At 48.2% G+C, this 420,000-nt stretch overlaps 2 protein-coding genes across 4 annotated transcripts; one reads left to right on the top strand and one right to left on the bottom strand.

The window, feature by feature from the left end:
- The first annotated feature begins 12,215 nt into the window (after positions 1 to 12,215).
- On the top strand, positions 12,216 to 333,435 carry Kn (EBF transcription factor knot). 3 transcript variants are annotated; one of them, XM_077688236.1, is made up of 15 exons: positions 12,216 to 12,474; positions 200,526 to 200,582; positions 202,171 to 202,324; positions 208,371 to 208,434; positions 211,250 to 211,305; positions 225,671 to 225,744; positions 225,805 to 225,873; positions 310,241 to 310,322; positions 315,239 to 315,356; positions 317,691 to 317,833; positions 320,131 to 320,257; positions 326,392 to 326,480; positions 327,074 to 327,239; positions 329,543 to 329,701; positions 333,157 to 333,435. In XM_077688236.1, the coding sequence occupies exons 2-15, from the start codon at positions 200,530 to 200,532 to the stop codon at positions 333,264 to 333,266; spliced, it is 1,464 nt and encodes a 487-aa protein (XP_077544362.1). In that variant the 5' UTR covers positions 12,216 to 12,474; positions 200,526 to 200,529; the 3' UTR covers positions 333,267 to 333,435. The 3 variants fall into 3 exon arrangements, with proteins under 3 accessions (XP_077544362.1, XP_077544361.1, XP_077544363.1); XM_077688235.1 differs by lacking the exon at positions 12,216 to 12,474 and adding an exon at positions 142,005 to 142,222; XM_077688237.1 differs by lacking the exons at positions 12,216 to 12,474; positions 329,543 to 329,701 and adding an exon at positions 142,010 to 142,222.
- Positions 122,049 to 122,711, bottom strand: LOC144162753 (uncharacterized). Its single transcript, XM_077693401.1, has one exon. It carries the CDS (start codon positions 122,709 to 122,711, stop codon positions 122,049 to 122,051), a length of 663 nt encoding a protein of 220 aa, XP_077549527.1.
- Positions 333,436 to 420,000: the final 86,565 nt, after the last annotated feature.

Below are 420,000 nucleotides of genomic sequence, written 5' to 3'. Positions count from 1 at the left end.
AGGTGGGCGAGGAATCTCGCCAGCTGCAATGGCGGCGCCCAAGACGGCCCGCAATTGCAGCGGCAGATTTCTCTACAGTATATATTAGTATGAAACTCTATGGCTCTTGCCATGATTCCCACAGTCACACGGACGGCCTCCAGCGATTTGCATTGATGCTGGCCCTAGTTTCCCCTTTACTTGCGCCAGCATCAATGTTGATACCATACAGTTTCCTGCATATCCGGAAACTCTATGGTATCAACACTGCAGAAAAAGCAGAATGGTGGGCCCTGCTCAGGCCACTCGTGGGGGGATTGATGCGGGCTTCGTGCATTGTCACGACGGCGAAACTCTTTACGGCGGTAGCTGTGAATAGTTTGTAATTTGGGGTATATACTTCACCTCGGCATGCACCTGCAGCCGCTGTGTGTCCATCGCTGTGTGGACACCGCCCCGTGCCTGTGCCGAACATGGATCCCAAAAACAAAAAGGCTTTTGCCAGTTCACAGGTACAGGAAACCCTGCAGACCCCTCTGCATCCGAGGCAGCAGTGGGCCTTCCCTGATAGCAAGTGTCAATGGTGCGTTTCGTTCTAATGTTTGGTGGCTTGTTCAAGGACCAGGAATTTCAACACGGATACATGCTCTCGCTGCAACTGTCAAGAGCAACAGCAAAAACACACGTCATTACAGCTCCGGGCCCATGCCGTTGCACTCATGACTAGAGACCGGAACTTTAGGCAGTATGCCTATTTTTTGTTGAGTCCCTATCGAGCCTATTTAACGTAGAAGCATGAACTAAGGTAAGGAGGGCGTTTTAAGCGATAATGTATTCTGCCTATAAGTTCCTATTTTGACTATATGAGATTTTAGCGCCTATTTTGGCTCTATAGGCCTACATGCGCTTTCTGGCACCTAAAAATTGCTTTTTGTGTCATATTTGCCCTTTTTGGTTTTTAGAGTGGATGTTCTGTTGGGACTGTTGTCCCTTCAGAAGCCCGCAACAAAGCGTTCGCCGCACGCCGTTCGCGAGAAAATCTGCGCCGCGGGCCAAACACGCCCAGAAGCCCAAACCTTGCTCGATCCGCCACCACCTCGACCTCATCGTCTCGGCCGAGCGCCAGGGGCCCGTACCCAGCGACACTACAGCCAGACTTACCGACGTCACCCCTGTCCGCACGAGCTCTTTTGTTCTAGGTCCTTTTGACGCGAAGTGTCCGCGGATAAAAGGCGAAAACTTTTTCCGACGTGCCCTATTCATTGCTAACGCAATAAAAAACAAGCAAAGAAGAAACTGAACACGCACAACTGCGCACTACCGCTCAAGGTCAAAGACGCCTCCTAGGTGAAAACCACGTCCAAATCTGGCACACCAAAATTTTAAGGTTACGCTACGAACACGTGCATTGTCATCCACCGATCACGTGTACACCGCCGGCCGGCAAGATGCAGTACGTGTAGCACAAAGATGGACCGACGGGGATTATAGGAATGAGCATCTCTACACTTTTCGAGTCGCCTGTTCGTGAGAGCCGTCATCTGCCGTGTTGGGCGACCTTCAATGGTGTTTGGAAAACTAGCATTAAGCCGGGTTCAGACTGTTGCCGCAACTGTCGTAATAACTTAAACAATGACGTCGTTTCACGTCTGAGCCAAGAGAACTGCGTGTCACGCCGTTTTTTTTTTCAGTCCATAGATCACGATATGGCTTTTGCATCGGCAGTCTGAACATGGCCTTAAGGTAATTAGGTGCAAATAATCCTGCTTGCTGTTTAATGATGTTAATCGGTAGCATAGTTGCCTAATAGTGTTATTCGCGCAGCTTCGCTAATCACTTGCTTCTGCAGGACTGAATGGCTCAGTGAGTTGTACGGCAATTATTACAGTTCACTGTACCATCCATACGATTCATGGGTGTTGTGAAGAGCTTAGAAGGCCGTTCTGTTCTTTCTACGATTAAGTAGTTGCAGTTAAGATGTTTCTTCGAGGCGCAGTTTTGTCTTCAGGGGTCAGTTACCGATTGCGCCTCTTCAACCAGAGCCCATTGGGAGTGTATACTCCGCTATGGCCGGGAAGCTGCTACAAAAGCACCCCAGTGGGTGTATCAACAGGTTTGCAGTCTATAAAAGCATCGCAGCCACAATTATTTACACCCCACCACACTTGATCGTGTCTTCGCACATTGGTGTGCTTATTTCACTGTCTTGGCAGAAAGCACTCAGCAGCGGAGATCTTGGGCGCCGCTCTGAATAAAAATGACGAGCTCACTTCGAAGGTCCAGGACAGATCTGCCACCATATTAAGCGAAAATCTGTCTGACATAAACTTCCTGGATTCCCCGTGCTCAAAGAACTGCCGAAGGGTCTGAGCAGCAGACATTTTGATATTCCAGATGGATTAGATCATGGAGCACCCCGAAGTACAACCACGCTCCCCCAACTTCAGTGGGCGTTGAGCGTTGTTTGTTGCACACAATTATCGACTGAAATGAGGTACAACTTCAAGCAGCAAATCATTGCGATGGGTCTGGTTTGTCTACGTATTTAAGCCTTGCTTTTGGTGTCGAATCATCCTGCATTTTACGTAAATATGTTAAAATAGCAACTATTGTGTGGCTTTTTTTCAGGAAGAAAATAAAACTACTTTATATATTTACTTATTTATTTGCATACCTACACCACCCGTTGGACATTTTAGTAAGGGGGACAGATAATCGATATAAAATACAAGATTGCACTCATTAAAAGATAGGAGAGAAAAGATCAATTGTAGCAGAACATACAAGGCTAAAATTTCAGGGCCATATTGTTCAGACGGTGAATACAATACTAAGCATGCATGTGGTAGGTTCTGCGGGAGCACATAACAACACAGCGCTAGAAAACATAGTTTCGCCAAGTGCACGGAAGATACAGTTCGGGTGACAAGACACATTCAGTAACACAGCACACTGTCTAGCATTGGAAAGCATTAACAGCAATAGAAGTTTCAAGTGACGAGTACATTCTTATCTACTAATAGAATCTCGGAGAACTGTGGGGAACGGTACGTCAGAAGCAACTTGAACTACTTCAGGGGGCAGCAGGTTCCATTCGTGTATTGAACAGGGGTAGAAAGGAATTTCGGTAGGTGGTTGTGCGCGCGCATATTTCTTGTATCTTAAGTGGGCGGTCGCGACGTCCAGATATGTATGTTGGTTGTTGCAGATATGCCTCTTTGTTCAGTGGTGTGCCACTAAAAACCGTATCTCAAAGGACAGAGAGGCGAGAAACAACTCGGCGCAGTGAAAGATCTTCCAAGCATAGGTGCCTTCTTAATTATGTGACGCTGCTGGGAATGCGTAAACGCCGGTTATGAATCGGGGAGCACGCTTCTGTATCGCTTATAAACTGTCGACAAGAATTTGCGTATGCGAATCCTAGACAACAGGTGTGTATTCGAGAATCAGCCGGACGTTGCTGAGTTAAAGTGTTCTCTTAAAGGAAGTGCACTTGGGATATTAGGGCAAAGGAAGTTAAAGGAAGTGCACTTGGGATATTATTGAGCCCATCTAGGGGCTCACCGGCATACAACCCAGTGCGGGGAGGGGGGGGGGAGGAGGGGGATGAAAGATTAGAGAGGAGAAAGGGGGTGATAAAATAGATGGGTAAGCTAGGAAAAGAAAAGCGTGGAACCTCTACGCAAAGCTAAGCGAAGCAGCAGCAATGGCGCGGACAGCAGACTGCCCTCTACAGGCGCTTGTTGAGTCAGTGCTGCAGACTTCGCTCCAGCGTCTTGGGCTACCCCACCAGTGCCTTGAGGACCTCCTTTTCCTGACGGGCCCTGCTCTACCTTGAGATGATGTGTGCGCAAGATTTAAGAACAAATTGGTTATCCCATCCGTACCTGGTGCCGAGCTGGGTTTTAGTTTTTGGAGAAGGTTGAATATTCCTAAGTAGTTAATATCAATATCCGGCATAAGGTCAAGCGCGTTGATCAAGAATACTAAAAGATGTTGGGGAACTCACGTGGAACACGCAAAAACAAAGTAATCATTAAAACAACTTGATTTCTCTCTGTCATTAGTAATAGCTGCACTATTGTGGATACCAACGCCGTCTTTGCTGTTTGATTTTACAGTTTTCCAAAGTTCCTTTGGATTTTCTTAAATTCTAGAGCCAAGAGAGTCAAAATATCGTTTTTTCCTTGTCTGATTTCCCCTTTGATTTCGAGACCACGTTTTCGAAGTCTAGAAAATTGCAGTGGATCGAGCTTTTCTCTGTAGCGTTTGAATATTCGATTCCTTCTATCAAGTAGAACCTCTATGTGATTGTCAAACCAAGGTTTGTTTTTTCGGTATTTCACAGAAAGCATCTTAGAAGGAATATGCAAATCAATAAGCTCTGAAAGTTTTTCTCTAAACAGCAGATAATTACTCAGCAACAGAAACAGTGCTGCTTTTCCCTAAAAAATTATCAAAGTTTGACTCGAGCACTTCCGAAATACCTGAGTAATTTCCGCTATCAAAGAAGTAAACCGCCCTTGGTTTCGGTGGGGGTACATACGGCATAGGAGCAACAAGACGGGCGACTACTGCATCATGGTAACTTATTCTGGGAACTATGGAAACAGATTGCAGCAGGGAAGGATAGTTTGATATCTGAAGATCTAAGGTGAAAGCGGCATTGCCATGGCGACGTGTTGGGCTCTCCACGAATTGATAAAGACCATGTGCTGCGAAAAGTTCGTAAAAAGCAGGCGACAGGGATGAGCGCGAAGAGAGTACTGGCAGCTTATCAATCGTATCTGGCATATTAAAGTCTCCACCAATGAGGAAGTAGTCAGTTGAGATATTAAGCAATAATTGCGAAAAAGTATTAAAGGTATGGCTGATGTTATCATTAGGCGGACGATAAAATGATCAGACTGTAAGCTGTTTGTTATGTTCCAGAACAACTTTACACCAAACAGATTCACAGCTGTTTGCCCAGAAGTCAACTACAAAGCTTGGCAAGCTGTGCTTCACAAGAACAAAAACGCCTCCACCGTGTGAATTGCGGTCTTTGCGATAGGCCACATATTTCACGGGAAATATTTCAGAGTTGGAAATCGACCGAGATGAAGTTTGCGGCTTGACCCACTCGCGATGCCGCCTGTCGCGAACCTACCCAAGCAGTCATGAAATCCGCTGTGCATACGCGCTCTCCTCTTTGTCTTTCAACCGCCTTGGCTGACTGGGGCTTCATTTTCCGGGTATCATTCGCATCTCGCCCAGCGCTCATGAGAAAAATTCCGCGCGGTTTACGGAGGGGAGTCGAAAGGGCGGACGAAAAAAAGCACAGCTTCTTGGGCGGGGAGGAGGAGTAAGACTAGCGCGCGCCCTTGGTTTAAGGCACGCCGGTGCCAGCCGTGCGTACGGCGGCGCTCGGGGCCAGCGGTTCCTCCGCTCGGGGCGAGGCTCTCCGTAAACCCGGACCCTCGGGGATTTGCTCGAGGAAAGCGCGCCTAACGAGCAGCTCGCGGCGGCCCGCTTGGTTTTGTTTCTTCCACGAGCGCCGAGGACGGCTGATTAGAGAAACCCCGGTGCCCGAAGAGCGCTCTTTCGTGCTCCGGCCGAGTTCGGAGCTGCGTGCAGTGCCTGCGAAGCGCTGTGCCGGAGCCTTCACTCCGCCTGTCAGCTCCGTTCCCCAGTTCCTTGGAAATTGCACCAGGATTTCCGGGCAGTCGCAGTCTATTCCGCCTTTGCACCATAGCTGCCTCGGTGATTAGTACGCGCCATGGTTCCCGCCGTAGTGACCTTAGCATGGATCATCATACGTTCTCGAACAGCTGCTTCTCAAATATTAGCAAAAAAAATTGTGAAAGAAAATTATGATGGTAAACCTTTAAAAGAAATGTGTTGTTAGGTAGGCTACTCGTATACGTTTCAATTCCCTGTTGGCTGTCAGTTAAGGGGGCCGACCTGTCTGAAAAGCCGACCCCAGATGTGTGTATATATATATATATATATATATATATATATATATATATATATATATATATATATATATATATATATATATATATATATATATATATATATATATATATATATAGCGAATCAGAATAGGAAATGAGGGGCTCATTGAAAATAAGACAGAAATAAAAGTTGCCAGTCAAGACAACCTCGGAAAGCAAAGGGGAGGATGTGGTAGGTCACTCAAACAGATAAAGAATTTGGAAAGAAAGAAAGAAAGTGGAGAAAAAATGCCCGCCAGGTGAAATCCGAACCCACGACCTCCAGAATACCGGTCTGGTGCGATAACCACTACGCTACCGGCGGGGCGATTTTCCCCTCCACATTCTCGGGTATTTATGTTAAGGTATTTTTGTTCCCTGTGTTTGAGGGTGGTAGCCAGCGCCACTCGGACTACTCGGGGTGAAGGGGACCTTCTTTTTAACCCCCGGGCCGTGACTCGAGTGTCTACGACATGTCAAGAGTGGTCGACCAGCGTTGAACACTCTTAAGCTCCCTATGGCACCAAGACTCCAAGAACAGAGGCCCTCGCTATGCATGTAGCGAATCAGAAGAGGAAATGAGGGGCTCGTTGAAAATACGACAGAAATAAGTGTTGGCAGTCAAGAAAACCTCTGAAAGCAAATGGGAGGATGTGGTAGGTCATTGAAACAGATAAAGAATTTGAAAAGAAAGAAAGTGGAGAAAAAATGCCCGCCGGGTGGGACCCGAACCCATGACCTCCAGAATACCGGTGGCTACCACCCCCAAGCGCTGGTAACAAAAATACCTTAACAGAAATACCCCAGAAAGTGGAGGGGAAAATAGCCCCGCCGGTAGCGTAGTGGTCATCGTATCAGACCGGTATTCTAGAGGTCGTGGGTTTGGATCCCACCCGGTGGGCATTTTTTCTCCACTTTCTCTCTTTCCAAATTCTTTATCTGTTTCAATGACCTACCACATCCTCCCCTTTGCTTTCAGAGGTTTTCTTGACTGCCAACCCTTATTTCTATATATATATATATATATATATATATATTAGAAGAAATAGTTGAGAGAATGGTAGACGCACGATTAAAAACACAAACAGTGGTTTACTGACGTTGCGACTGGAGGAGCAGTCTTCATCTTTAGTAACATACAACGTAGAAGCAGGCACGCTTATATATATATATATATATATATATATATATATATATATATATATATATATATATATATATATATATATATATATATATATATATATATATTAATTGTAACAGAGATAGTGGCCGTTAGCAGGCGCCCCAGTGTGGCCAAAGGGGTGTGTGCTCAACTGAGACCGAGGCTGACTGTCAGGTGGCGTCAATCCCCCAACTGGGTCTATGTGCAAGGCTCAGTCATCGGAGCAGCCCCATCGAGAACGATCTTGCTGAGAGACCTGCGCGTGGACTCCCGAGCTAGCTTGGCCTCTGGTACAACCAGCCCCCGTTACCACGCTCTAGCCGTTTGCTAATAAACCCCATTATAATATATATATATATATATATATATATATATATATATATATATATATATAAGAAAATTTCGAACAAGGTAGAAACCACGATTGTTGCAAACATTTCAGCAAAGAGACTTGCCTTCGTGAGGCCCTGACGAAGGCAAACAAAACATACCTTAACATAAATACCCGAGAAACTGGTGGGGAAACAGCCCCGCCGGTAGCGTAATGGTTAACGCACCAGACCGGTATTCTGGAGGTCGTGGGTTCGGATCCCACCCGGCGGGCATTTTTTCACCACTTTCTTTCTGACTCAAAAAATTCTGCATCTGTTTCTATGACCCACCACAACCTCCCCTTTGCTTTCCGAGGTTTTCTTGACTGCCAACCCTTATTTTCTGTCTTATTTCACCGAGCCCCTCATTTCCCATTTTCTGATTCGCTATATATATATATATATATATATATATATATATATATATCAATGTTGCAGTCGTCATTGCCAGTGCTATTCGGCTTTTTTCGAAATATTTAATAGGGCCGAATGACGTGTGCTTGTCACGTTGCTTTGATTCATTGATAAATAAGCGAAAATATAAGTCGAGAAAAAATCCGCCGTTTTATTAAATATTTCGAAAAAAGCCGAATAGCACTGGCAATGACGACTGCAACATTGATATGTATCTTTACCGAGTCCCTCGTCCCGTATCTCTCTGTTCTGCTATATATATATATATATATATATATATATATATATATATATATATATATATATATATATATATATATATATATATATATATATATATATATACATACATATATATAGACGGAGAAAGTAGTATAGAGGCCTGGCCGTACCTCAACGCAGCGGAATTAGTCGCCGTTGCCCCGAAAGATTCGCTGAACTCCTCGCGTTTCCTTTCTTTCCTCGATTCTGAGCCTCACTTCTGTCACTCTTTTCCTCTTGGTACTGTTTTTTTATCCACTGTCAGAGGTGTATGTAACCACGCTGAAATATACAATTCGTTCATTCTTAGGAATGGATGACCCTCGCGCAAAATGTCCAAGTCATATTTTTTAGATGCGACTGCATCTCATTCACTCGCCTTGTCCCTCCATACGGCGTTGTCCGTCCACACCCCTCCCCCTACACTATAAAAAGAAATAATAGTTAGCGGCGCCCGGTTTAGACCCCACGACCCTGTGGGCGGAACGCGAGGTACATGGTGCTCTTCCCACTGCGTTATAAAACCGGGACAGAATCAAATGCTACGAACGCGCCTTATATCCTTGACTCATTCAAACTACGTCAAGAAGCTACTGATACAACGCATGATGGGGCAATGATTAACACTTGCAATAAAAGAAAAGAAGCTCCCACTTACAGCAACAGTGATGGAGTAAAGGTTGTTGCGACAGCGAAGCCCCAAGCATACCACTTAGAGAGATTGACCAAGATTGGCAAATAAAACATAATAATAATCATAAAACATAATAATCATACGCGTTCCCGACACGTTTCACGCGATTTCAGAATCAATCCAACGGAAACACCAAGTGAACCCCACGATGCGTCGCATCTACACAGGGTTCCCCTCGCGGGGAGGTGGGCGCATTTTTTTTATTTCCCTCCATTATGTGAATATATACCGCAATACCTCATTAGTTCCAAGTCGTAAGATCGGCTAAAAATTTCGAGACAATCAGAGTTTCGAAGTAAGCGAAATGACAAAAATTTGTGGTCAGGTCATTGAAATAAGAGCTTGTGCTGGTAAAAAAAAAGCTCCACAGCACGGGGCAACATTCGTAATAAAGACAAAATATCGTACTCGAGCTGCTCATCTCTCCCCATAAATTGTTGGTCACCACCGCTACATTTTACCTTGTTGTGGAGCAAGCACCGAATGTTTCTGGTTTGCGCAGTTGTAGGCACTTCTTGAGACACCTCGTCATCCACATGATAAGCTGCGTCATCTACAGTCATATGGCTAGGAACTCCTACAGTTGGATAGGAAACCGCCACGCCCGCGGGAATTTCAAATTTGCCTTTCACGACCGCGTTCAACGTGGGAGCGAAGCTGTCGCACGGAGACCTTTCAGCTAGCTGTAGCGGAATTTGCCTTGCGACCTCTCTTTCGGTATTTCGGGATATCCGTGGTCCCCCGAATTAACGTTTCCAGATAAATGTGGCAAATACGTAGCACCTATGGGAGAAAACAAATGGATAGAACAAATTTTCGACGTAACCGATATTTCGAGATGTGCGAGTTGGAGTCACCGAGAGTTTCCCGTATGTGTATATATATATATATATATATATATATATACAGAAAGAAATGCCGGCAGTCTACAACGCCAAAGAAGGCATAGGGGCATGGTTAGACTATTTTTTTACCGTTAGTGACGTTACATTATTTTTTTTAATTATTACGTCAGAAAGAAAGAAAGAAAAACACACGCCGAGAGTGGTGGGGACCGCGAACCCACGCGTGTTTTTCTTTCTTTCTTTCTCACGTAATAATTAAAAAAATAATGTAACGTCACTAACGGTAAAAAATAGTCTAACCATTCCCTTATGCCTTCTTTGGCGTTGTAGACTGCCGGCATTTCTTTCTGTATTTTCTGACGAGCCCCTCTTTTTCAAACCCTATTATCGTGCGAAAGCTTAGCGAGGGCCTCGGTTCTGGCAGCCTTGATGCCAAGGTAGTATAAGAGGGTTCCCCGCCAGTTACCCGCTTATGACAGGCTGTAGACGTTCGCGTCACGCCACGGGGGTTGAAAAGAAGGTCCCCTTCTCCCCGTGTAGTCTAAGTGGCGCTGTCTACTACCCTCAAGCGTCACATACAGTTGTAGTAAATATAAATACCCCAGAAAATGAAGGAGAGCACAGTCGCCGAGATAGCCGAATTAGTAAGGCATTCGAGATCTAATCGAAAGGCGTGGGTTCGGTCCCCACTCTCGGCGCGTGTTTTTCTTTCTTTCTTTCTCACGTAATAATTAAAAAAATAATGTAACGTCACTAACGGTAAAAAATAGTCTAACCATTCCCCTATGCCTTCTTTGGCGTTGTAGACTGCCGGCATTTCTTTCTGTATTTCCTAACGATCCCCTCATTTCCCAACCGTATATATATATATATATATATATATATATATATATATATATATATATATATATATATATATATATATATATATATATATATATATATATATATATATATATATATATATATATATATATATACGGACAGGCGCTAGCAGTCAAATATGCCAAGGAACGCAAAGGGCAAGGAATTCTTCGGTTTTTCGTTGTCAAGTACATTTTTTAAAGCGAAGCCTTAGTGTTCTAACTGATGGCGTCTGTAAGGCGAAAACGCCCGGCAGGAAAGCCAGCTTTCTCTGACGATGATGAAGAATGATCGTGGATGAAGTGAAAGAAAAAAATGCTTCAGCGGCCGGAATCGAACGTGGGTCCCCTGGCGTTATGAAGCCAGTCTCTATTCGATTGCTCAATTTCGATGTGGTCGAAAGTTAGTCCAAACTCAGGCTGCAACCAAAGAATCCACCACGAAAGCTTCGCGCTCAACAATCGTTGTCTTTTAAGAAAGAAAGTGGAGAAAAATATGTTTCTAGGCTGGGACCCGAACCCACAACCTCCGGAATACCGGTCCGATGCCATACCAACTAGGCTAGGGGGGAGGCTGTTAAGCGTAGCGGACATACGCATGTCCCAACTGCTTCTCCCCGTTCCTATCTTCTGTAGAGCCGATGCGAGATTTCTCCCAAATTTCTCCTGTCGTATCCGCGTTTACTGCCCCTTTTCGTGTCTCCTGGAAGCCTCACTTGTATCGCTCATCTGTCAGTCCTCCGTACCCCACTTCATGCCCAACTTGACAACTATTCCTGATTTGAACTGCGTTTAATCCTGTCTGTTTCTCTCAACCGACCACTTTTTGGAATCTCTCCTTTGAAAAACCTACACAAGGAAGCAAGTTTGCGCCACACGGGTGACTACTGGAAGTGTGCGGTGATTGTGGTGACCTATGTTTCGTCATCATACCAAAGGGCCGGGATATACATTCCCCTCGTAAGGAATAGGGGGCTACCGGAACGCGCAGGGTTCCGATGACGCATAGCTTTAGACCACCCCTACCTTCCAAACTTCAAGCCTACGAGGTTTGACGCTGCTCTCAACCCGACCTTGGTCAGGTGTTGATTGACCAGATTTAGGGGAAATCCCCAAGGTGGAGTAAGTTTCAGCAAAGGAAAGCTTGACATCCACCTAAATGCAGCCGTACGGCTACAAAGGAAAGCTATACAGCTTCCTCAGAAACTTCGCAGCTGAAGAAAAATTCGTCCTGGTCCAGGATTCGAGCCCGGGACCACCGCTTAACCGGAGCAGTCGCTCTACCAACAGAGCTAACCAGGAGGCTAGTCGTTTGTAGCGCAAGAGCGAATTTATCAACAACTCGAAGTGAAGGACAGGTGTTAAGGACAGGTTGTAGCCGTACGGCTGCATTCAGGTGGATGCCAAACGTTCCTTTGCTTGGTCAAGTATTTCCAATGAGAGTGTCAAAATGCTGCCGCCCAAATTCAATGTTACGCTCGCCTAGCAATTTATTTTGCGTTGATGCTCCCGTATTTCTGACGAGCCCGGGCAGATGCGGTGTGTGCCAGGATTCGGTGTACGCGGGGACGGAAAGGGCGACACGGTTCAGGTGCCTTTCAGTTTGCGATAAGCGATGACAGCGCGCAGTCCTTCCGCTGTGCAACCGAGAGCAGTATACTGCGCCCAGGCAAGGGCCGTTTGGTATGCTTTCAGCGTCAGCACTACGAATGCCCGAGACGTTGACATTTTTAGCTGGCGGTGGAGGATCGCGTCAACACTGACGGGACAGCAGCACCAAGCGAGTTTGGTGCACGGAACTGGCGTCCTGCGGCGAGACGCCGCGACAGCGGGCACAAGACGGCGCTGATTAATGGAGGCGAGACGCTGCAACCCTGCGGGATTCGAGGGATCCTCCGAGAACGGTGAGCTCTTTTCTTTCGCCGTATTATTCAAGTTCCAATTAAAGTTTTCACGGAGCCTTTCTTAATTCCCGACTCCTGCGGCCTCGGCTGGGCTCGGCTTAGGACTCCCTCGCTGATAAACAAACGCCAGTTCTCCGGCCGGGAGGAGCGCGCGGTCGGCGCCCAATTAGCGGCCGGGGCTCAGCGATGTTTTTGGCTGCTGGCCATTTTTTCGCCTTCTTCTCTCCGGGGGCCCCCAGGGGAGCTGCGGCGCGGGCCAGAATTACCATCCATTAGCGCGATGACAGCGAATTATCCGGGGCCGATCCGCTGCGGACGACCGCGGCTGCGCGCGTGCGGCGCCCCGATAAGACGCCGGCTCCCGGGGGCCCCATTGGCGCGCCGGCGCAATAAGCGTTGCCAAATGACACGGACCGCCCTGGCGAAACCAGGTTGCAGGACCGTTAACGCATCTTTAACGACCGCTGGCCCGCGCAGCTGCTTGTCCGGCCGCGGCGGCCGCTTCGCGGAGCTGAGTCAGCGAGCCTTCACGCGGCTCCTCCAAGGAGCGGCCTTTTGCATAACAGGATCAAAGGAGCGAAACACTTTCCACTTCGTTAGGCTGCGCGTCAAAGGCCGCGATCCGAGCCCCGGCCTGCATTTGCATGCGCATATTTATCGCGCGACGTCGCCCTGTGTCGCGCGAGAAACTTGGTCGAACCAGACGCGGCGCCACGGCGTGCATATTTTATTTGCGCAGCCAATCGAGGTACAAATTTAATCAGGCTCTTTTTACTATTTGTTGTCATCGCCCGTGTAGCGGGCGACGCCAGCTCTTTCGCAGCGCGCACCGAGCGCGCGGGGAGACCAATTTCCGGCGCGTTGACTGCGGGCCAGGCCCCCAGGGGGCGCAGCGCGCCTGGCGCTGCAGGCAGCTCCAGGCGCAGGCGCTGGTCGCTTCGAAGCCAGATCCTGTGCGCGGGGCTGAAGCCGCATCCAGGTGCATAAGAAGGAAGCGCGTCGCTACTTTCTCAGTCGATAGCGCAACCGGGAACTCAATGGGAAAAGCTGCGCAAGGAGCGACTTCCCTGGCGATGGAAGCAAGGTGCCGCAGTGAAACGTGCACTCTGGGTTAGCCTAGCGGCGACTGTCTCACGGCCACTAACCATCTCAGCCCCCCCCCGGAGGGACACGTAGATTCTGAGCTTTGTTCCGACACATGATCTGTCCACAAACCGCGGTGAAAAATAAAAAATATAGTGCCCTTCCACTCTGTGAAGAAGGATGACCTGCAAAGCAGTAGGCCCTCCACGGAGTGCACGAAACAAACCACGTATGTTTGTAATTTACGACTGAGCACGTTTCCTAGCTAATTACCTGAACGAAATTTAGAACAGACCCGAGCTTTATCCTAGCGTACAAACGTATACCTGTCTCCCTCCCGCGCCGTAGGCGTCTTACCGTTTGGGTAACACGCCAACCCAATCCACTCTACCACAGAGACACCGGACAGGTCGCATTGGACAGTTTGAGGGCCGCGTTGAACCTCACGCCAACACAACGGACAGGTCATCAGTAAGAGCATGAAACCTATATCTGCGCGTGCCCGCCCCCACACCCTACCACCCTCCACCCCCAACCCGTGCACGCATAAACCGGCAACCGGTCATGAGCGGGTGCTTAGAAGGGAAATATACTGTTTTTTTTTAGTGCGAAAGTTTGCTCTGCAGCATAAAACGGTGTCGAAGATGTCACTCTGAGAGCCCTTTAATTAAGCTAAACGAGTGATATTGGCCCACGTCGGCGTTCCAAGCGGGCCAGTTGCTGTTCATCCGGGAGGGATTCACCGCTACTCGACCAGCTGGAATTTAAGGCGGCAACGGCGGCAGCAGCGGCTTTCCGTGGTTCTCGCTCCCAATTACGGTTCTGTTCGGGCTGACGCTTCTTATATGTTTCCGATCTTCCTCCAAGCGTGCGACATGCGTCCGTCACATAGCGAGCTAACACCTCGAGGGCTTCGACCTCTATTGGACACACACGTGGGGGCCCCTTTCGCTGCCCAGTCGTAGCCATCCCATTGTCTGTGCAGCACACCAGCCCAGACCCAAACCGCTCGATTGCGGAGGATAGCTGACTGGGTGCGTTGAGCCATCAGACTCCCGCGTTTAAATTTCCCACCACCGCAACGGGTATGTCATTGGTAGCGGCATTAAGCTCTGTGCGTGCATGCCCCCTCCCTCAACCACCAACCCGTGCACGCCTAAACCGGCTACCGGGGACGGGCGCATAATTAGGCGTGAAATACACCGGTGAAGGTACAGGAAGAAAGGCTTTATTATGCGGCCAGACTAAATTCTATTATTATTCTTCCGCCAGAAGAACTATGGCCAGCTGCAGGTCGGCGAGAGCCGCCGACGCGACAATGTTGCTTGGAATGGCTTTCAAGCTAAAGAAGAATAATGTGCTCACGCCGGCGTTGCAACGGGACAAGTTGCTTTCAACCGGCAGTGGCGCGTACCTATTGGGCGAGGTGGAATTTGAAGCGGCAACGGCCTCGGCTACATTCTGCGGTGGCGGCGCCTTTCGGGCGTCTTTCACCCAAGTGCGCTGCTGCTGATTCTACGCAATCAAGTGGTAACGGCGCTAGGGCCGCTGTCAGCAGACTTGGAAACTTGTGAAAGAGTCATCACAGGTGGCGAGGGGAATAATCGCTGTGATAACAGTTGTAAAAAAGGGGTCGGTGGTGGCGGGGAGGAGCCCCGGAGCGGCGCCGACTAAATCTGCTTCACCCGAAAAAAAACGGGGGGGGGGGGGGGGGGGTGCGATATATAATGCGTTGCAGTAAAACGTTTGGCTAATGACTCGGCCAGCGAGTCCTGTCCTCATGCTTCCAGTTTAAGTACCAATTACGCCCCTCACAACCTGGCCAAAGATCAAAGCGGAGTCCAAAAGGGGCATGCGAAGTAACTTGTGCACAGTATACACGATATGAAATTACCACAGACGTAATTTGGTTTGTGCCCCACCGCCGGCATCGCAGAATTTAAGCGTTGTGCGAATTCCGTGGCATGTTGACCATGTAGGCTAATCAACCTTCTGAAGATGGCTTTGGAACTCTTCTTGTGACATGTTCACGAGCCTAAATTATTCTGGAACACTACTGACCATGTCACTGACAAACAATGTATTTCTCAGCAGTGAACACAACAATGATACCATCATCAAAACTGTTCGCTACTACACTATGAGGCGAATGCTTCAGTTTGTGAGCAGAGAGACAAGAATCACAGCCCTGCAACCTGTAGGAGGACGCAGCAGACTCACTGCTAAGAGTGGCTATTCTTCATGAGTTGTTCAAGCCTCGTTTGTGACCCATTTGTTTTTCCTAGAAGAAAACCCATCTAATGCTCTTTTTATTACGGCAAGAATGTTCAGTAAGCAAATATTTCATCAGCAGGGAGAATTCGTTGCTGCGTTCAGCATTTTGCGTAATACAGGGTGTTACAACAATAAATGGGCATCTTTTAAATTTTTCCCTGAGCGGACCGCTCCTTCGTTCGCGCTCAAACTTCCCACGAAGGTAGCATTTTGTGTTCTATTTTGTTTACCACAAAGAACAAGCAAGGAACTTACCTGCTTCATTAGAAAACAAATAAAAAGCATTTTCACAGCCTGGGGCCATCTTGGCGATGTTGACCGCCGCTGTAGTGTGGCGCCACTTCGGGTATTGATAACAAAACACGCGGTATCAGTTTGCGGCAGGTTAGCGGGTCATCGCGTGTTTCGTTCTGGACACGCCAGGTGACGCCCCACCGGTCAAGATCGGTCAGGATCGCCAAGATGGCCCCCAGGTTTCCCATAGGCGAAAATAGTTTTTTTTTATTCCTAATAAACGGGAAAGTGCTCTTCTAGTTCTTGTGTTAAACAAAATATGCCATAAAATTCGACCTTCATGTGAAGTTTGAGCGCGAATGGAGGAGCGGTTCGCTCAAGAAACATTTTTAAAGTCGCTTACGTATCGATGTTCCATACACTCTACAGTATATTTTAATTTCAATTTCGATTCATCTTTATTTTCCAGAAAAAGATTGTCTGGATGGTCGCCAGGGCTAAAAGCTGAAAACGAACAGCTTGACTGGGCCCAGCAGACCGTTTCGAGGCCGCGGCACAACAGAAACAAAACATGATAATACACAAAGCGAGTGCTGCATCAAAAATAGCAAAATTACAAAAAAATATCTGTATAACACCATTATACAGTAATACAGAAAGCTACTTACGCACGCTTTACAATGCAACTTACAACAATTGCAGGGATAAAAACAACATATACAATGAGAGATTACCCTACAACAACTTACAACAGATCCAAAGAGTTTCATTTTTAGATTTAAACAAAGATGGCTGTGTAACAAAAGCAAACAAATACAACTGACCATAGGTATTAACACCAGTTTCCGTCATACACACCTGCAAAGGCAAATCAACAATGCTAGTGTAAAGAAATACCAGGTAACCGCACAATCAGATTCCATTTACAGCGTGCAATAAAAAACAGTGAGCATACCATAAAATACGTTGGAGTCTAGATGATGCGTTTCTTTTTCAAAAAAAAAACAACAACAACAACAACAAAGAAACAACACATTAATAAGAGAATTTCAAAGGCGAACGAGTCAGCAACACAATTTTACATTTCATTTACATAGAACTACCCGTCGCCCAAGTCGCCTGTTTTATTTATCGCGTAGCGATATCGGCAGAAACCAGACATACAAAAAGAGGTAGACTAATTTTAAAGCTGTGTGAAATACGACTCCAATTCCTTGCTTGTTTAGGCCTAAAAGCTGAGGGAATTTGTTAAGATAGTAAGGAATGTTATACGCTAGCGCTTGATATTTGTAAAACGTGCGAAACTGTGGGATGGCCCAAGTTTCATTACTTCTGGTATTGACAAGAATATTTCTATGTTGTAGTGAAGCCAAGCCCGTTATCCGGTTGATCACCAAATCAGAGGAAAAAAATAGCAGCTTCAATAGGCGATATTTATACATATTTTTAACATTAATAATGCGATATAATTGAAATAAACCTGAAGTACTGGCCTGAGGTTCCATATTTCCTATATGTCGAATAATCCTTTTTTGCAAAACTAAAAGCTTATTGAGGTTTGTCGACCAGACCAGACCAATGTCGACCAGACCAATGAACAGTAGTTTAAATGTGAGCTAAATAGGGCGTTATATATGTTAAATTTTAATTTCTGCGAAAAACAGAAACGACAGCGGGATAAAACACCCGTAATTGAGGATAGTTTCTTAGACACGTAATTTATATGAGCTTCCCAACTTAAGTGTGAGGAATATACACCAAGAATTTTAAATTCGGAAACAACCTCAACTTCGTTGGAATCTAGGCGGAGGGTTCTAGTTAACATAATATGTTTATTTCTAGCTGTAAGGATAACCGCTTTAGTTTTTGAAGGATTAATTTTAAGCCTATTCATTTTCGCCCATGTGGATAGCTTTGATAAAACGTCATTACATCTATCTATTGTATCACTAATGTCATGGCTGGAAATAAGCAGCGTGCTATCGTCAGCATAGATAATATATTTAACATCTGAATCGGTATCAACAATATCATTAATGTACGAGTTAAATAAAAGAGGCCCCAATATACTCCCTTGTGGCACACCATGTCTAATAGGCAGAAAGGCCGATTTAAAGTTATGGATGTGAACATATTGCGTCCTGTCTTTTAAATACGACCTAATGAGGTCTAAACCTTTTCCGCGAATCCCGTAGCAGTTTAGCTTATCAATTAAAATACTAGTGTGATTAATGGAGTCGAAAGCTTTGCTAAGAACGGCAAAAATCGCAACAGAGAAAATATTTTTTTCAATGTTTTGTAATAGATACTGTAACAGATAGTAATAGATAGATTGTAATAGAGATTGTAATAGAGATTGTAATAGAGATTGTAATAGATAGATGTAATAGAGATTCACACGGCGAGCCAACCGACCTATCAGATGGCTGCAGAGAGTGCAGGAAATATAATAATCTGTAAAAGTCAAACACAGTGCTTTCAGCAACCAGAACCTGGCCAGCCAGGACATAAAACTCCTAGTCGAAAAACACAACAAAAATTTCTGTTGTACAACAGGAATATCTGTCGTAAAACGGGAATCTCTGTTGTGACTACCGGATGGTCTGTTGTGCGACAGGAATCACTGTTGCAGAACTGCAGAACTGTACAACAGAGATTTCTGTTGTACGAGCTTCAGAATGTCCCATTCCCTTACAGGACAGTCCTGTCATATATTCTGTTGTGTTTTTTGACTGGGTTAAGCTTGCGTCACTAGATTGTTTTTATTATATTATGCCAGGGAAAATAAATGTCAACTCAATCTGCCGAACTCACGGAGAAACGTACTATCAGTTACAAAACTGCGAAATTAAATTTCTTCACTGTCTGGCGTAATAGCTGGCTTTGTCAAAGTACGAATTCGGGCTGGCTGGTACATTAAAAAAAACGGCGGAAACGATGCAATGAATGGGACAAGGATGGACACGGAAGGACAACGGGTTGCAGCGTCCTTCCTTGTCCCGGCTAGAGCCACTACTAGTTAGTAGCTCTAATCCCGACTATTGCGCTGTTTCTACCGTTTTTATTATTATTATTTTTTTGGAAAGCTGCTTTTGTGCTTGCAAGTCCCGCATCACAACTCAAATCATCACCTTCAAACGCGTAGTAAACGCTCGTTCTTGAGGTGATGAGGTATGTATTTTTATAGCTAAAACCGCGTCCCAAAGATTTTGAAGATGACTGTACTCACCGTATTTGACCTATGCAGTTCCGCACTCCTAGAAGTAGTTCCTTGTGCCAGTTTTTCCGTACTCAGCCGGCCAGACCCCTTCCACAAACTGTCGCTCGAGCATAAAAAGGCAGACGATTTTGCTGCGCCAACCATGGAATATCGTGCCATAGCACATTTTAATGCACCATTTTTAATGCGATGACATTATTAAGCTCATTTTTCGATTTCCCCGTGGCTGCTAGCCGTCCGCTATAAGCCATGCCCATCAAGCGTACGCGGAAAGGCTTCATCGCTGCCACCCGGAAGCTACGACAGATATTGCCACGTGTGTACACTTATTATGGTAAAAGAACCCGTGCCTTTTGTGTCCCACATTTATTTAACGGAATTAAAACCAAGCCAGTGGTTAATAATATGAAGCAGGTAAAAACATTTTTGATGTCATTTATGGCAGACAATGAATGAATGCATTACGCTGTTTTGGATGTACCTAAAAAACCATTGTAACAATTTGAAGTGCGACTGACTGTTAAATGCCTTTCATATGTATGTAAGTAAAAAGTACCTTGACGTTTTTTTTCCTTGGCATGGCAGTTACTTCAAAATATTTTCCTTGTGATTGTTGGGCTCCTTGAGCTTTCTATTCTTGCTGTGTCCCAATTCGCGCCCTCCTGTGACTGCCCAGCGGCGCACACAAGCCATGCGGCTTATGCGGGCTGGATAATGTTCTGTATTTTGAAATGTGAATAAGCATTATTATTATTATACAGCTGGGAGATGAGGGCTCGACCCTCGTGCATCGCCAGAATCGGATGGAATGCAGAACAGCGGTAACTGAAATATGGAAAGGAAGAAAACGACAGTCCGGTGATTACGAAAAAAACGACACGCATTTCCAGCTGGTGCCATGTCTGCGCAGTGAAGTTCGTTCTACGCCCTCTCTGTGGTAGCATGCTCGTCACACACGGTCGCCAGCCTTGCCCGCAACCGGCACCATCACACCGAAGTGCCGCTCCACCGGAAGATACCAAAGAATTAAATTTTCGGTAATTCACGTACCGAAGCCACACCTGCGCTATGGGGCGCGTAGTAGTGCGGGGATCCGGGTAAATTTCAACAATACGGGGATCTTTAACGTGCGCCGGAATCTCGACACATGGGAGTTTGTTTTCTGCTTCCAGCAGATAAACGACCGCCGCGTCGGGGAATTGAACCCGCGTCCTTGGGCTCAACAGCGCAACGCTTTACCCGCTGAGCCACCGCGGCGTGCTTCCCACCGGAACTGATGCCGGCACCAACATTGCGTCACCGAACTAAAACAGAAGGCAAAAGATTAATGCAAGCCTCTCAAAAATCAAGGAATGCATATATTATGGACAGAAACAAAATCAAATAAAATGTTGTATATAGCGTCTGTTTACGTAAATTTTCGAACTACTTTTGGATATGGCCGCGGTTCTGTTTCCGTCCCAAGCTGTGTTTGAAAAACGACGAATGACGCATGCGGCCAAGTTTAAATTCACCCTCTAAACATAGGTGCAGATGTCCTCCCGGAGAACAGGTACGTAAGAACGTTTGGCGTGGCGAGTGAAGTGGCAGCGCCGATCTGGCGATCCCAAAGAAGAGAGAAAATCATTGAACAATTGCCAAAATGTTACACGCCTAGCCCAGAGAAGAGCAATAGCGAGAGAAAAGACGCTAAGACTCGTGCAGTCGCTGGTCATGAGCCGGAAAGTGTCTGAGAGCCTACCTTAATACAAGCTATGCACGCAGCGAAGAAAATCACGCGAAGGCCATCATGAGGACAGCATACCAGGACAGGACAGCAGGGCACATTTTTTACCGTGAGACGAACTGACGACTGGTGGGCCACCAGGGTAACAGAATGGACGCCCGCAGACGGGTCGAGAAGAAGGGGAAGGCCCTTAACCCCGTGGAGGGACGAAATAAATGAGGAAGTTCGGAGGCGACTCGGGAAGCGCAGCACCGGGGCGGGTGAAGCTTGTCAGCGGGATAGCCTTCGTACTGCATGCAGTGGACCTACCTTCGTTTTTGATGACCATGATGATGAACAGGTCCTCTAGTTGCGTCTTTAAAACACTTTGGAAGAAATCATCTAAACCACTCTCCGGGCACTAGCACTAAGGACTAAGGGTGTGGCTCGGACAACAAAATCGGGATGGGTCATCGTATGAAAAAGGGGAACCCCCCCCCCCCCCCAAAAAAAAAAAAAAAAAACGTATCGACTGCACGCCATCACGGGCACGTCACTGATCCAACGACTCCGCATCAAGGACAGGCGATATGGGAGGATCAACTTATCAACTTCCTTCGAGGAAGGTTCCAGTGTCATGAGAACACAGTATATACTGACTCTCGGACGTACGAAAGTTGGAGACAGCAATTGTCGCGTATGACCCCTTTGGCAATTATTGTGACTGCATGACCCTCCAACATACAGGAAAGACGAAGCACAAGTTCGAGCCATCCTGCTGGCAAACCGACTAGTGGATGTATCGAATAGAAGGGTAAACAGCATTACAGGCTCTCAAAAGGCATTAGACGATTAGCTGCAGGAAGAATACCTACACGCTTCCGTAAGTTACTCCGATCCGCAATGAAGAAAGTTCACGACGTCACCTGGACACTTGCAAACCACTAGGGTCTGAAAGAGGACGAGGCACCGACCAAGGGGCACGCGCCGTGCAGATTGCGTCCACGACCGCCGCTCTTCCTCCCCGAAAGACGTTAAGAACGTCTCTTCATCGTATGCCTAGGAACGCGATCTTTCCCCGTGCTAAAAGGGGGTCTAAGTGCCGAAACATTACAAACTCCGAGGCGAATGAAATAACAGAAGTATCAGCAAATAAATGGGGGCGAAGATGCTCGCCGGGAAAATCAGACATCATCATATACCCACTTTCTTCCACGCAACCGAGCCAGGTTCAAGGGTATGCTCAGGGAATAGCAATTCAAACATTACATGATACCCATCTATCGAGATATGGGAGGGGGCTTTGACCAACTCATTACTTCGAAATCAGCTGATTGGAAGGGGAAGCTGATTGGAAGCTGCTGCATCTCAGGCCGTACCACGGCCGGACTGGAGGAGCGGCGAGCGCGCAGTGCGCGCTCGCCGCTCCTCCAGTCCGGCCGTGGCCGTACATTTCAGGTTCCGCCCTTGAGTTCCTTGTCATCTGTTTACACCCTTTTCTAAACTCAATTCACTCGCTCTCTTAGGAGTAAAGCAAAAACAGTCAGTCTGTCATAGACATTTGAGAATAAACACTTTGAAACACTTAAACTGTAACATTCATGCTCTAACTGACCAACAGCCCGCATCCGCAACCTTTGACGCTCACATCTTAAGTCACAGAAACACAGAGGGCCTCTGCCTCTGCTGTGCCACGACGATTAAGCACCTTTGCTGCTAATCTTTCTTTCTTCGCTTACCTTCAGTGCTGTGAAGCATAGATTGTAAATACAGCAATTCCGTTTGACAACGCTCTCTGAGAGTCGATGCAACGCTATCGCGTCGTACATCTTAAGACCGAAACTTAGTTGTCACCTGTAACTTTTTTTTTCGTTGCGTAATTTTCTTTCTAATTTTTTTTTTCTGAGCTCAAATCTACGCGTTGGATTTTTAATAATGGTGATTGGTATGTTTTAGGTCGCTTTAAGTTTGGGGCGCAGCCAATTACCACGTTTAATTACCGTTCTCCATCGCGAGAACAGACATGTCACGTGAATGCTCTGTGCAGCGAAGCGTTTGGAAATACGCCGGGCATCATACACGGAGCAAGGGGAGGCCCTGTTGACTAGCGCAGACGTGGAGAACCAGCGGGGCCCTTTGTCCTATAGGCCGTTCGTGCTGCGGAAGGCCATGGCATCCTAGACTGCAGGGACGCGGGGGTGATCCCCGCAAGATCCCCGCACATCATCCCCCCGCTCCGCTACCCACCTGACCCACCTGGGCCAATTTAACTTTATACTTGACCAGTGTGAATGAAACAAGGTTGAAAATTTTTACTTTATATGTGAGTTCTTTTTAATTTTTCTACGCCCATTTATTTTGTTGTTTTAACTTGAATGAAACCAGCCGAGTGTATTGCGTCCATGCTTTATGCCTTTTTGTGCTGCATTACGGGGAGCCAGGCATTTCATTTTGTTTTGGCTTTACCTTTCGTTGAGAGAAAAATAAACTTCAATAATTAATCAAAAATGTTCTAATGGACGTTCACGAATAAAGTGGCTTCTAATTTTTCTGCGGGGCCGTTAGTTCACTGTCTGGTTGCGAACCGGTTTGTGGGAGCACGGAAAAAAGTACAAGGAAGCAACCCTCGATTATAGGCTTTCTGAAAGACACCTAACGGTCTGCGATGCGAGTGCGGTTCGCCGACATACAAAAATGCTGTGCCGCTGTACGACGGAGTAAGACTGACGGACGCTTCTGCTGCTGTCGCCTCGAGGGAAGACGTGAGCTCTCTGGAGAAGCCAAGAAACGTCCGGCGCAACGTGACGACCAACAGAGGCGGGACACGCCAACGACATCTTGAAATAGACAGTGCTCCCAGCGAGGGACAGGCGCTCCCTGCCAAGTCTTGCTATGCCTCCCATCACTCTGTAATGGGTTGGGTGCACGCTGGCGCGGTGGAACACCGTCTGGCCGCGGGTCTCGTGGTGGTACAAAAATGACCGCGCTTTCGCATTCCACGTGTTCTTAATGTTGCAACGCTCAATTCCCAGCAGATGGCGGTATACCTTCAGTTGCGGCATGTTCTGAACAAGTATGAAATGAACATCGCGGCTGACCAACAAACAACAATCTTCTCGAATCTGTGTCTCACTTAGCTAGACTTAGGACCTTTCCTAAATAGCTTGGGGGTTTGTGCCAGTCATGCAGTTGGCGCTTTCGCAGCCGTTTTCTATCCTTGAAAAAAATGCATTGGCTATTCCTTTGAGCCTATGGGCACTCAGTGGGTGAAACACCCGCTGTTTGAGACTTCTGTGTGCCAAAGCGAGCTTTATTTAGGCATTTACGCGGTATTCGTGGATTTTGCTTTTCATTCCTATAGAGCTTAATACTACCCGCGACGTCATTAGTATAAATTATTTTTCATTTTTTCGCGATGATCGGGATGAAACATATCTCGCACACTGTCATGACGTCGCCAGGGTCGATCAAATGTACGAAAACTCTCCTGCCCTATTCTGGCGTACGCTCTGTATTCTCGGAGCGCGTCTATGTCTCGCAGACTTTATCGGCCCAATTGAGGATTACCGCGACAGGACATTTACAGCAAAGCTGTATACCTCTACCCCCGACGGTTTCATCGTCGAGGGCAAAAGTGCTCTCCGTGGGCAAACGCGCCAAGGCCCAAGACGCCGAGTGCACGTGTCAGACTAATCAGGCACACAGCATAGATCTCAGAAGTAGTTTAAGGAAACCACAAAGCAAGCATCGAAACCGCCTTATAGATTATATGACGTCTGTGAACAATGGGACCCCCTCCCCACCTCCCACCACCATGTTTTCCTGGTAAAGATTATGTTTGCCGATTATCTTTGAAGTCTAGGCCGGACTATAGTGTCACTAAATGGAGCAGTTCTTGCCCAAGACGCCGAGCGCATGCATCAGGCTAGGCAAGACCCAGCGTTTGCCGCCAGAGAAGCCGAGCGTAGTGTCAGTAGATAAGGTATCAGAGTACTGCCGCTGAGCCACGCAAATCACCAATGGCCGGCGGCCATTTTGCCCTTCATGAGTGTCGAGAGATTGCCGCATCTACGGCCTCACCGTTAACTTCGACCGGGTCGTTTGTTAACAACACTACCGAAGACGCAGCAAAACGGCATCTTTGGACACACTGCTGCTGCTGCTGAAATGCTGTTACACGTGTTATTTTGGATTCGAATTCGGAACGACGTCAGTCGCGTGCAGCCTCAGTGCAGGGAGGACAAGCTAAGCCTACCACAGCTGACCAACTAAAACGCATAAACAACAAAATAACGGTGCCCATAAACCGTCGCACTGTAAGCAAATGTCATGAGATGCGAACTGACTAATGATCATGGCAGCGTCACGGAAGAATGGGAGAAAAGAGTACCAATTCTCTGTACCCTTGTAGTGACACCAGCCGAGCGTAAGCGACAAGCCCTTGGAGACCACGAGAAACATTTCATACCGGTCCTCCGTCACCAGTTAGTGGTTTACAACAGCTTTGCTGGGCATTCACTTTCGCAGGGCGGGATGGTGCCCCCCCCCCCCTTTTTTTTTTGTCTTGTGATCCGCGGTTTGAGATTTTTAACTCGCAAGCAAACATGATTGGGAGCTTTGGAACTTTGATACTACGTGGCTGCGTGAGGACATTTTCGCTGATCGGGTAGCAATTTCTTTTTTCCTAGCACAGTTGCAAATCTTGACCTGTTTCTTTTTTGGGCTCTGATAGAAATGTCCGCATTCAAGACGTCCCAGCAGGCCACAAACACGTATACCTTCTACTGCCACTACCCTCACTTGACATATAGTCCCCTTACCTAAATAAAAGTTTTCTCTCTCTCTCTTCTTGGCAAATAGTCTAAGAAATCGGTAGGAAGGAGGGCCATTCCCTTCTCAACATACCTTTCATAATCACAACCGTGAGGTATTATTACTTCAACGAAAAGGTAAAAATAATTCCTCTAAAATGTGCTTTCATTGGAATAATAAGTAATATAATCAAGATATCGGGGTAACGTCGCCAAAATTTTACCGTGGGGTACGTGTGCATTCACAATGGCGCCGCATCATCCTGCACTTGAGTTGAAATTTTGCTTTATTACATCGAATAATCACCTGCCGATTGTTTGCATAGAAACAAAAGACCAAAACGTCCAGTCTGTGTAGAGCTTTCAGTGCACATTAAAGATACGCAGGGGGCCTAAAAATATGAGGCTCTTTACTACTATATCGCGCGTCATATACACGTGTAATTTTCAACCTTAAAGCTTCGATGCAGATATTTTTAAAATTAATTTCCGGTTTAGTTCTTTATCTGCGACGTGGGCCGTCGTACGTTGCCAACATCTATCAAGTATGCAATCCACAAGGTTGCCAAACGCAAGGCACAGGCTGCAGCTGAGCCTCTGCCGTACGTGCGCTGCAGAAGGCACTATGGGGAACCAAAGGCAGGCTAGATGCGTATACAACGAGAGAGCATGTGTACTTGTATTACACTGTTCTGGCCTACGACAGGCCTTTGAAGAGCAATGAAATGACGAGAAGGTAAGCCCAGGGGACGCCAGCAAAGTGAATTTGCCAATTTGTCAAGTCACAGTATACTGGAGAGAGATTAGGAGAGCTTGTTAAGGCGGATCGGAACTGCTGGGTAGGGAACGAGAGGGAAATTCAGATCTTGACAGGCTGCTTTCATGCTTTCAGCTTAGGCCGTAGTCAGGATTTGGGACGCCATGTATCTTTGCGCCCAGAGAAAAAAAAGTGTCAGCAAAACTAAAGTTGCATGCGGTTTACCAGCGCAGCTATTATCACTAGTCACCGAACAAGAGCTTTTCTGATGAAGGCGAAAAGCAAAAGCGCCAGTGTGTGCGAGATTTCGGCGCCCTTTAAAGATCCCCGGGTGGACAAAATAAATCCGGAGCCCTGCACGACGGCGCTCCTCAACGTCTGCGTTGCGCCGGCGCGTTAAACCCTACCGTCAAATCAAGCGCTCTGCAGAAGCTCTCGTATGGGCTTAGCCGTAGATTTCCGCTAGTGCTCCCTTAATTTGCACCGAGTAGACTTGGTAACTGGCGCCTCCTAACTGGGCACATTTGCCCTTTATGGCTGCTGACCGTTTTGCGCTCCAACATGGGCATCGAATGCAGCTGGTGGCACGTGTGGGGCTTGCAGCGTCCATGGGCGAGGCGAGTGAAAAATTCACTGCGCAGCCAACAAGTGCTCACGCCGTTCTCGAATCGCCAACGGGTGCTGATTTATGGGGCCATTCCAGGGCGCTCGTTGACGCATGCCGAGTCAAACTACCACGGCGTGTCTTCATTACGAGCGGCACAGTATGCCCGGCGTGCCTTATGTGTATTTATCGCGACGCCCGTTGACTCTTCTCTTCCTGGGCCTTTGTTGAGCCTGTGTCGAAGGGCCCCCTTTTTAAGTAAGTGCGAGAACCTCTATATGCGGGGCCAAGCGGCCGCCTGCCCGAGCGGGGGAGGGCCATGAAAAATGCATCTAGAATTGAGCCGCGCGGTCCGTCGCGGCGCTGATGGAGAGTTATGGGCCGTTTGGAGCGCATCCCTGGCTCGCGCCCAGGTGCCGCTTCAAACCGGCACAAGTGGCAGTCAGAGCTCGGCCGCCCGCTCGAGATTCATTTTTAATCGATCCCGCCGAGGGCAATCCGCGATCTTGGCGGCCGCGCGTTTCCGCCTCTCCTGATTTATGACGCCGCCGATGAGGAGCTTGATTTCCTGGGCGCTGCTCGAGCCGATGAAGAAAGATGTGCAGCCGATCGGCGCCTGCGGTTCGTCGTTACGGCTCCCGTTGTCCGACGTGGAAACAAGGAGAGGTTCTCCCTACAGTGGCGTATGCGTGCACGATACACGGCGCCTGCAGCCGACGCCATACACACGTCACAGGGCATACGGTCTATGAGCCGGCTGAGAAACGCAATGACGCCGGTGGACTGAGGAATGTACGTACGCGCATAGGCTTGCCAAGTGCTGTCGATGGTAGAGTCCGCCAACAGTTGGACTATGTTGTACAAAAATTAGTGCCCTTCCATTATGTGAAGACGGATGACCTAAAAAGAAGCTAAAGGCACGCATATGGGTGCTGATAACAAGAGCTTAAGATAGCCGCGGAAATGGTTATAGCTAATTAGGCCAAACTGCTAAAGTCCATAGAAAAAACAGTTTTCTGTTTTCTATGGACGACCATGCGATATTTTTGAATGGGTACTTCTCAAATATCCAGAAAAGTTGGGTATTCTTTGTGCACGCAGGGATGATTGCGCGATTGATAACGAACACCGGGCAAGCGTTTCATGAGGAAGCACCAGAAAATATTACTTCACAGCATGAGTCTATTGCTGAACGTCCACAAAAGCGCCTCCAGAGAATCGATTGATTGATGTGGATTGATGTAAGGTTTAACGCGCCCACACAACGCAGGCGATGAGGCTCGCCATAGTAGAGGGCTCCAGGTTAATTTTGACCACCTGGGGGTCTTTAATGGGCGCCGAAATCTCGTACACGGCTCCAGAGAATCGGAGCCGCCAGACGACCGACGGAATCCTTTTAATGGCGATGCATGAAGATGGCCTCCTCTCCCCCTCACATCCCCCCGCCTACCCTCCCCAACCTGGACGCCCGTATTTGACACTCAACTACACTCCCTCTGCCAGTTCCCGCACTCCCCCTTCCCCCCTTCTTCACACCTACCCGCTGGGAACAAGCCCTGCGGAGCTCGACCATGGAGACCTACACCACCGTCGTCTCCAGGGCCCAACAGGTCGCGGAGGCCCCTGGGCCCGCCAACCGGGCTCCCCCTGACCCAGCCGTGGATAAAGTCTCTCTCTCTCTCGCTCGCTCGCTCTCGCTCGCTTTCGACAAACGCTGAGAACCTTCAAAAGCCCAGTTTGCCTGCTTGGCCACAACACATTTCGATATCCAATCACTGCGGCCAGCTGTGCGAGTAGGACGGATCACGATGCTCACCGTACAATTGCAATGAGGTAACATGGGCGCTAAGAGACATGGAAAAAGAGGTGATAGCATGGGTTAAGGAGCAAACGCGTGTAGAAGACATCCTACGGATGCAATAACGAGGAAGTAGTGGAGTTGGCCGGGCGACGCGCATGACCAACAAAAGTTGGGCAACATAACCAACAGAACAGAAAAGAAACAATTGCGAAGGGCGGAAGAATGAGGCAAGAAAACGCAATCGAAGTACGCACAATGGCAGCGTATGAAAGCGGCCTCCATCCTGCTGCGGGTGATGGCGATCACGATCTTTGGTCACGGCCGACTCAGGGGGGAAGGCTCCCGCCTATTTTAAGCAGTTAATGCATGAACATATGGCTGGTCTTTATTTAATGCTTTCAACCCTTTTGGAAAATGACTTGTGGCGCACAATGCCATGAAGCGTCACAAGCACAAATAGACTAAACATGGTTGCCTGCTCTTACGCTCGCCAAGAAAATGATAGTAGGCATATAGAAGTTAAAATATACATCAACGAGAAAAAAGCTACCGCCGTTAAATTCGGTCATTCAAGTTTTAGACGATAATAAAAACCTATAACATTTACAAACACTCCTGCGTGCTCACACGCGTTGCCGGTATGTTATCAAGGGTCGCCTGACCCCATTTCTCTTAAAAGTGGCGCAAACTCGCAAAGAGCTAAAATGACAGGCCTTTCCAATTTCTTCGATGCAGAGAGACGAGCCTGGTCCAGTAGGCTGTCCCAAACAGCATGTAAAAGCCGGTCGACGTTGGAGACAGCGACCGGTTCTGTTCTTCCAGCCGCCCGCCGGCAGTCAGAGACGGCTTCCTGCTCCCAGGCAAAATGGCTACGTTGATTGGCCGCCGGCCGCGAGGGACTGGGACTTCGTTAAGGCTGTGGCCAGCGCTGATCACTCCTGCTGTTTGCCAGGGGCGCCAAAGGATGCGAGGCGCACCGTGTCTAGGGGAGGACTTTGGCGTGTCTTCAGGTGCTGTTCTTCTCCCCTTCCACTTCCTCGGCCGTCGTTAGGGGGCCTCGGGAGTATTTTCCTGCTCCGGCTTTTCTCTTTAATCTTCTTTCGTTGGTACGAGCGCTGTGGCCGCCCGTGCGAGGATAGGCTGCGGAGTAGGCAAGAGTGGAATCGATTCTACCCCATTTCCACCAGGACCTCGCTTATGTGTGTACACCAAAGGCGTTCTAAATTTTCCACCCCAATGAAACGCGAACAAGCCAGCACTATATGCACAGGTGTTATAAATTTTGCACCCCAATAAAACGCGAACAAGCCAGCATTCTATGCGCTCGTTTTCTGTGCTTGCTTTTTCGGAGCACTAGTAAGCTTTCTCCATGCTATGAAGAGTGGTCTTGGGTTCATCGACGCAACAAAAGTAGTGAAATAGTTTGGGCCATAAAGTTTGGCTGAGTGCGCTGGTCGCAATTAGGAGAGCTATATGATAAATATTCGACTATGTTTCAAGTTTGCTGTTACGGAAAACACGAATTAAGATGTGTACGTATAGCGTTCGCCTTCTGCGAAAAAAGCAAGGCAAGCGAGGCATTTCGTTCGAAATGCCATTTTATGAACCTTTAAGGAGCTACGAGAGGATTGCGTGAGGGAGTACTCCCTACTCAGCAGCCCTCTGAAGAGGTGGCCGATCCAATTGTCGCCCGATCTCAGATGCAGGAGCTGTTTACAGAAATCTCCACGTCCCCATAACGAAGCACCCGCGGCATATTTAGCTACGGCGCCGACAAGGCGATGTCAAGAAAAGGCGTTAAACACTTTCCCTTCACAAGGCTGCGAAAGAACATTCGCTTTACTGCAGCCCCACGTACTGCGCTGTTTGCCGCGATAGTGCAGAGGAGGAGCTTCAATTTTCAAATTCCGGGAATTACTCGGCTCAATCTGCGAACACCCGCCGTCATCACAAAGTAGTGGCAGAAAAACAGCGCACAATTTCGCCGCGAGGACTCGCAGCGGCAATGAACTCAACACCATTTCGGCGCAACGCGAAACTCGGCGACACGGCTCAGCGACACCGCCTCCGCGACTCGTAATGCTCTCGCATTTATACTGTGCATCATAATGACGAATGATATGGCTCCATAGTTTTTGGGCTGCTGTCTCCATAACTAATTTTAACCGCACTGATCCCAGAGATCTATTTACGTTCACCAAGGGCCGAAAGTGTGTAAGCTTAGCGTCCGGACGGGGCATTTCCAAGAAACAAATTCCGAGGGCACCGAAGTACGCCTCACGTGCTGAGAATGCGAAAGCTAACTGACTGACTGAACAAGTTTTATTGAGAAAAAAATTACACCATCTCCCCGAAGGGAACTATGTGGTGATGCAAAGCAGAATTGTTGCGTCCATTCAGCTCATCGGACGGTGCAGCGTGTCTCAACCGAAGCAGCAACTGAGGAAGCGGCGTACGGACTGGGTTTATTATATAGAGCAGATAGAGTGGAGAGGAGGAGATGAGAGAGGAGACGCGCATGCGCGCTTATCGCACAGCTGGCGTGTTGCCGTTATGTTGAGTGATCTGGTGTTTAGTAGCGCCAGAGGGAATTCCACGTCCGGATCCACACCGGTGGCAAAGGCACGCAAGTACTGTTGTGTTACCGTGAGTAGGCGGTGGTGCTCGAGGCGCCGAAACTCGTCCATCATGTTCTTGTCGATGTTGTCGTCTCTGTGGTAGAATCGGTAGTCTCCGTAAGCGTTGGTGAGGTAAAGGTTGTTGACGTTGGTGCACCGGCTGAGAGCAACGTACACGCCCTCGTCTTCGCAGCTTTGTCTTCTTCTCCTTCTTCTTCTTCAGCGGTTCCCCTACGGGAAGATGACGACGGTGGTTGAACGCGAAGCTATCTCGGGATGGATTCTTCGGTTGGCCAATCCCCGGGGGCATCCTGCCAAAATCGTCATCAGAAGCGCTGCGGACGGGGCGAGAGAACGTACACGCCCTCCTCTTCGCAGCTTTGTCTTCTTCTCCTTCTTCGTCTTCAGCGGGAGAGGTGCGGACAACGGACGGACGCCGGACGTAGCCCCGAGCAAGAGATCCTGTGCATCTAAAAGTATGAGGAGGGATGGGGCTAGGGGACTGAGTGGAGTGGAATTCTTGGGTAGAACCCTAGGGCCCCAGTGGCAGTGCTCCTGTCTTCGGATTCTCCGGCAGGTTGAGTTAGTACTGTAGAGATGTCATTGTCAGGGCCGCCTCCCGCGTATCCAGTGTGGGCTGTCGCGAGGTGGTGCTGTTGCCTGTTTCCTATATGATTGGGCAGAACCATGTGGCGTGGAACAGCGTGGCTGTCTCGCTGCATTTCTTGCAGTACTCGTTAAAGGGAAGCTGAAGCGCTTTCCAAAAAAAATGAGTTAAGTTAACAGTTATATAGTTTCTTGCGCGCTGCTTCCGAATATCACATTGAAATTGATCGTACATGAGTCCAAGTGGCATTTATCTTGCAAAACGCGCGGCCCCATTTGAAAGACGCGCGCTTTTCGTCTTTTGACGCCCCTGATTGGTTGCGCCCGTCATGACGTCAAAGGAGGACACCCTTCGGCCGCGCGGGTTGTCGGAAGCATTGCGAACGATCGCACGGTTGCCTTTGCGGCAATTTAGCTTGCAGTTTAATTTTCACACATGACGGGAAGTTTGTTTTATAATTTCCCGTGCTGTTGGTTCAATTATCTTGCAGCTTAAATTTGCTTTACACGACAGAGAACCCCAAAGCAGTGACTGTGACGTCGACTAGTGGGTTCCATCAAAATATTTTTGAATTAGGCAACCAGCATAGGGGGATTTTATACCTTACGTTAATATTAGGTACTGCCTTAACTGTTTCTTATTATACACAAAACCATTTATGCCGAAGATTAATGGGCGTTTTATAAACAATCTACCAGCGAAAAGCACGTACGTGCACTGCGCGAAAAAATAGCGTTCATGCGCTGTAAACGTATATGCGAGACACATCTTGCCGGTACACGCATAAACCAACAAGCAGACTCTTGCTTCCGCATTTCCTTTGTTCGTTGTCGCCCACCCCAGCCCCGTTACTCATCCCCGTACACAGACCCACACGCGCGCGCCATTTCGGCAGCGGCACTACGGCGCCTCCGCGATTGCTAGCTGCACTTCGATGAGTGGCGTCTTACTGCTTCACATGCATTTATTCTGAAAACACTGCAGCATACTAGTGCCTGCTCAGCATTATTGGCTGTAGTAGGGTTTGATTTTCGCTTGTGCGTTGCGCATTCTGCTACAATATTACGGCCACCTCGTTATAATTAATAGACTAGTCGGACAAGGCAGTTACGTTGTAGTTACGTTACTTTAGGTAACAATCACCAAACGTTTGTGATAATTAATCGTTGGCCAGTTTCAACATTTCTAGATTTAAGCATTTAACGCGCTAGTCGGACAGAGGCCGTATATTTACTCTTCGCTCCTAATTTTTTTAGTATCATCATTATATATATCACCGACTATCACTGGAGCACATTTGAGGTTCAGTGACAACAAGTGCTTGCCAGGTTATAATAGGCAGCCACACGGAATCTTGGGCAAAAAATTAGGCCCCCGCAGTCAACACAGATTATGGCACGGTGGTGGTTCAGAGTGGTCTTTTTTTTTTTTTAATTCCAGACAAACATCACCTTATCGTGACATGTATACTTGTAAAATAAGTAAACTGGTTGTCTTGGTTCTTTTACTTTGTAGGAATACTGTTTACCTCTTAGCCGGGAGAGAACTTCTATCAGGATTGGCCCCTTGTTTTAGTTTCGCCAAAAAATTGTTTTTTTGAACACTGTCCTGAGCCCACAGGGAAAGAAAACTGACGCGTTTAACGAAACAAGTATTTCCTGAACAAATGTGACTTGGTTTCTGGAATGGAACGAAACATCCCCGGCCAAAGTACAGCAGTATTCCCCATCCTTCCTAAATCTAGAATCTAATGTGAACATTCACGTCCGTCGCATAAAAAAAAACCGCATTGGAGCGGTTTACAAAGTATTTAACGTAGTGTAATATATTCTCAGTCATCAAGCACAGCCACCTCGGCTGTCGCTTCCGTATGTTATCAAGCATCCCGGCGTGGCATTATTCTGCTTAGGAATACGGCATGATAACGTATGCCTCGTTTGGCGTTCGTGCATACTTTTTGAACACGAAAATTGTACAAATGAGTGCTATCAACCACAACAACAACAACAAGTATCATTCACAAGGAAACATGGCAAAAAGAGCATGGCCGAGGCGGATGATCCGGCCGGAAGTCCAGGTATGACGTTTTTCAGCCGGTTTTCGCCCGCGCTCTTCGGTCTTCCGGCATCGCGCGGCGAGATGGGGGCGGGGCATCGGGCCACTTTTGTTTGCTCATTGCGCCGCTTCTACTGCATGTATTGCGAAAATATTTCGTACACATGAACTATCCAATGTGTACTTGCTGCTAATCAACTTTTCTTTTAATTCTAAAACCGGTTCACCTTCCCTTTAAAGTCTCGATTTTGGTGCCGCAGCCTCTTGGACCATCTGGAGTTGTGTATGTAGGTATTAGTCGGGATTTTTTGCAGAATTTGCGCTTCCGGGGCAGTGACGTCTTTATGTGGGGATGGACATTGGGCCCTCAGCTTCCGGGCTATGTGTAGGGTTTTACCCCCGGAGAAATAAGTATTTGAGGAGGGGAATCTGCTGGGCTGGGACAGCGCGGGCGGGCGGCGCGTTAATGTCGCTGTCTGGCGAGGAGGAAATTCAGCTTGCGGATCAGCGCAACAGATGACGCGTCGAGCGCGTTGCCAGAGTTTACACGTTCTTCTACGGACGCGAAGCATGAAATTCATAATATCATCGAATATATTGGAACAATTTCCAGATTTCTTTCTGAAAAATAAATAAACAGAAGTGCTGGACATTCTAGAAGCAGTTATTAATTAATACTGCCCTAGTTACATGCGGCAGCGCGCTTGAAACGAAGTACTAGAAGAAATCCCCGACCAGACCACATCTGCCGACGCCGCCTTCTCGCCACGAGGGGTTCACTCTCGCCGCTCTCGCCTCTCGCCGGCTTTTTTACGCGCGCTTTTCATGTTGCACAAAGGCAAGTGTTTTCCATCCGTGCTTCCTGAGGATGGGGCGGAAATGTGTCATGCCGAAATGCAACAGTGGCTACGCATCTTGCAAAGAAAAGGTAATTACCTTTAATGTTCCTAGTGACACGGTACGGTTGGAAGTGCGGGAATGTGCTATAGGCACCGGACACTGCAGTTTACGCGCGACTGCAGCGCCGCCTCTCGCCACCGCTTAGCAACTCTGGGTGGGTGGATGTCGCGACCGGCCGTTCAGCGCACGTAAAAACACACGCGCTGCGTGCGGTTCTACGTTGTGTGGTGGAAGCTTTTTAAGAAACAGTTATAATTGCAAGTTGCAGGGTCCGAAAGGATCAAAATGCTGCAGGAAAGAATTAGTGGCAGCACCGCTACTGCTGCGTGAAGGACTGCCACAATCGCGAAAGGCAGCCTGCCATCGTTTTGTACAGGTTTCTCGCTCGGGCAGCCGTGGGAACTTAAGCGTCGCAAGGAATGATTTTAGCAGTAAGAAAAGTCAAGTAAGAAAGTGATGACATTTTTTGTAAGTTGAAGGAGTAAAATTATGAATACGATTACCGTTTATGCGCAGCGCAGACACGAAGGGCCGTAAAACTAAAACGTTTGCTTTCACTGTTTCATACACATCGCGCGCTGCGATGAATCGCATGCCATCGTAGTATTTGCATAACAAGATATTACTGCATCCGTCACTATTGTTTTATCAGCCGTAACCTTTTCTAGCGACATTCACGGCACCGAATGGATGCCAAAAGGCGGCACACGAATATGTTCTCAGCACTTCGCGGGTTATGCCAAAAGCAATGTCAAGACGGTCAATACGCATCCCGCTTACTCCCTTACTTTGTTCCCCGGAGTGTACAGAGTTCGGCCACGCATTCCAAGCGAGAGCGTGGCAAGCTATCAAAGGCAAGGTTGCGTTCACTCGCGCTGACTTCTTTAATGCGTTTTCCGTACTCTGAAAATTGGGGTTATTATTGTTTAAGCAGATGGTATGGAGTAGGAGGGGGAGGAAACACTGCTATGGAGAATTCTGAATGGCCTGAAGAAATTCTATCACAATTAGCCGCTAAAACAACTATAACATTACTCACAAGAGAGAAGCCGAAACTGAACGTAATCTTCGTAAAGAACCCGTAGCTCGATCCGTTGTATCAGCAGCTTTCACACTGTGTAGAACTGGGTTTTGGTTACTTTCGCATCAGCTAATAATGTTTAGAATCCGTTGTTAATCAGTGACAACACCAACCGAGCTGAAGAAGGGCAACCGAAAAAGTAACTGTAGTGTGGTTGAGCGAACAGAGGAAACAACAACACAAACACGCTTCTGTCGTGGAGCGCCGTTGTATACGCTGGGGTCGCTTTATCAGGCTGTGATACAAGAAAAAATTGGTACTGACCTGAATTGGCGCTGTAAATAATTGCTTCCCTTGCTGAGAATGGGACTTCGGAACGTCAATTTCTTTCACGGCATACACGCGCGCGGGAACGTACAATCTATAACTTCTCGCGTACGCGAGGCCGACAGTAGTAGTTCAGCCCCGCAATTGTCCGGAAATCGCACAGAAGCTCTTGAGGCATGGAGAAACTATTGCCAGACCAGTTTTCAAGCTTGAGACGCCTTTCAGAAACAATCGCAGAATCGCAAAAACAAACAACCCAGAGGTGCCGAATATATGTACGCGCGCCCGCCGTCTGGCTCTCAACGGCCCGAAGTTAGCTCAAGATCCGCCGGGCGGCGCTGGGCGTACTTATTCGTCGCGCCCTCTGAGCAGTGACCGGTCCCTATTCCCAGAAAAGACCGGGTGCTCATGTCTCGTGACTATGTTTGCGTAAAGCACTTCTTTAAGAGCGACATAGAGGGGCGGCGGTATAACGGCGAGCTTGGTGGCGAAGTCCTCCTAGACAAACTTAAACTGCCTTTCGGGTTACCAGACGCCGTGCCGTCATTATTTCCGAGCTGTCCCAGCTACTTGTCTTCTGTTCGCAAAAAGAGAAAGCCGGCACAGCCGGCAGCCGGCTTTGCACTGACTGACTTTGAACCGGCGTTTTCCCTTTGGCGCCTCGCGACAGAGGGCGCGTCGGTGCTGCGCCCGGCGCCGTGACTTTATCGCGTTGCTGGAGCAAGGCCTGTTGCGTCTCCTCAATAATTCTTGCTCCGTGGTTTTACCAGTTTTACCATAGGTTGGCGCCGTGTAAGGACGTGTGGTGGTCCCGTCACCTGCGTGGTATGTGAAAGCACACGCAGCCGCATTGGCCGCCTCATTCCCTTCCAGTCCTTCATGTCTCTGCGTACATGTCATGTTGAAGCACTTTTCCACTTCTTGTGGCAGCGTGTATATGTGATGCTTGGGTATTGTGCCAGCGATGATCAGTCGTGCCGCATCTTAAGTCCGTTACGATGTTTAGGCCTCCTTGTTGCTTTTCTCCCGTCCGAATGGCCAAAAGTACTGCGCCCACTTCTGCTTGTTTGACTGTGGCGTTTCTCTAGGAGAGGCAGTCTAAAATTTCCCCTGCTTCGGTGGTTACCACTAAGGCCGTCGTAGTGGCAGTGTGAGTGAGTGAATAAACTTTATTTGCCCAGTTTAGTTGGGGGTTTCGTGGTCCCCCGCGTTACCTAGACGACGGCCAGCTATTCGGGGTTCTCCGGCGGCGCCGAAGGCCAAGTTGAACTAGCGGTGCAATGCTGCTGTCGCCGGATTTTCAAGGTTCTTGTTTAGCCTTTGCAGTTCTGCTGCGTGTTCGGCCAGCTTGACCAAGGAAAGTTGGGCGTTCTTCTGACTGTTTTGGAGCGCGGACTCCCATTCTACGTAATCGGGTTAATAAAGTGCTTGTTGGTGCCTTTGTGCAATGCCACACGATGTGTGTTAGTGTGGCCAATTCCTTACATGAGGAGAATGTAGGTAAGTATAGTTCGGGGTAAATCTTGTTGACTAGCACGGGGTTGGGAAGGGGTTATTATGTATCATCCTGAATGTTGTTGCGCGCCGGCGTTTGAGGAAACGGTGGGTATTCGAATGTTTTCTACCTTTATCTGTAGTAGGTGAGGATTTCTCTGTAGCTGAGGGGCTGTTCAGGCTTAACAGGGGAAGGGGGGGGGGGGGGTTCGGCTCGGGAGCTGTCCGGGTGTGTGGCTTCCCGCTTCGACATACGCCGTATTGTCGTGTTTGTTACGTTTCCGCCGGATGAAGTCCGTCCAAGCCTCCCTCCTCTCTTTGTGGATCTCTGGGTGCATATTCTTATGCAGGGGAAAGGTCTTTATGTGTTTCCGTTGCTCTGGCGTTAGATTGGGCTCCTGTTCTGGCCTTTCTCCTTTCCTGCGGGTCTCCCACCACCCACAGTATGGCTCATACAGTTTTCGTTTTCCCCAGACGTTGCTTCTGTGCTGAGAGGATGGCTTCCCTTATTTCTACTATGGTGCAGTAAAGGCCCACTTTGTCCATTTTGTCTTTGGGGTAAAACGGGAAGGTTCAGGGCACCCTTGTAGGGACTGCGTATGTTGATTTTAACTTGTGCCTGGTATATGGTAGGCTGTAGCCGATTCTGCTCATAGCCAGTGCCCGAACCAGACATATAATGTCTTCTCTCATGCCGTTGTATTGTCTTCTTATTTAGTCTTGCTATAGTCTCGTCAGCTCTGGCGTTGCTCTGAACTGTCATTTCGAGAAATCATATTTGTAATTTTTCCAGGATTGGTTCCGTGACAGCGGTGAATTTGATTAGGGTCCTACAGACTGCTTTGTCGTCACACTAAACTTTTTTACACCCTTTTAGCCAAAAAGGGTGTAGCACAAGAGAAAAAAGGGTATTGGGAGGCCTTTACACCCTTTTTCTTGAATCTCGTCACCCTTTTCCTAGCTCTACACCCTTTTTGTGTGAAAAAAAGGGTGTTGATCAACTTCAACACCGTTGGTTTTTCTTAGGGTGTTGAAAAGGTGTGGAAAAGGTGTTCAGCTGTTCATTGAATGAGGCCGTGCTTGGATGCATAGTAGCACTGTAAACAAGAAAACATCCCCTCATATACTCCTCTACTCGCAAGAAATTTTCAAACGCAAAAAAAAATAATTTCTCCTATGCAATGACCGCTCGTTTCCATATGCGGTGCACCTCATTCCCCAAGTTTAGCTTTGGCACGTGAAACACCAATGTGAACCTTCAAAATTGATAAGACTACTCGTGTGGTGAAAAGGGTGTTTACCGACTGCAACACGCTTGGCTTTCTGTAAGTTATGGAACTACCTCGTGATTAAAAAGTTTTTGCAAATCCGCGTGTTGATTTGTACATTCACATTGTAAAATCCATACTTCCAAAATTAGCGCTAAAGTATCTGTTTTTTTTTTGCGACAAGCCCACCGACTCGATCGGAGGGCTTTCCTGTGCTGGATATAAAAGCAAGAAGAGCACATGTATTACTAAATAAGTATGCACTCCCTGTACCGCTTGCATCCCGTTAGTTTTCTTGCTCAATTCATTTCTGTTCCAACTGTAACTTGGGCTTGCTGACTGTGTGTTGAATGCTCCACGCTCCGCCGATTCACATTGCCACTGCGCATGCCATCACCTTAAATAAAGGGTGTGAGGATGGTCAACACCCTTTTTTTAGAGTGTTGAGCCTCCCCAACACCCTTTTTCAGGGTTTTGAGCTCAAGACCCTCTTTTCATCCGTACACCCTTTTTTTCGAAACACCTTTTAAGGGTGTTAACCATGGGACAAGACTTTTACACCCTTTTCGGCCAAAAAGGGTCTAAAAAATTTTAGTGTGCTAATTACTTTCGATTTTTCCGGTTCGCATTTCAGACCGTTAATTGTTTGCTACCAGCTTGACTACCCAGTTGATGCCGTTTTCTAGGTTATGGGTTTTGATTTGGCGCGATCCATCTGTTGCCCATATCATGATGTCATATGCGTAGATCACACACTAAACCTTTTTACACCATTTTTGGCCGAAAAGGGTGTAAACATTTTGTCCCATGGCTAACACCCTTAAAAGGTGTTTTTGCAAAAAAAAGGGTGTAAGAAAAAAAAGGGTGTTGAGGATGCTCAACACCCTAAAAAAGGGTGTTAAGCATCCGGCATGCGCAGTGGCAATGTGAATCGGCGGAGCGCGCAGTATTCAACACAAACAGTCAATACGCACAAGTTACGGTGGGAACACAAATGAATTGAGCAAGAAAACCAACGGGATGCAAGCGGTACAGGGATTGCATACTTACTTAGTAATACATGTGCTGTTCTTGCTTTTATATCCAGCAGAGGAAAGCCCCCGTTCGAGTCGGTGGGCTTGTCGCAAAAAACAAATTTTTAGGCGCTAGTTTTGGAAGTATGGATTTTACTATGAGAAAATACAAATCAACGCGCGGATTCGCAAAAACGTTTTAATCACGAGGTAGTTTTTGTGTTCCATAACTTATACAATTTTATTAAATACCAAACAAATCTTTCCCGCCACCTCTACACCCTTCAAAAAGGTTGTTAATTATTTCAACACTCTTTTTCCCAGAAGGGTGTAAAGCTACAAATTAGGGTGTTCGAAACTAAGAAAAAGGGCGCAAAGAAAAAGGGTGTAAGATAAAGGGTGTAAGAAAAGACTGCCAACTAAGAAAAAAGGTGAAGAGACCTCCAAATTTGGAGGCATTTTGTACCTGTTTAGACGGGTGGACTGAACCTTTTCTACAAGCGGGGAGTGTTTTGTACATCACAATATTTAAAGCAATATAAATTGGCACAATTTATTAACGGTGAAGCTCTTTAAGCTTGAGCTGGTTTCGGTGGCGTTAGCGAAAAACGTAAAGAAAAAGAACTGTTGCTCCTGTAAAGGGCGCACCACCGCACATAGGGTATTATAACAGTGAAGTCGGCTTTCGAGCTTGTGAGAGTGTGAGCACAAGGTGTGTATCGGTATGGCAAAAAAAATGGCGTAGCTTTCAATAGTGGTGCAAGGCTGGAGAAACAGCATAGCTGGGGGCCGACCTAGCTTGTTTCCCCCTTGGATCCCTAGGCAGTGGGGGTGGGGGACCACTGAAACAGCCTTGTAAAATCTGGTTAAACTTGGCCTCACCCCTCAGTGGTCATCCTAGCTTAGTAAGAACATTGCAAAGCTTAGCAAACATAACAAAACTTACCAACACCGGAAGAAACTAGGTCAACCCCCAGCTTCGCTGTTCTTTTTTTGCAACTGAACACCTATTTCACACCATTTCAACAACCTATACAGAAAGCCAAGCGTCTTGCAGTCTCCCTTTTCGCCACACGACTATAGACTTTTTTTTAATTTTTGAAAGTTCAAGTTTGTGTTTCACGTGCCAAAGCTAAACTTGGGGCATGAGGTGCACCGCATATGGAAACGAGCTATCATTGCATACGAGCAATTATTCTTTTCTTGCGTAGGCAAATTTCTTGCGAGTAGAGGAGTAGATGAGGGGATGTCTTCTTCTTTACAGTGCTATTTGCATCCAAGCACGGCCTTATTCAATGAACAGCTGAACACCTTTTCCACACCCTTTCAACACCCTAAGAAAAAACAAGGGTGTTGAAGTTGATCAACACCTTTTTCCACACAAAAAGGGTGTAGAGCTAGGAAAAGGGTGTAGCATAAGTGGAAAAATGGTGTAAAGGCCTCCCAACACCCTTTTTACACTTATGCTACATCCTTTTTGGCTAAAAGGGTGTAAAACAATTTAGTGTGCATATGCCTGATGTCTGGGAGTTCACGGAGCTTGTGTGCTATTTTGAGTATTGTGATGTTGAAAGGCAGCAGTGATATGATGGAACCCTGTGGGGTTCCTTTGTTTGTTTGGGTCTTCTCAAGTCTTCTCAAGTCTTCTATGCCAACAGTATCTGTTCGGGTCGTGAGGAAGGCCAGGTCGAAATTCTATATATGCGCTTCCCGCACCCTGTGCGATCGAGGGCTTCCAGTATGGCCGTGTGGGAGACGTTGTCGAAAGCCCCATTGAAGTCAAGTCTCAAAGTAATGAGTACTCTGGGGATTTTGGGATCTAGGACTGCTTTCTTAATTTGTATTAAGGCGTCCTGTGTGGAAAGGTTTTGTCTGAAACGGATCATGCTGTCTCGAAACATGTTCCTGTCCTACATGTAGTTGGTTAAGCGATTCGTAATGATGCGCTCGTACACCTTCCCTAGGCAAGATGTCAGGAAAATCGGTCTTACGTCTTCAATGTTGGGACGTTTCCCTGGTTTCGGGAGAAGATCGAATCACCCTGGAGTGTTTCCATTTAAGCGGAAAAGCTTCTTTTAGCCATAACTCCTCGTTCAAGTACTTTGTTAAAGCTGTTATTTGATTATATCTCGTAGGTTTTGAAGCATTGTACATGTGATACCATCGTCTCTCGGTGAGCTGTTTTTCTTAATGGATGTTACTGCATAGAAGACTTCTTCCCACGTGATTTCTTTGTCCAGTAGTTCTTTCAGTGCTCCATTGCACTCGGTATTATGCGATAATTTTCCTCCTCTGTATCTCCGTGTTGTCGTTTGAGGGCTTCAAGAAGCTCCACACCTTGTCCTGGAAAAGTGTGTGCAATTCTGCGGAGGTTGTGACGTGCAGACCTCTTCGTGGAGCTTGGTTCTATCAGGCTTCTGACTAGGATCCATGTTTTTGGTTTTATGAGTGGGCCCTTGGGTTCCTCAAGGAATGCGTTCCAGTTCTGTTGCGCTAGTTTCTGTGCATGTTCTTAGGCTCGCTTTGTGAGGTTTGTATTCGTGTTTTTAAGTATCTGTTGCGTTTCTGTCGTTTCCACCTTTCCTATGCTGTTGCCATAGCTTGGCTATGTAGCAGTCCCCCTCCACGTGCATCTCTGTCCGAGCAATCTTCTGAGTGTGTCTTGAGTGCGCCTGTTTGATTGCTTCCTACCATTCAACAATGTTTTGTATGTGCTCTGCTTCGTCGCTTTCTCTCTATTCCTTTCTGAACTTGGCCCAGTCTGTCATTTTGGTCGCCCCTAGAGAGTTACAAAATTTCGCTGCGCTAATAGACATGTGCATTATGGAACGCTCACTACCAAGGGTTTCCATTGTGTTGGTCCAGGTAACACTTTATTCCTAGTCATTCGTCAGTGTCAGGTCATGGCACGTGTCTCTTGTTCTCTCCTGACCTAACCTAGTTAGCTGCGTGGGATCGTTTATAAGCTGCCGCCTGTATACTTCTATGGCTTCACCCAGCTTTTTTCCTTCTGGGAGTACCATAGGCTGTAGTGCCAATGTGTATGTGGTGCGTCAAAGTCTTCCATTATCAGAGTTTTGTTGCTCTTCGTGAACTGTATTTTTGGTGAGGCCGCGGCTATTCCCCTGCCAAACATCGAAGTGTTCTTGTTGTCTGGGCTCCTCATTCAACATTTTGATACAATTCTTCCGTGTCTGTTGCAGAGTGTTCTAGACCCATATCCAGACCTTGGTGCTTCCCATTGTGTCGGTGTCGTCGAGATTGTTGTTTCCTTTTGCCGTTCCTCAGACTTTTGAGGGAACTGCCGGTCATGTTGTTCTGTAAGTACGATGTCCGTGTTAGTAGGGCTTGTTGCATGTTCATAAGGAATTCTCCTAGACCCGCCGCACCGACCGCTGCCGCGTGCATCCAACTTGCTAGATATTTTGCCGCGTCGCAAACCGGATTGCTCGGACGCACATGTGTCTACCGTTTGCGCCCGGGAAAAGCCAAGGCCACCGCTTCGCGAGAAAATCAGCGCTGCGCTCGCTCGGCAAACTGAGCTTCGCCTCCCTATACGCCAACCACGACAGTGAAAGGGAGCCGCGTTTTTTGCTTCAGCCGGAGACGCCGCCCTGCTCGCTTCAACGGACGCCTCGCATCCCTTGGCGGCTTAACTGTCAGCAGCCCTCTGTCTGGTGACGATGTCAACGCTGTGCCGTCTTTTCCTCTTCTTTTGTCCGTGTGCTTCTTGCGCTGTTTTTTAAGTGCGAATGCACTTTATAAGCGACCCCAAACCATCCACCGCCGGCGTCGGCGTCGGCGGCGGCGTCCGCAGTGCTCCTCTATATTTAAAAAAGAAACAGCATCCGGCGCCAGGTTTCGATCCGAGGACTTCGCGGCCGCAGCGCGACGCTCTACCGACCAAGCCACGGACGCGACGGTGATATTAGTGTTAGACGCGCCTTATATCTTTAACGCATTCAAACTACGTCGTCAGCGGCGTGCGTTGGCGACTCAGCGGCGTTATAGCGGCTTGATAACTGCGTGGTGTACACGTGATACTACAAACCCGATGGAAGAGATGGAAGAGAAGGCGGCGAGGCGGTGGGCTGCGGGGGCCGAGCACAAGCGCCGCAAGCGGGCCGACAACCGTGCATTCGCACTTTCACATTCTCCCCCTCGGGGAAATGCGGGGGAATTTTTTCGTCATGAACTTTGACCACGTCTACGCATTTGCGTCGGTGGCGGCGCAAGCAGCACGACGACCTTCGCGGTTAAACATTACGGGAACGCTTACGGGAACAGCGGAGCAGTCTAAGCTTGAGTTTCATCCTTGCCTGGCGTCGCTGAAAACTCGGCGCGCAGCAAAGTGGAGAGGGAGGAAAGTGCAAGACCAGGAAGTGTGAGGGAATGTCGCCATGAAGCACGGAGCCGACGAACAGGTGTGGGCGTGCGCGCCTCAGGAAACGCTCCTCGTGGTCGGAATCGAAACTGCGCCCCTCGCATCATGAAACCGCCGCATATATCGGATCGCGCAATCATCGCATTCGGGGCGCTCGACGTGTCCCTTGGGTTCATAGCGCGGGCGTTGAATTTAGACTTTGGCTGAGGTGAAGCAGACCGATGTTTGGGTGGGGAGGCGCGTGTCGGGGGTTGGCTGCGCCTAGTTGTAAGGTAAGCTCTGACGTGCAGGCGTTCTCCCAGTTGAGGGAGACGGCGTGTGCTCTGCAGCATCAAGTGTCCTATCTGCCGATAAGATGGGCAACAGTGGCACCGCTGCTCCTTGCCGCTGCCGACGCCTCCTTGACACGTTTTCATACCCTCGCCAAAACCGATGCCTCGTTTTCATGAAAACGTTGCGCTATAGGTTGATGACGTCGCCAGCGCCGTCATCAGCAGTTGCACGTTCGACTCGCAATAGAACTGACGCGTGTCGTTCGCTTGGAGGAACGCCAGCGGGAATGGAAGGGGCGTCGGCGCGCAGAGAAGCGCCAATGGGCGCGAGAGGAATAAATGAACGACTTTGTTTATATTATAAATAGGTCGGGGACCCGGCGGGGTTATCGGGAGGCCATAAAAGAGGAGGCGAAGGCCCACGTGAAAACAACGTAGAGAAAGCCGCTGCTGCAAAACGTGCAGCCGCCGCGACCAGAGAAAACTTTAGGCGGCTACGGCGCCGTAGCCGCCAAAAGTTTCCTCTGGACGAGTAACTGCGGATCTCTCCCGGATGCAGAGTATCTTGTCCTTTGCGCATGCCGACGTGAGCCAAGATTTCTTGTTCAGCTTGAATGCCCTTCAGAGCGACATCTTCGTGAGTGGAGGTCGGGGGGACACCGCGCCTTGACGACAGGCCTAGAATAGTCGGGCTGTGGGCGATCCTGCGTGGTCCGCCTGCAGCCTCCGTAGGATTTTTGATCCAATAAAGTCGATTTCTCTTTCTCTCTCTCTCTCTTCGTCGGTGTCTCTTTCGTCTAAGCACGCGCGCATCACTGAAGTTGCCGGTTTATGAAGGGGGCGGGGAGAGGGGGGAAGCGGGCACGCGCAGCTATGCCCTCGTCCAGGACGGGCCCGTTGTGCTGGCTGGAGACGTAAACGTGCACGTCTCAGAGCCCAAAGCGACCTGTCTGCAGTCCTCCGTGGTCGAGCGGCTTGGCTTGGTGTGTTACACACAGTAAGATGCTTACGAGGCAGGAGGGAAACGGACAGCCCCCTGCTTGTCCGAGAGAATAAAGCTCCTGTACTTACAAGTTTTATTCCCCTAATTGGCTGGTAGGTTTTTAAATCACTAATTACAAACAAGTCTGTTTCTTTTTGTGCACTAATTAGACTGCGCCAAGCTTCGCTGGTCACCCTTCTTCGCAGAGTGAAAGGGCACTGATTTTTTTGCAAATCAACCTCGCTGATGTTTCGCCTAGTCTTGTTGTGTCACCGTAATCTTCGCCCAGACCTTGTTGTTGGGAGTTTATGTATGAAGCGTACACCTCAATACCGTTTTTGTTGGTTCGTTTTTCACCCGATTATACGCTCACTGGCTTGTGTTAAAGCCTGCAAGCACTTACTTTCATTGCTTTTCGCAGCCCCGCTGTATAAAACGGTTTATTCTAACGCGCCTGGACAAGACGAGCTCTTACGTGTCCGTAATTTTCCGTTCTCTCCCTCGACGAAAACGTTCTTTTTCAAACTGCACAGCGAAACTTTGCCTGTTAAGACGTGGCTGCACAGCTGGGACATTTTGTGTCTTCGGTAAACGGTCGCATGTGCGATATACCAGAAACAATTAAGCACTGCTTTATAAATACTCTTTCGGGATGTCCTCCAAAGAACACTTAAGAGGGAATTTTAATTGGCTCCACATAGTGTAAGGTATCTTTTATCACCCGAAGACGGTAATGTGCCACATGATTGTGTCTTCCTGGTGGCTTTCCCTCATCAAGAGCCTACTGAGGTCCACTGCAGGACGAAGGCCTCTCTCTCACTGACCTCCAACAACTCCTGTACTGCGCTGCTCAAAAATCCGTTCTTTGCCCCCCAGATTTCCTTATTTCATCCCTCCATCGTGTCCTTGGCCTTCCCTTTCTTCCAGACCCATCTCTTGGTATCCACTGTGCTACCCTAATTGTGCACCGGATGACGGTTCGTCTCACTACACGGCCAGCCCAAGTCCATTTTTTTTTTTTAATGGTGATATCTGCTACTCGAGTTGGTTCTCTGATCCAGGTAGCTCGTTTCCTGTCCTTGAGTGTTACTCCTAACATTATTCGTTCCATGGCCCGTTGAGGCGACCTAAGTTTGCTTTCTAGTTGTTTAGTAAGGCCCCAAGTTTCAGCCGCATATGTCATCATGAGAGACCGGATTTTGGGGAAATGCCTTTTCTGTTTTTTGCGTCCCTATCGCACCATTGTAATATATGAGCGCGAATTAGAGATTAAGACGGGCTTTTATGGTGTTTTATAGCGCCTATAAATGCCTATATTGGCGTTCGTGCCTAAATGCGCACAAATGCATATAAATGCCTTTTTTTAATGCATATATATTCAATATCGGCACCAATATATGAACACTATTAAGCCTCAAGTTTCGCTTTCGGGTACAGTTTGAAATCTTTTCAACTGTTGAAAACTCTATAGCATTCAACCTAGTCCTCCAGTTCAACCAACTCCCGGAAAACAATCGCTATAGCACAAGTAGACTGGGACGCTCATTCTCAGTGACGAGAGGCACAATGTTGAAGAAAAAATTCTGGAGATGGTGTTAGTTTGCTTTTGTTTTTACTATTTTCGCAGTAATTCTTAGACTACGTTCCTCGTGCTCTGCAAACAGATTTCTTCAAGCATGAGCTGTCCCATCATCGTCTCTAGAAACATACTCAAATCTAACTCTATCTTCCATCCAACGGTTGAGCATGGAGCAGGCCTTTGTTGGCAGATGACTGCCATATTGAAAAGCCAACGGCGAAACATCGCTGAGTAGCTGCATTCCTTTCCGCCTTGATATTCACACTGCCGATAGGCGATGAAACGCGCCTTTCCCTCGAAAGTCTTTTCGGCTCCAAATCACTTCTTCAAAACCGCTCTTTAAATGTGTGGAAGTGTATTTGCCTTTGTTGGCATGTCTTGACCGTTCAATTGGGATGTAATTGTATATGAGAACATTGCTAGAGTTGTACCTAACAGTCCTCATGTAAGAGCGTATTAATTTCTTGGTATATTGTAGCATCTCTTGCGTGTATTATTCGTGTCTGTTTCTGTTGTGTCCTAATTAAATTGCGTCCCGCCGATATAAAGAAGCACTTTTTGTGATCAGTATTCCCAGCTCTCAAGCATTTTTCTCATGCCTGTTTCACTATATGCGACGCTCGAGCAAGCGACAGTGGCCATTGAAGATGAATGTGAGCACTGCGCCTGCTGAATTAAACCAATGGATCGCCAATACTTTAGCAGCCTCATGGGACAACCGAACGGCTATGTCCAACTCTGTGCAACTTTGTGTCATCATTACCAATAACAATTTTGCTTTTCCTGCAGTAGATACATGTCGCGCACGCATTCGTCTGAAATCATTCGCATTTATGTAAAAATTTACGGTGCCAATATTTCCGACTTTGAAAGCCTAAAACGATGTTTTGCCTGTCTATTCTGGGTGCCTAAAACCCGCTTTTTTAATGACTAAATATCCACCCTCTGGTCATCACCGGCAGTAGTATGCAGTTGTATAGTCTTCTTTCGGGTAATAGAGGTAGCTTACGTTTCATTATTTGGGCGTGCTGGCCGAATGCACCCCAGCCCCTACCTTTTCTGCGCCATATTTTTTCTCGTGGTTGGGGTCTGCACTGACAACCGGTCTGTCCGAGGTAGTTATATTCTTGTACGGTTCTAGCGTTTCAATGCATATCTTATGGACAGCGCGAATGCTGGATAGACACGCTGAACCTACAGTTTCTTCGAGATGACACTTTTGCCAAATGATCATTAAAATTAAACGTGTATACGAACAAAATGACTCCCGCTATGACTGGTATTCCCTACTTATTAGTTGTTCACTGTTGACTCTCTTTTAAACGAAATGTTCATAATTGTTCCGTATGTATAGTTTTCTTGTTCATCTTGTATTCAACTCATCTGTATGTGTACATAGTTGTAAATATGCGTTGTAAACATCGTTTCGTACATTCACTTGCACTGCAGTAAATACCTCGTTAGAAAAAAAGAAGAGATCGCGCAGTTGGTAGAGCACTGAGCTGCTAATGTGCAGTCCTGGGTTCGGATCCTATAAGATCACAAGTGTGTTTTTATTTAGTCTTTACAGTGGGGGCCCTTTTCTTGACCGGACAACAACGACGACTACGGTGCTTTTGCGCAGAATGGAGCGCTTCCCCATAAAGACCATTGAGGGATGGATGACACTTTTTTTTTTTTTTTTTGTATAGCGAAGTTCTATACGATTTGCCCAAAGGAAAATCCTGCGGTTCCGCATACGCAGAAAACTCCTCCGGCGCAATCCCATGAGCATGCGCGAAAGAACTAGGGTGGAGGGGAGTTGGCCGTCAGGGGAGACACCTAGATGGCGCAGCTGTACTCTCGCACTTACCCCACACCGGTAAGTGGGAAGGGCGCACGGAACAGGGCACAGAGCGCGCGCGACAACGGCATTCGGAGGTGGTAGCGGTGCGAGTGAAGCAGAGCAAATGGCAAACACCGACCGCACGTTACTCCGAGGCGGGTACGCCATGCGTGAAGCACCGGCCGCACGTTAGAGCTTCGCCGGGTAGCCGTCTGCACGGACTGCACGGGCGCATTTTGTTTCTCATGTTAGTCCCGCGCCGGCTTCTCCGTGGCACTTCTACTCCGCTCCTGGCGTCAAGTTGCCCGAAAGAATGGCGGGATGGAGAGCAGGATGAACACCTGCCCAGAATATGACATTGGCCCGAAAACCGCGACCATCGCGTTATAAGGGAGGCGTCTCGCTCCCAACACCTTTTCGGGAGCGGATTGGGGCATCGTGGTCGTCCGCAAGCGGCCATGTCGCGACCGGGCTCCTCGTGCGAGACGCTCCGTTTTCCACCCAGACGCTGTAAAGACGTTTGTGCGGCGTCATTTTTGCGCCGCAGCACGAGGCGCCCCTTGCGAGGCCGTATCGCGCGGGGCGGGCGCGTGCCGCCAAGGAGGGCGTATTTCCAGCGCGTGTTCCTCTGCGCGCCAAAGGGCGAGCCGGCGGCGCAGGGTGCGGAGGGGGAGGCGGGAGGGCGCCCAGAGGATGGCGTGCCGGCTGCATCGGTGGCGGCGTCCCCCGGGACCGGTGTGCGCGCGCGCTCCCGGCCGATGATGGAGAGCGGGGCCCTGAGCAAGATGAATCAAGTGGCGGCGCAGCGAGGCTCCCTCGGGCGCTGCTGCAACCATCCCGCCGAGCGGCGCGCCACCGGCGCAGGAATCATCTCGGATGGCTCGAATCCATCACGGCCGCCTCGGGCCCCCCGGGATGGCGGCAGGAGATGCGGCTCTTTGTTCCTCGCCCAGGTTCGCCTTCCTCAGCGGACCTCGGCCATTAGGCAACCGGGCAGCGCCGCCACCTCACCCCGAGTTGCACGCAGAGAGCGCGCGCTCAAAACTGTCCCCTGCCAACAAGTGTTTCGCGCTCACGATTCGCTACCTGAGACCCGTGACGATGGGGTTGCTCCCGAACGGTTCGCAAAACGCTCCTCCGCACGCGTCTGTGCCGGCCAGCGATTCCACTGCACGCAACTCGGGAGCCGCGCTGCGCTGCCCGTAAAGGTCATGAGCCGGGCTCAGGGCCCCATACTCCACGCTGACGGCCGCCTGTGTTCGTTCGGTCCGGCCGTAATGGCAGCCAATGCTCAGAGTGAACTTCGGCAGTGTGAACAGAAAGGTGCCGAAAATGGCAAGAGAACCCCGCGGGCAAACGCTGAAGGCGAGCGAGGCGGATATGGGTGGTTGTCATACGCACCTGAGGCTCGTGCAGCGTGTTTAAATGCGGAACAGTGGCCACAAAGAAGACCTCCAGCGTCTCGGTCTGCCTCGGGATGGTCGACCTCCAATGGGACAAGGCGCCATCACAGGCGCGGCGACCGCGCGTGTGGGAGACACGAGGTAGCAGTTGTTTCCAGGTTAGATCCTGCATAGCACCGCATTTTTCAGCGTGCTGAAATCATTTGAGAATATCACACTGAACTTTTTTACACCCTTTCTGGCCGAAAAGGGTGTAAAAATCTTGTCCTATGGCCCACAAAGGTGCTCTGGCTAAAAAAGGCTGTAAAGATGAAAAAATTGATTTGATTGATTGATTGTAGGGTCTAACGCGCCGACGCAACGCGGGCGATGAGGCGCGCCGTAGTGGAGGGCTCCGGATTAATTTTGACCATCTGGGGATCTTTAACGTGCGCCGAAATCTCGTACACTCGGGCATTTTTGCTTTTCGCCTCCATCAGAAAAGTGGCCGCCGCGGCCGGGAATCGAACCCGCATCCTCGTGCTCAGCAGCATAACGCCTTAGCTACTGAGCGTCCGCGGCGAGTTAAAGATTTAAAAAAAAAAGGATGTGCTTGTGAACACCCTAAAACAAGGATGCGGGCAGCACAGGTACGCGTGACACTGTGGATCGGCTGAGCGCGCAGCACGAAATACAACACGCACAAGTCCCACTTGGACCACAAATTAATTGATCAAGAAAACCAATGCATTGCATGGGGAGAGCGAGTGCAGTCGGCCAAATCCTTAACTATCGCGCGCAAGCTGCGACTTTTCATGCCTCAGCGCCGTATGAAGGAAGCCAAGTTGCAAACAGGTCGAGATTGAGTGCACGCTCAGAAAGCGCGATCTGCTGGGCCCATCGTCTGCTAGGCTATTCCTTCCTAAGAGCGTCATAAGACAGGAAAATCGCCGCTCGCGCACGTTAGTTTATGATTTGGCCGACTGTACATACTTAGAAATACATCTCTCTTGCCTTTATTGCCAGCAGAGGAAAGTCCTCTGATAGAGTCGGTGGGCTTGTCGCAGAAATCACAAATTTTATGGTTTGTTTTCGAATTATGCATTTAATGTGAGCATATACAAGTCAGCATGCGGACTTGCAAAAACTTTCTAATCATGATGTGATGATTATGTTCAATACGTAATAGAATTTAATTAAATACCAAACAGCTATTCCACACTATTTCAACACCCACCAAGAAGGGTGTTCATTATTTCAACACCCTTTTTCCCACAAGGGTGTAAAGCTACTAATTAGGGTAGGGTGTTGGAAACAAAGAAGAAGGCTGTGAAACACCGCACACTAAGGAAAAGGGTCTACGAGACCGCTAACTTTGGAGGTATTTTATACCGCTCTACACGGGTGGACTGAACATTTTCTACAAGCGGGGCGATGTTTATGTTTAACCTCATTATGTTTAAAACAATATCAGTCTGCATAATTTATTACCAGCAGAACTGTTTAAGCTGGAGCTAGGTTCGGTGGTGCTAGCAAAAAATATACTTAAAAAGCCATGAGAATTGCGCAGAAGGACGACACACAGAGAGTGACAACAGGACAAAAGTACCAAGAAATAAAACTGCGCAGCCTGTAAAGGGTGCACCACCGCCAATACGATGTTATAACAGTGAAGCCGGCTTTAGAGCCTGCTCGAGTGTGAGCGCAAAGGGGCGCGTGCGTATGCGCACCTCTTACTATGCCATTTTGAAGGTAGTAGTCTTTTTGGGATACCAAGACGCAAAAAAATTGGCGCAGCTTGCACTAGGGGTGCAAGAGCTGGGGGTCGACCCAGCTTGTTTCCCCCTTGGAGCCGCTGTCAGTGTGGGGGACACACTGGAACAGCTTTGTAAAATCCGGCTAAACTTGGCCTCACCCCTCAGCACTTAGCCTAGCCTAGCAAGAACATCGCAAAACCTAACAAAACTTAGCAAAGCCTAGCAAAACTTAGCTAGCAACACCGGAAGAAGCTAGGTCGATTCCCTGCTCCGCTGTCCCATTTTTTTTTTTGCAACTGAACACCTATTTCACACCCTTTCAGCCCCCTACAGAAAACCAAGGTGGTTTAAATCGGTCAACACCCTTTTGCCTCACAAAAAGGGTGTAAAGCTACAGATTAGAGTGTTGCAACCTAAGAAAAAGGGCGTAATGACTTTCCAGCACCCTTATTCCACTTACACTACACCTTTTTTAGGCAATAAGGGTGTAAAAAGGGTTTAGAGTGTATTTTGTGTCTGTGGTCTACAGACGGCGCACAGAATCCCTGCCGGCTCAAAGAATTGCAGGCAGGACACTGATTGAGCTGTTGAGCTCAATCGGCCCCGGTTAGAGGCCAACCCAGACCCAACCTTCCTTTCAAAAGGAAGGTTGTGTCTGCGTGGGGCTCCAACCGGAGGCCTCCGGAGTGCGAGACTGGCACGCATCCCCAAGGCCGCCGCAGCTCGCGGGTGCTGCAGCTGGCTAAAGATGGACACCTATAACGAACGCGTTTTCCCCTTCGTGTTGGAGGCGCATGCGGAGTCCCGCAAGGGTCATTTGGGCGCGATTCTTGCTGGAGCGGCATTTGGGCAAGCGGGCAAGTGCGTCCCCGATAAATGTCCGCTTGGCTTGGCTATGCAAGCGCGGCTATGCGTCGAGTCAGGCTAAACGAAAGAACGGGAAGAGAAAGACCGAAAAGGGGATAGTGATAGTAGGTCACGTTCAGCAGTTGGGCACTCATGCTTCCGTAATAAGCATACATTATGCGTAGGTGTCTTCAAAATTTTTATAGCTGTATTTCCAAACGCAGTGAAGAGCCTGATATCGGCTTAATATCGACGGCTCCCTCGAGGACAAATGTTTACAGCCGCTTTTCGCAGGGGTGGTTGCGGAAAAGGCAGCACGCGCGATAGATACGCCTTCGAATTTTGAGTCACCGGCAGTTAGGATTTACGGATGCCATGCTTAAACTGCTTTTGCTCAGTTACTGTTGGCCCTGATAACCGACGAAAAGCAGCTACTTCCCTGGATGCCTAATGTTTTTCCGGCGGCGACCGCAAGACGTATGAAACCAGTGCTCCTGTATTTGCAGGTTGGACAACGCGGTCTGTCCATCGCAGCCTCTTTTGCCGATCAGTTGCGCTCTTTTTTGTGTTTGCTTCAACGACCGGGAAAAGCAGCGAAGCCCCTGTCAACAGGATGCTCGGCAGCCCCTCAGGCCTCGCCAGCCGTGACTTACAGATCCAAAACGACCTAATCATCCGCGCGCAGACGCGAGCAGAAGAGCCCTGGACCAAGGGTTCAACCTGTGATTCTCTCATCTTTCCCTCATTTTTCCTGCAATAAAGTTTATTCAGTCAGTAAGTTACTGGTGTTAAATCCTAAAGGCAAAATACTTTTGTGTTACGTGAGAGTGCTGTCGATACTATTTCCAAGTCTGTTTTTTCTGCGACATTGAAAAGACAGTGATTGATTTCATAAGCGCCGTAACATTTCCAGGTGACTCGGAAGTTTATGTTTTTGAGTGCAGTACTTGTGTGCGCCCACCCCGTGCGTGCGTGTTCGCTTGCAAGGCTCGCTCGCACACACGCCGTAGTCTGCGGCCACTATTTCTGTCGCATTTTGACGGGGCTACCATCCCCACTACATACGAGCTCGGGGCTACGCCGCTACGTGCACCGCTACTCCATGGCGCGCAGGTGTCCGCCCGCTCAAAAAGCACTGCGTCAACCTTTCCCTCAGACGCTGCGTATGGCCCGTTTGTGCGCATTTTCTAGTGATGCCAGCGATGATGTAGGATACTTAAAAACCTATTCGAGATATGATTAGTCTTCTTTTGGCGTTACGGGGTTCAAGTGAAAAAAAAATTAAGTACCCCAAATGTAACTTGAACATTGCATCCAGGATGCGTTTATGTCTAGCCCTCTTTGAAAAAATACTCAGTGTTACAGATGTCGCCAAATGCTTTTCAGGTTAGCGCAAATCATATTGTCAGTTAACTCTATTCACGGCTAAATTTAACGACTGCGAAATTTATATTAAACGCTGTTCTTCACGGGATCGGCCCTTGGTCCGCTGTGTCTTGACCGTTACCAGAACGGCCAGAATTTCTAAACAAAGGGCGCGCGAGCTAATGCGTGAGGACTGCGCAGGTGTGCCAAGCGCCTCGGAACGAGAAGCTACACCGGTGGCCGAAGGAGACGGGCGGGCCCTATGTCTTATAAAGAACACGAAATAAACTTCAATTCTATTTTAACGTGAAAATCTATATGCGGCCCGCGCGTGGAGAGGGGTGGAGGATATCTTGAATCTCCCAGAATTTTGTTGCCGCCTATACGACGGCCGCAATTAATGAAGCAGACCTGCAGAAAGTGTGGGTTAACATAGCGAGAAACATGTAACGCCACAAAATAAATGTGCTGGAAGCTTCGAAAGCTGGTCTGCACGTTATCCCAAAACAACCATACTTTGTCGCCTTTACACCTGTTAAAATCGACTAGTGTGTCAAATGATGGGAAACCACGACAAATGATGTTGGATGCAGGGGAAATGGGTGTGACACGCTGAAACGGCCATTTGCGCCTATTTGTGGCGTTGGGGGTGCAGAAAAGTTTAGTGTTCTGTACTCGCATTGCTGAAGAAGATTTTCTTTTTTGTAGTTTGTAATGCCAACCATATTCGGCAGACGCTGTCAGGAATACCCTTACGTTTAGCGGTTATTGCCTTGTGCAACAAACGCAAATAAAGTCGCAAATTACCCTTCAACACAGTAGCGAACGTATTGATCTTTTATATTTATCATTGTTCTGTAGTGAGTCATTTTCTGCGTAATTATTTTGTTTAATTACCGTTTTACATTTTTTTTAATTTTAAATCCAAACATCCATTTTCAATGTATTTAATTTACTCGTTATACCTCAGTGGAACGGGAAGGGTTTCAGTTCATGAGCCCGTTTAATAAAGTTAAAGTAGCGAACGTTTGGGTCGCTTCCTGTTTAGCCCCGCTTCGTTTCTGCATAGCAGTCCGCATACATGCGCTGATTAAGCAGGTGATAAATATCCGAGACCCTTCCTGCTTATGCCTTATAACCGGGCCAGCTGTTTGGCACATGCGGAGACCCAAGTCATATTTATCGTTACGATCGTTAGCAAGCGGCTAGGCGGCCTAGGCTTATGCTGAAACAGCAAACCACCTGTAAACTTCTGTTTGTACCGATTGATAAGAACGCTATGAACGAATGCATGCTTTAGAAATGGAAAGCAGGCCTATTTTGCAAGCAATCACACGCATTTATTTTCCTTTGTTTGGTGTTCTTATATTGCATGAAAAGTCTCTAAAAGTCCCTAAAATACCGAGATGTTTGTAAATAAATTAGAATAAAAAAATCGAACCCCTCCTCTACAGAGGAGAGGCGAAGCTTGTACAACTCTGTGGGGAATCGTAAACCAATATCCCTCGTGAAATCCCTGTCAAACCAAATGTCCGATCCCCTCAGCGGCCCGCCGTTGTCGTTTCACCCAGCGCGTTGATGGCGCCGCTGCAGTTCTTTCGGAGCCACCTGCTCGTGGGCGGAGAGGGCCAAGCGCGCGGCCAACCGACGGTGCAGTTGGCCTTGAACTGGCGAGAAACTGCGCGCGGAGCCAATTTTTTCCGTAGGGAGGGAGTGCCTGTGATGAGCGTGATCCGGCCGCGAGCTGCTGGCGAGGAGAAAGCTAAGGAGGAGGTGGGGAGGAGGGAGTTCTTGCGTACGACGCCAAAAGTAACATCGGCTGCGACACGAGTCAGCCAATACAAGCTTCAGTTGAATATTATCTGAAGCAGGAATAACGGTTCGTTTAGGCTATCAAAATAAATGGTCAGTAACAACCAGTTTCAGTTTAGACATGTCCCAGCCAGAGCAAATGGCAGAAGCCCATACCTTACAGCATCACTCCGCGATTTTCAACTGTTCATAGCCAGATACTGTCGCTCAGATACAAATCAAATCAAATCAAATCAGTTTATTCCAACACAAAGTGCTGAGGACCGTGAACAAAAAGCCTCAGAAAGGGCTTGACAGGGTCCACGGCCCCTATACAAAGCAGATGCAACCAGAACAGGCATAAAATTTACAATAATGTAACACCTGGTTGATTAGCAGTCATGGTACTTCATAAAATTCACATATTCAGCACATCATAAATTTCACACACACGGTACATCAAAAATTCACATACATAAAACGGATGATAAATGAACAGTATTATATACATGATACATTGTTCAAATGAAATGGCAACTGATACCGTAGCATTTGTTCACCGTAATTCGTTCGGTTCCTCGGTATTAGCCAGCGGTCAACTCGGCGAATATTTCGCGGGTACATTTTAGGTTAGGCTGAAGTTTGGAAATACTGCATAGTACGTTGTTATTTCTTTTTACATTGGTTTGGTAGCGTTTGAGCAGTAAGGATTTATAGAAATGGGTCACTGGTAATAACGTCATATCTTCGAAAAACGAGGCTGTATGACTATCGTATGCTGCGTTCAAGATGATGCGAACTGCTTTTTTTTTGTACTTTGGAAAGTTTAGCAATATTCGCCTGAGCTGTGGTGCCCCATACCAAGTGACAATACTGAAAATGCGATAAAAACATGGCCCAATACAGCACAAGCTTCACACTTTTGGGCAAACAAAACCTAAGTTTAGAAAGAACACCTGTAATGCGAGAAAGTTTTGATAACACGAGGTCAACATGAGCATTCCACGACATGTGTTGCTCAAACACTACTCCAAGACATTTCACCGTAGGTACTATTTCAATTTCGGAATTACCTAGTTTTAGCGTGTGCTGGCACTGAACTGTACGGTTTCTTGATCTAAACAGGACTGCTTTAGTTTTATTTGCATTAATTGTCAATGAATTTACTCGGCTACAGCGTGACAGTTTATCAAGCAGTTCAGTGGACGTGCGAAACACATCACTTTGGTTTCTTGCGCTAAGAAGCATGGTCGTGTCATCAGCATACATTATAATATTACCAGAGCTATCAATATTGGCCAGATCATTAATATATATGCAAAATAACAGGGGTCCTAAGATGCTTCCTTGCGGTACTCCTGCAGAAACAGGCTTGAAACAGGAACTATGATTATTAATTAGCACTTTCTGCTGGCGATTGCTAAGGTAGGAGGTTAGTAACTGTAAAAAGGTACCACGGAAGCCGTAGTGGCTGAGCTTTTTTAGCAAAGTGACATGATCAATACAGTCAAACGCCTTTGAGTAATCGATGAATATTCCTAATGTGTATAACTGTTGCTCAAAGGAGTTAAGAATTGCCTCTTTTTGCGCTAGAAGGGAAGCCTCAGTGGAAAGGCCTTTAACAAATCTAAATTGTGCAGTGGTTATTATTTTGTGCCTATCAAGGAATGAAATCATGCGAGTGTGTATAAGCTTCTCTAGGCCTTTTTAAAATATAGGAAGTATCGCGATCGGCCTATAATTAATGAATTCGTTTTTGTCGCCTCCCTTGTGTAAAACGATAACTTTAGCCATTTCAAGTTTTTTAGGAAAAGTACCGGCAGTAAAAAGAAGGTTAAAGACATGCTCCAACACCGGTGAAACAAGGTCTAGAACATACTTAATCGGCCGGATTTCTAAGCCATCTACGTCAGGGCAACCACTATTTTTCAAAGAAAGAAAAGCGCTCATAATTTCATTTAAAGTGACGGGGGCCAAGAAGGCTGAATCTCAGGTGCTTTCATTCATGAAGTTTGCATAATTGGGGTTGTGAGCACTCTTGCATACTGATATGAAGTAATCGTTAAAGGCGTTTGCTAGCTCTGCATTTGATAAGATTTCATTGTTCCGAATAACCTGGTGTATCGTGCCATGACTATTTGTATTACGATTCAAAACAGAGTTAATGTTTTTCCAAGTAATATCTGATCTTTTCATTACACCACTACTGAATAAATTGTGCATGTATCGTCTTTTTTGATGTATCGTCTACTGTTGATGTTGGGCAATTCGCGTGGCTGCAAGCGATCGGGGACCTGCGCGCTGCTGCCTGATGTGTGTCTGTTATCAGCGCCATCCCTGCTGCAGGCGTACCCTCTCAAATTCAAGGAACAATGTTTGGAACCAGGGTAAAAGGAAAGGGTTGAGTGGTGTACATGGTTTATCTACGCCGGCATGCGCGCAAGCGTTGTCTGCTGCTGCCCTGCGTGACCGCTGACGCCGCTATGCAGCTATGCACATTGCCATGTTTGAGTGCAATTTCCGGCCATATTTCCCGCATGTATTTACACAAAGTTCTGGGGAGCGGTGGCGACTTGTAGCTGCAGCTCGCCTTGTACAGCTGTTGCGTAAATGGCAAAAGGGAAATCTCCTGATACGTATGAGCGTCGACAGGCTGTAACAGAAATCTTTCGTTATGAAAAATAGAATGCCGTCAGCAATAGTTTCCACAAAGGCAGAACTTATACGCTCCTACCAATCAATCACTTTAAAAGTACGTCTAACATTCAAAGCACCTAATAATGGTTTCAGGCTATGAAACCACTAGCAATTTTGGAAACATTATATTGTTCTAATTTGCGGCTTAACTTACTACTTTTATGCTACCAATTGAATAAAAGTGCCGCCTTCGAATTGCTTTTTGTTTTGTGCGAAATTCGGTCATTTCGAACGTTGCAACTCTTCGAAAAGCGCTGTCAAGTTGTGGCTGAAAGTGGCCGTGAGAGGGAAAAGATCGAAAAGACTCGTACCGCGCGGCGTAACTCGTGATCAATTGGCAGAACATTAGCCGGCGGAGCAATTTCCGCTTTTACACGCCCTGCGAAAAGCAACAGGGGAAGGCGGTATGTCGCAGCACGAAGGCCCGAGCGGGGTGCATGAAATGGGAGCAGAGCTGCTCTCTTGCTCGCGCTGCAAGTGCGGCGTCATTCGGCCGGAGCACAGACGGACGAAATGTGCAGTTCAGGAGGGGAGCTTCCCCGCGCGAAAACAAATGTTTCGCGGGGGGCCATGGAGGGTGCTCGGCGGGGAAGCGCCCCACCAAGTGGCGGTGGACGGCAGCCGCGGCCCCGTTGCGCTGCGCGCGCGGCAGATGGTGCGGCGGTCGCGCGGATCCGATGGCGCGCTTTTGATCCAATCAGGGCGCCCATTGTGGCAGCGAAGGTCGCATAAAGGTGTCCCGCGGTGCTGCTGCAGATGGCAGAACCACGCTGCAGGTGCCGTCAGAGCTGAACACGGCGTGCATCGTCGAAACGCGCCTTTCTCGAGTTTACACGCGCATTCGAGAGAAACGAAGGCCGCAAACATCGGATGGGCTGATGATCCCGAATGAGAAACTCAAGTTTTACCGCCGCCGCGTCTCCAAAATTTAAAAGGCTGTACGCTAACTCGTTAACTTCTTGCGTCTCACAACTGATATCTGGCGGCGCTTACATCGGTGCTTAAAAAAGCAATTCGCCCCTGAAAGCGTGTCATTTCGAACTCTCGGGACCCTGCTTCCATGAAGCAGTCTAGCTTCATAAATTCCCTGATATTTCAAAATAACTTCCGAAAGGCATGGATTCCCTTTGGGAATATTTCCATCCTCAGAGTTGCCATGCGCGCCATTTGTCGCAGCAACTACACTCCGAGGCAAAACAGAGCAACCGGGGGGTAATTGAGACCAAGTGCAGCCGTTAGTCTTCGCGGGCAACTGTTCGTCTTCAGTTGGAGTGACTGCGTCAGGGTGTGCACAAATGCGCACTAAAAACGTTCGTCCACGCCGATCCATAAAGAGCAACAGGAAGCCGAAACGGAACAAATTAGTCTCGTTGCTGCATCATTAATCCCCTGTCGTGGCGTCGTCGTGGCGATTTGGAGCATATGTCTGAGGACAGTTTTAAATTTCCAAAACGCAAGTCATAGCAATTAGTGGGTCTTTTATAGAGTGCCGTGTGAGAAAATATCACTTTTAATGATAAGAAAATCACCTAGGCTAAATCAAGCGGCGGGTCATGGCAAGCAACGGTGAAGCGGGACGGACAAACGCTTCTCAGTGACGTTATGGGCTGCATAGGATTCGCGTGAGGTAACAAAGGCCAATGAAAGATTGCAAGCGTGTCACACAACGAGACAGGTGTTAGTGAAGATAGTAAACGTTGCTCGCTAAGTCTAATGATATGTATATGTGTAATAAACGAGAAAAACGCATTGGTTGCTGATGGCAACAACAGCAAATTAAAAAGCGCCTTGGAATAAGCTTTTACAATCGGTACATAATTTCATTGCGTATGTACATAAGTTATGGCAATGCTTCAACCGCCGTAAGACCCCACTGCATTTCCCCAGTATCGATGGTCCCCATCCCCAGCTAACTCGACTAATTCAGTCTAAGCAACACCGAACTTTGTTTCGCCTTTGCAGGAAAATATGGTCTCTTTCCCTATTCTGACACTCATACAGACAATTGATTTTATTGTTTTGGGGGATGAGGCGCGCCGTAGTGGAGGGCTCCGGATTAATTTTGGCCACCTGGGGATCTTTAACGTGCGCTGAAATCTCGAACACACGGGCGTTTTTGCTTTTCGCCTCCATCAGAGAAGCGGCTGCCGTGGCCGGGAATCGAACCTGCGTCCTCGTGCTCAGCAGCAGACTCATACAGTCGACCGCTTTCACATACGATTCCGAGAGCACTTGATATATGTAGCGGAACCCTAAGAATATACTTAGTTGGCGCTAATTTGTGCCGAAACAAAGGAATATCCTTTCACTCAGCCTCCCGTCGCAACTAGGCGACGAGTTTTTGTTTTTTACGGGAAAAAACTGCGGTTGTGAGGCTCTACTTAGAATCGATCTGAGCAATATTCCGTAGCGTAAGCAAAGTGCAAAGAGTAAATCGCGATGACGATCACTTGTACGGCTAGAAATACTGACGCAAGCGAAAATGGAACGTCGCGTTATGCAAAGTATTGCACGCTTTACACTCCAACACATATTTTCTACCGTCGTTCCTGTCTGGCCGTGTGGCATAGTGGTAGCTTATTGGGTTTGTGTTGTCGGTGTCGGTGGTTCGTTCGATTCCGGCTGGGGTTGCTGATTTTTTTTTCTGCCACTCTCTTCCAGCAGTTTGACCTTGGAGAGTACTAGAACGGACCAACCGTCTGCGGACTAGGTAACCGTTCGTCCGCTCACATTTCGTCCCCAAAGGGTTGAGTGATCGTGGCAAAGTGCAGTTCGCCCCCTAGAAGACCAATTTTTGGTCTTTTTTGCCTAACAGTGTAAACCCAGAAACGGTGTTGTACGCATGAATTTATCGTCATCGTGGCCGTCGTCTTCGTAGACGCCGAGTATTGGCCAGAAGGCTATATGTAGCCCGAACTATCGTCGTCATCACCACTGCAGTCTTCGTCAGTTCAGAGATATGGCCCCAGAGCTAAGCGTGCACCAACACAATTGTCGCCGTGTCGTCCATGCGTGAACAGCCAAAACAACCACCATTTTGTCGTCCTCATCGGCGCAGGAGGTTTGCCTAGTGGCTGCATGTAATCCATCACGACTATCGCCATCGTCCACGTGGCTGCGTGGACACCCGGCAGCAGTGCATGTGGCTTTCTCTGTATCGTACAGCCGCATATTACGTCGGGGACCCGTCAAGTTTTTATCCACCATTCAAACTTAAGCGCAAATGCAAACTCAGACACGGAAGGAAACCGCCCTTTTCATTCGTCACGTCGCCTAGACAAACAACTAGCTCCCGTGTCTTCAGAAGCAAGCAGAAACTGGAACGTGCGTGGGCTATCAATCCCCCCCCCCTCCCCCACCCCGACTAACAGCCCGTGTTGACCATATGATCATAAAAAAACGGGTTGGAAGCGTTGGCCGTTCCACATTACCTTCTTTTAGGAGTGTGGGTAAGTGTGTAGACGTGTAGACCATGCTTTCGCACATGTAAAGAGATGTTAACTTGAATTGAACGCCTCTTTTCTTGCGCTTTGTTTTCAGTATGCTGCCCGCACGGCCTAAAGGGACAGACAACCGATTTTTGGGGGTATATGCTCTCTATCCCAAATAAGAGGGCATCACTTAAAACACATTGAACCGGAAAGGCTTCCCAGACCGGGCGTGAGAACGTTCGAAAGCGGAATTTTTAGACCAGCTTTAAGTTCGCTCGTCATCATAATCATCATCATCACTATCACCATCAGCAGCAGCAGCCGCCTACTGAGGTCCACTGCAGCGCGAAGGCCTCTCCAATCGACCTCCATCCACTCCTGTCCTGCGCTGCCCGAGTTGCCTCCGAATTTCCCCATTTCGTCTCTCCACCGACTCAATGGCCTTCCCCTTCTTCTAGCCCCGTCTCTCGGTAGCCACTCTGTCACCCTGGTGGTCCACCGGTTGTCAGTTGGTCTCACCACATGGCCAGCCCAAGTCCATAATTCTTTTTCTTAATTTCAACTATGATATTTTTTGTTCCCCGGGAGGCTCGTTTCGTATCACTAAGCGTTACCCCTGTCATCCTTCGTTCCATGGCCCGTTGAGCCGACCTGACTTTATTTCCAGTTGTTTAGTAAGACACCAAGTTTCTCATATGTCATTCATATGTCATCATTTGTCATAGGTCTCCACATGTCATCACCGGAAGCACGCATTGGTTGTACACGGTGTGGGATCGTTGAGCGCCAGGTCGCGGCAGCAAATGGACCGTATTACCCGGCTAGCAAGCTTGATCACGATATCCAAAGCCACAATCCCCACGGCAGTGTACCGGGGACGCCGCTGAGGGTTCGTTCGACTCACCGGGAGGTGCCCGAGGATGCGCTCGGAGGCAGGCGATGTCGACAAACCTAGCTTTATTGCTCGGTCATAATATTGAACACGCCATGGACAAGCTGTCCCGAGCTTGGACGGAGTCCCACGAGCTCATTGAGCCGTCCGTGGCCGCCGACTCGGTCCGTCTCCTGAGGGGAGACTCGCCTCGTCCTAGGGTCGAGGAACATCAGCTCCTTTGTCCGACCCGCGCTGTTCCAGACCTCCGCAGAAAAGCCCTAGGCAGAGCAACCCTGCTTTCCGATGTAACGTTGGTTGGACAGGAGGGTCTCTAGAAGGGAAGGAGGGTGCCCGCGGGGAAGCCGGCCGCTAGGGGGCCGGCGCTCCGGGAGCCGTTATCTCCGACGTAGAAGCGCGCGATCGCGCGGCTTTGCCGCCGAGGCGGTTTCCCCGTGTCAGCGGCGCCGGGCAGTGAGCCCTACTGGCGCTGCGTGGCCGGCATGGGGCTCACAGGGTCCCCAAATCCTTCCTCCTCAAGACGTCTCCAGGTGTTCGTGAAACGGCCAAAAAGGTAAAATACAGCACACACCGTAAAGGCTATGATGGGTCCCTACTCCAAGAAGTCCGCGTGAAGGTTCATACTTGACGCAGTCTCTCGACGACACACGCACGCACACACACAATGGAGACGCAGCCCACGAACTTGACGCGACACCGGGGTCTAAGACAGGACAGGTCGCATGAAGTTCCTGCCAAGGCACCAAGAGCAGGGTCGGGCTGCGGGGCAACAACCCACCACAAGCGCCGGAGTGGTGGGCACGTTCTGGGTTGGCCATCATAACGCCACCAGAGTTGGCAAACGCGGCTGGGCAGTCCAGGTTGCAGAGCTTCCGCCCAGGTCCCACAGACAGGGCAACCCGTTCTGTTGATGGGCCCGCAGGGCACAGCAGGGTGACGCTGAAGGGCGCGCCCAGACGCGACGCTGCGGTGAGACAGCCGTGAGCGGGGGAGCGCGGGGCACCGCAGGGAAACGCTTCAGGCGGGACGCTGGAGTGCCCCAACTTGCGGCGTTGTGCCTCAGCGTGGCCACTCCGGGGCCGCCAGCAGGCACGTGCCTCGCCTTTGAATCCAAGTGACGATGCGTCCGCTCAGCGATTTCGCTTGCAACTGGTGGCGACGTGTGGTGTGGCTGCAGGCGCTGCCGAAAACTGGACTGGGGCCTAGCCAAGGGAGTGCGCTGAAAAAAGGAAGCAACAAAAGACGAAACCCAAACTACCCGCCGCTGCTCCAGAGCGGAGGGAACAGCGATAGGGGTGCTCTAAAGCAGGCTCGGGTCTAAAGGAGATCACTGGTGCAGCAGAGAACTGGCGAAAGGGATAAATGAGCCCGTAATGATGCCGCTGACCCCTCTCCCAGCAAAGCCAACCAGGCAGGGGGATGGCATAACAAAACTCCCAAGCCTTTAAAGGGCCCAACAGACAAAATACAAGTTTGTTTTATTCGATATATTTAGTGTTTTATAGTGCCCCCAGCGCTTGCCCGGAAGAAAACCGAGAAATTGAAGGATTCCCAGGCAAGCCACGGGGCACCCAGGATCAACTGAATGTACATTGGATGCAGCTTTCAAGAACGCCCTTCTGCGCATGCGTACCTTCTCTGGGCGCTTGCCTAGAGTTTGGCCAAGCATCGTCGTCATTCCCGGGTGCCACCTGTAGCAGCCACGTGATACCTTTCAGCGCCTACATAAACGCCATCGGAGCTACGCTTCTCTGCAGTCAGCGGCGAACCGATTCCCAGTTCTGAACACATTGTTTTCGCTCGGCAGGATTCCCAGGCAAGCCACGGGGCACCCAGGATCAACTGAATGTACTTTGGATGCAGCTTTCAAGAACGCCCTTCTGCGCATGCGTACCTTCTCTGGGCGCTTGCCTAGAGTTTGGCCAAGCATCGTCGTCATTCCCGGGTGCCACCAGTAGCAGCCACGTGATACCTTTCAGCGCCTACATAAACGCCATCGGAGCTACGCTTCTCTGCAGTCAGCGGCGAACCGATTCCCAGTTCTGAACACATTGTTTTCGCTCGGCAGGATTCCCAGGCAAGCCACGGGGCACCCAGGATCAACTGAATGTACTTTGGATGCAGCTTTCAAGAACGCCCTTCTGCGCATGCGTACCTTCTCTGGGCGCTTGCCTAGAGTTTGGCCAAGCATCGTCGTCATTCCCGGGTGCCACCAGTAGCAGCCACGTGATACCTTTCAGCGCCTACATAAACGCCATCGGAGCTACGCTTCTCTGCAGTCAGCGGCGAACCGATTCCCAGTTCTGAACACATTGTTTTCGCTCGGCAGGATTCCCAGGCAAGCCACGGGGCACCCAGGATCAACTGAATGTACTTTGGATGCAGCTTTCAAGAACGCCCTTCTGCGCATGCGTACCTTCTCTGGGCGCTTGCCTAGAGTTTGGCCAAGCATCGTCGTCATTCCCGGGTGCCACCAGTAGCAGCCACGTGATACCTTTCAGCGCCTACATAAACGCCATCGGAGCTACGCTTCTCTGCAGTCAGCGGCGAACCGATTCCCAGTTCTGAACACATTGTTTTCGCTCGGCAGGATTCCCAGGCAAGCCACGGGGCACCCAGGATCAACTGAATGTACTTTGGATGCAGCTTTCAAGAACGCCCTTCTGCGCATGCGTACCTTCTGTGGGCGCTTACCTAGAGTTTGGCCAAGCATCGTCGTCATTCCCGGGTGCCACCAGTAGCAGCCACGTGATACCTTTCAGCGCCTACATAAACGCCATCGGAGCTACGCTTCTCTGCAGTCAGCGGCGAACCGATTCCCAGTTCTGAACACATTGTTTTCGCTCGGCAGGATTCCCAGGCAAGCCACGGGGCACCCAGGATCAACTGAATGTACATTGGATGCAGCTTTCAAGAACGCCCTTCTGCGCATGCGTACCTTCTCTGGGCGCTTGCCTAGAGTTTGGCCAAGCATCGTCGTCATTCCCGGGTGCCACCTGTAGCAGCCACGTGATACCTTTCAGCGCCTACATAAACGCCATCGGAGCTACGCTTCTCTGCAGTCAGCGGCGAACCGATTCCCAGTTCTGAACACATTGTTTTCGCTCGGCAGGATTCCCAGGCAAGCCACGAGGCACCCAGGATCAACTGAATGTACTTTGGATGCAGCTTTCAAGAACGCCCTTCTGCGCATGCGTACCTTCTCTGGGCGCTTGCCTAGAGTTTGGCCAAGCATCGTCGTCATTCCCGGGTGCCACCAGTAGCAGCCACGTGATACCTTTCAGCGCCTACATAAACGCCATCGGAGCTACGCTTCTCTGCAGTCAGCGGCGAACCGATTCCCAGTTCTGAACACATTGTTTTCGCTCGGCAGGATTCCCAGGCAAGCCACGGGGCACCCAGGATCAACTGAATGTACTTTGGATGCAGCTTTCAAGAACGCCCTTCTGCGCATGCGTACCTTCTCTGGGCGCTTGCCTAGAGTTTGGCCAAGCATCGTCGTCATTCCCGGGTGCCACCAGTAGCAGCCACGTGATACCTGTCAGCGCCTACATAAACGCCATCGGAGCTACGCTTCTCTGCAGTCAGCGGCGAACCGATTCCCAGTTCTGAACACATTGTTTTCGCTCGGCAGGATTCCCAGGCAAGCCACGGGGCACCCAGGATCAACTGAATGTACTTTGGATGCAGCTTTCAAGAACGCCCTTCTGCGCATGCGTACCTTCTCTGGGCGCTTGCCTAGAGTTTGGTCAAGCATCGTCGTCATTCCCGGGTGCCACCAGTAGCAGCCACGTGATACCTTTCAGCGCCTACATAAACGCCATCGGAGCTACGCTTCTCTGCAGTCAGCGGCGAACCGATTCCCAGTTCTGAACACATTGTTTTCGCTCGGCAGGATACCCAGGCAAGCCACGGGGCACCCAGGATCAACTGAATGTACTTTGGATGCAGCTTTCAAGAACGCCCTTCTGCACATGCGTACCTTCTCTGGGCGCTTGCCTAGAGTTTGGCCAAGCATCGTCGTCATTCCCGGGTGCCACCAGTAGCAGCCACGTGATACCTTTCAGCGCCTACATAAACGCCATCGGAGCTACGCTTCTCTGCAGTCAGCGGCGAACCGATTCCCAGTTCTGAACACATTGTTTTCGCTCGGCAGGATTCCCAGGCAAGCCACGGGGAACCCAGGATCAACTGAATGTACTTTGGATGCAGCTTTCAAGAACGCCCTTCTGCGCATGCGTACCTTCTGTGGGCGCTTGCCTAGAGTTTGGCCAAGCATCGTCGTCATTCCCGGGTGCCACCAGCAGCAGTAGCGCATACCTTTTACGGGCTTCTGGAAATGAGAGATTTTGTGTCACTTTTAGGTTGATGATTTCTTTTTCTTTCTTAAACTCCTGGCGAGAGTGAGAGTATGCCCTGTGGGGTCCTCCACAGTGGCTGCACTTGAGTTGGGTGCTTTTGCAGTCGTCAGCAGAATGGTCCTGCTTAGAGCATCTTGCACACGTTTGTTTTCCTCGGCACGAGTTGCTGCCGTGCCCATATCTCTGGCAGATGAAACAACGTCGCGGGTTTGGTATGTATACTCTGGTCTTACAGTGCAGAAACCCTGCGTTTACATACTCTGGCAAAGTGCATCGATCAAAGGTCAGTATTATGTGCTTCGTCTAAATTTCGTTTCCGTAACGTCTAATGGTGATGCGTCGCACAGCGGTTACCCCCTGCTCGCGCAAACCTTCAAGCAGGTCAGAGTCTGTTCCGTTGATCAGTTCTGATTCGGAAATGACACCTTGGCAGCTGTTGAGGGTACGGTGGGGAGTTTCTGTGATCTTAAGGTCGGCTAGCTTGGTTTGCTTTAAAAGGGTGTTGGACTGCTCTCTACTCTTGACTTCGATCAGCAGGTCTCCGGAAGTGAGCTTTTTCGCTTCATAGTTTTTTCCTATCAAACCTTCAATGAACTTTGCAACCAAAAACAGAGATTTGCTGGTAACGGGAGTTACTTTATCAACTGACTGCATCATTAGAAAGCGTGGGAAGTTGTCAGGGTGGTTGAAGACGAGGTTAGAAATTGGTTTGAAAAGTTCTTCGGTGCGGCCTCGCTTCGGAGGCCGATCAGTTCGTTTGGGTGGAATGGAGAAGGAAGCCATAAAATATGGAATGAATTCGGTGGCAAGGCCAGTCACCCACCACGGAGCCCAACAAGGGAACGTGGCTTTGCAGCCCACGCTAACTGTACGTTGCCACTATAACCCTATGCTCAGGATCTAGGTTGAAGCCTTCGCAAAGGGTTAACCCTCGCCGCCTGGAGAAAACGGAGAAATAAAGAAAAGAGAAGATGACAGGACAGGGTTAGGAAGGACAATTGGAAAGCAAAAGAATGAAGAAGAGGACAGGAAAAGGCGACTGGCTGATTCCCCCCAGGTCGGGTCAGACTGGGGGCACCGTCTACGGGAAGCGGGGGCCGAAGTGGTGTGTTGCCTCTGCCAGGGGGCCATGAAGGTCCAAAACAACCCTGGCTTTGGCTCAACCACCAGGATGCCCTTTTCCCCGGACACGGCAAAGCCACGCACAGCCGAGGGCGTGGGTGGGTCCAACCCACATGGGCTCGGGGTCCGCGGTGTCGCCACTACCGTGACAAGGTAGTGGCGACTAGACAAGGCGCCCCTGCGGGCTGTAATAATACACGTTTTGCGTCCCAAAATAACTTGTTATTGCCCAAAGTACGAACAAATTATGGAAAACAAACTATCGCATTTTTCGCAATAAGCTTTTGGAACACTTTAAGCATTGACCTTAAAAACTCTAAATCCCTGTTTTTCTTTTAAAAATATTTACGCGTGCATTTAATGGAAAAAAGGAACTAGACTAAGGCGCTATTACTGGTTTTGGTTGTGAAGAACACTTCTGGCCTCTTTTTTTTTGTTTGGGTGTACACATGTATAAATTTTTCTAATGAAAATGTATTGCACTTAATTTTTTTTCTCCATTTTTCTCTTTTCCATGAATGATTTGCTCTCATTTGTTCTGTGGAGTATATAGATTTGAGCCATACTGTATGTATACTTTGGTATTCTTTGCTTTTGAGGTGGTTCTGTATCGTCACTAAATTATTTTTTTACCGTTACGGGCCAATAAATTGCTAACTTCGAACTATGGCTTTTTACATGCTCGCTATTTATGGTGCAGAAGAATAGGAGGTCCCGCCCGCGGTTTCTTACCTTGGGACCTCCTCTTGTAACTTACATTGTGTAATCGCAGATTATTGTATTTTTTAAAAAAAATAAACTTTGAAACAGCAACATAAGAGGGAACTACAAGCCTATTCATGACAAAGAGAACCCAAAGCATGGCATTTGTCCATACTACTCCTAGTAAGCTGCTGGGTCACATGATCGAACTCAAGGGGAAAATAACAAAGAAAAGCGATTCTTTTATGCTTTTATGCATTACTGCGCTGATTGAAGTCGAGCTTGACGAATGAGTGAGTCGGCGACATCGGTCCGCTCCGCGATTATCAGGCGTAGCGCTTCGCTGCCCTAATGCGGCATACAAGCCAAGGTCGCGACCGTCTTTTTGTGTGATCACGCCATAAACTTGTAACACGGCAGCAGACGATAGCCTGGCGGCGGTGGCGGCCGGGACGGTGATAACGCAACAAAGCTTGCATTGAAGCAGAGAGCTCAACTGTGCTACTAAAAGCAGTTGAGAGAGAGAGAGAGAGAGAGAGAGAGAGAGAGAGAGAGAGAGAGAGAGAGAGAGAGAGACAGAGAGAGAGAGACAGAGAGAGAGAGAGAGAGAGAGAGAGAGAGAGAGAGAGAGAGAGAGAGAGAGAGAGAGAGAGAGAGAGAGAGAGAGAGAGAGAGAGAGCTCTTTATTAGATTAAAGCAGAGAGGTTTGCCGGCATGTTCCCGCCTACATGCTACTCTGCGGGGATGAGGAGAAGGGAGTAAAGGCCCTAAAAGAAGTAGGGCAGAAGAAAGAGGGGAAAAGAAGAGATTAAAAGAAAAAGTGAACACGAGGCTTTGCGTGGTGACTTAAAAGTCCACACGATCTCACACGTAAAGTTCTAAATTGTCTCTGCGAGGCCGATTCCGTGTAAATAGTCAAATAAAGCAACCAACACTTTTCTCTGGGACGGTGGAGAGGGCCAGGGTCCAAGGAGACCTTTCAAAGATATAGATGCGTTGTTGAGGCACTCAATCTTTTCTGCGAGGTGATTTCTTTCTTGGATGTATGCCGGACACTCTAGAAGGACGTGCTCTACTGTTTCGGGCAATCCACAATTATCACAATAGGGGTTTGCAGTTAGACCGAGGCGATGGCGGTAAGAGTTCGTGAGCGCTGCGTTGAGACGCAAACGGTGGTAAAGGGTTTCAAGCTTACGTGGAATCCGCTCTGGTAGCCTCATTCTGAGTCCAGGGTCTATATGGTGCAGGAAAGGGTGCCGAGTTTCAGGACAGGACCAGAGGCGGTTTCGCTCCTTCAAGGCAAGCTCCTTCGCTAGCGTCGCGGCCTCGTGTTTTGTGAAAAAAATCTTTCTTACATTTCGCAGCTGTAGGCCTCTGCGAGCTGCCTCATCTGCTTTCTCGTTGCCGAGAATGCCGCAATGTGCAGGTATCCATTGTAGGGTCACTCGGTGACCGGCGACGTTGACGAGATGGTGCAGGTACGTGACGTCACGGGATACATGCTCGTGAAGGCAGAAGCAGCTGGCACGCCGTAAGGTTTGCAACGCCGCCTTCGAGTCCGTGAATATAGCCCATTCGGCTGGTGGCTGACGAATAATGTAGCGCAGGGCTTGTTTAAGTAAGTAGATACGGTAAAAAAGATTGTGTGATGTTCTTTAGCTTAGCATCCCCCTTTCGCTCGCTTTTGGAATAACTTTACTCGATCGCGTTGTGGTGTTGACGCCAATTTTGACCTGCAGAATTGTGTTTCCCTTGCCAGCCTCAGCTGCCGTGTTAAGTTTTCATAATACATGCCAAGGGTTTTTCAATCTTTTATGCGCATTATTTGATACCTTGGTAGTGATCTTTATGAGTGAAGCCTGAAATTATACTGCATGTCGTCATAGCTATACATGCATCACGTCACTGATTGCTTACGTTGTGCTTACGCAAAAAAACATGGTGATTTCACGGTGAATTTTTGCAGTCGAGAATAGGGCCCACTGAAAAAAAGGTTGCGTGATGTTCCTTAGCATAACACCCGCCTTTCGCTCGGTTTGGAACTTTGGATCAACGTTTCTTGATTGCCTTGTGGTGTTGGCGCCAATTTTAACATAAATAAATGTGTTTTTCTTGCCAGACTCACCTGCCATCCTAATTTTTATAATACATGCAAAGTGTTTTTATATCCTTTAAGCACAATATTTGATAGTTTGTGGTCTTCATAAGCTAAGCGTCAAATTACACTGCCTTGGCGGCTAAAAGGCTGCTGGCAGTATTGACCAAATAAATAAATAAATGTCGTCATAGCTATACGTGCATAACGTCACTGACTGCTAGCGTTTTGCTTGCGCAAAAACATTGTGAATTCACCGTGAATTTATGCAGTCCAGAATAGGGCCCTAGAAGTTTGAAAATTCATTGCAGTGTCCCTTTAAAAAAGCGGAGCCGCAGATAAGCGAAGTAAAAGCAAACGCCAACACCCCTGTCACACGGGCACTTTCTGTACGGATTGAAACGAGCCGGGACTGTCTTTTCGAGCGCGCCTGACGCTGAAGCTGCTACACGCCCCGTTTCAGTACTGATTGGGACGTTGCTCTTTCATACGCAAGATGGCACCCAAAACAGCTATTTGCGGCTGGCGACGGGAAACCCTGCGCAGCCCTACCCGCTAATATTATGGTCCCTAGAAATTTGGGGGATCTTCCGCCCAGGCCAATTTTCCATTACAGCGATGTGCCGTCGCAGCTATGAAAACCGGTGGACCGCAGCGCTGTCCTATTGCGCTCACCGCGTTTTCCATTGAGAAATTTTAGAACGAAACATTTTCTCGCTTAATTATCGGTTTTCTTACTTTTATTCTCCAGATAATGTTTTCTAGAAACCTAAAGTGAAGAAATTTTGGGTGTTGGTTAGAACTTTCAAAGAAAGTAATGGCAAAAGTGAAGGTGGATATTCTGTTGGTCTGCTGCTGAACTCTCTGCTTCACATTGCGGGTGCGCCCGTCACCACTTGACCAGCCCTAGCCTTCTGGAATGCACCCTCTGAAGCTCGTTCCGCTCGCCATTTCCCAGCGCGCGCTGCATCGCCCTTTCTCGGGGCCCTCTTCCGACCCTTGTCCCACACTGCTTGACTGGCCCGCGATCCCAGGATCACGCTCCACGGCTCGCGCAGCTGCTCACTTCAGATAACTGACTAGACCGTGCGATGTTTGATCTGAACACCCGAGCTTACCTTAAGGAGCTGTGATTATTATTATTATTATTATTATTATTATTATTATTATTATTATTATTATTATTATTATTATTATTATTATTATTATTATTATTATTATTATTATTATTATTATTATTATTATTATTAAGATGGTGATGATGTACTGAATTCACGTTCGCAGTTCTATACGTAGGCCACGGGGGTTCTCCTATGAGAAGTGTCACAAGTTTCTCGGCGTGGTTGTCGATGAAGACTCTTCCTGGTGTCCCCACGTACGTTGCATGATGAAGAGGCTGTCTCCAGTAACCCACATTCCCCAGTTCCCTGGCGGCAAGACGTGGGGAACGGCCATAAAATCAATGCTGTAGCTACATAAAGCACTATTCTTGGACTCCCTACTGTACAGCCTGCCTGCAATTTCTGGTACATGCCGCACAAATATTCAGGAACTGCAAGGATACAAGCACAGGCCTACCACGGTGCACGTAAACAGCTCCAACTTTGCTGTGGCTCGTCATCACCCTTTGTCCACCTGCGTGACAACTGATACACTCAGGGCGCATTTTAGGCACTTAACCAGACTGCCTGATCATCACCTTACGAGTATGCCATCCAAACGCCCCTATGCATCTTTCGCAAAGGTTGTAGCGCCCACATCCCCAGCATACCATCCAACTATACGCCTGCGACGAGGCCACTGCTCCCATTTTGGTGTGCGATGCAGCCTCCAGCATGCCTTACTATGCCAGGCTTAACAAAGAAGCGAGATTATCCCACGCTAGCACAATAGCAGCGAACTCGTATTTATCTACACAATAGATGCAGTGACCGCACCCACATTAACAGCGATATGGCTGTGTAACAACACGTGGTTCTGCCGGCGCCATGGTTATACGACGATTTTCAATGTCTGCTGAATTCAAGATTGACCATCCCACCACTTCCACGGTCACAGACGTTACCGCCATCCGTTTCCCCCTTCAAATCATTGAGCAAGCCCCATGCTGAAGATGGGCGATCTTCTGCGACTAAGAGCGTATACGCTCCAATCGCCCCAGACAGGCCTGTGCCGTGGACCTCATGGCCAACTGCTGGCCGAGATAAGACTATTGCATGACCATGCTGCTCAAGCGGGTCATGACATTGCGTTCCAGGGGCTTCCCAGTCACTGCGGCTTTGTCGGCAATGAAAGTGCGGGCGCTGCTGCCCGCTGTGCACAGCAAAAATTGGGACCATATCCATTCCATTATCTAGGACGGAGGCAGCTAGGCCTATCCGCAAAATTGCCCGGGAGACCACGATAGCCAATTTCTGGGCAGTCTTGTGCATTATGTGCTCCGGGAAACCGGAAGCGTTAGGCCTGGTGTTCTGCGCCTGGAAACTGTTCATGAAAACAGGACTTAAAACCCGCAGACCTTAAAAGGGTACTGAAATACCTTCCGCCGATGCATGGATGTACATGTAACCAAATAAGACAATGTATTAGCAATCTCCTCCCGCAAGAATTTTGTTAAAGCGATGAGTATTAGCTGAGAATTCGTAAATCAAAAACCGCGCATTATCGTCGCGCCGCGTTTCCTCCTCCTTTCAACTTACTCTCCGCTGTTGACGGCGCGTCAGCCTTCCCTCCCGTGATGCTGCGCTCCTCGGCGGTGACGTACTTCCGCTATCCCGCTGCTCATACTGCCGTCTGCTACGGGCAAGCTTTGTTGACACCTTGAATCCCTCACTCCGCTCAAGGCTGGAAAAGCGAACGAAAAATCTGGCCGCATTTGTGCGGCGGCCTGGCCTTGCCCTTTCGCGGTGTGCGTTGCTGCAGGGCAGCACGTGACTTTTAATCGACGGTGAACTCGCAGCCGCTCGGGGAGTATCGTGCGTTCGGTCCCTCATGCCCCTCATGCACCGCGCACTGTTTATCCAAAAAGCGCCGTATCAGATGTGGCCCCGCTGGTGCCGGGTCTTATTTTGCGGTGGTGGTAATTCCTGCCGGCGGCATGTGAAAAAGACATTTTAAACCGATACAGAACCCGTGCAAAAAACGCTTCAATCATGTGACCAGTTCAGCTTGGTGCGACGCGTGGTGGAGAGCGGCAACGTTGGCAAAACATGCTCCGGCGCGGCTCTGAGCTTTCTAGCGCTGGAGCGAGCGCCATTTCTTTGTCAATCTCAAACATCCGTTGCCTTGGCAACAAGGCACAAACCGCCCCAGAAGTCAGTTACGGTTGCGTGATCCCGGTTCAGCTCGGTGCCCCACCTCGCGACATGTGGGCACTGCAGGCGTACCACTCACTCCCATTGGGAAGTGTGAGATGCGTTTGGCATTACAGGAGGCGATGGTGTATGTGTTGTGGACGCCTTTGTTTCGCGATGAAATGCGACGTTGTGCTTCTGCGGGTGGATAGTGCTTCCCATGATCTGGATTATCTTTCTCGAGCGACGTACGACTCAACCTCGCATGGGGTATGTGCAGTGTGCGTGGCTAAAAGCCATCTCGGCTTGCGCGCCAGAGTTAAGTGACTTGCTGTTCGTCCCCGCAACCGCGCGCGAGGTGAGTGCCGAATTTACGACAGGCAGGAGGAGGCAACCCATCGTCTGTCAATCGCGGTTCAGACTTGCAACGTATGTTGTGACGTTGTGTTCGTTCTAAAGCATCTCTGGATTGTTTTGAAGTGGAATAAAATGTATCCGTCAAACCCGGGCATTCGGCTCATGGCGTTCTCTGCGATTGCATGAAAGAAGTGCCACGGTGCTTCAACGCTTTCTTTATGAAACGTACTCAGGTAAGAGAATATCCATGTCGTGTTATGGCCGTGTTGCATTCAATACGAACGGTTAAGCGTTTGTTTACACTTGTTTCGTTTGTCGTAAAATGTCCAAGCACTCCGACACTCCGCTGGCAGATCAGCCGGCGAGCCGACGCTGAGCAGACGACTCATCTCTTTGCCGGAAGTGCGTGAAAAAGCCGCCCAATAGCAGGATGTCTAGCTCATGACGAACATCTGGGAATCGATAATGTAGACATGTGAAGATGGCGGCGTCCAAAAACACGATGGAAAGGGTGAGAAAAAAGCGACAAACTTTGCAACAAAAGTGTGAGCTTTCCGCTGCGCGTAAAAGAGTAATACTTGGCCCAGATGACCTGTACGACCCAATCTAACGTTTGCGCTACTTCATTTAGTGTGCTCAAAACGCCTTTCAGGGCCCCTTTAACACAGAAAAGGCTATTCCACTTTTTACCAGTTTAGAGTGCCCCGAACTGAAATTTAGAAGTGGTTTCGCAGATCTAGGGCAATATTCCCAGCAGACATGTCCTGGTATTAAATACAAGCGCAAATCAAGGAATTGTAGGCCTCCCTTTGTCCGTACTCTAAATAATTTCAGCACACCAACGACGCGTGATACATTGCAGTTCTCCACAAAGACAAGAAAATCATCAACGTATCTCAAAATTTCGTTTCGGGTTAGCCTCATCGTGTGTGTCCTCTCTGCTATCGTCCCGTTTCAAGCGCTACTTAACGATGTATCAACATCTATTTTCCCTACCTCAGAACGAGCGCGCTTGAGACGCAGCGATTTAATGTAGCGTCGTAGCGGCGCACACAATGGCCCGCGGCGCAGAAAGAATGCAAGCAAACATATTGGGTTGAAAAGAAAGTTCGGTAAATTCGGGTTCAGACGGGAAGCCAACGTCCGGGGCCTCCGGAATGCGAGACGAGCGCGCACCACCACAGCTCGATGGGGCTGCTGCTGACTAAAGGCGAAGGCCCATTGTGAACGAGCTGCGGCCTCTGAATTGGAAGCGCGCGTGACAGAGGCACGAGTAATTTGCGTTTCAGGAGTAGCGATTAGGGAAGCAGCGAAGCGCGTCCCCTACGCTTGGCGATGCGAACGCCGGCATGTGCCTGGCTGGCGTTAGCGACGTCATCATGCGGCATCCACTGAAACCTGCGATCGCACAGTGCTGCACCAACAAATGGCGGAGTACGCTCGCGGGTACGTGCCGGCCTGATGTTAGGTTTAACGTTACGCTTTGAGCTCTTGGGTCGTCAACCGGTACCCGCAGCTTGATGTGCAATGAGTGAGACGTATCTTGCCACGTCGAAAGTTTCAACGTTACGTCTGGGTAACGTTTGACCTAGACGAACACGGGCCAGTGCTCTCAGTCGTAGTAATTGGGAGAGCGAGAATCGTTTGACGGTGATGCTGACGACGACAATAAGAGCAAACGTTCGGCAATCGCATACACTATAGATCATAAGGAGTGCTCGGTTGTCCTCGTAATTCCAATGTCAATACTTGCTTACATTCAAATGAATCCTCACCATCTAGGCCCACTGCAGGATGAAGACATCTCCCATCGACCCCCACCCGCTCAAGTCCTGCGCTGGCCGAGTCCATTCCTTGCCTCCTCATTTGGTCTCTCCATCGGGTATTAATGGGCTTTCCTTTACCTTCTTCTGGGCCCGTCTCTCCTCCCGTTGTCATTTCGTCTCACTAAATGGCCAGCCGAAGTCTTATTAATTTGAACTTATTTGGACTCGAGTTTGTTCCCTGATTCAGGAAGTTCGTTTCCTGTCCCTAAGCGTTACTCCTATCACGTTTCGTTCCGTGGCCCGTTGGGCCGACTTAACTTTTCTGTCCAGTTGTTTAGTAAGGCGCCAAATTTCCGCTCCGTGTGTTATCGCCCGTACAACGCATTGATTGTAAATCTTCCTTTTTAGGGATAGCGGTAGTTTACTTTTCATCATTTGCGAGTGCTCCCCGAGTGCACCCCAACCTATTTCTGTTCTGCGCCGGATTTTCTTCTCGTGGTTGGGATCAGCACTGACCACCTGTCCAATGTAGGTATATGTAGTTATATTTATATTCTTCTGCCAGTTATAGTGTTTTGTTACCTAGCTGAAGAAAGCACGAGACAAAAAGAAGACAACCGATATTTTATTATTTTATTTCAGCAGCAGCAACTTTTTTTCTTAATTTTAAAACTTTTATTATATTACCTACTATTGGTCGATTTCGAAGGAGCTGCTCAGTGGCTGCTGTTTTAGGTGATCGCAGACAACGGCGCATGGCCGCTGGTTCTCGGACGTCATGAGAGTTAAAGCCTGGCGAGCGGTTCTTGTGGCTGCCTGAATGAGTCCGGAGGGAGAGCGCGTACGAAGGAGAACTGAGTGACAGCGCATCGAGAACGCATCTGCCGTGATACCTGAGGCGACCAGCAGACGTGCGCACTTCCCCTGGCAGCGTCGTGCCAGCAGCGAGATGGCGGAAGTTGCCAGGCGCAGGGCCCTTAGTAAACAAAAGAGCGGCGATAATTGGGCCAGGGTGTCACGTTTCCCAGCGCAGCCAAATGGGCGCTGCTCATTAGCCGGGCCTTGAATAGGCGGCCTGGGGATGGGCGCGCTGCAAGCAGCCAAACTTTTGATTAGGCCCCCCGCGAGTTTGGCTCTTGCCCTCCCATTTGGTTTCATTAGACACTCAGGCCGATCACGGCCGCTCGCGCCGCGAGGGGCCGCGCGATACGTGCATCGCTCAGCTTTCGCCCATCGCTGCTGCCTCCGCGCTTCCCGATCGCCTCACGTGCGGGAGCCGGGGTAAATATTTCAGTGGCCTGATCACTCAGCCCCGAACGCTATGGCGCGCACAGATGACGCTGTCTTTGCTACGATCCTTGTGTTTGCATGGCAGTGATAGTTCGCAGCTTTCAATTGACCCTCGTATCTTCACCTCCGCCGGCGTGGAGGCAAATTTGATTAAGAAGAGACGCCACCGATGCGTGAACAAAACAAGACATCCAAGTCGGCCCAACTTTGATACATACGGTGAGCCCTGAAGCCGCAGTTAAAAAAACGGCCATCGTTTCTTTCAAATAGTGGCACTGGAACGATTTTGTTCTGCCTCAATATTCCATCACGCCGGTGTCCGTTCAGTTCATAACATCTAAATAGTTGCCCCGAAGCTTGCGGCGCTACTTCTAACACACTCCGAAAAAAACACCACGTTTGCGCACACAGTCACTCGTCGCCTAATTCGCCGCGAACTTGTTGTTCGAGGGCCAGTTACAGGCGTTTGAAATCTTGATTTTTTCTCACCTGAAGTGCCGCTCTCTAATCGTGACCAGTGCTCAATACGTGTAAAAGGTCCCCGAAATTACCACTCCGGCATGAACAGGCATTAAGTACTGCCAGTTATTTGTAAATTTTTAGCAGTTGCACAGTTTTAGCAGTTTTTTTTTTGGTCAGTGTCTGTCATTTTTTATTGTAAAATGTATCATTACTATGGGTTTCCATCGCACCCTTGAATACATACAGGCTCCATAGATACTAAATTTCGCAGCGTATTAAGGGGACTCACCTGTTAACGTTCCTATGAGGCTTGCCTTCATGACCCACGGGCTTAGAAACCATCGTGCACGGAAATGCCCCATTGCCTATTTTGGAAACATGTTACTTTTGTACTGAATAAAGAAACAAATCTCTGGCTTACTGGACAGCTAGCGCCATCTAGTGAGAACCAGATCACCCAAAATGTGTTTTTTTGTTTACTTGTTATTTCAGTAAAAAGTGATATATTTCTAAAAGGAGCAAACTATATGGACTGGCACATCTTCGTGTATCTGTAAAACTTTTTTATGGGTACGTGATGCTTTTTAATCCCGAGGCTCATGAATCAGTAAGTCCCATAGGAATGTGATCACGTGAGTCCTCCGTAATACGCTGCGGAAGTAAATATCTGCGGAGCCGCTATCCAGGAGCCTTAAAGGGGCCGTGAAGATAAAATGCAAGTTTGTCTTATTCGAAAGATTTAGTGTTTTGTAGGGCCCTCCGCGCTTGTCCGGCAGCAAACGATGAGCAGCATTCACTGAGAAATTAAACATTTTAAGCCGAAATTTCAATTTCCTCGCTAAATCATGTGTTTTCTTGACGTTGAGAATGACGTATCCAGAGCAGGGCCTTAAAGGGCACTGATACAAAAATTTCGTATCTTGTTTTTTTTTTGTTTTGTTGTTGCTGCGATGACCCACTTACCACGTGTGGAAACCTTATTTGCTTCAGCGTGCGACGGTTGTTTAATTAGAGACATTTTTAATACGGCCAGTCGCAGTTTCGGTTTCAGCGGGTGCGGCGAAACATGGGATTTTGAATAAACAAAGCTGTCTACGTGGCCGTCGGACCGATATCAAAGAGAAGAGCTGCCGTAGCACTGTCGAATCCGTGTCACCGGCAGTTTCTGCGAATGTCCATATGTACTGATCTCGTCAGCCGCTTAATTTAAAGGCGATCGTGTAGGTGACGCAGGCGCGGCGAGTGCAAATAGCTGCCGCGGCTAGAGAACGACGCGCGACGCTGGAGACAGTGGGTGGGGAGACGCGCACTGGGAGCAGCCGCCCACTCTGCCTACAGGTCCGCCTACAGATGTGTTAGGTTAAAAACTGCGGCGGATATTCGATTGCCGCTCTCGTAAGCGGTGCAGATGACGATTTTTAATGCAGTCTGCCGTCGCATCCTTAACTCGTTTCTCGTATGTGCTGCCCTGTTTGGGGCCTGAGTTCCATTTCGTGCAGCGGTGACAAGCCATCGCTAAAGGTATACCTGCGCCGGCTTGCGGCACTTCGCTGACTTCGCGGCCGTTCATGGCCGCCGCCTGCCCAGCGAGCGTGCGGCTCGCTCACTGCGCTTTTCGGGTCCCCGGTGCGTTTTCGCGTCCAGTGTAATAAAAAGCAATACAAATAGAGTACCTGGAATCGCTGTAGAACTTAGGTCGCCGCCAGCTGCCCTATGAGCCAACGAAATCCCGGCGCCTCCGCCGGCAACGATCGGATCGTTCTTTGCTCCAGAGCAGAAGTTCCAGCCTCCGATGGGAACGGCGCGCCGCCGAGAAACGCCGGCCAGTGCGGAAGCGGCCGACACAAACTCGTGACGTGTTTAGATGTTTATTTACTCCACATGCAGGGATTGTCGATTGCGCGAGGTCCTCCGCTGGCTGCTCTGTAGGGTTTCACACACTTTAAACTTGATATTAAATATATTGTAGGCTGTATTTAGCGCTGTTATTTTTCAGATGATGTATGTGTGTTCACACCAATCTATCTCAGAAGTCATCTCGCCTTCAAAATTTTGTCAGTACCCCTTTAAAACTAAAGATAGCCTGTTGACCAGGGCTGCTATTATCTCGCAGACGGCAGTTTGGTTATCTTGTTTATCGTCCACTTTCATAGATGACCCGCTGCGGTGCCTCAGTGGCTAAGGCGTTTCGCTGCTGAGCACGAGCCCGCGGGTTCGATTCCCGGCCGCGGCGGCCGTTTTTCTGATAGAGGCGAAAACCAAATACGCCCGTGTATTCGAGTTTTCGGCGCACGTTAAAGATCCCCAGGTGGTGAAAATTAATCCGGAGCCCTCCACTACGGCGCGCCTCATCGCCTGCGTTGCGTCGGCGCGTTAAACCCTACAATCAATCATCAATCACTTCCATAGATGGCGCTGTAATACTGCCGAAGTTCCAGTGTTCGCACTTAGCTTCTTGCCGGACTTCTATACCTGCTGTATTTTTATTACAGTTTATACTAATCATTTCCTAAAATGTAAGCTATGGCTCGACAAACATGGTCATGTAAGTGCCCTTGACGCTTATGTCATACGGTTGTGTCAGACAAGTCCAAAGCGTCCGACGGCTCTGTTAGGCAGTGTCAGCCGGCAAACTGCCGCACTAACTGCTTTGGTGTTTACGTGTTCGTTCGAAATTTTAATTGTTCACCTCACAATTCTTAGTGCTATAAATAGAATGCGCCATAAATTTAAGCGCAAATAGCTCGTTCGGCAAGCTTATAAGGCCTGCTTAATTTGCGTTTGTTTTTCCGGCCTCAGCCTATCGCACAGCTGGGCATATGACATCATAGGTTCTGTTACGGGAAGTAAGCTAGTGGGTCGCATGGCCATTCTCTTTTTTCCTAATTATATAGCTTATTTGAACGATGTTTATATTAAAAGTGGTATCAGTATGTTAATTTCTAACCAAGAAATCTTTCGAATGAACCAAACTTGTGTTTTGTCTGCATGGCCGCTTTAATAGGTTCACTTTTTTGGCTCACAATGAACATAGCACGCACATCGAGTACTTTGGGAATGTTAACTTTATTGTCCTAATAAAACAAGGTCGGCAAGTACCAGCAGTTTAACAGATTTACGTGAAACAAGGGTGAATCTCAATATTTTTGGTGTAGTTATTTATTGATACTGTGATCTTTTGTCCGGCCCATACATGAGTGGGCATCAAAAGAAAATACAAGAGTAGCGTTCAAACATCGTCAGAGCGTATACATAAACATATACGCTTGTACAACTGAACGGAAAAAAAAGAGGAAAAACACACCTAATGCAGAGTACATACACAACTAATATCAAGCCAACATACATTGCAGGTACAAAAACGAAACATCGGGCCTATTTATGTATCGCTGCGCACCCAAAGTTCCTTGACTATGTCAGCAAAAACGTCGACACAACCCATGTTTACGACCACCCGAGGTAACCCATTCCACATTTCGATAGTCCTCGGAAAGAAAGAATGTTTAAAAGTGTCACAGCGGGAAGTGAATGGCCTTACACATTTACTGTGATCTGTACGACTTGAATGACGATAAGGCGATTTGAGATACTCGTTTTACTGCAAAACAGTATATGTCTACCCCCCCCCCCCTTCTTCCCCCCCCCCCCTCCGCCCTTCCCAGTTTGATTTACTCGGCGCCGCTCCGGGTCCCCTCCTCAACACCGCTGACACGTCTTTCACAACTATTTTCCCCCTCGCCTCCACCGATGCTCCTTTGGCAAGTTGCGCAGTCGGCAGCTAACGGCGGTAGTGCGGTTTTAAAGCAAAGCTGTTTACCTCTACCCCCCAAAGGTTCTTTCGCGCCCGTTGGTGTCACCAGAAAACTCCAGCGAACAAATAAAAGAATTTACTGGCACCGGCGGGAATCGAACCTGGAACTAATACGCTAACAAAGCGAGAGCCCGTTGTCTTACCGATTTAGCTACGAGCACACGTGAAGATGGGGAAGACAGGTGGTGTACTCACCAAGCACATCTACGGGTTTACCCCCTGCGTTCGCGCTGAATGCCACGTGAAAGCGTCACGCGACCACTCACGCCCGTCTAGTGGCCATGTGCGCACCTTGCTCATCTGCTAAGAGTTACAAAAATTAAAGGAATCTCACACCAATGCATGGCATCTCACTTCTAGTACGCCAATGTGCTGAAGCCTGTGACCTCCAGTGTTCACGTAAAAAATCCCAACTCCTTGTCGTCCGCCCTCACGCCAAACCAAGGAATACATTCAAATACTCCTTGATGGCAAGGCCATCACTCCAAGCTCCAGAATCAACATCCCGGGCCTACATCTCGAGGCTAACACCAAGGGAGACGTCTCCTTGCAGCGCCCCAAAAAGAGCATTAATCAAATCATACACATGATCAGGCGAGTTGCAACCAAGAAGTGAGGCCTAAAGGAATCCGGTGCCTTTCGATTAATTGAAGCTTTTGTCCTCTCCAGAGTCACTTACGTCAACCCCCTGTATTCTTCTCGACAAGGAAGACATAGAGATGCTTTATATAATGATTCGAAAGGCGGTCGAGCAAACCATTTGTCTTCTCATGAGTGCGTCCACACAGAGGCTGCTTAGCACGGGGCTCCACAACACGGTGGAAGAGCTGATAGAAGGCCATCTTTCTAACCAGAAGGTCCGGCTAAGAACTGCGGGGGGTAAACGCATGCTTCAACAGATTGATTGATTGATTGTGGGGGGTTAACGCGCCGACGCAACGCAGGCGATGAGGCGCGCCGTAGTGGAGGGCTCCGGACTAATTTTGACCACCTAGGGATCTTTAACGTGCGCCGAAATCTCGTACACACGGGCGTTTTTGCTTTTCGCCTCCATCAGAAAAGCGGCCGCCGCGGCCGGGAATCGAACCCGCGACCTTGTGCTCAGCAGCGCAACGCCTTAGCCACTGAGCCACCGCGGCGGGTCCTTCAACAGATTGGCTGGGCAGCCCAGAATGTCACTCCGCTTGACGTACTCCCAGACTCTTGGCGACTAAAACTAGAGATGCTCCCTTTGCTTAGATATATGAACCCCTCACATGACGAGGGTCACCGAAAAGCACGGGCTCAAGCGCTAAACACCACCCTCGGTGGGGATCATGCAGTTATCTACACAGACGCCTACAAACATTGAGGGCAGCAATACGCCATCATCGTGGCTACCTCTAGAACCAACCTCCTTCCGTGTACCTCGCTTAGGACCCAAGAAATGACGGCAGCAGAAGAGGCAGCCATCACCTTGGATCTCACTCAACCAGGGGTTCGGAGGGTAGTCACCGATTCCCAGCAAGCCTTCTGGAATTACCAGTCGGGTTGGGTGTCCTGACCTGCACTGCGCGTGCTAAAAAACCGCTCCCCAAACGGTTCCATTCACCTCATCTGGACACCCCCTCACGCTTCAATGGAGGGCAACAAATACGCCCACCCAACAAGCCTGCGCTTTTACCTCCCTTGCTATGGAGCTGCACGAGGACAGTCACCCTCTTGTCACGTTCAGAGAGATAACCCAGACTTATTGCCTTCTGAGACAGACCGTACCTTCGCCTTACCCTGACCTTTCCAGAGAACAACAAACTACCCTACGGCTCATACAATCCGGGCTCCTTCCCACAGCCTACGCGTCTTTACTTAATGCACCCGAATCGCTACTACGCTGAATGTAAATTTTGCTCAGAAGTAGGAACACTCCGCCCCGTAATCGGGGTGTGAGACTTTAGCCCTGAGCACCGTCCTCTCTTCCCGTCAACTACCCAACAAGAGCAATGGGAGATGCTGCTGTCCAGGCCCTACCCAGCTTCAGCGGGTGGACAGAACACAGGCCGCGCGGACTGCATATGGGCCCCACAGAAGAAGGAATCACTCCCTAGGGCTGCACTCGGGGCCGTTCAGAAGTCTGAACAGAAGTATTTCTTCCTCCTCCTCCTCCTTCTCTGCCGCAAATCTCGTCGCCTCCGTCCGCGGCGCAGAGACGGAGAAGTCAGGTCGTCTAACACCGGGTTGGAGCTTACTTTAATTTTATGAAAAAAGTTTCCACCCTTGTGCTACACCAAAACAACTCAACCAAACACCGTTTATGCATTAAGTTAACCTTACCAAGAAGATCTCTTTGAAGTAATAAATGGTGTGGTTAAGTGCATTTCACTTCTCTCTGGTTTTACTATTTGTAGAGCGATGTGAGTGAATTCAAGTGACGTCGCATGGGTAATCGTTATGGGTGCCGTTTACAGCTTTGCTTTCCAACCACATTCACATGGTGGATTGGCGCGATTTTTTTGTCTCATTTCAAATCGCTGCGATAAAGCACGAACAAAAAGCTTAAACCGGCGACCCAACGCCTGCATTCCAAAGTTGGGATGAGGTCTTGGATGCGCAAAGCCTTTCCACTTTCGGGCTTCAAGTATTTAGAATAAATATACTGGAGAGCCATGTTCTTGATTCGTTCAAGTTTGTAAGAGGCTTGCGTGACAAGGCTCCACACCATGCTGCAGTAATCAAGAATCAGTCGTATGAGGCTCTCGTATGCAGTGAGTTTCACATTGGGGGGTGCTCTGGAAAGTTTCCGGCGCAAAAAAAAAAAACAGTTGCCTATATGCCTTTGAGATGTTATCAATATCGGCAGTCCATTATAAGTCAGATAGATGTCAGCGTAGTACCAAGATATTTCGTGGTATCAGTTGGACTTTTTTTTTTTCATTATTCTCCACTTAACTGTACGTAAAATAACGAGGTGAGTTTTTTTCGAGTAATTGTAATGGATGCCGTTTTGCTTGCGTTGACTTTCATCCCCCATTTATCACACCAATCAACTATGTTAGGCAGAGATGAATTTAATCGCAACTGGCTATAAGTTTGATGCACAGTGGTATAGATTACACAATCGTCGGCAAAAAGCCGAACCGTCACTCCGGATTGTGCACATTAATAGATACCATTTGTATAAATAAGGAAAGTGTCGGCCCAAGGACTAATCATTGCGGTACTCCTGAAAATACGTTTAAGTTATTGGACTTATTGGGCTTATGTTATTTATTGTAACACATTGGGTGCGGTGCGAAAGATAGGCTTGTAGACACGATACCACGTTACTATTTATGCCTATCAGTCTGTTTCGTTAATAATTTTCTATGGTGGACCCGGTCGAAGTCTTTGGCAAAATCAATAACTATTGAGTCTGCTTGAAGCCTAGAGGTAATGGCTGGCGTGAAGTCGTGGGTGATTTCAAGCAATTGTGTTGCGATGGACAGTGCTCTACGAAAGCCATGTTTAGAAAAGAGCAGGGTATTATTCTTTATGTACGTTACCATAGCTTTATTAATACGTAATATGCTCTATTAGCTTACAAAATGTACTTGTCAGAGATACGGGTCGGTAATTATCAATATACGGCCGTTTTGTAGATTGCTGTAATCCTAGCGGTACTTGCCACGTTCTTAGTGAGGCTGTGAAGATAGTACACAAAAACGGGGTCATCTGCATGGCGTACCATTTTAAGAACAAATCTGACACATTGTCGGGGTCTGCCGATTTTTTCACGTCTATCTGTAGCAGCAAGTCAAGAACCCCTTCTTGGGTGATCGTGATATCAGGCATACAAGAAAAGTATGGCGGTACAAATTGAAGTGGTTTCGATTCACGCATAAATACCAACTGAAAGTATCCGTTGAGTGAATTTGCATCTACGTGGTGGTCTGCCACGACATTGCCCTCGATTTCGATTCCCGAGACTGGATTTTCAGGTTTAGAAAAGAACCGCCAAAAACTTTTGGGCTTGGACGTCATCAAGCTAGTGAGCGCCGTTGGAAAGAAGTTTTTTTCTTGAAGTTCTAATTCTCTCCTTTAAAAGAGAAGGAAGTTGAGCGATAACCGGTGAGTTCTTGTTATTCCTGCGCGCCCGTTTCAGTTTACATTTAATGTGAATAATATCTCGAGTAATTCAAGGCGTTTTGTGTTTTATTCGTTTCTCTTTGATAGGGATGAATTCGTTTTCACAATACAAAATTGCTTGTTTGAAACAGTTCCACAAATTACCTGCACTACTGTAACCATCATGACCAGTTTGCTCAAACTTTGCGTCTAGGTAATCGATTATATCTATGTACTGGACTCTACTCTATAGTCTTTAATCGCAGCATCGGAATTCCTGTTGCTGCGTTTGGCATGCTAGAATTCGCTACTAAATCTTAACAATACCGTACTGTGGCACGATATAGCATCTTCCTTACTAAGTTCCGGCTCTAGATTGTGCGACACAAAAGCAAGATCAAGTGCACGGCAAGAATGAGGTTGAATACGCGTTGGTTCCTTAACAAGCTGCGATAGCGAAAAAGTAAGCATTGTAATCAAAAGTAACTCACTGCAGTCACTTTCTTTGCTACTGATTTTTAGGGTGTTCCAGTCAATGCCAGGAAAATTGAAGTCGCCTGCTATAAGCGCTTAGTTCGGTGGTTCACTTTGCCATAAATGAAGTCATATAGCTGCTGAAGGTAATCATCAGGAGCGCCCGGCTTCCTGTAAATATCACCTATTAGCATGCATAGACCCACGGGGAGAGGTTACGGTGCACCAAACACGTTCGTGGTTGTCGATGCCTTGTTCTTTGGCGAGTGTTAGCATGGCTTAACCACAATTTCTACACAGCCATACCTACCATCACTTGTCTGACCGAACGAGGGAGTAGTTCGAGGGCACTATTTCCGATTAGTGTACACCACAATGCCGCCACGTTTCGGTGATTACCACGATTTCGGAGCAGTATAGCAGCAATATTTCTTCCAGTTGAACAAGGCTAATCGCGTTTTTGTTTCTAAAGGTTTTCTCTTGTTTTCTGTACCGTCCCAAACATAAATTTCTTCGTTCACTTTAAGTTTGACAAAAATAAGGGTGACCTTATCAACGCTGTTACGATTGTCTTTCGACGACTTCCACGGTTTTTTTTTTCTGTACTTCACGAACACTTGGCGAGAAGTCCTCAGATATTGAGATACTGGTAGGCCTACCTTTAAATTTCGACCAGTTGCGAAGAACGGGCACCTTTTCGTCAAAGTTAAAAAATGGCCACGTATCTGCTCCTTTCGTTGCAAATGTCGCTGAAACACGATAGTCGACTGCCGCCCCTGCCAATAAAGGCCACCCTTCTCTTTCCCTCTCACCTCCCATGCTGTTTCTCTCCCGTCTCGTTCCTCCCAAGAAAACACGCTAGAGGTTTACTCAAGTCAGTTTAAATTTACCGCGTTACACTGCACCAGGCCGCGTTCCTCGATGCCAGCGCTGCCGTACGGCGGAGACGCGCATGAATTGAGGCACCCTCCTACAACGTTTATGTATAGAACTACGTTGCCCTACTCCACGAGCGTTCCAACAGGAACGTGGTTTCCATCTAGTGGAACTTTTCGTTGCTATTGCCGTTTGAATTCTTAAATTCCTCCAGGAGGTAGCGCTGGCAACAGCAGGCGACGGTTTTCTGCAGTTGATGTAGTACTTCATTTACTATTGCAAAAACCAAGCATCCGTGATTTTTTTTAATAAAGGAACACTGCAAATATCACTTATGTATTGATTTGCTGCCTTATGCTTGCGTAATGTCTTGTTCTTGTTCAACAATATTGACGAGTATAAACACTGACACCGGACTTAGACATATAGATTTGTGTGGTAGTAGATAAGACTATTGCGCAGCTGTCGTTTCACATTGGCCGGGTGGCTGAATCGAGTCACACAGACAGACGGGCCAAACTTTCTGTGTTTAAGTAGCCCAAGAAAGACTATCGTCTTTAAAAATCTCAGAATAACTGGCCGTTCACGGGTCTCTTTCCTTCGGCCGATTTGGTCAATTCGCATAACAGACGTTATGTGTAGCGCGAGTTTGCTCGGGAATGTGTTTTTCACTTCCTCCTTTAGTTGCGCGCTGTCTTCATCATGTTTTTCCTTGAGTCCGTATATTACTAAATTATTTCTGTGGCTTAAGTTCGAGGTCGTCTATTTTGCGATTCAAGTATGCAACTCCTTTACAGAGTACTGTGACCGTTTCTTCACATTTTAGCAACTTTTCTCGCTGCTGCGTATATTTGCCGCGTTATACCAGCCAAACAAGTTTCCACAGTTTTAGACGAGTTTCTAGAGCAGTTTTAGAAGACCTCATTTCAGTAGCAATACCTCGTCTATCTTCGGCCCAGGGTTTTCCTCAACATCACCACTGAATGCCAATAGAAAATGAACTACACAGAAACATTCAAGGAAGCAACGACAAACACAACTGGGGCTCGACAGCAGAACTGAACATAATGAGCTACTTTTACAACGTTTTTCAGAAGGCCACTTATCACCAACCTTCACAGCCAAGAAGATCATGTGAGCAAGCGTGCGCTGGGCGGTGTCGCCGAGCCCACTGTAGAGGTTACGATGCTGGGACTCTTTTTTGTACGGACTTGATGTCGCTGGCGTCGCTGGCAAGTCAAACGGGCAGTCCGAATTGGGCGGAGCGTCCAAGAAGGGCGTTCCGTCCACGTGTGGCAATACTTGCTCCGGCGTGCTGCAATATTCCACGAGGCAAATGCCGATTGATAGACACAGGAACGAAACCAGGGGTGACTCCATTCAGTCCAAGTAACATCTGCACAGCCAAGAAGATCATGTTAGCCAGAGTGCGCTGGGCGGTGCCACCGAGCCCACTCAATATATGAGAAAGACTATGAAAGTAATGACAAACCACAACCATCTCAGGGTTTTCAGCCTTGAAGTTGCACCTTTTAGTAAGTGTTTGTGTGCGGAAAAAGAACGCTCAAGGTCCACTTAGCAGATTAGCAGAGCGCACTCGTACTTCCGATCCCCCAATTATCTTATTCCATCTGTAATGTCGGAATGTTTGCTGCTCAGAAGCATTGACAGTTCTTTTAGAACGCAAAATACAGAATTATTGCCCAAAACAGATTTCAGCTTCGAAATATCTCCACCAGCAGCCGGTCCGTCGCGTTCGGTGGTGAACCTTTCATTAATTTCCTAGAGAGGTCAACATTCCAAGTCAAAGTGGCGCCCGAGTTTCTAGTTTCTGAATGCTTTCCCAAAGGATCTGAAATTCCCGCACAAAAGCGCTAAGTCGCGTTCAAGTGCAGCGTGGTTTAAAATGGCCTGGGCTCTTCTAACAGCAATGCTCTCGTCGGCTACAAAGCTGTTAATAACAGCCTTAACACCAGCGAACTGTTTGCTGTAGTTGTCCTCTGCCCTTAGCCGTGGTCCCCATGGGGTAACATCGGGTTCTAAGAGGCATATCCGGTAACTGCTCATTGGAGAATCCTTGCCTGCAGCTGTTTGTTCGTTCACAAGACTGAACGACTTTCTTAGCTCTTCACGAGCCCGATGAATCTCACGGGGAGTACAGTGAAGTGTAACAAGTGTAACAAACTGCTCCAGGTGGAGCCGCCCTCGTCCTACGACACCATCGAGCGCACCCCGCCCGCCAGAAGCTGGGGCTCTACAAGCCCCATCGCAAACACGTGACGTCATTGGAAGAAGCAGAGTAGTTGGTGGACGGGAAGCAGCGACACTGCCGACACTGTGAGATCATGGTCTCCAAGAGGGGTATGGTAAAGAATCAGGCCTCGGAGCTTAATCTTGAGTCAACCGTGTCCTCGACATACAATGACAGGATATCGGTTATCCTGTCATTGCATGTCGAGGATGAAAATGCTCACTGCATGAATAAGAGACGTATTTACCAAAAGAAGGTCGTTATAGCGCCGAAAAATCACATTCCTGAATTGGAGCAGAGCAGCGGAGAGATTTAGTTGGAAACGATGTTCTCGTCTGATCTACTGCATGCGGTGCCAGATTTTAATTAGGAAGCGTCTCTTGCTATCGCCGTTGTCCTCACGTTGTTAGTTTCTGCTCGTACCGACTAGTGTTTTACAGGTAAGCCACGTAAATGTGGAAGGCGATTTGCTCATTCAGGCAACAGAAGCATGAGGAATAAGCCATCTGCAGAACACGGGATGCCGTTATTCGAAGAGGTCAGTGCACATACGCAGTGACTGCGCCTTGCATCGCAGTGAACACAGCACTTCGATGCAACTGCCATGTTGCTCTCGACTCACCGGTGCACCGCTTGTGCTCTTTCGTTTCTCTTTCCCATGTCTGCTTTTTTTTTTTCACTAAATACAGCCATGCATCAGCGACACGTTGAAGCCCATGCTGTAGTGGGCCATACATTATGTTAAGAAAATCTCTACCGAACCTTTCGTGAAGCCACAGGCTCTCTCGCTCTCTTAGCAGTGAACCAAAAAAAAAAGAAGCTCCTGTTTCACACAGCATAAAAGTTTACTGTTTCACCTTTAAGTAAATTTTGACTCAACCTCAGTAAACAATGAACAAAAGATTCCCCGGTGTCCTTTTTGTATTTGCCGCCGCATTGTAACAGTCAACGTTCCAAAAATATAGAGAATTGTGGAGTAGGGGGAGGGGGTCTCCCATCGGCTGCGAAACCGGCACTGCCGCACCTGAAACGCGTGCCGTTCCCCAACCTGTCCCAAGGTGCCGGAACTGTTCTCTGTCTGCCTCTGTTAACGTGAGGCTGAATCGCCTCTTCGTTAGGCGTGCACGTAACCACTTTGACAAAAACATAAGCGTTAAAATAAGTGATCGATATCGTTAAACGGCATGTAAAGGGACAAGCTAATTTTTTTAATATTCAGTAGTTTTTTTTTGTGGGTGTGTGTGGAATAGCTATCACCTAAGCAGCCATGTGCTCTCACCTTGTCAATGTTTTACATCTTTGTTACCTTCGAAAACATACTTTTTGCAGGCAATTCTATGTTAATGAATTATCAGTGGCATATAAAATGACATTGCATGTTTTCCTGAGAAAACCGCTGAGACAATAAAATTGGAAAAGGAACCGCCTGGATACCAAGAGGGCAAAAAGTCATGCGAGGAAGCCTCCATTGTTAGCATAAGCTGCGCAGACTCTATTCCTTTTTGTATTTACAAGTGTGTCAGCAGTTTGCTCATTTGTGTTTAAAAATGGGCCGTGTGGGCCACATGATTTACGTCGGTGTTAGCCAGTTTGTTTTTACTTCGGACGAACCTACATATTGGCCTAGCAAAAACCTGCATTTTACACATGCGTGTAAAATGTGTGAAATGGCCGCGACAAATTATGCCGCCTTTGAATTATTCTTTTGCCTCTGGGATTTCATAAATGATACGTTACGTAAAAGCCACTTCCCTTCACTGTACTTACAGCCTTTATTTGAGTATCAACGGTTAGATTTAAGGGCCACTCATTTGAAAGTATGCTATGTAAGGTTATGTCACTCTGAGGAGCAGGGTAACATAACGCACAACGTGGACGAGATAATAAAGGTAGCAGAACGATTCTACATCAGACTGTTTGCCAGCGACGTTATACCACAGGATACTGCCGAGAGTACAAGCTTAACCTCAGATGTGCCACTAGTAACTAAAGAGGAGGTAAGAAAGGATTTCAAGGTCATGAAAAGAGGAAAAGCTGCAGGTGACGATGGCATAACTGTAGATCTTTTGAATGAGGGAGGAGATATTGCTCTGGAAAAACTCGCTGTACTATTTTTGAAATGCCTGAAGACTCAACAAGTGCCCATAGCCCGGAAAAATGCCAACATTATTCTGATTCATAAAAAGGGAGATCCCAAAGACCTCAAGAATTACAGACCTATCAGCCTACTCTCCGTTGTTTACAAGTTGTTTACCAAAGTTATAGTTAGCCGCATAGGTGACAGCCTGAATTCCCATCAACCTAGAGAGCAGGCTGAGGTTAGGAAAGGGTACTGAACCTTGGATCACATCCATGTCGTCAACCAAGTGATAGAAAACTCCGCCGAGTGCACTAAACTCTTTACGATTCAGTTATAGATTACGAGAAAGCGTTTGATTCCGTACTCACCACTGCCATTTTAGAAGCACTAAAAGAACAGGAAATAGAAAAAACCTATAATATAAGTCTTCTAGGAGATATATGTAAGGGATTCACGGGCACTATAGCCCTCCACAAGCAAAGCGATAAATTTCCGATCCGTAAAGCAGTAAGACAGGGAGATACCAGTCTTTAAAACTATTCACAGCACGTCTAGAGGGGGTATTTAGAAAGCTTAACTGGGAAAACATAGGATTAAGGATAAACGGTAAATAATTGAGCCATTTGAGGTTTGCGGACGACATAGTCTTGCTGTGTGAGACTGCAGAACACATGCAAAGAATGCTTGAGGAAGTACAATAAGAAAGCACGGCCGTGGGGCTCAAAATAAATATTAATAAATCAAAGTGATTAGGAATAAGCATGCCAAGAACGTTTTTTTTTTTTCAGCTTAGTAAATGAAACGCTAGAGGAAGTAACAGAATATTACTACCTCGGACAGATTGTTAGTGCTGACCCCAACCATGACAGAGAAATCCGGGGCAGAATAGGTATGGGCTGGGGAGCACTCGGCAAGCAATACCAAATAATGAAAAGTAAGCTACCTCTGTCATTCAAAAGAAAGATCTACAACCAGTGCATACGGCCGGTAATGACATACGGAGCTGACATTTGCAGTCTTACTGAACAACTAGAATACGAACTTAAGCTCAACGGTCCATGGAACGAATAATGTTAGGAATAACGCTCAGGGACAAGAAACGAGCTACCTGGATCAGAGAACAAACTAAAGTTGATGATATCGTAGTTGAAATAAAGAAAAAGAAATGGACTTGGGCTGGCCATGCAGTGAGACGAACCGGCAATCGGTGGAAAATTACGGTAACAGAGGGGATACCAAGAGATGGGTCTACAAGAAGGGGAAGGCCGACAACACGATGGAGGGATGAAATACGGGACTTCGGGGGTAAACAGTGGACTCGATTAGCGCAGGACAGGAGCGGTTGGAGGTCAATTGGAGAGGCCTTCGTCCTGTAGTGTACCTAAGCATGATGATGATGATGATGATGATGATGATGATGATGATGATGATGTGTGAGGTTCCCTTTTCTTGTGTTTCGAAAATGCCCTCGTGATAAATCTGTTCACGCATTCTCAGCAGCTTCCCATGCCAGGTTGTACCATAGCAATACTTTCTTGAGTCCATTGCTATTACGTGCGTTCGGCACTCTTCTATGATAAATTAATATTATTTTCTGAAGACGTCGTAGTATATCAATGCCGCAGTATTCGCCAGCTTTTCTCGCTCTGAGCCCCTATATTTTATTTATGATTATACGTACCCGGGCTGAAATTGGAGTTAGCAGTATATACACAGAAATGAAAGCCAGTGGCCAAGTAAACAAATGCGGGTTTGGCCAAAAGTAACTGAAACACAGGAACAATGGCTGAAAACCCTGATGAGGATGCGAAGCATCGTGGCGGTTCCGTGTGGTTCCATTGCGTTGCCGTTATGTTGAGTGATCTGGTTTTTACTAGCGCCAGAGGGAATTCCGCGTCCGGGTCCACACCGGTGGCAAAGGCACGCAAGTGCTGTTGTGTTACGGTGAGTAGGCGGTGGTTCTCGAGGCGCCGAAACTCGTCCATCATGTTCTTGTCGATGTTGTCTCTGTGGTAGAAACGGTAGTCTCCGTCAGCTTTGGTGAGGTAAAGGTTGTTGACATTGGTGCACCGGCTGAGAGCAATGTACACGCCCTCCTCTCCGCAGCTTTGTCTTCTCGTTCTTCTTCTTCTTCGGCGGTTCCCCTACGGGAAGATGACGACGGTGTTTGAACGCGAACCTATCTCGTGATGGATTCTTTGGTTGGCCAATCCCTAGGGGCATCCTGCCACAATCAGCATCAGAGGTGCTGCGGACAGGGCTGGTTGAGCTGCAAGGCGCGTGGCGCTTCCCGCCACAGCTTTCCCACGGTAAATTCAGCATCCCCCTCTAAAGTTTTCAGTTCGTCGTTTCCGTTGACGTTCAGCTTCGCGTGCCTTCATTGTATCAGTAGCTTCTTGACGTAGTTTGAATGAGTCAAGGACATAAGGCGCGTTCGTAGCATTTGCTCCTGTCCCGGATTTGTAGCGTAGTGGGAAGAGCACCGCGTACCTCCCGTTGCGGCCAGAGAGTCGTGGGATCGAAACCGGGCGCCGCTACTATTTCTTTTTTTATAGTGTAGTATCGCGGAGCTGTGGGTGTAAGGAGGAGAGTTGCGCATGCGCAGTGAGCGTGTGGACGGCGCCGCCATCAACGACGGAGGACCAGGCGAGCCTAAGAAATGCTCCGCATTTAAAAAAAACAGAAGACCAAAGCTTAGAGAATGAAAGGCAAAGAAATGAGGCGCAGATCTGAGGGAACGGAGAAAACGTGGAAGGAAAAAAGAAAGGATGAAACAGCCTGGAGGTTAAACAGGTGTATAGCCCGGTTTGCTACCCTGCACTGGGGGAGTGGGGTTCAGGGGATAAAAGAGAGGGCGGGAGAAGAGGAAGATGTAGGAGTGGGAAGGCGCGAAGGAAACGTAGAAGAGCTTTCTTCGCCTTTTGTGAACTTAATGGTGGAGACCGATGACTTATGATAGTCTCTATTGTAAATGGTCGATTGTCCAGTCAGCTGAGCTCGGTGACAAGTATGCTTCTCTCCGACGAGTATTCGGGGCAGCGACAAGCACATGCTCTATAGTTTCTTCCGCCCCACATGCGTCAAAATGGGCGCTGCTGGCCATCCCGATGAGGAAGGAGAGGCTTTCGTGAAGGCCACTCCCAACCACAGTCTACAAAGTAAAGGCTACTGGGGTCGAGACCACCCATACGTAAGACGGCGCTGAAGAAAAGGATCTTGAATATACAGACGGGGATTCAAAATTACCGGTGTGTTCTCTTGCTGCAAGGTAATCCTACGGGCAAATGAGAGAAGCGTCCTCGCGGCATCGGTCCTTGAAAGCGGAAGCAGGATGGTGCGGTCGCTCTCATGGCCTGTACGGGCAGCTTCATCCGCCAATACGTTACCGATGATTCCGCGGTGACCTGGAAGCCACTAGAATATTATGTCATGGCCGGCTGTAATGGCTTGATGGAATTTTTATCTAATCCCCATCACCAGGTGGTGGAGGGGGCGGGGGTGCAGGATTGCGCGTAAGCTTTGTGGAAGCCTTGGAATCAAAGAAAATTGACCAGTTTTTAGGAGTAGCTCCGAAAACGTGATCAAGAGCCTCACGAATGGCTGCAAGTTCTCTAGCTGTCGAGCTCATGGTATGGGCAACACGGAATGCAGTTGTAAAATCTGCTGGTACAACCACCGCACCTGCCAACCTGGGCGACGTTATGGAGCCATCCGTGTATACATGCTTCTGGTCGTTGTACCGTTCATGCAGTAGCAGCATCGTAAGCTGTTCAAGGGCCAATGGGGACAAGTCGGCTTTTTTTCAATTCCCGGAACGCTGAGACGAATCTCAGGTTCTACCAGGTATCGGAGGACGGTGTTACCGCAGTGGCTTACCTCGACGGGATTTCAGCTCTGTGCGTTGTGACAATGGCTGAAAACGTAGATCGTGGTCGATTCTGAGGGCGCTGCGCCAGATGTTGAGATGGCAGCCTCGTGAGGAGCCTGATGTACAGGCGCAGTGTTTCAGTAGCCACGTACGTTGCTATCGGGTGTTTTCCTGAGCGATGCAAATGGCGCCCACTGTTGATGCACAACGCGACAAACCAAGACGCAGTGGCGTACCTCGACGGGATTTCAGCTCTGTGCGTTGTGACAATGGCTGAAAACGTAGATCGGTGTTGATTCTGAGGGCGCTGCGCCAGATGTTGAGATGGCAGCCTCGTGAGGAGCCTGATGTACAGGCGCAGTGTTTCAGTAGCCACGTACGTTGCTATTGGGTGTTCCTGAGCGATGTAAATGGTGCCCACTGTTGATGCACAACGCGACAAACCAAGACACATACGCGGAGCCTGCGTTTGGACCCTCCGTATTAACAGAAGGATAGTGGTGCAAGTATGCCAAATTGCTGGCAAGCTGTAACGCAAGGCTCCCAAAATAGTGCGGAATACAGTTGCAGCATTTCTCTTACCGATGTTCCCCACGTCTTTGCAGCAAGAAATCTGAATATGGGGGCAATGGTGGTAAGCTTCTTGAGGACAGTCACATGTGCGCTCTATGAAATGTCCCTGTCGATGATGGCGCCAAGGAATATGGGATGCCTGGAGTAGGAGAACCAACCTCCCATTAATCTTGATGGAATATCGAAACATGGGCTTGCGGGTATAGATGCAACCAGCGCGCACTTGTCACCCGAGATGCTCAGACCTTGAATTTGCAGGTACGATCCCGGGAAATTGGCGGCCTTTTGAAGTCGTGCCCATAGCTGCGGTTGTTTGACACCCGAAGCCCAGAGGCAAATGTCATCGGCATAAATGGAGACGCAGTCATTTTTGGGGGAGCGTGCACATATCTGACAATTTTTATAGGTTTAAACGCGTTGGAGTTAGCACCGCACCTTGAGGAACACCACGTTGAATGAAGTTCTGTGATGTTGCCGTCCTCAGTCATGACGTAAAATGATATTCCGGACGAGAAGTTTTCTATCCATCGGTAAACTCGCCCACCAAGTCCGAAATGCTCTATGTAGAATAGCCTCATGAACGACATTGTCATAGGCGCCCTTAACGTCCAGGAAGAGGGCTGCTGACAGAAGTGTGCGACTTTTTTCTTGCTGTGCAAACGTTACCAAGTCCACCAGGAACGCCCGCTTCGAAAACCGGGCATAACTTCCGGGTATATATTGTTGTATTCAAGGTACCACTGCAACCGCGTGAGTATCATCCATTCCAAAGGCAGCTTGCCCGGGCGATTGGACGGTATGATGGAACTTCAAGTGGGGATTTGCCAGGCTTGAGTTAGGGGACCAGAAGGCTTATTTTCCACTCCGGTGGAACGACGCCATACGTCCACGTCTTCTTAAAGATGTCCGAAAGCGTCTGACGTGCTTGAGGGCCAAGGTGGCATAGTGGGGAGTAGGAGACCCCATCGGGACCCGGGCATGAGCTACGTCTGCAGGATTCCAGAGCCACCTCAAACCCTTCCATGGAACAGAGCACGTCCATGCGTTGGTCGCGCGAGGTAGGGACTTCACGGATGCTTGCAGATCGGATGCCGCCATGTCTAGAGGCAACCCTCGCGCAGAAATCTTCTTCGACTTCCCGCTCCGCCGGTTTTCATGTAGTGCCAAAGCCTTGAAGGGATAGTGCTGCTGCACAGGTGTCGCCAGGCCACGCACTACCCTTTATATAGAAGACAAAGGCTTCCGAAGGTCAAGGGACTCGCAGAATGATTTCCACCGTCGTACCTGAACCTAAGCGATGCAGCCCTGTATTTTCTTCTGTATGCTTCTCGCTACCCTTACAGCTTTTGTACGCCTGTTACTTCACTCCGCACGCCAATAGCCCGGAGGCGTTCAAGTTCGATATCAAATTCTCTTACTCTGGGCGGCATTGGGACAGTACGCGATCAAGCCTGCGTTGCACTGCCGATTGCGGTTTCTAGGCTTGTGGAAAGGCCCGCAAAGCAGGCGTTCTACATAAGGGATTCAAATTTAGGCCAGTCAGTATGTTTGGACACGTTGGCGAAAAAGGGTGCTGGAATTCCTTAATTTTGATGTTAGAATGTGATCACTGCCGGAGGTTTCAATACCAGTAAACCACTGGAAACGTCCAGCGAATTGCCTTGAAGCCAAGGCCAGATCCAGGCAGTTCCCATATGGCAGGCTGCTGATAAATTTAGGACTTCCATCATTTAGTACGCAAAGCCCATATTCAGACGCGAATGATGCAAGTCCTCGAACCTTAAGGTTCATTCTGGAGGTTCCCCAAAGCGGGTGGTGGGCATTAAAATCTCTGGTGAGGATCCAAGGGCCTGCTGTTGTTTGCAAGATATACTTCAGTCTCTGTATATCAATGATAGCTGGTGGTGATATGTAGGCACCGAGGAGCGTGAAAGAGAGCTGTCATTTTTAAACAGTTGGTTAGTGTCGTGCGGGTGAATCGAATGAACAGTATATGGGAGTTTCGGGCGTATGAATACTATAACGTTGCTGCTGGTCCCGAAAGTAGATGACTCGATGCCTTCATAGCCGGACAGTCTTACTGCAGTTGGTAGGTTTTGTTCACAGATCACAAGAATCGGGAACGGATTATAGAATACAAACTGGCAAATATGAAAAATGTGGGGTTTTAGACCTCTAGCTTTCCACTGAAAAATAGACGCTCCACGGACTTCCTGGCGGACTGATGCGGTAACACGTGCCATGATATCACGCGAGGCTTTCCAGTAGCGGACCCACGGCACTACTGGAAAGTAGTGGACCGAGGGCACAACCGTCAGGTCTCCGGCGGAGGGAGAGGGGCCGCCAGCTCTGCTGTTTCTCCAGCCTTGCACCCCTTGTGCAAGCTGCGCCAATTTTTTTATTGAACGAAGTTGTTTTGAAACTTACCTCAGGGTTCATAAAGGTTGAAAAAAATGAAGTTATAGTTTAAACCCGATAACTAACCAGAGCCAGGCGGCATCATACATGTTTAAAGTAATCAGGACATTCAATAGCCTACAAAGGGGAGCTGCGTCACGTTGAAGCGTTGTTGTTCTAACAATAATTTTAATACGCGGGATGCTTAAATCTGGCAAATTTTCAGTTCAGCGTCAGTTTTTATCTTAATTGTATAGAATAAGCAGCCGGCACAAGCAGCACAACGCGTGCGCAATAAAAAGCGTTGAGGGCCGACTGGTAAGAAAAAAAAGTACGAGAATGTAAAGTGATGTTCCGGTGGGAGGGATCCTACATTATTCACCGAACGCATTCTGTCGCCCACTATAGTGCCCCTAAACGCTGGCGGCATGCGACTGCGCCCAGCCACAGAGCACTCACCGTTTCCCGGAGCAACTAACTCCCTGGCGAGCGAGCAAGCGCAGGCGTTCGTGCGCCGAGGGTCCCCAAAGCGATCGGCCGGCTTAATGCACCCCATTCATCCGGGCTTGTCGAAAGTGCGCGTAAACAACGCGTGCCAGAAGCAGCAACCTGCCAAGGAAAAAATGCCCCGGCCGCACTGAGTGGCGCCCACTTCCTAACGATGCCCACCTGTCGCCGCCGCCACGAGCCCGGTGTCATCCTCCCAGGCTCATCAATCACGCAGCCTGTAATTCATCGCGGAGCAGGTAAACAAGGGCTGCCGCGTGGGGTCTGCGGGATCGCTGCGTTCCTGCGGCACGTTTAGCCGTCTTCAGAGCTTTGCTTCAAGGCTACCCTGCTGCTAAAGTTGGCAGTTCGATCCGACACACACCAGACCAACACAAATAGTGTCGGGGTTGACTGCTGTGGGACTCGGCTTACCCGTGCGCTTTGCTTTGCGCACCGACCTCATCCTCTCGAGGCGATTTGGCCCACAGGCGCGACGGCATCGCGCATCCAGTGTGAATGCTCCGCTGGGGCTAGCGCATGAATGTACGCTGTGGAGGCGTATCTTGACAATCTCGTGGTTACATGTAAAGCATAGATGACAACTCAAAAGTGACAGTTCAGGCAGGCATCAAGCGGTGCTGTTTCCAGACACGCTTTCCGCACAATTCCCGGTTTAAGAAAAGTAACTGACAAACGCATTCACTCTCAGATGCATGCCGCTTCTCTTAAAAATTACGTAAAAGAATCAAAGACTCCTAAAGGCCTCCAAATTTTGTTAAGACCAGAGACGTCCGGAATGTCTGCCTGCCATATCGCTAAATGGGATAATGCTTTAAAGAATGCATCACTTGAAATTACAAGAATACTTATTGATCACTATGAGTCGTCAGAAAAAGCGTTCCGCAAAACTGAAAACCAGCTAAAAAAGTCATCCCACTTCACCCCGCTTGAAGTACATTTAGTGTAGGAATACGAGCAGAAAAGGATTCACAAGATTGATTTGGTTAAATAAAAAAAAAATTTACCCGGGATGGCGTTCCACAGCCCACTGATGTTCAACAGCAGTCAGATGTTGAAGTCGTCGAGAGGCGCGAATCAACACTGCATCTAGCGAATTCAGATCAATCTTGCACTGTAAACCTGTCTAGTGCCACTCTTTCTTCTACTGAAGTCATCCTTTTATCTCGTGGTCTCAGTTTCTGCCCAGCAACAGGTGCTGTCAACGATTTTACACTCTTTAAAGGCTTGGATAACATTTGCCGCAATATAAGACTGAGGGAATCTTTTTATGATCATCCCAGCTCTAATGAGACACATGACCCCTTGCCCTCCAACAAACACTGGACTTCCCCAACTCAGCGCGACAAATAGCCGCGACGCGGGCCTGGCGTCGTCCTAGGGATTGCGGTTACTAGGCGCACCGCCAACGCTTCCCGTCACCGGGTCGCCTGGTCTGTGCTTTTCGAGCGCACCCCGGACTTGCTGGACGGCCCAGAGTTGAGTGTCCTTGTCGCTACTGCGTGCAGCGTCCTGGAGCTGCAGCGGATAAGTTCTCGATTGAGCTTCGTTTGGAAACCGGGAACAGTCCCAGAACATGTGCCACTGGTCTGCCAGACCCACACCACACACTTTACACACGTCCACCGAAAAAAAAAAAAAAAAACATCCAGAACTTTATTTGGCGGACGTGTGTAAAGTGTGTGGTGTGGGTCTGGCAGACCAGTGGCACATCTTCTGGGACTGTGCCCGGTTTCCAAACGAAGCTCAATCGAGAACTTATCCGCCGCAGCTCCAGGACGCTGCACGCAGTAGCGACAAGGACACTCAACTCTGGGCCGTCCAGCAAGTCCGGGGTGCGCTCGAAAAGCACAGACCAGGCGACCCGGTGACGGGAAGCGTTGGCATGCGCCTAGTAACGGCAATCCCTAGGACGACGCCAGGATCGCGTCGCGGCGTTTAGTTGTTTTGCAGGCACAAATAAAGTTTTTCCTAATCCTAATCCTATCTAGATATTTATATCTCGGCAGTCACGCTCGACATTCTCGATATCTATAAAAAACAGGTCCCATACCGGAAGAACCTTTCGGCAGAGGAAACCAATGAGCTTAAAAATCTTGCGACACGAAGCGAAATCGTTATTAAGCAGGCCGAAAAGGGAGGCGCAAAAGTGGTTATGAATAAAAGGGATTATGTTAATGAAGCACTCCGGCAATTGACCGACAGCTCTTTTTATAGGCGTGTCGATGATGATCCCACAGAATGTTTTCTAACTATAATTTTGAAGGTTTGACTTTTAATTTCTAAGGTTTTATTCAAACCTTGGCAGAGGGAAACAAAATAGCAGTTCATGCAGTAAAGTCACTTGTCGCATTTGGTACTGTCGCCAGTAGGTTTTATTTGTTGCACAAAATACCTAAGAAGAATAATCCAGGTCGTCCTATCATATCCGGCATCAGCACGGCAACGGAAAAACTGTCTTTTTATGTGGACTCACTCATAAACAAAATAGCAACTAAGTTCCCCTCGTTTGTAAAAGACACAAACAATTTCTTAAGTGATATCATTGAACTTCGCGTCCCGCTTGGCTCACTACTCGTCACTTTGGACGTCGCTTCTCTGTACACCAATATCCCTCATGACGATGGCATCCGAGCTGTCGTCGAAACGTACGACGCCTTTCACAAATCTAGTCCCATCGACAGTGAAACACTGGTGACGTTGCTCAAACTATTCTAGAGCTTAATAACTTCGAATTTGATGATATGCACTACATTCAGATCGACGAAACGTCAATGGGCACGAGGGTGGGACCAACCTACGCTAACATTTTCATGTGCTCTCTTGAAACCACATTCCTGGACAAATGTGCTCTTAAACTTTTCTATTACAAACGCTTCATCGACGATATTTTTCTGATTTGGCAACACGGCGAACAAGAGCTTCTTTCATTCATCACAGATTTCAACTGCCACCCACCCATTTCTTTCTCCAACCAGTATTCGGCTGAAACGATCAATTTTCTTGACGCCTCAGTGTCATTGCATGACGAAAAAGTAACTACATAGCTTTACAGAAAGCCTACAGATCGCCATCAGTATTTACACTTTGAAAGCAGCCATGTAAAGCATAACAAGGCCAGCATACCTTGCAGTCAGGCGGTTCGCTTTAAAAGAGTATCCTCGCAAGGAGCTGACTTTAACCAAAACTGTGCAGCCCTCAGTGACTCCCTTACAAAGCAGAAATACCCGGCACAGATTAGAGATGATGCAGTAAAACACGCTAGCAAACTTGATCGGAAGGAACTATTACTCTCAACGAGGCCACCCCTACCCTACCCAACCAACTTCTTATCGGGTTCAAAGTTATTCGGCGTCAGCCCCAAAGGTTACTTCGATTCGTAAAAAGCATCATAATATTCTCATGCAAAGCCAGAAACTTCAACGCGTTTTTCCACATTCGCCCCGCGTAGTCTATCGGCGTTCCACGAACCTACGAGATTCACTCACTTCATCTAAAACAACTCGCCCATTTTACATCGGCTGTCAGCCCTGCCAAAAACCGCGATGTCAAATTTTCCCCATATGACGATGACCACCACAGCCACTATTACAGCTTCCAATTTTCAGCTTAATATCAAAGGAAATTTCACTTGTGGCATAAAAAATGCTATTTATTTGCTCGAATGCGTGGAATGCCGACTTCAGTATATTGGCCAGACCGCCAACTCTTTCAGCCCACGCTTCAACAATCATAAGCTACACATTAAGACCCTTCCCAAACTGCCGTTATCCAAACGTATAAACGTAGCTGGCCATTAATTTGATAAAATTAAAGTGGCAATCCTTGAATCCGCTTTCCATTCACACCATGATAGGGATGTCAGAGAATCATATGTTATTCACAAGTTCAAATCCATGACATCACGCTTAAACAAAAACATTGGCACACTTACCTTTTTGGTGCACATAGTCGCATGTGTGAACCTTCATATCTTGATTATATATCATTGTGTATGGGCATTCGTGTATGAGAATGCGCGCGTGCCCGCAGTTTTACTTGTATATTTTTAATGTTTAATCTCCACTATCAGTTTCTTGGGCCCCACACATTGGTTGTATGTTGCTGTTGCTATGTCTTTCCACTCCGCATTGTAATTGCATGCTGGTTTTGTTGTATTACACCCTGTCTTTACAATCTCGTTTTTATATATCAGCAACTCTCTCCACTACAAGAGAAAAATAAAACAGAAAATAAACACGCAACACGGCACAAGAAACCACCGCGAAGCAAATACACCGAAGGCGTGAGAAGCAATCCCAGTGCGTTATGACCCAAGCGCCACGCTGATTTCCGGAATCGTAAAACGATCGAATTGGTGGAGGTTCATCTTCCCAGCGCTAAAACTGACCGGAAGAAGAGGAAAGAAGACGCAGTACAAGCGTTGAATCGGACTTATTGTGCCGCCAACTTCCAACGTCTGCCCCCTACAACCACTATGCCCATCGTCGCCTCGACGTGGGCCGAACGCACCGTGGCTAACTGACCGTGTCCAAAGAGGTCGACACCGCCGCCCCCCCCCCCCCCCCCCCTTCCCTGGTAATAGAGAGTTTTAGTATACGCCTCGAGCGCTGCCTGTAGGGGCGCCACTGAAATCCCCCTAGCGGCCCGTTTCGAAAGCAGTCGCGGGAGTTGCCGGCCCGCTCACCACTGTCGCCGTTGCTTTTGAGGCACGTTCGCGACTGATACTTTCCGTTTGTATGCGTTGGAAATACATTTTTATGAGTAGCAGTCACTCTGTTCACAAAGGTGGTGCATTTACGAGAGTGTAAATGCTTCTGACGCGATCTTTCTGTGGTAGATTCGGCCCACATAAGCGCCAGGGGTGTGTCACAAGCCGGCGTCACGAAACTGGCATATATGCATGGATCTGATTGTAATTCCACTTCCCTGAAATTTACCAACAGTAACTCCGTAAGCAGCGTTCGTTCAGATGATCATTCTACGGCTATACACTGCGATGTAAATCGGTTTCGTGTGGTTTCATAATCTAGCGGAGCACTCATACCTGACAGCCCGCCAGTTACGCTTCATATCTCGTATATTGATCACTACCCTGAACAAGCCAATGGGGCATAAATATCACGGACATTCTACGCAATACGTAATATTGATAATGCAAAATTATATGCGGGAGTCAGCACAAAGAATTTAAGGCTGGGTCGTCTTGCCGCGAGGTGAGCTTCCCCAAACAGTCATCGTTACATATATCCTCCGCTTATATCCCCGGCCGTGACTAAACGCGTTTTCGAAACATCATAATATGACATAGGGAGCCTGCAGAATTTAGCACAAAAGTGAAATCAGGGGGTCTTATAAGATACCACACTCAATCCAGCGACACCTTTTATCGCTTGGGAACTTCCTTACTGTACTTCAAAAAATCTGTCCGCCGAGTGATCCCCTGTTCGTTAAAGTCGAAAAACAAAATAAAGGTCAACGCGCAGCATGTGTGTAATTTACTCAAACGGTCTTTCCTTGATTTCGCTCCGCATTTGTACACAACGATAGTTAAGCGCTCCCTCCTCCTCCTCCTTGTCTTGGAAAACATCAGTGCATTTCGCATCTAGTTGGTCTAGTGAGTTCAACCTTGCTTAAGGTAAGACGAACGTCTCTAGGATTTGCGAAGCTGCACTGTTTTTTTTTTTTTTTAATTCTCGCACCAGCTATTACATTGCTTCCGGACTTGGGAGACCATTTATTTTTCCGTGGTTTCATGAACTCTCCCTGGTTCGTTCTGTCAGGCGGCAGTGGGCACATATTTAACGACCCATAGACTTGGAATATCCTTAACATGCTCGCCTGGCCTCTATTTCTATTAAAGGCAAAAGTTATTGCCAGGTACATTAGGTAATCACCTCCCCGAATGATACTTTTGGACGACGTATACATTGAAAACAAGGCCGAATTTGTTGTCCGCGCTGCAAAACGAAACCTACCTCTCTAGTCTCACTGTGCCAATAGCAGGTCTAAACGAGGCGTCAATAGAATTCACTTGCGCCTGAGATATTTGGAGGTGACAGTGGTGGTATGGCGCTGCCGTCGCCGACGCCCGTAAGAGCGGCGAAGAAACGCGCAGTACCGCGCCCCCGGTTATAGCTCTTGTTGGCGTTCGAGCACTCTAACAACTCTAATCAGGACGCAGCTGTTTTTCAAAGTGCCCTAAACGTACTATTAAAGACGATAGTCTTTCTTGGGCTACTTAAACCCAGAAATTTTGGTCTGTCTATATGTCTGTCTGTCTGTCTGTCCGTCTGTCTGTCTGTGACTCGATTGAGCCACCCGGCCAAAGCAAAACAATGCCTGCGCAATAGTCTTATATAGTCACAGCTAAATCTACCAGTCTATGTCCGGTGTAATGTTCATACTTGTCAACATTGTTGAAGAAGAACAAGACATTACGCAAATATGAGACAACAAATCAATACAGAAGTGGTGTTTGCAGTGTTTCTTTATAAAAAAAATCAAACATGCTAGACTTTTGCGAAATTAAATACTTCATCAACTGCAGAAAAAGAATTCACTACGCCGTCGCCTGCTGTCGCCCGCGCCACTATAGCTTCTGGCGCCATTTTAAGAAATCAACCGGCAACAGTTCCGCAAGGTTGCACTAGATAGGTTCCACGTTCTGCTTGCAACGCACGTGGAGTAGGGAAACGCCGTTCTATAAACGTTGAAGTAAGGCGCCTCAATTTACGCGCGTCTTCGCCGTACGGCAGCGTTCGCATCGAGACACCCGGTTTGGAGCAGTGGAACGCGGGAAATTTAAAATGATTTAAACAAAGCTTTGGCGTCTTTACCTTGGGAGGAGCGCGACGCAAGAGGAACAACATGAGAGGTGAGCGGGAAAGCGAAGGGAGGCATTTACTTCGCAAAAGCCGATAAAGACTATCGTCTTTTGACGGCATTTGCAACGAAAGGAGCAGATACGCGGCCATTTTTTTGCTTACAGACATCACAATAACAAGATTATTAGGGCGCGGAAAGGCAAAAAGAAGCGAAAGAGAACCAAAACACTGCATGAGCCGCTATCAACTGCGCTGCGGACATCCCCTAAGCGCCGCGGAGAAGCGGCGGCAGGCGGCGCAGCGATCTCGAAGCTCGAGCCGTATAGCGTTTTGTGCCTTCAAGTACGTTAAACGTTTAATTTTTGCGGCACGCTGGGTCGGCACCGCTCGGAGAGTTTTAGTACAGCGTTTCGTCGGTTTTGCTTTGCTGAACGCTAAGGGGCCTTAGCACGCTAGCTTTTATGGCGCCACCTGTTGAACCGAATGCGAAGCGACAGTCGTCTGGCTGAACAAGCAGCCAGAATTTCGCGCGACTACCCAACCAACAGAACCAAGCGCCTTCCCGTTAGTATTGAATGCAAAACGTTCACAACATGATAGAAATATTCTTCTACATAAGCACACTCCATAGCGGAAACATTGAAGCCCCGAGGTTGCTTGTTTTGGCGATCGGACACAACGCTCTCGAACCAAAATACTAGGTTTCACGTATACATTTTATTCGGCTCGAAAACAATCCAGAAGTCTGTTTCGAGCACACGCGAGGTAACTATATACGTAACTGCTTGCACTGCGAGACGGCAGCACAAAAATAAAATGCGATCTTTTGCCCGTCGTAAACGTCGCACTCAATTCACGCGATTTGCGAAGTCGAACAGCCAGGCACTTCACTCTGGCGCAAGCCTAGAACACTTTTAACCGCACACACTGGGTTGATTCATCGCTAGTGGTCACTAATTCCGAACATAGCAAGCACAGTCCACCCTCAGGAGCACACCGTCGCCTTCCACCGTGATGCGAACGCGTCAACAGTACACACACAGCATCGCACGCCGGACTGCAGGAGCTTTGTTCGGACAGTCAGCGATGCCACGTTAGTTTCGCTCACCGCGATAGCAACGGACATACCACGGGAGTTATTTAAGAGGACAGCAGCAAAAAACTCGTTCTCTAAGATGCAAATTACTGCACTCAGATGAACGAAAACGTGAGGTGCTCCGCTCTACCTGCCGTCATGTTGTAAACTCACAGACACGCAAGGGCCGTAACGTACTTTGCTGAAATAGCGTGCGTTTGTTTTACGGCCGCTAAACGCAAACCCAACTTTGCGTACTGCGCATGGGCAGTGCGACCGACGCAAGGCAATAGAGTGCGCTGACACTTTGCGTAGGGCTGAAAACGATAAAACTCTGCATAGCGGCTAGAGCACGCTATCGCTACGGCGGCGAGTGCCGGGATCCGAATGGACATGTGCGCATTCGTCCGTGGGGCGGGCGCCCATGCCTAGCCGAGCCAGCGCACTCGTTCCGCTGAGGAGCACCGTCCCCGCGCGCGCATGCCGGTAACTCGCCGCCGTAGCGTTAGCGTACGCTATCCGCTGTGTTAAAACTCTAATGGAGAGATTAGCATCGCGGCTGGCGCACGCTAACGCTCCGCGGCAGGGCCGCGACGCCTTTGGGCAGGTGCACCTTCGTTCGGGTAAGGGGAGACCTCCTCGCCGTCCATGCGCGGCATGCGCATTCGGGTCCCGGTAACCCGCCGCCATAGCGTTGGCGTGCGCTAGCCGCTATGCTAGCCTATAACTCTACGGTGGTCACGATGGCACCCCATTGTTGTAACTCCTTCGTTGCCACGAATACGGCAACCCCACAGTTTATCGTTTTCGACAAGCGAAACTCAAACCGACAGGTGAAAAAAAAATCTGCAGAAATTCAGAGATTTAGATAATTTTAGCCTATCGTTAGCGTGTTTGGATTACCGTTTACCGTGTTACCGGAAGAAGGAGTTGCCGTTTAGCGCTGAAAACGGTAGGCCACGTTTTAGCACACCGTTTGCGGTTTGCGTATTCCGTATGCATGGCGTGGTGCAAGTAGCGACACCTGATGAATTATTCTCCAAGCAATCACGCTTAATTTTGTTGCTCATATACTATTTGCTTTTGTTTAAAGTAGCTTAAATGTTTCACTCTTCGGTTGAATCGTACACAATAACAGAAGTTCTTTTGAGAATACTGTAGCCATCACGTCTCCGGGATACTAAATAACTTGCTTTCTGAAAAAAAAAAAGTGATTTTAGTTCTTAGAAAGATAAGCTTTTATCCCCCTTCAAAATCTGCCTACCTGTACTTTGCACACTTCAACGTTAACGGTAGATACAGCTTTTAGATGCAAAGCATCTCTTAGTCGACCCTCCGTCGTCCGGCGTCCGTACCTCTCCTCCTCTCCACACCACCTGATGATGATGATGATTGCTATTGGTTTCCCCTTTGAAGCGGGGCGATGACATGTCATCTTACCAAAAAGGACTAATACAACCATGTTTTACACTCTTGGTTTAATACAAGCGCTGCTTAGGGCAGGCACTAAAGCTTATTAGGCCCGAAATACTTTTTTTTTCCTGTTACAGGTGGTAACTGTGCTAGGCAATATTCCCCTCTCTGCTTTTCGTCCACCAGCATTCTAATCTTCTTTTCGTCCCCTCGACAGCTTTGAAGTTAACTTCCTCTCTGATACCCTTAAATCTTAGGGCTTCTGGAAGCCCAATATTCCCTTCGTGTAGATTTGGATGGATACCCTCACATTCTAACACTATGTGCCGCATAGTTTCTGTTTCTTTTCCGCAGACCACGCATACCTTATCATTTCGTGAATACTTCCCCACAAAACTCTTAGTTCGCAGGCAACCTGCTCTAGCCTCAAAAAGCAAAGCACTGCCCTGGGAATTATCGTAGAAATTTTCCTTTCTGATGTTCAATTTCTCAGCCCTGTACACCTCTAACGACGTTTTAGCTTCCATTTTTTTCCTCCATTTATTCGTTTCAATCTGCCTTGCCTCTTTTTTGGTTACCTTGGCTGTTTTGGATTCTCCACTGTTCTTTCCGTATTTCATCGTTAGCCTTCTGGTCTTTCTTAACCACTGCGTGTCCACGCTTTTTAAGCATAGGTACCTAAATACCTTAGCTGCCCACCTTCGTTGATCCATTGCCCTCAACCTCATCTCAAAGCATATTTTACTCTGTGCTTCTCTAACTTCAAACGACGCCCAGCCCATATCTCCCTGAACTGCTTCGTTAGTTGTTTTTCCATGCGCGCCTAAGGCCAAATGTCTTACCGTTCTCTCGTTTACTTCCAGGCCTGATAGAACGTCTGATTTTAAGCAGAGTACAGCATTCGCAAACGTGAGACCCGGAACCATATCTCTTTTCCACATTCCTCTTACTACTTCATATCTGTTATACCCCCACAGAGCTCAATGCTTCATTATAGCTGCGTTTCGCTTTCCCTTAACCTTAAGTTGCTCCTCGTGAGTTCTTAAGTAGTTATCCCCTTCGTTTATCCACACTCCCAAATGTTTATATTCCTTCACTCTAGGTAATTCGCCTTTCTGGATAGACACTACATCAGTGGTAGCGTCATTGAAAACCATTATTCCTGATTTTTCTGCACTGAAATCTACCCGAGGTCGGTGGCTTCCTGGCCGCTAATATTTATTAGCCGGTGCATATCGGATTGGTTATCAGCTAAAAGAACAATGTCGTCTGCGTATAACATTCCCGGAATATGCTGTTGTACCACTTCGCCTTGCAGCATATGGGTTAGGCTAAACCCTACTTGACTTTCTTCCAGTTTCTTTTCTAACCCTGCCATGTAAAGCATGAACAGTATTGGGCTCAAAGGGCATCCCTGTTTCAGTCCCCGATGGATGTTGACCTGCTGGGCGCATTTCTGTCCTTCCCAAGTAAGGTGCACTCTATTGTCTTTATAGATTGCTATAAAAAACTGTACTAACTCGTCATCTAATCCCGGGAGTTTCAGCGTTCTCCACGGCCGTTCTCTGTTTACGTTGTCATATGCCCCTTTAATGTCCAAGAACGTAATCCATAGTGGTCTATTCTGTGTTTTCGCAATTTGAATGCATTGCGTTATCACGAACAAAATTGTCATCCAGTCGCCTGTCTTGTCTAAATCCATTCTGCAGTTCGCCAAGTATTTCATTTTCTTCCATCCATGCTTGAATTTCTGATTTTATCGCCTGCATTACGAATCTATACACCACTGACGTTACTGTGAGTGGTCTGTATGAATCAATACTGGCTTTGTCTCCTCTGCCTTTATGTATTAAATTCATCCTACTTTCTAACCAGTCCTGTGGTATTTGTTCGGTTTCTATCACCTTATCTATTGCTCTCATAAACGATTTCTTACTTTTAGGTCCAAGCAGGTTTATCAGTTGCATTGGTATTCCATCCGGGCCCACTGCTGTCTGGGGGGAAACCTTTTGCTCTGCTTTTTAGGGGCGAAGCTCCTTAGGGCGTGGGTCTGTCCATCCTCGACGTATGTATGTAGCCACCACTAGTTTAGTTCTTGGATTGTTTACTAGATGGCGTGGCTACCTCTAGTTTAGTTCTTGGATTGTTTACTAGATGGCGGGGAGCGTTGTAATAAAATCCGTTCGCTGTTGGCGCGCGCTCGGAGTCGCCCGATGGATAAGGCTGCAGATGTGCGAGCCCGCGAGGCAGAAGCGCTCCGTGAAGCTGCGCGACGCCGCCGCCAAGATCCTGCCGTACGAGAGCGGGAGGCCGAAGCGTGTCGTCTGGCTGCGCGACGACGCCGCCAAGATCCCAGCGTTCGAGAACGAGAGGCCCAAGCGTCACGGCAACGGCGCGAGGACCCTGCCGTACGCAAAGCGGCACGGCTGCGGCGCGAAGGGGATCTCCAAAACGTCAGAGAACGGGAAGCGGCGAGAAAGCGCGCGTATCGGCAGGCAGACCCCGATGCAGTGAGAGCTCGTGAGGCGTCTGCAAAACGCATCAGGCGAGCTCAGCCCCAAGGTGCCGACGCGCGGTTTAAGCGAGACTCTCTAGACGTTACGTTCGGACACAGATGTAGTGGGCGAACTTTCACTGAAGAGTCACAGTTTTACCGATGATTTCCCCTCAGGAGCTTCGCCCATTCATCATCATTCACCCCGTGGATATGCTGTGAATTTTTTTCCAATCAAGGTTGCTCAAACTTATTTCCCTTACCGCAGTCTTCTGTGGCGCTGATGTTATCGGTGCTGGTTTCCCTACCACTATTGTCCTAAACTTCTCACTAATCACTCGATGAATATGCGCCAACGCATGCTCTCCTTCTAAATGATAACACCACTTATCCTTGATAACACCACTTATCCGTGATAACACCACTCTCTCCCCTCCTCCTCTCCACACCACGCGTGCGCTAGCGTGCGCTGCTCCTCGTCTCCCCTCTCCCCACCAGCTGTCCAATCCCGCGCATGCGCGCTGCTCCCCCTCTCCACTCCTTTTGCTCTGCAAATAAACCCCGTCCGCGCTCCGCTCAGTTGCTTCTTCGGTACTGCGCCGTACGATGACTGGAAATGGACGCCGATTCCGTCAGCGAACTGGCTGGCACACCTTCAACTAGCGCCAGCCAGCACACTGTCAGAACCGCGAGCACCTCCGAAGACAAGGCTGCACAGAGGAGAACTCGCGACGCCGAACGTAAACGGCAGCGTCGAGCAGCGATTCCTCGCTTCGAGAACGAGAAGCCGCTTTGAAACGCCAGCGGCGAGTACCTGATCCAGATTGCACGGCTTTGCATCCCCTCAGGGTTCCCACGTGGGAAGATGGTGCAATTTTTTCGCTCCCAAAAACCTTCAAAGTGTCGACAAGCACAGGTCAGAACCGTCGCAGCCACTCTGAGTCCGAGTTGGATGCTGTATACCTGCAATTTGTTTTGTTTGATTTCACCATTTCCGTGAGTGTACGGGATGCCGAGTACCGGCGGAACATTTTTCTTCTCTTTGTTCTCCCCAAATGTGGTGAGTTAGCCATCGTCAAGATATGGCACGATGAAATTCTTCACTTTTCCAGGATGCTGCACACGAACTGTTTCAGACTTTGTGTGGCTTCGCTTGAAGGTCAACGCAAGTTATGCCCAGCAGCTTCATGCTTCAGAAGGTCCCCCACGCCGTCGTAGGCACTTTTGTCATGTCCGGTTGCAGAGAAAAGCTGATTTGTCACCCTGCATGCGTTGCTGCGTGCCTCGAGGAATTGATGTTTGTTCTTAAATTGAGCGGCACCACCATCATTTATATACGTTATTAAAGTGTATATTGGCGCATGCTCTTCAAGCAGTCGCTTGATTTCGACCAACCAGGCGCGCATAGGCCGAATCAGGGCTGTGCTCCCGCAGAGCGTCGTTGTAGTCTTTCTCCACATCGCGACGCGCGTGAACCCACTTATTTGCCAGCTGCTGTCAATGGTATCCTTTACCTTCGTCGGATAGTATTTCCGTGCAGCCCAAGCGAAGCTTCTGACCAGTGTTTGTCTACATTTTGAATTAGAAAGCGGAAGTAGAAAGTAGAAAGCTGCACCTTCCCCTTAGCACTGAAGTGTCCAAAGTATAGGCTGGCAGATTGTGTAGTGTGAAAAAAGTTTATTTTTCTTACAACTAAAAATTTTTTTTTTCAAAAAGCACATCTATTTATTCTCCCCGGCAGCCTGAAAGGCGGACAGTTGGAAAGACGAAGTTTTTTGCAGTTAGCACTGCGCATGTACCAGGTAGAACGGAAATACGCCTTTGACTATGACGATCGCATGTCAAATATCCTCAGTACCAGCAGCGTGGTTAATTGTTGTAAACGGGGTAAATTAACAACAATGTGCGATTAAGAAGGCAAGGCGATAATGATGTATATTGTTAAAATGGCAAACTTATTCCGGTACGAGACACAAACTGAGAGAGAGAGAGAGAGAGAGAGAGAGCAGAAACTTTTATTCAACTCAGGACCTAAGTCCAGGTCCTAATTCCAGGGTTCAATTTAGCGGGTCCACATAGTACTGAAGGATGCCCGTGCTGCTCCGGTGCACATGTTCACAGAGGGCGTCCTGGGCAGCCCGGATGTTTGCTGTCGAAGGGGAGACGACCAGAGCTCCCGGGAAGTGATGATGGAGGCGAAGGCTGGGGCAAGAGATGGCGGGGTGCAGTCCCGATGAGAATGAGGGATTGATTGGCAGGGAGAACAGGTGGGACAAGAAAGATGGTCAGGGCCTCGATAGATGCGGTGAAGAATGTGATGGGACGGGAGTGAAGAGCTGAGAAACCGCACAATTATTCTAATGCCTTCCGCAACTAACAAGTTGAACAATGGGAAAATGTGAATACTCAGATCAGTTTTCGTTATCTAAGTCGCTTTAATTTTTTAAAATCTGTGAAAACAGCCATAATTATTTGTCTTTTTTCACTGTGGCTACTTAACTGTTGATCGGACATTAAAAAATGTGCTGAATACGACCTCACTTTTCCAAGTTAAAGCAAAAACGATGCAATACATTTCCAGCTTTCTAGAATACTCAGTTATTGCGTGCCATTTTGTGTAAATATCGAGAAAATGGATAAATATTGCTTTTTTTTTAAATGACGTCGAAAGGTGCCCCTTTTTTTCCAAATTTTCATTTTTTGTCGCATGTTACAAAGCAGTATTTTGAAGATGTTTCTTTCTAGAGCAATGAGCAGAGTATGAGGTGTTCAGGAGCCCGTCGCAAACCAGTCTAAAAAATTAGACAATTTACCCTTTAGGTCGATATGTAAAAAAAATGTTTTTTTAGAAGTGCCAGTTTCTTACGACATCGCTCTCGCTACGTAGTTGGAGAAATATTTTCTCAAAAAAGTATAAACACGACTAATACAATTTCTCTGAATCCAGCAAAAATGTTTGCAAATAGTTGGTGAAAAAATTAGGAAAAATTTGTTAAAATTTTCGCTTCGTTTTACAATATTGCCGCGAACCGTGTATGGGTTTGTTTATTTATTGTTTGTTTTTACTGCCGGGCCACGCCCGGCTGTGTTATCTGCGTTCCAAGCTAAGCGCGGCTTCCATTCCTTATTTTTATGCCGCACGGGCTATCACATTCAGATAAGCAGACTGTTTCTCCCTAACGTCGCTAGCCCAGAATAATCTTCTGTGATCTACAATGTTCTGGATGTGAATCGACGGTTCCAGAAACACTTGCACCAAAAGATAAAAGCCTGCAGAGCAGACGCCGCGGCATTCGTATCGCCGGAGCTCGCCTGCACACGTCACTTAGTTGACTGCCGCTTCGCCGCCCCTGTATTCTTTGAGTTGTTAGGGGAGCACAAGTTCGCTCCAATAAACTTGTTTTCCTCGAAGACAACTGCGTCGTATTTGACTTCGTGACATCTGGTGAGGTGCGGGGTACATGAACCATAAGCCATCGTCAAGCCGACAAGCAAGCCCAACTCGTGTCAGCCGCCGACAGCAAGGTCTTCAACCAGAGTTTGGACTGCTTCCGGACAACGTGAAGAAAGAAGACGACGTGAAAACCTCCATGATCAACTGCTTCTAATCCTGCCTTCATCCTGCGACAGCCTCGGGAACCACCATCGTTCCGCGGATCTCCTGGAGAGGACCCTGAGGAGTGGTTGGAGAAAGTGGAGCGCGTCCGCATTTTTAACATGTGGGATGACGAAGAAACTTTCCGCCATGTTTTCTTCTATTTGGAAGATACAGTCCGAACGTGGTTCGAGAACAATGAAAGCTCGCTAACCAACTGGACTCTCTTTAAACGCGAGTTCCTTAAAATATTCGCCACCGTCATGCGGAAAGAACGAGCCGCACTTTTGTTGGAAACGCGCACGCAGCACCCCAACGAAGGGGTCGTGATCTTCGTTGAGGAGATGAAGCAACTATTTCGCCGCGCGGACACCGAAATGACTGAAGAAAAGAAGCTCAGGTTTCTAATGCAAGGAGTGAAGCAAGAACTCTTTGCCTGCCTTGTCCGCAACCCCACTAAATCGGTGGCTGAATTCACGTCTGAGGCTGCCGCATTGGAGAAGACCCTCGAAATTCGAACGAGGCAGTACGACCGCCCTGTCAACGCGCTGCTCTCGGAGACAATCGATGCCGCAACTGCAAGCTCCGATACATTGCGTGAGACCATCCGAGCCGTAGTCAAGGAGGAGCTTCGGAAGCTTTTTCCAACGACGCAGCAACCTCAAGTCGCTTCCCTGACTGACGTCATCCGAGAAGAGGTTCAACAGGCACTGGGGGCTTCTACGCCATCCGAAGCACCCCGTGAGCCACAAGCGATGACCTACTCCGCAGCTCATCGTCGACCCCGCCCTGCTCCAATCCGTCGTCAAGAGGCTCCGCCATACCGCCGTCCTCTGTCGCCCGCCCGACCCCCGGTAGTGCAATACCAGACGCCGAGGAAGACCGACGTGTGGCGAACGCCCGAAAATTGCCCGCTGTGCTACCACTGCGGAGAGGCCGACCACATCTACCGTCGCTCCCCTTACAAGAGGCTCGGTCTGCGAGGATTATCCGTCGACGCACCACGCCCCCGACCCGGCCAGCGCCCTACTGAGATCGACGAATACCTGTCCAACACGAACCGAGGACCTGCCCGCTTCAACCGTTCGCCGTCGCCCTACCCGTACCAGTCGCCAAACCGCCGTAGCACCGCTGACTTCTCACGTAGAAGGTCCCCCAGCCCACGCGGGGGAAACTAAAACCAGCAACTTCTGGAGGTGAAGTTGCAGAACGACGAAAAAACGAAAACCCTCCAACGACGCATGGCCGCACCGAACACCGTACCCGCAGCCCAACGACTCTATCTAACCCAGACGTGACTGCCGAACCCGACGACGACACGACGCGACGCGTGCCCGAAACGACAGAGCCTGCCGCTGAGAAGACGACGACAATGACGACGCGAAGTGCCCGACCGTCAACACGCACAAGCCGAGATACAACGCCCCGACGCACCCGAAACTCGAGGAAAGCGGCGTCCGACGTCCAGTTGTCCATCGACGGCTTTGACGTAGTCGTCCTCATCGACACGGGAGCCGACTACTCGGTAATGAGCGGCTCATTCGCATCGAAGCTGAAGAAAGTTACGACCACATGGGACGGTCCGCATATACGCACAGCAGGAGGCCATCTCGTAACGCCAACTGGAACGTGCACATCACGCGTCACCATAGGCGGCACCACGTAATCTGCTGAGTTCGTTATTTTGCCTAACTGCTCCCGCGACGTAATTCTCGGAATGGACTTTTTGACGGACAACGGCGCGATAATTCATCTGCAGACCAAGTCGATAACTTTTTCCTCCGATCACTCCACAACGCCGCAGCCGAACCTCGATCACCGTGCTGCTGTAAGGATCGCCGACGATCACGTCACCCTGCCACCCCGCGCAAGCTTGATGATCGCCGTTTACTGTGAGGATGCTGCTCCTGACATCGACGTTATCGTAGAGAGCGATCAAAGGTTGCTTCTCGACCGCGGTGTCTCCGTCACAAGAGGCATTGCGCACTTTGAGCAACGCCAATCTCACGTTTTGGTCACTAATTTCACCGAAGAGTACCAGCATTTAAACAAGAGAGCTGCAATTGCGTTCTTCGAAGCACGCTAGAAGCAAGTGACATGATCGCGGTCGCCGACTTTGAACGCACACCCGAAGACACCTTCAAGCTTCCGCAGCCCTTCGACGTGAATCCGGCGCTAGGCAAGAACAACGGAACAAATGATTGGCTTTGCTGCGTCGCTACAGCGACTGTTTTTCGTCGAGTTCAAAATTACGTCAAACACCCCCAGCGAAGCACCGTATTATAACCGAAGATGGAGCCCGACCTACCCGACAGTCACCGTACCGCGTCTCTTCACACGAGCGGGAAGCCATCCGGACTCAAGTCGACGACATGTTTAACGACGACATTATACAGCCATCGAAAAGCCCCTGGGCTGCGCCGTCGTATCGTGAAGAAAAAAGACGGCACATTAAGGTTTTGCGTTGACTACCGGTGACTGAACAAAATCACCAAAAAGGACGTGTACCCCCTCCCCCGAATCGACGACGCCCTCGACCACCTCTGCCATGCCAAGTACTTCTCATCGATGGATCTGAAGACCGACTACTGGCAAATTGAAGTGGACGAGAGAGACCGAGAGAAGACTGCATTTATAACCCCGGACGGCCTATACGAGTTCAAGGTGATGCCTTTTGGGCTGTGCACGGCGCCAGCAACGTTTCAAAGAGTCATGGACACTGTGCTAGCTGGTCTGAAGTGGCACACTTGCCTCGTATACCTCGACGACGTTGTGGTATTCGCCCGGACTTTCGACGAACACCTTGCAAGGTTGGAGTCTGTACTCGAGGACATTCGTACGTCGAGGTTAACGCTGAAGCCTGAAAAGTGTCGTTTCGCGTATGAGGAGCTGAAGTTTTTGGGGCACGTCGTCAACGCCGCGGGTGTCCTACCTGACCCGGCAAAAACTTCAGCCATTGCGAACTTCCCAAGGCCGAAAGACAAGAAGGGCGTGCGAAGATTTCTCGGGCTGTGCGCATACTACCGGCGCTTCGTCGCAAACTTCGCGCGCATTGCAGAGCCACTCACGCGCTTGACGAAAGATAGCACCCCTTTCAGCTGGGAAAACGACCAAGAAAAAGCATTCTGCGAGCTGCAAAAACGCCTGCAAAACCCGCCCGTGCTCGCTCATTTCGACGAAACCGCCGAAACAGAAATGCACACGGACGCCAGTGATATAGGTTTGGGTGCCGTCCTCGTCCAAAAGCAAAGCGGTTGCGAAAATGTACTCGCCTATGCCAGCCGTGGTCTGTCGAGGGAGGAGAAAAACTACTCTGCCTCGGAGAAAGAGTGCCTGGCTATCATATGGGCCATTTCAAAATTCCGCCCATACGTGTATGGCAGACCGTTCGCCAATTTGAAGGACCCCTCTGGCCGCCTTGGGCGATGGAGCTTGCTCCTGCAGGAATTCGACGTTACAATTGTCCATAAATCCGGCAGGAAACACTCCGACGCCGACTGTCTGTCCCGTGCCCCGTCGATCCACCACCGCAAGACTCCGATGCCGACAGCGCGTTCTTCGGAGTCGTGACGGAGAACGATCTAGCTGCTCAACAGCGTGCCGACCCCGAGTTACGCTTCATGATCGACTACCTGGAAGGACGCAGTGTCGCCGTGCCTAGGGCCTTCAAACGAAACTTACCAGCATTCAGCCTCAAAAACTCCGTCCTCGTGAAGAAAAATTTCAGCCCCGGAACGAGAACGAATTACCTTCTTGTCAACCCTGCAGATCTTCGTGACGAAATTTTGGAAGCGTGCCACGACGACCCGTCTTCCGGACATCTCGGCACAGCTCGCACAATTGGAAAAATCAAGGCGAGGTACTACTGGCCCCGCCTTACATCCGACGTCATCCACTACGTCCGGAGCTGCCGTGACTGCCAGCGACGAAAAACGCCACCGACGAGACCCGCCGGACCTCTGCAGCTGATCGCCGTCCCGTCGAGGCCCTTCCAACAGATGGGAATGGATCTTCTGGGCCCATTCCCTACATCCCGATCCGAGAACAAGTGGATTGTCGTAGCGAGACTACATGACGCACTACGCGGAGACCGCCGCTCTACCGAGGGGGACTGCACAAGAAGTCGCGAAGTTCTTCATGAACCAAGTTGTGCTGCGACATGGAGCCCCGGAAGTCCTAATCACGGACCGCGGAACGGCCTTCACTGCGGAGCTTATGCAAGGAATCTTACGCTACAGCAACACGGACCACCGAAGAACGACGGCGTACCGGGCCCCAAACGAACGGACTAACGGAACGTCTGAACAAGACGATCGCGGATATGCTGTCAATGTACGTCGACGTTGAACATAAGACTTGGGACGAAGTGCTCCCGTATGTCACGTTTGCGTATAACACGGTTACTCAGGAAACTACGCAAATGACGCCGTTACAGCTTGTCTACGGAGGACTGCCGACTACGATGGTTGACGCCATGCTTCCGCACATAGAAGACGACGACCTCAACCCCGACGTCCAAGGATACCTTCAGCGCGCGGAGGAGGCCCGCCAGCTCGCTCGAGTTCGTACAACGGACCAGCAGCTGGTGGATGCCGGGCGCTACAACCTCCGAGGCCGAGACGTCGAGTACCACCCAGGGGACCGTGTTTGGGTTTGGACTCCCATCCGATGGCGCGGACTCAGTGAGAAGCTTCTGCGACGGTATTTCGGACCCTACCAGATTCTACGACGTGTCGGCCAACTTACCTACGAGGTGATCCCCGATGGCGATTCCGGAACATCACGACGACGCACGCGGCCCGAAGTCGTCCACGTGGTTCGCTTGAAACCTTTCTATGCAAGATGACTGACTTTTTTTTTTCTTGTTTGTTCGGACTGTCTTTTATTTTAGCATCGGGTAGATGCACTCTTAGAGAGGGGGTAATGCCGCGAACCATGTATGGGTTTGTTTATTTATTGTTTGTTTTTACTGCCGGGCCACGCCCGGCTGTGTTATCTGCGTTCCAAGCTAAGCGCGGCTTCCATTTCTTATTTTTACGCCGCACGGGCTATCACATTCAGATAAGCAGACTGTTTCGCCCTAACGTCGCTAGCCCAGAATAATCTTCTGTGATCTACAATGTTCTGGATGTGAATCGACGGTTCCAGAAACACATGCACCGAAAGATAAAAGAAGGACTCTGATAAAAGCCTGCAGAGCAGACGCAGCGGCATTCGACTCGCCGGAGCTCGCCTGCGCACGTCACTTGGTTGACTGCCGCTTCGCCGCCTCTGTATTCTTTGCGTTGTTAGGGGAGCACAAGTTCGCTCCAATAAACTTGTTTTCCTTGAAGACAACTGCGTCGTCTTTGACTTTGTGGCAATATTTTAAAGTCTTTCTTGGGCTGCTTGAACACAGAAATTTTGGTCTGTTTGTCTGTCTGTCTGTCTGTCTGTCTGTCTGTCTGCCTGTCTGTCTGTCTGTCTGTAACTCGATTCAGCCAGCCGGCCAAAGTGAAAGAGAAGCTGCACAATGGGTTCATATAGCCACAGCCAAATCTAAACGTCTAAGTTCTAGGGCATTGTTTATACTTGCCAGCATTGTTGAACAAGAACAATATAATACGCAAATATGAAGTAAAAAAATGAATACATCAGTGACATTTGCAGTGTTCCTTTATAAAAAATTTGTGGATGATTGATTTTTTGCGATAGCGAATTTTACATCCACTGCAGAAAAAAAATCACTTCGTCACCTGCTGTCACCAGCGCAACAATAGCTTCTGGCGGCATTTTAAGAAATCAAACGACAACAGTTACAATAGGTTCCACTAGATAGGTTCCACGTTCCGCTTGGAACGCATGTGAAGAAGGGCAACGTGGTTCTATAAACGTTGAAGTAGGGCGCCTCGATTCACGCGCGTCTCCGCCGTACGGCAGTGCTGGCATCGAGGAACCCGGCCTGTTGCAGTGGAAAGCGGTAAATTTAAATTGACTGTAGCAAACCTCTGGCGTATTTACCTTTGGAGGAGCGCAGCGGAAGAAAAACAGCATGAGAGGTGAGCGTGAAGGTGAAGGAGGCATTTACTTTGCAAATGTCGACGAGAGACTATCGTTTTTCGTCGACATTTGCAACGAAATGAGCAGATACGCGGCCATTTTTTTATTAAATCAACTATGATGTTTCGCACTAAACTGATGCCAGTTCCATGGTGAGGATACAGTGTTCTACACAATATTAAAGTTTCATCTCAAACAAAACATGGCCATGGCACCACTTTGGCGGTCCTTATCTGAACACACGCACAATTATTTGCACAAGAAAATACTTTTTATGAATCAATCAATCACACTTTATTGCAGTTTTCTGCTACAGTGGTAACAAAAAACTGAGGGCGGCGAAAAAAAAGTAGTATAAACGACCGCTTGACAAGGCTCGCCACCCCTGGAACTCACACGTCAGTGGCCCCAGTACAACAAGCAGGAACAGAAACTAACAACACCAATTTATGCACATAAATGAAAAGTCACACTTCTACATACATCTGCAAAATCTATACAAAGGTGTATACATACATACATACATACATACATACATACATACATACATACATACATACATACATACATACATACATACATACATGCATACATGCATACATACATACATGCATGCATGCATGCATGCATGCATACATACATACATACATACATACATACATACATACATACATACATACATACATACATACATACATACATACATACATACATACATACATACATACATACATACAAAGATATATATTCATACATGAGCCTAAATTATACTTAAAAATTCTTTCGGGGCGCAGCAAAAGACATACCAGGAAGTTTTTCTTGTAATGTACTATTAAGGAGTTTCGACAAAATGTATTTCAACATAGCGAAAGCACAGTTCGTTCTACATTGCGGAAGTCTAAAAGTAGTGGTTGTTCTGGTCGCATACGGTGTTTTGTAGGGGACAAGCGCAGTAATTTTATTAAGAAATTGATCGTTCCTTTGTATTGTTTTCTTTACAAAATTCGCAAATTTGTAGTCAAACATTTTGTTTACGGGGATAATTTTATGTTGCGTGTATAAAGTAGCAGCCGGGGCATCGTATTCAACGTTAGAAATAGCCCGAAGAATTTTTTTCGGCAAAATTTGAGGTTTTTGCATATTTGTTATAGTGGTGTTTCCCCAAACAAGAAAACAATAGCTTAGATAGGAATAAAAGAATGCATAGTAAAGGGTAAGTTTGGTTTTAAGTGGAAGTATAGGCCTGTTACGCCAGAGAATACCGACAAATCTAGAAAGCGTGATGCAAGTTTTACTAATGTGGGCATCCCAAGACAGTGTTGGCGTAAAGACTATACCTAGTGATGTAAATGACTCTACAAACTGAATAACTGTGCCAAATAATATGAGTAGGTCCAGACTTTGTATTGGCGTGCCTTTCGCGTGAAATATCATATCCTTAGTTTTCTCTTGGTTTATACTCAATGAATTTACGCGGGACCACTGATCTAATAGGTCTAAGACTGTTTGCTGTGGTAGTTAAGTGTGTGATATCGTTAGAGGAGAAGAGTAGGCTCGTATCGTCCGCATAAATAACGTATTTTGCTAGGTTGCTTACTTTACATACGTCATTTATATAGGAATTGAATAATAAAGGCCCAAGTAGACTGCCCTGGGGTACACCATATTTGATCTGAACAGGATCAGAAGAGCAGTAGTTAATCGTCACGTATTGAAATCGAGAGCCCAATAATGATTTAATAAGATTAAGAGCATGTCCGCGAACGCCATAATGTTCGAGTTTAGCAAAAAGAACGTCGTGATTAAGCGTTTCAAAAGCTTTGCTAAAATCGATAAATACACCCAGAGTTAGTAGACGCAGTTCAAAATTATTTAGTATATATTATTTCTGGTATAATAAGGCATGTTCGGTTGATCTATATTCAGTAAACTCGTACTGGCAGTCATTTATTACAGAATGTTTTCGAAAAAAGTTTTGGATACAGCAATGAATTATTCGTTCCAAGTTTTGGGGAAAAAATGGGAGGATAGATATTAGCCTGTAGTTTCCTAGGTTATTCGTGTCACCTTTTTTGTAGACTGCCGCCACTCGCGCTACCTGCATACCGACAGGAAACACTCTGCTGTAGTGAGCGCGGTATTATATATGTACGTTAAACAGGGCGTTATTATGGGTAGAACATACTTAACCGGTCTACTCTGGATGTTGCACGAATCAAGCGATGTGGTATTCTTTAATGTTTGACAAACGATGAAGACTTCCCTCTCATCGGTTGGCTCGAGGAACATTGATTCCCTTAACCTGGTTCCCAAGAACCGAAAAATTCCCTCATTATAATCACTACGAGCAAATTCAGAAAAGAACTTGTTAAATGTTGTGGGCACGATTGACCCCATTAGCTCATTGCCATCAATAGTAACGTTTGTTAAGTTTTCATCATTGGTAGTCGTATTCAGAAGATCATTTAAACGTCTTCATTTTTCTTTAGGAGTACCGGACAGTTGTGATCGAACAAGTGATTGTAATATGCTACCCTGGCTAACCTAATTTCCGTATTCAATCGATATCGCAGAGATTTATAACGGATTAATAACTCTTGCTGCTTAGTTTTAATGAAGGCTGCGAAGAGCTTGTGCTTTTTTTTTAACCAGCCTAATGAGCCTAGGCGTCATCCACGGCTTGCGCGCTTTTTTGGATGACCTTATATTAATAAAAGGAAAACTATCAGTGTATATTGGCAAAAACAGCTCAAGAAACACAGCGTATGCCCGATCAGCAGGGGTGTAGCCCGAAACAACCCATTCCCATTTGAACCCGTCCCGATTGAACCCACTCCCGAAACGCCCTTCCCGTTTGGCCCGTCCCTTGTGCGCCCGTTCCCCCCAAAACGCCCTTCGCGTTTGACCGCTTTCCATTTCAACCTGTTCCCAAAACACCCTTCCCGTTTGAACCCGCTCCCAAAACGCCCGCCTCAAATAGTTCAGATAACTTTCTGAGCTCGCAGTGCGCTTTTAGCCTCCAAAATTGCGCTGGGCAAGGTCGTGTAGGCTATTGAGTAATTACTACAACATATATGTTACTTATTTCTTGCCTAATTATTTAGCGAGGGGGCCAATTCTATTTCACCTTGACTCTAACTCTACTCGGTAGATGGCGCCACGGACACGGTTTCTTTTTATAGCTCTACAGGCGATGGCTACATTTTTCTCAAAACAACTACAGTTATTGTGAACTACAGCAACAAAATTATGCGTGATTTGCTTTGAAACTAATTCATCAGATGTCGCTACTTGCGCCGCGGCGGCCGGAATACGCAAACCGCAAACGGTGTGCTAACCGGTAACACGGTAAATGGTGACGCAAAACGGTAACCACATGCTAAAACTCTATATTATATATGGACAGATAACTACCTAAATGTTTGCTTTTGCTTTTCCATGTACTGCGTGCCCGCCTAAGTATTATCCGTAAAAGGTACAGAGGGCAACACCCTTGTCTTATAACACAGGTTTCGTACTTATACCCTTATCTTGCCTCGGCAGAAAAACATTTGAAGAAACCTATTGTGTCATTCTGAAGTCTTGACCATATATTTTGACCTCAACGTTTTTTGTGACAAGTTTGAGTCCGCAGTTTTGAGAGGTAACCAGTTCAATTTAAACTCTCTGTTATAGACAAAATTGTTGCGCGCTGTACACGCAAGAGAATATAGCTTGGGGTGTTCTTAACGCCTGGATGAAAAATTTGTGCAAATCATTTCCTCCAAGCAAAAATTTCCGCTTTAGACTTCAATAGCCATTCTTTTACAGATATGTGCATATAAAGTGACCCTTGGCCACACATTAAAATTGACCGTACCACTGGCTTGGTCTATAATAGTTACTGCGTTCGTAAAATACGTTTTTCTTCTGTAGTTTGCTAGATTTGGTAATTATATTTCGCGAGATCTTTTTCCTGTGTGTAAATAAAGCGGTAGCCCTGTACTACCCCTAATGAATTACTAGTTTCATTTGTTAAAACACCCAACTTCATTTCTGGCGAGAGGTCCGGACGCTACAAACTGGCACTGCGACCGCCAAAAAAATTCTATTTTGTTAATTCTCGTCCTTTCTTTTTTGTATGTGTTGCATATAAGTGCATCTGCATTCGTATATGCAACCGTAAGGGCTGGAACTATCACCGGTGCCGCGGAGTATGCATGCGAGCAATACGTTCCAAAGAGCTCGATAAACGCAGAAGACGGAAGGGTGTGGTTCCAGCTGTACGTAATTCACCAACGCTGTACGGGGCGGACATAACTCAGCAACCTATATGTCGTTTTTTAATTGGTGCCGCGTATCGTAAAACAGACCATTGCGAAAAGGTTGCAGGTTAATAGGGCGTCTGCATACTTTGGCTCCGCCAGCCGTAACGGTTTTTTTTTTTTTTATGAGGTAAATACAGTCGGACGTAAGTATAATTTCGAAAATCGCACGCCTCGGTGCGAGTGGCCCGAGTCAAAACTGGATTCGTTATTCCGGGAAGGGGCTAAATGGGAAAATACAAAACGGGAAGGGCGTTGTGTACCGGATGGAAGCGGCACGGAACAAACGAGAAGGTTCAAATGGGAACGGGTTCAAATGGGAACAGGCGAAATGGGAAAGGGCGAAAAGGGAAGGGCGTTTTGCGCCGGGTTGACACGGGAGGGAACAAGCGGGAAGGATGAAATGGGAATGGGTTCAAACGGGAACCTCCCATCAGCAGTAGCTTCCTTTAGAACAGGGGTCCAGTCAATCACGGCAATGCGATCCCAAAATGCTTCAAACCGACTCTGGGTAATCAACTGTCGCCGTACTTGTCAGTACGCTGAAGTGCAAACTCTTTTTCAATGCACAAAAAAAACAGGTAAATGATCGCTTACGTCAACTGCGATACGACCAGAGTGGCATTAACCGTTGTTATAAGTAATTATTAAATCGAGGACCGAGAACGAAGTAGATGTGATGCATGTTTGTTTACTGATTACGTTTCGAAAGTTCGCACTTTAAATAGAAACCAACATTTTTTTGCTGTGCAGAGCTGGTTGTGCCCATATCTACACTCTAATCCTAGTAACCCATAATGTAACTTCTAAAGGGATGTAACCTATAAAATAAAGGTTACAATGGATCCATTTTGATGTTTTCTTCATCCCAGTCCATTCTAAGGGTTACAAGCGGGAAGTTAAAAGCGGTTTATAGGTTACATTAATGATTTATAGGTTACATCAACAAAATCTGTCATGTAACCTTTACGTTGTAACCTATAAAACACCCTGTAACCTATAAGAGATGCTCGTCGCGCCTTCTCTCCAGGCGGCCGTTGATTTCTCTGTTGCATGACGGGATATAGAGAAATGGCGGCGCCCGCAGGTCCGGTGGCCGCGTTTTCGCGCCACTCGAGCCTTTTTACCGCTGTGATACCCCTACGATGAAGCGAGGATGGCTGTTACAAGACTTATTTGTCGGCGTGAGTCGCAGAGGCTGCGGCGAGCCCATTTGTGAATGGCAGCGCTACACGGCCCGTTCTTCTACGACCAGCGTCAAGTTCGCATGTTGGACCAATGCCCCGGCGCCAGTGAAAGCGAACTCGGTGAGTATATTCCCGTAACGGTTTCCGTGTTTTCATTGGATGTATCTTTTCGCTGGGGGCTTTTCAATTTGAAATTGCAGCATTCCAGAGGGATTTTCGTTACCCGACTGGTTGATTCGCTGGACGTTTTCTGTTGCCCGCGACGGCAATTGAATGAAATCACGGGCTTGCGTTCGTTGCGTCAGATTAGAGCGGACGATCGTGAAAGCCCGTACATTATAACAGATAACGGCGCTCGTGACCTGCTTTCTGCTCTGCGCGCCTTCGTCATGTGTTGAGCGTTTTGTTTACGCTGTTGGCTGCATCGGGCGCACTTTTTTCCCAATAGAGTCTTATATTATCGCGCTATTCTCTGGGTATTATCATTTTGTTTCAGCCATCGGGAAATATTCATTTTTCTCGCTGCATATATTCGGAATGGTGTCTAGTTTATTGGTCTTGTAGTAATACATCCGGATAAAAGGTGTGTGCTTCAGAAAAGTAGTCCACTAAATGCTGCCTGAAATTTCTAAACTCACTTCTGTCCAGCACAAGCCTCTTTTTTTGTGAAAGTTTGCCTTACCGCACAATAAAAAGTTTTTATATCTACAACATTCTTCATTTTTGTCATTCTTTTCCTTGAGTGGGTAAATTTGGTGTTAGTCATTTTGAGGTAGCGGGGCATTGTCACCATGTTAAGTGGGTTTAGTATTCCCATTCGCACAAATCAGTCATTTATTTATTCGCGTGGTATTGCAGGGCAAATGGTTTTCTCGCGTTATACTAGTGTAGTGCAGTAAAGCGATTTACAGAATGGTGGTATGTATGAGCCAGCATGCAGGCTGCTTGATTGTTGTTGTTTTTTGATGATACAGAAATTGTAACGAATTACACAGAGACAAGTGCAGGTGTAAAAATGGGTGCTGCACCCTCATCGGTTCCTGGCTGTTGGAAAAGTGTGGTTGCATCTGGCTACCTATGCTATGACTTATGAGCACTATTGCTTTTCTTGCAGGCAGTGTTCCTTGAGCTGACAATCAGGACTCCCCTGCGTATGACACAAGTTGAAATGAAGTCTGATTTCCGTGGAAACAACGGTATGAAAATGCAATAACTAAAACTCATTCATTCAAATATTCTTTGTAAAGATGGCACCCAGGCCTGCGCAGACAAAAGTATGATTCACTTGTAAAAATGCGAGGCCTTACTTCAAGTGTTATGATGTTATATTTCGTATCTTATTTCGCCTCATGTTTAATGACTCTTTCTATCAGTTCGTTACGACATGAACTTTATGAATTCACATAACGATTTCCCCAGCATGGAGCTTTGTAGTTTTTCAGTTTTTGCAGAGCCAACAAGAACTCTTTTTCGAAAAGAGCTCTTTAAGAAAGCTCCAGTTGTTAGTGAGGGCTTGTGCTGTGTTCTTTTCTTCGTCTTGTCAAGTTTGAGGTCTTCTTTCATTATGAATGTATACCAACTGCCAAGCTCTAAAGCCTATTACATTTTAACCCAAATAACCCTTTGAGTCATTACAGGTACAGACCTCCCGGGAATGCCACTTGAAGATCGGTACAAGTTCTAGATGTATCCTATCCCACAACACATTTGAACGAAGAAAAAATGTAAGTTGTCGATTCCTTTTTACGAATAGCCGAGGAAGAAACCACCGGTAGAAGAACACCTTACTGAAGTGAAAAACGTTTCGGCTTCCACGTGGGATCCTCGTTAAAAATGAAACTGCCAGTACAAGGGGGGGGGGGGGGGGGGGGGGCGGAGGCAGATGTTTAAGTACAGCCAAAAATGTGACGCAGACGGCGTCAGCATCGTGAAAGCACGTTTCCTGGGTTTAGTGCGACGTTCGCTCTGTTGCGTGTAGTAGTGATTCCACATGAAGGCGCGGAAATGTTTTTGCTTTCTCTTTTGCAAACGTATGTCAGTTTATCTCGTAGCCCAAAGTTTCTGCCTGTTCTGGGTGAGCATGCAGAAACATTTCGCGAGATAAACAGGAACACGGCACGATTAAAATTCGGGAAGGTTGGCCGATATGACTATAGTGGCTTCGCGTTGTTGTGAACAATGCGGCCAAATTACTCTGTGTAACGATTACTGAAATGATGTGAAATTATTTGAAAGTCCGTAAATTACTCCTTCTCTGGTGTGGCCTTTCATTTCATTCTCTGGTCTCCGTCTTCATTTTCGTGCAATATAGTTTTCGTACTTCACATGCCTGTGATTTGGTTGAGGGGCTTATGGTACACTGGATTTTGTTCTTTTTCTGAAATTTTCTGTAGACGGCTCTTCAAGGTGGGGAAATCCAAGTGACGGCCCCTCACATATATACCTCCATCTGCGGCAGCAGGGAACAAGTCATTCAGATGACCTCGGGGAAATCTTCAGCGTGCCCTGATTGTGTGCCTGCTTGTGTACTACGTAAATTGCGAAGCTTATCTCTGAATGTTTCCAAGCGCCTCTTTTCATGCAGGAAAATATAGATCCCATTTAAAGTTTGTCCGAAAGACAGATTGCAATTGGCCTAGAAACTTGTTAGTGCTGCATAAAAAACGATAACTTGGCGTGGGAATCACAACTCAGGTGGAACTGTAAAGAGGTACCTAAGAGGGAAGTGTAAAGATGGATTCGTAAAGACAAGTGAATTCCAGTGTAATATTAGACTCTCAGTGAAACACAGAATGCAGGGAACATAGCCATAAACACTGCTTTGTATAAACAGTGAATTTGTAATAAATGTTCTTTCTACTTTCCCACAATTTGTGTTTTTTCTGTGGGGAACCATGACAATAACGCTGTACTGGGAAAGTGCACCTCTGAGAACCATCTTATAAATGTAGCTCAAACTCGAATTCGTCTGACATTGTTCAATTGCAGTACCAAACAATTTGAAATACTTTGCATACATCAGTGCAAATATTGAGGTAAAGAATCTGTATATTTGGCCATGTTTGTGAATCTGTTCACGCAACATTTATTAAATAGGTTAAATAAGGATATATGAATAAACCGAGTTTTACCTGGAAGTCTAAAGCAATATAGGAAACACCAGTTCGCCCAGGAATCCGCACTCGTCTAATATTCATTAAGGAACGATAATTACATTACGGTGGTTCGCCGCTTTGCTTTTTAATAAATAGCCCACAGGTGTTTCATAATAATAAATGTGAATGTTCAAAACTACTGATGCCAAAATTTTTAAAATGTGCTCCTGTAAATGAGCAAATATGTGTGCATGTACTGCAATTCTCTTTTGATAATCATGGCTTAAGTTGTCAGACAAGAATTTTGGGCTTAAGGCTATGCTATAACTTTGGCGTCCTTTTGAAGTATGCTATCAAGTGCATGTTTCCACTAAAGCTTGGTTTCACTAAAGCCTAATGTTTTTTAACTAAAGCTAAAATTCATACCCGCAATTTATTAAAAGACCTATCATGCATGTTTGATTCTGGTTTCTTAAACGGCACAAAGTTGATGCGAACATTTAATTTAGTTATGCCTGTTTATAAGACTTAAGCGTTGCCAATACACACAAAGATTTTTGGGTGACAACCTTGGTAACGATTATCGAACAGGTAATGCAATGCATATATATTAAGACAACATTTTCAAGCTTTTTAGTACCGCAATTTTAGGAATTATACAAGTAACTTCTCTTTTAGCCGCAGCCGTGTGGCCGGCAGTTTGTTCAAGGGACGGACAAAAGACATCCGACGCAAAAGTTTAGACGGCGCAATGGACAGCACGATCGCACATATCGTCTTCCACTAACGCGATATTTGTTTACCACGAGGGAAAGGCGCCTTTGGGGCGTCGCCACAGCGGCGCCGGCGAAAGCGCGCCTGGCGCGCAACATGACACCTTCCAGGTGTGTGGCCTTGGACGGCGGTACGGCAAAGTAACCGATAACTGAGTAACCCTTACGTGTATACGTATATAAGGGTTACGAAGATATAGGTTACATTTGTACCTTATAAATTATAGGTTACAAAAATTCGAAAATGTATACCTCTATTAAGGGTTACCCAGCTTAGAGTGTATGCTGAAATCTCCTGCTATAAGCGATAGAGAATGTTCAAATAAGAAGATTATTTCACGCTCGAAGGTCGCAAAAAATTCGTTCAAACTGCCTTGGGGTTGGCGATAAATGGCACTGTAACTTTAGCATGCCACCTGGAATATCGAAGCATGATGAAGCAGTACTCCACCGCATGCGGTTGAACGTCGCCTACACGCGACACTACTGCTACAAAATCAATCAGTCCACCTCGCCTCTGTGCCCACAGTGGGGTGTCCGTGAAGATCTGCAACACCTCATTTGTGACTGTGCGCGATTTAGTACGCAAAGAGTGTGCCTTGCAGTGTCTCTGGGCCGGCCGCTCTCCGTAGGGCTAGAACTGAGAGACGTATTAGGTCCCTGGAATTCTGCCAAACGTGCCTTTCGGGCCACAAAAGCTTTACTGGCCTATCTAAAAGCCACAAGCCTTGATCATACTTTGTAAATAGGTCAAATCATGTGTTCCTCTTCATCATTATAATCATCATTGTCACAGCATTCATCTGGCGTAGCAAGCCAGGCGGTTTAGCTCGGCTGACATCGCCAGACTCATTAAAGATTGTTCTCTCTCTCTCTCTCACAGAAAAAAAACATTTTGACCAGATTGTACTGTAGGTGATTCTATACTGTCATTGCGCAGACTGTGCGTAGATAACAACTCACATGTAAGCCTTTCGTTTACTAGCATGTCAACGCCCCCACCACGTTTGTGCGGTCGATTGAGAAAAAATGCTCTGTGCGAAGAACGTCACCATCAGAGCGGTACCAAGTTTCAGTAAGAAAGATCACACCAAAGGAACAGACTAGGCTATCAGGAATTCTTGATAAGCTGTCACCTTTGTTAATCGCAGACTGCATGTTGAAATGTATTGCACGAACACACTTCTTTTTTATTTTCCCAATTGATGCATAAAATTCCGAAGGTGTGAAAAGGGGGACGTTGTTCATTTACCGGTTGGCGGTTGTTTCGCAGTACCCGAAGCCCATTACGTAATTCTCCATATGTCATCATGCAAGTAGATTCGAATGGTGTCAAAATCGTCGGTCTTCCGAGATAGGACAACACCGTTTTTCGTCCACACATGCTTCCAGAAAACCTGCCTCTTTTTTGCTTTCGTGGGCCCAAGAAGCCTTTTGTTGCTCGGGGTCAGGTGCTCATTTAAGTAGATGGATGCTTGGCTTTCCAGTCCTAAGTTTGCGTTTGTGATTCGCGTTTTTTTTTTTTTTTTTTTTTGCTTTTTGGAGCGTTTCATTGCGCTTCATCCGGGACTTGAAGCGCACAGCGATGTTGCTTTTGCCAGGGTGGCGTGTTGGCACCCGATGGCAAGCTTCAATGTTCGATTCCAGAATCTGCTCTTTGATGGCGCTTCCAATCTTTATTACTCGGTGGGTAACATTCTCTTCCTCAACCTCTACAACACCCTGAATCTCGAGATTCGCATTGCGTCAGCACTGCTCAACAAGGGTTAGTCGTTTCTCGAGTTCTGTGCTGCTTCGTTGAAGCCCCGTGCACTTTTCTCGCAGTGATTCGTTTTCCTTTGCCATTTTTAATTCTTGTAGGCAAAGCGCGAGGCAGACAGAGGACGAGAGAAGAAGCGCTCGTCTTCGTCCCACCTCTTCTCTCGTCCTGTGTCTGCCTCGCGCTTTGCCTACAAGAATGCATCACCAACAAGCCCAACTTTACACTCTCGCCATTTTTAAGTTCTTAGCGATTTCATACTCTAGTTTTTTCTTCATCGCCTTGATGTCGTCATGGGCATATTCGATGCTTTTAGTTACTTCAGTTACCTCGCTACGCAACTCCCTAATTTCATTGCGTAGGCTCAATTCAATGGATTCTCGAAATGTTTTGAGTTCCTTTTGGATGTCACCTTTCACCTCATTTAGCTCCTTTCGTATTTCTTCCTTGGTTTTAGACCATTCCTTCGCCATAGCTTCCCAGCCAGGACATACACTTTACAGCAATAACTTGGCAGCAGTGACGACCAACGTTACGGCAATTACACTCTAAGCTGGGTAACCCTTAATAGAGGTGCAGATTTTCGAATTTTTGTAAGCTATAATTTATAAGGTACAAAAGTATACCCTATATCTTAGTAACCTTTATATACGTATACACGTAAGGGTTACTAAGTTATAGGTTACTTTGCAGCTTTCAGCATGTATACCTTTATAGAAGTGACATCTACCGCCGTCCAAGGCCACACACCTGGAGGGTGTCATGTTGCGGGCCACGCGCGCTTTCGCCGCGGCCGCTGTGGCGAGACCCCGAAGGCGCCTTTCCCGCGTGGTAAACAAACATCGCGTTAGTGGAAGACGATATGTGCGACGATGCTGTCCATTGCGCCGTCTAAACTCGGAAAGCCTCGGGTACCTTTTGTTCGTCCCTTAAATAAACTGCCGGCCACACGGCTGTGGCTAAAAGAGAAGTTACTTTTATAATTCCTAAAATTGCGGTGCCAGAAAGAATGAAAATGTTCTCTTAATATATGCATTGCATTACCTGTTCGATAATCGTTACCCTGGTTGTCACACTAAACTCTTCGCGAGTATTGGCAACGCTTAAGTATTATGAACAGGCATAACTCAATTGGATGTTTGCATCAGCTTTGTGCCGTTGAAGAAACGAGCATCAAACATGCATGATAGCTCTTTTGGTAAATTTTGGGCATGAATCTGAGCTTTAGTTAAACAACATTAAGCTTTAGTGAAACCAAGCTTTAGTGGAAACATGCACTTGATAGCATACTTCAAAAGGACGCCAAAGTTGTGATGACATAGCCTTAAGCCAAAAATTCTTGTCTGACAACTTAGGCCATGATTATCAAAAAAGAATTGCAGTACATGCACACATGTTTGCACATTTAACAGGAGCACATTTCCAGAAGTTTGGCATCAGTACTTTTAAACATTCACATTTATTATTATGAAACACCTGTGGGGTATTTATTAAAAAGCAAAGGTGTGAACCACCCCAATGTTATATTATCGTCCCTGATAGAGTATTAGACGAGTACGGATTCCTGGGCGAATTGGTGTTTCCTATATTGCTTTAGACTTCCAGGTAAAATTTGGTTTATTCATATATCACTATTAAACCTATTTAACAAATGTTGCGTGAACAGCTTCACAAACATGGTCAAATATACAGATTCTTTACCTCAATATTTGCACGGATGTATGCAAAGTATTTCGAATTGTTTGGATACTGCCATTGAACAATTTCAGACGAATTTGAGTTAGAGCAAATTTATGATGGTTCTCAGAGGTGCACTTTCCCAGTCCAGCGTTATTGTCATGGTTCTGCACAGAAAAAATGCAGAATGTTGGAAAGTAGAAAGAACATTTATTACAAATTCACTCTTTCATACAAAGCAGAGTTTATGGCTACATTCGCTACGCTCTCCGTGTCACTCAGAGTCTAATATTACACTTGGAATTCACTCGTCTTTACGAATCCATCTTTACACTTCCCTCTTTAGGTTCCTCTTTACAGTTCCACCTGAGTTGTGATTCCCACGCCAAGTTATCTTTTTTTATGCAGCACTAACAAGTTTTTAGGCCGATTGCAATCTGTCTTTTAGACAAACTTTCAATGGGATCTAAAATTTCCTGCATGAAAAAAAAAAGGCACTTGGAAAAATTCAAAGAGAGAAGCTTCGCAATTTACGTAGTGCACAAGCAGGCACAAGACCAGGGCACGCCGAAGATTTCCTGAGGTCGTCTGAATAACTTGTTCCCTGCTGCCGTAGATCGAGGCGAAAAGCCAAAGAGCCCGTGTGTGCGAGATTTCGGCGCACGTTAAAGATCCCCAGGTGGTCAAAATTCATCCGGAGCCCTACACTACGGCGCGCCTACACTACGGTGCGTTAAACCCTGCAATCATTTAAATCAAGGTCTTCAGTGTCTAGTAACGTTATTTCGACATGAGACGGGTTTTATTCCCGCTGAAAAATGTCTTACCAGCGATGCATTCGTTGCTAGAGGTGAGGCCGAGTTTGCGGAGATCGTTGTAAGCGTGGTCTTTGTAAGCTGGTTTTTCCACATTGCGTGAAAGTGGCTATCGAGGCGTCACTGAGGACCCTGCAGGGTCCAGAAAGCTTCGGTGAAACGTGCTGCCGAAGTGCCGAAGGGGCGGGTGGTCACCGACCGCCCCCAGCATGCATACTGCAGTCAAGTTTATTCCTCCTCCTCATTGCGTGTTGTACAGTGAAGCGCTGGACACATGTACGATTGGTACACGCGATTCGCATGCGACTGATCGTTACGATTGATCGTTAGGACCTGTTTTGGCGTCGATCGCTGGTCGGAGGAGGCTCACGACGTGCGTCTGGCAAGCCAGATGCAGTCGTGCCATCGTTGCAATCGTCGTGAGGCCACAGCCAATGAGAGCCCGCTGAGCCCCAACCCCCCGCAACCGGCGTGCGTTGCTCTGGTCGGCTCGGGTGTTGGGAACTTTAGGCTTAGCATCCTGGCGGATATTTGATCGCCGCTATCTGTGTAACTGCGAATGACAATCCGTAACACAACTTTTCACCACACTATCATAACCTTTCCTCGCATAAGCTACTTCTTTTTAGCGATCAGATTGATTCAGAAGAGCAGCGACAATCGCGGTTGCTACCGTGGTCTGCGCCGGTTCGAGCCGCTGAGTGTGCCGAGCTGGCAGGCGCGACCGGCGTGTGCGCGAACTGTTTCCGAAGGCAGAAAACGCTTCGCGATTGCCCGCTTTTTCAATTTCTTGCGAACAAACGCGCGGAATCTACAAATTCAGCTCAGCGATCGTCGTAGTTGAACATCTGCGTAGCCTGTTTCGATGCTTCCGCGCAGGTATTGCCATCTCTCGACCGGTCGGCGCACCGCCCGCCGCGCGCCGCGGTGGTCGGTCAGCGTAGGCTTGCATCGCGGCAGATATCTGATCGCCGCTTTTAAAATAAGCCCTGATAACAATCCCTAGCACAATTTTTCACCACACTAACACCTACTTTCTCGCATGTGGAACTTCATTTTAACGATCAGATTGATTCAGAAGAGCAGCGACAAGCGGTTGCTACCGTGGTCTGCGCCGGTTCGAGCCGCTGAGTGTCCGAGCTGGCAGGCGCGGCCGGCGTGTGCGCGAACTGTTTCCGAAGGCAGGAAACGCTTCACGATTGCCTGCTTTATCCATTTTTTGCGATTAAACGCGCAGAATCTACAAATAAGGAGAGGGAGAGAGAGATTAACAGTCCGCTACAGAAAAAGAGCTTTCACGCGTATACTACTCTTGTTTCGGTGCTTCAATTTTTCATTTCGGTATTTTCAAACTCGGACGCTATCTTGAGCTGCGAACGTGCAAGTGCTGCAAATAACTTTTTGTCTCAAAATTTGGTTTTATTTTCGCGAACAAAAAAATATTTCGTGCCAGTATTTCATTTTAAGAAACACAAATTTTGCAAGCACGTGAAGTACGCAAGGGAAGTGTATAGAACGCGTGACGCGTTCTATTCAAGCGGTCATCTTTGTCGCCTGAGAGCCACTTGATCCGGTGCAGGCCGCTAATTTCCTCTCACGTCGTTCAGCACGCCCGACCGAAATCCCCTGCCAAGCAAGTCTTCGTTTACGCTGCGTGCACGCCGATGTGAAACACTTTAACGATTCTTGATTCTGCCCGAAGTATGACGTCAGCGAATCTCTCTCTTCCCCAGAAAAAAGACCTGCCCTTTGGCCCTGCAGGGAACCTTTTCCAGAGCAGTTGTCTATTTCTTCGTACGAGCGTCGTCAATAGTTCGCTTAGCGTGAAATCTTCTGGGGAAAAAGGGGTCCACCGCGAAGGACCCGCTGCGCGGAAAGCAGGGACGGCCTGGCATTTGTTTACATGCTTTGACAAGAGCTACGCAGATGAAAGTGCACAGACTGCACCACACTTGTTAACACTCGCCGCCGGCTGCCCGGACGACGCCTATCGGCGACACCCATGCGACACTGGGTTCGAAATAGCGTGCGTCGGCGCGTGCGCGGCCACTCTGGCATGATCAGTTCGTCTTTGATGGCGGTTTAGGCCGCCGCTGTTGCCGAGGGTGCTTTGGCCGCTGGGGGCGTAGTTGCCGACACCGCTCGTCGAGGCGCACGCAGAGCGCCGCTGCCGCGTCCTGTCGTGCGTCTGCGCTCGGAAGGAAACGCCGCGTCATCGTTCTGTCAAACTGCTACGTGTGACCGCACGTTGGGGACTGCGAGTTTATGCGCCGCTGTTAGTAACCGGTCCATGGCGCAGGCAGTTCGATTTCCTAGAGCAGCTTTTATCGTTCTGGGGTCCATGCTCTGAGGTCAGTGAGCGCACTGAACGGGGAGTGAGCACGTGGTGGGTGCGATGATGTGCTGCTGGGGCACAACATTTTTGTGTCGATAGCTTTATTATAGGGTAAAATTGATCAAGGTGCTTTACAAGTGTGAGATTATGCGAAATTTGACATGTATGATCATCCCGTCGACCTTTACCGCCCCTGAGTGAAAACAGGCAGTCATGAGGCGTCTTATAACAAAGCCCCTGGACACCTCCACGGAATCGAAGGCAGTTGGAGCGAACCAGAGGACGATTTGGAATGAGGGGATGACACTGCGAATTAAGGAGGATGAAAAAGCGAGTTAAGACTAATATTAGTGAATTAAGAGAAGTGAAAGTTAAATAACAGGAACAAAAGGGAATTAGGGCGACACGAAAACTACCAGGAATTAATTTGAGTTTAAAATGGTAAGAATTAAGTGGATGTCTGAGTGAATTTAGGAAACTTCAGTTGAATAAAGATGAACCAAACGTAATTGACAGACGTCAAGGTGTACTAAGACGAAACGAAGTGAATTAAGAACGAATACAAAGCAAATTCAATTGTGAGATTCAACGTAACTAAAAGTTTGTGAAGCAATGAATTAATATACATAAAATGAATTAACATCAACCTAACTGAATTCAGGTGCACCGAAGTGAATTGCAAAGACAAAGCAAAGGAAGAGGAATTCATGCGAATCAAGCGGATTCAGAGTCAAATAAGCTCGATCAAAGTAAATTAAAGGTCAACTACTGCAACGAAAATATACCTGCCCCAAATTCTGTTTCAACGTGTGGTATATACTACTTAAGACTAAAGTCTCTTGTGACCTAATTTTATAAACTCCACACACGCGCAGTAATTTTATTAAAACCGTTCGAAAACACGCCACTTCAGCCGATTCAGCACCTAGCGGAGCGTCGCCACAACTGGTCGCCACTGAGGAGAAATTCCGGATGTGACGTAACAGTCAGGACTCCTGCACGGCCGTCGCCTCTCCTCAGTAGCCTATAGCCCCTTTACGTGTGGCCAAGCGCGAGTGAGCAGCGTAATTTGTGCATCTTGCATGAATAATTGCTTTCAAACCTTTCCGTAATAGTAATGCGAGCAGCTGAAGAAGCGCTGGGTTGCCGAGACAAAGAGCAAATTCGAGGAGAGCCGGGGCCGGTCGACGCGAGGCAATACGCCGTCGGCGAGCGAGTACGGCAGTTGCACAACGGCTGATTTCGTGGTCGCGAGAGCGGCTGAAGGCTCTCGGTCGACTCCACGAGCACACGAAACGTGTGTACGGCCTACGCGAGACGATACGCTGTTGGCGCGGCGGGTCCGTGTGTCGGCGCACGAACGACTACGGCAGGTGTGCGGTGCACTGCAAGCCCGCAGCCGGGCGTCTCTACGAGTGCTACGAGTGCGCGATGCGCAGAACGGCCGACGCGACACGATGCGCTGTTGTCGCGGCTGGTGGGGGTGCGAACGAGTATGGCAGATAGCTCTGCGGCCGGTCGACTCTTCGAGAGCGCGAGTACTGCCGACGCGAGGCGATACGCTGTTGTCACGGTAATCGGGCCGGTCGGGGCGCGAACAAGGACAGCATGCGGCGGACTGCACGGAATCGATTCAGTTAAAACAACTTCGTCACAAAATAAATAAAAACTAGCCGCTGCTGGAAACATTGCTCTCACCACACAGAAAAAAAAAAAACATAGAAAGGGGGGCACATTAGGCAGAATGGAGCCTCTGGAAAGGTCCCTGTTTCACAACGCCAGCGAAGACACTGCATTGCCTTCGTCGCTGCAGGCATCATTATCTAAAGATTTGGCGCAGGCTATTAACTACCCCTATAAACAAAAATAATAAAATTCTGGGTTTAAACTTTGATAACATATGCGCTGAAACCGAATTCTTACACGAGCTATAGCATGCTTCGGCGTTGTCCTGGCAAGGTATTTTGTTTGTTTTTTTTTTTCTCACAAACACAGGATGGTTCGAACGGCACAGGGCATACCGGCTGTGCCGGCACCCATCTGGCGCTCAACACCGCCTTTTGTGTACATATTTCCTGGCTCCCAGCAAGTTCGCCACGACGCCTCGCGATGCCTGTGTTTTCGTTTTACCGGACGATTATAGGCGCGTGCCAGCAGCTCACAGCGAAGCAATAATGGTTGCACCAACTTCCCAGCCCCTTTTCACGCATGTTTGAAGTGTTTGAGAAAACGGACGACCCGAAACGCATCAACTGCGCGCCGTCTCCTAGCAGACAGCCGTGGGAAAATCCGCTGGCTGCGTCCACTCGATTCCTGAGTGTAACGTCACTTCCGGCCGGCCGTAATGGCCACCCTTTTTTTCCAGTTTCGGTTTTGAAAGAGCATTTTTTATCTTCTTTTACGATGCAGCGACGCATATTTGGGCCTCCAGATTTGCAGGTGGTGCTACCGGGAAATGGTGCATTTAAGGAGCCGAAAATTTCGTTGCAGTTGGCCTTTAAGGTGGGTCACTGAATGAATTAACGTGTATCAAAGTGAATTAAGCTGAATGAAATTGAGTCAAGAGAAACCAAAGGGAATTTAAATGGGTCTAAGGGAATCCCTAAGAAAGACAAAGCTGATTAAGAATAATTAAAGTGAATTAAGAAGAATCAGAGTGAAAAATATTCAGTGACAAAGTGGCCCAGGTTAGATAGAATGGAATTAACAGGCAGCAAAGTGAATAAACAACGAGTCCGGGTTAATAATGAAGGAAGACACAGTAAATTAAGAGGAATCAATGTGAATTGTGAGGAATTAAAGTGATTTAAACGGAATTAATGAGTGAATTAATATGGAAAAATGTGAATTAACATGCACCCAGGACATTTACAATGGACCAAAATGAAGTACGACACAAGACACTGAATGGAGAAGAATGAAGGCGAATTAAGAGGAAATCAATGGATTTGATTGATTCAAAGTGGATTGAAGCGGGTTACACAATGGAGTAAGATATATCAAACTGACTTGAGACGAATCAAAATGAATCAACGGGAACCAAGAGCGAATTAGGAAGATACCGGTAAATTAGGACAAACCAATTGCATACACACGAATTTACCATGGCTCTCAGGCCTAACTTCTGAATTGCTTTCATTTTAGTAAAACCAAATTCTGGAGCAAGAGATATCAAAAGCTTTTCATGCGCTTGGGTGGGGACTCCACCATAAAGTAGTTGCTGTCGTTCACCCTCAAACATGCCCAACTACAGCTCTGACGAAAGGTAATGCACGGCTTGTCATGGCCGGTGTAGCTCGTTTCATCCACGCCCGGATTTGGGCACAATAACGTTTATTCATCCTCACCATCATCGAACTTGCCCCAAATTTTTATTCTTCTTCCGTTTCGCCCTGCATACACCCATCTCAGCGTTCGCGCCCTCACTGCGACGTCGGAAACGGGCGCTTGCAGGCATCACGGCGAGATACGTTAATGAATGGGAAAAATAGATGTGGCAGCACACCGAAGAGAAAAAAACTTTCTGCCCCGACTGTTGTGCTAGAATTCCACTCTCGCTGCTTATAAAAAAATTAGTTAAATCCGAGCAAAAAAAAAAAAAAAAAAGGCGAATCTATTTTTAAGGATAACTTGGATAACTCAGACGTGTTGGATAATTCAGGGACTCCTGGCATGCATGTATAGACCAAATGTGTGTCAAGGTATGACTCCGGATAGGTCTAAAACTTCTGTGACATAATTTTTTTGAGGGCTGTGATAAGGGCTGAAATTTCGACCGGGCTAATTCCTTTCCACGCGGCCGGAGAGCCATTTCTTCCCTTGGCTGGCAATTATCCAGCGCCTGTGACACACAGCCTGAACCTGGACCGGTGGACAAACACCGCCTTTCTTTTTGCTTGAACTTACCAGAACAAAACTTCCGACGGGAATAAAAATTGCGAGGCGAAACCGGGGCACTGAAATCTCACGCCAGGACGAAGGGCTACACAAAGGTGCGCTGTTTCAAGCCGGCGCGCACCAACGAGTCGATCACGAACGAGGCCAAGAGCACCATTGGCGAGTTTGAGGGCTTGGAATGAGCGCTCGACTTGATTTTATTCGCTCTGCGAAAGGCGCATGCCTGAAAGTACGTTGTCCTTCTAGCAAGGATGGAGAAATAATTTTCGCCTTCATTCGATCACGGTCAGTTATTCATTCACACTCGTTCGCGTCTCCCGGAACAAGGTCACCGTAATCTGGTCACCTTCTGGCAGAGTGACGAATGAAAAGCCACGTGGGTTGCGCTATCCTCCAAGAGACGCCAGCCACCAAGAAATGGAAGGATTCTCGCAATCGTTCCAATTCCCGGCAGCCGCTGTTCGGGTAAAAAAAAAAAGCTCACGCGCGCGCGCGCCGCGCGCGACCACACGCTCGCAGCCCCGATCTCGGCACAATTTCCGGCCCATGGCGCCATCTGCGAGCGGCGACGACAGGCGTTTGGACCGACAAGAGTGCGCGCACGTGGGTGGTTTGCGCGCGCGCGCCAAAGTTGGGGGCCTACCTGGATCCCAGTGTGCGCGGGCCGCCGGCGAGCCGCGACAGTGCGGGCGCGGAGCAGCGCGCAAGCGGCGGCGCACGTGGAGCGCACGTGGCGCCAGCGGGCGGGCATTGGCTGGCGCGCGCGGCGGCGCACCGCCCCCCGAGGCGGGGCTCCGGCTTGGCGGGGGCGGGGTGGTGCCGTCACCTGTTGGCGCTTTCCCCCCCCCGCGGTCCCCGGGGGGGCAGTCCTATGGGAGGCGCCTGGGCGCGCAGCGCGTGTGGGCTCACAAAAGCGGACCCCCGGAGGTTTGGCGGCGTCAAATCGTCCCGGCGTCAGGCTCCCTCCGGGCCATGCGCAGCTGAAGCACGTCCATGTTCGGCCTTCAGGACGCGAGGGGCCCCATGGCCGGCCTCAAGGAAGAGCCCCTGGCGCCCCTGCGCGCCGCGGCCTGGATGCAGCCGGCCATGCTCGACCAGACCAGGTGAGCGGCCGCGGCGGGGGGGGCACGCCTCCCGAGGCACAAAGCGCGCTCGCCGGTCGCCTCAGGGAGCACGAAAGTAAGGACGCCAACTTCACTTTCGTCGCTCGCGTCACTTGTCCCAGTGCGCTCCGAGCAGCGAGAACCTTGCGACCATTCTGAGCGTGTCAAACCATCCCATCATGTGCCGCAGTTTCCCGCTTTGCCTACACGTGCTGTCGTCAAAAGCAGCTGCGTGTCTAGGCGGCCTAATGCGACTTGTAAAATTGCGGGCCTAGGTACCCTCTGACATTCCGCTCGGCTGGCCAGGCCGCGGCAGCTGAAAAGAGCCTCTCCAGGGGCCCACTCAATAACAGACCCAATAATACGTGCCCTTTGGGGATCCCGTCGTTATTCGGCTTGCAATGGTATCGAATTTTTGAATGAAAACGAATGACGAATCACCATCGGATCATATTAAACACTCTGGCTGCTGACAATACGACCAATGCGAAAGTGTTAGTGCAAACGGCGACAGTGAAGCGCCCCTATCCTACGTACTAGGCGAATTTAAGATGGCATGTCTTTATTACACACATTATATATATATATATATATATATATATATATATATATATATATATATATATATATATATATACACACATACATACATACATACATACATATTATACATACACCGCTTTGATTCAGCAGAAGGCATATCATGGCTTGATTGTTTCTTTTTTTGCGTGTTCATCAATCCGTTTGCTAACAGATATGCGAGAATATCTTCACGAATGATTGTGTCAAGGTGTGAGCGCCCATCGAAAAAAAAAAAAACAGGTCCTCTGGTGTCCGACACCTCCCAGGTATATATAGCTTCGGCTCGTAATACCCCGATTTATTATTCTAACTTCGCGAGCGCCTGTAGGTTTCGTTGGCATCGCTTTTTTCGTTTTTTCGTTTCTTTCTTTTTTTTTTTTTTTTGAAGCTGTTTTTGCATCATAGACACTAAAGTTCCAAAAGAACGCCCCTGCGACAACAGTGGTGATGATAGGAGTGCGTATATGGGCCACCAAATTTCCAGTCTACTATCATCGGGGTGGAGGCTCGTACTTTTCGAGATTTGTAACCCCGAACGACACCTCGGGCAGTTTTGATCAATAGTTATAGGGGCATGAAGAGCAGCGTTCTTCTTATTTATTACGGGTTGCCTTTTAAAAACGCAGTTCGATTCTCGAAAACCCGACGGCCGCTTCGCACAGCTCGAAATTGCCCTGCGTAAGATACCAACAAGCGTATCTGGCACGCGACAATGCGAACAGTTCGTTGCGCCACTTTTGGAGCTGACCACCACCGGGCCGAAAAACTTTGTGGCAGCGAAGCCGTCTTCCGAGGAGCGTGAGGGAGTATTTCCGGATATCCGCCGGTGCTCGGGATGACGCTGCGGTGGGGTTGCGGACAAAGCTCGTTCTCAAAACGCGGTTACTATTATGCGGAAAACGAGGCGCCTGCGCTCCGAGAACCGGTTTGGCTGCCAGAGGAGCCGCCGGATCGGCCGCTTCCGCGCACGTCCAACCTGCGCCTGACACCGGACTGCTGAGTCGCAAATGTCTTCTTTGAAGCACGCTGCATAAAGGCTAGCCGACGCAAGTACTGCTCCGTAAGCACGGGACCAAGTGTGTAGGCTAGACGAGGCAAGTGACACGATATCATTCAGCCGGAATACGCCCCGCGTTCCACGAGCAAGCCCTTGGAGGGACATATTACGACGTGCAATCGTTTCTGCAAAATGAGCTCCAAATTTCCTCTGAAGCTCCTCAGCAGGGACTTGTTTTGTGAAAGCTAAGGCCCCCGCATGGTTGCCATTACCCCTGAGTCGTTCGTCCGCACAAAATCTCCCCAGAGACGACCCTCAAGGTACTATCAATCCCGAGTTCTCTTGAAGCTCGTAATGTTGCTGCAATCTGTGCAATGTATAGTATAGCGCGTGGAGAGCATGCGTCGTCTATTCAGCGTCCCCCAATTATAATGTGTTTTTCTCTTCGTTTTCCGCTGTTCTTTTGTCTTCAGGAGAACCCGGTTTAATCACTGCGGCACCGATTCGCGGCATGCGACCGTTGAAAGAGACCATCGGCGCAATTGGCGCGCGTTCGGTAACTTCTTTTTCTGCGGCGATCACGAGAGAAGCTCTCTTTTGTATGCAGACGTTCCGAGCGCCTCGTCCAGAATAGCTGGACCTTAGTTGCAACTCTTGGGTGCGTGCAGGTGCCGCCGTTGCGGAGCTTATTATGTGCCTCTCCGGTTGTCGAACGCCTTGAACGGGGCAGATTGGCCTCCTCCCGCTGGGCTGGCGCAGCACAAGCCAGGCTTGTGTGCGCCTTCCCACTGGATTTGAGTTCTCTGGGAAACCTTTCCGGTGCAGCGCCGCCCCATTGATAGATGGCTCTAAATTAATCCGGAGCCCTCTACGACGTCGCGCCTCATATACTTAGGTGTAGCTTGTTGGAGTAAAACCCCGCAAGTGTTGCTTCTCGCGGGAGAATCTGAATTTCTCATGAAATGGAACGTTATGTAGAACCTTTGGACGCCCTAAATATTCGACACTATGGCTTGTGAAATCACTGAAATTTTCCATGACCACCAGATAGTGGCACACATAATAATCAATCAATCAATCAATCAATCAATCAATCATGTTTATTTACGTGCCCAGGAACAGCCAGAGGCCTGGGTGCTGGCGCACGGATAGTTACATGAAAACAAAATACAAGAAACATATTGAAAGAAACAAACAAGCGACAACACACACACAAATTGAAGTAGCGAAAATTACAGAAATAAAGCACAGGCGGAGCCTGGGTACAGGTAAAAAAGAAAAAGAAGATGCCTTTGTGGCTCAGCTTATTGTAATGAATACACAACAAGCAGAGAACAAAGTTTAACAGTAAGACGACAAAAACAATGACAAAGTATAGAGACAAATGATAAGACAAGCATGATAAGTAAACAGTTTCAAAAACAGGCAACTATGTTGGTTAAACAGAACCACAGAGAAACGAAATTTCAGCAATAAAAAAAAGAAAAACGAACGACAGAGATATCATAGATGTTTAACATACTGTGTTCAACAAAGCAGTACGGTAAATTGTAAAGGAGCCTTGAAAGATGTCAAGGCGTTCAGAGAAGCGGTTGTAGAAATTCTGTATTCTGCGCACAGGAGAATGATTGGAGTTGCGCGCAGCGGTCAAGAAAGGGCGATGCGACCTGGTGGGCCTCTGTGGAACACTAAACTCTAAACAGTTAAGCAGGTCTGCACAAGAAAGGTCACCATGAACAATTTTGTGAAGAAATGTAAGGTCTGCACGCATACGTCTGCAGGTCAACGAAGGAATGGAAGGAACTATGGGTAAGTCAGAATCAGGACCCGGACTGTGATTGTGATGACGGTGCTTAAATATGGATAAAAACTTCTTCTGCACACGTTCTATTAATTCACTACTAGATTTGGAGATGCCGTTCCAGGCAACAGAAGCATATTCTAACTGGGGGATACATATTGCATTGTATAGCATTAGAAATGGATCTGGAGAAGAGAATTCCTTTGTAATCCGACACACATTTCCAAGACTTCGGAGCGCTCGCCGGGTGATGAGCCTAATATGAGAAGAAAAAGAGAGGGTACTGTCGAAAAGAACCCCGAGGTCCCTAATCTCCTCAACCCTTTGCAAAGGAGCTCCAGCTATACTGTAGGAAAACAGTAGACGATGGGTTTTCCGGCTGTACGTGACAACCTTTGTTTTAGCTGGATTTAAAATTAGACAGTTTTTGCTGCACCAGACCGATAATTCCGACACATCCCTCTGCAAGGCACAGCAGTCCTGAAAACTGCTAATGTGCCTAAATAGTTTGACATCATCAGCATAGAGAAGAAATGAAGATTTTGTTAACACTGTTGACACATCATTGATAAAGATAGAAAACAATAGTGGACCCAGCACAGAACCCTGAGGTACACCACTCGTTGCAGTGTAAACACTAGACCTTTTGAAGTTTACATCTACGTAAAAGGACCGGTCAAGGAGATAGTTGGACAACAAGGCAACAAGACTTGCATCAACACCGGACATAGTAAGCTTGTTAATTAATAATTTATGGTTCACTACATCAAACGCCTTACTGAGGTCAAAATAAATTACATCCAACTGGCCGTTTTCACAAACTGCAGCCGAAGCCTGAGTCATGAAGCTTGCAAGATTTGTAACCGTCGATCGACCCGAGAAAAAGCCGTGCTGATTTGGTATCAGAACGTTCTTGACGCAGGCAGCAAGAACGTTGTGCAGAGCTGACTCAAAGAGTTTTGAGGCGACACAAAGGAGTGAGATTGGGCGATAGTTGGTAACGGCTGACTTATCACCAGACTTAAATATTGGAAAAATTCGAGCAATCTTCCATGCACGAGGAAATTTGCCGAAAAGCAAACAGTTATTATAAATGGAAGTTAAGACAGGCACAAAAATGTTGCCGTAAGCCTTCATGAGGGCTGCTGGAATTCCGTCTGCACCACAGGAAAATGACGGTTTCATCCGCTTAAGGCTACCATTGACAAGTTTTTCATCGAACATAAGTGTACTAAAATTAGACATATTATTAAACGATAGGCGTTCGTCGGGACCATCTGGCAGTTGAAAGACAGAATGAAAGTACTGAGCAAAGCTCGTGGCGACATCCTCAACCTGTTCCCCATCGGAATTAATCAGACTAATGTGTTCTTTAGACGCCTTAGAACGGCCGCGTACATACCTCCAGAAGTCAGCCGGTTTCTGAGACGCAGAAGCCTCTAACGACTCTATATAGAGCTGGTGGTCACGCCGGTAGAGGCTTTTACAAAGTGAGCGATACCGACTAAAATCTGTTTTCCACTTGTCAAGCCCAGACCGCTTGGCCTTTTTGTGGGCACTGTCCTTAAGTTTAAGCGAACTTCGAAGTTCTTTAGAGAACCAGTGGGGAAATTTGGAATGAACAGGCTTATAAAAAGGGATGTACTTTTCCATGCCACTCCTGACAATTTCGGTAAAACGTCGAACCTGTTCGTCAACATCATTGACATCGAAAACACTAGACCATTCAGCAGATGAATAAAAGTGATAGAGCCCAACATAATCTCCACGCTTGAAAGCATATCGCGGGACTGCACAATCGTCAACACCACCATAGCAATGCTGGGCAGCGACAGAGATAGAGACAATAAGAGGGGGGTGAAACTTGTCGGGGCGTACAAGAGATATTTCGGAGGCACACACTTGTACGTTTTTCAAGTTCGAGAAGCACACATCTAGGACATTACCACAGAAGTTTTCTATGTGGCAGAACTGCTGCAAGGAGGTGAATGATTGAAAATCTAATAACATGGTGCATTTCTGCGCTGCATAATGGTTTTTATGCTGAAATGAAAGACTGTTCCAGTGAATACCTGGGGTGTTGAAGTCCCCAAGTATAATTAGCTTATGGTTGGAGTGTGAATTGGAAACATTTTCAATAGATGTGAGCTTGAGATTATATTCAGCAGGTAAGATATCCGGGGTTATATAGAATGCACCGATGAGCAGCTTCTCGCCCCTCTTGAGGCCTACCTCAAGCCAGACTGATTCCTCAGTCTCGAGGTCTGCACGCCGCACGCATTGCACTGAGCGATCGATGGCAATGAGAACACCGCCACCCTTTTGCTTAGGCCCAGTTAACTTTCTGTCACTTCTAAAAATTTCATAGGTCGGAGGAAAATAGTCGGAAGATGAGATATCATCGCAAAGCCAAGTTTCAGTAATAACAATAGTAGAAAATTTGGAGCACACAACATTTCTAAGAAATTCGGAGGACTTAGTACGTAGACCCCGAGCATTTTGATAATAGATGTCGAGAGTGTCGTTCTTACTGGTCATTCTCAGAAGTTTCACAGCTGTGCACCATGCCAGGGTGGAGCTTGCCTTGGAACGGCTTGAAGAGGCAGCCCTTTGGCCACATAGACGGGTCGCACAGGCGCCTGAAACACTCTGCGTCAACAGTTACACAAAAAGAGGAATAGGAGTCATGCTTGGTTTTAAGGCGTTTGCACGACAATGGCGTTACTTGCACATTCGACAAGTGGGCCAACAGTTGCCCAGATGTCGTGTTAGCCGACAACTTCGAAACAAACATGGCCCTGGAGCTCGGCGGTCGGCGCACCACAACCAACTCAGAAGCTTCCGATGCACCAACGCGAGGAGGGCTTCTTTTCTTCACTAAGTTCACCGGCGGGCCATTACTCGCAGTGTCGGACTGTAGAGGCGGAGGCAAGGGGCAGTCCGATGGGGAACTCAAATCACTCAGCACCGCACCTGGTTGACCGCTGGAGCGTTCTAAGAATGCCGAAGCTTTCGTCGAGGACAGGAGGGGGCCGCCTTCGCCCGCTGCACCGGCGGCAGCTGCGGCGAACGACGACCTCATGGGGAGACCGGAGTGGGGTGACGTCACCGGTAGCGTGGAACGGCTAGCAGGCTTCGGGGAAGGCGGCGGACGGGCGAGCTCCCCTCGCAGGCAGCGAACCTCCTCACGCAGGGACGCGACGATTGCAGCCTGATGGGCAAGCCCTGCCACATTATCCCGCCGCAGAAGCCGGTTCTCCTCCCGCAGCTCGGTGACAACATCCCCAAGAAAAGAGAGGCTGTCGCAGGCTTCGGACAGGAGATTCTTCAAAGCAGCTACCTCTGCGCGTAGGTCCGCCGAAGTGTTGAAGCATGCTCCGACAGGGGACGCCACTCGTTTGGCCGGGATGTTCGCTGGCTCACCGTCTTCACTGGTTTGGTCACCGGGGTCGCTAGGCCTAGCGGGTGACGCCGCGGCCACACACAGATTACAGACGAACGGCTGCTCACCGGAGGTCAAACGCTGCAGTTCCTCGTCCGGAAGAACAATGCACTTTCCGTGCGCACGGCGTTTACACGCAGAACATCGAAAAAACTCCTGCCTGCCGAAGAAAGCGAGGCAGCAGAGGAGGCACTTGTCCTTACTGGGCGCCATCACGCGGCGAAAAAAATAATAATAATAATAATAATAATAAGCAATCAATCAATCAATCAACCTTTATTTTCGGTGCCCAGAAACACCCCTAAGGTCTTGGTGCTGGCACACCATATACAACACATTATTAAAAGAAACGTAAGACAGCACGGCACAACACACAAAATCCCCGATATGACAGAAAAAAAAAAAAAAACAGCGTTGCAAGCTATGGCACTCAGCCTGCGAAATTTTCAAGGCACTTGAGAAAAGGAAATATACAACAAAATACACAGTGCACATGATGGAGACAGAGTGTACATATAAAACGAGAGTTTTGATTTTTGAAAAGTTACACTGCAATAAAGTATTACCGTAAAACGAGAGATGCCTTTGCGATGTCCCATCTTGTCGAGACACACATCAAACAGAGCAACAAGTTTGACAGAACAATAGCGAAAAAAACAATGGCAGGAGTATAGACATAAATGATCAGACCAACAAATCACAGAGATAATAAAAATGATGAATAAAACAACCAATTAATTGTTTATTAGTGTGTCAAGGAACGATGTGCTGGTGCGGAAAGAAAAGTGCATATCTCAGAAAAATATAGAAAATAGCATTGTATAGTCTGAACGAGAATGAGATAATAATAATAATAATAATGGTTATTATTATTATTATGGAATGGAACCTGCCAGTCCAACCACCAGTATCTTGAACGAGTGCAGAAAAAATTCCTGTCAATATATAAACACCGGTTAGGACGCAGTTCTACTTCGTCCTCTAGTCAACATCAGCTACCTAAACTTATTCCCTTGAGTTCTAGGCGTGATCGAGCTGCTCTTTTTCTGCACAAGCTACTACACGGAGTCATTTCCTGCCCAGAACTTCTGTCCCAGCTTATGCTCCGAGTTACCCAGAAGTGCACGCGATCGCGCTATCCATTCGATACTGGTGCAACTAGTAGTCGTCACTCGCCTATCCACCGACTGCAAAACCTGCAGAACTTTCTTGGGTACAAAGTGGATGTTTTTAATGGCTCCCTGGCCCAGCTTCGTGCAGGGCTGAGTAGTGCTGTTTGTAGCTAACAGTATATGTCTTACTCCGTTCACATAATCTTGCTATACCACCTTCCTATGTTTGCTCGTTACTGCATTTTATTCAACTTCTCGCTTTTATCCTTACCTCATTATCTTCTAATTGGCTGTACGTTCCCTTAACTAGTACATTATTTGTGGCTAACTCTTCCGTCCATAGAGTGTGATATCCTTGTTATTACCGTTCTTTGTGCTTCTATTAGTGTAGCGTACTTTTAGTGATACGTGTTGCATGTATCATGTCATTTTGTTTGTTTTTATGTTTGTTAGTGTACCAGCACTAAGACATCACCGTCGTTCCTGGGCACTGAAAATAAATTGATTGGTTATTATTATTATTATTATTATTGACCCCGCTGTTTGGCCGAAAGACTGCCTCTTTAAGGAGTTTCGAGGCATGTTTCGCGAAGGCATGCTTCACAGCTCTGAGCGCAACACATCAGAAAAAGAATAATGACTAGTTTAGATGTTTTTTATCAGAACGTGCGAGGTCTTCGAACTAAGGCGACTGAATTTTTTGGTAATGTTCTGGCTTCTTGCTTTCCGTTAATAGCTATATCTGAAACTTGGTTGTGCCCTGATATTCTATCCAATGACTATTTTCCTCAAAATTACCATGTATATCGTAATGATCGTGCCTTAACTGGATGCAAACAAAAGGGGGGCGGTGTACTTCTCGCAGTTAACAAATCTCTCCCGTGTGTGCTACGTAGCGATATTGAAAACGCAGGTGAGTCTTTATGGGTCGAAATTCATATCTCTAAAACTGAAAAACTTCTAGTTGGTGTTTTTTACGTTCCTCCTGATGTAGTTCCTGACGCGTTCAATAAGTTAGTCTCCTCCATTGAACAGGTGCTCACTACTCATTGCGACCTCAAGGTCCTCCTCCTTGGAGATTTTAACGCTCCTGGCGTTCAGTGGAGCCACCTCACCTGTTCCCACTACAACCACCACTTTCAACAGAAGGGTAATAGGTTACTAGATTTTTCGTCTTTCACTTCCATGGCACAGCGTAATCACATAAAAAACTGCAGTGGAAACATTCTGGACCTGTGCTTTTCAAACTTCGATGGCGTTAATGTGTCGCGCTCTGATTGTGCTTTAGTAATACCCGACAAATATCATCCTCCTCTTTCTATTTCCTGTTGCCTTCCTACAATGCTCCACCGTTCTGTAATTTCAAGCAATGCGCAACCTCGCTACGCTTTCGCCCGGGGAGATTACGTTGGGCTGTATGGCTACTTTTCTGCTGCCCCTTGGTCAACAGTCATTGACCACTCTGATGTCAATGAACAAGTTGACCGTTTTACTGAGATTGTGCTTTTGGGTATGAAGAAATACATCCCGCAATATTTACCAAAGAAGTTCAAGTTCCCACACTGGTTTTCTTCTGAATTGCGGGATGCCCTGAAACTCAAAGAACGCGCGCACAGAAAGATGAAGCGCTCTGGTGCGAATCAGTTCGTTCAGGAGTTCCGGCGCCTACGTGCCCTATGCAAAATATTGCACAAACGTGATCATGCTTTGTACCTGGCGTCAGTTGAAGCTAAAGCAACTCATCAGCCGGGAGCCTTCTGGAAGTACATTCATTCTAGATCTAGTACAACGAAAGAATCTATTCGTCTACTGGATTCCAACGGCGATGAGGTTGCAGATGCGGCCGACTGCTTTGCTCGTCAGTTTTCTTCTTTGTTTGGGCTTAGCGGTGGTAGTGATGACGGCAGCGTCTCTTGTCACCAGGACGGTTACTCCGCTTGTTTCCAATTGGATGAGAACATCGTGCGGGCCAGCATCAAGCGGCTAAAGCCCTCGTTTTCTTCTGGGCCAGATGGTATTCCTGCTGCAATTCTAAAAACGTATGCAAATATATTTGTTCCTGTGTTCACCTCAATATTTAATAACTGTCTCCGGTCTGGCACGTACCCTCGATCATGGAAAATCTGTCGTGTATTCCCTGTTTTCAAGTCAGGCCCAAAAACCGACCCCATGAACTATAGGCCAGTGTCGCTTCTTTGTTCTGCCTCTAAAATATTCGAGTTATCTCTTCATAAGGTCTTGTCTTTCTCACTTAAACACGTCCTCATTCCTAATCAACATGGCTTCATGCGTGGTCGCTCAACTTCCACAAACCTCGCATGCTTCATGGAGCAGGCTGTCCCAGCAGTCATTGGTAGAAGCCAGCTTGATGCGGTCTACTGTGACATGAGCAAGGCCTTTGATGTAGTCAACCACTCGTTATTGCTTGCCAAGCTCATTCTGTTAGATGTTCACGCTTCCTTAGTGGGTCTTATACGTTGCTATCTCCAGGAGCGATATTGCTATGTAAGTGTTAATGATCAAACATCATTTAGGTACAAAGCAACCAGTGGTGTACCCCAGGGCTCCGTTCTGGGCCCCCTTCTTTTTTCCATTTTCATTAACGATGTTGCTTCTGCCATTAAAAATTCTTCTTTTTTGTTGTATGCTGATGATGTGAAAATCTTCAGAGAAGTGCGTAATGTTCAGGACTGTAATTCTCTTCAGGCTGATATCGTGTCATTCCATCGTTGGTGCACCAAAAACGACTTAATTTTGAACCCCTCAAAAACGAAAGTTGTTTCCTATAGTAGGAAAACTCAACAGCTGCAATACTCCTATAAAATAGCAAGCACTGCACTGCCGAGGGTGACCGAAATTCGGGACTTGGGAGTACTATTTGATTCTTCACTGACTTTCTCTTCCCACGTTACACAAATTACCGGACGCTCTCTTCGATGTCTGGGTGCTGTCTGCAGGTATTCTAGAGAGTTTAAAAGTCCTCTTCCTTTCTTAAAGTTGTATTCGGCTCTGTGCTTACCTCTTCTCGAATACGGTTCTGTTGTTTGGAATGGAACTTGCAAGTCCAATAGTGACCGCATCGAAAGGGTTCAAAATAAGTTCCTTTCTATCTTTAGGCACCGTTTCCGTCATGTACAAGAAGACGCAAACGGCAGCACGTCTTGTCTCAAAAGTATTCCTTCCCTTTGGTGTCGACGAATGAGAGCTGACATTATCTTTCTTTATAAACTTCTTCATGGTGATATTTTGTGTGATGACTTGGTTGCACTTATCAATGTCAACTTGCCGAACAAACTTTTCCGAAGATTTCGAACTTTCAGAACAGATGCTTTAAGTAAACGATGCTCGTCCATCTGCAGAATACAATGTGCATATAATGAATATTCCGATCGTCTTGATATATTCCAGAGCTCTTTGTCTTTGTTCTCTAATGAATTGAAAACTGTTGTAACTTAAGTGCCTTTATGTCATTTATGTGCCGTATTTCTGTTCCGTATTTATTTTATGCATATCATCATCTTGCTTGTTTGTTTTTCACTTTTCCTGATTTTGTGTTGCTTGAATTTCTGTCGGTTTAAGTGTCAGTGCTTGCAACGCTGAACTTCGTTTTTCCATTTTGAAACTTCCTGACATTTTGTTACAAAACCTTTGTTTTATGTGTATAATCTATCTCCGTCATGTGCATTGAGTATTTGCTTGTGTATTTTCAATTTTTCACGTGCCTTCAACATTTTGCTGGCTGGGTGTCATGGCTTCTAACACTAGGCTTCCTTTTTTTTTTTTTTTTGCTGTTTTGCTGTTTTGCTTTCTGGGATCTCTGTAACTATTTTTATCTTATTGTTTCTTTCATATATACGGTTTTCTGTGTTGTGTTGTCTTGATTTTAGTTTGTTTTTATGAATGCTTGTATATGGTGTACCAGTACCAAGACCCTAGGGTTGTTCCTGGGCACCAAAAATAAAGGTTGATTGATTGATTGATTGATTGATTGATTATTATTATTATTGTACACCGCAATATGTCTTCCTCAACTTGAGTATGCATCTGTGATCTGGAATGGCATCTCTAATTCCTTAAATAACGTAGTTGAGCGTGTCCAGAAAAAATTTCAAAGCGTTTACAACCATCGATTCGCTAAAAATGACTCTGGCTCGTCTTCTAACACCGTTGAACTATTGTCACTGCCTTCACTTCGCTGCCGGCGACATCGCGCCGATCTCTTCTTTCTTTTCAAGCTCGGTCACGGTACTATATCCTGTCCTATACTGCTCAATAGTATAAATTTTCGGATTCCGCGGAAGCAAACAAGAGAGAGCAGGCCGTTTCTTGTAACTACCCGCCTCTCTCAGCACTCAACCCTCAACAGGATACAACGTCTTTATAATTTTTATTTTCTTGACCTCGATGTTTTTGATGGGTCACAGTTATCGTTTTCCTGCAAGGTTTCTACCGTTATAAGATAACATCACATGTGCAATTTGTTTATATCCTTCTCTTTTAATTTATCTGGCGCATTGTTGTATGTATGTATGTATGTATGTATGTATGTATGTATGTATGTATGTATGTATGTATGTATGTATGTATGTATGTATGTATGTATGTATGTATGTATGTATGTATGTATGTATATTATCTGACTTTTCGTCATTATCATTGGCTGTTTCTCATACTGTATTAATCTACTTTTGTCCTGTCGTCCTAATATTTCTGTACGCATTGTGTCTCTGATAGTTTTCTTCTGAACAGTCATCTTGTTCTATTGTGTTATTCTTAGTTTTTTTGTTTTTTTTTGTGCGCCAGCATCAAGACCTTTTGGTTGTTCCTGGGCACGTTAAATGATTGATTATTATTATTATTATTATTATTATTATTATTATTATTATTATTATTATTATTATTATTATTATTATTATTATTATTATTATTATTATTATTATTATTACAAATTGCTTCATGGTATTATTTTATGCCCGGAACTACTTGAATCAATCAGTTTTCGCGTTCCACAAAAAGCTACAAGGCTCGCCCACCCTTTTAAAGCAGCTGGAGCTCTCAGCACACGTTCTCCTCTTCAAAGGATGCAGCATCTGCATAATGTTCACTCCGAGAAGCTCGATATCTTTCAGCGCCCTCTTCGGGACTTTTTGGCCGGGTTGTCAGCTCTGACACACTAGGTTCATCTTGGCAGTGCTCTTTTTCTTCACTTATCGTCCTGACGTGTGCATTGGCTTCACCGAGCTTGTTCTTGTTCCTGTTATTCGTGTATTGTGCTGATACTGCGACTGTAATTATCGTAGAATTTTTCTTTTTCTGCCACTTTTATCATTAAAAGTTGCCATATTCACTTCATGCGTCCATTTGAAACTGAAAATGTACGCTTCCCGAATCTTGTAAAAACTTTCTTCTTTTCACTCACCCTTCCGTATAGTTACGCTTATTGTAAGATGTCTTCTTGCAATTGACCAGACATTACAGTTTCTATTGATTGTGTAATGTTGCCTAAAATTACAATATGGTATTTTTATTCTTCTTTGAAGTTGTAGCTTCTTCATATTTTTTGCTCGCTCACTGTTCTTTTGCCAGCTGTTGATGCATTTCATTGCTGTCTTATACCTTTTCTGTGCGCCAGCATGACTTGATTGTGTAAAGTCGGTTGGATTGCACTATTTTATTACTAATCTTCTTGCCGTTTTTTGTAAGTCTTTCTGTCTTTTTTTCTCATTTTTTTTTTTGCTCACTGAGTGTTTATTAGCAAATTGTTGATGTACTACAGTGCTGCATTCTCCCCTCTGAGTGCTCCAGCACGAAGGCCTCCGCTGTTCCTGGGCACTATAATAAACATTGATTGATTGATTGATTGATTGATTATTATTATTATTATTATTATTATTGCACGTAAAAAATACAGAAACAAGATACGGGCCTGTCAAAGCCGGGACTTGACTTGGCGGAGTCGGCTGGCAGATGTGCAATTTCACAGAAATGACCGGCGTATAGTGAACACAAATTGTACATCAATGTTAGCGCGAAATGAATAATGAAGAGGAAAAAATAACATCAATGAGAAATAAAAATCAGCAACAATGATTCAGCGCCAATCCAATTGCATTTCAAACGCTGTATGCATGATAATGAATACTTTTTATACACCCTATATAGTGAAAGAAGTCGCGCCATACTGAGGGCACCAATCTTTTCAATGCTTTTTTTTATGTTGCGGAAAGCACTTCATTCGGCAACTAATTGAAGATTAGAGGTCAATAAACGCAGCGCGTGGCTTCCCATATATTGTTGAGGAACGTGGTACCACAACACGAACAGAGCTACGCAGCTACGGGAGGCCGTGTGACATTTCGTGAAATCGTTGTATCGTGTCTCCAGTCTGTACAAAAGGGGTCCGAGCGCATGGGAGATCAAGGGCAGTGACCATGTTATCGGTAGCTGGAAAGGGGGCATTGCTTGCCTCCCTCGTGGCATTATACGTCCCATAGTCTAGTACGCTTTTTAAACAGAGTCGCCTCGGCTGCGCCACCTGGCTGCACAGAGAGCAATCCCATATCGGAGAATGGTGTACACCAGAGCAGGCGCAATAGTCTTTTGTTGCGTGAAATGGGACGGAGTACCTTATGTGAAATAACAGCCACGGCGTACTCCTGAGCTTATCGCAGCTATGTAATAATAATAGTAACAATAATAATCATTATTCTTACTTTTTTTTCACTCGAGGAAATGCGGACGGCATCAACTTGAAGGCACCGACAAAGAAATTAAAAATAGGAAGGGAAATATTTCTGTTCCCGCACGGGGGTCTTGTTCATAAGACAGAAGAGGGCCATGTTTGGGATTTGTACTCCTTTTACTAGAAGTCTGTTAAAACCCCGACCACACCATCTAACCCCCCACATGCGGCTTTCGTGGCGGCGTGTCTTTTTTGTTCGTGCGTATGGCATGCCGAACAGTCGGGGTTCGACCAAAGAAAAAGAGAACGTCTCAGACGGTTTTCGCGCTGATTAGGAGCCTTTCACGTCGCCCAATTTATCTTGCCGGGAATTGAGAACCTCGCAGTGGCTTTCATTTTGAAAAGACGTTAGTTGCTCATATTTTGAGCGGCCTTAGGGGAAATCCGGCTCGCCGGGTCCGCGGCCTTGACATTGCCGGGAGACGTCTGGTGCTTTTATTCGCCGTCCAAGAAATTGGCATGTTTCGACGTTAGCGCCAACTGTAACCACGGGGCTATTGTTAAGAAATACGGGCAGAATGATACGTAAAGAGCCTTTCATTACTCTTTAACTTGCAACTTAAATTTGGCTCGCAATGAATCTGCAGCAACTGAGAGAATTATCTACTAATGCGCAGTGTTACGATTCTGCGCGCCGCTGTTCTCTTTGCGCGTACTGCAAGGCATAGGCGGAGAGTTTTCATTTTCCGCGGGGCGGGGGGGAAGGGGGAGGGGGGGCGGGGGCTCGGCCCCAGCAATTGCGGCCCATAATGATTATGATGAAATGTACCCATCATTATTATATACACGTACATAAATACATACATACATACATACATACATACATACATACATACATACATACATACATACATACATACATACATACATACATACATACATACATACATACATACATACATACATACATACATACATACATGCTTCTAGTGCGCTGCGCTTGTCCTCCTTGGTTAGAATTTGAAGGAAGAAACGTAAAGTATGAAAGTAAGCCGTCCACATCTGTGCCAATTCAATGGTGCAGTGAGCCTTTAGCCCCAATAAAATGTTAAAGTTAAAGCGAAGAGGCAACTCTAAAGAAATGTTAACTGGTTATATCCATCTTAATGGCACTTAGGGGAGTGGAGGGGGGGCTCTGCCCCACCTGGGAAACACTGGAGGGGGCTCGGGCCTAGTCTCCGCCTATGCGGCAAGGTTTGCACAATGCTCCTGTGCTTTGTGGAAAAGCCTGCCACTACGTGCGCCTGGGCGCCTCGCTGTCGGCGACTCAAACCGTTGCAGCGACAGCTCGCCCCGGCGGGGTGGACGCCGCGTCCGGGACCTCCTCTCCCCCCTCTCCCAGACTCAGTGAGCACCGCTGCTGCCGGCCCCTCTAGAATTTTGCTGACATTCGCTGCTCGCAATGCGAGTTTCTCGCCTCACGGGCGCATAATTCCTTCGCGTTTAAAATGAACAAGAGAAAGGTGCTCGGAGCGAGACACGGCCAGACGCTGCGTGATGCGCGAAATGCTTCCAGATCTCATCGTGCACTGGGTGGGAGCTGTGGCGTTCCGGCACGGCTGCAGTTTGGGCGAAGCGGGGGCACGCGCACCGTGGACGGTGCGTGGCGCTGCAGCTGCCTCGCGGGTCTTTCTTCCTTTTGGGCTATTTTGACGGGTTCATCTGGCCGTCGCCGAACTCGCTACAACAAAGTCTTGGCCATGCTATCATTTTCTTAGGATATCTGTGCCCCTTGGAAAAAAAAAACAAAAGAAAAAAATCGTTCCCCGCAATCAACAAGAATATTTTCTGTGTCATCTAAAAAACAAAACACCTTGGTTATAATAAGCTTGGTTTAATAAGCATTTGTTATGCTTGTTGGGTAAATATTTCGTAGCTTATGTGGTGTCCGTTCACCTGGTCCGTTCACATAGAATATATTATTAACAATGCAAATCGCATGCTCGGTTACCTCAGACGTAATTCTTCAAAGGCACTATCATCCCTTAAACTACTGTTGTACAAAACGCTTATCCGGTCTAAATTAGAATACGCCTGTTTAGTTTGGGATCCTTCATTCACAATCTCATTAACACACTTGAAATGGTTCAAAATAATTCTGCACGTTTCATTTTGTCGAACTTTAACCGAACCGCCAGTGCAAGTACTGCAATGAAATCTACCCTTCACCTTCAATCCCTAGCAGTTCGACGTAAAATTTTCCGACTTTCTTTGTTCCATAAAATATTCCATCACCAACACCTGCATGATGAAAACTCATTTTGCCTCCATTGTACGTTTCTTCTCGCATTGACCATACTCACAAGGTCGGCATAGCATCGAGCCGAAGGAACGCATTTTACCAGTAGTTTATTGCCCGGACATCATTAGAATGGAATCGCCTTCCCTCACCAATAGCAACCATTGTTAACCATAGGCTTTTCAAAAATGCCTTAGTCAACATTGTATGAACCTTTTCTTGTTGTGTGGAGTTATGTTTGCTTGCTGCGTTTTTCTTGCTTCTGCCTAATTTTGTGTAAAGATGGATTTTTTTCTTGTATTGCCTTTGCTGTTTTTTTGTTGTTGTACTCATGATTGTAACCACTCCCCTCTATAATGCCATTGGCCTTGAGGGTATTACTAATAAATAAATAAATAAATAAATAAATGGATAAAACAGTGGTTTATTTGGCAGAGATGATTCGATGAGACAGACTATGGGTTCTATACAACGACTGTCATTTCTTATGTCCCCAATTTGCCGGGGCATCATTTCCGTTAATGTGGCGCTCCATAAATGAGGATGGCTTCTGCGGGGACTAAACTCCGTCAGCGCCGTGAATTTCTCTTTGTACTATGGAAACTCGCGTTTCGAACACTTTGCATGCAATGACCTCTGCCGCCACTTGCGTATAATGCATTCTTGTACCGTCCCTGTGGAAATTATCTGTGCTCTCCGCAACTTTCCCTGCCTCGTAGCGAACGCTTTGGTGAAAAAAAGAATTACAGAATACATCCATTCTTCAAAAGAAACAAAAGAACTCCCCGAATAAATGCTTGGGTACGCGTGAAGGAGGGCGTGTACATGTCCACCATTCATGGAAGCATGCCTGCCCGATGCCCGGCGCCACAATCACAGGTTCTTCCTTGTTCGCCATTGGCAGCGGGCGACTGCAACTGCGTGCGACGGCTGTTGTGCTCAACCTACAACTCGCTTGTGGTTGCAGTCATTCGCCACCTCAATCAACTCAGGTTGGCTAACCGGTTTCAGACTCAATGGGGACACGCTGTTTGCAGTACGGGCTCTGCCACGAGCAGAGGTCCCACACGACTAGTCGAGTTCCGCCAATCGTCTTCAAAGGTGCCAGCAGAGCGGTACATCGAAGCCGCCGGGCCCACACGTATATGTACACCGTCGATTCGCAGCCTCGCAGTTAACTGCTCGGGGCGGACGAAACGGAGCGACGCACTCCCGCGTGTGCGGGCGAGGGGACGCGAGCGCAGCGAGATGCAATCGGTGCGGGGAAAAGAGGACGGGATTTGCATCTCGGTCATGCGCGCCGCGGGGGAAACTCTGGCTCACCCCTCTCCGCTTTTCAATCGGCGCTACTTTGCTGAATGGGAAATTCGTCCGTCTCCAAACGTGCGCGTCAAAGCTCGCCGCGCTGCTGCGGGGAACCGTCTTTAAATACCGCGTCTTTTCACAGCGCAGCGCGGTTTACTTTATTCCACAGTAATTAAATATTTCCCCACGAACTGTTCACTTGTATGCGGTATTATGTAACGGCTTAAAGCAAGGTCCATTAAGCATAACCCCATTATGCTGTGACTTGGAGCATATCACCGACCCACCGGCAAGGAGACCGCTGTCCTTTCGAGGAAGATTAGTGTCGCCGAAATAGGGTTCGCGCAAGCTGTTACTTCGTCAAGTTTTCTGGGCTGTCGCGCTGTACGCTCCATTCTGTGGTGCATTTGAAGTTAGAACGTTGTTGCTCACGAGCAGATGTCACTCGAAACACCCGCGTTTTGGGCCGCATGCAGATAATCTGAAATTTGTCTCGGGGTCACGTTATCTGCGGACGAAGCGACAAGCCACAATCGGATATATCTGCAAACACTTTGCCGCAATGTTCGCGTATAACAATTATTTCGACAGCTGTACTCTAAGAAGAAACATCTGCGGGAAAAGGAAAGGCCACAACCATATGGCGTTGCCATGTCGGCAGTCGGCAAGCTCCTGCGGGCATCTTTAGCGGCTTTCCTTTGGGCTGTTTCCCAGAGTTTTGATTGGCTCCCGTCGAAAGAGGAGCAGTACTGTTGCGTGCCATCGGGTTTTATGCAACTTCTTGGAGTTATACGGGGACGCTTGTTGAGCTTAATCCACAGCGAAAGCCTTTCGCCATCCTTGCGGCATCGCTGCTGTGCCTGAAGGCGACTAAATTAAAGAGTGAGTGAATGTCGAGATTCCGAGAGTACACCTGCACCGTATACGTCTGGGTCGCCGGTGCATAGCGCCCGCAATGACGGTCCTTCTCACCAGCACTTCATTGTTCGCGCTCGTAAAAGAGCTTCGCTGAACTTATTCCACCGGATCACGTGGGCCTGACATGTGTCACGGTGGTCTATGAAGCAATTCAGCTTCTCTGAGACGGGGAAATGATCGCACTGGCCACGTTACCATTTGCATCTGAGACCACTGCTTGCCCAGGAGAGGTCAGGTCAACTGTCGTCTGCAGTGAGGAAACGCGCGCGGTTTGTGGGCCGGATTTGTGCTCACATCAGATAACTCCGGGTGGTCTCGGTTAAATTGCCCGGACTACAGTGAAACAGAATTCGAAATGCGGCTTTTTGGTAGAAACCGAAGCACACAATGGCGCATGTTTTGCATTGCGACGCTTCCTGTTTGTCCCACCCGTGGCATGGAGTTGGACTTTGCACTGAAACGGTAATCCGTACTTAACCGCGCACGCGTTACGTACGCAGTGCCAACCCACGGTGAATCGCTTACAGAGGGAGGACGTCGGCATGGAGTCGCCGACTGATCAAAGGTTACATTGGCGAAAATGAATTAAATACGCGATGTTGATGGTGGGTATGCAGGTAAAGCGGGCATGCCGCGCGCCATCTTGTGCCCCGCAATGAACGACCTGGCAATAAAGTGACACCTATATACTGAGCTTAAATTGAAAGCAAGATTGTTTGCTGTGACTCGTCAGCTATTTCTGCGTCGCTTTAAACGTCGCTTTAATTTAGTCACCACTCTACATGTTCGCGCCGTGTTCGTATACGCCAGGGAGCGCGCTGCATGAAGACGTAGCGCATAGAGAAAGCGCAAAAGCCCTTTAGTGGCGGCGGGTGAGGCCGGCCACGCTAATGGAAGGGCTCGCTCGTTTGGGCGGGTTGGCTGGGAGCCGATGACGCAAAAACGGGGCAAACGGAGGGGCAAAACAAGGACACTACAGCGGAATGAGAGAGGCGCGGTGAACCATGGGCAACGAATGATTCGAGCTGTTCACCGGTATATCTCTGCGACCGCTTTACGGAAGGCCACTTTCTGAGATGCTTCTGCGCGTTGACGTCCTAGAAGCGAAAAATCCCAATCAATGACCTCGGGCAGGACGAAAGCTGGCTACATGCGGACAGCAACAACCGCCTTTCCTAGGGGCTGTCGTGTTCGCGCGCGCATTCCCGTGCCCGCTCGCCGAAGGAAGATGCATGACGGGCCCCAAGGTGGATGTCCTCCGCTTCTCGAAAGGCCATCTGCATACAAATTTTCACCAACGTAAAAATAATGTCATCTAATAGTACACAGACAGACTGCTGTATCCAGTACACTGTGTTTGAAACAGGAACGCGGGAGGCGCAAACGGCTCGTGGAGATTTGCGTTTTCGGAACCGAAACTGAAAAAAAGTCGAAGCGGGCACGCCAGTACCGGCGGCCGCTTGCAGTAGCCTCTAAACGCGCTTGGTAGCGCCGTGTTTCGCACTCTTATTTCCACAGAACTCGTACCAACATTTTGTCAAGGCTAATATACTTAGGCGCGACTCCCTCATCACGTTGCTATCAACCGAGATGAAGTAGACCGTCAGCAGTTATTTTTGCACCACAATACTTACCGGAGTAGCAATCCTTGGCATTGCGAGAAAGAAGACTCATCAAAATTTACACAGCTGATTGCTCGCACGATCTCTAAAAGAACACTCTAAGAAAAAAACAAAAAAGGTGTGGTAGTTTCTTCTTTAAGGGAGAACTGGGAGTGTATCATATATTGCTCCCTGGAAGTGGGACATTTCCTCCTTTCAAAGGGGCGTTTCTCCTCCTGTAAGTGGAAGAAGATTTCCCCCTATCGTGGGCTAATGGAGAAAGCAGCCCACTGCAGGGGCAGTGTTGCACAGAGCCGCAATGTGCGCCTGATCGGCGAAAGCCGGTGTGAAACCAAGAATGGTTACGTTATCAGCGTCGGCGCCGATAACGAAACCATTAGGCAGTGTTGAGGGGCAGTGTTGAGGGCGTTGCATGTAAAGGTAGAGGCAGTGTTGAGGGCGTTGCATGTAAACAGCTGAAGGGAGAAACTCGCTCAGCTGGGGGAGAAAATCCACGATTTTCTCTCTTCTCTCTTCAGGATAACCAAAGCTCTTTGGTTAGCCTGCACCTTGGATATCATATCGTCCCCCCCCCCCCCCCACCTCCATTTTTTTTTACGGGAACAAGCCCCGCATGGGTGGCGATCAATCACAAGCTGTTTTGGCTGTATATTTACGCGTAAACAGAGTTGTGAATATTTATTTGCCCGGCAACTTTCACCTCGCTGCATATCGATGATCGAATTGTAAAATCAGTTTGGAGCCGCATATTACCTTCCAAAGCTAGCTTCTGCACTAAAACACCGAAAAGTTACCTATCTATCGCTGTTTGCCACTTTCACAAAGGACATGTGCAGTTGATATCACTTTAGTTTCTGTTAAACGATACTTTATTTCGCGATTGAAAAAAATAATGCAGTTTATCGTTTAGGAGAGCACCAGGTACGTTAGCTTTCGCACTTCGCGAAGACGACGGCCGATCTTAGTGCGGATATGTTTGCTACTACGAGTGAGGCTGGTTTTGGTTCTCTTAGCGAGTGAGGGAAAAGTAGCACGAACGTTTATTCCGGCGCGTAGAATAAATCAAGTTAGCTCGTCAAAGAGATGTCTAAGGGGTCGAGGTGGCGTTAGGCTAGCCCAAATACGGCAAACATACGCGGGAGTGCACGTGGTGAACGATGTACAGATAGGTGTACGTTTGGCTCTATTTTATGAGTACAAATATCATTTTCAAATGAAAAAGTTTTGCTAACTCCAGAAGCATCGCAACCGCGCGTATATATTGTACGCTTCTAATCTCGTTTACTGCATTGAAAAATTGCGGATATTGCTACCGATGCTGTTAGTTTTAAAACATGCGATGCCAACGGTGGCACAGCGTGGCGGTGTAGCACAGAATCCCCCGGCGAAGATTACGGGTCAGCACATCCAACGAGCCCGTACATCCAACGTGCCATCACATCCAACGTTGGATATGGTGGCTCGTTGGATGTGATGGCACGATGGATGTATTGACATGCTTTTGGATGTCGCTTCTCGTTGGATGTGCTGGCTCGCTGGATGTAGTGGCACGTTGGATGTAATGGCACGTTGGATGTAGTTGCTCACCCATCTGAAGAGGAAAGGTCTGTAAGAAAACGCCTGGGCCTCCTCAAGAGCGGCAGCCTCAAGACAGCATTTTCAATTTTTTCGGTCTATCGATCCCGTTCGTTAAAAAACTTAGGTATACCCATCGTATTAAAGGTAATTTTTAATGGGTAAGGCTTCTTTGGCAACCACAACACTAACAACACTCTTTACGTGGTCGGAACATGGGAAAGGCATACAGAAAGAAATGCCGGCAGTCTACAACGCCAAAGAAGGCATAGGGGAATGGTTAGAATATTTTTTACCGTTAGTGACGTTACATTATTTTTTAATTATTACGTGACAAAGAAAGAAAGAAAAACACGTGCCCAGAGTGGGGACCGAACCCACGCCAGTGAAGGAGAACACAGTCGCCCAGATAGCCGAATTGGTAAGGCATTCGAGATCTAATCGAAAGGCGTGGACTCGGGCGCGTGTTTTTCTTTCTTTCTTTCTCACGTAATAATTAAAAAAAATAATGTAGCGTCACTAACAGTAAAAAATAGTCTAACCATTCCCCTATGCCTTCTTTGGCGTTGTAGACTGCCGGCATTCCTTTCTGTATTTCCTAACGAGCCCCTAATTTCCAAACCCTATTATCGTGAGAAAGCTTAGCGAGGGCCTCGGTTCTGGCAGCCTTGATGCCAAGGTAGCATAAGAGCGTTCCTCGCCAGTTACCCGCTTATGACAGGCTGTAGACGTTCGCGTCACGCCCCGGGGGTTGAAAAGAAGGTCCCCTTCTCCCCGTGTAGTCTAAGTGGCGCTGGCTACCACCCTCAAGCGTCAGATACAGTTGTAGTAAATATAAATACCCCAGAAAGTGAAGGAGCACACAGTGGCCCAGATAGCTGAATTCGTAAGGCATTCAAGATCTAATCCAAAGGCGTGGGTTCGGTCCCCACTCTGGGCGCGTGTTTTTCTTTCTTTCTTTCTCACGTAATTAATAATAATAAATAATAATGTAACATCACTAACGATAAAAAATATTCTAACCATTCCCCTATGCCTTCTTTGGCGTTGTGGACTGCCGGAATTTCTTCCTGTATATATATATATATATATATATATATATATATATATATATATATATATATATATATATATATATATATATATATATATATATATATATATATATATATATATATATATATATATATATATATATATATATATATATATATATATATATATAGCGAATCAGAATAGGAAATGAGGGGCTCGTAGAAATAACACATTAATAAGGGTTGGCAGCCAAGAAAACCTCGGAAAGCAAAGGGGAGATTGTTATGGTAGGTCATTGAAACAGATAAACAATTTGGAAAGAAAGAAAGCGGAGAAAAAATGCCCGCCAGGTGGGATCCGAACCCACGACCTCCAGAATACCGGTCTGGTGCGATTACCACTACGCTACCGGCGGGACGATTACCCCCCCCCCCCCCCCCCCGCTTTCTGGGGTATTTATGTCAATGTAATTTTTTCCTGTGCTTGGGGGTGGTAGCCAGCGCCACTCTGACGTCGCGGGGTGAAGGGGACCTTCTTTTTTTTTAATTCCCGCGCCGTGACTCGAGTGTCTACGACATGTCGAGAGTGGTCAACCAGCGCCACTCTGACTACACGGGGAGAAGGGGACCCCTTCTCCCCGTGTAGTCAGAGTGGCGCTGGCTACCACCCTCAAGCGTCAGATGCACTTCTAGTAAATATAAATAGCCCAGAAAGTTAAGGAGAACACATTCGCCCAGATAGCCGAATTGGTAAGGCATTCGACATGTAATCGAAAGGCGTGGGTTCGGTCCCCACTCTGGGCGCGTGTTTTTCTTTCTTTCTTTCTTCTGTGTATTTAAAAAAAATGTTTACTTCATTAACCGTAGTGAAAAAGAAAAGAGCCTAACCACACCCCTATGCCTCCTTTGGCGTTTAAGACTGCTGACCTATCTTTCTGTATATATCTATATATATATATATATATATATATATATATATATATATATATATATATATATATATATATATATATATATATATATATATATATAAATTGTTTCGGAGTTAGAAACTCCTTCTTCAGGGCTGTATTTTAATTTCTCACATTTCGCCTTTATACAAAAACTTCTGTGAGGGAGGGTTACTTCCCTCATCCCTGCAGGAGAGGTCGTGGGTGAGGGGTGTTTCAAACAGTTTGAGCAAGTGAGGTATTCCGATTGGCTAGAAAGGTGGAAGGTGAGGGAAGGGGAAAGAACACGGACGAAAAGGCAGCACGAAAACACGTAAATGGTGTAAATGGTGTAAAAGTAGTCAGCGGGAAGGGAAAAGGGGCAAAAAAGGGGGTGAAGGGAGACGGACATAAGATGACGGCACAGGCATAGATCTTCGATTCGGTCAAACTGCAAGGCCGCATGCATGCACGGCCCGCCCAGTCGACACATGGTCCCCGCGCCATACTCGGAATTTCCTGTCCCATTTTCGGTTTTGTTTTACTCCTGGTTAAACCTACAGCAGCTCGCGTCTTGGCGCCACTTCGACGAAACCGAGTGGTGCAGCAAAGCTTTGCCGCGCGGCCAGCGAGCCGCGGAACAAGAACAAGTAGGATTTGGTTTCGTTTGCGGCGCATTCTTCGGCCGTTTGTCTGTCAGCGGTGCGGCGGTCATACTGTGCGTCGGCGGGCCCGCGGGGCGCGCTCACAGCTGTTCAAGGTCACTGATGAGACGGGTGGTGGTTGCCGAACGGGCGGAAAAGGGGGGCGTTCTACCACGGCGCTTTCATCCAGCAGCCGTGGTTCTACAAGTTTGTTTTGCGTGACTTAGTCCCTAAAGCGGGGTTTCCTTTTTTCCTTCTTGCTTTCTTTTTTAAAGTTGTATTGAAGGACTCTGGTTGTATGCACGGTCCCGATTCCGCGCTCACCCCCTCCATCGCCCGTAAGGCCCCGATGTTTCCGTCTAAGGCGCAGCTTTTTGGCGCAAGAATGAGAGGCGGCCCGGCCCAACGGGCCCGGCCCCGGGTCCTCATTGATGCCATGGGTGAATGCCTGGAATTTATGTATAAAGTAGGACTCCCTCTGCTCGCGTTCGAGGGAAGAGCGGAAGCCGGACTGCAGGAGAGTAATTCTCATATGCTCAATGGAATGGTCCGGCAGGCGCATATGTTTGGAAAATGGTAGATCCGGCTGTGATGTGACGTGGGATTTGTGGTTGTTGAATCTGAGCCGGAATGCATTCTCGGTCTGGCCAATATAGTCCTTGCCAAACATTTCGCAGTGCAGTCTGTATACGACGCTACTGGAATCACAGTCGAGGCTTTTTTAATACGGAAGAAAAATTTGGAAAAGTTAGATTTTGCCGTGTCGGTTGGGGTGATGAGGGGACAGATTTTGCAGCGCGTTTTCCCGTATGGGCGGCAGCCTGAGTGTTGGTTCGTGACCCCAATTTTAGCCTTAACAAGCATATCTCTTAAGTTCTTGTCTTTACGATACACTACACGGGGTGGTTCAAGGAAGATAGCTGACAGATGCTCACTTTGTCTGATCATGTTGAAATGCCTGCTCAGTATGTTGTTTACTCGTGGCATTTTCGCCCCGTATGTTAATACCAGGTTGGTCTGGGGTGTTTCCTTTTTTTGTGAATTGGCTTTTGACAATGCTGACTGGCGGCGGTCTGTTCGGCGGGCCCGGTTGATTGCGTCATCAATTATATTTTCTGGGTAATTTTGATTCAGAAGGATGTTCTTTAGATTTTGCGAGTTTCTGTCAAATTCTTGGACATCAGAACAGATTCGGCGGTATCTGTATGCCTGCGAGTATGGTATTCCAACTTTGCAATGTCGTGGGTGGTTGCTGTCAAAATGCAGGTACTGTTGGTGATCCGTGGGTTTTTTGTAGACGGTGGTCGCGAGGGAGTTGCCGTGTACCTGAAGGGTTACATTCAAAAAGTTGATAGTATCTTGAGGTATGTCGTGGGTGAACTTGATTGATTGATGGAGGCAGTTAAATTTTGAAATGAAGTCAAGAAGGCTCGCTTTGTCGTGGTTCCACATCATGAATATGTCATCTAGAAAATGCCTGTAAAACAGTGGTTTCATTTGTTGCTTCTCAATAAAAGGAGTTTCCAATGATGCCATAAAAATATTGGCGTAATTTGGAGCCATCTTGGTTCCCATCGCCGTGCCACTGCTCTGAAGAAAGTCAAGTCAAAGATCCTCGGACAAGTCAAAGATCCTCAGACGTGCAGTAAAGCAGTAGAATAGACAACTGGGCTAGTTGGTGTTGATGCATCGCAAGTAGCGCTTGAAACGGGACGACAGAAGAGAAGACACACACGACGACGCTAACTCACAACTGATTTTATTACGCATAAGCACAAATAATAACACAAATATAAACACACAAGAAACGTGTTCATTCTGAGTATATATTTGTGGGAATTAAGCAACAGGGCATTACGCACTAAGTAATGAAATGTTGGAGGTGCTCACAACTGATTTTATTACGCATAAACACAAATATCAACACACAAAAAACGTGTTCATTCCGAGTATATATTTGTGGACATTACGCAACAGGCATTAGGCACTAAGTAATGAAACGTTGGAGGTGTGGTGCAGTGGATGTACTGACCGAAATTGGATGTAATGACACAGCTTTGGATGTGATGGCACGTTGGATGTGATGGCACGTTGGATGTGGTGGCGCGTTGGATGTAGCGGCACGTTGGATGCAGTGGCCAAAATTGGATGTTTCTGCTCGTTGGATGTGATGGCACGATGGATGTGTTGGCCCCAAGCGCCGGCGAACGCATCCCTTCACACGGCATCGTGCCAGTCCCCGCAGAAGGGCGAGCTGCACGGGACAGGTCACTCTTCTCCGTCACAGGTCGGTCGGAGCTTGTTTCGGAGACTTTCCGCCAAGAACAAACGTCGTCCGCTACAGTGCTACTTTGAAGCTTGCCGTTATCGTGATATTTGGGTATCGGACTTCGAACCTCGCCATGGTAATTTTACGAGCATAAACAGCTCATTTGGATGAAATTTGGGCAAAGAAAAATTTGTGTGCAATTGGTCTTTACTTGAGCCTAATATGGCTTCGCAATTACAGTCCGCCGCACTGGAATGCCGCGTTGTGCACAAATTTCTGGGGAAGTGCGAAGGAAAGTTTGACATCCACCTCCATGCAGCCATACGGCTACAAAGGAAAGCTATACAGCTGTCTCAGAAACTTCGCAGTTGAAGAAAAATTCGTCGCGGTCCAGGATTCGAACCCGGGACCACCGCTTAACCGGAGCAGTCGCTCTGCCAAGTGAGCAAACCAGGAGGCTAGTCGTTTGTAACGCGAGAGCGAATTGATCAACAACTCGAATTGATGGGCAGGTGTTAATCAGTACAGGGAACTGAGAAATCAAGTAGTAGCCTGAATATACTCTACAGTTACCAGTAGGGGCTTAATTGGCAGCTTCACACAAAGGCTTGACCTTCCCAAAGCCTTGTAGACCCACTTCATAAGAGTTGCAAATCGCATGCACCAAGCGTTTATCTTTAGCATCCAATTCAGCGGGAAACTTTTCAGCCCGCACTGCGCAACTTTTGAGCAGCTGATCATTCAATGCTTCTGCTATAGCATTATATATAGCTCCTCAGAAAACTGGAAGAACCGTATCCTGGCCATTATATTGTACATTAAGCAAGTTGTACGTTAATGTATTGTATTGTACGTTAAGCAACCGCACCAAAGTGCTATGCGGAACCTTTTTGAGTAGATATGTAGACGGCAATAACTGCGTCGTGCTGTGTTTGAGCAATAATCAGGATCCTCAAAATTCGTCGAGCCAACTAAGACGCGGAGCTGTCTCGAGTTTCAGTTACAGCAAGGAATCACGTGCTCTACGTAAAGAAAAATTGGCACCTTATCTATGGGCCGTGACATCTCGCGATGGGCATATATGACCACAAATAGGCATATGCGATGGGCATATGACCGCTTGCTGCGGTAGGTTTGTTGATGACGGTGTCGCGCTTCTCCTGAATTCAATCCAGTGTTTTCCAGGCTGACTTTAAAATTGCCTGAAGCGTTCTGTCAATAACAAAGCCGACAACTGCAACTCAACATTTTATTTAATCAGGGTAATTGAAGCACCTTTGGTTTCAAAGGATGCAGACGGAAATACTTTTTTTTTTTTTGGGGGGGGGGGGGGGTGTCACAATTGATTGTGATCACACTGAAGGCCTTACGTCATGCATGTCGTTTCAGCTAAAAACCTCTGACATCCCTTTGTTTACATTTTTTGTGAAGAATCTATCTTCTGGTTGATGCATTGCATCGCTTGCGGCCGGTTGTGCAAACGTGCAGACTGTGCGTACTCTTGGTGCCCTGCAGCGTCGGGTTCATTCCGAAATTCAATTAGAATTACCCCCAGCCAAGTTCTTGCCTTTTTGTATCACTACCGCTGCTCCCCTTAGCGTACAAGAGAGCGCCCATTCTCTCGTATCTCGCGCGGACGTCTAACAAAGCAAGGCGGGCGTCGGCTTAACCATTTGGCTCACTGGGAGTTCCTTGGCTGTGTTCGGTTGCCGGTAGTTAGTCAACTTCTTGGGGGCGTGAATGATTAACGTGGCGGAGTTGCTTCGGCGGAACCTGTCGTCACCACCTCTCCTCGCGCGGTGCGCACAGGCGCGTACTGACGCTGTTCAAATTCAGCCCAAGTAGGCATGCATGCATGCATGCATGCATGCATGCATGTATGTATGTATGTATGTATGTATGTATGTATGTATGTATGTATGTATGTATGTATGTATGTATGTATGTATGTATGTATGTATGTATGTATGTATGTATGTATGTATGTATGTATGTATGTATGTATGTATGTATGTATGTATGTATGTATGTATGTATGTATGTATGTATGTGTGTGTATGTATGTATGTATGTATGTATGCATGCATGCATGCATGCATGTATGTATGTATGTATGTATGTATGTATGTATGTATGTATGTATGTATGTATGTATGTATGTATGTATGTATGTATGGATACGTACCTATGATACGTATATGATACGTACCTATGATACGTATAGGTACGTATACATACCTATGAACAGGTACGTATACGTACCTATGGACAGGTACGTATACGTACCTGTCGACAGGTCAACGCCGCTCGAAAACAGAATGGGTGCCGCAGGAAGCCCCAAAGTAACTTCGTTGCCTGCATGGAGGGAGTGGTGTACCCGATTCCTTTGCGCTGCAAAAAGGTATATATCGGCCAGACTGGCAGATGTATTAATGATAGGCTCCGTGAGCACAAAAATAATGTTAGCAACGCGATAAGCGGGCATCTTGGCACTCATTGCCGTGACTGCAGGTGTGTTCCATTTTTTTGAAAAAACAAAGGTGCTCGCTAGGAGCCGTGGGGAGCTCACGCGGGAGGTAATGGAGGCGCGGGAAATTGTGCGCGCGGGGGATAGTTGCATTAGTGTTGCTTCAATATCGCTGCTGGGCAAGGAAATCGCGTTTCTTGATGGTGTATAATCTGGTTGAAACGGCATGTGTCATGATGAAGGTGTGGTTTTTTTTTAAACTTTTCTTGGTTCCACATGTCTACGCGATAGTAGTACATATGTGCGTGGAATCTGCACAGTTTGTTAGTCTGCGCTGTGTGGTGTGTCCTCTTCTATCGTCCCGACCTTGTAGCGCGAAGTTTATTTCCTTTATGTCAGACCAACTAGCCCGTCAGGATGTTTTATGTATGTATGTATGTATGTATGTATGTATGTATGTATGTATGTATGTATGTATGTATGCATGTATGCATGTATGCATGTATGTATGTATGCATGTATGCATGTATGTATGTATGTATGTATGTATGTATGTATGTGTGCGTGTATGTACTCTTAATATGCTTGCGCACATAGTTCCGTTTGTAACATGAGAGAAAGATTCAGTATACACGTGAGCAGGAGGATGTTGTTAGAGCCTCCAGCCCGTGAAGGCCACCCTTCGTCCAAGATGCCTTGCGGCTGGCCGTGGCCGCCCGGGCCCGCTCCACCGAGAGCTCGGAGTTGGTCAGCTGCTCCCCCCCCCCTCCCCCCCCCCCCCCCCCACTGGATCACGGCTCAGAGTATAGGCTCAGAGCACTCCCATACCGCGTGGTGGAGGCTCCAGCAACAGGGCAGAACCATATGAGGGGGGGGGGGGTACAGTTGTTGGGTATCAATTGGCTCCGGAAAGTGGTTCCGTCATTGCGTGTTAGTTATGAATGGGGCGGTGGGAAGCGACGGCGGTCGTCTTTGTAGAGGCCTAAATTGTATGCGCGGGGTGGTACTGGCTTTGTGATGGCCCGGTCATGGTGTTGTTCTCCCTCCTCCGGGGAAACGGTCCGGCGTGAACGAGCGCGGGCTGGGCGTGTGCCGCCTCGTTCCCTTGGAGAGAATCGTGGCCCGGGGAACCGATGACATGAAGTTCGAGTAATGTTTTCGCTTGTAGCAGAGGGTGCACGGCTGGTTGGGAGATGCGGCCTTAGAGAAAACTCCTGCAGGCGGTCTGCGAGTCAGTGAAAATAGTCAGGAACTTGGCAAAAAAGTTCATCTTACCTGAAAGGAGCCGGTACATTGTATAAATGCTAAATGTGGAAAACGAGGTTCCGTTGCACTGGTGGAGAGGATTAATAAACACATGAAGAGCAACTGTGCATCTATTGAATGCTTATTTAAATGCAACACAAAAAGGGACACCGCTTGGTAGACGTTTAGGTGGAATGAAGGAAAAGGGACATCAACAAGGGAGAGATATTTCATTGAGATGAAAACACAGAAAGGTCGATCTGAGCGCATTAGTTGTGGCCAGCTTTCTGTGCGTGGGAAGAGGAAGTAAAAGCGTGGATAGAGAGTGCGAAAGATGAAGATGGCGGAGAATTTCAAGAATGGCTATACATATACCAAAGATGCCTATACTTTCAGTACAGTTCATGTGTTATAGTTCATCAAGACGGACCTTAATTACAGTCTGGCGGCCAGGCCACTGCTGCGCAGAAATGTCAGGACTGCTTTGAATGCCTCGTGGGAACGCTGCGCGTCTAGCCGAGGACCCAGCAGTACTTCCTCAGTCACAACCCAGTGCAAACGGGCCAAAGATGTGGCTAAATGCTCTCGAGGATGCGCGTAAACAGGTAATCGGACGAGATATGTACTCTGCATAACCTTTCTACGTGCATATACCTATGTATGCGAAACATAAAGTAAAGAACGTTGCCACTTCTCCTACGGCACCTGCCTCTTTAAAGAGCCACTGAAATGTTAAGACAGGTTAGCCTGTATTTGTAAATTTCAATACCACAAATACAAATACCACACTCGCGGCAGCCGAAGTCCTTTATTAACACAGTGTAAAAAAAACTGATGTCGCCACACCTTACGCTTATCCAAATTTGATTTATTATTCATGAAACACATTCACGAGTAGTTATTGATGAAACGTTGTTGGGGTAGCTTGCTTAAACGCATTGGTTAAAAGAGCAGTGGGGTAGATACATTAGACGTAAAATGGCTGTAGCTGGCAACTTTTGCTGAACACACTTTTATGGAAGGGTAGATATCTAGGCTAGTAAACATCGCCAAAGAGGGTACGTGCCAACCTCTGGCGGTACTGTGTTTCAGTTTCTATTCTGGTCAAACGTTTCGAAGTTAATATGGTAGAAGCACGGCAAAATTATCTTTGCGCTGACCGCGATAGGTGGTACGCGACAGCCACCGGCGAAGGTCAAATACCTACAAAATCAAGCTACAGGACGTCAGGTGGTCAAAGTTAATCGGGAGCCCCCTACTATATGGGGCGCGCCTCCTTGACTAGGTGTCGGCGCGTTAAAGCCCGCAATCCGAGTCTTTTACTCTGCAGGCCAGTCGAGGCATTTTCCGCACTTTCTCTGCATGGACGGCAGCAGCGCGCTGTAGGGTCCGGTTGGCCGGTTTGTGGCTGCAGCTTGGGCGGCGCTGGCTTGCAGTTCGCTCCGGGCTTACACGGCCCGCATACTTTGTGACCCGCTCCTTGACGCCACAAAAAGGCTGCAGGAAAAAGGGGGGGAATATGCAGGTGCTATTATTTGGGTCCAAACAAAACAAGGCAGCGGTGGGCATAAGACAGACGATCTAGCAGGGGGATGTGGAACCTAAGTCACAAGGCCATTAGCACCGTCCCCGTGAGGAGCACTGACGGGAATTGGTCCAATGAGCTCTTGTTTGCGGTCGCTTCATTTTCAATCACAGCCGTTTGTTTTCGTGTAGCGGAAATTCTTGACTTATTTCCAAGTTTCGGAAGGAGACACCAGGCCCGCAAGAACGTATGCTTGTTTTCAACGTGCTTTAGCGACGGTCTGTTGCATTCTGTGTCATTATGCGCGGTCACTGTACGGGAAACCCGTGCTCTCAAGCTAATAAGGTCCACACGGGGGTTTCACGAGCGTTGCAGCAGACGTCACCAACGCGTGCGAGGAGGTATACAATCGGCCAAATCCTTAACTAGCGTGCTCGAGCTGCGACTTTTTGTGCCTCAGCGCCGTATGACGGAAGCCAAGGTGCAAACAGGTCGAGATTAAGTGCATGTCAGAAAGCGCGATCAGCTGGGCTCATCGTCTGCTGGGCTTGTTAAGAGCTTAACGAGGGCGAAAAATCGCCGCTCGCGCACGGCCGACTACGTGCCGAAGCTGCAGCGGGGCTGCGCAGAATGCATGCAGTGGTGGGACTAGTTTGGGCTCCCTGCAAGGAAGCGAAGAAAAGGCGACCCGTGGCCGCCAGAAAAACGGCCGCCGCGGACTCCTTGGGCTCAGCCGCCCAGCTGGACCACCACGGCGAGTGGATGGCAAGAGGCAACGGAACTTGCCTAAAAATTGAGGGCAAAAGAGAGGGAGCACGAAAGACGCACTGGTAAATTTAGCCTCATAACAGCTCTGTTAAGCGCCCCTTTAGGTGCAAACTTTACTCCGATCGCATGCCCGACTCAAAGCAATCACACGACGGCAACTGCGCGTCCACACAGGCAGGCGACCCGTGCCCTCGCCACCTGCGGCCGTCCGCGCTCTGTCTAATTGATGCGGCTCATCGGGGATTAAAGGGCCCCGCTCGACGTGAGCCGACTGCGTGCACCCAATCCGCGGTACTGGCAATCAGGGGCCGCGCGTCGCTCGCGCAAGCGCGGCCGCCGAGGGCTCGCGTTCTGTATACGGGGCAGCGAGCCGCTGCGGATCGCCACTGAAAGCAGGTTATATAGCCCCACTCTAACGCCGCGACGATTTGTCGCTTGCGCCCCGGGCGAATCGCCGAGCTCTTGCTTGCAATTGACAAATCTGCATCTCGAGGCCGGCCATTTTTTGCCCTAACCGGCTGTCACCGATGCAAGCACGCCATTAGAAAAAGAGCTTCTAATTATGCACTTCCTGACCTGCAGCAATCTAACTAAACTCCCATGTTCTTTCCCGGGGTTCCTCTGAGCCGCAACAGCGCCGCGGATCTGAACCCTGGGATCTCCAAGCGGCAGTTTCAGCTACGACGTCGAGAACTGCGCATTTGTTTGCAGTAATAAAAAGTGACGACGAATGCTCAAGGGCCGTTGACAACGGGGAATGTAAGGCATTTTGGTGAGGGACGTTTCGGTGCACGGGAAAATCAGCGCACGGACATTTTGGTGCCAAGGCACATTTCGGCGCGCAACCTTCGGTGAACTAATTTTCGGCTGCTTGCTTGTTTGTGAAACAGCCGTTGTATCGTCACGTGCACATTGTGGGCAAAAACCGACTGCAGGGACTGCATTCCTGGTTTTATGCGACGTTTGATTTTTCCGGTTGTTTTTATGAACTGGGCGTTTGTATATTCTTGCTTAATACCCGTTCATGATCATCATCGTCGCAGTCGTCGTCCCTGGAGACCTCTCACATTTTTCTCCAGCTGTTCCTGCCTTGCGATGCCGGGCACAGTCCATCCTTTATCCCCGCATTTCTTTCCTCCATGGAGCCTTCCTCTCCTTCTGGGCCCGCCCATGGTGGTGCTCCACCGGTTGTCAGTTCTCTGCGTTCGTTGAGGGTCCCCTGCTTCCTCTTAATTTCAGCTGCGATATCTTCCACGCGAGCTTGCTTCCGCAACTCTGCAAACGACCAGTTGCACGTCGCGACTCTTCCAAGAGTCAATCAGAGACCCCCGACGAGACTAGCGATTCTTGTAGGGGCCCCAGTTCACCGCGACGTCCGCGGCAACGCCGCCGACGTCGTGGCTCGAGATTCGACCCACCCAGCGCAGTGCGGATGAAATCGAACCTGAGCGCATGCATCCTCGCCCCAATGAATCACGTAGCAACACAAATGGCTACTCAGGGAGCAGGAAAAATTCTAAATACAATGCCTTCCTCCAGCTCACCTGAAGGATGCCCTTCTTTGATACCCGCGCCCTGCATTCCTGTATATGTTGGCATTGCGCAATGGGTGTGTACCTTTCTCTTCGGAGATGTGGGCGGGCCGTCTACAGGGTGTCCCAGCTATCACGCACCAGGATTTTAAAAAAAAGGGGGCAATTGCGTTACTCAAAGAAAACGCACTGCATAATGTTTGTAGTACTGTGGAGAAGCGGACAGTAATTTCTTCGTTAATGAGACCTAATTAATTAATTGTAATTATCTAAGTCGAGATCTATGGTCCTAATCATTACAGTGTCAATGAGACACTTGTAGGTACCCGCGAAAGGCACCTAACTGCGGTATTTTCAGCGATTAACTAATTGCGTACTGACTTATTCTGACTGATAAAGAACCCCGCGAATTATGAAAAATACCACGTGACGGCGCTTCCGCCCACTTCACAAATCAGCGCCCAAAAATAAGCCGATTGAAAGCGACTGCTTCGTCTGTAACCCACTCGAAGAGACCTTGGTAATGAGATGCAAGGAATGAGCAGCAACAGCAAGTTTTTCTTTTTTTTTCTTTTTTTTTTTAGAGTTCATCTCTCCGACACAACGCTGGCGATAACGCACGTCGTAGTGAAGGGCCCCGGATTAATTTTGACCACTTGGGGATCGCTAATGTGCACCGAAATATTGCACACACGGCCGTTTTTGCTTTTCTCGTCCACCAGAAAAGCGGCCGCCGCGGCGGGGAATCGAAACCGCGTCCTCGTGCTTAGCAGCACATCAACTTAGCCGCTGAGCTACCGCGACGGGTAACAGCAAGTTCAGCGGGGCGCGTGTGGCAGATAAGGCGGAAACTCGGTCGCGATTGCTTCTTTCTTTCTTTGCCTTATTTGTTTCTAGCTAACTCAGAGGCAGGCTGTTTGAGGGCATTGCTTTACGAGACGGACGGGAGCGCCGTCACGTGGTATTTTTCATATTTCGCGGGCACGCTATAAGTTCGTCGCTGAAAATACCGCAGTTAGATGCCCCTCGTGGGTACCTATAAGGGCCTCATTGACACTTTAATGATTGGTACAGTACTTCTCGAGTTAGATAATTAATTCAAATTAATTAATTAGGCCCCATTAATAAAAAAATTCTGTCCGCTTCTCCACAGAACTGCAAAAATTATGCACTAGTTTTTTTTTTTTTCGAGTAACGCCATTTCCTCTTTTTAAAAATCCCGGTGCGTGATAGCTGGGACATTTTGTACACTGTTCATTGTTTGGGAGTGCTAGCCGAATGCTCCAGCCCGTATTAATTCTACGGCGGATTTCTTTTTCGTGGCTGGGATCAGAAGTCATAACTTGTCTAAGGTGTTTATATTCACTCACCTCTTCAAGTATTTCATTACCCACCCTAAAGGTGAAGCCTTCTGCATGTTTATTTAGGGTTACTTGTGATATTACCCTTTTATACTATTCAGAATTGCCTGCGCGAATCTCCTTTAGCATTTTTGAAGGTGTTCTCCTGATTCACTGAACGAAATAATATCGTCTGCAAATATCGAGTGGCTCAAGTATCCTCCATTCACTCGTACCCCCCTGACTTGTTCTATGTATTTTCATCGGCAGAATCGCTGCTTTTCGAGCATACCAAAATCATCTTATAACTCATTTAGCAGTTGTTTATCGTCCTCACTCGGAAAGTGCGCTTTGTGTTATAGAACTGCAAAAGGTGGGCAAAAAAACTTTCAGCTCAGGCAACTTGTGCACAACCGGGAACTTGTACATCGACTTGCTACGCAGTGAAAAATCAGCTGTTGAACATTCCTTGAGTTCCCTTTCCGAATTTGGTATTTAGCCGCTGGCCTCGGAACCCACAAGGGAGGACTTCCTGAAAGATAATCTCACCCGCACATGTATTGATCATGTCAGCGTACAAGCATCCCACCTTTCTTGTACAGGCGGGGCTGTAATTATGCAGAAACTAGCACATCACTACTTCGTTATGGGTCTATTAACTAATACCAGCTCTTTACCATCGGCTCATGCTCATACTGCCACCATCTTAGATAAGCCCTGTTCGACAAACAAATTGCTATCTTTGACTAGAACTTTTTCATTCAAGGTAACAACAACACCACGGCATATGACAATTGCGTTCGCCGGCTTTGTGGCGCAGTGGTTAGAGTAGAGACAATTGCGTTCGCAGTTTAGGCCAGGTAGAGGAGGCGTCTAAGAAAACGGTAGTAATAAAAAAATGCGCGCAATTCCACCCTGTGAAGATGGTTGAAAAGCGAAGCTGTAAACGACACCCCCAACGATTACCCATGCGACGTCATGGCTCTATAAAAAGTCAAACCAGAGATAATTAAAAGCACTTAACCACACCCTTTACCACTTAAAGAGATATTCTTTGTTAAGGTTAAATCAATGCATGATTTATGAACGGTGGTTGGTTATTGCGAAGCAAATGAGTGGAAAAACTTCTTTTATAAAATTAAAGGAAGCTCAAGCCCGGTTTTAGACGTCTACTCCGTCTCTGCCACCGCCGCCGGAGGCGAAGAGGTCGGCGGCAGAGACGGAGAAGTGAGATTCCATGCGTTGGTGTGAGCTTCCTTTAATTTTTGTAACTCCTAGCACATGTGCAAGGCGCGCACACAGCCGCAACACGTACCGTGCGAGGAGCGGACAGCGGCGCAAAAGGTCGCGTGACGCTATCACGTGGCATTCAGTGCGAACGCAGGGGGTAAACACGCAGATACGCTCGGTGAGTTCACCGTCTGTCTCTTCCGTCTCCGCGTGGGCTCGTAGCTCAATCGGTAAGACAACGGGCTCTTGCTCCGTTTCTCTTTTCGTTCTAGGTTAGATTCGTGGTGGTGCTAGTAACATATTTTATTTGTTTGCAGGAGTTTTCTGTTGGCACCAACGGTCTCTGCAGAACCCTTGGGGGGTAGAGGTACAAAGCTAGCTTCGCTTTAGAACGCAGGGCTGAACATCAATAGCTTACCCCTGGCGTCTTGGCGCTGATATGAGAAAAAGATTACGCTTTGGGCAAGGTGTCGCCGAGCCCCTGATAACGCAGCGCCACGCGACGAGTTGCACACGGCACGAAATAGAGCTACCGCGCAGATTCGTTTATCAAAGAGGCAATGCTGCGCTGATAAATTCAAAGCGTCTAGCTCGCAATATGACTAAAGCTTGGTCCTTAGTAAATCAGCGACGAGGTAACGAACGCCTGTCTACAAAAAACCGAATAAAACGCAGCTTCAATTGGTTCCGCTACTTCCGGCCTAGCCAACAAATTCAATAAGAAGTTTTCATTAGAACAAAACGAACCAGTTCAGTGTGCAAGTCACCATATATTACGCAATCATGTGTCATCATCCACATTTATTCCGTTTTTGACAGAGCCTGATCTCCTATGCATATAGTTTAAGCCGCAGCAAGTCGTCAGGGCTTAATGACACATACATAAGTGATATTTTCAGAAATGTTGCGTATTTAAACGATGTTATTTTGTTTACATTGATTGTAGGGTTTAACGCACCGACGCTACTCAGGCGACGAGGCGCGCCGTAGTGGAGGGCTCCGTAGTAATTTGACCACCTGGGGATCTTTAACGTGTGGCGAAACCTCGAACACACGGACATTTTTTTTTTTTTCGCCTCCATCAAAAAAGCGACCGCCGCGGCCGGGAATCGAGCCCGCGTCCTTCGTCTCAGCAGCACAACGCCATAGCCACTAGTCCATCGGGGCGGGTATTTTCTTTATATTGAACAAAATAATAGAACGTTCCTTTTGGCCAGACAGTCTCGAGTGCGCACGCGTGATTCCCCTCTGTAAAAGCGCTAAAAAGGGACCCTTCGAACTACCGTCCTATACCGGTTGTATCATGTTTATCGCAAATTCTTTAAAAACACATATTTGGTGTCATGACTGCCTTTGTAAGAATACATGAGTTGCCGAGTGAGAATCAGTACGGGTTCATCTCCGGCGCGGGCACGCAGGTGTTACTTGAAAAGTTGTCTGATACCCTTCATAGCAGCATAGATCAGATAGAGGTTTCATTTGGGTTATTTCTTGACGTTAAGAAAACATTTAACACAGTGAAAAATGATATACTCTGCGATAAATTATACCGTTATGGTTTCCGCGGGCCATTTCATCTCCGCTTCAAAGTTATTTTCGGGATATATAGTTCTCAAGTGGAGTCACTTGGATCAGTGCTGAGGGATTGTATCAGCATTGAGAGTGGTGTACCGCAAGGATGCATCTTGTCACCTCTTCTTTTTAATTTGTATGATAACGATTTAGCTACTGTTTTTAAAACTTCAAAAATTCATCAATACGCTTACGGCATGCCCCTGGTATCCAGAAACTCAGATATTCAGGCTCTTTCCAATCTTCAGGATGGTGCTAAAAATGTAGCCGATTTGTTTTAGGCAAATTTAATAACAATCAAACCTGTAAAATGTAGGCTAGTTTGTTTCCGAAATCGATAGAAAACAGTTCCAAGTGACTGCTTCATTATGTTACGTACATCTATATAAGTGTCCATCTTGTTCCTGTCAGCGTATTTTCTGTTTCCCGTCTGTTAAATACTTTTGATAGGATCTTTCGTGGGGCATACACATGACTCACATATGTAAAAAAATTAGTGGTACTTACTGCATGATGTAAAATTTAGAAGTATTCCTGCCTTTATCTGTTCGAAAATATTTGCCAATCTTTGGGCTATAGTGTTTTCCGTTATGGCATGTGCTGTTGTTAAAAAAAAACTGCTTTACTACCTGGAAAAATAGAGTCAACAGTATTTCGAAAACCACAGCCAAGAGTGTTCATTATAAGTCACATGTGCCGGATTCGGACGGTGTATTTAAGCAAGCGGCTTACCATCCTTTGATATTTTGTTTAAGCAAATCCTCGTGCTAAAATATTTCTGGTGTACAGATTAACGAACTCCCAATGTTAAACCTATACCTCTGCGGTATATACCTCGTTATGGGACGCCAAGTGTCCGTACTCATCACGCAATGGCCGCAAAGCCGTATTATACACCGGCTATTTTCAATGTATTGCCTTACGAAATGTTCTCTTCAACTACGCAGAAACATTTGCGTGCTGCCATTCTAGCATTAGATGTGTGGGCGGTGACCGTTTGGTTAGTTCTTAGATTTCTAAGTGTTTCTTAGTGAGAACAAAGTTTACGATAGTTTACAAGAGTATGCATCGGTTACGAAAGTGTGATGAGTTCGGCTGAAAAATCTTAACAATGTAGTTATATATAATGTTGATTTATTGTATTTTTTGTTTGTGTCTGTTTCTTTTTGTTTTTCTATTTGTATTTCTTTGCTTGTATTTCCTCTCTCCTTTTTTTCTCTTTTTTAAATTTTTTTCTCTGTATTCAATTATCGCTATTATTGAGTACTTCTGACTCTCGTCTGGGCTCCCGCCCATACCGCGGTGCCTGGAAACTCAGCGGCCCACGATCCTGCTCGAGCTTTGGTCATCCGAGGGCTCTACGGCGTCACGAATTTACGGGACAGGCTGCACACATACGGGGACATCCTCGGCCATTACCGTTCGGAGCGTACCATCTTTTCACCTCCTCACCCATCTCTATCCCTATCCTTGGCGGTCATCTATCGCCAGCTCCAGACCCGCTTCTTATTGACCTCCGCCATCATATCTGTGATATTTCCCTAAATGTATCCACATAGACGCATGTCCGTATTGTTCTGCCGCTCACGCATCGCTATCCGACATCTTATGGGCCGGTGACAGCGTCCCATGTATCCAGGCAGCGATACCATACCATTATCCTTGCGCTGGGAGGCCCCCCTGCATGACCCAAACCCGAAGCCCAATAAGACCTCACCCGCTTGGCCGATTGCACCGGTCCCATGCCGAAAAAGAAATCGCTAGGATATGGCGGTTCTATGGATTGAAAAAAAGTGATCGCAATGGTTTGCCGATGACTTGCGCAGCGCTCCAAGCATCGTGGCTGCTGCATTTAAACACGAAAATAGACCTGTTTTTTTTTTAATTCAATCTTCCTGAATATAACAAGCCAGGAAGGCTGCAACGACAATCAATTTGGGAAACAATGGTACATCCTTGCCTCACTCCTTTCCCGATCGTCGCGAACTTCTCACTCTTCATCCCATGTGTAGCCTTCCAAAAGCGTTATGTATGCCTGATCTTGTATATATATATATATATATATATATATATATATATATATATATAACACAGAAATAAGAGTTCGCAGTCAAGAAAACCTCGGAAAGCAAAGGGGAGGATTAGGTAGGTCATTGAAATAGATAAAGAATTTGGAAAGAAAGAAAGTGGAGAAAAAATGCCCGCCAGGTGGGATCCGAACCCACGACCTCCATAATATACATATACATATAGATTGCGAGAAGGGCTGTCTTAGGTTGCCGTAAAAGTAGTAAAAAATGGGTGTAGCTTCCGACAAAACTGTTTATTCGTCGACGTTTCGGTCGGATGCCGACCTTTATCAAGAGGTCGGCATCCGACCGAAACGTCGACGAATAAACAGGTGTGTTAGAAGCTATACCCATTTTTTACTATATATATATATATATATATATATATATATATATATATATATATATATATATATATATATAGGGTTTGGAAATGAGGGGCTCGTTAGGAAATACAGAAAGAAACGCCGGCAGTCTACAACACCAAAGAAGGCATAGGGGTGTGGTTAGACTATTTTTTTTACCGTTAGTGATGTTACATTATTTTTTTATTATTATTATCAATTACGTGAGAAAGAAAGAAAAACACGCGCCCAGAGTGGGGACCGAACCCACGCCTTTCGATTAGATCTCGAATGCCTTACCAATTCGCCGGTAAGGCATTCGAGATCTAATCGAAAGGCGTGGGTTCGGCCCCCCTGTGGGCGCGTGTTTTTCTTTCTTTCTCACGTAATTGATAATAATAATAAAAAATAATGTAACATCACTAACGGTAAAAAAATAGTCTAACCACACCCCTATGCCTTCTTTGGTGTTGTAGACTGCCGGCGTTTCTTTCTGTATATATATATATATATATATATATATATATATATATATATATATATATATATATATATATATATATATATATATATATATATATATATATATATATATATATATATATATATATATATACATACTTTTCAGGTCCCTCAATACTTCCAGTACTGCAGCGGGTTCTACAAAATCAGAGTCTTTTGCAATTTTGCAATCTATAAATGCAATGTTATTATAGTCCTCATATTCTGTATTACTAGATCGACGAAACAAACGTGATCAATTCTTCAGTACTCTCTCGTAAATACAGCCTGCTCTTTCGGTTGCTTTATTGTCGCTTATGCGGCTGGTAAATAACTTGGTAAACGACAACTCTGCAGGTTTTTAAGCTCCTTAATGTATCTCTTCTTGTGTATCAGAATTATTTTGGCACTTGTTGAGACTGGGGTACTTTTTAAAGGTGTATGAATATTTTTACGAGTCTTTATAGTTCAATATCCCCTTCTCAGATCCACGGCTATTCTGTCGTCTCCTGCAGCTTTTACTCTTTTCATCCTGTTAAGCGCTTTTTCTACCCCGAGTTTATGTTACTATTGGAACTTGGCCGACCAAGTTATTTTTTTTAAGTATACTGTCCCCTGGACTGACGTTGCTACCGTTCAGTTAGACATAAACTACTTCCACTACTTTCGCTATCTCGTTTACGTTGTGCGTAACGGTGACATCTTTCATATCTTGGGGTATATATTTCGCAATACCAGGCTACTTCTTAGTTGCCTTCAAGCTTCCTCTTTTTTAACCTTTCTTCAATAATTGCCATTTTGTCACTAACCTTCCATCTGGTAATTGATTTCGACAGCTCCGCCAAATTGATTTGCGACTCGACAGACAACAATTCTCTCAACCTCACTCCAAGCTGTCCAAATCAGAAGAAACGACTCTTCGTCGTATCGAAACGAATACCTCTGTCCATCCAATTCGCTTACACCGCATGTTTCCCGCTCGGGGTAGGTTTCCTCGTGCTCAATATTGCTCAATATTGCTCAATATTGAAACCTTGAATCCCCAACTAGGTTTTATAACCTCACTTAATCCTACGATATCCCATTTAACGCCGTAAACCTCGTATATTGGTACCGCTAAGCTAACCTCGCGCGACAAGGCCTGGTAACGAGTCATATCATCGTCATCAACAGCCTGCTGAGGTCCACTGCAGGATGAAGTCCCCTTTCATTGACCTCTGCTCGAGTACACGCTTTGTCCCCAAATTTCCTTATTTCATCCCCCATCATGTTATTGGCCTTCCTCTTCTCTTGGTATGCACTCCGTTACTCTGGGGGTCCGCCGGTTATTTCTTCTCACTACGTGGCCAGCCCAAGTCCCTTTATTTTTTATTTGGACTGTGACATCATCTGCTCGAGTTTGTTCCCTGTTCCAGGAAGCCCGTTCCCTCTCCCTAAGCGTTACTCTTGTCATTCTGCGTTCCATGGCCCTTTGAGCGTATGACTAAGTTTGATTTCCAGATGTCTAGTAAGGCGCCAAGTTTCCGCTCCATATGTCATCACCGGTAGTATCCATTGGTTGTATAAACTACTTCTTTTGAGTGAGCTTGCTTTCCATTACTGGGGAGTGCCTGCCCAGTACGCCCTAGCCCATACCTAATGTGCGCCGGATTTCTCTTTCTTGGTTGGGGTCAGCACTGACAACCTTTCCGAGGTATTTATATCCTCGTACGTGTTCTAGCGTTTCCTTGCACATGCTGAAGAGGGCGCTTTCGGCGTGTTTATTCATCATTACTTAAGATTTATTCATATTTATTTTTAATCCCGACGGCTGCGCTTTCTGATTAACTGGCTGAATTATTTTTTTCAGGTGTTCTGCATTATCATTTAGCAAGGCTATGTCGTCTGAAAACTTCCAATGACTCAAGCAGTTTCCGTTTATCCTTAACCCTGTGTTTTCCCAGAAACATCAAAGAAAGTACAATTGTAGTCAATTTTTCAGTTGTACTTGATTCGCCCCTTGCCCGAACAGAGGCCGTCGGGTTCATAATACGCCGGAACCTCCCCGCGCTCAGCTGCGTGCGCTGGGCAATTTCTTGGCAATTTTATCAGCGGGCACGAAAAATTGCGACTTGCTAAACAGCTTCGCCGTTAATCAAAGTACAAGAAACTGAGAACTTTGTACAGTCGAATCTCGTTAATTCGAACTCCGAGAGGACAGAAAATCTGTTCGAATTAGCCGGAGTTCGAACTAGCTAGTTGACTGGCGGTACAGCGCACGCTACAAGCAATAGAAACGCATGCGCGATAAAGTTGACGGCCTCGCACATCCTTCGGAGTGCACTTTCAATAATTACGCGCTGCGAAAGCACGGCATACGCCATGGTCAGTTAGAGATGCGAACCCGAAGAAGCAGGCGCGCACTTACAGACTACCATGCATAGTGCGACGGCCAGTGCCAGCAGCTTCGTTATACGCGGAGCAAGCACGCGTTTACGGGTTTGGGAAGCTGCGGAGGCTAGTGATGCATTGAACTTTGACCTTCGACTTCAAACTTCCCGAAAAGTAGTCTGCGCGGACGGGCCACATTGTTCGAATTAACCGTAGCACGTGTTTCGGGTTGGAATGGCGAGAGTTTTCCCCCACTCTGATGCACGTCACTTTGCCGGACCGATGGACCAGTTCGAATGATGCGACTTGGAATTAACGAGGATCGACTGCACGCAGCACAGACATTTGGCTTTCAGACGCCCCTCGCCTCTGTCCGGGCCGCAGGTGAAGCGCGGCGTGCCTGTCCCGTGTCCAGCTCCGAGCGACGTGAGCGCGTGGGCGTGACTTAGCGTTGCTCAGCTGCCGCATGGGGACCGCTGAGCGCCCCTGGAGACCTGAAGTTCTGAGCGTTTTAGCTCTGCACGCAGTTACAATTCCGAAAATACAATAATCGATACCGGATGGACTCATGATCCTGTACAATTTCCTCACTACAACCAAGCACCCAACTAGAATAATTAAAAAGTTCTAGTTCACCATTCCCCTAAATAGCACTTGGAAACCGTTTTGTAGCGCCCGCCACGGCCCCGGATCACTTGGCGCAGGGAAAACAATTTTACCGCCGAAAGCCTATTTTATAAAATTACTTAGTCTTCCCTGAAACCACCTGTATATATAGAGCCCCCTTCTCATTTGCCTCTCCTCTCCATGTCCCTGTCATCCCCTTCTCCCACCCGTCACATCAGCAGGTGGTCCGGTGTTGATCCCTACATGTGGGACAAATTACGACTGCTGGTGGTCTTTCCGTTCAATCTTCGGTACAATAATTCATTCATTCATTCATTCATTCATTCATTCATTCATTCATTCATTCATTCATTCATTCATTCATTCATTCATTCATTCATTCATTCATTTCGCACGCGCTTATGTGCTTGCGGTGACAATGCATAAATAGGCCTTGTCAGCGCTGTTTCACGGCACCATTGACATGCTATTTAGAAAAAAATCCACGGGCATCTCCACTAACATGAAACCTGGGGAGGGGCGAAGCATGCAGTGTACAAGTGTATTCTTGGCGCCTTGGAGTTTTTGCGAACGGAGATGAAACCGTTGGGGGGTTGAGGTATACAGCTTTGCTGTAAAAGTCTCGTGCCTTTGAAGTACGCGAGGCATATACGAGTGTCCGGGTGTTTTTTTAGTACCGTAACTACATGAGACGAACGACGATTACGACGACGACGACAGGAGACGCCAGCAGCCCCACCCCCTAAGGGGCTTTGCCTTTGAAAAATTCTATTTTTTAAGGAAAAGGGCAGTTTTAGAAAGGTGCGACTTGGCGTGATTCGCAGGTCCATCCGCCCTTTTGCCCGTCTTGGTTTGCGCCGTTATTCGTCTTCGCGCTGGCCGTGCTTCCGTTCTGTGCACCTGCGTCGCAAGTGACATATACGTCTACCTGTACGAGACCTTCGATGACGTCACGTGAATGCTACCTATAAATTCAGCATTCAGAGCCCTGGTGCCAGTGTCGATTTCCCCGGCGCAAAGAGACCAGACTCGAGGCCCCATTGATGCCGGCGTGCTCCCCCCCCCCCCCCCTCCCTCCATCCGTTACAGCGCGCATTCATATTGCTCCCTTCAGAGACAACGAATGGGGAACAGGCAAGCCGTGCACCGTCATGTGCGCGGCACTCGTGCCCAACCACCGCTGGTCGATCAATCACACCCGAGAGACTCCGAACGAGCGGCGTCAAAGGTGCGCGACGCCCGGGGACTCCTGAAGGGCCCAGAACCCCGCCGTGCTGTGCTGCGAATGGACAAGGAAGAAAATGTTGGCGAGCTCGAAAGATGGCTGTCGTAGCGTGCCTGGCAGACAGCAGAGCCTGCTACACAGTCGCATCCACGGCCCTGCTTCGAACAGGGGAGCGAGGATTTCCATGAGGAGGTGGAGGGCGGCTTCACTGCCCGGACTGCGTTCGACGGACGCAGCGACCGGGAGTCAGGCAAGCGGGGAATGCATCCTGCAGTGAGAGGTTCGATAAGCTCAGTGACGAGGCGTGTCACAGGAAACGCTCACAACAACACAAGGCCTTCGCAGGAGAGCTTGAAAAGAATTGGAGCGTGCAGGGAAACTCACGATGGCGCCTGCGCCGTGGACGTTTCGTCCTTGCAGGCGCTACTTGTTTCCCCAAAACCAAGGAAGGAGATGAACGGGGGCCGTTAAAGGGACGTCAGTCCACCTTTTTCTTACAACTGCACGGTGCATGCGTGCCCCCCTCCTGACCTCTCCGGTTCGTCGGAGAAAAGATTGCTAATATTGCAGGGTTCAACGCGGCGCAGCGCAGTTGCGTGCAGTACATCTTATGCGGGTGAATTCATGGTGACAAACTCTCAAGTGCAAGAAAGAACATAGAGATGAGCGCTCTTTCCAGCGACGCTGGTGACGCCGCCCGAGTCCGAAGCCGGGAGACGGTGATCGGCGGACCGGTCGCTCCGGCGGAGGCGGCCGGCGGCATCCGTGCGGCCTAGCAGAAGCGAGAGGAAAATAGCAATCGCAAGTATAGTAAAAGACAGTGCCGTACAAATAATCGGAAAATATAGGAGAAATAAGCGTTCATATTTTCACAACTTTCTTGAAGCTATAGAAGCTGCGGTTAAATGGAAAAGTTGTGGATCCCACCGCTGTCTGCTGCGGAAAAAAACGCGACTCTTGGACCCACTCATGCGTACTTGGTGTTTAAATTATTCTCTACTGAATTACGGCTGCCACAATTATAGTGCTTTGCTGTGAGGGCGCCACTTTTGCAGGCTTTTTCTATAACCCTGTGATCGTCTTTTTGGGAACTATTTACATTCACTCCCGCATAACGTGTCAACCGATCTTGGCTTATGTGTAGCTAAATTGGCTCAATCCCACTGGTTTCAAACATATATGCAGCAGACTCTGTCCAATCCGCTTGCTTTTATTTTCAGTAAATAGACGCATGAATACTTTTTGCACGCGAAGGCGAGAAGCGAATATGGTAATGCGTTTATTGATTGATAACAGAATAGTATAAATAATTATGTTGAAGCAAGATGTTTTGGCAATAACTTTGGTTCTGGTAGTTCAAATGCAAGCTCTTGAACGCATTTGGTAACTCCCGTTTTTGTTTCGGTGATAAGCATCGACGCACTTGAAAATCTTACCGGCAGTCAAATAATAACGCAATTTTAGTCAGGAGATCTCTCTTAAATTTATTATTACAAGCCAAAAGCACACCCGTAAAGTAATGTTCGTATTTTCAAGTGCGCTTCAATATCGCACGCCAGTGTATGATACAAGCACGCGCAAATACGTAGGCTTATAAATATATATATATATATATATATATATATATATATATATATATATATATATATATATATATATATATATATATATATATATATTTATATATATATATATATTTCATATAATGCTAGAATATTCGCTTGTTTACCACTTGATACCACGTAATGGGAGCCTCGTCATCGCGATTTTACGGCCCAAAGTAAAAACTAGGTTTTACTACACCCGTGCAAAACACCGCAATACACAATTATCACGTGCGCATGGTGCGCGTGGTCTTCTTAGCAGGCACACAGGAAAAAAAATGGCAGCATCTAGCGTGTGTTTCGTCTTTTCTTTTTTCGTCCTGTGTGAAAGTTCGCTAGAAGTATGATTTCATTAGTAGGCAGCATCTCCACTCCGTGGATGATGGCGAGGGTGCGGAGTACGGGGACTCGAAATGACATCCAAGTTGTGCCCAGAGTGACATCCTATTTGCGCCCCGACCGTCATTAGATTTGAGGCGTGAGTTTCCCCTTGACTGTTCCCTAAATGAAACTGCAACTCACGGCTCAAATCGAATTTCGCTTGATTTTCGCTTGATGGTGGTGTGCGCACGGATGGACGCGGACGGACATTGGGAGGTCCTAGGTACTCCGCACCGTTACAGGCGAGGGAGTAAGCCGTTTGACTCTCGTGTACTAACTCCTGGTCGTAGCCCGATGGGTAAGACGACTGACACTAGGCACCGGGAGGACTCGAACCTGTGTCTGGCAGACCAGACAGGGTTATAACCCTGTCTGGTCTGCCAGACACAGGTTCGAGTCCTCCCGGTGCCTGTGTGATTTTTTGCGATTGCAAATGCTATGCGCACGGACGCGGACGGACATTGTGCGGTCCTAAGGTACTCCGCACCTAAAAAATTATCATGCCTGAAGTATAACATACACTGAAATAATGCCCCAAAACTTAGTGTTACACATCCTATAACATATTTTTGAAAAGCCGTGAGGATTGCGCGGAATTGTTTTAAAATTGGGGGGCGTCAGCTCTCGAATAAATCAGTTGTTAGTTGCGCTTGTCCTGTTGTCTCCTCTTTGTGTCGTCCTTCCGCGCAATCCTCATGGCTATTCAATTATCACACCAACTAGCCCGTCTACAAATCTTGCTGAACTATAACAGATTGCAGAATGAGGCGGGATTGTTCCCAAATCACGTCGGTGCGGCCTGAGCCGTGCACAGCGGATTGCGTCGCACACGGCTCCTTTTACGCCGCACCAGACCCCCTGAAACGAATCAATTGTTGTCTCGCATTCAGCAGCGTGTGCCTGTGTTCATTTTTCAAGAAATTAATTGTTTCTAGTGGAACTACGGGCTCGCTACTGATGCTGGCGCGCATGTTGCTACGGGGGCCCGACCACCGTCTAATCCGCCGTAGCCGTTTTCTGCAGCGCCACCTGCATGGGCTGGAAAGAGCGGATAGCTCACACAGCGGGCTTTTATCTCAGCTCAGTCCACGTACAGATGAGTGCTTGCGCGGTTGCCACTTCTGCCCGTGCTCCTTTTACTCCCGGCGTCTACGTTATCAGTTCTAGGTGATCGACGGGCCGATGGGTGAGAGCATGGGGCAAGCACTGTAGTAGGCAAGCCATTACACTGCTTGCCAATCAGCTTCCGGCACTTTTAACTTGTATGTATTTGCATCAGTATATCAGTATATCATGGAAATACGCAGCGCACAAACGGACGCCAGCGACGAACTCGCCCTCCTTTCTGTTGCTATTACAGACCGCTTATATGCGACACTGGAAACGGCGCCCTGCAGAAGCGCAAGCACAATGAGTTTGATAAATGCACTCGCTTGCAGAGCAGAATAACTCAAGATAGTTATGTCCGTAGAGGGTCACAATTATGAATTGAGGCCGGAGGCGAAGAACTAGTAGAAAGCATCTTTCGAAGACGTAGGTGCTTCACCGAGGCCCCAATTTGTGCCCCTCCTAAAAAATGCAGCATCTAGGTCGAGGCCCAGCACCCGCTGCCACGTTTGATGCACAGAAAGCGTGAGACTGCAGCGCAAAACATGCGCCAAGAGCGCCGTGTTTGAATGGCGGCGCGATCTCGCTGATTTGCCTGTATAATTTGGCGAAAGGCAGTCTACACGGCTCCGTTCCATCAGTTCCCCGGGCACTTCAAAAACGCACTGTTTAACCATGGCGCGTCCATTAAGTGGATTAACCGTGCGTTTTGCTTAATGACGGCGCGCATAACGCGACTTTGCAAATACAGCACGCCCCGTGCCTTTCCTGTTTTGAGTCTCAATTTTCGGCGTCCCGCGTGCGGGCAGTGTGCATACGTTATCCTCGCGGACGTGCCGCGGCCGGCGGCTGATTATGCGCGCGCTACTCTGCAACGGCTGCAGCTTGGCCGTCTCCCACGCCGAATGTCGGCGCCTTCGCTGAATGGCGGCCGCCGAAATTAGTGCTGCTGAGCGTGAGTAATTAAGCTTCTCAAGCTAATCACACCGCACGCATTCGAACGCACTTATCGCTCGTGAAGCACCTTTGTAACGCTTCTGTCACCGAGACGGGCACAGCCGACGGCGAGGGCAATGATTACGATGGTGAGGGGCATGATCGTGCATCGGCACAAAAACATTCCCTGTGGTGTTCCCTGCCTCATCTCAGGCCATAAACGTATATCCCAGGTGACGAAAAAGTGCGGATATAATTTTTTTCGCAAATGCATCTTGTGCGCTAAAAAATGGTTCACCTTTTTCTTATGGCAGAAATTCTTAAAATATGTTCGCCGTGACTTTTGCTTTAACGAGGCCCTAAATAGGTTTCCCAAGGTAGCGATTTTAAGCGCGACGAAATGTGTGAATTTGGCGAATGACGAGGCCTGCGATTGGAGTGAAAAATAGAACTAGTTGCGCTTCGTCCTGTTTTGTAGTCTTCCTCGTCCTTGTTTGCTAGTCAAAGTTTAAGCGCGCTCTCCACTCAAACTTTCACGTCACGCGTCACAGTCCGCGACGGTCGCATCTTTAAATAATAATGAAATTCCAGGCGCTCACAATTACCTCATGCCGTTAACTGATTACATCGAGCATGCGCCGGCCGAATTACAATAGGCCACGAGGCTTGCCTAACGTTTTGACATTCACCTTGCTGTGCAGGAGGATTTGTTGCTTTCACAGCGCTACACTTTCATGCGTCGACGACTCCTACGGTGGTTGTTGATTCGATCAACACTTGCCGCATCCCGTCCGTGCTCCCGCACGCACACAACACCACATTCTATTATCGTCAAGCGAACACGTGCACCACACACTGCTTCGGGAACCGTCTTGGTTGATCTTGCTCGTGCATTCCTTGCTTGCACGCCTTATAAATGGCAAGGTCGCCGCTTTTTGGAAAATGCACACTACAGGCCACGCTTTTCGAATCGGAGCTCGCTGTCGCCCTGCCACCGGGAGGAGAGGCCATGATGACGACTCCCCTTTCGTATGCGCCGAGATATCGCGAGAGGCTTGTTCTTTTACTCCACTCATAGCAGGAGGAAATTCTGCGCCTAAAACTCCTCATCCAGAGTTTTATTTTTTACTCCACCCTCGGTCGGAGTAAAATTGATATCACATCGGATTTGCAGCGTCATTTGGTTCTAGGAGTGTTTAGGAGCATACTCCTAAATACACTCCGCAGTACGGAGTACATATTGTACTGCTGGAGGATTCAGCCGAGCCTTCACCCGAAACAACTCCACATCCGGCTTGTTTTCGTTTATAGTGTATATGCAAGTCACCATTCAGGATTTTGAAATAGTATAAGGGAGTTTGAATTTTCTACGCCACCTCCATCCCCCTGAAAAAAAAAAGAGCATGTTAAGTGTGTCAGCACCCTTTTCGCTACCCAGAATGGGCGTAAAACTAGAAATAAGGGTGCTGGCCCTGTTATAATAAAATGGGTGAAATCACAATACAGTACTTCAATTCCGCCAATTTCACGCCTTTTTTAGGGGATTACAGTGGTTGCCCCTATTCCTTAGCCTTAGCAGTGATTAGCGGGGACCTAATTTTTTTTGTGTGTGTGACCGAACAACACTCCAAGCCTGCGTAGTCCCGCTTACAAGTCCCGCTTACAAGTAATGACATGATCCAGGCTGCTTAGCCTTCGCGGTCGTGTGAACACCAACGCAACCGCACGCCCAAGGCCAGTAGATCATTATATTACAAGTGCCAAGTTTATTACTCCGCTAGATATAATATTCTAACCAGACGGACTTCGATCAACCTATGATCGAAATAGAGAATTGACCATAGCTTGCTGAGGGAAGCGCAAAAAACACAGACGAGAAGATGTAAACGAACGCCAATGCCCGTTCATACCACGGGGCAGCCTCTGTAGCATCCACCGTGGTCCCGCGTAATTCGCGCCAACAGCGCCAAATCCTCACCTAGTGGTACGTGGCCTCTGAAAAACGTTGCATTTATCGTCATGGCAACGAGTGGAGAGGAGGAAAGGAGGTTGGTGACGTCGCGGACGCTGCTGACGTCATTTTTTCCGCGGCAGCCGCGCCGGGCTGCCGGGCGCCGGCCTCAGCAACCGACGCTCGCCCAAATTTCGCGCCGGCCGCTTCTCATGGGCCGCTCGGCAATGGCACCTGGCGCGAAAGTTGGACGAGCGGCGGCGATGCCTAGGAATGGACGCCGCCCGTCGTTTGGTATGTGTGTGCAGTAACGCGTTTAATAATTGAACGAAGAAAACATGTAGGTGATAGTGCGTTTTCTGGTGTCGAATTGTTATCTCTGTGGCGGTTTTAATTGGAGCGTTACACAAACATTCTTTTCGGTTTTCTTTTATTCAAAATTCATATGAGGACATGTTTGATTCGAAGTCATGAAAAAACGCACTGCACATATATTGCACATACATGTTATGAACACACTATTGGACTCTAATCAAAATTATGACATGCAAATTTAGGCATACAACATTGCACAATAAAAAAAAACGTGCGAGATACACATTTAGGTACACAATAATTGATTACGCAAGGAGAACTTCGAAAGTTTTAGTCACTATACAGATTTTTTTTCGCGCACACCTCGGCGGGAGAAGAAAAGAACTTGACAGGTCCCACTCAATGTATACTTATGTCTTGAGCTCGCATCGAGACAGGAATATTCTTAGACATTCAAGAAATTCGTTTCAGTTCAGAGACACAGTAATCGGGAACCTCTAAATTAGAAGAAAGCACGCACAGGTATGCTTCAAGGCCTGCCTTTTTGGCCAGTTAACGCAAACTTCTGAAAGAAAGCGTTAACCCGGCCATTAACCTGCATACACTGCCGAGAAATCATGTTCACACCAACAAAATGCAGCGAGAAAAAACTGTTGCAACACAATCACCGCACTATTCACCACTCATTGCTGGATTATATCGGCGTACAAAAATAATGCGCAACCACGTCGTATAGCACTGAACACAATCGCTACACAAATCGAACGCACCGTCTTTTCTTTTAATGGCCCGTGAACAGTATCATTACCGGGGGGGGGGCAAGGGGGAGGGGAGAGAAGACGCGCTGAAAAAAAAAAAACGTTCTTGTAAGCCGAATGTACCGTGCTCATTACTTGCAGATATCGGCTAGGTTGTCACACGCTACTCTCTAGCTCGTGTCTGGGCCGCGCCTCTTATCTCATCCTGTCCGATACGGCATGACGATTCTAACTTAGAACTATGGAACAGCAAGGCCACTCGCGATAAGATGACAAGGCGCGGGCGTGCACGTTAGATTGAAGAGCAAAGCCGGCAATGGTACTCTTTTTTTAAGTGCGAATGCACTTTATAAGCGACCCCAAACCATCCACCGCCGGCGTCGGCGGCGGCGGCGTCGGCGTCCGCAGTGCTCCTCTATAAAGAAACAGCATCCGGCGCCAGGTTTCGATCCGCGGACTTTGCGGCCGCAGCGCGACGCTCTACCGACCAAGCCACGGACGCGACGTGATATCAGCGTTAGTGACGCGCCTTATATCTTTAACGCATTCAAACTACGTCGTCAGCGGCGTGCGTTGGCGACTCAGCGGCGTTATAGCGGCTTGATAACTGCGTGGTGTACACGTGATACTACAAACCCGATGGAAGAGATGGAAGAGAAGGCGGCGAGGCGGTGGGCTGCGGGGGCCGAGCGCAAGCGCCGCAAGCGGGCCGACAACCGTGCATTCGCACTTTCACATTCTCCCCCTCGGGGAAATGCGGGGGAATTTTTTTGTTTGTTTTTTTGTTTTTAAATGAGCGAAACGCTTGCAATGGGGGCTGCAGACAACGCATGTATTTCGGCTTGGCCTTCCACTGATCCCTGTGCAAATCGAGTGGCATTGAACACCGCGGTATTACTCCAGATTTTTCGGAGCACTGAAGCAACGCTTGGCAGCAGTTTTGCCCCAAATATCGTTTTTGGAGCAAGATGGCACAGGAAGAATTGGTCAGGGCAGACCACCCCAACGCCAACAATCGCCGTGGTAATAGGTACGAAGTCAATGACAAGAAGCCCGTACAGTTGAGCTTGCCTTCTTTGTGAGCAGGTGCAGCGTGATGACTTTGGAGGGGTTGAAGAGATCCACCAGAGGAAACGTCCAATGAAGTCTCAAACCTTCCTCGACTTGGGGCCCCAACCAAGACTCAAACCCACTGCACGAAACAACAATGAAAAATACATTGATAAGAATCCTGAATCGATGTTCAAGCAGTTACTAAGGCAATCATAAAACGGCAATGACGCCTCAAATTCACCTTACGAGCAAGATTGTGCTCGCAGAACGCGCGTTTACTTCTATTAAAACTTTTTGTACCTGCAAGTCTGGGATATATTTACACATTCGTTTCCACTCCAAGACGACTGACATGTCTCATTAACTTCCTGTTACATGCGCGAAGTATTTTGAAAACAGAAGAGCGCGATCAGTCGGCTTTTTTGGAAATTACTATAACTTGTACAAAGCTAATTTGCTTACCTGTCATCTTTGGAGAAGACGAGAAACTTGGCCGAACTGTTTCGCTCTGTGTTGCTGCACCACAGAAGCTGCGCAGGACTGGCGACGCTCCTTCCTCCGCAGCCCCATATTTAGGATACATTCTAATATATTTTATAATGCAGCGAAACTTTCAGCCCGTGGAGGCTCTTAGGCAACCCGTGCAACCCTTCGCACGCCGGCTCGCTTACTGGCCCGCCGCGGGCGCCGAGAGAAAGAAAAAAAAAATAGTGGAGCCGGTTAGCTGTTGCGCATGCGTGAGGACGCACGGAAGCATGCATGGTGTGGAAAGAAAGAAAAGCTGAGGGAAAGGGAAGGGCCACTACGCAGCACCGTGCTGCTAGGGTCGCCACAATTTCGGAAACCGAAACAGTCGCCGACTAGTGGTCATACTAGCTTCCCTGTGTTTTTGTCACTTTCAGAAAAAGGTGTTCAGACAATACCAACTCGCAAAAATGTTGATTCCGTTGAAGAATTAGTAGACCCCGACAAACGCGGACACTTTTGGGTCCCTTCTGTCCATCGTAATTTCGACATCTGCTTATAAGTAGAAAGCACTGGATTGAAGCCAGGGGGAGTGATCACGTCCCCGATGCGAGATCACAACCGGAAGTGCCGTCGCGCAATGTCGCTGCATATCACCAATGACGTCACATTTGAAAATAAGTTCAATTCTCTACCATTGAATATTTGCGTCAGTCCCCTCTTCCATAAGACGTTTTTCTAGCCAGTGACCCGGTAGCCCTGAGGTGACCTGTCTACTGGGACAACTCCCTGGGGTCACGCGACCGGCGGGGCCACGTCGGTGACGGGCGCAAGAACACGCACAAAATACAAATTAGCCTGAGCGGTAGGTTTTTGGCGGAAATACATCTTTGAAACTCCCCACGACAAGCGGCTTACTCTCACGTTCAGTAGAATGATGGCGAAAAAACTATCAGTTTACTCCGGTGGGCAAGAGCCGTCGTGTACTCCAAATAGGGATTGAGTTATGCGACAAGCTATTTGCTTCCATTTCGGCTTATTTGTGTTATGCGTGCACGTAGGCTACGTCTTCATTTGCATTAGCGAAAATAGCTGGCTGTGAAATAACAAGTGCGCCTCGAAAACACAGTTTTCGCTGCGCGCTTGTCGTAGCCACGGCGAATTTTTCGACAAGCAAGCGGTTCCGAACATTTTGGTATTTCCGCGCCTGGCCGTCGCGCAATGCTGCTGACAGACTCTCCATCTGTGGAGGCGTTGGTGTTGGTTTGTTCCGAACTTCTCGGACATACTTCCTCGCGTCGCGAAGAAGACGACGAAGGTCCAAATTGTATTCATACACCTCCGCGACCCTTTGTCGATGGCGGACGAGGATGAAAAGGAAAAAGCAGAGAATCAACCAAATTTCCTGATTTCATATCCCTACAGGGCCGAGTTGCTTGCTGAAGCGCCGCTGACAAGTCGAAGAAAGTCTAAGGGGGTCATGAAGACAACATACAATTTTGCTAACTTTTAAGAACTATAGCAGTTGGTAACTCACCCAGCTCCACGAAAGACGTTTTTTGCGCAGTAAATAATAACAAACCTTCAAATTTCGCGCTACATTGAAGTAACCTGAGTGACGTAATATGGGCCAGCTCTGAGCACACAGTCATCGATGTGTCAATTGCACGCTGGCATTCAAGTGACGCGTTCAAATGGATATGGAGACTCCCACTACACCACCCAGCCGTGTTCCTCGGCGGTGGCGGCGGTTAGTGGCTGTCAATCACACGAACAAGATTCTGTGACGTCATAGGTAAATCGCCGGAAAAGGGCTGGGCAGTCACGATTGCTTTATTTGTCTTTCTTAATATCTGTCTAATGTTTGCGATATAATTGGCATAAAACAGAATTTTTTATGAGCTAAGCTTGTATTTTGCGTTCATGGCCTCCTTTTAAGCCGCACAAGCGCATACGACCTCTGTGTTTAGCGCGCCCCACCTGCGGTTGCTGCTCTGTCGGCCGTTGGTGTGCACGGGACCGGTGGCATGCTGTGCACGCGCTGGTGGTTGGCGTTGGTTGGTCCCTGTGCTCTCTCGTCGTCCCTCGTTTATGTTTTGCGCTTCGAACTGTTTTGCAATGGAGTTAGTGACATGGTCCTGCAGTCACGGCCGCGCTAATGTCACAACTGCAAGGACATTAGCTGGCATCTGTCCACTTCCTCTCTGTGCCATTGTAGTATATATCTGCGCCGGAGTATCTGAGCACGAAAACAGCGTCGCACCGTCGCTTTATCGTTTCGTGTTCACGACGTTACTTTGTAATAGCTTGTATAAACAATTACTAAAGACTTTGGCATTTTATGGAAGTTTTGCTAGTTGAATTAAAGGTCTAGGTCAGTGATTCTCAAATGGGGCTCCGCGGACTTCAGGGGGTCCGCGAGAGCATTTGAGGGGTCCGCGAAGCCTCCCTCGAAACTTTCCCCCCCCGCCATTCTTTTCTCGATTTTGCCAGCACCGGCTTGCAATTCAAAAAAGGTGGCTTCGTCGCATTACATGTACGTTTAGTTTCTCCCTGTAGCAGATATTTGAACATCTGATTTTTGCACAACTCACTAGCTATGAGAAGCAAAAATACAGACCTAGAAAAGGCAGCGTATAGGTGTTTAGAAGAATTTAAATTCAAGAGGAAATTGTTTCACATTATGGCCCGCATAGTCATTAACGTCAAGCAGAAATGGCGGCCATTGGATAAGTCTGTGGGCGACGTGAGCTGCAGGCGCAAATTGTTTGACATTATGACACCGATCAACGTATGCTCCATCGTAGGGTCCCCCATCACTTTCGGAAGACCGGAAGGGGTCCCCGGGGCAGTCATGGCTGAGAACCACTGGTCTGGGTCTAAAACGGGACAGACGGGAATAATCTTTAACACAACGTGGTAAAACTACATTGTTTGCGCTTTAATACTTTCCACCTCGGCAAATTGGCCGCATGCGAAATGGGCATCAATTACCTGCACAAACTTTTGCAAGTCCATCACAGTATTGCTGCAATTTTTGCTTTGGTACGAAGGCATGAGGAAGAATTGTCTCTTGATTCAGTGCAAAGGGTTTCGTTAACTTTGCAGTTTGCTTTGTTTCTCTGTTTACCTCGGCAACGCATTGAGAGTGATCTCGAGAGGCAGTGATGCGGTGCTACAGTGCTTCCAAGTCGGGGTCTCGGAGATTGTGGGGCAAAACGCACGCCACAAAATGTACGATATCACCCGGAACTTTATATTTCAGGCATTCTTTTATCTTTGTTTAGCTTTTGCGATAGTTTTCCTTTTCTCACAAACTATTGGAAACGGACGCGAGCAAGAGGGGGGGCTCGCGGAGGGAACTAGGACAGGGGGCTATGCCATACTTTTTAGGGTTCGAGCGACCCCTTTGTTTTCAAGCCTTTGTATGTATTGTCAGAGGACTCTGGTATAGTTTAGCACTGCAAAGACGTTTTTTCAGTGTGTCCAGTCTTTGCTTTTGCCCGCTCTCTTTACGCACTAAATGCGTGCTCTGGAGTGGTATACCGCTGATACCAGCCCGGTACCGAACGCTTGGTTGTTGTTTTTTTTTTTTTTTTTGTCTTTTACAAAGTTGGAAACATCAACCGGCTGGAAGGGGTGCAAACCGCCTCGCATTCTTCGCACGCTGCGGGGTGTCACAAGCAATAAACACTTTCTTTTTTCAGGAATATGGAGGCCGTTTGCTCAGAATACCTGGTGCCTAGCCAGAGGATGCTTTTCAGGTAAGCGGAGACATTTCTCTGATAAGTAATACTCAGCCGAGCTTCGAGGTGTGCCGCAATTAATTATCGTACATTTTTGTGGCCAACTAAAACAGCAGCATTCGAATACCATTGCGCAATTTCGACTATAGGGAGTCTTTATCTGTGTTGCGTGCTTTGCACCGCTGTACGGCAATACGCGTATGTCTGGAATTTGAGCCTGGACCTAAACGCTACAGTCCCCGCCTATCAAAAAGGCATATCAATTTTGTACTCAAGCAGTTAGTGCTTCGTGATGTCACGCACTGTGTCTTCATTACAAGCCGTTTCGCTGCTGAGCGCGGGGCGGGGGGGTTCATCCAGGCCACGACAGTTGCCTTGAAAGAGACAGATGGCCGATTTTTGTGGAGTGTTTGTCCTCTAGCTCATATAAAAGCCCGCGTTGTATATAGTGAGGTAACCGCAAGAAATTCCTAAATAAATTTGTGGAAGTTATTTTAATTTCGCACTAAACATTCTTAAGTTTGAAAGATACACGCGCCATGTAGCGTCTAAAGTTACGCTACTCCAGAAAAGAAAAGGTGCTTGTCCCGTCCTGGTCTCGTCGTCTGTTCGTTACTGCGCTTCTTTTCTGTCTGAAACTACCGTACGTATACAAACAACTCCTTCGGTTTTAATGTGGGATTCAAAAACCGCATGAAGGAATAGGAAATACTGGATTTCATTATTGTTTTATCTGGGGACAGGTTTCTAAAAACCCCTTTTTATCTCACGTACCGTTAAAAGTATGTTGTTGCGCGGCTCAGTGCTAAAGTTGCCATCATTCCTTTTGGCACCATATTTTACGATGGTAGATCTAAAAAAATTCCGTTTCAAACATCCTGGGGACCTATGAGGAAAACCATTTCGGTTCAAGGTGTTTTAAGTGATGCCCTTTCATTTGGGATAGACAGAATACACTGTTCAAAATTCGGTTGCCTCTCCCTTTAAGATGGGTGATAGAAGCGAAAACACCTGCGCGTGGAGATTTCGGCGCGCGTGAACAATTAATTGCAGGCAGTTTAAATTATAACTTCAGTGAGACTTCCTCTTCGGCTAGTTGGTGTAGGTACATTCTCGAACAGAACGTGCGATAAGTTTGCAGGGTACAAACCAGGGCCGCAGCCAGAAATTTTTTTTTCGGAGGGTGTTTTAAGCTATCGGAAGGGAGAAGCCTCGCTAAAAGGAGCACTAAGCCTAACCTACGAGCTGCCTGAAAAAAATTTCGGAGGGGGTTCAACCCCCCAAAACCCCCCTCTGGCTACGTCCCTGGTACAAACATACGTTCAACGCACAGAACGGGTGAAGTGCGGTTTTAAATATGAAACTACACTCCGTAGCCTCCTTCTTCTACTACAGTAGAAGAAGGAGGCGACGCCTCATTGTGTAACTTCGATGCTCAGCCCCTCTTCCCTACCAGTTGGGTGTGTGCGTTACGCTATCGCAGCAGCCAGGCGCCCCCTGGCATGTTCAGGCGTTTGTTTGAGCTACGCTATTGACCAATGAAGAAGTTCGTTGTGGCCGAAAGCGTGGCTTCGGTGTCCTCCTTAGAGCCCCGTTTGGTGCGCAGTGTGGGCTTGGGCCGGGCCCACTTCGAGAAGCAGCCTCCTTCAAACTTGCGCAAGAGCAACTTCTTCCACTTCGTCATCGCACTCTACGACAAGGCCGGCCAACCCGTGGAAGTCGAGCGAACAGCCTTCGTTGGATTCGTAGAGAAAGACCAGGTACGACACGTGCATCCCTTTCATCGCGGTCTAGAAGTTATGCAGGCCCTGTCCACAGCTCGCCACTCGCTACGGTGCCCAGCGAACGTGCACAATCCTCCGCTTCCAGCTTTGGAGATAAAATTGTATTTCCAAGAAGTTCAAGTGTAGAAAAACATAATTTTGGGTTAGGCCGTTGATGCTTCAAGATAAATTAGTTGGAATAACTGCATATTCATCTATTCTTAGCGTTGCTCTAACGATGCCAATGTTCTGTCATCGCCTCGTTCCAGACATACTATACCGAGCCCGCACTGCAGGTCATGGCCGGGCGCCACGCCTGTACGACGCCGAAAGGGGCACGCAGTGGTCAAACGCGAAACAGGCGTCGTTTCAAGCGGTGTTCTTCTAGCGCATACCGAGCTCAGTCCTGTATATATGAGCAGGTGACGATCGGTGCAGTAATGCTCAGTGCCTCAAACAAGCGACCGCGCCTAATCATGTACATTATATCTATGTACATACGATGGAAGCAGGCCAGAGTCGCTCTGTGTGTATATATACGATTGCAGTGCCATCTTCTTTCGCAGTCTTTCTTTCGCAGTCTTTCGATCAGGTGTGTCCTGATCGAACTACATTGGGTGACAAATCTCGTATTTTACATGGACAAATCTCAGCCTGGCTGGTTAAAGGAAGTTCAGGAACAGTGCAGCATGCGTTCATTTGGGTCGCGCTAAGAGCACATCCGAAACATATTCTCAGGTCTCGATATTATTATGTGAAATCTGTGGCCTGGCGCCACAAAATGCCCTGCCCGGCTTAACTGATCAGCTAAATTCAACGCCGACCTCTTGCTCCGCAAAAATACACTTTGCACATAAACTTGATACTTGAAAAACGGATGAATTCATTTTCGTAAAAGAAAGATGGTCAAAACGCGAAGCTTTATCCCATGCAAGCTGAGTGAAAGCCAAAGACCACTTAAACTCGGCCAAAGTCCAAAGCCAACGTCCAACCGTGCATAGCGAATGTATTTCGTCATCATCGTCGCTTTAAGTTTCCAGCAGTGGGTTTAAAGTTGGTTTTTTTGCAGTGCGTTTCACTCGGACGAACGACGCCCTCAGGGAGGCGTAGAAAGCTTCGCTTGAAAAAAATATGACCTCGGGGGTTTTTCCAGCGAAGCCTCTTTCGGTTCTTCTCAACCCGGCCTTCCGGGGTGGATACCGCTGCTGCTTTCTGTCTGGGTGCACGGCGCTGGCTTGTATCGTGCTGATAAAGCTGGCCTCCGCGGGGCCTGAAAGCGACTCGCGGAGGGGCGCCCAGGGATGTTGCACGAAAACACGGTGGCTTCCCCGCATCGCGACCAGGAAGTCGGCAGGAGAAGCGACCGGCGGGGCTTGGGGGCGCCTGCAGGGGAAGCCGGGACGTGTGCTTGTCTGCATCACGCGCTCTTCGCCTGGAGCCGGTGGCTCAAGCTTCGCCAGGGGGAGCGAACCGTTGAACGCTCCTCGTTACGCCTCGTAACTGGCGATGCACTCGCCACTGCCAACAGTTCTGAAGCGTCAGAAACTAGGTCAAGCACTCTAAAAAAGAAAAATGCCGCACGCAAGGTCATTTCAGATCAGGCATGCCAGGATGAAAGAAGCTTGGAGTTACGTCGATTCCCACCCGTATACGGGTGAGATCTGCCAGTTTTTAAAGCGAAGCTTTAGTGTCCCCATTGTTGCCGTTCTACGCCAATAGGCGCTGCAGGAAAGCCAACTTGCTGTGATAGATCGTGGGTGAAGTGGAAGAAAAAAAATGGCTCCAATCTGCGCTGTGAAGGTGGTTGGAAAGCAAAGCTTTGAACGACACCCACAACAATTGCCCATGAGACGTCACTTGAATTCACACACGTGGCTTTACAAAGAGTGAAACCAGAGGTTCTGCCAGCCGTTACCTGGAATTCGCGGGGGCGGCGTCCCGAACGCAGCAGCAGCTTTGGCCACGGCCGGGCTAGAGCGGCGTACGCCACCATTGTAGCCCGACCGTGAGTCGGGAGAAAGAAAACGGAGAGGAGCGTCTTTCGAAGGGTGAGACAGTGGAACCTAACCATCCTGATGTGCTAGCTCGGGGCTACACCACCGCGGGACAAAAGCGCAGACATCGAAACAATTCGGCATCTGAGCTTAGTGTTCCCCTTTATACCGATTTAAACTAGTTATTTTAGTAAGTTTGAAAATTGCGCGAAAGCTGAGGAAACTTTTATAAACGCTATTTATCAGAACCAGTTGCTACTTTCGCCTTTTGTAATACCTCTTAAAGCACAACCGATTTGGTATCCACCAATTTAGAAAACGGAGTCCCATTCGTGGCAAGCAGTGCGCAGAAGGTAGCGTTTCTCTAGCGGCCAAATGTCTGTATGTGGTTTGTACATTTTGTTTTCCCGCCCTGCAAACCAATCCTTAACGTATGCTTGCCGTACGACCACCTATTTCGGTCGGGTGCGGGTTACCCTGGAGGTGCAGTCGAAAAGGTAATCAAACCATGCAAAGGCAGCGTGCAATGGACGCGAAGCTGCACCAAAAGAGGCCCACAACAACCGTCGCTAAAGCAGACGACAAAGCCGTAGTGCCGACGCCACCGCCAGCGAGCAGGCACTTCCACACGGGAAACGCTGGGTAAATTCACGGCGCCATCTACAGTGTGCTCCGTGAGTGAAACCCTCTGCCCTCCTCTCTCTCCCCCCCCCCCCCCGCCACCGCCTACACCAACGTTACTAGTTTATTCTAGTAACGTTGGCGTTACTAGTTTATTCTAGTAACGTTGGCCTACACCGCGTTGCGGGTTTGTTGCCCCTCACGCCACGAAAGAACCGTCGACTGGTAGAGCTAGAAAGCTTTGCTTTAAAAACGCTTCCAGTGGCCGGAGTCGAAGCTGGGTCCCTCTCGTTATGAAGCAGGCGTCTATCCGATTGCTCCGTTTCGGCAATTGTCGAAGTTGTTTGGAAAACTCGGACGACAACCAAAGAATCCGTCACAAGAAGAATGACGTTACTCTGTGCGCCGTAAGGCTGTTATCCACAAGTCGTTAGGCCTAAATTCCCATTTTGAGGTTTAGGGCGTTAGGCATGACGTCTCATCTTGGGGTTTAACACTCCAAACCGGCACCCACCCAAAAAATTGCTCACTGAACGCCAAGCAGCAGGTACCGATTGGCGCCGTACCCCCCAAACCTAAACGTTAAGCCTACGGAGTGCACACCCGAAAGTTGCTGTGGGTATTCTACAAAAGTGGCGCGTACCTCCAAAGTAAAACACACTGGCAGTGGGGGATTGGCCAACCGAAGAGTCCGCCACGAGAGAGCTTCGCGTTCAACCGTCGTCGTCGTTAGACGGAGGGGTGCATGATTTCCTTTCCTGTCGATGGCTTAACGCTGCAGCTGCGTCTTTCTTCTCCAGTTGAGGAAATGATACAAATACAAAATACAAAATGATACAAATAGTCAAAATTTAATGGGCGTCACTATCTGTATTAATATTTTCTTTCTTCTTGCAACAAAAGTATACACTATTTCGTTCTGTAGTCACTATTTCTTTTGTGCTGAAACTTTGCTGAGGCGGCGTCTGAAGGGCAAGATGTGTTTCAAGCACTTTTAAAGGGGCCTTCAAATGGTAGGTACTCTCGCCTTAGTGCGAAAACTATGCTTCTTCTGCCAGTCCAGAATGACACCTTTTTTGCTCCCTTGCTAGCTTCTGTATCCGTGTTCTTTAAAGCAGCTATCAAACGGTGTTTTGCGGCTGGGCAGGTCCTTCTTTCAACTCCTCCAATGCCGCCTGACAACCTCGCTTCTTTCCTTTCATTTTGTGCGTAAAGGCACGGCCTCGCCTCTTTTCTGCACTGCTTTTAATACGTGCAGATGCGGTGATTTCGGTTTGCATTTGCAGCAGCCAATTCACTGCCTATTTTTGATTGAAATAACGATGCATCCTTCGGCTTGTATTTGTGTAGTGCATCTTAAGGTTTTCACTGCACCAATAGTGTTGGTATGCATGAAACGTGCCACCAAGTAGTTTGGTAGTTTGTTTACATATATGTCTTGTGTGGTGTGCGTCGCTCGAGCGTGACGGCCTGATGTTATCATTGCTCTCATAAAAAAATCCCGTGTAAACAGATGTGCGTGGATCAGGGACGTTTGGCTCTGATATTTAGGGGTGACCTGACGCGGGTGCTTTTGCTAAGAGTTGAAAACAATGTGTTCTTTTTGAAGGACATATAGGGCGACTCCGTGTCTGCTTGTGCGCGTTGCAAGCTCAATGAGTTCGGGATTTACTTCCGCAAACAATGATTACAGCTTAATTAGCCGCAAATTGTAGCCTGTAAGCCGTACGAAATGCCGCCAAGAATGTTCGCTCTTGTACGTTCATAGTCACTGAGAAAAATTGATAGCGCGTTTGTCTTGAATATCTTTTCGAGCAGAAATTCCTCCTTTGGCGGGGGCTTCGCTCTTACGCTCGATGCAACATTTGCCGGGTTTTCATGCAAAGAAGCGGAAGCGCATGTTAGAGATCCTCAGGTAATCAAAATTAATCCGGAGTGCTCTACACGGCGCGCCTCATAGCCAATCTTCGGCGCGTGAAACCACCAACATTAGAATTATTCAAAACTCGGAAGCGACAGACTGGCGCGAGCGTTTTTCGGGCATATCGGTATGCAGGGCTCTTCATGTGCGTGTAACTGCTGCAAATAAGACGCTGAGTGAAGGCCTGTAAAGGCCCGATACAGGCGCCGGCAGATGGTTATCGTATACTATTAGCACGCAACGCTGTATGTCTGTCGATGCAGACGCAAATGCTCGCGTCCTATTGCGGTGGCAGCGCAGGCCGCAACACGTGTCGCTCGTGACCGTTCGTGCACTTTGCTGCGTTCCCGGGACTCTCGGACGACAGTGCAGCTCTTGGAGCCAATAATGCGTGAGTGGGAAAAAAAGTAAACTTGGTAAATCGCGCTTTTACACAGCTCCCAGCCATCCTGTAATCAGGGCAGTGGCGGCAAAGCGCAATAATGAGTGCAGGCGATTAAATTGGGCGCCGTCGAGAGGGGCTGCATAATGAGCCGGCTCCCGACGGGCGTTCATGCGCGCGCAATCAAAACCGACACGGCCTGGTCCGCTTTCTTCGGGCGCAAGTTGAGCAGGTGGTGCGATTGTGGCTAAATGGCGCCAGGGGTTCTCGGTTTCGTCGCGATACCTTGCCGCCTCGGCGGGGAGAAGTGGGAGGCTGCCGGGCGCAGCGCTGCACGAGGTCCAGCCGGGGCGGGGGGAAGGGGCTAATTACGGCTCGGTGGTGGGGCTCAAAAGTGGCCTGCTGCTTCGCGTGACCTTGTCAAAGGGTGCGGGCACGTTAGCGCTGCCAAATTAGATCGGCAGAAAAGAGGAAAAAAAAACAAAAAAAAAAGGGGGGGGGGGGGGGGAGAAAAGTGGGCGCCTTGGCGTGTTTGCTTAAGCGGGATCCCTGTTGAAAGAGCAATCAGCAGCCGCCTGATCGGGAGGATCGGTCTCTGCTGAGTGGAACATGTTTGGAAAGCTTTGATTGGTTCACGTGTGTGTTCTTTGGCGCCACCGCAGTCTTTCGAGGAGAAGCGCCAAAAGGAGCAGTGATGCGCCTGCGGGAGCCCCTCCTTGTTTCTGATCGCGAGAAGAGCGTCGGGCTCTTGGCCCTGTTTTGCCAAAACGAGCACTGCATGCATTCGCCAGTCGATGCTTCGCTTTCCGTCATTATGAGGCAAAGTTGAACTTGCAGCCTACGTAGCGAACCTCATGAAGCCAGCGTTAATCGCGTTTGATTCAGTCAACGTTATCGAAGCACTCGCAGTCGAGCCTTGTCGGAAGCTTTGCGTGCTGTCAACGATCGGAGCAATCCTTGGGTGGCGGCATCGTCGCGATTAGAGGTCTCGAAGCGAACGCACTCTAACGAACACAGCGGGGGGCGCCCTTGCGACTGCGGCCCTGTACAGCAGCCGCCGACAGACGCGTGGTCGTGCAGGGCGGGGTTAACGCGGTGCCTCGCATCCACTTGTCCTCGCTGCAGGAATCGGACGGCCAGAAGACCAACAACGGCATCCACTACCGGCTCCAGCTGCTCTACGCCAACGGTGAGCAGCCCGCGGCCAACACCTAATTCCGCACCAGCCCCCTTTTACGAGCCGGCCTCCGGGATTACCAGAATGGGCGCCCCCGGACTGCGCCTCCAGATGGGGTCCCGCGATTGGCTTTGCCTACGCGTCGTAAAAGAAGGAGCCCAGGAAGGAGCGGCACCCTGCAGCGGGGCGACACGTCTCTTGCGTGCAGCACTCGCGCCGGGCTGCCCAGCCGGCCAATCGCGCGCTCGTCGGCCCGTCTTGCGGCTGCACCGGTCCCCGCAAGGTGGCCCCGTTCTTTCGGAGCCGTCTGCCGGTATCCAGAGGGCAGCGCGTTGCACTGGTGCAGCGCCAGTGCCTTTTGCCACGAACCCATTTGAGCGCCTCGCCTACCGCAGTGCTGCATCGAACTGTCTGCCGGTCCGGTGCGCAGCCGCCGATCGCCTCTGGGTCCGGGCAATGGGCGTCGGAAGAGGGCCGCACAAAAACAAGCAGAGGGCGCAACTTTGCCAGCGACGAGCAACACTCGCGCCAGAACCATTACGAAAACCACTCGGGGTGCCGGCTGAGTCCCCACCGACCCCGAGCGACATTTGGGCGCCCAGGCTGCAGGCTCAAATGGAATGTCGGAGAGCCGCGCATAAATTAATGAACATCACAGTATCTGTACTTAGCTCCATTCTCGTTAATTAAGCCGGTTTGTGTCTGTTCTTTCGAAGCCTCAACTTAGTGATTTCATGAAGCTATGATTGAAGTGACACGTATGGTATCTCCGTAGTTTCAAAACAAAAGCAGCGCTTTCAGCATACACACTTAATTGCGCTTACGCGTGTCGGCGGCCAACAGAAAAGCATCACCGGCGGTGTGACGGCCGTGAGGAAGAACCGGGCCGCCACTCGCGGCCATCGGTGCCGGCTCCGCTCCGAGTGTGGAAACCCGCCAATAGTACACAGCGCCGGAAAGGCTGTCCAAGTCGCTCGGACTGGTCCTCAGGTCCGTCTCTAAGGCAAGGTGTACTGTGGAAGCCTTTCCCGACCGCAGGACCGATCAGAGCTCCTCACTGGTCGGGCAATAACCGCGCAGCGTTGATCGAAACGCATGTTTGAACGTGATACTTTGGAAGAGAGCAGGTTCGTCTAGACAGCAGTAACTGCACATAAGTGTGTGATGGCAGCAACCTTTTCTTCCCTCTCTTGGCACTTCAACATTTTCGGGACAGGTGTTCGAGAAGGCCTTCATGCCCTCCATTAGTGAAAAAATGATCGCTAGAAATATCTATTATATGTTCAGTTATTACTGTTTTTATTTTCCGTAGGATTTGTAGCTAAAGAAATCATCCTGTGTACATAGCTTGCACTGACATCAATCTAACTGTCACGTTGGAACTGTTCTTGCACAGTGGATGGCAGTGAACTTATCTGATGCTGTCTTCTCGGGAAGCGCTGAGAGAGCTGAGAGCAATACCCTAGATAGGGTTGTGGTTATGTCAAACGGGAGCTACTATGTATGGTGGAATCGACGCTACTGCTGACGATGATGTCCCGTAGGATGGTACATCCTGTTCATTGCAAGCCTGCAGTAGCCACGCCATGCGTCCGACGTTCCTTATTCGGAGTGCCACTTAATTCACTGCGGCCGGTCGAGCTGTCAGGCATTCATTTCAAGAAAAAAACGCTCAAACGTTGGAAAAAAGAATTGTTATGCACGGCGTTTGCGCTTCGAGGAATGGCTTCTTACGCCGTTGCAGTACGCTGCAGTAGCTAATAATTGTTTTGCCTCTAAGTGAAAGAAAAAGGGGCAGAGATAGACAAATTTGTTTCTGTTATATTTAACTTGTTATTGCGGTGTTATTCAGAAATGAGCGCCATGCATGGTTAGTTAAGCTTTTTAAACTCTCTGAACGGCATAATTAGGGTGGCCGATGGATATTTTCAGAACCCGATCACGTCGAGTTACCCTACTTCAATGTGCGAAGAGACCCCCTGGGCCAAAAAAAAAAAAAAAAAAAAAAAACCCGATAGCGAGAACTCGAATGCAGAAAGAGTCGTTTTGAATATACAAGGGGTGCATTTCTCTGCCGTATTTCCAGTAAAAGGCGGTCGTTCATCAGATATACATAAAAGTTCTTTTTATTTCTTCCTGAGGCGCTGAAGGTAAGGTGCGTCTACTATTGGAGCGTTTGTCCGGACATCCACCCGTTCGAGGCATAATGTGGGTGCGGAGGAAATTCCCTTGGTCCCTATCGAATATTTTCGCGATTCTTGACATGTAGTGCATGTATGCGGACTTGAGCTTGTGCATGCCCCATATGTTCAACACTGTTCACTGCTGGCCTGGGGCCCAGCAAAGAAAAATGCGCAAGCTGACCATATAATCTCTGACATTTTGCTGTGTATAAACAAGGGCCATGAACAGTAGAAAGCAGAACTCTGCCTGCGTTACTGTCACCATGCAATTTAAATGAATCAAGCATGCCGTGCATGCCCGTGGCGAAATGAGGAGGGCATGTTTTTCTGAAGCAAATTTCTCTCGCCGGTGTAAAAATGCCTGCTGAAATGGCGTAAAAGGATAAACGAAACGAGTTACTCCACTTGTACTCAGTGGTTGACACCTCATGTGGCTTCGCTCCGGAGTACCGTTGTTCTGCCCCTCTTGAAGGGAGCAAGTATTGCACCCCGGCCAACATTCCTGCCTTTATTTTGCTTTTCAACCTTCCTTCGTTCAACTTGATAGCGTTGTTGAGTTATTTTTCGCGGAATGCCAACTCTCTCACACGCGCTCAATGCGGGCCCGAAGCGCGTGATCGTTACAAAAGTTCCTGACGCTGCAGGTGTCCGGCAGGAGCAAGACCTCTACGTGCGGCTCATCGATTCTGTCACCAAGCAAGTGAGTGGCGCCAACACGCAGTGGGACTGGATCGCGGCCGATCCAAGCGGCCGCCTCTGCGTAAAGGGCAAGCACGCTCCTCAAGCGAGGGTCATTCCTCACGAGCCCGAGGTGGATCCGTTCGCGCGCCAGTCCCTCCACGCGTGTGCTTTGATTCCTCCCTGCCCGTCTTTAGCGAAGCGCTCCTTGCAGCTCGTTTTGCACCCTTCGGGGCTGGATGTTCGTTGTCCGTGGGTTGTTCTACGGGGAGACGAAATATGGGTCGCAAGTGCTAAGCGTCCACCGGAAACTGCCCTTCTGCATGCAGGCCAGCAGCCCGTCGAAGCTCGGCTGCATTCCGCTGCGCCTCAAAGCGGACCGCAGGGGAGCTTCGCCTCGGTGCTGCGAGTTCGCTCCGACAGAGGGTGAAAAAAAAAAAAAAAAAAGAGGAAGCTGAAAACCTCGCCATGCAAAAGAAAAAAAAGTCACAAAAGAAAGATAAAAAAAGGTGGACGCTGCTCATGTGCAGCCGCACTCAGCAGACCAATCGCGAGCAAGGTGCTTCACAAACATCACTTCGCATTTTCTTACGAAATTCGGGAGTGTCGTTTTTTTTTTTTGCAACGATTTCTTGACTTCGAAGCTCCGGTTTGGGTCATTGGACGTTTTTCTGCGGCCAGTCAAAGAACCTTGCTATGGGTCCTCTGGGCGATAAATGGAGCTGCCAAAGCAATGAAGCAGACCTTCGTTAATCGCAAAGGTAAAAGCCCGGAAAGAAACAATCTCCCGCATACGAATCCATCGCCTTATCTTTTGTTGGTAAAATTGCTGAAATTTCAATTTCAGTGTTGGTGCGTCTTGGCAGCGCAACGCGCACGCAGAACATACCTCGACGCTCATCGCACGAGAAACCGTTCAAATTTGTTTTCCAACAGCGGAGGCTTAAATTAACTGCGCGCTCGCACGCACGAAACGACCGCCGGGCCGCACACAGCGCCTCGGCACGCGCAAAGCCTCCGGGCGAAGCGCGCTTGGCAACCTGCGCCACTGAACGTGCCATGCGTGTCACCGTTTCCTTTCGAGCGTGCGCTGCTAGAAGGTACGGGGAGTCAGCCCGGGCAAGCAATCTTCAGGGCACCGGTGACGAGGGGGCGCCCGCCTGATGCGCGGCTTTCGCCGACCAGAGCGGCAAGATGGAGGGAGACAGAGCCGTTATGGACAAACAACAAAGAGGGGCTTATATTTTAACAGGAGAGTGAATGTATGAACAAGCATGAACGTATATGAATATTAGCGAAAGGTAACAAAGTAAGCAGTGCGAAGGCGACAGTTAATTGTTACAGAAAATACGAAGAAGGAGAGTAACAATGAATAGTACAGAGAAACGGAGTAAACTAATGGAAAGCATTTCGATGCATATGTATTCGCCGACCGGGCCGGATGATGCACCGCTGTCCGAAGGGTGATGATGGCTACCTGTGAAGCGCTGCTTACAAAAACCAACCGAGCTGAGCCGACTGAAATTCCCTGCTGCCCACGCTGCGCTAAACAAATGGCAAACAGTTGCGTGGCGCAGGTTGCAGTCAAACATTCCCTCACCCCGCCCTGTGTCACCGCAGCTGTCCCGATGCGGTGACACATGCGATACGTGGACAGATGCAAGTGGTGCAACATTGCAGCAACACATGGTCTGGCAATGCCCCAATAAACCACGGGCCTTTGAACAATACATACATACATACATAAGTAGTAGTGAGCAGTGGGAGCGAGAGCTCTTCCCCTCCCCACCGCACTGGGTTGTATGCAGGTGAGCTCCCTACTGAGCTCAATAATATCCCCAGTGCACTTTCCTTTCCTTTCTTCCACCAAATCCCTTCTCTCTCTCTCTCTCCGAGATACCAACTGCTGTCATCCATGTGGCAGGGGATCGATTTTCTGAAAGTCACCTTCTCCTTTAAGCATAAATGCATTGCTGGGAAGACATTTTTGGAAGGCAATAGATAACATTTTATATCAAAATGTGAAGGTCCTAATACTTTTTGTTCAGTTTTTTATGAATTTTTCTATACGCGGAAGAAGAGTCCCCGAGTCTTCGTTCCACACAGTGGAGCGAGATTGCACATGTACAGCCTCCCTGTAAAACAAGGTACTGCGGCGAACGAATCGCGCAGTTTCGTTGTGCGCTGGCGGCAACTGTCTACATTGCGTCGGCACCCGCATCACTCAACAAAAGATTCTGGCGGGCACCTTAATTTTTTTTTCTCGAAGAAGCTTATAGCTTCGTTTTCTGATAAAAAAAAAACAATTTTATCTGGTCACTTTTTCAGACACCATAACGAAGTTGCCGCGACAATGAAAACAATAAATACGAAACAAACGCATTTATTAATGACGAGTTTTGTCTTATTTAGAATGGTTAGACTGGGGTACGTGTGTATTCAGTTTCAATTTGAAAAAAAAAAAAAAAAAAGAAAGCCGAACGAATAAACGCTTTCTCTCTTTCTTACGTGCTCGGAAGCAGCAAGAAATCAAAAGGGAAACGTGCGCTAATGCAGCCTTTTGTTTGTACGCAGTTCGAAGGCGGGACGCATATGACGAGACGATCTCGGAGGAGGGGATATAAAACGGATTAACTCTGTGTGTCATCAAATAAGGACTACCGATAGAAATATTTTTCTGTCGCGAGCTACGCGTGAACCATATGTGGCTTCAATGAGTGCTCTTACTAGGACATTCAGCCATTTTGCAAACTCACTGGGGAAAAACGAACACAGCAATATGAAAATTATGTAGAGCACGGCATCAACCGCGCGGAAATTTCTTGTTAATGCGAACAAATTGTGTGCTTTCGCTTTTCGTTTGTTATTTTTTTTATAAAAGGAGATGCTCGATTGTCTCTTCAGCCCAACAGGCGTCGCAGTGGGCGCTATACTGGCTATCCCAATGAGGAAGGAGTAGGCTTTCATGAAGGCCACTCCCAACCCCAGTCTACGAAGTAGAGTAGACTGCGATCGGTACAGCCCGCCGAAGTAGAGTGGCTTGGATGCGGTGGCGGGGATACCCAAACTCCGGCGTACTCCACTGACTAATGGTAGTCGTAGGCGCGAAAGAACGAAGCATCCTATCAGCATCGGTTTTTGAGGACGGAAGCGAGATGGTGCTTTCACTGTCACGGCCTGTCCGGGCAGCTGCATCACCCAAAACGTTGCCGCTGGTTCCCTAGGGGAATTGGCAGGCACTAAAGTAAAATACCACGGCCCTTTATGACAGCCTGATGAAAGAATTCTCAAATGTTTCGTCACAAGTCAGCGGAAAGTACTGCAGCACGGGGCTGCCCGCATACTTTGCAGGGCACTTTTGGAATCAGAAAAAAACGGGCCATTTTAGGGGGAGCTGCTTCAATGATGTATTGAAAAGCCCTCGAATGGCTGCAAGTTCATTAGCCGTCGAGCTGGTGGCGCGGGCACGAGATTGGCGAAGTGCGAACATAGGTCCCGGGGATGGAGATGGAGTTCCCGAGTGGGTGCCGAACGGCAAAACAGTGGGTGTTTCCCGTACGCCGTAATGACAAGTGCAATAGGCGGCATGGAAGCGGCGCTGGATTCAGAGGCGTCCCGAGTCGTTTTTCACTGGAGCCAAGCATGCATCCCAAGGCGGTGAACTCAGGCGCTGTTGGACGCGCGTGCTTCCTTCATTACTGGGCAATGCTAAAACGAAAAGGAGGGCTCTCCTTGCGCGCACTTGTTCCCGCAGTGCGGGATGCACTTTGCATGGCGCGGAACTGTAGGTGCGGGATCGGTGGATCAACCGAGCGAAATAAGGTTGACGCTACGTTTGGTCGGAGGGTGCGCGCCTTTTTATTGCAGCGTTGTCATATTCACGCGAGCGCGCGTGGGTGCGCAGAGAGCGGGGCTGCTGGCGAGATGGTCGGGGGGCGCCACCAGCAGCCGGCAAAGAAGCTCGCGCCCGCGAACTCAATTTGGGGTCCGGCCTGGGGAAGAGCCCGCCGGTGGCCAATCTATGGGAGGCGGTCTCCCCAGGGACGCCGCCGCCGCCCATCGTGCACCGTGTCCCCGCGCGAGCAACGGCTCTTGGGCACGCTACGCTGCCCGGCTGGGACAGTCGCCGCAATCGATACCGCCGAGGTGGCGCCGCCAAGGGCACTGAACGAGTTGTACACAACGCGGCACGAAGCGCGCGCTCTGTATCGTGCCGAAGCACGAGCGTTCTTCGACTTGGCCTGAGAGGGCCCGAGAGATGGCACACCAGTGAACTGCTTCCGCAGTGCCGAGTCACCAGGAACAGAAAACGCACGGGCAGAAATGCTTGCACTGGGGGTGAGCATTAACAACTCTCACCCCGATCGTCCTTCTGCATGGGTCCCCGTCAGTATGCTCGCAGTGATGCTTCGCCTCGAGCGATTGCTGCCGGCTCGCTGGCTGAGGCTGCTGCTGCTGCTGCTGCTGCTGCTGAGGGATCCCCGGCCGCCGCTTCTTTCTGGTGGCGGCGAAAGGCGCACGACGCACATGGGGTCAGCACTAATCCGGAGGCATTGCCCAGGTGCATCGCACTGATGCTTGGCGTTGGGCTGGTGTTGGACACGTGTGGAAGCTTAGGCAGCAAGAGAAGGCAGACGTCTGTCTGCCTTCTCTTTTTACAAGTTTTCCGCGCTGTCAGCTGTATCGGCGCGCTAAACATCACAATCAATAAATAAACCGATCGATCGGTCAACGTTTAGTGCTTGTGACACGACTGCGAAATGTGGACGCGTGACTCTAGACAATACGTCAGCCATGGCTAACTTGATGTATTGCAAACATACCCAACACGAAACACGCCAAGAAGAATAATGGAAACGTGTCAAATACGCTGCCTTTGGAGCAAGGTATTGTATTGTGACAAAACGGTAATAATGCATGCGCGGAATCTAAAGAACCACTAGCAAAAAGAATTCTGTGTGATTGTAGGTGCGTGTCCTAGAATTCCTGGAATTTTCCGTCAAACGCCCACAGCGAGCCATCGTTCTAGGCGTTTTTTTTTTGTTATCCAAGTTTTTCTCCTATCTAAACACGCGCTTGTTAAGTTTCGGCCACCCGTATTTCATTGGGTAAAGCCGAACGCGGCCGCCTCGAGCCGTCTGGATGCCGATTCGATACAGCGGCCTGGCGAGAGAAGTGTAATGCAGTGTCCCGCTGTCGAGGCGGGAGGAGAGGGAGAAAAGAGCGCGTGCAGACGCGACACTGCGCGAAGGGGCTCCGAGGCAGCGGCCAAAGTTGAAAAACTTGTTCCTCGGTTATCGAGGCCAGATCGCTTTCCTTTGCTGTTTTTCGTGTGCGCCCATCATTTGGCGGGAAGAATCGGGGGGAGTTGCAGAGCTCAACATAGCGGCCGTGCAGCCGCCCTGACAGCGCTTTCACAGAACGATCGGATCCATCGCCAGAGTCACGCCCGCGAGGGGTTGCAAGGGCTGCCGAGGGGCCCACTGATGCCTCGAACCGCCCGTTCGAACACTGTCCGCGTATAAGGGGCTTCTGGGCGCCTGTTTTAGACAGCACCGGACAGCGCACGCACGCACGCACACACGCACACGCACGCGCACACACGCGCACACAAAAACACGCATATGTAGGAAACGCTACGCGCGCATTACCAGATCGGTATTGTTAATGGAGCTTTAAATACGCATTTAACGCGTATGCTATATCTATATGCGGAAGCAAACTCAGCGCCATACCTTGGCTGTGGTTGTTAATTCTAGAAAGACCACAGCCAATGTCACAGTGTCATGAATTCCCGGATACCTGCACGGGGAATTCATGGGCACTGCAGTGGGAGCGGTTTCCTTTCAGTGTGCACGCGCGTGAGCTCTCTTCGGCAATTTCGGAGCATGCTCTGCGGTCTCGCGGACCACAGCATGTGTGGTTGCCGCCGATGAACGGTGGGGGGAGGCGATTGATTGATTGTAGGGTTTAACGCGCCGACGCAACGCAGGCGATGAGGCGCGCCGTAGTGGAGGCCTCCGGATTAATTTTGACCACCTGGGGGTCTTTAACGTGCGCCGAAATCTCGTACACACGGGCGTTTTTGCTTTTCGCCTCCATCAGAAAAGCGGCCGGGGGGAGGCGATAGCTTGACCCATAAATGACGTCATCAACTGTGGCTTGCTCGGACCCTCGCTTCCGCTATCAGACAGCGCGGAAGAGTGCCAACTGCAGCCCAGCAGTCATTGTGATATGCCCATTGGAATCCATATGGATCACCCGCCGCGGTGGCTCAGTGGCTAAGGCGTTGCGCTGCTGAGCACGAGGTCGCGGGTTCGATTCCCGGCCGCGGCGGCCGCTTTTCTGATGGAGGCGAAATGCAAAAACGCCCGTGTGTACGAGATTTCGGCGCACGTTAAAGATCCCCAGGTGGTCAAAATTTATCCGGAGCCCTCCACTACGGCGCGCCTCATCGCCTGCGTTGCGTCGGCGCGTTAAACCCTACAATCAATCAATCAAAGGAGAAAAGCGGCGTTCGAATAGTACCGCTGACTTGTGGGCCCACACGAATAGTACGGTTCTATAATTCTGACCAGACGTTGTTTTCTGACGGACGTTGTTTATAACCTGCGCAATGGTGAAACCGAGCAGTCACGTGCTGCTGCCACGCTCGTAAAAAAAGGTCGTGGCTCTTACTAGCAGAACACTAACCAGTTACTTGTCACTGTACCCACTAGGCACTTTGTGCTTTTACTAAATGGCCATGCATAACCTAGTAAAAAGCTACGCGTGACAATGTGGATCGGCTGGACTGTGGCAACCCTTTTTTAAAGACGATAGTCTTTCTTGGGCTACTTAAACCCAGAAATTTTGGTCTGTCTGTATGTCTGTCTGTGACCCGATTCAGCCACCCGGCCAAAGCAAAACAATGCCTGCGCAATAGTCTTATATAGTCACAGCTAAATCTACCTGTCTATGTCCGGTGGAATGTTCATACTTGTCAACATTGTTGAAGAAGAACAAGACATTACGCAAATATGAGACAACAAATCAATACAGAAGTGATATTTGCAGTGTTCCTTTATAAAAAATCAAACATGCTTGAATTTGCGAAATTAAATACTTCATCAACTGCAGAAAAAGAATTCACTCCGCCGTCGCCTGCTGTCGCCCGCGCCACTATAGCTTCTGGCGCCATTTTAAGAAATCAACCGGCAACAGTTACGCAAGGTTCCACTAGGTAGGTTCCACGTTCTTCTTGCAACGCATGTGGAGTATGGAAACGCGGTTCTATAAACGCTGAAGTAGCGCACCTCGATTAACGGGCGTCTTCGCCGTACGGCAGCGTTCGCATCGAGTCGCCCGGTTTGGAGCAGTGGAACGCGGGAAATGTAAAAATGATTGAATCAAACCTTTGGCGTCTTTACCTTGGGAGGAGCGCGACGCAAGAGGAACAACATGAGAGGTGAGCGGGAAAGCGAAGGGAGGCATTTACTTCGCAAAAGCCGATAAAGACTATCGTCTTTTGACGGCATTTGCAACAAAAGGAGCAGATACGCGGCCAATTTTTTTCTTCCGCGGCGCCGGAACTTTTTCTCTTTTCTCTCTTTACCTATCTACTTTTTCTCTACCCTATTCTATTTACCCCCTTCTATATTCCCTACCCCCCGGACAGGGTTGTATGCCGGTGAGCCCCCAGATGGGCTCAAAATTATCCCCCGTCCATTCTTTTCCTTTTCAAACCGAACCACTTACTACTGCTACTACTGGGCACGCAGCACGACATAGACACATTCAACACGCACATATCACACCACGGCCAGTCTGGACGCGCTCGCGAGCTCTGCATTCGCTCGCCGCCTTTACGGCCTGAGCAGCCGCCGTGGTTGCAGCAGAGCTGTTTCCGTGCAGTGAGGGCGTTGCGAACCAACCCTTCGTAGGGTGCACGTACGCTCGCATCGAGGCGTTTTACCCTTCAAAGCGCGTTGCACCGCGAACGCATTACTCCTATTGCTTGGTCTTTTTCGGGTTTCGCCCGTTATTTGCTTCTTCCTGTTGCATTAAGCGTCTAAGGCAGAACAGACGCCTGTTTGGACAATGTACCTTTCTCGCTTCGCACAAGTGTGAAAGAAAACTAGTCGCGCTTTGTCAAGGTAGCCTGTTGCCTACGAACCACACTTGGGTCGCAGTGAGTTCGTCAACGCATTTTTTTTTGTTTGTTTTTCTGTGCCTGCCGACGTTTTCAAAAGTTACTGCGTGTGTGCCTTGTGCTTCCGGTGCAGCGTGCAAACAGCGCGCACATGGTGTACTGTTATGTGCCTTTTTGCAAGTCACCGTCTAGGAAGACTGCTGGCGTGTCGTTTCATCAGTTCCCTACCGATGAGGGACCATGCGTGAAGTGGCAGAGAAAACATTTCCCGGGAAAATCGTATAATTTATGACAAGTCTCCCTCCACCGTCTTTTGCAGCAAGCATTTTCTTTTGAGTGACTATGTCAGCGGACGCAAAATTAAAAAGCGCGTTCCCGGCGCGGTGCAGACCGTATTTGAGGTTACGCAAATGAAAAAAAAAAAAAAAAAAAATGACACAGTTCGCTTGCGTAACAACCGCGTCAATGCGCTCTCCAGCGGGTGGATCAGCGGTTCGCGCCTCCCCTTCCGAAAAGCGGGTACGTCCAGAGGAGGATAGAGAGAAAAAAGGATATAAAGGGCGAAGATGAAAGATGATGGACTGTAAGCCGCGCACCACGGACAGCACTATAGCTGGTATCATCATAGTCGGTGCGAGAGTCGCGTGTCCTTTAAAAAGTTCAGCTGTGCACGCAACGCGTTTTCGCGATTGGAAGGATGGCCATCCAGGAGGTTCGCAGGGGCGAACGAATGAAGTCGAGCTTGCCGTAAGAGGCTGTAAGCGCGGTTCGAGCCTGCGAATGTTGCGGTTGCGGTTGCGCATGAAGCCCTGGAAGGAGCGTTCGCTTCATGCTCTAGCCACCGCTACGGCCGGGGAAGCTGCCGGGGAAAGGTTGGCTCGGAGTGCCCCCAGAACGTTGCGGCGATAGGCAGAAACAGCACCCCTTGCGCAGGCCGTAAAGGCGGCGAGCGAGCGCGTCCAGACCGGCCGTGGTCACACTTAGACAACAAATAAATTGAGCAAGAAAGTTAACGGGATGCACGAGGAGAGCCAGTATAACGTAGATGCCTTATAAATGCATCTTGTCTTTTTGCTTTTATAGCCAGCAGCGGAAGTCATCTTATAGACTCATTGTGGTTGTCGCAAAAATAAGATATTCTAGCGATAATTTTAAAATTATGCATTTTAATCTGAACATATACAAGTACGCATGAGGATTTACAAAAAACTTTTAAATCGTGCTCTGGAGTGGCAAAAGTTCTTTAGTTATTATGATGAAAAATTCACAGAATTTTGTTACTATCAGTCAATGTTAGTATCAACCAAGCAGCAGTTACTAAGCGCCCGGTCTAGACTAGTAACGATAGCATTTAGGTTCCATACTTAGTGGCAGGACCTACGTACCGTTCTGGGGGCAGTAAAGTTCGTGAGGAGTTAGTAAATATAACCCGTTACTACCTTTTTACTAGCATTTTTGTTAACAGTGCCGAGCACACGACGCGTGATGCCGTCCGGAGCGGCGTTGGAGCTGGACGACGAAGCGTGAAACCCCGGAATACCGCGAATACGGTCTCACGCACCACCCAGTCCTGTGTTTAGTTTTGTGACTCGCACTGTAGTTGCAACTCCCCCTATGAGCACAAGGGAGATTAAAAAAAAAGGGCAAAGCCGGGGTAAACGGCCCTTGGTGTACCATGGCGTATGTGCGTATATGTGCAGAGGCAGATTCTTCGCTGCAGCCTAAGTAGACAGGCACAACATTCTGCGAGAAAATAAAACGTGCTTAACGAGAGAAACATTAATCCAGGCGGAGCGCTCTTTCAGAAGGTCAGAAACAAAAGAATGAGGCGGATTTTTACGCAGACGGGAGTAGAGATCATGTTCTTTGAAGAATTACGGAGAATGTATGTTGCATGGGTTGTTGGCGCTAAATATAGTAGAAAGTCTCGTCAATAGAACAGCACAAAAGAGGGTTGGTTAGTGCATACCTAAAAATGGCATCATCTCCACTCCGTGCATGATGGCGAGGGTGCGAAGTACGGGGACTCCAAATGACACCCAAGTTGCGCCCCGAGTGGCATCCGATTTGCGCCCCAACCGTCATTCGATTTGAGCCGCAAGTTGCACCTTGACTGTTCCTGCAACTCACGGTTCAAATCGACTCACGGTTCAAACTGCAACTCACGGTTCAAATCGAATTTCGCTAGATTTTCGCTTGGTGGTGGTGTGCGCACGGATGGACGCGGACGGACATTGGGAGGTCCTAAGGTACTCCGCACGGTTACAGGTGACGGAGTAAACCGTTTGACTTTCGGGTTCTAGCTAACGGTCGTAGCCCAATGGGTAAGACGACTGACACTAACTCTGTCTGGTCTACCAGACACAGGATCGTATCCTGCCGGTGCCGGTGCCTGTGTGATTTTTTTGCGATTGTAAATGCTATGCGCACGGACGCGGGCGGACATTGCGCGGTCCTAAGGTACTCCGCACCTAAAAAATCCCGAAACACTGCCGCGACGGCACAGAAATATACAGCCGAAGCGCCATTTGTCGCCTCGCTCCAGCTTTTCTGTCCCTGGGCTGTTCAATGCTTTCGAATGTCTGCCGTATTGTTGGCCGACATCTTCAAACAGTTAGGGGCACGAGTAAAATCACTGCAGTTGCGCAGCTGTATCGAGACAAAAATAAAGCTAGCGTTAGCTCATCTGGCTTTTAAGTATTATTCGCTGAATGCTCCCGATGATTCAGTTCTGAGCAAATGTAAGACGCGTCTTACTATAACTACGCCGCAAGTGCAATGCCCCATTGGATTTAGGGCGATTTAGGGATTTATGGCAGCGGTGGGAATCGCTGCAAGGTGTAAGCATGAAGATAAGCAGCCGTGGATACTTTCACAGGACCCCCGGGCGCATTGGAATAGGTGGAAATTCGCGAGGCGACCAACTTGCATGCTGCTACACTTCATTCAAACAACACAAGTAGCCATTTGCGACAAATGAGGATACGCCTTCCTCTGAAAACTCCGCTCACAGAGGCGTCGCTGTTGTACATGCAGAGTGGAGCCGTCCCTTACATTTTCATGTATACGTCTCCTTTCGGTCGACACTTTATTACATCGCCTTCGTCTTGACGTCGCGTATACGAGCGAGGAGTCTTCTTGACGCCGCCTCTTCCCTCGTGTTCAGTTTGGCGATGACAACTGCTGCACTTGTGGACCCAAGATGGATGTCATGCACTACACGAATGCCCCTTTACGCGACCGAGGAGAGAATATTAAATTACAAACTTGACCTATTATCTAGGACTCGCCTATTCTTGTGAAAACTCGTAGCACAACCCACGAAGCTAAAACAAAGCCTTCCTTGCACTGAAGGAAGTCCTTCATGCGACAAACATCTGCGACCACTACTGGGTGCGTCCGTCTGGACAAGTGCGACAACACAAATTCGGGTTATGTATTGAGCTGCATATAGAGGAAGTTATGTGCATTGCATTGTGACGATTTTGTTGGGTTTGTGTTTAGATATATATTGGTTTACTGCACTACGTTCCGGTGTTGTAAGAAAAATAAATATGCATACTGCGGACACATTGTTACTTCGCGAAAGTGTATTAGGTGTATACATGCTAAGGGCATATTTTTACGCTACGCCGGTGCGTATGCTTTGCATAGCGTATCGTACATTCGGCGCACACACTATTTTTACATGTAGTGTTTGTTTTTTCCAATGTAATGTTTTTACCAGGTGGCTTCTAAGCACTGCAACTGTGCCAATGCAATAATTAGGACTATCCAGCTCATATCTCTATTCCTATCAAATAAATCAATACCATTTCTCTTTCCCTTTATCTGGCGCGGAAACACAAAAAATGATGTGCGATAAAAAGATTCAGCCGATTTTGTTGCTCGGGTGGAACAGACAAACCCACGATGTAATGAAGGGGCAGTGCTCCGCAGCCAACCAAAATGTCATGATTTGTTCCTGGTGTTGCATAACAAGGGATTTTTTTATCAGCATCTTGCAGACAACCATGTGAAGAGTTCAAAGAAGGCTCCCTCCTCGCTGCCGCCTTGATACCCCTTGACGGGGAAAAATTGGCTGCAGGGAAGAAGCGATTAGCCCGCTCATACTAAGGCAGACGTTGCGTTAGCCAATATCACGCCTAACAAAAATTACAAGTGAGGTGTGTTTTGCTCGCCGCGGACAGTGATGGTCCCCGCCATGGTTTAAAAAATTACACGTGCCGAAAAATCACTGCACCCCCCCCCCCCCCCTCCCTCCCCGTCCCGCGGGTCCGCCACTGTCTCATGTATGTAAGAAAAAGGCAAGTGCTTTTGTCTCGCGCTCATTCTTACATGTTGCTGCACGATACGAGACACGCGGTAGAGTAATGCTTGTGCTACGCGGCGCCCTTAAATTGTCAGTTGACCGCTTACTTACGAGTGCTTTGAATAGATAGTGAATTCGCCACTCGATAGACAGTTGGTTCGAAGGTGTTCGGAAGGCCTTTGAAACGGCCGTGTAGCAGAGGTACCAGACAACTAATCTGGACTGTTCTTTCCTTTTTTTTCTTTTTTGTTGTGGGTTCTATGTTTATACATCTTTAATACCCCTGACACACTGGCGCCTAAAAGGCATTTGCAGAGAAGGACTGCTACCGAAACGGCGTTCGCCTCGGTGACACACGACAAAGGAGAATCTCCTTCACCGAAACGGGCATTTCCCGTAAGGGGTGTTCGCCTATCTCCTTTCCCGCACGAAAAGGAGCGGCTAGCGGCGCAGCCTCGTAAGCAGGCGCTTGCAAATCATAAACTTCCCAGAACTTAGTGAGACCAAATGCGATTTCATAATACTTTCATAAATTGTGAAAACTGCAATGAAATAAATTGCACCAAACAAGTTCAATCGTAATGTATTTCTGTAAACGTCTGCCCACTGTTGCCAGATTAGGCACGGAACATAGGCTAAAAAAGCACTCCATCGTTGCTGTTTAATACAAATATGTGAAATTATCCATTTATTCTTTCTCAACAACAATAAAACGCACAGTTCCTATCTAAAATAATAAAGAAGTTCTATTAGCCGCACTTCATTTTTGTTATCGCGCATGCTTTTTCCACAGAACTGCTAGCGCCACTTTATTGGTGTGTCAGTTACAGCAACTACGTAAAGGAGATCACGGCCTCCGCGATTGCTGTGTGTCAGGAGCGCCACTCCTTTCCACAAAATGTATTTTGGCGTGGCGAAAGGGGTTTAATTTAAAGGAGATCTAGAGTTGCCGTGTGTCACAGGTATAAGAAGCGGCCAGTGAGTGTAGGAGACAAGCTAAAGAACGCTCCGTATTGAAAGGCGGAGAACTCCGCCGGAGCCGCCCCCCGCCGGATATGCTCCGCGTTTCTTCGGCAGGAGGAAGTGAAAGGTGCACAACTAGCGAGCGCACGGCGAGGGAACAGCAGCGGGCCAGGTAAACACCTTCCCGCACAAGAAAGCAGCCTGCTTGCAGGATCACGACTTGGAGGCTAATGCGAGTGGCATAACTAAAAACTAAAAGAAACTCATATCAGAAAACACCGCCACGCGGAAGCCTAAACAGGGAGCTAAACAGTGGGCGTTAGCAGTCACGCTTACTCTTACCTGGAAGTCCTTAGCAGGGCCCTCGCTAATCCTCACTGTTTAGGCGTGCCGGCTATTTAGTAAAATCTACGTTTCGCCAGCCCCGCGTTCAAAGGTTTTGGCGCAACGAAAGCAGGTGTAATAAACATCATATCCTTTACAACATATAGATACTTCCCAGTCTCGGCACCGGTCGTGGTTAAAGTTATCGAACTGAACGCTTCATCGGTGTTTTGAGCGGGGCGTGTTTGGCCCCATGGCTGCAGGCGCACAAAGTGAAAAGGGCCGCGCTCTGGGCCTCGGGGCTGGTTACTCGAGCGGTCATCAGATATGCGGCTCGGGGCGCGGGGGAGCCCGCTCCCGCGGGGCCCAGACGCTGGTTTGCGGCCCGGGAGGAGCAAAAAAAGACAATCGGGCCGCGAGTACATCAAGTGAATGAGATAAGCTCGGGGGACGCGCTAGATCCTCTTTGCGACAGATGGAAAAATTTGGCCCGGAGGGGGGCGTCCCCATCTGGTCGGTTCGAGTGGTGGGCGCTCCTCCGGCCGCGTTTGCGGCTCGGCTTTCGAGAGGCTGTTCCGCGGCGCCTATCGTGACGCGCGTGCAAAAGATGGCCGCCGCGTTTGCGTAACAGATGGGCGCGCCTTGCCGCCGCCGCAGGCCATCGTGTACGAGGGACAGGACAAGAACCCCGAGATGTGCCGGGTGCTGCTGACGCACGAGGTGATGTGCAGGTGAGCGGCGCCGGAGGCACTGGCGACGCGCGCCTCCTCACGGCCGCCTCCTTTTCGCAGTCGCTGCTGCGACAAGAAGAGCTGCGGAAACCGCAACGAGACGCCCTCAGACCCGGTTATCATCGACAGGTGAGTCCGCCGCCCGATCGGCCGGCCATCTGCTCCGCCCGTCATCAGGACCACGAGGGTCACCATATGGCCCCCCCGGCACGTGTGTTTGCGCGCGCTCATTAAAGCGCCCGGGGCCTCCCCATTACACCGTTCGTTAGCGGGATTGCGGGGGAACCCCGGCTTTTGTGAGGGCCACCGCTCCATATGTCAGCAGGCCCCTCCGGCGAGCAGTCGCGTGCCGCCACGGCCGCTCAATCCCGGGGGGAGGAAGCCGTCCCCGCCGGGCGTGCGCCACCTCGTCACCCCGCCGGCTCCCCACCCCGGCCGCCTGACAAGAACCGGGGCTCGTCGGCGCCTTTCGCTCCCTTTGGCTGCGCGCCAACAGCAGCTCCGGCCTCGGCGCATCCCCGGAAATTCGCCCGTTCTCCTCCAAGATGTGGGCCAACGGCACGTCTCATAGTGTTCATCTGCCTAGTAAGCGAGCAGATCTAGCAGGTTTATGTCGTGCACATAATATGACTCTAGCTATCGTCGTCTAAAGACGCTACTGGCGGCTGGCGTGTGCGATCTTTTTTTTTTTTTTGGTTCTGCCGCCACAATAATTAAGCGGAGCTTTATTGTTCTCACTGATAGCGTCTGTAGCACAAAAATGCCCTGCAGGAAAGCCATCTTTTTATGGCAATGATGATGAATGATCGTGGGTGAAATGAAAAAAAAAACAAAAAAAAACAAGCCCCCCTTGGCCGAAATCGAACCAGGGTCCGTCGCGTGTTGAAGCCGGCGTCTATGCCGCTGCTCCATTTAGACACGCTCGAAGGATTTGGAAAATTCAGACGACAGCCAAAGAATCCGTGACGAGAAAGCTTCGCGTTCAACCGTCGTCGTCCTTTGACGGAGCGGTGCATGATTTTTGTTTAAATTCCGCGCTCACCCGATATGTTAGGGCTAACGATTTTGTATGCCTCTAGACTCTGGAATTTGGGGCCTGGAACTTTTTAACGCACATTCTTTCTGTTTTAGAAGACTGTAAAAGTCCCATCAGCCCCAATAGCATAATGGTTGCAACGGTACCTCTGTCGACATACTGTTATTAGAAACAAAGAAAATAGAATAGGGAATCACGGAAGCACGACAAGTGATGCCATGAATGTAATTCAAATATCTTGAGCTGGTTAAGGATGACAACCTGCCTAACTTATAACGTCGACGTTCGGATATATATATATATATATATATATATATATATATATATATATATATATATATATATATATATATATATATATATATATATATATATATATATATATATATATATATATATACACACAGCGAATTTCTTGGGACGAAGCGGCGGAGACGTTCGTCGCCTGCAGCTCAACAAGAGCCAGGGTGTCATCACTCTTTTCGCCGCCACAATAAACGGCGGGATAAAAGGAGCACAAAGAAAAGGGCGAGAGACGGCGCCGCGGGGATCATTTGCGGAGTGACTGAGCGGTGGCTAAAATCCTCCGCGGCCACCGCTGGGTTCGTCTTGTTCCCGTCGCCTCGTAAAAGTCCACCGGATTAGAAACTTAAACGGCCGCTGACAAGAGCTTGATCCCTTGCTCTTTTCTTTCTTTCCTCCCGTAAGCTCCTGAAGCAGGAATAAGGAGAGCTCACTGTTTAGAAGAATCTTCTTTCGCCGCTCGAGGAAATTCGTTGTTTCGCAGCAGTACCGTTCCTTAATGCTATGTGCTATGTGTGCGCTTTGTGCGACACCACTTTGTGTTGTTGGTTTTAGGTATAGGTACCCACATACATACATACACACACACACACACACACACACACACACACACACACACACACACACACACACACACACACATATATATATATATATATATATATATATATATATATATATATATATATATATATATAAGACAGAGATAAGGGTTGACAGTCAAGAAAACCTCGGAAAGCAAAGGGGAGGATATGGTTGGTCATAGAAACAGATAAAGAATTTGGAAAGAAAGGAAGTGGTGAAAAACCAACATATGACCTACCATATCCTCCCCTTTGCTTTCCGAGGTTTTCTTGACCGCCAACCCTTATTTCTGTCTTATTTCAACGAGCCCCTCATTTCCTATTCTGATTCGCTATATATATATATATATATATATATATATATATATATATATATATATATATATATATATATATATATATATATATATATATATATATATAGAAGCACTAGAAGAAACGTCTCGAGGAGCCAGAAGAAATAGTAGAGAAAATGGTTGCCTCACGATTAAAAACAAAAACAGTGGTTTACTGACGTTTCGATTGGAGGGCCATCTTCATCTGAGTAACATACAACCTAGAAGCACGCACGCTTATATAGGTGCAGAAGGTGTGCTACAGTGCACCCTTGTTTGAACGTAAGTTGGTGGGTTGGGGCGAGGGAACAGGGAAAGGGAGGGCCCTATACATATGCGTACAGACTTTCGTGACGTTCTGCTCCTCACAATCTCTCCAAAGCAAAGACAAGAAAGAAAAGAACAAAAAAAAGCAACGTTTCATAGTAGAGGAGATGCAGTACCGCGGGGCGACAAACTCTTTTCAAAGCAATAAACAGAGTTTGTCGCCCGCGGTACCGCATCTCCTGTTACTATGAAACGTTGCTTTTTTTTGCTCTTTCCTTTCTTGTCTTTGCTTTGGAAAGATTGTGAGGAGCAGAACGTCACGAAAGTCTGTACGCACATGTATAGGGCCCTCCCTTACCCTGTCCCCTTGCCCCAACCCACCAGTGTTCTTAAAGGAGCCATGAAGACAAAATACAAGTTTGTTTTATTCGAAAGATTTCGTGTTTTACAGCGTCTCCGGCGCTTGCGCGGCAGCAAATGATGCCGTATGCACTGATAAATTTATTAATTTACGTTAAAGTATTGATTCTCCCGCGAAATCGTGTGTTTTGGTGACGTCTGCAATGAAGTCATAACGGCGCGTATACAAACAAACTTCCACTGCGCCATTCAGCTCTTCCACTGCGCCATTGCTGCCGTCAATACCCCCCAGATGGCGCTAGCATACGCAGCCCTCCGCCATTGCTCTTTTTTGACCGTATTTACACCTACCTTGTCTTCGTTACGGTGGAAAGTAATCGCCTTGTGAAACCTGGGGTATGCTTGACAAACAGGGTCACGTAAGGCAATGTCGCTTACTCCAATCGGCCAGCGTCGTGTAAGACAACTCCTAACGCCGGACTGCTGTGCAGCTAAAACAAGCATAGTGCGCCCAGTACCAACAGCAGTGCTCATCGGTACTTCTATATTTACGTGTATTTTCGTAACTTTTGCTGTTTTCCGCACAATTCTTGCAGCTGTAAAATGGATATGCATTACATTTAGGTGCAAATAGCTCGTTCGGTAAGCTTATAAGCCCTGCCTAATTTGCGTTTGTATTTTGCCAGCATCTTCAAATCGCAGAGCAGGCTGGTATGACATCATAGGTTCTGTTGCGGGGAATAAGCTGGTGGGTCGCATGACCATTCCCTTTTTTTTCTAATTATATAGGTTATGTGAGCGCAGTTTACAATAAAATGGGTGTCCCTATGATTCTAACGAGGCAATCTTTTGAATGAACCAAACTTGTGTTTTGTCTTCATGGCTCCTTTAACAAGGGTGCACTGTAGCACACCTTCTGCACCTATATAAGCGTGCGTGATTCTAGGTTGTATGTTACTCAGATGAAGACTGGTCCTCCAGTCGGAACTCGTGAGTCAACCATTTTCTCAACTATATATATATATATATATATATATATATATATATATCGAACTGAATGAAGACAGAAATAAGGGTACGCAGTCAAGAAGGCCAAGGAAACCAGAGGGGAAAATGTGGTAGTTCGGATATATTTTTTTGAAAGAAAGAAACAAAGTGGAGAAAAAAGGTCCGCCATTTTTTCTACACTTTTATATATATATATATATATATATATATATATATATATATATATATATATATATATATATATATATATATATATATATATATATATATATATTGTGAGGCCGTAGCTAGGAGGTGACGGGACCGTTGCTTCTTAGCTCCTTAATTCGGAGGCGTCAGGACGAAAACCAAGATTGCAACCGAGCGTCGTTGCTGATGATGATCAGCCGAAGAAGAGGTTGTGCCGGTGATGATGGTTGTTACTGATGGTGATAAATAATCTTTAGAATGAAGCAAGGCACAAACATAGCTTACAATAGATATACAGTAGAATCTCGATAAACGGAAATCGGTTAAACGGAATTACCGCTTAAACGGAACACTAGCCTGTAAGCTGGTTGGTTTTGTGTTCAGATAACGTAAAAACACTTTCCGTAATCGGAACTCAAATTTCCGCGTCAGCACGTAAACGGAACCGGAAATAAACTTCTTGTCAGACCCATTGCCATGAGCATGAGCTTTTTCCGGTTCCGGCTGTTTCGTTTTTGTTTTGTTTTTTACCGTTGTTGGCCTCGTGAGTCTCATCTCGTTAGTAGTCAGTCGTGTTAGCGCGACGAATGCAACATCGCAGTTCTTGTTCCAGTCGTTCGGTCTCGATTGAAGTCGGCGAGGTTACAGGGCTCAGCTCCTGCCGCTTCGTTCGTGTCATCGTGGTGCTATTCGCGCCTCATTACCGCACTGCCGTCATCTAAGTTCGGCTGCTCGTAAGCCCTCACGAAGTTGTTGCCTCTAGTCTATGTGAAGATGCAGTTGCAAGGACTCAAACAAAAATAATTGATGCATTTTGAAGTGCACAGGACTCATAGTTGCCAAACCAACTTTGTGAATGCTGTGCGAACCAGTCGTAGTTTTCTTGATTTCTGAAAAACTATCAGCTACATTCATCTTCTAGTGCTTAGATTTCCATGAAATGGTATTAAGTGTGTATACGCACATAAATTTGCACTTTCACACATATATCTCTGTAAACGAAACTCCTTTTGTCGGTCCCTTGAAGTTCCGAGCGAATCAGAATAGGAAATGAGGGGCTCGTTGAAAATAAGACAGAAATAAGAGTTGGCAGTCGAGAAAACCTCGGAAAGCAAAGGGGAGGTTGTGGTAGGTCAATGAAACAGATAAAGAATTTAGAAAGAAAGAAAGAAAGTGGAAAAAAAATGCCCGCCAGGTGGGATCTGAACCCACGACCTCCAGAATACCGGTCTGGTGCGATAACCACTACGCTACCGGCGGGGCGATTTTCGCCTCCACTTTCTGGGGTATTTATGTTAAGGTATTTTTGTTTCCTGTGCTTGGGGGTGGTAGCTAGCGCCACTCGGACTACTCGGGGTGAAGGGGACCTTGTTTTTAACCCCCGGGCCGTGCCTCGAGTGTCTACGACATGTCAAGAGTGGTCGACCAGCGTTGAACCCTCTTAAGCTTCCTATGGCACCAAGACTGCGAGAACAGAGACCCTCGCTATGCATGTAGCGAATCAAAATGGGAAATGAGGGGTTCGTTGAAAATAAGACAGAAATAAGAGTTGGCAGTCAAGAAAACCTCGGAAAGTGAAGGGAAGGATGTGGTAGGTCATTGAAACAGATAAAGAATTTGCAAAGAAAGAAACAAAGTGGAGAAAAAACGCCCGTCAGGTGGGATCCGAACCCACGACCTACCGGTCTGGTGCGATAACCACTACGCTACCGGCGGGGCGATTTTCCCCTCCACTTTCTGGGGTATTCGTGTTAAGTTTTTTTTTATTTCTGTGCTTGGGGGTGGTAGCCAGCACCACTCGGACTACTCGGGGTGAAGGGGACCTTCTTTTTAACCCCCGAGCCGTGACTCGAGTGCCTACGACATGTCAAGAGTGGCCGACCAGCGTTGAACCCTCTTAAGCTTCCTATGGCACCAAGACTGCCAGAACAGAGGCCTTCGCTATGCATGTAGTGAATCAGAATAGGAAATGAGGGGCTCGTTGAAAATAAGACAGAAATAAGAGTTGGCAGTCAAGAAAACCTCGGAAAGCAAAGGGGAGGTTGTGGTAGGTCAATGAAACAGATAAAGAATTTAGAAAGAAAGAAAGAAAGTGGAGAAAAAATGGTATTCTGGAGGTCGTGGGTTCGGATCAAGGAGGTTGTATAAAAAGTTCTTACAACCTCCTTGGTTCGGATCCCACCTGGCGGGCATTTTTTCTCTACTTTCTTTCTTTCTTTCTAAATTCTTTATCTGTTTCATTGACCTACCACAACCTCCCCTTTGCTTTCAGAGGTTTTCTTGACTGCGAACTCTTAGATATATATATATATATATATATATATATATATATATATATATATATATATATATATATATATATATATATATATATATATATATATATATATAAAGTACAGATAGAGTTAAGTAGAGACAGAGACACACGAGAAAAACATTAAAAAATAAAAATTTACTGACGTTTTAGGAAGAGGACTTCCTTTCTTCAGAGGCAGTCCTAGTCCTCTTCCTAAAACGCCAGTAAACTTTTATTTCTTAATGTTTTTCTCGTGTGCTGTGCTCGTGTGGCCACAAGAAAGGTTGGAGAAAAAAACACAAAACGCTGACTCAAAAATGCAGGTGTCCTGATTGCACGAAAGAACGGCAAGTGATGGTGAGGTAGGTGACCGAGACATATGGGCTGCACGTGCACGTGCAGCTCATATGAATCGGAAGTTTGTACATACACATACATGCATGCATGCATACATACATACATACATACATACATACATACATACATACATACATACATACATACATACATACATACATACATACATACATACATACATACATACATACATACATACATACATACATACATACATACATACATACATACATACATACATACATACATACATACATACATACATACATACATACATACATACATACATACATACATACATACATACATACATACATACATACATACATACATACATACATACACTGTGTTGTGTGTGTGTATAGTGGTCAGCGCAATTTTTGAGTAGATTATGAAACTTCCATTCGCGAATCTGTGTTTCAACTGTTTTAGGTCAATTTAGCGGGTTTCGGTGATCTTATGAAAATATTGTAAATTTCTGAAACGGGCTGTTCTGACAGCCAGCTAGGTGGCATTAGGCATTCGTCGCGTTGCTCTTCCAGACTTTCAGCATATCTTTTTCTCTGCCTGTGCGCTTGAGTGCTGTTTACAAAAGTTATTTTTATGGTGAAAGATTGGGCATGCAAAAAGCTTCCGTTGGCTTTGCCTCTTGGATGACGCAGCTAGGTCTAGTTTCCGCTGCAGATGAAGGCGCTATGGTGCGTTGCCATAACCCTTCACTCGTGCTAAGGCTGCTAGACGGGACGGTTTTTATTTGTGAAAGACTACTACGCATTACTCGAACTGACGCTTGCCTCTTTGTCACGTCTTGATTAAGTACCGTACATGCATGTACGTACATGCATGTACACTTAAAATTGATATTTTAGCCGCCAAGCAGTGCAGTCATTGTCTTCATTTGTAGAATCTGCTTGCTGCGTTCATTCTAAATAACTTAAATAAAAAAAAGGTCGCTTTTTACTCCGTCTTCTGCGCACCATTTCTTTCGTACTTTGCCTTGGCTACCGTGCTTTGAAGCCTACAGAAACAACTTTGACCTTTGCAAAAGAAACTTTAATGGAAAACGTAGAAAAGTACACCATAGACAATTTGCGGCTGAGCTTATGGGTTTTCGTCTGGTCGGCCTGTAAGTGTTTTTCATTTCTCAGACCTTGAAACGAAAATTAGACCTGCGATTTTATAGCGATTATTGTAGAAGATTTCTGGAACGTTCTGGCGCAGTTGTTTGTCATTGAGGTGGCAGCATTCGCAAGGAGAGCGGGAAAGTAGACTGGATAAATCGTCGGACCTACGGTGCAAGAACTACGCATGTTCAGCTCGTTGCGCAGGCATATACGTGCTGCACCTAGCTCCTCCGCCAGTCCGGGGACGCAGTCGTGTGCGTGCGCATATTGTACGTAAAGTGCTAGAACGCGTGCTCCGTAGAACGAATGAAGAGTCAGTCAATCAATCGATCGATCGATCAATCAATCAATCAATCAATCAATCAATCAATCAATCAATCAATCAATCAATCAATCAATCAATCAATCAATCAATCAATCAATCAATCAATCAATCAATCAATCAATCAATCAATCAATCAATGAAGAGTCAATCAATCAATCAATCAATCCATCCAGAGTTCATTCACGTGCCCAACAGGCTTTTGCAGTGGCGCCCGAATAAAAAACCACCAAAAGAAGACAAAACTTTGAAAATAAAAAGTGTAGATAGTGTTTAATAAAAAATGAACCAAGCTGTCGTGATAAATAAATACCGGCGCGCAAAAAAACAAAATAAAACAACTTTCAACGTGAAGAATGAAGCATGAACCAAACTGTCCTGACAAAGGACACAACAAAAAAAAACAATTTCGTCACACAGGCCGATGAAAACATATACTTACTGCAGACAAAAGTACAACGGGAAACAACAATTCTAAAATGGACTAAGTAGTACAAGTGAGAAGAAAAGTTGTGAATATCTACAGCATAAAATGCGTACCTCGAAAAAAATACAGGGTGTTGCGACGATAACTGGAACACTTTAAAAAATTTTCCTGAGCGATCCGCCGCTCTGTTCGCGCTCAAACTTCACACAAAGGTCGCATTTTGTGGTCTATTTTGTTTGACACCGGGAACAACAACGGTAGTTACCTGTTTATTCTGAAAATAAATAAAAACGATTTTCGCCTATGGGAAAATGGGCGCTGATTTGGACGTGCGAGCCAGCGCAAGTTGATGTTGGAACGGCGGAACCACCTGCAGAGTGAAACGCATGTTTGGGATTCACGTACGGAGCCAAATGGTGCAGCAGACGATCAGAAAATGCACCTAGAAATGAGCTAACAGACGATCAGAAAACCCGGTTTTCGGGCTCGCACGTCCAAATCGCCGCCATTTTCCCATAGGGGAAAATCGTTTTTATTTATTTTCAGAATAAACAGGTAACTACCGTTGTTGTTCCCGGTGTCAAACAAAATAGACCACAAAATGCGACCTTTGTGTGAAGTTTGAGCGTGAACAGAGCGGCGGATCGCTCAGGAAAAATTTTTAAAGTGTTCCAGTTATCGTCGCAACACACTGTATAAGGCGGCAAAGTGACTTCCATCGCACGGAATAGTGCAAGAAATAGGCCATGAAGTTTTGTGGAAGCGAATGAGAGCGAGGTACTACTATATAAGTACCTGACCAAAGTAGACAAGTTGAGCTGCTTACAATATCGACGTCTGTAAAATAGAAGTGCCAGCTCGGCATCCGGAACAGGGAACAGCGTCTTTTCAGGCTGCGGAGCCTTCTAACGAAGTTTTAGCGCATACTTTAACAGAGTAATTAAAGCGGAGAGTTGGGCGAGTTGGTTACTGACTAATGAACTCATGCTTCTAGCGAACTTTAACACAGGACGAAGAAAGAAAAGAACACACGAAACAGAGTGTTATAGAGCAGAAATAGAACATGTTATCTTATTCAGTCAAGGCAGCAGCAACAGCCGAAAGGACTTTTCAGCGTCTATTAATAATTAGGCAACAGCTGATGTCATGTATACGGGTTTTACAAATGATGAACTGTCATAAGTAGCTGCTGCAGAAATTACGCTAGTTATTGAAAGACCTCCCGGTTTGAAATCTTGCTACCTTAGCTCTTCTCTCGAAGCAGCTCAATGCTACATAACTTCAGTCATGACAGCATGACAACTTGACAGTCATGACAGTCATGACAGCATGACAGTCATGACAACTCCGCTGCAAAATGGCTTAAAATGACCAAACTTTCGGCAGAATGTTTACTTCAGTCGTTTTTAAGGTTTATCACAGTACATCAGCCTTTCATTCTTCGCATGTCAGTCTTCATCCCTTATCTTCCGCTGAACAGATAGCCCTCTCAATGAACGACTACTATTCGCACTCATTCACCTGTAAAAATGTCCACCCGTCGCATTGGCAATAAAGCTTTAAAATAACCTGTAATGCAGGGAATTTTGCACTGAATTGACATTATGGTAACCATTTATATTGTTTTCATTCGGGCTACCTATTTTGATTAGTTGTGTCATTTTATAAGGTTGTTACGAGATTGATTTATTTACAGTGAGGTTAGAAGGTGTATGACGAGCGTAGATGTAGACCGGTCCATGGATGATGGTTGGTTGGTACCCTTGAATCATGGCGTATACCCACGCGGGGGATTGGGCAAGAAGCTGCCTGGAAGGATTAGGCTGTGACCCGATATATTTCACAGGGAAGAGAAGAATAAAACAAGAGAAAAATATTGAGACGACAAAAAAGAAATCTTGGGATGTAACAGAAACAAAAACCAAGAATGAACAAGTAGCGGGGCAGCCGGCCTGTCGCCACAACCAAGGAATGAAAGGAGAGCATAGCATCTCTGTGACAAACTCCTAGGTCTGAAGCACTCAGGGAAAAAAACAACGCTATAAATAAAAGGGAGATTAAGCCGATCAAACGTGTATTCAATGTGGTGCGTGGCATCGAGAAAACACTGCGGCTATTTAAAAGAAAGCGTTCTATGGTTTCCGGAGCCTTGCAGAAAAGACATTGAGGAGATAAAGCCTGCCCAGATTTCCGCAGATAAAAATTTCAGAGAATTCTGTATAGAAATTTCGTCATTGCCACCACGCGTTTACGAGATTCGCAGAATTTAGGCTTCCATAAGTAAGAGAGGTGAATGCAGTCGGAGCATCAACGAAAGGCTTCCTGCCGATTAATTTGTAAAATTTGAGGGCGCCTGAACCTCGCCCCAACCAAAAACTGTTAATTGGCCAATTGACGACGAGAGGACCACCAAGAGACCCGCCGCGGTGGCTCAGTGGCTATAAGGTATTGTGCTGCTGAGCACAAGGACGCGGGTTCGATTCCCGGCCATGGCGGCCGCTTTTCTGAACGCCCGTGTGTTCAAGATTTCGGCGCACGGTAAAGATACCCAGGTGGTCAAAATTAATCCGGAGCCCTCCCCTACGGCGCTCCTCATCGCCTGCGTTGCGTCAGTGCGTTAAACCCTACAATCAATCAATCAATCAATCAATCAATCAATCAATCAATCAATCAATCAATCAATCAATCAATCAATCAATCAATCAATCAATCAATCAATCAATCAATCAATCAATCAATCAATCAATCAATCAGGGACATCAAGAGCCAAATCGGCCAATTGGTCTGACAGTTCATTGAAGATCATTCCTGCGTGGCCAGGGACAAACACTAACCGGACCTCGCGAAGCTGGTGGGGAACGAATGAACGGAATGACTGGAGAATGGGAAGATCTTTCTCATTTGTTACAGCGGTGGACACGGAGAGAGAATCTGAAAGGCTAACGACACCCGCAAATCTATGCTGTAGCTTATTAAGGGCCAAAATTATCGTCAATAATTCCGCCCGGTGTCAAGCCGAAGCGCTGTCTCGTTCTCTTCTTCCGTCCTGTTCACATGATTGCTCGCTGAGATGACGCAGATGCATCGGCTCAATATATGGCGCTTAATGTGTGCGTAACAATATCTTGCTGTCATTTTGCCTACCTTGACTGCAAGCTCCACTTTGCAATACCTTACCTGTCTGTTCCACGACCGGCTTTATAGATGGTGACCTGCAGCCCATAGCACCCGGCGACAATGGGAGCCAGCGGGCCGAAAAATTACTGTGTAGGGACGGCGGACTCCGTAGACTGGCGTTAAATTTAATCCCCAACCTAGCCAGGTTCGCCTATAGCTCGCAGTGGGGCCTGTGACTGCTCGCATAAAATGTAGCGGTCATACCAATGAACAGCGATTGAACCGATCAGTACTTTATAATGCCGCACAGCACCGAGAATTTACAGTTCAGTCTAGTCCCACTTAGCTACACACGTTAACCACACTGCTATACCATACCTGCCTGCTGTACTATAGTATTCTCTGTTTTGGAGCATTTCCGTTCATTTAAACATTAGGACACTTTATCAACTTTGGCTTTACGTCGAGAAGCATTATTTTGACGTAAAGCTCGCCTATGCACGCGCAGAAGTTCACAGGGTTGGCTCGGATTTCTATAAAGCAGTTTCAACAGGGCCATTCTGTGCGTGGAAGTACCGCCATTCTTGCACAAACACGGAGCGTTTTTCCAGCGAATGGAGCACTACTCGACGCCAACCTCTTCAACGGCCGCGGCGTGTGCACCGTACGCTTCTGGGAGCTTCCTCGGGGCGGCTTACAAGCGCAACAAACGAAAATGATGGGTATGGGCAGCTATGGTGAGAGCCACAGTTATCTTCGGGATATCTTTTTGAGCCACTGCACCCCCGTACTGAAGCGACCAGGCGAAAAGAAACTGAGTTTGCCGAGCATGCGGCTGGCGTTCCCAATCCGCTGTGCGCTACAAATGCCGTCGTGCCCGATATGATGTGCACTGAAAGTACGTTGGAAAAAGGTGCACAGGATATTTAGCATATTCTTACGCGAAAGCGTTTCTGTCGACTGGCTCTTGTCGCCGAGCCTTCTGCCGATGTCGACTATATATGCCGGCAACCTCGAGCTCAGACTTAAACCCAGAAATTTTGGTCTGTCTGTCCGTCTGTTTGTCTGTTTGTCTGTCTGTGACTTGACTCAGCCACCCGGCCCAAGTGAAACGAAGTCTGCGCAATAGTCTTATATACTCACAGCCAAATCTACCCGTCTAAGTCCGGTGTACTGTTCATACTTGTCAACATTGTTGAAGAAGAACAAGACAATACGCAAATATAAGACAACAAATTAATACAGAAGTGATATTTGCAGTGTTCCTTTATAAAAAAAAATCATACATGCTTGATTTTTGCGAAATTAAATACTTCATCAACTGCAGAAAAAAAATTCACTCCGCCGTCACCTGCTGTCACCCGCGCCACTATAGCTTCTGGCGCCATTTTAAGAAATCAACCGGCAACAGTTACGAAAGGTTCCACTAGATAGGTTCCACGTTCTTCTCGAAACGCACGTGGAGTAGGGCAACGTGGTTCTATCAACGTTGAAGTAGGGCGTCTCGATTCACGCGCGTCTCCGCCGTACGGCAGCGCTGGCATCGAGGCACCCGGCCTGAAGCAGTGGAACGCGGCAAATTTAAATTGGCTTGAGCAAACCTTAAGCGTCTTTACCTTGGGAGGAGCGCGAGGCAAGAGGAACAACATGAGAGGTGAGCGGGAAAGCGAAGGGAGGCATTTACTTGGCAAATATCGCAACGAAATTAGCAGATAGGCGGCCATTTTTTTTCCACAATCACTATACATGCTGTTGCACCACTACCTGCACAGAAGCCGAAGGCCAACCAAGACGGCCGGTGGAATTGGTGATGCACGCGGTCTTTTTCTTTGTTTTTTTTTGTTATACTATGGCTATGAAAGCGTCGTAGGCCATTGAGAAGTGACCGCGCGCCGAGTTTTTCTTGTTATTGTTTTTCTACTGCACTATATGAAACAGTGCGCGCCAAGTGCTTCTTCGTGTTTATTTTTTATGATCCATGCTATCGAACAAGAAGCGATGAATATTTCTTTGTGTTTTATTCTTTTGGATGCACACGCGGTACGAAACGCGTACAATCTATAAAGTCGGTCGTTGAAACGCGTGGCACGTTATGGAACGCGTTAGCGAAGGGCTGACAGCTGTGAACGCTTTTTGCGGATGATTGTCGAGTAGGTGCGCGTTTGGTTGACGCCAGCTGGCTGCGTGCTTTCGCCAGCCTAGCCAAGAAGCAATTTCGCGTTAGAAAAAAAAAAAAAGAACACCTATTTAAGCCACCGTCGAGCCCAGAGAAGGTGTGCACTCCCCCCAGGGCGAAGTGACGAAGACTGAGCACAACGGACCGAGAAAAAGCCAAAATAACAACGACGGCAGGCAGAGCAAACGTGTGCGAAGCGGAGAAATGGGATCAAATAAGCGAAAGCCGGTGCAGTGTTGTCGGAAAGAACTAAAAAAAGCCAAGCAAGCAATAACAAATTAAGCACGCGGAACCGCCGAGTATGAACAGGTGGCTATCCATGAAGCCAGTCGTGGTCTGCTTTTGCCTGTTTAAACTAATACCCCTCTATGTAATAGCCCTCTTCGAGGGCATTCTCAACAAGAAAGATCGGATAGGTCACGGAGGCATTACCCGGTAATGTTCTAGCACACGCAGTATCTCGAAGGTGAGAGAGAGAGGCGACCGTGAGCCTGCGATCGATGACGAGACCTGACTCATAGGATCTCGACCATCATCGAGCCATAGCGCGCAAAACGAAAGCAACTCTTTGAGGAACCAAGACAAGGTGAGAACCAGCCGGGGTCACTGTGTACCTCGATAAGGAAAGGGCCACCATGATTAGCAGAACACAAATACTCGGAACATGGCACAGTGCTCGTTGCATCGCTGGTCATACGGGTATATACCTGAACGCACTGAATGCGGCCAATACCATAACAACGAGCATAAGCTGCAGTGCGATAGGCTGTCATTTCGAGAAAGCGTACGCGCCCGCACCATTACCTTACATCCTAGCCGAGGACGTGGGGCGATTGCGTTTCCCTTGGTTCCCAACTTGCGCAGACGTGCGTATCTATAGCTCTGGCGTCGAGGCCACCGTAGGCGACAACTGGTGAAATCCAGAGCGCGAACTTTTCCTCGTTCGGGAATGAGCACGCGGCCCGGTTGAAGCGTTTTTCTTCCCATCTGCCTCTTTTTGTGGATTCTGGTAGCCCGTACATTGCGGCGGCCTTTCTTTTTTTTCGCATTTAGACCTGTTTATGACTTTGTGCGCGGCGTTTCTTCATAAGAGGGGTTATATGCTGATGATTGTGTGATTTACTCGAAGCTGAATAGTCGGCCACTGCCAACCAAATTCCCTTAAATCCTACACTCAACAAAAATATTCACTGGTGCAATTCACAAAAAATGAGTACTAATTCTCAAAGTAAAAAAAAAAAGAAAACTGTTTATGTCGGTTACCTACTATAAAATATATTGGTGCTTGTTTATACTAAAACTGTCCATGTTCTCCCAGAACCTCATTACAGCTGTTACGCCTGCGGTCACAAGTCATTAGTATTTGATTGACGATAACGATTATTTGTTAAGCAATGCATATTTCGCATTGTTTCTACGAACAGGTCCAAAATGTACTGGTACTGAAGCTTGAAATTATTGCGTATAAATCTGTCAATCGCCCATTGTTTACTAACGCAGCCTCTGTGAATTCTGGTCGCAGGAGGCAAAGTAGTATTGCCAAATTATGGGCCCTCGATTTTTATTGAACAGCTTTGGAAGCATTGGAAATTCGGACCTCTTTACATGAACCACCGTACGCCTAGCGACCGGCAGGTGGATCATTCGGTCACAGCTAAGATTCATCTCACAAATGATGAAAGTGCACTACAAATATTCGACCTATATACTTTCTCTTTGGGGTTTAGCCGTAACAAGCAAATGCCCCCATTAACAATTACGTCTTTCCGTACCAACTTTTTGGTGCCGATTTTCGCGCGAAAAATAATCGCCTGGTTTCGGCTCGCTAACAGCCAAGGTCAACAGCATTCATTCACTGACTTTGTTTGGGTACAGCCTGAATTTTATTTGGTTACCTCTTTTATTTCCCCGAATTGTGCCATTTGGGTGCATCCGCTGACGTCCCCAAGATGAACGGCAGTGCAAATGAAGAGGAAGCGGAAATATTGCCGGTCGTTGTCCGCCGAGCTGCGGTCGAAATGGAGCCGGAATTTCTTGCTAATTCACCATGCAGCACTTGTGTCCTTCAGGTGCCGTTCCGTCCGCGGTTCTGTTGGACGATCCAAGTTTTCCATCAGGGTGCTTAGTTGAATATTCGGTATGTGGATATGCACGATAATCACGCACTGTTGGTTTCAGTGAGGAAGCTATAGCACACTGTTCGTTTATGCGACACTAGAAAGAACCTGCCCTGACCGGATACATTACAGAAGCCTATGGGGTTTTTGAAACGAGCGAAGTGAGTGGGCACTGGAATGCGAGTGCGTTGGAGTCGTAAGAAGGAAGTTCAGTTTGTTTGCCTCGGGGCCGCGCTTGCCCCATTTATAAAAAAGGGGGGAATATTGGCGTTCTGCACTCTCGTTTTTGTGCGCTGAACGAAATGCCTGCGAGTAGTGGGTGGCACGCGACTGTCCCTTCCTTCCTTGAACGGGCTCCATTTTGCGCTGAGAGGAAAGAATAAGCCGGTGGAGCCAGCGGAGTCTGTCCGCAGTTACAGAATCCCCCCTCGCGCGTTGCGACCGCCAAGGAGCGCACTTGGCGCGCCCACTGAAAGAGGCGGCTTTGCCGAGCCGTCGGTATTCAAAGCACGCCCAGCGAAGGTGGGACGCGCCGCGTGCACGCGCGCACGAGGGCACTTATCGCGGAGAGCGCTCGACAAAACGGATCCTTGACGGCCGTGACTCACGCGGCAGGCGTTGAAGCGGCGCTCGCCTGCCAGCCGCCGCGCGCAGGGTGTGACCGCGGCTCGAGCCCCAGTCGGCGGAGGCTCCGTGCGCGCGCGAAACGCACCAGCGGCTGCGCCGAGATTAACAGGTGCGGAGCGCGCCCTGCGCGCCGCCGATAGACGCGGCTCAGTGGCGCAGCCAGGTCCCGTGACGAGCGTCCCTGGCGCGCCCAGATACGCCGCCCTGCAGGCTCGCAGCGCCGGGGGCCGCTTCGGAGCGTGGCGGAAGACGGCCGTGCACAGCCTCGGCTGCTAGGAGAGAAGCCCGCGTGCTCCGAGAGCAGCGGACGTGCAGCGCAGCGAGTGGCGCGCACCTCTTTTCGACCAAATGACCATGGTCCAGAGAGGCTGAGCATCCTTTGAGCGCGCCACTGCGAAAATTCGTTGGGTGGTCCTCCCCGGAGTGCCTCTTGAGCGTACGAATGGCGACGCCTAGAGAGGCGCACTTTTTACGCGCCAAGTGAGCATAAAAGCGGCGGGACAAGATAGCCGCACCCGCGGTGCGGTTTTCGCTCGGTATGCCGCAGGGCAGAGACCATGGCGCGTGGCCTGTCTATGCGTTTACTCGGAGGATAACGGCCACCGCAGTACAAGGTCCGGGGAGGCGCGCATACATCTGTCGCGCAAACAAGTCTCGCCGGTTGTTCCCCCGTCTTATGGGGCCGCCCCGGGAGCGGCTCGGCGCAGAGCACATAATGCATCCGGGGCGAGGGGGAAGATGACGGATGCTCCTTCCTCCTCTGACCAGTTGTATCCGCGAGAGGCTCGTCTCCCGGGGGACTCGGGCCGGCGGCAAGAAGCGACACCCGAGCGGGGAAGCCCCGCCGACCTGCACTTCGATTGCTCGGCTTGGAAGCGAGCCCCGGTGGTCGTTCGAGGGCAACTGCTCGCGCATCCGTCTCTTCCGCACGTCGGGGTGGCCCAGCCCCTTGCGATGCGGCAGGAATTGCGAACGCTGCCCAAGCGGCGGTCTTTATGAAAATAAGCTCTTCCGGCTCGGTGGCCCGTTGCGCAGTGCCGCTATTATGTAGGCGCGCGAGGCACGAAACACCCCCGGGCTGCAATGCGGAAGGCAGTCGGCGCAGGCGGCCGCCGTTAGGTTCGCACCTCGTGGGTGACGGCGCCTGATCAGCGTGCGAGCTCGGAGGAAAAACTGCCTCGGCCGATGAGGCTCTGTGCCCTCTCGAGCACCCTCTGGACGTGTGTGGTGGTAATTGTCTGCATTCTACAGAAGCGATTCCTTGGTATTTGTTTTCTTACACCCTTGAAATGCAGCGTGTTTATTTGTATTTGCAGAAGCATTGGGAGCACGGCTAGTCGGTACGGATTGGTGGTTATTACAGCGCAAAACAAGAGAAATGCAGCGTGTTTATTTGTATTTGCAGAAGCATTGGGAGCACGGCTAGTCGGTACGGATTGGTGGTTATTACAGCGCAAAACAAGAAAACACACACGCGCGCACGCACGCACGCACACCCATGGAGGGGGGGGGGGGGCGGACACTGGCAAGCGCTCACTCTCAACTAAAGTTTACTCGCAGTAATAGACAAATACATACAAAGGGTCTTAACAGCAAAGAGCAAAGAAACAGCAAACAAAGGAGCATTACTCTGGATCCTCAGCGTTGACTTTCAGTCGTTCCCCGGACATTAATATCTTTTTGTGTAATGCGAGACAGTATCCCGACACGTATACCGGCCACTGTTTACAAATGACAAGCTCCCGTGCAATTGGTTCCTATGATTGAATAATATCGAAGTGGCACCAAACTCGGGGGTACAACCAGACAATGTGCCGATAAGTGGGAACGTTCAGCGAGTTCCCTTGGTCACACATTACGGCAGCGCCCCGTCTGCCCCACATGTATACGCGATTACAAGACAATGGGATAGAGTACACGACATAGCTTGAATACACATACATGCATGACCATGGATCATGATGTAGACATGTCATATTCATTCTTGAACCCGCGGTCGACCTTTGCGCAAATCCTGACCAACTTATTGTGCCCGTATATTAAAATCTGCGCATCGTAGCGAGAAGTCAACTTTTTGAGGCGCTGAGGAAAGCCACGAATGTCGGGAAGTTTTCTCGCTTTTTTCTCCAGTGGAGGCGCGCTTGCTCAGTTGTGCCACCGCTTTTGACATCCTTAACCAGCTAGGTTCTTGCAAGCAAGGGAGAGCGTTCCCTGCGGAAAACCAGCTTCTCTCAGTCGCTGCACCTGGCCAGTAAAACTGGTTTTCATCACATGAGGGCACGACTTCGTTACCGCAGAGCGAAAACAAGACAAGGTAATGGCATTGTTTACCAATTTTGTGTGTCCTTAGCTGTTCACCAACAAAGGTTTAACCGATCATGCCTACAGCCAGCGAACATGTTCGCGCGCAAACTTTACTTTCAAATTCAGGAGTTGGATGAAATCATTAGTCACTGCTGAAGTTATCAGAGGCGAACTGAAGGCCATGACCGTCCTGTTCAAACACTTTAGACCAACGAAAGAAAGCGATATCGCGTCTGCAGACGGGACGGGAAGAAGTGTTTGCCTCCTGCCCTTTCTGCCCCATCTGCAAACTCTTTCAAAGTTTTGCACCAACCAGCCCCAGTTCCATCTCTTCTGAGAACCCCGTACCACTTGTTACTTGCGTAGTGATTCGGAAAAGCAAATGCCGGCGAACATGTATACTGCATCCTACACGACGCCCATTGGCTTCTGCCATTGCAGAAGGCGACCATCCTTGTTTTCTCAACGACACCTGCTGCTCAAATAAACGACTGCAGTGCCTGACAAAAGGTGCACACGCGTTTCCTCGGCTCCCACCTTTCCTCCGGCCATCCATCTGCTTCACCCCCCGAGCTGCAGTGCGGGCTGCGCGCGAAATTCCCTTCGCTTCCTCTTGCTCCTAGCCTCAAGTTCTGGAGCAACGGCGCGTCATTGTTTATTTCCATTTGTAAATGTTGGCACAACTATAGTGCAGCTGAGCATGGAAGTGTCCGTTCAACGCGCCTTCAATCAAACACATTGGTCTTCGAAGAAAACTTGGAATCGAGCCAAAAACAAGAAGACTGAAGTGGGGTTGAGTTTAAGGGAGGTCAAGGGTGCGACGAAGTTGAGGCGAGGTATATGACGTGCAATTGACCAAGCGCATCGTAACCTCACTGGTGAAGGTAGGGCTGAGAGAACTGCGTGGCCAAAGTCTCCCCTCCTTTCTCGTTCGCCTTGCTGCTGGAGCAGCGGATGCACGAGGCTGACATGGGGAATGAAGACGAACTCGCTATCAGCTGGAACCTTGAGGATGAGACAACCGCGACATCTGAGAGAAGAGAGACTCCTGCTCTATGTACAACGTATTCACAAGAGGTTTTATAGACATCAACGCAAAGGATTCTCTGCAGCCCAATGAAAGAATAGCACTTTCCCTTTTGTGAACTTCCAGTTCGCTGCAGTCGAAATGTCCGCCCCGAAATCCTTCCGGCAAATAAGCCGGAGCAAAACCACCTTTCTTAAGGCAATCATTCATCGCTTGCAGTCTTGCGCGGTCCTTGCCTCATTCTTCGTAATTCGGAGGGTCACCCCGAGTTGCATAAATCTGCTGCAATGTGGTAAAATCATCGCGCCACCCGCGAATGCGTCATAACACGCACACACACTCCGTACACTGGCATTGTAGGTTACGAAGTGTTGCGCAATCCTTCGGAATATCGAATTCTCACAGCGCGCTCGACCGAGTCCCTTGCAGACAGGAAGCAATACATGTGATGCAACAGTCAGCATGGTTCGGCGATGAGTCACCTCTCCATCTCCCGGTCACCGGCGCTTGTGGTTGAAGGAGCGCAATGCGAAGGCAATGGTAAGGCCGCATATCCTTCCGAACCCAACACCCACCTTCGGTCGGCAGAGGAACAAGCCGTGCGTTGAAGACAAGAAAAAAAACAAAAAAAACAAAAATACAACCAAGAATGACCACTTGTTTTGACTTTCCAAGGCAAGCAAGCAAAAACCAAAATATTGCTTTGATGCCAAAGCCTGCATGTAGGCATGGCGGCCGCCGGGAGTAGCCAAGTGGACTGTGCTAACATCGCGTGAAAATATACGGCCAGGGCCTTTTCTCAGCTCATTGAGCGTATACGTTCAGCTTGGGAATCCGCCGTGTATGTGCGCCGTGTGGTCTGCTGCCTGTCCTTTCCGCGGAGACACTCAGAAGGTTTGTACAGCTCGCTGCCTGCCTGTGCCGGCCATCTTCCAAGCTTCTTCCATCGCCGGCCATGGGGTTTTCAAATTGGCGTGTTTCGAGCTGTTCGCGGTGTTGGCCATTGCTAACATGCGCATCTTGGGCCGACGACATAGCAGGGCCTGTGACACGTTTGGTTTTGCAACGCCAATTCGATTCTTGAAATTATCTGGTAAAAAAAAATATGCGTCAAGATCTCCCAAGAGGACGGGTAGGCATAGGGCGACATCCACTGTTTGCAGACTTCCTTATACGCGGGTGAACAGAAATTCGACAGAAGCACAGCGCAACAATAATGAACACCAGCAAGAAAGAGCCTAAACCTACAATCATTTTAATCCGCAAATACACTGCTTTTTATAGCATGAATAGGAAATGAAGGAATGTCAAGACGCGGGAGAGAACACGCTGTGGTGCGAAAGAACAGCCGATGGAAACTTTGTCGATCAAAGATAGATAAACGTAGCTGTATGGTGATATATTCCTCAGCTAAATGCACGCTAACTGTTTTGCAGAAAAGCGGTCAAAGTGGAGCTCATGCATATATAATGTTGGGGTTGATATGTACATTGAACGCTGCCTGCGCCCCGCAGAACTACACTGTAACGGTAAGTCAAGGAAGAGAATCGCCGGTATGAAAAGCGAGGGCCGCTTTGCGTACACCCCAGCACCAAGCGTGTGCCAAAACCTTCGCGAACCATTTGGTCACCACGGCAAGAGGGCATCTATCGAGAATTGCGCCATCTGACACAGCTTTGTTACACCCTGCCGTCAGTGTGCTGGCACTCCGCACGAGTGAAACACACACACCTCAAAACATACGCTCAAATATCGCGAAAAGATGTCTTTTTGTAGAAGCATGTATCTCGTTGGGAGGTAAATTTTTAGAAACTCCGCTGATTAAAACTGACAGGTGATGTAAGTCACCACGGCCGTCCGTGAATAATGCCTCGTTATTTTCACAATACATCATTTCAAATGGCGATAGATCGAGCAATTGTCCAATTTTATTGTTAGATTCAGTTTAGTTTTTATTGAAGAGTGTTCTTTCTACCCACGGCGTTTTGGCCAAGCGCTGTGACGGAAGCCGTTACTTATCGGGCGTAAAAATATGTTAAGGTAAATTAGCTCAACGTTATTTTGCGGAAGGTGAAGTAGGTCAAGTTGGCCTTTCCAGCGCCGAAGGTGTAGCTGGGATATGAGGCGCACCGTAGTCAAGGGCTGCCGACTAATTTATGTCATCCGGGGGCTTTTAGCCTCCGCTCAAACCTCGCACACACGCATGTTTTGGTTCTTATCCTCCGTCGGACAGCCAGCCACCGCGTCTGAGAGTCGAAACGGTGACCTCGCGTTCAGTATATAGGCAACGCCTTGGCCACTGAGCCATAGAGCAAGATCTTGTTCCGCAATTTTCGTGAGTTGACGAACCACCGAGCCGCATGGCACCTAGGCGTTTGTCTGCGAAAGCATTACTTGACTCGCTAGGTCGAAAATACGTTGACCTGCATAAGCGAAAACACACACCGTAGTCGACGGCGCAAGGATAAAAATTGATTTGAAAAAATATTTCTCCCATCCACTCGTATCGAGTTTTATTTTCTCGCTCCTCGTCTGTCCCTCGAAAGAAATATACTTCTGCAAGTTTCACTGGGCACATTATCAAACTTACACCGGTACAGGCACGTATCCAGGGCGGGGGATCGGGGTCCCCCTGTAGTGAAACTTTACACCGCCATTTTTCCAAGGCAGTGGCCCATTACTGCGAACGCTATCGTCGACAGCATAGAAGAACTTGTTGTTGGGCGAGTTGGTGCATCTTGGCGAATAAGCACGGGCTTTGCGTGAAAAAGACAGCACATACAGGAAGGACGGGACAATCGCAATCCCGTCCTTCCTGTAGTATATATGTTGCCTTTTTCGCGCAAAGCCCGTGTTTATTCCCGTCGACAGTAGGTTTTCCCGGCCTGTTGGCGCCCGCAGCCGAAACTCACAAGCCATGTGCGTTTCCCCCTTCACGCTGTTTTCCCGAAGGGAAACGGGCCACGGCTCCGTGACCCAGGAGGCTTCGATGTGAAGCTTCAGTGTTTGGCTGACCCGATGACGTGCGTGGCAGGCGAGGTGAGGTAACGAAGCATTCGAGGCGGCGAGGTTGCTCCGAACCACCAGTCCCGACTGCACCGTGCAACAACGACGAACCAGGCACTGCGGTGACGCCATTTATACGCATGCCAAAACATTGCCCGGCCCACCGATCCGGGAATAGGAAAGGCTTTACAAGTCCCGCACACTTGGAGGTTTTAGACGTCCACGGCGTCCTGGAGTCTCCACTGTACGGGGCCTGCCAGTTGTCGCGAGGACAGAAGAGACGTGCAATTAATTCAAAAGGGAGAACAGAACTTGTCGAGTTAAGCAGGTCGGACACAATTACAAGCGTGCAACAGACAGACATACGGATAGACAGACGGACAGACGAACGGACGGACGGACGGACGGACGGACGGACAGACAGACAGACAGACAGACAGACAGACAGACAGACAGACAGACAGACAGACAGACAGACTGGCAGGCAGACAGCGAGACAGACACGATGCACAGTGCTCTAGATGGCCTCGCGCATTTGAATCAAATTCGGCAGCTGAGTTCTTGCACACGCATATTGGTTGGCGAACATGGAAAATCCACAGAGCCCCATCTAAACAGCTTCGCTGTAATAAAATCTGCAGAAATTTAGAGAATTGTCGACTGATTCGTAGCATTCTTACGCCGCTTGTCTTGAGTGTGTTGTTTACAGCCAATTTTTTTGGTTTTTCGAAATCCTGTCCGATTGGTTATCTCCGTTTACGTCAATAAAACGATTACAGGAGGAACTTTCACGAAATCTGCATTAATGTGGAAATGCAGGGCGTAACACAGTTCGCCAATTTCCGTAATTTCTGGATATTTTTCTTATGTTTTGAGTTTTTCAATCTTTCGTTCGACCAATTATCTCCATTTACGCTATTATAACAATTGGATTTGGAACTTTCACCAAAGTTTCATTATTGTGGAAGTGCAGGGCGGTATACGGTTCGCCGTTTTCCGTATTTTCTATATATATTTCTTATTTTTTAGTTTTTACCACGGAAGTGTTTTATTCCCGGATACACGATGATTTCACTGACGTCATATCCGTCACGGAAATGACGCCAGTATAACGAAGCAAGCAGCCTGTAAAGGGTGCACCCCTGCACACAGGGTGTGCTTGCGGGAAAGCAACTTTTAGTACTAAGAGTACGTTATACTTAGGGTTGTTCGTTTTCGGGTTTTATATTTTGACACGACAGGGTTTTATGCCGGATACACCAAGGTTTCACTGACGTCATAAACGCCACGGAAATGACGCCAGTACACCTTTGCCGAAGGGACCCGCCTGCAGGACGTTGCTTGCCAAGCACACCCACAAGACAGCCGCCGATCCGCAAATCATTCTCAGCTGCACATATCGCCACACATTATTTCACTATCGTGTTTTACCGATTCCTAAGACAGATGAATCAACCACAGTTTTTTTCAAATTTAGATCGACCAATTATCTGTATTTACGTTATTATAACGATTAAATTTTGAACTTTTGCGAAATCTGCATTGTTGTGTAAATGCAGGGCGTTATATATATACGGTTCGCCATTTTCCGTATTTTGTTTATATTTTTATTATTTTATTTTTTTCAAATTTTGATCGACCAATTATCTCTATTTACGCTATTATAACGATTACGTTTAGAACTTTCGCAAAATTTGCCTTATTTAGGAAATGCAGGGCGTTATAAGGTTTGCCGTTTTCCGTAGGCTTTTTTTTTTTATAATTTTCTAATGTTTTGAGTTCTTCAAAATTTCCTTCGACCAATTGTCCATTTACGCTATTATAACGATTACATTTTGAACTTTCGCGAAATTTGCATTATTCTGGAAATGCAGGGCATTATACGGTTGCCATTTTCCGTATTTTTATATTTTTCTTATTTTTAGGTTTTTTTTTTTCAAATTTCGTTGGACCAATTATTTCTATATACGTGATTATAACGATTACATTTGGAACTTTCGCGAAATTCGCATTATTGTAGAAATGCAGGGCGTTTACGGTTTGCCATTTTCCGTAATTTTTTTTAAATATTTTTCTTATTTTATAGTTTTTCAAATTTTGTTCAACATTTGGAACTTGCGCGAAATCTGCCTTATTGTGCAAATGCAGGACGTTACACCGTTCGCCATTTTCCATATTGTTTATATTTTTCTTATTGTATAGTTTTTTTCGTTTCGTTCGACCAAGTATCTCTATTTATGCTATTATAAAGATTGGATTTAGAACTTCCTCGAAATCTGCATTATTGTGTAAACGAAGGGCGTTACAACGTTCGCAATTTTCCGTGTTTCGTTTATATTTTTATTATTTCTTAGTTTTTTCAACTTTAATTCGACCAATTATCTCCATTTATGCTATTATAACGATTACATCTAAAACTTTCGAGAAATTTGCATTATTGGGGAAATGCAGGGCGTTGTACACTTTGCCATTTTCCGTAATTTTTTATATCGTGGTTATTTTCTAGTTTTTCAAGATTTTTTTCGACCAATCATCTCCATTTACGCTATTATAACGATTACATTTAGAACTTTCGCGAAATCTGCATTCTTTTGGAAAAGCAATTTTTCGTAATTTTCTTATATTTCTGTTATTTTTGTAGTTTTTAAAAATTTTGGTCTACCAATCATCTCCATTTACGCTATTATAACGATTACATGTGAAACTTTTGCGAAATCTGCAATATTGCGGAGATGACATGTTTTATACCGTTTGCCATTTTCCGTAATTTTGTATATTTTTCTTATTTTTATTTTTTCATAAGTTTTTTCTTCCAGTTATCTCTATTTGCGCTTTTGTAACGATTACAGGTGGAACATTCGCGAAATCCGCATTGTAGCGGAAATGCAGGACGCTACGCATTTTGCCCTTTCCAGGAAGGTTTTTATACTTTCGGTCTTTTTTTAGTTTGTCAAAATTTAGTGCGACCAGTTATCTCCCTGTACGCTATAATAACGATTACAGGCGGAAACTCCGCGATATCTGCATTTTCGTGGCAATGCAGGGCGTTACACAGTCCTGGCTGTGGGGGTACTCGGCAAAGAATGCTACGTATTTAAAGGATGTGGCAACATTGCCAAACAGTCTTCTACGCACGTATTTTGGGCTGGGGTTCACCATGCTTCATTGCAAGAGAAATCTTGGGCACATTTCAAGAAAATAATTAGGTTTTCAGTACAGTATAGTGAAAGTTCTTCATTAGAAATACATGTTGCTTTGTTTTTTCAATAAAACAAACCACCGCATCTGGATGGATAAACTTTTTAAAAACTAGGACCAGAAACAAAGACACTGCCACTGAAAGTAAGATTATTTAGGAAAGCCGGCACCGTGCGCTGTTGGCCCCACAGGGGAGCTGGGAAAGCCGTGTTGGCATCTGCCGCTTCACTCCGCGAAAGGAGGGAGGGTAAACTGCGTTACTTATTTTTTCAATACATCAATCGCACATTTAGTTCTTGATTTGTACGGTATTTGCTTCAACCCGAATGAAGGACTGCATGACTGCAGAACTATTCTAATCTAAAAATGACCACGTTGTCATGCTCACGAGTAAACGTTCTTCCTGAGCGTGCAGCTTCGAGCTTCGTTGAATCCCAATTGCTAGCCCCGTAGTCCCAGGATTTGGAGCAGCATGCTGCCGCGTGCTTCCAGACTGCGACTGTAGCAACGCTCGGCACTTTAGAACGACCGCTTGCATTCTGCAGTGGGGAGAAGAGTCGGCTGCCAGCTGCTCGTTTGCAATTGTCCCGTGACGGACATTCAGTACATGGTGTCGTGGCAGCGCACTCGCGGTCTGGAACTGGTGCCGCTTCTTGCGACTGCCTTGCAGTGATCAAAGCGAAAAGCTCTTTTTGTTCTTTAATGCGTAGGAATGTAATAAAAAAATCCTTCCGCGGGCGGTACGTCGGGCAACCTCGCGATAAATTATTCAGCTGCGTTTCGTCTTGTCTCTCCTCGCTTGTGCTTTTTTTTTTTTCGCTCTCTACCTTGCAATGAAGATCATACCCGAGCCAGTCCAGAGCGGGGCCTTTTGGAAGGAAATGACTTTCAGTGAAGTCAAGAAATTTGTGAAGCGCAGAAAATTTACGAACGCGATGACGCGTGCGTTAGCAGTCCATCACTGGCTCTATTATCGAAAGAAATTAGATATCTGTCGACTGCTTAGCCTTGGAATGTTTGTAAGCAATTCTTTGTTTGTGTCACCCCCTTGTTTATGCTTTTATAAGCCAGTCACGGGAATACATCAGATGGTTGTTAGCCAGGGTTTCGTTGTGTGGTCCTTCCTTATCCCGTTTATTGCGTTGTTTCCGCATTTTTTTTTTTTTTGTAAATACAATGATCACATTTTACATTGGGGCCGATTGGCGACGTTGGACATCAAAGCGTGACGTTGGGACTAACGTTCTATGATTCGGCTTCATCTTAGGGAACCTTCAAGTCGAGCAACGTCATATTGATTGTACGTCGAGCTGCGGGTGTGACGACATTAGATTTTAAAGCGTCACATTCGGCTTACGTCGGTCCGTCGTATACCCGCGCGGTCCCTCCCTTTGCTGCGCATCAACGTTTTCTAAAGCGAGTTATAAACAGAGAAATGCTGGAGGCTGCATGAACGGCCTTTATGATAGGCCAATGTCAACCTGTGTCGTGACTGAGTCACTTGTTGATATCTTGCGTATCCTGATGCCAAAGACGGTGCCAGAAATGGGCTTATATGACGATTTTGTGCTGCTTGTTTAAGCCAGTAATGAATGACTGGTAATGAATTTTGTTTATTCACAGCACTGTAGTTGCATGGAGACTGCTCAGAGCTCTCTCCCAGCTCTTGTGTGTCGCAACTAAGTTGACCTTTCGAGTATGGAGCTAGTCGACAACAAAAAACTTGTAATCGGCTATATACGTTTGCTTTTAAAGTTGGCTTCTTGCTCTAACACTCCTGCTCGTCAGGCAGAGCACGCTTTACAGTAGGACTAAGAGCCCGCTTGGCACGTGTGAGACATTGCACATCACGCAGCGCACACCTCGCTCCATTTGCGGCTTCTGGCCATGTTTTCCGCTGTTGTGTTATATAAAGCTTGAATCCCTCGCACCATTCATCCCCCCCCCCCTCCCACTTTGATCGCCAGAGACGAGGAGGGTTCGCAGAGTGTCATACGAGTTTTTGATTGATTTGACTGATTGTAGGTTTAAACGCGCCGACGCAACGCAGGCGATGAGGCGCGCCGTAGTGGAGGGCTCCGGATTAATTTTGACCTCCTGGGGATCTTTAACGTGCGCCGAAATATCATACACACGGGCGTTTTTGCTTTTCGCCTCCGCCAGAAAAGCGACCGCCGCGGCCGGGAATCGAACCCGCATCCTCGTGCTCAGCAGACGAACGCCTTAGCCACTGAGCCACCGCGGCGGGTCATACGAGTTTTTGCGTCAGCTGAATGGGCAGCAGGTTGTGCAAGTAAAAATGACGCAAGATAATGTTTTCGGGAGTCGGGTCTGCCGCACTGCAACCGGCTTTACATTGAAAGCACCAAGTACCAAGTTTGAAACGAGCAAATTAAATTTACGAAGACACCTACGCAGCCCTTATGATGTATGGATTACGGAGGCATGAGTGTCCAATTGCCGAACGTGACCCATCGTTACTATCGCCATCGTCCTTTTCCCTTAATTCTTTCTGTTCCTCTTCTTTTCTCGCTTACTTTGACTCGGCACATAGCCGCGCTCGCATCACCAAGCCAGGAGGGCATTCAGCGGGGACGCACTTGGCCACTCGCCCTTTTGCTACTTCTGCAAGTAGCATGCTCGAATGACCCTTGCGCGACTCTGCGCGTGACTACAACAAGTACGTTTCAAAGTCGCAGGCCATAACGCATTCGCTGGGTTCACCGCTATCCTTTCCTGTTTGCGTTTTTTGTGCTCCTCCTTTCCGTTAACATGACACGCCACCAGCCGGCACTGGGATGCAAGGTCGGAGCTGGTCAGCTGGCCCGCCCACTGCTCGTAGGTTTGGTGGGGATTGGAGTTTAGGGATGGGATGCGTTGGCAGTCCCATACCATGTGGTAGAGAGTGCAGGGCAGGGGACAGAATTTGCCGGCGAAGGACTAGAAAGTAGAGTACCTGACATGAAGTAGGGCTGCATGAGGGCAAGAATTAGTTTGAGGTGGCGCATCGGCCCGGGTTTGCTGCGTTCATGGGGATAGTGTGGCAAAATATCGGCGTAGCTGGGAGGTGGGGAATATAGTCGACCCTGTTGGGTATGAACTGCCCGGTGGGCGTGAACACCGTGCGAGTCGCTTCGTTTCCCTCCAGCGAAGCGTCTACGATGGTCCAGACGGTGATGTAGGGCGTGATGTCAAGGCCAAAGAAAGGAGCCTTGGACAGGGCGACCGTTCGCCGGCAAGACAAAGCAGATTCTATTTTGGCAGCATTCAGCGAGATTCCGCGACTCGTCCTCTCGCGCGCCCGCGCCGCGCACCCCGCCATGTCGCCCGGGCTGCCGCGCGAGGGGCGGCGCTCAATCCAGCGTTGCCACTGGAGCTGCTGCTACAGGGCTCCCTCCCAAGAGAGGAGGGATAGTGACGAGCGAAAAAAAATTCACGTGGATTCCGGGATCGGGGAACAAAGTCGAGTAGAAGATATCATAGTCCAAATAAAGAAAAAGAAATGGACTAGAGCTGGATGCATGTAGGGAGACGAAATGACAACCGGTGGATAACCAGGGTAACAGATTGGATACCGAGAGACGGATCTGGAAGAAGGGGGAGGCCAATGACAACTCGATGGACGGACGGAATAAGGAAATCCGGGGGCCAAGAATGAACTCGAGCAGTGCAGGACCGGAGGTAGAGGCCTTGGTCCCACAGTGGACCTGAATAGGCTGTTGACGATGCGCCCTAGTTCCAAATGAAGATTATTGGAAACCTCCTTTTAATGTTTATTACAATACAGTGAAACTTCGTTAAACCGTGCCTGACGGGGACGCGTAGAAGGTACGTACTAACCGGCACTACGGTTTATCCGAATGCATTAGGTTAAAGGGAAACCGAGTCGGGGACCAACGGTGTGGACTCCGCTTGCTCTTCTTGGGTCTGGGAAGAGATTGCGCAGGCAGGCTTGGTGATGGGCAAAATTATTGCCCGTCAATGTACAGTGGGCGAGTGTCCTACGAGGGCGACGTTTCTTTGTGGCTGATGTTGCGAAAGGAGGCGGAAAGTTGGTGGGGCCACCCTCCCCGCCAAGAAGCTCCCGCAGGCGGCTTGTGAGTCGGTTAAGATGACCGCGCTCTTGCTGAGAATGAGTGCGAGTGCAATCGCAGTTCTTCATAAATCTCCGTGCATGTCGTACTAATTGAAACACAGGTTAAAAGCTCCGATTTGGTGGTGACGGTTGCAACTTTGTGCTGCCCGCCTGGATATGAGTTAGAGTCTGCATACGCGATGTCCAGGTGGTTCCCGTAGATGTTCTCGTGGGCTTGACTCTGTGCTTGTTTTCTCCCAGGGTGGAGATCAGGGTGCATGTTCTTTGGTATTCGGCGAACCGGTACAGCAGATCTCCAAGCGTAGGGGAAAAGAAGAAGAGCAGCAGGAGATGCTGGGGGCGCGAATCGCAGGTGTTTAGTGAACCAAGACCCGCAGGTGTTTACGAGCGGGCTCCGACGAGTGGGCGCCCTCGCATTGCACGGGGGATTCTTCCTCGAGTCCATTGCCTTGCTCTTGCTCGCGGGAGATGCACGTTATTTTAGGGGAGAAGCACTTAGGGGCTCGGGCTGTAGGCGTCTCCTGTCGTCGTTTCGCCTAGTCGCGGTACTAAAACACCGGCACACTCGTTTCCCAACGCCTCGCGCTAGAACGTAAAACGTACCAAAAGAACACACCGGGACACTCGTTATCCAACGCCAGAACGCTTCGTGCTTCAAAGACACGAGGCTTACAGCAAAGCTGTATACCTCTACCCAACAATTTCATCTCCGTGGGCAAAAAACGCCAAGGTGTAATACCCCGAGTGCTCAGCATCATTAGGACGAGGGAGAACCGAAGAAATATATTATATATATATTGACTGGGATTACCTACGTGACTGCAGATTGTATATAATTAATGTACATATATATACAGTTGAAACAAAATTGTCTTCTCAACCCGCAGTGGTGGCTCAGTGGCTAAGGCGTTGTGCTGCTGAGCACGAGGACGCGGGTTCGATTCCCGGCTGCGGCGGCCGGTTTCTGATGGAAGCGAAAAGCAAAAACGCCCGTGTGTACGAGATTTCGGCGCACGTTAAGGATCCCCAGGTGGTCAAAATTTAACTGCGGCGCGCCTCACCGCCTGCGTTGCTTCGGCGCGTTAAACCCTACAATAAATCAATCAAAACTGTCTTCTGATTCTCATTGCCCAATAGCAGCGATTTTGCTGTGGGAACCATCGGCACACTGCATGCTTCGTCCCTCCCCAGGTTTCACGTTAGGGGAGATGGCCCGGCATTTCTTTTCGCATTTTTTTTACCCAAATGCAGCCCCGCTTTAAAATATCTGAAACCGTATACCAATCGATTTCTCCTTTATAACAAAGCTGGCGATTTCCCCGGTAAAGATTTTTTTTTTTTTTTTTGACGACAGCACCCGCCCGGCGTGGTGAAAACACATTCACTGGTTCCTTTGATATAGGATCGCTAAGAGGCCGCAGAGTAGGAAGAATACACTATAGCAGCCAAATGAAAGTTTGATAAGTAATGAGAGTAGGCTTTAGTGATGTGTAGTTTCCAGAAAAACCTGCAACGCGCCAGACTGATTTTAAGGTACACCCAGCATCTCGTGCACGGGAGGCAAAAATGGCGGCGACACACAGCAGAGATTTCTTTGAGGAGCGCAGCAGGTGAGACAGCATGGGGAACTTAGTTGAAGCGAAGCGGGTGAACGATGTGTCGAGCTCCTACTGCAGCGGGCCCTTTCGTCGCCTTCGGCAGGCTCCCCCGCCTTGCACGCACAGCTAGCTGGCTCAAAGGGATCGCCGGAGAGGGAGCGTCCTTAATTGGCTTAACTTTTGCTCTCCCTCCGAACAACGCGTCCCTCTGTGCAGCCGCCGCCATTCCGCCATTCGCGCGCTAGTGAGCTTTGGCGCGACGCCGCTTTTGTACACTGCCGCTCAATGAAGTGGGCCACGAGGAGCTTCCAGCCTCTGTGGATGGCTTTTTTTTTTTTTTTTGCGTTCTCGCTGCGGAGCGCTGAGCGAAAGTAAAGGGAAAATAAGGCAGAAGGAATGGGGCGCTTGTTGGTTGCTCGACGAGCCGCCAATATTGCAGAGCATCGGCAAGACACAGCGAGGTACGAAGTTCGCCCCAATGTTACCCATATAAACTAACGGGGTGGCGCAAATAGTTACAATCATTTAATCACAAACTGCTCACATCTGGGTAAAGGCGGCAAGGAGGTCACGCCTTTTCGGGCTGTCTCGCTTCACTCGGAGGTCAGCCGAGAGTTATTTTATACAAAGCGTATACCTCTCGGATGCGGGACGCGGTTTCAATTGTAAAAGTCTGCAGGTTGTTGTAACATTCTTGCGCGTTTCGAGGCGGCGCGTTTCGAGGCGGCGCGCTGAACACTTAGCACCTGTGTCGGCACAAGGAAGCCCATCAACACCAACTGACAGCTCATAACGCATTGCGGATGATGAATCAATAAAGTTGCAATAAATAAATTTTTAGTTTCTAAGGCTCACATTAGGAAACTAGCGGTAGGTAATGAATCTCGCCCTTTTTATAGAAACTTGGAACGTGGTTGGGGGTTACGAGCGGCATCGCCGAAGTGTGCAGCGAAATGCCTCCAAAGTTTCCCGTGAAATATACTGGCGCTCTAGCACACACCTGGCGGGAAAGTGCGCGAAAGCGGGCTATTAGCGGGAGCTGTCGTTTCGGAATGTGCCGATGAAATAATATTTGAGAAGCACATTAAATAATTCCTTTCCTTTTGAATGCTCGCGGGCGCATAATGGCCGCCAACTTTGACACGGCAGCGTTCTTTTGGCGCTCGCAAGTTTACTTGAACCGCTGTGCACGGGGAAAGAGACGAGCGCAAAGGGAGTGCAGAGCGCACTGCAAGAGCACTGCGGGCTACGAAGATGAAATCCAGAGAAAACAGTGTGCTCGTAATAGTACCTGCTGTAGTCTTCATTGAGCGCGAGATGCAGGTCTAGTGCTGGCTGAAACCGACACTCAGGAAGCGTCGACTCCATCCGGCCAATAATAACACGCCTTTTCTAACCACCCGCCTTTGCGGCGCGGTTGACGTGGCAGCCAGGCCAAGCAGCCACTGGGCGGGTCGTCGAGGCAGCGCTTGTACAGCAGGGCCCCATCATAGCCAGAACGGGAAACATTTAGCGTGCGCAAAACTTTGGGCGTGCACCTTTCCGAGGGCTCGCTTTTGTTTCGTGTTCCACGACCCGCGAAAAGAAAGACCCCATGACGGAGCCCGGCCGCCCTGGGCGTTTATTGGCAGTGCCTTCCGTGTCGAGGCACCTCGGGAGAAGAGCCTGCGAACGACGTGGCTCACCACTTGAGCGGGAAGAAGGGGAGGTGCTGTCGTCGGATTAGCGGCTTCCAAAGGGCGCCGCAGGAGCAACGTGTAAGCCGATTAAGGCCTGTCCCGTGCCTCTTTGGCGCCGCAAGCCACCGAGGAGGACGCGAATCTTGACGGGCCACGAGCCGCTAAAAGGCCGCAGTGGTCGCACAACGCCGCGCGGAAAAGGCGCAGCGGGACCTTTCTTCCAGGGTGAGGGCGAGGGTGGGGGGAGAAATTGGGAAAGGTGGTGAGAGGAGTATTTGTGGACTACTTTGAGCTAACATGAAGGAAAAGTTTGTGCCGTAACACTAGGCCAGCTGTGATTCAAACGGAACCATGTTTGCCGCCCGTTGTTTCATTTCATCCCCGTGTGGAGGCGACGTGCAAGCAGCGTGTCGTTCTCGCAACGGCCGCACACCGAGCCCCCGTTTGTCCTGCTTGTTAACCGAGGCTGTTCTGCAGCCCGATTAGCCGATGCCGTGTTTGCGGCTGACCTCGCCGTCTCCGGAAGTTGAGGAACGTTCGCCTCGTTGAGATTCCTCGAGCCGCACTCGACGTTCGCACACCGCGGGTGCCGTCGGCGACGCTGTTGGGAAAACGGAAGCGGAGACGCCTTGGCCGCACGGCTCTCGGGCGGGCCTTGCGGTGCGGGGACGCCGAAAGCCCATTAGGCAAATGGCCGCAGGGGCGCGTCACGTAATCGCGTGGCGTGACGTCACGGAGCTGTGTGGCCGGCACGCCCAGGGCTCTCGGGTGTGGTCCCAGTGGCCAGGGTGCGGCCCCCGGGGAGCGGCCGACGCAAGGTCGAGAGCCGCCGCCCTCGCCTCCTCGGGACCACCTGGACGCACCGGCTGCAGGGGCACCAATGCTGGCTGACGCGATATCCCAGCCACTGCAGAAGCACAATCGTGCCTCAGAAGGGAAGAGGAGAAAGAACAAGGCCTACACACAAAGTACCGTTCGCCCCCAAATTGAATTCCATATGATAAAATCGTGCGCATCTATAGATTACACGGGGGCTGGTTCCGGGAGTACTGATGTACCCACGGAATCCACATTTCCAAAAAATTGTGAAATTTCCACACATTGTGACTCTAAACTATAAATTTACTAAACAGACGGTGAACAAAAGAGCACAAGAAGCGGTCGGGAGAGGGGGGCTCAGAGTGGTTCGCAAACTAGAGAGCAGTTTTCTAGGAATCTACCATCACTCATCTCTGCACCGTTAAACTCGTGCCAAAGTAAGCCTTCAGTTCCTGAAGCCTTACAAAGAGCTCATCTGCGCATTAATTTCCCAGTTTGTATGAGACTGAAATAGCGTCGCGTAACTGAACATCGCCGCTTACCGCAGGATGTGCCGGACGGGAAATTTGTACGTTGCTTCATCCTTTCTACAGCTGCTGCCCACGAACGAGAGCGTTGCCAAAGCATTTACCAAGCAGGCGGACATTCTGCACTGCTCCGCATCGTCTCGGTGCTGCGTTGGGGAAGAAGCGTCTTGCTAAATCGCCAAGAGGCTGTTGGCCTCTGTGCATATGCGTGCGACAGGCCACAAGCCCCACACTCGTGCTGCAATGAGCTAGTTCGGTGTACACATCCCTCTGGGTGTGCGATGCTATAGGCAGCGCTTCTCGATAATTCCAAGTCGCTTAATTGCACTTTTCGGCTAATTGGGAGCGATGTGCTGGTCCCGGCATTTTTACGTGCAATCCAATGGCAGAAATCGCTAAATCATTCGACGCTAAAACCCATTGTATCGCTTCACTGGAAATTATCTCGAGTAAGAAGCACCGAGGTGGCCGTCCTTTCTCGACAAACTTCAAAATTTTCGAAGCGCACGAACACCGCCGTGTCCTGTACTGACGTCGGCGCCATCGCCACTGTGGCAGCGCGCAGTCCATCAAGCGGTGGCGGGCTCTCCCCTTTGAGCTTCTTAACCTTCTTGGTTGCTGCGCGCAGCGTTGTGTGCGGCATTCTGTGCGGTTAGGGATAAGTCTCAACCATCCTATCATTTTGACTTGGGGACGAAATTTAAGTCGACACCCTGTAAGGAATCAAGAAGGGAGACGTGTTGCGGACTTATAACAACACTGTTATTGTGCTCGTTCTTTAATTGGAAGTTCGGTTAATTCCTAGTTTTTTTTTGCGGTTCCTGTAGACTTCGTGTGAACAGGAATCGACTGTACTGCATTTTTTTAGCCAATCAAAGTGTTGGCCTAAAGGATACATTGCGGCTGAACTTTCCCTGAGAAAGTCATCGAGTTGGTAATATACATATACTTTAGATGCCGTTAAATCAACGACCGAGATCGCCACCGGAAAGTACGCACCTATTCCGAAAGTACAGAAGGCGTGGTGGCCCGGTGACCTCACTTGAGCAGGTATTGCCAAGGGGTTGTCTATAGTTCATATCACAAGCTAGCTGCAGCACTGGGGAGGCTACATTGTTATCAATAGTGCGCCCACTGAGGGCGCCTAATCCGCCGTGAAGGGGGTCCTGAAAGGACACTCCCTTCTCCCCTCTCCGCAAGTGGCACCGCATGGCCCCGGCGCCTTTTGTCGCTTCCTTCGCGGTGAGTTAGGCGCCCTGATGGGGACAACAATGTAGCCTCCACAGTGCTGCAGCTAGCTTGTGATATGAACTATAGATAGCGTAGCCAAGAAGATGCAGCACACAAAGTCACGGTCGTCCTGACGAACAAGTTACGCTTGTTAGAGACCTTTATTTTGGCCTTGCACGTTGTAAATGTCTGCGAACGCGAACGAAACTTGGAAGAGGAGAGAGAGAGAGAGAGAGAGAGAGAGAGAGAGAGAGAGAGAGAGAGAGAGAGAGAGAGAGAGAGAGAGAGAGAGAGAGAGAGAGAGTAAACGTATTTATTGTTTTGTACAAAAGAGTCTTGAGAGTGTCCTCCTCATTCCAGGAGTCCAACTTGGAAGATGAGTTGGCTTCGGCTCACGGCATTTCCCGCCCTTTCTGTGCGGGAGACATGCGCGCTGCTCGAGCCAAGCCCGCGTGCACGAACCCCCTCTGGCTTCTCCGCAATGGCCAGAAACGCGCTCCTTGCGGGGCATGCCCTCCTATGTACCGCCTCAGGTATTGCCAAACGTACAACCTTTGTAGTGGGGCGATATTATTGCTCGCATCAGGCGCCGAGACTGTGCCTATCAATTTACTTTGCAAATATGCAGCAATCGACAGTAAAGAACACCGCTGTAATCAGAAGCCATGTCTTTCCAATTTAGGCTCCAGCCGGGGCCGTTGCAAGTGAGGAGTATTTATTCGAATTAAATTAGGCCTCTCCAGTCCGAGGACAATGGCGTTATTTTTTTATTGTTTTTTTTTTTTTTGCTTGCGCCATCGATTCTTTGCCTCGAAGCGTGCTCTGTGCGGGATTCGAACCGGGCACCTCGTCGCCCAGCCGGAGTCAGAGCAGCAGCAGCAGCAGCAGCAGCAGCAGCAGCGCGGCACGAGGCTGGTCCGTGCGCCGCCGGGTGCCCCCCGAAGGCGGTGGAGCTGCGCAGCGCGGTCGATACGGGACGCGGTCCAGCGGGCGACGCTGGTCGGCGGCCGCAATTCAATGCGTCCTGGGCTCCCAGGGGAGCGCGTCTCCCCGGCGCTATACTGGGTCGCGCTGCTGTTGCTACAGCGAGGGAAAACGGCCTTCTTCCGCCGGGCTCCCGGTTTTCCTCCGGTGATTTCTTAGGTGGCAGTGCCGGCCGCGTTATTTCCCCGTCCGCACGTTTCCCCGGCCCGTCTCGCGGGCCGCCTGGCCCCAGCAAATATTTACGAGCGCCGGCCGTGAGCACAACGGCTCGCGAGGAGGACGGGGCCTCTTCTTGGGCGGCTGCTGCTGGGACGAGCCGGATGCGCCTACGCGAAACGGCTGCGCGCACCTCGGCCAACGCTCGCCATCCGGGAGGGCCCTGCGACCCACGGGCCATGAGCGCTTCGACTCGGATGGCTCGAATCAGGGCCTCCATTTTACCTAACGTCGCCCTGCCCGTAGGTCGCCGCTTTCGGAATATACGAGGCAAACGAGAGAAGAAGAAAAGACGTAGCATGGCCAACTACTCCGGGAAACAGGGCGCCTCAGTCCCCGAAGAAAGCGAGGAGACGCACCGTAAGGACAAGCACATCTGACGACGTTTGGGCTGCTGAGCCCGAGGACAATGCGCGTTCGGTCGCGGCAGCGGTGCCTGCTTTTGTGATGGAGGCTAAAAGCGAAAACGACCCGCGTGGGTCGAGATTTGGGCGAACGTTAAAGATCCCCCACAGGCGGTGGAAATTAATACGGAGCCACCCACGGCGCGCCCGGGCGTATAACTTGGGCGCGTACTCAGGTTGCACTTTTGATAACGAGGTGGGGTTTGCAATAGGGTGATCCATGGCCTAAAAATGTACATAAAGCTTTACGCATGCTTTGAGCGCATTCACTGTATCATATAGTACTTCGAAAATTTCGTCCTGAACAGAGATGCACGATACGACCCGAGTGTATCCCGGATAGAAAGGCAAAATATGTGTCCCGTCAGACACTTCTCATTTGCATCACTGTCACGACGATACATTGTCCTAATTTTCACTGTAGCGGCGTTGCGCAGGCAGGTGCAGAACTGTACTGAATTTCATTATCTGTTAATGTATTTAAGGGTTGCGTTTTTTTAGTTCGCTTATTAAACGCTTGAAGCGTTATGTGCACTTGTATAAAGGGAAGCGCCGCGAGCTAAACTGCACCTAGCTTCCCACTCGAAGCGCGCGCGCACGCACGCACACACGCATGTTACGCCTAGGATTATTTTGTCGTCATTTATAACATCTACATTGCTTCAAAATGTTCAGCGCGCTTCTGGTCACTGGAGTGACCGCTCAAAGTGCATGGTACCTTGTGACGGAATTCGTTTCATACGTATGGTATCTGGGGAGCTTTGGATACTGTGGCACGTGATTCTAATTTTAGAAATTGTATTTTAACGGCTGCGCTAATTCAAGCATGAAAACAGCCATCGCTCCCCTGGGCGCCCTCATCGAACCCTATCGACACTTCCGGGCAATAGAATCGTTACAAGTAAAAATAATAACCCTTCGCATTGACAGCAGTCGCCTCCGAATGCTTCACGCGGAAAGTGCGCCTAAGCAGAAGGTGGGAAAAGCCGAGTCAGGACGGGGGAACGGGACGCATTTGGGACAGAGTGACTGCGCCATGTTCCCGACCTAGTGGAATGCACGTGTTTCTGGAAATTTTCACGGGTCCCTTTTTGTAGGGCGTGAGCGTAATTCTTCTATGCCCCCGACGACACGCAGACCTACCACGGATTCTTGTGGCCGCGGGGCCGATAAAAACGTCTGGTGAAATGGAGACTTTTTGCTGCTGTTGCACTCAAGCTGTGTCTGGGGAAAAAGATCCTGCGCGAAAAAGAACGCGGGCTGGCATCCGCGCGTGCCTTGTCTGATCCCTTGCTTGTGCATTCCTTTATGGGGCACGTGACTCAGGCACGACTGGTAGCAATTGACTGCTTCTGCGGATATCCTTGTTCGTGAGTATAAGCGCTGATGGCAGGGCGCTCGCCCGATGGAGGAAATTCCGAGTCTGGGTGCGATATTTCGTTCCAAAGCCGGTCACTTCCGGTGCGATGCAAAACATTTTTTAAACGTGTTGATATGCCACGCCGGACCACGAAAACGACCTAATAGACACCGGAATACTTTTATTTACGAGAAGTGAGTAAAGAGAACTGTAAGGTTCGACCGCGGAGGTCGTTGTACTGTTTGCGGCCCCCGCGACGCAAACGCGAAGTCGTCCCCCGCCAAAGGGGCTGCGGACACCAGGCTTCCCCGAACGCCCTTGCTCGTCCAGCGCGCAATGCACATACCTTGCTGTTACCTGTTTCTCTTTTAAAGCGAAGGCTTTTTCTTTCTTTTTTGGGGGGGTGGAGGGTGTGGTGGTATTGGGGGGGAGGGGGGGGGGGGGGAGGACCGATGGCGTCCTGTCGAAGAACCGATGCACTTGCCCACACAGCGGCTGGCCCGCCGAGAGCTCTTACACGATCTCTGGACACACGGCGCGTGCGTGCTTCCGTTGCGTCGAAACGGTCGCCTGAAAATTGCGGGAAAGGAACGGTTCGACACGAGCCGATACACGCATCGATGGAAACAGAATGCCTTTGCCTCATAAACATTGTGTCGATATAGATTGAGACCGTTCGTAGATGCGTTCACTTAGTTCGCGAGAAACCGTCGTTTGCGTTCGTTCTTCATTTGGGATTTGGCTCTTTGAAGGTTTGACGAGCGAAGCTAGACGCACTTTTAGAGAAGGTTGAAAGCACTTTTACAGAAGGTTTTGACGCTCTTTTGACACAGTTTTAATTATAGAAAGCTTTCGCGCTTACCTCAACTTTCTTTAGGCAGGGAAGGTAAAGTTTTTTTTCTTCCCCTTTCCTCACCGAGGGTATATATGTTCCGCCCGGAGATAGGAAGGAGGTCTTTTGCTGTCCGTATTGCTGCAGGTCGCGGGAAGGGTTCCGCGACGCCGTTTGGACCCCGGCAAGCATTTTCTAAGCTCCAGTTGTCCTCTATATATCCTGTATGTAATTTTGTACGTTCAGTGTACAAAGTTTGGACTCGGAGTTTGCCTCGTGCCTCTGGGCGACACGAGACACGGCGGCGCGTTCCCGAAGGAGAAGAGCAGACAGAACATTTTGCAACACATACCGCGGGTGTGGGCGAAAATGTTGGCATTGCTGGGGCTCGAACTCGGGGCAGTCGTTCCAAAAGCCGCGATTCCGCCTCCAGGCCGCTCAGGCTGCACAGTGGAGGAGCTGTTTGAGCAGCACTGCATAAAAGAACAGAAGGAGTGTTCCAAGAGAAGACACACAGGAAATTCCGGGCTTGTACCCACAGGGGAACGGAATCTCGCTCCGGAAGAAACCTGCGGGCCCTTTCCACCAAGGCTCGCTGGGATCCAAGGTCCGGGTAGGCTAGCCGAGTCATCCACTGCTCGTGAAGATAGAGTTCTGCAAATTTGTTCTCTTCAACACGCTCGCTGTTCTCTTTCTCGGGAGGGTACTGCCCTTTGTGGGCTCGCGAAGTGCTACCCAAATATAAATACCGCCTGCTTTGGATAGTATTTTGAAACTTGTCAGAATTTAATAACACAATTTGGAGCCGAACGTCTTCCAGCCGAATCCTTTGAATTCACGGAAACGCAGTGCCCTTCCCATGGCTACCTCATCTTTGCCTGTGGCTCATTTTTCAATCAGCACGCAAGCAAGAGCATTGCTATCTGCTGCCATGAAGTATTATCCGAAATACGGGTGCCGCTTTCCCTACTTGCTGTGGAGGCCACTAAAGACCCCTATGTCCAGATTAATATCTGCTCTCGTAGCCAGCCGAAGCTTTGACGTTAAAAAAAACACAACCGCCGCCTAAACACGCACGAGCCGGCACTACCGCCTGCAGCGTACGTCCCGTCGGCCGCATCCCGCCTGGCTTGCAGCTGGCCGCGTGCGTGCATGTGCGTGAGCGTGATTGGTTCAGACCTCTTGCGGGCGCCAAAACTGTACGCCGGCCAGGAGGCATGCGAACACTGCGTCCGTCCGCCCCAACTTTATCGTTTCAGTATCACGCGCTTTGCAGTGCATCGCCATTTTGACAGTGCACAAACTTTGTGCCAATAGAGTGCGCCCAAGGCTGCTTCATCCCGTGGCACACGGCCGTTTTTCGGCGATTCAGTTTACGGTGGTAATGAACTGGTTGAAAGAGCCCGGCACGCGTGGAAGCATCGCCCGTCAGCGCCCTTGATCCCCGTTTGTGGGCCATCAAAGTGGTCGTCGTCGCCGTCGGCCTGTCTTCGAGGCACCGGCGAGGTGAACGCGGCGTAGACGGGAGCAAGCAGGCGTCGACGCAGCGGACCGCGTCTTCGCGCTTGATCCCTCAGGCCCAGTTGATCCGCGGCGGGCGAAAGCCGGGGCTCGAGGATCTGAGCGTGCGGAAATTGCTTCACCGGGAAGCGGCTCTAAGTGGGATACGCTCTTGTTGTTCCGCGTAATACAGCGCACAAAGCCCTCGCACGTAAGCGAAGATATCGACTTTCGCCACAAACGAGAGTTGTTGGAAAAACCGGTTTTTATGGCTCGTTAAGATGTCCCACTCTCGCTGGCCACATTTTGTACAGTGTTTGCGCCAGCAAAGGGCCTCCCGGGCTTCTTCTAGGAACGCAGTTTGCGCATAAGCGGCGTGTACTTTTGCCCGCGGCTTACGGTACTTGCGCACGTGTATTAAAATAACAAACTCGAGAACGTAGTGAAACTCTACACTCATAACAGATAGCAATGACACAGGGGATGTTTACGTAGGTTTTTTTATCTTTATGCTGTGGTCCCCTTAAAGAATACTGATGCCCCTGTTCGTGAAGTTCAATGCACGTAAGCGTCTGCGCCCCACTCGAGATATCAACAGTGGCGCACTGCACGAGCCCGGGCTGGCCCGTAAGATCCCAGCCCGCGGGCCGGGCTCGGGCCGGGAATGCATTTTCTCTGGTCCGGGCCGGGCTCGGGCTTGAACCAAAAGTTTCTAGGGGCGTGCTGGCCCGAGTCGGCCCGGGCAGCGCCTGAGGCCCGGCAATGCTATGCCGCAAATGAAGTTGTTGACAACAAAAAGTTTTCTTGATGATCTTTTCAGGTTAAGTGTAAACAAAAAGAAAAGCGAAGTGTAAAGTCACTACGGCTCCGTTAAAAGATACAATAAAAAGACGACTACGCTTAGAAAGCATTCTCATCAATAATAATAATAATAATAATAATAATAATAATAATAATAATAATAATAATAATAATAATAATAATAATAATAATAATAATAATAATAATAATTTGCTCTGCCTGTCGTGTGGCCTTTACGACAGGCAGAGCAACATAGGCATCTTCTCTTTTTATTTTTTACCTTTACCCAGGCTCCGCCTGTGCTTTATTTGTCATTTTCACTACTTCAATTTGTGTGTCTTGTCGCTTGTTTGTTTCTTGCTATATGTTTCTTGTATTTTGCTTTCATGTAACTACCCGTGCGCCAGCACTCAGGCCTCTGGCTGTTCCTGGGCACGTAAATAAACATGATTGATTGATTGATTGATTGATTGATTATAATAAACCCGCCGCGGTGGCTCAGTGGCTAAGGCGTTGCGCTGCTGAGCACGAGGTCGCGGGTTCGATTCCCGGCCGCGGCGGCCGCTTTTCTGATGGAGGCGAAAAGCAAAAACGCCCGTGTGTACGAGATTTCGGCGCATGATAAAGATCCCCAGGTGGTCAAAATTAATCCGGAGCCCTCCACTACGGCGCGCCTCATCGCCTGCGTTGCGTCGGCGCGTTAAACCCCACAATCAATCAATCAATCAATCAATCAAATCAATTATAATAACAATAATAACAACAACAACAACAACAACAAAAAGAAACGTTTGGGCCCCATCAGCACAGTGGGAGAGAGCGGGCCAGAAAACGAGGGCACTCCAGCTCAGAGTACAACAGGATTGTCTTTTCCCTCTGCTTTTCAAACTAAAACAAACAGAACAAACGTGACCTGGACTTTGCACTGTGTGCAGAGTTTGAAGGGACAATTTTCGAAGCAGAGCTCATGATTTTTTCTGATAGGAAATTTTTTAAACCCATTTTTAAAACCAATTTTAAAACCAATTTTTTAAAACCAAGAAAAGAATAAAGCTTAGATAAAAAAAAAATGTTATACATAAAAAAATAGGAAGACAAAAATGAAGTCGTGGAACCGAACGCATCGTCCACCCAAGTTTCAGCAGGGGCTGGAACAACGAGAGCTGCAGGATCTGTTGAAGGATTGCAATATTAATAAAAATTTTCCACTTGCTCGGAATTATTTAAGGCATCCTAGGTGTGCCTTGATTTCGAAAACTGGCAAATGAAGTGGCAAATTAAGTTCTACGACTCCCGCAAATACAGATGCTAAGTTATGTTATTTAAGTTGTACAAAGTTCGGTCCAAGTTTAAAGGAAATTTAAGTCTAAAGTACTGGTGTTCGTCTTTGTGCTTACGCTTTCCAGGTTAACAGCAAACTTCTTCGAGTTAATGTTCATAGCCTGTCGGACTAGGGATGATATCTAACAACTGTGGTACCGGGGTTCTTGCACCTGGCCGCGGTTCCCCAGAAAGACACTGCGCCCCCTAAAACCGCACCTTTACTGGGTGTCCCGTTCCGCCAAGGTCCGCTCCTCAGCCGATCCGGCTGCGCACACCAAGGCCAGCCTGCAGTCTGCAGCCTGTTCCCCTCCCGCTCATATCGCGCCACATATTCATCCTCACCCGGCACATGTCCATCCCGTGGGATTGTCCCCCACCACTATTGCCGGATTAACACACAACCGACTGGCAGGCTCGAGATTTTTTTATTGAATTATGCCGGGTTCGGGCCGGGCTCGGGCTCATATTTTAGAGCTTTGTCTGGCTCGGGCTCAGATTTTAAAAATTCGTCGGGCTCGGCCGGGCTCAGGCTCCCATTTGAAAAATTTGTCGGGCCCGGGCCGTGTCTCTATCGGGCCTGGTCGGGCCAGGCCTAGAAATCGCAGCCCATGCAGTGCTCTAATCGACACCCTATAGGGTACCACGAGTTGAGCCACAGACGCCCACAAAAAGAACACACGTATAGGGTAACGCCGTGACAACAAAAGCCATTGCAGAGTAGCAGTTCGAGTGGCCCAGAACACAAGATATTAGCGGTAGATTTGGTGGCCGCTCTTTGATGTTACAAATAAAAAAATTATGGCTTTTTCTACTCCGCGAAGAAGAACGAGCAGCGAAGCTGTGCTGTGTTTTACCTCAATCGACGCACCTGCATATATGCACGAAACTAAACACGTGTGTTTATTATTCGCGATTAAGCTAGTTAATTAGCTGAGTGAAACTTGGAAGGACGCTAGTTTTATTCTAGCGCACAAACACGGGGCTGTCCGTTTGCCTCCCGTAGAATCCAATGTATTGACAGCAGACGAGAATGCCAATTAATTGACAATATTTACAAATTCACTGTAAACTATATATACGTAATCATAAAGTTGATTAAACCCGGCGTCACGTTCGAGTGGTCCTATCCGCTAACTGCCACATAGCTTGTTTTGAGATAGTTTCTGTAAACTAGGAGTTACAGCCTTCGTCTGTAACCATATTGCCTCCGTAGACGGCCACTGTTATAAGCAGGTGGGAATTCTGCGACTCAGCAAAACACTCTGACGGGCTAGTTGGTCTGACATGAAGGAAATAAAATTGCGCTGAAAAGACAGGACGACAGAAAAAGACGCACCACTGTGTGGTGTGTCTTTTTCTGTCGTCCTGTCCTTTTAGCGTAATTTTATTTCCAAGTCTGTGACGTTTACAGCTTCATGGTGAAGTAGCTAATCAAGACAAGTAAATTAAACTCGGCGTAATGATAGAGTGGTCCTATACTTTGGGTGTGATTTTCTTAAAGATACCTACATTAGATTGAGATGCATAGAGCATTCGGGAGAAACTGGAGAGGGAAATGTTTTCGTGTCGACGCGGCGCGTGGAAGGGCGGACGGACATGGACTAGCGCGGGAGGGTAGCTATACACAGCTTCGCTGTAACAAGGCGCGAAAATCGGATGACCCTTTACGGCTACTCTGCTCTTCCAACTTCTCAGGAGCTGAATTTGAAGGGCTAATTCTAAACCTTTGGCACGGCACGCTGGCTGATGACTGGTCGAGCTCCTCATTTATCTATGCTTCAGCGCAGACAGCTGGTCTCTGTCTATTGCACCGGCTGAATGTAATCCGATCGACGGCACTCGACTGGTCACGAACAGCGCAGGCCGTAGTTCCAACCGCATGACAGCGCACTGGAAGCGTGCTGGTGGCCCGAGTGGAGCCCCGGAGCCTGCAGTTCACGCGAGGTCAGGGGCCGCCTGCGAGTTCGCGAAAATCACCCAAGCACGAGCAGTTCGGTCGAGGATGTGCTGCAAAGCAGAACGCAGAGCGGCGAGTATCGCCGGTGGTCCAAGTTGTTTGCGACACAATGGGGCTGTGAATCCGCGTGGAATTCGGACAGCATGATGTGGCCTCCATCGATGTGAACGTGCGTGCATCTGCTGTGGCAGTTCCGATGTACTATACACAGTAAAATAATTGAGGGCTCCAACTGGCACTGGTAGCTCTGATATATTGGCGATGCCCGGTATCGCGGGGCAATCAGACAGGAGGAGTGCATCCAATTGCGGTGGTCGAAGAGAAGCTCGCTTCAAGTGCAACGTGAAAGAACGGCAGCTCCTCCAAGCCAGAGCTACAAGTCAAGTTCGGTGTCCAGGCACCCTAGTTGCCAGCCATAAATGCGCCCGTCGCTGCTTCTTTGTGGGAACTGCACTGGGTGTCACCTTTGGGGGGGTGTCAATAGAAATAGCAAATGTCCGCCAGTTACAAAAGGCGGTCGGCATTTGATGCACGGCTTTCGCCTCTCGAAGAGAGTGAGCCAGAGTTCCGAACTGTCAACAAAACAACCTGTATTACAATATAGAAGAAAAATAAGAGCGACGCCAAAGTATAGCTGTCACAGAACGCTGATAACTCTGACGTGGTCGCTAGGTGCGCTACATTACAAGAAACGAGTGGTTTAATCGAAACAATGTTTGCCGCACTATGCAGAAAGTACCTCTACACCATGAACAAATAACCAAGGCCGAACAAAATGCAAAAGTCTTTGTAACTAACCCTTAGAACTGGGTTGCGACAGCCTTTGGCAGTTACCCGGCAGTGGTAACGACTGCTGGTTAGCAGCTAGTATGTTGCTCCAAAGACAGAAATGCTCGCCGACGTGGGTGCGTTGATCTCGCATGATCAGCTGGGAGCCCTGGAACCGTCATCTTGATAGGCCGAGTAGCGGGATCCTTGGAAGCGCGTATTGACGTTCATTCTCCAGCAAAGTCGATGACCAGACTGCCTATAAGGCACTGCGCGACTACCGACATTCCCCGTTTCAAGCGTAATTTTTTTTTGCCCGTGTTGCACTGGGCTCCAAACCAGCGGTGCGCCCCCGCTGTGTGGAAATTTCGCCCCTTGCATCGGCAGTCCTCGCTCGTTCACGTAAGCCCCTCTCGGGAGGGCAGGGGTCGTTCATCCTCCGGCCGCTCGGGCCGCATGTAGGGCATATTACAGCAGTGCACAGGCCGCAATTTCTAGGCCCGGTCTGACCCGGCCCGATAGAGACACGGCCCAGGCCTGGCCCGGGCCCGAGAAATTTATAAAAATTGAGCCTGAGCCCGGCCCGAGCCCGACGAATTTTTAAAATCAGCTCGAAAAACTCCTAAAATATGAGCCCGAGCCCGGCCCGAGCCCGCCAGAGTGTTGTTAAATATCATCCTTATAGTCCGACAGGATATTAACATGAACTTGAAGAAGTTTGCTGTTAACCTAAAAAGCGTAAGCACAAAGCGATTACGACTACTTTAGATTTAGAGTTCATTTAAACTTGGACCGAACTTTGTTCAACTTATCCTCACTTAGAAGCTGTATTTTCGGTAGTCGTGTAACTTCATTTGCCACTTCATTTGCCAGTCTTCGATATCAAGGCACACCCGAGGATACCTTGAATGATTCCGAGTAAGTGGATTTTTTTATTATTGTAATTCTTCAGCAGATATTGCACCTTTAGTTCTTCCATTCCTTGCTGAAATTTGGTCAGACGATGCGTCCAGTTTCACCATTTGATTTTTGTCTTTCTCTCTAGTTACGTTGGCAGCATGATTTTATCTGTGCTTCTGTTCTTTCTCGCCATTAGGCATGGCTCTAAAAAAATTCTTGCGCGAAAAAATCATGGCCTCCGCTTAGAAAATTGGTTCTTCAAACTCTGCACACACTGCGAAATCCAAGTCCCGTTTGTTCTGTTTGTTTTAGTTAGAAAAGGAGAGAGAAAATACAATCATGTTGTAGTCTGTGGCTGGAGTGCCCTCATTTTCTGGCCCGCTCTCTCCCACTAAGCTGAAGGGACCCAGACGTTTCTTTTATTGATGTGAAGGCTTTCGAAGTGCAATCGTCTTTTTATCAGATCTTTTACCACGGCGGTAGTGAATTAGCACTTCCATTTTTGTTTTCACTTTACCTGAAATATCAACACGAAAACTTTCTCTTGCCAACAATTTAGAATTTGCGGCACAGGATAGCCGGGCCTCAGGAACTGCCCGGGCCGGATCGGACCGGCACGGCCCGACCAAATTTTGGTTCAAGCCCGAGCCCGTCCCGGGCCCGAAAAAATGCGTGCTACCCGGCCCGAGCCCGGCCCGCGGGACGGGCCGGGCTCGGGTTTTCGGGCCGGCCCGGGCCCGTGCACTGCACTAGGGCATATATAGGCCGATACAGGCTGAGCGAGCATAATCGGCCCAACACGTGCGGGCTCGCGTATTGTGAGCAGCGTAAATTCGAGCCTCTCTTTGGACAGAAAACAAAAATTGGCACTGTGGCATTAGAGCTTTTCGAAGCGTTCTATGCCAAGAAAAAAACAGCTCGCCATTCCGACCCTGCGAAAACGGATGAGCAGGAAAGCTTTTTAGCACAATTCAGGCGAAGAGTGCGAGGAAACTCTTGAGCGTGGACAGCACTCATCCGTAACAAAGACACGCAAGCATTTTTATTTTGGCTGTACTGATCCTGAACATCGTGCGTATGAATGATAACTTATGCACTCCGAATGCATATTCAAGTGACGTATAGACCCAAATCATGTTTTGAACGGCTTGAGACTTTGTCTGTGACCACGTTACACAAACAGGGACGCTTGTTTTCCAACGCCGAGCGCTTGGTCGCTTCATTAGGCGTGTTGTGGGTCACACTCTATGCCATGCATTTGAGGCACATAGTTACGACGCGAGCGGAGATATGCGTTTGCTTTTGTTGTTGGCTGTTTCACTGTCACTTTGCTCTCTCAGTCTCAATTTGAGGGGAGAGGTGACGCTCCGACGTGAGTGGAGAATGCGTTTTTTTTTTTTTGTGGCTATAAGCTTGTTCTTTTGTAAGCTGGCTTTTTTCACAATGTGCTCTATATACCTCGCACGCGCGGACGCCATAAAATACTGGACCGTGGCTGGCCATACAAGCTCGGCTTAAAAAGGCGAACAGAGTATCAGCGACACGTCCCTGCGGCTGCGTGGCAATGTGAGTGACGTCTCCACAACTCCGCTTTGAAAGGGCCTGTTTCACCGCTTGGGCAGCGGTTGCGCGGGCCACGCTCAAAATGAACCATGCAGTTGAGGCGCTTGTCCTCTCGTCCCGCTCTCTTGCCGTTGTTTTCAGAGCATAACAGCGAGAACCAACTTGGCCAACGACGTGCTTTACTGACCAGCTAACCATTTATGCCCCAAGGAGCACAGGCGGTGACCAAGAAGGGTTCAGTTTAGCCGCCACGTATGGCGGAATTGCGATTTCGAGTGGCATACCTTAGCTCGGGCTATACGCGAGCTTTGCGTACGAGACATCAAAGCTATATATACACAAGCCACTCTTCCGGTGGAGTGATAGCTTGGCAGGGAATGCTGATATAGAATTGCTAGAGGAGAAAATAAGAATGAAGGGAGCAAAACGAAAAGGCGACCAACTGGCGCCGTATATATAAGCGGGCAGTACGCTCCCACTCGGTAAACGAGTCAGCTGGGAGTTGCGAACAGTGTTGCTATGAAGGTGTTCAGTCCCGCGGGTAGACTTATCTTCGCCTCAAAGGTGAGCCTTCAGGTGGTGATTGGGAAGCAACTTATTCATGCGAGCCTCCACATCGGAGGCGGAGCATACATACCGTGTCCCCATCGCCATGGGATATGACTTTCCTTTTGGTCCGTTTGCAGAGCTTGTGATTGTCAGAGCATGGCTTCATTTGTATCTACTAAGGGATTGTCGGAGCCATTTTAGAGGGACAGATGTCTTTCGCGCTCCTGACGTGCGATCCTAACTACCGCTGGGTGAAAAATAGAATGAGTAAGCTGCTCGCCGCCGAATAATAAAAACAAAACAAAAAAATCTTTGGTCTCCACGCGCCGAATCCTGGCTGTGATTCGCCTCGCTAATAATGGAGCCTGAGGCCCGCCTGCCACTGCGGCGCAAACGCCGCCCGTGACTCCGCCCGTGATTTTGCAGTATGCCTTGCGTACAAGTTTGCCAGAACCGAAAATAGTTACGCAAATAAAACTGATAAGTTGTTTGCCAGTCAATACCTCCTGTTAAGCCATTATCCACCAGCGGGGCGTGGGTACACCTACCGAGTGGCAGCCAACTCCCACGTGCATTTGCGGGTAGTGGATATTTAAGGCCATCACCCACGGGCGTTTTCAAGCAGCGAATCATTGCGAGCTTTTCCCCTGGGTCATTCGTGCGCGGCTGGGTTCCCCACAATTCGCCTACGTATAAGACTGCGCGCTCTGACGCTGAGGTGGAGTGCTCGCTTCGGCATTCCAATGATAATTTCTCGACGAGAGTCAAATGGGCAGGTACTTGATTCACCGGCGAAGAGATCACAGCAATTCGTTGAAAGTGAGCCTATCGTTTCACTGTAGTGATTGCGGCTGTACTCCCAACCTTGGTCAGCGTGTCGTTTTGCATTAAGGGCTGCAGACTGGCAGGTAAATGACCGAGGCTGCCGTCAATGGACAAAACAATAATACATGCGTGGCTTGGCCATCAGTTGTCTTGCAGCATCTTTTTTTTTTTTTTTTTCACCGGCGGGCACAGCTTTTTTGACTGCTGAGCGACTCTGTGTCATTTTAATGACACTGATTCTCTTAACAGCGGAGCTGTTCAAGCTTTCTGCTGTCCGTGCGGATCATTAACGGAAAATTTCGCTTGGCGAAGTGGAGAGGGGGAAATGCTAAGCCAAGAGAGTGGTGTGATATAAAGTGGCGAGGAGGCAAGGGGCCCGCGAGGAGGCGTCGGAATCGAACCTGGGTCTTTCGCGTGATGAACCGGAGTGTATCCGATCGCGCTATCACTGAATTTGGGGCGCACAGCATTTCTTTCGGGGTCGTAACGCGGGCGTTAGCTTTGGGCTTTGGCTGAGCCGAAGTGGACTTTGGCCTCGGACTATGGCAGTTTGGACGCTTTTTAACCCTCTTGCTCTGAGAAATGGTCAGATCTAAGAAAAGCCAAGTTAAAGCTAGTGAGGACACTAGCTTCGCTGATTATTTTTTTCGGTACACAAGTTGCGCGCGCGCGTGTCCGATATCCCCGTATATTTAGTGCTGATGGTAAAAAGTTTCTCATTCGGCAGTCAGTACTCGCGTCGTCGCGTGTATGTTTCAGCTCCTGTCTACCCGTAACAATCCGCCTGCTGGGCCCTCTGAAGCTACTTCGGGGCGCTCGTCGATACGCAGCCTGTGTGGTCGAACCCGCAACCTGGCGCGTGTCAGCGCAGTACTGCTGAGGGCAGCCCAGAGAGCGCTTCTCGGAACTTTCCGGCGTCGGCGCTTGCACGTGCCAAGGCAAGGAGAGGGCAGCAACTTTGTTTCGCACCCTTTAACGCGTATTGATCCCCGCGCACGTTCCGGCACCACAATAGCGTTGCCGGCCTGGTTGTCCGCAGAGCGGCGAACTTATGATAAGGAGCCGGCCACTGCCACGGGACGACTGGCTTCGGGGCGCGCGTGGCGGCTGCCGCGTTGCCCGGGCAACCGCGCCGCCACCTCGCTTTCTTCGCGTCCCAATGGCACCGGATGCGGGCCCCTCTGCCGAAGCGCACCCCCCAGGGGAGACCCGGGCACGGAGCGGGGGCGACCAACCATTGTCATGCAAAGGGGGCCGCGGCTTTTTACACGCGTTGCCGGGCCGAGGAAATAATTACCGCGCACCTTTGGGGGGGGGGGGGGGGGGGGGGCTCCAGCGAACTCGGGACGCCGCACTCAGGCCGGCTTTCTGCGCCCTCCCCATTTGCATGATAAACAAGCTCCGTTTGCCAACGCTGCCTTGCCGGAGGACGAAGAAGATGAACGCTTTCCACGCGCTATGTCTCGCGCGTCTGGCGCGGTAGCGACACATTCCGAGAGGCTGCTCGAAAAGAAAGAACGCGGTTTGTTTCCAAGGTGCGAAAAAACGGAGCAGGAAGAACCGGGAGGTATTCTGCACCAAGCACGTCTTGTTTGACGCTGTCATCCACTACCACGAGTTTGTTAGAGCCAATAGCTCATGTCACAAGTACTGAAAATAATTTGTCGTCAGTGAACAGAGTGTCTGTTTTGTTTGGGAGTTCGAGATTGCTTCACGTGATCAAACCACCACGGGCCCACGGAACCTGCCATAGCAGCAGGGCTTACGGTAAATAATCTTGGCTAAGATGCTGTGACATGTAGTCGTACACAGTAGCTTTTACTACTAGCAGCTCATGTAAAGATGCCCTTGCTGCGGGCCGCCCACCATACGATGCACGTGTAAATGGTGCTTTGCGGAAGGCCTGTGTGTCACGAGGTAAAAGAAACTTCGCGGAGCGCGTTCCACGAACAAAAAAAGAAAAATAGTCGCCGTTGTTGAATTTCGAGAATATCGGTCAACAAGCTAAATTTGAGCAGAAAGTATAGTGCAAGCACAACTCGAAAGCAGGTCTCACGGTGTTAGGGTTCTCGCTTCGTCATGACTGTCTCTGGCGTTCACACAAGCGCTCACCAACGATTGCTTAACATGTGCTTCTTTGCTTTTGACCTGCGTAAAAAAAATGTTCCGAGAGCATTTAAGCACGGGTTATGAGTTATGAATACAAAAAGCATTAAATTCCAATTGCCGAACTATTGTGCCGGTGTTGTGGGTACGGAGCTCTACGCAGCGTGGGCTAAAATCACGTGTCCTCTCATCATCTTCTTTCTTCTTCTTCTTGCGTCTTTTCCTTCTCTCTGTTACTGCGACTAACAGCCCTTGCCCATGTCCCTTGTATATAACCTGACGACGTGCCAAGTGACGCCAAACTACGGGTGCCGCTTGACGAAGTTGGACGGGATAGGACGATAGGGCAGCGCTTGCATGCCTGTGCTCTCAGTCAAAGGGCAGGCTCCTTTTCTCTGCGGGCTCTACTTCCTGACGTATGGAACGCTCCGATGTCGATGAACGACGACCACGGCAGCGGCAACTTGGCAGCCAAAGGCGGCTTAGTAGCCGCCACAGACGCCGCACAAGCCCGGCTATTTCGCGCAAAGGGCCACTTTCGCACTGCAAGAGCCGCCGCCGCTGCTGGAAATCGTAGCCGCCACTTTCCTCTTGCGCACTGCGCATGACTGCAGTTATGTAGCAAAGGCGCCGCCTCTTACGGCTCTGCCTAGGCTGCAGCAGCAATCTTTTCTTGCCCGGTGACAGGTTATGCACTGAATGGGCCCTGTTCTCAGGGCCTAGGGCGGGCAAGTAAGAATGTGTGCTGGTTGTCCTTTTGCGGCAGTGAGCTTATAGAACAGCATCGTGCAACGGACCCAGAAAAGGGTCCTTCTGTTTGTATTAACTCACTTCCTCTCCGTACCGCAAACTCCCACACCAGAAAAAAGAGGATTGAGGAGAAGAAACCGACGACACCTGTAGCGCTGACTCGGTGGCTGATGCGTTTCCCCGCTCACGGATCGAATTCCCTGCCGCGAAGGGAACAAAAAGAACGCCCGCGTGCATAGCATTTTGGCGCATGTTAGAGATCCCCAGAAGGCCCAGATTAGTTTTTAGCATGCACCTATACGGCGGGGTCCTGGGGCCCTATTCTTTACTGCACAAATTCCCAGGCAATTCGCCATGTTTTTTTTTTTTTTTTTTTTGCGTAAGCACAACGTAAGCAATCAGTGACCTATTGGACGTATAGATATGACGACATGCAGTGTAATTTGACGCTTCACTCATAAACATCACAACTAAGGTATCAAACATTGCCCATAAAAGATATAAAAACCCTTCGCACGTATTATAAAAATTTAGACGGTAGGTGAGGTTGGCAAGAGAAACACATTTTTGCAGGTCAAAATTGGCGTCAACACCCCAAGGCCATCGAGTAACGTTGAACCAAAAGTGAGCGAAAAGGGGATGTTGAGCTAAAGAACTCACACAATCTTTATCGTATCTATTTATTTCTTTCAATCGCTTTTAGTAGCATAGTTGAGCACTCTGCTTCAATGCACGCTTTGTTGCGTTATCACCTTCCCGGCCGCCACCGCCACCGCCGCCACGCTATCGTCTGCTGCTTTGTTACAAGTTTATGGCGTGATCACCTAAAAAGACGGCCGCGACCATCGCTTGTATGACACATAAGAGTAGCGAAGCGCTACGCCTGATAACCGCGGAGCGTATACCGATGTCGCCGATTCACTCATTCCTCAAGCTCACCTTAAAAAAAGCGCTGTAATGAACAAAAGAGTCACTTTGCTTTGTTATTTTTCTCTTGAGTTCAATCATGTGACCCAGCAGCTTACTAAGGAGGAGCGTGGACAAATACCATGCATTGTGTTCTCTTTGTCATGGAGAGGCTTGTTCTGCCCTCTGATAGTGCCGTTACGCCAAATAAATAATTTTTATTTTATTGCCAAATGTAAAAGCAAAATACTGCACGTTATTTGTATGCTCCGTGATTGTTGACTAGGAAACAGTCGAAACTACTATTTGTTTCGGTAGAAAATATGCTTTAAACCGCGCGTCATGCGAAACTGCGCCTGCTGCAAATTCGCGGACATTTCGCGGCGCCGAAGGTCGGGGAAATTTTTTGCCCTATTTCGCGGCAAAAGCAGCCGCCATTTTCAAGCTGTTACGTAACATTACGACACTTTTACGCAGGCTGAAGTTGCCAATGTGTAACGTAATCGCTTCCGCCAACTGTTTAAATTACGTCACGCCTTCTCAGTCAATCACTCAGAGGGTGTGTATTACAAGCAGTATTATTGTTGAATAGCAAAAGACAGGCTTACGTTGTCATGCCCGGTGCATTTAGTCTAGTTTTTCATTGCCGGCCAAGAACTGTGTGCTTTCCGGGAAGAGAAGTAAGGGAAACTTTAGAACTGGTGCCCGTTAACGTCATAAAACGTCAAAATGACGACAGCACACACAACCGCTTTGCCAACCGGAAGCACGTGACAAAAATGGAACGCCAATCAGAAAAGACTTCCGGCAAATTGCTTAATTCCCCGGGAATTTGTGCAGTCGATAATAGGGCCCCTGGTAGCTCAGGAGCAGCTTCGGCCCGTACCACTCTAATTCAGTAGAACGTTGGACATGAACACGAGGCAGACGCATGAGCAGATTAGCGTTTATGCTTTGCGCCGCTGAGTCCCAACACCAAATAACTTGTGCTGCAACGCTTTGCAAACAGCCGAGATTTAAAGGGACACTGAAATGAATTTGTCAAGCTCCCGGTTTTGCTTGCACTGCGTAGACTGGCTCAAATTACCACACTTTTGATCGTTTATCCGGTTGATAAGTCGGTAATTATTTTATAAAGCGGGAAAGAAGAAAAACTACCATGCGCGGTGTGTGGGAGCCGCACTAAAGGTTGTGACGTCGGGAGGAGGTGCCACCGCGATTGGACGATGTCCAAGGTTAGCATTCAAACAAGTTTCGGTTTCGGTTCTGTATAACAACATACTTGACATCCGACGGCATCGCTGGATGTGCATTATCGTTTCTCGATATCTCAGTAATCGTCGTACCGCGCTTCTGCCATGTTGTCGGCTGTAATATGCCTAAGAAAGCCTCCCAGGACAGCTTGACATCGTAGAAATCACTAGCCGAGGCCTACGCAGTGGATGTACGCCCTCCGCGTCACCGCAGACGCTCAAATGCCATGCGCTTTTCCCGCATATTCGGAGCTTGCCTCACTCATGCCTGTATCGTAAAAAGCGTGTTCACACCAGGCCAAGGGTGTGCTAATTCTGGCCTGTGTCCACTGCCCGCAAGCAGTCGGTGCTTGTGGCCACAGCACGCCAACGAGAACTGGCTAGCGCGTCAGTGTCAGTCTGCGCGCGTTCTGCGAACTCGCTCGTGGAGCAGTGAACGTTACGGCCCAAAAATGGTGAACTCAGGTTAGAAAACATCGGCCGCAAACGAAAAAATCAACTTACAAAAAAAAAGCATTCACCCTCGGGGATTCGAACTTGCGACTTGCAAAACAAAATTCCTAGCGCCTGAGACTACTCGGCCACGAGCCAGCATTGCAAAGTTCGATATATAAGGTATGTAATGTATAACCAGTTTACACTTTTATTTAGTTTTAGCGTTTCAAGTATTTTAGGTGACTATTTGTTGTATAGCGCTCGTTCAGTAAACGTCCCGCAAAGTTCCACAATGTCTCACGTCTAGCAATTGCATTTCTTAGATGAAAAAGCGTTCGCAGATGTGTGGTCGTGCTGCTGACCGCTGTGCTTGTTCACCCAGCGCAAAAAAATGCTTCCGGCTCGCTAGTTTTGCGCTGTACGGTAAAAGTTTCAGTTGATTTTATTTTCTTAGTACCTATATTGACTTCGCTGACTCTCCTCCCACCTTCAAGTGGCATTAGATTTTCCTACTAGCGTAAAGTCAACGAAGCGTCGCATATGCACTTGTGCAGCGCTTGCGTGGAGCGACCCGGACTCGGAGCTTGGTACAGTGTACAAACTAACAAAGTAAGGAAAGGCACATTCTTCCATTCACAAACGTGTTGTGGATTAGTTTCAACTGAGCGAGCGAATTGCGACGACCCGTCGGCGGCCGGCGGACTAAACGCTGGGCCGACTGACTCGGTCGGAAGGTCGGCGAGCCGTGCAGTAGCGCAGCCAATTGCCAGCTCATATCCCCCTGACGTCACAGGAAAACGCCGCAGAAGATGGGCGAGGAGCAAAGAGGAGGACAGCATTTTCGAATCGATTTTTCTGCTAAATACATTCGCGTAAACGCACTCAGAGTGGTCGAAACATGCATGCCTATGGACTCCGGACTATAATTTGCGCTAGTAATCCCGCAGTGTTTACAAATCACTTCAGTGTCCCTTTGAAGGGTTAACCTAACTTTCGTGCTAGAAAAAACAAACGGCAGTTTATCTGTATGCCCAGAGAAATTCGCCCAAAACAAGCAATGCGCAAATCAACTTCATGGCTGAGCAAACAAGCGACCAAACAAACACGCGAGTGGCCCGCCGCGGGGACTCACTGGCGAAGGCGTTGCGGTGCTGAGCCCAAGGGCGTGGGTTCGATTCCGGCCGCGGCCGCTGCTTTTCTGATCGAGGCGTAAAGCGCAGGCGCTCCCTGTGGCCGTGTGTCGATATCTCGGCGCCCGTTAAAGGTCCCCCTCAGCTGGTCTGGGAAAATAATCCGGAGGAGCCCTCCAGCACGGCGCGTCAAGCCCACTCAAGCGAAGCCACGAGTGGCGGGATGGCCGCGGCGTCTTCTGGCAGGACGCTGTGGAGCTAATTGGCAGAGAGCAGCTACGAAGGTGACCTGTGCGTGAGGGAAACAAACTCACTCTCGCCGATGACACCTGAGCAACGTGGCAGCGGAGAGACCAGTCCGAGTCCCGCCCCAGTGACGCCGTTGGGCCGCGTCTGTGCCCTGGCCCATCCCCGCGCGCGGGTGCGCACCCACACCGCGGCCCTGGGGAGTGGCACCTGGGGAGTTTTCTTCCCTCGACACCGGATGGCCCGCGTGCAGCAAAAGTGCGTGTTTGCCATTGTCATCGGGGGAAACGCGCCGTTTCCGGTTTCTGGGGAGGAGCATGAAACCATGTCACGCCTCCTGGCCGTGTTCAAGCTATAAAACTTGCATTCCAACGCCGCTGAGCACAGCGGTCGTGAATGTACTTCACGTGGCGCGAGGCACAGAAACCCGGTACAGACGAGCCCCCCTTCTGACATGTGCGCCAAAAATGCCCGCGCAGCCATTACAAGGGGAGTCGTTGCTGCACGGGGTGCTGTCGCCCTCGGCAAGACGCTGCTTGAGCGCGGCTCGGGAGCCCCTCGAGGGCTCCCCGGGGACCAGAAGAGACTCGGCGCTGCGGGGCCACTCGCAGGAGCAGTGGCGGGCACCTTGTTCCTGCTGCCGGTCGCACGGGCATGCCGACATGCACCGAGGGGATCGACAAGGCTGCTCGCGAGCTGCAACTGAGCATCGTTTCCCCGTACACACCGGGTCTTTCGGGGATGCAGTTTTAACAATACAAATAATAATAACAACAATAGCTTGCCTTTTCCCTGTTTGTCGAGCATACTCCATGTTTCACGAAACGATTACTACCTACCGTAACAAAAACAAGCCAGGTACAAATATGGTCAGAAACAAAACAAACGCTGACAACGGTCGTGCGCAGTACATATATATGTGGTGGCGCAATCTAGGATGACTAACGGTAAAAAAGGCGTTCCGCGTTCCGCTGCAGCGTAAACAGCGCACTAACGTTCACTTAAAGACCTGTCCTTGTAACGCCACCGCAGACTCCACAAAACACACGATTTGGCGGCAGAATCAAAATTTTAACTGAAATTCATTAATTTATGATTGAATGAAGCATCCTTAGCTGCCTGACAAGGGCGGGGGGCACCACAAAACACCAAATCTTTCGACTAAAACAAGCCTGCACTTTGTCTGCACGGACCCTTTAAGGCGAAAGCCTTATATTGGTCTCTTTTTTTTTGCCTGCTCTGAGCAGCTCCATATTTTATTTGCCCATAGAACATCTATGGCGGGAGCAGTTTTGGGCTGCTCGGAACTGGTCAGAGCTGCTTTGAGCAGGCAAAAAAAGAGACCATATGTTGCATTGGAAAGTTGACTCGAAGTGACCCCCGGTGTGGACACGAATGACGCGAAAATCCTGGGTAGTCGAGGAAGGTCAGAAGCGAACCAGAATATGCGAGACGTGTACAAGAGGTGATTATTGTTATCAAAGTTCATTAAGACTTGATTATGATTGATATTAATTGCTAGTAAGATGGTGTTAAGGTGCATAAAGATAGATTGGAAGGGATCAAGACTTCGGATGAATTAAGTTGTACTAAAGTTAATTGTGTTGGAATAATGATTGATTAGTGATGGATAGTAATGATTATTAAGGCGGGATTAAGGGGAATTAAGACAGAATAAAATGAATTAGGGTGTATTAAGGTAGAGATTAAGGCGAATGAGGTTGTATTGAGGTGATTAAGGTGAATTAAGAAAGATTAAGATGGAGTGTAGTATGCAAAAAGGTAGGTTAAGGTGGATTATGGTGGGGCTAAAGTAGAATAAGATGGATTAGGGTGGATCAGGGTGAATTAAGATGCATTAAGGGCGGAAAAATGGCATGGCTGCTGTGAATAACCTCAGGCACATTCGCACGTTGGTGTGAAGGCATTCATAAGCCCAGGTGTTATGTGCTACACACTGAAAAAAAAATTATTCTGCTTCGCGACAGTGCGCCTGAATGACCGATAATTACGATCAAAATGGCGGAACAGGCCAATGGCGAAACTGTGCTTACGATTTTGCTGGAAAAGAGTGGTCTGCGCTGAAACAGTACGCAGTGCAGTCACGGTGTCTTGGATGGCGGGACGTCACAGCCCAGAACCCTTGCGCCGCGACTCACGGTTGGTGCTGCGCGTTCGCGTAGACGCGGTTTGCGCCGTTGAAAGGGGCAGAGGCCGGCCCGGGGAAGCGTTCATTGAAGCGCCCCTGCGAGCCTCCTCTGCCCGTACTCTCAATCCTGCGTGGGTCAGCCTCTGCAGCTGCGCAGGTATTCCCAATACGCCGAGCCCAGGCCACGTCACCAACGATTTCTCAATTTAGCTTAACCTGTGCGGAGTTAACCGCATCTTGGCGGGTCAAACCACGCGAACGTATCCGCTCGGGACGGCAGGGCGAGCCAGCGTCTTTATGTGTTGTTTTTGTTGCGCACAGAGCGGCTTGAGCCGACATCTATTGCTTTTGTATTTGCTTTTATTGTGCCGCTCCTCGCAACACTGTTATAACCCGTTTCTTTAAATTTGTTTTCAAGGAACCAAACACATACGTGTATTTTGACTAAAAAAAACTGTTACTCTGTGTTATGTACTTACGTTTTGCATCAATATCCCGAATGTTCCCTTCGTGTACTATAATGATAACACGCATGTGCCATGCAATCAGTTTTCGTCGTTTGGAAAGGCCTGGTCTGTATAAACTGCGTGTTCACGCTGTTTGTTATGGCAGAGTCGATTTTGTGACGGGCGCCGAAAATGACTTCAAGGAAAAACGGCAACGCCAAAGAGGAGACAGGACAAATGCGGCGCCAAAACCAAAAATTCGACGCAGAAAACTCTAAGACATGCTTCGCATTTAAGAAACCCCTTTCCGTGTTTCCTTTCTCGCCCCGTTTGTGTGCGCTATTTGTCAAGAAAGCAACCCCTGCGTACCAGCTTTCGCTGCACGTTAAGGATCCCCAGAGGGCCTGAATTAATGCGCCCTCCACTGCGGCGCGTGAAACCTGAATGTAAACTTGTGGCCCGCCTCGTCTCTTCTTTGGCAGCTTTAAGGAAGCCACGTCCCTCCCCGCACTTCCGCTCATACTGTGCAAGGCAGTTGGGGCGCTTCCGGCGGTGTTTGAACCAAGTCGGAAGAACTGATCTGGATCACTGACGGTGATCAGATTTGCGCTCCGTACCCTGCTACTTATTGAAATAAAGACGTCACGCGGAATATGTTCATCCCGCGCCCCTCTGCGGGTCGCGAAAGGTCTCCGGTGCAGCTCATTGCAAAGCGCTGCTGCAAGGTGGGATCACGCAGCCGACCACAACAGTTTCACGCGGCGCTCAATCTGCGAGGTTTCACGCATGCAGCCATCGGCGAGATGGTGGTGATGTCAAAGGCGCTGCAGCTTCGGTGGTGGCCGAGCGCTCGTAAAGTGCCCCCGCAGTATCTCTGACGCGTGACGTGTGTCGCAGTGCCGCGCGCCGTTCCGTAATTGGGGCCATCCATCTCGGCACGTGGCCCGCACTGCGACTGCGGGCCGGCAACGACGAGGCGCGCCCCGACCCACTTGCGGCCGCCCGCTCCTCCCCCCCCCCCCCCCCCCCCCCCCCCCCCCCGCCGCACGGGATCCGGGCTGTTCGCGCTGAGAAGGGGAACGGAAAACGCTGCGCGAGCCGCGCGCTATTTGCGGGACAAATAATGGATCAGGGGCTTGCACCTTTGTCCGCCAATGTGCCGTGGTCACTGCCAAAACAAAACCGAGCGTTGTGAGGCCAGCGTGCAAAAGCAGTGAACAGAAATGGGGAAAGTTCGGAATAAACTCTCACTTGGTTCACTTTACTTGCCCCTTAGACAAACCAGGTGCGGTGAAGATTGAAAACCATGTCTGTTATGAGCCGAGACTCCATGCTTTGCAGCCGGAACAGGGGACAGTTGCAGGATCTGTGGTATGAGTCGGTCCATACGCTCTAGTAAGTGTACGCTAATTGTACCACAGTAGGAAGATACGCAAAACAAGTCTCTCGCGGGTCGGCCCACAGGTCAATCGTAACCGAACGACCAAATATACGACGAGGCACGGCGACAGGATTCGAATCGAAGCGAAGCATACGGTGAATTCTACCGGCCCGTTACCAGTGGGAGAAGGCGCCGTATGCACCTAAGAACAACCAAATCAGAGTGAACCGACCATCCAAGCACAATTGCTTCCAGCTGAATCCGGTGTTTATCGCTTGAGCAAGCCGCAGTGCTCGGCAACGCGCCAAGTTGATCTCAGAGGGCCAGTGAAACATCGGCCGAATAGCGCAGAACAGAACACTTGGCTGCTACAGATCAATCAATCAATCAATCAATCAATCAATCAATCAATCAATCAATCAATCAATCAATCAATCAATCAATCAATCAATCAATCAATCAATCAATCAATCAATCAATCAATCAATCAATCAATCAATCAATCAATCAATCAATCAATCAATCAATCAATCAATCAATTCTCCAAAGTCACTGGTTAGAGATACACAAATTAAAAGGCGTTGCGCGTGTCAGCCCCGTGGGCCCCACTTGCGTGGTTATGACACCATGCGGAATGCATGCACAGTGGCTTATCGACTAAGAATAAGCCAGCTATGGACGAAGACAGAACGTACGCACTCAGAGACGGGCAGGGTAACATTACACAGCGTCGACGGGACCGTCGGGATGACAGAAGCAGCGGAAAGGAAGGAGGAGATATTGTACCGGAAAAGCTGCATGCTGCAGTATTTGCAAAATGCTTAAAAGACTCTAAAGGTGCCCATAGACTGGAAAAGCGCCAACATAACTCCAGTTCACCAGAAGGCAGATACCACAGGCCTTAAAAGAATTACAGACCCATCAGCGTAATCGCAGCTGTATACAAGCTGTTTGCCAAGTATTAGTTAACTGCATAGGAGACAGCCTAGATTATCAACATCCGAGAGAGTGGGCTGGGTTTAGAAAAGGATATTCAACAATAGATTACATCCATGTCGTCAATCAAGTAATAGAAAAATCGGCAGAATATGTTCAACCCCTTTACGTGGCATTTACAGGCTATGAAAAAGCGTGTGATTCAGTACACAGCGCAGCAGTACTGGAAGCATTAAAAGACCACGGAATAGAGGAGACCTAGATAAGACTTCTGGACGACACGTATGAGGCATTTACGGGCAGGGTAATCCTTCACAAGCAAAGTGAAAAATTCCCAATCAAAAAGGGAGTGCGACAGAAAATAGCATTCACAGAATGTCTGGAGGAGGCATTCAGGAAGCTTGACTGGGAAAACACAGGAGCACGGATAAACGGAGAATACTTGAGCCTCTTGAGGTTTGGAGACAGTGTAGTCTTGGGTGGTGTTCAGATAAGGACAGCCAAAATGGTGCCATGACCATTTATTGTTTGAGATAAAACGTTAATATTCTGTAGAACACTCTATCCTCACCATGGAACCGGTATTGTTTTAGTGAGAAACATCATATAGCTGGTTTACTAAAAAATATTCAGGACGCGATCGGGCAGGCCTGCTACTTTCCACATTGCGTGGTGTGGCAACTTTGGGGACCTCTAAAACAAAGCGGAAAATTTTCTAAATCTTCGTAATTTCGGGCCAAATATCTGCAAACTTTGCTGCTGGACTGAGAAAAATTTACTGCGCCATATTTATATTTTTTGAGAAAATATCTCTCAAAAGTTAGTAGCGAGAGCAATGTCGTTCAAAGTGTCACTTGTAAAACATTTTTTACGCATCGGAATAAAGGCTAGGCTGTTTTTTACCCTTGTTTACCAGGTGCTGCTGAACACTTCGTGCCCTGCTCATTGCTTATAAAGGAGCCATGAAGACAAAACAGAAGTTTGGTTCATTCAAAAGACGGCCTCGTTAGAATCATACTGACACCAGTTTTAACGTAAACTTCACTCAAATAAGCTATATAATTAGGAAAAAGGAAATGGCCATACGACCCACTCGCTCATTTCCCGCAACAGAACCTATGATGTCATACCAGCCTGCTCTGCGATTGGCGGAGGCCGACAAAATCAAGCTCAAATTAGGCTAAGCTTATAAGCTTGCAGAACGAGCTATTTGTGCTTAAATTTACGGCACATTCTTTTTAATGTGATAAGAATGGTGGGAAAAAAGTGGAAGTTACGAAAGCACAATAAACATAGGAGTTGTTACGATTGAGCCCGCCGTTGGGCTTTGTTTCAAGACGCCTCGGCCGTGCGGCGAAGCCTCCACTACGTGCGCCTTTCAAGCATGCTTCCCCCCCCCCCCTCCGTGTCGGTGACTCATGCTTTCACGTCTCGACAAGCCTGGGTCTCTGGCGCCTATCTTTCGGCGCGGTTCAACCTTCGGCGGTTGCCGGTGAGGCAGGCTTCAACGCGTCCCAAGGACACAGAGGCCCCGCGGCCGCAGCGGAGTCCTCCTCTCTCCCCTCTCTCGGACTCAGCGTGTGCCGCTACTACCGACTGCTCACGAACTCTGGAAGGAGTGTTGTGTGTGTCTGTGACGTTCGTGGCGTGTGTACAATCTAGAGGGAACGCTGGTTTTGACCATTGGCACTTTTGGGTATAATTACGAGCCCCTCAAGCGCTATAACTCATTCCTGTTTGAGCAGCCAATTAATGCTGTCACTATGCTCGAGTCCTGTACTGTTACCTCGACCGTCGGGGTGTTGTTCTTTGGCTTCGGCTCACCTCTCGCTATAAAGTAAACAGTTACGTTAGCCTACGGCTTCTGGACTTCTTCACGGCTGCAACAGCGGCTGGCCGCTCGCTTTACACACGCTACCACACGTATGTCGGAGGCGACGGAGCTCGACTCGGGTCGGCCTTCCCGGTCGCAACAAAGTACTGATGCGTACTGCTGTTGGTACTGCGCGCACTATGCTTGGTTTAGCTTCACAGCACTGTGGGGCTTTGGGGTTGTCTCAGACGACACTGGCCGATTGGCGCAAGCAACGGTATCTTACGTGACCATATTTGCCGAGTTAGCACTGTTTCACAAAACGATTATTTTCTCCCAGAACAAAAACAAGCCAGGTTTAAATACGGATTGCCACGGTATGGTGGCGCCATCTAGGCTCAGTAACATAAACAAACGCGCGTACGCCGCCGTAGGGTACCTCGATGCCAGCGCCGCCGTACAGGATGGAGACACCCTTTGAATGGTCCCGTGCCGCCACAATTGGGTCAACGTGCTCAACGCGTTGTTCTTTTCGTTTCCCACGAGACCGAGCAACGCGAAACAGATAAGATGATTCAAACTTCGCCAGTAAACCGCGTTGCGGCGATAATTTTAGCGCGGTTTTGATACAATGACGCTTCGGCGGCGAGCGAGTGACCCTAAATGGCGACGCCAGCGTATACGTGTTTCTACCCTGTACGGCGGATGCGTGAATCAAGGCACCCTAGGTTGCAGAGCGGTCGGATTCTGTGATGTCATTGCAGACCACGAAAACACACGATCTGGCGGGAAAATGAAAATTTTAACTTAAATTGATTAATTTCTCAGTGAATAAAGCATCGTATGTATCCGAACAAGCGCTGGGGGAACTTTAAAAGACGAAATCTTTCGAATAAAACAAACTTGTATTTTGTCTTCATGGCTCCTTAAGCAAACTTTTCAAAATACTGCTTCGTCAATTGCACCATGCGGTTTCGCAACCGCAGGAAAGGCGCGCTGTATCCGCGCTGTGCTTAGAATGACGCACGATATTTCTAGGGCTCACACAAGTACGTTTAGAGGAACATATCTGTGGAAAGCTTCATAAAACTGGAAGAAGCGTTTTTTTAAATACGCGTAAGCCTGGAGTTCCGCTTTTTCTTCAAACTGTACAAGTTTAGCGGTGCGCAGAATGTTTAGTTTCGTTCCAAAACTCACATAAAAGTTTCAGTTTCACTTCTGAATTCTCGGTAACATTATCTATGAGTAATCGTTTGCCTTTAGTACAAAAAAAGTATAAAATGTCTGCACATATCGGTGGAAGTTGCTCTCACTGTTTCGTGTCGCAGGACCTTGGGAAGACCTGGCCGACGAGGCTTTTTTCTGGCGCTGTAGGCGTGTCAGGAACAAAACGATGCAACATCTTTTTAATGATCATTGAAGTAAATGCACAGCTGAACATCTGGGGAGAATTTCAGCAGAATCGAAGATGTGTTTTTTTTTTTAGATAAGCCTCTGAATTGGAGTGTTTTCGTTTTTTCTTCAAGCTTGTGCGCCAGTTGCTTTTTAACGGTAGTTTGCACAAACACGATATTTGTGGCCCTTATTTGTGCTTTCCAGGAGCAGTCCTCACTGAAATGTGAACGCTCTGGCTCCAGTACTCGCGATAATACTGACCCGTAAAGTTTCAGAACAAATTGCGCGCTGAGCAAGATTTGGAAATTTATTACAAAAAAAAATGTATGTTTTCTAGCCAACAATATTTTGGGGGCAAAATGTACACCAGGCGTAGATTAAGCATAAAAATTACCATTCCCGCCTGATGAGCATAATTTTTGGTAGACGTCGTCGCTAAATTTAACCGCGGCGCAGGTTTAAGGTAGCGGCCGGGGTCCAGCGGGTGCGTTACAATTTTTTTTTCAGTCGGCCAAAATTTTTTCCGCCGAAAATATTTGTAAATCCACCCATTACATGCATGCGGGAATGAGGTAAAAAAATTTCAAGCGAATTGAAGAGGTCGACTAGCCATGGTTTGTTCTATCTTATCCGAAATGGCCCTCATTGGTGTGCTGTATTGCGTAAAAACTGTTAATACCATAACAATAACTTTATCCACGTATGAATGGGGCCTGCTGCTTTGAAAATGAATGGGGCCTGATGCTTCAAATGTACAGTAGAACTAAACAATGAGGGCGTTACCTGACAGGGGCGGGAAAGACGCTGTCGTCTTTCGTCATTTGCACCAAGCCAAGCGCGGAAACAGCCGTATTTTGTTTTTACGCAGTGAACATTGTTCCGAACCTGAATAATAAATGGTTAATAGGAAATCGTAATACGCACTTTGTGTGGAATATAAAGATGCAACTAGGCCTCGCCTCTTTCCTCGGCTTCGCACGTCCCCGCGGTTGTGTGTACACCCGGCGTCAAAAGCTTACGGGGCGCAGTTGCAAAGGGTTGATTATTCCGATGCCCGGTGACTAAGCTCCTCCTAACTGTATAATGATGGTACTTCGAAGCGTGATGCTTCGCTTACAAATGCAAGTCAATTGCTTTCAACCTTCAGAAAGCAGAGAAATTATATACTTTGATACTCAAAATCGCGCCCCGTAAACTTTTTACGCCGGGTGTACATCTGGTCAGCTCGCGCCCGAACGACAACACAGCTTACGTGCTTAGGGTTGGTCCCAAAGAAGTCTTAATTGGAGACGCTTTATTTGGTTTGGGCACACACAAACCAAACTAGGTACAGCGTCAATTGTTATCCCTTTGGTACCGCGTCACCATGCTTGATCACCGCCACACACATCCGAGCATCCAGCGACAGAGGTAAGAAACACCCACGTCGCCTCGACGTCGAGACGCAGACAATAGTACTCGAAAAGAGAAAGCACTCGAGGAAATAAGCGATGCTCGGAGAAGTATCTCTTCTGCAGGCGTCGTATGGCCCGAAAAAAGCCGTAGCAAGACGTGGCCACTGCGGTGTGGAGGGGTGCGGGGGCGGAGAGTCAAGCGGGTGTAGTCGTCGTCGTCGTTTGAGGAGTGCCCCTAATGGAATTTTAGAGGCACAGCCGGAATGCTCCGCATTTGGGCGGCCCATTTTGAATTGGCCTGCTTAGCCGCCTTAGGCTAAATGCTTAGACGCCTCACACCTCCTTTCCCCAGTGTGCTTTTCGCTTGCGTGGAGACGCGGAGGACGCCGAGCTCAGCCGAGTCTCGCCAGAGCAACGCAGTGATGCGCTGAAGCGTGGTGCCAGGAAAATGTTCAGCAGGGCCTAATGTTTCAAGGAAGGCAAGGTGGCTGCATACGAAAGTGTTTGCGAGGCCGTAGCCGCATGGCTGCATTGAACGCGTTACACTCTCTCTTCGCAGAAGTACGTTGGGGATTTCTCCTAAACTGGTTGTCGACGAGACCGCCGCACCGCACGCATGCCTTTAGCCCTGACTAGCCAACCCAAAGCTCGTACCCTGCAATATCATTATGTGGCATCAGTGTACGATAGATTGCCTCTCTCGGCTCATCACAGAGGGCGGAAAATATATGGCGTCCGGCGTTCCGAACCCGCGCTTACTTTTAAAACGACGCTTTCTTTGCCTCTGCTCTGGGCTCTGCTGGGGTCTTGCTCGGACATGCGCCGGTTTTCTTGTAACGCCACCAGAAGGCGCTGGCTTGAGCGGCAGCTTCTCAAGGATACTGCCGAGAGTGTCGCCTTTGGCCCGTTCAAATCTCGAGATCAGTCCACAAGCAGCGCAAGCGCAAATCAAAGACTTGATCGCCCTGCTCTTCGTTCAGTCACGAGCCAGGTGCTGTGGTTTCTGGTCACAACAACACCCAAGACGACAGCGTTGGTTCTCATCTGACACCTTAAAGTCGACCCCTGAAAGCCGGTAAACCGGCGATTAACGGCCCTCGTGCAAGATGTCTATGGCGTGCGTTTCTTATCTGACAATATTGTTGTCCAGTAGCAGCGCGATTGACCTCGTGTTCTCTAGAAGGATATCTGAGACGTTGAACGCTGCTTGCTACGTCTCATATTTGCTCGCAGCTGCTTATTCTTGCGCCCATTTCCACCTACGCGTGGGATTTTTTTCAGTGTGCCCTGGGCCTTCGGTGTTTCAGTTTTATGCTCCTGGTAGAATATGGACGGTAGCGTACCCTCATTATAAGCTTTCTGGAAGGCACACAGTAAATCTTGGAAGTGTGTATACTGGAATTTAGATTCCAGTCCATTAGGAAATTCGTGAAACGCTTCCCGTCGGCAAACGGCGAAAAACTGCCTCAACCGCAATATACGGCATTGGCCTAGAATGCATACGCCATTCGGTTGCTAGACAGATCCGAGTGTCATCTGGTGCAACAAAATGTTCGCGTACCAACGTATGTACCTCATTCACGTAGTAAGCGCACATTCAGGAAGATAGGGCGGAGGGGGGATGGCGGCTGCCTTCTTGATCTTGGCAAGGATTGGGCAAGAATGGATAACCGCTGTTATGCAGCCAGCGTGCCTCCTGCTCGCTCAGAGGGAAAATTCGTGTCCTAATTTTATGCACGGGATGACCTTCTCATAGGAACGCACATTTGCGGTTTTTATCGGTCAGTATACATATGCACAGCTAAACACGCTCTCGGTATTTTTGGCGCGTATGAGTTCTGGCTATAGCATTGCGGTTAACGTAAAGTGAGGTAAATTGACAGGCATAATAAATGCAATTTTTATTGATCTAACTGGAACAGTTATAAAGAAACATACGCATCGAAATACGAGCGCGTGAGATATCGAGTCCACACACCAACGGTATTTTTATCGCTTCAAATCAAGTCACAATTACTTGAACCTTCATCCTTCCGATACTCGAATATGCGTCAGTTGTTTGGGACCCTTATACGCAAATTAACATTAACAAACTAGAGAGCGTGCAGCGTAAGGCCATTAGATTCGTCTACAACTCGTATAGTTGGCGTACGTCACCCAGTGCTCTTTTGAGAAGTGCCCAATTAGAAAGCTTGCAGTTGAGACGGTACTGGGACAGGCTCAAATTTATGTACTTACTTTACCACGATAAATTAGGACTTAACAAGCTTAAATACATACAACCAGTAACATTACGTCCGACACGGTCAAATCACACTAAGAAACTGAGCAACTTTTCGTGCAGAACAGATGCGTTTAAAAACTCGTTTTTCCCACGAACTGTTCGCGAATGGAACGCGCTTTGCCCCGATGTCATGGAATGTTTGACCGTAGATGCATTTATGTCATCTCTAAAAAAGGAAGCGCCGCCCTGAAGGTGTGCACAATTGCTATGCCTTTGTTCTTTATGCATTCTTTCATTGTAGGGCATGGTTTATCTTTGCTGGTTGAGACTTTGTATTTTTTGTTACTTTTCCTTGGGCTTCTTTTCTGATATATTCATTACAAGACTGTTCACCGCCTGTGTCGTCATTATCAGGACGAGGCCCCGCCTCTTGTGCAGACTATGTGTATGCGCAGAAGACTGCGCACCTATTTCTTTGTACCTGTCTACTCCGTCATATCGTTCTTTTCTTGCGTGTATGATACTGCGCGCGTGAGAAACAAACATGCTGTTATGCTTCTTATTTACTTTTGCATTTCTGCACTGTTTTTGCTTGCAATCACCTGGTCATTCTGCAGCTTGTGCCTAACTTGGATTACTTATTATGTTTTGTCTGTATAGATTTTTCCTTTTTGTACGTATTACAATGTACACCCACTCCTGCCGAGGGCCTTTTGTAAGGCTGGCAGTATTCCTGAAATAAATAAATAAATAGACGCGCTGACACAGGCTTTACCAATTAATACCTGCCCTCTCTCTCGCTCCTGCTTGTAGTCTAAGTTTTGAGAACGCCCTCTCAACGTTTACCCTTTAAAAAGGCAAGCTAAAGAGACGACATGCCACGGGGCACTGCTTTGATGGGGGGCAGGCAGTCGAATGTGATCGCCAAAAGACAACCGGTAACCCTTTTTCGAGCAAAGCTCACGGCAGATATACCCACTGTCAGGCGTGGATCGCGTCAGGGCCACTAACAGAGAGAGGCAAACGGTGTTCTCGATCGAGAATTCCAGGACATTTTAGACTTCACTTTTGGGTCAATGATCAGCCGTTAAACTAGAAATTTGACACATGTTGACCATCGTCAGAGCAGAGACTACAAGAAACAGCAAAACGTAAATTGTACTTAGGCCTTCTTTAACGAGAAGAAGCGTTGGGAGAGAGTGCTAAAAAAGATTAAGTCCTTTTTGGGGTGCCGTTTGCAGTACATGGCGAGTTCGAAGTACGCAAAAAAAAAAGAAAACTATACCAGGACCACCAGCCCTTGACGACCACCCAAAAGCCCACCATAGAAAGAAGATGGAATGACCGAGATCGAATAGGAACCTCCTTGCAGAATGCTGAGCCGTCCTGCAGATTACAAGGAGATATCCGCGAAGCAACTTCGAAAGGGCGGCGGCTCCCCCGTTTTCCTCTCCCGTTCCTCCCACTCCCCCGGCGCTTGAAGAAACTGGCCTTTCTTGGTTAGAGCTGAATTCACCAGGCTTTATGTTTATAGCGAAAACGCCACACTGTCCACAGCTCGGGCTGCACCTGGACCCACAGTTCGCGCTCGCAAGTGGTGGGTCGAGGGACGGATCGCGGCTTCCTCCGCATCGCCATTAGTCCCCCCCCAAATGAAATAAAAAAGAACCGGGAGCGCTGGTTTGGGCCTGTTGATCAGATATCGCAAACGTTCAGTAGCGCTGACGCACACAAGAAGCAAGCGAGTGGACACGCTTCGCCGTGCGTGTTCTTGCGTGCGTCAGCACTTTTGAAAACGAGTTCTGTTGAGGCCGTCGTAGCTGTGGATAGTCCAAGTATCGCACTGCTGGCGGAGTCTGCAGTGGCGGAGTCCGCAGATCCGCCGCAGCCGCTGTTGGTCAGGAAGCGCTCCACCCCGACTGCTGCACCTCCTGCCAGCAGGGCTCACGCGTCGGCGCCGCCGCGGGGGCCAGGTTGACGTGGGACGGGAAGTGAGCGTTCTTACTTCCGCAACCCATCAAGCAGCCAAGCAGAGCACGAACATCTCTGGCGGAGGCTTGTGTGAGAGAGGGCGTGAAGTGCGGCAAGCCGTACAGGAAAGGAAAGCAGACCATTTCTGCGACGCATCTCCCGCCTTGCACGTTAATGGGAAGGTTCAACTTTTTTTTTTTACTAAAACGCAAAGATGTGTGGCGAATATGTTTTGACGACGTCATATTAACCGGAAAGTGCCACTATCCGAGATTAGTGGCCCCGCGGCGGGCAATAGACTTGTTCAAATACCTCTCTATCGATTGGGCTCTTAAGGATGCGCCAGATGATGCGACCTTTGAGTCGGTCAGTGTGGCTAACCGACAGTCATGCCATTCCCCATTGGTGGCTACTTCGGGAGGTCGGCTCGCGAATAATTAAGGGACACACCGAAGACAAGACACCAGTAGGGCCATTCACATGTTCATATCGGCCAATGTCATATTTGACGGTCCGTGCGTATTTAGCAAATGGCTAATCGCATTCAGGAGTGTGGATGATACGGCTTCTAATTTTATTTTGGACTTGAATCATCGACCGTGTTTTTCTTAGCTACCTTATTTTATTAGTTGAGTTATTTAAACACATAACGTACGCACGCAAGAAAAATAGAAACAAGCGCGTTGCGAGCTTTCTAATCGGCCTTTAATTGTGTGCACCATAGAACTAAAATCGCAACGCTCCTGGAAAAAAAGAGCTCCTACCTCCCCCATTATTGTCACCACCCGTTCTATATTAAATAAGAAAATTAAAAAAAAGTTAAGAAAAACATAAGGGTGAAATTTTAAGGGGCTCCTAACTTTGGCGAATTACCGTAATGCCCTATGCATGAAAACGGGGTGTACAAAGCTTCGATGAAATAGTTTCCGTTAATCAATGTTTCAATGTCAAATTTCGGGCAAATTTTAAAAGCATTTTTTTGTCATTGCTGCCTTTCACAAATGGCACCTGATGGGTCATGCTCAAGTACTTAATTGAATAACAAAACTTAATTGAATAACAAAATCGAGCTGGTTAGTTGGCGGTGTCCCTATAGCCCAGTACTCCGCTGATGCGATCCGCCAAATTAGTCACGGAAAAACCTGTGTCATTTTGTTACCGCAACGTGCATTCATTCATTCACGTGCCCACAAAGGACGCCGCCACGAGGCGCTTTTGGCTGACCGCAGTGAATGCAAGAAATAGCGACAAACAATGGGAGCGAAAGTAAATGTATAGAAGACGGCAGTAGCGCGCTTCGGTTATAAGGAACTGCACGTAATAATTATGCTCAGCCTGCAGCGCCGGTGTCCGGCGTGTTGTTCCCCTCGGTGCCTGAAGGGGAACGTTGCCGCCGGCGGCGGGATCCGGCCGAAGGGTCGATGCTCCAAGTCAAACAGGGGGAGCTGCATATATGAATCGCTGATGGCGGCAAAGACAAACAGCCGCCAGTGGACGCTCCTCTAACTCGGTTAGCGGACACCCGACCTCGCGCCTCGGGCTCAGGCGCGCCATCTTGGTTGGGGAAGGAACTGCCAACTGTCACGGACGCCTCTTCGCCCCGCTTCCGGCGTCTGGCTTATTCACTCGAAACGATACGGCGCTGCAGTGCGGACGAGATCACCCAGGCGCGCTCCACTTTCCGCCCGCCGCCGAAGAGCGCAGCACTGGATGGTATGCCAATCGCAAGGCTGTCAGGTTAAGAGTCAGCACCCAAACAGCACCGCGCGCTCAAGTTGTCGCTCACCGCCACTGAGCCCAGCTTGTGTCGTTCTGACCTTCGAATTTTCTGGTGCTCAAAAAGCATAGTTTCATACTAATATATACTGGAGAGAAATGTGGTGCTGCAGTCGCGGGCCGTCATGGGCGCCGCCTTTGCAGCTAGCAACGTTTCTCGACTACTTGGCTTGGTTAGCCAAAGGTTTTTTTTTTTTTTATCTCGAAGCCAAAATCAACAGAAAAGAGCAACGTCTTCTTCTTGTTCATCTTCCACGAAGCTTCTAAACAATCCCTGACAAATAAATCATTCTGGAGCTTCAATTTTATAATAACAAAACAAAATTGATTAATATTTTACCATAACATTGTGGCTTTTTTGCAGCCAGAGGCAACTTTTCAGCCTGTTCGTGAGCCATGCCCAAGAAAAGCGGAACGTGGTACATGACGGAACGCTCGCTGAAGCGTGGCTCCCCTAGACAGTGGCGCCCGATTTCCTTCTAGTATATATTAGTACGAAACTCTATGGTTTCAAGATGGACTGCGCTTCCTTCTTGATCGCTTACATCGTCACTAGTCAACTGAAACGGCTTTCGAATCGGGGGTGTGATGAGCGCTAACAGAGCGGGTTCCATGCGGTAGGTTTCAGCGCTGTGTGGGGAAACTTTCGAATAGGAGCCGGTGTTGTGGTGCACGAAATGGCCTATATGGAGGAGGTCTATGGACACATTCTTCCTTAGATGGCACAGAATGGCTTCCGGAGCTTATAACTTGGAGCATCCCGCACATGGGTCAGGGGATCAGCACACGTTTTGCAGCACAAATGCGCCTCAGGGCCTTTCGTTGGTCGTTGGGCTATGTTTGCATGGAAACAGTGTCAAGCGGGGTAATTATTACAAAATAATACCAAGATTTGTGCTCTTCGTTATCTTTTATAATAAAACCCATTTTTGAATGCCGTACCCCAAATAATTATTGCCACAAATCTCTCTTGACACCAGCACACAAAACATTATTCAAAAGAATGGGTTACTGGCCGTTCAAAGATTATCGAACAGCACAAAGGTTCCTTATGCATCGCCTAGATCGCTAGCCTGCCCCCCAGTGGAATAGAAATATAAAAAGGCCATGAGCGGCAAAACAGGTAGTCTCACCCCACACTTTCTACCGCGTTATTATTTGCGGCGTCACAAATCGGTAATTGTGAAAAGCGAATGACGGACCCTGTTAGAGAGCTTTTAGGGACGGAACCGTCAAGTAGGGCCATATAACTGTTTCATACATGAACCCGGTAACGTTTATGGAAGAACGCGTATTAAAGGGCAATTTCAGCTGGGAAACATTAACCAGACAGTTAGCAGCTGGTAAGTCAGGCCTGGGAATAAAATCACACCAGCTACCCGCCGCGGTGGCTCAGTGGCTAAGGCGTTGCGCTGCTGAGCACGAGGTCGCGGGTTCGATTCCCGGCCGCGGGGGCCGCTTTTCTGATGGAGGCGAAAAGCAAAAAAGCCCGTGTGTACGAGATTTCGGCGCACGTTAAAGATCCCCAGCTGGTCGAAATTAATCCGGAGCCCTCCACTACGGCGCGCCTCATCGCCTGCGTTGTGTCGGCGCGTTAAACCCTACAATCAGATCAAAATCACACCAGCTTCGACACAGTACTGCTGTCACGAGTCTGCGCAGGTGGACCATTCGCCTGGATAATGGGACATTTCTGGCGCCACCTTGTTGGCTTCTCATCCTGTCGCCAAATTCCATTGCTGTTATCGGCCGAGAGTTACCCATAAAGAACGGGCTTGATTCACAATTGATTTCAGGTGTTCGTTTCACCGGAACATTGTAATTAGTTCTTGCGCAGTTATTGCTCATCAACAAAACGCTTTCGCACCGAACACTGCTGGCTTCGACACAGGGGGCACTGTTCTTCCCCACAAAACGGTGAGATCGCTGAAAGTGAAGCAGAAATGCGGCATCTTGTTTAATCGAGACAGCCTTCCCGAAGTCCTACGATAATGCGGATAAATTCAGCTGCGAAGGCGTTCAAGTGGCTATTTGAACCGAACAACTGCGCCACCCGTTCCGAACTGAAAGCAACACTTCCGTGCCTGATAGTCCCGACGACGAATCATATATAGCAGGAGCTGTGCTAGAACAGTGACGAAAGGGGAGTATGCCACCGCCCCCACGCAGTAAGTTTGTGCGTTTCGTGAACAGCACAGAATGTGGCGCAAAATCTCCCAGTGAATCGCGCCGTGAACCAACACTTGCGTGCGCCATAGAAAGGCTTAACGGGTGGTTACTAAAACAGCACTCACGGGTGAGTCGCCCATTTTTAAAACGTTCTACTGTCGGCTTGCTTTGAGGGTGCATAAAAAGGCGCGTGTGACGTCACGGTGCGTCGCGTCCCGACGCTGAGCCGCGCACCCCGTGCATCCCGGCGGCGTCAGTTCGACGTCAGCGCCTTGCGAGGCGGCGTGGAGTAGCTGGCCATCCAATATTCACTGCGGCCCCTTGACTGGGCGCCTCGCGCGAGGGCGTCGCGGCGACGTCCGCCTGTTGACGGCGGTGGAAGCCCGGAGGTGGCGGCCGCGGGCGATCGGCGGAAAATGAATATGCAACCGGTGCCCGTGCAGTCATACATAATGAACCAGTTCTCTCCGCCATTAGGCGCGCCCTCTGCCGCGCAGCCACGGGGAGTCATGCATGTTTCATGAGTGTCGACGCCGCGCTACCGGGGGGCTTCCCTGCGCTCCTTTGGCGGACCCGTGCGTCATCGCCGCCGCCGCAGATGGCCTCGCGCCCCTCCGAGTGCACGCCGTGTTTACAAGCGAGGGGACGACGCTGCGGGAGCCACGAACGCGTGCCGGTGGAGTTGACGCTGCAGTCTGTCGTAGCCTGACGTCGCAAACTTGCCAGCTTGTGCCGTGGCGTCACCGAATCACGTGGTTTTCGTTTCCCGAGCCGCCGATATATGAAGGCCAGGCTTTCACAATAAATCGTTCAGTACCGCGGCGATCTGAGCGCTGTCGTTATCGTCTTGCCACCCTTGGTCACCGCCCGGCGTAGGGGGAACAGCAATGGCGGCGAGCATCGAACCAGCCTAAGTTTGAAGATCACGAAGGCAACCGCTCATCTGCCGGAATGTCGGGCTAAATGCTGCAGTTCGACTACGCAAATGATAAGTGAACTTATATGTCACCCGCATTGAGTCGTACTTTAAGGCAAACGGGATCGTAGATGATGCGAAGAAAACAGCGCTTATCGTCTCGGCACTGGGCGCAAATACCATCGGTATGCTAAGTGGGCGCTTTGCTCCACAAAAGGTTAATCAGTTATCCTGCGCGGAAACGGTGCTGTTCTTGGAAGGATTTTCGCACCGAAGCCGAACGAGATAGCGGAGAGCTTCAAGTTCTCTTCAAATGAGGAGGAATCAGCTCAAAGGTTCGTTTTGTAAATGAGAAGCTTGGCTGACAGATGCACCTTTGAGGAGATGTTGGGCCGCATGCTACGGAACAGGGTAATTTGCGGCATTCGAAGTGTCCGCACCCAAAGGGAACTGCTTGCTCGACCGAAATTTACCTTGCACGAAGCGGAGCGCATTAAGCTCGCGGCTGAAGCAGCAGGACAGGTCCCATGGAGGCACCACCCGTAAAGACTGAGCCGGAACGGCACACGCTGGCCAGTGAGCGGCGACCTCGTGGAAAAGCAGCGAGGACAGGAATGGACCGTCGAAACCGCTGTGGCAGCCAGGAGCGCTGCTAAAGGAGCCTGTTCAAGAATGCTAGATGTTTCCAGTGTGGAAGGAAAGGGCACCTACGTCGCTCGAAAGGGAGGCGGAAGCAAAAGACGTTTGCCATTACGGGCAAAATTCGGAGGGCGGCCAAACACTGCCTTCGCACTTGTGCTCTTTGAAGCAACGCCCCGACAAGATCGTGGACCTCGTTATGGAAATAGACACCGGCTCATCAGTACGTGTGTATCCTGGGACGAGCTAGCTGGCCACCACTCAAGAAACTTAATTTGAAGCTCTCGTGCATAGTACTTTGGAACGCTGCCAATTTCCGGTCAGCGGACCCCTCCTGTTTCGTACGGTGACAAGACCGTAGCTGCACCAGTGACAGCGCTTCGTCAATCGGGGCCATGTTTATGGGCTCGAGACATCATTCAGAAGCTAAACAGCTTGGGAGCTCCGCTCCTTAGCTTGTCAAGCTCAGCCAGTCCAGAGGACGTGGTAAGCCAGAGGCCATTTGGCGGATTACAGCGATGTGTTTTATTTATTTATTGTACCTCAAATGCCCCGAGTAGGGGTATTACATGAGGGGTGGGCAGATACATCAGTTAATAAGGTGATCGATGAAATCCTTGAATTTAGTAGGGTCGGAGTGCTGGATGGCGTCGGTGGGCAAGCTGTTCCAGTCTTCGGCTGTTTGCACGAAGAATGAGTGCAGATGGGCAGATGTACGGGCTGCTGGAGGATAAACAGCTTTTGCATGGCTAGTGCGGCATGACGTCCGGTGGGCGGGTGTGATAGCAGATGAAGGAGGCAATGCGTGGTAGAATTTATGAAAGAGGCAAAGGCGAGAGGTTTTTCGTCGTGAAGCTAATGTTTTAAGGTTGGCGCGGCGTTTGAGGGCAGATACGCTAGTATGATGTGAATAGTCGGAGTAGATGAATCTAATCGCACGGTTTTGAACGGCTTCAAGTGTGTACGTATGACTAGATTGAAAGGGGTCCCAAATTGCGCACGCGTACTCTAGCTTAGGCCGAACTAGTGTAATGTAAGCTTGGATCTTTAGTGAAGGGGGAGCAAGTTTTAAATTTCGTCGAATGTAGCCGAGTGCACGGTTAGCGTTGTTAGAAATATGCAAAATGTGCGATGACCAAGAAAGATCGGAAGTTAGATTGATGCCTAGGTATTTATAGGAGCTAACAGAAAGAATTGCGGAACCACAAATGGAATACGTAAATGTTTGGTGTGACTGCTTGCGATGAAATGAGATGAGTACAATTTTTTTAACGTTCAGGCGCATTAACCATGTTTCGTACCATGTTTGAATGAGGTGTATAGGTCGGACTGAAGGATTGCGGAATCGGAAGGATGACGTAAAGAGCGGTATAGAACGCAATCATCAGCGAATAATCTGATATTGGACTGAATGTTAGTAGGAAGGTCATTAATGTAAATCAAGAATAGCAGAGGGCCGAGAACAGTGCCCTGCGGAACTCCGGAGAGAACGGGGGACATATCTGAAGCAATGTTGTTGGCGTAAACAAACTGTTGGCGGTTAGTCAAAAAGTCACGGATCCAATAGAAAATCTGAAGGTTTAAATTTAGGCGGGATAGTTTTAAAAGCAAGCGTTTGTGTGGAACTTTATCGAAAGCTTTTTCAAAGTCTAGGAAAAGGGCATCTACCGGTGAGTTAGTATCCATGCCAGAGCTGATATCATTCACAAATAGCGCGAGTTGCGTGCCACAGGAAAGCCCTTTCTGGAAGCCATGTTGGTGAGGGTGGAAAAATTTATTGGCAGTTAGGAATTTTACAATGTGGGAGTAGATTATATGTTCCATGATTTTCGAACAAACACAAGTTAATGAAATGGGACGGTAGTTATTATTGGAATTTGAAGTACCCTTTTTCGCCGCTGGGATAACTCTGCCCACCTTCCAGTCCAGCGGCACCACACCACATACAAGAGACTGCTCAAAAATGTGCGCCAAAATGATACTTGAGACATGTTTTGTGTTTTTTAGTATTTTTGAATTGAATCCGTCGATGCCAGAGGAAGATGATAGTGACAATGATTCTATAACTTTTAAAATACCATTAGGATCAAACACTAATGATGGCATGATGTCGTGGTCGAAGAAAGGGGTGTCATGAAACTCACTCACAGATTCTCTGGTAAAGACGGAGCTGAAGGTTTTGTTTAGAATTTCGGCGACATCATGTGCTGGTACAGGGTGGTTATGATCGTCGGTTAGCAACAGCGAAGTGGGGTGGCTAGGGTTAAGTCTTCCAAAATCGTTTTGGGTTATTACGTAACATTTCTGGTAATGTGGTAGAAAAAAACGACCGTTTAGCCTTTTGGGATTGCGCCGTGAACGTCTTGTCCGCCGCACGATATTTGGCCCAAGCATGTGGGCTGTTATACCGTTTAGCCGACCGGAATAGTCGTTTCTTTTTATTGCTCAGACGTTGAAGTGATGAGCTGAACCAGAGGGAAGATGATTTTTCTTTGACGGTAATGGTGGGGACGTGTTTGTGGGTTAACTCCTGCATTTTATTTTTAAAAAGGGACCAGTTACATTCAAGAGAGCGCTGCAAGAAATCAACGACGAACCACTCAGAGAATGTTGTTAGCTCTTCAGTGATAGCCTCGTAATTTCCTTTATCGTAGAGGGTGATGGTTTTTTTATTTTTTTGCTGATGAGGTAACTTCAGACTAATTGAAGCGTGGATTGCTGTGTGGTCACTTAGGCCAGATAAGTGGGTAAGTGGTGATATGCTATCAGCGTGCGAAGTTAAAAGGAGGTCCAGAATGTTTGAAGAATTACAAGATTCTCGAGTTGGCGCAGAAACAAGTTGTGTTAAGCCAAAAGTTAGACACGTGTCGACAAAATCGCTTTCTATGCTGCATTTTGATGTTGTTAAGGCGAGGTCGGACCATGTTATCGCTGGGAAATTGAAGTCGCCGAGTATTAGTAAGTGTGTGCTGCGATTTGATACGGATAGTAAGTTTAAGGCGCTATGGAATTCTGTGATGAATGAAGAATGCGCGTCAGGGGTGCGGTAACATGCACCAATAATTAAGGGTGGAAAAGAACTGTTGCATCTTATAAATAATAGCTCAAGGGTGGAGGGGACATTAACACGGCTGCACTGAAGTCGTTGGTGAGCTGCTATCAAAACGCCGCCACCTCGTTTGGTCTCGCGGTCGAGTCGAAAGAGATCGTGATGTGGAAAGCAAGATATCAGTTCTGTATCGGAAATTGAGGAATTAAGCCATGTTTCAGTTAGTACGATTAGGTCGGACTCAGTGGTATCGATGAGGGAACGAAGATCGTCGCGCTTAGGCAGAAGGCTCCGGATGTTAGTGTATATTAGCTATAAAGATTTACCGATGGAATTTCCTTGGGAAGGTTTGGAAAGTGGGGGCTATCGTGGTCGGGGAACTACTTTTTGAGCACGGCGATCGAAGACGTAAGTGGTTTTGTCGATCAAAAGTTTGTCATGGCGGAGTTTGTAGGGTTTGGGTTGGGACTTGCCGAATTCGATCAAGCGTTTTTGCGCAAAGCGGGTGTTAGGTGAGCAGTCCTGGCCAATGCTGTAGTCTGAATTCTTCAATTTTTTGGCGTTCGAAAGGACGTTTTCTTTGTCTTTGTAGTGTGAGAAACGCACGACAATAGGGCGTTTTTTGTCTGGTTGGAACGGACCTATTCTGTGTGCCCGCTCCACACTTCTTGGATCGAGGGATACTTGACGCGTTTCATTGTACCAATTGCTCGGATTGTGACCATGTTTCCTTCTCGTCGTCGTCGAAGCCAAAAAACAGAAGGTTAGAGCGGCGAGCGCGGTCTTCAGAACTGTCAAACCTGTCGGTAAGAGTACATTGGCGTTGTGCGCGGCGAGTGTCTGGATGTCATCAACCTGGGTTTTGAGTGAGGCAAGTGTTGAACAGTCGTTCTCTATTTTTGTTAGTATGCAGATGATGTTGTCGAAGGTTTTTTTATGTTGGGAGAGCGCAGTGCGAATGGATTTCATTTCGTTCAGTATTGTTTCCTGGGAAGAGCGTATGGCGTCTAGTGTAGACTGGATGTCACAAGGATCTTCTGTTGAGGACGAGCGTGTGGTAGGCCCGGCGTTTTCCTCCACATCGCCGCACAACTGTAGTAGTTTCAAGGTGACAGCGGAACAACAATATGCAATATCAACAACACAGCCTGGGCTCGGCAGCACTAGCAAGGCGGCATAAGAAGTGCGTTTAGCAAATAATGAGGAACAATTTTTTACCTGCGCAAAGAACAGGCGTTGCAAATGACGGTTGGCCATCGCTGGCGTGCTGCCGCGCCCACTGAAGAGCGTGTCGATAGCGCAGAGCCTTTTATCGGGGTGAAGTGACGTAGGGGTTGAGTCGGTGGCACGTGACCAACGAAGAAACCGGGCTGCGAAGAGATGATCCTCGGGCGGCGCCGATGGGCACTGGCCAGATGTGCTGTGTTGAAGATCCGGGGTAGCCGAAACGTCGTGCGTCCGGGTGTCTGGGTTGACCGGGCTCAGTAGTATCGGGAGGCAAGGGTTCGTTTCAGCAGCATGAAACTGCTCGCCGTGAATTCCGAGCGGAAAGGCCAGGAACAGGAGCTGCGCAAAGAACAGGCGTTGCAAATGACGGTTGGCCATCGCTGGCGTGCTGCCGAGCCCACAGCACGCTTGAACCGGAATTAGGCTTATTCAAGGTTCCACGACACAACTGCATGTGAAAGAGAGTGTGGTGCCGAAGGTTTTTAAAGCAAGGCAGGTGGACGCTGCGTTACACAAACTATTGACATCCGGCGTGCTGTCTCCAGTTACGCATTCTAAATAAGCAACGCCCGTCGTGCCTGATGAGAAAGCAGACGGGTCAATCCGGATTTGTGAGTATTACAAGGTAACCGTCAAAACAGTGGGAGAAACGGAACAATACTCATTTCTCCACATAGGTGACGTCTTCGCTGCACTTAACGAGGAACACGTGTACAGAGCATTGAACCTGAGCGATGCGTACAATCAGACACCGCTGGACGGAGAAGCCAATAGTCCACACCCATCGGGGACTGTTTTGTTACAACCGCCTGCCGTTCGGAGTGTCGTCGACACCGGCTATTTTTCAGCGAACCCTCGAAACCATCCTGGGTTGCATTCCAGGAGTACCTGGATGACGTGCTGGTTGTTCAAAAGGAGCTTGACGGGCTAAGTGCCGTCAAGGTGGTACTTGTGTTCTTTCGTGAGAATGGCGTGCCACTCCGAAAAAGCAAGTGCACCTTTCGGAGACCCGAGGTTTAATACCTAGGTAACAGGATCAGCAACGAAGGACTCCAGCCCCTGGAGAAAAAACTGGAAGCTGTAATGAACGCTCCAAGTCCCAAGAACGTTAGCGAATTGCGTTCTTACATTGGTCTTCTGATGTACTAACATGACAGCTTGCTCGCTCCGCTCTACGGTTTGCTGAGCAAGGATTCCCGCTCGGTATGGGGACCGAAACAGCAGGAGGCATCTAAGAAGTCAAAGCTGCAGCAAGCTAGGATGCTGACGCATTTTGATCCCACCAAGGCATTGCGCCGCGGGTGATGCTGCTATGGTCCCCGGCTCACACCGGCGTAGGAACCAAAGAGCTGGCTGAGCACTAATACCCCGGGCGTGCACTCATCTTCGCCTTACGCACGGAGCACTCGAGGTCGCTGGGTACGTCACGCAACACGACCGCACCGCCCGCACAGCACCATCCCCGCCCAACGCAGAACTTACGCTATAGGAAGCTCAGATGTGGCTACAAACCCACTCCTTCCCACATCGTACGCATTTACAGCACTCCCACCCACACATATTCTCCGCAGTGTGTCCGTGACGCCATGATCTCGACACGCTTTACCACTCCCTGTGCGAGTGGCCCACGGACCTTTATCTGCCCCCCCTCCCCGCCCCCATCTTCCGGGAGCCCCCTTGGGTAGCTCTTGACTCGTGGACCAACGGACAACGACGAACAAGCGGTACAGCACCCTCCCCCCCTCCAACTCGAACCCGGTGTCTCAACAATAAAGTGTTTTTTAAGCGAAATTGCCCGAAACAGTAGAGCACGTCCTTCTAGAGTGTCCGGCATACATCCAAGAAAGAACTCACCTCGCAGAAAAGATTGAGTGCCTCAACAACGCATCTATATCTTTGAAAGGTCTCCTTGGACCCTGGCCCTCTCCATCGTCCCAGAGAAAAGTGTTGGTTGCTTTATTTGACTATTTACACGGAATCGGCCTCGCAGAGACAATTTAGAACTTTACGTGTGAGATCGTGTGGACTTTTAAGTCACCACGCAAAGCTTCGTGTTCACTTTTTCTTTTAATCTCTTCTTTTCCCCTCTTTCTTCTGCCCTACTTCTTTTAGGGCCTTTACTCCCTTCTCCCCATCCCCAAAGAGTAGCATGCAGGCGGGAACATGCCGGCAAACCTCTCTGCTTTCATCTAATAAAGAGCTCTCTCTCTCTCTCTCTCTCTCTCTCTCTCTCTCTCTCTCTCTCTCTCTCTCCTTCCTAGTGGGACCAATGGTGCTCCCTCAAACAACTAATGTGTGTCCCCATAGACAGGTTTTATCAGACCGAAAACCTCTGATAAGGTCTCGACACACAGCGCGTGCATGAAACCGGGCTTCCATTGCGTCAAAACGGTTACTTAAAAATCGCGAAAAAGGATCGGTTCTAGATAAGACAATAAACGCATCTATCATGAAGCAGGAGCGCAATGGCGTACCTCTATCTCATAGAACATGTATCGGTATACGTTTAGATCGTTGGTAGTTGCGTTTACTTAGTCGAATGGGTTTGTTCTTCATTTGCGTGGTGACTTTGAGCGTTCGACGACCGATTGGGCAAACTTTCAGCGAAGGTTGGACGCACTTTTAACTTTCGCGCTCCTCTCAACTTTTTTTAGGAAGGGATGGTAGATTTCTTTCTTTCTCTCGCGCTCTCTCTCGCCCGCGACGACTAAACTTAACTAGAGGTTACAAATACTCACGATTAGCAAGAACGCCATTCGATTATTCAAGTGGTGCCAGCAGCCGCTTGTTTTCTCAAAGCACCACTGCTAGCACACCTCTTGTCCAGTTCTGGCCGAGGCGCTTTTTTTGCATCTCGCAGCGCACTATTTTGAGAAGAACTTTACCATCCCTTTCCAAAGAAAGTTTAAAAAAGCGCGAAAGCTTTCTGACATGAAAACTGCGTCAAAAGTGCGTCAAAACCTTCTCTAAAAGTGCGTCTAGCTTCGCTCGTCAAACCTTCAAAGAGCCAAATCCCAAATGAAGAACGAACGCAAACGACGGTTTCTCGCGAACTAAGTGAACGCATCTACGAACGGTCTCAATCTATATCGACACGATGTTTATGAGGCAAAGGCATTCTGTTTCCCTCCTTCTTGGCGATCGATGCATGTATCGGCTCGTGTCGAACCGTTCCTTTCCCGCGATTTTCGAGCGACCGTTTCAACGCAACGGAAGCACGCACGCGCCGTGTGTCCAGAGATCGTGTAAGAGCTCTCGGCGGGCCAGCCGCTGTGTGGGCAAGTGCATCGGTTCTTCGACAGGACGCCATCGGTCCTGCTAATAGTGCTTTCGCTTTAAAAGAAAATCGCTCACCTTTATTCATTCGCTATGCTGGCCTCCCGCGACAGTTGTGTGTAAATTCATGCAAAACTATATTCAAGATGCAGACAGCGCGCTACTCTTAAAACATTTTTCCTCCCTTTCTTAATCGGTGACCACGAGAAATGGTTCAAGTAATCGTTCACTTTGAAGCGGCACGCCGAACTCTTCCAGACACTCGCCAGGAAAAATCCGCCATCTTCCCATCTGTGTGTGGCCTGCGTTTATATATTTGGAGCCTAGCCAAGCAAAACTTACGATGAAGCGTTCATGGACATGTAATCCTCCAAGTGACAGGAAAATAGCGCGGACATAGAGGAATCAACTTACGACAGTCCCCCCTCTCGTCGTGTGAAGCAGCGAGAAGTAGCCACTGTTCAAACTGCCAGCCGCAAAAATCGCTTTCCCGTTGCCATCTTTTTGCGACAGGATGCTCCTCTTGAACACGTTTTGGGACTGGAGATGCACATCAGCATTGCGCTGCCTTCAGTAAATGCCCGCCTGCTCTGCCGAGGCAGTCTCATACTTCACTGAAGTGCCTGATGAACAGTGGCGATAACAATTTAAATATAAAAGCCGCTAACGACTAAGACAGGACCAACGATCCTCCAGGTGTCCATATGGGGCCGCAAATAACTGCGGACAGAAGCGTGATTTTCAGAGCCGTTGTTTCAGCTACCCTTCTGAGATTTTCTTTCCGTCTTGTGTTCGCAGGTTTTTCCTCAAGTTCTTTCTCAAGTGCAACCAAAACTGCCTCAAGAACGCCGGCAACCCGCGGGACATGCGGCGGTTTCAGGTACGCTCGCTGTGACAATCGCTTACTTTACACAGGCACTGGAAGCGCATACTACCGTCTAGAAGTAGGCTGGTACCGGGCAGCGCCACGTCATGGAAAAGCGGAAATTCTCTGCTCTGGCTTTGCAGACATGTTCCCTAATTGAGAAAGGTTTAGCAATTGTGTCTACGTGCCTTGGAGCACTTCAGCGCATATTTGGACGTACGAACAAAAACCAACGAAGTTGTTCGGATTGGGTGAGGCTGGTGTCGCGTTTTGACTGTACCAAACGTTCGCCTCCTTTCGTGACCTTATGATTAAGCTGAAACTATTCAGCCATAATAGCAGTAGGTGAAGAATTAAGCCTCGTTAAATGGGTTATCGCGGAAGCTGGACGGTGCATCCGTTCTTTTTTAAGAACGGATGCACTGTTATGAACATGGTTGCTTTTGCGCGCGCAGTTGTAAAAGTAAGTTTTTTCGTTAATCAGTGTATTGCTGTTGTCACAGCGTTCCGCCGAGATAGAGAGATAGCGTGATATAGATCTCTCTCTCTGTCTCTCTCTCTCTGGAGGTCGTGGGTTCGGATCCCACCCGGCGGGCATTTTTTCACCACTTTCTTTCTGACTCAAAAAATTCTTCATCTGTTTCTATGACCTACCGCATTCCCCCTTTGCTTTCCGAGGTTTTCTTGACTGCCAACACTTATTCTGTCTAAATTCACCGAGCCCCTCATTTCCCGTTTCTGATTCGCTATTATATTTATATATATATATATATATATATATATATATATATATATATATATACATATATATATATATATATATAAGGTTTGGAAATGAGGGGCTCGTTAGGAAATACAGAAAGAAATGCCGGCAGTCTACAAGGCCAAAGAAGGCATAGGGGAATGGTTAGACAATTTTTTACCGTTAGTGACGTTACATTTTTTTTATTATTATTAATACGTGAGAAAGAAAGAAAGAAAGAAAAACACGCGCCCAGAGTGGGGACCGAACCCACGCCTTTCGATTAGATCTCGAATGCCTTACCAATTCGGCTATCTGGGCGACTGTGTTCTCCTTCGCTTTCTGGGGTATTTATATTTACCACAACTGTATATGACGCTCGAGGGTGGTAGCCAGCGCCACTCAGACTACACGGGGAGAAGGGGACCTTCTTTTCAACCCCCGGGGCGTGACTCAAGCGTCTACAGCCTGTCAAGAGCGGGTCAACTGGCGGGGAACCCTCTTATGCTACCTTGGCATCAAGGCTGCCAGAACCGAGGCCCTCGCTAAGCTTTCGCACGATAATAATAATAATAATAATATATATATATATATATATATATATATATATATATATATATATATATATATATATATATATATATATATATATATATATATATATATATATATATATAGCTCATCAGAAAATGGGAAATGAGGGGCTCCGTGAAATAAGACAGAAAATAAGGGTTGGCAGTCAAGAAAACCTCGGAAAGCAAAGGGGGAATGCGGTAGGTCCTAGAAACAGATGAAGAATTTTTTGAGTCGAAAAGAAAGTGGTGAAAAAAATGCCCGCCTGGTGGGATCCGAACCCACGACCTCCAGAATACCGGTCTGGTGCGATAACCACTACGCTACCGGCGGGGCTGTTTCCCCAGCACTTTCTCGGGTATTTATGTTAAGGTATTTTTGTTTCCTGAACTTGGGGGTGGTAGCCAGCGCCACTCGGACTACTCGGGGTGAAGGGGACCTTCTTTTTAACCCCCGGGCCGTGACTCGAGTGTCTACGACATGTCGAGAGTGCTCGACCAGCGTTGAACCCTCTTAAGCTCCCTTTGGCACCAAGACTGCCAGAACAGAGGCCCTCGCTAAGCATGTAGCGAATCAGAAAATGGGAAATGAGGGGCTCCGTGAAATAAGACAGAAAATAAGGGTTGGCAGTCAAGAAAACCTCGGAAAGCAAAGGAAAGCGGAGGTTGTGGTGGATCATAAAAACAGATGAAGAATTTTTTTAGTCGAAAAGAAAGTGGTGAAAAAATGCCCGCCGGGTGGGATCCGAACCCACGACCTCCACCAGACCGGTATTCTAGAGGTCCGAGTGGCGCTGGCTACCACCCCCAAGAACAGGAATAAAAAAAAAGCTTAACATAAATACCCCAGAAAGTGGAGGGGAAAATCGCCCCGCCGGTAGCGTAGTTGTTATCGCACCTGATCGGTATTCTGGAGGTCGTGGGTTCGGATCTCACCTGGCGGGCATTTTTTCTCCACTTTATTTCTTTCGTTCCAAATTCTTTATCTGTTTCAATGACCTACCTTTGCTTTCCGAGGTTTTCTTGACTGTCAACTCTTATTTCTGACTTATTTTCAACGAGCCCCTTATTTCCTATTCTGATTCAGTACATGCATAGCGAAGGCCTCTGTTCTGGCAGTATTGGTGCCATAGGAAGCTTAAGAGGGTTCAACGCTGGTCGGCCACTCTTGACATGTCGTAGGCACTCGAGTCACGGCTCGGGGGTTAAAAAGAAGGTCCCCTTCACCCCGAGTAGTCTGAGTGGTGCTGGCTACCACCCCCAAGCACAGAAATAAAAAAAAAAACTTAACATGAATACCCCAGAAAGTGGAGGGGAAAATCGCCCCGCCGGTAGCGTAGTGGTTATAGCACCAGACCGGTAGGTCGTGGGTTTGGATCCCACCTGGCGGGCGTTTTTTCTCCACTTTATTTCTTTGTTTCCAAATTCTTTATCTGTTTCAATGACCTACCACATCCTTCCCTTCACTTTCTGAGGTTTTCTTGACTGCCAACTCTTATTTCTGTCTTATTTTCAACGAACCCCTCATTTCCTATTCTGATTCGCTACATGCATAGGGACGGCCTCTATTCTGGCAGTCTTGGTGCCATAGGAAGCTTAAGAGGGTTCAACGCTAGTCGACCACTCTTTACATGTCGTAGACACTCGAGTCACGGCTCGGGGGTTAAAAAGAAGGTCCCCTTCACCCCGAGTAGTCCGAGTGGCGCTGGCTACCACCCCCAAGCACAGGAATAAAAAAAAAGCTTAACATAAATACCCCATAAAGTGAAGGGGAAAATCGCCCCGCCGGTAGCGTAGTTGTTATTGCACCAGACCGGTATTCTGGAGGTCGTGTGTTCGGACCCCACCTGGCGGGCATTTTTTCTGCACTTTCTTTCTTTCTTTGCAAATTCACTGCCTGTTTGAATGACCTACCACATCCTCCCCTTTGCTTTCCTTGGCATTCTTGTCGTTATTTATATATATATATATATATATATATATATATATATATATATATATATATATATATTTATATATATATATATATATATATATATATATATATATATATATATATATATATATATATATATATATATATATATATATATATATATATATATATATATATAGAGAGAGAGAGAGAGAGAGAGAGAGAAAGAAAACTATAGAAAAGAAAACTTTGAACAAGGTAAAAGCACGATTGTTGCCAACGTTTCAGCAAAAAGACTTGCTGAAACGTTGGCAACAATCGTGCTTTTACCCTTTTACGTTGTTCAAAATTTTCTTTTCTTATATATATATATATATATATATATATATATATATATATATATATATATATATATATATATATATATATATATATATATATAATCCCACTCCGCGGGCATTTTTTCTCCACTTTCTTTCTATCATTCCAAATCCTTTATCTGTTTCAATGACCTACCACATCCTCCCCTTGGTTTCCGAGGTTTTCGTGACTGCCAAATATATATATATATATCGAGAGAGAGAGAGGGAGGGGGAAGGAGAGAATACATATTTTTTTATTCGTCAAATCATCGCCTATATATTTTCCAATGCCAAACGCATTGCTCTCTTCACAATGTGGGCGAGTGGGCCGCCTGTTCTGGCCACATGTCGTAAGCTGGGGCCCCAAACTTGACAGGGATCACCTGACCATAACTGAATTCGAGAGCGGCTTGTGCCTGGTTTCCAAGGGAACTGATGTTTGAGATGTCACAACTAGCGACGCTCTGGCCAGCGATAGAAAACAGCCCCGTGGTGGAGCGCGTTTTGCCCACATTGACGCTTTCCACCACGCGACGCCCGAAGATTAACTGGTCACGTAACTAAAGCACTGGGAAGGCTAGCAATTGGGGCAGAATGGAAAGAATAGAAGGAAAGGGCTTGGTTGACCGGTCGGAGCTGATGCTTTCGGCATTGAAAAATACAGGAGGCGATGGTCGAGTAGAGGCTGATGTTATGGGCCTCGCCCCGTTAAAGGCATACCCATAGGCCGGGATTCCTTGACCTCGACTGGCTGTCCTTGCTCGGGCCACCAAGTTGAGCTGGGTATCCGTGTCTGTGCTGGCCAGGGAACCCCTCCACTGCTCCAAGGTGGGGTTGGGAAATGGGAGCACATCTGGAGCATTGGCACGTCCACGCTACCTAGCACGGGGGCCAGGCTAGGGCAGCGAGCACATAGGGAAGGTTGTTGGGTGGGGAAGATGATGCGGGTGGGATGGGGCTGGGTATTTGTCTGGAGCCGCCGCCAAGTTGTAGCTTCCTCTCAGGAGAGGCGCCAGTGGGGTGGTAAGAGGCTGCGGCGAGTTTGCCTGTAATGGGCGATAATTTTTGTGCAGCCATTCAGTGGGTGGGGTTGATCTCTGGGGGGTGTAGAGATTGGCCACCGTCGGCAAGGACTCATCGGTGCACGAAATCGCGAGCGAAAAACGCATCCTCCCGTGCGCTGGCCGTAGTGATGCAGGAGCGGCTCCTGCGTGCTCCCCTTCATCCAGCAGCAGCTGCGCAGAGAGGAGCGGCCAATGCGAAAAGAAGGCAGAATAGAAACAGTGCAGCCCAGGGTGTGTGCTGTCCGCTCCCAGCGTTCGCCTGCCTCTCTGTCGCAGGTGGTCATCTCGAACCAGGTGAGCGTCGAGGGGCCTCTGCTCGCAGTCTCAGACAACATGTTCGTGCACAACAACTCCAAGCATGGTCGACGGGCTAAACGACTCGACCCGACCGAAGGTGCCTACTTCGCTGCAAAATGCAGCGCAAAAATTTTCACTTTCCGGTGAACTAGCAATACTGAAGCGTTCGAAGAATCAACTTGGAACTTGGCGTCTCCGCAAAGTGTTTTGGCGCCCGCTACGCTCATAGCGAAAACGAAAACAGCTTCCCATATGCAGCTTTCGCCGCGAACATGAGGATAAACCTGAAAATCGATTGATTGATTGTAGGGTTTAACGCACCGACGCTACACAGGTGATGAGGTGAGCCGTAGTGAAGGGCTCTGGATTAATTTTGACCACATGGGCATCTCTACCGTGCGCCGAAATCTTGTACACACGGCGTTTTTGCTTTGAGAGTTATCGAACCCGCGTCCTCGGGCTTAGCAGCACAACGCCTTAGCAACTGAGCCACCAAAATCGGCTTCCGAAATTCCCCAAATTTTACCATCTAAGCTCCAAGTTGTCTGTTCTTCGCTTTTTGTTTAATGGAACGATGCTAGCAATTTTGTCGGTACTGAATGTCACTTGTAAAAAACCACAGGTAGCGTTAAGAACGTCTCCTAGCTCACTGCTTATGAATAAAAAACTTCGCTTGATTTGAAATGCTGTTACCATCGATGGCCCTCTCAGCTATAGCCTCCGCGAAGACCTGGTTCTCAAGGGTACGTGGTAAGGCAATTTCAAAACCGCGCGAAGTTATCTGCTTAAAATCTGTCCGAAGAAGCTGAATTCCGCGTTAGCGTCGCCGGTCTCCCGTCACGTGCACATTTCAAGAGCGTCCGTCGAGGCTGCCAGGTTGGGGGCGATTATAAAGGCGCGATGCCTGATATACCCTCCCATCTACAGCAAAGCAGTGGATACAAATCCCACCACCCCTCGTCGTGTCCCTTGTGGTCATAGCCAATGGCTCTGCAGCCGAGCAGCGGCTGATGTGTAATATTGAACCCCGGAGAGGAACATGCCCGGACTGGACTGGACAGCATCCCTGCAAGGGAAAAAAATTGCTGCTCATTCTGGAGGCTGGCCACAGCAGAGACTGGGAATGCGAACAGGAATAACCTAAATGCGAGATTTAAGATCCCAACACTTGAATCGATTTCACGTGGTCGCGTCTGCTGTGTCGGGAACACGCGTAGTAGCCGGCCGGGCTAACCGCATTTCAAAACTTGAAATGCACGTCATGAGTATTTTTTGTTTTACATGCAGCCAAACTCGCTCAACTGGGCGTGAGGCATCTGCATCTGGCCTGCATAAAAAACGTGCGAGCTCATTATTCAGAATAGCCTTCTGTTAAATATTTGTGTCTTATCAAGGTCGAACCGATCTGTACTATTCTATTCCTGCTCGCTTGTACAATGTCACAAGCCTTGCACGCATCCACCTGGGGGCAAGCACATCTTGGTTGAGCATAACAGCTAGATCGTTTTCGCGAGCGCGCACAGCTCCACTTTCATTTCATTTCACCTTAAAAGCCCGAAGGCATTGCACGTCACATTGCAGCCGTCGAGGTGGCCGACATTATGATTCCAACACGCGGCGTCCGCGTCCTCGCGCTTTCCACAACCACAGAGGCAAACGCCGATCATGAAAACAGTGCAGAGGCAATTTGAGTCCACGTGCCCAAATAAGGCACCGTTTCTCACGTTTGCTACATGCGCGGTTCGGAAGGGAAATAGCGCGCTAGTCAAACGACCTTTGTCGGTGTCCCGCTAAACTTCAGGCGGCGCTGAGCGAGCTCATTTTGCAGTTACAATAATTTCGCATCCAAGGAGCGGAGTGCCTGCCTTGTCCAGGCCGTGGCCGCATTGTTTTCTCCGCGAGCCACCCAAGTGGCCGGAGTATGCCCGCACTGCGCCCCATTGCCCGCGCTTCCCGAGCGGCTTCCCTCTGTGCCCGAGCGTGGCGGGCCCGCTTATTCGGCTGCGTACCACTCGTCGTTTCTGATCTTCCCTTCCGCGCCGAGGGTTCGCGACAGCTCGCAGCGCTCGACGGGCTGCGAGAGGGCTTTTGGCCGCTCCGGCGCGCAGGCGAGAGCGCTGCCGGCCACCCGTGTCAGGGGCGGCTTGTCCCCGAGGGGCGGCCGAAAATCGATGACCGTCCGGCAAACCGTGTTGCCGCCTCTGGGCTTAAGCCCGCAACGCGCCCGGTACCGACACACCCTCGCCGTGGTCGCGTAATTGCCTCGCTCCCAAGGCGCCCGAATCTCTGGCCAGAGGAAATCGTATTAGGCGCACAACAGGTTGGAAAATCTGCTCGCATTGGCGGACAGGTGCGCCACCGCCGGACAGTGCCAACTACGCGCTGGCTGTCTCGCCCGTGCGCCGCTGAGGGAGCTTGTCGCCGTGCGCAGTGCCGTTCGCCGCCACGCCGTGCATCAAGGCCATCAGCCCCAGCGAAGGTTGGACGACCGGAGGATCCACAGTCATCATCGTCGGGGACAACTTCTTCGACGGCCTCCAGGTCGTCTTCGGCACCATGCTCGTCTGGAGCGAGGTGAGCCACTCGCGCCTTATCCGCACTCCCTGGCCACGACACGGCAGGGCCGCAGTGCGCATGCACAACTCCGCTCGTGATTGCATGTGCAGTACATAACGCAGTAATTATTCTCTTTACGTGTCGCCAAATTCCCGGCAAGGAAATTGTGACTGCGTATATATGAGAATATCAGAGTGGCTTTACTCGTTCGTATATACGTACCCGCTTAGCCGTCGTTTATATGCGATAGAGCTCAGCCATGGCGAACCGGTGAAGTTGTGACTCGAATAAAGCGGCTTTGCCCCAACGAAGGACAGTCTTCTCGTCGAAGGCGTTGACACCGCACTGAGGGCGCTACCTTGCCCCAAGTTTTGTCTCTTTTAGAGCGCAGCTGTTATGAGCTAACTCGTCTGTGTTATTGTTTTTTCCCCTTCGTAGGCCAAGAAAAGCCACTCTCCCCCTCATTATATACTTCGGCACGCCCTGTACCTTGGGCCCCCTGTTCGCCTCCGCCGCTTCGTATTTCTATATAAGGAGGCGTATATCACCCCTAAAAATGTCTTCCCAGCAATGCATTTCTGTTTATAAGCGAATCTGACTGAGGAAGGTCGGCGTGATCTGGCTTTTCCGCGTTGTGTGTGGCGCAGCGAAGCCTGCTCGCAAAGAACAAACAAAGAGGCGTCGGAAGGAGATCCCCGACGACGATCGGGTCGCGGACGCCAAGCGTAACTGCGATGCCCGTCGGAAGAGGCGCAAAACGCACAACGTCGCGGCGTGGCCCCGCGGAACGCTTTCCCTCCGCTGGTGTTCGCAGAGTAGAAGGTTCGGGGCGAAGCTCGAGCGAGGGAGCCACGGGTAGAGACGAGGACCAAGTGCTGGCGCGTCAGCCAGGGGTGATGATGGTGGACAGATGAAGGGGGAGCATCGCTAGCAGTCCTGAGCCCTCGCACCAAGAGGGACTCCATCAACCTTCACCGGCGGAATGACTTTGAGGAAGCATTAAGATTAGAAAGTCTAAATTTACCAACACCAAAGTGCATGACAATTATTCAGGATGGAGGGGACCATCTCATACTACGCTTACATTTTGATTGCTCCCCCAGTTTTTCACAATTAACTCTGTAACGAGTTGTTTCGACGAACAGTTTTCAGTGCAACGCTGCAGGGCGTCAGGATGTCCCCAGTACGGGAATGAATGCGGGACTTCCTCATTCGGCAGAGAATTGTGACACCAGGAATGAAAATGGAAAAATGTGAACGTGCAGCTCAACCCGTGACGATGTCCGGTGTGGCGTTTGAAGAGTGCACTCCACAGGCAGGTCGTTCCAATCTGGCTCGTTCTCTTTAAAGCGTGGAAAGATGAACGATTTTTTTTTATGGCAACCGCTGTCTCCGGCGTTACTTTCAACTCTCCGAAATTTCATACCTAAAATATTTTGCTGGATCTTTTACTGGTTCCTTAACCAACCAGAATGTAAATTTGGCGTGAGATGCTTCTCAGCCCCCTAAATTCCCATCATTTGCTTTTTAGGTAAAAAAAATAAACTTTTCATATTGTTCAAAGCTACGTGAAGCGCCCTACACATGTACAAAAACGCTTTGCATCCCTAAAAAAAATGCACCGATTACGATAGTTGTTTCCCTATTTTGGTTCAACCAGCTAGCTGTATGTGTAACGGACATGCTCTACGCGAAATAGGCTCTGCGTAAGTTGCTGAAGCCGGTACAGATAGATGGCCTCACTGTGACTTGCGCTGTTTTTCCGGAGCTTGCGGGCAGCTCCGAGCGTGTGTGAAAAAGCGGGAAGTTGTGGCAGCTGCTACGAGGGCCGTAAACCTCAGAGCTCGCACGTAGTGGCATTCACCCCGCCTCTTCGTGTAAACATTGGCGTTCTTGCAGGACATTGAAGTACGCAACAAAAAGCGGCCTAACGCATCTCTTGGTGTGCCGTGCTATTGGAGCCCGAGACTTCCTGAAGACGCGGATATCCCAGAAAATTTGCACTCTTGACACGGTTCCTTTTACGGGTTTCCAGGAAAATTACAACACTTTCATTTTGTTTAAATGTTACGTTTTCCGGAAGCGCTAAAATTCACAGTTAATCGCTTTAAAAGATGTTTTCTTAGAAACTGTGAGCTCGACGATTGCAGCGCGCAATTAAGTATTTCCGCGATTTGTACGACATATTAGAAGTTAAAAAGCTGTTTGCTTCAGCATTAATATTATCGGTGGCTAAAAAAAAAACGAGCTCTCGCCCACGAAAGAATTTTAAAATGCTCGGCTCGAGACTGATTGGGTGGTTCTGTCTTTTGCAGCTTATAACATCGCACGCGATTAGGGTTCAGACCCCCCCACGCCACATACCCGGCGTCGTCGAGGTGACGCTGTCGTACAAGTCCAAGCAGTTCTGCAAAGGTGCACCGGGAAGGTTCGTCTATGTCTGTGAGTCACGCTTGCTGTTCGTATTTGTCATGCACGGCCTGCGCCTTACGCTGAGTGTTGCCGTCCACATAAGTGAGTGGCCACCGTAAGTTGACAGCGAACGGGGATGCGGGTTCTCATTGTGCCCGCCCCGGCCCCTCAGAATGGACGAATTCGCCCTGCTGGTGGTGTTCCCCAGTCCTGCTCGCACGCTCCGTGTGATAGCGCACTGCAACAGCAACAAAAAAGGGACTTCTCTAGCGAAATGCACCGCACCGCTCGCTTTATGTCCCATTTCTTACTAATTTAGAAAGAAAACAGGGATATTAACAACGACAAAAAATTTTCTGTTTTAGAACCCTTGTTCTATTGAAAAAAAGTTGGTAGATAGGCTTTTACGGTAATTCTTACGTCAGCTTGCTAAACAATCAAATATATATATATATATATATATATATATATATATATATATATATATATATATATATATATATATATATATATATATATATATATATATATATATATACGGAAAAATGGAGTTAATTTGATTGCTGAGGAGGACTTTACACCCCTGCGTTCTAGTACTATTGCTCGATAATAAAAATACTTCCAAAGTTATAAACAAGATATTAAGATAATGTGGCAACGCAACAAAAACAGCTAACTTGGCAGACATTGGCATCGAGCAATGCGAGTTTCCCAACATGTTTTAAAACAGGGCGTTCTTCAAGTAGATGCTGATCCTCGTGTCACTGAAAAGAGGTGCCAGCTAGTCGTGTCAGTGGTTGGTATGACGCGTTCTAGTGTCGTGTGCTAGCCGACTCACTCGCACCGCTGTTGAAAACACCCCTCTTGTGTTTTAAATTTCATGTGCAAGTAGCGTTCCCTTTCTAACAACACACCCCACGGTTAACGGGTCTTTTTTCGCAATGCTTTCACGTGGTGGGCTTTTTTGAGCAACTGCAATGTTTTACAAAAGAAAGGACGCGTGTACGTTGCAGGGAAGTTATAAAATTTGGGTGCTGCAGCAAATCCACCATCAATTTCTTTAAAATGAGGGATTTTGAATATTCTAAACGGAAACATCGAACACTTCAAGTGGTAAAAATGTGCTGACAATTGTATCAAAAAGCAGCAACTATTTGCAGGGGTTTGTCAGTCTGCAACTGTTTAATAACTCTGTGAATAATAAGGAAAAAAGTCCTCGAAGACATTTGGGCGTTCCAGTCCTCTCCAGTGAGGCACGACGCCGCGGCAGGCTGTGAAATGGCACACAGGCAAGAAAACTCGCAGCGTGAGCAGGCAGCATACTGGTCTGCAAATGCTCTGCGGCAACAGCTCGGCATTTGCAAATTAAGCGGCAATGTTTTCTTTTTATCAAAGTTACGCCTTGTCGGCTTTGTAATTGAGCGTGGTCTTGTGTGCGTTGGGAAAAGTGTGGTTACGCAGCCAATTTTTGTTCTATGCCTTGGTTCCCGACTTTTGTGCGGAGAGTATACTCCGGTGCATACATCAACTGCAACGCTGTGAAGGCTACACAAGTAATCCGCAAATAAAGCAGTGTGTCGCTCCGCGCGGTTTTGTAGCCGTGTGGTCTAACGCGTCTCTCTGGAGAAAAGACGCTGAATTTTGAAGTACATGGGTTTGAAACCGCGTTCCGACGTTTCTTTTTATTTTTATCACACCGTCTGCGAGTTCAATTCGAAATCTTATTTCGTTCCCAGTAACTTAAACACTACGTGCATGCGGAAATGAACTGCTCGTATGGGTTCATTGGATGCATACCGGGCTCATTTGTGCTGGCCGTAACAAGCTCGCACCGATGTTTGACACGCAATGGCGATTTTGTCGCGATTCTGCAGCATTGTCAGTTTACCCAGTTTACCTCGTTGATTCTAGTGAGAACTTTGTGTAAGAAAAACACGTTAATTCATTGATTAGTTAGCACAGCTGCTCCAAGCAGGATGAATTACCAAAGTGTGTTCACTTTCAACTTCGTTTTCGCCGTTGCCCTGATGATCCACTTCTTTCTGGGCCTCTCTTAAAACACTCAGCATGTTATTGATTATCCCGGGTCGCCAGCAGAGCAACGAGTTCAGTTTTTACCGAAACAGTTTGGAACCGACTTTGGCACTGCACTGTGGAGTAGCCCGAAGCACTTGGTGCGAACAACGTATCATTTGTTATTCCTGGGAAAGGCCAGAAAGCAGATTTCTGTACCTTAGAATACTGATTTCTGGCACAGAAACGCATGATACGTATTTTAAATTTGTTATTCACCCCTTTCCAGTCCGAATATATGCAACATTTTTGTGAATTCTTGTGCGTTATTTATTTATTTCTTCACTACAATGTTTCACCCCGGAAGTAAGAGTTATATTTTCTTTTGTGATTGAAAAGAAAGCTTTTTAAGCTAGCTCTTATTCTCAAGAGAATCATGGATAGGTCAATTGTTTTTACATACGGAACCTTGATATGGCCTGTTTTTCTGTGTTAAGGAAATGTCTATGGTATAGGTTAATGCGGTGACAAATAACAGTATTAGCTCATGAGTTGGAGATTTGTTGCCATACATAAATGCATACAGGGGCAATACGGATTGTGTGTCATACAGAAATATTGCAAAAGGAAGCTGACTTTCGCGGTTTAAAAAAAAAACTTTATTTATAGGAGAGCACCTCTGGTCGATTTCCTGGTGGGTTTGGACTTTTTCGTTTCCTACCTTTCTTCCACCAAGTGTTTGCAGAAGTTATATGACTGTTCCGGCTGTATACACTTCCCGACCGAACAGGACAGCACTACAATGTGGTGTCTTTCATAGCACGGGTCACTTGGTTACGTTAAACCCCACAAACAAAACCACGCGACGAGGAAACACAGTTTGCTTCGTCGCGGTAACAAAGCCTTTTCGGGGAATCGGCTCAGCATGAAGCAGCGCGAGCAGGCTGGATAGAAAGGTGTCCACGCTCCAGCTCTGCCAGATAACCCTCGTGAAAAAAGCCGCCACTGACAGGTCACACATTCCTGGGAAGTTCATCAACGATTCCCCCCTGCCCTGTCTTCGGAATTCCTTGATCGCCCGCAGAACCTCCACAAGGTGGTTTTCGTGATGTTCGGCAAGTCGTCGTCTTCGTTGAAAGCCTTTCGCACACTGTCCAGTGTCGGGATCTCCCTCTTGGCGTACATGCTCTGCACTTTCAGAAGGATGGCATGGACTGTGAAGCTGTCATGCTTGACGGTTCGCGTGCTTGATATCGTCAAGTCACGAGGTCTTCTCTTTGGAGACACCAAATTCCCACGCAGACACTCCGCCTTCAATTTCCCCACGGTACGGGAGAGATACTCCTGTGTCCACGCTCACAACACTCAGTACTTCCTGCAAAGATTTCGCCGGGAAACGCATCCTGGTACGGCCGTACACATTTGCAATTACTTGCTTGGCGTTCTTTGACAACTTTGATGTGCAAACCCTCGAAAAAATGCGTACAGGAGACGTGGTCAAAGTCCGAGAGCTGGACGCCATTTTTTCAATGCTGCCTCAAAGAGTCAACAAAAAAGGCGTTCAAGGTTGCGCGGAGAGCGAAAACCTCATACGAAAGCGACAAACATAAAATACAAACTCGCATATTTCGATCGTTTGTCCGGCAACACGGGCGTTTTTTGTCAAGCTGATGATAAATATTTATGCTTTAAGGTTGCCGGGGAAGCATTTATTGTTTCTGGCTCACCGCAAGCAACCCACTACTTTTGGTCGCGGAAGCACACAGCGCAAACGAGAGCGCTAGCTTTGACAGCGTTGCACTTGTATGAAACGGAGTATAGTGGTCTCGCTAGGCGGGGGCCATCAAGCAGTGGAGCCCTTCTCCTCGCCTTCTCGCCGCATTGCACGGCCGTGGACGGCGCTGCTTGCAGCAGGTGCGCCTTTTTTACCCGCCCATTTGGTTTCGTGCAGTTTGTTTTTTTCGCCTTCTTTTGTGCCCGACTTTCTTCTCTTACCGGTGGTGCACACATCTCACGGCCACTTTTAGCAGCTGGGTGGTTTTGGTTTTTAAAGCCGGTATTCTCATTAGCTCAGTCTCTGACCATCATACTGATGCGATTTAGTGTTGACTGAAACAGAAAAAAAAAGAAAACATTAGCATTTTATTCTTTGTGTGCGTGGCTCCGTGGCAAGGTAATAAAAATTGTTTGGTGCTCGTAGGAATAAATCTCTATTGGGCAGAGTCATATTATGTGATGTTTATTTCAGTGGACATAATTTTGCAAATTGATTTATTTTTATCGGCGCTGCTTAACGTTATTGCCTTAAGCAGCGCCGACTTCCTAAGGGTCTAGAAATTAGCCAGCGGTACCTATACATAGGTTAAGGGCACACTGTAAAGTAAAAACAAGTTTACTTATATCGACAAATCATATTGCGGTGAGCGCAAGTATACCATTCGCGCCGATTAGATGTTTGCAAACATGGCGAATGCCAAAAGCGTGAATGCGGTAGACGCCCTCATACACATTTTGAACATTGCAATTTGTGACCTCAAAAATGTTGATGGTGAAATAGGATTGGGCGGAGCTTAATTGTCTAACCGGCTTTATGGTAAACAAATAAAAAAAAACCGAAGCAAGGTGATGTACATGTAAAACAAAAGTATGGGGTAACTTCCGCGGAGGATATATTTCTTACTGAAGCGCTAACTTGAGCTATAAAAACATTATCTAAGAAGCACTCTCACTATTTCTAACGCGCAGCACTGTTTCTCATCCGATTTCGGTGAAAGGCTATGCCTTGTTTCGTGAATACAGCGGAAATAACTCTTCGGGTGAACGTGAGATCTATCGCCCATGTTTCCTGCCAACGTGTGTACTATTCATTTACAACCAGCGACAAAACTGATATATCACTGGCGCAGTCGGCGCACGCATGTAAGCGTGAATAACGAATATGCGGTGAGCGAACGCGCTGCGAGCACAATGTACACGTTACGAGAACCTGATGGGGACCCATTAAACGGGCCGGCGCCTTTCCCCAGCGAATGCATCTTTCGTATGCTGACGGAGGAACTCCCAACACTCTGAACCACTCGAAGCGTTGTCGCATCTCCTATAGCGGCGCGGGGTGAGAGTTGCGCGCTCGAGTGGTCGGTTTGTCATACACGGCAGCAGGGGCTACAGCATGTACGAATAATTCGGCGCTTTCCTCCGCACCTTACTAGCGAACTCCACGGAAAACTCTTCGGCTTTGTTATCTGCAGCAGCAAACCATTCGGCAGGAGTTCGGGAGAGCACGATTGATTCGACTCTGATTTGGTACTTTCGCGCTGGGTCGCCCCCTACACTTCTGCCTCTCGCGCTTCCACTTTCATTCGCCGCTGAGATCAGCCATCCGGTGGAAAAAAAAATGATTAGTTGTCTATCGGGTCTCCCATAAGCGTACACTAACGGCATTTCAGCCCGAAGCTGTAGATTTGATCAGACTTGCGATATACTTTTCTACCTCCACTGAATTTTGAGCACTCAACGGGTGCTTTTTTGCTATCGGAATATCCCAACCAGGCACCTGGGACGAAGGTTTTTTTTTATTACTGAAAAAAAAAGCCGTATTGGTAAGAAAAAAAGCTCACTCCGGTGCCCTCCTTTTCGTGGCTGATGTAAGCCACCAAAAACAAAAAAGTAGTCTTTGAGAATCCGGCTTACACTTACCAACTTACCAGTTGCACATGCTATACCGAGGGGCGCCGACGAGGTCCTTGTTTGAGTACCGAGGAGTCACGAAGAGCTGAAAGATGGGCACCACTGCACAGGGGTTGGCCTCATATTCATGCTAAGTAGTGCCGAACAAAGCACCGTTCCCTCCAGCATGCGTGCATTAGGTGGGATTCGGAACGATCGTCATTGACAATGCTCTCATTTGCAACCTAAGACATGTTCGAGACGGAAAATGAATTCCATGTTTAAGGGACGTATTTTAGCTACCCGTCAATTGTTTGCACCGTGCTGAGCAAATACTTAGGCTGCATGTCTTGCTAATAACGGGCTTACGTATTCGTGGCCGTGCACATTACTCGGTGCGTTGTTTCTTCTCAGAGTGAGGTTCGTGACAGCAACTTGGTGCGTGCGAAAAAACGGTGCTCAAATATAGCTGCTTTCTCACGCAGCACTCAACGAGCCAACCATCGACTACGGCTTCCAGCGCCTAGCCAAACTCATCCCACGCCATCCCGGCGATCCCGAAAAGCTTCCCAAGGTGGGTACCTTGTTGCGAAGATATCTTTTGCCTGAACATGAAGATCCATGTATTGACGAAGCTGTTTGTAATCAGGCAAGATCTATGGGCTGTCGTTTTTATAGCGCACCGCTGAGCATAGAACAATAGTGCGGCCAACTGTTCTCACGAGGGAAAAGCGAGTAGCCCGTACGAAGACAATTTTGTTTGGAAGAGCCCTTGACGAGTTTCAGTCGTCATTTGATATCGCCAGCAAACGATGAGAGGGAACGAAACGCAAGCCGCACATTTGCACAATGACCGCATTTAACGCAGTGTACTCTCCAAACAAAGATCATACGCTGAGGTTTTGATCTGCGGATGCGCATCAAGTGTTCTTCCTTCTTGAAGGTCGCGCAGGGGTTCGCCATTCTAGAATACATAGCGGACAACATGAGCAGGACTGTTTCATAATAAATAAACCGGGCGCAGAGAACTGAAGCGTTGCCCTGGGGAAAGATCATGCTAAACTTGTTGCTTCACTCTCTCGCTTCAAAACCCGGAAAAGCGTCACGGGAGATGCAGGATCGGGCACAGGGCCGTGCGGGCGGAGGCTGAGCGGGCGCGACTTGCAGGAGATCATCCTGAAGCGGGCAGCCGACCTGGCCGAGGCCCTGTACAGCATGCCCCGGCAGAACCAGCTGTCGCTCCAGGGCCCCCGCTCACCCGCGCTCTCCGGCGGCTCGGCCGGCTTCAACGCGTACGCTGCCGGCCAGCTAGCCGTCAACGTCCAGGAGAACGGTCAGTGCCCTTGGCGCCAACCAGGTCGCTCGTAGGCCAGGGAAGAGCTTGGCGACCGCACGCCTTGGTACTTTTTAGAAGCATCTGTCTTCTCTCTGTCTGCCTCGGTGTTCCAAAGCTACCCTGCTTTTCGTGACAAGGGAACAATGTGTACGCCAAATCAGACGCGAATCAACGCTCTCTCCTGTTGATATGGCTGCGATCGCGAGTATTTGACCTTCCAGGAGACATAGTGGCTGTGAACGAGTGCCTTCTAAATGCCTTCGGTCCCGGCTACCGCTTCTTGTCCTAAAGTCTTGCCAAGCTGTGATCGTATGCCGAACAGTCTTCGGCAGAAGTACGCGTCATGCCTCAAATGGAACAGTGGCACACTTTGACAGCTCCACTGCGCAGTCGGCGAAGTGGCGTCCAAGCAAGACTCCCTTCAGCCTGCTGTAGTCCGGAGCAGAAAGAACCATTTATATAAAAACATTGGGCGGTGTAAAGTTCGAGCGGCGTCATTAATTTCGCGTTCTTGAGACCTGGTTAAGTGGCAAAAGGGCTTGGTCCTACCACTCAACTGCAAATTTTCAGGAGGTGGTTAGGACAGCCTATCGTAATTTGTTTGGCCCAAATATACGCTAATCACATTTGAGCTGGGGGATGAACAGAGTTATCTCCAGGCTTTGGCCACCCTCACGTATTACAAGCCGTTCATGTAGCTGACACTGACTGTTTTCTCTTTCTTGCTCAAATATTATTCTCTTGTTCCTCCTTAAGATTTCGCTCTGAATCAAGGTCCCGTGGAGCTGCCAGAAGTCATTTTAATGCTTCGAGACAAGAATCACGTAGTAGTTCACTGCAAAAACGGCTTGTGATCGGCCCCTGCTTTTGCTGGCGCCTACCATTCAAAGCGCACCACAAAAACATAACACTGAGCAACTAATCGTCCATAAAGAGGAGCACTTTTACAAACCTAGGGACTTGAGAGATATGGCATTGCGAAGAAGCTTCACGGCTATGCAGAGTCGCAGGTGTACTTGGAAGGCGGCTGCTGCATATTTAGACCATCTCCCCATTTCACTATCCTCGAAGCACTTCTACCAAGTACCCAGCAGTGCACGGGCTGGTGATCTTGAACGGTGATCTAGAGTTAGAATTTGTGTAGAGGAAGATTACTGAGTTCGAGACCAATTCAAGGGCCACGTTCTTGCAACCGTAAACATTTATCCCTCCAGAAATTAAAGGAATGTACTTTGCTTCCGTCTTCTTTAAAAGCGTTCTAATCCAGGAGGGGAAGTGCCATCTGTGCTCTACCAAAACGGCCGTATAGGTATAAAGGGTTCTGAAACTTTTGCGGAGCAGTGTACGCCTTTTTTACAGATGCTAGACCTTCTCTGGTGCGTATGCAAACGAGCTTCCTTAATTGCGTGGATATAATCGTGAGGACGACTCAGAGAGCGATGGAACGGAAGATGATAGGTGTAACATTAAGGACAAGAAGAGAGCGGAGTGGGTCAGGGAAAAAACGCGTGTTAAGGCTCATATTAGTAGGAATTAAGAAGAAGAAATGGGCGTGGGCAGGGGATGCAATGCGAAGGCAAGTCTACCGTTGGTCATTAAGGGTAGCAGAGTGGATCCCTAGAGAAAGCAATCGTGGCAGGGGGCGGCAGAAGGTTAGGTGGGCAGATGCGATCAAGAAGTTTACGGGGATAAATTGGTCGCAGGCGGCACAGGACCGGGATAATTGGAGATATATGGGCGAGGTCTTTGCACCGCAGTGAGCGTAGGCAGGCTGCTGCTGATGATGATGAATCATGGTACCGCACCGTGTATTTCACTTTGTTCGTTTTGTGTACGGTGTACCTTTGACAACCACGAGTAAACAGGTCGCTCGAGATTATTTCGTCAATTATGCTGCCATGTACCCGTTTCTTAAGTTGGGCAACCGAGCCTCCTGTTGCTTTATGATTATCTGCCCATGGCCAACCAGCCATTCTAGCATTCAATACTAGATTACTTGTGTTTCCTTGAACCGAATTTTGCTGCCCCTAGAATGACGCCCTGCATAGTTCCTTGGAGTTGGGCGAGTTCGCTATGCAAAGACGCGAAATAACGCTACGGTAGGAAGGCGATAGTGAACGAAGGCCCGGCTCCATGTGATGCACGGTGGATAACGCCTTGCGGCGTGCAAAAAGTTGAGTGTGTGCGGCCCGTCTCAGCGGTTCCCTGCGGCCGGTGACCAGGCTGGCCGCACGGAAGCGCTGAGGCGGAGCCCTGCAGTGTGGTGGCGGAGGACTGACGTAGGGGCACGCCGCTTGCAGAGTACGGCCGCTCGCAGAGCAGCAGCGTGTCGCCTCGGGGCTACGGCTCGAACGCCTCGACGCCGCACAGCAGCAGCGGCGCCGCCGGGGGGCCGTACGCCGGTGCGAGCGCCACGTACGCCGCGGGGCCGCTGTCCGGGTCGCCGGGACTCTTGAATGGTTCGTTCTTGACTCGCTTTGGACCGGCCTCCCCTGCGCCGCCGCTGCCGTGATTTGTGGCCGAGAAATCATGCGTCGGAAAAGTGCGTGGAGAGATTATGGCTGCATTCGTTAGAGTCACTATACAAAATGTGGCAGTAATTCGTGGCTCGAGCACCGCCTTTGGGCTTGAGCGCCATTCGTGCCATCTGCTGCGTGAGCTTAACACCTCGTGTTCTCTCCTCCGCGCGACGGACGCTTCTTCGAAGCACGCGGAAAAAGAGGAGAATATCATTAGAAAATGGGGCCGTTATGGCCTATCCTCATACAAATGGCATTCTCGCGTCTCTGAGGTGGGTCGGAAGGTTGGTAATTTGTTAACATTGCGTCGCTTCTATAAGCTTCCGTCTGGGTCTCTTGCAGAACGGCCGCCATGGCATGCACTTGCAAGACAAGGCATAGTATGCCGCCTGGTGGTCTGTCTTGCAGAAAAACTGTTTTGCGAGTTCTAGATCAGCATGATCCGTCCGACTTCATTGTTAATCCCGATCAGTTAATCCCGATTTATACTCCACGTTGTTGACCAATAATTGTAAGGTTACTCTAAGCATAAGCAACCATCGCTCCCGTGTCCCAATTGCCTTGCTAACATCTCTTCGAGGAAAACAACGAATACTCCACGTGGGGGACACCCGTCGCATGCACCCCCGCTATTCATTGCGCACTTTAATTTGCTTGATCCGACGGGCGGACGAGCAAAGCCCAACTGACAAATGGATCCCTATTCTGCGGTCTGCCGCCCCAGGGGCCGTATCGGGGGCAGGTGACATTCTAGGATTTGTAGCGGTACAGTGCGGAGCCCGCTACCTTCGATAATTACCCAGCATGCCTGGCACCAGTCTGCGGCCCTAACACGCCCGCCTCCACGCGTGCCAGCTGTGCGCCGAGCAGCCGTAACAACTGACCCACCGTCGTGTCGCTACGGAGGAAGGTGTTTGTGACCAGCTGATCGGAGGCCTCGAAGCGTGGCCGGAAACGCGCCCGGCTCTACCGCAGGCTACGCTAATGTACGATCGCCCGGCGACAGCGTGCGGGGGAGGCAAATTGTCGCGTTGCCGTGCGGCCAGGCACTGCGGTTGGCGGTGGTTCTTTGAGCCAAGTAGCGCAGTAATAAATTTCCGCGGCTGTTGTCCGCCAACCTCCGTGGCAAGCTCAACTTTTAGTACGGCTCCGCAGTCTTTACGTTCATGTTTTCTAGCCTGCTCGATTTCGCCGTTGCTGCTTCGTTCTCTGGGGACTGGCCATCGTAATTCTACCAGTTGATGCGCCTTGCTAAATGAATGTATTTTTTTATTTTTACATCTTTCGTGACATGTGAAAGTAGTTTCCTGCAATGACTTTCTCTAATGAACCTTTGCGCTCATAATGGAAGCTGGAGCGAGACTTGTCACTTTTTTAGGCTCTAAGCACAACTTGCACGCGCGTTTGTCCGTCATCATCATGACACGCAACTGGGGCATAACCCCCGGGGGCGTTTCACGAGGGACAACATCACGCTCCCACTCAGGGCGAGCTCGTTTCACCCTCGGCCGAGGAGAAGTCGTGAGAGATAGCAGCCGATAACGGAGCAGCAGCAGCTGATGTGTCGGCAAGACTAGTCACGCAGCGGAGTTGCTACGATCAGGCTCTCTCACCTCACGTTATCGAGGACTGGCTTGAGGGTGGTGGTGGTGGTGGTGGTGGTGGTGATGATGATGATGATGATGAAAAGGAGGAGGAGGGAGAATGGAGGTGAATGTGTGTGTATGATAAATGTAATCGCCATGATGGGCCACATTCTGATCACTGTCTTCTAAAGAAGCATTAATCCAGTACTTTTTTTACATCTTCCAGAGGAGCTTTGCGCGCTGCCCTTTTGAGTGCACAAAGCACCGCCGTATGGAGAAAAACTAACGCGAAAAGGCTAGCTGTACAAGTTGAATGAAATCAAGGGTTTGATGGCAGCCCGTTTTGAGGGGTAGGCCGCGGTTAAAGATAATAAAAAAGAGAACAAACTATTTTGCTAAAATAAAAGACGTTTTGGCTGCAGCCGCATGGGAGCCTTGCTCACGATCAAGCCTTGACTGGTAACAAGTCTCCCGTGTGGAAGACAAAACGTCTTTCATTTTAGCAAAATATTTTGGTTTGCCTTTTTATTTTTTTTCGTGTTTTTAAGGTTTTTCTCACAGATTCTCATCTATATTATGACAACAGAAGTACAGAAAACAAAATCCCGGAGAATGGACTTGCGTGACGCAGTACTAGTGGAAATCTATGGGAGGCGGCCTGTGGTGGACATCAACATAACCAGTAACGCACACAAGCTGCAGGATCAGCTGTGCGTTTTGTATAAGTAATATAACTACAACGTGGTTAACTAGCTAAAGTATATTGTAAACCTTTTTATTGCACAATGTGTGTCTTAGCGCGTTGTTCGATAAATCAAACGACTACGTTTTTGCCTAGGAGGTCAATTGCGCCCCGGAAACTTGGCCCTGAACAATAGTCAACGCACGACAACACTTTAAGAAAGCTATTTGAGCAAGCACAGAGGGGCATATTATCGAGGCAGCTTTTATTGAAAGCTGTTTAATACGTATACTTGGAGATACCCACCCTTAACCCTTTCAGACGCAACGTACACAACAGTGTACATTTCAATCCTACGGTTTTTTACAAAAAGAAATACCAAAACTGAACGTTTTCGTTAGTTTATCATAGTTTTATATCCTTTGTCTAACAATGAATATTTTAGGGCCATTTGGGGGGTAGTGAGATTAATACAACCGTAAACAAACAAATAAGCAACGCACGCGACGGCTTCAGCGGATGAGCTTTTTCAACTCTTTCTCCTCGTTTTCTCAAAAAAATTGCGGTCCTAAAAATATAGAAACAACGCATATCATACAAATATATACGTACGTGGAAATATTCAGCGCTACTTGATGCTCCTGACCCCTGTGACGCTATGTACACAATTCTGTAGATGACTGTAAAAAAAACTAACATTGTCTTGGGGTCAGCAACCTGCCATTTCATCTTCTTTGGTGAGATACAGAGCATAGAAGCAACAACAAAAGTTTGTAGGGGGAAATAGCGAGCGGCGTCTGAAAGAGTTAGGAATTGACGTTATGTTTATTGCCATTCCACCTGCTATCATCCCAAAGGGGTTGGTGCTTCCCTAATACCCGTCATCAGGAACTATTTGTGCAGAACGAAATATGGTGTTTAGAAGACGGCTTAACGCTCGACTGTCGCTGCTGGGGCTTCTTCAAGGGAAGAAGCATGCTAACGCAATAGACTAATAAAAAAGCACGAATCCCTGTCTATTCTTGCTCGTGCCGGGCACACAGTAGAGAGGCAGCCGCTCCTTGGCGGCCCCCACTTTGCAGCAGCGTCGACCTAGCCCCCCCTCCCCCCCCTTTCCCTCTGCGCAGGCATGGGCGGCATCGTGCCGTCCCACTTCGGCGCCATGAACCCCTTCGCGCTGCCCACGTGCAACGGGCAGTCGTACGGCGGCTCCATCGTCACCTCGGGCGCCAAGTGACGCCGTGGCGGCAGAGGGCCCCCCGCCCTGTACAGTGTGTATCATGGACTCGTTTTTTCTACCACGCCAGCCCTGCAGTGTACATATCATGAGCGTAGACCGGCCCCTGTACAGACGCGCAACGGGCTGTCCTGCGCCCGAACCTCGTGTAATTTCATAATAAATGTCTCTCTACTGTCATGGAAGCTCGGCCGTCGTATTTTGTCGCCCTCCAGCTCGGTGTTTGGCGCCTGGAGCTGTTGTTTTTTCTTCTTTTTTGCCTCACCAACTACGCTAGCACCGCCGACTTGTGAGGCGCAGCAAAACGTCTACTTGGTATTAAAACCGCAATGTCTCGTTTCTGTACTCCCTGACCGCCACTGTTCGAAAGCCAGATAAGCAGAAAACTGGCGTTCTTCACAACAGAGGGCGCAGGGGAAGGCATTTGGCCGATGGATTCAGATGTTTCTGGACAGGGAAGTGGCTGCTATAGCGACGATGACAGCGATGAGGGCTTCACTACCTCGCTGGCCATCGTACAGGAGGTTTGTTCCTTACCGCCCACGGTGCACTAATTGCTCGCTTTACAAATATTTTCTTAGATAACAGGAACCGCTGTGAATTATTGCGTGAATTTGTACCCATGTTACAAACAGTATAAGCCAAATCAAAACAACGTTATTAGTTCTTCAGTGAGCTCTGATTATGGCAAACGCTTTATGAGCCCCACAAGGCCGAAAAACCGGTCGTTGTGAGCATTAGATGGCCCCAAAGTGTGACGCGCGTTCAAATAAAAAGAAAACCGTGGAAGGAACGGCAACCGAACCGAGGGACACACGGTAACAGGTGAGTGACTTAACACTACTATACGCCAACCTTTTCACAGATCACCAAAATCGTGCTACACATGATAAGAAGGCTATGCTATGAAGCTATGAAAGCTATGAAGGCCTTGAAGGCCTTCATAGCTTTGAAGGCCTTCATGAAGGCCTTGAAGGCCTTCATGAAGAAAGCTATGAAGGCCTTGCCTATGCCAGCGTAGAAAGTCTAAAAATGAGGCCCAGACAATAATTACTCGAACTCATGCCGCCACTCCGGCGTACATGGCCTTCTCCATGCCTGCAATGCTGTGGACACCTTCACACCAATAGCACGATAACACCGTAAGGCACTCCCTTATTTTCCGCCGCTAATAACCGGATATCATGATGACTCAGGTGAAGATCTTCTTTGAGCGCAGCTCTTCAGCGGTCGCTCCCGCGGTTTCTCGGCATCTCTCGCCGTCGTAACCCAGAGAACGCGGAGCATATTGAAGATATAGCGAGGAGGAAAGCGGACGAGGAGAGTATGACGAAAGTGTGAGGAGGAGAAGCGTATGCCGCGCGAGATGTGCTCCGCCGCGACTGCCCCCTACGAGATGACGCCATAGCAGCGCGCGCCGTTGTGCGTTCACCCATGACGCGATCATTTCCTGAGACGAAGGAAGTACTTCGATTGCCACTGCAGCTAAACGAGCTGCCCGAGCAGAGGCTCGGTGCCGCCGACGCCGAAATCCATGCGTGCGTGCCGCCGAAGCAGCAGATACGCCCAAATGGGAACACGGTATCACCGCGCACACAATTCGCTTCTTGTCATTTGAAGACGTTAATCGGGTGCCGTGTGACGTTTTTTTGTTCTCCTAGGATTATTTCGCTTGTGGAAGTGACGCATGACTTATAGGCATGCGGAACCCCCTATAGGTCTACCAAGAGTATTTTTCGGTAACAGCCGGCGTTGGTGCGGAGCGTTGGTGCGCAACCGCTCCGGTGGCTGCGCAGACGCAGTCACCGGAGTGGCTGCCCCTTTTGGATGCGTGTGTTTACTTTGCTGAGTTTTGAAATGATGCCGATCTTTGTTAGACTGACGTGCTTACCCTTTGCTGTCTGTTAGTGTTTGTATTGTGCGTTAATTGGTCTGAGTTTTTCTAAAATTTCTATGCATTAAAGAAAAAAATATTTCGTGGCGCACTGGGCTAAAGCATCGCGTCCGCTCAGACAAAGTAAAGGGTTCAAATCCCGGCAGGGTGTTTCTTTTATTTTTTGCCTTCCAAGTGGCATGGTTTTCTAATCGTATTCGCGAATCCAAAGCAAACCTTTTTTGGCGGAATTGTGGAACGTCAACCAAACGTCAATGCATCATTTATGCCACAGGCGCGATTTATTCCGTTTTAAACTCGTGTTTTGTATATATAAAAAGTCAATTGTACTTTCAGAGGATGAATTACTGATGTGCGTATTTTGAAAAATTGGTATGTCTTTATGTAGGGTACACATAGTTCTCTGCCATCCTCTTAAACAAGACACAAAGTAATCTTGGGGGGGGGGGGGATATAGGCCCACGGCTGGTCACCAAACCCTACCCATATCGCAACTGGCAGCCTGATTACGTAAAGAAGCAGCCTTTATAGAGAGAAAAGGGGCTCCAGGCCATCAGGAGAAAAAGCGAGTGTGGAATAATTGTTTTGTGCGATCATATGCACAGTCGAACAAAGAGGCGGGCGCACGACCCCGAAGCTCGCACTACTTTTCCGAGACCACTCGTAATATCTGTCACGGTGTACTTTTGTAATAGTTGATAAACAGATGGTCGATTAGAAGTTTTTTCGGGGGCAAATGGAATGCCCGACGCACTCTAAAAAATGCTCGTCAATCCACCCTGTGAAGGTGCTTGGAAAGCGAAGCTGTCAACGACACCACGAGGATTACCCATGCGACGGCACTTGAATTGTCCCACGTGGCTGTACAAAGTGTGAAACCAGATACAAGGGAAAAGCACTTAATCACACCTTTTATTAATTCAAAGAGATATTTTTTGCTAAGGTTAAATGAATGCATGATTCATGAAACGTGGTTGGTTGAGTTGTATTGGTGAAGCACATGAGTGGAAACTCGTTTTTTATAAAATTAAAAGCTGAAACACAAGGTAAGACGACCTCACTTCTCCTTCATCTCTGCCACCGCCGACGGTGGCGACGAGATCGGCGGCAGAGATGGAGCAGAAGTGAGATGCCATGCGTTGGTGTGAGCTTTAATTTTGATAACTCCTAGCGCATGCGCAAGGCGCGCACAGTGGAACGAGAGGTCACGTGACGCAAATTCGAGGCATTCGGCGAGAACGCAGGGGGTAAACCCGCAGATGTTCTTGGTGAGTGCACCGTATGTCTCCCCCGTCTCCGCGTGCGCTCGTAGCTCAATCGATAAGACAACGGGCTCTCGCTCCGTTTCTGTGTTCGTTCCAGGTTCGATTCCTGGCGGTGCCAGTAACTTTTATTTTTTCGCGGGAGTTTTCTGTTGACACCAACGGTCGCGACAGAACCCTTGGGGAGTAGAAAAAGTCCCTGTGCCGTACCGTGGAACCCTTCGGCTGCTTTTTGTTACGGTTATAAATGTTTAAAACCGATCGGAATAACGGAATGGAATACTACAAGTGCCTGTGTACGCGCGTGCATGGCGCCACCTCAACTCGACCAAGCTCGACATTAGCGGGAACCAGCAGCAATATATAAACCGACACTGGTTCGGAACGCATGTACGTACTCGATCTAACAAATTTTCAGGCGATTCTTTAGTCATTCGCTCACATATTTTAGACTCCCATATGTAGCAAGACATGTCGTTGCCGCGAACGCGCGGTGACAGGGTCGTTTTCTTTTCGCGTGATGTTTCGGCGTGGTGTGGAAGCGTAAAAGTCCCGCCCCATTGTTTCCATCAGATTTTCCAGCCGTGAGCGGAATGCAGGATTTATGAGCAAAATGATTAAAAACGGCCCAAACGGAACGCAGACAGTTAGACGGCCCCGTCCTCGAGCGATGCTGCGGTGCAGGATATAGCTGTAGCAGACGACGCCCGCAATCGGATGCTCCTGCAGACGTCACCGAGAAGCGAGGCACCATGGGTAGTCACGTTCGCGGGGTGCGAGGAGGTGGACGGACGAAGAGAGGGAGAATCGCGGCGTGGTCCAAAATGCCACGTTTTGATTGGCAATAACTCCATAAATACTCATCACTTTAACAAAATTCTCGAAAGAGGGGACATTTATTTACCTGAAAATGCGAACACCCGTGTATGGGCAAAACCTCTTTCAGGGCTCCTTTAAATTGCATCAGGAGGCATAAAGTATGGCTTTCTAATCAGAATTCTTAGCTCTCAGGTTTTATTTTTCGTGTCTTTTCACTATATGCGACGTTCGAGCAAGCGACAGTGGTCATTGAACATGAGTGCGACCAGTGCGATTGTTGAATTGAGACAATGAGTCACCACTAGTCTAGCAGTTTTAGGTGCGGAGTACCTTATCACCGCACAATGTCCGTCCGCGTCCGTGCGCATAGCATTTACAATCGCAAAAGATCACACAGGCACCGGCAGGCTTCAAGGCTGTGTCTGGTAGACCATACAGAGTTAGTGTCAGTCGTCTTACCCATTGGGCTACGACCGTGAGTTAGTACCTGAGAGTAAAACGGCTTACTCCCTCGCCTGTAACGGTGCGGAGTACCTAGGACCTCCCAATGTCCGTCCGCGTCCATCCGTGCGCACAACACCATCAAGCGAAAATCGAGCGAAATTCGATTTGAGCGGTGAGTTACAGTTTTATTTAGGGAACAATCAAGGCGCAACTCACAGCTCAAATCGAATGACGGTCGGGGCGCAAATCGGATGCCACTCGGGGCGCAACTTGGATGTCATTTCGAGTCCCCGTACACCGCACCCTCGCCATCATCCACGGAGTGGAGATGCTGCCATTTTTTTATGGGCAACTGTTGGCACCATTTTGCCAGCGTAAACAACATTTTTTTTTGTTTTTTTCTGCCGGAGATACAAGTGGTGCACGTCTTCTTTTGAAATTATTTGCATTTACGTTTAAAACTTATGGTGCCTATATTTACGATTTTGGAGGCCTAAGAAGTTGTTTTGCCTGTCTATTTTTGACGCGCGTGCTTTTTTAATGCCTAAAAATTCGGCGTCTAGGAATTACTATTCATGGCTTCATGAATTTAGCCAACAAGGCACACACAGGGAGGCGAAACTAGTGACTACTACACATGTTAATTCCGTCGTTCGTATTGTTTTCAGGCTCGTTTTTCAAGGAGTTTCTTACATCATTTGTGCATGCTGACTCTAAGAACTTGCTCTGGAAAAATAAGAATCTATCGTTACTGTGGCAACAAAAAAATAGGCTGATGTCATAAGCTTCTAACCTTCTAATGCAAAAAAAAAAAGAAAACTTGTCACTGTAAACACGCCTGCCTTGTGCTGACCGAGGCCGTCGTTTTTGAAATATGCATAAGATGAACCCTAATGTGTTGACAAGGGAGTAGTCTGGACCGCTTGATTATTTCTTAGCCCTCAGTGGTAAAACACGGCCTAAACAATTGTTTGACGTCATGACCTCAAAGTAAAAAAAAAAATACACCACAGCGCATTCCCTGTTTCGAAGATGGTGGATATGGACAGAAGGCGCGCAATGGGGGGCTCACAACTGCGCTGTCTATATTTTTAAAGCCGTGTTAGTAGTCGGTATTTCAAATTAACAGAAATACTTTGAAGGAATCCCTGTCGTATATATATTTCCTCGTTTATATGACCTTACTTAATATAGATTACTCGAAACGTGAGCAGTTTTACCAGCGACAAACCTTTGTAAGTGAATTTAGGACTCTTCTATATTAAGACCCGTAGTTCGTACAACAGGGTATACACCCGCATAATCTTGAGGTGGTTATTACGAAGAGAATATCCATAGAGAATGTTTTCGGTATTTCCTGCTCTTAGCTCTTCAGTAATGAGCATTAGGGTGGAAACACTTAAACGTCCCACTTTTCTAGTTTCGTGTTCACAACCTTCGGCGTTGCCTCCATGTGAGAAACTGCACAAACGCGATTGGGCAGTTAACCGCTATAAGCATCGGGGACGTTACGACCTTCGCGTCCACAACCCAGTGCAAATGGGAGTTTCCATTGGGTCAAGCTGTGGGCAATCTTATAGTACGAAGAGCAGCATGTCACCCCTCATTGGCCGTCTCTCAGGCGGCCTCTCGTGTGATATGGCGCTGTCCAACTGTCAGCCACGCGAGTGCTGCCTGATCTCGAAATCGCTGCGCACAGAGAAACGTTGTTTTTTCGACAAGATTCGTAAATATGGCGCAATATCCCTCTGTGGACATTTTTTTACGGGAACGAAGGTGACCATATTCACAACGCAGAGTCTTATAATAATGTTATCGTCAAAGACCTTCATAATTAGGCTTTGAAATGAAGAGCAACTGAACAGCGCTTGCGTCAAGCTACACGTATTTTTTCAGCATTACGCAATAGGGCCGTCATTTTGTCTTTCTGGCACCGTTGGGAAATGTCTAGAGTGTTCCCGTATGCGGCGCGGATCCCTACGAGTAAAGTAGATCCGGCTGGAAATTTTCCAAGCACTGTACGAATGTTTTCTCTGGCCTCCAAAGCAAACAAAATAAAAAAATCGTTCAAATCCACCCTGTGAATTTCGTTGGAAAGCAAAGCTGTAAATGGCACCCACAACGATGACCCATACGACGTCCTTTAAATTCACTCACGTCGCTCTACAAATAGAGAAACGAGAGAGAAGTGAAATCCACTTAACCACACCCTTTATTACTTAAAAGAGATATTCTTGGTAAAGCTAAATCAATGATGATGCATGAACGGTGGTTTATTGAGTTGTATTGGTGTAGCACATGAGTGGAAACTTTTTTTTTTTATAAAATAAAGGAAGCTCGGTCTTAGACGATCTCACTTCTCCGTCTCTGCCGCCGCGGACGGAGGTGACGAGACTGGCGGTGGAGGAGGACGAGAAGAAGAAGAAGAAGAAGAAGAAGAAGAAGAAGATGATGATAATGATGATCATGAAGGAGGAGGAGGCGAAGGAGGAGGAGGAGAAATTACATCTCTTCAGATTTATGAACGGCCCATATTGCGGCTTCGGGGAGTGGTTCCTTCTTCTCTGGAGCCCACAGTCCGCGCCGCCTGCGCTCTGCCAACCAACTGTAGCTGGCAAAGCAAAGAGGAGCTGGACAGCAGCATCTCCAATTGCTCTGGTTGGGTAGTTGATGAAGAGAGCGGAGGGTGCTGAGGGCTAAAGTTGCACACCCCGATTATGTGGCGGAATGTTCCTACTTCTGCGCAATATTTACATTCAGCGTCGTGGCGATTCGGGTGCATTAAGTGAAGACGCGTCGGGTGTGGGAAGAAGCCGGATTGTATGAGCCTTAGGGTAGTTTGTTTTTCTCTGGAAAGGTCAGGGATAGCGAAGGTAGGGTCTGTCTCTGGAGGCGATAATGCAGGGTTATGTACCTGAACGGGAGAAGCGCGTGACTGTCCTCGCGCAGCTCCATAGCACGGGGGGTAAAGGCGCAGGCTTGTTAGTGCGCGTATTCGTTGCCCTCTATCCATGGAAGCGTGAGCGGGTGTCCAGATGAGCTGAATGGAACCGTTTAGGAAGTGGGTTTTAGCACACGCAGCGCACGTTGGGACACCCAACCCGACTGGTATTTCCGGTAGGCTTGTTGGGAATCGGTTACTACCTTCAGAACCTCTGGTTGAGTGAGAGCCAAGGCGATGGCTGCCTCTTCTGCTGCCATCATGTCTTGGCTCTTCAGTGAGGCACACGCAAGGAGGTTGGTTCTGGAGGTAGCCACGTAGATCGCGTACTACTGTCTTCGATGTTTGGAGGCGTCAGTGTAGATAACTGCATGATCCCCACCGAGGGTGGCGTTGAGCGCTTGAGCCCGTGCTTGTCGGTGACCCTCGTCGTGTGGGGGGTTCATATTTCTAAGCAAAAGGAGCATCTTTAGTTGCTGTCACCAAGAGTCCGGGAGTACAGTGCGCAACCCTCTTGCTATAACACTGAGTTCAACTTGAAGTGGTTACCTCTCAAAACTGCGGACTCAAGCTTGTCACAAAAAACGTTGAGATCAAAATATATGGTCAAGACGTCAGAATGACACAATAGTTTTCTTCAAATGTTTTTCGGCCGAAGCAAGATAAGGCTGTAAGTACAAAACCTGTGTTATAGACAAGGGTGTTACCCTCTGTACATCGAGCGGAGTGGTATTCCGTGCTGCCCAACCAATCTGGTGAAGGATGCGGCGACCCGCCGCAGTTCTGCTCATTCGGAGCTTCTGATTAGAAAGATGGCCCTCTATCATCTCTCCACCATGCTGTGGAGCCGCGTGCTAAGCAGCCTCTCTGTGTACGCACTCAGGGGAAGACCAATGGCCTGCTCAACCGGCTTTCTAATCATATAAAGCATCTTTATGTCCTCCTTGTCGAGAAGAAGACCGGGGGTTGACGTAAGTGATTCTCGAGAGGACAAAACCCTGAATAAATCGAAAGGTATCGGATTCTTTGAGACCTCGCTCCTTGGTGGCAACTCCCCTGATCATGCGTACGATTTGATTGATGCTGTGTTTGAGGCGCTGCAACGATACGCCACTCTTGGTGCTGGCCTGAAGATGTAGGCCCAGGATCTTGATGCTGGGGCTTGGAGGGATGGTCTGGCCATCAAGAAGTATTTGAATGTGTTCCTTGATGTGTCGTTTGGCGTGAGGGCGGACGACAAGCAGCTGTGATTTTTTACGTGAACACTGGAGGTCACAGGCTTTAGCACATTGGCGTACTAGAAGTGAGGTGTCATGCGGTGGTGTGAGCTTCATTTAATTTTTGTAACTCCTAGCACACGCGCAAGGCATGCAAATGGCCGCTAGACGTGCCGTGGATGGAGCGCACAGCGGCGAGTGAGGTCGCGTGACGCTATCACGTGGCATTCAGCGGAAATGCAGGAGGCAAACCCGTAGATGTGGTTGGTGAGCCCACCACCTGTCTTCCCCGTCTAGGCGTTTGCTCGTAGCTAAATCGGTAAGACAACGGACTCTTGCTTTGTTACGCTGCTAGTTCCAGGTTCGATTCTTGGCGATGCAAGTAAATTCTTTTATTTGTTCGCGGGAGTTTTCTGTTGACACCAACGGTCGCGAAAGAACCCTTGGGGGGTAGAGGTAAAAAGCTTTGCTTTAAAAAGGCAAGTACGCAGGGTATCCTTTGAAACCACTATGTATACTTTTAGGTTAGAGCGCCACCTTAGATGGAGAGATATGCAAAGAGAGAGAGGGAGAAAGAGAACTTTGCTGGCGCAAAAACTTTCGTCTAGGTCTCTTTAAAGTTAACGGCGTCAATTTAGCTGGTACTAATTGTCCTCTGGTCCTTGCTGACGTGGTCGGTGGATGGCTACTCATACAGGAGGACCCAGCCGGATTTGACGGGGCGCAATGCGGGCGAAGGAAAGGGGAACGGACAGTTCCAGTAGGAATGTAGGAGGCAGGGGACTCGGCAGACGTGTTAATTTTGCAGAGTGCTAATTCACTCACTATAATCAACCGATGTACACAGCGCAGTAAAAGACAGAACGAAACTACGGCGACACAAACAAAAACAGAGCAGATTTCTCTCGAGCTCCCTGTCTGTGCGTGTAAATGTAAATGTGCGTGTAAATTGGTAAATGTCGCCATTTCCCTTGCTTCTGTCATTTCGAGCGCACGTGAGTTGGGGGAAGTATTCACGTGAAACGCTACGATGTAATAAAAACAACCAGGAATTGCGAAAAAAAATACGAGCCACAAACCAGGATAAGAGCAAAGCAGGCGACGGCCGCACACGGCGCAGGTGTGCCTTCAAAATTCCGAGCAAAGCCCCGGCAGCACAGAAAGGAAGCGCATCGAATCCCTTGATCGGCGTCGCCTTAGACGCAGAGAGCTGCAGCGAGAGGTGTCGCCAATTTCTTAGTACAGATCGATGGGAGTGACGAGCAAGACGATTTGAGCTCAGTACATGAGCGCTCAAGCCCACTGTACCAGAAGAGATTCCTTGTGCTCTGTTTGCACCCGTATGAGGCTAGAAAAAAATCACCAGGCCAATTCATTCCTCTGAACGGCTACGAAAGGCTGGAAGCATAACGTTCGCAAGGGACAGCCTCCTTTGGTGTCGGGGAGAGCTCCTCAAAACGTGAAAAGAAGAATGGCCTTTAACGGGGTAGGAAGAGAGTTAGGTGCTTTGTTCATGAGGAGTGACCTTTTTCCCCATGCCGAATCACGCCTTCTTATCGTCCGAAACAAAATGATCCATGCAGGCAGACCCCGCACATCGAAGTCTTTCACAAGGAGGCCTCCAGTAATAAAAGTGCGCCAACATCCGTAGATGCGCCTCAGCACACTGAGCATGAACGGCCCTTTATTGAGATCGAGTGTGCACCATGACCCCATATGACATAATTTCGCTCTAAACGCGTGGTCTGCGCGGCGTCATTATTTTGCAGTGACGCTTGCCGCAGACAGAACAGACTGAGTTTTTCAGTGACATTGTACGCTAAGCGTCATTATTCGTCAGTCTTTTCCCTGATGACACAGCGACCAGTTTTTAATTCCAGTTCAGGGCACCGGGGATGTTAAAGGGCCTACATTAGGGAACGACTAGAGGAGATACCTCCTGAGGTTGCTCCGGGGACGCCAAGTATCGAACGCGGAAAGGCACCAGCCTCGAGGTAATAAAACGAGTCCGTGCGTTGCTCCTTCAATATGATTGCTCCTTCAATGATTGCTCCTTCAATAAAAGATGCATTACACATGTCAATGCGGCAATATGGCACGCCAACTTTGCTGCAATGATCAATTTGAGAAGACATATGAAGGAAGTAGTAGGCCCCTGGAATTCTTCTAAACGTGCCTGTCGTGCCACAAAGGCTTTATTGACCTATCTAAAAGCGACAAGCCTTGAGCAGACTTTGTAAATAGTTGAAATCATGTGTGTTCTTCTTCATCATTATAATCATCATTGTCACCGCATTCATCTGGCGTAGCAAGCCAGGCGGCTTAGGTCGGCTGACATCGCCAGACTCATTAAAGATTGTTCTCTCTCTCTCTCTCTCTCTCTCTCTCTCTCTCTCTCTCTCTCTCTCTCTCTCTCTCTCTCTCTCTCTCTCTCTCTCTCTCTCTCTCTCTCTCTCTCTCTCTCTCTCTCTCTCTCTCTCTCTCTCACATGCACCGGGGGACATTAGAAGGTGATAGTTTGAAACAGGTTTATGATAATAAATTTTGTAGAACAAACCAACACGAGAGAATTCATGGTGGCATGAAAGAGGTTCTGCAGATAAAGCACGTTTTTCATAGAAGGGCACTGTCAAGATGTGAATAAGATGTAAAGAGTGGCACGGCATTGCAATTATCCGAGAGAGGTTGAGCATGGTTGACCCCTTTTGGCGCATGTGTGTTCTAATTTGGAAAGGACTAGTTCAGCCCAAATAACCTAGCATGCGGTTACAGTTGTTGATTATGTATTCGATGGGAGTATTCTATAAGAGGTTATCAGAAATGCGTACTCTAAGTTATTTATATGCGTTAACATGGACAAGGGGGGCATGGAAGCACGTGCGCACAATTTGTTTCATTAAGCTGACCGCCTATTCTTATACTTTTACGCTTGTTAACATTAAGTTGCATAAGGAATTCATTACACCAGTTAGTTACACTGTTAAGGACATTTGGCAGAATTTGAATGTAAGCGGGGTCAGCAATATCATGGTAGATTGCGCAATAATCAGCGAATAGTATAATTAATGAGAATCGAGCACAGTCTTGAAGGTCATTGATATAAATAAATAAACGAAATAAACGCCTAGCACCGATCCTTGGGGCATACCTGATTCAGTGGGTGAAAATCAGATGAGGGGTCATTAAAAACAACAAACTGTGAACGGTTAAAAAGGAAGTCCGTTTCAGTATCGGAGGATCAATGTTTAGTTGGCTGATCTTGGGAATTTAGAAATCATGTGCGACACCATCAAAGTCTCCAGCAAAATCAATGAAAACACAATCAACATCTTTCGATTAGTAAGTAAATGTTAAAAGCTGCGTTTTACGAGAAAGAATTCTGACAGTTAATAAAAACATATTTGGTTCAAAAAATTTAAATAAAGGGGAATATGTGTATTCTAACATTTTACAAGATGTGGATTTTATTAAAGTAGGACTGTAACTATCAGGGAAACGAGCATTATCAGTTTCGTGAGAAGGCACTACCTTCCCCACTTTCCATTCAAGAGATAATTAGAATGATGCAAAGATTGACGAGACATTTTTAAAAGAAAATCTGAAGAATGTATACACCTAAGTAATTAACTTAAATTATTACAATCAAGGCCAGCAGCAGATAAAACGGTGAGATTACGTGTCAGTGCATCAACACCAACCCCGTCAATACCAATGGGATCCATTGGCAGGAACTGCGTGGCATAATGGTAGGAATAATGTGAACAAAAGCTGTGGGCAGCGTAACATTTAAATTGAAATTACATTGGCTTGGGGAGACGGGGTAATTTGAATGAATAAGTTTGTTTCGAGTGCTACTAACCTTGCTCCAAAATTCGCGGAAATTAGATTATTGCATCAACATGAAGCTATTACTTGCACTTGAAACGACTACTTTAAAGTACGTATTAATTGGGCCAAATAGTGGTCGGCACGAGTGGAAAGCTTTTTGGGCGACGAAATATCCCTTCCTTTCGTAGCAAAGACGCTGTGGTGATTAGATAAACCAAGGTGAACGCGGAATGTTTGTTACCTTCATTGCCGGCGCATAGCGGTCTATTAGGGATGATCCTTCAAGAGAGACCAGTTTTCTTCAACCGTGCGCTCAAAGAAATGAAGAAGATAGTCAGCGATGAATGGCTCTGACACAGCTGTGATTGACGCAACATGGGCTCTGCAGTAGTCTAGTATTACTTTACAAAGCTTATATGAAGGTATCCAAGCCTTCAACGTACAATGAAGTATAGAATGGTCGCTTATGCCTGACAGTTACGTTATAAAGAAAACCAAATGTGGCGCAGTAAAAAAAAAAATTGCCTGGCGATTACGATACTCCCTAAGAGGAACTTTGAGAGCAGCGCGAACTGCAGTCTTCTCAGCCACGGCGCATAGAAGCTGCTGCGGTGGCTGCGGCGCCGAGCCTCTCTCTGCTCGGGCGGCTCGTTTAGCTGCAGCGACAGAAGAAATGACAGCGGCAGCAACGAGCATGCTGCTGGGTCGTCACGCCGCAGCGCGTCTCTGTCGCGGAGCACGCACGCCTCGCAGGGCGGCCTCAGCGTACCGCCCTTTCGCCACACTTTCCTCATCCGCTTTCTTGCTCACTCTCTATGCGACGACGACTGCGAGGGACGACGCGAAACCACCGGAGCAGCGGCTCAAGAGATGCTCCCTAAAATCAAGTCTAAGTTGCTACACAATGTACCAGAAGTTCGCGGTAGCATATGAACAAGTTGCATGAGATTGAAATCAGTGCAGAGATTTCAGCATTCTGTGTACGGCGCAGAATTTTGCACAATAATTGCTGAGTCATACCACCATTGTACTTACGCTACAAAAAGAATCTGGAGCAATCCTGGATCTGTAGCAGGCGCAGATAATAAACACGCGGCTAATAAGAAGTATACGCGCGCAAATAACTTCAAGTGGTGTCACAATTGGGATTATATCCGCAACAAACCCATCGCTAACAGGTATAAGCTCTCCCCCTGCGGATCCAACACCTCGGTCGTATCTATAAAAGCAGTAGGATTTTAGAGGGGAAGTTTTACTATGCTACATCTTTTAAAATACATCGGATGCTATATCGCGTAGCAATGACCTTCAGCCGCCGGCGCGTAAGCTGCGCCTTTGTTTCTTTATGCTTTGCTTGCTCGGAGCCTCATACCTGCTGTACCACGTGACTAGGTTCGTGTGAAACGGCCGCTATGCCTGCTCCTTATCGCCCAGCGGTGGCTGGGTTGTCTGCGCGTGCGGTTTCACGCAAGCATACCAGGTGACGAGGCGAGAGTCTTACGACTGATATATTAGGACATTTTTTTTTGCAATGATGTAAAGTCCACAAACTGGAATTAAGTTGGATAAAACTGTAATGACAAGAAAAACTCTCGTCACCTTTCCTCAAGAAATGAGGCTGCAATGAAATATATCAGATAACACCCGGATAAAATGTACGCAGATCATATTTCGTACCGAAAATGAGCCAGATCCTGTTGTGGCACGGATCAAAACGACCCAAATCCATTTACCCAATGGGAGCGTGCTTTTGGCGCAACTTCTTAGACTGTTTCGTGGGTGTTGTCACAAGGTTTTTGCTTTTCGGAGGTGGGTTATCATGGATTCTGACGGCAATTAAGGATCTGGGAAAGATCTGAATGAATGAATGAATGACTTTATTTTCTCGTAAAGCTTACAAAAACAGTACGACGGACGATTTGGGAAAAAGTTGCTCGCAGGCAACTTGACCAGCCCAAAAGCCCGGTAGACACACAGGGCAGCAAGACAGCGGGACGAGAAAAAAAAAAGAAAAAAAATCAGAAAAGAAAAAGAGAAGAGAAGTAAAAATAAAAATTCACACAAGAAATCACCAGTACAATGTAATCAAAACAAATTGACATCTTTGTCACCACAGAAATAAAACACAAACAAGAATAACCGGTATATTGTAGTTAAAAAAACTTACACCTTTGTCACCACATAGCAACAGGAAAAACGTGGGTGAAATAAGATTTCAAAAAAATACCTAGGACGAAATACAATCACAAACGAAGTATACATCACTGCTGAAGGTAAAATGCCAGTAGGTTTGATTGGGATCCAGGATTTACGTTTTGATCAATAAGATAATTTAACAAGGTTGGTAATGTGTGGCGTAGCATTTGTACTCCATAGTTAGTTCTTGATTGGGGTATTTGCCAGAAATCAGGAGATCGTGTGTTGTAGCAAATATTATGACGCCCCAGAGAAGCTATATTACAAATATAGTTTAGATTATTCGTTTGTTCCCTATTGTACGGTAATGCCAAACGATAAAAAATTAAGTGTACAAGTTTTAATAACCTCAGCTCACTGAAAAGCTGTTCTGTAGGAAAATCGTACGGCTTATTGCAAATTATTTGAATTGCTTTTTTGTTGAAGTATGAAGATACATTTTAAGTTTGTTGCTGATGTTGTACCCCATACAAGGTTGCAACACCCGGATAACATCTGTCTCCAGACGTCGACGAAAAAGTGAACAGAAGAAGTGAACGAAATGAAACTTACAAATGTGAAACAATCATTTCACCATGTCTACCCCGCCCCTACGAAGTGAATCTGCTTATTTTTGTGTTACTCCTATATTGTCATTTCAAAATAGCCGCCGCTTACAAGTCCCGCCCACTCCCATCACCCCCCCCCCCCAACCCCCTGTGGGTACGAGCCACTTTATTAAGGTGAAGAAGAAGAAGAAGGTGTGATCAGGCTTCTTGTGGAACGTTTTGGAAATTCATGGCAAGACAATGAAGAGCTTGCTTACTTCGTGAGTGTCTTTAGGCATGTCCAAGAGAATTATCCTACCGAAGAATTAGAAGAGAGATACTGATGCTGCAAAAAAGACTCGCCTGCTCTTCATATATAGTTTCGCATTCTTGGAGCCCTGTTGCGTATGCCTAATGACATTTTCGCCAAAAATCCACCATTCTAGTACTGTTGAAATTCAGTTTCAATAATGTTTTCATAAGAATGCCGCATCAAATTGAGCGTTTCAGTTCAATACTAGCCAAATCCAAAGTCATCATCCTAATATTGGTCAAATGCGCCGCACAATTTTTAACTACTTGTGGCCATAAACTTCTCTTAGCTAACAGTTAAAACATATTATATAATACCTTTGACAGCGTTCCATTTAGGTCCGGTAGCAAACTATTGCTTTTTTCTTAAATTTTGTTCAGGTGGATTTGACTCATTTCGAACCAAAACTCCTCACATGAAAGCCCTGCCCTGACCAAGTTTACCGAAGCTTGCCATACTGGTCTAACATATCGCAGCGCGTGCGTGTAGCCTGTAAAGCGAACAAATAATTTGGATTCTTCCCTGTAAAGGCTGCTCTCACTGTAAAGCCGGCGCGCACATTGGGGCAGCCCACTTTATCCGCAATGTCCCACGCCGCGAGTTTTGTGAGGGCTCCGGGTAGTCCTGACACAAAATGCGGTTTGAATTGAATTGACGAGGTACAGAGTATAGGAAGTGAATGAAAACTCTAACGTAAGTATGTACACAGATCAGATCAGAAAACATGCACTACAAGCAAGCGGACGACCGGGATCGATAGCGGCGCTTCGGCCGCAGTGTATGAAAACCAGCGATTACATGGTCTAAACGCGGCACCACGAACCTCGAAATATCTCCCGATTGCACCAGAGCTATGCTTAGCTAAATAACAGCGTTTTGTTCTTCTTTTGTGTGACCACAAATGCATTCCAGTGCAAACAACGCCCCTGTTGGTTTCACAGAATAAACTTCTGGTGCTTTCATTTATTGCGATTAGGATGACACAGAAGTAGTGAAAGAAATCCTCAAAACCGGTTATCCAGCTTGCGCTAATCAGCAGCATACAATTTAGGTTCAGGCATTCGAGTCAGGCCAGTTGCATTTCCATCCGCCAATGGCTCACACCACCTCGGAACACGATACGTCACGAGCAGATATGTTTAATAAAACTCTCGGTAATTTTGTTTCCGCCAGACTCAAATTGGTGCTTCGACCGAAAAGCAGTGCTTAATAGACGTGGTCACCAAGAATTTTCGAGCACATCAGCGACCAATGCCACAACAGCTCATAACTTAGCTATTTACAATATAAAGTAGTCACAGTTCCTTACAATATATATCATCGCCATTACAAATTCGGGGGCCTCGAACCTATGAGGCGTTATGAGCCGCAACCCTTTCCAGGCCTAAAGCTTCTGGGGTGCAAAATCCGCGTCTGCGAATGGACACAATTTTTTATTTGACGGGCCATGGCTCTGCCAGACACAAGTCTTGTAAAGTAGACTCATAGCGGAAGTCGCGTCGCATGAATACTAGGAGATGCGTCCCACTGCAATGGGACATCGCTTCCTTCTTTAGCTAAAACCTAGTTGACAGCTTTTGTGACAAAGTTGTGGCAGCCTTTTTATACGTGGCAAAGAGGAAGTGCGGTAATGTTTGAACAAAAAAAATGAAAAAAATAAAACGCACTCTGTACTTAAGTGCGGTAAATGAATTGTGGGGGTAAATGAAGCGTGGTGACAGCCGTCATGGCGCCACTCTCCCCTTAGCAATTTCTCCTAACCTCCTCGATGTTTACTCAGGGGAGGGCCGCCGGTGAGTTGTACGTACGTTTCGTTGCTTGCGGGTGAGTGGCGCGTTGATCGAGAGAGTTTATCTAAAGGCACCGTATCTCGTATCACCGTATCGGGAACGCTTCGGGACACAATTCTGTTAATCTACAAAGTTTTCTTTTGAGCTTATATTTGACCGCTGCGACAACTCGAGAATCGTTACCAGCTACCGGCACAGCCCTGGGAAGCGGGCGCGCTGTGTTGCGCACGTGCCAGTAAGGGGCCTGCAGTCGACTTTATGCCAGTACACGTCTGGAAATGGTAACCGCGAGGTATTTCGGGCTGCCAGCGAAACCAAAGACAAGGCAGAGTATGCATCGTGGCAAGCCGCTAGCGGGTTAAGCCACAAGAAAATCGAGTCGGCGGTGCTCGCGCTATATTTGGTAGAAACCTCTGTGTGCTCGGAAGAAGTTAGGCTTTTAAGAGATGTTGCTGGGTAATTCCAGTCCCTCCTGGAAAAAATAAACAGAAGCGAGTGTAATTATGCACCCCGCTCAGTAATAACAGCCCAAACACGTGTGCAGTATTACGCCTTCCATTTGGTGCCTGAACGTTTTGTGTGTATACAGCCAGCTTCGAAACAAGCCAGCTTCGAAAGCTATGCAACGCGAATCCTTCAGAATGGTTTAAAGTTAACTTTGACCCCACGAGTCACTGTCATCCCATCAAAGAGCGATACTGTCATGTGTCACGTAGGACACAGAAAGAAATTACGGATTCCCTTTGTGGACATTTAAAAGAACATATTATAAATAACAAAAGGTGACGTGAAAAATAGATATATGACTACAATTTAGATTTGATCTAAAAAATCAAAGCCCTTTGTTAAGGGAAAGATGCTTAAAACACGAAGCTTTTCCTCATGCTACATGAGTCAAAGCCCAAAATGCTAACTGCTTCGACCGCGTCAGCATGGCGCAATCGGATAGACGTCAGCTTACTTAGGTTCGATCCCGGCCACGGGAAGCGTTTTTTCTTCAGCCGTTGCATCATCGTCATCGAGATCATCATCGTCGTCATCATGTGCATTTGTGGAAACCCACTGTGTAAATTTCGCTTTCCTGCCGTGCGTTTTGTTGTCACGATCTATGGCTAAATGGAGGCGTAGAAGGCTTAGCTTAAAAAAAAAAGATATACGTTACATCGGGCTGGCTTATCGAATACAGATATCAAGGAAATGCTCCATCCTGCTAGCATAAAAAGTAAGACATGTCACCTTAGCTAATTACCAAACCAATCAGAAGATCCGACAATGCGTGCGCGAATATCGCAAGCCTCAGTGCACGTTTTCAAGCACCGGCCCACGGTCCCCTCACCCTGAACGCTGGCACCCAGTCCGCACCAGCTCTGTTTTCTCCCTGCAATCAGTATATTAGTTTTCCAAGAGTCTCTTGTTAGTTGGGATGCCTCAATGATTGGCTCACGTTTAAATCTCCGCAACAGCTGAGCGAAAACTTACATTTTTGGAGGCTTTAAAATGAGTTCAGCATGATTTTTTTCACGGTGCACGCCATTGGGTTTGGCAGGCCAAATGTAGGAATTTTTTTTTCTGTTATCCAAACCACCACAGAAAATGGGAGCATATTTTGCGTTATTGTTAGGTAAACAAATACTTAGTACGAAGATAAAATTCATTCACCTGTCTAATGAACAAACTAGCACGTATTGCATTGCACTCGAAAGGCATTATGAAGATAAATTTAGTACAACTGCACAAACGTGTTATGGCATAAAATTAATAAGAAGATATCATTTGCACCCCTTTTTTGCTGCGAGACTGCTGAGAACAAATGGTGTCAAGAGTGAAGCACATCAAGTTAAAAAAATTGGCCGCGTATCTGCTCCTTTCGTTGCAAATGTCGTCAAAAGACGATAGTCTTTGTAGAAATTTGCCAAGGAAATGCCCCCGTTTGCTTTCCCGCTCACTTCTCATGCTGTTCCTGTACCGTCGCGCTCATCCCAAAGTAAACACAGTAAAGGTTTGCGCAAGGCGATTTGAATTTGCCGCGTTCCACTGCTACAGGCCGGGTTCCTCGATGCCAGCGCTGCAGTACGGCGGAGACGCGCGTGAATGGAGGCGGCCGACTACAAGGTTTATAGAACCCCCGTGGCCGTCCTCCACGTGCGTTCCAAGCAGAACGTGAAGCCTAGCTAGTGGAACCTTTCGTTACTGTTGCCTCGTGATTTTTCATATGCCGCCAGGAGGCGGCGGTTTTCTGCAGTAGATGTAGAATATTATTTGTTATCGAAAAACCAAGCATCCATGAATTTTTAATAAAGGAACACTGTAAATATTCCTTGTGTACTAATTTCCTGTCTTATATTTGCGAAACGTCTTGTTCTTGTTCAACAAAGTTGACAAGTATGAACATATAAACCGGGCTTAGACGTTTACATGTGGCTGTGAGTATATAAGACTATTGCATAATATCAATTTTACTTTGGCCGGGTGGCTGAATCGAGTTACAGACAGACAGACAGACAGACAGATCAAAATTTCTGGGTTTAAGTAACCCAAGAAAGACTATCGTCTTTAAAACAGTCCAAGGACACCTAAGCACGTGTCATCAATTGAGAATTATCCCCACCAATGATGAGTATCAGCCCTCCTCCAGTGACCTGCCATCCTGAGCTTCCCTCGTCCATTCCCTGCCTCCTCCCTATTCCATCGCTTCCACACCTGCCTCTCGGTGCCCATACCGCTGCATGGGCAGCTTCGTTTCCCTTATTTGAACTGCGCATCCTCCACTCGAGTTTGCTCCCTGGTCCAGGAGCCTCGTTTCCTGTCCCTACCAGCAGCCTTCGTTCCAGGGCCCTCTATTCGTTCCAGTTGTTCAGTAAGGTTCTAAGTTTGTGGCAGAACGCATTGGCTGTATCCTATTCTTAGCAAGCGCACAGGTAGCCTGCTATTCATCATTCGGGAGCGCTTGACGAGTGCACCCCAGCCCACAGCTCTTCTGCAGCGGATTTCTTTCTGGTGGCTGGGATCAACACTGTCGTCGTGGACAATGCAGTTACATTCGTCTACTTGTTCTAGCATTTCATTCCCTAGAGGGTGCTTCCACCACGTTTATTTAGCCTCACTTTAGGTTTATTCCCATTTGTCTTTAACCCAACTGCTATGCTCTCTGACTGCAGGTACTTAAGCACTTTTTGCAGGTTTTCACTCCAGATTTAACGAAGAGCTTCGTCGTCGGTAATCGTCAGGCGGCTCATGCACTCACCAAATATCCGCACTTCGGCCACATGCCTGCCAAGCCTCTTGGTCACCCCTTCCAGACAGCTTGGCCAGGTAGTGTCCCCTTGTCTTACTCTCTTTCTGATTGGAAACTTATCTCTTTTCTTGTGAAGGATTAATCTACCCGTACATCCCCCGAATATGTAATCCAAGAGTACTATGCAAGTCCTACCAGTGTATTCCTCAGCTACTGCGAGGGCCTATTCCAAAGTTTTCCGCTGAACTTTCCCCCCATTTGCTTTTCAGTTACCTTTACGATAAAATCTCCCTTTATAATCGTGAACCCTTTGTTATTGCTGATTCGATATCATCGTAGAAACACCACATCATAGTAGCTAGGTGTTGGTTATAGCCTTGTACTGGTTACTGGTCGTTAGCGCTGCTAGTTATGCCGCCGTGTAATGGGAAAGTTGCGAGGATGGTGAATTGTGCCGGATATCTGTTTGGCTGAATTCTTGCCCTTTCCCTCTCCGGTGTAGTGCTGTGCATCTCTCGTTACTGCCGTGGTTCTAATCGCGCTATGGAACCCTTCCCAAGGAGCTCTCTTTTTCCCAGGATACCCGCGATTTTTATTCAATTTTTTTTATCTTTGCTCAATTCCGCGCATTCTTTTCGTTAACCAAAGCGGTTCGGTACCTTCGAGACTGGTTTCGAGGTGTATCGGCACGTTTAATGAGCGGTTCGCTTCGCATGGGAAGTGCCGGGCTACCTTGTGCCTACCCTGGAACGGAATATCCCTGCAGCGTGTGGATGCTGAACGGAGTCATCATATTATCTCTTAGTTTCAGGAACCTCCCTCTAATACATTATTTCTGCGATTAGCGGGACAATTGCAACTTTGAAATAATTGCTAAATTTCTCTGAGGATAGAACATTATATTTTGCTGCCGTACAAGACCACAAAACACGAAATCTTTTAAAGTAAAACTAAATTGTCCGTCTTCTTCATGGAACCTCATACCAGTGCAATCACCATTACTTTTCTCGGGGCCCACGAATCTACACAAGCCAAGACAGATTTTTCTTCCACCAGAGCTTGTGCCACAGTTATCATTAAACACCTTGCGGTGACGCTCAGAGATCCATGCAACATTCTTAGCTGGGGTGCTTATTTCCAGGTGGAGGCGAGAAGAACCTCCGAGTTTGCGAGGTTTAGGCGCGCGTTAGAGGTGGTCAGAATGAATTCGCAACCTCCACAGAGCAGGTGCTGCAGATACTGGAATTAGAATTTGCATCACGCTTCCCTGCCAGAAGCTCGGTGCGGGCAGCAGAAGGCCGCGGCACGTCGACACTGGATGTCCGCGATATTCGCAGCGCATTCAATGTGCATGACACTCAGCCAACCCTTCTGTTAGTAAACGCTCAGTAGTTCGGGTTTCCAGCTGGCGCATTTCCAATGAAAGTGCAAAACGGGAAGTGCGTCAACGATGTTAGCTTCAAGATCATGAGCTCTTTAGCATCTTCTGTGTGAGGCCACACATCGAAGATAATAACGCTTTCTTCGAGGCACATCACGGTAGTAGTGCTGCCGAATAATTTATGGGATAAATAAGTTCGCACAGGTGCGTTTGTAACATCGCCGTCGCCGCCGCAAAAAGCAGAGCGGAAGAGTGCACAGGTGACCTCGCTCCCAACAGCACCAAGCTGACACGGTGTGCGCGGTACGCATTCGAAATTTTTCTCCCCGTAACGAACGCACCTTCGCGCCAAGGAGGGGGCCTCAAGGTTTTTGGCGAGCTCCACGCACGCTCGCCAAAGGTGCTCATGCTCGGGCAGCCGGGCCACCAGCTGGGATGCGCCCTGAAGGCATGCATCAGACGCCTCGCTCGGATCCCGCTCGTTCCCTCTCGGTGCGAATGGCGGTCAGCAGCGGAGCGTGCATTTTCGAGCTTGGTCTTGCGCGCGGGAAAGAAGCAGCGCGTGGACGGAAATGCGCCCGATTCGAACAGCGCGGGGCGGCGGTGGGTCAGCCTCCCGGAAGGCGTCATCAAATTTTCAGCGGCCCACGGCTCATCAGCTACGCGATGACAGTGCGCGCGTCCACCATTAAGCCGCCACCCATCGGCGGCGGGGAGCGCGTCAAGTGCTTGCAAATGAAGACGGATGACGGCGCTCGGCATCAGGTTGTCGGGGCAGCGCATCTTGGAGGCCGCCTGATGGGCTGTCCGCCGGCGGCAGCCGTGTCCGACCGCTATCGGGGAGCAGACAAAGGGCCCTTATCGGCGCTGAAACAAAAGCGGCCGCTAACGAGAGCGGAGCCGCGCTTCAATTATTCACGGCCCGGATGGAGATAGCGGCGGCTGCCCCTCGGGGCTCTCGCCTTTGTGGACAGCTTTAATTGGCTGCGGGAAATGACGGCTCCTCTCGCCGCCGGACACGATAAGCGCACAAAAGGAGTCTCCTCGGACGCGGCGGCGGCGGCGGCCCGATATGCAAATGTCGCTCCCGAGCCGCTCTTCCTTTTCGGCCGATCAAGGAAAATTAAGGCGCCCAGGGCGATACACCGTGTCGCGGCACGTCCGTCACAGCCGGAGAGAACGTCCTCCCGAAGAACTCCTTTGTCTCCCGCGCCAAGTTCGCTATCATGGCCCCTCGGACGACGCGAGCCTGGCGGCTGCGCGCTGGAAATATGCTGCGGCGTTTCCTCTCCAATGGAGATTTATGGGCGCTGACGCAAGCTCAAAGGCGCGCGCCCCCGAGGGAGACAAAGGAGGCCCAAGAAATGAAAAAGATACGCCGCCAGTGATGTCGGGCCGCCTCGTAAGTGGCTTTGATGCATGGGACGCGCCACTTGTGGGCCCATTATGGAAGATCCAATTAAAGCGCCCTCTTCCCGGCGATCAGAAATGCCGCCGGCAGCGTGAACTGGAGCGCGGCTCCGAGAGTGGCTTTGCTCCGGAGCGCCTTTCGCTTCTTCTCTCCACGTGAAAAAGGCAGCTGGGCGCTCTGAGGTGCGCGCGCAACGCGAAATCCTTTGCTTTCCAATCCTCGGCAAGGGAGTGATAACAGCTCTCAGGGATATGTGATCACCCACTTTCCTCGCCCCAATGGTGTCTTTTATTTTGCAGTAAGGGGTGCTACTGAACGAAGGACTGCCCCCAATATAAATGAAAATGCTTTCCATTACCTTTATAACTCATAAGTACGCGTTACAACTCTAAGAAGCTTTTCGTACGCACGTTGATTGTAGTCCCTCATGAAGTTAACCGCTTAAATATCTCCCCTAAAATAGAGAGATTTGCGCATATTGACTCTTTACAGATGATAGTTTGCCCATGTTTCCCCGAACATCCGGTGTGCCTTTGGTGAGCAATACAGCGTGTTGTTGGGCTAGTTGGTACTGCATTTTGAAAATAGAAAAAACTGCGCCTGAAAGGCAAGACAGTAAGGAGGGGCCAAGACGGGCGCAGTCTTGGTGAGCCAAGGAGGCCATTTCTCCTCAGAGGACTTTTCTGTTTTACAGTCGACCTCAAGCACACAATCCAGGGCTGCTGGGCGAGTTGGTATGCACTGTTGGTTGAAGCACCGGGAGCTGTGGAGCAGGTGAGACGCATTAATTCTACCAGGGAACAGCAGTGGGGCATGCAGCCACCCTGTGCGTCCTACAGGAGCAGCCGAGTGGACGGCGCGGGCTCGCTCCAAGTCGATGCCGCATGCGAGCCGTGCGAAAACCTCGCAGGGCAGGTGTGCACGGCAGAAGGGGTCCTGCGGGTCAGCACTCTTCTCGGAGCTGCGCTCGCACCGCCGGCCGCGCTGCTGCTGCTGCTGCTGCTGCTGCTGCGATCGGAAGCCACTATAATCGGATCGGGCCGACTTTGCTTCGCCGCACGGAACGCAACGGCGGGCCTGCGTCGCCAACAATGGCGCACTGTTGACGGAGGGCGCAAGAGAAGTTTTTACAGCATAATGCCCCAGTTTCGCCCCGGGGTCCGCGGGGAAGGACCACCGCAAATCGAATTGCGTTTCAAAGCACACTTCTTTCATTCAATTACACGCCGCTGCGAGAGCGGAAAGAAATACGCGTGTCGCGCACTCGGTTCCCTTTTCTTTTTCTCGTGCTTAACGCCTTTGCGTTCCTAGCAGTAAAAATAAACTCAAGACGAGAGAGGGAAAGAAAGTCGGGGCCAATAAAAGAGCGCGCTCATGGGGCGATTTAAAACGCATTGCCCAGGGAGCGTACCTAGAATCCTGGTGGCAAGAGGCGTGTGGTTTGTTGACCGCGTTCTGCACACTGACGGAGAGTCGACGCGTGATTGTCCCGGATGTCAAGAGCGTGATGTATGTGCAAGCCCCCGCTGAGCGCGGCGAGCCGGAGATTTCCTAAAACCCCGGAGCACGCTGTCACATGCGCAGAGCGTTAAAGTCAAATGAAGGGTTTCAGAGGCAGTCGCTCAGCGTTACTCCTGAACTTATCAAACACAAAAACTGAAATCAATTTTCAGTCGGCATTTTTTTAATGCGGAGCCCGCAGAAGTAATTTGATTACGTTTTGCTCACTTCGCGACTTTTATTGATTGTATTTCGAAGTTTGCGCAAGTGACACTTCTAATTGGACGCGGTCGAAGAAGTTGAAGCAGCTCAACGGGAAAGAGAAAAAAGGCGGCGGAAATTTGGGAGATTGGCAGATTTTCTTCGTAACTGCTCTACTCGCTTCATGCATCGCCATAGAGTACCAAAATGTTTGCAATCATCAATCAATCGTTTAGTTGTGCAGCCTTGGATACATGATAGGCCTTGTACTAGCATGCGAATAAAAACAAAAACCCGGAAATAAAACATTTGACGTTGACAATCTACGCAACACATTGCATGAAGAACAAACAATAATCTCATTAGACAACGGGGAAGAAACTTCTTCAGTACGATAAATGACGCTATATAGTAACATAGGAAAATGGAAAGGGCAAAATTTGTTAAGTGGCAATATAACAGAAGTGATAACATAGTAACTAACTTCAAAAATATACGAAACAAAAAGCAAAACAACGAGACAGATATTACTATAGAAAAATATATTCTCAATAGAGAACAATATAACCTTCTGTGCTATACCATTTATGCGAGAGAATAATTGCTTGGTTCTCATCTCCAACAGGCTGCATACAAAAACATGGAGCAAGCTGTCGAAACCTGCCGCAGCCGCGTGGTGCCTCAGTGGCTAACCGGGCTGCTGAGGATCACGCCGGTGCTCGATCGCTGCCTCGGCGGGCATTGTTGCGATGGAAGCGAAATCCGGAGCCCTCCACTGCGACGAGCCTCACAGTCCACGCGCAGCTTCGGTGCGAAAACTTTCCAAAATTTAAATTTTGAAGTTATTGAAAATATCGGCATGTATAGAGACTACGGTGCAGCCTGTAGTGGGCAGGAATATCCACACCCCTGAACAGGAGACAGCGCCTGTTACCGGAGCAGAAAGAACGCGAAGGTCGGCAGGTCCTTGTGCGTTTAAGAGGAGGCTGCTGCAGTTGTACCAGACAGAACAAGTTCAGCGCGGCGGAATTTTTCCTGGATTACTTTTAAAAAATACGAAGTTACCTTTGTCGCGCTCAGCCTTTGTCGCACACAGTTAACGGCCCGGACTGCTGGCCCCGTTAACATTGACGTAGCCGGCAGACAATTTTTGGGAAAGGCAGATAAAAGAATTGTCTACGCTTTGGAAGAACAGTTTGTTAATTATCAAGTGATGAGTGACGATACCGAGAACCTTGCTGTGCCCACAATGGGAATTACCAACCAGCGCCCCACAACTACCCGCTTCGGATGTTCTTTGCACGGAAAAAACCTGCGAGTGAGTCGCAGCAAGTCACACGGCTCCCCTGCTAAGTATGAGTCAGGCTAGAGTTTCAGAGCTCACAATCACCACCCACGCACCGCTGGCTCGGGTGAAACTTCCCAATGTTTAAAAATCACAGCCTCCATCACATCACGACATCCCACACCGGCACCTTTGTGCAAATGTCTCGCATTTATTTCTTTAGACGCGCTGAACAATTTTTCTATATAGTACCACTTTGCATGCGCTGCCGGATACATTTCATGTTCATGGGCGGCTTGTTTTGGTGCTTTCTTTACAAGGCCTTCCTAGTTTTAAATTTCGCGCCTTTGTCCGTCATGTAATGCTGCTGATTGCACGAAGACAACGGCGACAATTATGATTGTTTACATCCAGCTCTCTGGCCAACCACGCGTCGGCAAAGATGGCAATGACGGCGATTGTTTGGGAGTGGCGACATACTGCCGCGAAGGGAGGGCTCCGTTGGGCTACGAACAGCTTCGCTGTAATCACTGAAAGCGAAGTAAGCTACTATACTAGGCAGCAGGGGGTGGGTGGGGGGAACCAGGTGGGCTTAGCAAATGTCGTTTAGTCGGTGTCTGCGTCGAACTGAGTTATTTCGCAATAAGGTCTCTCGCCCGAGCTAAAACGAAAAAAAAAAACATTTTGCCTTTTAAGCTAGAGCTGTAGTAAATAGTTAAAAATTAATTTAGTCCGGAGCCAGGGAGGACACGTTTTGCAAGGAAGGAGAGCAAGGCATGTGGAATCTTTCTCCGCAAATCGGGTTGGCGCTAAAAATTGCTGCTCAACTTCTGCCGTTGGTCGGAAGCCCGTTGCAAATGTAAAGGCTACCAAACACAACGACCTATTTTCCTATTTCCCGGTAATGTTTGGCACAGTCGCGCCGTGATCTCAAGGCGGGGAGTGAACTGGCGGGCTGAGAAGCGGCAGGCTCGCGGTGTTCGAGTGCCAGCAAGGGTCTTAAGGGCGCGATGAAATTTTGTGCCCCAGATAGACGGTTGCGCATGCACCAGGTCATCGGTGTCGGTCCGCAAGCCATTAGGGCCCCTGAGGTACACAGTGCGGCTTGAACAACAGACGGAGAGCATAGTTGGCAAAGCACGCGACCGCTTATATTCGCGGCAGACACTGCCGAGGAGGGAACGTTCCGAGGCGAGTGTTCCCAGCCGACTCGCCGCGAAGGGGCGCCTCGGCGACGTGCCTCGTTGTCCGGCCGAGAGGGAGCCGCGCTGTTTTTCCTGGAAAATGGCTGATGGTTGGGCCGCCTAGTAGCGAGCGCCTCTCCCTTCCCTAGGGAGATCCCTGGCGTTGGCGTGGTCCCAGATGAGCACGGCCGCTGCGACACTGCACTCGCTTCCCGCTTTCCCGGGGAGGCAAGCTCCCTTGACTCGACCGCCAACAGCCTGCTTGCGCCCCAAGCTTGCAGTTTTTGGTGCGTTCAAGTTTTTCCTGGCTCTGAACGCGTCGTCCTCGTAAGAAATGTTTAGTCCCCCGGATGCCTGAATGCTGCAGCTTGGAAGCTGCGCTATTTTCAGGGGGCCTTTCTTTTTTTCTTTCGTGCTTCCAGTTTCTCCGCAAATCGTACAGTGGGGCGAAAATGTGATCGATTAGCGCTTTTCCGTTTACTTGCTCGCGAAAAAATTGGCCGCGCATCTGCTCACTTCGCTGCAAATGCCGCATCTGCCACGGATACGCCTCTCTTTCCTTTCCCGCCAACCACCTCTCACGCTCTCCCCCTCCCGTCCCGCTCAACGCACGATAAATACGGTAGAGGTTTACTCAAGTAAATTCAAATTATTAGTGCTGCACTTCTCGCGCGCCATCTACTGAAACATTTTATTGCTGCCGGACCTCTTAGAAGACAACTACGAGGGGATGCCGCGAGCGCTTTTCATTCAACTTTGGGAATAAGCGCGAAAAACAACGACACGTAGAAAAGTACACAGGACGGCGCGCTACTAGCAACTGGATTTTATTTGGAAAGAACAGACATTAATAATGTGAAAAAACGCCAACTCATCGATGTTCTCGCAAGAGTACATAAAAACAGTAAAAAAAATAAAAACAGAACGAGGTATGCAGCACGTCACTTCAGATGCGGTTACAAAAATTCAAGCTCAGCAGTCTGCAGTCTCAGCGAAGGTTTATTAACGCACACGGAGCCCTCCCGGCTGATATGGTACGCTTCGATTATCTCTCTTTGGGTTCTTCGCTTGTGCCTGAACATGACTCTCGTCTTTTCAAAGAGAGAACTGCACCCACGCTTTTCGCACTCCTTCCAATGCACTGCTAAGTTCGTGTAAGGCCTGCCCTTAAAGTCGGATGTTGAGGCACCGACCAGTCTGCCCGATGTAGGCCTGCCCGCAAGCCAGCGAAGGACGACGGACAACTGAGTGGGCGCCAGGCACATGCTGCATCCCACGTTTCGTCTTGCAGCCGGTGTTGTTGTCCCGCCCCCGTCTTTGACACGGAAGTGTTTTATTCCCGGACGCACGAAGATTTCGCTGACGTTATATCCGCCACGGAAGTGACGCCAGTACAACGAAGCAAGCGGCCTGTAAAGGGTGCACCCCTGCACACAGGGTCTTGTTGCGGGGAAGCAACCTTTAGTGCCTTATACTCGGGGTTGTTCGTTTTCGGGTGTCATATTTTAACATGAAAGTGTTTTATGCCACGATACCCCAAGGTTTCACTGACGTCATATCCGCCACGGAAATGACGCCAATACACCTTTTGCCGAAACGACCCGCCAGCCGGACGCCGCTCACTAAGCACACCCATAGGACAGCCGCCAACCGAAAATCATGCTCAGCTGCAGATTTCGCAGCACATTTCACATTCGTGTTTTACTGATTCCTATGACAGAGGAATAAACCACAGTTTTTTTTAATCTTCTTGTCAACCGCGGAGCAAATCTGGCCAATTTCTCGGTGGAAAAAACGTTCATACCGTATCGGGAACAGACTCTTTTTATGCCATGCGACAGCCAATGCACATAAGGACTTTTTTCTACTCTCCCCCTTTCCTGTGACTTAGACGGGACAGTCTCATTAGCTAGTTTAACGGCCCATCTGATTTTTTCGCATGTTGCGGAAAGAGCACCGCCAGGAAACCCCGCCTCTGTTAGTCTCTTAAGCTGCGAATCAAAACTGCCGCCCATGCAGTGAACGCGTGACTTTTCAAGCGCTGAGCGCAAACAGGCCCAAGCTATGCCCTTCTTGAACAGTTGAACAGCCGGGCGTGCCCTTAGCGATAGTCAAAAGTAGCGGCTTGGTGGTTCTTGGGCAGTACATCCAACAGACGTGGTAGGTCTTGAAATATAACCACAAATCCAGAAACTGCAGCTGTCCTTCTCGTGGCACTTCACACGTGAGGGACAGCCCGAGCCCGTTTTTTGAAAACGCCTCGAGCACAACCTTGCGCGTTTGATCAAAGGTGGCGGACGAAACCAAAACCAAATTGTCGTCAACATACCTGTACACCTTATGCACAATGACTTTCAATTCAACATCAAGCGTCCTGTTCACCTTTGCCAGGTAAATGCTACTTAACCGGGGTGCCAGCTTGGAGCCAATACAGACCCCTGATTTTTGAACGTACGGCTTGCCCTCCGAACCTACGTATGCGTGTTTCAAGAAAAACAGAAGAACCTCCAAAAAACTCTCTACTAGAATTCCACACTTTGCAACAAACTTGTACTCATCATTGCCCCATATGCACTCTTTCAGGGAAGTCATCGCCTCAGAAATTTTTCAAGGCGCATTCTTTCATTTGCTAGCACAAAAATTAACCGACAGGTATTTTTATTGAAAGAACACTGCAAATAACACTTTTGTATTGATGCTTGCATAAAAAATGCCTGATGCTTTCTTGGCATGCTCAACAATGTTGACAAGTATGCACATTGCCCCCATATTTAGCAGTTTGTAAATGTTTTGCCCATATAAACGTCGCGTTAAATTTTTTTTTAACTTTTGGCCGGGCGGCTCAGTCGAGGGACATACGGACAGACAGACATACAAACAGTCCAAACCTGTCGCGCTTAAGTAGCCCAAGAAAGACTTCGTTTTTAAAGTTCGCTTGTCAACTCTTCACGGCAAAACTGACCGCTCAGGACGAATTGGTATACCTGACTCTGGTGAAGTTCACGTCTCCAGCTCTAAATATGGTTTTTGGGCCACGAGTGCACGCGTAATAACACAAGGACGTGTGATGTGACTAGCATGCGTTTATTTTCACGAGCTTTAATTCGAGCTTCATTCGTACATAAGCCCATCACAAGCAGCATAACTTAAGATAGAGGCGCTAATCAGAAAGGCAATCAAGGTCGCCCTAGGAGGACCCATCACGACCCGCAATGAGGCCCTGCTGAGAACAGATACTCACGACGTGATTGATGAGATCGTCTTAGAGAGAGCGAGAGAAAAGTTTAGTAAAAGAATTTAGCGCCAATAACGGAGGGGCTTGCTACCTCAAATGGGAGAGAATGGTGACGCGAAAAGAGACAACAAACGGGGTATCGTACGAGCACATTTAGAAAAGCAATTGATTCAAGGACTCCGGTCAACAGAGCAAGGCGAAAACATCGTCAGCAGCATCAACTGCGACCCCACTCCTCGAAACGGGGCGCAGGATCCATTTCTCTACAGCCAAACTGGAGAGCTGCTCAAAATTTCCCCTTTACCGAGAAACATGAATCCAGAAAGGATAGAGGACAGGAGACGTCAAAGAGTTACGTTTCTACAGAGACTTGTGGAGAGATCGCCAGAAAGCCTAGCAATATACTGTGTAGAGATTAGCTCCAGCAGAGGCAAACTGGGAATTGTAGTACTGAGCAGGAACCGTAAAGGGGCCATGAAAGCGGTTTTGCCGATAAATTGGCGTTAACATTTTCATGTCCTAGTAATCCAAACGTCCTAATAAACACCTGCTTCAAGAATTTTGTTAAAGCGATGAGTATTTATGGAGTTATTGCAAATCACAACATCGCATTCCGGTCCACGCCGCGATTCTCCCTAGTTTCCTCCACCTCCTCGCACCCGGCGAGCGTGACTACCCATGGTGCCTCGCTTCTCGGCGATGTCCGCAGGAGCATCCGATCGCGGGCGTTGTCTGCTACAGCTATATCCTGCGCGGCAGCATCGCTCTGGGACGGGGCCGTCTGGCTTTCTGCGTTCCGTTTGGGCTGTGTTTTATCATTTCCCTAAACACTGAACGTTAACGCAATACACCCACCCCCTTGCGACGCATTTACTCGAGTCCCCCTCGCGGGGAGATGGGCCCTTCTTAAAGCAAAGCTTTCTACCTCTACCCCCCAAGGGTTCTTTCGCGACCGTTGGTGTCACCAGAAAACTCCCGAGAACAAATAAAAGAATTTACTGCACCGCCAGGAATCGAACCTGGAACTAACCGGGTAACAAAGCAAAAGCCCGTTATCTTTCCGATTTAGCTACGAGCCCATGCGAAGATAGGGAAGAAAAGGGGTGTACTCAGCAAGCACATCTACGGGTTCAACCCCTGCATTCTCGCTGAATGCCACGTGATAGCGATTAAAAGACGCTCACACCAACCCAAGGCACCTCACTTCTAGTACGCCAGTGTGCTAAAACCTGTGGCTTCCAGTAAACACGTAAAAATTATCAGCTTCTTGTCGTCCGCCCTCACGTCAAACGACACCTCAAGGAACACATTGAAATACCCCTTGATGGCCAGGCCATCACTCCAAGCCCCAGCATCAAGATTTTGCGCCTACATCGTCAGACCAACACCAAGAGTGACAGATCATTGCAGGGCCTCACACTATCAATAAAATCATACACATGATCAGGCAAGTTAACACCAAGAATCGAGGCCGCAAGGAATCTGATACCTTTCGATTACTTCAAGCCTTTGTCCTCTTGCGAATCACTTACGTCAGCCCCCTGCCTTCTTTACGGCAAGGAGGACTTAAGATGCTTTATATAATGACTAGAAAGGCGGTTGAGCAAGCCACTGGTCTTCCCATGAGTGCGCCTACCGAAAGGCTGCTTCGCACGGGGCTCTACAAGACGGTGGAAAAGCGGTTAGAGGGCCATCTTTGTGTATAGAAGCACCGATTGAGCAGAACTGCGGCGGGTCGCCGCATCCTTCACCAGATTAGCTGGGCAGCACAGAATGCCAATCCGCTTGATATACTCCTGGACGTTTGGCGACAAGAACTCCCTTTTCTTTGCTCCCTTTTCTTTGAAATATAAACCCCTCACACGACGAGGGTTGCCGACAAGCACGGGCTCAAAGGCTCAACACCAGCCTCGGTGGGCATCATGTCGTTATCTACACATACGCCTCCCAACATCCAGGCTAGCAGTATGCCATCATTGAGGCTACCTCCAGAACCAACCTTCTTGCGGGTGCCGCACTAGAGACCGAAGAAATGACGGCAGCAGAAAAGGCAGCCATCGCCTTGGCTCTCACTCTAACAGGGGTTCGTAAGGTAGTCACCGATTCCCAACGAGTCTACCAGAATAACCAGTCGGTTTTGGTATCCCGACCTGCACTGCGCGTGCTAAAACCACTCACGAAATGGTTCCATTCAGCTCATCTGGACACCCGCAAACGCTTCCATAGGAGGCAACGAATACGACCACCCAGCCTGCACTTTTACCTCCTCCCCCCCATCCTATGGAGCTGCACGAGGACAGTCACCCGCTTGTCTCGTTCAGGAACACAACCCAGCATTATCGCCTTCTGAGACAGACCCTACCTTCACCTTACCCTGACCTCTCCACAGAAAAACAAACTACCCTATGGCTCGTACAATCCGGCTCCTTCCCACACCCGACGCGCATTCACTTAATGAACCCCAATCGCTGCGTCGCTGAATGTAAATTTTTCTCAGAAGTAGGAACACTCTGCCACATAATCGGGGTGTGCGACTTTAGCCCTGAGCACCCTCCTCTCTTTCCGTCAACCACCGAACAAGAGCAATGTGAGATGCTGCTGTCCAGCCCCTCTCTTCCTACCCAGTTTCAGCTGCTGGGCAGAGCACAGTCGGCGCGGACTGAATATGCGCTACAGTGAAGAAGGAACCACTCCCCTGGGCGGCACTCTGTGCCGTTCAGACATGTGAATTTAAAGGGGTCCTGAAATACCTTCCACCGATGCATGGATGTACATATAACCAAATAAGACAATGTATTAGCAATCTCCTACCGCAAGAATTTTGTTAAAGCGATGAGTATTAGCTGAGAAATCGTAAATCAAAAACCGCGCATTATCGTCGCGCCGCGTTTCCTCCTCTTTTCAACTGTTGACGGCGCGGGAGCACTCCCTCCCATGATGCTGCGCTAGTCAGCAGTGACGTACTTCCGCATTACGCTCCTCCGACTGCCGTCTGCTACGGGCAAGTTTTGTTGACACCATGAATTCCGCACTCCGCTCAAGGATGGATAAGTGAACGAAAAATCTGGCCGCATGTGTGCGGTGGCCTGGCCTTGCCCTTTCGCGGTGTGCGTTGCTGGAGTGCAGCACGTGACTTTTTAATCGGCGGCGAACTCGCAGCCGCTGGGGAAAGATCGTGCACTCGTTCCCTTTCATGCACCGCGCACTGTTTATCCAAAAAGCACCGTATCAGATGTGGGCCCGCTGGTGCCGGGTCTTATTTTGCGGTGGTGGTAATTTCTGCCGGCGCCATGTGAAAAAGTCATTTTAAACCGATACAGAACCCGTGCACAAAACGCTTCAATCATGTGACCAGTTCAGCTTGGGGCGACGCGTGGTGGAGAGCGGCAACGTTGGCAAAACATGCTCCGGCGCGGCTCTGAGCTTTCTAGCGCTGGAGCGAGCGCCTTTCTTTGACGATCTTAAACATCGGTTGCCTTGGCAACAAGGCACAAACCGCCCCAGAAGTCAGTTACGATTGCGCGATCCCGGTTCAGCTCGGGGCCCCACCTCGCGACATGTGGGCACTGCAGGCGTACCACTCACTCTCATTAGGAAGTGTGAGATGCGTTTGGCATTACAGGAGGCGATGGTGTGTGTGCTGTGGACGCCTTTGTTTCGCGATGAAATGCGACGTTGTGCTTCTGCGGGTGGATAGTGCTTCCCATGGTCTGGATTATCTTTCTCGAGCGACGTACGACTCAACCTCGCATGGGGTATGTGCAGTGTGCGTGGCTAAAAGCCATCTCGGCTTGCGCGCCAGAGTTAAGTGACTTGCTGTTCGTTCCCGCAAACCGCGCGCGAGGTGAGTTGCGAATTTACGACGGGCACGAGGAGGCAACCCATCGTCTGTCAATCGCGGTTCAGACTTGCAACGCATGTTGTGACGTTGTGTTCGTTCGAAACGCATTTCTGGATTGTTTGGAAGTTGAATAAAATGTATGCGTCAAACCCGGGCATTCGGCTCAGGGCGTTCTCTGCGATTGCAAGAAAGAAGTGCCACGGGGCTTCAACGCTTTCTTTATGGAACGTACTCAAGTAAGAGAATATTCATGTCGTGTTATGGCCCTGCTGCATTCAATACGAACGGTTAAGCGTTTGTTTACACTTGTTTCGTTTGTCGTAAAATGTCCAAGCACTCCGGCACTCCGCTGGCAGATCAGCCGGCGAGCCGACGCTGAGCAGACGACTCATCTCTTTGCCGGAAGTGCGTGAAAAAGCCGCCCAATAGCAGGATGTCTAGCTCATGACGAACATCTGGGAATCGATGATGTAGACATGTGAAGATGGCGGCGTCCAAAAACACGAAGGAAAGGGTGAGGAAAAAGCGACAAACTTTGCAACAAAAGTGGGAGGTTTCCGCTGCGCGTAAAAGAGTAATACTTGGCCCAGATGACCTTGACGACCCAATCTAACGATTGCGCTACTTCATTTAGTGTGCTCAAAATGCCTTTCAGGGCCCCTTTAAGTATTTACTGATGCTCTCCCTCCTCTCTTGCTCCTCCACCATTTCTGCAGCCGATCTGATCGCCTCTTTCCGCGAAGGCAGAGACTGAGAAGTGAGATTGTCTAACACCGGGTTTGAGCTATAATTTCTTAAAAAATGAGTTTTTACTCATGTGTTCCACCAAACAACTCAATCAACCAACGTTCATGCATCGTGCATTAATTTAACCTTACCAAGAATATCCCTTACAGTAATAGAGGGTGTGGTTAAGTGCATTCCACTTCCCTCTGGTTTCACAATATGTAGAGCGACGTGAGTGAATTTAAGTGACGTCGCATGAGTAATCGTTGTGGGTGTCGTTTACAGCTTTCCTTTCCAACCACATTCACAGTGTGGATTGGCGCTAATTTTTTTTTTAGACTGCGTCGTGCATTCCATTTCCCCCTCCCCCCTCACTTTCTGGGAAACTTCTACGCCACCTAGTGTTTATCAACTACTAGACAAGTACACCGTAACAGATATAACCAGCGGTCTCGGAAGGGTAGTGTGAGTATTGGGGCCGTGCGCGCCTGCCTCTATGTTCGACAGTGCATATGATTGCACAAAACAATTATTCCACCCTCGCTGTTGCACTGATGGCCTGGAGCCCCTTTTCTTTCTGTAAAGGCTGTTGGTTCATGTTTTACGTGCTAGTGCTGCCAACTTCAGAATGTGGAGGGTTTGTTTGCCGGCCGCGGCCCTATATTACCCCCCCCCCCCCCCCGCCTCCCCTCAAGCTTACCAAGTGGTCGAGAGAAAACTATGTCTACTCTATATAAAAACAGGCCAATTTTGCAAAATACACTCATCACCTCTGAAGTACAATTGTTTTTTCATATGTACAAATCCCGAGTTTAAAACTGAACAAACTGCGCCTCTGACTTCAACGATGCATTGGCGTTTGATATGGCTGTTCCACAGTTCAACCAAGAAGTCTTGGTTGGATTTATTTATTTCGGAAATCACGCCACTTAGAATGCTGACAAAAATCGGCCTTATTGAGGAAATACAGGGCCTTGTGCTGTTTGCATTTTCCGTAATTTTTTTACATTTTTCTTATTTTTTAGTTTTTGAAGATTTCGTTCGACCAACTATCTCCATTTACGCTATTATAACGACTACAGGTTTAACTTTCGCGAAATCTGCATTATTGTGGAAATGCAAAGCATTACCAAGGAGGTTGTATACAACCTCCTTGGGCATTACACGGTTCGCCATTTCCAGTTATTTTTTGATATTTTTCTTAATTTTTTAGTGTTTCAAAATTTCGTTCGAATAAATATCTCCATTTACGCTAATATAACGATTACAGGTGAAACTTCCGCAAAATCTGCATTATTGTGGAAATGCAGAGCGATATGCGGTTTGCCCTTTTCCATAGTTTTTTATATTTTGTTATTTATTATGTTTTCAAAATTTCATTCGACCACTTATCTCAATTTACGCTTTGTAATGATTACAGCTGAAACTTCTGCGATATCTGAATTTTTGTGGAAATGCAGGGCGTTACATGGTTCTGGCTGTGGGGATACTCGGCAGAGAATGCTACGCATTAAAAAGAAAAGCGACAGCCCCCTGCCCGGATATGAACCCGCGACGCTGATTAGGCGAGCGCGAGCCTTCAGTCTACTGCGCCACGAAATAGCTGGAGTTTGCGCTGATATAACCTTTACACTACCTTCAGACTCACTCTATTTGTGTCGCTTCAATGTTTTCTACCTGATTTCAAGGATTCCTGGCTGGTTAACTCCGCATTTATCGAACAACAAATGTGAAGTACGGTTTTATAAAGCCCTCACCACAGCTGATTTCCAGCAACAGCACTGTTCAGGCTGCGACTGCGATTTCGTCTGCAGGAATAGTGCTCGCCGTGCTTGTTTTACGTTTTACGCTAAAAACTTTGGTCGATATTGATTTCTTATTACCTAATAAAGCTTTCGTAACTCCTCTTCTGGTCATAACTGAGCTTATATTTTCTACAAGCGTTGCTGGTCGCACACGAATATGCAGTTTGCAATTCCGGGAAACGAACTGTCTCCAAAGCGAACGGTCGAAGCGTCGTAAGCCGAAGTATACGGATTGCATTAGCGATAGTGTTGAGTTGTATGAACTTCATGGACCTTACTATATCTTTCTTACACTCTGGGAACTAACAGAAGAGAGCCGCATTCATTACGGCACGAATGTTGTGGGTGCGCAGTTTACGCTTCTCGATCGATTCCCGACGACCGTTCGTCCGATCGGTATTGTCGGCGTCTTCGGTCAGCAAGCTGGTCACACCACGCGGAATTTCTATCGGTCGACGTATTCCTGCAGTCGTGTGACACGGCGGTCTGCCAACTCCGAAGTCGGCATCACCGTCGTGTCGTCGTCGAGTCGGCCCAGCCAACGCGCCTTAGCGAGAAGCGTGGTAATAGAGTAAAAAAGATAAATATGGACGGACGCACTAGCATTAAGCGGGCTGCAGGAAGCGCTAATTAACCAAGGGCGCCGCTGCGACCCGTCGACGATGAGCAGACGACGCTTCTCTTCGCCGGAAGTGCGAGAAAAAGCCATCCAATTGCAAGATTTCTTCTTCGTGACGCGCATGGGATAATCGATGACGTAAGTGTGTGAAGGTGGCGTAGCCCAAAAACACGCAGGAAAAGGTGGGAACGCGGCGACGAACATTCCAACAAAAGTGTGAGCTTTCCGCTGCACGTAAAAATGTTATACTTGGCACAGGGGACATTGACCACCAAATCTAACTATTGCGATAGTTCATTAAGTGAGCTCAAAACGCTTTTCAGGGCCCTTTTTATCCGGCCGTAGCTGTATTTCCCTCAAAAGCGGCGCCAACATCAACACAGCAGGCATTGAAATCCATGCCATCGCCAGAGCTGTTAGATACCATGACGCCTTTACACCACATTAACTTCGAGATCAAAAACTCCCCGTGATCATTTTCATAGATTAATTCCTTAGAAGTATGCATGCAAATCATACAACCACATGAATAAAGATACAGCATATTCAATAAATACTCACAGCCATCATCACCTGGCCACGCAAAGACATTTCGTTTTCGGCAGACACGCTGTTAAGCGAGTGAGGAATTTACGGAATTCAATTAAGGCACCAAACATCGCCCTAGAAAGGTCCAAGGAGCGTGGCACCCCGAACTATATATACCACAAAATCTTAAACTCCACGTATGGTAATTACTCCCACCTCCCCCTTACCTAGAAAGATATCAAGCAGAATTACTAAAGCAAGCGTAGGCTAAGACTGCATTTAGCACAATTGAAAGTTGGGCGAGTTGGTGATACATTTTGGGAAAAAGCCCGAAAAACAACTACACGTAGAAAAGTGTTCTTTTCTACGTGTAGTCGTTTTTCGCGCTTTTTCCCACAAAAATAACACTGCATGTTCCCCAGCAAGACGAGATCTTCTTTAAAAAGGAAAGACAGAGGAACCACCAGCGTGCAGACACTGAGGTGGATATCATAATCAGCAACATATCCTCTGGGAATGTCTTTGCAATACTGCAGACATACGTGACCGAGGGACAACGGAGCTGCCACATATACTATTGACCCGACCTGGCTGACACTCACCTCTTCTTTCGAGGAACAGCTGTAGCTCTAGTGCAGTGCATCACAAATACACTAGAGCAGAGTTTAGTATTCAGCGAAAACGACCTGTTATCGGGTGATCTATACCACTGCTGGTTCTCAATAAAGTTTCCTCTCTCTTTCTCTCTGTCTCGAGGCGTTCTTTATTGTTGTCTTGGTTTCGTGGGGGAGATGTATTTCTTTTATTTCGCATGTTTACTTTTGTAGTCTTTTTCCAGTTTTTGTATTTCCCGTGTTTCTTTTTAAATTCCGTTCGAACGACTATCTTCCTTTACGCCATTAAAGCGATTAAATGTGGCAACTCCTTCTATTATACATATTTCTGCGAATGCAGAGCGTTGCATGGTCGGTTCCTTTTCACGATTGTTTTGTTCATGTTTCCGTCGTTTATTTAGGGGATTTTAAATTTTTGCCACTATTTTTGGGATGAGTTGTATAAGATGCATATTTTTATTTCCCTTTTGTGTTTTTTTTCCAATTGTAAAGAAAATTTCGTTGGAACACTTATGACGGGCTGGGGGAAAAGGAGGCACTGAAGAGTGGTCCTGGGCGTCGTTCCCGCTGGCCGGCCGCTGCGGCTGCTCGGCGGCGGCGCCCGCCTCGTCGTCCTTTCCAGAGTGCGCGGGCTCACATACGCGGAAACTGGGGTCTGCTTCGGAAGCGTATGCTTGTTTTTATCTATGGAAGCGAACAGCACCTTCTCTTGAAGTTTTACTCGAAGCGGACGACGGAAAAGGAGGTTTGCATAGCGAAGGAGTCGGTCTTTCTTACCCTCCATTACTGCCAAAAGAAGCGAAATTAAAGAATATACCATACCAGGACCTTCGATATAAAATGAAGAGAATTAGACCAGGATGCGTTGGGCATGCGACGTGATGCGACTACTAGTGTGTCAATCAATTCGAAGCGTCAGGTATGCAGTTTACGGGACTTTATTGCGACAGAAAGCGATGGAGGCGGCCGCCTAACTCGAAATCGACCATTTTACTGCATTGAACGGATGGATCTACCATTTAAAAAGCAGGAATAGGATCGGATACAGACCAGCCGGCGGCAAGGCTTCCAGCATCGACATGGCAAATGTCGCTAGATTGAAAGCTTCGCAAAGGTTGGCTACTGAGGTCAACCTTTAGGCCTGTTTTCTTCTTCATCCGACATGTCGGATCCAACAAGTGGGCCGTTTCGGACGACCGTTTTCTTTTGCATTCGGGTGCAGTACTCGGACAGAAGTGACGGGCCAACAACGTCACTTGAATGGAGAGTTGTGATTGGTTCATTGGACCTTATGGTGTTTTTTGTTTACGTTCAACCAACTGTCGTGATAATTCGAAAAAATTAGAGTTTATTTCCCTAAGCATATGTGAATTAAGCGTACCGATGGCAGGAATGTTGATCTCCCTAGACGTAATCAGCCGGCAGCTGTAATGTTTATGCCGATGCAAACGCATTGGGGCGCTTGCCATGAACCGGTGCATGCCCGGTGATGGTGCAGCTTGGAGTCGGGCAGGGTCACTCTGGTTCGGGTTAGGAAACGGCGACGGCATGAAATCTATCCTGCCCGTTCTTCCGAATCTCAGAAGCGAGGTCATCTTGACTTTGAACCATAACCGCCCACCCAGCAATGAAACGTGCGCCCACGTAGCAGCAGCTCCCTATGATTACGCAGAAACAAGCTCTCGCTCAGTGCATCGCATTCTGATATGGTGTGCACGGGCTGTCTGCATTGCTGCGGAAAATGTTAGCGCTTCTTCAGTCAAGTGGAATGACGGCTTGCATTTTAAATTGTGCGACACACGATACAAAATCTGCTACGGAAATATTGGCAGCATAGATGTTTTATTGGCATCATAGATAGAAAAGCTTGTCGCATGAAAAGCTTTTTGTTTTTGTTTCCCTGCATTTCTGTGTATTAGGAATGCTCAACTAAACAAACTTTAATTTTTGTTACGGTATCTGAAGATAATTAAGTGTAGCTGTCCATATCTTTTACACACATCATATAACACAACATCCGTCTTCGTTTTGGGATCACGTACCTGTGCAACTGCGGCAGCCAGCGATCCTATGTAACTGGCAAAAACACTATTAATTCCGCCGACCGGTGCCGGGTGTTTTTTTTATATTTTTATTGCCAGTGCCTACTTTTACATCCTTTGTGTTCTGATTGATTGTAGCGTTTAGCGCGCCGACGTTTCACAGGTGATAGGGCGTGCCTTAGGGGAGGGCTCCGGATTAATTTTGACCACCTGGGGACCTTTAACGTGAGCTGAAATCTCGTACACACGGGCGTTTTTGCCTTTTGCCCCCATCAGAAAAGCGGCCGCCGCGGCCGCGAATCGAACCCGCGACCTCGTACTTAGCAGCGCAACGCCTTAGCCACTGAGCCACCACGGCAGGTCGTTCTTTTCTTCTATATCAAGATCACCTTTTCTCGACGAGTGTACGAAGGCTCTCATCCAGGTAAATATATAATTTTAGTTCGTCAATAACTTTGACAGAGAACCTAACTAGGCATTATTTTACACATCTCCTTTGCTGCATATTTGCTGCAGCACACTTGTTTACAGTTAATTATGCTGATCGCAACACTACCAAATTTTATTTGCAAATCAGAGCAGGCTTTGAACCTGGGCCATGGATTGTAAAAGCAGGGGCCCGGACACAATGACTGCATGGTGGCCTTATACCTGAACACAGGAGGAATTCATACAATGGAATGGAGGTTTTTTTTTTAATCCCTCACACATGCAAGTGAGACCCACCACTTGCACTTTCTGGTGGAACCTGCCATTTGGCCAAATTATTTAAAAAGAATTAATTCCCAAACTGCCCTCCCCACTCATTCGTTGTAGCCTGGGTTACTGCTCATTTGTCGGGTTGAAGCGAATAGCTGACACTCTTTTACTTTTAATGGTCCCCACGGTAGCGTCCTTGGTCATAAAAGAGCGTGTTCGTTTAATGTTACCAAATGTACTAAGTACTACACACTTTGAACACACAAGGTTAAGGGAAGTAGACTTCATGCAACAGTAAATTAAGTTTATGTGGAACTGACAACAAAAAAGTCCCCCGCATTTCCCCGAGGGGGAGAATGTGAAAGTGCGAATGCACGGTTGTCGGCCCGTTTGCGGCGCTTGCGCTCGGCACCCGCCATAGAGATAATATACGGCACCCGCCGCCCACCGCCTCGCCGCCTTCTTTTCCATCTCTTCCATCGGGTTTGTAGTATGACGTGTACACCACGCAGTTATCAAGCCGCTATAACGCCGCTGAGTCGCCAACGCAACGCCGCTGACGACGTAGTTTGAATGCGTTAAAGATATAAGGAGCGTTCCTAACTCTGAAATCAACGTGGCTTTTGTGGCCTAGGCGGTAGAGCGTCGCGCTGCGGCCGCAACGTCCTCGGATTGAAACCGGGCGCCGGATGCTGTTATTTTTTTATATAGTGTAGTGGCCTGGCTGGCGCGCCGAGAGAGGGTGTTGCGAGCTGGAGAGTAGGCGAGGGGGGAGAGGAAGCGCTACGCGAGCGCCCTCACGCGTCGGAAATCCGGCGCCGTTGCTAGGCACGCTAGCTAGCTCCGTTGCTAGGCTGCGGGCGGACGGACGGCGGCGGACGAAGTAGGCTCGACTAAGAAGTGCATTCGCACTTAAAAAATGACGGGCACATGATCACGATGAACTGTGGCATGTTATGTAGAGATTTCATCTACAGGCACACAACTCGTGACGTATCAAATAGTTCCATAGCTCACCTTTGCAGGAAATTATTGCCATTTAACATGCCAAGTGTGCATGTTTGACACTTGCATTTTGCACCATTCAAAATTTTCTTCTTTTAGGTTCCCATAAACTAAATTGATATTTGCACATCGTCACATACACTATGTTTTTACAATGTGTAAAAATTCTGCGCACTTAATACCAATAATGTGCTTTAGAAGAGTGGGTAGCCAGATTAAACCAAGCTGAACGCTGCACTTTCTGTGTGTTTTTGCGGCCTGCAAGAACTTTGCGCACCCAGTAACAATAAAATGTACTGAATTAAAAAAAAACTACACATATGCCGATCTTTTATAGCTCACAGTGTCATGTCTTGTTGGTTACTAGCTTCTAGTTAAACCTGTTTCACAGCTTCCCTTGGTCTCAGCGGGGCAGGAAGAACCGGTATGCTGTGCTGACTGCTTCTATCCCTTAATGAGTGTGAAGCGCCATGTTCAACAGAAGCTCAATGGCTTGCCCAATGTGCTGTTCTGTGCATAATATGCATGTTCAAAACACGAGTATACTTCGAATGAGTGGGTATAATTGCGTAGAAAACCTAGAAGGGTTATTCGGTAACCCCCCAGCAACGAAATCCTTTGCAATAATATCTCTACAAAGTAAGAAATTCCCTACCTTTTTGATAGCTACGGTTTGCCTTATGTTCCAACGAGAGAGAGATAGATAGAGAGAGAGAGAGAGAGAGAGAGAGAGAGAGAGAGAGAGAGAGAGAGAGAGAGAGAGAGAGAGAGATTTTATTCAAATTAAAAAACACAGAAAGGTTGGCCTGATGGTGGTATATCGGGCCAGCTATTCTATGTGTGGGAAGGGACAGGGGAGGAAAGAGCGTGGATAGAGGACGAGAGAGATGAAGATGTCAGAGAAACGAATAAATGGCTATGTACAGAAGATGTACAGAGTTCGTCTATGTACTGAGAAGATGTACGGTACACAGAAGATGTACAGTATGTACAGAGTTTTAACACTCAAGTCCAGCGGCTGCGCTCCGCCGGGTATCCGAACCGCTCCTACACAGTGTACCGAACAGAATCATGGGTGATCTGCGCAACACGGCCACAAAGAAGGTCCCGCAAGACGAGTATAAGAAGAGAGTGGTCATTCCCTACGTGCACCGCGTAAGTCATAACCTGAAGAAAATCGTCGGCCGCTCTGGTGTGAATCTCCTTTTTTCAGCGCCCAACAAGCTGGGCGGGCTTTGCAAGGGAGTCAACCAGGAGGAAGCGCGCCAGCACTGCACTAAGAGTCACGCCACGCCCTTCGTCCAATGCGAAGGGGGTCGTCTACGAAATACCGTAGTCTTGAAAAAAGTCTTACATCGGCCAGACGGGACGATGTCTCAATGACAGGCTGCGCGAACATGCCAACTCGCTGAAAACCGAGACAGGCAGCATGCTTGTCCAGGATGTGACAACTTGTAATTCGTGCGTGCCTGATTTTGAAGCCTGCCGTGTCCTGAAAAGGTATAGAGGCCAGCGCACACGTGAAATATGAGAGCCATTCCTCATTCACAGCAGAGGATCGTCATGCGTCAGCACACAGTCGGTGGCTTTGCTGGATAAGGAACTCGCATATCTGGCCGGATAAGAGGAGCCCACGTTTCGTCTATATCTTCGCGCGTATGCCGGTTAAGAGCTTCCCTGCCTGTTTGCCATGCCTTAATCCGCTCTCTGATAACCATGCTAATTTTTGTACCCGTATAAACGTTCTTTCCTTCCAAAAAAATCTCCCACCTCCCCTCGCGGTAACCCCTGTGTAAATGCGACGCATAGGGGGTTCACGTTGCAGCGTTGGACAGCGGAGGAACGGCGCTGGAACGATGGAGCGGAGCGGCGCAGGCACCGCGTTTTATAGCGCGCATAACGGTGAGGGGACTCGCCGGCGCCAGTGCGTCTGCTGCGGCTATGACGCAACCCAATCCAACACAATCCACTTTAATCCAATCCAATCCAAATCCAATCTAATCCAAGACAAGCCAAGCCAATCCAAGCCAATCCATTCGAATCCAATCCAATGCCCCTCGCGAGAGAGTGTTCGCTATCGGAGAGGATGTATGTATGTATGTTTGTGGTTTATTGGCGCAAGGGTTTCTAAGACCAAAGAGCGCCAGAACTATGCTACGTGGTCTTTCAATAGTGATGTTTGGGCTTAAAAGATGTATGAAATGAGTATGATATATCCTAAAATACTGTATATATGGGTGTAGAGGGCCCGTCCGCTAAAGCATGAAGATGTTCATAATGGTGGCTGAAATGATTATGGGTGGGACGTGATGCACCTCGAGCCAAAGAGCATGCGACGAGAGTGGGCCTCCCGTGCCGACAAAGGAAGCATGAGGGCCTCACTCACTGCACGTAGGCTCTGAGGTCACGCACTGTACGAGATGAGTTTTAAAAACTTGATGTCTGCAAGATAACTTAAAAGACTTTTGTTTGTAAACATAGGTTCATCTCCTAAAAACAGTGAAGGATGTAGTGGAATGTTGTAGGTATATATTTTAGGGAAATGCCGTTTTCTGGCTTCATTGCAGAATGGGCACTCAATTAACACATGGAGGACGGTGAGCCGTTCCCCACACTTGTTACAAACAGGTGCGAGTGTGCCATTCAAAAGATATGCATGTGTAGCATAAGTGTGGCCTATTCGCAGTCTGCAAATGGATACTTCAATGAATCTGTTTTGTTTTTCTGTTGTGTATCTTCCTAGGTTTGGTTTTACTGAGTGGAGCTTGTTGTCTGTGTGTGTGTCCCACATGTGCTGCCAGCATTTACGGATTCCCCTCCGGATTACTGGTTTCAGATCGAGGTGAGGGACCTGCGCTACATCAACACCACTACGGAGGGCCGCCAAAGTGGCGTTCTGGTCAGCAATTTCATTGCCCAGAATGCCACTGTGTCCAGGGGTCCAGCAAACAAGTATTTTTAGCTTTGACTTATAGGCAGTTATACGAGCTTTAAAAAGGCGGTTTGGAATAACGTTTTTTGTGGGTTTAAAGGAATCCAATGCAGTTACTACGCTTAGGGAGTCTGTGTAGATGACTGATTTTTGTATTTTGTTTCGTGTAATGTGTTCCACTGTGATTAGAATACCATAGGCTTATGCTGTAAAGATGCTACAATTTCTGTTCAATGTCCTTGTGCTGGCAAAGTCCGGGCCATGTGCAGCACAGGACACAGAAGAAAAAGAAGACTTGGAAGCATCTGTGTAAAAAGAGGCGCATGGATATCTGTGTTGTAAACTTAAGAAATGCTGTAAAATCAATTCGCGGGTGCACGACGCTTGTCAATTTGTTTAAAGGATGTGTCACAATGAATAGTTGACATGTCCCAAGGTGGGACTATATCGGCGATACAGGTTTTTATGCCATCATCTAAAGACACCCCTATCTCCTCTGCAAGGCCTTTGACACGCAAGGCTACAGGGGCAGGGATCGACGGGCGCGCTAAATAGAAATGGGCGGATGAGATGTCATTGACAATAGAATTGCATGGGTGATTCGTCATAGACATTGTCCTAATAGCATAGAGGAGTGCTGTATAAGCACGCTGGTGCTCTAGGCACCAGTGGTCGCACTTTACATAAAGACTCTGGATTGGACTTGTCCTGAAGGCTCCAGGGGCAAGGCGAAGGCCCAAATGTAGTACTGGGTATAACATTTTTAAGGCAGTTTTAGACGCGGACCCGTATGTTACGCTTCCATAGTCTATGCGTGACCTAACTAAACTCACAAAGAGACGTAGAAGGCAGTCTTTATCAGCACCATAAGACTGATGTGACAACACTTTTAAAATGTTAATAGTGTTTAGGCATTTTTGTTTGAGTTTCTTTAAGGGCTGTACGAACGTTAGTTTTCCGTCAAGTACAACACCTAAAAACTTATGTTCTTTCTTGACAGCAATCCGTTCTCTGTTCAGTGTGACATCGGGTTCTGGACGAATTCCACGCTGTATTGTGAATAGAACACATGTACTTTGTGAGGATTCAATTTAAAACCATTTTCGTCCGTCCATTTTGCAAGCCTGTTCAAACCTAACTGTATCTGCCTTTCACATATGGACTGATTGCATGACCTAAAGCTTATTTGGACGTCGTCGACATACATTGAGTAGGAGATTGAGGGTGGCAACGATTTACCAAGTGAATTCATTTTAATTATAAACAGAGTACAACTTAATACTCCACCCTGGGGAACCCCATTTTCCTGTATGTATGTTCTTGATACCACTGTCCCTACTCTTACCCTAAATGTCCACTCCGACAAATAACTTTCAATAGTGTTTAGCATATGTCCAGACACACTGAATGCCTCGAGATCAAGCAGTATGCCGTAACGCTAAGTTGTGTCGTATGCTTTTTCTAAGTCAAAGAAAACAGAAAGACAGTGCTGTTTGTGGATAAAAGCATCTTTGACATACGACTCAAAGGCAACTAGCTGGTCAGTTGTGCTTCGACCTGATCGGAAACCAGCCAGGATGCCATTATATACAAGAAAATGCATTAGCCTCTTATTTACCATTTTTTCAAAAACCTTTCCTAGGCAACTTGTCAGAGCTATTGGTCGGTAACTGGCAGGTAGTGAGGCATCTTTCCCCTGTTTTAATACGGCAACTACAACTGCTTCTCTCCAAGCTCTCGGAAAGTATCCCGCCGCCCATATTTTGTTGAAAACAAGTGCAAGAGTGTTCGGAGAGTTTCTGGGTGCAGGTGTTGTATCATTGTGTATGATATGCTATCTGCCCCAGGCGCTGAAGCCTTACATGTTCCCAAGGCGACCAAAAGCTCTGTTATGGAAAATTCGGTGTTGTATGGTTCGTCAGATCTTTTGTTATCACGAATCGGTTTCTTCTCCATAGATGTTTTGTGTCGTAAGAAAGCATTCGTGTAATGAGCAGAACTCGATACATATGAAAAGTATTTCTCTAGTGTGTTTGCCTGGTCCTCCAGGGTATCGCCTGTACTGTTGACCAAAGGTAGGGTGTGTGTTTTCTGTCCATTAAACTTTTTAATTCTGTTCCATACTTTGCCTGCATCTGTGTATGAATTGATAGAAGTTACGAAAGAGCGCCAGCTATCCCTTTTTGCTTGCTGGCGAATGCGTCTTCCTTGTGCTTTTGCACGTTTGAAGGAAATCAAGTTTTGCGTAGTGGGGTACCTGCGAAGGACACTCCACGCCTTGTTTTGAGCCTGCCGTGCAAGCCTACACTCTTCATTCCACCACGGCCTCCTAGTGTTAGGTGTGGCACCAGATGTTTGCGGAATTGAGCCCTCGGCAGCATGAAGAATGTGTGCAGTCACCATTTCACAGGCTTCGTCAATGCCCAAATAGCTTAAAGGCGTGTATGAAAGCTGAGATAATTGTTTAAATTTTAACCAATCAGCACCAGATCCCTTAAACGTTTTATGGCAGATGGAACTGTTACGAGCCTTATCAATGCCTTTCAAGATGACAGGGAAGTGGTCGCTCCCATAGGGGTTGTCGTCCACTTCCCATTCAACAGCCGGAAAGAGGACAGAAGAGCCGATCGCCAAATATATGTGTGAGTATGTATTGTGTGTAGTGTTGTAGTATGTCGGCTCTTTTTTGTTAAAGAGGCAAGCTCCGGATGAGAAGAGGAATTTTTCTACCAAGCGGCCCCGGGAATCTGTGCGTTCAGATCCCCATAGTGGGCTGTGTGCATTCAGGTCACCTACGAGTAGAAACGGTTCCGGCAGCTCATCATGAGAGACTCAAATTCAGAGCTAGATAAACAATATTCAGGGGGAATGTATAGTGAGCAAATTGTTGTTAATCTGTTGAAAATAATTGCCCGGACTGCAATCGCTTCTAGGGCGGTACGCAATTGAAGAGATTGGCAAGGGGTAGATTTTTGCGTAACTATAGCTACGCCACCAGAGCAGTGTGTGCAGCTATCTCTGTCTCTCCTAAATACTGAGTATTTGTTGAGGAAATTGGTGTGCTTAGGTTTCAAGTGTGTCTCCTGTAAACATAGGATGGCTGATTGCGTTTTGTGCAGGATTTCATATATATCATCTAGGTTTTTAATAAGGCCCCGGCAGTTCCACTGTGTAATTATTTGTGCTACCATAAATGTTTAGGGAGGAGATTTTACATGGTGTAGATGAGGACTAGGGCTGGATGTATACTATCTCTCAGTTCTGACTTCGGCCTGTGACCCGGGTGGCTGGTGGATTTTTGCCTCGCCCCGCCATGGTGCGCTGTTCTCTCTCCGCCTTTGGCACTGGCCGAGACGGTGTTACCTCCATGTCATCATCTGAGTGGTGTGACAGTGACGAGATGGAGTCCTTGCGGGTTCCACCTCGGGATATGTTCGAAGTGGAGGCAGGAGCCCCTGCCGTCCCCGACTGTTTGTTGGACATAGAAGTGGTCGTGGGACCGACCACATCTACGTCCATGGCCGCCTGCAGTCTGGCAGCCGGAAGAGGAGGACTGACGGCAGAACCGTCACTCCTCACACTCGCAGCTAACACAACACTTGCGGGCGCCACAGGTGTCGTGTCGGATGGTTGGGCTGCCTTGGGCAGCACCTGGGGGGGCTGGGGCGGCACCAAGTCTGCTTCGCAGTACTGGGTGGCCGCCGTGACAAGACGCCGCTCCGCCCCCCGCTGAGCTGCATCGGCATACCTTTGCGAGAACATTAAGTGTTTCTGTCGTGCTTCTTGATAGGTGATGTTCTGGGTGACCTTCATGTTTATGATTTCTTTCTCGGCTTAGAATTTAGCACATGACCGGGAGTATGCAGCGTGGGGTTGTTCACAGTTGGCACATTTCAATACGTTAGAAGCACAGTTCTCTGAAGGCGCATGATGTCCTGCGCACTTGGCGCATGTCAGTTTTCCGCGGCAGGTGGTAGTACTGTGCCCATACCGCTGGCACTTCAAGCAGCGGCGTGGGTTGGGTATGTAAGGTCGTACGTTGCCATGAAGGAAGCCTGCAGTGACAGACTCCGCAAGGACACTTCGGTCAAAAGTTAGGATCACATGTTTCGTTTTTACTTCTTTGCCATCGCGTCTGATCATTATTCTTCTTGCCGCAGTAACGCCCTGGTCACGCATGCCCTCGAGGAGGTCAGACTCACTTTCATTGACCAGGTCCATCTCGGAAATGACGCCCTGCGAGCTGTGAAGGCTCCGGTGTGGCGTTACAGCTATTTCAAGGCCAAGTAAGTCGGTCTGGTTTAAGAGACAGATAAAGAATTTGGAAAGAAAGAAAGTGGAAAATTCTTTATCTGTTTCAATGACCTACCATATCCTCCCCTTTGCTTTCCGAGGTTTTCTTGACTGCCAACCCTTATTTCTGTCTTATTTTCAACGAGCCCCTCATTTCCTATTCTGATTCGCTACATACATAGTGAGGGCCTCTGTTCTGGCAGTCTTGGTGCCATAGGGAGCGTAATAGGGTTCAAAGCTGGTCGACCACTCTCGACATGTCGTAGACACTTGAGTCACGGCCCGGGGGTTAAAAAGAAGGTCCCCTTCACCCCGAGAAGTCGGAGTGGCGCTGGCTACCACCCCCAAGCACAGGAAAACATTACATTGACATAAATACCCGAGAAAGTGGAAGGGAAAAATAACCCCGCCGGTAGCGTAGTGGTTATCGCACCAGACCGGTATTCTGGAGGTCGTGGGTTCGGATCCCACCTGGCGGGCATTTTTTCTCCACTTTATTTCTTTCTTTCCAAATTCTTTATCTGTTTCAATGACCTACCATATCCTCCCCTTTGCTTTTCGAGGTTTTCTTGACTGCCGACCCTTATTTCTGTCTTACGTTCAACGAGCCCTTCATTTCCTATTCTGATTCGCTACATATATATATATATATATATATATATATATATATATATATATATATATATATATATATATATATATTGAGAGGCGATGCCAGGTGACTTGGCGGACGACGTTTATTCCGCTTATTCCGCGAGTGGTACCCTGGCCAGAACAGGATCAATCACGATGGCGGTGATGGCGCGTCCCAGAAAGACGACGAGCGATGAGATGATGATAGACGCACACAATGCAGCGACGACGACGAAACACGAAGGCGGTATTGGCCAGTCATAATACTGAGCTATGGCCTGATGACGGGACATTTAAAATTCGCGCTTACAATATTATCCCCCCTCGGCGGAAGCGGCCATCCTGGCCGTCACAGTCAGGTAGAGGAAGCCCGTCGAATGAAAGGCTTACTTCGAGAAACATGAACGATCTCAGTTCCACAGCACCGGCGGTCACTGACACCGGAAGTAGGGGTTACGCGGTAGTTAAGTGGTGAGGTCTGCGCAATGATTGTGTAGAGGCCAATGAAGCGGGGAAGGAACTTCTCGCATAATCCAGGGGCGTGGAGAGGGGTGCACAGTAGGACTTCTTCCCCAGGTTGGTAGGATACAGAACGATGCCTCTCATCGTAGCGGGACTTGCGGCAGTTTTGGCAGGCTGCCGTGTTCATACGGGCAAGACTACGGCAGTGCGCAAGTCGGGAAACAAACTGGTCGGGCAGGCTTGTAGTAGAAGATCCGGGTGCAGAAAGGAAAGATGTGTCAAGTATCGAAGAAGGGGAACGACCGTAGACAAGGAAGAAAGGAGAGAATCCTGTGGTTTGTTGTACAGCGGTGTTGTAGGCGTAGGTGACAAAAGGTAAAATGGTGTCCCAGTTGGTGTGGTCCGGTCGAATGTAAAAGGAAATCATGTCGGAAAGAGTACGGTGGAAGCGCTCAGTGATGCCGTTTGTTTGCGGGTGGTAATGGACGTAGTCTTGTGAACGGTTTCAGCGGCACGAAGAACTTCGGAAAGGAGAGTATCAAAGGAACGTTCTTCCGCGGCCACTGAGCAGAACGCGAGGCGGACCATGGCTCAGGAAGACTGCTTGCAAGAATTCCGCAACCTCCGAGGCGCAACCCGTGCGAATAGCCGCTGTTTCAGCATAGCGGGTCAGGTGGTCAACCGCGGTGACAACCCACCGATTCCCGGCTGGAGTGGCTGGAAGGGATCCGTACAGATCGATCACTACAACTTCGAATGGAGTTGAGGGACATGGAAGGGGTTGTAGCGTCCCAGCTGGACTCGAGGTCGGTTGTTTACGGCGTCGACACGGTATCACAGGATGAAACGTATTTGGCGAAACTTGTTGAAAGTTCGGGCCAAAAGAAGCGGCTTTTTATGCGATCGTATGTCTTAATGTAGGCAAGATGGCCAGCGGTAGCATCGTCGTGAAAAGTTCGTAATATCTCTTGCGGAAGGGAACGCGGAACCACAGGGACCCATTTGTCGCCAGTAGGATGATAGTTGACGTGGTAAAGGCAGCCGCCATTCATGAGTTGTCGACGCGAACGGCTGTTGAGAGGTTGGGTTGAACCATCTAGAAGGTCGATAAATTTGCGGCAGTACGTGTCAGCTCGTTGTAAGGAGAGTAGATTAGAAGGTAACGCCGGGCTGACGGCTCGGTGGAGGCAATAGTAATAGCTGGCGCTGTCGGAGGTGGCGCTTGACAACTTTCCTCTGTTGACAACAGCGGACAGCGCGAAAGTGCATCGGCATCCGAGTGCTTTTTGCCGGATTTGTACACCACGTCAAAATCGTACTCTTGCAGCTTAAGTATCCAGCGGCCAAAGCGTCCGGTTACATATTTGAGGGAGGATAGCCAGCAGAGTGCATGGTGATTCGTTACAACGGTGAAGTGACCACTATACAAGTATGGTCGAAACTTTTGAACGGACCAAACTACAGCCAGGCACTCCTGCTCGGTTATTGCGTAGTTCCGCTCAGCTGGCGAGGACAGCCGGCTGGCGTAGGCAACCACGTGCTCAAAAGATGATACATTGCGTTGTAGGAGCACAGCACCAATACCATGTCCACTGGCGTCGGTGTGGAGTATTGTTGGAGCGTTGTCATTAAAATGGCTCAGTACAGGTGCAGAAGTAAGAGCCCGTTTGAGCTCCAGGAACGCTGTTTCGCATTCTTTAGACCAGGTAAACGGTGTGCCAGAAGCTAAGAGCTTGTTTAAGGGTGAAGCTATTGCCGAAAAGTTCCGAATGAATCGACCGAAGTATGAAGCCAATCCAAGAAAACTGCGAAGTTCTTTCTGACGAAGAGGTCGGGGAAAATTTATTACGGCTCTCGTTTTATCCGGATCGGGGCGAATGCCATCCTTGCTCACAACGTGCCCCAATACTTTGATGGATGTGGTTGCAAAGTGGCATTTTTTGCATTGAGTTGGAGACCGGCCTCGCTAAAGCAAGTTAATACTTGGTCCAGGCGTTGAAAGTGCTCGACAAATGAGGAGGAAAAGATAAAAATGTCGTCCAGGTAACAGAGACACGTTTGCCATTGAAAGCCACGAAGGACAATGTCTATCATTCTTTCAAATGTAGCGGGAGCATTGCAAAGCCCGAATGACGTTACATTAAATTCTTAGAGGCCATCGGGTGTTGCGAAAGCTGTCTTCTCTTTGTCGGCTTCGTGCATGGGGATCTGCCAGCATCCCGATCGAAGATCGAGACTAGAAAAGAATTCTGCCCCTTGCAAGGTGTTGAGCGCGTCGTCGATGCGCGGCATCGGATAAACATCCTTGCGAGTGATCATGTTGAGGGCCCTGTAATCCACACAAAACCTCACTGAACCGTCTTTCTTCTGAACTAGCACCACAGGTGATGACCAGGAGCTAGGCGAAGGACGAATAATATTTCGCTTCAACATGTCGTCCACGTTTCCTTGAATAATTTTACGTTCTTTAGGTGAACCGCGGTACGGGCGCCGACGGACGACACAGGAACCATCCGTTTCGATACGATGGGTGGCCACAGAAGTCTGCCCCAGAAGAGAAGAGTTAGTGTCAAATAAAGCTTTGTGCTTTTCCAGTAAGGTCAATAGGGTGTTCGTTTGCTTCGTGGAAAGCTCGGGATCGATATTCGCACCAATAGGGACAGCCGGAGGTTTAAGATCAGCAGAATTATCCACTGTTGCAAAAGAGTCAAGAGCAAGAATGTCAACTGTATCATCGTGGGGCAAAGAAGCAATAGCGGCGTGCTTGGGTACCAAGAGGGTCTCCGACGTCGAATTTATAGCGGCGAGATAGGCACATCCACGAGAAAAACGGACAAGGCACGACGGTATTAACAGTCCTTTAACAAAGAATTTTCCGTTTGGTGCAATCAACACGTCGCCGTCAACAATTTGGTCTGATTACACTGAAAGAACAGTTTCTTGGCCAGGGAAGGGTGTACAGTCGGAGGTCGTCACCAAACGTAGATCTGACGAGCTATCGACACTTGCAAGCTCTGTTCTTGCGATATCAATCATTGGTTGACCACAGGAGATGATAGCAGATGCCGAACGTAAAACGTACCAACCCATAATTACTTGATAGACGCACGAAGAGAGTACTGCAAACTGAACGTGATGGCGACTGTCATTGATGAGTATGCGCGCAGTACAATATCCTGAAGGCCGAATCATATCCCCGTTCGCACTACGCATAGCTGGGCCCGAGTAAGAAGTCCTCACCTTTCTTAACCGAGAGCACAAACGTTCATGAATGATAGATATGGTGGCACCCGTGTCTACCAATGCGTCAACAGGAATTCCTTCAACGATAACAGTCAAAGTGTGCCATGGCCGGTCCGGGGGTCTTACATTTTCCCTTTGTGCTGCAGTTTCGCCCCCCAAAACTGCAAGACCTAGTTTTCCGGAGCGTGGCTGTATCAAGACTGGTCGCAGAGGCGACACAGCCCGACGGTGTGGTGATGGTGAACGCGTCGTTCATTTCGGGAGTTGTGAGGAAAGTAAGCGGGGCCAGGTGGAGACGGAGAACGACGTGGCGGCGACGTATAACGCTGTTCGCGGAAGCCGTAGCTAAAACGCATGTTGTCGCGCTCGTAGGTGTCGTAGCCACGTCGCTCGTCCTGTTGACGCCGGCGGCAAAACCGGGAGATGTGGCCACGTATACCACAGTAATAACAAACCAGTCAGCCCACAGCTATGTCTTGTCGGGGTGGTCGCCATGCCTGATAGGGAGAACGGGGACCCAGAGCCGTAGGAATGGCTGCCACATAGTTGGTCGCAGGTTTAGCCAGGATCGGCGTCAGCGGCATAGGTGGTCGCCGAGCAACCTGAGTAGGATGGAACCTCCAGAGAAGTCGGAGGGTCGGGAGGAGTGAGGCCTGGCATAGCGGCAAGCTCCTCTTTAATGATTTCCCCAGGCCAGTTGCAGAAGGCTGAACATAGGCACCAGGAGCACAATGAGAACGGCAATCACGGAGCTCTTGACGGATGATAGTCCGTATCAGCGCCCGCAGGTTGTCATCTCTGGGGTACTGCGGCGTGATGATCTCCTGCCGCCGACGGATAGACTGCAGTTCGTCGAGCCTTTGGCAGGTCGTGGTTACATCAGCGACGGTCGGCGGGTTTTCAAGAGCGAGAGCCGTGAATGCAAATGGATTGATGCCCTTCATGATGTGACGAACGCGGTCTCCCTCCGACAGTTCGCTGCTGTATCCGAAACCGTTGAGACGAGGGGGATTAGTACCTATGTAGGCTGGGCAGGGTCTCTTGAGTACTCGGGGGACCTGGTGGGTGTTAGCCGGGGGGCTGGTTGTGAAAGGGGTCCGGAGACTAGGTGTCGTCACTCCGTCGCAGGTTCTCCCTGTTCTTCGATGACGGAGCTCAGATGGTTGGAACCTATAGTGGGGTCCGCTGAATTCCAATTGGAACCGTCTGACGCCCATCCTGAGTTTTCAGGACTATTTTAGGAGTCAGACATCTAAGGATTAGAACAAAAACCTCGCTGTCCCCAGTCCCACCCACTTTCCCATAACCCAATCCTTATGACCACCATCCGCATCCCTCATCCCAACCTTTCCTGCTACCGTCCCAGGGGAGATCAGGGGAGTCTCCCCGGGCCCGCTCTCCTGGCTGTAATGTCGCTGTGTAGCATTTTTCCCTTTTATTTTCCACTTCGGTGGGTATTTCCTTCTCTTCAAAACTCTGGTTGACCTCGGTCCAGTTTGTTTATTTTTAATTGGCGTCACCCGTGATACGTATGTGGTACGGGTTGGGCTTTTATTTTATATTATAGCCCTTTAGCTTTATGTTAACGCGGCGGCACAACGCAAGAACATCCTGAATGTACGAGGTGTAAGTCTCGTGAGCCTGCTGGACACGGCTTTCCAGCTGCTTTGCGGCTTCGGAGCGAGCAGCGGAAGAGCCGACAGTTGCGTGGTGAAGTCGGACCAGTCACTGATACGGCGCTCATTGTTCAAAAACCACGTCTTGACTGCTTTGTCCAGAAACCAAGAGACGTTTTGAAGCTTCGCGTGGTCGTCCCACCTGTTAAAAGCACTGACGCGTGCGAAGGTACCAAGCCACTTTTCGACGTCCTCACCCGGAAGGTCAGTGAACATCGGCGGATCCCTCTGGTGGCTGGTTACGAAGTAAGGTGGGAAGGCGGCTGATCCCGAACCGCCGGTTCGGCTGCCGGTTCCGCTGGCAGGTTCCGCTGTCATAGGCATGGTGTCTCGCGGTAAGCGACGACCCGAACAAAGCTCCAGGGGTGCACTCAGAGATGGAGGGCAAGGGATCAAACAGCACGCTCCACCACTTGAGAGGCAATGCCAGGAGACTTGGCGGCCGACGTTTATTCGGCGAGCGGTACCCTGGCCAGAACAGGATCAATCACGATGGCGGTGATGGCGCGTCCCAGAAAGACGACGAGCGATGAGATCATGATGGACGCACAAAATGCAGCGACGACGACGAAACACGAAGGCGGTATTGGCCAGTCATAATACTGAGCTATGGCCTGATGACGGGACATTCAAAATTCGCGCTTAAGGTAGCTGAAGAGGGTTCAACGCTGGTCGACCACTCTCGACATGTCGTAGACACTCGAGTCACGGCCCGGGGGTTAAAAAGAAGGTCCCCTTCACCCCGAGTAGTCCGAGTGGCGCTGGCTACCACCCCCAAGTACAGGAAACAAAAAATACCTTAACATAAATACCCGAGAAGGTGGTAGGGAAACAGCCCCGCCGGTAGCGTAGTGGTTATCGCACCAGACCGGTATTCTGGAGGTCGTGGGTTCGGATCCCTCACGGCGGGCATTTTTTCACCACTTTCTTTCTGACTCAAAAAATTCTTCGTATCTTTCTATGACCTAACGCATTCCCCCCTTTGCTTTCTGAGGTTTTCTTGACTGCCAAACCTTATTTATTTATTTATTTATTATTATTATTATTATTTATTTATTTATTTATTTATTTATTTATTTATTTATTTATTTATTTATTTATATAGAAAGGGAGGCCTCTCCCTGAAACGTCAGTAAACTTATTTCTATTTTCTACGTCTTTCTCGTTTGTCTTTGTCTCTACTAACCTTATTTTTTTCGCGCTCTGTGTGAGTTTTTATCTTTTCAGACTACCGTAATTACCCGATTCTAACGCGCACTTTTTTTCCGGAAAAACAGGCCGAAAAATCGGATGCGCGGTAGAATCGGATACGAAACCGAAACTGCCTAAACAGCTGAAATTTCGCCCTACCCATCGCTATCGCCATCTCAAGATGGCGCCAAAGCTTTTAGCAGCAATTTTTCGGATCTAGGCGTCTAGACTTCTATCGGCGTTCACACAAATTGTCAAATTATTCAACTTGCGCGCTTGATAACAGCGATGGGAGCAGCGGAAACGAAGGTGCGCCGCTTCCACTGCTTACGAGCGGCTCCCACGCGTTCACAACGAGTGGTTCGCTGAAGCGTGCACCTCTGGAGAAGCTCGCGGGATGGGCCTGCGAGGTGCGGGCCACGATCCCATCGACCATGGTTGAACGTTCGTTCAGAAGTGTCGCATAGCGAACGTGCTCTATGGTACCGAGGACGAGATGTCGTGGTCACCGGAAGGCGACAAGGAGCTCTCGGAGAGCGACGAGGAGTGAGATTACTTCTGGAAATAGATCGCCCGTTTCTCTCGCATTCGTTTTTCTTGCTCACAAAGTTCCGTGCGCGTTACCATCGGAGGTGCAAGGTTTTTCGGTTTTTTTGCCTCGAAAATCGGGTGCGCGTTAGAATCGGGTAAGTACGGTATATATATATATATATATATATATATATATATATATATATATATATATATATATATATATATATATATATATATATATATATCAGGGTGCCGAACCGAACCATAACGGCTACCGGTTAATGCCGAAACGGTTCGATCCTACGTTGTTGATATTGCACAGTCAGTGCAATTCAATCCTTTTTTTTTACGTACCATCAACTTCGTACCCGCTCGCGCACTTTCCCCTCCAGACAATTGAACACTATCACGCTCTCTCTAACAAGGAAAATGAATGAGCACCAATGTAGCAATGTTGTGTTGCTGCTGGAAGCGCGAGCGTAGTGCAAGCTAACCAAACGGAATCTCATTCTCGGCAGCTTGCAGGGGACATAAAACGGCTTCGCACTTCCCTAGTTGCGACTTTATTGGAGCAATCAGGCTGCAGGAGTGCTCCACTGCGCAACAGCGAAAGCCCACACCCGATGTGTGCAAATTTTTTGCATTTCGTAATTTGTTTAAAAAGGTCCAACACCTGCAAATTGTTAATACTTGATAAGTGTGACCGCAGGAGCTGCTCAGTGGCAAAGCCGTTTGCTGCTGATGCGGTTTTGTTTCTTTCAGATCTGCTTTTTTTTCGAAGGTGCACTTGTGCTGACTGCCCAAGTCGCTACATTACTTCTACTGCTACTCGTTCTGGAAGGGAGTACTGCTGTGGACGAATTAAAGAGCATCTGCCCAAAAAAGTCCCATCTCATGCTCCGCGCGTCGAATTTCCCTTTCATTTTGTAACAGCATAATCTGGGTTTTGTAACAACATAATCTGTTATAAGATTCCGCAATGTAGCACACGGAACGATGGCCGGGGGTCAGGCGGTACGATGACATACTGATTGTAATGCACACATCCGATATAGCTATCGCAAAAGGAATTGTGGTGGTCAGAGCAATAATGCAGCGATTGAGCGTTAACTAAAGCTTACTTTTAACAAAAGTGTGGCTACCACATTCGATAAGGTGACAGCTAACAAATTATTCAGGGTGACCAAATAATCGAATTCATTGGTAGTATTTATGTGCCTGTTGTACGATTTTTTGTTTTTGTTACAAATATAAAAAAAATGTGCGCCATTGGTATTAAGCGCTGGTACGCAGGCCTAAATTTAAGGCTTCAAGGTTTGCGTGATGGGCGATTCCATAGCGATGTTGCGATTTGAACAAAAAAGGAAAGGACAGAAAATATATCCCACCATCATATCTCTTGGCGGTGGCTTTATGAATATTCGCTAGGACAACATGAAGTCTGGGCGAGAAACTAGGTGGTAAATCGTCGATTCTTCATATGTTTTTCCAATATCTCGTATTTATAATATCTCGTAATCGTTCAAAGTGTGCTTTGCAATTGTGCCACTGCCCTTGCGGAACAGCAGCATTTAAATTTCTGTCTGTATTTTGATTTGACTGTTGTTTTAAACTACTAAATGTTTTTTTCTAATTTGAGTGATAATTGAAGTCATCGAACCAGTTCGCGAACCGGTATTTTTTTTTAGGTTCGACACACTAATATATATATATATATATATATATATATATATATATATATCGTTTGTCACCACGAAGCCAAAGACGACGCAGTTGTCTTCAAGGAAAACAAGTTTATTGGAGCGAACTTGTGCGCCCCTAACAGCACACAGAATACAGGCGGCGAAGCAGCAGTCAACAAAGTGACGTGCGAAGGCGAGCGCGACGATTCGAATGCCGTGGCATCTGCTCTGCGGGAATTTATCACTCGGCGCGAGGGTTTCTTGAATAGTCAAAGTGTATCCAGAACACGGCCAGGTAGTGAAGCGCTTCTATAAAGATGAGGAATCGGCAATGGCTAAAGTAAATACCCAGTATACCATAGTTATGGGGGACTTCAATGCTAAAGTAGGCAAGAATCAGGCTGGAGACAAGGCAGTTGGGAACTATGGTCTGGGCTGTAGAAATAGCAGGGGGGACCTACTAGTTGAGTTTGCAGAACGGAATAACCTACGCATAATATATACCTTCTGTAAACGGGAGAGCCGGAAGTGCACGTGGAGGAGCCCGAATGGGCAGCATAAAAATGAAATAGACTTCATATTATGCGATAACCCAGGCGTCGTGAAGGATGTAGAAGTGCTCGGGAGGGTAAGGTGTAGTGACCACCATATGGTAAGATCTCGAAATAGCCTAGATTTGAGGAGGGACCGTAACAAGCTAGTACGAAAGAAGCCCATTAATGAGCAAACAGTAAGACGTGAAGTAAAAGAATTCAGGATCGCGCTGCAGAGCCGACATTCAGCTCTTACCGAGGAAGCCGAGCTTACGATACAGGAAGCCAGCGACAACCTTACACGCATTATCACGGATTGTGCAGTAGAAGTCGGGGGCACGATGACTAGACAGGATACTGCTAAACGTTCACAGGAGACGAAATATCTAATTAGGAAACGGCAAACCATGACAATCTCCACCCCAGCTGACAGAATAAAACCAGCGGAGCTTTCGAAGTTAATCGATAAGCGTAAGACAGCTGACGTACGGAAGTATAATATGGAGAGGACCGAATACGCTGTAAAGAACGGAGGTAGCCTGAAAGCAGTGAAGAGGCGCCTTGGCGTGGGGAAACATCAGATGTATGCACTTAAAGATAAGCAAGGCAATGCCATCACAAATAGGGATAAAATAGTCACAGTCCGAGGAGTTATATAGGGATCTGTACAGTAGCCGGGACATCCAGGATAATGCCGAACGAGAAAGTAGTTCAGAGGAGATAGACATCCCACCAGTAACAACCGAAGAAGTAAGGAAGGCTTAGAAAGAAATGAAAGGGGCAAAGCACCTGGTGAGGAGCAGATAACAGCAGATCTCTTGAAGGATGGCGGAGAAATTGTACTTGAAAAACTGGCAAACCTGTATACGCAATGCCTAATTACCGCAAGTGTACCAGAATCTTGAAGAACGCGAACATCATTCTAATCCATAAGAAAGGTGACACGAAGGACTTGAAAAATTACAGGCCGATCAGCTTACTGTCAGTAGTCTACAAGGTACTTACCAAGGTAATCGCTAACAGAATTTCTGCAACCTTAGATTTCAGTCAACCTAAAGAACAAGCAGGGTTCCGTAAAGGTTATTCAACAGTGGACCATATTCACACGATCAATCCGGTGATAGAGAAGTGCGCTGAGTATACTGAACCCCTATATAAAGCCTTCATAGATTATGAGAAAGCATTTGACTCGGTCGAAACCCTAGCATGCATTCAGGCATTACGGAACCAGGGCGTAGATGAGCATTATGTAAGAATACTAGAGGATATCTACAATGGGTCCACAGCTACCATCATCCTCCATAAGGAGAGCAGCAAAATACCTATAAGGAAGGGCGTCAGACAAGGAGACACAATCTCTCCAATGCTATTCACAGCATGTTTACAAGAAGTATTCAGAACGTTGGATTGGGAACAGGTGGGAGTAAGGGTTAATGGAGAATACCTCAGTAACCTCAGATTTGCTGATGACCTTGCCTTGCTAAGTAGCTCGGGAGACGAATTGCAAAGCATGCTTTCCGCACTGGACGAACAGAGTAGAACCGTGGGCCTGAAAATTAATATGCACAAAGCCAAAGTAATAATCAATAACATCGGGACAGCATAGCAGTTTGGGATATGGGGTGAAGCAGGGGAAGTGGTAAGCGAATATATCTACTTAGGCCAAGTTGTGACACCGGATCCCAACCATGAGGCAGAGATAATTAGAAGGATCAGAATGGGGTGGGGTGCATATGGCAGGCATTCTCAGATAATGAATAGCAGCCTACCATTGTCCATGAAGAAGAGTGTATAACAGCTGCGTCTTACCGGTACTCACCTACGGGGCAGAAACTTGGAGGCCCACTAAGAGGGTTCAACTTAAGTTGAGAACGATTCAGCGGGCAATGGAGCGGAAAATGATAGGTGTAACATTAAGGGACAAGAAGAGAGCGGAGTGGGTCAGGGAACAAACGCGTGTTAAGGACATATTAGTAGAAATAAAGAAGAAATGGACGTGGGCAGGGCATGTAATACGAAGGGAAGATAACCGTTGGTCATTAAGGGTAACAGAGTGAATCCCTAGAGAAGGCAAGCGTTGCAGGGGGTGGCAGAAAGTTAGATGGGCAGATGAGATCAAGAAGTTTGCGGCGATAAATTGGTCACAGTTGGCAGAGGACCGGGGTAATTGGAGAATAATGGGAGAGGCCTTTGCCCTGCAGTGGGCGTAGATAGGCTGGTGATGACGATGATGATGATGATGATCCAGAACATTGTAGATCAACGAAGATTATTGTAGGCTGTTCACGTTAGTTCGGAACGCTCTCCCTATCAGAAGAAATAACACATGCGGCTCAGAAAGAAAGAACGAAACACGCGCCTCCCTCGGCACACAGACAACACCGATAACACAGACCGGTGCAGCCGGACGGCAAAAGCAAAACACAAAGAAACAAACCCAATGCATGGTTCGCGGCAATATACACATTTATATATATAAGGTTAGTAGAGACCATGAAGAAAGGAAGTCCTCTTCCTGAAACGTCAGTAAATTTATTTCTATTTTCTACGTCTTCCTCGTCTCTACTAACCTTATTTTTTTCGTGCTTTCCAGAATATATATATATATATATATATATTATATATAGGAAATGAGGGGCTCCGTGAAATAAGACAGAAAATAAGGGTTGGCAGTCAAGAAAACCTCGGAAAGCAAAGGGGAGGTTGTGGTGGGTCATAGAAAGAGATGAAGAATTTTTTTATTCGAAAAGAAAGTGGTGAAAAAATTCCCGCCGGGTGGGATCCGGGTGGGATATATATATACACACATATATATATATATATATATATATATATATATATATATATATATATATATATATATATATATATATATATATATATATATATATATATATATATATAAGAAAACTTTGAACAAGGTAAAAGCACCATTGTTGCCAACGTTTCAGCAAAGAGCGTTGGCAACAATCGTGCTTTTACCTTGTTCAAAGTTTTCTTTTCTTGTGTTCTCTACCATCTTCAAAAGTTCAACTGCTCCCTATATATATATATATATATATATATATATATATATATATATATATATATATATATATATATATATATATATATACAGGAAGAAATGCCGGCAGTCTACAACGCCAAAGAAGGCATAGGGGATTGGTTAAACTGTTTTTTACCGTTAGTGAAGTTACATTATTTTTTTTATTAATTACGTGAGAAAGAAAGAATGAAAGAAATTCTGAGTGGCGCTGGCTACCACCCTCAAGCGTCAGATACAGTTGTAGTAAATATAAATACCCCAGAAAGTGAAGGAGAACACAGTCGCCCAGATAACCGAATTGGTAAGGCATTCGAGATCTAATCGAAAGGCGTGGGTTCGGTCCCCACTCTGGCCGCGTGTTTTTCTTTCTTCCTTTCTCACGTAATTAATAAAAAAATAATGTAACTTCACTAACGGTAAAAAACAGTCTAACCATTCCCCTATGCCTTCTTTGGCGTTGTAGACCTCTTTGGCCTCTCAAGTATCAAGGAAGAAATAGATAGAAGCCGAAAATAGCTAAAAAAACCCACTATTTAGCGTCTAATCACATCAGTTTTCAAAATTCTTTTCAATATTCCCATGGTTATGTCTCCTCTAGAAGCTTGGTTTGGTAAACGACAGATGGCGCGACGCGGCCAAGTTAAAAATCACCCTTAAAATAGGTACGAATATCCTCCCAGAGAACAGCAACGTAAGAATGCTCGGCGGGGTTCTAGACAAGCGGGCAGTTCCCGACTCACAATCGCCCAAAACAGAAAATCTTTAACCAATTATCGCCCACAAGCAAAACGTCCAACCAAGAGAAGAGCAATGATGATGATGATGGTTGGTGTTTTATGGCGCAAGGCCAACGAGGGCAAAGAGCGCCAAAACGGTGGTTAGGTATGAAGGATGTAACCGTAAACGCTAAAACCGTTCAACAAAAACCAAAGTGAATTCAGTAAAAGACAATGAGGATGGCTGGTGTAAAAGGCCAGGTTGTGATGGTGCGCGGCATGAGATCGGGTTTAAAAGCAACTACGCGTGATATGAAACCAGGTGTAAAAACTTGATGTCTCTAAGAAACTTAAACGTGCGTTGTACAGGAACCATGGGGTCATCCGCTAAAAACAATGCTGGGTGTAGTGGAATGTGTTGTTTGTAGAGGTCGGCGAAGTGTTTCTGTCGTGTTGTGTGGAGTGCTTTGCATTGAAGTAACACATGGATCACGGATAGGCCGTCTCCACACCTGCTACACAAGGGTCTTGGAGATCCCGTGAGCAGGTATGAGTGTGTTGCATGCGTGTGGCCTATCCGTAATCGAGCCAGGGTAACTTCATTGTGCCTGTTATGTGTGTCAGTGGTGTATGCTCCCAAGAGTGTCTTTATAACGTGTAGCTTGTTGTCTGCCTGTTCATTCCAGTGTGCTTGCCATGTATTGCGAAGGTGTTGTCTGATGTGTGACTTAAGGTCAGTGTACGGTATTGTTGTTATGTCCACCGTGTTTGCAAGTGCAGCAGCAGCGGCCATTTGATCTGCTGTCTCGTTTCCGGCGATCCCCGAGTGACCTGGCACCCAGCATACAGTTACTTCAAGACTTAATGCATAAGCTGACATAATGGTTTTGTAAACTAGATGAATAACATGGTTTTTACAGTACTGCTTAGATGACAATGCACGTACTACACTCAAGGAATCTGTGAAGATGATGGACTTGGGAATTTTATGATGAACTATGTGCTTTAAAACCAGAAATATCCCATAGGCTTCAGCAGTAAAAATGCTGCTTTTCGAGTTTAAAGTGTTAGATACCCTAAAATCAGGTCCGTGCGCAGCACACGACACGATACGGGCTGTTTTTGACGCGTCGCTAAAGAATTCTGCACACTTGTATTTATCTTGAAGGAACAAGAAGTGCTGAAGAATTGCAGCTGTGGGTACTCGTTTTTTATCAATTGCTACAAAGGACAAATCGCACGACACGGGGCGCAGCTGCCATGGTGGTAAAAAGTCGGAAAGGGTTGATTTGTAGGTGTCTGAAAAGGTGACCGATAATTCTGACACTTCCTGTCTCACCCTATGTGAGAACGGAGCAGAGATAGATGGACGATTAAGAAGAAGTTGGGACATGGGTGTATCACAAATAAATGGTTTGAGAGGATGGTGGGTTATTGACGAAATTTTAAAAGCGTACAGAAGATCTATGTATGTTCGCTGATGATCTAGGGACCATTTGTCGCACTCGACGTATAGGCTTTGTACGGGGCTTGTACGGAAAGCGCCTGACGCGAGGCGAAGCCCCAAGTGAAGCACTGGGTCTAGCATTTTCAGCGCTGTTTTTGCTGCCGCCCCATAAACCACGCTCCCATAGTCCAAGCGGGACCCCACCAAGCTTGTGAAGACACGTAAGAGGAGTTGCTTGTCCGCGCCATAGGAGTGGTGTGAAAGGACCTTAAGTATGTTTATTGCTTTGAGGCATTTATGTTTTAGTTGTCTGATGTGAGGGATGAACGTGAGTTTCTCGTCAAACACCACACCCAAAAACTTGTGTTCTCTTTTTACTGGAATCGAGTCACCAAAGAGTTTTATGTCGGGATCGGGCAGGAGGCCCCGCCTTTTTGAGAATACAACGCAGGTACTTTTAGAAGAATTAAGTTTAAATCCATTTTCATCTGCCCAGCGGGAAAGTTTGTTTACCCCAAGCTGGACCTGACGTTCACAAATGGATATGTTACATGATTTGAAAGATATTTGAACGTCATCTACATACATCAAGCAGGATATGGTTGGCGGCAGTGCCTTTCGGAGAGAGTTCATCTTAACTATAAACAAGGTGCAGCTCAATACGCCACCTTGAGGCACGCCATTCTCCTGCACGTGAACGTTTGAGAGTGCCGTACCGACTCTGACACGAAATGTTCGTTCAGACAGGTAACTGGAAAGAGTGTTCAGCATGTTACCTGTTACACCATAGGATTTTAGGTCTGCAAGAATGCCATAACGCCATGCCGTATCATAAGCTTTCTCGATATCAAAAAATACGGTCATACAGTACTGTTTGTGTATAAAGGCATCCTTAATGTAAGATTCCAGTGCAACTAATTGATCGTTTGTGGATCGCCCTGCCCGGAAGCCTGCCTGGCAGCTCTCGAGAAGACCATTGTACTCAAGAAAGTACATGAGCCTCCGGTTAATCATCTTCTCGAAGAGCTTGCACAGGCAGCTGGTCAGGGCAATAGGTCTATAGCTTGCGGGAGAAGAAGGGTCCTTCCCTTCTTTCAGAAAAGCCACAACTATGGCCTCCCTCCAAAGCCTTGGAAGGTGCCCCGATAGCCATATTTGGTTGTATAGGTGCAGGAGTGTCTCAAGGGTGTCTGCGTGTAGGTGTTGAATCATAGTGTATGTAATGTTGTCTGCACCTGGAGCAGAAGGTTTACAAGTGGAAAGAGCAATCTTCAGCTAAGAGAAGAGCAAGAAAAAGAGAAAGAAACGATAAGACTCATGAAACCACTGATCATGATCAGAATACTACAGAGCCTGCCGTACCACAAATTTACCCGCACCGAAGAAAGTGAAAGAAACCCCGACATTAGGACAGCATATAAGGCAGTTCCCAACCTCGCAATTTACACAGTGAGAGGAACTAACAAGGGATGGACCACCAGGGTAACAGAATGAACATGCATAGACGGGTCTAGATGAAGGGGACGGACATTTACTCGATAGACTGATGAAATAACAATATTCAGAGCAAAGAATGGGACTAGGGAAGCGCAGGACAACAGCGGGTAAATGTCAATGGGAGAGGCCTTCACGCTGCAGTCGTCCTAAGTAGGATCTTGGTGATAAGGACGATGAATAGGTTTTTAATTAACTTGTGTCTTCCTCACACTTTTCAAGAAATCGGAGACACTCTTCTCCTAGCACCAAGAACGCGGATATAAAAACAAAATTGGGAGGGGCATCATACCTCTTTCGAAAAGAAACAGGCACCCCAAACAGAAAAGGAAGGACAGGCACCCCCCACACCCCTTTGAAAGGAAACCACTACACGTCATGATAGACATGGCACCGATCCAGCGACTCCGCATAAAAACTCTCCTCTACCAAAAATATGCACACAATCCTACACAAGCAGGGGCGGTACGACAGGCTCAAGTTCATTCAGGGAAAGTTTCAATATCATAAGACCACTGCATACACCGACTCCGGGACGTACGAAAGTACGAGGCCCCAATTGTCGTAGTTGACTACTCTGGCAATCTTTGGGATTGCATAAACCCCCAATATACAGGAACAAATAAGTGGAAGTTAGAGCCATCCTTTTGGAAATCCTAATAGCGGAAGTATCAAATAGAAGCGTAACATCATTATAGACTCACAAAGGACATTATACAGTTTTCTGGAGGCAGAATACCAAGCGCTTCGGTAAGGTATTCCCATCCATAATCCAGAAAGTTCACAACATCACCTGGACAGCCGGATCCAATGGTCTGGAAGCGAACTACGCACTAGGCAAGACGCACACGAACTCGCATACGATTCTCCTTGTGACCCCCACTACCACACTGCTCTCTTCAAAAAACGTTAAGAACGAATTCTCACCCTATTCCCAGGAACAGAATCTTTCCCCTTGCTACAACGACGTCTCAATGCCGAAGAATCACAAACTCTGTGGACGAAAAACCAGCACAGTTATCTGAAGATCCATGTGTGTTAAGGTGTTCGTTGGGTACACCGGAGATTCACTTAAAACCATGCTAAACTATGGAAACACCCACACTCTTGCGTGCAACCTAGCCATATCGAAGGATACAGCCAGGGGAGAACAACTCAAACATAACATATTCCACTTCTCGAGGCATGGGAGGCAGATCTGACCAGCTGGTTACCTCAAGATCAGCGCGTTCTGATTGGGAGGGCAAGGGAAGGAGCTGCTGCACCTGGCGCCGTAGACTCAGGTTCTACCTTTGAGCTCCCGGCCATCTCTTAACTCCATTTTTGTAAATAAAAACTATTTCTTCCTGAACAAAGATGATCTCTCTCTCTCTCTCTCTCTCTCTCTCTCTCTCTCTCTCTCTCTCTCTCTCTCTCTCTCTCTCTCTCTCTCTCTCTCTCTCTTTGAAAAAAGCAAAATTGTTCAGCCCGGCCTAGACATCACAGAAAACAACATTTTTATATACTGACACCGACGCCTCCTCGCTCAAACTGACCAACACCTCGCATTTGCAACCTTTCACGCTCACATTTTAAGCCCCAGAAGCACAGACAGCCTTTGTTTCTAATGGGCCACGGTGATTAAAAAACCTGGTTGCAAGTCTTTCTCTTTTCTAAAATATTTTGTGCTCAAGAAGCATAGATCGGAAATGCAGCGGCTGCGTACGAACACGCTTAAAGGGAGTCGAAGTATCGCTATCGCGCCTTACACTTAGAATACAAACGTAGATGTCTCTGCAACTTTTTGTTCCACATGTGGGTTACGAGAAGACATTCGTCATGTTATATATGCGTGCCCAAAGTACACCGTGCACAGACAGACACTTGTGTTGTCTTTGGGCAGGCAGCTTTGCGCGAGACTTGAACTGAGGGCTCTTTTGGGCCCTTCGTCGGGTCCCCGTCAGGCTACACGTGCAATCATACCTCTCTTGGAGTTTCGTCGGAGTACAGAACTGGACAGACTTTTGTGACTTGCAATTTTGGGCGCGTCAAGTGACACCTTTTCATTTGTATAGTTTTTGGGTTTTTTTGTTTTGTTTTTTCTTCTATCGTCTAGCGTAGCAAGCCAGCGCGTAGGCACTAACTTCACTGGTCTTCATTAAAGTTTTTTTTCTCTCTCTACAGGCAATTCCCTTTGCGGCAATATATAGGTTCGGTAAGGGAAGGGGAAACATTAAAGAGAAACAAGAATAACCAGACAGGGTACAATACGCGCCGAACGAGCATGAGGTGTTCCCAGAACGCACCTGGTGATCGCCACCCAACAAAGTCAAAGGACGCCGCATCTTTTGTCGCAGGCCGGACGCGGCCCTGCTTATTTCCACGGTCGCCTGGGTCCAGACTGCTTAACGGCTTACTTGCCGGAGGACCCTTCGGCGGCTGACTACGTCTCCGTGTGTGTGTCGTGGCGGCGGGAGCAGTACCACGACCACCGTAATCAAACCCCAAACCTCCCACAAGCATGGGAAAGCAAGCGCGGGTGGTGCGCCACTCAAGACAGTGAGAGGAATTAACAAAGTGTACTGTTGGGCGAGGTGGTAGTTCATTGTAAAAGATGCTACAACGCGAAATAAAACACGGACCCAGAAAGACGACGGGACGAGGGCTGACTTCCAACTAAATTTAATACGATGAACCTTGCACCTTTTATACACATTCTTCTTGTTAACATAACCACAAAAAAATCGCACCGGTCCACCCTGTGAATGTGGTTGGAAAGCAAAGCTGTGAACAGCCCCAACAACGATTACCTATATGAGACGTCACTTAAATTCACCCACGTCGCTCTACAAAGAGCAAAACCAGAGAGAAGTTAAATGCACCCAACCACGCCCTTTATTATTTCAAAGAGATATTCTTCGTAAGGTTAAATCATGCATGATGCATGAACAGTGGTTGGCTGAGTTGTATTGGTGTAGGACATTAGTGGACACTGTTTTTTTTTGTAAAATTAAAGGATGCTCAAACCCGGTGTTAGAAAATCTCACTTCTCTGTCTCCGCCGCCGTGGTTGGAGGCGACGAGATCGGCGGCAGAGACGACAAAGGAGGAGGAGGAGTGGGAGGAGGAGTACTTATATTCAGATTTCTGAACTGCCCACAGTGCGATCCAGGGTAGTGGTTCCTTCTTCACTGGAGCCCCTTTGCAGACCGCGCCGCCTGTGCTCTGTCCATCAGCTGAAGCTGGGTAGGCAGAGAAGGGCTGACAGCAGCATCTACCATTGCCCTTGTTGGGTAGTTGACGGAAAGAGAGGAGGGTGCTCAAACCTAAAGTCGCACACCCCGATTACGTGGGGAGTGTTCCTACTTCGGAGCAAAATTTACTTTCAGCGTCGTAGTGATTCGGGTGCATTAAGTGAAGACGCGTCGGGTGTGGGAAGGAGCCGGATTGTATGAGCGGTAGGGTAGTTTGTTGTTCTCTGGAAAGGCCAGGGTAAGGGGATGGCAGGGTCTGTCTCTGAAGGCGATAATGCTGGATTCTGTCCCTCAACGAGACAAGCGGGTGACTGTCCTCGTGAAGCTCCATAGCCTGGATGGTAAAAGCGCCATCTTGTTGGTGGGCGGATTTATTGCATTCCATGGAAGCGTGGGTGCGTATCCAGATGACGTGATTGGAATGGTTTGGGGAGAAGTTTTTTAGCACACGCAATGCAGGTCGGGACACCCAATCCGACTGTTAATTCCGGTAGGCTTGTTGGTGATCGGTGAGTACCTTGTGAACCCAATGGTTGAGTTAGAGCCAAGGTGATGACTGCCTCTTCTGCTGCCGTCATGTCTTGGGTCTTGAGTGAGGCACACGCAAGGAGGTTGGTTCTGGAGGTAGCCATGATAATGGCGTACTGCTGCCTTCGATGTATGGAGGCGTCTGTGTAGATAACCGCATGATACCCGCCGAGGGTGGTGTTGATCGCTTGAGCCCGTGCTTGTCGGCGACCCTCGCGTGTGAGGGGTTCATATTCCTAAGCAAAGGGAGCATCTTTAGTTCTTGTAGCCAAGAGTTCGGGAGTAAATCAAGCGGAGTGACATTCCGTGCTGCCCAGCCAATCTGGTGAAGGATGCGGCGACCCACCGCAGTTCTGCTTATTCGGAGCTTCTGGTCAGAACGATGGCCCTCTATCAGCTCTTCCACCGTGTTCATCGTAAGTAGCGCTAGATACGGGACACAGAAGAGAAGACACACACGACGGCGCTAACTCGCAACTGACTTTATTAGGCGTAAACACAAATATATACTCAGAAAGAAAGAACACGGGCCCAGGTCAACCCCGAAAATGCAGATTTGATAAACACAAAGGTCACAGGATTACGATTCGAAAAAACACACCAGATTACACTGCACATAGTCAACAACCAACCAGCAAAACATCTAAGGTAATGCATTTGACAAGAACAGAAATTCCTTTTCATGAAGTGCCACCGACGCGTGGCTGATACACTTATCATCGTGCTTTCTTATATAAAAAGCTTCGATTACCTCGCGTGTAAATTGGTGCTTGTGTCGCCACAACACGCTGGTGTTTTCAAAAATGGACAGCATTGCGACTGGTTCTTATCTTTGTGGGTCGCGCAATGTCGAGTGATATGTGCATGAGGGTTGTTTTTGAGCGAACTCCGGTGTTCCATCAGACGAAGATTGATGCATCTGCCTGATTGGCCGATATAAACGTTGTCACATGATAATGGCAATGAGTACACAATTCCTGTCTTGCACGGGACAAAAGGCGAAGCATGCTTAACATCGCAATATCTGTCAGACTTCTGACCGGACAACCTTCTTTCCACCATGTTACACATTTTACCAAGCTTATTCGGAGCGGAAAAAAGGACTCCAACCACGAAACGCCCGGCAACATTCTTCAAACCATGTGATAAACGGTGGATATATGGAATCACAGCAGTTTTCATTTTTTCTGCCCCAAGCCCATCTTTCCTAGATTGCGCTGCCGCACCCACTACTTTAATTAACTTCTGGACATTCTTGTGCATTATGTGCTCCGGAAAACCGGAGGCGTCCAGCCTGGTAATTTGCGCCTGGAAAGTATTTTCAGTTTTATGCAAACATGACTTAAACACCGCAGACCTTAACGCAGAAAAGGCTATTCCACTTTTCACCAATTTGGAGTGCCCTGAACTAAACTTTAGGAGTGGTTTCGCAGATCTAGGGCAATACTCCCAGCAGACATGCCCTGGTTCCAAATGTAAGCGCAAATCAAGGAATTGTAGGCATCCCTTTGTCGGAAGCTCACACGTGAAATTAAGTCCAAGACTGTACTCTTTAAGCAATTTAAGCACATCAACGGCTTGGCGCGAAACATTACAGTTCTCCACAAACACAAGAAAGTCATCCACGTATCTCACTATTTTGAAAGCCAATCCGCACAGGTTTTGCTGTATACGTCTGTCAATTGCACTCAGGAAAATATTGCTGAGGACGGGAGCCACCCTGGAACCTATACATATTCCAGTTTTCTGAAAATGCAACCCCCCGTTCCACTCTACAAAGGTGGACTGTAAGTAAAAAGACAGGATTTCGAGAAAACCACTTATAGGAACACCGCAATTACTCGCAAACCGCATTTCATCATTTTCCTCGGTAATGCACCTCTTCACACTGTTCATCAGTTCATCGTGAGGAATAGAGTAATACAAATCTTCAACATCTATGCTGAACATCTGGCACGTGCCGGGGTTGTTCGAACTCAAAAATTCTACAAGGCTGTCCGAATTCGGGATCAAAAACGGATCATCAAACCGTAGGCAGTCCAAGTGCTTTTGCAAATACCCCGACACTAACCTCTGCCAGGAGCTCCGCTCAGAAACAATGGCTGGAAAAGGCACATCGGGCTTATGCGTTTTAGCGGAAAAGAACAAATCTAGCGTCAGACCTTTTTCCTGCTTTACTTTGCCCGTAAGACGCTCAAGGTTGTGCGTATTTAGTAGGGAAATCGCCCTTTCCTTTACCTTTGAGGCTTTAACATCTACGGGGCGAAAATTCTTACGAACGGCGTCTAAAGCTATCATGGAAAACATTTTGTATGGAACGATGACAAAACACCCTTCCTTATCAGAGGTCATCACGTGCAACCGGTTACGCACACCAAACTCGACACACTCGCGTACCGGCTGGGGCTCCGCACCAGGTTAGTATGCTGTCATTGGTTAACTTTTATTCGAGTGACATCGCCACATGAATACATAATATAATACGAACACAAAAGTCTAGGCACAATAGTGCGGTTGGAAATTAATTTCTTCCGAAAATTAACCTTTCCGCAATACCCGCGGGGAAAATGGAGAAGAAACACAATTTCACCTACCATGTTTAAAGCTGCGCGCTTACTTTGATTTGAACGTTGTGTTTCTTACGCCAAAGTTTGAATATTCGATGCCACCCGCCGCGGTGGCTCAGTGGCTAAGGCGTTGTACTGCTGAGCATGAGGTCGCGGGCTCGATTCCCGGCTGCGGCGGCCGCTTTTCTGATGGAGGCCAGAAGCAAAAACGACTGTGAGCATGAGATTTCTTCGCACGTTAAAGATCCCCAGGGCGTCAGAATTAATCCGGAGCCCCCCAGTACGGCGCGCCTCATCGCCTGCGTTGCGTCGGCACGTTGAACCCAACAATCAATGAATCGATATTCGATGCGCTGAGCCATTTAAACATGTCACGCAGTCCTGGCGGGAAATATTAACGGATGGCGGATCGACCCATTTTCCACGATGTAAGGTCAACGGCACAACCTGCGCCCGAATGCGGATGCCCTGTGAGTGACGTCAGCGCCGTCCGCATTACAGCCGGTAATTTGTGGGTGCAACCGACATAGGGTGCTGTGTAAAACACATCAGCACGTAAATTGTTAAACGGTTTGGTTGCTCATCGTGTGAAATTGCGGAGAAAAGAAACTGACACCGCATACGAAAACAAAATGGCGCGCAATTGCCAAATGGAAATTTTGTTCAGAAAACGGTATCTCAAACGCATTGTCACACGAAATAACAAATGATACGTTATACAAGCACGGTAGAATGAGCGAAGGGTAGCTGCGCATATTGACCCTTCTCGACCTTCAAGAAAATGTTACACTATCTGCCTCCATCTTGCCCCTGTTGCTGTACACCAGCGTTGTTTTTGGTGACTACGCGCCCTTTTTTTGTTTCGCGAGCCGCAGTGCGTCTACCAAACCACGTTTTAAAGATGGCCTGGTCAAAAGCCGCAAGCGCGATTGATTCCATCGAAGCAACAGATGAGGGTTTTTGAATATTGCCGCACCTCAAAAGTGAACTCGCCATTATTCAGCGGCATGTGTTTGCATCGGCTGCACCCATCTCCCTGCATGAAAACCATCAATTTTACAGTCCCCGTGGACTTACGGCACAACTAAGAATTTTTGCTTATGCAATGACTGGACATAATGATCTTACGATTCAGTCATTGTGCGCCCTTAATACGTTCCCTTTGACATCACAATCCTTTTTGTGCTTCCATTTTAACATCTACAGTGATTCGTGAAGTTTAACTACTCCTAACTAGTACTGATTAGGAACGAAAAAGAGACGCCGACCAGTCCAAACAAAACGTACTGACGTTTCGGCTTCCAGCACGGAAGCCTTGTTCACAATATTCTTTTTTATTGTGAACAAGGCTTCCGTGCTGGAAGCCGAAACGTCAGTACGTTTCGGCTTCCAGACGGCCAGACGGGATTCCGTCATGCTCTCGATTTCTTTAACTAGTATTAATCAACGGGATATTATTTTTATTTGTCCAACGTGATTCTACCCATCGAAAAATTTAATTTGATACCCCACACATCATAGCAGCATTAATTTGAATTTTAACCCAACCACGGAGCATTTTTGTATTTGCCCCAAGCGATCCCCCTATCGATACCTTTAATTTAATACCCCACACGCCCTAGCGGCATCATTTTGAATTTTAGTTCAGTCTATGAACCATCGTGCGTATGTTATGATAATAATCAGGGAGCATTTTTGTATTTGTCCCACGTGATTTCCCTCATGGAGACCTTCCATTTGATACCGCACACACCCTAGCGGCATCATCTTGAATTTTAACTCAATCTCTGACTAGTGAGTTCCGAGCCAGAGTGAATTCGGAGTTTTGCGCTCGTTGTTTGAATTTGAGTGAGCATAGATGAGTTGCTCAGCAATGAGTGTGAGTTTGAGTGAGAGGTGATTCTGAAAATAAATTTGCGAGTGAGTTTAGTGAGCCGGTTCAACTTTGCCGAGCTATATTTTAACAGAGAAGGACAGAACAGCGCTCACTAAAGGATGCGGGGAAGCTGCATCATGAATGTCTGCTGGCAGTTCACGCCGTCAATGTCTTTCATGATCTCCAGAAGCAGCTGCTTTCGTAATAGCAGGACAGGCTCGTCCTGGATAAAACCTTTCGTCAGGGCGCTAGAAACCTTTCCCGGAAGCGACGTGCCTCCTAGAGAAAGCAACACGAGCTGCTCTTCTTGGATTCTGCGTGTCATCCTTGGCGTGTCATGTTACCAGCATCCGAGGCCATTTGCACCTCTTGCGGAGCGTAGTTTCAAAGCAGCCAGAAGCTACATTCCTATCCTAGTTTCAGATTCGTGAGTTGTTGCTATGCGGTTTAGAAATAGCCTTAAAGAAATATATTTGCAGAAACTGAGCCTTGAATACCGAATATTAAAGCCGACAGAAAATTTCTCTTAAGAAGTTAAAATAGCGGACGGTTTAATGCTCTGTTTTCTAGCGTTCGGTTTTAACGTTGCCATATATACAGAGCACGGTCTACCGAAGGAGCATAATCTTGAAGGTACTGCGTCAATGAGCAGTGGGCTGAAACTTGTCACTGCGCATGGAACGAATTACCCCCGCAGCCTTCAAAGAGATCCACAGCACTGGTTTGGAAACTAAAAGTGCAGGGCTAACGAGGAGCTTTAAATAACTCCCCCCTGTTGTGTCCCTATGTGTCCCTTCTGTGCAATCCTCATGGCTTTTCAAATAACTCCGTCTGTCGGCTGAGCACGCTTGTAGTCTGCCACCTTATTATCTCCTTCCGTGGTACAATTCCCACTTAGTCGAACCCCTCAAGATTGAGGGAAACCGACGGCGGCACAGCGCATAGGTCGCGAGCCGGGTTTCCCGAAGAGGCTGGTCGGCGGGACCTCTCCTCGAGGTCCGAAGGAGGCCCGTCCGCCATGTTGGCGGGAGGCGGCGAGAGCAGAGGTCGCCGGGGGAGGGGCAAGATGGATGGGGGCGCCGAATAGCCGGCCGGCGAGCTCCCAGGTGGACTGTAAAGCTTCCAGATAAAAGCGCTCTTGCGGCTAATGGCACGAAGGGGGGAATTTGTCTGCTGGTCCCCAGGGGTGCTTTCCGCACCAAGTTTGCCCATCGGCCGCGATCCGGCGCCCGTATTTCACCATCGCCTCCTTCGGCTACCCCGTTGCCCCGCATACGTTTGATTACTTCCACGCCTTCCGGCCCCCCGATTTATATGGGCTGCGAAAGATACACATTCGTCGGCCGCTCCCCCTTCGCCTGCTCGCGCGCGCTTGTAAATTCTCGTCGGCCCGGGCGTCCCTCCTCGTTCCAGTTGGCGGGCCGCCCGCTTTTATTGCGCGCGCCCTCCCCGCTCTCGCCGAGCACCCGGCCGGGGCCCATTCGCGATCGCCGCCGCCGCCGCCGCTGCACTTGTCGCCGATCTTCGGGCGACAGGGTGCCCCTTTAAGCGCCGCGAGCGCCTAACGAGGTTATCCGCGCCCAGCAACGGGGCCACGTGCCACCAGCGACCGAAAAAAGAGGCGCTTAACGCCGCGGCTGCTTAGTTTTTAGCGAGCTCATCAACGCACTGCCTCTCCGCCCGTGCATACGTGCCCAGGTGATTGCTCTGATCTCCGACGCCATAACCTGTAACGATACTTTAAGTTGCTCAACTCCCTCACCTATAAAAGTCGTTGAGTATCAAAGGGCATTAGCGGTAAGAGACGATCTTCACATTAGAGTACATTTTAAGCTCAGACGTTAAAAATACTCAGAGATTTGTCATCACTGTCCTCAAAGCGAAGATAAAAACCGCTCTGCTGCAATTAGTAGTTCGCTTTTTAAGCACGACTGTGGCATTTTGTATGCAGGATTATCAGCTCTACGAAGGAGGCGCAGTAGTCGGCAGATTTCGCCTCAAACGGAAATAGCGTTTTTCTTTTGACCAAAACGGCAAAGACAGCTGGCCGCTAGACGGGCATGAAGGGCCAGCTGCTGTCAGCTCGACTTAGAGGTCGGCTATTGTAGGAGCAGCCTTTCTTTGCTTTCTAGTTGTTTAGTAAGGCGCCATGTTTCGGCTTCGCATGTCGTCACCGGTAGAGCGCATTGACTGTATAACTCTTTTTTTAGTTGCTAGTGCTTGCCAAGTGGACCCAACCCATGCCAGTTCTGCGCCGGATTTCTCTCTCGTGGTTGGGATCAGCGCTGACCACGTGTTCAAGGCAGCTATAATCTTCAACTTGTTCTGTTTTTTCGTTACCTATGCTGAAGAGGGCGTATTCCGCATGTTAATTTATTGTTACTTAAGATTTACTTGTATTTATTTTTAGCCCCACGGCGATAGCTCTCTCATTGCAGTTCTTCAATCATTTTGTGCATTCCTGCAAATTTGAAGCCTACCTTGTGTCTTGTTGTTTAAGTGGATGGGAGGAAACTATGTTTACTCTATTAAAGACATACCAATTTGTCAAAATACACACATCAGTATTTCGTCCTCTGAAAATGCAATTGCCTTTTCATATATACAAGGCACGAGTTTAAAACTGAACAAATCGTGCCTAGGACTTGAAAGCCAACTGCACTCAAATTTTCGACAACGTAAAAATAATGCCACGTAATAGTACACATTAAAATGGTCGCGAAATGCAAAATACTGCGTTTCAAACATCAACCCGCGGGACGCAAACAGCTCGCGACATTGGCGTTTTCGGAACCGAAACTGAATAGAAAAGGCGGCCGCTCAGAGCCGCCTTCAAATGCGCGTGGTAGCGTCGCGTTTCGCACTGTTATTTTCACAGGAGAACTTCTACTAACGTTTGCCCAGGATGATGGAGTTAGGCGCAATTGTGGCACCGCGTTGCTATCAATCGAGATGAAGTAGACCGTCCGGCAGTAATTTTTTTTCCATCAGAATAACTGCCGCAGTAGCAATCCTTGCCATTGCGAGTAAAAAAAAGGGCCCTGGTTTAGAAAGATATTTGCTGGTACGATATCGAAAAGCAGCTTTGGTTAGCCGGCCCCTCGGCTGTCACATCGCTCTTTTTGAAGGGAACAAACCGCACACGGGCGGAGATCAATCACGTACAAACAGTTTCGTGAATATCGGCCCAGTATTTTTCGCCTTGCTTAAGTTCAAGAATCGAATTATAAAAGTGGTCTGGAACTATAAGCCAGCTTCCACAGCTAAATCATCGATGACTAAAACACGAAAAAGTTACATATTTACCGCTGTTTTCTACTTTCACCAGAGACATGTGCTGTTGAAAACATTTTACTTTCAAGTAAACTAAATATCGCGCTCTACCAAAGTAAATACTTCCCTTGGGAATTGAACAAAATCTAGTTCATTGCTAAGGAGAGGACCAGTTTCGTTAGCTTACGCCCTTCGAGAAGACGACGGCCGATATTTGTGCGGATGTATTTGTTGCTACGAGAAAACCTGATTTTGGTTAACTTAACGAGTTGGGCAAGTGTCACACAAATATTTACACCCGTGTGTACAACTCTAGTTAGGTCGTCAAACTTTCGGAAAGGTCAAAAGGATGGAGGTGGCGTTGGGCCAGGCCAATATATTGGACGCGGAAGTGCAAGTGGTCAAGAATTTATAAAATATCTTTCTTTGTGTGTGGTAGATGCAATAGGAATGGGAAATGTAAAGCAAGTGCGCATTTCGCGCTATTTTTTTCTTTGAGTAAAAATATTATTTTCAAGTAAAAAAAGTTTTGCTAACTGCAAAACGCTCCCAAGAGCATGAATAGTTTCTAGGCTTCCAATCTCTTTTATTGCATTGAAAAAAAAATGCGGATATTGCTACCTATGCGGTTAGTTTTAAACATGCGATGGCGACGGCGATACAGCGCGCTGGTGTAGCAAAGAACCTCGGGCGAACGCATCCCTGCGGCCGGCGGAGCGCCGTGCAAGTCGCCGGAGAAGCGCCCTTCACGGCACAGGTTCCCCTACCTCCGTCACAGGCCGCTCGGAACTGGTTTCGGCGACTCTCGCCAGGTGCTACTTTCAACAACGATACCTATATAATTACGAAGCTAAGGATTTCGCTGTGGTGATTTTAAGAGCATAGACTACTTATTTGGATCAAATTTGGACAAAGAAGAATTTGAGTGGAGTTGGACTTCAAACGATGCATTGACGTTTGATATGGTGGTTCCACAGTTCAACAAAAAGTTTTGTTTGGATTCGTGAATACGATTCGTCAACCATGCCACTTAGAAGGCAGAAAAAAAAAATTGGCCGCGTATCTGCTACTTTTGTTGCAAATGCCGTCAAAAGACGACAGTCTTTATCGGCTTTTGCGAAGTAAATGCCTCCCTTCGCTTTCCCGCTCACCTCTCATGTTGTTCCTCTTGCGTCGCGCTCCTCCCAAGGTAAATACGCCAAATGTTTGCTTAAATCATTTTAAATTTCCCGCGTTCCACTGCTCCAAACCGGGTGTCTCGATGCGAACGCTGCCGTACGGTGAAGACGAGCGTTCATCGAGGCGCCCTACTTCAACGTTTATAGAACCGCGTTTCCCTACTCCACGTGCGTTGCAAGCAGAACGTGGAACCTCTCTAGTGGAACCTTTCGTAACTGTTGCCGGTTGATTTCTTAAAATGGCGCCAGAAGCTGTAGTGGCGCGGGCGACAGCAGGCGACGGCGGAGTGAATTCTTTTTCTGCAGTTGAAGAAGTATTTAATTTCGCAAAAGTCAAGCATGTTTGATTTTTTATAAAGGAACACTGCAAATATCACTTCTGTATTGATTTGTTGCCTCATATTTGCGTAATGTCTTGTTCTTCTTCAACAACGTTGACAAGTATGAGCATTACACCGGACATAGACGGGTATTTTTAGCTCTGACTATATAAGACTATTGCGCAGGCATTGTTTTGCTTTGGCCGGGTGGCTGAATCGAGTCACAGACGGACGGACAGACGGACAGACAGACAGACAGACGGACAGACATACAGTCAGACCAAAATTTCCGGGTTTAAGTAGCCCAAGAAAGACTATCGTCTTTAGAAACGAGAAAGCAACCCCCTGCCGGGATTCGAACCAGCGACTTTGATTGAGTGGGCGCGATGCTTTGGTCCAGAGTGCCAGGAAATATTTTTTTCTGTACTGCATGGAAATTTTAGACACATTCAGACATGACAATTAACAGAATATAAAAACTAAAAGGCAGCAACGGGTAAGCACGTCGGTATAACAAATACCGGCACCATTTCAAAACTCAGGCAAGCAGGCGCACGCATCCAAAAGATGGAGCCACTCGGGGGGATCATTCTGGGTCACATAAACGCTCCATACCAACGCCGCCTGTTCCCAAAAAATGCACTTGGTCGGCCTAGGGGGTTCAGCATGCCGATCAGTCATGCGGCACTTCGACAAGCTAAACAATCCTAGCAGAACAAAAACTTCATATGGCACCCGATTAACGTCTTCAAATGAAAACAATGTTCCATAGTCTCACGTTGCAAGCGGCAATTCTTTGACCAAGGGATTGACATCCCTTTTTCGGGCAGCCATGTTTTAATTGGAGCATTTGCGAATAGAGCTTAAACAAACGTTTTGGTGTTTGGTGGCACGCACATACGCTTGACACGGTTCAAAACATTGTTTTATGGTCCCACGAATATAGCTGACGATAAACAGACACTGAATTACAGTGTTCGTCGTAGCCTTCCTTGAAAGACTAAACAGGTACTCTAGAGAAAACAGCGAAGTAAGGAAATGAAACGTATCCACAACTTCATTTAGAAAACCGCACGGCGACTTCCTGTTAGCCTCACCCGTATACGCTCTTGAAGTATAGTACGTAAAAGTGGATGATCAACCAGCTTGTAGAAGAAAAACAGAGACCCAAGTTGGTGCAGCAACAAATGCATTAACCCAACACCACCAGATACCAAAGGAAGAAACAAATCATCCCTACGCATGGGCTCCCGTTCAGATCCCCACACGAAGGTAGCAAATACTCTGTGTAGAGCCTGGACTTTCGCCCACGCACAGTACAGCACCTGAAGCCCATAAGCAAGCTTTGGTACCAAGAAGACATTGCAGACTTACGCACGGGCAAATACAGCAAGTTCTCGCTCCATCAATGCCTGCGAGGCGCGCTTGACATGCGTGAGTGCTGAAAACCAGTGTGGCCCTGAGTACCTCACATGGTGCAAAGGCACGCCAAGGTATTCAAGTGGTGTATTATTCCAATACCCGCAAATTTGAAAAGCTCGTTCCCCACTGGCCAAATTAAAACCCCTTAGTATTTTCCACATTCATGGCCGCTCCAGACACGTCACAAAACTTCTTAGTCAATACAAGGGCTTCTTGAACACTACGCTTGTCAGCATTAAAATAAGCGATATCATCGGCATACGCAGGAACTTTAACTTCGCATGCGGGTAGAAGAAAAACCACGTGCTCTTTGGCTCTGTTGTATGCTAAGACAAAGAGGCTCTATAGAGGCAATAGTGGGCCAGTTGAGATCAGGTCGTCGAACAGACGACCTGATCTCAACTGGCTTCGAGAAAACGCGTTGCAAGTTGTGTAGTGCAATGTTTGTAGCAAAGCTGAATGCTTTGATACAGCACATCCCCTACATTAGCCACTTCCGAAAGTGGGAATAAAAAACCGTGAGACACCCGATCAAATGCTTTCGCAAGGTTGATTTGGATAAGAGCCACCTGTTAGCCGAGTCATACGCACACTGCGATATAGAACGAGCCATATGTATATTAGTTTGAATACTTCTGTCCCGAATACCACATGTTTGGTGAGACCCAACTGAACTAAAAATTACCTGTTGAAGACGTTTAGATAAAAATTTTGCAAATATTTTGTAGCCAACATTGCAGAGGGAGATTGGCCGATAGCCCTCTACAGATCTCAGCTTGGTTTCATCCGTATTAACACTGTGTGCCCTAAGTAAAAGGTTGGTGGCAAAACACCGTGATTGAATGCGTCTATGAATATGTCCAAGAGAAGTGGAGCAAGGATATCAGAAAACTTCTGATAAAATTCCCCGCTCAGTCCAACCGGTCCAGGGGTCTTGTTTGTCTTAAGCGAAGAATTAGCAATCTTAACCTCTTCCAGTGTAATAGGGCCGGAAACCCCGGCACACTCGTCATCCGCAAGCCTTGGAAGTGCACCAATAAGAGAATGAAAGCCATGCTCTTGACTCACGACATTGGACCCACCAAATAACCTACTGTAATGAGTAATGAGCATGGAATGCACCGGCAATATCAGCTGGGTTGGTATACGTAGTACCATTATAATTAATCTCAATTTTCTCCTTTTCAAGAGCCGATTGGCGCTCATCACACAGCGAGCGGCGAGTGGGATAACTGTCAAAAAGCCTTTCTATTCTGGACCGAATCAAAGCACCGTGGTATTTTTCAGTAACATATTGCTGCAATTGCCCTTTAGTTACGCCAATTTCATCTATAGTTGACCCAGGCATTACTGCCTCCAGTTAATGAAGGTCTACCACTGTACGGGAAAGTTCACGAACATGAAAGCGTTTTACAAACGCAAGACGAGCTGACTCTTCTACAGCGCGTTTCTCACATCTTGCTTAAAAAGATCCCATTGTTTATATAATTAAAGGTCAGCTATTGCAAAAGTGCTGTGTAAATACTCCGAAATACTTCTGCAAAAGATTTCATCGGCCAGTAAGGAGACATTGAGCTTCCATAGATCCCACTGAGGCAGCAAACCACGCGGCTTTGAGCTACAGAAGTAAAGAGATACCATACAGTGGTCGGTGAAAAAAATAGGGCGCACATTTAGAGTCGGAAATCCCAGAAACTTCTTCTGCAGAAATGTAAATTCGATCCAGGCGCGCATTTGAGGTACACTGAAAGTGAGGAAAGTGCACAGAACTCCCTTTCCTCTCTCCAACATCAAAAAGACCGTGCTCGTGCACTAGATCAGGCAGGGTGGCCGCGCTGCGGTCATACTGCACGCTAGGCCTAGAACGATCCTGCTCACTACATACACAATTGAAGTCCCCCATGAGGAGGACTTTTCTTTGCGTGCGTAGATAATTCCTAAGCGACAGAAAAAACGACGTACGCTCACGACAGTTCACGGGCGCGTAGAGGCAAATGACACGCCACTCGACACCCGCAATGACAAGGTCACAACAAATAAAACACCCTGAAGTATCGGTGCTACACGAGAGACAGGAAAACCCTATGTCCTTGCTGATGAAGGCGAAGCATCCCCCAGACAAGCCTGCGGAGTGGCTAACACAAACACTATACTGCTCTAAGAAAGGCTCCAATGCAGCCGATATGTCCTGATCTCCGCAGAGCTTTGTCTCCTGAATGGACGCAATGCTCACGTCCATCCGTTTAAGGAGGCGCAAAAGCTGGTACTGTCGTCTCCTGTTCCTCAGGCCTCTCACAGTAAGCGTGGCAGCGTGCAGTGCTGTGGCACTTGCCGTTCTGTGGGAGCATCTTACGTGTCCTCGTCACCTCCAGAGAAACCACCCTTGCGGATGCCCTTGGATGACAGTACCTTTCCTGGCTTCTTGAAACCAGCCAGCGGCACAGGACCACTAGCCAGAACAGCAGCGTCGGAGGAGTCCACTACGGTAGATTGGACGGCTGCTTTTTGCCTGCGATGGATGACTTCTCGCCATCCACAGGAGCAGGCCTTTTCATCGGTCCGCTGCTACCACACGGAGCGTCGTCAGGCATATCCACAGCATCCGCCCGAAATGATGAAGCAACCTGCATGGGGCAAGTAACGGAATCATCGCCCCCAACATCACCGGGCGACAAGTCGCTCCTCTCATCATCGCTGGCAGGCAGGGTACTGAAGCGTGGTCTTCCTCCAAGGCTTCAATGGGAGTTGTGGAATCCATGCCAATCGGCTCCCCCTGCTTATCACTTGACGATACAGGTGAGTGCTCATGATTAGGACCAAGCTGAGACGGGGCATACAGGTGGTGCACTAACCAATCAAATGTACGAGTTTACCCCCTGCATTCCCGCTGAATGCGACGTGATACCGTCACGCGACCTCTCGCGCCGCTGTGCGCTCCGGCCACGGCACGTCTAGCGGCCCTGTTCGCGCCTTGAGTGTGTGCTAGGACGTTACAAAAATTAAAGAGAACTCACACCAACGCCTGCCATCTCACTTCTAGTACGCCAATGTGCTAAAAACTGTGACCTCCAGTGTTCGTGTAAAAAATCCCAGCTCCTTGTCGTCCGCACTCACGCCAAACGACACATCAAGGAACACATTCAAATACTCCTTAATGGGCATACCATCACTCGAAGCCTCAGCATCAAGATCCTGGGCCTACATCTCCAGGCCAACACCAAGAGTGACGTATCTCTGCAGGGCTCAAATACAGCATCAATCAAATTATACACATGATCAGACGAGTTGCCACCAAGAAGCGAAGCCTCAAGTAATCCGGTACTTTCGGTTAATTCAAGCTTTTGTCCTCTCGCCGGAGAATGGCTTACGTCAACCCCGGAGAATCGCTTACGTCAACCCCCTGTTTTCTTCTCGGCAAGAAGGTCATAAAGATGCCTTATATAATTATTAGAACGGCGGTTGAGCAGGCCATTGGTCTTCACATGATTGCGTACACAGAGAGGCTGTTTAGCATGGGGCTCCACAACACGGTGGAAGATCTGATAGAGGGCCATCTTTCTAACCAGAAGCTGCGAATGAGCAGAACTGTGGTGGATCACCGCATATCCTTCACCAGATTGGCTGGGCAGCACAGGATGTCACCCGCTTGATGTACTCCCGGACTCTTGGCGATAAGAGCTAAAGATGCTCCCTTTGCTTAGAAATATGAACCCCTCACACGACGAGGGTTGCCGACAAGCAAGGGCTCAAGCGCTCGGTGGGGATCATGCAGTTATCTACACATACGGCTCCCAACAACGAGCACAGCAGTACGCCATCATCGTGGCTGCCTCCAGAACCAACCTCTTTGCGTGTCCCTTACTCAAGACCCAAGACATGATGGCAGCAGGAGAAGCAGCCATCGCCTTGGCTCTCACTCAACCAGGGGTTCGGAAGGTAGTCACCGATTCCCAAGAAGCCTACCGGAATTACCAGTCGGTTTGGTTGTCCCGATGTGCTCTGCTTGTGCTAAAAAAACACTCACCAAACGGTTTCATTTAGCTCATCTGGACAACCGATCACGCTGCCATGGAGGGAACGAATACGCCCACCAACAAGCCTGCACTTTTACCCCCGTGCTATGGAGTTGCACGAGGATAGTCACCCGGTTGTCTCGTTCAGGGACATAAGCTAGCATTATCGCCATCAGAGACAGACCCTACCTTCGCCTTACCCTGAACTTTCCAGAGAGCAACGAACTACCCTACGGCTCATACAATCCGGCTCATTCCCACACCCGACGCGTCTTCGCTTAATTCCCCCGAAACGCTACGACGCTGAATTTAAATTTTGCTCGGAAGTATGAACACTCCGCCACATATCGGGGTGTGCGACTTTAGCCCTGAGAACCCTGCTCTATTTCCGTCAACTACTCAACAAGAGCACTGGGAGATGCTGCTGTCCAGCCGCTCTCTGCCTACCCTGCTTCAGCTGCTGGACAGAGCACAGGCGGCGTGGACTGCATGAGGGATCCGGTGAAGAAGGAACCACTCCCCTGGGCCGCACTCTCGGCCGTTCAGAAATCTTAATAGAACCTCCACCTCCTCCACCTCATCCGCCTCCTCCTGCGTCTCTGCCGCCGATATCGTCGCCTGCGACCGCGGCGGCAGAGACGGAGAAGTGAGATCGTCTAACACGCAGTTTGAGCTTCCTTTACTTTATAAAAAAAGAGTTACATCGCCATCGCGTTGGCTATGACCCAAAGTCCCCACCTTCAAACAACTATTATCAGTGACTCTAAATCAGCCATCCTAAATTTCCTTTACGCAAGAGTTTCCCCAGCAACTTTATCAGTCCTTTTGAAAGCACAGGACATTCGATCCCGTTCTTTCACTCTCGTTTGGGCTCCCGCCCATGCCGCGCTACCTGGAAACTCAGCGGCCCACGAAGCCGCTCGAGCTTTGGTCTTCCGAGGGCATGATGGCGCCGCCAATGATAGTGAGATATTCACTCTACGGGACAGGCTGCACACATACGGGGGCATCCTCGCCCATTACCGCTTGGAGCATGCCATTTTTCCTCCTCACCCATCTCTATACCGATCCTTGGCGGTCATCTATCGGCAGCTCCAGACCCGCTCCTTCCCCACCCATGCCATCACGTCTGCGATCTTTCCCGACACCTACGTAGACGCATGTCCATATTGTTCGGTCCCTCACGCATCGTTATCCCATATCATATGGGCCTGTGATAGCATCCCGCTATCCAGACACCGATCCCATCCCATTCTCCTTATCACCAGCGAGGCGCGCTGGAAGGCCGTCATGCGTGACCCAAACCCCCAAATTCAAGAAGACCTGGCTCGCTTGGCCGAAGGTACGGGACCCCTGCCCAAAAGGGGCTCTGCTGCCCGACGGACCACGGAGAAGACGTCGCCGGCCTGATCGCCCCAGCTGTGGCCAAATAAAGTTGTTCTGTCTGTCCACTCATGTGCTACACTAATACAACTCAACCAACCGCCATTCATGCATCATGAATTGATTTAACCTCACCAAGAATATCTCTTTGAAGTAATAAAGGGTGTGGTTAAGTGCATTTCGTTTCTCTCTGGTTTCACTATTTGTAGAGCGACGTGTGTGAATTTAAGTGAACTCGCATGGGTAATCGTTGTGGGTGTCGTTCACAGCTTTGCTTTCCAACCACATTCACAGGGTGGATTGGCGCGAATTTTTTTCCTTTCCTTGGGAGCGCGGAATTCCAGCCATTGAGTGCGTGGACAAGGCTGCTCAGGGAGGACTACAACTGTGAAAGATGAGGAAGATTCTTTTCAGTGTGCAGAAACTATGCCAGTAGAATGTCCACTTGATAGGTTCTTGGTTTCGTATTATCCCCGGATACGTGGCGAAATGGCGCCTATAAAGTAATGCCTTTGTTT

Source organism: Haemaphysalis longicornis, unplaced genomic scaffold (genome assembly GCF_048455015.1).
Source record: "Haemaphysalis longicornis isolate Haplotype H1 unplaced genomic scaffold, Haemaphysalis longicornis Haplotype H1 scaffold_1, whole genome shotgun sequence".
NCBI classification, from domain to species: domain Eukaryota; kingdom Metazoa; phylum Arthropoda; class Arachnida; order Ixodida; family Ixodidae; genus Haemaphysalis; species Haemaphysalis longicornis.
Note: the sequence above shows the minus strand (reverse complement) of the source record. Positions and strands in the feature narration are given on the sequence as shown.

Excerpts from the sequence above, each read along its gene's own strand:
- LOC144162753 (XM_077693401.1), bottom strand. The coding sequence starts at position 122,711 with ATGATATTTCACGCGAAAGGCACGCCAATACAAAGTCTGGACCTACTC.
- Kn (XM_077688235.1), top strand. The coding sequence starts at position 142,113 with ATGTTCGGCCTTCAGGACGCGAGGGGCCCCATGGCCGGCCTCAAGGAA. Across the intron at positions 225,745-225,804 it reads ACGCACGAGGTGATGTGCAG|TCGCTGCTGCGACAAGAAGA; the intron begins GTGAGCGGCGCC and ends TCCTTTTCGCAG. Across the intron at positions 327,240-329,542 it reads CGTCAACGTCCAGGAGAACG|AGTACGGCCGCTCGCAGAGC; the intron begins GTCAGTGCCCTT and ends CGCCGCTTGCAG.